Source organism: Patagioenas fasciata, chromosome Z, assembly GCF_037038585.1.
Source record: "Patagioenas fasciata isolate bPatFas1 chromosome Z, bPatFas1.hap1, whole genome shotgun sequence".
NCBI classification, from domain to species: Eukaryota; Metazoa; Chordata; class Aves; order Columbiformes; family Columbidae; genus Patagioenas; species Patagioenas fasciata.
Window position 1 is genome coordinate 23,786,585 of NC_092560.1, and position 538,874 is coordinate 24,325,458.

The 538,874-nt window shown below is 37.8% G+C and overlaps 4 protein-coding genes and 1 long non-coding RNA gene across 17 annotated transcripts; 1 reads left to right on the forward strand and 4 right to left on the reverse strand.

The window, feature by feature from the left end:
• Positions 1-45,071: 45,071 nt before the first annotated feature.
• On the reverse strand, positions 45,072-308,634 carry KDM4C (lysine demethylase 4C). Of its 8 annotated transcripts, none has more exons than XM_071802539.1 (23): positions 308,400-308,634; positions 292,995-293,160; positions 288,310-288,485; positions 285,120-285,234; positions 275,323-275,516; positions 263,867-263,916; positions 253,961-254,064; positions 248,314-248,451; positions 173,142-173,335; positions 170,253-170,494; positions 167,888-168,249; positions 165,593-165,704; positions 148,154-148,335; positions 146,708-146,924; positions 145,696-145,772; positions 126,916-126,971; positions 123,628-123,736; positions 81,805-81,990; positions 76,410-76,517; positions 74,897-75,067; positions 60,379-60,498; positions 56,412-56,504; positions 45,072-45,403 (listed from the first exon to the last, which is right to left on the reverse strand). In XM_071802539.1, exons 2-23 carry the CDS (start codon positions 293,136-293,138, stop codon positions 45,269-45,271), a joined length of 3,285 nt encoding a protein of 1,094 aa, XP_071658640.1. In that variant the 5' UTR covers positions 293,139-293,160; positions 308,400-308,634; the 3' UTR covers positions 45,072-45,268. The 8 variants fall into 8 exon arrangements, with proteins under 8 accessions (XP_071658640.1, XP_071658639.1, XP_065716634.1 ...); XM_071802538.1 differs by lacking the exon at positions 45,072-45,403 and adding an exon at positions 51,660-53,767 and having other exon boundaries at positions 170,253-170,491; positions 308,400-308,632; XM_065860562.2 differs by lacking the exon at positions 45,072-45,403 and adding an exon at positions 51,660-53,767 and having other exon boundaries at positions 308,400-308,631.
• LOC139826420 (uncharacterized) lies at positions 190,302-193,951 on the reverse strand. The gene is made up of 3 exons (XR_011736463.1): positions 193,885-193,951; positions 191,300-191,466; positions 190,302-190,361 (listed from the first exon to the last, which is right to left on the reverse strand). It is a non-coding gene; the product is annotated as an uncharacterized lncRNA (long non-coding RNA).
• Positions 308,635-308,825: 191 nt separating the features above from the next.
• On the forward strand, positions 308,826-377,839 carry GLDC (glycine decarboxylase). Of its 3 annotated transcripts, XM_065860672.2 has the most exons (25): positions 331,993-332,248; positions 332,353-332,431; positions 340,450-340,585; positions 347,683-347,847; positions 350,585-350,662; positions 351,379-351,526; positions 351,783-351,979; positions 353,221-353,317; positions 354,248-354,353; positions 355,418-355,557; positions 356,293-356,373; positions 356,931-357,028; positions 357,516-357,600; positions 357,693-357,734; positions 358,724-358,866; positions 359,766-359,841; positions 368,092-368,217; positions 369,102-369,251; positions 369,696-369,808; positions 370,429-370,570; positions 372,214-372,325; positions 374,178-374,273; positions 375,305-375,477; positions 376,153-376,233; positions 377,045-377,839. In XM_065860672.2, the coding sequence occupies exons 1-25, from the start codon at positions 331,997-331,999 to the stop codon at positions 377,186-377,188; spliced, it is 3,060 nt and encodes a 1,019-aa protein (XP_065716744.2). In that variant the 5' UTR covers positions 331,993-331,996; the 3' UTR covers positions 377,189-377,839. The 3 variants fall into 3 exon arrangements, with proteins under 3 accessions (XP_065716745.1, XP_065716744.2, XP_071658643.1); XM_065860673.2 differs by lacking the exons at positions 331,993-332,248; positions 332,353-332,431 and adding an exon at positions 308,826-309,233; XM_071802542.1 differs by lacking the exon at positions 332,353-332,431 and having other exon boundaries at positions 332,163-332,248.
• Positions 377,840-382,091: 4,252 nt separating this feature from the next.
• On the reverse strand, positions 382,092-473,565 carry UHRF2 (ubiquitin like with PHD and ring finger domains 2). Of its 3 annotated transcripts, none has more exons than XM_065861008.2 (16): positions 472,924-473,565; positions 458,155-458,397; positions 454,006-454,268; positions 436,789-437,007; positions 414,495-414,604; positions 409,551-409,737; positions 405,531-405,654; positions 405,032-405,139; positions 400,896-401,000; positions 391,107-391,213; positions 388,918-389,080; positions 388,243-388,380; positions 387,315-387,438; positions 386,752-386,912; positions 384,752-384,850; positions 382,092-383,223 (listed from the first exon to the last, which is right to left on the reverse strand). In XM_065861008.2, exons 1-16 carry the CDS (start codon positions 473,074-473,076, stop codon positions 383,077-383,079), a joined length of 2,451 nt encoding a protein of 816 aa, XP_065717080.1. In that variant the 5' UTR covers positions 473,077-473,565; the 3' UTR covers positions 382,092-383,076. The 3 variants fall into 3 exon arrangements, with proteins under 3 accessions (XP_065717080.1, XP_065717079.1, XP_071658644.1); XM_065861007.2 differs by having other exon boundaries at positions 386,752-386,915; XM_071802543.1 differs by lacking the exons at positions 409,551-409,737; positions 414,495-414,604 and having other exon boundaries at positions 386,752-386,915.
• Positions 473,566-499,113: 25,548 nt separating this feature from the next.
• LOC136115453 (uncharacterized) lies at positions 499,114-522,703 on the reverse strand. 2 transcript variants are annotated; one of them, XM_065861575.2, is made up of 8 exons: positions 522,609-522,703; positions 519,027-519,191; positions 517,193-517,315; positions 513,540-513,587; positions 511,612-511,700; positions 510,076-510,168; positions 507,539-507,723; positions 499,114-504,264 (listed from the first exon to the last, which is right to left on the reverse strand). In XM_065861575.2, the coding sequence occupies exons 2-8, from the start codon at positions 519,136-519,138 to the stop codon at positions 504,255-504,257; spliced, it is 660 nt and encodes a 219-aa protein (XP_065717647.1). In that variant the 5' UTR covers positions 519,139-519,191; positions 522,609-522,703; the 3' UTR covers positions 499,114-504,254. The 2 variants fall into 2 exon arrangements, with proteins under 2 accessions (XP_065717647.1, XP_065717646.1); XM_065861574.2 differs by having other exon boundaries at positions 513,516-513,587.
• Positions 522,704-538,874: the final 16,171 nt, after the last annotated feature.

Sequence of the window (538,874 nt, forward strand, 5' to 3'; positions counted from 1 at the left end):
GGACTTTTGCTGTTAACGGTAAGGTCTGTGATATCATAAAATACATTTGCCAAGTCACTAATCGCTGTAACTGGTATTTCTACCACATGCTTTTAGTAAACTCATAATTGAATTGGACCCCTGGAGTGATTGTCTGTCATTCACTTCACATAACCACGCAGAATTAACCCAGAGTTAACTCACACCTGATGTCATCTGTTGAGTCAGGGCATGTGTCACAATCAGAGTTAACTCGTCCCTCATCCCATCTGTTGGGACAGGACAATTCTCCAGTAGCTGCTCCCCTGTGCAGGTGCACACAAACTCCACATAGATGCAGAAGTCCTTCACCAGCATCTCCGACAAGGTGCCCAGCTCCAGGTAGATGTGCCTGGGGGGTGCCGCATGGGAATGAGCATCATCCTCATGGGGACTGCAGCCCTCGAAGGTACTGCCCACTGGCTGCAGCACTGTGAAGAAACTACTAGACAAGAGCATTTGGAAGAAATGGCGGAGGTTGCCTAGTGAGTCCTCTTAGCTCCTGTCCAAGGATCCTTTTCCCCCTTTGAGACGTGTGCCCCATTTGTCACCAGGAGGCCTGGTGTCATGTTAAAAAACCCATGATCAAAAAAACCCAAAAATTCGAATGATCACAGCAGTCCTGCAGCCACGTATCAAGCTGCTGTCTTCCTGTCCTTACGATGGAAGACATTCTATCTGCCCCATCACAGTCAAAGCTCTTCTGTATGTCCTCCATATTTCACATGTTGGCTTCTGTGCATCATCTTAAAAAATCCTGTGTTAAGACTCTCGTGGAAAGTTAAACACATACTTTTTTATGTGTTATAACTTTGTACTTGCCCACTATCATACTTTTTTTCCTTTTTCTCAACCATCAGTCAACAACTCCTGCCTTCAAATACCCTTAACTCTCCTCGCCCTAGGAGGTTCATAAGACACACAGTCAAGCTGTTGGCTCTGATCTCTAATCCAAGACTGTCAACATTCTGACCAGCTATCTAACCGATTTTCCACTACCTCCTTCTCATACTTACGTTGCTCTCTGAGCAAAGGAAACATTACTGTATCCGTCCATCTTTAAAACACACTACTTTCATTATACCCGTATCTCTTCAAAGCAATTAAGCAGGGTCTTGCTTTAACAGATGCTTCTTATTCTCCCTGTATGTGTTTCATTACTCTTTATTTTACCCACCTGATGTCATTCACCCTACCTGAGGGGTGACCTCTTCACATTATGTGCTTCAAATATTTCCACCTATTCATGAGCCCTCTTGGCCCTCTTTGACCACAAATGTAAAATAAGTGTTGTTCACTCTGGGATTTATGCTGAGAACTCATTATGCAGTACTCTACCTGGAGTACAACAATAAATACAGTTCAGTAATTGCACAGAGTTGTTATAGCCTGGAAGGAATGAAGTAGTAGCCTGTTCCACCCGCACGCTTGTGGTTGGATTGCTTTTAACATCAAGAAATTACAAAATATTGCATGTGCCTGTGGAAATAAGCACATCCATAGACATTTTTAAGCCCAATTGTATAAAGTCACAGTACCCTGAGAATACGCTTGTCTGTAGCAATGACCTGTCAGAGACACAGCAGGTCCCCTGAGAGCACAGGCTAGCAGAGATCTGGAAAGCCCAGGAACAGGGTGGTACTAGGCCAGTCACACAAATGTCCAGTTGTTGACACGCAGCTGTGCAACAACTTAATGAAGCTGCACGTAAATGACAGCTCAATTGGAGCTGCCTTTCAAGTGTATAGATTACAATAAAAACAATCAGTTGTGCTGGTGCCACTCCTCAGAAGCAAATACATGGAGATAATCACCCTAGTACCCTGTATTACATGGCCACTTTTGTAAGCATTGTTTTTTCGTTGTTCAGGTAAAATTATATTTTAGTGTATATTTTAGTACAGCATTGCAAATACTTGCTATTATCAACATTTACAGTGAATGAAGTTATAACTTGTGCTCATAGTCATGTTTGTCTGATGGGAGGGTGCTTGCAGTTTTCATACTAGGCACCATGAGATCTGGTAGAAAAGCCACTGTTCCTAAGAAAGATGGGGAGCAGAGCTCTCTGAAAAGTACTTGAAAGTCAGGCTTGAAATAATGAAGAGGATGACTGCCACAGATCAAGCAAAGCACAGGAAGTACTGCCAAGCAGAGAAAGCATCAGTACATAAACATCAGTGTAAAACAAATACTTAAATCACAACAAGTATTGCTGAGGTAGAATAAGGACAGCTAGAGGTGTCCATGTGACTGGTTACTGGGTGGCATTTTTCCATGGTTGTGGATTGTAAAGGTCCTCACTGCATAAATTTTAGACATTAATGACTTCATCCTAAAAGCTTCCATATTGGTGAATCTGTGGGATGGCGGTTAATTAAACAGTGCAAACCAGGGCACTGAATGACCTGAATAGTGAAAAGGCTGCCAGCCTTTTGAAGAGCATGAAAAGCAGCAAACTGATCCCAAATTGAATTAGATTACTTCAGGAATTTATAAGTAGTTTTGTTTAAAATAAGAATACAGCTAGTGTAAAAGAGCGGAAGCAGAGCAACACATGTCTCTTAGACTTCAGTAAGAACCTTCCGAGAAATATAATCAGATATTTCAGTTCAAAAGAGCCTTCATTGTCATTATTTAGATATGGCCAGAGAAAAGAATCAACACAGAATAAAACACGGCAAATCAGATCACTTAAAGTTCTATATAAGGTAAGCCTTGTGCTTTGTCCAGTGCTTGAGCAAAGCTGTTAACTGTTAATGCATAAAATCCATCTAGCCAGCTAACTAGTTTAATCCATCACACAGTGTGTGAAAACATAAAAGCAACCCAGCTGTGACAAGTTAATAGTAGGTAAAGGCAGTAAAACGGTAACAAAAACACACTTTGATTAATGATCCCGAGTTGTCCAGCTCTAGTATAGACGGCTTTTGTCTAGGTTTATTTAGTGACCAATCAACGCAAAATAGATCTGGTAATTCAAAGCATTGTACCAGATCTGTTACCCCATACTGGAAAAAAAGCTGGAGAAAATACAACATTTTCATAGGGAGTAAAGTAACAATTTATTTAACTAAACCTGCTTCAAAGGAAGAGGGAGAATTAAAATACATCCAACTCAAGGGTCATTTCAGTAATACCTGCAGTGGAAGACATCCTATAGTTTGAATAAAATAAGAATCATGCCCAACTGTTACTCAAAGAGTGAAGCAAAACAGTCTTCAGCCCCTAAAACATGAGGCACTTCCTTTTCCTTGTATCTTAGCTTTGTTTCCGTAACCCTCCATGAGCAGTTTCCAACAGGGTCAGGAGGGAGGAAAAAAAAAAAAAAAAAAAAACCACAACGAAATGTAAGAAGAAAACTTTCTTTCTTGGTACCTCTTAAATCTGTGGTGTTTCGGATACTACACTTCAATATCAAATAAGCACACACACTTTGGGATACATCAGTGCACTGAACAGTCAGCATTCCTTCGCCTTTAGTGCATAGAGCCTTTTCTGTTTAAAATACTATTGAATTAATACACACGACACAGTCCTTGTGATCTCTGGGAAGCCTGGGACAGAGATTCCCAATCTGAGGAATTTGGGCATCTCTTTCATCCAAAGGAAGTGCTGCAAGTATCAAGCTGTAGAGCTTAATAGCTTCTTTTTGACACTTTTCCTCTCTAATAGCTGTCCTACCACTCTGCAAAATACATGTAATAGTGTATAGATTACTCGTAAGTGTGCTTCCTGTTGGAACTGTTTGGAGACTGAACTTGTAACAATGAAAAGGGTAGTGAAAGAAGATCATAAACTACCTGAAAGACCATTTACATTTGCTAAGAATATGGATGACCCAAGAAAAAGTCTTCCACACATGAAGTAAGTTGAAATGAAAACTACAACCATCTTTGAAAAAGTAAAAAGAATTTTCTTTTGCTGCACAGCAAATAACTACATGGATTCTACTCCTGTTTGATGACATAGTGCATGACCTCAGCAAAACATTTTTCTAGCCTGGAAGATCAGATTAACGATGAATTCTGCCTTTCTTGCTTGTGCACAGTGCCCAATATAGCAAGCTTTCAATTTGAGGTGTTTGATATTGCTAACCCTTCTGACCTGTATAACTGGTCAGAATGTAGGATTCCATGAGTAGGTTGCAGTGGAAAGTGGAAATGATGAATGAGTCTTGCCACTGAGGAGCAATCACAGTTATCTGCAAAGAGCACAGTATCTCGTTTCCCTGAACACAGAAGGAATTGAGGAACTGGAGATGGTTACTTCAATCACAACTTCAACCATCCTGCATCGGGTGTGTTTTATTTGATTGTTTACAGATTACTGTTCATTCTCTCACCCTGTATTGCTGCTTTCTTCATTTTCTGTCATATAGGTCTCTATCCAAACATAATTAAATAAGTCACATTTCACTCTCCACTTTTGAATAGCATTCATTCTTACCTTTGGTGTGAATTGCAGTGAATTGTACAATGACTTCATAAAACAAACTTAACACTTCATAAGTAATGTGATAGTTAACACTGACTGATGCATGATACAGTTCAAGTCTATTCTGTGACAAAAGAGAGGCCTGCTGGAGAGGCCTGTAACAGGAGTTGCAGGTACATAGACTTGAAACCAGCTTTTTTTTTTTTTTTGCCAGTTGTAGATGTATGGATTTTTGTTGCTGTTGTTCTGATGATAGCCTTAAGGCAAACTAATAGCAAAAGTCTGTGTGTAAAAAAGTGAAAAATCACGTTTGGAATATCTGGCAAATTTTCAGCAGAATAGTACCACAGCTTAATTGTCAATATAGCAACTAGAAACATGCACAGGCTGTCATGTAAAGTGACAACGTGACATGCCTGTAAGTAGCACAGAACTCCTAAAGAGAACTAAATTGGTCTGCCTGTTTATAGCTACCCATGAGAAACTGCTTGCTGTAGTACTCTGTCAGTAGCAGCTGATAGTATGATATTTTCATCTATCACTTTTGAATAGGAAACATACCTGTCATCTCATCTAACACATGTAGACATCTGTCTTTGTCTAGAAATGAACAAGGGGCTTGCTGTGTTAGGAACTGGTGGTAAGCTGGCCTCAAATGTTTTCAAAAAGGCTCTGCTAGAGAAGGATATAAGCGATAAGGTGTTGGATCTACAGAGAAGGGAAGAAACACTTCCTCAATGACTATTTCTGGTACTTGACAATTGAAGACTCCTGCTACCTGACAGTGTATTCTATGCAGCCACATTCGAAGTTACATACTTACACACCCATGTTTTATGACGTCTAAAGGATAACATTAGCCTACAGCTGCTGCTAATCCCTTGAGTACCTTTTAGAGGTAAAAAAGTGTAGTGGGTCAAGCTAACCTAATCAGCTGTCTCCAAACAAACACTTAGGAAATCCTTTGAGATGTGTCATATTACAAATAGTAATTTGGAGCATCATCTGTGCCAAGTAACCATAGGTGCTACTGGCAATGTCCAATTACACGCTGACACAAACTCACAAAACACAGCAATCCTGATGTCATAAACCAGCTTGCAAACCCGTGTCTCTCAGAAGACCATTGCTGAATATTACCACAAATGAGAACTATCTCAGACTTCACAACTAAATGCATGTGACCCAGACTGGCCGTTTCTTAACCTCTTTTTCTGAAGGCTGGCTTTCTCTTCTGGCTGCTATGTGCATTGGCTGGTCCTTGTGTCAAAGGCATGCTTTCAGTGACATTCAATGTAGAATGCAAAGTTGCCATGAGGACTGTGGAAAGGAGGTGCTAGAAGGACTTCTCAATTTTTTTGTCAGGATATTTTGGTCTGGGCATTATATAATTCATAGCCTTTCACAGTAACACAATATTTATGGTAAGGAGAGTACTGTATATGCCTAGCTGCCCCAGTTCTTCTCAGGCTTTACCTACTATATAAGAGTACCCTCCCCAGGCTGAGGCCAACATTTAAGATGCTAATAATGTTTCCAAGGAGAAATTGCCACACAGAGTGCCATAAAATACAATTATAATTCCCGAAGAAATTAGTTCATAAGGACACCCGTCTGAGGGAATTTCAATCATGTTCAAAGCAATGAATGGATTTTGAAAATCATAGGTGTATCTCTAGAACAGGAGTGCATTGTAGAAACTATCTGCTCTCATTACTGTTTTAATTATAAAATTACTCTTTTAATGTGGTAATTAAAAGGATAGAACTTTCTTTCCAGACCAAGCACTAGGTGAAGAAACATGTTGCTTCTAATTTTCCCTTGACTGAAATTATAGGAAATATCCTAGGAAGTGTGTTGCAGTTGCGAACATCAGATCCAAAATTTTAAGGAGAAGCCTTGCCCAACTACAAGAAAGGAAAATGTCCTCAAAAGAGACAAAGAGGGCATAAATGAGAGGAAATAAAAGGCTTCAAGAAAAACTAGTGCTTTTTTTTAAGAAAAACTTCAGGTTGAGATTTTCTGAGGTAACATTTTCTTGAAAAGCTTTTGTCCTTTCCTTGCACTAAACAGGGATCTAACATCTGGTTGAAGATGTCCCTGCTCATTGCAGGGAGGGTTGGACAACATGGCCTTTGAAGATCCCTTCCAACCCAAACTATTCTATGATTCTATAGTGGTTTGCTAGAGTAAAAACCTGCCAGAGTTTGTGCAGGCAGGGCAAGCAGGGACAACAAGCAGAGAGGGTCCTGCCACTTCAAGTGAAGGTTACAACCCACTAGCAAGGAGCTGAGAATAGCAAGAGGTGTGGTATCCACCCAGCAAAGAGCTGTGCCTTCATCATCCCTCCAGCTGCAAGAACTGATGCAGCCACCCGAACTGAGATTGCAAGGGAACATGTAGCTGCAGAGTGTGCCCAAGTTTCTGCTCAGGGACTGATGGCAGCACTGAGCTCACCTGTGGGTGGTGTGCCCACATGACGGAGCTGCTCAGCCTGGTGACAGATGTATCCAGGCTGAGGAATATCAGGGAGTCAGAGAAAGAGATTGACTGGTGGATTCACACTGTATCACCCCTGAGGCAGGTACAAAAGCCAGCCATGGCACAAGAGACAAAGGACCCCATACCCTTTCGCCACCAGGCAGGAAGAGGAGACACAGGAGATGGGGGAGAACGGAAGCAGGTTACTGCTCAGGCTGGCAGGCAAATCCACATTCAGCCTGCCCCACCTTCCCAGGTGCCTATATACAACAGGTATAAGGCCCTGGAATTGGATGGGTGATAACATATGTGGTGGATGAAGGACTTTCTGTTACGGAGGGGTCATCTAGGCAACCTACGCCCCACATCAAAAACATCAAACCCACTCATGTTAAGACAAAAAGAAGGGTATTTGTCATAGGTAATTCTCTTCAGAAGGGAACAGAGGTTCCAATATGCCAACTCGAACAGCCTCCCTGCTAAGGTCCACTGACTATTACCTGCTATAGTTTCTTCAGAAGGAATTGGCAGGGCAGGAGTGTCAGGGGAGTGGCATTGCATGTAGCAGAGGGGTTGGAAAACACGGAGCTGGCAGTTGATGATGGCAAAGTCAAGAGGCTCTGGATAAGGATTAAGGGACAGACAAATAAAGCAGGTGTCATCCTGGCAGTCTACTATAGGTTACCCAGCCAGGATAACAACACTGATGAGTTATTCATTAAGGAACTAAGGGAACCTTCTTTTGGGGTGTGAATCTAAAATTGGTCCTAAAATTACATTTGGCCCTTTGAAGGCAACCAAGAGGCTGATGAGGCCCCAAGTGAAAATGAGTTTGACACCCCTGCCCTATGTCATCTGCCCTTGTCCTTATGGGAGACTTCAAGTTGCAAGATGTCAATGGGGAATATCATACAGCTGGCACCAACAGGTCCAGAGATTCCTAAAGCATTGGGACAGTAACAACTTGATACAGGTAGTATGGGAACCGACCAGGAAAGGTACCTGTTTGGATTTCAGTAAAGCTTTCGATACTGTCTCTCACTGTATCCTCCTGGATAAGTTGTCCAGCACACAGCTGGATAAACACCCAATGCAGTGGGTGAGCAATTGGCTGACAGGGTGGGTTCAAAGGATTGTAGTAAATGGGGTTATGTCGGGCTGGTGACCAGTGATTAGTGGGGTTCTGCAGGGTTCTATCGTAAGGCCAGCACTCCTCAGTGTCTTCATAAACAACTTAGACTCAGGACTTAAGAGAATACCAAGTAAGCTCACTAATGAAACAAAATTGGGAGGAGCTGTCAACACTCTCAAAGGCACAGAGGCCCTGCAGAGGGATCTGAACAAACTGGAGAACTGGGCAACCACATGGAGTTCAACAAGGGCAAGTGTCGGATTTTGCACCTAGGACACAGCAACCCTGGCTATACATACAGACTGGGGAATGAGATGCTGGAGAGCAGCTCTGTGGAGAGGGATCTGGGGCTTCTGGTTCACAGCAAGTTGAACATGAGCCAGCAGTGCCCTGGCAGCCAAGAGGGCAACCGTGTCCTTGGTGCATTAAGCACAGCATTGTCAGCCGGGTGAGGGATGTGATTGTCCCGCTCTGCTCTGCACTGGTGCAGCCTCACCTGGAGCACTGTGTGCAGTTCTAAGCAACACAGGATAAAAAGGATATAAAGCTGCTGAAGAGTGTCCAGAAGAGGGTTATGAAATTAGCAAAGGATTTGGAGGGGAAGCCATATGAGGAGTGGCTAAAGTCGCTTGGTTTGTTCAGTCTGGAGGAGACTGAGGGGAGACCTCATCACAGTCCATGGCTTCCTCACAAGGGGAGGAGGCCTGGCAGGCTGTGTTATGTGCCTGTGTCATTGACACTCTACCTCCACTGTTAAAATCTTTTGCTCATACTGTTCTCAATGATGCTTAGTTCTGAACCTTAGTTAGAATGATCCGTGGTCAGGGATACAGAGCTGAGCTAAGTTGGAGATATAAGATAAACCTGAGATCAAAACAATGGTCTAACATGTTCCCATTCCTCTTGCTGATTACAAGTCTAAAATGCAGATTTTGTCCACTTGCTAGAAAGGAAGTAGATGTACTGTTCTTCAGGCAAGGGTGAACATACTGATTCAAACTGGTGCCCTGTTTTGACTCATTTAGAAATACAAGAAATGTGTGCAGAGCCAAACAGTTCAGCCTAAATGCCAATTTATCCAGCAATAGCTTAAAAAACAGGCAGAAATTTCTAAATTCAAGATCAACAAATGTGGTTATTCTTAGGGCCGTTCAGTACCCCTAGATCACTATAGGCTGCTGTTACACACTATAATAGCTTGCTGAGCATTTGTTAACTCCAGCAGAGTATATGTGCAATTATTTCTAATGAACTCCCCAGCCCCTTAGGAAAAAGTAAAAGTCCTTTTGAATTGTTTCTACCTCTTGGCTGTGTTAAATTTGGAAACAAAACCATACATTTTCAAATCTCCCCATACAACAGGGCTCAGAGTGAGATTGGCATGTTTATTTTCAGAAAACCTCCCAAAGCATTTTAGGCATGGTCAGACTAATACATCTCTCCTTGACAGTTGCAGAACTTTTATTTCCTTAGCTAGAGTGTAACAGATTGCTTGCAGTCTAAGTCTCGATGTTTGGGTTGCACTGCAAAATCTGGCTGCCTGCTGGGGTTGTAAAGAGGTCCCATGCAGAGAGGGGAATTCTGGGAACATCTGCCTACATAAAGATTATGCAACCAAGGATTCAAGGGAAGGAACAGTAATTTGTGGGAAGATGGGAGAAAATATAGTACTTAATTTTCCCTCATATGTCAGCAGACTTTCTACCAATACACTTAGCTTTTGAAAGTTTGTCTTTTCTTGAAATTCTTGAAGATTTAGCTGGCAAAACAATTAGAAAAGTAGGACCCCATCCTAATGAAGATACTGGTTTTTTTCTGTTTCAGAACATGTCTTATTCATGTGCATTTCAGGTTTGCTTTTTTGACTTTCCTCTATATTGCAGTGTAATTGGAAAAACATAGCTTCACTTGAGAGGATTTTCATTTTCATTTTCATGGCAGATTTACATGAGACTGGCTTTATCTGTGAGATTCTTGATCACCAGTTGAAGTAACAGCTGGTGCACTCTGCTTCAGCTGTATTTGGACATTAGGGAATGTCATGTTATCAAAAGCTTTTAAGTGCACCCATCAAAGCTGACATAAACCGGAACCTGCGACATCAGCCAAGCACACTGCAAGTTTATTGCATGGTTTTGCATCACTTTGCAGAAAGTAAACTGTGCACAGAAAGTGAAACACAGATATTATTCTAATGTTAAACTTCACTTTCAGCTTTCTCAGACAATACAACTCAATTTAGGTCCCCACACTTCTTATTCTGTTTCTGGAGTTTTAAATGTTTACTGTTCACAGCCTAGGAACTTCTTTCCAAGATCAGCTTTTAAAAAATTATGAGGCCTTAAACCACCTACTCCACCAATATTTCTTTCTTACTCATGAACTTAGGTAAATAAAACAGACTTTAGGAGTGCAAGGATTCTGCAAGTGTTAAATGGCTCATTTTACTGAATTTGCCTAAAAATACTTTTGTCTGTGGATAGCACTGAAATCCGTATAAAATCATTTACATAGTGTTAGCTCAAGAACCATTATTGATGCAGAGATGCAGTCAGATCATAGCAGCAATCTCTGGTACTTAAGCTCTTTACACACACAGAGTATGCAGCATATCAGCAGCTTTAATAATTTCCAGTTGCTTTGGCCAATGTTGAGTTCAGTTGCTTTTTTCATAAAACCCAGATTGACAGTATTATTTTCATGACATATTATTATGTTCTAGAAGAATGAACAACACACATTGCCTGATAAGCTACAATGTATAGGATGTACACACACTGAGTATTCTTTTCATAGTGGATTTTCAAATGTTTTACAACTCCTATTTTGGCACAAAATGTCCCTGTAAATTGACTGAAGGCAGTTTTCTTAGACTAAGCTAGAGTTCTGCAGCCTGAATTTCTGGTTGCCAATCAGGAAGGTAGAAAGAATTCTAAGTGCAAACAGCTCAGTTGTGCAGGAATAGAATATAAGCACCATAAGCAAAGCATTTGGAGGAATTTGATGTTGCAATAATGACGATGTTGTTGTGCAGCTGAGAATTTATTGCCAAAGAGGAGAGGACATAGCTGAGCACTCAAGAACTCTGTGTTCTCAAGTATCTGTCTTTTCATGAAGGTCCATGGTTTGCTCCAAGTCTGTCCCTCTTGATTCTCTGTTCTTGGAGCTAAGAATGCATACTTGTAAAGGGGCTTGAAACCTACAATATTGAGGACTAAAAAGCAACCTTCAGCTTACTGTTTGCACTTGTGGCTCCCACATAACTCAGTCAAGGTTAAAGAATCAGTGTCGGGAGTAAACACAGAAGGCCGAATATACTGCTGAGTGTCTTGTGACATTTTCAAGTACCTTAGAATAGTAATAGTTTAAACTTGTAAACAGTGATCCCAGATGATGTTTGCTCTGAGTAAATCTACTGCATTCTCAGCTATAGCATTCACCAGGTGTCAAAACCAAATTTCACTGAAACTCATATATATAAGGCAGAGGTTTAGAATTTCAGCCTAGCTGACAGTATGTTCACCCTTGGTAAGCCAAATAAAATAACTTACTGTAAACCTTGGTCTGTATGGGGAAGCTCTGTTCCAAAATCTGTTTTGTGATATGCACCTGTATAATGTTACTGCTGCTTTCCAAGACAGACCCAAACTTTGTATTATTTTTTTAACAATTGTTAAAATTTGTGCTCTCTATTCAGTTATCTTTGATAAGCACACACTAGTAGTATTTAAAAGTAAATAATTTTCTTTTTTTTACACACAAAGTTCTGTAGCAATATGTTGCTTGTTTTTCAGCTTACTCCAGGTTTACATGCACTGCTTCAGAGCAACAACTCAGAGTTCCCAAGTCACTGCCTGGCTGGGCATCAGTCTACCCATGGGAGGCTGTAAGTGATTGCCTTTGCAACACTTATTTTGTTTTCTTTGTTTCTTCTTCCACGTATCCTAGTTTATTAAGCAATTTTTATTTCAACATACAAGTTTTCTTGCTTTTATTCTTCCTTTCCTCTTCCCTCATCCTATGGAGGGTGGGAAGAGCGGGGGGAGTGAGGAAGTGGTTGTATTGTGCTTAGCTGCCTACTAGGATTAACCAACAACACTCAGACAATGTATCAAGAATCTTTAAGACAGAAAATCTATGTCAATAAATACAATTTTTCAGGGACGTTGGCAGTTTTTTTTTGTTTTACTGAATCCACTATATATGAATGTGAAATGTTCATTTCTAGAGTGAAATATCAACTGGCTGTTCTCTTGAAAATAAGAGAGAGAATGAGCACATTGTTCAATTTCTTCACTGAGAGGGTGGTCGCTCACTGGAACAGACTCCCCAGGGAAGTGGTCATGGCACCAAGACTGTCAGAGTTCAAGGAGTGTTATGTGATTTAGTTTTAGGTTGTCCTGTGAGAAGCAGGGAGTTAGACCTGATGACCCTTATGACTTCCTTCCCACTTGAGATAGTCTATGATTCTCTGAACTAGTAAATGGTTATACACGAGCATCAGAGAAGTATTCATTGAGGGGACTACTAACAGTACATCTCACAGCTCTTCACACTGTGAATCAGCCTATTTGTCTGTCCTCTCTGAGCACATGGAACCATGAGAAGAAGCAGAGAAGCAACAGCATTCAATGTTAGCCTACACTCACACTGAAGTATGGCAAGATTTCCTGTTTCAGCTTATACTTTCTCTTAATTTAGCCAGTTCAGCTTAACAAGCACTCTGTACCAGAGATCAGAGCAGATCTGCAACGTGTGTGCCTGGGCTCGCCATTCTCTTGCTGGTACAGAACAAAAGCCTGTGTTTCTCAGGTAGAACTCATGACAAAACAGTCCCCAGTTTCTCCCTTTGCCTCATCCAAGTACCAATAATACTGTTTGATGTACAGTGTTACTTGAAGCTGCTGAAATTAGCTAAATAAAAAGGCAGCTTCGCTTCAGGTTCACTTCACTGTTACTTGTTTTCTTACCCTGAGTGACTGATCTGTAGAGGAAAAACACAAAACATTTCCATGCCCTAGAGGATGTCTTTTAGCGCAACAGAAGGTCTTTCTGAAACCACTGAGCTTCCTCTCCCATTACTACCTCTGTTTTTGTCATGTACTCACCTTCTTCACCAAAGCTATCCTGGCAGATGGGTTGAAGCCCAGAGGTTGACCCAGGCAAGACCAAACATATAAGAGCTTTTGTCAGGTGGCTTCTGCTTCAGCACTTTGGGGTATATTTCTTCAAAATCTTTCAGCATCTGATTAAAAAAAAAAAAAAAAAAAAACAGAAATTTTAGAAAAGCCTGACTTCTTAAACTGAGCTTTGAAACAGAGGAGAATCTTCACCTCTAAAATAATCATGAAAGTACAAAAGGCAGAATTCATGAGAGGAAGGACTTCAAGGCACAGAAAATCACACACCACATGAAACGTCAAGGGTGAAACAAAGGCAGTTATTACTCTGGCTTCTCACAGTTAAAACTGCCAGTGCATACATTTTAAATGCAGAGCTCCATTACATTGCAGTCCCAGTCATATCCCCTGTCACCATGGAGCTGTGCTATTAATGATATTAATGATGTTGTTGCTTCTCAAGTGAGACTTAAACTTTTCACTTTTGGAAAAAGAAAGTAATAATTAGAATCTATGCTCTCTATTAAAGTGTTTGTGCTCAATGCAACTAGTTGTACCTAGAAGGGAAAAAAAATATGTCTTCTTCCACTCTTCAGCATCGCTGTCTTTTATATAATTTGCCTTGCTATTGCATATGTGCTTCCCTAACATTTTATGCCACAGTCTGAGAACTCAGTTTTTTCTTCGCACTCATCAAGTCTAAGTCTAACCAACAGGAAATTAGTCTCAAAGACATAAAATGGAACTAGAGACCAGAGTTGCAGCAAGAATCTTATCATATAGAAAGAATTAGCTGATACTATGCTGTCCATGTGAGGCACTCCAGTTGCACAAATGGAGAGAGGGACATACTCTGACTGCAAATTAATTATCCAAAGACACAAAAATAAAAGTTTTGAGATAGTGTTTGGAAACTTCCTCTTCAGTCCTGTACTTCATTTACTGTCCCATCCTACCTCTATTATATATATCTTAAATTTCGGAGTAACTTATTTCCATACCCTAAACCATAAAATGTCATGATAATAAGAACATTATGATTGTAAAAAATTAAAAAAAACAAAGTCAAGTGGATTATTTGACTGCATTCATTGCTATATCCACTTATCTCAGAAGCTTTTTTTGCAGTTGTGGAGAGCTGAAAGAACCTCAGTTTTGCAATCCAAGCAGCTGCAAAAGATGATTCAACTTCCATTTTATTCTGCTGCATACAGCCTATTTCTCTCCCTTCGTACTGTATTTACAGGGCAGATTTTGTTTTCACAATCCAGATTTTTCAGAATGAAATGAAGGCTGTAAGAGTGATCATGATATCAGACTTATAATCTCATATCCATGATGAGCATCTAGAGTGCCTAAATGACCATCGCAATTACTCCGTATGACTGTTCAAAGTTGCACTGGAGAAGCAGTTTGGGCTGTTAGAGAACTCAGATGAAATAGAATGAATCTGTAATCCACACTGGAACTGCAAAGTGACAGTGACTTTAAAGGAGAAAAATATGTAGGTGGTTCCAGCTTTTTTTCTCACTTCTTTCTTGAATAATTGTGCAGCAGGGTTTCTATACCCTAATCTGTTTACAGAAATATTGAGTATGCATTACATATCAAAATAAATAATTCCCCCATATCTTTGTACTCCAAAATTTTCAGTTAATTAAACTAATTTGTCAGTTTTTTGTAAGTTGGAACCTCTTTCTGTCATCCTCTCCAATCACTACTTATTTAAATTTCATCCTTGGCCAGTTTCATGATAATGTTTATCTGCTCCAGAGGATTGGAAATGAGAGTAATACACTGCCATACCATTTAATTTCTTTCTTAAAGCTGGAAAAAGCAAAGCATCAACTGGCCAGCTAGATAACACAATTTACCATGTAGGTTATTTGCTTACGATAGCTAGGGGCTAATTTAATTCCTGAGCTGTTTATTTAACGGTTCTGAGAGGGATTCCCTACAGTTAAGAATGAAATGTGCATAAAGTTTCTATGAAAATTGTATGAGAATTTTCTCACATTAGAGCAGGTTATATGTATTACCACAGCACATATTTAATGAATTTCATCATCTGAACAAAATAATAATTCCCTACTATTTGTTTACATTGTTTTTATAGCATTTATCTTGCAGAACGTGCACAGAAAAAACCAATATTAAATGTATATTTTAACAACATACAGGCTTTCTTACAGATGGCTCACTTTAGCCTTACTTCTGATTTCTTTTTTAACTGCTCTTGAAAAGGCTAGCAAGGAGTGAACACATGTTAACCTAAGTCATAAAAGAAATTTTCACATTTCCTTTCATGCTTTGTGTGATTTATAAACATTTAGTTCATTCAAATGCTACTTTTGTCAGATGGAGAGTGTGTGTTTCTGGTATTGACACCCTAGAAAAATTAAGGCTCATATATGAAAGAGCATTTTTTAAAGCTCCTTCTGCGCATAAGGAGGGTACAAACTCTCCAGATAGTGAAAATCCTAAGTGTATTTGTCCATATTCATAGTAAGGATGTTTGCACATACCTTATCTCTGCCTTGGAGAGCAGGCTACTCGGCCAGAACACTGTACCAGGTAAAAGTACAATGATGTACCAATGTTCTTTCATTCTGCTTCTTTTGCCACAGCGTTACCTATTGTGCACTTAATATGAATACAGAAGGAAAGATGTCTTTCCTGCCTCTTGTTTGAGTGTAAGCTTACCAATTTTGCTACCAATGGCAGAGACATGTGCCAAGCATTTCCATCATTTCCACTTCCTTAGCGTGATTTTTGGTTATAGTGGCTCTGTCCACCAAAACAAAGAAAGAAGACTAAGCTCAGATGAAAGGGATAGCAATAAGTGTCCCACAGCTTACGCCACTCTATTGCGTTTGCATAGCAAGGTTTTGGTAGCTGGAAACTGCAGGAGTGGCTTCTGTGGGAGACTGCTAGAAGCCTCCCCTGTGTCCAATCAAGCCAATACCAGCCAGCTCCAAGATGGACCCACTGCTGGCCAAGGCTGAGCCAATTAGTGATGGTGGTAGTGCCTCAGTGATAACATATCTAAGGAGAAAAAGTTAGTGCATAACAGCAACTGCAGCTAGAGGAAGGTGTGACAAAGGGTGAGAGAAACAACTACACAGACACTCAGGTCACTGAAGTAGGAGGGCAGGAGATGCTCCAGGAGCCAGAACAGAGATTTCCCTGCATCTTGTGGTACAGACCATGGTGAGGTCGGCTGTTCCTCTGCAGCCCGTGGAGGTCCATGGTGGAGCAGAGACCCACCTGCAGCCCATGTCAGAGAAGGTAGATGTGCCCAAAGGCAGCTGTGACCCCATGGGAAGTCCTTGCTGGAGCAGGATCCTGGCAGGACTTGTGACCCCGTGAAAAGAGGAGCCCACACTGGAGCAGGTTTTCTGGCAGGACTTGTGACCCTATGGCGACCCACACTGGAGCAGTCCATTCTTGAAGGACTGTACTCCTTGGAAGGGGTAACATGCTGAAGCAGTGAGTGAAGAACTGCAGCCTGTGGGAAGGACTCAGGCTGGAGAAGCTCATGGAGAACTGTCTCCCATGGGTGGGACCTCACACTGGAACAGTGGAAGAGTGTGAGGAGTCCTCCCACTGAGGCAGATGGAGCAGCAGAAACATGATGAACTGACCACAACTCCCATTCCCCACGCCCCTACACTGCCTGGGGGAGAGGAGGTAGAAAAATCATGAGTAAAGTTAAGCCCAGGAAGAAGGGAAGGGTGGGGGAAAGGTGTTTATAAATTTAGGTTTTATTTTCTCATTACCCTACTTGGATTTGATTGGTGGTAAATTAAATTAATTTTTCCCAAGTTGAGTTTATTTTCCCTGTGATGGTAATTGGTAACTGATCTCTTTTTTTATATTCTCTACCCCTGTACATTTGAGGCAGGGGGAGCGATAGAATACCTTTGGTGGGCACTTGGCATCCAGCCAGGGTGAACACACCGTAGGCACACATGCAACAAAAACTCCCCTGTTCATGATAGGAAAGACAGTAAAATATGAAGGATTCCGCATACCTAATAACAGCAGCTGCTCATCACAATAGTAATTCTGCAGTAGAACTGGAAAAGCTGGACTTGCTAGTCTCTGCTAGCAGAAGTATTTTTTTAATCCTATTTCATAGTGTCTTTAGGTCATTATTGTCCCTTCACCTGTTGAGAACTCCTACTTTGTGTTTTCCTCATTCTCTTCTTTTTCCCCTGAGAAGTTAGGTTGGGATATCAAAGATTCAATTCAAGAGGATTTGAGCTGCTTCCTCTCTGGGCATTCAACTGAGGATTTCAGTCCTGACCTTGTTTTCACTCAGCAGTTGTGTGGTAATAAACAACTGCTTGTACCACTTTAATAAGAGCCATTTTGCCTTATTGTCCCAGAAAGCACCTTTCTTTAGACCTAAACCAAATCTCTGTTGCAATTATGCTGTTCTTTGTAAGATTAATGTGGACACTCTCATAATCAGCCTTCTGGGAGTTGTACTGTCCCTGCATATACTGTTTCACATTTGTATTTTGTATGTGTCTTCCACACTTCGAAGTAACCTGACTAGATGTCTTCTCTCCATTTGAATGCTTGTGGGCAGCCAGGACTTGTCATTGATGACATCATGTAGTAGAAAACAAAAAACTGTCCTTACAGTATTGTGATCCAAACCAAGTAACCAGTTTACACTCTCCAAACATGTTAGCAGCTGACTGAATCTGGCTGGGAAGGTGATTTTCTTTGTAGGAATTTGTATACTGCTGTATTTTGGATTTGTGACTAAGGCAGTATTGATAACACACCAGTGTTTTCCTGTTGCTGAACAGTGCTTGCACAGCATTGAGCTTTTCTCTTTTTTCCACTCTGCCCCCTCCAGTGAGTAGGCTGAGGTGGGCAAGAAGTTGGAAGGGAAAAACAGCCAGGAGAGCTTACCCAAGGTGACCAAAGGCATATTCCATACCGTGTGACATTATGGTCATCAATAAAAGCTGTGAAAAAGGAGCAGGAACTGTGAACATTCATGGTTGTGGCATTTGTTTTCCCAAGTAACCACTACAGTATGCTGAGGCCCTGCTTTCCAGGAAGAGGCTAAACATCTCCTTGCCAATGGAAGAAAAAAGTCATATTTTGCTTTGCTTTCGTGCTTTGTCTCAAACCACAAGTCTTCTTTATTTTGTTCTTTCTATTCTCTTCCCTATGTCACCAGGATGGGGGAATGAGCCGTGTGATGGCTGGCTACTGGACAGCGTTAACCCGTCACAAGAGTGGAGAGCTTAGAGATTTCTGTACCAAAAGTCGTATTACCTGCTGAACTGAGTCTGATACCGCTGTTTTGTGAGTGAGATCCACAGTATTTTATAGCAGCATGTTCACTTTTATCAAACAGCTTTTCGTGGTATTTCTTTGTCACTGACCTATCTCATAGCCACTGTTGATAGAGTTCAGAGATGACAATCAACTGAAAGAAGATATGGCTTACTTTACTGCTAACATTACACAGCAGTTTTCAGTGTAAACATGTGATGTTAGCACTCAGAAACACTAGGTAACTATCATATGGTTAAGTTAGTTGTTTGTGAAAAACAAAAGCTACTTAGCTTTATCCTTTGAATTCCAAGGCTCCTGTTCTCATCATTAGAAAACCGGCAGGGTGTTGACCAAGTCAAATGCTAATATTTGGCCTATCTCAGGGTGAGAATTTTGTTGGCTATCATGAAGGATAACTGTAAAAATTGGGAGAATATCACCAATCGTGAAATCAATGTGCTAGTTGATGAAGTCAGCTTTATGATTATCAGATCATTTTAGATTGTCCTGATGACTCCGATACTATGAAAGAGGGACAGGTATGAGAGATTTTTATTTTATGTAGATATGCATACATTTTATCTCCATATTACACTAAGTTTCTCCAGTGAGTTCACTCTGATCCAAAGAATATGAATTGTGCACATCTTCGTACCTACGTGTTTCAAAGATCAAATCCCATTGTACCAAAGAATCATCTGAATAATAGCACAAGATTTGTTTCTTCTCAGAATAAATAGAATAGGGACTTAAAAAGAGTAAATTTGAATTAGCAATTAACAACAGTACAAAACATTTTATTTTTCTTCTTAGCATATCACAAGCTCAAAAGCTTTCTGTTTTCTTGACTGTTACAGAGAAAACTTATGCATCTGTAATTTGAGTAAACTATCATCTAATTAAACAATTTAGATTGAATATGCTAATGTAAAGGATCATAAAAAAAAGAATAATTACAATGGGACTTCAAGAGGAAAATTACAAATTACAAATACAGAACGTTGGATACAAATAAAATTCTTATGTTCTTTAATTACTGAAAATCCATCTAAACAAAGGATTGAGAATATCTTATTTAAGGATTGTGCACAATGGATGTCTCTTCAGACCCTTGAAAAATATTAATTTGATCATGTATTTGTTAGCTATCACCTAACAACTTTCAAAGCCAGTGAGCTTTAGGGGGAAAAAAAAAAAAAAAATCAAAATTTCTTTTCTATAGGTGTTGTTAGAGTGTCAACAGTGTTTCTCATCCCAGCAGTAGGGTAGCTCATGCCTTGGTCAGCATCACATTCCTGAACCTGTCAGAGGGGGAGTACCTTTTAAGCAAAGTACTACAAAAAAGATCCAAGCTGCTTAGGAAGAAGAAACAAAACCAAACCCATTTACTTCATCAAACAGATGTACACATATATAGAGTACTGCTCTGCTAACAGGCCTAATAGGAGGCTCTGTTTCTCTAATATCCCCTTTTCTACGAATAGTGGATTTGTTTAGCTCTCTCATATCTTTTGCACTACTTTCTCATGTAGTGAACTGTTTTTTAAGCCAACACATGTGGATTGTTGTTTGTTTTTCCTTTATACTTCAATATCTAGATTTTGGGGGGTCTCCATAGGGTAACTGCACATTTTGAAATACGTTCACAATCCCACCTACCACTCTAATGTCAATAGTAGGTTTTAAGCATATAGTCCTTCAGCCTTTGTTTAAAAGATTTAGTGATTTGCAAGGTCATATGGTTTAATCACACTTGTAAAGAGGGCCATTTAGCAGGAAAAAGTACAGTGTCAATATTATATGAGTTGCATCCCCACAGTAGCCTCAGATCCCACTTACACAAACAACCTCTGCTTTTTTTTTTTTTTTTAATGCCAAAACAAGTACCAGACACAGAGAGAAGCAGCAGCTCATAACCAGACTATCTCTTTGGTTTGTACTTCGTTTTGTTAACATGACTCAAGAATTTGACAAATATTCTAGAAGCACTCAGCTGCATATTAAAAGGCTGATAAACCAGTTGCTTCATTTCTCCAAAAAGATTTGCAAGAAACATGGGAAAAATAATATTTGATGCACTATTTTTCCGAAGGAAAAAATACAAAATATTATTTACTTTTAAATTTTGGTTGTATCTATTAATCAGAAAGTATTCATTAGATGGAAACTAAAAAAGACACAAAACTTTTTCCTTTTTTTTTAAGCCGATTTTGGATCATTCTTAAACACAACGGAGTTAGATGTATATTGATGGGTAATTTTAGCATGAAAAAAACACTGAGAAAGAAAACCTGAAAAATGTCTTTTCATCACACCATCAGAAAATTCATCCAAATACACAGAGGTTACAAAGCACCCTGGTTGGGCCAACAAGAACTGGAAGTGTCTAGTTGTGGATAGTCTTACACTGTAAAAGAAACTGCAAAGCAGCTTCAAAGTCAAAAATTTGTATACTGGAGCCTGTTTTGTACCCTGGTATGATTTCAGGATATTAAGAATTAAGTCTTTCCTGATAAGCAGAAAGTAAAATAAGAGAACTGTGTATGTAAATAGGGACTTTTACATAACTGTGCAGGATCTATTACATTCCAGGGCAAAATACATCGATTGGGGACAGTTTGGTTTGTATTTCCTTTTACTGTTACATTACATACACAGGTTACTTCCAACTAATATGTTTCAAGTTTAAGATGGAGAGTTGGTTGTAAAGTCTTGAGTTTCTGAAAGAACACTGTTGGAAGCAAATAAGATTTTTGTAGCCATTGGGGAAACTATCAAAGAAATTATGTCTCTGAGTTGACTACTAAGTAGGGTATTCAACCTGCTGAAATTGGTTTATATGAGATAAGCAGTTTGTCTTGCTGTTGAAATAATTCAGTAGAGAGACACTGACTAGATCACTGTTCTAGAAATATTTCAGCGAGACAATACAATGCACAGATGTAATAAATAACTGAATTACCTGGGTTTGGACTAGAAAGTGAAATCTATGTTGCACTACATATTGTACTTGTGAAAAATCAAGAGATGCAAACCTATGTAAACTTTAGTATGTATACACGGTCACACACACTCTGTAGGTGGGCTGCACTGCTGAACAAGAGGAACAAAATTAGCAAAAAGATTAGAAATCTGCAAACCTACCTGTAATTTAACTACAGAAAAATAAGGTAGAAAAAATGGGAATTGCTTTTACAGTTGTTTCTCAGCTATCATAACTTCTAGAACCTGAGATAAAAGAGGAAGAGAACCTACCACCTACTACTGAAGAGAAGGCATGTAACCTTTGTTTTTAGGAAATAAGCAATCTCACTCAGCCAGCTTAAAATTCTGCAGTTCTATTTTACCTTATTTACCTCAGTTTGGTACCTGTTAGACAAGGTATTTTCCCCACAGAAATTCTTTTCCCCTTATCAAATGCAGGATTATTGAAAATTGAGTCGATCTTTAAGGCAATTGTGTTGTGATACGATCCTATGTGAACTGGTGAGCAAAGGCTCAGAAAGACTCAGATGCACTCTCATTTGATGGCACCATACTGTTTTCACCTGCCCAATTATCCAGCACTCAAGGGGAAGGTACTTCAGCTCCCTAATTGGTAGAATTTATGACAACTTTTTTCCCTTTGAGGAAAGATGCCCTCTGAGACACTGACTGAAACAGACTCTTTAGAAGCAGCAGCAGCACAACCCAGTATAGCCATGTCTCATTCTAGTTTTACAAACCATAGGTACAATATGTGTTCTTAATAGACAGACAAATATTCTTTCTAGGAGTTTCAGTAACTTACAAAAAAAGATTTTCGCTGGACAGTTGGTAATTTCAGCTAATAAGTTACTCTCTATTCCTGGCACAGGGCTGCTTGATGAATCTAGATTGCCCTAGCTGGACCTACGAAGTTTTGTTAACTCTTTATGAACTAAGATTTTCTGCTGCTGTTTTCACAGGACACTTCACAGAATCTGTCTCTGAAATTGCAAGAGGAATGTCCTTTCCAGCAAATCCAGGGAATATTTAATGCTGCAATTAGTAAGATGAAAAGAACAAAGTCTAATTAATTTGCAAGCTCTTTGAACCTAATGTCTTCTGCAAAAGCTCATCCTGATCGATGCCACATTGACAAACTATAACATTTGGGTGATGAAGAATACATGAGACATGATCCAACGAACTATAGTTGGATAAAGAACCAAGGGTCACACATATAGAAGTTCAATTGACTGAAACAGACAAGTGTTTTGGAACTTCATACAAGCAGATTTTTAAACAGGCTTTTAAACAGGCCTGAAGTAACGAAATTAGAATCTGAGGAGACATGGCTCTTTGCAGCCTAGCTGAAGTCCAATACCAGTACAGGTTATTTACTTCGTGCTGCAAAGTAGGTTCTGACTTTTAATAGCACTGACATGATCTTTATAGTGTGCCATGGCTATGATTCTCTAGAAAATGCAGGTATCTAATTCCTTTAGAATTGAAGCAAGTAGATAGTTTTGAATGTCTGGGCTCCATCTACGCTACTTGAATGACAAAAGATTACTTAATTCATCTTGATGAGGTAAATATTATTTTTACCCAACCACCCCTCACCTGAAACTAGATAGGCCTTAACCTGAATTCCAAGGAAATAAAATTATTATCAGATGAGGATGCAATCGGAGACACAAAATCCTCCCCTTCTGGAAATCCAGCTGAGATAAAATTTAATTTATTCACTCCAGTATACACAGTGTACTTGCTGTCTACCAGCAACTCTCAGTTTCTGGACAGGGACTCCACTTCTACATTCCACCTGTGTATTCCCTTCCATATTGACAACCTTACCTAAAACACATAAAACATAAACTAAGTGACCTGGAATATACTTTGGTATCTTGAAAAATGATATTTTAATATAATGAAAAATCAGCTGTCGGTCTAAAATTAGAATGGATTGAAGAAAACTGATGTGGGATATTCAGATATTTTGCTTTTAAAGAAGTGTGGCAAATTTAAATTATTAACTCATTTGCTGAATAACAAATTCTAAAATATTTTCAAAACGGTATGGAATACTACAATTCTTAATTTACCCTGACAATGCTTGCTGTGCAACATTTGTTGCTATTTCTTTATTGTAGTCTCTATACACTTATAGTGGACAACTTGTTATTTTGTGATCTCTGGATTTGCTGAAATTTCAATGCAAGACCAACAAAGATATCTAAGATAGCATAATAAAACCATGAATTTATGCCATGCCAAAATCACAGGCATTTTGTACCTGAAGGCATAATATTACTAGTGTCTGAATTCAAATTGCCATGTGTTCCACTAAGTATAAACACATTGTACCTAACTACAAGTTGTTGTACCACAATAAAGAATTTTGCATTTCTGTTATGATCTTGGTCTGCAGACATATCCAGAAACTAGGGTTTACTTGATTTCCATCTTAGCCTGGCTGCTTAGACTCATTGCCATTCAGCTTTTCACCTCAGCTATGTAGGCAAAATACATATAGATTGTCAAACTGGAGCTGAAGTGTCAGGTAATACAGATTTTTACATACAATACAAATGGGGTATGATTGTTATTCAGTATGTAAGCGCAGAATACTCCTCTACTCAGGACCATTTTTGTGGACTGTGTTTGTCAAAAGCAAATTTGAATCTAAAGTTCCTTGTCTCTTTTCCAAGGTCCAGCTCCACCTAAACCACATCCAGATTTTCTTTCTTGATGTTATCCCTTAGTCAAGTCCTGTCTTGTATTGTATCTCCCTGGATGTCAAGCTAACCTCCACTTCTGACAAAACTAAGTTGTTTCACTTCTTCAGGATAATTTCCATTTTGCTGAGCCTGCTATGAAGATGATGAAACAAATTGCCAATTCTGGCCAAACTGGCCAGCTTCTTTGAAGACAGTCCTATCAGTATTTAGTATCCCACATATCTCTCAACCCTCTACAGTCTACCCCCAAAAACTGTATTTTCAGGCAAAAAAGACCACTAACACTAGTAGTAAGGTATAAATTATGTAATCTATGAAACCAGCCCTCAAAACCTTGTTGTTCTTTAAGCAAAGAGTGCAGAGAAAGAGTTAAACACAGTAATGTGTGATGAGTTAAATCTGAGGAGCCTCATGCTATGGAGGGGTGGATCTGAGTGTTGATGGGGGAGGCACTGACTGAGCAGGTGGTATAATAGAGCCTGTATCTCCTCTTCCATTGAGGGGATCCACAGTTTGCTCTGACTCAGATCAGCTGTTGTTTTGCAATTTCTTTAGGCCACCTGCTGTCTGTATTAATTTGTAGCTACCAAAGCCCTCAGAGGAGAGGTGGGGCACAGATACTGTACTTCAGTTAGAGTGGGAAAGGACCAGAGTCTAATACAGTTATTAAAGTTTGACTATGTGTGCACTTCTCTTTTCTAGGCATTAAGTACAATAAATGCAGAGTTCACAAACCATCAAGTTTAATGCACTACAAACAATTAGTAAATATGATCCTCCAGGGAAGATTCCCTCAGTGCCTTTTCCTTCATCTCTCACCTCATGCTATTCTTCCACTTTCTTAGTAATGCGTGGATGGTTGGTAATGACTCTGGAGGAAATCTTGCTCCCAGATTAGCACTGCAGGAGTGCCTATCTGCAATGCAGATCCCTGCTGCTTTCAGTACATGATATCCACAAATGTCAGTAATCTTAGAACACAGGGAGGGGCGGGAGAGGGGGAAACTAACTTTGTCAATTAGATGCCCTTTTTTTATCCAGGATTTCAACTGTTTTAAAAATGTTAACCATATAATCTGATTATGTGAATATAAACTCATAATACGAAAACAATTTTTGCATCACATATCACAGTGACGAGAAGAATACACTGCACAGAAATACTGTAGCTCAGCTGATGGGTGGTAATTCATTAAAGTATGGAACTCCTACACTTCTAGACATTTGCCCACGCCAGAGAATCCAGAGGCTTAATTCTGATCCTAGTTCTTCTACAAACTCTGCTATTTAACTTCAGGCAGGTTACTTCATCTTCTTAGCTCTCTTTGTCATCATCTCAGTCCCCAGGGCTTTACCTGTCATCTCTCTTTAGATTGCAAATATATTTGGGCAGAGGTAGGGTTAAGACTGTAGGCTATTTTTTAAAGACAGCACAATGAGCCTAGATCTATTTAGAGCCTTTATTACATAAAGTATAATTTAATTTTTTTCTCTTTCCCTAAGACAAGGGACAGAAAGATGAGAAAATGAATCTAAGGTAATCCTAGCAGTAAAATCAAGTCTTGACTTTCAGTTTTATGTGCTGTCCTTTCATTAATATGTCCTGCAGCTTTAGCTTCAACTTGTTGTTTTCGATCTCTAGAGGGACTTTTATATGCTTGAGGGTAGACTTGTTCACAACTAAAGAAAAATTGTCCAGAGGGTTATTTATTTATTATTTGTTTGTTTGTTTGTTTATAATCATTGCTCTCTGGAGTATAATACTAAGTTCCATGCTAAAGTAAGGAAATAAAAGTAATAAATCCATACTGATTTAGACTCTTCTTGTTTGCCCAACATGGTTTTCTCCATTCAGGAAGCCAAGCAGGAAGAGCACTGATATATTTATGCTTACTACCAGCCAGGCAGATCACCCACAGTATCAACAATATAATGACAATACAGAGGAAAGCACTCTCTCTTGTTTTCTTCTTCCAGAAAACAAAACAAAAATTGTATGTGCATTCACAGGTTTCACCAAGATATTCCTGCAGTTTCATAGAATACAGCCAGAAGGGAACAGTGTGACATCTTTTTTTTTTTTTTTCTTTTGTAATAGTGTAAGGCACAGAATTCATTACAGTATGAGCTGGAGCATGTCTGTTACGAACACAACCAGTTCTGATGAAAAAATTTCCACAGTTAGGAAATTCAGCGCCATTGTTAGTAAGCTGTCTCAATAGCTAATTATGTTTGCTTAATGCTTATGCACCTAAAAGATGAAATGGTAAATTTAAAAAGAAATAAATACTGCTACTTACATGATTAGCATGTTAAAGTAAGTCAGTTCTGAGACCTAAGATGCCAAAAGATGTTTCTTTTGATGTGCTGAAGCTCTGGCTTAAGAAAACTATTAAAATACTGGAAATAACCTATTCATTGTGTGAAACCACAATGCAATAGCATAAGAAACCTTCTTGGTAATTATCACAGTTATAACTTTGGTACAAACTAATGAACAAAGTAAATTTATGTTATTTTTCTACAGGCCATATTCAAAGACCCCTTTCCAGTATGTGAAGACCACAGGGGTCATGACAGGATTTTCTGGGATGGGGGAGGGTGAGGTAATGTTTTTCAGACGTCTTTTTAGGTGTGGCTCCTTCATGTCTGTACAGGGTGCAGGTACCCAGGCACTCGCAGCGGACGCTGCACTGGTGACTTCTGTGAGGAGAGGCCAGGGGTTGCCTCATGTTGAACACAACTCATTCCAGTCAATTCCAAAAGACCCACCACAAGGCACAGCTGAGCCCCTCAGCTGAGATGGTGGCTCCCCTGGGAAAGCAGCTTAAGAAACAGCAAAACTGGCAGACAGTCAGAGGAGGAATAAGCAAAAAAGAGTAAGAAACAGCAGAAGAAACACCAAAGGCAGAGAAGGTTGAGAGGGAGGAGGTGTTGTACGATGGAGCAGATATTTGCCCATGGCCCATAGATAACCCACACTGAACTGGGTTTATCCTGAAGGACCGTAGCCTGAGGGGGAAGCTCAAACTGGAGCAAAGGAAAAGTGTGAGGAAGAAGGAGCAGCAGAGAGGAGATGCTATGGACTGATCACAACCTCCATCCCCCTGTGACATTCAGTGTTGGGAGTACAGGAGGAAAGTTGAGCCTGAGAAGATGAGGGGAAGATTTTCTTTTAATTTTGTGTTTGTTTCTCAGTACTCGAATCTCTGTTAATTAGTAATGAATTAAATTTGTCTTCCGCAAGTCAAGCCTGTTTTGCCCATGACAGTACTTGTTAAGCTATTTCCCTGTCTTCTTCTCAACTCACGACATTATTCATCTTCTTTCTCCCCTTGTCCTGTTAAGGCAGGTAAGTGAGTAAGAAGCTGGGTGGGCATTTGGCCAGGGTTACCCACCACAATATGTCATAGCAGTGGAGGACAGCAGAGCTTTAGGGATAACTTTTGACATGGAAATAGGGTAACATTACAAATGTAGGAAATAGTAAGGCAATAATTGCATGTGAATCTAATTACACGTGGCAGATTGACTCTGGACATCAGCTAAGCACTACACAGCCCCTTCACACACTCCCCTTCAACCTCCAGTGAGACAGGAGAGAGACTAGGGAGACCAAAAAACAGGAAATTCATGGGGCGAGACAAAGACAGTTGAATAAGCAAAGAGGAAGAAAAAAAAAAAGTGATATAAAGGCAATCATTCACCATCTCCCACAAGTAAGCCAATGCTTACCCAGTCTTTAAGTAATGTCTTCCTCTGCAAAGAAACTCTCCTTTCTGTTTTCATTGCTAAGCATGACACACATGAGAGTATCCCTTTGGTCAGTTTGAGTCAGGTACCCTGGCTGTGTCCTGACTCAACTTCCTGATCAATGTCATCCTACTTAGTGAGGGGCAGAGCAGGAAAAAGAGAAAGCTTTGATGCTTTGCAAGCACTGCTGAGCAATAAAAACACTAGGGTGTTACAAACACTCTTTGAGTCATAGTTTCAAAACACAACACCATTTTGGCTACCATGAAAAGAATTAATGCCGTTCCAGCCAGACCCAGTACATTGCAGCAATCTTAACATGGAATAATTAATTAGAGCTGAAGAGCCAGCATTTCAGGAAGTAAAAATGAATCTTTGCATATATGTATTCATGAGGTAGTCACCTGTGAGGTGATAGAACTGGAAAGAGAATAGTTATCCATGCTGGGACAGGACAAGAGACAAAGCAGAAGGACTTTGATACTGTCAAGCTAAGTTTCTATCTCCTTTATAGAACTAGATTCCTCTATTTGAAATTTTCATGGAGCTGATATCAAAAAAATATTGTGAAACTGCTATGAAACCTTTTCCACAGAGGGGTCGGGCAGACTTCGATGAGCTGCAGCAGGGCTTTTGTCTCTCCCTTCATTAATATAGTTTCACTGCAGAGCCCATACTGCATGATTTCTGTACCTCAGCCTTTCCCAGGATTCCACTTCCACATTAATTCTTTCAAATGCACCCAAAGACCTCCACTAGCTAGCCCTATGGAAGTGGTCAGCTGCGAAAGTATAGCATGTAATGCAAGATTGTGTTGACTCCTTGACAGTAACACCACCTCATTATTTTTGTATGATTTGGTTTTATATTTATTCTGATTTTCAGCATTGTAGAAGTGGTAGGATAATTATAATGACTGTAGATACAAGAATAATCAATTATAAAGAAATTATTTTACACAGATTTCAGAACTTTAATGTTACTGACCTACATTAATATCCATGCTAACAAGGCAGCAAAACACTTCTCAAGACAATGTAGATGTTGTTCTGTTTGTTCCTTGATTAAATTCCATGAAATCAGGTCTTTAGATTGTGATGATGTATGGATAGGATATATAATACTAAAACATCTGTAACCCAAGCAGGCCATACAGCGGTGCAACAGCAACTGGTTGTGCTGATGGCTAGGTTTCATGGTATGCCGCAAGCATATTCACACTACAATGTCTGTTATCGTCAAAGGGAGGGAATGAGAGGAAGACACAAGTTTGCCACCTGGAAGTTGCAGAAGAACAAAGGTGTGTTGACCAGGAAGAGGTGAGCATGAAAATCACAATCAGGAAAGTGACAAGAACATGGAAACAAAAGAGAGATGGAGATTCATGCTAGGTGGATGATCACAGAGTATATAATCCTTTGACAGACACGTCCTTTTTCCTTATTGCAATTGCTGTTTTAAATAGATAGGCTGGGGGAAGATAATCATTTCGAAAAACTCCTAGCTGGACTGCATACTTTGTTGCTAAATTCATATGAAGAAAGCATGCAGCGTGCTTTGTTTTCTATTTCTTCCTTGGAATAGAAGTGACTTGGGGAAGAAAGTTGGGTCAGCATGGATGCTTCCATCTCCTTCCTTTGGATGTCCACAGCCCAACCCAGATTTCTGTGCTGTGAGGCACAGATTGAGTCAGACTGTCAAACAACTGCTCCACTTCATGAGAGCTGTGCTGTGTCTTATCCATGGCAGCTGGAGAATGGCATGCCAGAACAAAATCCTGCCCAGTTACTGAAAGGACAAAGGTAGGTGACACAAGTTCTACCATAGGAGCCATAGCTCTCCTTGCTTATTTCTAAGCTTATTTCAGCTTCTTCCTTTTGACCGTGCTTTGCAGCTGGGGTTTGAACATCTTCAATAGCTTGTTTAGTGATAGTTTTACAGCCATTCCTTTTCTGAAATATCTTTAAGAGCTTTGCCTGAGCAAAGGGTATCAGCACTGGACCAGGTAAGTGCATGTAAAGTGGACACGAGTGGGCATATACTGTCCTATAACATGATGATTCCAGCTGCATGAGAATGACTCAAGTTTTGCTACAGCCAAACATCTGAGCGAGGAGACAACATACAGCAGCCTGGCACAAAAGCAATTGAGCCATTTTGACAAATTGATCAGTTAGTCCTAGCAGGATGCAAAGCACTGTGGGATACCAATTGGACATTGGTCAATTTAATGTGAGGTACAGATGTGTCCAACTGAATGTGAGGCCCCATTAACTTAATATGCTGTTAAGTTCACACCCTTTGTACCAAAATATAGGAAACACATTATCTGGCCAGTTAATTCACCTAAAGATCTGCAGCAAGTAGAAGCAGATATTTTTAACATGGATAAATTAAGTTTGGTGTGGATTAGCCCTGATCCCCACTGAGATATTTATTTACATGTGCTGGTTGTCCAGAACTGATGAGCTCATTTCAAAATAGATGGAATAATTTATTACTGGTCCCTTTTTTTCTGACTACTACTTTTTCAAATTGTGTTAAACATAATAATTAGATTGCAAATTGGCATCAGCAGAAAAATGTAGTGAAACTGTCTTTTTATGAGGTTTTTCCCAGATATTTTTTCCTTTCTTCTTCTTTACAATCAGTTTCCAAGATAATTGTGCCTTCCTTCACTGAAAATGATGACTGTACTTATGTATTGCCCTGTAGAAAGTGAAACTGCATGCCTCAGTGAATTCTATCATCATTTCACCCCCTAATGAGAGAGATTGTTTGCAGGCAGATGAAATTAAATTGTAAGCTCTATTGACTTCAACAACAGGTGCCATTTGCGCAAACCCCAAGGGAACCATTGAATTGTCAAAAAGATTTAACTCTTCCTGACACAGTGGCATCAGATAACATCTTTGTGGTACCTGCACCTCGCATAGTTCCAGCACCCACGATATATGATTTCATCTATAACATCACTGGCAAAATGGCTAAAAACAGCTGAATTAACTGCAAATGAAACAGCTACACTTTCTGATTCCTGGGTTGTATCATGGCTGCACACAATAAAATGACGAAGGAAGAAAGAAATTAAAGTACAAAAAAAAAATAGTCTGGAGAGTAGTACGGATTTCAGAAACATTCCATTAAAAAAAATCCTCCATGCTTAAAACAAACTTAAAACTGGACTTGGCATTTTTTAGTAGGAAGAATTCCATTTACAAATGTTCCACAATTTCTCCACAGCCTGAGGCTGTGAAAGGTTGGCAATTACTTGATCTTCTTTTGCAATTAAATTGAGATGATCACTGATAAGAAATCCATGCAAAAGCAGGGCTTCACAGTTTTTGAACAAGTACAGCACAGTTGTGATCATACAGATTAAATTTGTATTAGCTTAATGGCTGGTTTTTGTGCAAGTTTAAAACACTGGCACTCTTAATTCCAAACAGAAAGAATGCCCAAATCCCAGTGTTGAACAAAATAAGAGCTGGTGCTCTTTGAGTTACTTTCTTAATGCTGTTTCTTTCCCTGACATAAGAATTCTGTTCTTGTCAGATAGAGAGTCAATCACTGCTATCTAGCAAAAGAATCCTCTGTGTTTCTGGATATAATTTGATATTTCAATGATGTGAAGAACAATTAAATACTTAAGCATTACATAACTTCAGAAGTCTCTTTTGAGATGAAAAATATGCAAATTATAATGTCTAATATGGTTATGGTAAAATGCTTTAATTTTGACTTGAAAGCAAAGAGATTTCAAGACAGCATGATATATTTGATCCAGTGAAATAATCAAACCAACTTTGTATCACTTCGGTGGCAATTTATCTTCTCTGCCTGAAGCAGAAAGATATTCCTGCTGCAATAATGGATTTATGTAGTTTCTCCCATATCTGTTTCTTTCAGTTTAAGTATTCAAAAATGTGAAGTCCTTTAGTGGGTAATAGCTCCAGGCATGTAACAGATAGGAGACTTCCAGGAGATGAAGGTTAGAACATTCCCTTGTTGAATATGGTTACAGGGCTACAAGTCAGCACTCTTGCTCTGCTAACAGGCCCCCACATTGACTCCCTTATTATATCAGTGGAAGAAGGGAAAGAAAGGATCAGGAAACTAATGGCCCACAATTGCAGAAGCAGCATAGAACGCAGTTTTAAGCAGTCAGCCAGCAGTATGCCAGCATTAACAATCATCTTCCCAGGTTTGCAGCAGCAGTGGCGAAATCTGTGCTCACCACTGCAGCTACATCCCTGCAGGTTCCTAAAGGCGGGCTGAGAACCCAGGTCCTCACCACCACACGCATTACATGCATTGCCTGCTGCCTTCTGGGGAGGGTCACCAACACCTAAAGATAGGGGACAGCAAGCAAGTCGTGCCAGCATGTGGGGAGATAATGCCTGTTTTATTCTGGTAAGAAGTAAAACGTGCTGATAACATCTTTGACATTGAACGATGTTGCTGTCATTTTGAACACATCATTGAACAGATATTGAATCCATTCATTTTGGTAATAGAGCTGCAGAGCTTCCATTTTCATAAATAAATAAATAAATAGATAACCCAGACACTTTACTGTGTGGGGTCAAGGGTGGGAACAGTCATGACCCCCTGTATTAGATATGTTAGCATTTCATGAGCTTTGCTTTTCTGTGTCCATCTGCATACATCTCTCAAAAAAAATAATTTCACTTCCCCTATTCTTGTCCGCAGCTTTTCCAGTTTTGAGATGAAGCTCTATATTATTCTTTGTCAGACTTGCTATTCCAAAATAAATGCTAAAACTTAAACATATTACCCATGTTTTACAGTTTGGCTGGGAAAGGTTTGGTTTAGATAATATTTTCCAGATTTTTTTTTTTTTACACACAGATTATGTTTTGTAATTATATTTCCCTAGCTTGTAACAAAAAGAGGAGATTGAAATTAAATTAAATTATTTGCAAAAACTGCATGGAACTTTTCAGGTTTTGTTATTACTTTTTTATAACTGTCAAAACACTTCCATGACCATTGCCACATTTATTTCCTCAAATTCAATTATTTGTGTTTCTATGCAAAGTAGCTCAATTAACAGTATTTGGGCAAAAGTAGGTGTGGCACTATCAAATCTGAGGATCACCGTGAGGCTGAATAAGCCAAAATGTTAGATGGATATTTTTTGCCAGTCCATCTCCTTACCTTTGTAGAAGCAGAACCACATTTATACCACAACAATTGACATTAAAATCTGCATTCATACTAAGATTTAGATGGAGGGGGGGGGGGGGGTTGAATTGATCTGTTACTGAAAATAACTATTCAGACATGAAAATAATTACAGATACCAAACTCATAACATATTTAGTCAACTTTTAAAAATATATTCCTTATTTGAAAACCTGAATTCCTCTTCATACATAAATGGTACAAACAACTAAAATAAGATGAAACTTATATGCTTTTGAATCATGTGCAGAGAGTTACTGTCTCTGGGTCACATAGAATCACACATAATCTCTACACCCATGTTACCTAAAGAAAATATATTGTACCAGTTACAGACATCATCCTAAAATCTGCTTACAATTTTAGTTTATTCCAAATATCTATCAACATTTTCTCAGTCTAATCCATTTAATCTACTTCAGAGTCCAAAATGGAGCTGGAGTTTCATGATTTGTTTCATTGCCCCAGAGAGCTCAAACTTAGCAGAGAAATAGGAATGAGAGACATTAGAAGAGACAGTACATCATATCTGCTCAACAGTCTTTAGAGATGTGCAAACTGCAAAGGGGGCTGACATTTTAGATTTTTTTTTTAATTAGATATAACAGAAAATCCATGTGTTTTCCTATAGAAATATGGCTCTGTATGAAAGGAAAAGAGATTGTTCCTGCTCCTTCTATGTCTGTGACTACTTGCAATATGTTCTGATATTTATCTGTGTAGCTACTGGTTTCCTTCATTTTTCCTGTCAACATCCAGCTTCTTTCCTGTCTTATTGTATTTCCCTTTACTAAACTGTCTGCCCCTGTGGAGAAAACTACATGGTCTCTCATAAAAAAAATCTATAATGAAATCACAAAATGGTATTGCCTTACTGGGCTTTTGCCAAACTCTGCTTCTGTCTTTCCTTTTCTTTGAGTAAGCAATAAGATGCATCACAGTGGATTGTCCAACAGTTTTTTCCTTGGTCATAGGGTAAAACTGTTTCAGCAGGAATAAGCTATTAAGGAAGATGTTTGAAACAAACCATGTTCATAGATGAATAAAAGGAGCCTGCTGAGTGCTACAGATGAAAAGGTGGAATAGAGGCCAATCATGTAATGACACCAGGGTGGCTATTCTGTGTCCCATAAGCTGGCTAAGACTCCCTTTAGTTTCATATATTAAGAGAAAGGGCAGCACACTGTAATTCATTATTGCAAATCCACAAGAAGTAGACCTTTTGCAGGTAGAACTCTTCCTCCATTCTCAGGTTTGAACAATTTGAGCTGTGGGGCAGTACTCCCCTGCTGTTAATCCTACCAGTGGATCCCACAAGTAAGTATATGTATAGTCTTCCTTTTTTTCTCAAGAAACTTTAGCATACAACAATACACAAAATATCATAACTTCAAGTCATTAGCTACGCACTAATGTGGATGTTTATATATGCAAATCTCTGTCATTAAGTCCCACAAGAACTTTCCCAGTGATTTAAGAATTATCTACCCACATACTTTAAGAAGCTCTAGGGCTAAGCAGTAGCTACCGATTGTACTTTTGGATTTAGGCAACCAAAGCGCCAAGTAGCTGCATAAACTCGTTATGATCTTTCTTGCTTATAGTCTCTCCATTTTTCAGTTTCATAACCTAGACAATAGAAAAAATGAGTTCCTAAATCAGTTTTCTGAGAAAATAGATAGATCCGAGATTAAAAACTGTTCAGGTAAATACATTAACACATGAATACCATTCAGATGTCAGAAACAATGGTAAATTTGTATTGATCAGGCCATTTAAAACTCCAATCACACAGCACCAAATTTTCACAAGGCTAATAAACCACCTGGTAATGAACAATAAAAATGAAATTTGTATTTCATTTTGCTATAGTTGAAGGCAGTTTTCTGTCTCCTGTCACTTGGTATCAATGAGCAGGCTTCCAGCACAGCTGAAACAACACCAGATTTGAAAGATGTACAAGCATTGGTATAATCAAACAAACATATTAGCAGCTATGAAAGCAAACCAACCTTTTGCCAACAGCTGCAGCTAGTTTCCCCTGTTCAGTAGCAAGGCTGCAAGTAACGAGCAGCTCAGTTTAAATCTTAGATGTGGCAGGAAGCAAATTACAGTACAAGACCTCCTTCTAATGGTTCCCTTTTGTTTTGCCAGAGACAGAATTGGACTCTTCTAAATTTTTATATGCTTAGGCCTCGTATATCATATTTAAAAAAAGAAAAAAAAAAGAAAAAAAAATCTGTATTACATAAATAAAATAAGGGTTACATTACAGTAACATGATGAAAACTGCAAATCTAACATAAACTATTCAGAATCAAACTATGCAGAATCAAATTTTGCTAATTCACAAATTCATACCCTGAAATTGTGTCATTACACAATTTTCTACTAAAAGCAAATATAATGTAATTAAAACATCAGATCTTCTGAACACAGGTACACCAGTGTTTTGAACTAATACACATAGTCAAAAATATCTGTGATTTTCTACACTTCATATTGAACTAACTTCCTCCTCATAAGCCGTAAGTCAAAGACACTATGCTTTGGTTTAATATTAACAATAATAAACACTTAACAGAAAAATACACGCATAAAACTCAAACCCTTTTTTGTGGGCTCCTACTAAATGTGCTTCCGAAATAAAATATTTGCATATTTCTACAAAACATGCTTTAGGACCAAGGTGAAGCTAAGATTGAATGTTTTGTGCTTTCTGACTGGTATGATTGTAAAGAGCATATTACAGATGAAACATGTACAGGGTGAGGTTACGACCTGCTCCAAACGTTCCCTCACCTGTTTTGATATGTGATGGATAATTTAAAAATAATTGTCTAGATAGTTACAGCATAACAGTTATGAACTATAGTTTAATAAGTGCTTTTTAATGCACATGGGATACAAAAGGATGCCTTCAGTTGCACATTTGCTTTCCCTGGGGAATATGATTCTTTCCTGTGAAAAGTAACCTACAAGCTTGAAACACTGTGTTTCGGTCTCTGGTCCACAGATGCAAAGCAGCCATTCAGTATCTGACGACAACTATCTCTGTAGAAACAAGCACATACATAATTGACTGCTTGTTGGTTTAAGACACGTACTGGGGAACACATTCTTAACTGATTACCTCTCTTAGGTACAGCCACACAAATATGCAGATTGATCATGCTTTTCAAGTTGTTAACTCTCAATGCAAAGTCAACATTTAAATCTGTATCCTCCAGTTCTCAGAACTGTTTGTTAGCCAGCATATCAAAACAGGCAGAGAACCGATGCAGTTCCTATCATAGTATCATGTTACCACTGTTCCACTACCAAAACTGTGGTTTTTACACGCAGAAGAAATCCAAAAGAATGTGTTAAAAACATATAACAGGAAGGTCCTCAGTCCATCTAGAGAGTGGCTGCCATGCATGCCCCTTCTGATACATTTCTCTAAATGGTTTTCAGCTTTAAGCAACTTCCTGCATCCTGTCAACCAGACTTCACAAACATGAAAATGTTTCCAGCCCAAAAGTAATGCCCAAGTCCTCAAGCTCTAATATCAGTGTGGTTTTTAAAGGAAGGGTAAAAATGTTTCATGTAGAAAACTGAAAACATACCTCCTGACAAGCTTACCATGAAAAGAACTGATAAAGCATTGTAGGTATTTATAGACCGATTACGAAGAAAAATTTTCCTGATAAGATATGCTTGGGTATTCAGAAAGGTGTCCTAACATATGGACCTTTATTTAGCAAAAGTTACATCCAGAAACTGGGAAAGATCATAGCAGGCAACTGCTCTGCTGTAACATAATGTCGTTGATATTATTAATTTCCTTCTACATGCCTACCAGTATAATTCTTTTTTTTTTCTTCCCCTTGTGCATTTTTTCAAGCAGGTGCCAATACCAGACTGAAAAGTAGAGGCAAGATTCACCCACAAAGACAAATTTAGTACTAAGGACTCAATTAATTTAAAGGTATTTGTCCCCATACACACATCTGCCTAGCTAATCAGCCAACAGTGGCAGCCTTAGATAACCTGAAACTCTAGCTCTAAAAGAGATTACTATTGAATTCTCACTATTCATGGGATTTCTCTTTTCTTCCAAATCTCCTTTGGTAAACAAACCTGTCTAACAAATTCTAATCCAAGGCTAACAGGGACAGATTTCCCTTAGCAGCAGTTGCACAATATAGTTCAAAACCTGAAATTTAATATTTGCAGAAGTGAGATTAAGAGCTGGGTGACTTTAGCAGAGCTGCCTTTCAAAGCACACAAGCAGCCTTTCACAAGGGATTTACTTTGAACCCATGGGAGCAGCCTCACGCACCACAGGAAACTACAGTCTTGAATTTGGTAGGCCTAGACTTTGAGCAAACTTTTTGTTTTCTTCTGGTTCTGAACTGTAAATTCAGATTGTAGTTCTCTGAGCACATTTTTCTTTCAAAACAAATGTCCTGGTGTCCCTTTTTCAGGGAGGAATATCACTGTCTGTAGCTCAGTACTTATTAGGAGAGATGTTCCATGTCGTACCTTGCTGTGCAATTTGATATAGTTTACTGCACCTGTGCCTTTCTATGCAGAAATGTAAGTGTGGGAGTGGCTATGGTTTTTTGGGGAAGGCTATTTTTTGCAAAACTTTTGTGCTTCACTGAATGTAAGTTCTCTCCTTCTAGGTGCTCTTTCCATCTATTTTTATTCTTTTTCCTCAATATATGAAAGTCATTAAGGACACGATACAAATAATCTGGTTTTTAACCATATAAAACATTCAGAGTGCCTGATGCTAATATTCTCATTAATGCTCAGTATCTCTTAATCTATTTTTGCTAAAAATAAACGTCCTTTGTTTAAAGACTCCAGGAAATCATCTTAAATAATAAAAGTTTAAAATTTGAGAGACATTAATATTTCTTTTGGAGAACTTATAGAACTTTGCAACAGTTGGACTTTTGAGTCAGTCTTCTTTTTAAAATACATCACAAAGTAAAATTAGTTTTGACAACGACTTAGGGAAAACCTCAACTCATTTTGGAAGTTAGTAAGACTCAGAAACCCAAGAGCAGTGCCTTTTACCTACTTCCCGTTTATGTCTTAATCTGTATAAATTTTTTAAAATAAATTTTCTCTCTCTCTTACCTTTTCTATCTCTTCTATCTCTTTTAAAAAAAATCTAATTTAACAATATTATATATTTTTCCTGATAAAATACTCTTAAACAATTTTAAATTGTTTCAGAACCCTTTTCAAAAAACATGGTTAGCACTCTAATTTGTTTTGGTTGTCCAAAGTTTGTGCTAGTCTAACAGGATAAGTTTATTCAAAATGTTCCATTATTTGCTCACTAGCATACTCGAGAGTACTTTTTTAGCTTTAAAGCAGTATTGGGAATTGATCTATTTAGTAAATTGCATTTACTTTCACACAGCTTCAGCCACAGGGCCAAAATATCAGAGAAGATACAAATCACTGATTGCCTCTGGTTTTTGGTTTGGAGGTAGAGTTATGGAAAACAAAAAAATCTAATGTCCTGGGCCAAAGGTTTAAAAGCCATGAGATTTTATCCAATGAAGTATAGCTCAACATATACAGCAGAAAACTTCTGATAATTTACAGAGTTAAATACAAGATCAATGAGGAATAATCTTGTCCTACTTCATGCACATTGCTTTCTTTGACAGTAACAAATGTTATGGGTATGTACATTAACAAAAAAAAAAAAAAAAAAAGAAGAGAATAAGAAACAAACACATACAAATCGTTGTTTGATGGTAATTGCTCAAAATGAAAAAGAAAAAAAAGTATGTTAAGGTATGCTCAGCAGGCACTGATAAATAAAGTAAAATAGTGTCATAGATTGATACAAAATATCAAAAATACAAATGCAATTATGTATGATAACAAGAAACAGAAGACAATCCCTCAGAAGAGGACAAGCCACAAAGAGTCTGACAGAGATAACAAGACATCATGGTGCTAGCAATATGTCCAGTGGCAACTGGCAACCTCAGCCCTTGAGCCAATTACCATAAAAATTTCCTGTCCAACAAGATTTTTCATAAATCTAAACTACATGTCACTTTACAGCTTTTCCCATCATCTGAAGGCAGCAGCTTGGAAGAGTTTTTGAGCTCTAAGCATAGAATTTTGCTAAGTTTCATATGAATTTTGACTTAGGACTGGTGAATAACATCTCTAACTGAACTGTCCTTTCCATAATACCCTCATTTTCACTGACTGTCATGACTAGCAAGCAAGAATCTAGTAAAATGAATATGGGCAACATGTGAACAACATGTTGATTTGTCTTTCCACATTTCCACCCGTTCTAGTTGCAGAGTTCCTGTTCTGAAACAGAGATAAGGCTTGAAAGTGAAAGGATGACTCTTTAAAGAAAATACAGGTCATGTTATAATTCAGTGGTAATAGCACATTTCACTACACCTGGCTTACAGGAGGAACAAGAACTTTCTAACAGACTGCTAGAAATTAAATGTATTGTCTTAGTACACCATCTGTAGTTCAAGCAGTACAGTCCCTTTGGGTGCATAGAAAAGAGTGAAATATCTTGTAAATGTGATTAATTTCAGGCAATTCAGGTAGCTTTCTCAGTCAAATTCAGTCTGACCCAGAAAGATAAAACTTGCTTCTTTTTTTTTGCCTTTTTTTTTTTTTTACTCATTACATGAAAGGTCTAGTACAATAGCAATGAATATCATCTCTAAACTGAACCATGTGCTCAGCATGCTACCCTTTAGTATTCCTAGGGGCTTCTTTAAAGAACTGACATACTATTAATGGATTTTTATGAGATGGGCTGAATAAGCTAGATTTCGCTTAAATAAACTATAGGATCCTGTAGTTCCTTTCTTAGAGGATTTAACCTACCTAACTCATTAAAGACAGATGTGCTTCTTCATATTACATTTAACTGAATCATACACTGTGGTACTACATGAACTTTAATGATGTGGTTTTATCAAAGCAACAAAACATTCAGCATTCAGACTTTTTGGAATATCTCCTGACTTCATGGCGATGTACAAAAAAAGATAACACCAGACCTTTTTGTCCAGATCTGTGGTGACAAACAGTCAGCAAAATAAAAACAAATACTTCCTATTTCATGATACCTCCTTTATGATAAATCCTCTTCTGCAAACCAGTGAATCTTTTTCCTGACATGAAAGGCAGGCAGAGGTGGATAGGTTGACAAACTCATATATGTATTGTTAGATAGCAGAGTTAAATCTTTCGAGCAGGGATTTTACTTACCGCGGATGCTATAGCAAGTATGTTATTTCTCCAAACAAAGAGATGCATTTGATCTGTCTTGGGAAAAAAGAGTAAAATCCTGTTTAATTCCAGGACAAAATATACTTTGTAGTTCTGTTTAATTATAATGGGAGAGATCCAGAGCCCACGGAAATCAATGGAATAACTTCAGCACAGTTTTGATCAGGTCCATAAATAGAATTCCTTTGTGAATCACCGTATCATACCAGCTCAATACAAACTGTTTCAGAGGATTTACTGAACTTCCAGAACAGAAATGATGGAATAGCACTGTAAATAAAGAAAAACTCCCGCATGTGATTTAGATTCTTGAAGAGTGTCCCATTCAGAATGCAAGAAAAAGAAAAAAATGTTTGGTATTGTTGCAGGGATTAATTACCTTGGCATGCCTTGTGAAGAACACTGCTTCCCCACTACCAGGAGTCATTGGTAAGAAGGGTACATTTTTTTCCTATGAGCCATACTGGCTGTCAGACTAACTGCTCAAATGAAACCACAGCAGTCCTATGTGGGGATCCTAGTTAAAACCTTCTGAGCTTACAGACACTTTGCAATTTAAATGGACAGCAAACGGCTATTATTTACTCAGGGTTTCAGGAGTAACTGAACCAAATGGCAGTTTACCCTGGCAGCCATGGCAGATCCCAGGTGTAAAAGCCCTCTTCAGCCTTCATGTCTCCCTGTCTTTTCCTATTTGCATCAGAGAGCAAAGCCTTCTAGCAATAAATCATCCTGGATGAGAGAATGAACCTAGAAATGAGCAGACCTATAGCCAGAATGGTGCATCTTCTCTTTGACCATACTTCATAATCTCCCTGAAGAGTATGATGGACAGCAGAGAGAGGAGAGACATACAGGTGTCAGGACACTATGAGTTCTTTGCTCTATCAACTTTGACAAAGCATGGAACTTCTCTACCTATTTCAACACATGCTGAGGGTACCTCAGCTCTCTGCCTACAGAATCGATCTGCCTAAGGGAAATTCAAGTCTATAATATTTCTTTTTCATTTGCACGCGTATTCTATTTATGCATACCTATTCCAGGAAACAGATGCTCAAAAATCAGCACTACCAGTCGTTTTTTCAATTTTCTTACGTTTTTATCCCATCTGAATCTGGCTATTCTACCGCATAGTCTCTTCACGCCAGGTCCCTTGGTTCTGTGCAGCACCTCTGAGCACCAGAAGGCAGCAAGGATGGGAGTCTTTTCTCGTTTTTGACTGTATTTGCTGCTTAGGTTTGATGGCATATGGATGGCTCATATCATATCAGTTAGTTGTGCTACAGATACTTGTCTCTCTACTGCAGCACATCAGTGAGCAACGACACAGGCAAGGAAATATCTGTTCCCTTTTTTCACATTGATACCCAGATAGGTTCAGGAATCCCATCTGATTTGCTTCATCTTCTTCATTCCCATTTCAGGTATGTATTTTCAGGGAAAAAGTGAGTGGCCTCCCTGTCTGAAGCCAATGTGTGGCAGTCCTTCATCAGGGCTAGGGCAAAAAATGGCATGAAAAGCAAAGTGTAGTCATATAAAATCAGATACACAAAAAAGAAAAAAAACCCAAACAACTCAGTGCACTGGCCAGGTAGTAGAAAAGTGTCAGAATTATTCGTGACAACAGCTGAAAGAAGGACAAATTACAATTATTGCATGCTTACTTTTTGGTGCTTCATATAATAAGTGGTTCCACAGTATAAACAGCAATGCACCAACTGTAATTATGTAATAATGTTATAACTTCTGGCAGGATGAGGTGCTGCAGCCAAAGGAAGGCATGTGGAGATATATCAGGCTTAAAATTAAAACCATGCCACTATTTAGAAGGGAATATTCTTCTTTTTGTATGTGTTTATTGTATTAATATTGTCTGTGCATGCTATTCATACTCTTCTATTGATGAGTTTACAAAATATTAAAGGGCAAATGAACCTCTTTTATCTTTTTCGTTTCTCTGCCATACTGATAAGTAACCCTAATGAGGTAAAATTCAGATAATCTACAAATTGTATAAGTATCTTTTGAGACTAAACACAGACCTGTAGCATTGAGTCAAAAACATGGTCAGCAACACATGAAGCCTGTAGGTTTAGCTGTGGCTGGTTAGCCATACCTTCCAATCTAATGAAAAATCTTGTTACGTGAGGTGGCAGGGGACAACACATCCCCTTGTGATATTGCATACACAAACAGCAGTTAGATCTTTCCATTTCAGACAAACTTATTTTACAGGGAGAACAACAGTAGCTGTAGCAACAACAACAATAAAATGAAATAGCAATGAGAGTAAGGTTTCTCTGAGAGAACAATATTGTAATCCTCATAGCTAGGAAGTTGCATCATTGCAAAAAGACTTCCATCTAAAGTGTTCAGATCTTAACAGAAGACATCACCATTACTTAACTGCAAAATTTCTCCATTACTTCTTCCAAGCATGTTCGTTGATACTGTATATACAACAAAACAAAGGGCATTACCTCATTCTCCTTATCCTGTGTTGACAGTCTGTGTTTGGGAATTCCTGGTTGGGTCTCTGCACTGCTTGATATATCCAACTTTCAGATATCCTACTTTCACAAGATTTAAATTGGATAACTTTCTGGCTGCTAGCGTACAGCCCCAGGTCTAGTGTATCCCTCCAATGAATCAGTAAAGAGGGTTAATGAAGTGCTCTCACTGTGTGTTCAAGTATAAAGCAAAGCTCCCTGTTAGCCAGCAAATCAAAGATCAAACCAGTCTGAAGCAGCACACACAGCTGCATAGCACTGCTCTAGTTGGAGGCATTTCTTTTTAGAGTTGCCCCTCAATCGGCAGGAAAAACAAGGGACTAAAATTATGCATTTCTGCAGGGTCAGTAATTTCACCTAAAATCATCTCCGTCCCTGTTGCTATCCCTGTTTAAGTTCTTCTTGTACATTTGATGAATCTTCATGTTATTACTGTTAGCATGTTGACTGTCAGTAAAGCCTAGGCACAGCTCTTCATGTTCAGCCAGGCTGTCCTGGGCAGGATTCTCTCTTGCAAAGTTGTATTCCAGACACACTATTTGTGATTAACTGAAAGGGCTTTCTGTTCACCCACAGAGCGAGCATTTCTTCATGCTAACTATGTTTGAAGGGAAAAATTCAGTCTTCTATCCTTCAGTGAGAATGTAGCTCCCTCTTCTACAAATATCTTTATAGTATCTTGCATCCTATTAATAGAGCATTGCATTGTGTAACAAGTTTTCTTTGATGCCAAAATGCTAATAAACAAAAGAAACAGGCTGAGAGAGTTGGGGTTTTTCAGCCTGGAGAAGAGAAGACTCTGGGGAGAACTTACTGCAGTCTTTCAGTACTTGAAAGGATCCTGTAAGAAAGATGGGGACAGACTTTTTAGCACGGCTTGCTATGACAGGACAAAAGGTAATGGTTTTAAATGAAAGGAGGGGAGATTCAGGTTAAACATAAGAAAGAAATGTTTCACAATCAGGGTGGTGAAACACTGGCCCAGGTTGCCCAGAGAGGTGGTAGATGCCCCGTCCCTGGAGACATTCCAGGTCAGGCTGGATGGGGCTCTGAGCAACCTGACCTAGCTGAAAATGTCCCTGCTCATTGCAGAGGAGTGTTAAACGAGATGACCTTTGAAGGTCCCTTCCAACAAAAACTGTTCTATAATTCTGCGATTTTATAAAAACATTAAAAAAAAGAAAAAAAAAGAAAAGAAAAAAAAAAGCAAGGCGGGGGGTGGGGGGTGGAAATAACTGTTGAGCAGGGTTTGGTAGTTTCCTACCAGTTGCAGGAAAGAAATTGTCCCTGAAAGTCTGGGCAGGAGGAAACAATTACTGCCTCAATGACTAAGCTAAAAGTCTACCTAAAAATTAGGTTTCTAAAGACATTTTTTTTTTTTATGATGTGAAGTTTTCATATGAGGCTATGTTCCTTGTATTTAATTGAAGTACACATCCAATCTTATTAAATCCCGATTAGATTAAAGGGATATTTTGTTCATGTCAGCAACCAACCAGCAATCAGATCACAAGAACAGAGAGCAGTGTGAAGAGAGGGCACTGGAGAGAAGCCATCTTTCAATTCATCACCAGTAAGAGCCACCTCATCTTAAGCCTTAAACCCTTTGCCAAGGGAGCAGGTTTAACTTTCTCTTCCAAGACTTTTGAGCAGATATTTTCATTCTATTTTAATTAAAGGTATTGTCAACATTTCATCTGAAGCAACAAATTGTTTAAATCATGTATTTCTATGTTGTCTGGAAAAAAAGAAAAGAAAATAGGAAAGGGCTTTCACTCAAAATTAAGGATTTTAGATGTACATAGATCTGTCTGTCACAAGACAACTTTTTTAATTGTTTGTTTTCAAATAGGTGGTTAAAATACATTCTTTGGATCTGTAGGGCTTAAATGAGATTACTCTAATTTTCTTATGACTAGAGAGGTGATCACGTCTGCCAGCTAATCTAAAAGGACAGAACCATTACGAATTACTTTGTCCTAACCTTTCTTTTCTAGACTGTGCATTTTCAGTTATGTAAGAAAAAAATCTCTTTGTATTTATGCATTTGAAATGCCCTATTCTACCCCATAAAAACGTGATTAGAAGAGATAGGCCTAAGAAGTATATTTATTCCTTTCTTTTACTTTGCTTCAAAAGCAAATAATCATGATTAATTTTGCTGCAGAGCAGACAGGTTTTTATTAGTCCATAAATTCCAGGTAAAATCCAGTGAACATTCATTCCGAATACTTCAGTTCCCTTCTCTGACCTATGTGTTTTTTATTTCTCCGGGATTGTACGGCTGGTGCAGCCTGTGCTGTGCTGTCAGCTCACCTCCTGCTTTCCTGTCTCAACCGCTGTTAGAGCTTGTGAGCAAAAGGAAACACCCTGTTTTGCAGGAAGCCATGATACTTTATTTCCGAACAGTTTTCTTATTTCCTCCAGTAGCCAGCTCCTTTCCTATTAAAAACAAACGAAAAAACAACCAATCAAACAAAATACCCACAAACCACCAAAAAGCAGTACTCAGACCATTGCCTTCCATTGTAGAGCAGAAGAAGAAGTACGCAGGTTCCTGTTGGAGCATGTGTGTTACATTACAGAATACATCTGATTAAAAATTCGGCTACATCAGATGCTGAGTCACAGATTAAACATGTTAATTTCCTGCATTTCACATGTAAAGGCAAAGCAAAAATTATTAAGTGTGGTTAAACTATTGTCTTGTTTCTGCAAAAGTGACCATTTGTCACTAAGCATAATTCCTTATCTCTAAGGGCTCCTTATGACATAATCACTATCAAACAGTATACCTTGACAGCTTCTCATTAGCTCTCTGGGGAAGCTGCTAAAAGAATCCCAGTTCAAAAGACTGAACTACTGATGAGGTACTGAAGTCTAAGGTTGATTTTAAAATATATACTCTTAAATATATTTTACTTTTCAGGGCTGATGCTCCAAATGTCTAAATACAGAATTTGGGCTTTCTTCTGTCACTCTTTTCTTACCAAAATTGTTTTAGTATAAGGTCCTTATATTGATATGTGGCAATAAATTAATTAAGATTCAGTTCATGAAGAATGATGATACAGACTAAAAAACACTTGCTTTTTTCTGGATATATTTTCATATCAAGCTGTAAAAAATCCATGTTGAAAAATGACTTTTTAATTATACATGCTATTTATAAATTATTTCAGAAGCATGATTGTGATATAATAATCACTGAGCAATTAGTTCCAATGCAGTTACGGATTGACACTTTTGCAATATACTACTACAGAAAGGCTAGCAGTAAAACAAGGATATTCATGTGGTATACTGATTTAGTGAGGATTCCTGAGTTATTTCCACTCTGATCTGAACTTTAACCCCACAACTGCACCCTAACGAATTTTAAAAGATTCAGAGCAAAGAATACAGCATTAAATGCACACTTAAAACTTTAAGTCACTCCACAAGGAGACGGAAGAAAATCTATCTCATGATGGAAATTAAGCATTAGTCTGTCACTGACACTACAGGAGTATATACCAAAATTTATAGAATATAAGAATATTTTCAGTCATTCATACTACCTTGCCTTTCACATATTAAAAACTGCTGGGGAAGGGAGCACTGACAGAAAGGAAGAGATCCTAGCAAGGAAATTATATCAGCTAAGGGCTATATGCAAAGTACAAAACACAAAATGCAGATAAAAAGAAATGTAGCAAAATGCAAAGCAGTGTTTCTGCCATAGGGAATACCACATAATTCACTAGAGAAAATGGATTACATGGCCTGACAACAGTAAGGGGATGCCAGAGACTGTTCTCATAGCAGAACCAAGCTATAATTGCTGTATTGTTACAATTTTCATTGAGCCCAAAATTTCAGCTTTCAATCAGCCAGCTCTCACGTTAAGTGTTATGCAGTATTAAGCAAGGGACTTCGGGGTCCACCCTACATTGGAAGAATCCAGTGTTGCTCTATGCGGACAAAAAGGAAATTGTGTCCTTCATCATTTAAAGTCCTTTCAGACATGTCAGATTTCTGCAATAGCATCCGCTACAGAGGCAGACCTGCTCTTTCACTACATCAGCATAAGAGGAGTAGAGATGTGCATGTCACAGATGTGAAATGTCATTTCATCCTTGACTACTCTGGTACAAGATTGGCTTGGGCAAGGAAGCAAAGACAAGTCAGAGAACTGAAGCTGGTGAATACCCCTGCGATGTATCCCAGCATATCTGGCAAGTTGTACCAAAACTTTTTGTCACTCTTTCCCCAGCAATCATAGCCAAGTAGGACTCTCCGCTGCCTCAGAGGTAACGTCTTTTCAACAGGAAACTTTCAAACTTGCTGCTAAGATCAGTTCCTTTTAATCACTGAGAAATCAATTTTGCTGATGTAGTAGTATTGTTTTCCTCCAGGCCCTCCTTCAGTGGTTACTGTGTCCTTTCTTTTAAAACACATAATGAAACTAATAACTCTGATGGCACATGATTACCCTCCTGAGGTTTCTCAATTGGCTTCCTGTGTCTTTTTAAAACATTACTAATTGACATTTGCTCACTGCTACCCTAGCAGTTAATTTGATGGACACTTCACAATGAGAGTGTCTACAATAGCATTTTCTGCTTATTTTTGATAACGTACCTATTGTTACATAGCTTCGAGGGAGTGCCACAGAACAAGGTGCTGAAACTTCAGAGCAATGCACACAGATCACGTGTTTATGGGTAGGGGTCGTGGTGTGCGCCCCTACAGCACTTGTCTGTCAGTTATCTCCAGCTGTGGAAGCCCAGTTAAATAGGTAAATTTTGCAGATATGCAGGCTCTTCTTTGATTATTCCAAAATCTTAGGGTGCTATAGCACAACACTGTTACCCTATCTCAGGCATCCACTTTCTTTTGGCGATAAAGACATGAGAGAGGTCAACTGTTTCTTCAAATCACCCTTTTTACCCAGAGTTTCAAAAGGCTGGGGAATAATTTCTGCATACACGGTTGTGTCTTGGTCCTGCTTGTTCCTTCAATGTAGGGTGATGTTTGCATCATTATCTGAGGGGTGTCCTACAGCTTCAAGTTTTTTCTGCAAAGATTTACCTCCAGTTATGGCAACTCTCTCATGTAGCCTCTCCTTGACCTTCCCATAGCAGAAAGGAGCTATTGAAGAGTTTTATTCCTGTAGTTCTTTATGCACCAGCTACCAGACCTTCCATTTTCAAAATATACTTACTGAACCTGCTTTGCTAAGCAGAGGACAGACAAGATGTCTAGAGACCTGCCCAAACTTATACAGGAAAGTGGTGTCAAAGTTGTGAGCTCTTGCCACAATTTCCATGTTGGTGTGTTTTAGCTGTGGATGACAAGAGTGATTGGTGAGACTATTGAAAAACTCATGGTTTTTTGCTTTTAACTTATGGCAGTATTCACCACCATTTCCTGTAGCTATGTCTTTATTCAGTAGTCTCCAAATATGCAGTACAGCCAACATCCTTATCATTAGCTGGGATAACACTGCTCCCCACCTACAGACCATACAGGCATTGCACATGAACAAGGGAAGCGGAACATACCAAACCTGTCTCAAGCCAAACAAACAAACAAACACACAAAAACCCCCAATCAAGCAACCAAAACAAACTAATCAACCAAAAAAACCCCTTATCATACGTAACTGACTTCCAATTTGTACAGCAGGATCAGGTCCTTGGGAGAACAAAGAAGACTGCTCCTTGAATTCATGCAGTAACTGGCATCAGGAGTAGCTGTTCCTAAAGGCGACCAGCCAGTACTCTGCTGCTACATTTCACATCCATTTTATTACACCAGAAGAAATTCCAGCTTCAGTCATCCTGGGTTCTGCAGAGGACTGTGAACAAACCTCATTCTGGAATCTGGTCCCACTATTTATCGCCTTTCCAGCTCCATGAGTTCTCCCTATCTGCCTTCAACTCTTTACACTGTTGCAATGAAGTTGATTTTTTTTCCACCTGCTTTTCTATACTACAGCAGCAATGCTAGCAGGGCAATGAGGACAACGGAGAGCCTTTCTTTGTCCTCTATTGACCAAAAAAAGGCCCTCCAAATTGTCAAGCCTGGCGAGGTCAGCACTGATCCATCTGAGGTGGTAATACATGCACAGTCCCCTCCATCACCGCAGAAGGGCACTGAGTGGGATGAGCTAGGCAAGTGGTACAGGCTCCTCCAAGACAATATCTCAGAGACCCACCCACAGACCACTCAGTCAATGACAGCTCAGTCAAATGACAGCACCTCTATAGAAATGCGAACAAACCTACTTCTGATTCCTAACAGGAAACAGCCTTTCCCCAATCCACCAGGAAATCCCTGTCTCACTGTACAATGGAACCACAGAGGTTCTCAAATAAATGGCTGGGAAACTTTAGGACAGAAAGAATGATCTTTTTTTAATCCTTCTCTTTCAAATGATCGAACTGGTTAAAGTAGAGGTCCCTGACTTTTTAAGGCACATAAAAATTTTGACTGTAAGATATGTAAATTGCCAGAGTTTTTAGTAACTCAAAATAGGCTCCTAAAGAAGAAAGTTTTGGCAGTTACCAGCTCCACCTACAAATATAGAAGAAATACATTGAAGTACTGAGAACAACATCTCAGCAGTACGGCTACAGGACAATTCAGTCTCAAAGGAACAGCAACGCCATAACCAAGTAGACAGGCTCAGATGAACTCCAGTAAAACCTTTATGTCCTACCATATCATCACTCATTTTTGTTTTTCTAGATCCATCAGTGAAAAAATTATCTAAGGCATTTGGAATTCAAGACTAGAAGCCCCAGAGATGGCTTTTGAAGTTCAAAGGTGTGTGATAAATTTATAAGATGGTGCTGCAACTTTTTAAAAAGATGGATATGCCTTTTGTGCATATGTGCAGTAAAGATTCCTCTTGCCCACTATACATACGCTTTCTCTCCTGCTAACGTGCCATTGGAAACTGGCATGAAATACTTGATTTGGGTAACAAGAAATACTACAAAATGTAGAGACTGATGAAAACACAGCATTTCATAAGTGAAATTATCATTTTGCCTTCATCTGTTATCAAAGTTAACAGTTGTGATTGTGCCACTAAATAAAAATGGCTAAATCAAGCAGAACAGGTAGCAAATCCAACTATTTGTTATTTAGGCAGATGATCATTCAAGCAGTATTTAGCTTATTGCTGATTTTTTCTGTTATGTCGTCGCCAATGGAGAACATCTCACAAAATCAGAAAGGGTGGAACAGAATAAATAGGGGCAGCTTTTATCCTGCTATATTTTGTTAATAACAAGCAGGGTATCATATTAACTTCTCTGTTACAAAAAATTGCTGTTCACCTACATCACAGTTGGAAAGTATAAACAAGCTTCAAAGCAAATTATTTTGCAGGAATTTATCTAGTACTCCTTTTAATTGAAAATTTTTAACCACTGCAGCACAACACAATATATTGTAGAACTCCTATTAAGCATCAACAAAATTGCTTTGCTACAGTAATACAAGAGCAAATAGGATCCAAGAGAAGTAATCTAATTTTTATCTAATTCTAGTAATTTGATTTTATCAGACCTTAGCTATAGCTGTGGAAATAATAGTCATAGTGCTAAAGCATTCAACTTCACAAGCCAGCATAAATTCAAGTACTGCAGACTCTTCCTTGGTACTTTTTATCAGATATGCAATCCGGTTTGGGTGAACCTGCTTTAGCATGTGGGTTGGACTAGGTGATCTCCAGAGGTCCCTTCCAACCTCAACCATTCTATGATTCTGAGATGAGTATGAATACTGTGAAGAAAAAAGAAAAAAGTATCCTGGTCAAACCACTACTTTGTGTGTGTACCCTCACAAGCATACCCATAGCCTTCAGGATTTTTGAATATGCAAAACAACTACCTTGCTCTTGTTTAAGTAAGACAACAGAAAGTGCATGGTTTCTCCTCTCCTCAGGTATGCAGCACTCTCTTACTAAGGACATTCAATTATGATTTTTTTTATCCTAGGAAAACCACACATGATTCAATTAGCCCATCTTTAAAGATAACGCTTCACTCTTCTTGTCTGCTTCACTCTTCTTCACACAGACACTGAAGTGAAACGGTCATGAATGTCAACATGCTTTTCATCAGAAAAGACATACCTGTCCCTAGTATCAGCACAAAAACACATGTGAATGTTTTCCTGGACTGAGAACCTGGCTATTGAGAACTGCTTACACAGATAGCAAACCACCCTGTTTTGATGTCCACTTAAACAATTCAGAGCGTGGCAACCTCCTGGTTTCCCACAGCATGGCACATCAACAGTTGCCTATGAATCTGTTCTCTCACAGACTACATGAACACCTGATGTGGAACTGGAAAATGTGGCTTTTCAGGAGCTGCAAAGGAACAGGAGACCTCTTTCTATGCCAGTTGTTTAGCCAGTCCAGTTTGCAAGGACCATGAGGTCTTCAGACAGGAGGCATGAAACTGTGACCATGAAAATGACTACATTTTTTGTTTACATAGCGGGTATTTCATAGCATCTTACAAAGGTCAGAAATACTTTCAAAGCCTTCCAGAACTCCCGAAGATTTTTTTTTTTGCTGAAATGTGGAAGGCGAAACAAGCCAAATGATTTTTTTTTGCATGAATATTATTAAAAGAAAAAAAAATGCAGCACTTTGATAGTGAATTTCAAGGAACTTGAAGAGAAACATGCTGGATCCATTTTATAGAGATGAGGCAGTTTATTCATGGCATCATTAACAGGTCATATCAGATCCATAAAAAGAACATACATTTGTTTTTTAGGCTCTGTAGTACCCCCATAGCTTCATCTACTTAATTACAAAATGTACTTATATGCATTTAACCAATTAATAATGACATAGTTGTTTTGAACTTTTACTGTGGATCATAAAAGCAATCTTATTCTAGAACAGTATTTTGAAACTAACCATCAATAACCAGGTTATCTTCTGCATTTAACTCTAGAAGACAGCAACAATCTTGCATTTTGAAAATGTATCATTAGATTTTATTTTTCTTTTACAACACCATAAATAGTTCTGATATTCTGAAATATGCCAGGAAGTACGCACTACAACCCACCACCTCTAGAGAAAGTGTTGTCAATTAGAAATACATTTCAATCATCACAGCTAAAGAATTTCTTAGACTAAAGGGATTCTGAGTGATCTCTTGGTACAAGAAAAGATAGTTAACGTAGGGCAGAAAAATTACATTGTCAATTGAAGTGTCACATAGTAAATGCAAATATTTTACTGTCCACTTGAAAAAATAAGAATAATCATGCAATGGCTACACTGAAACAAAGATCTGTGTGCCTCAGCATATAAAGGACTGGGTTAGTAACGAAAAAATATTTGGGGCCACATATTGAGGGTTTTTTTTTTGCAATCAGAATCCTAGAAACGGCAGTGCTTAGATTTAAATTGGATTTTGAGAGGGCTTTTTCCTGTAGCAGACAGCCAGCAATCCTGCTGATGGTTCAATTTACAAAAAACAGATGATGTCATTTTGATAAAGCTCTCTTCTAATTTCACATACCCAAGTGTTTCAGACAAAATCAGTCTTTCTCCTTTCTGTGAAACATCCAGAAAGGTCAAGAGGCCAAAGACTGAAGGGAAATAGAAAGAAAATAAATGAAAATACAGTATTTATCAAGTTTGCATTTTAATACCCAGCCATGTGCATGTCTGTGTGTATTTTCTGTTGTGTTCAGGAAACTACACACAGAGCGCACATAGTGAAGTTTACTGACTCCTAAGGTTGGAAACCATACCAACAGACAAAATGCTACAAGGAAAAGGATTTGTTTGTTCATTTATTTTTAAACATATTACATTGATAGAATGTTATTTTAAAAGGAAGACAATAATATATTCATTCAAAACTAGGCTGTTAAGCATATATATTTAAACTCCAATTTTCGTACACATGAAGAAAGAAAATTATATTTTACAAATAGTTATTTTTAATAGACCTTATGAAAAATGTTTAAAAATATCTGTCAAAATCTGCCTCTTTAAATATACAAAACAACTTTGCTGCACTGAAGAAATCTTTCTTAAAGGCAAAAAATATCTAAGTCAACAGCTGAATCCCCATCAAATCCTACTGAAAGCAGTAGTGACATAAAAATGCAAAAGCACTGTATAAAGTAAATAAAGCTTTTGTTTGTCTTAATACTGTACATATTTGTATTTGTTTCAAAAATGTTTTATAAAAACTGCTATTATTGAACTTAACATCCTTTCCTGTCCGCAGAAAAAAATAAGCCACTGAAATTATCTTTGTTCCTAAAATGTCTTGTCTTCTGAATGCGAATATTCCTGTCATTTAAAGGGAATTTCACCACTTATCTAAATGCGAGCAGGACTGAAAGTTTTCTTCAGCATGTCAGTGTGTAATCCCCCTTACTCCCGCTTGGCTTCTTCCTTAGTTTCATAATGCAAAACATTACAAAGTCTTTAACACGTTAACTGAAGAAATCAGAACTCACGAACTTCAGCTTACAAGGCTGGTGTATAGATTAGTTAATTCTAAAACTGAGTGTTCAATTAAACCAGAACCAATTGCAAACAATGCTGCATGCTTTTCAATCAACATCCCTCTTTCTCTCTTGCTTCCCTTACAGCCCCTTCTGGCATTTCTTCTGGAATGAGCTTTTTAAGAAGGTGCGGTAACCTGGATCATCCACATATTCATTCCTAAAGCGGGAACTCAGTACTCTCTGCCTCTTCTTCTCTCCCAATATAACATCTGCTCCATTAAATGTGTCTTCAAATCTCATGTCAGAGGCTGTAGACTAAACCAAAATATTAATTACACAGACAGCTTCACACAGGCCATATTATTCAGACATATTTTAGACAAGTTACATGGAAACACAGATATACTCATCTAGATGATATGAACCTAGCTCCGTTACTGATTATGCAGTTACAACTGTCCTCAGGAAAACATCTTAATATTAAATACATATTTGAAATGCACGTTTAAAATATAATTCTTTCATGTCCATGTTATGCACACACTACTCGTCATTTAATCCTCTAGGTCTGCAGTGTTCCTTAGAAACATGTGACTAACACCAGTTGTTACTTTTTATTTCATCCAGAGGTCACACCACCACTGTAATTCAAGGTGAAAAACAACAACACAGAAGTGATCCAAGTGTTGGGCAGGTTTGATCCCAGCACTTTACCTTATTCAGAAAAGTTTTAAATGCAAGGTACTATGTCATGGACTTCTGAAAACAAACCTGCACACTAATTCGCAAAGAATCAGAGTTTGGTCATTTGTCAGCAAACTTGAAACAGTGGGGGCCAACTGAAACAAGGCAAAGGGACAGCAAACAGCAAGCCACTATGGGAAAAGCAGTGGTAGAAATTTTTGGACCACTTCCACTACTGGAGTCATGGTAAAAGTCCCAGGACTAAGAGAAGCATCATTTGGAAGGAATTGGTGTTATTTATTTCAGGAGGAGGAAACGATACCATAAGCTGTATTTAACTTGCACTGTCTCCAGCCTGAGAAGGGAAAGGAGGTGTTGGGCATACCTTGAGGATTAAGCTACGTATTTATAGAATTTGAGGCAATAGTATGAAAAACTGCAAAGGTCTGAGCACAGACTTGGTTTGTGGTATTTAGTTGACCAAATTCAATGTTTTTAACTTATACTTGACTCCCCTATGAAGTTAATGGCATCAAATAAAAAAAAAAATCTATAAAAACTCCACTTTTATTTGCATTGTCATCCTTAGTGAAATGCAGCAGGTTACACTGAACAGAACATGCAGTTCAATATGCTTTCTATACATAACCTCTTAAAATAAAAAATGGAAATAGAATGCTTTCCAAGTATAATGAAAAAATCACTGAGTATAACCAAATGGTTCATTTAACATTTTCCAAGACACACATCTGGACCCTAGATGGTCAGGACACTGAAAGATCTGTGCACTTATCCCAAATACATTGACAAAAAGGTGTCTCAAGCAAGAACATTTGACCACTGAACCTCACATTGAAAAGAACCACCCTAATCTTATTCTGTTTTTCAGCAAAAGAGGAGATCCTGCTGGTGAACACTCCCCCAACAGGCTGACAGCCTCACATTTCTCTGTCTCCCTTTTTCACCTTTACTGCCCCTCCCAGACATGATGCCAATCCTTTCCTTTGACACACCCCTAATTTCTGAAAGTAACAGCCCCCATGTTGGGGTTGGCTGCTGAGAATGAGATGAAGGGAAATGATAATGCTGATGGCAGCTGCATGTGTCAAAAAGCATAGAAAAGGAAAGTTGGACTGAAACCTTCTTCAGCTGCCTCACCGCGTAACACTATGTTAGTCCCCCAAACTCATGCAAGCTGACCTATGTCTGAAGATTCAACTCTACAAATCATTAGGCGACAATTCCTTGCACCCAGCTTTCAAGAATCAGGTAATTAATGTCACACAATGGCTGTGTGAACAGGTATCATGTATGAGCCCCCCTCCTTGCAGCACTGAAAAATACACTGCACACTGCTCTCCCTTTCAAAGCTTCATTGAAAGGATTCTCTAAGTAAGAGGGAATTTTTTATTCACAACAGTGAATTATAGTTTGTTCTCAACTATGACAAGATTTTTGCATCTTTATGCTTTGGTTTTACATGTTAAGAAAGCTACTATTAAACTTGTGATCCAGTTTTGAACAAAGAGCTCTGAAATAGAACACGGGCATTAGAAGAACATGGTGCTCTTCTGAGAAGACTTGGGAATGGAATGGATTGAATTGCACAATATTTAGCATTAATGACAAAGACAAGCAACAGCAGTCATCTTGTCTTCTCCAACAACTGCATGGCAGAACTTTCCCTTTTCAGCCTTTAAGTTTTATGCTTCTTAAGAATCTCAACATTTTTCCACATGATACACAATATTATGTTGTTTGAAACTGCAGAAAACTTAAAAAACATAGCAAACATTTGATTTCAATGCCAAGACTACTGAAATGCCCACGAGCCCTGCTAGTGACATGAATGAGTTCTGATCAGGCACTTTGCTCCTTAGAACAAGTTAATTGCATTTTTATTAAAATCAATTACTTTGGATTTTTTTTTTTTTAAGTATATACATGTTATAAGCATACTGGATGAACAGAATGGCTGCCAGTTTAAGTATTTACTAACTTGATAATTCATGATCTGACAAAGGATGGACCAAGATGTCCCTTTTAGGAAAAAAGAATTATGTTTGACAGCAGCATTTGCCTGTATTAGAAGAACAACCAACCATTCTCGCTAGCAAACAGACACTTGTGCTGATTTAGCCAGTCATATTAGTACAGGCTTCACAAAATGTTTGTCCAATTTAGACTGCAAATCCAGAATAAAACCAAGAGTACTGTTATTGGCATTTGGAGCATATATATATATACTATAAAGTAATCATCAGCAAATACTCACAAAACGTGCTTTTACTCTCTTAGGAAGTTCTTCGTCTAGTGTATAGATCTCTTCTCTCTTCATTACTATTTGAGAACCATCTTCAAACTCAACCTAATTGAAAAAAAATAGTATATAAAAACAAAATAATAATTTAACTCTTTCAGGAAGTTTCTGAGAATGTCTCCAGACAAAGATATATGTGCAAATACAGCAGATTTAGATACAAATCTTTTGCTATTTTAGGAAGGTAAAATTAAGATAAAACATTAAAAATGTTGTTTCTTGGGATCTGCAACACGTTTATAAATTGAAAATAATATCTAACCAAAGAGACTTCAAAATCAACACTGACACATATATAACACAGTAAAATTTATTAGATTAGGAATGCCAAGCAGTAACAACAGACACCATCATTTTGTAGGAATGACATATTAAAATTTCTTTATGTCATTCTTATTTGCCTCTAATTTTTTTACTTGCTTCTAATAAATAATTTTAACATCCTGTGCTTTAAGGTTGAGAGAGACTATGTCAAAAGCAAGAAAGTATGAGTGACAACTAAGGAAATACCAGTTAACAGAATTTTATTGAATCTGATGGAATTTCTTTAAAATGCTCTGTTCAGAAGATGAAAAGCTTTATCATGCTTAGGTTTAGATTTAATCCAACATGAACCCCGTTAGCAGAAAATGAGAAAGAAAATGTACCTAGGTGTGGGGAATGTTAAAATGCTGAGGCTTTGAACCATTTAAGCCTTTTCAGTAGCTGCTGATTTTTTTTTTTTTAATACTTCATCTAACAATTGTGAATTTCAGCTATTATCTATGACTGCAGTTTCGGTTTCCACAGAAACCATACTTTAAAGTTTGATATAAAATTAAAAGAAGTCCCATTCCACATCCTTAGGTGACTTAATGAGACCATGTGAATGACAACAACAGGCTCAGGCTGGAAAAATAAACCCGAATACAAACATAGGAAAACGTTAACTTACAGGAAGTATTATTATAGATAAAACTGAAAAAATCATGTATTTGAACCTGTAAATGGACTGTGTTCTGTAGGTTCAAATTAAACCCTTGCCAGGGCCAAGTATGTCAGGTTAATTGTGAGCAGCTGAAAAATCTGATCTAGTATAACCGTTCTCAAAAGCCATGGTACAGATCTATGAACTATTAACTTCTTTAAAAGCATTTTAACAGCTATGTGACAGGAATGCACAAATCAGGAATGCATTTAAAACCCACAGAGCATAGATGGATAACAAAGTCACAAAAGTCAACCTTGCTCCTCTCTGTCCCTGTTACTAACGCCGTAAGCATAGTCTGTTAGAAGTATGTGAGTGGAACTTAAAGGTCAATTTGGCTTAAGCTTCTTTAATGAAATGATGGTAATTTAGGTATTTTTCACCATGATGTAGGTGCAACCTTTCTGCTATTCCTGCTCCTTACTGCAAAATACTTTTAGTAACATGTTTTTGCATAATACAGTTGGTAATAATATTTTAGCATCACTGGTGAAAGAACTGGGCAGGAAATGAACTCTGCCTGCTCCATGCAATCAGAAAATCACCTCCTGAATGGGCAGTGGTTTTGTTTTTACTGGTAGTGTGCAGCACGAGGCCACTGCTTGGTATCACAGAACCTGGCATGCTTGTAGTATGAAATGTATTGAACATTTACAATGAAGAGCAATTGGAAATTCTTCAACTATAATTCAGCACACTGCACTGAAAATAAATTTGCCTACTGTTAAAGGCAAACACAACATGAGCTCCTCTAAGACTTTCACCAGTATCATGACTCATGCAAAATGTAAACCCACCATCTCTAATAGCTCAAATTTAAATCCAGATTGCAGATACTACATTTCAAATAATTAGTTTTATCCAGCAAGTTATTTTACTTGGACATCTGCTGTCATACTGTGTCTGTGTAGCATGTTATTCTCTCCATGAGATTTTCTTTTGTTGGGACAGCATAAATTAAAGGGTCAGCTGAAATTGTCAGCAATTAATAGGGTGAATGGATAATTTAATAATCTCAAATGAAACTGAAAACTGAACAGTGAGTCAACATGAAAAATGATCAAGACATCAAACGTAGATCTAACAATTTCTCCTGAATACCAGTTTCGTTTGGTATTGTCTGCTTAGGGACTGTGCAGGATACTGGGTGGCAAATGTTGAACTGGATAATACAAATTTTGATGCATTGTGTCACAGCTCCTGCATGCATAAGTACTGTCACATTTGGTCCAATTGCTTCACGTATATGAGGAACATTCACAGATCTATCTAAGTAGAACAGATTTGCCCTATTAGATCAAAGTACTTGTTTCAGAGCATCCTTTTCAGTCTCTCCTTTTTGTCATACGATCTCAGAGATCACATAGAAGACTTGGTAAAGTGCAACAGAGAACTCACAACTCAGAAGAAGAATGGAATATGTGTATGCATGGGTCCTGGGAGCTTTCAGACAGGCTGTGTAGAAAGACCAGAGGAAGAACTACTGGTGTGTCCTGAAGTTAACCTTGCTCCATGTCACAGGCCTTCTGTAACCTGTGGCCATGTTGTGGCAGCCTCCTCTCCTGTCCTACAGATTGAAATGCTTCTTTGTCTCCAAAGTCCTGCGTAGTGCAATCTGGACTAGCTCTAATCTTCAATCTTTGCTATTTCCTCCCTGACAGGCATTTTTACAAGGTAGTTTACAGTAATCTCCCATAATTGTTATGCTGAGAAGCTCCAAACCTTACTAAACCTCTACTTGTAAATCCATTTTTCTTAAACCAAAATGATTTCATCCTGTTGTCCAAGAGGTCTAAAATAAGACAAATAAGTTTCACTCTGTCAGATTCCTTCAAATACGAAAGAAAACAACATTCATCTAATCTATCTCAAAGTATTCCTCAGAAGACCAGCTGTTCAGAAGATTAAATGATTTTAAGATTAATGCTACTATTCAACAATAATCTTTATATTTTATAAAGAACTTTTCACCTTCACAACATAATACAGCTGCCAAATGTAAGCAAAGAGGTAAGATTTAGAGACTAGCTGAAGGGATCAGGCATTTGAGGACTTGAGTTCGATTGCAAGTCATTGGCAAAGCGAGAAGGTCAATGCAGCAAGTCATTTAGCCTCTCTGTACCTTAATTTATCTACAGATATAACAGTAAATTTGCCACTTTTGTAGAGTAATGTGAGGCCCTCAGATGAAACAAGTTACATAAGTGAAAATTATTTTATATATATATAAATGAAATGTACTGAGATTCTCATTCTTTCAGAAGTGCTATTATTATTGTGATTGTTTTATTGCAGTTTTTACCATTCACTTGGGTACTCAAAGCTGCTGACTGATTTTTCTCAAAGGCAAGCACATAAAAAAACAATTATTGTGTCTCTGAAATCAGAAGTCAGCTTTTTAGCCTTGCCTTCAGTGTTCAGTTCCCTTTTGCCTTTGCTGAGGATAAAATGGTCCTTAGATTATGTGTTAATTAATTCAAAAGTGCCTCAGAAAATGAAAGTGGGGCTATTTATGCTCTTCTTTTTACTGTCCTCCCTTCCATCCTGTTTTGAAATGCCTAAGGTCCACTGTAGTCGCACACCAATACTTAATTTTATATCATTAATTGTACAATTACCTGACATCAAATAAAAGTAAAAAACCTGGAGAAAATAACAAATGTTACCTTTCAATCTTAATGTTCCACCTGTTCCCCTAAGTTCTTATTAAATAAGCTATTTTCTTGATTTTATAAGAACAGGTGAAACCTCAACTCCCAAAGAGTACACAGCACTTTTTAATGGTTTAGACAGCTTTATTTATTAGTTTAAATGCACTGACAGCTACAATAAGAGTCCACATTGCAGCCTTCTGCTGCTTTGAACGTGCAGCTGACCATTCCAATGCTCAAGCTGAAGGAGCAACAATAAAGACATCTCAAAAAGAAGCACAGGATAATAAATATAGACACTCACCTGATACATGTGAGCTGTGTTTGTTCCCAGATACTTTGCACCATACAGTTTTCCATCAGGCCACTTCACCTGGACAACCTCTCCCTCTGCAGGTGGGCCCAGCCTTAGGCAATCTCTGCTCTGTTTACAAAGAAGGATGGATTCTCAAATCAGTGAGTGAGCCACTACACTAAAATTACCATTTAGCTGCTTTTAACAACTTGGTAATTGGAGGAGATTTATTACCACGTGTGACTCAGGTTTTGTAATCCTGCTGATGGGCTAACAGAATATACTGCTAGCCTTTATGAAAATGAAATACTCTATTTACAGCTTGATGCTGCATTGGCAAGTCAACATATACATAAATGAGATAAATATTAGCAACTGTGATACATTTCCCCCAAAATAAAATTCCATCACACATCAAAAATAAAAATCACTAAAGTGCAATTGCATATGTACCACCGTATGTACCACTGTTTCTTTTTCACATATTCAAGTAATTTATGTTTTGTTAACCACAGCACATTTTTGCTATATGCTTAACTTTGCTGACTAAAACATACCCTCACAGATGAAACTATCAATGGCGAGAATGCCAATGAGTTCTTTGCTTAGCTGATGGAGAAACCCTGAAAGAATTCAAAAGTTTATAACAAAACACTAGGTGGGATTTTATTTATTTTTTTTCCTGAGAAGATATGAGGCAATTTATTTGTTGTGTTTTGGCCAAATTTTGCACTTGATTTCTTGAGCATGTCAGACCAGTAAAGTTTACGCTAGTTGCAACATGTACTTGTTGTTATTTCTTTTGTCCCATATGGCTCTGTATGACCTAAATGACTCATTTTCAGAGCACACTGACCACATACTCATAACAACAGCTGTCCACACGAGGCAGTACATGAAGAACCAGTAAGCAATTTTGTCTGGTCTGTGCTCACCAATTCTTTGGAAGCTATGTCTGCCAAATATCCACTCCAACAAAAGGATCTATACTTTGTATCAGCTACATCACAAGATAATTAGTGCTAATTTAGTGGCATTCTCCTAGTTGTAAGAGGACCTGCTTGGTGACCATGTTACCTGAGCTTACTGCAAAGAGAAAGCCAAGGACTCAGGTACAAGGAGTCAGTGACAAGGTCCTGCAGGAACTGGTGGTGTCTCCGGTTGCAGCAGTGCTATTACCGTTTTCAAAGTTCCAGATGTACGTACAATAATCTACCAAAAATTTGCATTTTTTGAGTTTCATGGCTCACTTCCAACAGAGGCCAACAATCATCATGATAAGGAACTCAAAATGTGGAAGCAAAAAAGAACCACAGTGATCCTTAGTGGGATATTATCTTGCTATACTATCATGCTCGCCCAATACAGGTTTTATAAACTGTTTTTAATCACATGTATCTTAATCCATGAATTTGATTCAACACATAAGAAAAAAAGTGAAAAGCTGGATTTTCACAGAAACACACTTTACTGCATGACAATACTGTCTCTGTCATCCCTCAGGTGCTGTGTCAAGGGGACAGCTCTAAAATATGCCCTGTGTGTTGCCTGGCAAAGATTGCTGTGAAAGACACAGAAAGATATATCTTTTCAATTTCACCATCTATCTGGAATAGTAGGTGGCATTACTGTATTACCCTTCCTGGTATTTCCAGGAGAGGTTTGGGAAAGGGAAAAGGAAACGAATGGCTGCTGCCTACCTTCCAACAGTGGAATAATTATGACTTCCCAGGGCACAGTGATTGCTAAATACTATCACAGCTCTGACTATAAATTAAATGAGACTATATTTTTTATGCTTTATTCTCAACGATGACTATCAAGATGGCTATTGTCATTATCATACTTCTTCCTCTATCTATTTATTGCTAAAGAGCAAAAAGGAGTTTTGGCTCAGTGTCTTGAATCCAACTCTGAAAATGCACCATGAAAGATAGCAAATTTCCTGAAAACAAACAATCTATCAACAATGTCAAGCCAAACATTAATTTTCCAAGAACAAAAGCCCAGCATGAATTGCTCTCTTTGCACCTTGCACAAGAAAAAAGTCTCACAGTGTCTCTAGGATAGCTAATGGAATTGCTCATACGGAAAATTAGAGTTCTCATGCAAATAACTAGGCAAATAACAATCCCATTCTTCATGTATCACAACAGTGTCTTAGCCTATGGAACAATGTTTTGGAAACCTGTACTAAATAGTTCTTGCTGATTTCTGCCAGAGTTCCTACCTTTTGTTTTCACATTACATAAGCATTTTAGACATGCTCTTTTTACTGCAAAAATAATTCTCACCATTTTTTTCTGTTGAATAAGTAGATCTGTTTCTTATGCTGACAAAATTGCAAAAATGCAAACTCACTTTTGTCAGCCATTTAATGAAGTCAGACATCAAGATATGGCAATCTTTCAACATTGCCATACACCAGCTGTAAATAACATATAGTGCGCTCAGTCTACGTTCATCTCGTAAACCATGTACATTTCCCACACGACTACATTGTATATCTTCCTGTTCACAAAAACAGACAAAACTGTGCCCATCTGTACTGAAAAGCATATACACTTAAGTGTTCAGTTTCACATTCCACGTGTTTCACAGCTCAGAGCCCCAGCTCCAAGCACGGTCAGCTACAGAAGGTTGCTCAGAGAAATGTCCAGCTGGGTTTGAGTATTTCCAAGGACGAACATTTCAAAACTTCTGTGGGCAACCAGGCCAGCATTTGACAACATTCATAGTGAAAAAGTATTTTCCTAAGTGAAGAAAAATTCCTTCTGTAACTCAGTTGGTAGTTGTTGTCTTTCACCCTGTCACTATGCACCTTTTTTACTTCCCCCATCAGGTATTATACAGTTTGGCAAGATCCTCCTGAGCCTACTATTCTCTAGGTTGAACAGCTCCGGCTCTGTCAGCCTTCCCTTATATGACAGATGCTCCAGTCACTCATCACCTTCATATTCTTTCAATGTATTTGCTCCTATATGTCCACATCCTTCTTGCACAGGTGAGCCTGTAACTGGACATAGAACTCCAAATATGGTCTCACCAGTGCAAGGTTTACAGCCGAAATTCAGTTTGAATGATATTTTCCCCAGTGAGGAAGGCAGCAGTTGAACAAAATAAGACTAGAGACTGCAACACATTATTTAATAACACTTAAAAAATATTTTAAGTTTAGATACATAAAAAGTAAACAGCTATCAAAAACTTCACTAAATATTCTGAACACACAAACCCCCACCACTTAATTTCCCCTGAATCTAGCAGCAGGAAAAGTTTTTCATTAGCTTGTACAACTATCAGCCTTCCAACAGTCAGCTTATAGCACAATGTTTGATCTTTCAGGAGCTTAAATCATATCCTTCCAAACCTGATTCAAACTTTGGTCAATGTGCAGCATGATTGGTGAAGAATGGATCAATTCACTCCTTTAACTCAAAGTAATGGTCATAAAGGTTAATACTGTATTTAATATCATAGCAACAACATTGGGCATTTGTTTGAAGAGAGGAAAATGTGGTCTATATGGCATCTTCAAGAGGATGTATAAACCCAGCAGTAGTCAAATATTTAAAATTGTTGCTAGAAAAAGAACCATATTCAAATGGAAAAATGCCAATACTTGTCTATTCATATCAGAGGTCAACTTCATCAGATCAACTGGTTCTTGTTAATTGTTTTGACTCAAGAGAGCCAGAAGAGTTGTGATAATGAAGGTCCCCAATTCTATCCTGCAATTGATAATCCAGACTAGTTTGTCTCATTTTCAAGGCTGATTTTGCCTCCCACTCGTACTTTTGCATAAGCATTCTGTGGAACTTCTCCTAATAGGATGAAAAAAAAAAAAAAAAAATCAATCTCCGTCTTGACCAGATCACAGTATTTTCTGTGGGACTGTGCTGGTTTTGGCTGGGATAGAGTTACATTTCTTCATAGTAGCTAGTATGGGACTGTGTTTTGGATTTGTGCTGAAAACAGTATTTATAACATCGGGATGTTTTAGTTATTGCTGAGCAGGGTTGACACAGAGTCAAGGCCTCTTCTGCTTCCCACACCATCCTGACAGTGAGTGGGCTGGGGGTGCAAAAGAAGTTGGGGGAGGACACAGCTGGAGAGGGAACAGCTGACTCTGACTGACCAAAGGGATATTTCATACCATATGGTGTCATGCTCAGCATATAAAGCTGTGGGAAGAAGAAGGAAGGGAAGAACATTCGGAGTCACGATGTTTGTCTTCCCAAGTAACTGTTACATGTGATGGAGCCCTGCTCTCCTGGAGATAGATGAACACCTGGCCTCCCATGGGCAGTACAGAATGAACCCCTTGTTTTGCTCTGCTCGCATGTGCTGCTTTTGCTTTACCTATTAAACTGTGTTTATCTCAACGCATGAGTTTTCTCACTTTTCTCATTCTCTCCCACATCCCACTGGGGTGTGGGTGATGGGGGGGGGTGGAGGAGGGAAATGAGTGATCGCTGCATGGGGCTTAGTTGCTGATTGGGGTTAAATCATGACAGGGAGATTACTTAACTCGGTTCTCACAGATGTGCTCCTACACTGGACTTAAGAGCGAAGAGGAGAATGAAACATTGCAAGGTAAAAGACATTTGCTATCCATAACACTCTGAAGATCCTCCTCTACAGCTGATGAATATTACTGGAGACTCTTCTTCCCTTAACATAGCTCCAATATACTCATATATATACATATATGTATGTATATGTAAAAGCAATACCATGAAGACTGAGATGTCTTCTTCTGAGTATTTACAAAAAAAAAAAAAAAAAGGCCAAGAACTTGGAAAGATATTGAAGAAAAATCAATCTATGGTATACAGTATTAAGTAGGAATATTGTCTACAAGTGGTTCACTCTTTAAGTTTACTCTTACTCACCAGTAACCCATCTGAATAAGCATAATTGTTTCCCTTACAGGTGCACTGTTTTACAAAGCTGAGGTTTATGTTCATAAACTGGTGTCATTTAAAGTAATTTGTTAAACACACAGAGTAGCATCTTTTCTGAACCATTTCATCCTTCTGGAACTTGTTAAATAATTTTTGAATATACCATACCCATAACATTCTTCTACCCATTTCCAATGAGCATGTCCGTACAAAATCCACAACACAGAGCACCAAACCGTTCAGCAATATTTAACCAAGAGGGCTAACATAATCAGGTTGGCACTTCTCTCTTCAGGAGAGTGTCTGAGCAGCCCTTATCTCACAAAGAATCTCAGAAAGTCCCATTTTATTTTCCTCAACACTAACAGAATTGTTCATCTGTTTATCTGTTCATCTGTGGCAGACACATTGCTGAGCTTTGTGTGAGTTTTTTGTCAAATCACTATGGCTTAGACTGTATTAAAAATAAAATATTTTTCTTTGTTTAAATTGCATTCAAATTACAGCATTTTTCTCAATGTCACTTGGCAAAAAAATTCTGCATATCCTTGACACTCCTGGGTTTTAGTTGCTGATTTCCTTTGTTTCAAAAACAAAGCACAAAATGCCTCGTTGTTTCTTCAAATTCTTGTCAAATACCATTGATGGATAAATTGACATAAACAATACAGGTCTAAAGTGGTTAGGTGTGGCTCTTGCAACTCGTCTTACAAGCTAGCACATACTTCTAATCGGGGTTTTTTTTGCTGTATGGCTCTGTAATGCGACAACAGAATGATAAACACAGAAATCATATAAATTATTTTACTTAATGGTAAAGGAACACTATAAATACACACAGAACCTGAAAGGCATTATTTTTCCTGGGATGCTATCAGTTTAAAGACAGTTTAAATGTTAGCTCAAAACTAGTATTTGTAACAATTAGTGTAGCTGAATATCTTTTTTATGCTTTGAAGCTCCTAATTATTTCTGTACCATATGACATCAAAACCCTCTAGGAAGACATATTCCAATCAATCAACAGCGGTCTTGCGAGCAGGCTGTGTAAGAATCCATTTCATTGTGCTGCTGCTGCTTTCTGTATCAGTGGCATCTTGTGAATCCTGCTATGCTGCTGTCCTGCAATTTAGCAAGAAGGAATAGCAAAAGGCAGAGGTAAGAAGCGACCTGGCTTCAGTCCCACACGTGCCTGGTGATACAGATCTTTTCCATACTGTTCCACCCCTGACACACAGGGGCCATGGCACGATATTGTAATCCTCCTCCTGGCAGACTGAAAGCTGATAATCTAGCCCTGAGGTTTCAAAGATCAAAGAGAAATAAATACCAAAAAGATGAACTAGAGCTAAATCAGACTAGGTAACTGCAATAAACCTGGCCTTCCTACCCTGCATACCTACTTTTTTTTTTTTTTCCCTATCACTCACCTTGTGTTTGTTCACAAACTTAAACATTTGTTAAGATCAAACTGTGAAGTAGAAACTGCCTATTTTCTGTCATCCCCTGCATTGCTTAAATCCGTATGAATGGCTCAGGCCTTAGTACTAGTCTATCTAACCACAATTTGCAGGAAACAAGCCATAATATTGACTCATTTTGGATTTTAACCTTGAAATTCCATGGTTTCTGAAAAAGAAATTAAAATTCATGCATGGCCTCCAAAACTGAATAACCAAGACTTCTGTCATCTTATTTTGGATAAACTGAAACCCATTTCACAGCAAATTCAATTCATAGTACATTCATTTCAATTTACAGCAAAAAAGTACTCTGGTATTAATCACAAAATTAACAGATACTTCTCACAACACAGACAAAACACACTAACTACATCTGATTTTCACTGGTAAGATTTGAAGTGGGTTTCTGGTGCCTGGATTCACCACACGAAAAAGTAGCAAAACTCCATGCCTGATTATTGGCTTTTGTGCAGAAATGGTCCTCTTGCTGACCGTAGTTGAACTGCAGCAGCTGTTTCTAAATTTTCCCCTTAAATCAGAACCTGAGTTAAATTTACTATCCTACTGCATTGCTACTAGGGTATTCATGACGAGATAGTGCTCTCTGCACTGACAGAAACCAGCTGAAGATGGTTTGAAAGGGAAGGAGTGCAGAACTAAGCTAGAGGTGACCATGCTGTCAGAACGAGTTAGATCTTTGTGTAGAGACCCGCCAGAGAAATAGATTCCTGTGGCAGAGCAGGAAAGGTACCTCTGAGCAGCCCTGAGGATGGAGCTGCAATGTCCCCAGGGCCGTTCTGCAAAGGCACTTAATTCAAGTTGTCTTCTCTGCCCACGTTACTTCAGCAAACACTAACTTCTAACATGAGTGCTAGTGATTAAGCTTCCACAGTCATGCTCACCGGTGATTGTTTCATAAGGAGCACGACCAATGTGATTACAACTAAAAGCCTGTCATACCGACAAATAACATACCACTGCTGAAAACAGTGAATATATCTACCAACACCATTAAAGTGGAAGTGGAGAAGCAAACTGTGGAAACTCTCTGAAAACAACTGCTGATCTCAACAGACTGTCAAAATGTGTTTTTCTTTTGGCAACTGATAGTACACAGCAGTTCAAGCAGATTTTTAGAAACACAAAATTAGGTTTCATACATTTCAAGACAATTTGAATGAAAACGAGAGTGGTAGCTCATTTGCCACAGTCAGAATTTTATCTAAACAGGAACAGCAATTTACACAGAGTATGAGCATTTGAAAGAGCAGGCCTTATTCCCAGGAGTGCAATTCTGGTTCTGAATTGGTATAAATTCAGTGAAATCACCAGATTAAGAGAATAGTTACTGTAATTCAACAAATTTAGCCTTCTATCACAGAATGTATAGTATAAAAATACTTTGAATTTATGCACAGTATGTTTTCCTTAAAATGTTACTGAATCTTCTCTTATAAAGTGAACATATGTTCTCACCAAAGGGAAACTGCAAGTCAAATTGGATCATGCATTCCTGAATACATCGAAAAATTTCTTGCTTTCCATTCAGCTTAGAAAGTTACTATTTCAACCATTACAGTGCCTTTCAGCAAAGTATTAATAACACAAATACATGTGTAATGCTAATTGATAGACCCAGAATAGCCCAGAGGATCACAATTTAAACCCACATTGCAGAACCTGAGTTTGGATGTCCACACCACAACAAGGTGCAGCACAAAAGGCGCTGAAGAAGCCTTTATCTGGGGTACAATATGTTCTTATGGGACAAAACTGTCAGAAGTAGGAAGGTGAAGTTAGCAAGGACATCAAGGGCATAAGACTCAATGTGCCTGACAAGGGTCCCTGAAGTGCAGCGGACAACTCTTGCTTTTATGCTCACATTACAGTTAGATGAGACTCTGGACCCTACAGCACTACCTCATACCCTGCACACCTATACACTGCTGAAGGCCTAAAGGTTTAAATTCCCAGGAAAACAATTACAGTCAGACTCTGCTTCTGCCCTCACTTCGGGTCGTAACACCCATGAAGGAAAATACTCCTTCATTCCACTCTGCCCTGCCCTCCCTAAAACACATGGCAAGTCTGGAAATAATCTGCTTCTGAAACACATAATGAATCGGGTAAAGTAGCACATCTGAAAATCCTACAATTCCTGGGTTACCCCAGAAAGAAGGTGGGAGGGGAAATAACGCTTCTCCACCACTCCCAGCAGCCCCACCGCATCTGAGTGGCTCCTGTACGATTCCAGGGGTTTCACTGTGCCCCAGATGCTCATCACAGCTGTACTCATTGTGGTCCTAGACATGGGCACACACTCACTTTGCAAACACAAGAAGCACTGTAATATATTTCCGTCTCTCCCCTGCTTCACTGCAAAGTCAGCCATCTTAACACAAACTGCAGAGTAATGGATTATCCTCCATTTTGTTTCTCCTGCTCAGCTGTGGGGGCATTACATTCAACTCATCTAAAATCATTATTGCTAAGGATCCATAAAGCATTCCACTATAATGTGGAAAGGACATTATACAAAGGAAACCGTGTAAAGATAGTACTTATATTCAAAGCTTTAATTTGCCTTTAATTTCTCCTACATTCATTTTTTTATGCTTATCTATTAAGGTGCCTGTCTTTCTACTGTGACAGGAAACAAAGAAAAATAAGAAGCCACTGAAAAATCACTTCTTTTCTCCATAATGGAGTAAAGTAACCCAAATCAATACAGTTATAGTACTGTACAACAAGTTTCAGATTAAAATCAGACTATTGTATCTTGTGATGTTTTGCAGCTTCAAGAGTTAAAAGGATGGAATAAAATCTTACAGTCTGAAGCTTTAGAACATGGTCTTTGCTTTCTAAAAAGTTTGATTTTAACTTAACAAGACCACAGTTTTAAAAATGGGAATTCATTTGTGATGCAGAAGATGCAAACGATGATTTGGCACATGCAAAACACAGCACTCTGTGTATCAGTACTTGCAAATCTAGTGCAAAAGTCCGCAGTTAGAAAAATGTGTTAAAATTAATTTCTCAGCTCACATGAACTTGAAATAAATTCTTCAAAACATATACACATATTTAACTTTCTGGAGTATTTCACAGAACAAGAATACAAAGTCCTACACAGTTTTTACAAATCTATGTAGCCAGGAAAATAAATCCAAGTTTTATCCTCAGAAACATGTCACGCAGCTCTCAAACTTGCCTTCCAGAATTCTTCAGAATTGTCTGCCAGTGGTCACAGCACACATATTGCTGAGTAATAAATTCAACCACATGACAGGTAATTTTATAATGCTGCAAAAAAAAACTGTGCCAGCCCAACATTAAGCAGTGCATTATTCAGCACAGACACTCAATGTTGCCTCAGTTAAGAAATAAAAAAAAGGTTGCTAAACCTATTATAATTCATTAGGTCTCTTCCCACATCGCACAACTAGTTCTGAGGATTTTTTCACCAAGTTTATACCAAATACAATATATCCTCATTACCTTCAGAAATGCATTGCTTGCTTTTCTGCTTCCCATTCTCAGAAATCACTGGTGATGAGGATACTGGAGTGCATCCAAAATATCTATAAGATTGCCCAGAAAGATTGCAAATTCCACAGTTCTAATTTCCTTAGCCATTCTTTACAGATTTACATGCCATTATGGTAAAACTGAACAATAAGCTATTATTGTCTGTCAGAAGTCTAATGGATGTTTCACAGATACAAGAAGTCAGGTAAGGACTACTATTTAAAGTTTTGAATTGAACAGGTAGACAAGCAGAAAACAGTTGTCAGAATAGGTAAAGAGAGAAAGGCATACAGAAAAGAAATCACTGGCAAAAAATGCCGGAAACTAGTCAAGAGTTTAGGCATTTATAATACCAGAGAAGATTGATGGGGAAAAAGTTAGATACACCTGATTTGTAGGACAGATTTAAAAAAAACCACAGCATCCTTCAGATACTACTAGGGCTAGAATAAAATCTTACATCTTTTATATCCAGGTGGACACTAATGAACTGTCAAGATTTACATGCTGCCTGAGTATTTCCAAATGTCTATTGTTCCAGCAGTATGATCTTTCAAAAGCAGTAGCAAAAGTACTAACACATACAGGAATGGAGAAGCACATTGAGTGTCCACATAGACATGCAGACACACATTTATTGCACCAGTGAAAATCTGTGGTCCAGACACAATCATTAGGGAGAAGTTCCTGTAAAAAAGTAAGACTTTGTTCTTGAACCTGCAACCTGAGCTTTGACACTCATGGCCCCATACATGCTACCTTTTCTGTTATAATAATCTGCACATGCAAAAAGTCCTACCTAGATATGGGCAAATTATGGTTTTAAACTAATGTTCCCTTTTGCTAGCCTGTAGAAGAAACAATTTTTGAAGAAATGTCCAGCTGAATCCCATTTGTCCTACATCTCAAAGGAGGATGACGTTAATCCGCTCTGTCTCTCATTAGTCTAATAATACTACCCTTGGGACAATCTGTATTCAGCCTGACTCCTTTGCCTGTACTTCACCCCAATTAGTCCACTTCATCTTAAGCGACTTCTAAGATTATACATGCCTATGCAGCTTCAAACCCCAGCCAGATACCTGGGCCAGGAAGGACCATTCAGAACCTCAGTTAGTCCACAATCATCAAGAAAGATACGATGACTGGCAAGCCTATGCACACAGTATGTATATACGTCACAGTGTGGGTTACGAGATGTTGAAGCTTTCATTTCATAAATTTGTAGGGGTGTAAGGTGAGAATTTGCGGGCCAGGACAGAGGTACAGGATTGCAAAGAAGGTCACTGTCTCAGAAAAGTCTGCGATGTGTTTTGTTTTGTTTCATTTTTAACAGATTCTCAATTCACACTGCTATCATACCAGCAGGTTTTCCTTCCAATACTGGCAACTAAAATGTGCTCCATTTTATTACAGAGAAAGCAGAAGATAATAATTTTGGGCTTTAAAATTTAGGTGCACACAGTAAGAAGTTGTAGACTCCATGATAATTTCTGTGATGTACTTTGGCTGTCAGAATTCTCAATAGCCCTGTTCCTCCCTCCCCTGCCAGTGGTGAATTTAAAGTACCAATAGACACAGCAAGATAGAGCATAATCTCCTACACTCTCTTCACACTGAAGGCTCTCTTGGGTCCACTACTGAAGAAGGTACTTGCATAAGTATCAGCAAAATTATATGAAGGATTACAAGCATCATTGTTGGTATGTTAAAAAATCCACTGCTTGGTGGGTTTTTTTTTCCTGTTCGAATTTTTTTCAGGTAAGATGGCATCCACTTCAAAAAAACAATTGTAGACAAAAAAAAAGCAAGATGTTGGATGGACCAACTTGACACATGCAAAAATAATTTCTGGTTCCTGCTTTTTACAGCTGCAGTCTGAATGTCTTATCTTAAACTAATATACACCTTTTTGAGAGCATGCTTTTTTTATTTTACGAAGGCTTCAGAAAATTGCCATGATGTGGTTCTGCAAAACAAATGCATGAACTCCTGCATATATCCAAGTGTCCTTCCAAACACATCTCACTTCCTCAATTGTTAAGATGCTCTTGCTCATAAGGAACATTTACAGCAGCATTCCATAAGCTACAATGCAACTGAAGATGGTATTCAATTCATAGATTTTAGGAGGCAAAGTCCGTTTTGGGTTGTGGGCATGACAACAGGTCAGCTCTACCTTCTCAATGGACAATGCCTACATTTATACATTTAATAGTAAACTAAACCAGTGTGGGAATGACACAGCAGCAAGAGTAAGTACACTCCTTTTTGTCCACTTAAGTTTTGCTTGATAACCACAGGATGAAATGACAGCAAAGAATACTGTATATACTGGTCACTGGATGAAGTTGTCCTGCTGTTTCTTCCAGCAAACAATTGTACCCATATACTTTTTTGCACCCTCTTGCACTTCATGAGTTGAGGAAAAGCTGACTAGCTAGTGCGTCAACAAAAATCTATGTATCTATGCCCATATCGAACATCTACACTTGAAAAACAAAATGAAACAAAACCAAAACAAACCCTGATACATTTAGCAAATGCTAACACAAACCAAGAAAAATACGCAGGAGAAGAGAACAATGTATACCTTGCTTTGGTAGTTATTAAATGCTTACACGAAAACAGAATTTCACAAAGTTTCAAGACTGAAATTTCCCTGATCCATGTTTTTCTCCTTAAAAATAAATCACTGTGTCTGAACATTGGAATTGTGGTCTATTGTGAGCTGAGCTGAAATCATGTAGTGGATTCAGCACATACTGGAAAAGCAGAAAGCTCGTGCTATCTTTGTGAGCTGGTTGAAAAGTGAAAACAGATTAGAAAAATAAGTTCTTCAAAAGGCAGCAACATGCTTTCACACCAGATTTGATGAATAAGTCCTCCCAGCGGCACTAACACCTGATACGCACATTGCATGGATTAGCAAGTTTTAGTCCAGGCAGAAGAAAAAGCATTTTTTTCCCCTTCCTGTAACTGCTGCAGGTATATTATCTAATGAAAACACAACAAGATTTCTCTAAGGAATGAGAAAATCGTTTGGTGTTTCCATCAACAATTATATGTTGTTCACCCACTATCTGGGAAGCACTGAGGCATATCCAGACCTGATTACATTTATTCGTAGCTTGAGACCAGACTACCCCACTAGGGTGGCAAGCAGTTTCTCATCTCTGCCTTACCAGATCCTTGATGCAGGCATATACAAAAAGGGGTTTCTCATAACAATACAGCCACATTTGCTTAATATCTTGATCATCCTAAACCAGAATGTCTTTGATCATAAATGGAGCTTTTTGGAGTGTTTCGAATTAAAGGATAAATTTTCAAAGACATGTAACAGGGATTTGCTGACTGTCTTCTATTAAGACCAGTGGGAGGTAAACAGCTCAATGCCCACACACTGCTCTGAAATGTACCCTTTCAAATACTGTATTTTCAAAAGGCATCAAGCTTTTCAATAACTAAGAAGTTTCCAAGAAAAACAGTATCATTTCCACTGATGTATCTGTCAGCCAATACTACTTCCAGGAAAATATGAGGCCTGCAGAAAACGGAACAGTTCAAAGACTTTCACAGGAATAGAATACAACTCCTGGGGGTTGCACCCCTTGAACTGCAAAACATGTATTATGCACTGCTCCGTATACCCAACTCTTCCCATCCACACGCACAAAAGGACACAGGGCTAAGTGAAAAGTGGTCTTGCAACAAACAGCACTTTTGCAGTCCAATGTTCACTGAAGACTCTTAACATTTAGAGATTATTACCAGGAGGTACACCAAAAACATCAGTTCAGCATAAAAAAAAGACTCAGAGGAGCATGGGAAGTCATATTAGAGTCATGATTAGAGTCATATAATGAGAAAGACATCAAGCGGCATCTGATGAACAGGTTAACATCAAATGTATTCATTGCAAATGTGGAGGGAAAGAGAATCTTTCCCCAATTGTCTCCAAATAGTGTTCATATGCGCTAAGTGCACAATATGGTCCTTAACAGTTTCGAAAAACTTTGTAGTTTATACAGGTGCATGAGGGAAATCAAAATCTCAATTGCTTTTTGGAAATGCAATAAACTACACAATCTTCTCCCTGATGATTTTTATCATTAATAATGTAATCTCACAAACTAAATATCAGACAGTGTAAACAAGTTGTTAGAACAGATTCTTGAGAGCTATTCTTCCCATTGCAACAGGATTTTTCTATTCAGGAAGGAATTTTTACAAGTTATCTCTGAGAGACAGATAAGGATATATGGAATTCCCTCTCTGATATCCTTTATTAAATACATATTTATTTAATTAAAATACTTTGCAAGATTACTTTTGATTCATTTGGTCAAATGGCAAAGACTAATTAGAACAACCAAGGTTTGGAAGTGCATTAGGAAATAATCATTCTTAGCAGCAAAAGCAACAATCATGAACTGAATATTAAGACGCTACCTTCTCAAGGTCAAAATAAGTAGTTCAAGAGGTTCTAACTCTCTAGTTTAAGAACAAACAACCAAAACCCCAAACCAAACCAAACCACAACAATAAAAATGACAAAAAACCCCACAAACAAACAATGCCCTCAACACCAAATCAAAAATAACAGGTATCAGAGAAAGTACTTACTACAATGTCTTCAGGAAAAGTATCCAGACTGAAAGAGCCATCATCAAACATGACTTCATAGAAAAGTTGAGATGTCACTCCTATGACTCTGCAACTATAGTACCGTGTATTCCTGTGTTTCGTGATGACTGTCTGCCCAACTGTAATGGCCTTCTCACATGTTTTAGCTCTCTTGAAAAAAAGAATTTAAAAGAAAAAGTCATTTTAAATTACCACCTTACTCATCAGAAATTTATCAGTGTCAAAACAGAACTGATCAGTTCACCACACAATGTAAAAATTTCAAATGCAAAACTTCGTTCCAATCCTGATTACACAAATTTGTTTTACACACAAAATTTCATTTTATGAGAAAACAAAAGGCATCTGAAGAATAACAGCACTCAAAAATATTTTTGCAGCTGACACCTTCTAACTATTCTGCATTAGATCACTAACACACAATTAGCAATATTTATAAATTTTATTTGTAGAATAATTTGTAGAATTTGCGTGAAGAGGTCAGGTGTGATGAATCCAGGGCACGGTCTTGCATTGTTTTAAATTACGAGATTTTTTTTTTAAGTACTGGATTTCAGTATAACTCTACACAATTGCTTAGTATTTTGCTAAATCGGATGCAATAACTAAGTGCATTTCCAGTTCTGTTCAGAGCTGCTTACAGCAGTGTATGAGTAACTTCTTAATCCATAATATGAAGAATTTTTGCTTTGAAACTTCAGACAACATTCATCATTCTTCATCAGTTATTTACGTAGTAAACCTCAGTTATTTACGTAGTAAATCAGTAACAATAATTTTTTTCATTTCTCATTTTTAATTCCTCAGAGCTAGTTCTGTCAATTAGAAGAGTAACAGGGTTGTTAAACTATGTAAAAATTCTACACCAATAACTAGTTGGTGGATTCTAGAAATAAAAAAGAGATTGGAACCTTGTAAGTAAGCTAATCCTCAGAAGCTCACATGATGCAGACAGCTGTTACGTATCAGCCCCCAATTAATGAATCCCTGTGAAACTTCCATTTAAAAAGCAACCTTCTTCACCAGGAAAAATAAAATCAAGAGCACTTCTTTCTCCAAATCCTGACTGCCTGTTTATTACCTCACATAGGTCCGTATGTTTACACAACAGTAAGTTGTTGTGACTTTGGTTATATCTACACAGCTGAACTTATAAGGGAAGATGCTACTACAAGGGGCAACTACACTGGTATATACTAAGCATAATTTTTTTCTAAAGTAATGTTTATATAAACAGCTTTAAAATACTGTATTAGATATGCTAAAATAATTACTGAATTTTTGAGCACTGCTTCTCAAACCTTCAAAGGCAAGGAATTCTTCAATCAATATAATAATCTTAAATAGTGTCTGTGAAAATCTGAAAAATGCCACAGCTGTAGAATTTTTAACAATAATACCAAAGGGAGAACTAAGGATAGCATCTGTTCTTTTGTTAGACTCCAAGCATGAATAATAACGTCAATACTTCTGGGGAAGAGGAAAAACACACCTTAAACATGGACACTTCTGGCTTTACCAAGACTGTAGTTGCTATCATGCTTCTTTCCTGGACCATTTTCTGGGATTTGGAACTTTTAAACCTCTCTGCTCCTGCAAACTAAGGGCAAACCAAGTACAAATACTCTGTACCATTTCTGTAGATAGTGCACTAAATCAATCTCTGTGTGTCAGAGCACTGCCTGACATACGCATTTGGAGGATTTAGTTGAGGTCACGTCAGACAGTAAAACCCAATGATGTTTCTAAACCATTTTCAAGCTACCTAGAAATAATGTTCTGAGTGTACTCCCAAATTATTTAACCATTTACATGTATAACAAAATTCTTCATTTTACCTGTCTATAGTTAGACTAAGTAGGAAAATTAACTACATTTACAATAATTTACTGGTATTATCACAGGAGTGATAACGTTAGCACTTTATCTTATCTTGAAACATAGGCAAGCATAAATGTTAACTCACCTTTCAATTCTTGACTTTTGCCTATTCAGTTATTTGAGGGGAAGGGATCAGGAAGAAACTGGAGAATATCAATTGATTTACTTATATGAGACAATAGAAAAAGTTTGATATTATAGTACAGAAGCCCAAGGAGAAATAGCTCTATTACAACGTTTAAATGTTGTGTGTTAAAACCTTAACTTTCACAGAAGATGGAAGGCAAATATAGTATTTTAAGAGACAATACAGGCGCATTTAACAATTAAATTTTCAGAGAAGAAATGCCATTGCTCATTAGAACAAATAAAAACAGAAATGCATCCTAGCTGAAGGAGAAGATTATTTTTCTACTATGTTATATTGATAAGATCCTTGATTAACTTCACCGAAAAAATATTGACAAGCACACTCTGTAATTGATTGCATGTCCCAGAGAACATTTCCTGTCAGAAAATCTTAAGAATTTATTGATGTTAAGAATGTCATTTTTGATCAGAAAGGACAGTTGTTATGTAAGAGAGTCTATCAGATTAAAGAAACATCTGTGGTAGTTACCAGATTACTGAGAAAGCTATGGTTTAAAAGGCTCGATTTTCTTATACAGCACCTAAGCCAAGGATGAACTAAGAGGCAGAAACACAGAGAGCCATATACAAAGAAAAAAAAGTTAACCTCCTCTCCTGTGTGCAAACTTCAAAAAGATGAGAGGGAAAATTACTTTCTCGTTCACTTTCTGGATGGCAGGACACAAAAATTTTAAATAAAATATATAAACTATACGTAGACAAAACCATAATAACTATAATGAAATTGGCGTATGGTGTATACCTGAATATCTGACTATGATTTTTAATGGAGAATCCTCAAAATTCTAAGACTTATTTGATACATCATCATTTTAAGCTCACTCCTTGGAACTGCAATTTAGGCATAGAAATGATGCAAGAGATTTGAAAAATAAGCCAGTTCATGATTTTTGAATAATATGTCCTTCCTAAGGCATGTCTCTCTGAGATGTTAAAGGGCTGGAAGTAGTTAGCAAACAACGCCATTGCATTACTTGGATATTCAACAGAAAAATCTACAGCTTCCGTTTGACAGCACCCCTTTGTTCTCTGTGTGCTATAGAGGTAAGAACCGGTCCATAATAGCAGAAGATAATGTGTAATTGTGCAAAAAGCAACAGTAGGCTTTTTCAACTGCAACTCCTATCATTGCCCCTTCTGAAGACAGTCTTTCAAATTGCACGTGACTGGGGCTGCCCAGATGGCCTCTTCTGATCACACTTTCAAAATGAAGTGTCACCTGGGAGTGTATGCTTACCTCCAGCTGGCTTCCTCTCACTCTCAGTGCTGTCCTTGCTATTCTTGTACGGATCACTTGGAATTTTTTTTTTTTCCTGTTAGTATAGTTGCATACAACTTCTTTTTCTCATTTCCTTGTGTATGGAAGAGTTATTTTGACTAAAACAAATCCATCTGCAGCACCTGCTCTGAACTGTGCTTCCAAGTGTTCTTGGTGACAAAAAGGTGTGAGGGATATGTTTCATGCCCAGAGAGAAACACAGTCAAAGAGGATAAACAAAAAAAAACCATGACCACGTCTGTAGATATAACAGTAAATCACAGGGCGTTCCTTGCATATTGGCACTCCAGTTTACATAATAAACATACATAAAATAATATAGGCTACAACAGGAAGAAACGGAAACATTCTGTATAAGTCAACTTTCCTGCTAGAAAATTTTTGTGTTATTTCTGTATTTGTACTTTCAGCAAACACAAGATGCATGCTTACTTTTGAGTCCAGGGACCTCAAAAAACATGTTTTTGAAAAGTCATATCAACATTTAAAAACTCTAGTTCTTAGTATTTTTGTATTTACTTCATTTGGCAGCACCGTATGAATATAAGGATTGTGCTTCCCCTTTTGATTTTCCTTATGATGATTTTTCACCAGAATACCTGCCATTGTTTTCCATGGCTGACATAAAAATACTACTCTAGGAAAAAATCCTGAAGATAATACATAATTCATCCTGAGTGAGAAAGACTTGTGAAAATATATTGATAAATAATTTGGACACAATATGTGTACTCCACATCATCACTGCAATAAGTCCTTGCCTGAGGTGAAGAGATACACGAGTACCAGTAATAATGCATGTTTATCTGTAGTTAGGTAGATATTTGTTGAGCACCCTCATTGATTTACATACTATACCACCACTATAGATATATGTCACAGTTTTTCCTAGTGCCCACAAGTGATCGTTTGGTTGCTGACTTTTGGATTGTTTGGTGTTTTTTTTAAACTTGAAGAAAACAGTGGTCACAGGTGTTCTCTGAGCATTTAGGCACAATATCTAGAGGCAATATTAGTGAAAAATCAGACATTTTGTATTTTGTTTCCTTGAAATGAGAACGAATAATAGTATCCTTGCTTTATGTACAATATTTTGAACTGCTAAGTCCAAGAAATTTTTTTTTTTTTCTTGCTGAGAAGACTATCTATTTGGTTCCTGTAAAAAATTGCAAAGTGAGTGTAGTATTTCAGTCTGCATAATTCCCCTGTTCTGCTTTCAAGCAAGGAACCTAACACAACAGAAAAACAAAAAAACTTCCTTCCAAGTAAGATACATTGCTATGCCTAATGGTGAAGAGCAATGTAATTTCTGGATGAAGGAATAGTTAATAGCTAAGAAAAGCATAACAAGAAAACCAATGGCGAAAAAACTTCCAAAGGCTTAAAGATGTGATTAGTTTAATTATCCAAAAGACAGAGTATAAAACCAAGCATATACAAACATATGGCAATCTCCTTTGTCTCAGGAGAAAGTTAAGAAATTCACAGAAAAAGATTCCTTAATAAAATATCTATCTTTCTAAGTATTGGCCAAATGTAAAACCAAAAAAGCATAATTTTTCTTTCTCTTCTGCAAATCTGATTTAGATTTGAGTCACAGGAAATAATAACAGATAATTTTTTCAAAAGGTTGGTGCTGAGTTTCAGGAAAGGACATGATAGTCTTTTTCCAAGCTACTTTAAACACCCTTCACACAACTTCTTAAATAATAGCCACATAAAATTCTGTTTCTCCAAAGCTGGTGGGTGTCTCTTTCACACTACCTAAAACAGGTCAAGAAAATCACTAAGAAAAAATAGATTCTATAGGATTCCATGTCACTTTATTACTATTGTGGGTTTTTTTCCTCACCATTGAAAATATTAACTATTTAATAACTTATTTTCTATTCCAGAAAAAGTGTACACTAAGAAAGTTAAGTGCTAAAGTCTGCACTCTTTTTTATTACATTGAAACTATAAATTCTCCTTCATCGATCTATCCAGTTCTCATTTTTTGTAGGTATTTCTCTTAATAACTAACACGAAACAGTAATTAAAAAGCCTGTTTAGGACACATAATACCACTATATTAACTGCTATATAAACATAGAAGGAACAATCCCAAACTTCAGCACATTTACAATTTAGTATTATAAAAGAGGATAAGGTGAAGAAAATTACATGCATTGTTTAACAGCATCAAGAGACAGATATATTAGAGGAAGTCAGAAAAATTAAGGGGGTGAGGAAGTAAACACATTATACATAATGAAGTGGGAAAAGAAGAAAGTATTATACAGAAAGTCCTATTTGATCAGGGAATAATTTCTCAGCTACTGATGTAAATCCTGCTACCTAGAGTATAAAGATTTGTCACAAACAAATATGAGAAAATATTTGGAAAGAACAGCCTTACTTTTACTGGCCATGATTTTAACCCAGTGATTTTCAACTAATGACAATGTTTTCCAAGAAAGCCAAGAAAAGTACCCTAGGTTGCCTGTATAGATAGGGTCTTAAGTTCGTTTGTTTTTCAAATGAAACTAATTTTCTTGAAAAACATTTGAAGAAACTGAAACCACAATAAGTGTACTGGTTTCACATGTTTATTCATTTTGGAAAACAAAAAATCTTTAAAAGGCTTAACAGTTCTGTGTAAGTTTTAAACCTGAACACACAATTTGTTACCCTTTTTAAGAACCATCAGCAGATTGAACACTCAGAACTGACTGCTTACTATAGTTGGGAGGCTTTACATTTTACTACACTCGAAAGAACATCTTACTCTTCAGTAGTCTTGTCATTAAGACTAAAGATACACTGACAATGCCTTGAAAGGAAAACATATTATAGAGACATTAACCAGTTTCCTTTCTTTCACTGCCAATGTACAAAGGAGACAAAAAGTTTGCAACTTGCAAATTGTCACCTTGACTAACTTACTTGACTTACTAACTTGCTAGGAAACAAAATACAATTTTAAAAGCCCAAGAAATATGGCAAGAGGTCTCTCTTAACTAAGATAATAACAATCATTAGAATAAAAGACATTAAAGCTTACAAGACAATAATAACTTATTCTTCATGTGTCTCATCTAAAATTAAAGGTTCCTCCTTAGCACAAGCTAGAAATAAAAAGGCACAGTAATAACATGAATTTTCATGACATACCTGTGTTACTTTGCCAGATGACTGAATAATTATAATTGGATATTTGCAAAACACTATTTGGCTGCAGAACAAATAACTTACAGATACAGCATTTCTTTTTTCTCACACTATCTGTGAGTATTTGCAAGATACTGTGATGTGGATATTTATAATATGCTCAGGGTTAACAAAACAGAGAACTCAAATACTTGTTCTGGCTGTCAAAACAACACATTCAACAATGATGCTAATGCAAAAATGTGTTAGGCATATAATTTCTACAAGGTAATGGCATAAGAAAAATCTTTCAAGAAGTAATAGTCTGCTATGTATGGAAATACGATAGACGGAGCTATTATAATATATGGTGTGGATCCTTTCTTCCATTTTCTCCTGAAACATAGTTCAATTCTGCAATTAACAAAGAAGGAAACAAATTCCTTACCACATTTTGGTTGATCTTGTGCCTGGAACATGTGATGTAGACAACATATGGCCAGTCATCAGGTTCCATCAGCACTCCTGCAGCATGGGCACAGGTAACATGGAAGGAGGCTGGGCAGCGTCCGTATGAACACTGAATGCAGGCACCAGAGATCTTCTTAATTCTCTGTCTGCAGAAGATACATTTCTGTAGAAGCAAAATAGACAAAATATTTACCATACTACCCCAACTCCATTGAATTCTGCAAGTATCTCAAGGATTGAAAAGCTATTTGTGCCTTATCAGTTACATTCTGTACCTTGCAACAGGCATGGCAAAAGAACCAGCATTTGTGAATTACAAGGTAACTCAGTAATATGATAATTAATAGATAGCATTTTTGCCTTTTTTACATTACTCTGAAGATAGTCTGTTCTGGTGAAAACAGGCTGCTGGAATAGTGATTACTTCCATTTGTTTTAAATTTCCTAGTCACTGATTTTGTTAAAGATCCTCTTGTCTGCCTAAGCTGGGAAGATGAGTAAGAATAATTTTGATTTATATTTATTGTATGGTTAATAATTCAAAGTATTTAAAATTAACTAACATCAAATTCTTCCTCCCATGTTACCAGAGAATTTTTTTTGTAAAATAAAAGATACTCAATGCAATTCCTCACAAACTCCATCCACACGGAGCAGCCAGTCCCAGGAAGCAGCACCTGGTCCCAACAGCCAATCCCGGAGAGAGAAGAGAGGAAAAAGGGAGAAGGGCCCAGAGGCCTCTCTGCAAGGCTGAACTAAATTTCCCAAACAGAACTCCCACGAACAGGTCTCCAAGAGCAAAGAGAAGAGCCAGAGAGAGACAGACTGGAAGATCGCAACTCTCCTTAAATATGAAGCATGACGCTAATTGGATGGAAAACTCTGATTGATCAGTCTGGATGTCAGTCAGCTCTGCCCCATCCATGCCCCGCTTCCTCGATGCCTCACACCTGTGGGCAGAGCGCTCAGAGTGTCCTTGGCTCTCAGATCAGAGCAATTAGAAATATTAACTCTGTCCTGGGTTGTTATCTTTTGTTCTCACATGAAGTCCAAATAATGACCATGCTAGCTATGAAAAAGAAAGGCTTCTAACTGCATGAAGAAAATTAACTTATTTTCAGTCAAACCAGCACACTATCATTCACTAAAAGGACCAGAACTCAGCTCAGTCAGCTGCAGCAGCATCAAGTTTGAAAGACTAGTAAGAGATAAAGATGATTTCACCATCAAAAGAAATGTTCCAGAGGCTTCACTGATATGCTGATATCTCTGTGCACATTCATATTCATGCTCATGAAGCCATTTTCAGATAAGTCAAGTAACTTTTTCTCAAGGAAGCTTAAAGATTTTTTTTACATATACATATTCTGAACCCAGTAAACTGGGAATTCCAGAAAGAAAATACAATGGAAACCTATTATGCGTAATGTCTAGACACTGAGTTCATGCAAATACACACCTCCTTTTGAATGCTTTTTCATACAGATACACACACAAGTTCACAAGCTTAATGAAAGAAGACAGAAGTATAAAACACATATGAGAGTTGAAAAAATAAAACAACAAAAGAAACAGAAACAATAAAACAACAAAAGGCTGAGGCTGCATGTTCTGACTAAAACACTCAATAAAAAATGCTATTCAAACAAAATGTAGATAATAGAGAAAAGGGATAAATCCAGTAAAGTGCGGCTAAACTAGCAGTAAGGAAGTATGTTACCACACAAAATGCTGATTCTCTTGAATTTTTGCCTGTACTTGTGCACAGTGGCAAATATGCAAACACTACAATGTGGCTCTAAGTTTCTTCAGCATCTTACAAAGGTATGAAAACTTGGGAGATGCAGAAATCTAAAACACTACATTACATGATCGATGCTTCAGAAAAAGATGCACTTACAACTATATATATGTATAGTTGTTCTACTTGAATATTTTAAGGCTTATCACCTTTCAGAAGTGGAAGACCTGAGGAAAACAAAAGCAATATGAGGACAGTGAGAGATGCTGGAACAGAAGCTGGAACTGCAGTCGGGAAAACTGAAAATTTAACACATGAAGTGGGTTGGCCAAATCCAGAGAAATTAGAGCAAAACTTCATCATTCCTTGCAAAAGGAAGGATAAAGTTAATCTGTGCTGTTCCAGCATAGATTAACTTAATAAGAGCGTATTAGACAAACTGACATACTGTAAGAAAAGTTATTTTTCAAAGTACTTTTCAGAGTTGCAACTCAAAAGTACTGAAAAAAAAAATAATAAAAAAAAAGTCAAATTACTATTGACTATATTCTGATTCCCACCATGCTGGACTAAAATTATAGTAATACTGATGAAAACTGAAATTACTTCAGATTTACTCTTATATAAAAGGAATACTGCTTCCCCATATAGCATTATGTAAATGCAGGCTTCAAGTTGCGTGAAGAAAGTGAAAATACTTCCTGTGTTTTAATTATGAGATGAATCCACATTGCTGCCAAATACAAGGAAGATAGTTGTTACATCAGTCAACTTCAAACACACATTAATCCTTTTCGCTTATGCTTTTCAGGTATCAAAAAGATTAAGGTCATGGATATGAACAGGGAAAAAATGTTATGGTATAAGGAGGGGGAAAAAAAAATCCTATTTCCCCTGCACTTACGGAATACCAGAAAAATTCTGAAAATTGGTCTTTCACAAAGCATGAAAGTAATCAAGGCTGGCAAACAATGAAATATGTTTCCTGGTATTTGTAAAATGCTGTATCTTTTGTACAGGTAAAACACTGAATGGGATGATGCGGATGTACATCAGCTTTACAATGAAAAACTTAGGCATGAATTTTGAAAAGTACACATATGTATTAGGTTGGTACAAAAGTAATTGTTGTTTTGGACCATGAATTCTAAATCATTATAGCTAGGCTCAAACACATAGCTATTAATCAAAATAGGAACCATTACAATCAACATATTTTTGCCAAAGCTAAATAAGTTTCTTTAGTCCTATAGTGTAAAATTCTGTGCTTCAGGATTCAGTGAACTCTTGGAAAGCATTTTGTGCATCCTGCTGGTTGTGGAAGCGTTTTCCCTGCAAAAAGTTGTTGAGATGCTTGAAGAGGTAGTAGTCAGTTGCCAAGAAGTCAGGTGAATATGGCAGATGAGGCAAAACTCCGTAGCCCAATTTGTTCAACTTTTGAAGGGTTGGTTGTGCAACGTGTGGTCAGGTGTTGTGGAGAAGAATAGGGACTCTTCTGTTGCTCAATGCCAGTTGCAGGTGTTGCAGATTTCAGTGCATCCCATCGATTTGCTGAGCATGCTTCTCAGATGGAATGGTTGCGCTGGGATTCAGAAAGCTGTAGTGGATCAGACCAGCAGCAGACCATCAAACAGTGACCATGACCTTTTTTGAGTGCAAGTTTGGTTTCAGGAAGTGCTTTGGAGGTTCTTCTCAGTCTACCTACTGAACTACTCATTGCTGGTTGTCCTATAAAATCCACTTCTCATCACATGTTACAATCTGATCAAGAAATAGTTCATTGTTGTTGCGTAGAAGAAAAGAAAATGTTTTTTATTGTTGTTGTTTATTTTATTTTATTTTATTTTATTTTATTTTATTTTATTTTATTTTATTTTATTTATTTTATTTTATTTTATTTTCAGTCAGCTTGTGAGGCACTCACTTATTGAGCTTTTTCACCTTTCCAATTTGCTTCAAATGCCGAATGACCATAGTAGTTGACGTTGAATTCTTTGGCATCTTCTTGTGTAGTTGTCAGAGGATCAGCTTCGATGATCGCTCTCAGTTAGTCAACTTCTGGTGGCTGGCCACTGTGCTCCTCATCTTCAAGGCTCTCATCTCCTTTGCGAAACTTCTTGACCCACCACTGCTCTGTACACTCATTAGCAGTTCCCGGGCCAAATGCACTGTAGAGGTTGCAAGCTGTCTCCACTGCTTTACAACCCATTTTGAACTCCAAGAAAATTGCTCAAATTTACTTTTTGCCTAACATCATTTCCACTGTGTAAAATACATATAAAATAAACAGAAAGTAATAAGTCAGTAGAAAAACAAAACCAAAAAACCAAAATCGCCACATTAAGTGAGAAAAGTGCATTAAAATGAGGTATAATCACATTTATTTAAGAAAGTATTCCAATATCAAATGGCAAATTTCAGCAACTGGAAAACCACAATTCCTTTTGTACCAACATAATACAAATTAAACCTCTGTCTGCAAGAAATGCTAATTAGCATTGTTTAACTGTGCCAAGCAGCATGGCACGGAGATATAAGTAAAAGATCCTCCATCTTTTAAAATATACATCAAACAGTTAATCTACTGTATTTGATTAATAAAATCATAACACACAGAATAAAAGCAGAATAAACTGTAAAAATTTATTTTGCATTGACTTTTGGAACCTTGGCTGATCTATATACTGTATAGTAGCTGTAAGCAGTAAATTGAACTGTGCTCTGTCTGACGTATACTGGCAATTCTTTCCCTCCCTAGCTTCTAACTGATAATGTATTTCTCATACTCTCACTTATGATTTTACAGCACATGAATTTAAATGATGTTTCACCTTTTTTTTTTCTTCCTTTTTTTTTTTTTTTAATTTTTTATAGTATGGTGATACTGGACAACAACAAAAACCAAAACCAACCAACAAAAGGATTACATAAATATTTTGTTCTGTTTTGTTAAAAAAACAAAACCAAAAACAACCAACAAAACAAAACAAAAAACACACAAAAACCCTACAAACAAACAAACAAACAAAACAAACAAACAAAACTAAAAAAAACCCCACTGCAAGTGACGGAAGGAAACAGCATCAAAATAGTGAGAGAAAAGAAGGAATCACTGCCTGTGAAGATGGAGGCTTCACTCTCCATCCCACCCTTGACTGAAGTCTGACTTTTCTAAGTTTGTAAAATGAAGGAATTGTATAAAATGGCATCAGTCTGGAACCAGACCTGCAGAGGATAGAATATAAACAGCTGTCTAGGCAAACCTCATATTTAGGTATGTAAGCTTGCTACTTGTGAAATTAACAAGCTTGACATACTATGAACGTGTTTAATGAAATACAATCATGCTAATTCAATGCCCAGCTGACAGTTTTTCAGTAGCTTGAAACTGCAGCTATTCCTATCAGTTGAAGCAAATTCAACATCTTAGATAGCTGGGGAAAATGTCATTTTGACTTAATGTTTTCTAGATATTAGTGCAAAATAGAGACAATGGGGAAGGAGCTGAGGATCAATCTTAATCAGAGATTCAGATGCAAAATGAATTGGAGAATAAATGAACTTGTTTATATAACTGGAGATTAAGAATATAGGACAGAACAATGTACTGCAATTTTCTAGATGGTGAAATGACCTCTTTTTGCCCCCGAAATGAAAAATATTCTGCTGCAAATGGATTTCATAATCATGGAATAGCTCTTAAATATTAATAGGTTACAAATATATAAATAGGATGGATTTTAGAGAACAAGTCTGATGAAACTGAAGGCCAGCATTTTGCAGAAGAAAGCCCACTGAGAGCTTTCATAATTTTTATGTATATTTATATAAAGAATTAGATATTGCTTCCCTCAAAAACAATATTTACAAAACAGAATTCCAGTCCCTAACAGAATCATGAATTAAACACAGTAACAGTGCATTCTCATACAAGGATTTATGAAAATAAGCACAATCTGAAGTTGTGGCAGAAAAATGGGTCTGAATTTTAGGAAACAATTTGGAGTATTGACTTCTCCCAGAAGTGTTTCCATGCCATAGCAAGAAAAATGATTTATGTGAAGAAGCTCATTACAGTAAGGCATTAGATTCTAAAAATTAAGCTTTTTAGAGTCTCTAAAAATTATTAACTTTCCAAATGTTACTAAAAATCAACACAAAAGAGCTCTTCTTCTACTGCTGCAAATGGTTATTCACTGATAGTCAGTAACTGAGTTGTATATTCCTATCCTCTTTCATATATTTGGTATTGTTTGCCTTCGAGGTATCATTGAAAGTAAACACTAAGACAGAGACACCATTGTAACATTTAGGAAATTAATGAAAAATCATGGGTATTTTTTTTTCCTGTAAAATCTGCCTTAGCACCTCTGCATTTCACAATGAATATGCTTTGCTTTACAATTTATATTATCAGACGAGCAATATAGCTGTTGTGTGTGATCACACTCTAGATATGAAATGCCAGTTATACTATAACCAATAGTAAAACACCCATAGATTTTAACAGAGCAAACATTTCACTGAGAATGTTGGCAGAAATAGCTTCACCAGCTTATCAACTGTTATAACTTGAGACACACAGTATAAAATGCACAGTAAAACTAATCTTTTCTTTCTCCAGTCCAAAGTCATAACATGGATCAGAAGTGAGAAAAGATTACAGTCTAGTCATACTGCAGGAGTTGGTAGCAAAGTATGGGCACAGAAATTTGTTAACGGTGCACAACGCAATCAGAAGATACATACATACTATGGAGACATTTGACACATTATCTGCAGATCAGTGAGCACAAGTTGTCTGCACAACCATCTTTCAGAATACAAAGTCAGCACTTAATTTTGGCAGAGAGCATAGTATGTTTCTATGGAAACAAGCTCATTACTTTTTTTGCATTTTATGTTTTCTCTTATTCCTGATTAATCTAAAGCAAGCTGAGTATTTCAGCTATGAAACTGACAGAACATGTGAAGAAAAAGAGCTTCTCAGATCATCTATTCCACTTCTTTGCTAAGCATGTTTAGACAATTACATAAAATTAAACAAGAATGTTGTTAGATAAAAGTATCAAGGGACTATTTTGCACCCCTCTGGTATTTCAAACATAACAACCAGTAAGTACCTCAGGTTGAAAAAAACAATGTTAGTAGAAAATTGTTTGTAATTTCTTACTACTCAGTAAGTCTGCCTATAGCATGGGGTGATGGAAGATTAAAGACAGCAGATAATATCTAGATGCAGGTGAAATTCTGTTAGTCATATATTCTAGCAGAGAAGGAAACATGACACGCATCAGTAACGACTAGAAAGTGTAAACTTACTTTCTAATAACTCTGAAATAATGTAGGTTAGGGCCTGCTGTCAGTGAGTGAACTTACAAGTCAGGTTTAATTTTGAATTAGACATGGAAAGATCTTGAAATTGAACCAAATACACATGTTGGCCTAACCCACAATTTTAAGAGATGACAAAATATTATCAAGACTTACCTAAATTATGTATAAATGCAGTATACCTCTACTTTTTCACTGAAACTGCTAAGGTACCATTATCTTTTTACTTCATAGAAAAGACAAACATACATACAAAAAATGTAGCTCTTCTGAAGCATAGATGGTGTGATTGTAATGAAAGAGTCCTTACACTGTAGGTTAAATGAGAAAGAAAAACAATTGAAGAAAACCAAACAGTTGGTGAAGAAGTTCTTATTTTAGAAAGTGCTTGAAAAGGTTTCTGCTCCTGTGATACACTATGGAATCTCCTTAACTGGTAAAATGTGAGTGTTGTGAGGCAAAACGGAAGAGAGAAAAGACCGTGTTAGAGCTCCAACTGTTGCCTGCATGCACTACTCAGCACCACCACAATGCCTATGACTGTGCCATACCTAGGGAAGTAAAATGCTGTGTATTTGTTTTTGGTATTTCTGAAGTTCCCAGTATTTGTAATCAGATTTCAACACAAAGCAATGCAGTTAAGTCCCTACTCTTTTTTTTTTCAGGCTACAGCAGTACCATTAGTGCTCTGTTTTGTTGGATATACCCAGAAAGTACTTGAGAGGTCTGTTATCCTACCCTACAGATCTACTAATAAAAATGACATATACCCATATCTCTATTATCTCCCTGAAGTCTTATTATCAAAAAAGTACTAAAAGGAAAATAATATTTTACCAACGATTCGTTTAAAAAGAAGAATCACTACAAATACAATGAATACACTGCTAACACACAGTCATTGAACAAATGAATAATTGCCCATTTCCTTCTAGATTCATGTCCATTGAGTGACAATGAGTATTTAGTAATACTAACTTTTTTGCCCACTTCATTTCTACCTCCTTTCTGAAATACTAATATGTGACTATGAGCCTTCATTTTATAAGGTGACTCTCATGATTTCAGCTTTACTTTAGTTTTTATGTATTCACATATACTTTTTCAAATGCATTCTTGTTATAGGACAAAACAAATATTTTTGCCAGACAATCCTTCTTCCTTTGTAGCCTTGAAATGTTACATGTCTTTTCACCTTTCACATACTTTTTACCTTTTACTGTCTACATTGCACCATATAAACAGGTGAACACACTGCCTTAAAAAGTGTAATTTTATAGAAGCACTGTGCGTGTATTCAGTGCACCTTTTAGGCATGCTGAAATTAACAAGACATAGTTGATACTAATGTTGGAAGAGCAGAATTCCAGGAAAGTGGGAAAGAATCTCCATTTCTTTGCTCTCCAGGAAGAAAGCTTATTTATTAAAACTTTGCTGTGGATTTGCATAGACCAGTTGGAATAGATTTACTGTTCACAAAAATGCTAAAATACCTGACAAGCTGTGAAAGGCCATTTAGGTTGAAAAGGTGTTGAGGCATCAACTCACTGCATCGCTATTTCAGCCTCCACCAGACCTGGTGGTTAGGACTCCCAGTACTCTGTTGTAGATGGGACAAAAGTTAACAAGTTGAAATGCCGTATTGTGCACCTGGGACAGAGTAACACTGGCACAAGCATAATTGGGATAGGAGTGCCTGGAGCAGCCCTGCAGAAAGGTACCTGGGGGCACTGGGTGACATTAAGCTCAGTGTGAGCCAGCAGTGTGTGCCTGGGCAGCCAGGATGGCAAACCCCATCCTGGGCTGCATCAAACACAGCACAACCAGCGGTCAAAACAGGGGCTCCTCCTGCTGTGTTCGGTGTTGGTGCAGCCACAGCTTGAGTACTGTGTGCAGTTCTGGGCCCCAAAATTAAGAAGGATGTGAAGGTTCTTGAGTGCATCCACAGGAGGGTAACAAAGCTGGTGAAAGGGATGTCCTGTGAGGTTTGTCTAAGGACTTCGGGTTTGTTTGGTTTGAAGAAAAGGAGGCTGAGGGGTGACCCCACTGCTCTCCACAGCTTCCTGAGGAGGGGAAGTGGAGCTGGAGGTGATGAGCTCTTCTCCCCACGATCCACTGATAGGACACGTTGGAATGGATCAAAGCTGCACCAGGGGAACTTCAGACTGCGCATGAGGAAGAATTCATTCAAACACTGGAACAGGCCTCCTAGAGAGGTGGTCGCGCTTGATGCCCCAAGCCAGTCAGTGTTTAAGAGACATTTGGACAATGCCCTTAACAACATGTTTTAACTTTAGGTCAGCCTGCATGGTCATTTCAGGCTCTACTCCTTCATGAGCTGTCATTTAATGCAAAGCACTGCTCTGAAAAGTAGTATAATTATCATAAATAGTATAGAGAAGAACACTGTTTCTGTATAATTTATTTTATAATAATTACTTTATAATACTTTATATGAATACATACAAACACAGAGTAAATGTAATATTTTAATAAGAGAGAAGTTGAAATTAGAACACTGAGATGCAGCACTGAAAGTATAACATTGTTAGCAATATCCTGCAAGCAATTTACTGAAAAAAAACCACAAAGACAGTCTTTAACAAAATAAAGCTACCACCATCTCTGATCTAGTAAACTCTTTGTCCTTCTGAGAACAGCTAGTCAGTAAGGTGATACCAAAAAACTCCGAAAGTATTTCCACACGCACCTCCAAGGAAAACAGAATCACTAAAAAGACAATCATATAGCACTTAAGACGTGTATGTTCAAACATTAGAAACAAGAATCTTGTCAGGCTGAAATACAAACCTCTGATGACAATACAAGCACAGATATCAAAATTTCATCTAAGTACTAGCATGACAGTAACATACTGCTTTGTGTCTTAAAAGATTAGAAAATGGGAATGGACTTCAGTATATGTCCTCTGGGCAAAAAGGGGCCACGGCCAATTACGTAGGTGAATGCACTTTGCCTCTGGGAAGGAAAATATTGTGCTTGTGAAGTACACTGAATGAGGACACATCTGCTTGTCAAGTTGTTCTCTGTTGCAGGGAAGCTATTGTGGACAGAATACATTATTAGAAAAGGATAAGTAAAACCATTTAGTGTGGTTATGCCACTAGCCAGGAACCACCTGGTCACCCTACAATAATTGAGCACATGTGAATCATGCTATTTCCAGGTGCAAGCAACAGCATATAAAAAAGTGAATATGTCAAAACTAGAAATAAAAGCTTATTCCATGATGGAGGGGTATGGGCTATTTTTCAATGTGGGGACTGGCCTTTTTTTTAACTTTGGGAAAGGTTCAAGGCATAGAGAATTAAAACATCCTCTGCATCACGGGTAGTTTTTTTTTTCACTTCTGAAAAGCTTGGGGGAGTGCATAGCTTATAAGGAAAAGATTATTTCTGAAGCTTTCAGCCAAAAGCCAAAATCTATATTTCAGCAGAGCTGATGTTATACCTAACTAGAAAATAGTGCCATTTGAACAGGCAAAAGTGATAAGGCAGTACAGAAAAGTTATGACATTCTTTAACACATATTAAAATGTATCAGGTATATGAAATTTCAAAAATTGCACAACCTAAAATGAATCAGTTTGTAGTCTCTCAGAAACAGTAAGTTATTTCTAAATGTTTACCTCATTTCTAAGTCCTGTACTAGCTCCAGTAAGTAAATATTTAGAATAGTCTGATTCTGCTGCAGTAGAGGGTGAGCAGTGTCTTGGAGTCATTAGCCATCATAAAAAATTGCCAAACCATTGCTCCCTCTAAATTGAAATGTATTTGCTGTTAGCACACTTGCTGGTTAAAATGGGTGTCAGCAAAAATGCAGAGGCAAAACCTGAAATTATACCATGTTTTGAATTAGTTGTTTTTTTATCCCCCCTTTTTTTTTTCTTTTTTTTTTTCCACCACCCCCCCTCCCCCCCCCGTTGCTTTCCCTGAAAAGATTAAAAAATAAAAAATAAAAAAAGGGCAAGCTTATCTTGGGCAGGTAGGCAAATGACCTTTTGTTTAAAAAAAATCTCACTAAGTATCAACTTCCTTGGACAAACTCAAAATATATGGATTTCAGCACACTCGCAAAGCATTCCAAGTTTGCCATGGAAACAACATTCTTATTTCAAAATAACACAACTGCTCACTGTGGACTATTGGCATGAAAGCTCCCAATCCAAGCTCATTGACAGCTTGTGGAGTGGACAGATGAGGCATGGAAAATATTTTAAATTAGTTCATTTATCTTGCTGAGACATGGGAAGAGACTGAGAATTTCTCATGTTTATAGAAAAAAGCATAGGAAGAGAAAGAGGACGGGAAGAAGAGAAAGGAGAAAAGGTGAGGGTAAAGGTGCGTGAAAAAAGGGAAGGAAGAAAAAGTGGAAAAGGAGGAAAAGTACCAAAAGGAGGAAAGGGGGAATAGGGGAAAGAAGGAAAGGAAGGGAAAGAGGGGGTGGGGCAGTTTGGGTATGGGGAAAGACAGCAGCTTTTTATATAAATTATTACCAGTTAAACTAAATTTCACACACAATACATTTTTCCTTAAATAGAAAACATAAACCTCAACAATGGCTTAACTAGCAGATGTTTTTAACTGGTTTTGATTTTATCTTCATAGTTTTTGGAAAATAAACTCTGTTTTTTATTACTGTATTAAACACACAAAGATTTAAACTGTTTTGTCCTAAGGACCCAGATTACAGATATTTTTCAAACATGACGTACAATTCCCCTCACATATCTCAGAAATTATGCCACAACATCCAAGATGAAGAATACAATTAATTACATATTTAGTTATTACAGAGTGCATTATTGCCACAGATGTGACTGGAGCCCAAGAAACAGGAAGGTAGATGGCTCAAAGGACAAAGTAATCTACTGTAAGTCAGACAACTGACTGTGCTTCTGAGATTCCAGTGGCTCCTAAAAATATAATTCTGACAAATTCAAACAAAGATAGGTTTCCTCCTCCTGTTTTGAACTTACATCACTCTACGGTTATGTCTTAGAAAAGCAGATTAGTACTGTATGAAACTCATACAAAGATCAAATGTACCTGATGTGTACAAGTCAGACTTCTGTGAGAAACTCAAATGGGAATCTTGCCACAAATCATGGAATGTGTGGAAATTTACACAGGAACACAAAAGTTTTTATACTGGAATAGTGAGCAAACATTAAAAAGGCCTGTAATTACTGATTATTTCTGCAGTATCAGTTCTAATTCCACATATAGAGAGGCTTTGAATCCTATTTTTCTATTAGAATGTAAGATGATATTCTAAAAGCAAATGGAAAACTGAAACAATGCAGTTCAAAGAGAATCTGAATAAAAATAAATGTTGAAATATGTGTCTTAATTATTTTCAACAGAATTACTACCTATGGATAACATATGATTATGTTTTGTACAGCTGTTTCCTGTATGCAACCCAAATTTTGCTTTATATGGAAACATATAAGTTTAATTTTTACACTTTTATCCTCTTTACCCAGCTTTTCAGACACAGTGATTAGGCTTGAAGAAGGTCAGACTTTTCCTCACATCTTTATCTTTGACATTTTTCATTTTCCAATTTCCCGCTCTGGGAAACGCTTCCCAACCTTGATGGACATGTAATTGATTTGTTTAATGTTAGTATTTAACAAGGAGCACTATTGAAGGACAAGCTGTAGTCTCTTCCACGGTGATGCCCAGTCCAATAAAAATATGTTATAAAAAGAAAATTTTTAGAACTCTACCTGTCGAGTGTGTGGACTGATTCATCTCTTTGGTCTAAGTGGACTTGTTTAGCATACAACTATTTAGTTATATTTTAAAATAACATTTTCAGCATCTCTGTCTCAATACTTTTCTTTCTCACTGTAAACAGCCTTGGCCTATGGGCCCATGAGCTCAGTTGTCCATGGTGTAATTTTGAGACCTAATTTTCTCCTGTTTCCGTATCACAAATCTTTTGTTTAATATAGAGTTCATTAACAGGCAAATAAACTGCTAACTATGAATTTAATTTTAAAGGCGATTCTTTAAAGTTCCCTACCAAATGCTGTATCAGCAACAATATGTAGAAAAGTACAAAAGCCCAATATTTTGAAAGTTACAGAAGAAGAAGAATTACTAGCATATCATTTAACTTTCGATACCCATTTTCAAACTTCTTTTTGACTAGTTAGACTTCTGGAAGAAATTTGTTCTCTCCACACACTGCATCCAACTCTTGTGTTAATGAACTGTTAAAAGATGCTTCATTGTGTCTTAATGGCATAATACATTATAGAAGTCAGGTGAAGGAAGGAATTACACTTCTCAATCTAAAGACATGTCATATAAAAGGCCACAGCTGATATCTCCAGAAAGAAATATAATAACAATTTGCTAATATAGCACTGCCAAGTAATCAGTGATATTTTGAAGAAGTGTCTATCATAGAAAAGATTTTTTAAAACTTGTCCAGAATGCAATTAAACCATTTAGTAAATGATAATCTGACTTGAACTTCTGACATTTATTTGAACACGTCATTTGTATGTCTGAGCATCTTGGTAAATTATTGGAGCAGACAAGTATAATATTTCAAAGCATAATTCAGTTGCTTTAGCTCCTAAAGACCATTCTAATGACCCAGTAGATCTGTGTATGATCTCTAAAAACTTCTGAATGTATACACAGGAATTGACATAGTAAACACAAGGATCCCCCAATTCCACATCTTGTCTATTTGCCATACACAACAGTGTCTCAGCACCAGTGAAAGAATGACATGAGTATTTTTGATCTCTGAAGTCTCATAATACAGTACAGCTATACAGTGATACAGAGGTATTCATGATATCCAAGCTTTCTGTGAAACTGTAAGTCATTAATATACTTATTTGCACAGGTGTTTGCTATTTTAAGACTAATAAATCCTTATGATTTCTGCCTAGTGGGGGCACATGCAAGACAGATCTTCCAGTGTACCTGGCCCAGCACCCTTAGGACAGGATCCCAGCTCTGAGTGAGTTTGCCATAGTCTGAGATTGCACAGGAGGCAACACTGAGCATCTGTGTCTCACAGAAACAAAACCAAAACCAGAATCACACACACACAAAAAAACAAACCAACCAAACCAAACCAACAAACTAACTAACCAACAACACAAAAAGCACCAACAAACCAAAACACTGAAAGCAAAAGTGAAGAGACCCTCTCTGATTCTTGGGAATTCCTGTAGATCAGTTTAGTCCACAGATGATGAAACTGTTAGTTCCCCACAACGCATTGATGAAGTAGATAAAAATCTCCATAAAGATGGTTCAGCATTCATTTATAAACTCATTACAGACACCAGCTTTAATGGTGAGGAGGCCACCTCCATGAACCACACTTTAAATCAGCTGGGTTTTAACTTTTTACTGAAGTATTTCTAGCACAACAAAGGAAAGAAATTGAAAAAGTGAAAGGACACAAAAACTTTGTTATATTTACGATTCAAAGTATATGTTTTATTGCTTTCACTGTTTAACTCAGAAATTCTCATTTTATTTACTTGACTCATTTTTTATTTATGGTTAACAACTGGTTTTTAAGCTTTCGGGAAGTTTGCCTGGAGAAACAGATAGTGGAACACCACACTAAGTTCTCAGTGATATTTATCAGTAGTTCAGAAAAAGCCTAAGACCATAAATGACTTAAAAGGAAAACTATTTTCTCCTAAAGTGAATTTTTTACAAATTTTATTCTATTCCTCTTCATTCATTCTTTAAAATAGTAATCCTGTGTTCCTTGATGCAAATCCTTAGTAAAAGTAGAAATTCTTGTCAATTCCCTCTAGGTCCTTTTGCCATGGAGATGCTAGATACAAAGCACTGTGTGATATAGAGCTCAAAATGAATTACAACTAAGCAGTGATGAGTTTAGCTATCAGCAGTCAGGCAAACATCTGGTCTGAACAAAATTACCTCACTGAAAATTTTTGTGGAGTCCTAGAAACTGCATTCTGAGATTGTGGTGATGCACTGCAAAAAACGGCTGAGGATTCTTGGAAGCCTCTACTACCACGTCTATCACTGCGTTTCCACTGCTAGAAATCAGGACTCTATATAATAAACTACCATGAACTACTCAATAAGACTCTGTGACACTAGTTTGCATCACTCTGATTAGCTTTGTTTTACTGCACTGAAAATGGACAAAAGAAATGGGGGCATTCTTACAAGTTACTTTTATAAATTTACTACAGTACACTTTGCACAATTAAAGTTTACAAAGTGGTTTCCAAATGAGTTTCAGAGACTCGTCAGCTTCTATTTTATTTAACATACTTTTGGAAAAACATATTTAAGGTCAGAGTGCTCACTGTGATAATTTCTACAGATGTTACTTGGATAATTTTTATCAGTAATCTAGTGTTTTCATTAACTGAGGTCATCTCAACCTCAATATGTTTCACCCCATCTACAAGCACAGACATAATAACTTTTAACGTCGAGAAAATCTTTGCTTTAATTGAAGATTCCTCTCTTGACCATTGCTTTTCCATCAATTACCAAGAGAAATATGAGAAAAACTAGTCATCATCTTCTTTTGACTCAATCACACAAAAATCTCACAAGTATGGGTTGAAGAAAAAGTGAAAACCTAAGTAAAGCATCTGTAGGAACTTTTTAATTCAAAATATGTGATATTTTTCAATGTTACATTATCATACTTTTTAAATAAGCAACATGGTCCTCTCACTTGTCAATACAAAGTATTATAAATATCTGTGCATATGTACAGAGATCTTTTATCTATCCTTAATGTAAAAGCTAACAGTTTGATCAAGTTCTTTGTCCTTAGCTGCATTTTTCATAACTAACTTTCTATTCTTTCCTTCAAATGTACTCCCTAAACCCCACCAAAAGACGGTAGGATGCCTAACAGAATGCATTAAACTGTAATTTATTGAAGCCGTGTACTCAGTGACTACCAGGAAGTCTAGTGAAGTAGTTGTAAATATCCAAACAAATATTCTCATTTAAACTGGTATACCATATGGTAACCAAAAGCAAGCAATAAAAGTCTGTTTGGTGCACGAAACAGTCAGTAGCTAGAAAATATTGAGAAGACATGGATATGTATGCTCTGTGTTTGTTTATGCAATATTCACTATAATTTAATAAAGTCTGTTCTCAGTGTTTAAGTAATTTCTATGCATGGTCAAGTTACTTCATAAATCTAATAGTCTTCCCACACTGCATGGATTTTTTAGTATTAACTACCAGCAGACCAAGGACAGAGACTCAAAGGGTGTAATGAAGAGATTACTGTGGTTCCTGTTAGGAAAAAGAAGCCACTATGTATTTCAGTGCTCTCACTAAATCCATATAAATTTAAATACTGTAAAAATGTCAAGTTTAGAATAAATATGGTTCATCATGCATTGGCTAGACAATATTTCTGTTCCTTACTGTATGCTAGAGACAAATGATACTGCTTTTCCGTGATTAGGTATAATTTTCTCACATTATTTTTTGCTGATTTTCAGCAAACATGGGAAAAACTAATGTAGTAAATGCATCCAATACAACTGTATATAATTTTTATAGCAGAAATTAAGACAGGAGGCTTTCTCACTGAAAAACAAATCAAGAAAACAAACAAAACCCCCAACGAACAACCCACAAAACCAAGAAAACAAGAAGAAATCAACACTATTGATTTAAAATGCTCTTTCGGATGCTTATCCTCTTATTTTTCCAAGCTGCGGGAAGAATGAAGTGCAGTGAATTAAACACCACTAGGTTCTCATGCAGTATGAGGAAACTCCTCATACTTAGCTTAGCATTCGGGCACATTTACTGCAGTGGAATCAGAGTGGTCACGTGGTAGGAAAAGAGGATTTGTTCAAGAAAAGGCATATGTTTTGCCATAAACTTTTGGAAGATGTGGCAGGCAGAAGAGAGGTCCCTAAATGAAACTTGGAGTGTTCTTAGTTGCTTACTGGCTCCACACAGCACAGATATCCTGCCTGGATCTTATAACAGGCAACAAAGCAGCAGCTACCTTTTAGCAGTCTGGCAGGTGTTGGAGCAAGCACGTGAACTGTGGGTCTTGGAACACAACTTTGTGCATCTGCAGTCCCTCCTGACTTTTCCAATTATGAGGTTTTTAAGGAATGAACCCAACACACCTGAAACCTGACCCAGGACACTTGAATTTGGTACAACCCAAGGATCTTCATCAGGGTAGAGCATCAGCTACAATATATATTGTTTCACTGCTAAGATCTCACTAGGTTTCTGTTGTTCACACTGATGCTGCCTCAGCACTAATAACTTCTTATTAGTTTGTAAGGCAAATGATTCAGACCATCATGTAATCTGCATATACAATCTGAAACACTTGATTTTGCCACAGGATAAAAGATTAAAACAATAACAAAAAAACCCCAAAACAAACCAAACAAAAAAACCCAACACCACCACCAACACCAAAAAAAACAAAACCACAAAACCAAACCTACCACACAGAGAACTACCAAAATCTTGTTTGAAGTGTGGACCTTCAAGTAAAAGCAACCATAATTTTTACCATCAAGTGACTGTCAATATGCAGAAACAACAATATAACAACTGATGACTAATATGACAATGAGTGTGGTTATGAACAACCTTACCTGTGCTTTAAAGTAGGACAAATTAAAGATATGAAAGCTAAGATCAAAATGATCAAATGGATAACGTCAGATTCCTTCCTTACAGATGCTTCTTCTTAGTGGTACAGACTACAGAGGTCTTCAGGAAGACCCCTGAAGTAAAAATTCAGGTTGCAGGTCCCTACAGGACTGTGCATAGAAACAAAAAGAATCTCTACATTTTAATCAGTAACTCAAGAGAACATAAAGAGCCGCCTAATCATATCACCGAAAGTTTATTAATTAGGGAATCTGAAAATGCACACTCATCTACTTTCTACCTATCTGTTTTCATCTGCAGTATTTCCATATTCTCAGCAAGTCTAATGCAGGACCCCAGGTGTCCGTCTTTAATGCAGTGAGCCGGTGCATTTGCTCAAAAGCATAATGCTGTTTTCTGCCACAGTGAATTTCTAGCAAAACAGCTTTTTATGAGAACAGAATGCTTCAAACAGAATACTGAAATAAAACAAAGATGCTGCTTTTGCTTTATCAAGGCTGAGAACATTTAAAGTAACTATTATGTGTTTTCATGGTTCTCTTAATTTCTTGTCTATATTAATGAATGCAAATTTCAGAGCTTTTGAGGTTTTTTTCCCCATACATTTCCTCCACTGGGAGGAAAAAAAAGTTTGTTCCTACATTTGGTAAATTATTCAGGTTTTCTAGATACAAATTCTGTAAATTTTCTGTTCCACAGAGAGCAACTGACTGATTTCACTGATTGATAGGCATAGCTTACCAAAAGAGAATACAATATCATTGAAATGGATTAATATAACTGTAATTTTAAAAGATAGTATAGCTAGTTCTGGGGAAAAAAAGCACATGGTAACTTGCCCTGGACCCTGTTTTCCCAATGATTTAGTACATGGAGCCTGAATAGATGATGCCACAATTCCTCTTATAGTCCATGTTCATGTAGGTCCTTCCAAAACAAAGGAAGAAGGTAGTCATTGTACATCAGTTCTGTTCCAGATGATAAGCAGCTGCAGAGCACACCTGGGCACTGAGTTTGGAAGGATGTCTCTGTTCTCAGGTTTAGATACAATCTGTGACAATTCAAGGCTTGTTTCACTTACAGAAGCTTAAACATAAATCTTTTCAATAACCAGAATTATTTTATAATATAAAATGAAATTTAAAATTAGCTTTTGATCTTGTCAACAATTTAAAAAGGCAAGTGTGCAGATATCCACATAAAAATTAATGCTCATTAATAGCTGAGCAAATAGGTATGGCCTGCAGTGCTTTATTTTGGGACAACATACTCCCTGATAAGATTTTCTGTGGCAAGCACTTATGGTATAATGCTTTAGAAAATAAAAATGTCCGTTTCAGATTCAGCCATGCTCTTTTTTGCATATCCAAGAACAGGAAAAAATTCACAACACTCAAGCTGGTGAATATAATTGTCCGAGAAGATGTTCAGTACTTAGCAAAATCTTTCCATTCATTAGAAGGAAATAAAGCTTGTGTTGGGTTTTATTATACCTACACAGTCATGTGGTAGGCACTGTCACTGTTAAGTGGGCTGTAGCTGAGGCATAACTAACACGTACACTTCACAAATTTCCACTTGTGTTCTAGGAAAGTTGCTGTCTCTATAGTGTGTTTAAGAGCACAAGAAGACTGTTAGTTACAGAATTACAATTTTTACTGTTCCTCAGCCCAGAAATCAAGATAATTCCTCCATACTCCTCTCAGGAGGATATACAACAATGAAAGGATACATCATTTATTTACAGAGAACACTACATGCTATTTCCAGCTAAAGCAAGTAACACCTAAAGTGATTATGAGTAGTAATCTAGAAAACCTTCAGTTGTGCTTTGCAAATATAAAGAACTATCTTAGTATTCAGTTGCAACCAACGAGTCCACACACATACATAATAGCTACATACTAATACAGGCACAAACAATACGATGTGTCAGTTCAAGGGTCAATGCTTCAAAGAGAATGTGGCTTTCTTCTTTTCATGACTGTTCAGACAGATTACCAGTAAGTGGAAAATATTAAATTACTCATTCCTGTTGATCCCATGTAGCATTTAGTTTGGCCAGGTGAAAACAGGGAAGGTGGTCTGGGTTAGGCACAGAATCACTGTCCCACCCCCTTGAGAAACAGAGTTTCTAAGCTGCATTCAAGGGTTGTATATGATTCAACTCTGCTAAGGTCAGAGCATTTCCTCCCACCAGCAAGTGTATCAGCCAGTAGGGTTCACTACCTGAGGAGGAAAGAAAAAGGACCAAGAAACTGCACCTAAACGAAAGAACTGAGAGACAACTCTGCACAGCCTGGTGAAAGAAACTACACAGAAAAGGACAGGATGGGTTCCACAGAGGAACAACAGCGCTCTAGCCAGCATGCCACCGAAGAAGAGATGCTGGGGACACTCTAGAGAACACTCTAGCTGCTAGAACGGAGGGAGCTTCACGTGTTCATGTTACAGGGAGGGTAGTTCTTGGTTTTACGATGCTTTCTGCAGACTAGGCCTGTGAATCTTGGATGCATCCCTGCAGTAACATCTGCCAAAACTTACTTCTCTGACTTTCTTATGAATGTGGGACGCTGCTTTCTGCTACTATTAGATAATAGCAGTATAACCACCTGGCACAGGGGAGGGAGATTTGCTTTCAAGGATGTGGGTCTCTTGCAGAAAAGTTCACAAAAAAACTGGGGCAGAAAGGTCTGAGAACGAGGCAACAGGGCGCTACACACAATCACAAATAGATGCCACCACTCAAGTCCTAATACAGATTGTTTTGGTTGGGTTGTTTTCTTGAACACAAGCAAATATAATACGCATTCTTTTGTTCTAGAGGCAGCTACTTCAGCTTCAATTTCAAGATCAGGGCTGGTATACTCTTGTTCTAGTCATCCTTGGGAGACTAAAATATGAAAGAGAAGATTTAACGACTGTAAGTTATAATTGCAAGAGGCATTACGTATCGGATACAATATAAGGCAGTTGTGATACTGACATAAAAGATCTCTGATATAGTGCAAATTACCTCCTTATTGAATGTACTCCAGTTTGAGAAGCAGTTTTATTCAAAGTTGGCTCTTAATTGATTTGAAGTCTATGCTACTGTCTTGAAATGTGAATTTGAGGAAAGTGGACTTTTCTGCCATTGTGCCCCCATAACTTAATTTTTTTGTGTTTGGATGGCCAGATATTAGCAAAGCTGTTCCTAAGAATTTGTGCAACAGGCTAAAATCAGAGGATTTTGCTTCTTTACATTATATTTATAAAATGTATGAAATATATTTAATTTACATTGATATACCATTCTTAGAGAAATCCAGTGGTATTTCTCACAGTCCTACCTTTAATAATAATGTCTTAATTCCACTCTGAAATCATGCTGACCCATGTGGCTTAAGAGATCTCAGATTTATTAAATGAGGTAGTTTTTATGACTAGTGATTTTGAATTAATGCTCAAGTCCCTAATTAACACACCGTAAAAGAGCTAAAAGAGAGCTATATTTTCAATAACATTATGACAATGAACAAAAGCAAAAATCCATCAATATTTATAATCTCTATTTAAAGGATGACTGTATTTGAGGGCTTGAAAAACCAATTTAGCTTTTTATTTTCAAACTACATGTATGAAATCCAAAAGCTCCTTAAAAGAAAGGAAGCATTTCACCATGGACAGTTTTGATAAAAAGTTCAGTGGCAACTCTTAGGAACAACAGCACAATAAAAATTCAGTAAGTGTGTGAATAGAATATAAATCATACTTAAAGGGGTTCCTGATCTCTGAAGTGATAAATGCTACTGTTTCAAAGACCAGGGCTCCTACAAATTTTAGATAGTGTATTTGTACTATTTGCATAAAGAAATAGGGACTATGCAATCGGAAAGAGAAGAGAATATAAGACATGAGATTGTGCAAGTAGAATAAATGCAATGTAGGGTTAATGGAAGACATTAAAAAATAAGGAAACAGAAAAGAAAGGAAAAAATAAAGAAAATAAAGAGGTGCCATGGATAAAACAAAGAACATATCAATACTGGTGCTAGAGAAAATCATGAAAAAGAAACATATAAATTGAGTAACTGAAATTCAATATTAGAAGCATTCGCCTTTAAAAAGCTATAAAAAACATAGACAAGCAACATTTTAGAAGTGATGATTATGCTAAATATTCAGGAATTGACCAGCAACTTTTACACTCCACAGTCCAGCTGTTAATGTCTCCACTGTGGGACACAGGTCATTGTAACTTGGTTCTACAAGACTTTTCTAGCTCTATGGCATGAAGTTTCTGGCTGCCCTTGTGTCATTTTGGATGGAGTCCTTGTTTGTGCTGTAATGCCAAAAGTATAAGAAATTCATACAAGTTTAAACAAGTAATTGCTCTTTATGCCTTCCCACCCAGGACATGGCAGATAAGCCTTTCATAGAGAACATCTAGACTCTGTTCTTCGGTATGTGTTACTCCTAAAAATGGGCTAATGCCAGTGCTCATCCAGGTTTTTAAATTCTATAGAGTAACTGTGATACAGACAAAGGTCTTTTAGCAGTGTGCTTACTTCACATCCGCCTATTTTTTTCGTACTTTGAGTTTCCGGAGTGTGCATGTCTGGTATGCTCATCATGAAGAGGTGTGCAAGGTAAGAATCTGGTCTCTCTTGAGGTCAAATTTGTAAATTCCTAACTGAAGCAAGACCAAATTCTTGGTAAAAAAAAAAAAAAAAAAAGTCCTTCAAAATAACTTTTTCAGAATAATTTTGGTAATGCTCACAAGATGGAGTGAAACAAGGTATATTTGCAGTAGCATTTTCAAGATGAATGTTCTGTGAGTAGTGTCAGTATTTTCAGTAACACCAACACTGACATCTGTTCTGTGTTTTATCCACGGTTTGTTCTTTTTTCAATTTGATACTATTATTTTTGTACTTGTCTTCCTTCTATTCTGTTGGGTTAGTTTACAAATATAAACAATTCACAATTATGTAAAATAATAACGCTGTACAAATAAGAAAATTCCATGGCCTGCACTGTAATAATGAAGTGTGAAACACAGTTCTGTGACTGTTATTAAAAAGCTGCTCCATTGCTGGAAATACAGTCCACAACAAACTGTATTTTTTATTTGCAAAAAAGGAATGATCAGCAAATCTTATTTTTAATAATAAGTCAAAAATATATTTTAAAAATGGAATAAAGAACATTTTGCAAATCTACCACCTGGGTTTCAAGAAAGTCATAAGTCAGCAGCCCCAGCTGTACAAAAGTCAATTAAGCCTTTTGTCCTCATCTGCTAATTGAAACTGCATGACATGATAATTCTCTTGGGGAATTATGAACTCTAAGGTACAAAATTTATCTACAGTGATAATAATTTTCCCTCATGATTCGATAAGACAGGTTGCACAGATTGCTGAAGCTGAAAAATTCTTCCGCATTATCTCTGCAGACGGCATTTTCAATTCCACAGCAAAAGCAAGAAAGCTGAGGGATGTTCAAATTCAGGATTTCACACAATGAAGGGAAGTTGCACAAAAGTGCCAGAACATCAAACATTTTAGAATTATCATGCATATGATCAAAAAATAGAGAAGTGTTTTAGAATCATTCTGCGACAATTCTTTGAAGCCAAGACAGCTGTATAACACATCACATCCTATTTCCTGGTCAGCTGTGAGGGCCTGTCAGGTTTGCAATTGTGAGAATTCCAGATCTATTCAGTATTGACTTATATCATTAAGGATAGCATATTTTTTCCAGACAAAAGGCATTAAATTCCTAAGAACCATAGTCTTAATTCCCACCAAAAGCAATACAGCTATTATTCTACCAAATTATTAAGTATCATCAATGTTTTGAAGATTTCTCTGAGTTGCACAGACAGCTCAAACACAGAACTGCATACTTCTCAGGTGACAAGAAGTGTCTGTCCTTTACATATCAGAAAAGATGTTTTGTCAGAGTAATAGGTTGAATGTGACTGCTGCTTAGTATCACAGTTTACTTCACGGCATACTTCACTTTCAAATTATGACTTGAAATTAATTTTTATTTAGCACTATGACACAAGTTTTGAATAAGTTCTGTCTTCAGGGCGTGAGATGACTACAGAGAAGCAGTAAGAGGCAATAGGAACTGAAGATCAATACAGTTAGTGCTGAGGAACTGATGTCCATACATCTTTTGTGGGGTTCTCCTTCAGACTAGCTTGTCCAATCTCTGTAGTTTTTTATTGTTTTGTTACTAAATGCTTTATGTTACACATAGAAGGTTCTCCCCCCCCCCCTTTTTTTTTTAATATAGGTGGAATTTTACGGATTGCGGGAACCTCAAGAATCTGGGAAAACCTTAACTGTGCGAAACTGAAAATTTTGCAAATAGCAATCTCCATTTATTACAATGATAATCATAATTTATGAATAGTGGACATATAAAAAGTAATTAATTTCAACAGTGCTTTATCTTTAGCTTTGCATTTTGTGTCTGAAGATACAAAATAGCATAATGATACCAACTTTCAAGACCGTGAAAGAAATGTAAGCAACAAGGACATCATAGGAACCATGTAGGCAAGCGAGGAATCTGAAATTCCAATTTTAAAACATAGACCTAAACAATCAAATTATTACTGAAGTTATGTTTGGAAATTCCCTTCTCACAAAACACACATTGTAGTTTACTGATGCCTTAAATAATTCATGTCGACTACAGGAGGTAGGTTGTTGCAGTGTGGTGGGCTGAGTTTGGCTGGCTGACAGACACCAACCCAGCTGCTCTCTTGTCCCACCACCTTAGAAGGACAGGGTAGAAAATAAGATGGAAAAGCTTATTGGTCAAGGTAAATACATGAGAAACATTCAGCAATTGCTGTCATGGGCAAAACTGGCTTCACTTGGGGAAAATTAATTTAATTTACTGCCAATTAAAAACAGAGTAGAATGGTGAGAAACAAAGACAAAACTGAAACCAGCTGACTCCCACATCCCTCTTCTTCCGAGGCTCAACGTCAGTCCTTCACTCCTGACTCTGCTACCTCCTCTTTTCCACCAGATTTGGGTCACAACAACCTCAGGCAGCGCTACAGGCTCAGGGAAGAGTGTCTGGAAAGCTGCCTGGTGGAAAAGGACCTGGGCATGTTGATTGACAGCCATCTGAATATAAGTCAGCAGTGTGCCCAGGTGGCCAAAAAGGCCAACAGCATCCTGGCTTGTATCAGGAATAGTGTGGCCAGCAGGACTAGAAAAGTGATTGTGCCACCATACTCGGCACTGGTGAGGCCCTACTTCAAATCCTGTGTTCAGTTTTGGGCCTCTCATCATAACACATTGAGGTACTAGAGAGAGTACAGAAGAGGTGACAAAACTGGTGAGTGGCCTGGAGCACAAGTCTTGTGAGGAGCAGCTGAGGAAACTGGGACTGTTTAACCTGGAGAAAATGAGACTGAGGGGAGACCTTATTGCTGTCTACAACTACCTGAAAGGAGGTTGTACCATGGAGGGTGTTGGTCTCTTCTCCCAAGTAGCAAGTGATAGAACGAGAGGAAATGGCCTCAATTTGCGCCAGGGGAGGTTTAGACTGGGTAGTAGGAAAAATTCTTCACAGAAAGGGTTGTCAGTCATTGGAACAGGCTGCCCAGGGAAGTGGTGGAGTCACCATTCCTGGAGGTGTTTAAAAGGCGTTTAGATGAGGTTCTTAGGAACATGGTTTAGTGCAAGAATTAGGTTATGGTTGGACTTGATGATCTTGATTCTTTTCCAACTAAAATTATTCTATGATTCTAAGCAGTGTAGGGGGATGGAGAATTGGGTGCTCAGGTCAGTCTGTAACAGCTCCTCTCTGCAACTACTTTCTTGTCTTCCTCTTCCCCAATCTAGGTCTCTCCCACAGGATACAATCCTCATTAACTGCTACAGTGAGGGCAGTCCTCTCTATGGGTTTCAGGAAAAGCCCTCCTTTGTCTTCAGAATGGACTGCTCCAGTGTGAGTCCCCCAGGGGCTGCATTTGCTGCCAGAAAACCTGCTCCACTCTGGGCTCCTCTCCACCTGCAGGACTCTGCTCCTGCTTGGGCGCTCCATGAGCTGCAGCTTCCTTCGGGCACATCCATCTGCTCTAGCATGGGGTCCTCCACAGGCCGCAGCATGGACATCTGCTCTGCAATGGTTCACCATGGGCTGCAGGGGGACAACCTGCATCACCATGGTCTTCTCCACAGGCTGCAGGGCAATCTCTACTCTGGTACCTGGAGCAACTCCTTCCCTTCCTTCTTCACTGACCTTGGTGTCTGCAGCTTTTTTTTCATTCATTTTCTTTTCTCTCCCCTCACAGCTGCTGTGCAGTGTTTTTTCCCCTGGAGCTGGCTGGACCTGGCTGTGTCCCACACAGAGCTGCCCCTGACCTCTTCTCACCAAGTTCCCCTCCAGCACTCCCCACTATCCAAGGCTTGATACCCACACCCAATATATAGAGCCATGACGGTCTAAGGATATGAGCACTAGACATTTTAGAATCTTTAAAAAATCTCTTTTTCTCCAACAGAGCAAAATGTCTACTAAATTTTTAATAGTGCACACTAAATATAATGCCGTATTAACACTGTATCACAGTGCTAGCTGAACTATAAAAGTGGATTACAGCCTTTCAGGCTTTTTACTGATAATTTTTAGTAATTTTATTATCCCTGTTAAAACAAAACACTCATATTGAAATAAACAAAATCTAGTGCATATATGTCACTTGTGGTACAATTTCCAGTCCTTCCAGTCTTTTTTTTTTTTAATAGTTGACTTGAAATATTTCATTTATAATACAATATGAACCTAACTAAACTTCTCTCTTAGAAGACTACTAAATACTCAACTTTAATCTTACTCAGCCATATATATTACACCTTTAATTTGCTGAATTGCAAGGAGAGATGATACCTCCTATAAGGCTACTCTTGCTGTAACTAATCAACGTGCTGTATATCGTTCAGTCCCAAATGAGCATAAATTAATAGAGTTCCTTAGAGAGCAAGCCTTTTCACAAATTCTTCACGAAAGCTACACAAAAAATGAGTATTTGTAAAAATTTTATACTTGCTTTTACTAAGTATGAGGTCTCTCCAGAACAGATTTCACTAAAAGCAGGGTAAAACTCTGTTGCCCCAACATATCAAACAAACCACCAGTGCAACTTTTGAGATGAGATACAACTGCTAATGTGTTATGTGTTGATTTAAGAAAAAATAATAATGAGAGACCTTGTATTTCAGAACATTTAGGGGTTTTGGCATTAAATATGGGTCAAAAATCACTAAACATATCAACGAGTGACACTCATTAAAATAAATCACACAAAATGACACTTGTATGATAACACATTGTGACAGAACTACTGCTTTCATAAATAAAGAATGAAAATTAAACTTTCATAGTAAAATATTCCACATGGCTAGATTGCAAAGTTTGACATGGTCAATTCATCATTGCAAAAATCAGACAAAGCTCAGTCTGCTGTAGTCAAGAAGCTCATTATTTTGTTGAAATTGCACTATATCTAGGACTCCAACATTCCTTTTATTAAAAATAATCACCAAGAAGTTGATTGGTAATTGTCAACCTCCTACACTACAATTTGGTCTCCCATTTAAATGAAGGATGAAAAGCAAAAAGTAGTCATTGTCAATAAAACTACATTGGACTCAGTGTGTACAGAAAGCAGATGGATAGATTCAAGGAGTAGTTTACAATTTGTTCCATAATTCAGAGTGGTACAAATGCTCTAAAAACATTAAAAAACCCTGTTTTTCAACAAACTTTCTACCATCAAAACTAAAACTACATGAAGGGTCAGTTTTAATTAATGGTCTGAATTAAAAACAGGATGGAAAGCAGCTTCCCAGGTTTCTGAGCCCCGTCCTTTGTTTTGAGAAGCAACCAGCATAACAAGATCACTTTCACAAACTGTTAGAGCTATAGCATAACATACTTTATTCCCATTGGAAGACTGTTAAAGAGCTACATTAAATAAACGGGTAGAAATCTCCTTGTCCTTTAAAGCCTAAATTTGCTTGTAGTCTATTTCTACTGTCATAGTTTTATAGCAGAATTGCTAAGTTTAAAAAGAAGGCTGAAAATTTAAATAAATAATTTCAGAATTACTAGGATACAGATTTTGATCTTGCTGAGAGGAAATTAGTTCACATTATCAGTTTATTCTTCAGGGTTTCAACTTGTGTCAATTTCAGACAAGAATGTTTGAACTTATTTGGAGGTTAAAAAAAAAAAGCGAACACTTTCCATATTCTTTTAGTGACAACCCCTCTGAATACTATATCCAATCCCACTAAAATAAACATAGGGTCATGGAAGAACAGAAGCATGGGGGAAAAAAAAAAGCATGAGAAAAAAAAAGAAGCACAGAAAGATTTATTTTTCCTAATCTAGATAGTGTGTCCTGCATTGAATTCAGTCTATATTCCACTGCTTACAAAGTGCTCTACAGTTCAAGATTCTGTATTGAGAGATGGCTCAATCTCTGATTTCTGATCTTCAACTAAAAAAAAAAAAAAAAACCAGTTTGAAATGTAAACCGTCCTTTCATAAGGATGAGATATACTCAAAGTTTACCAAGTCTCATACATAATCCCATTGACGGCTCACTAACCATTTCGGCATGCTCAACTTGACAAGAATCTTGATCTCAATTTTCCTTTTTCAAAGTAATCTGTTAACAAGGGATAAATATCTAATATATCTCCCTTATCTCTGTGCTGCTTACCTGTTCTTGTAATCTCTATGCTTTCATTTTGTTCTACTTATTTTGAAAATCATTATGAAACAGGAGTAAGTCACATATATTCGGCAATACTTGAACAAATTCTGTAATTTACTAGGAACTGTATAGGACAGCACAAAGCTCTGACGTATACAAAAGTTGGTCAGCAAGTACTCCTTTGACAACTGCTTGCATACTAGTCACAACTACTCTGTATAAACTAAGAAGGAAAGTCTTGAGAAGTAATAGCTGCAAATATCACCCAGTGAAGAATCATTTGCAGTGCTTATTGCTCCTTTAAAGTAGCACCATCAGGGATTCTTTCAAACTTCCTATATTATTTGGTGCTGTCACCCAAACTGGCTGAACAGTAGCCTCCAAAACCTAAACACAATAAATGAAAAAGAAAATAGCCTACTGCTATTATTAATTTGGAAACAATTATTTAAGTAAAACAAGCAACCATTTATGGGTAGTCATACATGTTCAAAAATAAGACAAACCAAAACGAACTACTATATTCAAGAGACTTTTATTACTGCTGAAGACCAGGAATCCAAAAATATGTAACATCTATTGAAAAAATTCTATATTCATGTTAAAATGTATAAAAACAACTGAGCTCTTATATAGTTTTTTGTGCATTTTCCAGGAAAGAGCAAATCTGTGAAAGTGGTAACTAGTGACCAAAGCCCTTCTACCTTTTACAAATGGAAAATCTCATTTCTCTTGAGATGAAGAAAACGAGCCACAAATCTCAAAGTCAGAAGATTGAAGTAAATTGGTGTAAATGAGTTTACAATAATGGGCTATGTCATAATGAAAGGATTTAAAACAGAATGGAAGGTTAGGGCACCTCAAATCACTAACTAGATCAGAGGAGAAAAAAAAAAAAAATCTTGAAATTAAATGGCAGAAGCATGGATATTAGACAACAGCTAATGTGAACACTCTGGAGAAAAAATTCTATACTCACACTGCTAAAAAACAATGTTATTGACATTAAAAAATGATCCTAGATAATTTAGACATTGAATCTCTGTACATGTATAGGTGTGTGTGCATGTACAGGTAAGCAATTCAACTATGCATGTGTGAGTTTACATCTGGGAAACTGAACAGAGTAAAACTAGAGGACAGCAGATATTTTCTGTGACACACTGAGTAAACTTCCAACTGCTACAAGCCTAAGTTTCCCATTAGCTTAACAAGGCACATCTAGCAGAGCTGCAAATTTTCAATTCCTATTTAAAAGCTATCCAATTTCTACTTGCTATAATGAGATAATTTCTACCATGACTAGTTAAAAAAGTGGATGGGATTACTGCAAACAGAAAATTCCTAAGGGCAAAAGAGACTTGCATGATAGTTATATAAAAGGCAGCTTTCACAGCAACCACCATATTTTTCATATAGATGGGGTGTCTTAAAGCTATGATGCTGAGATGGAAAATGTACATTATGGGCAGCTCTGACTAGAATAAATCTACAGTGCAAGTTGTGTTATAGCGAGTTGTGCTATAGCAGCAAAATTAATCAGCCAGCAAACAGATTCCAGTTATAAGAAAAAAAAGCCCCCCCCAAAGATAGACATACTTTTCCATGGTGGTCTAAAAGCAAAAGGCTCAAACCAGAAGACATCTGCAATATAAGTCAAACCTTATTACTCAAAAGAGATCTGGAGTTCCTCCAAAATCACATAAGTGCTGCCAAGCTGCAAGATTCCAGTTCCCCTGTCATTAAAGAACTGGTATTTACTATTGCAGAAGAAAACCAACAAGCTACAGACCAGATGGTTAGCTGAGTATCATAAAGAATCAGAAAATATGAATAATTCTTCTATTTGTCCCACTCCCTTCAGACATCATTTCTGCAGCTAACATGTTGCCTTAATCTTAAAAGATAAGGTAGACAGCTACAATTCTATTAAAGGGATCACAAACGTGAGACACCATGCAAAAGACTAAAAGTTCATGTGTATTAACTCTCCCCCAGGATAAGAAGATGTTTAAAACAAATATTCTAATTGCAATGGCTTCTTTACAGCCCTGTTGAGTCACATTTGCACAAGAACACATCTCCTACTATTGCTCTGATGTCCAAAAGCAGAGGTTTATCTTTCAAATCCAGTTTAGGATATTTTCCACAGCCTCTACTGCCCAGTTTCACAAAGTTGAATTTTATTAGGCAATATGAAGTTGACATATTCATTACTCATTTTATGAACTTTAGAGTACTTTATGTGTGATTTTTGTTATGGCACCTTCAGACACCCCACCCTCTCTGCTAAAAAAACAAACAGTAACACTGTCTGTCCACCAAGAGAACTTTCTGTCATACAGTGTCATTCCATAACACACAGGCTACTGAAGAAATTGAAAGATGATGGAGGCTGCACTGCCATCATTACGATGTTGACATGGTTTTATGACTTATACTTGTCAGAACTGAACAGCATAGTCTCTCAGCTTGCCAAGTGCCCTGCTGTGATAAGGTGCAAGGAATAAGTAAGCTTCTTAAGTTCAGAGCTGACAAGACAGATGTAATTCTTGCTGGTAATGGAAACAAAGCACAGCCGTTCCTGAAGACCACACAGTTAACCATACTGAATCTGCCTAGCAAATGGTCTTGCATCACTATGTACTTAGAAAATGTGCCACTCCTCCAGAGACAAAATGTTGTTCCCTGTTGTATGGAGTAAGTTAAGACATTCACTTACAGTTCAAGCTGTGGATATCTAAGAGGCCCTTCCCTCTTCTGATATTAACAGGATGCAAACCAAAACAGCATGATGAAATAAATGGCTGTTGAAAGAGCACACTGTAAAGAAAGGGAGGACAAATCGCTAGTCTCTAAAAGAACATGCCATTTTTCCAGCCATAAAACTTATCTAAAAACCAGATACCTCATCCTTTCTCTTGGAAACTGTATATACAAAAAGCTCACAGCCAGCCACTTCGGCTCATGGAAAAAGGTAATCCCTGGCAGCAGCTCAGCAATCATTTTTTGCTCTTTAAAATGAACATTAACTTGAGTTACTTCAAGTCCCCAGAATTTGCTGCTCAACTCAACTTACTACTTTCTTCAGCAGCTCCTTACGGATATTATTTCACATAGCAGTCAGCTTCCTAAAGGAAAACTAATATCTGCTCATGTAGACAGGTTCTCAAGCTTCTAGCCTGAACCGGACCTTTTTCACTTGAGGGAACAGCTCTGACAATAAAGTTCCAAGAATCACCACAGCAATGCCTTGTGGCACAAAACTTTAAATGAGAAAACGACAGAAAAAAAGTGGCCTGAAGCACTAAAAATCCAAACTTAACTTCTGAAAGCTAAACATGCTCACCGAACTGAGTTTCCAACTACTTCCAATTATATCCAAATAATTAATTTAGCAATTTTTCATCATTCTATTATTACAACACACTAAGTCCGTAAATCAGCACGCAGCTAAAGTAACAAGCAGGAGGAGCTGGAAGTGACTGTGCAGCTGGAAAGCTATGATCTAATCACTGCACTGAAAGCTGGTGGGACATATTTCATGACTGAAGCCCTGCAATCGATGGTTATAAACTGCTCAGTAGGGACAGGCAAGGAAGGAGGGGTGGGACGGTTGCCCTCTATATAAAAAAAATAGATTAACTGTACAGAGCTGGTTTTGAAGTACAGCAGTGAACCTCATGGCTGGTGCTCACTAGCAGCCACCTGACCAAGGGCACCTGTTGAACTGTTCTTACTTCAAGAGCAGGCAGCGTCCCGCTCACAGCCTCTGGTCCAGCTGGGGGGCTCCAGTCACCCTGACATCTGCTGGAAAAGCAAGCAGTCTAGGAGACTCCTGGAGAGCATCAAAGGTAATTTCTTAATCCAGGTCATAGCCCAACCAGAGGAGAAGCATTACTGGACCTGTTGCTTACCAGCACAGATCTACTAATTGCAGTGGTCAAGACTGGTGGCAGCGTAGGCTGCAGGGATCATGCCCTGGTGGAATCCACAGCCTTGAGGGATAGGAGCCAGATGAAGAGTAATGTCAAGACCTTGAATTTTAGGAGCGTGAACTTCCAGTTGTTTAGAGAATAAGTGAATGGGACCCCTAGGAAACTGTAGTAATTATAGTGATGCTCCAATTTAAAATAGCTAACCTGGACACAGAAATGATACAAGATTATGGAAGAAACCATTTTTCTTTAAAATTTAGTTTTAAAATACCTTGGTTTGGTGTATATTCAGTCGCTATAGAAACAACAAAAGAAACAATAGAAGCAAAGCCAATAAAACTGACTCTAGCTTGTGCATGTGGTGATCAGAGACACGCTTTCCTGAATTACGCTGCCTGCAAATTGTTTTCAGTCTTGATGTCAGGCTTTTTTCTCCCAGTTTTCTAAATCATTACTTAAATTATGCATACATGGGATATATTTAATCCTTGCAAATTACTACATTTACATCAGCAGACATGTTTCTGAACCTTCCATGGTTGTTTTAATTCCCATACTTTTTTTTTATTCTCATAAATACATATATATGTAATTTTCTAAATCAAATGCCTTTCTGCAGGAAATTTCAATATGCAATGGAAACAAAAAATAAGGTTTTAAAACACAATCTAAATATTAATTCCTAAATAAATCCAGTGTCCACCAGCACCTATTACTAATATTCCTGGGGACATATTAATATTCCTGGGGACTCTTAAGAACTTAACGGAATACTGTATCTTCAATATCTTACAGAGATATTCGGCAACATTTTTTCTCAGCAACATAGTAACACCAGTATTCACAAAGAAAGGTAAATTAAGACATAAATTGACTATCAGATATTACAGTGTGTGCAAAGTTCAGATGAATAACCATAGAATAAGATCCCAATAGGGATTATTGGTCCAGTTAGAAGATCTTTCAAATGAATACCAGTAAAAAATTAAGCTTCAATATGAAATACAATCATGAGACCTTTTGTTCTTCTGGATAAAAAGTATTATTGTCCCTATATACTGAAATAATATTTGAAAGTGGACTTTAAAGCATGTAAGCACTTCTGAAAGCTTTATCAGGAGATTTAAATAAATACAAGCCAAAATAAAAGTAAATAAATTCAGCAGTTTTATAATTTTTAAAACAATTAGATTATTATATTTCTTTTTTTTTTTTTTAACTGATGTAAAGTAAATCCATTTAGGTAACTCATGATCCTCATGTTATTCAGTTGCTAATTTATTGCTTTCAAATTTAGAGCTCAGAGAGTTATTCCATGCTTGACAATGTAGAATATTATCTATGAAATGAAATTACTCTTCACTCTCAATCTTATTATTAAATTCAAAACTCAGTATTTAATTTAGCTCTTCAATGACATTCACCTCTGGACAGCTACATGTTTAAATTTAGAGTTAGCTTTCTCATGCACTTGTTGCATTACTGTCCATTTGTTTGTGGACACAAAAATCCCAAACACATGATCTCACCTATACACAAATATATATTGTATAAACACAGACGAACTTCAAAAAATAGACCCGACTCTATTAGACCTACGCATCTTATTATGGACTATTAATCATTCACAACTTTTAAAATGTCAAAAGATTTTTACAGGAAAAATCCATTTTCTTACACATAAAGTCCTCTCTCTGAAAGTAAAAAGAAATTTGGAGAACTGCTCAACATTTGAAACACTCAGCTTTCAGTCTTAATAATAATATGTCCATCTCTTCAGACATTATTTATAGTCATACATATCTACTATTTTCCATATTTTCCAGAAGACTGTATAATATGGTACCACTGCAAGATACAAATTTGACAGTTTGCTGCTCTTTGTAGCACATTATTCTGACATTAAGCACTGTACAGCCAGCAGTGTACATTCTAACATACTTATTAAAAATCTTAAGAACGCTGTGACTAAAGCATGTACACTAAATTGCATATTGCATGATTACAATGAGTGACTGCATTTTGAACAATTATATATTGCAGTAATCAACTACTGCATCATTTTTAGTTTAACTTTTTTTTAAATGAAAAATTGTAATATTTAAGCCATTTCATGAACAGTTCTAAAAAAATTTTGTAACACTTTAAAATCCATCTCAGGATTTCTTGCTCCCATTGCCTGTGAATGTGAACAATGAGTCAGTTAATGCATGACTTTATGTACAGTACAATGATTCTACTCAATTGTCATTCCAGTAATATTTTTGAAAACATTGAAAAATAATCAATACCTCTTTGTATTTGTATAACGACCTGGTATAGATCACTGCAAGTGATTCTTTTTTCTTTCACAAACACAGCTGCAATAAATAGTTCTACTACCTCACTGCAGTTTAACAAATGAATTTAATTACAAACTAGAAAACAGATGGTAAGCAGTGTCCTCAAATGTCTTTAATCTTTTTTTAAGTTTCATATATCATTAAAATAGAATGACAGGCAAGAGCATATTTGCTCATTCTTTTAAAAGCTTATACACATTTTTGCTTTGATCCCATTCTTCAGTGGCATACCACAGAGAAACCTCTGTATTTTCAGAATTGATGTACCTTTCAAAACTATAATCTTTGGCTTTCAAGCTCACTATTATTTGCCTTCAGGTGCAAATTTTTGAAGTGTATATGATCTAAAAAGAACTTTATGGTTTCAGCCATATACTGAAAGGCTTGTAGATCAGTCATCAGTCAGTGTAAATTTCTTTTCAAAATAATGTTCCCTCACTCACAGTACACTTGTGCTTATACTCAGTTCACTTGTCAAATACAAATTTGAGGTCATCAAAAGCTTTAGGGCAACTTCAGCTATTCCAAAACTCATTTTCTACCTCTATTTTGTTGAAGAAATAGGATTTCAAATGTAAAAATAATAGAAAACTCTACAGATAAAGAAACAAAGGCAAATTATGTTTTAGTACAGCCTCGCAGTGGCTGCCTGTAAGGACAACGTCAATACAACATCCAAGCATTTTAAAACACTGAAAATATCAAAAGCAGATAGTGTATTTTGTTATTGATATATATTCCATTCAAAATGAGATTTTACAGTTGACATCTTAAATATATAGGTTTAGCATCAGATGCTAATGATTCTATTTAAATGTTTCTTTTTTAAGAAGTAAAAAATTCACTCACAATATCTGCTGTTCATTATAAGTCACATGTCTGACAAGGGTAAATGATCCTGTTGGTTTGGACTCCTTGGCCATATAATATTAAGTGGTTTTATTTCATTCTAAGTCCTGTATTTTATTAAAATAGAATGACAAACAAGTAAGTACTTATTCTTTCTTTTAAAGGCTGAGCTTATGTCTGAGAGGCCAGTCTGATTTTTTCTTGTCCACACGATTTTAAACACAGCTATAGTTCATATTTATAATTAGAGCTGAGTAATTAGCACTCTTTTGAAAGCAGAGACTATCTAGTTGCTTGGGGAAAAGCTTTTCCCTTCCCAAAGCAAAACCGAGCTTTATGGTTGACTTTGACACATAAAGGAATCCATAGTCAGTTTATTATGACCAAAGCCTCATATATAAAAATAGTCAAGGAAAACAGGTTTTCAAAAAGCGGAACTTTACACCCAAGCTTCTCTTGGAGACTTAAGAACAAACAGAACAAGGCAAAAATAAAATCAATAAAGAAAGCTAGAAACTGAAGCTTTGTCTGCTTTGAGTAAACCATTAAATGCTGTTAAACTGTGTTGGGATGGAAGCTGACAACACACTCATTCATGTCATAAACTTTCCTCCAAATCACACACTTGTTCCAAACCGTCACCAGCTGAAATCCTGCATATAAGTTTAGATAAGATTTTTCATGATTCTCCTCCATACCATCACTTCTCATCAAGTCCAGGCTGGTTTTGAATGTCTCCAGAGAAGGAGACTCCACACCTCCCCTGGGCAGCCTGTTTCAGCATCTGTTACCCTCACTGTGAAGAAGTTTCTTCTCATATTTAAGTGGAACCTCCTGTGTTCCAGTTTGTACCCATTGCCCCTTGTCTTATCATTGGTTGTCACCAAGAAGAGCCTGGCTCCATCTTCCTGACACTCACCCTTTATATATTTGTAAACATTAATAAGGTCACCCCTCAGTCTCCTCTTCTCCAAGCCAAAGAGACCCAGCTCTCTCAGCCTTTCCTCATAAGGGAGATGCTCCAGTCCCTTAATCATCTTCGTTGCTCTGTGCTGGACTCTCTCCAGCAGTTCCCTGTCCTTCTGGAACTGAGGGGCCCAAAACTGGACACAATATTCCAGGTGTGGTCTCACCATGGCAGAGTAGAGGGGCAGGAGAACCTCTCTCGATCTACTAACCACTCCCCTTCTAATACACCCCAGGATGCCATTGGCCTTCCTGGCCACAAGGGCACAGTGCTGGCCAGGGCAGTGTCTAGCTGGTCATCCTGCTGTCCACCAGGACCCCCAGGTCCCTTTCCCCTACACTGCTCTCTAATAGGTCATTCCCCAACTTATACTGGAACCTGGGTTTGTTTCTGCCCAAATGTAAGACTCTACACTTTCCCTTGTTATATTCCATTAAATTTTTCCCCGCTCAACTCTCCAGCCCGTCCAGGTCTCAATGGATGGCAGCACAGCCTTCTGGCGTGTCAGCCACTCCTCCCAGCTTAGTGTCATCAGCAAACCTGCCGACAGTGCACTCTATTCCTTCATCCAAGTCGTTGATGAATATATTGAATAGTACTGGTCCCAGTACTGACCCTTGAGGCACTCCACTAGATACAGGTCTCCAACTAGACACTGCCCCATTGACCATGACTCTCTGGCTTCTTTCCTTCAGCCAGATCACAGTCCACCTCACTACCCGATCATTCAGACCACACTTCCTCAGTTTAGCAGAGAGGATGCTGTGGGAGACTGTGTCAAGTGCTTTACTAAAGTCAAGGTAGACCACATCTACTGCTTTGTCATCATCTGTGCAACTCATTATGTTCTCATAAAAGGCTATGAGGTTGGTTAAGTTTTTCTCACTTGCTCATATGTCTGCTGTTAAACTTGGAGACAACTAGAGACCACCTGAACTGACTGCCAAGCAGCTAGCACACTATATTTTATCTAAAACATTGTTCTAATATGTGTAATATGGTAAGGTATATCCCTCCAGCTATTTTATTTTAGAACCTGTGCATAAACATCCAAATTCAATGTATTTGTTTCCTAGCTTGATAATCACAAATTGTCATTCCACGTGGCTACTGGAACTCAAAGTGTCTGATGGAGGAATCCAGGCTGAATCTAAAACAGAGGAAGGAAGGCTAACTCTCTGACAAAAGAGACCCCGACAATCTTATTTTCCCATTCATGTAAGTTTCAAAAAAGATAAAAAGTTTAGTTGCAGAGAGGTAAAGTGGAGAAACCTACAGGTTATAGCATCTTCGTGGAATGCTCTCTGTGCTGATGTACCCTGGAAGGTCTTTTGCTTTCACATGAAAAATCAACTAGAGCCCATCCCCATCGATATCACGGGTGTACAACTGTAAAATGTAAGTGATCATACACCCTGTTTTATTTCAACAGAGAATGTGTCACATCCTTTTCTTTCACATTCATCTGTGAAAGACAAAGCATCAAAATCTTCTGTAAGTATTGATTTAGATGGTTTTCATCCACTAGCATTAAGGAATAATTTTCAAGAGAATTAATTTTTAATTAACATTTCACTGTGTCATGTAAATTTTCAGCAGCGATGGAACATGACACATAAGCCATTGATAAAATCTAGGGAAATATGAAAACATTTTGGCATTCTATGAAATCCCACTAGCCTGCAAACATGAAACAGTTGCATAAAACAATTTTAAAGCTATGAGCTACTGTCAGCATAATACAAATATTGATTTTCACTCTGGAAGAAATGAGTATATACTGAATATTTAATAATGGAAACATTGATAAGAAACACAGTGATTTCGACCCATAATGTTTAGTGAATTAAAGCTATTCAACAGCAATCCGTATAAGTACTAGCTAAGCAATATAAAACAGCCTACCAATATGTTCATGTTTGCACAGATGTTATTTAATTTGTCAAAAATAAAACATGGGCTTTTTTATTTCTTTTAATATTCCTTTGTAGATACATTAAATAAAATGTCAGCTCAGCCTCTACAGACCTCTGAAAACATGAAGAGTGGGAAGGAAGAAAGAAGGACGGGAGGGAGGAAGGTGAAGGATGGGGATATAATGAGAAATGTATAAAACAACTAGAACTATTTGCTCCTACATTGTAAGATCTAGTTCTGGTTTGACTGCATGTTAGAATGTAATCTAACTGTTTATATCTGGTTTACATTGTTTTCTGCTCATTTAAAAAAATGAATAAAACACACCCCAAATTTTACGAAGGAAAGATTGCATAGTAGGATAGCCCACATTTATTAGTTATCCCATTCTTTAACATGAACAGCACTATAATGTAGGCCCAAAAATGTATCTTTTGAAAAAATTATTGCTTACAAAGGCTTAATATGAACAATGTACAAAACCTGCTTTTGCTTATACATGGTACACTCTCTGGCTTTGAATGATGGAGGCTGATGAACAAAGACACCCCAAACTGCTGAGAAGTAGGAACTGGCTGCTGAACAGTGCTGGCAATCCCTATAATTTCTAAGAGGAAAACTGGCCCAAATGAACTGCTCACAGATTCTCAGAGTTAACATCAGCATGAATCACTCAGTATGCTTTTACAGAAGTTAACAGCAAGACAGATGGTATCAACTGTCTACTATACAGTATATCATAAAGGAGAGGAATGAAAGAATGGAAGTGGAGCCAAGAGGATGGAAGAAGGGACAGGAATTCCTAGAGAAAAAAACAGAATTAATTTGGATGTAATTTCTGGAGTTCCCCCAAGGCAAAGAACGGATATGAGAGCATAACTGTTATTCTGTAGCACCAACAGTCAGGAAGTTAAGACTAACATAAGGATCATATTTGATTTGAGCATGATGTGGTGTATATACACAAGGTTATTGACAGCGACCTCTTCAGAGAAGTAGGAACACCATGTTTCAATAAACAAGAGAAACTATTTACAGGAAGTATGTAATACACAGGGCTTTAGAGAAAATACAAAGTATCAATGCAATTCCATTTAATATATATATTTTTTAAGTTTGTGGGGGGTTTTTGGTTGGTTGGTTTGTTCCGTTTTTTAAACACAGAATACCAAAATGTTATTCAGGAGACTTAGTTTAGCTAGGTTATTCAGGATGAGCAGAGTAGTGTAAAATCATCAGATACAGCAACTTATTTGAAACAAGAGCCAACACTCAAAAGCATATAGACTGCTGGTGGTTTTAGAGCAGGTTTTTCTCTGCTCTTTTAACCCAAGGAGCAGCATATTATTGGTCTATTGATATTAAATCATTGTAAAGCCTTTTGAAATGGTCAAAATGTCTACTTCTCTTAAATTAGTGTCGGTCTAGCTATTTAATTATAAATTCAATGTCAGAAACTAGGTCATGGAAAAGTAAGGTTTAATGATCCAAACTAGGATTACAGCATTTCCTTACCTCACAGCAAGGCTGTCTGCCACCCACAGCAATGCTACATTTATGGCTGTTATAAAGTACCCTGCCTCTCATTTTTATTGTATTCAGCTGAGTTCCTTCATCATAACATTCATTGCACTCAAATATACAAACTCTTTTACCTTAAAAATAGCGTTAAGGAAAGCAAGTACTATACTTCTGAACTTTCAGGGATTCACAGGAGATCAAAAGAGTATATACAGCTTAATACAATCTGCAGTGCTTCAACGCCATTTTACATTGAAGAAGGCTTCAAGAACTGAAAAAGCACTAAGGACTATAAGCAATCTTCTATCAACTGAAGGAAAGAATATAAGAAAAAGCTCTCAGTTGGAAATAACTGATTAACATAATTGCTTCAAATTCCACAGAAATGACCTAGGAATTGTAAATCATGTCATTTGACAAATTTTGGCTTTATACCAATAATTCAAAATTAATTCAAGACTTTTCCAAAAGGTTCCTTTTACTCTTACACAGTTCAAGTCATGGACAGCTCAAAGAATTAATTTCAACATCTGGTAAATCAGATAGTTCTGTTCCGTTTTCAACCGCCGAATTAAAAATTTCCAACCAGAAACATGTCTGTGCCTGTTTTAGATCCTCAAAAAATAAGATTAAGCATATTAATTTCAGTGCTTCTACCGGTCTTAATTTCAGATTAGGCAGAACATTTTTCATTTTTTATAATTAGTCAGATATACTCTTTAGAAATGCATTTTACATTATTTTTAAAAAGGATGTGAAAAATAAAATTTTAAAATTTTTGAACAAAAATTTAGAAAGGATTACTACTTGAAGGACACACTGTCAATTTAAACCACTCAAAGATACAATTCAACATTTAGAACTATAGCTAAAAATACAAATAATAATGAATGAAATGAAAATGTAATGAGAAGTTTAATAGTTCAAATGAGCAAGTATAAGGTCAGGTAGACCAAGAACCACTTTGGACATAGTATGACGCAGATCCAGAAAATTGATGATACCTTTTCCCTAAGATTTTGAATGGACCACTGAGCAATTTCTATCAGATGACATCACAGTGATCCACATGCTGACAAATTAAGTAATTCTCACCTAATGCAGCAAGGAAAATACTCTTATATTGCACTTATGCATATTGTCTGCATCTATATGTCAACCTTCTTGAATGTCACTGTTATTCTATTTGTAACACAGGGTGCAACTGTTAGTAATTATGTACTTCTATTTATGTTTTCCATCAGCTTTAGAAATTCCTCACGAAACAGCATTTTTTCATCCAAGATAACATGTGATCCGTTTTGTGTACATTTTTCAATGCCCAGATGGTAGAGTTACCACCTAACAAACAGATCATACATCCTTTTACTGTCATAAATGACTCCTTGCGGCAAAAATACATAATGAAAAGACCACACAGACAGACTGTGTGATATGCCCAGTTTGTTTGGGTTTCAACATTTTCATCACCAATACAGTTCCAAAATGGAAGTTTTCACACTGGTCAAGTTTGTTATCTTCTTTTGGAGAAGGGTAGATTAAGACTCCTTTTAATAAACTACCAAACGCTGTTACCAGTGTTAATGAATTGCTATTACATTTCAAAAATCCCATCTTGATAAAACCCTGGTTATTTATTCCTTAACTTAAACATAGCCTACTGCTTTGTACCTGGCAATAATCATCACAATTAAGATTTTTAATACATTTCAAATATTAAAACACCTTAATAATAGCAAAGAATATATGAAGCATATATGAATATACTACTCACCAATTTTAATCTTTGCAAAGGTATTCTGCTAGTGTCTATCGGTGTACGTTCTGTCACATTACCAAATCTGACTTCTGGGATGGCAATTGCACATATTACATGTGCCCACCTGTGAAAAGCGGCAAGTCAAGAATATCACCAAAAAACCCACAGAAATACAAGTGTTTAAGATGTTTTGTTATTTTTTGTGTGGTTAGTTTTTCAAAGTCAACCATCTCTAGATACTTCCTTCTTAGCATTTTATAAGCTTCTCTGAAACATATTTTAAAAACCTTAAAACATTACTACTTTGTGTAAATATTATTTTAAACTGAGGTTTTCTTACAATATTTTTTAAGCATCTTTCGTGTTCAATTTTTTAAGTGCAAAGGTTTTGTTGTCATGCTAGCCAAGTGCATATGTAAAGACCACACTATTTGATTAGTGTGCAATTTATAACCTACGACATTTTAACATTACTCAGATTAAAATTACTCAGACCTGAGTAACTTTTTTTAGGCAACACACATGATCACAATCAGTCATACATCTACCAAAGCATAAAACAAAGTACAATATCAAGACCATCTGTTCACAGACACAAAGGAATAGAAGCGGCAAACTGATCAGGCTATCACTGCAATGCCAACATGAACTCGATCCCCTTTGGCAGTGAAAGCACCTGTCGAGTGTCTAGAATCAGTTCTACATAAAAGACTTCAGTGCAACTTCAGGAAACTTGTCAGGTATGTCGAGATGATGCTATATGGTTCTTGTACTCATCAGAAAGTGCTCCTCTATCCTCCAAATGCTGGTTCAAGACATAAATCTCAAAATAAGCTAAATAAAACTCAATAAAGTCTGAAATTAGTATTAGAAGTGTATATTATATGATGTAAAAGAGAAGCTAATGACATTTTTTTAACAAATATTAGCCTTCTGAGATTACTTCTACAATGTTTTCTGGGGTAGACAACTTGGAAATCTGAAGAAAGGGAAACATTTCCACACCTTGACTCATATTTGCTGTATTCTCAGCCTTTCATTGTACGTCATTACCACATTTACTCTTTTTTGTAAGCCCTGAATGCTTGCCTCATTCCACTTCCTGTAGATGTCCAGAAACACACATCACATGAGCATCTCAGCAGACTAACATGAATAGTGGCTGGAGCTAAGAGACAGAGTGTGATGCAGCAGAACAGAAATAATTTCTCTGCAATAGAGTGGTGCTATTCCAATAACTCATCTTTGACAAAAGTATCTGGAAAAGTATAACATCACATATAGGGACTAAACAAACCGCTGTCATGGGACATTGTGGTTGTATCGGCCAAAGTGTGAAATAAAAGCTGTATGTAAAGATGACATATCAGTTAGCAAGTTACACAGTTTAACCCAAATGAAAGCACATAAAGCTTGCAGATCTCTTATTATAGTCACAGCGAGACTTTTTTCTGTAAGTTAGAATATAAACTATTACATTCCAACTTACAGAAAAAAGTCTCACTTTGAGACCTTTTTCTTTTTAACTATAAATGACAACCTTCTTTTAATTGCTGCCTGCCTGCAAAACTACAGTGTCTTACCATCTAAGCTTTATGGGACAGTAATGCTATAAATAAAATCCCTCTCCAATAAATCTTCACTCAAGTCTTTATACTCTGACAACTCTCAGCCTAACAGGACTCAAAACAATTGCTTTGTTCTGCTGAAAAATAAGGAATCTCAGCTCTCCTTTATGGCAAATTGTTACCCCCACCTCCTGCCCTGTTTGATTCATTAGCTTTTAAATCTAAGTAATGTTATGTTCATCCTGAATCTCTAATCATTATGTGAAAGGGAAAGTAGAAGGGAAGGAAATGCACATCTTAGATTTTATACTTTTTGGAGAAAAAATACGTAATTGAAACATACACTTCCAAAAACTCTCAGAATTTTGGAATTATAGCTAATGCTGATAGAGAGATGGAAGAATAAACGATGTGTAGCAACTGTAAGGTGTTACAGAATCAGAAAAGCAAGAGTAGAACTACTGTTACACAACTCTCGTTTCATAAATCCATAACAGAAACCCACAGAGGGATATAAAGCAAAACCAAAGATTATAGGTATGCAGAGAGTCACTTTCTACAAACCACTGTGGATTATTTTTTATTAATAAATCTTATTAAACATTTCTAGAGCATTTTAATTGCTCTATAGAAAAGGTGTACGTATTTTCAAAGATGCAACTTACAATCTTTCAGCAGCAAATATCAAAAGGGCATGATAAATTCTGAGATAATGCATTTTTCATATTCTTTTTTTTTTTTTTCTTTTTTTGGTAAGGAAAGCAAGTGGCAAATTCAGGGGACTTCAAAACAGAGCCAAAAAGCAACTGAGTACCTTCATGTATTGGTCAAAACCTCCAGTAAAAGAGTTACAATATTAATGCTTTCTGAAGGTAAGATCTAGCCTGTGAGTTTCATGTAAAACCTCTTCCTAACTGCACAGTTTAAAAGGGCCATGGAACCAATTGAAAATCACTGATAAATAAACTGTTGCCTGGTAAGTGGAAGAGAATGTTACAGCTAGATCATCTCTTGGCACTACATTCCGAAGCGTTAAAGAAAGAGAGCTACATGATACTGCTAAGTTACTAAAATAATTGAATTAATCATGAGAACATTCAAAATGCATAAAGACTGTTACACTACTGGGCTTGAAAAAATATTAAACTGCAACATTATCCATTTTATCTTTTAGGGTTACTCGCTATAGTGCTCTGTCACCCAAATACAGAGAAAAATACTGAGGCTGTTAATAGCATGATATTAGCAACAGTATCATTTTCAAAAGTTTATATGTGCATTTAAAAAAACAAAGCAAAAAACTTTAAAATGTAGAATTATCATAATATGACTCAAATTAATTAAAAATATTGTTTCTAGAAGTTCAAAGGTAATATATTAATGTATTCAGTTCTGTAATCACAAATTTCCAGAACCTAAGAAGAAAATACACTTCGCTGTTTGATAAGACTTGCCTATGCAAACAATGACAAATGAGCTCTCATTTACTTTCTTTACACCAAGGCCAGCAGCATAGAATTTGGAACAAGTAGGCGTGTGCGAATAGTAAAACAAACGTACATTTTAGCATCTAATTATTGCACAAAATTCCAGTGGCACATTTCAACAGGAATAATTTTACTTCTACAATGATTCAGCTTAAAGGGACATTGCCATGTAATGAGGTTTAAAAATGGTCTGTACATGGGAATGGATTTGGAATGAAGTTGAAAACAAGCACATATGTATTACTTACTTCTTGTCAGTAGTTTGCTTTAATGCACCACCTCTCAAATTGCAGAGACAACATTCCTAAAAACAAAGACAGTGTAGGAAAAAAGTGAACTTTATTGACTGGTTACCACTCAGTTTTTATTCAACTCATCTTAAGGATACATAAATTGCTAATATAATTAATTGTGGGGTTAGCACTTGATACTTACAAGCACTGCATTTCCGTATAGGAAAAATACAGGAATACAATAACGAAAAGAGAAACAACTCAAAAGAGCTAAAGAAAAATAAATTTTCAGTACTGCTCTTAAAGTGACAAAATAATTTTGAAAGCGATACCAAATACAAAAGCATTTAATCAGTACTGGCATAGAAAGGCTTGAATTGCCACACAGCTTACTAAGGTAAAACAAAGTAAAACGACACGCGATTATTTTATCAGAAGGTAGTGCGAAACTGACCTACAGGCCATTGATCCAGCTCAAATACTTTGAAAACCTGCTTGTTCCTGACAGTTCACAAATTTATAAACCTACAGAATACAAGGCAGGTCATGCTTTTTGCGAAAGTTCTCTTTGCTGCTGTATACCTTCACTACCTTGATCTTCAACACAACTCCATCTGCTTTCAGGGCACTCAGCAAGGCACATTTCAGTGGATCCCAGGTAATACACCAAACACAAGGGGATTTTCCTACCACTACTTAAAACTGTGCCTTTGAACAGACACACAGGCTTTTCTACTTTCCAATCCTCTCTCTCTTCAGTGTTCTCCTTCTCTGAAACTATCGTGTGCCTTTTTTCTTTTTTTTTTTTTTTTCCAGATGAGAAAGTGTTTCCAACGTTAGTTATTCTCCCTGTCACAATTTTTCTGGCCTCTACAAAGAATCAAATGCACAAAATGAAGTCAAGAAACCCTATGACTGTGTATCTACACTCAGAAAGAAAGGTTGTTTCCTGAAGCTCTAAATTTAAGTTGCCCTTGCAGGGCGGGGGAGGGTGGGGGAAATAATAATAAAAAAAAAACTACACCAAAAATCCCACCCAAAAAAACCCAAAACAAAACAAAAACACACAACACCACTGTTACATAATACTCCAGTCTGATCTCATCTTAAAACATCAAATAACGAAGATTATTAATGCCTGTCATAAATATAACAGAATGCTTTATTACATTCCTATGAGAAAGACCTTTCATAACTAAAAGGATACTTCCTTGTCACAGATGAATCTTCTTTGCAATTTAAGCACATAACTTTTTGCCTTATCTACTAGAACCATGGAGGGAAGGTTATTGCCTCTCCTTCTCTCTTAAGTGACCACACTCTTGAAGGTAGAGAAAAATTGCAGTAATCAGAATTACTCTAATACTAGTTAGTCTGCCACTTCTCTGTCAAAGAGAGATCAAGTCAATAACCTTCATGATATTCTAGATTCACACATGCAAAATTCAGTTTAACGTAGAATCCTAGAATCATTTTGGTTGGAAGAGCCCCTGAAGATCATCAAGTTCAACCATTAATCTGGGGCTAAAGAACGTCCCTAAGAACCTCATCTACATCTTTTAAACACCTCCAGGGATGGTGACTCCACCACTTCCCTGGGCTTCCAGTGCTTTACAACCCTTTCTGTGAATAAATTTTTCCTAATATCCAATCTGAACCTCCCCTGGTGCTACTTAAGGCCATTTCCTCTCATCCTATCGCTTTCTACTTGGAAGAAGAGACTAGAACCCTCCATACTACAGCCTCCTTTCAGGTAGTTGTAGACAGTGATAAGGTCTCCCCTCAGCCTCCTTTTCTCCAGGCTAAATAACCCCAGCTCCCTCAACCACTCCTCAGACTTGTTCTCTTTGTATCTGTTGCTCTTCTTTGGATGTTATTAGGATAGTGAGCTGCTGCCATCTTCACAGGTATACTCTCAAGCCATGTGAAGAATCTTAACCATCTTTCTTTTTTGATTGAAAAAAAAAAATCACATAGTTGGAAAATTTACTGAATTTCATAGGCATGAGGTAAAGACTGTCCTAAACCAGATGCTAAGGAATCACATTATAAAGGCTTTATATACATTACTTCACCATGCTGAAATTATTCTGACATAATCAAACAATTCTGTTTAACAGTTAATGGGCACAGTGGACTTCTTCCAGTAAAGCACCATTACAGCTGTGGGAAATTTGCTTCTAATTGTCATTCAGTTCTCAAAGGCAAGCACTTATACGTGAAAACTACAGCATGAAACAGCCCACAGATCTTTAAACTTACCTGGGAATCCTGAGGTCTAACTTATCACAATCTCAGAGTAATTCTACAGAACTGCACTCTCTTCAATCTCATTTACATTACAATCTTGCTTGCAAATCAGAAGAAGAAAGATCTGTTTCTTCAGCTCCTCCTCTGACTGATTTTGACACCCTGGATGACTGGGTCATCTTTTCAGCTATCAGTGTTGTTTATCCTTACAAACAGAACTTGGCCACCTTCATAGTGAGATACTGACCAACAGAATGGGAGTAACAAAATAAATGAGCCAAGCAGCATAAAAAATAATAATGAAAATGGAACAGCCATTTATGAAGAGTCAAATACCATTATCTCCTGAAAAAGAAGCCATGCAAGACTTCTTGATGATGTGATCCTCAAATCATTTACAATTCTGCAGGAGCATGAAGCTTACGATGTAGAGGTAGAATTATATCTGTAGACTGGGGAGCAGAGCATAACTCTGACTCCACAGAAAAATGGGGGGGAAACACTCACTTTCAAATTTGAAAGTCCAGTGGATCCCCCACCTGTGGATCCTTCATGTTTGTTGTTTTTTGGGTTTTGTTTTGTTTTTCTGAAGTACATTCTTAATATTTTCCATAAAAATATTTTAACAGATTGCTTCTTTGTTTCACAAAATAACAGTGGTTTTCCCACTATTTTATAAACTTTGATGTTCTTATCCCAGCTTACTTTGAAATTCATTACTTAAATAAGGATGAACTTTTCCTGCTTCTAATAGGTATTTTTTTACTTTTAAGCAAAACCTTAATCTGATAATCTGCAGTGTAACTTATTAACACATTTACAGAGAGAGTTCAAGGCCCTAAAGAAGCTCCACAAATATTAATAAATTAAGCTAAAATAGCACAGGAAGCGACATCATATAAGAAGATATTGCTAACAAATTTCTCCTGAAGGTTTACTGTCTCTTTATCACTGTAAAAGTAAATAATTGTGAATTAGACATTGCAAAAGACAAAAAGCATAATTCTTACCTACTCACTGAAAAAAAAAAAAAAAAGAAAAAAACAAAAAAGAGACAGAAAAAGAAGAAGGGGTGGTGGGAGTGGGAACGAGGCAGCCCCGAGGAAAGACAAAGCATCTGTAAATAGTCTTGTTACCAGCTAGAAAGAAAAAAAAAAATTGCCATTTGCAGAACCTATAGGAACCGTATTTAATCCCTTCTCAAAACACACCTATACAAAACTTTGGTGAGTAGACAGTGGTGGTGGGTAGTAATTGTTCACTGTCTGCTGAATACAGGCTATAAATCTTCGGCCTAGAAGAATGAGAAAATTTCATCAGCGTTCACATGGCAAAGCTGGGTAGGAAGGACCACAAGCTTAAAGCTCATTAAATCCATTTTGTAAATCATGTCTGCATTGCAATATATTGTCCCATATCCATGTGACGTGGCTGTTACTTTACCTCCAGTTTCAACATACTGCAAGCAACGAAAACACAGGGGACCTGACATGTAGAAAGACTAATATTCTGAATACAGTTATACCTGCCATGGATGGCAGTGAAATCACATGTAAACTAGCATCTTTTATCCATGTTCTCACAAAGAAAGAGAGTGTTTGTCCATCCATGTGTGTCTGCTGTAAGCCTATGTGTAAAAATCAGAATAGGAACAGGCTTCATTGTAGAGAATCACTTTAGAACATATCCAACCTGAGTCACGATTGCTTTGCAAATCCTTTAAACAAGCAATTCTGTCATTTGTATTTGCATTATGTAACAATTTGTTAAGCATATTATTTTACAGTTATCTAAATTAAATCTTAGACCATTTTAAATTGCTCATCTGCTTAAAAAATCTCCATAACATTCTAGAACTACAAAGAAAACTCTCTCAGCATCTGTATAAAGTAAGACATCTCCATATAATTCACAAGTTTTAGCATACCAATGTTCATCTTTTAGCTTTTTAGTGGAGAGGATCCATTTTTTTCATAACAACACAGATAATTTCCACATTTTCTGGACTAAACACTTCCCCTTGCTTACAATGAAACTCCATTTTGCAGCCAGCATTCCTAATCAGGTTTATTTTTAGTTTCTCTGTTTCAGTCACTGCTAGAAACTGCAGTGAAAGCCTAAAGACAAGGTGAATTAACCATGTTTCCTTTTGTACATATATCCAAAAGATGGATCATCTTTTTTGGAATGATATTCCACTATTCAGGCATAGCCACATATTAATTATTGTTGCATGGACAAATACCACACAAACCCCAAGTTTGTTCACGCTCATTTATATTTTAAAACGAATGCATTTGGTTGGTTTTGAGTATTTTTACACTGCCAAAATTCAAAGTCATATCGACAGAAATGCTTAAAAAAAGCAGTTTTCACACTTCCATATTTGCATACTTATTCATCAGCAATAGCATTCTCTATGAGACCAGCAGCTGTTTGACACAGCAAGGCAAAAGAGCTTAGTGAAGCCAGAGCAGAAGCATATATACTAAGTCATATCATGGCTATTCTTATGGACAATTATGAACATGCCCCACATGATCATCTTTCTTGATAAACTGCTGTTTCTCCTTTTCTCTAAGACCCTGTAAACTACTATTGTACCTCCAAAGAATGATGTTTATCCATTTAAATGACATACGTAACTTATGCTGGTGGATGAAGATACGGTAAAACACAACATGTTCTTTCTAATGAATATTTTCTGATACAACAACTTCCTCATAAAATGTAGTCTCCATAATCAACCTAACAATCTCTTCCAACTCTTTGACATCCTTGCCATTATGAAATTTTTCATGGCAGCTAACCTGAAGATTCCCTGCTGTACCTCAAGCCTTTTTACTTTATGTATTGTAAACATGAAAAACAGATTGTTCCTTTCCTTTTTGCCCTTTTCCACCTTCAGCCCCTTACTACATTAAACAATCACAACTGTTTCACCTACTGTCTTCACCTGCAGCAATGTTTTCTTGTCTGAAATGCAAAGACAACAAATCCTCAGTGATGTCAGGCAAACCATGTTTAGCTGATACATCTTGCCTCCCACATCTAGGGAGATGTTTTCACACAGTGTTCAACTCTGGGCCACAGTGACTTGTTAAGCTCATCCACCACAACCTTCAGGACTCCTTCTGCAGCAGCAGCCGATATCACTGTTCCCTATTCCTTTGTCTCGATTCCAGCTTTAGTATCTTGCACTTTTCTCTATTTAACTACATCCTGTTTGCCAGAATATCTCAGATCTTGTGCATTTCCAATTAACTTTATTTCACAGTCCTCATTTGAAAAAAAAAAAAAACAAAAACAAAACAAAAACAAAACAAAGCAAAACAAAAAAACCACAACAAAACAAAACAAAACAAACCCACCACACACACCAAAAAACCACACAAACAAACAAAGATCAGGCAGATCAGAAAGAGAAGACAGGGTGGTGTTTGAGACATGCCAGTAAAATCACTAAGGTCTTGGAAAAGGACTTGACTAAATACTCCAATACAATGACTAGGTGGTTGCTACCAAAGGAAAACAGAAAATAGCAGATTCAAAACAAACAAACAAACAAACAAACAAACAAATATTCTTCAAAGAGTACGACTGTTTGCCAGATGTGGATGCTACAATTTTACATTGCTTGAAAAAGTAGCTGCCTAAGTCCATGAAAGAGAAATCCACAAATGTTACCTTTTACTTAATAAATAAAAAGATACTACCTTTGGCTAAGGCAGTTTCTTATTTGTTTATTCTAGGAGACTGAGGGAGCATTAGTGAATGCTTGTCCAAAACTTATATTCCTCCCTAGGTATTCTTTTCTGGTTGTGGTAAAGAAAGGATAACAGGCTACAATACATTTTGGTTTAATTCATTATTGCATATTTTACAATTCTATGTAACCGGTCATTTCTAAATTTTCACAAAACACATAAAATTTTTTAGAAAAGATACCTAAGTATTAGGAAAACTGTGTTACTTGGAAGTGCTAAGTACACACTGCAATACACATCATATATAATCTACATGTAATTTAATTTTCACTTGTTCCTAAGGTTTGTGATTGTGAAAAACAAACAGAATGTATTCACCAAACTTTATGATTATTATAAAGTTATTGTGATAACTTTATTATCACAGTTTTATTTAGCAGTGATACCAGAACAAATCATTTCAAATATACATTTTGGCTAGTGCTTTGATGCATTGCAATTTTGATAAGGTCTCCAGCACTAAGCAGAACACCATTTATTCAGTTAACAATAGGTTTCCTCTTTTTCAATCACCTCTTTTCCCTGTGTATCTATTGACTCTGATTAGTGTCTAAAAGCAATCAAAAATCTAAGAAAAGTGGTTACGACTTTTTTTTTTTTTTTTCCAAATATTTCTAATAAGTGGTCAGAACAGTTTTCAGTTTTAAGAGTGAACTGGTACAAAGCCATGTCACAATAACGCTGGCTCACTAGTCTCATTTAAAAGTAGCTGGCTTGTAGAAAATCCTAACGAATTAAAACAGACATCTAAACTTGAACTCTGCCACAGCTAAGTCAAACAGATGTAAGTTGTATGGCTAAGATGATAAACATGTTTTGTTTTCTTCAAGCCACTCTGGTAGTTCTTTTTTAAACCGGAACCTTTGCACTGAAAATACGGACCCTTAGTCTTTCACCTTCACTCTCAATCGCCTTGTAATGCCCAAGGTCACACTTCCTAATAGTATTAATACAGATGTGCACTTTGATATGATATTGCTGTCTTTTTGGCTATGTCATTTCCCCAACTTATTTATATTTGTGTCTGTATTTATTCTTATGTAAATAGAAAAGTGTTCACGTTTCTCTTAACACATTTGAAAATGTCATTTTCAGAAATGGTCCACTAAGGAATATTTTAATCTTTCCATACCAGGGAATAATTTTCACTCAGAAAATAGCTTTTGAAATTATTTAATTTCAATTCAAAGACCACTACTCTATGCACTTAAAGATATCACCTTAAAAATACCTTTTCAGCAACAAACTTCATTTTTTTAATGGTTTTTAATATTGTTAAAAATAACAAATTATAGACAAATTGAGGGTCATCTAGTAAAACAACTCACTTTCCTGTCTGAGAACACCATTTCTTCACGGAGTTGCTAGATGCTACCATTAAAACTCTCAATCTTCAGTTGTATATAAATGCTGTCAAAATTCCACCATTATCTGCCTCAAAATTTTTATTAATAATAGGAAGTTTGAGAAAAGCATTTCAACTTTTTTTTTTTTTTCTTTTTGTTTTCTTTTAATAAGAAAAATGTTACAGGAAGATCTTACACTGTCCAAAAGGGTAAACCATTATCCATTCTTTTAGCATTTTGTAGATGCTTGAAGTTCACACTGATTGGGGAGGCTGAGTAGTTCCATGAAAGAGAAATCCAACACAGGTTAATATTTTTATAATCTTTGGTGCTAAGCTTCTTGAAATTTGAAGGTGGTTGCACTTCTGCTATGGATGAATATTTTATTCTTTTAGATGAATTCAAATCTGTTCAAGACATCTACCTTTGGCAGTTTAAAGTTTACACATCATCAGCTACTCAGTTTCCACAGTTTAGTAGCCTAATCCAGCAAACACTGAGTCTGTCCTGTCCTTGATTCACAGATGGTCAAAAATTTCCTTGCAATTGCAGCTCCTAGGTCATGTCAGGCTGATGCAACAGTACACAGGGTAAGTAATCTTTTGTTCTGCTGACCATGACATAGCATTATTGAGAACAGTGAACTGCAAGAATGTGAAAAGCAGGAGAGAGTTGGCTGGGATAAGAAGACTTGGAGAAGGACAGGAAAGAGAGGTAAGACAGGGAATGAGAGTAGGGAAACGGGAGCAGGGAGAGAACTCTGCTGTCAGAGAACAAATGGGAACCGGAGGGAGGCAACTGAAATCAGAATCAAAACACTCATTACAGATAACTGGCTTAAAAATAACTCCCACATTTTGCAGGGGGGCCTAGGCGTCCCTTCTCACTAAAATGTGCTTATCCAAATTAAAAAACACATTGAAGTGTGAAATGGAGACTATTACAGCATTGAATATGAAATACTTTCTGCAAAAGTAGTTATTGGTCACTCAGGTTTAGAAAATGTTTACAGTAGAAAAGGTGACTGTTCCCAAGCATTCTGAACAAGAAAGATTACAGACAACTTCCTCTATAAAGAGATGTCAAAAGAACTGAAATTGGCTGTTCTAAAAAATAACTAACTATTGAAATTAGGTACAAAATACAAAACTGATAATTCCTCTTGCAAAATATGAGACTGTGAAAATCACTGCCAGAGGATAAAACTGAAGCTAAACGATTAGCAAACACACAAACAAGAATGCAGTGCTGGTATTTCCACTGATAAACAATATTTAGGATTATTCCTATTATTATAAAACAATAGTTGAAAGTGACAGTAAATATTAGACCTAAACGTCAACATCTTTAGATGAAAATTTGTACTTTCAAGAAAGCAACCTAGCACCCACTGTGGAAGGCAGGATATGGTGTTCCTAGTCGTTTACACCTTCCCCCCGCCTCCCCGCTCAGTGATTTGCAGCAGTACTCCTGGAGATCAAACATTGGTCTTTGAGGACAAATTTACATAGGATGAGGTTGGTGGAGGTCCTCTGGTCCTGTTCCAGTTCCAAGCAGAGCCAGATTCAAAGCTGCATCTGACTGAAATCCTGCTTCACTCCCCAGGAAATGGACAAACCTCTCCTTGGTAAAATGAGAATACCCACACGCCTGGAGGTAGCCACAGCTGTCAAGAGTTTTCACATGAATATCAGTGGCAAAAGTTGACTTGGTAAACTGCAATGAAGAGAATCCAAAGCCAAAATGGCCTTTGGGTAAGAGCATTATGGCACTTAGGTTAAAAAGATATTTTCTGAGTTTAACAGTCTTTAATTCAGTTTCTGTGACACCATCATGGAAACTCAGTATTTAGAAACCCATTAAAACATGTTTTGTCAGAGGCTGTTTCTTGCAAGCAATGCATATCCTGTTAATAGACTAACACCAAAACCAGAAAGAAATATCATCCTCCCCACCTCTAAGTCCACACATGGTTACCAGCAGCATTTATAAGTAATTCTGTCAGTAAATCACCTTTCTGCAGAGATGGTTTAGGAATACCCAGATTAAAAAAAAAAAAAAAAAATTATGCCTTACTGTTCTGAAAAGAGAAAAGCACAGAAAACCTAAAGTTTTAGCCTTTCCTGCTATACCCAGATTTTTATGTCCAATAATTTCTTTTTATGAACAATATCCAAATGTTTTTAAAGATTGGTAGCAAAGACAGTCTGAAAATTAATACTGTATACCAACTCAGATGTAGTGAGTTGATTTTGGCAGTTATCAGGCTGTGAAAACAGGAGTTAGTAACAGAAATGCTGGCACTGTATCAGTGAGAAAGGCATCACTATAAAAACATTGTTCAAAACCATTATTTTCATTAGGGTGAAAAGGGCAGTTTCTGAGCTAGAATGCAGAAAGCTCTCATGTGCCACTTTTCTGATGCCCTGTGAAAAAAAATAAAATAAAAATTCCTTCAGCTGAAGTAATGGGCTACTCTGAGCACAAAATACAAACCAAAAGTCTGAATATCAACAGTAAAATATAAAGCATGAAAAAGTTCATCTACTGAAAAAATATTCCGCTAAGCTGTTTAATACTTGTTATTCAACACAGGATCTGCTCTCAAAATCAGTGCAAACTGACCAGATTACACGATAAACTATTCCTATAGTGCTATGGAGGGTTAGAATAATTTGTGAAAAGTCATGTAGCTTCTTTAGCGACCTCATTACTATGAAGTAAAGCACTGAAGTGCATTTACCTGTCTCGTTACTTGCTCTTCTTTCTCTTTCCTGTCCCAAATCTTTATTGTCCCAAATCCTTTTGTCCTCTAAATAACAAAGGCACTTACTTTTATGCACTACAACTACTAGGTGACCACATTCTTGCACAATGTACAGTACGCTGCATTCTCTATAATGCCAGTCATTATTCTTCCTGACTTCACTAGCTTTCTTTGGCTGAAACATTTAAGATTAATGAGGTGCTTAGTTCCAATCAAGGCACTTTGTATGAATACAGTTACACCTTCAGAAGCCATGCAGATGACTTATTTAATATTATTTGATTTTTTTAACTGTCTTGGGGGGTTGATTTATAGCTATTTTTTATCCATTAGTACAGACAAACTCAGTAGCACTCCTCTTTTTCATCAGTAAGCATTACCAAACAGGACCTAACACCTAGTATAATATAAAGTATCATTTAACAGAATTAAAACTAATATTTAATTGTGTAAGCAGAGGAATGAGAAGGAACTCTCCCTCGTAAGAAGTGAATTGTGAACTTTGAAGCAATGTTTGTACCAGTGTTTCATAACTTCCATTTTATTTTCCACTCCACAAAACGTTTATTTCCCCTTGTTTTCCAATCAGCCTTCCCTTCAGGATTTAAGGCCCTACTCAGAAGGGAATTCCTGAGACAGGTCTTCCTCAGTTACATCTCCTTCTCCTAGGAATCAATGTGAAGTGGAAGGAAAACAATTCAGAGATGCAGGGAACTGGAGTTACAAATAATAGGTATTTTCTGACAATTAAATCTTCTCCTTTTGTGCACTTTTCTGATGCAAGAACTGAGTTTTTCAAGGCATGTGGATATATAGTTCCCACAATGACTCAAATCACAGTTTCACATCTTCTGCAACAGCTGCAGCTTTTAAGAATGCTTATCCTGAATGAGAATTCAGATTAATACAATTTTTTCATTTCATGCAGAAACTTGAAGTCCGAACCGTGTTAGCTGGAATGTAAAATGCACTCACTATTTCCTACAGTTAAAAAAAAAAAAAAAAAGTTGTGCAAATAAGTAATTATCTTTAATTATGTCTCCCTCTCCAGAGAGACTTATGGTACCACGTAGCAATTTAAAATACAATTAAAATACCATACGTATAATAACAGATACAGAAAAAAATTAAACAAATAAAAAACCTGATTCATAAAAGAAGCATATGCATATAATTCAAAGCTAGCATAAAACTTTCAGCTGCAGGTTGGTGCAACTAACATAAATTGCAGATTTTTAAAAGGGAAAGTAGTATTCTGGGCAGCAGTGTATTCAATTAAGCTGTCTTTTTTATAGATGTACAGAAGATTGGTCAAAAGAGAACCACATTTATCTTAACTATAATGCTACGATTACATAAAAGTATTTTACTATTTTGAAATGAAAGCTGTTAGGATAAGCTAAGGTTATTGCCCGAACTCCAAAGAGAAAGTAACATTATCCTAAAATGACAAATAGGACCCAAATAAGTATCAGCAATTCTTAATCATGCTGCTGTCAGCAATGAGGTTCCATACAAGCACAAATACAGTAATAAATTTAAGTTGTATATTAAACTGATAATTTTTTATCCAAAGAGAACTACACTCATATTACTTTGCAACCAATAACCCTATTCAAATGCAAAATAGAACCACAGAAAAAAGAATCCCCAGTGTCTACTTTGTCCTTCTGGCTCAAGGCACAATCAAGTCTTCTTCACCTATTCCTGGAAAATGTTCATCTAACATGTTTTTAAAAATCATAAATTATAAGATTCTACAACATCTTTACAGATCCTACCCCAGTAGTTCACTATTTCTACAAATAAAAAATCGCAGAATTTCCTGGTTTTAACGTAAACTTCCACTGATGCAGTTTAAAGTTGCTACGAGTCATCTTGTCCCTAAAATGAGAGAATGACAATTGATTGTGTTCCTCTTTGATATACACACATAATTTTACATGAGAGAACGCTACTATTTCCTTTCTGACTTCCCCTGCCTGTACTAAGACAGTTAATTCTTTTCAGTCCTCCCTTATGGAATGATTGAGATCTATCAGGAATGATTAAAAGAATTTTGGGGTTTGTTTTTTGCATCTTCAATTGCACCTCTTTTCTTCTCCATCCCATTTGGACTCATGTTTTTTTGCACCACCTGTTAGAAACAGTTCTTCAGCTGGGCTCTCAGAACAGAAAGACTGTTCCATGTGGTTTTCAGGCTTTACTTCCAGTGCAAGGATTAAACATCCTGGTATAATGTTTCACGTTCTATAGAACTGATGACATAGGCTCAGTCTGCAACCAGAATGGTCACAACTGCAGTTGGCAGCAGGAGCTACTGCTAAGGTAGGTACTTCCATCTTATATGGAAGCCAAATTACTATAGTAAACTTCAGCCCACAAAATGCCTAACACCCTTGGTACTTACAGAAAATGCATCAGCAAAGATTCTTATTAATCCTTTCCCTTCATTGAAATATTGAAATAACTGAAGAAAACAATATTTTGAATAATGCCTGAAACACACTTCACAGTATTCTGGAAGTTTATACCTTGATAACTTCACATGAAATATACTCCCCTATCTCCCACAGGCTCATCTTAAATGACCTAAAGCAGACCAGTCTAGACTTCCACATTTGTTCCATAAGGACATTAAAAGTTTTCAGCAAATGATGCACAGAACTTTATCATTCTTAGTGATGTCAAGAGTCTGATGAGAATGATGACTGTGGCCTGAGGTACTGTGGGTTGATAGCAAATCCATATTTCCATTTGTATGACAACTATGGATTTATACAATATCTCTTCTGTCCCTTGAATTTCAGGATTTAAAGCACTAGCAAAACCCTGTGGAAGTTAGGATGCACGAAATCCTTTGCTTATTCTGTATTCCCATGAGCTGTTACAGAAAAAAGCTGGGTTGTTCTTAAATACATATATCTTTGTTACTGTCTAGGAGTTCAGAAATCGATATATTCATTATTTGTTTAGTTCTCTTGGGATCCAAGATAGGTTGACTGCTGCATAATTCCTTGGGTCACCCATTTCCTGCCTTTTTAAAAAGCAATGTGAAATTTTCCACGCTGGTTGCACCTCACCTAAGCTCCAAAAACTCTCAGAGATAATCACCAATAGTTCTGAGATTGCTTCAGCATCTCAAGAGTTTTGAAAGACCCTACTATTAATAAAAGTGAACAGGGTACCATTAACGTATGATTAAACAACAGAGCATTATTCAGATCCTTCAAACTGTTGGGTTTTGCTATTTAACTCAGGTAGCAGATGCCTACTATCTATCACTCCCACATCCTTCTGCTGACAATGAACAGTTCACACTGACATGTGAACAACTTGTAATAACAACAAACACAAGACAGCAGACTATGAAGGAGAAGTTTTAAGTATACTTAATATTGGTGAGGTCTATTCCATCTTCAACATTTCATTAAAACTTGCCAACTGAATGACAACTTATGATATTACAAAGGTGAATTTTACTCCACAACCATATCTCAATGAAGAGGTCTCTTGGGGCATAAATTCATTTCAGTTAGGTCACCAAATCAGCTACAGAAAGATGAAGTTGTCAGTATTGACAATTTAGCTGTACAGTAATTAATACATTAAAAAAAACATAGCAATTCAGTTAGATATATAATAGCCAAAGTTTACATTAAATAAATTGTCCAAGTGCGCAACACATTGTTCAGCCTCTGCACAGTGAAAATGTTGCTCCATTTCCCTCCTACCATCTTTTTATCATCTAACACATAAAATTCCATAAATCCACTGAGTCTTCAACCAGAACTACAGGAGAGAGTCCAGCAGCGGACTACAAAGAAAATCAGGGGACTGGAGCATCTGAGATACTTGCATCTGTTTAGCCCAGTGAAGGGAAGGCTGAGAGGGGACCTTATTTATACTTATATAAATATATCTGATATATATATATATATCTATCTACTATATATAAATATATATAGTTATATATAGTTATATATCTTAAGGGCATGTGTTGAGAGGATGAGGTCAGACTCTTTCCAGTGATGCTCAATGACAGGATAAAGGGCAAGGGCCACAAACTGAAACACGTAAGTTCATAGAATCATAGAACAATTGGGTTGGAAGGAACCTTCAAAGGTCATCTAGTCCAACCCCCTGCAATAAGCAGGGACATCTTCAACTAGATCAGGTTGCTCACAGCCCCGTCCAGCCTGGCCTGGAATGTCTCCAGGGATGGGGCATCTACCACCCCTCTGGGCAACCTGTGCCAGTGTTTCAACATCCTCATTGTAAAAAATTTTCTCCTGATGTCTAACCTGAATCTCCCCTCTTTTAGTTTAAAACTATTACCCTTTGTCCTGTTGTAACACACCCTTCTAAAAAATCTTTCCCCTTCTTATAGGCCACATTTAAGTACTGAAAGGTTGCAATAAGCTCTCCCTGGAGCCTTTTCCAGGCTGAACAACCCCAACACTGTCAGCCTATCCTCACACCAGAGCGGTTCCAGCCCTCTGATCATTTTTGTGGCCTCCTCTGGACCATCTCCAACAGGTTCATGTGTTTCCTGTACTGAGGGTTCCAGAGCTGGATGCAGGACTCCAGGTGGGGTCTCACCAGAGTGAAGTAGGGGGGTGCAATCATGTTCATTGACCTCCTGGCCACACTTCTTTTGATGCAGCCCAGGACATGAGTTGCCTTCTGGGCTGCAGGTGCACATCACTGTCAAATCTTTCCTCCATCAGTACCCCCAAGTTCTTCTCAGCAGGAGAATCCCTTCATTCCTCAGCCTGTATTGACACTGGGGGTTGTCCTGACCCAGGTGCAGGACCTCGCACTTGCCCTTGTTGAACCTCATGAGGTTCACATAGGCCTGCATCTTGAACTCCTCCAGGCCCCTCTGGATGCCATCCTGTCCCTCAGGTGTGTCAACTGCACCACTCAGCTTGGTGTCATCCACAGCTTGCTGAGGGTACATTTGATCCGAATGTCTACATCATTGATGAAGATGTTAAGCAGTAGTGGTCCCAACATGGACCCCTGAGGGACACCACTTGTCCATGACCTTTTGAAGATGATGGCAGTTGGCTTAGCAATAACATCTGCCAGCTTCCTTGGCAGTCATGGGTACATCCCATCGAGGACCATGGATTTGTGTGTGTCTAGTTTGCCTGAATGATCTCTAATGCGATCTCCCCTGACTAAGGGAAAGTCTTCCCTTCTCCAGACTTTCTCTCTTACCTTCAAGGCCTGGGACTCTTGAGGGCCAGCCTTAGCAGTAAAGACTGATGTAGACTGAATGCACCCATGGATTAACTTACTCTATACCATTTTGCTTAGCCAATATAAACTATACTACTTCTCATCTTAAAACCTGAACTCAATGCCACCCTTGCCAAGGGGATGTGTAACCAACAAGAACTGTTAATTTCTGTATCTGAGTACATATGATGGTTGGTGAGTTTTGGGAATTTTTTTATGCTAGTGAGAGTAGTATTGGTGTTAGAATGATTGTTAGTGTGAGGAGAATGGAGGTGTTAGGGAGTAGGGTGGGTTCCATTACTTTCACTTGGATTTGCACCAAAATGAATGGCTCCTAAGACCAGTGGATTGCTAGTATCCTTTAAAAGCAAGGGCACTGAGGTTTTAGATTCAGGTATTATGAATGCACATACAGCCAAATCCTATAACTCCTACGACTGACAGCCACCTGATGACTCCTAGCTAATCTCAAAAACATAGTGCTCCCCCCAACAACAAACCTAATAGCAGAATTAACCATTACAACTTCACGGTTCAACTGATTATCCCTGCAATCATTTTAACTGGAGTTGCAACCCTATTAACCACTTCATACACTCTATACGACTAATAACCCAGTGAGGGACATTACCAACCCACGTCACACCTACTCAAACACAAGAGCATTTTCTGATAGCCCTCCACATCATCCTGCATGCCCTGCCTGAGCAAAGTGCTGCACTGCCACCTCCATGTTTGCTCACTGCGCTACTCGTCGCCTATGCTCCCCAGAACCATTTGAATCTCCCACCCAACCCTCATCAGCCTCTCTTGCAGTAGCTGTCGCTTCCTAGCACAAATGCCACAGCAGAATCTTCCTCAGGTGTCCCCAGCTCCAGGAGCACTGATGTCTGCCGTGATCCTGTGCTCAGCCACGGGAACCAGCTGCTACCACCACTGTGTGCCTCGCTGACTCGGAACAGCAGGAGAAGCTTTGAGGCTGACTGTACTGGAACGGTGAGGTTCCACAAGACAGGCTGTGGATTCTGTTTCACTGGAGATACTAAAAAAACACCTGGATGCAATCCTGTGCCACCTGCTCTGGATGAACCTGCAGGAGGGTTGGACTAGATGATCTCCAGATATCCCTTACAACCCCAACCATCCTGTGACTTTCTCCAGTTCCTAGAGCGTGTTTTTGAAAATAAACAGTACTATAAGCACTTGACATAAAATTTCCATTTAGCTATTTTCTGTATGTTTTTTATATCTCTTCCACTGCTTCATCTCATCTCCTCAAATAATTTGGCCAAAAATAACTTCCCCTAAACATAAGATCTTCCTTATTTTCAGAAACTCATATGCATCATAGCAGAAGAAAACTAAATCTATTCAGTAAAATGTGCATAATTCTTCTCAGATTAATGTCCTTGGGTGCAAATTTTTGGTCCAGAAGTTTGTAAAAGAAAAATCCCAGTCAGATCAAGCTTTAATCTTTTCCCCAACATTTTCATCTTTCTACCATTTTACCCAGTTTCCCCTTTATTGTCCCATACTGAACATAAATGAGTCACACTAGTCATTATCTCAATGGTTTTGTTCTTTTCTTTCACCTACCACTGCACGATCTGAATGCCCTCTTCACTTCAAGAACATTTGCAAAATCACCTTAAAAGCCCAGGACAATTTTAGAATCCTTTCTACAACACAGTATTAACAAATTACAAAAAAATTCTGTTTTACTATTTTTCAGAACCTTTGATTTTAAAATATGCACTGTAGTCAAAAGGGAAATACTCTCCCCAAATTTTCCCTTAAATGAGTTACTGTCGCAATGCAGTTAACATCAGACTCCAAGACAAAGTTCTAAATGTTTTGAGTTCAGTCTGATTCAGTCCTAATGCTGTCACACACAATATTTAATGAATAAGAATTCAGAATTCCCATACTTGCACATTGTAGCTGTATCTCCCCTGAAAATAAATTAACAAAGCTTCTTCATACAGCAGCAGGGCTTTCTAACAGTGTTTGTTTAACTGATAATTAGATTCTGAGTTAACAGCTACCTGTCATTTGCTAGAGCAGGCTTATGCTTTTCCCCTGACTTCAGAACACTGGTCACAAAAGTTGTTCAGGACATCCTGAAACTCATTCAGTCTGCTAACGAAACTGTAATAAAGTTTTCTGGTTATCAACGACATATGAAAATTGAATTCTACCTAGTAAGAATGCCTTTCCTACTAAAATGAGAACACATTACAGAGATAGAAATTGATTCAATAAATAATTTAATAGCTATAAACTGAGAGAACACAGGACTAAACATTAGAGATGGACCATATTTTTGTAACGAGCAGTCACTTCTTTCCTTTTCTTTTCCCCAGTTTAGGTAATATGCAGATTAAAAATACGAATTCCCCCTTTGTTTCCTTAACCCTCAGCACTCACAAAAGATCCTTAAATTGTTGACAGTGTAAAAAAAAAAACAAAACCAAAAAAACCACATATATATATATACTGTTACTTTCAGTTTGCTGATGCTATGACCGTGAACTTCTTACAGGTGGCTCTCATAAAAGATGTTTGATTTGCCAGTAGCTTGAATTCTCATTGCTTTTTCAACATATCTAAAAATTTTATTATATCATTTAGGGATTCACATTTTTAACGCACCCAAAATATGTGGCGGTAATTCAACAACAAAATGAAAAGAAGCCATGTTGCCATCAAAACTGTTTACTGTTTATCACATTTCCTCAAGCTTTTTTAACGAAAACAAATATTAGATCACTGAGCAGGGCAACTGATGAATTGGTAAAATGTAAAATTTTAAACTGTTTGCTTTGTTTTGATTTGGTGTTTTTTAATGACTATACGTTTAGGGTTTGTATGAACTATTAATGGCTTGTCTATTTATTCCTTGCTGTACAGAACTATTTTATACCTTATTTTAAACAAAATAGGCATTTAGGATCTTCACAAGTGAAACCTTCTGCTTACACAGCACAGTAAACCTGCTGCACAAGAACAATTTACTTCTTGACTATAATTTATTATTCTCTTCCCTTTTTTTATTCTCCAGCTGCCCACACATACACTCCAAAGTCTAAAATATTTAGAGGAAATCTTGTTTTTTCTCCTCATCTGCATTTAAATTTTCAGTTGTTTCTTTGAACAATGTTCTATACACAACTATATTCTGTTAGTTGATCCTTTTCTTGAGTGTATAAACCTAATCCAAATTTGACTATTAAAATATTATACTACTACATTTTACATCGAAATCTAATTGTATTTTACAAATAGTTTTTCCCCAACAAGTGTGTTCAGAAAAAATACACAGGCCATATTTCACATGCAATCATGCCTGTGCTGTTTTTTTTTTTTTCTTTCCTTAATCTCTAACGGGTTAGATAACTAAGCAACATGTGAAACTTACGGCTGTCCAGGCTTCCTTTCTGCACCGAGAGCACAACCATTCATTATGGATTTCATGAGAAGGAACACCATAGCAACCTAGAATAAAAGAGTTGAATTGATTAATATATTCTGCCTTTCTGTCTATGATGTCATACAATTCAGCTGTGTATTAACACGAGTAATACACATCTCCTGTGACCAAGGAGACTTTTTCAGTCTAGGCCTATTGCTAATTCCATAGTCCATGAAATATATAAATTAGACACATAGACACTCTTCCTAAAGCTAAAAACAAAACAAAACAAAAACTAACTCACAAATAAAAAACCACTAGCAAGCAAACAGAAAACAAATGCAAAAAAACGCAACAACCACCCCAAAACCCAAACCCCAGGGAATTTCTTATTTCCTGTTTTCAATAGCAAATGACCAATTCTCTCTGCAGTATAAATGTCTAATTTGAATTAATAAGCTGACATGTACTCTTTGCAATTATATCGCACTTCCATGTAAGAATTTCACATGGAGTTCTTAGAGTTCACTATTCAAGTCCTACTTGTCTGTAGAAGACACAGGAGAAAAAAACTTGCATTCATCAGTCACTCTTGACATAAAAAAGAATGCAAGGTAAAGGAAATTACTGCATACCTAAAGTTAACAGTAATATTAACAAATCCAGCAAGATTTCATCCTGACTATTTAATAAGAACATAGTAACATCACACAGTGGTTTAAAATACCGGAAATAAAAGAGGAATTTAACAGCTTGAAACTGAAACAAGAATCACAATTTCGTGATTATTGAAAGCTTACAGAAAAGTTAATTCTTCACGATTTTCAAAGCAATCATTAATAAGAAACAAAAAAAGTAACATAGTTATAAATAAATTTAGCCAGAGATGGAAGTATTACATAAAGAAATGTTCTTCAAGTACTTCTTAAGACATAACAGAAGCCTAGTCAACTATTATTTATCAATACAACAAAGTTTGAAATTACATTTCTACCAACTGAACAATTAGTTTATTTACTTGCATGAACCCGTACACAGCACTTTGCACAGGAAATTAGGAGACTTGTTCCATCTTCTTCGATAAAGGCATTTGATGGATAGTTTTCAGTGTTTTCTTCACTATAAATAAAACACATCTCTGGAATAAGAGGTTTAGTCTTTTCATTTTCAGTCATCAATGTTTCTGCTGAGTTTGCTTCCGCAAAAGGAGGACTTTCTTCATCATGATTGCCTGGCTGGAAAATAAACAAAATTTATATTTAAGTAACACAAAGGAGAGTCTGTCTTACTCTTCCTTTTGACACTGAGCAAATGACTTCTCCCCTCCCAGCTCTTGTACTAACAATGTAACAGTTTTATGAGAAAATTAACTGTTTCTAGCTATCTATCACAGTCATTCTACAGCTCCCGTTCTGTTCAAATAACTGTGAAATCTAGAACAGCACTCAGCCTGCAAACCAGTGTTGTTGCAGCCGTGTTCACCAACGCTGTGCCTCTGTCTCCCTTTGAGCCCTTCAACTGGGTCCAGTGAAGTAAAAGTTTTCTTCCTAGTTTCCCTGCTGTAGGGATTCCAGTTCAGCAGCTTCAGAATTAGTACCACTGTTCTAAAGCAGTATTTTTAGCTCACTTTTCACACAGGAATTCCACAAGCCCGTATCAAACAGTGCTCCACTGTTTGCATGGGAATATTAGTCCCGAGAACGCATAAGTACTGTGAAAACACTTAGTTCTTCAACATTGCAAGAAAGAGACATCGAAGAGGCTCTGATAAAAACCATTTGAAAATGCACATATAAAGATAGAGCTAAAAGATACAAACATATGTGAATTTGCCACCTCCAAAAGTGTAACTTAAAGTGCAAGCACACAGACAGTCAACACCAATCCTGCACAAAGCCTAATAGAAGGTCTACACTGTCTGGAACCAAGAATAAATGCAGGTGAACAGAGTATCAGTTTGAATTTGTGAGGGGTGACCTCATTAATGTTTACAGATATATGAAGGGTGAGTGTCAAGAGGATAGAGCCAGGCTCTTCTCGGTGACAATCAATGATAGGTCAAGGGGTAATGGGTACAAACTGGAACACAAAAGGTTCCGCTTAAATTTGAGAAGAAACTTCTTCTCAGTGAGGGTGACAGAGCACTGGAACAGGCTGCCCAGGGAGGTTGTGGAGTCTCCTTCCCTGGAGACATTCAAAACCCACCTGGACGCCTTCCTGTGTAACCTCATCTAGGTGTTCCTGCTCCGGCAGGGGGATTAACTAGATGATCTTTCGAGGTCCCTTCCAATCCATAACATTCTGTAATTCTGTGATTGTGTGATTCTGTGTAATAGTGAATTTATTTACTTGTCACACAAATCAATTTCATAAGCTTATCCTATTTCTAGTTTACTGGAAATGAAGTAGCTGTGCAACTATTTCACACTTCAGCTGGAGATGGAGCTGTTCCGGTCTTGCTTACCTTGTAGTATGGCATGAGGAGAGTGCAAACAGCACAGTGCGGCTCCTTTTCTGCACAAGCTGCATTGTACTCTTTTTCAGCATTGAAATTGTGTACTCGTGTCTGCCAAAGGTAGACCAGAGGCCTGGCCCATGTCTCTGTCTCTTGAACTTCCTCTTCAATTAAGGTAGTCTCAGGCAGTTCTTAAAGAATTAAAAAAAAAAAAAAAGTATTTACACTGCAGTCCTGCAACAAAGACAACCAACGATTTTATCATGTGTGCTAACAATAATGATAAAACAATGCTACAAGAATTCTGTGTGAATACAAAGGCAGAAGGCTCAAAGAATTATGCAACAGAGCAAGCACACAAAAAGTGGTTTGACACCCGTGTCACAAGCTGACTGCTCCACATAGAGCAGGTCACTAGGTCTAGTGCTTACAGTTCGTATTCACATCCACAACAGTATATCTGAGTCTCTCCAGCTCCTTAATTCCTGCAACATCTACCACCTATCCCCCCATGTGCTCTGCCCTATACTCCTTACAGATGAAACAAGTTGCAACCTGCCAAGCAGCACAAGACTAATCACTCTGTTTGCCCACAATGTCACCTCTGAACTCTTTATGGAAACTAGCATTCATTTTCCAAAAGGAAAAAGAGACAAATGTTTTAGCCAAGAAGTAATGGTGAATAAACAGATCTAAGATGTAGGTGGACGTGTATGCTGGACCCTGCTACAGGAAAAAATATTTTCTAATATCAGTGATCTGTTGTGGATGTTGGAAAATTTTGTTTTACTTATTTGCAGTGTTTCTGTGTAGAATTCCGCAAAGGTGACCTTAGGAAATTAAAAGCCTCTAGAGAAGGTGGCAAATAAAGTGAGACTGAAACTCAAGAGAAATACCTTATTCAATAGAAGTAATAAAAAAATGTAGTCATTTGCTACTGAGAAAGATGTGGGAAAAGGAAAGCTGTGAAAAGGAGACTGGATATAAAACCCTTTCCCCAGTGAAATCAATTGTATAATTATTAATGATCCAGTTGCTAACACCAGAACTTCAGCCTAGTCACATGTTTGAGCTAGTTAAAAACCTCAAGGTATCTTCACAGGCAACCTTGCAACTTTGCTGTCTGCAAAATGTACAGATGATGAGGAGAGAAGTGTCTTTTCATTCTAGGGGAGAAAGTATTGCTGACAGGAGATGTTAGCTATTTTTTTCTGAATTGTGTCCTTATATGCTGCTCTGATTAATGATGAGGTCTGTGGTTCTGTTCACTCAAGTGGACAGTGCCTATTAAATTTTTCATGATCAATGAGAGGGCAGGTAAGTATCAATTAGAATAATTAAAATAATGCGATTGTGGGAAGGAAAATGTGGAAAGTTATTGAACAGAAATTTCAGGTAACAAAAAAGGTCTATAGTTTACAGTGCTTTCCTAACAATGTATTTTAGAAAAATTGTTTATTTCAGAATAAGAAAATTCCAACAACAGAGAAATGTTTAATGAAGTATATTAAGCTGACTCATCACATTCCTTCAGGGCATGACTGGCTTCATAGACTTTACTAAAAAGCAGAGGCTTTATGGGTCTCCTCCTATGATAAATTGCCACACATTGCTACAAAAGCACTATCAACTTGATACCATTTTTATCAATTTTGAATAAAATAGGGATTAAAATATTTATCTACAAGCAAGATGAGTGTAGCAAACACAATTTAATTGATATATCCTGCATTGGCATTTTATTCCAGTTTTTATAGTTTCTCAAGAGAACTTATGTCAATTCAATAAACATTTGCCAATAATCCAGGTGGAAGGACAAACACAAAAGATCTGCTAAAAAAGAGGTGTTACCAACTCAATATTCAGCAGCAGAGCTTTATGGTGAATAAGGTAGCTGTAAAAGAATAGCAGTGAAGAAATAGCTGAACACAAGGATGAGATGGAAACATAAAATGCTGGCATCACTTTTATAGCCTTCTGAATTCCTTTTTTTTGAGTTAAAAGCTTAACTAAGGTTTTAGTTAAAAACATTCTGTCCCATCATATTTTTTTCTATTGCATGCAATTTTCCAGAACTGTAAAATAAAGAGCTCTGAAATCTATGTCTCCAGTTCCATTTCTATCTATTTAAATTTCCTCTTATGGAATGGTCTCATAAATGGCTTCATCTCTGCCAACTTAATTTCCAAATCCTTTCATTGACGTTATTTTCTTTCAGGAGCTCATATTGCCATCACTTTAAATATTTTCATTGTAGTTGTGACCTCAGAAAATTCATGGCTTCACTGTGCCTGATTAAGACTAAGACGAACACAAAATTCGTTGTTAAGGTTCTAACTCTCATCTTCCATATCTATTATTCATTTGGAAATTGACGTCACTTGATTGCACCACTCCTTATCACTGCTGAATAATTCTCCCATGAGGGTTGAGGTCTTTGCTCTGAACATCAGCCTATCATGCTCTTCTTTAGTCAAAAATCTATCTTCAGATTTCCATTCCTGGAATCAACTCTAGGACAATAGCTGTAATTTTCTCACATAGTGCTCTGGTTTCCCATTGCCTGCAGCACATTACTGAGTTCATGATTATATTCGTTTTACTTTTCATGAGAACAGTATTTATATAATATTTATATATATTAAAATATATATAATATTTAGATAATATTTAGATAATATTTCACTACAAATAAACTCCACAATTTCAGTAACCTCTTGTATGATGTTTACAAGTCCCCTCCAGATCAGGAAAGTGAAAGAATACAAGAGCCAGGAATAAAGCTGGCAGCAATCTTAAAACATTTTGTTGTTTTCAAGAGCTTTGTAGTTATTTTCAAACCACATTCCAGTGAAGCGAGGGACAAAGTGTCATATGCAGACGTACTGGACTGCATCTTACAAAACCTCAAAAAATTTAACACTATTTCAATAAATGTTTTTCCCCTTTATATTGTGTTTAGAGCAACTACTTCCAGTTATTTATTGGCTAGAAGCAAACCTCCTCATTTGCCTCCCATTTCTATCATATCTAATTATGTATTCCATCTCCTTTAAGGTATTACTATCTTCCCAACACTCCTTATTGCATGAATTTCGGACCTCTCTGATGTGATCCTCCTGTACATTACACCCTGCAATCTCTCACTCTTTTCCACCATAACAAGCCAAGAAGCACAGCCAAGAAAATAAAAATGCCTCCTCCTTCTACAGGGAGCCCAGTACTTCTTAAAGGACTGTTACCTGATCAGCACACGAAATTAAAAATAGACAGAACGGACATTCTTAAGGGATATAAGCTTTGTCTGACCCTCTGTTATCACTACTGTATGGTTTGTGTATTTCATTTCTCAGGAATTTCCTAGGCAACCTCAAGCTTAATTTATCATCCCTCAAGGGTTTCAGAAATATTAGTTCATTTCTTTACAGTCAACATTCACCCACCCACACAATGAAAGCACAAAATGTCAAAAGAAACTGATAGTAGGAAAAAAGTTACAGAGAACACGACTCCCATTGCAGCATATGACAACAAGGCTGCCTTCAACAACTTTGTCACCAGATAAAACATGCAATCATATGAGTAAATATTCTACATCAGTAGAACTCGTGCAGTTTCACTTTGTGTGGTTTTTCCAAGATGCGCCAATAGCACTGACAGGAAGAATTTCCAGGTCAGCCTCTCAGGTAGTACAACTGGAGTTACCTTCCTGGTTTCCATGAAGTCAGAGAAGTCATGTACCATGAATAAAAACTGAGAACCTGGTTACCCAAAAAAAACAAGGAAAAACTAGCTTTCAACCTGCTTGAGAGAAAGCATAGAGTATAAAACCACTTGATGTAACAAACACTGCCATCTTGATGCAGTGTATAGCTTTTCTTCACTTGTTCATTTGATAATTCCAATGTAATATTTATGTCCTGAAAACAAATGAAAAACTTAAGGGGTTTTTAGATTTTTTTTTTTTTTTTTTTGCTATTTATTCAGTGCTTCTTCCTTCCTCTTATTCTTTAATGAGTCCTTTCATTACTTAGTATGTAACCAAAAAGCAATCAGTGACTTGGCCTAAAACAAATTTACTTTCCTGATTCATATTGGTATGTGTGGTTTCAGAGTAGACATTCAGGTGCTTCAGGTGAGCTCAGTGGTTTTTGACCAGCTATGTCTTGCTGGAAGTATGGAAGTGCCATGTACCTTCATATGCTTTCTATATGGAACGGTATAAAGCACATAAGGCAACCACAAACTCCAGATACCTCCACTCAGAATCCACCTTAACTGAGGATTCTCAGGGTAAGAATGGAGATCCATCTGTGGTGTTGGCACTGACTGAAAAATCTCAGAAGCCCCACTGTCATAAGCAGGCATACTTTCTACTTCAACTACGTATCAGTGCCATTTCTCAGAACTCAAAGCCTGCAAAAGCCATGGTGGAAGCATCAGTTCCCACAGTGAAACAGGTTAAAATAGTGCCCTCTAAAAATCATACATCTACTTTACAAGACCAGGACATAATGTTTCATGAAGCTAAATGAACACAATATGTCACTAAAAAATCTTATATATTGGCATTTTTCTGAAAGAGCCTGAGAATGCTGTTTCAGTTCCAGCAGACGTTTTGAGGAACAGTCACTTTTGCAATGCTGCCAACCAACAACGCTCTACAATCCACATCATTATTTAGTCAAATCTTCTTTGCAATAAACTGGCCTGGCTCTAAGAGCAGCTACCAATGGCCCAAGGCAGACAATCCCAAAGATTCAGGCCAACCAATGCAGTGACACAAAACACAATGTATGTCTACAGAGAGCACTGTATTTATACAACACTTGAAATGGAGCTAAGCAATTTATTTTGAGTTCTCTGTCTGCTGTAACCTGAGTAATATCACTGACACTTCCTCACAGTTCACTGCCAGTAAATGCATGAACAGGACTGTACAGGTGTATATCAGATTTCCCTGGTGAGAACTCTGATGTGCCATTTGCTTTTTTCAGCTTTTCAGCATGTAACTTACATTCCAAATTAAGAATTAATCAAAATAAAAGTGAATAATGCATTCTCATTATTCTTTGGTAGAGAAACATCAGATCAACTTAACTGTACTACTGGATATGTCTTGCTGTCAGAGACGATGAAAGAAAATATGGGAGTTGAACCTGCTAGCCATGACAAGGGAATTCAATATACATTTGCAGCTCAATTGACAGTGCTGTTGAAGAGATTGCAAACTCTCATGTGTAACACATACACACACTGACAAATACTCAAAGAACCATCTTTAAAGTCTTCAATTGATCTATTTGTGTTGTTTAATCTCCATCTGAATCATAACACTACCTTAGATATAGTAATTATTCCTGTAGCATCAAATGTCGTATAAAAAATTAAGGCCATCACTTCAGCTACAAAATTAAACACCTCTTTTAGCAGAACATGTTCCCACACACCACTATGTTAAAGTGTAGATGTTATGCTTAATCTAAAATATAAGCGCTACTCGTAGGAATTCAGAATTGCTTAACAATGCAACAGAACAATAACTATCTGATTCACCTTCTTATAGTTAAGCTCACTCTTTTCCTGAGACCATTTTTGTCTGGAGAACTTCAGCAGATAAGACATCGAGCTCAGAGGCTGACTATAGTAAGATCTACGTGCTCACTCCCTACTTCAAAGTGCAACTATGAGAAGAATCATACAGCACACTTTCTCAGTTCCGTAACTATAAAAATACAGTAGAGGGTTTCTTCAAGTGGGAAGATGAAAATTCTCTGCTTTTCACATGAAGCCTTTATTATCTGGAATGTGACAGACCTGAGAAATTATATAAAATAAAAATTAAACAGCTTACGTGAAAATGAACAACTTTTACCTTAAAAAAGTCTTGCACCATGCAAAAATTAAATTTAACTAAATTTTAGAAAAAAAAATTATAAATAAGACATAAGAAAAATAAAGACTTGTATTTGCACCATTGGAAACATCTACGCAGACAAGAACCCAAAAACTAATTGCTAAGGTAGAACAATCAGAGTCAGGAAACAAAGTTAAATATTTATCATACAACGTCTATAACTTAACATCCTTGTAAAGTTCCAAGCATGTCTCTCAGTGCACGATATAAAATAAACTCTAATTTCAAACTAGCCACTAACTCTGCAGTTGCAAATTAAGCTTACCACCTTTGTGCCATGAATAAGGGCCAAAGGGATCTTCTGTGATTTGGTTCATTAACAAGTATGTGTTACTCAAAGGAAACAAATGTGAAATCATCATTCAGAATTTCAATAATTTTCTGATGCCAGAGAAAGGAGCTCCATGCTCAATAAATATTTTCTAGGACAGCAAAGAGATCTTGGGCATCCCACATGTGGAAGAGGACGTACTATTAAAGAGACACTCCTTTATTCTGCCTAACAAACACTGGCAGTCTTCTTGACGATGGAGGTATATTTTATATTTTTTTATAATTTATTGTAAATCAGGGCACTGTTTCTCTAATTTACACTTTAATGTTCTATGTATAATGTGATCAATTAATAAACAACTGAAACTGAAGAAGGCTCAGAGGACATGCTAAAGGGCTCTGTGCTTTTTAATCTCCAAGAAATCTAGAGAGTAGCTGCTCATAGATGTTGCAAAGTAAGAAGAATTTATCTCAACATAAAGGGGGGCCTTTGTTTTATATAAATGGTCATATCAGCTGGGTGAATCAGCTAGTTGTGTAAATGTGTTTTCTTGAGTTAATCAGAAGATTGCAAATGTCTTCCTGAGCCAGATCAACCAGAATATGGGAAGTGTGTACGTGGTTCCGTTCAACATAGAGTATAAGAAGTTCAACACTGAACAAAATGACAACAGGTCTGAGCTGTTTCAATGCACGTATTCGCCCCCAGCAAATGGTGACACCAGCATCATGACAGTGAGCATACAGACCAGTAATGACAATCACATTTTTATTGTGATCCAACTGTGTATTGAAATATACGTGCTATATTGTGTTCATATTTTTATTTCAGTACATTGCCGTATCACTCTGCTAACGCAAAATCCTGTGTAATATCAAATATCTACCAGTAAATGTGGTATTAAATACTTCTTGTGTGGAACATCTAAAAGAACCCTGTCAGAGACTATGGAACTCTAGCACAAGGAACACAGAATCCAATTCTTCAGTACTGGTACTTAAATTGTATTTACATGTAAAAAGACTGACTTGACTTCTGCTAGAGCGTCAGGTATTACAGTTTAAAGCAGCCAGAAAATTCCTGAATAACACGGAAACCTTCAGAATTGAAGTATATGTTTAAATCAAGTTCAAAGACCCTTTACTGGATACACTTTGAGAATATATCACACTTGGACTCAAACATCTTATCAACACATCATTAAATACATCACTGATTTTGGTATGTTTTGAAAATAACTATGTGAAGTGGTCTTTACATAGTGAGAGTGACATGTCTGCCTCTTATAGCCTCGCAAGGAGATGTTATCATGCAAGTCTGTTAGTATGCATCTTTTTTTTTTCAAATGGTCTTACCTACCATAAATTATCACAGCTCAGATTGAACTAGAGTACACATGGAGTCCAACAGAGAAACCCTTTGAGTTGGCCTTTCTCAGACCAGCAGGTCTGTAGAGACTTTCCTCCTTAGACTGGCCATCTAAGGAAAGTTCCTCATGGACTGAGATACCTTGCCTGATTGGTAAGTGATTATCTGGGTACTCTTGGGTGTCCTCACTTTGTATGAGTGGGAAGATGTGCATTATGAATCATCATTCTAGAATTTTGGGATCCCTTCCATCTGAATCAGCTGTGTAGTAATTGAACTCCTAAATGGAATCAGAACCTATTTTATAATGTTGGAGTGATGAGTAATTTGGATAAACCTTGTTTCTGGTTGGCTCTCTGCTAAACAGTTCTGGTTAGAACAGAATCTGCTGGGAGCTTATTGCCTTCCTAAATTGATTTCTGGGTGCCTCGATCACAAGTGATCACAGATCTCAATTCTCCATGAGCCACCACGGCATTTACTTCACTGCAAGTATAATGCTTTGTTGTAGTATTTCCTTACCTGATACAATCCATAGTGAGGTTAAATATTTTGTTTCCTAAGGGGACAGAGCAGGTGCTCTTTTTTTTTTTTGAAAAGAAAAGCAGAAATACTTGATGAACCAATTAATGAATTTAAATAAAGTGTAACAGTTGCTATAAACCTCACTGTATCATACATAAGCCACAGTAGCACTGATACTATAAGGTAGTTAACAATGCCAAACTCCAGCTATCATGTTCGTACCTGAAAAGGATACTTATATAGGATTAACGAATGTCTTTAATGTAATTTTTGATATATTGGTTCTCATTTATGCAATTATTTATATGCATCTGTATCCCTTTACATATTTAAGAAAACTGAAACAATTCATTAAAACAAACTGTGTACACAAAAACAAAACGATAGCCTGGAATCTGTGTTAGTACAAAGGATATTCTTATAACAAAGTACTTGTAAACAAGTACTGCGCTGCTTTGCAAATGGGCAAGTGAATGAAATAAATGCTTTCACAAATGTTATTGGTTTAATAGTTTGTGGTAAACTTGCTCCAGTACTCGATACTATTGCTTTGAATGGTTTTTGCTTAGTAAGTTAAACTCAAATTCTCAGAAAACATTTGGGCCATTTGCAGAATGGGCTGTTGCCAGTATTTGCTGATTTAACCCAGCAGATGTGAAAAGCCATAGACGCTAATACAGTACAATTTGCTTTTGCCAATCTCAACAATGATTTTGCTGCCTGGGGTTATGTTCCACTGATGTTTCCTGGCATTGTACAGCAGTATTCTCTACCATGAAGAGCATAGCAGCATCTGTTATTTTTCAGGTAGTTGAGCATAATCTCAGCCCTGGGAGGCATTATCTATAGTTTCAAATGTCCTGGAGGAAATAATAATAATAATTTAAAAAAAAGAAAAAAAAAAAGAAAAAAAAGAAAAGTCAATCAGGGAAAAAGACTTGCAACTTCAAACTGTTCCTGCAGTGTATCGGCAAACTCAGTTTCAGAAATTGTGGGGCTTTTTTTCTGTAATGAAAGCCATAGATTTTATAGCAAAATATGAAGTTATAAACTTCTAAATTTCTTCTACTGTACAAGAAATTTAATTTCTTGTATAGTACTGTACAGTAACAGTACCGTAAATTATGTATACATTTTTTGTTAGAGAGTCTAATTGCTGAATTATCAATTAATACTTCATTTGTCATAAAAATTGTAGGTAAACACAGCCATACTGAATCAGAGCTCTAGAAGCTAAACCTAAGAGCTCCTGGATTAAATAAGGTTTAGCTCAAGAAAGAAACTAATGGGGTGCTTTCTGGGGGCAAGAAAAAAAAAAGAGAGACAGAAAAGTAAAATATCAAAAAAGTTATGTCAAAATGTTTTGAAAGGTCATAAAAATTCAGATTTAAAAAAAAAAAATTAAAAAGACAGTTTGACAGAATTGAAAGATGCATTTAGACCATGGGGTATTCCAATTTTTCTCGTTAAAATCTTATAATGAAATTCATGGGTTTTTTGTGATTGAGCTCTGTATTGCATTGGCTACACTGCTAAACATAATTTGTACTTGCATTTGCTGGTACTTGCTGTATCAGTCTGCTAAACAAAAATCCGGTGTAACTTCAACTAATTTCAAGTACGAAAATTTTGTGTTATTCATTAAATTCTCCACACATGGAATATTTAAAAGAATCTAGTCAGGGTGTATTATGCTCTGATATTAACTGGCATAGCCAGTAGGATATTCCCAAGGGTGATCAGTACCCATTACAGCAGTAAAGATTACTTTGGCTAAAACATGAATTCTAATTTGGTGTCAGAACCTTGTAGAGAAAACCTAAATTGTGATTAAGAGCAGGTAGTGATAAGACTGGCTGCAGACAGGACCACTACAATTTAAAAGAGGAGACAGAATTATTACAAATACTAGCAAAGGCTGAAAAAATCTCACCAGTTACTTTGAAAAGGAGATGGGAAAACCATAATCAAGATTTCCTCTAATGAACAGCAAAGTAACTAAAATCTGTTTGATCTACATTGCTATGCTGATTTACTAATGAAAAAACAGTTTGCCATATTGTTTCAAAAGCTCAGTAAAGCTCATTTAAGCTAACCAATTCCAAATGTAGAATATGTATTTTGATGTACATTTATTTCGTATAATTAAGGATTATCTGAACCTGAAGGCCTCATCACCTGCATCTTTATCCCAATATCTAGTACACATGACGTCAACAACATAAAATTAGTGTATCATAAAGGACTCAGCGAAATACATACACTTCTCTACATAGAAGACTAATTAAAGTTACTATCTCATAAATTTCTGGAAACTTAAGGGATGACCCCTGAAAACCAACACTGGAGTGCAATTACCCACTGGAGTTAACAAACATGCCATGCATTATACTATCAGTGTAAAAGCAGTAGCTTAGTAGGCTTTTTCTCCCCAGTTTTCTGCCTTCTAAGAATCTTCCAAGCTAGCATACAATCTAATTCTTACTATTTTCTAAAACACTCTACAGAATTTGTCCAACCTACTTGTTGGAATGTGCATCTTGTACAAAAGTTGAAAAATACAGAATACTTTTTCTCAATCTTAAGACAGTTCTTGCCTATTTAAAAGGGTCACTGAGTATGTGGTACTTCTTCCTTATTCCAGAAATTAAAATATATCTTCACTGACCATACTGCAGAGTACTATACAGTCAAATAACTATCGAAGTATTTAAAGCTGTCTAGAGTGTTAGAAATACTACAGAGCAGATTCACCAATATACTCTTGTTTTATGCCACTCTAGAGGAAAAAACTAGTACCAACTGGGGAAAATATGTTTTATGGTTACTTTATATCCCAGGCAGTACAAATCTAACCTATGTCAATATAACATTCCAGCACAAGTACCCCTGGGTAAAACACAGTCAAAATTTTGAGGAACCAGGTTACTTGAATGTTTACAGTTAAGATTATGCTGAAGTTCTTCACTGAAACAAGGCCTCAGGTAGTTACTTATCTGCGTAAGTTAAGTATGGAAGATGTGAAACAGTAAGATTTGAACGTTGGTCCAAATTCACATGACAAATCAATGCCTGAATTGGAATTAGAAAATAAATTATAAAATAATAGCTTCAGGCTAAAGTCCCTGCACAGATCACTAAAACAATTATCCCATAAACACTCCATACACTAAACAACAACTGCATTCAGGTTACCTCAAGGATCAATTTCTTAAGTACAATTATGTAGTACTTTAAAAAAAAAAATTACACATACTTCCCAGCCAAGAAAAAGCACTGAGTTAAACCCCATTGGCATTAAAAACAAGTCACTTCCAATACTGATGATTTACAAAGCAGCTTCAGATTCTGACAAAGGCAATGATGACACTATGGGCTAGATTGTTTTTGTATTTGGAAAAAAAAATACCACTACGTTATCTTGGAACTAGGATAATGTATTAGACAATCCTCTGTACCAAGACCTTGGGGAATTAATCCTCATTAAATACAAGTTACACATTTTCTGTGTTTCATTTTGGTCCATAATTATAGTTAACAGACGTTCAACTCCACAAGATAATCTTACAGAAGAGACACCTATCTACTTAGCAGAGTTCACATCCAGTTGCCTACCAACTCCACAGCTACCCTTGAGAAGGCAACTGAGAGGTTTCACTAATGCACCAGGAACACCATTTTCGTTTTGGCACACCTGATAATGAGAAATTATACATGCCTCCCTCTCTAAGCCTGCAGTTCTACTCACTCCTTTAAGAAGTAAAATATTATATTTTAAAGCTAAGACAGCTGCACAGTTAGAGTTGTAAGGTTCATCTAAAGGACGGTGAGTCTTAATGATCACTACACATACCACTGTCCAGCAAATGAGGAACAAATGTTAGAGGAACTGGTTTGTATTCCTATTTTGAACCAAAATAATGGCTACTTTTAGGCCTTGGCATTTGCAGATGTCCACTCTAAAGCAGATAAGAGCTCCTTGTGAAAGATGTCAACGGACAAGAGCCACCAGTGGCAATAATCAGAGCTGTCAGTTCTAAAAATTTCTAGTGATCAGTCACTAGCCCACAAGGTTGACTAGAGTACTGAACATTCAGAAAAAGTTTATATTTTAGTTTTCAACAGCTCTCTTTCTTAAATACCTATGACAGATTCTACCACAATTTTGTAAAGTTTTTGTGTCTTCAGGATACCACATGCTATGTAAGTGCTAGAACTTATGGTAATCAAATCTCGAAAATTGAATTTGAATAAATCAGAAGCAATGTAAGTACCAGAGGAGAGAAAACACATTTTTCTATAATAATACCATATGAAAAATGCAGATTCTATACTTGATTAATTTATACTCACACAACTTTAAAGAAGTAGGACTCCATTCAAAACTAGATCAGTACAATACGGGAGTGAACAGAATACTTCAATTTATAATACTGTGGCAAAATGTGGCAAAAATAAACATGCTTCTATCAGCTGCTTACCAAATTTTTCTCTAACTCCCAAGTAACACCACTAAAAAAAAAAAAAAAAGTTAACATTTCTTTCTGAAATAAGTAAGAATCTTCAAGCAGAATCTGGCATTTTAAGCTCTGAAGCAAAAGAATCATAATTGCATCTACAAGTGTAATTTTCTCCTATTTCAGCATGTTTAACCTATTTATGACATTACTGAACATGCCTTATATGGCTTAACTGCTACTGTCAGCTCAAGTACATCTCACAGGATGCTGAGTGAATGTAAAAAACAAAGACGCTTTATTTTATGTTACAGCAGAAGGAAAACTACAGCTGTAACATCAGCAATTTTCACAAATCAAACTTGTCCAAGCCACTCTTTCAATTGACAGTGCTTTCCTCTCTTTCTGTTTCCTTATCGTACAAAGTAACAAAAGCAAAATGACATTGAACTTCAGAGTTGCATTTAAAACACTAAAAACATATACAAAGAAACCCATACTGAATTCAATCTATATACTATTATTCTATCATTTAGGGCAATAGGAAATCTTAGTCAACTTGAATCTAAAAACAGTTTCTAATGTTGCATGCCCAAATATTGCTGGAAAGAAATCTCTGGAACCAATCAATGTGCATCCAAAGTCAGTATGCTTTCCCCTTCTGCTGAATTTGCCTTTTTATTGCTTAAGTGAGCAGAAATACAACTGCATTAAATACAGAAGAATAATATTACCACAAGCTAATATACCGCATTGAGCATAAGACCAAGGTTCATTACATAAAAATTATAAGTATTTTGAGTGTGACATGGAGCTCACATTGTACTGCTGCACTTATTTCTCTAAACTGGCAGTCTGAGCTATAATTTCTGGGATTGATTCCTCAGTTCCCAGTATTTCTCACTGCTCAGTCCTTTAGACATTAAGGTCGCAAATACAATCATAATAAAGGAGACTCAGAAGTCAGATATACTATGAAAGAAAAGGCTTCAGGGAGGGTAAAATAAAATCAACATCAATAGACCACAAAGAAACAATTAACCATTTTTCTGTAGAAGAAACAATCAGATCTTGAAGAAACAAATAAAAAGCCTACGCAGTGATAAAAAGACAAAACTCAATGTCCAAGTGATGCTGTGCAAAAAATCACAATTTCTGACAAAGAACTCTGTTTTAATAGTGAATCCAGAAAGTCTCTGATAAGATTTAAGCATGCTCTTAAATATTATAGCATTCTGTTTGCAAAATTATGATTTCTAAATGGTTGACAGTGTTGAAGAATGCTGCCTTCATATTATTAATGGCCTCTGACCACCTCTGTTCATAGAAAATTCCTAACAGAACTCCAGTATCTGAAGGACTTCAAATACATTAATTTGAATATAAACTATCTGTATTAGAAACGGCTACAGACGATCCAACTCAGGGAAAGTGACATAATCTGCCCATGAACTATAAAGCCCCGATTTCTTAATTTTTCGTAACAGCACTAGCCCATGTCGTCTTCTTCCATTTTGCTTACATTAATGATTTTATTGGACTCAGATTAATCTAATCTAATGTATCAGTTCACAAATCCTCCTTGTAAAGGAATAGATGAACTCAAAAGTTATGGTACTAAGAAACTATAGTATCATAGCCATTTTGGGGCACCATTTTTGTTCAAGAAACACAGAGAACAAGAACTGAGTTTGTGAGCATGCTGAATCACATTCCTGGTGACTCCAGAATATGGAGGAAGCACCTTCATAAAGAGGAGCACAGTCATTAGTATATTGGTACCGATTACTCCCCTGATACCTGACAGCAAACATTCTTGAACATGATCAGAAAAATCTCCTTTGACTGGCATTCATCTAGCCACAGATCCTTAACTCGCGTGACAGCATGTGACAGGAAAGCCAAAGAGGCTTCAGTTTGCCAGTCTCCCTCAGCAGTTCTTCAGTCTCTGCCTTGGATGTAAACATTCTGCCCACTCAAAATTTATTGCCTCTATTCTGACGTTCTTACAAAAGCATGCTGATAAATTAGATCACAATGAGAAATGGATGCATGAAAATAATATCAAATTCCAGTTCCACCTAGGAAATAGCAATTGTACTGCCATGTTACATAAAACTCTTAACCACTTCCTTCAATCAACAAGCAGACAGTTGCTTAATAGACACTTGAAATGATTCCAAGACAAAGTTTTCTTTCCTAACAAAAATACGCCCTCAGCTACCAGAAGGACAATCGTCATGTAACCAGGAAACACTGGAAGGTATATGGCTTATTGTTGGGACGCTGCTACGGTCACATAAAAGTAAGACATCAGGAAGCTGACAAACTACTGGATAAGGTGGCAAATGAAAAGCAGAGTCCTCGAGATTAACAAACCAGTATCATCACATCATCATCTAGCCAGATTATATCACATAAAATCCTTGCTTAAATAAGAATTTTACACTATGTTTTAATTATAATGTTGAAAAAGCATCAGCAGGCAAAAAGAATATAATCTTTAATTAAAAAAGAGCAATTTCACTGCAAACTACCATATATTTAAATCTTTAATTACTTTACTCGATGAATCTTAATACTATCCTTTTTGTGCAAATTACCATAACACTTTCTGAAATATGCTCTGTCTAGCCCTCAAGGTATCCAAACATATCCATATATGATATAGATCATGGGCTAAGCTGTCTCTAATTTTCAGAAAGATGCTTAACAGCTAATTGCCTGGCAAAACTGAGACTTAGTTAAAAAAAGAAAGAGAGAGTGCATGGCTTCCTCAAACTGGTGAGATGGAAGAAACAAATCAATGACTTCAGGTTTGGAACAAGGAGGAAGATGTACTGATGAGGGACCAGCCAAAATCACAGCATGCAGCTCAACAATGCCTAAAATGGTGCTAAATGAAAGCATGTTACTCCTTAGTTACAAGAAGAAGAATGAACTAACAGACATGCTGTCTCTGAAGGGAAGACTGTTGATGTGTAGATGTAAGAAACAGCTATTTTTTGACTATAGGTAATGATTTGGGGAGAGGAAAAAGATCAGGAAGTCCCACAAGACCCTCGTATCACTTAGAATACAAAATAAGAGCTCCAAGCAAAATGCAGGTACAAATAACAGGTAAACATGAAGCGTACAGCAATGCTGGAGTCGGACCTGTAGCCACAGACACAATATCAACTTCGTTGAAGTGAGAGGACCAATCTCCAGTTCTGCTAACTGAAGACATTCTAGAGAACAGTTCTGGAAAAATCAGTGCGTTACAGAACCAAAATGCTAAGACAATATGAAAAAGGAATGTATCTGGTTTCCATATTGAAAGACAGTTTTGATGCACAGTTTGATAAGCTTCACAAGCCACATTTGACAGAATAATGGAGCTTTATCCATCAGCTTCGGCTGGCTGTGTATGTGATTGCTCAGTAAAGCAGATTCACTTTTTATGTTTAATTCAGAGAAGGAAAGCCCTGTTTTGGGTAAACTCCCTGGCTTCTGCAGCCTGTCTGCACAAGATTGTGGGTCTCCGAAGTTAAAGCACTCAAGTAAGCTCCCAAAAAGAGCATCTGAGAAATCCTGAGTAATGTTTTAGCTTCTTCAGCCACGGTGGTATCTAGCTACAGCGCACTAAATTTCACGGCTGCAGAATTACTTACCTACTTTGTACAGAACTCTGTTCTATATATCACTGTCGTTTATCAACACTATTTCTGGACACACTGGTTCTTCTTAATTTCAGCTTCACTCTATCACTTGATGTGCCTGAAGGCATATACAGTATGCAGTAACAGGCATATCTCCAATCGATAGTGGAGATCTGCACCACCATACTCAAAATGACTGCCTAATATTATGCTTCTTATTTATGCAATTAAGTTAAACAACAGAATTTCGTGGTCACTATTCAGCATTGAAATAAGAAAAAAACCTAACTTACAGCACCTAAATGCCAAATGAGAAGCCCAGTCTTACACATTCCCTTAGACGACCATTTATCCTGCTTCCAGTTGGTTTGTGCCAACTACAAGTGAGCAGAAAACTGCTCTAAGAAAATTTCTCAAGAATTGTTCTGCTGAGGAACAGAGAGGAGACCTTCTGCTGCTTTCTAATACAGAAAGTTTATTTTCATTATGTCTAAAAACAGAACTATGTTTTTCTACATCTTATTATGTTTGTGCAATTATGGTACTTCTAACCTCTTGCACAGTATTCACTACTTGCAAACCTGCACACCACTTACATACAGTTAAAAGCATATATAGAGATGGCTATTAAATGACTATTTCAAATCAAGAGAGTAAAGTGGATTTACCAAAACTACGGGTAAAGAGACGTTCATTCTTTCCATATGAAACTAGGAAAAGCCTGGAAATCAAAACATATGTAAAGACTCTTGATAAGCTTTTGGTGATATCCAGAAGTCTGTAGCCTTTTCCTTGAATGAGAACCACAGTATTTTAAGACACTGACTCCCAAATGTCCAATGTCTATCAAAAAACAGACAAGGAAAACGTAGCTTTAAAGCAGTATACGTGACTATATACCTAAGATCCATACCCAAAGGATTCTTATGTCACTTTTATTTATGTCTACACAATTAAGAACTCATTCTTAAACAGAACTGCTGTGAGTTCTAATAAGGAACATTTCATCAGTGAATATATTTGTTTTAAATGGCGTCTTATTTTTCAGAGCTTTTTGCAAAGAGAGATCCAATGGTTTTAGAAGAATTTGAGTGAAAACAGGCAAAGAGAACATGACCTGTCTGTGGATTCAGAAGCCTCACTCTTTACATTCCTGATTGCAGAAAGAAATTATTTAATCAAGATTGTTTTTGCTAATGCCTACACACATGGTGTCATGAAGACAGAAAAATATCATCAGAAAAATGTATTACTTAGTACACTCACCTTCATCACTAGTTGCTTGCTGCTTAACCAAAGTCATTGGAGATCTAGCTGGGGGTTTATTTAGTGGATGACGCCAACTCTTAGATATTTTCTTTCTTTCAAGTTCTGCTGACTGAAAACGAAAAAATACAACTAATTTAGCGTGTAATTCTGCAAAGTTAATTTCATGAGCAAAAACATTCTTCTGTAAACAAGCACAGATGTCAATTCTGTAAATACAATCGCAGTACTTGAAGCACCTTTAGTGTACCAATAAAACATTTGTCTCTAATTCAGAATATATACTTCAATTAAAAAACAGCAATCCTTGTCAAACACAAGTGGTTTGAGGCATAAGTTACTGCAGCCCTTCCCAACTTACAGAGCATAAATCCTGCTTCGCTCAGGTGATGTCTGAGAAGAAGAACAGCCCAAATAATTCTGCAGAACCAGAAGTATAATACAGTGGCTAACTGTGGCTAGAGAAATGAAGCAGAAATCCACTGGCTTCATTTGTGAAAGAGCGCAAAATTCCTGAGGAAATAAAGTACAGCTTTTGCAACTCCAGAACTGAGTGCTGGTGAGAGAATCATGAAGTAAACCAGCTGCTGATGGTATCCGGGGGTTCAGGAGCAGAGGAAGGGCAAACACACTGGCAGAAGAGTGTGAAGGACAGTCTCATAAGATTCCTATGGACCACAGCATTCTGCTCCTCAACATCCTGAATCTAACCAGCAGGTTACACACATGCCCCTTGATTGATTTGTGGGTTGAAAATTACTACTATAAAATGGGAAGTAAATTACAAAACAACATGGTATTTGCTGTGATATGCAGAGGGAGGAAGACGTGGTTAAAGCACAGCACAGGTATATGATCTAAAAAAAGTTACCAAGTAAGTAAAAAGGGAAAGAAGATCAGCATTTCTAATTGCATCTGTACAACATGCTGCTTCACTTAAAATTAAAGAGCATGCAATTAAACTGGAGAATACCTGAAACCTCATACATAAAAGCCTGAAAGGCTCATAAGGACACAAATACAATCTCTAATACATGATGATTAGAACACTCAGATATTTATAGTCATCCTTATTATTACAGTGGAAGAGTTGGAGCCAAGATTATTAAAATGCATAACAGTGTAAAAATATCATCAGTGCACTGTCCATGTCTGTGAAAGGGTCAGCATGATTTTACTTTGGCTTCTAAAATGTATTTCCCACTAAGTCTGACAATCTGGCAGCGGATTTCCTGCTCTCTCTCTCTGCCAAAGTGGGACTGAAGTCACAACTTCAAAAGCTACTGGGGCTATCACCACAACTTAATTTTTCATTATGCTTTTCCAAAGTCAAAGCTGCCCACCATTCATAGCAGAACAGCAAGAGTGAAAAAAAGACTGTAAGTTTGTAGGTGCCCCAATAAGAAGACATTATTAAAAACACTATTTAAAAATTTGTTTTATTGGAGGCATATTTTCCTTCAAGTGCTTTCCTTTACGTGTTTTAGGCCTGTTTCAAAATCCAAGAACAGAAGGTTTAAGACCCTAAAATCACACTGCCCTTATTATCCTGCTATAGCCATGTCTTGAAGAGTCACCTTCTCCAACTTCAATACTGTGGACACAATTTCAACGAAAGTAAGTCTATAAGATTTCATAAACTGTGTGAGATAATATAATAGAATGAAAAGCAAACTTTATTTCCACCTATCTTGATGCAGAGATGCTCCTTTGCTTTGCTTCATCTACTTCTTTGAGAAGGGCATCAGTACAAAAATAAATTACCATGTGCTTCCACACCGTTATGTTCTATCCTTGGACAGTAAGTCTCTCAGAATCAACCCATCCTGCTGACATTTTACCAGCATATTGTTAACTCTCCTTAAGACTTAGTCATAACAGTCATTTCTTGAAACATAAATACATGATACCAAATACAGCAACAATGTCTAAGAATTTCACTTTAATGTCAACAGCAATAATTAAAGCTGATAGCCTTGTTCATACTGGCAGGCAGCAAACATGGGAATAGCTTGAGAGGAGCTGCCGACAGTTCAGATTCAAAGGTATACAGTGAAATTACTAGATATCTAAAATAAGAGGGAAAATATGTCAACATCAAGCTCCAGAAACATTCTGCTTTTAGATTCAAATTCCCCCTCTTACTTCAAAATATGTTAAAATTAGCATCTGATTAAAATCATGTATATTCTTAAGCAGTTTATAATAGCTATTGGGTTTCATTACAAACATGTCAGTTCACATTTCATTAAATCAGGAATATATTACTATAAAGATGTAATTTGCTCCACATACACTGGATGTTTCCATGCCATCATCTTCATCTTTTTTTACAACAGGCACTTCTCCATGTTCCAAGCTACTTCCACAGCTTTCTAGGTCACTGACATCATCCTCGATCGAGACATTTTCCTCCTTATCTGTGTTTTCTGCTTCAGAAGCATGTTCCTCTGACTTAGGGTATACTATGGATGAAACAGATTGATTCTGAGATTTCAAGCTCTCTTCTTTTCTACAGCTATCAGAAGCAGGCATGCAGGCCACAGAATCTTCACATGTAAAGTGAGGATGACTGGAATCTGTCTTGTCCTCTTCTTTCAGTTTTGTTTTCTCTAGTACATGAATAGGGCTCGGAAGTAAGTCTGAAAGGACGCTTCCTGTAGATCAAGAATATGATTTGTTAATAAATCTCACTTTGTATCACTGTATTTCACTTCACAACAATCTGAGTTATCCGAAGTCAAAGCACAGTTCCTCATTTAGAAATCATACCAAAAACCGTTTGGTACAAGGACATACACGTTTTCAGTCTGGAGTGTGAAACAGTTTTCATCACATAATTGGTATTTTGTATTTGAATTACATGTTGTCATGTCATTCAAAATAAACAATAATTCTTATTGTTTGTTTACTCTGATAGCCCAAAAGAACTTTGACTAGTTGAAAAAAAATAATATAAAAGCTTGGTATATTGAACTTTATACCCTGCACTTACACCTATTACGCTTGTTTTAAAAATGGAAATAAACAAAGACTAATGGTTTATAGTCAGGAAAAAATATTTCAAATACCAATAATATTTTGACAACAATATCAGTCTAAAAATGAAAAGCAATTAGCATAATTTTACATTTCAACAATTATCATAATTTTATATCTCAGTGATGTTGAAGGGTGAAACTGTGTGGATTTTCCTTTATTAAAATTCTTCATCTGCTAACACTTGCATGGGATGGACAGAACAATGGGTTAGAGAGGTCATAGAAAAAAAAACATATTCCTGAAAAACTCTATGGTACACACCGCAGCAAATCCAAGGCATTAAATAGTTTCTCTGAAGTCCCTTTCCATTGTTTCTTTACAACGGTTATTAGAACTTGTTTTTCTGAAAAATTGCCTTTTCAGGTCAAACAAATATAAAATGTAGTGATATTAAGCATATCCGATGCCAAAATGTATCTCTGGGTACAAAGAGTCCTGCCTTAGTTGGGCATAATGGGTGTACTAGCCAGAGACAACACAGGACAAATTACCATCTCCAACTTGCATACTGGAGCTTCCATCATCACAGCTGAAAAGGCCATTTTCCTTGCAATGGTCCAAGCACTATCCTTTAATAGCACGGAGGAAAGTGGACAGCACTTCACCCTTCCCTGCTTTTCCTTCCCTTGTCAGTGAACACAGAAAGGCAGCTAACTAAATACTAACTTCTCGGTGGTCATGAACACTTGAAACTGCTATTAAAAGTTGGGGGAAGTTGTAGAGGAATAGCACCTTTAAAAAACAAAAAATATCATTAGAACAGACCTGGAAAGGCTTTGATAGAACACCAACTGATCTGTGTGCAGGAATTTCTAAGCTTCCATATTGGAATATTTAATTATCTTTATGAGGATCAGTCCTGGTGGTTACCACCTCCAAATAACCATTAACATATCTACTAATATTTGCAATCAGGGAAATACTCCTCATAAGCAATCTGCAAGTAAATTTTCAGTATTGATATAAAACCAATGGGACTTCTCACAAACTTCATGTTAAAACTGTTTTCCTTTCTGAACAGGAATGTAAAGCTATACCTGAACTACAATGAAATGTGGAACAGAAGAAATAAAGTCCAGAATAGACCAAGTACATGTAGTTTTGGGGAAAAAAATAACTAATTTTGGCTTGGCAAAGCCTTTATGTCTTGAGTTATCAGACAGCTCAACAGGAAATGGCAAGAAATATGCAGTCTCTCTGTTTTGGTACACTAGTATAAACCACTTCTAACATGCAGCATTCTTCATGTAAATCCATGTAGCATGCCAGTGTTGTACTGTTTACATAACCATTAAGACATATTCTTTAATTTCTGTATCAAAAAAAAGGCTGTAAAACCTATCGGTGTATTGAAGAAGTATAATCTACAGAACCTCCTCCTTTTTGCCCCTTTAAAACCCACTTCATTAAAACAGTTTCAGCGATATTACTCTCAGCTCAGAATATTAATTTTGTCATTTTCTCATTCTTACTGGGTATCAATCTTCTCTGCATGACTTTGTAAGCATTTCAGTATTCTACTTAGGATAATACTATGCTTTAACATGCAGTGATTAGGGGCATTAGAGTATCAACAGCCTACAACTCACATGTTAAATATAATCAGTCTTCATCTCACCTGCAACCTTTGCATTGTCAAATAAATGTTGATCCAGCTGCATTCTACTACTGTTTTCTTCTTGCCCAGAAGGTGCTCCTGTGTTTACCAGTCTCACTTTTTTCCCAGGTTCTTCATTGACCTTGAAACCATCAGTAGCTGCTTCCGTCACTATGATTTCTGTACCAGCTACCACAGCAGATACTTTCTTGTCCTCTGGAGTTTTAAGCTTTTTAGATCGAGATCTGGTGTGCTGGAAGCTGCTATAAGAGATATTGCTGTCAGAGTAGAATGTCTTGGATAAGATAAAATGTCTACCAATATTTAAGACCCTTTGAACTGCTTAAAGTGGTAAAAACCTGACAATTTTTCATCATTTTTGTGCTGTGATAGTGTTTACAATTTATTAAGTGATAGATTAACAATTGATTGGATTTAACCTCCTAATCTTTTATCACCATTGTAGAGCAAAGTTATTAAACTGTAAAAGTAAAATAACCTTAAGTAACTATTACTTAAACATCATCCAGACTGGCTTTTTAATGAATCATTCTTTCAAGCCTGAAAAAGAATAACCCTTACAAAAGTAACGAAGACAAAACATCCTCAGCTGCACTAAAAATCAGGTGGTATTTCCAAATTTCCATGCTAATAAAACACAGTCTGAATACCTGCGTAAAATCAGATATGTTTAGATATCCTAGAAGTTTTTATACATGTTTTAACACAAACAGCAAGCATCTGAATGAATGAAAAATTCTGATCACAAATATTTTGAGTGGCTACAATATCAAGCAATATATTTTGTAATGCTGTGTAAAAAGCGAAAATCTTCACCATAAGTTTTTGTATTCTCAGCAGCAGAAGGGAAAGGTAAAGCAGGATAAATGGCACCCTCTGTCAGAAACTGGTTTGTAATTTATGTTCTTGGGATAAAAGCAACAGGAGATTAGTCCAGTTTCAAATTCAACTGTGTTAAATAGGAAGAGATTTTTATGTACTTCATCACACACCAGGCTTCAAAACTCCTAACACATTAAATGATAAAAGCCCAACTATGGCACCTGAAACAGAACTTTTACAAGGGTCCTGCATCTTAGACTATACGCAACTCCAGAAAAAACATTTTGCTACCGCTTACATTTTAGCCTATGTTCACCAATGTATATCTTTCGACACACTCTGTATAAAATACCAATTTCCAGAAAACCTGCCAAAGTATGAGACACCCGTCAGTTCACACTGTAATATAACAGCGTTATTACAGTTTACATGCAGTCATTAGATGTTCTATTGTAGCAAAGTACTTCAGCCATAAATGTCAGAGTTAAGTTCTCTCTGTCACTATATTTATGAATATTTCCACAGATGGTATTTCTATTTTCATTCTTCTGGAGCTTGTATTATTCCCATAATCAAAATGACAACAACTTCAATTGACACATTACACTAGAAATGAACCTGAATAAACATTTTCTCGTCCCTTTGTAATACTCATTGCTACTATGTCTGAACAAAAGCCAACTCAAGAATTAAGCAGCATTTGAACTGTATTTATTAGCTTAGCTAAGTGCATAAAATCAGCCCATGTGTTCCTACAATAAAACTTTAAACATGATTATTATAAAGTCTTTGCTTATAGTTAAAACTGGCAACCCATAAGGGTGGTCCCAAATGAATCACCACCGGTCCAAATGTGTACTTGCAGTTACACTGTACAATATATCCAGTCAAACTTACTACACAGCAAAATGTCATTTAACTAGCTAAACAACAGAATTAGTCTCTCTGTGTGCCCAGGTTAATATTATGCATATACTAACAAATTGGCTGTGCAGCAACTTCACTAGTTGTCCTCAAGAACTGACTCTATCTCACAAATTACTCTTGCCCAGAACAAACCCAATCTTCTATTTCTCAACCAGAATGTTCCACTACAGTGGCAGTTGATGCTCTTTACAGGTTGACTTTCCTATGATTTTACTCAAGAAATACATTAACTTACATAGAAAATGAAGAAATTCAGTTTAAGAGTAAGTTTAAAAAGTGACCGTATTGTAAAATTATTTCAATGAGGAAAAAATGTCTTAAAAATTCAGTATTACCTTTAGCCCCGCAAACTGCATTCAACAGTAAGTATATAGCAATAAAACTGCCCACCCTACGCTATAAATTAGATATAACTTTATTAGATAACGAAGGAGAAAATTCATAAAGATCCTGTTAAGTAAGACAGGAAAGAACTACTGTACAAAAAATGTTTGTACAATTGTCCGGGTTTTGTTTAAAACAAGACCAGTTCTCTATTAGTGAATTTTCATTTCAGCTGAGTTCTTCTAAGTAACTGCACTTTTCGGAAATTGGCTTCTTGTTTTTCAGGCACTGTTCGTTACAGAGCTCATAACGGTAATAATGGAATGCAGAAGAGGCCCAGATTTAGACTTATTGCTATAGTAGCCAAGATTACTGCTAAATTTTGCACATCCCGTAAGTGAGAGGGGTGTATTTGCAAGCAGTTTTGCCTCAGCTCTTAGGAGATTTCTCTCTTGTCTTTTGACTGCAAATGTCACTAGAAGAAACGGCAACCATCCATACCTTAACAATTTTAATGGAATAATCTCTACTAAAGAAAGGTTCCGAATACTACAATGGAATGTATTTTGGTGCTCTCCATACTCATTACCTTCAGCTACACACACAACTTTTAAGTTGGATCAATTTTTCATAGTCCTTCTGAGGAAAAGACTTTCTTGTCTCCAAGTTGATCTTTATACAGAAAACAGAAAACCAAACTTCATCTAAAGTAAATGAATTCAAATAAAACATCTGAGAAAGGGGAAAAGGGAAAAGGGAAAAGAAGTTGACGTAATATTGAAGACAACTAAACGGAGGATAAAGAAACATAAATACCACTTAGGAAAGTTCTTTATTTTCCTTCTTCTCTGTAGCCAGGCCTTTACTTCAGGTGTTGATTCAGGAGTTGGTTTTGTATGATCAATGGTGTATAAATCCTTGCCTTGTTTCCACAGCTGGTATCTGTCTGGTTGAAACTTCCTCACAAAGACATCCATGGATATTGTCACCATGTCTCTCCTACAAGTGCACTGCATGAAAAGAGGGGAATTTTTAAGTGACAAGTAATGGAGTACATTGCGGTCTGCAGTAAAGAAAGTCTCAAATATGTTGTAGCAGGCATACTTCCCTACCCCAGCCTTCAAAGCACCAGAAACTTCTAGACCAATGGACCACTACAGTCATCTATACACCTCCTGGTCAAGAGACAGGGCCTTGCCCAATGAAACAGCTCTGCTCAGAGAAGCTGCTAGACCACTAACCGTATATAACCACAAGCTCAGATTCAATGAGGGTATAAATGGAGCCCACCAGAGAACCCCATTGTGTTTATCTCCTCAAAGCAGTGTTCTTCAGTTGAAGATCCTTCTCCTTTGACTCAGGATGCCATCTAAGGAAACCTCCTCAAGGATTGAGCGCCTTTGCCTTATTAGTGAGCAATTATATCTTCTGGGTGTTCTTGAGAGTCTTCATTTTTGTGAGTAAGCGGATGCACATTCTGAATCATCATTCTTAAGTTCTGGGAATCCCCTGAGCCTGAGATAGCTGTGCAGTAACTGGATTCCCCTTGGTATCCCACGTCTGTGGTTTACTGAATGCTTGCTGAAGCTTGAAGTAATTTTTATTAAAAGCATGTTTCATTTTTGATTTATCACTGATTATTTTGGTTGCAAAAGGAAAAATAAATTCCTCCTTTGAGTTTGCCATCTGCCTGGTTTGATTTTTGTGTGCTTCTGCAATGCACGTGAAAACTTACTCAAATCAAAATTTTCCTTTTTACCCCCTTCTCACTTTTTGGTGAGTAAACATCATTCAAGAGAAGATGCTATCTGAACAAATGTAACACACTAGGATTCCTTAATGGCACTTATGGACACTCCATTGTTTGATTAACTCCTACGGGTTAAGTCCAAAAAAAGAAACTATGGCACTTCTCTTTGCTCTATTACCTGTTCTTGACAGTTTTATGCATAATACTATGTTAAATCCAGAGACTGCATATGCCTTTAATGGCATAATGATTTTAGTTTTAAAAGTAACTTGTGTAGTATCCACCTGACCCAAAGTTCTCCACAGGCATATACAGTCCTAGCTTTTAAGCCTTCAAAACAAAATGTATATGAGTACCTTATCAAGCTGCAGTTTTGCCCAGGTTTTTCTACAAGGAAGAAGCAGCAGGCAAGAGTGGGGAATATTATGTTAAAGGTCTAAAAGAGTGTGTTATAAACATGCACTCCAACTACCTGTGCAATGCAGATCCTAAAATCTCATGCAGTACTTTCCTCACCAACTTCGCTCTAGACCTCGATTTTAGTCCCCCAAAGAATTTTTGTATTATTTTTCTTTCCAAATTATGCACATAAGTGGGAAGTTTTACACTTATTTGAATAAACTCTCCATGATGATCATGAAAATGCAGAGGAGTCTTCACTTGGCATACTGTAGATGCTAAGAGAATTTTCAGACTGAAGTTACTGTATCTGATACTCAAAAATACTTAATATTAGGAGACTGAAATCAGTAAATCAATATCCCTGCAGCATATAAACTATTGTGGTGGGTTAACCTTGGCTGGCTGCAATCTGCCCAACAACCTGCTTTCTCATTCCCCCTCCTCAGCACGACAGCAGCAGAAAATAAGACAAAAAAGCTCATGGGCTGAGAGATCAATGACCAGTTACCATCACAGATTCGACTTCAGGAAATTAAATTAATTTATTGCCAATTAATAACAGATTAGGATAGCGATGAATACAACACTACAAGCACCTTCCCTCACCCCCCCATCTTCCTGGGCTCAATTTCATCCCTGACCCTGGTGTCTGCAGGGCTGTTTCTCTCACATTTTCCTCAGTCCTCTCTCTCACAGCTGTTGCACAGTGTTTTTTACCCTTTGTTAAATATGCTATCACAGAGGAGCCACCAGAGTTGCTGACCGGCTCAGCTTTGGGCAGGGATGAGTTCATGTTGGAGCAGGTGGACCTGTCCCTATCTGACATGGTGGCAGCTCCTGGTCCCTTCTCGCAGAAACAACCGCTGCAGCCCCCTCACTGCAAAAACCTTGCCACGTACACCCAGTACAACTATTCCGATTAAAAGTAAATTGACTGGCTAAAGCATACAATCTCTCAAATGGAAAAACTTTTCAAGAACTTAGTGCTGTAGACAAATGAGTCTCTTAAAGGTAAAAATTGAGACAGTATTTTCTTTCAGGTAAACAGATATATACATATATATATATATATTTCAAAAAGCTGGCAAATGCATGGCCTAGCTTTCTGGTTTGCTACAGCTAAATTTATCTCTTCCTTTAAACAAGGAGGGTGTTTAATTACAGATAAGTTGAAACACACAAGGCACAGAATTTAACTATTCTATTATACTAACTAGCTTTCTGTGTGCTGGATGCAGATTTCTTTGTCTGCTATTTCCATCTATCATTTCTAGTCCAACCTTCTTCCTCCTGAAAAGGACAAGATATATAACAAAAAGAAGGAATCACAGATCTATTAAAAATGCTTGCTTTCCTTTCAATATGTCAACATCAATATGCAATATGCCCACAACTCTGCGTTCTAATGGGAGATGGAATGGAAAGAAGAAAAAAAACCCTTCATAATAGAAACTGTAATTTTATGCAGCTGTCTTAATAATAGCTTTTACCCAAAATAGGATTAGAATTTTCATTTTTCAAAAAACGTGTATATGTGCATGTACATATATTCTGTAAAAGGCTTAATCTTATTTGAAGTGTCTCATTCAGAAAGTCCTTCATCAGTCACAATGAAAAGTAACAGAAGAGCCATTGAGATACTTCTGTATACCGGAAAGGTGCGTGGATGGGTCGCTGTAATATTTTTAACTTTTAAAAATGAAATTTGTAACATAAAGACAACCAACACTGCATTTTCTCTCCATTTACACACAAAATCCTTTAATATCTAAGTCATGATGCTACACATCCATTAGAAATGTTTGTTAAAGTAAAAAAAAACTAGAAGAATACTGTTTTTGTCGTTAGGCACCAAGACTTTCCGCGGTTTGAAAAAAAATAATTATTTAATTCAGCATTGAAATATCATAGAAGAAAATACATCATGAAATAAAATGTATTCTATGATGGGATGATAATAATATATGAAAAGACTGAAAATAAATTACATCTAAATGAGGCACACAATTTCTGTTTTTCAGTAATCTTTGATCAGTTTCCACCACATTTTAATAGCACTACTGCAAATTATTCAGGCAGGTATTAGAAATAGAATTTCTTAGATGTTTTAAAGCTTTTAAAAGCACACACTTCTGTGTAAAAAGTGATGGAGAAACATCATGCTCAACAGTATTACTCCTTGCTTCGTAATATAGAAGACGAGCTTTTAGGCACTAGCAGACAGAAATTTTTGGAAGTATCATATCAGACATTGACAGCAGATATGTTCTGAAATTTCTACTCATATTCCCTAAAATAAGCAAAGAAAAAAAAAATCTGTTGCTTTGATAAATAATCTGAAGGACTTTTGTGTTCTTCTTTGTCATGGTGGTGATGGTTTTCAATGTTTTTTTCATTTCCCATTTGACTGACTTGTAGCTGACAGTTACAAGGCTTCCTGCTCCCAAGACAGAAACATGACTGAAAGATTTTCTCCAAAGTAGAACAAAACGTCATTTTGTTGAAGAAGTCTCTAGGGACAGACACAAAAGGGACATGCCACTGTCTACTAAAAATACAGTGATACCTTCATGGATCACAGTAATTTCGGAAGCATCTTTTCATAGTTTTTTAAAGCGATGTAAAATCCAAGTTGTTGGATGACCATGTAAAATACAGTTCATGATGCTATAGACATGGCAACCTCTGCATTGGAAAGAAGTATTTTCTATATGCAGTTGAATTAGTTTGATACATATTTTTCAAATATCAGTATGAGAATTAGAATCCTTGAGGGAAAAGAACTCTCTCACAAGCCTGTATTAGTATTAACATCATCAATATCACCATTACTATTATTTATCCTATCATAAAGATATAGCTTGGGGGTAAGCAATTCAAATACCATTTATTAGTAGCGGCAAACCTTTATAGTAATGAACTGGAATAAAAATGTTTCAGCAAGTTTAACTGATTAGTAAAACGAAATGTGAGATATATCTGTAATATGAGAAAATTAGCTAGGAGAGACATACTCAGCCAAAGGAATTTTTCAATACTTGCTATTTGTGAATAGAAAAAAAGAAGAATTATTTTGTGGAAAGAAAAAAAAAATATTCTCATTTTGAACTCTGATTCATGAAAATGTAAAGCACTATAACCAGCTTCTACACTTACATATATTTGAGTTAGACACATACTTCAGCACTTTTTAAAACGGGGCTTTTTTTTCTACTAATTGCTCTCACTGAGGTAATTGTAGAATTCATGTTTTGATGAGCAGCACATCGACCTATTAACATCTACGCTAGTACCTAAGAACAGCTCTTGATAAACATTTTATATGATTAAGAATCAAGTACATGTCTTAAGGGTCTTTCTAATACTCCATCATTAATATTAAACTCTTTCATCAAACAGAGTAACTGGATTTTTTAAAACTAACCTTAAAATATTCATTCTGTAGAGAGTATCATATTTTGCAGCAACAGAAAGCAAACGTATTATTTATCTCATTATTTGATTAGTTAAAGGAGAGGAAGATATCTTAGTATCACAGTTCTAAGCATAGAAATGTATATACAGTGTCAAGCCTTTGTGATCTGCATTTTTCTCTTTCAGTTCAATGAAATATACCTGATGGTGTACCTTCTAATACATGAAACTATGTCTTTATCCACAAAAATATCTCCTCAGTCTAAACATCAGTTGTTACATCACAGTGTTACAATATGTAATATATTAAGCTTGAAATAACCAGAGGATTTTGTATATTTTACACTCAGTAATGGATTTTTTAAATTAAAATGTGGTTTTTGCTATATCTGAAATGTACTTCAGTTAAAATTCTTCCAAAGTATTAGTTTGAAGAAGAACATTGGTACTTTGTTAAGCTAATTTTGTCCTTCCTTTACATAATCATTTCAGAAAAAGTCACTCAACTCACGGTGCAACTGCAAGGTCTAGGTAAACTACTACACACCTGTAGAACAGCACATGTGAGAATAACAGTCAGGAGAAACCAGGAAAAGTTCTCTTCTTTGTAAAGACAGACCAAATTTTTACAAAATATATAATAAATCAACAAATTAGCAGACCAAGGCAAGTATTCGGCTGGTAACCTTTTTTTATACCCTACATAAGTCCCAACCCACAAAACATACTCTAAAAATGATCTAATCAAGCCACTTTTCACTGAGACACTGCTTATAATGGTTAAAGGTTTCTTCATGGTACAGTGGCAATGATGCATTTATTGTAGGGAGACATTTTAAATAATTTAGATTCTTCTTACCATCTCTACTTCAACTGCACTTAACAGACTATCTCACCCACTGTATTCCACCCTTCGTGCAATACTTCAACTGAATCATGTTCAAACAACGTAAAAAAATGTGTTTTGATAAACAACATTTTAAAGGTGCTGCAAGTGGAACTGCTTTCTTTGGACTACCTGTAAAAGAAGTGCTTGACAGGCACTGTTTGTTAGGAGGACAGGATTTAATAAATCCTGGTAACAATAACTGTTCTTGCTATGGAATCAGGCAGTGATATATTTTCACACTGACCTTCTGGCAACTTGTAGGCAGTGTTGCAGAAACCTTTGATATCAGTTAGCCATCTGTGCAAGCTTCAATAAAGCCAGTCTTCCTTTGGTAAGTCATAGAAAGTACACTCACTTTTTCCCTGACACCATCAGTCACACAAGAAAAATACAAATTCAAAACACGACTCTTTCTAAGGTTCTTTTTATACACATTCCACAATGTTTTGGGTAAATAATAAAATATTTCTAATGAATTCATTATTTGTATTCATATATACATAGGCCAATATTCTGCAATATTTTTGAACAGCTCAATATTTAAGTAGTGCATTGCAAAATATGTGGGTTTTTTTCTTTATTCCTACTTCAAATTTATTTTACACTTACACATAATGCCACCTACACATGCCCACACACACAAAAAAAAGATGCAATTTATATTATGTAGAAATTATTCCAACAGCATCAGATGCCATTGCAAAAATGTGGCTGTTTTCCTCAAATTCCTTTGAAACCTGGCAACAGAACAGTGTGACAGGATGCAGCTGAAATAAGCCCACCTTTTCTTAAATCTTCCACCTCTCAGCCCTTTTTCCTCTTTAACTGTCTGTTACACCTTCTTGATTATACCCGCTTATTGGCTAAAATAAACTGTTACCTTGACCAGATTATTTAAGACCCTATCTGTTTATCACTAGTAATGTTGCTAGTTACTCTAGCAAGTCACATTATTGTCAACGCTTTCAGAAGTATTTTTTCAAATTCAGGTTCAGAGTTAACCATAATTGATGATTCATGGTAATATAACCAGATGAGTATAGACACATTTTTTTTCCACAACAATTTGAATTTCACAGATCTGCAAACCTAGCTGCCGCTATTAAAAATTATGGTTGCATTCACATATAATAATGCTCACAGACAGTTCATGTTGAAAACAAAATACTATTGAGACTCATCTAAAGCCTTAGGATTACTGAGCATTCCTCAGTGTTACTTCTGAAGCACTGCACAGCAAATGGAGTACTGACTTGCCCTTATATTAATAATATGATAAATAACATCTTAAAGTTTAGAAAATATTTTTTTCTAAACATTTTGAAGATGTTCTGAAATATCATGACACATTTCTCTAAGATTTCCTCTTTTAGCATCTAAAACATAGCATTAAGGGATGTTAAAAACAGCGAATTAATGTTATCAATGGTGAATCACAGTATATAATGACTTCTGCCTGGGGGAAGGAGAAGAACGCAGTGAAATTCTAATCAGAGGGAAAACCTGTGGCCAGGTCTCATCTGAAGCATATAAAGCACAATTATATTCATTAAGTTTCTCTAAAGCATATAATAAATTCTTGAAAAAGCTTAGTTCAGTTTTTCAAGATCTAGATACTCCAAAATTCATCATTCGTATACATCTTGTAGGCTTCTGTAAAAGCGGAGTCAAACAGCAGCCTGAGTCAACCACTGCTTTGTTTATATATCAATAACTTCCTTGTTCCAATTGTTAAGTGTTATTCTTAACTGAAAATCCAAAGTAAGCAACCAATGGAGCACTGTGGCATTAAATTAAAAAACAAAACAAAACAAAATCCTATCATACACATTGCAAAGAAAAAGCATCCTGTTCAAACAAACTTCAAACGGAAGACTTTCTGTCATTGTTTAGTGAATCACTTGGTTGTGCTGATAGGTTGAGAACAGAGGCTTTCTCACACAGGTTGGCTAGGTTTGGGAAAGTAGGAGAGGATGAGAAAGTAGGAGAAAATGTCAGTAAAATTGATACTACAGAATCATCTATGACTTTTTCCTCTAATAAATAAAAGCTGCATGGGAAACCCACCAAAAGTTTTCCTGTTAAGACACTGACACTTCTGGTATAAACCATCTTGCAAGCTGACAAACCAGACCCCTCAAATGTTCCGACCAGGGTAGTGAAGTTGCAAGCTGAGCAATGAAAACTGTAACAACACTAAAATAATGAAACCAACTCACAACCAAACTCTTACAGTTAGTATCTTGGAACACTGGGCTCAACTATTAAAATTACTCAAACATATAACTTGCAAAAATATGAATCAAAAGAGTGGAACCAGAGCATTATGCACTTTATCTGCCACAAAGAGGAAAGAGCACCTGAATCAGAAGAAAATTCATTGCATGAAGTATGCCTTCAAAATAGGGCAAAACTACTCCTAGGCGTTTTTGGAAGAAACGGAATATGTTTCTGTTGACTAAAGCTCTCATACAAAAAAAAGACCCATTGATGCGAAGCAAAGCCCCTTCTAGCAAGCACTGGGTTATCAACAAATACATCATTGTCACTGAAGAACCTAGAGAAACATCTGCCAATAGTCATGGAAAACTGAACCCATTCCTAGAAAATATGAGTTTCCAGCTAACAAATACGATAGGCAAACAGAAATGCTCAGTGTAAACAGAGACTGCATTCAATTTAAACTCGTAATGAAAAAAAATGACAGACCATTCAAAGGAACAGAATTTCCTTCCACTCAAGTGAAGGAAAAAAAAAAAGGCAGGAACAATGATGTTGACAACACAGGCCTTTCTGGCTTATGGTTTCTAAAAGAATGATAATCAAATGAAGGACTTGACAGAAGATGATGACCAACATTCCTCTTGCCTCAGATAACTTACCATGCCCTAGAGTTCAGAAAATAAACATTACTTCACTATTCACTGAAGTGGTTATATTGCCATAGTGATCACAGTTTATAGGCTGATAACTATGGATATAAGGCAGGAACTTTACCTAAAAAAATCTAACAATTCTGTTCTAGTGGTAGTCAAGCTTTTGAGAGAACAGTAAAAGCAAAACACATTAACTCTGCAGCTGTATCAGATACATCCATTTAATTTGTTTATATGTTCATCAGCCCATAAAAGAGAATGAGAGTTAGAACAAACTAAAATATCACGGAGTATTACAACAGGTAAGAACAAATACGAAGCTGGCATACAGAGCTCAGTGTGGAGCATGCAGGCTCATTATTAGATAAGAAATTGAAACCCATTTACTAAGGTACCAGAATTACTTGCCATGTCTTTGGTTCAATACATTTTATTAAACCAGTCTATAGCAGGACTGTTCTCAATCCATTAGCTCTTTGTCTTACAAAAGCCTAGTGTAGCTTATTATTTTCAAGTATCAGTATTACTTGGAATAAAAGCATTGACTTGCCATTAGCCTATTCAGAAGTACGCTAGATGGTCAAACTGCTGATGGAAGAAATACCTGATAGCACCAAAGACAGAACAGACAATAAAAAATATACAAATCGGAGAAGACAATTTTTCTCTTTTACTTCTGAGGTTCACGTTGTGATGCATTAGGTAGGACTTTGTTTTGCTGCCCACGAAACACAGAATGAAAGAAGTTTGGTATTTCAGAGAGTTATTACCATATAGTACTGGACACTAAAAACTTCAGAACCACAAGCTGTACAGCTATGTAAAAGGACAGCCAGCCACCTACATCCATGGTCTTTCTCCCACACCCATACATTCACACAAGATCCTCCAGCCTTGCTCTGAAGCTGGGAAGGTAGTACGACCAGAGATCGGTGTGGCTGCAAAACATAAAAGCATCACTACTTTTTTGGCTAGGTGACTGCACTACAGACTCGTTTATACGAACTTATATTGTACACCATCACGACTCCTTAGCATAAGGAGGTTGTGAGGAATCATGTTCAAAACAGTTTTGTCTTCGTCAGTAAGTAGCCATGCACAATTCGTGACATGTCAAGTGTGGTTAAACTAAAACCTCTTTACTATGCTTTAGTATTTTTAAATCTGCATACAATTAAATGTGTGCTAACTGTCAAATGTTTTAAATAATCTCACAATATGGGTGGGACAAAAGGCTGTGCAAGATGGAAGGCTTACAAACTTCTCTAGTGAGAGTTATGATGCAGTAAGACGAACTTACCAAAAATACAACCAAATGCTGATCATCTGTATGAAACAGATTCAAAAGGTATCACACTATTATGACAAATTTGCTTTTATCAAACAGTATGTTTAGTTTAGTTTCTTTTCCTTTTTTTATTCAACAGAATGCAATAAAGAATATGTGTCATCATTATTCAATTTCGGTGGCTATATAAGATAAAAGGATCATTTAAGATCTGTGTGCCTTCTTTCAATAATTATTTTCTAACAATCAGAATTGCCATCATCCAGTTGTTCCTTATGTTCTGACAAAAGATCAGGATTCTGCGTGTGAGAGAGTGACAATATGATATGCTGCTTGTTGAGTTTTTCTGCCAAATGAATAGGAGAAATTTTCCCATAATACTGCAGGGAGATAAAGAATTTCTGTAGTCATAAAGTCTAATCTAAGCTAATGAAACATCTACAAGTGAAACAAAAACATGACTAGCTTCCTGTGGATTGGATCCAAAATTTAGGATAGGTGTTCGATGATTTCAAGACAATCAGGTAATCATATTTACCTCTTAATAATCAACTCCCCTGGATATTAAATGCAGATATTTTTAACTAAGGATTTGGGTAAGCATAAAAATCTAAATAGTGCATTTCTGATGCTGTCATATCCTCAAGAATATTTAATTTAATCAGACACTGGACTTTGTGCTTGGAATTCATATTACTGTGGTTCTTACTTACGAACAATAAAATGTATTCTTTTACCAATTTTAGTCAATTTAAAAATACATTTATTTCACCTGAAATAAATAAAACTGCCAATGAAATTTAGAGGCTTTAACTTCATAAAAATATCTTGTTTGCATTTCATGCAAAAGAAAATTGTGTTACATGCTTTTCCCTCTGAGGAGCCTTTACAGGAGGTTTGTACTGGCAGAGAGAGAATTGATAAGACCAAACAAATTGTCCTGTATGATATCCCAGTTGCTTTTTAATCTTTGAAAAGTCTGTTAATCAGACAGAACATGTCTGAAGAGTGAAAAAGATTTCCACATGAACTCTGTATTAACTTCCAACATTCCCATACATTTCTATGAGATGTTTTATTCCCACTTGCAGCTAGCCTGAAATCTATCATTAAAAAGTAGGTATCAGTTCAATGAGCTGGCAGGCACTGAAGACCAATCTAAGATAATTTAACCTCATTTTGGCCAACCGTATTTCTGGTTTTAAAAAACAAACAAACAAACACACACAACACCAACATTTTTATGTTTTGTACACCAAAAAAAGACTGTAAATATAGATGTGTAAGAGGAAATCACTACACGTAGTTCTTTTATTTACACTTTGAAAGAAGGCTTTCCTGTTGTGATCTATTAACTAAGAAGAAGATAGCCTACATAAATACGTTCTACAGTCACAAACACATTCCACAAGGGAAAAAAAAAAGTGAGCAGCAGTAGCTTAAGCCATTTTTTCTGGCTACTTGACACAGTAAATTGAAGTGGGAAAGTTACGTTAAAAAAAAAAAAAAGAAAGAGAGAGGGAGATAGAGAAAGATCAAAATGGTTATTCTAATTTTCTAATTCTACATTAGATACCTTTTACATAGATTCAGTATCATAAAATGGGAATATTGTGATCAACTCAAGCCCTACTGTCCCCTTAAAGACTTGCACTAAAACAGTAAGTTTCATCTCTGTGTAATCAAATAGTTACACCATTTTTAACAAAGAGAACTACCTTAATGTAGTACTACTCAACTTACAGCAGAAGAATCAGAATTTGTTACCCATTTCCATAATTTTCAAAAGATCTTTTCCTTGGTTGCTTCATATCTGCAAAGCTATCAATATTTCAAATAAAGAAAATAATAGCGTACATTCTATAATGAATCCAACTAAGAAACTCACTCTACAAAAATAATTTTAGTTCAGCTTCAATGTAGTGTACAAATTTCTGAGTATTTCCATTCCACTTGGAAGAATTGATGCTGGAGGTGAAATCCTCAGTTGTAAAGCCTAAAACAGAAGACCTAACATCTTCATCTTCAGTTTTATGCATTCAAAAATAAAGTGATGCTTCCCTGCAGACCTTCGTAAGTTTAGGTAAAATAACTCTATGTTCCAGTTCGCAGGAGTTTTTTTAAGGTCAGGCCTGGCATTTTAAAATGAATACACCTCAGGACTGCCCTCAAAGAATCATCACTCTCATTTGATTCAAGTTGTAATTATGTCCTTGTGTTCACTTTTTTTTTTCCCAAAAGTCAAGACTGATGTCAACTTACATATCTTGATGGCAGGATCAAAAGGACAAAATATTAAACTATGCAGAGAATAGAACAGAATAGGTAGATATCTTCAGTAAAGTATGGAAATGACCAGAGAATTTTTATTTTTCTCCTAAGCTTTTTTTTCCTCAATCCCTGTTAAACATATGTAAGTGCTTTAAGTCCAAATACTAGAAAACAGCACTTAAAAGTTTTGTGTTCAGCATGGGTCTCTGAATACTTAATAGGGTTATTTTTTATTTATATTGCATGTGATAAGACCAAATTAGATCATTAAATTTTAACATTCCATGGAGGAATGAGAATGGCTTTCTGATTATGTCAGAATAATTAGTGTAAAACTTTTGTGTTTACTTTTCCAGTGTGATCAGCATCTTATTTTATTGTGCAGATGTCACTCTACCAAATTATTATCAGATTGTTCCATCTTTAAGTAGATAATTCTATGCCATATGTTCGTGTAGGAATTAAGATTCTTGCACTGGAACATACCATATTGCTCTCACTAAAATACAGTTAAAGAATTAATGCTTAATAGACACATGCAGTGAACAGTAAACCTGCTGCTGGGAAAGACATGACACAAAAAGAGGAACATTACTTGATGTTCAACTGTAACCAACCCTATTGGAAAAGCACTAATAATTTAAACTGAAGATTTGTACAATCATGATATCAAAGAAGATACAAGGATTGAGATTTATATTATTTTAGAAATTGTCTCTAAGCTTATCTATCTTCCGAGAAAATGCAAAGCTTCTTCAGCTTCTGATGTCTTCAATTGATGCACCATGTCTTGCAGAATCAGAAGCTCTGTGAATACAGGCAGCTTAAGGGAAAAGTAAAACTGGCCTCAAGAAATTTAAGTTAAAAGTAATTAAAAATAAGTATTTCAACTTGGGTCAAAAGCATTGTTTTATTACCCAAATTGATCACAAGCTTATGCGGGATGACCTCATTAATGTTTATAACTATGTAAAGGGTGAGTGTCATGAGGATGGAGCCAGGCTCTTCTCGGTGACAACCAATGATAGGACAAGGGGCAATGGGTACAAACTGGAACACAGGAGGTTCCACTCAAATGTGAGAAGAAACTTCTTCTCAGTGAGAGTGACAAAGCACTGGAACAGGCTGCCCAGGGAGGTTGTGGACTCTCTTTCTCTGGAGACATCCAGAACCCATCTGGACACCTTCCTGTGTAACCTCATCTAGGGGTTTGGACTACATGATCTGTTGAGGTCCCTTCCAATCCCCAACATCCTATGATTCTGTGAAATGTTTGCGCTACAGGAAAAAACAGCAGCAAGACAACCTTTCTAAAACAAGGTGTACATCTTCACAAAATCATTTTTCTGTGAAACATTTCCTCATCAAATACCACATCTTCTATCCAGTATACTCTGAAAAGGCAAAATGACTACTTCCAACGTCTTCACTGTTGCTTACAAACAAACACAGAAGGAACTGTGATGGATTTATATATGCTATGTCTTCCTTTTCAAGGATAACCGTTCTTAAGGAACATGTCAGCCCACTAAACAGAACTGCTAAAAAGCTCTACCAAAAGCTCACAATCTTCATGTAGTATCAAGTGGAATGAAACAAACCACCTAACAAAAGGCCTGTGATTACCACAAAAATTTCCACAACTAGCCTCTTTTGCTAGGTTCCTACAAAATGAGGTCTGGACCATGAAAATTATTTCCTTTTAATGTTTATTTCAGGCTGATTACAGGGGATATTGGAAAAAAAAAAAAAAACAAACAAGCAGTATACTGTAAATACTAAAAGCCATCTATTTAAAGACACACTAGTAACTTTTCTTATTTTTTAAGGACAGCTTTTAAGAAGGATGAGATTTCATTATTGCTCCATTTCAGGGGATCATAACAAGCAATATTCCAGTTTAAAGGAAATCCTATTACTCAAAAAAATAAAAGTTATTTGCTCAAGTAGCATTTCTAGATTCCTGGTAAACAGAAGCTTCTCTAAACTTGGAAAAATGGCAACTACTTCACATTTGAATAAAATGAGAAACAGAGAGTAATCACAGGCAAAGGAATCTGTCTCAGATTTCTGTGCTTTATCTACCAGGACTCTGTTAGGTGATGTTCTCTGATGCATCCTGAAAGTTCATGATTCTCAGAGCCCGCTAGCCAACACAGGAAACAATGCTTAAATCTGTAACAGGGCTCGAACTATGCACTACACCTGGTCAGCCTGCTTGCAAATCTTTGTTTCAGAATCTGTGACCAGTAATTCATACAGCCTTCCACAGCTCTTCTAAACCAAAGAAGGTTTTAATCTTAAAAAAACAGGTAAGTCTGAATGAAAAACCATGTTTAAACAATGAAACATTGCCCATGGATTTTTTTTTCCACGAGTTTAGCCCAATCACCTCAGATCATGTGTGCAGTCTCAATCTCTACATCTGCCTGTATTTTTGCGAATAATTCCCAAACATTTTCCAGAGAATACTTTTTCAACTATTCCAATTGTCTAAGTTAACCTCTCCAAGCCATTGCAAGCAAATACATCATTATGAACTAGACTTGGAAGAAATGCTTTCTAAATTAAAAATGTATGCATTGTTTCTTATCCTGACAGCTAAGAGATTCAGTTATTTAACCATCACAATAGCCTCCTGGTAGCTTCTTTAACAGACTTGCTATTGAATTATAATATTGTGTATGCAGCACATTTCCAACACAGTCATGGGACAATCTTTTACTTGCTGTAAGGTCAGTTCTCACACACTGGTATCAAGCTGCTCTGTATGTTTTACAGGCCTCAGTTCAAACACAAACTCAAACCACTCTGACTCCCAAAACACACACTGTATTCAGAACATTTTCTTCTCCTCAGGTAAAAAGCACATCGAGGTGCAAGTGAACAACATACAGAGCACTGCCATTAACCCAGTGATACATGTTATGAAAGTTACCAGCTACAGATGACAGGGAAACTTTAACATTTACCTCATTTCCAGATCTGGATTTTTTTTATATTTTACTACATGCCCTCCAGCATGCTCTCCACCCCCACCACTTCATTACTGTGATTTTAATATAAAATAGTAACCCCTCCACAGATCAATTAATTGTCTCTACAGAACTTTGATGGAAATTTTGAAATCAAATTAAGATATTAAAAAAGACAGGGAAAAAAGGTGTGGTGTATTTAAATAAATTACATTCTCAGCAATGTCAAGAATACTTTCTATCTATCGAGAACGGTCTTTTCTAGTCTATCGTGATTAACTGTTAATTGATTAAAAAAATGACAATGCATTCTAATATACTAGAACCAATATAGTTTCTCAAAAACTCAACTACAATATCACATTACTTTAATCCAGGGTCCTGTTTATAGAAGAAAATGACAAAATTGTGGTAAGCTGCACTAAGGTACAACACTACTGAGAATCACTGTGAATCCGTGGTACAGAACAAATTGACACTATGTAATTTGTATTGAAATAGAACATGAAATAAAAGGGAAATTACAATTCAGTATTTTTAAAAGTCATATTAAATTTGGTGGTTTTTTACCAGTCAAAAACAACTACAAAAGAAAATGCTACCACTGCACAAGTCAAATTCTTATTACAGAGATTTTGATTTTCTTTGACTTTTATGTTGCAGTTTTGCAACTATTAAAAGATTCAGAGAACAACTGAGTATAATTGTGAGTTGGTCATGATAGGCAGCAGTCTTCTGCTAATCACTGCCATTTCCAATGGTACCCAGGTTGATAGAAAGGACGGCTAAGAACTCATTTAAACTACAAGCATGAAAATATTTATAGAAAAGGGAAGACAGACAGATGGAAGACCGATTAAAAAGCGCAGACCAAAGACATTCCTACTTCCTTCCACTCTTGAATCCTCAGACTTGTTTAAAGTCACTTAGAAATTTCCAGGTAGTATTTTCTGTTTCAGGAAATCATCAGGGCTTATTGGGCCACCACCCAAAGGAACCCAAATGCACACAAATGACAAACTAGTTTCCTCTTCATTTTGCTACTCAGAGAATACAATTATTTTTTTCAAGCACTCCTAACAGTACTTGTAACTCTGTCATCTGTCATGAGGTAAAATAAACAGATACTATTGCATATGTACTAAAAGTTCATTACCTACTCAAACATGGAAGAATGCCATTTTTCCTACTATCAGGTAGTTGTACAATGACATAGTTTGTACCCATCTTATGAAATACTGGCAATAAATAGAGGTAGGCTTATTAACATGTAGTATTTGTCTAAACTGCTACATGTTGCAAACCTTACATTCCACTAATCTAGATTGACAGGGCCATGGTAACACTTATAACGGACACTGTGAGAGTTTTATAGTTAACACACAGATTGGAAAAATGCAACAGGGTACGTGGCACCTTTTACTGCTGCAGCTTTAAGGCACCTGCCAAAAAAAAAAAAAGAACACAAACCAAAAAAACAACAAAAAACAAAAACAAAAACAAAAAAAACCCACCACAAAACAAAACAAAAAATAAAAACCACCACAAAAAAGAACGCACCACGCTGCCCCCTAAAAAATACCAAAAAATACCAGCACCATTGACTTCATTTTGGAAGGCTGATTTTTTCCAGTAGGGCATCTTGAACCCTTACACAAGTAACACTTATGGTACAGAAAACAGAGGTCTTATGAAACCAAGCTCGGTGCTTAAGATCTTAAGATGATCAGTGAACAGCTACTTTCTTTGTCATTACTGAAAAGTAACAATTGACAGATTGCACTAGTCAGCAAAAAAAAATTTTTCTAAGAAAACAATGCAAAAATAGATGTCCTACAGCCATAATTTACTAGCCAAATAAATATCCTGGTCCACTGAGTAACCAGAATTCTACTGTCAGTGACAAAAGTATGAGATATGCTTGCTTTGGACTTAAGTCTTTATTAAAATATATTATCTTTATTTTTTCCATAACTGCCCTGTTAACATATTTTCTTTCATAAGAAGAAAGTATCACAGTATAGGCCCCAGACTTCAGGACAGCAGATTTCAGCTTACTGAAGGAATGGGTGGATGGGATACCAAAGGAGGAAGCGCCAAAGAGTAAAGGAGTTCAGGAAAGCTGGCATACATTTAAGGGAAACATCCTCCAAGTCCATGGATAGTTTGTCCTGAAATTCAGGAAAACCAGAATGTTTAAATGTAGCAAGAGCTGGCTTGGCCAAACAGTAAATCAAGACTAAAGTCAATGCAACAAGGCAGCATGCAGAAGTTGAAAGCAGGGCAAGCCTACAAAAGCAGAACTTTAGGCATGCAAGGATGGCATTAAAAGAGCCAAAGCTCACCTAGAGCTGACATTGGTGAGGGCTATCAAGTGGCAACAAGAAGAGCTCCTACCACTGGTCTGGTAATAAAAGGCTGAGCAAGTGAAGTGTGCACTCACTGCTGAATGGTCAGAGTTACATAGTAATGTGAGGCACAAACAAGGCTGAGGTGCTTTCTCTGCTGCAGTCTTCACAAGGTCCCTCTGCCTTCCACGCTTAGTGACAGAGTACAAGAAGGAATAGAACTACCAGCAGTGGATGAGAGCTGAGTCAGGAATTGCTGCCAAAACTCAACCCATCCAGCTCCACATAGCTGACCAGACGCATCCAAAGACCTGGCCAATATCTAGTGAGACTGCTTTCTGTCATCTTTGAAATGTTGTACAGATGACACGGGAAAGGGTTGGTGACTGGACAACAACAAACACTGCACAGATCTTCAAATGTAGGCCAAAAAGGTAGTCCAGAAACAGCAGACCAGATGGCCTTCTTAGGTCTCAGGGAAAAATGATTAAATGAGTCGTCTCAGAATGCACTTCTGGCCACCAAGGGTGCATCATACCTGAACAACTTGATTGTCTTCCCTGATAAAATGACCAGATTTGTGTGTGGCTGTCAGTGGGTGTCATTCACTTCAACTTTAGCAAGGCTTTTAACACTGTCTCCCACAACACTCCTGCATCCAACTTTAGACCTTACAGTCTGGGTGGATGGAAAACTAGATAGGTAAAACACTCAACAGATGGATAGCTAGAAGAGTTGTGCTTAGTGTGTTGTAGGTTTACCTGGAGACCAGGAACAAGCAGAGTACTGCAGGGGTCTGTCCTGGGACCTGAGGAATATTTCTGTCAGTGATCTGCAGGAGGTGATGGAGTACACTGTCAGGTTTGCAGATGATACCAAGCTAGGGGACCACTTGATATGCAATGGCACAGCTGATGTTCAGAAAGACCTGAAAAGGTAGAAGCAATGGGCTGACTGAAGTCTAATGAAATTACATTTGCCCTCACAAATGTGGAATCCTGTCCCCAGGAAGGCAGAGCCCCTGTCAATGACACTGTGGACCCAGGGCCCTGAATTATTCTATAACACAAAAAATAGTTGACAACTCCATCTACAAATGTTTGCATGCCAGACACCTATCAGTGTCCAAAACCAATAAACATACACTGAAAAGGCTAACGTCCATGAGGTTTAAAAACCAGCAGATTTCCCCCATCAGTAGTTATGGATGGTGAGTTTTGAAACTCCTTAGTTATGATATGCATTTAATTTTTAAAATGCCACTAGTTAGCAAGGGAAGACAAATGAAAGAGATTGGTTGTATTCAGAAGTAAAATTCAAGAAAAATTACTTAACATATCCATAAATTTAAGGAGTTGCATGTCCTTCTGGGAGGGAGAGGCAGGAAATACTTTTCCCATAATACTGATTAAGTGTCAGATCACCAAGAAAAAGTAAAAAATCATTAAACAAGATAGCTCAGCAGGCCTAGTTAAAACATACTTGATCTCAGAGCAACAGGACTGAGGATTTATCCTGAACTAATTTAAAACCTTTCAGTGCTGAACATGAGGAAATTTCAACTGCTTGAATATACTGTTTAGCATACATTTGACTGAAGTAACAGTAAACTAGAACACATAGACATACTATCTTTTCTTCTATACAGAATACTTATTTTCATGTCTTCACTTTTTATATGCAATATTAATGCAATTATAATCTGCTCACATTTTTAATGGCTGTCTGGTCTGATACTCTGTATTCATAGTCAATCTTTAGTCATACATCATAAGCAGGCTGCCTATTGATAAAGTAGTTTTCCCTGATATGTTTAAGCTTTCTTATTCCTTGTTAGACTTTGCGACTATTCAGAGAAATGCAGCCCCTTGGTACTTAAAAACTGATATCTTTTGTTAAGAGAAGAAAAAAAAACACTTTTGAAGAAAAGAGCTATCATTAATGGCAACCACATTCAGATAAAAATCTCCATGAACGGATGAATAATTCAATGATTCATTATGTGTGGCTTCTGATAGGGTTATATCCCCGCTCTCACGGACACCTGACCCAAGCGCGGCAGCTGGTGCCTGGCTGTGCGGCATGCTGTATCCTGACCTACTGCGAGACCTCAGCCATGAGGCAGCAGCGTGTTGGCAGGGGCAGCACAGCAGATGCCCTTTTCACATTCCCTGCCCAGACAGAAGCTAGGCAGACAGACTAGTTTGTAAATGGAAAGAAACAATTTCAGGTAAACAGCTGAGGGAAAGAGAGTGGTAATACAAGGATGGAATTTAGCAGACAAACACAGTACAAAACTACTGCATATCTCTCTGTACAGTGGTGGGGTCAAGATGCTGCAAGATAGCCTGGGTACCACAGAGACCTTGCACGGACCTCCAAGCAACTTGCAATCCTCTCTAGTAGCCAAGCTAGCCTAAGTAAATTTATTTGTGCGTAGGACTTGTATCTGCATGACTGAACTGAAACAGTACCCTTTTAACCATGGCTAGATGCATAATGAGAACAACAGGGATGTTTAAATGTATTCTGCAGGCCTGTGATGACAACACGAGGCCCAAAGGACCCTTTGTTGCAATTGGCTGAATGAGAAGTTTGTTTTAAGTGAAAATGAGAATAACAGCCAGGAACTCTAATCTGTCTAAATATGAAAAAAAAAGGAAAAAAGCACAGAACTTTCCTCCAACTATAATTTTCGTACACAGCACTTGATTTTGGCTCCAGCTTCACAGTTTGTTGAATAGGTTTCTGAAGAATAAACAACTATGATAAACCAGACTCCTCACGCCTAACAATTCACTGTATCTTTCTAAAAAGCATAGGGTCTGAATCTGGCCATCTCTTTAGTACAGTCAGACATGTTTTATATGGAAATCCCAGACTCCCTTAAATAATGTTTAGCAGCAAAATATAGAGAAAAAATAGATTTAACATTTTTCCTATGGCACAGTTATCTATGTACAGCATTCATGAGTCTTTCTCAGTGCACAGTGATTTTGAAACCCAAACCAAACAGACTGAAGAACAGAGTAATAGTTAGAAAGCATATGGCAGAGGGGGGAAATACATATTTTTTTTTCATTGTTCGTTCCCTCACCACTGACTCTGAAAACAGCTTACTTAGAAATTATTTACAAAAGGTGTTGCTTAACATTGCAATTAATATCAACAAACTATTTTCATATAAAATATTTTTTATAACACAAACCAGAAACCTTTGTGAGATTATACAGGAAAAAGAGGGTACAATGGCAGCTTATGTTAACATGCCTGTACTAGCCTTCATGCACAAGCACAGGTTAAAAAGAAAATTAAAAAATGGAAGAAAAAAAAAAAAATAACATACCTTAAGATTTAATGCTAGTTAGACACCAGCACAGCTATCCACAGTTACCAGAAAACATGTACTCTCATTTCTCAGACATTTTACAATTATAGAAACACACTATCACTTAAATAAGTACACATCCTAGCACAGGATATGATTAACATTCAATTTGCAGTTTGACATTCACTACAAGTCAATGTTGGTCAAATTTAATGCACTCCACACCTCAAATCTCACTACAGAACAAGTCAGTTCATAAAGCAACACTGTTTTTCCCACAGAATACGCTGTACCTTAATAATCAGCTATGGTATCCAGAGAATTGCAGTTATACTATTGCATTAGTCCCTATGGACAGGAAAGCATATCTTGAATCCTCAGTATAATAAAACCCAAAGCCAAAAGCAACATAGCTGTAATGTAATACTTTTCAATGTAAATGTGACTGAGGCATTTAAGAAAAGACAGATTCTGAAATGAAATATAGCAGAGAGATTAGCAAAGCCACTACGATTCAAATAACAGTGAATTCTCCAAGGGTTCAAGCTTATCTGAGTCTCAGCAGCAGCATAATACAGCAAAAGTCCAAATCACAGATGCAGGGATTTTGCAGCACTACAGCAACTGGGTATATACCACTAAATAAATCATCTTCATGAAAATGTAATTTCTTAACAATTCCTAAATGACAAACTGTTGTTTTGAAAGTAAAGTAAAAGCAGAAACTGAACACTGTCATGGTGCTGGGTGCTGACGGCAAGGTGCTGCAGGGGTGGCCTGTACTGGGGTAGGCCAGGGGCTGCCCTGTGCCAGACACAGCCTGTCCCAGCCGGCCCCCAGCGACCCACAGACAGAGCAGGAGGGAACAAAAGTCAGAGAAACAGGAGAGGGAACATCAAGGTCAGAGGAGGGGAGGCCGGAGTAGCTGGGTGTCTCCTGAAGGACCTGTCTGGGGGGACAGCCCACACCAGAGCAGGGAAAACCAGAGAAGGAAGGAGCAGCAGAGAGGAGATCCTGTGTACTGACCATACATCCCTATCCCCCCGTGAGACTCGGGGAAGAAAAGTCGGGATTGAAAACAGAAGGCAATCTTTGGAAAGAGGGGAAGAAAGGTGGTCTGATTTTTGTCTGTTCCTCACTACCCAAATCTACAGGGTGTTTCAGAAAGACAGACCCAGTTGCAAAGCAGTAGTGATTTTAAATCGGGTCCATCTCTTTGAAACACCCTGTGTTTTAAGTGGCAATTAATTCAGCTGCTTTTCCACAAGTTGAGTCTGTTTTGCCCACAACAGTAGCTGTGATGTCTCTCGGGAAGGGGAGCAAGCCAGTGGCTGGGTGGGCGTCCATCCTAGCTAAGGCTACAATGGGCTAGGTTGAGAATAGGACATAGATTATACAAGAACAAAGGCACTGTATTGTTTCCCCTCATACCTAATAATATTGTGAGGAAGTGATTTTGCTTGTGAAAAAAATATTGGCAAATGTGGCAGACATAGTGTTAAAATTCGTCGTAAGACACACAATCTTCGAACACCCAAGAAACTGAAAAACTTTCCAAGATTGCAGTTGACAGTCTACTATTTTATCCTGCAAAAGGCAAAGTAGGGGGTTTTGGGATTGCTTTTCAAAAACACATTTAACTATTGTTCACATGATGTATACTGTTAAATGATGCTACACTTAATGAAGACAATACATGCCATGCAGAAATTTATGTTTCATTGGTAGACGAAGTAGTAAAGTCTGTACACAGCTGACTCAAGGCAAAAGGATTTATGCTGGAAAAATCTCTTAATTATTAACATAAATGTTGTGTGATATCGTCAAATTAATATTGCTAGGAAATAAGGGCATTTGCACTATCTGTGCTTTTAACACTGTTATTGTTCCATTATGAAATGCCTGCGCCCTTTATTGTTATCTCTTGTTTGGTTATTTGGATTCTTTCCTTTAAATTTGTAAAATTTCTACATCTTAAACAGACTTGTCTTTTTTATGCTTTAGAGTCAGTCTGAGTGGGTTCCAGCTGTAGTTTTCCACAACTACAATCACACATCCTAAAAAGCTACAATATCAAGGTTTGTTAGCTTTCTGTTTCCATAAAATCAGTAGTTTTCTGATGACCATTCAATGTGTGATAATTCTACAAGCTCTCCTCTCCCAAGGGGTTGCTTTTTATTAGGCAAAGCACAGGGTTTTTACAACTTTCTTTCTTTAAATAATTATTTTAAAAGAAATCTTTTTTTTTTCTTAAACATAATAGAAAACTTGTTCCACAGAACTCAGCTCATACCTTTTTCGAGGTGCACTACGTCACCTGACTCTTCAACTACCTCCTTATCCAATTAAGCACTGTTGACAAGAGTATTGTTGAAAGCTATGAAAGGAGCCATATCCAATCTTCCTTGGCAACCGTGACACAGACCACAGAAGGATTATCACTGGGCTCCAGCAGCTATGAAGAAAACCCATGCTATTTTTACACCATAATTTTATTAAAGAATTTTCCTATTCTTATTACTACCTGCCTGTATCCACCAGAAGATGCAGTGATGTAAGCAATGACAGATGCAAATTTCCGCTGTACAAGCTTAGCTCATAGCAGATTTGGAAAGCAAAAAGGCGAAGCTGCCAAGAGCTTTCAGCACCTTGTGTATGCTGCAGCTCTCACTGCTGCTGCCAGCTGTACAGCTGAACCAGTGATAACACTGGCTGGAAATTTTCGAGTAAACACACTAACACAGACAAGACTCCAAAGGGAAAATATGAAATGAGCTTTTGGCAAAATAATAAGATCAATTAAAAAAAGAAAACTGGGAAGGCTGGATGTGCTGTAAAGAGCACTAATACTTTTGTAGTCATATCCGTGAGGAAACTCCAGAATGCATTAGGTAGGGCACCATGCTCCTAAGCACCTATGTGCCAGGCGGCTTTCACACATGTGTTTTCAAAGCATTATAAATAAAGAATAAGTGCCAAAGTCATTATCCTCCCTCTCCTAAAAAGCCTGAGCTAAAGAGTATCAGGCACAGGCAGTTACTGTTCATGCTAATCATCACTGCTGTGAGATGAAACAGCGAAGAAACAGACCTGTTTGGTATTGAGAAACATAATTTGACTAATAATTTTTCTCTAGCAGTAATTTGCCTAATCAAATGTATGCAACAAGTGGGTAGCCTTTAGCACCTACCAACCGTACCTTGCAATAAGCCTCCGGAACCATAGTGGAAAATGATATCATTTTATACATTGTAATTCATAAATGGAATGTTTCACTCATTTTAGTCTGGATGAGCAAGTACCATCAGTCCAAACAGATTTTTGTGCATTTGGCCATGACAAACAGAAACAGATGGGAATCCACTTTCTATCTACTATGTAAAGAAAAAAAAAAAAAGAAAAAAGGAACATATGTAGGTTTCTTAAAACATGGTAAAAAAAGTTTTTAATCAATGTTGACATTTCCTGTGAACCAGTCTCTCTTTCAAGAATCAAAGTTAGAAAATGGTGCTATAACACATTATTTTCACATACCAATTTTTTTGGTCTTTCTGCAACAATAAGTCAAGCTGGACTCTCAGTAAGTGTTCAACAGTCTTAAAGACCATAAAAGTCTAAGTATGGAAGAAATAACTTGAATACACAGCCAATCACATTTGTAAAGGACACACAGAAGTACTCTTAGAACGTAACACTGAGCAATACCTGAAAAAAGGTGTTAACAAGTATATCAGAGGTAAGACACATAATAGAGAAAACCAGGAATGTTTATATTAGTGCACGAGATACGAAAAAAAAGCCTTTAATAGACAGAGACTGGACTAAAATCTGTTCATTTCTGAAAAGTATCCTAAAAGTTACTCAGATATGTATCTGTGACAATCCTGCCAAAAATGTTTGTTGATGACAAACAAGTTAATATTTCTGGAATCTTTCTTAGTGCCAAAACAAGCAGCTTGAGGCATATGTATTCCACGGCATTTCTGAGAAGAATCACAAAAGTTATGGAATAGCAATCTTTAGACTGAACGTAAACTCCTATGCTGAGTGTAGTCACCCTAAACTGTGTTTGCAGCCAGTGGCAAACTTGTCAATGAAATTTAGCATACAATTCATGTCTTGCTTCAAATCGTGCCTAAGGTCTCTTGCTAAAGAAACTGCAGTCTGCAAACGCCTGGTTTCCTCTGGTGACACTACAAGAATCTATGGTGACTAACTCAGCTGTACACACCAAGGATGGCTCAAGTAAGTCCAGCTACATTACAGCCTCGACCAGTCAAAACTGTTAAGTCCTAAAACAACAACGACCAAAACCAGACAAACAAAAAGACACAGAGGGAGACATAACATGACATTTGAATCAGAAAGCTAACTTGAAACACAGATTTAAGGGAAAAAGAAAGAAAAATCAGAGGATTTTTCACAACCGCAATCGTAGATGTGCTTTTGCCATATGAGGGCAGAGAATTAACAAAACTACAAAATAAAGCACAGAAGAAGGAAAGATGGTAGGCGTGCCTTGTAACAACATTAGAAGATACCAGTGTAAGTAATAAGGTTTTACTGGACCCAAGTATTCTGGATTTTCTCACTGTTCAGAGTTAATTTTTAAATATTGCATGTGTTGATGAATACCATCAGAGCTGACACTGTACGCTTAAAATATTATTTTCATTGTCTTACTGGGGAAGGAAACAATAATTTGTAGGAACAAATGCAGTTCTCAATTATCTCTTCAACTCCATGCAGCAATACACTTTAATTTTTTTGAACAAAAAAGATACCAACGTCATTGTTTTAAATGGTTTAATAAATACACAAATCTATCTACAGCCAAATGAAAGAACTAAAATTTTAGAACAATGGATGGATTGAATAAGTATTGCAAATACTCCTCCTGGTATTGAAAGGAAATCATTGCATTAATCCATAGATAAGGTAAGAGCAGGAACTAATCCAGTCTGCAATATTTTAATTACAACATTTTCAGCGTAAGTACAGAAATCATTTATATTGCCCATATTCAGTATTACTTAATAAGCAAAAACTAAGAAATAAACAGAGAAGTGAAGGTCATCAAATTAAGCTGACAAACTCCAATTTTCTAATTTCAGTGGAAAAGAGGTTTTTAATATACTTCATGAAAGATATGCATTCTCTTTTCAAAAATTGCTGAGTTGAAGAGAAAGGACTAAAAACCATAGCTTGAGCTACTTAACAAAGGAGAGTTGTTAGGGCTTTTTAAAAATTACATATAGAATTTCAAGATGCAAATCCTATTTCACTAAAAGAATATAAGGCTGTCCTGTGGCACTAAAAAAAATGGGGCATATTCAGCCTTTTCGCCACTGTATTCCTCAGCTTCCCTAGTACTGCAGTTTAAATTTGGGCTGAGTTTCATGCAGTCGGTGTAGCTGCTCATCACTAATTCACAAAAGGCTATCTTCTGCAGTTTGTCCTCCTTAACATGGGAACAGACAAAGTCAGGTTTGAAATTTTCTTTCTGTGCTTTCATGACTGAGCTTCAGCTCTTTCTTGTATCCTTCACTTTATATCTTTCCCTCTTTGTAATTGACATACAATGATAGCATGCAATGTTTTGTATTATCACACCTGAGATAATCTACCTAAGTTTGTTGAGACGAGGTAACAGAAGAACAGCAATCACAATTTGAAATTTTATGAAGTTTTTCTGACAGACATGAAAATCTTGCCATATGATCATTGGGAGATATTGTTGAACTTTAGTACCTAGAAGAAAACATTACATGAATTGACTAAGCAAAAATAAACTTGAAATCCTTAAAATAAAGCGTAGAAAAACCAGAATGTGGTAAATGTCCTATGAGTTAAGAGGATTCAAACTGTCTTAGAGACACTTAAATAAAATTGAAAAGTTTTACAAAGTTTGCCATCAACTTAGTCTATAATATCATTTTCCAAAGCCATAACTTCCTGCAAACACTATACAGAAATTTTGCAACTTACACAGATCTTAGAAAACTAAAGCAAAATTCTGGTCACAAGAGGACAAAAAAAAAAAAAAAAAAAAAAAGTGAACTGAAGGCAAAGCTGACTGGTAGTCCAAGACACTAAATATATTGCAACATTTGTAAGGGGGTCTTACAGATACCTAAACTACTACAGCAGTCCTTCACTGAAAGATCACTAGTGGCACCTATACTAAAAACCTTCACCTGCTATAAACATCACAAGCCTCTCATGTAGATCTTTCAAGGATTGTATACACACACACACACATAAATACATACACATACATGCACATATACATATGTGCACAGGTTTTCCAGATTTCACGCTTTCCTGGTTCCATAGCTCTTCATCACTTGAGAACAAATTTTTGAAGGACAAGTAAATCCAGCACTATTTACCAGATCATACATAGACTGAATATGTCTGGTTTTAACTTGCGTGTGCTTGGTAAAGGTGTTGCACAGAAGTGGCTTGCACACAGGAGTAGTAAACATATTGCAATTGGAGAAGCTTCAGATTCTGTTTATTCTGCACTGAGAAATACTTGTCAGTGCTGTGCTAGATACTACACAAGCTCTCCTAAATACTTAATAAAGGATATTTCATGATCAGATAGCCTTCCAGTAAGAAAATGTTTCTCTAGAATGTAATGTAAATAATCAGGCAATTCAAGTATATCCTCTATCATTTTGCCAGCACACAGAGAACAAAAAGAATTACATACTCCATAAAAGAACCTTTTGAAACGCTTGTGATCTCATGCCTTAATCTTCTCTTTTTCAGATTAATCAAACCAAATTATTTCATTAATCGTGTAATTCTTACTGCCTATTGCTACCTTCTATTACTCTCTTTTTCATATTAATACTTACTACTGTGTTCTAGCCAAATTGGAAAGTGTTCTCTGAAGTGAGGCTTCATCAGCTTCAGGTGAAATGGCCAATTCCCTTGTTTTCCGTAAAACATTTTTGCTAATGCAAGATGTCAGTAATTCAGCAGAAAGGTGAAAATTGTCATTATTTAAACAGTGGCAACAGTATGTGCAACTAGAGAAGAACTTGTGCTAAGACCTAAATTCTCCTTAACAATTGCAATATGTTTAATACCAGCTGTGTACAGTAAACAGATAAAAATTAGTGTATTTTAGAAAATGTCAGAAAATGTCAAACTTTCAATTATGTATTGTCATGATAAAGCAGCTACTGTAGCAGAAACATTACTTTGAGCCTAAGCTTGCAGAGAAAATAAAATGTTTTCTTTATACACAAAAGTATTTCCCTTATTTTTTTCAATTTTCTTACTAGCTCAAAAGTACGACTAGTATTACCCAGTTTAGAATATTTTTTCACTAAAAAGTGTGCTGATGACAACATGATTATGTGGACACAACAGAAAAAAACAGTAGCAAGTATTGCACTGAAATAGCTAATCCTCCCCTCACAAAGGATCCCGAAGAACTCAATTTGTGAATGCTCAAAAACTGGGGAATTCCTGTTCCTTTGTCCCAGAAAATTCTGTTGAATCTTCCATGCTTTTCCTCAGGAAAATCATAGCAGCTCAAGATAAGAACTTAACACACTTGGCAGCCAGTGCCAAAGTCTCACCACTATCTTCACGACTACACTCTTAACAGTTGAAGCTACTGCAGTAATTACAGTGCTACACACTCTCCTTCAGCTAATCTCCAAAACCAGCAGCTCATGCCCATAGCCCTCTAGCTCCTGCAGTACCAGAATATGGCAAAGTACGTTCAGCTCCCATGCTGTCAGAAAAAGAGAAAAAATTGTCCTTAAAGTAATGCTTAAAACCCAGCCTCTTCCCTTATGACTCTAATGTGGGAAGGAGATCACCTAATTCCAGAGCAGAAATCAAAGTGGAGAGCTGAAAAGCTGAGCAAATAATGTTATTTTGGGGAACAATGGTCCAGCTACCACTACAAAAACCACAATGTCTTCAGAGACTACACAATGACATTAAACGTGCAGCTCAGTTTCACCTGTAATGCAACAAGGCAAAGAGCCACATAACTGATAAATGTATAGCTGGTATATCCTAATTGAAATGTTTCCTTTGCAATCAAGAGAGTATTCTTTCAGTAGAGTTACTTTATGTTTAGGCATCTTTTGCTTACAAAGAAGCCTACTTTATCTTCTAACCATAGAAATTGGTCTCCACCATATATTGCATACAACTCCCACAAATTCCTGTGTCCTCAGAATAAAACTGGTACAAGATCATTTGTCCAGTAAGATGCAGAAGGTATATCCTTTGCATATTATAACATTAAACATTTAACTTGGAATAATAATCAAATAATCATGAAATTCTATGCAGGTAAATATAAGCTAGTGCTAATGGCAAAGTATGTTCAGCTCCCATGCTGTCAGAAAAAGAGAAAAAATTGTCCTTAAAGTTGCCCAGATTCTATTCTGTGCTTGAAACATTTGTAGGAATTCAGGAGACTAAGCAGCTTCCCACTATCACTGTGTCCTGTGCATTTCCCTTTCGTCTCTAGCTGGAGACCAGCTGCAGAATAATAAAAAATACTGTATGCTACAGACTGTCTTTCTTTCGGTTATGACACAGCTTCAGAGAGCTGGTCACCAATAGAAATCTCCAAAACAGAGTGTCTCTGGTCCCTTGCCACACCTGTCTTGCTGAGGGCAAAACACAGGATCACCAGTCTATTGCAGTGGCTCCACATCATCTGAGGATTCTCTTATGTAAAAAATCTCCAACTGGTAAAGTCTTCCTTCTAGCATGGGAACATTGGATGAAACACAGGAGTTTCAGGATATGATCCATTATTTTAATTTTAATAATGGATAGATCTTAACAATATGGATATAATATTACATAATCAGAATTTTTCATTTTTTCTATCTAAAAGTTGAGATAATTTGGAGGTAGGGGGGAGTGGGGAAGGAGGTTTTAAAGACAGCTTTCAAAACCAAGGTAAACAAAGCAAGCTTGGGAATAGTTACTATGATGGTGTTGTTTTCTTCACAGAAATGTTCAGAGAAAGGAAATTCAAAACTGGTCAGAGAGCACTTAAGAATATATTTTCTGCAGCTTTCCTGGTTGCATCATTCCAAACTCTTTAAAAGCTCCATTGTCTGTCACCAATATGTATCAGATCATCTAAGGTTGAATCAATCTTCAGGACTGACTCCAATAGTCTAGCAGCTTAAAGATACCACTAACAATGAAATGTCAGCTACTCCTACCACCACTCAAGCCTATGGGATCTAGTAGAAAATTAGATGCTGTAATTTTCACTCAATAGAGGTGGGGGGAAATAGAAGCTCTAGTTATGAATGACAACACTACCTTAAACTATTCGCATTTAATAATTTTATTTTTCAATGCATTTTTTACTACTGTTTTCAAATAAGTGTGTGAAAAAGTCCAAGTTATTATCAGAAATACCTTCCAAGATGGAGTTCAGCTTCAATAACTAGTTTAAATTACTTTCAAAGTAGTTTAGTTTTAGTAGCTTATAAAGCAGCTTGTGTAAGCTTTAAGATGACCATTTGATTTTCAGATCACACTGCTGGAACATCCAACAGTGATATATAAAACTGTTAGAGAAAGAACATTAAAATGCAATTAGAGTTTGATCCAGCTGAATTCTCAGCAACTCCAGAAGGTGCTGAATGCCTTCATGTTCTTTTTGTGTTTCTTGGTGCACTGGAACGTCTGAGCTTGGACTGCGTTTATATGGGGTGGGGAGGGGGAGGGATGTTGCTCACTAGTTTACTTGAAACAAGCCTCTCATTAGAAATTACAATGCCGTAAGAACTAACACATAACCACTGGCAAGATCCAGTGTAAGAGATTTTATTTTATTGTCTTCTTTCAAATACATAAATGCATCCCTTATATAATGCTACATAAATAAATGCAGTAGGAAAAAGAAATCTACCGTTCCCGTTTACACAGTAGAAAGCAACAAAAGAAAAAAAATCTCTACTTAATGTTGCCATGTGGCACTGAACTTCTCTTTGGATAATAAATGCGAAATTACATTTGCTTTAATCTTCTTCAACAAATCTTACTTTTAGTGATTAAAATCACATTGTTTAAGAGTATTTGAAGCCATTTAAAATAAGGTTACAGCTATATTTTAGAACAGTAATATTAAAAATAAGGCAAAAGATTGCCTGGAAGCCACTTTAAAGATTGTCTGACAATAACAAATAAACCATATTCACAGTCAATAGAAAACATTTCACTTTATTATCCACAAACACCACCAGGATTATAACTAGCCCTACTACTAGCATTTTAAAATGCATTACAACATTCAAAAATGGTTAAATAGGTTAAAAATTGCTTGGCAGGATATAGCAACAGATCTGAGTTTAAAAAAATATCCTACACTGTTAATCAGAAAAGCTCAAAAAAACCTAAGACCTAGATAAGGCTTTGCTTTGTAGTGGTGACCTTATTACTGCTATGATGCTCTACAGTGCTGAACTACAAAATATACAAACACACTCCTCAAAGACAGATGAGGTAGTTTTAAATCTTAAATATAACTGCTAGGAGTCTAATTCTACACAAGGAAAATGTTTTATTGATTTGGATGGATGTCCCAAACACAATCACACCACTGTATCTCAGGTTAATCCATAGAGAAAAGACAAAAATCTGGAGTTAATGAAAAGCTTTAAAATCTGGTGTTCAGAATACAAAAAAAATTCAGAGAAGAACATACCTTATGTCAATATCTTGAGGAAAAAAATCCATTATAATGCTTACTTTAAAGAAATTGCCATAAAAGAACAAATTTCAAAAGTTTTAACATGGTAAATACTCTGGACTCTAAGTCACTCCTTCCCCTTTTAAGCGAAAAAAATCAAATATGAACCTTGGAAATGAGAAGTATTTTCCATGGCCTGTGACATCCAGGAAAGACACTGAAGTAACCAGGAATGCTAGAAAGGGCTTCTACAACCTCCAAATTTAAGACAGCAGTAAGGGGTGTATGGTCACACCATCTTCCCAGTGCCACGGTAGGACATGCCTTCCCAGTGCATTTCTCTACTACATAGTCAGACTCTTGTGTGTGTTTTTAAACAGGTTAGGCTCCTGAAGTATGTATTGTCCTCCTTTTGACATGACACATGCTCTTGAAGACAAAGTTCATCTTCTAGACTTCACATGCTGTCTTAAAATTAAAAATTTCTAACAGCCAAAAGGAGAACAAGGGGACAGCTTTGCACACTCTCGCCTTGGGGGGAAAGGAGATACTTGTGTCACACACCAATTGAGGTCAACTCTCAATAAAGCGCAACAGGTAACATTTTCAATAAAGTAGAGGCAGTCCTGCTGAAATCTCAATCCCTTTCCTTCCAGGCCTGTTCTATTTGAAATAATATCTGTATTTAAACAGCCTAAATCCTTGAGAGGAAAGAGAATTGAAAACAAAAACATATAACACAGAGTTCATGGTCTACTATGCAAACAAGAAAGCAAGTTTCTATTTCTCTCCTTTTTGTGATTCTGCTCTTGAGAAGAGAAACATGTAGTCCACATTCCTTCAGGAACTGCAGAACTGTAGAATGTGCAAACTGTAAGAAGGTCACCTTGTTGTGAGCAGGGATTAAAACGGCAAAATAATGAAGCCATAATTCAAACAGATTAAAAAATACAGAGTCCCTGAACTGTTTTTTTAAAAAGTAAATAGAATGTTTAAAAAAAAAAGAGAAGCATTATGTTCTTTTCTTAACTGTAGGAAATATATTTGTAAACTTTTTAAAACTTATTGTTGTTTAGAAACAGATATTTAAAGGCTGCCTGAACTAAGCATCTGACCTAGAAATGATTTTCAGAAGTAAACCCCAGCTGAGCTACTGTGTTTACAATCACGATTACAATTGTCTCATTTTCTAAAAGCAAACATAGCCATAGAGTATAAATTTGTCTCCAGTGGGTCTAAGTCCCAACACAGACTGAAGAAATCCTCTCTTATCCAGCCAGTTCTCATATCTTATAATGAGCCCTATCACACAGTGGAGTAATTAAGAGTTGATCTTATATAGGAGAACACTGGGATTTACTCATGGCACAGGTATAAGGCATCCATAATGAAACATTGCAAGAGAAAAGCTAGGGGAAAAAAAAGATTACTTCTGGCCTTTATCTCAGAATACAGCAGGCTTTGTTTGCTAATGCCACTAACTTACTGGGTCAGTTTTAAATCTTGGAATCTATTTATCCTGTATTTAAAAAAAAAGAAAGTATATTTATGCATGGAAATCTTATTTACTGTGAATATGATATACTATTTTATTGACCATTTTCATGTTATACTATGCATCTTTTTATTCAGATTGGTACATATATAAATTAAAAAAACTCTAGTGATGAAACACAAGGCAGGAAAAAAGTATCAGAAAATAGAAGAATTTTTATAAGCATACCTGCAGAATTGCCCAGTGTATAAAAACTGTTAGAGGTTTGCTCACATGTCAAAAGAATTTTTATATACTGCTGATTCCCAGAAGAGAGACATCACTAACAAAACAATATCCAACAAGAAATACAGTGTCTATAAGAATATAAAAAGCTGCAGTTTAATCGTAAGCAGGAAAATCACACAGTTGGAGCATTTTGAACGTGAAAAGCTGATGCCACTTTTTAATATTAGCATGCAAGTCATACCATATTTCCCTGAAACCCATCACTGAAAAACAACAATGCAACTTCTACTTTCACACAGCTTATCCATTGTTACTTCTGCATACTTCAAAATCTGCTTTGCTGAATGGCCAAAAAGCACCTCCTCCCTACCTGCTCCTAGACATGAAAAGGTTTCAACTTTTGTTTTAATTAGTGTTCCTTTTAAAAGTGTTAGATAAGAATCTTGTCTTGTTAGACAGGACCTAAAAATCACCATTGTCACTTACATTGAGTATCTAGTTTACTAACCAAAGATGCTGCAAGAACAGTTTTCATACTCATCTTTCTTGTGATTCTCAAAATAAAATTTGGCATGTTACTGATAGCAGGAGGAAGACAATGCTCAGGAATGCTGCTTTCGAAGATGTATACTCATAAGCAAAAGTAAAATTCCAGAAGTTCTTTTAATGTTCCATTCCAAAATATGATAAACTCATTTTTAAAGCCTAGTAGTTTTGTAATACCATACAACATATACAGTGAAAGTTTTATGATATTAGGAACTTCCACTTACTGTAACTTACTGAAAAACTTATTACATTATACATTTGTATGTGCTCTTACGTGCCTTGGTTTAAAAATCCCACAAAACTCCAAAATTAAAATACTAAACTAATAATTTACTACTAATTTACCTATCTGGCTACTTAATACATTTACTTACTGATTATTTTTACTGACATTTACATATGTGATACTTTATCACAGGACAAAGGACTTACATATTCATAGTTTAAATGACACAATTCTAATTCATGAATCTTTGGCTACCTGATCACCATCTTTTCAGTCTTAGCCACAAATCTCTGTCTTAATATGGCACAGTTGTGTGACTTCTGCTGAAAATGTCAGATACATTCACAAGACATTTTTAATAAAAATTCACAAAATTCTATAAATACTTCATATCTGCATCTTAATTTTAAAAGTGAATATCAATTCATATCCTTATTTTTGAGAACTTGTTAGGTTAAGCCATTATTTTTTAATGACTACTGAAGTTATAGAATCACAGAATCAACTGGGTTGGAAAAGACCTCAGAGATCATCAGGTCCAACCCTTGGTCCAACTCCAGTCCGTTTACTAGATCATGGCACTAAGAGCCATGTCCAATCTCAGTTTAAAAAACTCCAGGGACGGTGAGTCCACCACCTCCCTGGGCAGGCCATTCCAATGCCTGACCACTCTCTCTGTAAAGAATTTCTTCCTAATATCCAGCCTAAATATACCCTGGCAGAGTTTAAGCCCATGCCCCCTTGTCCTATTGCTGACTGCCTGGGAGAAGAGACCAATCCACACCCAGCTATAACTTCCCTTCAGGTAGTTATAGAGAGCGATGAGGTCACCTCTAAGCCTCCTCTTCTCCAGACTAAACAACTCCAGCTCCCTCAGTCTCTCCCCATAGGTCTTGTGTTCAAGTCCCTTTACCAGTTTTCTTGCTCTTACAAAGCAGTTATTACTGTGATTCATTCTCAATTGATCAGTGGAGCCGTTTAGAGAAAAGGGGACTTCCTATACATAAAGGTATTATATTGCCTATTGCCCAAATATGTTAGCTCTCCATATAACTTGAAGGCAACTTTTAATCTATACAGAAAAAACACATTCTTCTGGTATCTCCAAAACTGAGATCTATCCTTTGATATTAAATTTAAGTAAATATTTTTAAATCACAGCTGTAAATAGGCTTCTTATAGGCCAAATACGGTAGTCACCATTCAAAATTAAACCCTGTCTCTGATACTATCTTAAAAGCAGGGGATGGGCAGAGTGCTGGCTGCATCCAGGCCACACCGTATCTAAGTTAACAGCACAGAAGCAGCAATGGCATCACAGAATTTAACCTGGCCTGAGCACAGAATCTGCAGGAATCACAGAGAACCATCAAGGAGAAACCAAAATCTGCAATGAGAACTCAAAAGGCAGTCTTCCCTTGTCTGCCATACCTCAAAACTAATCCTAAACAGACTGATGGGACATCTCAGGGAAGAGAAGTAAGTCAACATGAGAGAATGAGTGTAATCAAATGCACATGAATAAAAACAATAATAAATAATAAAAATAATTCTGTTCAGTTTTTTTTTCAAAAAAAATCACCTTCCTCTCCTACAGACTATCGCACTGAGGTTTTCTATCATGAGAAATAGTATGAAATACAATTATAACATCTGCTTTTGCTGTCAGCACTGGAAATGATCATCTGAGCAATACATGCATGCAGAATAGGCCACCTGACATTTGGCATATCCAGTTCATTTCCAGGTTTCCAGTTTTGCTGGATTCTGTTTTGAATAATATATCACCAAAGTCTACTTTGATTCATTTCTCAGCTCAAATGTCATTTTGATCCAGGCTTAGCAAAGAGTACCACAGCACAGGTAAAGAAAAGTAGCAATTCTTGTTGTGAGCTTGAAGCTCCACTAAACTTTTTTTGTAGACAGAGCAAAAATCAGCTAAAGGACTTGAGTTCCAAATTTACTGTTTCACTCCTTGAACTACAAGAGGGGAGAAAGTGCCCCAGAAAGTATAAATAGTCACAGCAAGTTGCACACTGGGAATGCACACAGACTGTTCAAAACCAACTCCTACAGGGTACACAGCTCTCAACACTACTGTAACTGGGTCCAAAGGGAGCAGTATCCTAACTCCGTTTGAAAAGGTCTTGGCACAGTCCTAATAGAAAGGATTTTTAAACAGGTTAAAAAAAAAAAAAGTCTTGAAATTCAGGCCCTAACAGGAGTGTAGGAAGTTCCACAAAGGAAAACAAAATAGCTGATCACAGTCTAATAAAAGAACTCTTTGAAACTACTGCAAAATTTCAGGTTATGTGATAAAGGTACATCATTCTGCTGTAATCCAATATAAGCATCCAGTATAATATAATTTTCGAAAGACTCAAGAGGGAGTGTAATCTGCAAAATGTTTGCATTTTCACTGCTTCTATGGATTATATTTTTTATATTCCCTGCCTTTTTAATGTATTTTCTACTGCTTCAAGGTTTCTGTTACTAACAATGCATATATGGTCTACCTGTTCACAACGCTGCATGTGTTGCACAGAACCACTCCTCAAGATTCAGGCTAGATGAAATAGCTGCACACTCTCAGACACTGCCAGAAACAACAGCACATCTGAGGTGGGCACACCTACCTGGGCAGAACGGACCTGGAGGGGACAGGAAAGTGCAGCAGGTAGAGGAGCATCCAGCTGCATGAGAGAGTTACACAAGTCAGGAGGGGAACCAGCTGGGAAACAGATTTGGATAAGGCAGAGAGAAGATGGAAATGTCTGCATCAGAAGAATAAACAGGGAGAAAAATGAGAAGACCTCTGAAAAGCAGGAATCAGGAGTCAGAATGGAGAGAGACACAGGTGAGGAAAGAAGAGGTGAATGGTGAGGCAGGGTGGATGGCAGCTCGCTCAGAGAGGAGGCCAGTCACAGGCTGGTCTGTAACCACTGGCATATTGACTCATCCAGGCCTCAGAAAAGAACATCCAGGATCTACAGCCCTCTTTTATCTGAAAAAAAACCTTAATCCAAAGGCAGCATTTATGCATCATCTCTTCTGCTACTGATTAATATTCAGAGTGAAACCTGCCACGGCTACCAGTTGCTGTTGGCTCTAACATAAAAGAGCTGTACTGATGATGTGAAAGTCCAAGTCCCATTGTAAATCATGGGCAAGAAAATTTCCAGTTCTTTTTTTTAAATATTTTTGAATCTTAAATTAAAGGAAATGAGAATAAGCATTTTAAGTCAAGCATTCTCAAATATGAAACATTAGGATCAAAACTGCATGAATGCCTTTAACCCATTCCAGTATTTCTATACATTATTGTATGCTTTTTAATCAAATGACCACACTTATTTCGAAATGAATATTTTTCATGAAATGCTTAGGACAGATATGACCTGGGACAGAATAAATATGTTGTAATTGCTTATGTTGTACAGCTTTGTAGACACTTGAAGATGTTCAGAGATTACAACAAAGAGCACTTCAGGGAATGGTAAATTTTACTTAAAGGAAAGAACACACCTACCAGAAGAAATTGGTTCTTTCCTTGACTCAGTCATGGAGTTCCTGTTGATGGCAATCTAACCACAAAATCCAATCTTCATGAGGAGTAGCCAATAAAGTACTACAAAAGGAAGCTGCAAAAGTGATGATCTACTATGTCTGCAGTTTAAGTCAGCTAAACTGTGGTTCAAAGCACTACAAGAAAATGCTGAAATTTAAAATGCAAGTCATTAGCATCTCATGTTGGACACTGTAAATCAACAAAATATTTCAGCCTTTATACATTTTAAGCTTAAAGTTCCCCAGCTGTTAAACACAGATAATAATATGAACTAATTCACAGGAGTGCTGTGATGTTAAATTATTTTTTATGAAGTTTACACATCCAAAGATGGAAGTATTACAAAAACATCTAGAAAGCATTTTCTTTCTTGTTGGTGCCTGCTTTGAATAATTAACATTAGGACTACACATTATTTGCACTGATAAAGGAATACTGAATAAGTGAATCTTGTTAATGGAGTACAGTCCTGTGGAAAAATATGCATCTGTTCATAAAATTAAACATTACATATTAACATAACAGGGATGAATTAAAGTTGAACTGACCTCCTAGTTCTGACTGACTATTTTTTCAATACTTGATTTTGTAACACTGCTGTTCTTTCACACACAGTTTCTTCATTATTGTAAGAATGACCTAATGACCTCCTAAGATGTTAACTGTTTAATATTAGTATTCTCTAGACAATAAAAAGTACAGAACATCTTGCTGCTATGCAGACAAGTCAAAATACATGAACTGTCTGAAAATTAGGAAAGTTTAGGCTCCAGGAGGCTACTCAAACTCAACTGTAACTCTCTCTCTTAAATTTTTAATGGCTGAACTATCAAAGTAGCTAATAACTCAGACATTGAGGGAAAAAATATGCCAAGCATTCTTCTTGCTGGAAGTTTACATAAGACTAGTGTTAGAAACATTACTGTACAGAAATACTTTCAAATACTGTCATATGTGTAGTCTAGACACAATAAAAAGCTCTTCCCCTATGCCAGTTTTTTTCACATCCAACCGTAAAAGCTGAACTTACAGTCTTTACATATCTCGATTTAGGTGATGAATTAAAATTTTTGTACCTAAACACTCTAAGCTGCTCCCCAGAGATTCTACTGCCTCAGCAGAAAACTCAGCATACAAATTCAGGTACTTCTGTTAAAAGTACAGAACTAGGAAAGCTTAACTAGTTAATGCATTCTCAGTTTCAATTTAAATTTAAAGGAGAGATTTAGTATCTTTGTTTCCAAATAATTGTTTTCCTCATGTTTAAATATTTTTAGCTACTGGAATGTGTTAAAATACAGGAACGCAGTGATTTAAATCTGAATGTGCAATCTGAAGTATAAATTTTCCTGAAGACTGCTTTTTAAAAGTACTTATACAGCTATAACTATGCAGACAGGTATGTACTGGAGTTTCTAGAAGGATACAGAAGCCTAACTCACGGAGGCCCTCCACTATCAGTGCCAAGAGAAGACCTCAGCACCCCAGCCGTGAGAGACTGCATTTTCTTTGTATACCAAAAGCCAGTAGCTATTTGGAAGATGACTGTGGATTACCATATCAGAACTTTATAAGAAGTAAACACTGGCTTCCCTAAGGCACCTAAGAAAGACACACTGATAATGTTAAAAATACCACCAAGAAATTTCTAACAATCACAGGCAAGATGACTTTTCCCATCCTACATGCCTTCCAGCACCTTTTTATTTAGCACTCTGATGATAACAATAAAACTTCTTTAAAATTATAGAGTGAATTTACTCATTTTATGTCTTATACAAATAATTTCCAGAAAAATAATGTGAGTTCGATGTTCAATACTATTAGCAAGTGACTGCAACGGAAAGCAAAATATTGTAAACAATTATAAACATCAAAAGATGCTTGATTTTAAGTTTCCTTCTCTTTTATGCACTATAATATATTTAACACTGTTAAAAAGAACATTTTCTAGACAGCGGCCTGCTTTTTCTGATTGCATATATCTCTAAAACAAAATTACAAAAAAGGACTGAAAATGTACATAGTCAGATACTGCTACATTTTCCCTGCAAATTGTTACATATGAACCTGAAAGTACAACAGCACTTTTGCGTACAAATAAAGAACTGCCTGTATCTTTCCTAGAACCTGGGAAGCCAAACACAGGATACGGATTTCAAAATAACAGTATTAAAAGTTAAGCATGAAGCTCTCTCACAAATAAATGTCTTCTGAAGCATTAATGAATAATTTCGCACACATTTTTCACAATTATAACACCAATTAAATGAAAAAAGATGAACCCAATAAATAAAATATTCCAAATGAACCCACATTAGACTGTATCTAATCTTTTTGGTCAAATATGGTTGAAACCGTAATTTCCCATCAGGATTGGAATTTGAACTCGTATCAACTTTCTGTCAGACCACAAACAATGTTATCCCTTTTTAAAAGAAAAAAAAGAAATTTTTAGAAAAAAAAAGCACATTGACTAAAGATGTGCTTTACATTCTTTCTATTATTGCTATTTAGATCTTTCCCACTGGTTGCATCTCTTTCCTTTCTTTTAAATGTAAAATTGAGGCATATTACATCCAAGTGATGGCTAAGAAATGTAACATAGGAAAGATATATTTACTTTCCACTTCTCTCTTCTTCTCAGCATCACTTCTAATTTTGTTTGCCTTATGGTACTTTTTCACATCTCCTTTCCTGGTTCCTGTAACATAATTCCTCAAAACAGCATTTTAATTACTAGCAGTACCGCCAGACCTTGTAAACTGCCTCATCTTTGTGCGTCTTCTTCAAAAACCACCTCATTTCAATAATGTCTATCGAGAAATCAGCCAACTTCTCTCCTTTTTCCTACCAGCACAGCATTCTCTGTGTGGAAATGACAGCGCTTTAAATTGGACAAATTCAAAGAAAAGTGTGCTGGCCCTACGTTTTGGCAGTTGTTTCATGATTTGCGAAGATTGTTTTCAACAAAAACTTGTTATACCAATAACTCTGCACTAAACAAAGCCAACATATATCCTCAGTACACATGTGATAGACAAGAATAAAATATTGAGCCATCAGAAAGTAAGCATGGTTCATTTGGTCTTTTTGGTTGTTACACATGGCTTTATTAAATCTGATTTATTAAAGACTGTTTTATTAAATGTTAATAACATAAAGACAGTAACTATTTTCTCATTGTTTTTTGAATTACATTAAAAAAATCTTTCCAGTCTTCAGTGGATATTTATCGAAGTTTTAAGAATCTGAGTTTTTTCTTTAAGAAACAGAAAAAAAACATTTCAAAATAATTCTTTGGATGTAATATAAATATCAAGGTTTAGCAACTATGATAATAACTGATTTAGCAAATTTCAAATAGAATTCATTTCCTCGTGCTTGATGACAAATAATGATTTTTGAAAGTGTCTTGCAATCTCTGAGTGGACTCTTGACTGACAAAAAAAACCAAGAAAGTGATTAGGGCAAGTGAAGAAGAGAACACAGTGCCAGAATAAAATAAAAAAATGCTTTCTCATGTTCACTGAGACATAATGTATTTCCTTAAAATCAAAGAGCAGTCATGGAGAAAACAAAAGAGCAAGACTGTCAAACAAGAGTACACAATAAAGTTCAACAAGCTCACAGTCAGTGCCATGCAGAAAGCAAAATGGACAGAGAGAAGGATGCAGCACTCCAGTCAAAGCCAGTATCACCACTCCTATTTAAACAGACTATGCAAATTTTATTAAGAATTTGTTACAATTCAAGTTAACCATGCATTTAAACATTTATACCACAAAATGACAAAATAAAAATCCCAACCTCTTCTCACACAAGTACAGCCTTTGATAGAACAGATTCTCTCCCCAGACAACTTTCCCTCTTTTTATTTTTCCTGTATTCATTGTTATTTCCCACATTTTCCTCTTTATCTCCTTTTCCCCTACCCTTTACTTCTATGTTTTTCTAATTCTTATTCTCCTTTTTTGTTCTCTTATATCCTCCTGCTGCAGCTGAAGGTACATTGCAAAGAAGAGGAGACACATAATGCCCCAGCAACTTCAAGCAACCAACAGGGCTCCAGGTACAGCAGCACACACTGGCTGGAGCATCATCAAAGTAAGCTCTCAAAGTTCGCGTGTAGGCTGTCAAACTGAGCGGGCACTTCAGAGGACAAACTATGCATTCATAAAACTCTCAGCTTAGCTGAAAACAACGTATCCTACAGCCACATGGATACAGACACGCAAATTCTGTACTGTCTGTCATCTGTTGTTGAGTATGGTCACTCACCACTACCTACAAGCGATCAGCTTCTTTATCCATGCTGATCTTCACCAGGCTACTCCCAGAGAGGACACTTTGTTTAAACCCCATCAGCTCATACTTACAGGCTTAGACATCTCTAGCAAAACTCACAACAAAACTGTCAAAAGCTCACATTCCAAAATAAATCAATGGAAAGAATCTTTATTTCCAACATCACACAACCAGTGTAAGATCTACCAGAACTTAAAGCAAAGATGACAATGATGTGTGGAAATTAGACAAGCCATGTAAACCAAGCTGTCACTGGCAATAAAGACTGGTAGAGCTGCCCAATGGATACAAATAAAAGAAGAAAGCTTAAATTAATTAGTTAAATGGCTATGCCAAAGAAATGCAGGATACAGCTTTTATTCAATATTTCTGCTCCTCTTATACAGGTGTCAGAAGTTTATGAATACACTTGGTATGAGCTGCACCATGGCCATCATTTGCCTTTCTCAGGAAAAAGTGCCTTCTGTTGCTTCAGGGGCAAAGTTCTCTGAAGCACCCAGCTATCTTTTTTCCACCATTTTGAGAGCTTGTACTGAAAAAACTACCTAATCTCTAAGCATGTCAAATGTCTTTGCTAAATAAAAAAAGTTTCAATAACTTAAACACTAAAAAAAAAAAACAATCAAGTGCTTTCTTCATTTATAATAAGCAAGCACTAAAAATTACATGTATACAAGGTAATGCTAATATATACTGCAAAGCATTATATTGTGGTTTAGAGTCTTTCAGAGATGAGTAACATTTGGAAGGGAATTTTAGTTTCTTTTGCGACATAAAATTATAAAAAAAAAAATGCGCTCTCTCTCAGAATTGTTTGCTAGTAGAATAACTATTCATGGTTAGTCTATTTCAGAGAAATACACATAACAGCTCAAAGACACAAATCATACAGAACTGACTGAACTCTAGCACTATTTCCTGGTATTGGACAGACCTCCTACAGAAGCTTTACCTAAATATAAAGAATTAAAAATAAAGCCAGTATTCTACCACACAGTACCAAGACAAGTCTATCCACTTTGTATGCATATGCGTACATTGTTTTACACTGAAATTCATAGAATATGTACCCAAAATATCTGGATGTTTCATGGCCAGACCATCACACCCTACCCGGTCTCCCCAGCGTTAAGACAAGAAAGAGTAAGCATGAGAATCCAGAAGTGACACAATCTATGGCAATAAACAGTAGCAAATTTTATTGTTTCACTTTGAGAAGATCAATAACCCGATTCATCTAGATATCATCTATTTTCATTTTCAAATTAAGCACTTCACCTGGCCATCAGTTGACATCTCCATTTTACATTAGTTTGAACAAGATTTTGTTCCAAAATAATAAAAAATAAACACATTTATAAAATTCATTTATAATCCAATTAGAATCAAGTATGGCTCATTTTTATTTAGAAATTACGTATTTTGTAACAGTTACTTATTACCTATTCATAATTTAGAGATGTCCTGATTTTGTTAAAAAACAAGTTTCTCTTTTAGTGAATTTTGCCTGTCAGCTAAAGCCTTCATAATAGCTGCATTTTCCTGGAGAACCCAACACATGTTTTGGTTAAACCTAGCAATGGAATGCAAACTTATCGATAAGCACGGATGGACATCTCGTGAGAGGGGCAACGAGAAACCGGTGACCAAGAGACTGACCAACGGTGTATAACATTCCATTCACGTGAATACTTCATATAAAAGTGAGAGATCACGAGGATCTCGTCGCTTTTTCCCTTTGCCCTTTTTCCTCATGGCTGACATTAGGAGAGGACCTTGCTGGTCGTCCCTGTGAACTGAGGCCTAGTGACAGACTGAATCCAGCTCCGGTTGGCTACAGAGTCTAATCCAGGACTTTGGGTGCTGGCTCTGCAGTTGCTGAGACTTTCAAGATTGGTTTTGTATATTTCGTATTATTTTCTCTATTCTTATTAGTAGCATTAGTAAAACATCTTTGATTTTTCCAACTCTATTCTCTCCGTCCTTCTTTCCCTCCCGATCGCCTGTCCTGAGTGAGAAGCGGGGAGAGGAGGTTAACAATACATCTGCCAGGGTTTGATTGTCACCCCGCAATCTAACCCTCGACAAGAGATTTTTTTCCACACCTGTTACTATTGCAATTATCAGCTGCCATAGCTCAGCAAGTAACAATTTCCAAAGCAACTATATATGCTGACTAGAATGCCAATTTCCAAACCTATTCGCATTTAGAATTTTATTATATTAATTACAATTATCAAAGTAAAATTATCAGTCATCTATTATTTTGTTTGATAAAACAGTTTTGAAATTAAGTGACTATTTTACAAAACGTGGCACACATTATACAAGGTTTAAAAATTTTTAAAAGGTCAAACATTTTCATTTACTACCTTTAGTTTTCAGAAAAGCTGCAATATTATAAATCTCAAACTATTCTTATATCATACTCCTAGGTTGAGTATTTCAGAAATGTTCCTCTTTGTATCTTTATCCTCATTATTTCATTTCACTTCACATGGTTGAAAACTGCAGTGCATTTTATGCATAGAATTATTATATTTTTGTTGCACACATACATTTCCAATTCTAATCCTGATAGTTATTTTAAGTTCAGGAATATGTGGTTTAGACTGCTAAAAGTAAAATAATCGAGAGCATAATTTTCCTCTTAGAAGACACATGGTCTTACTTGTTTTATAGTTACATTCAGTGCATAAATGAAGGACAACATGATTTCTTTCATAAGAAGAAAAGTTATTGACGCAAATTGATTTCACATGAAATTCAAAGATGAAAAGCAAATAATCAACACCATTCTTCTGCAGCCTGGGACACGAACTGTAGGAATAAATACATTTCCAGAAAGGTTTCTGGAAAGTGATCAACATTTTGGTTTGGATTGTGGGGAAAAAGTTTAAAACTGCTTGGCATAAATTTTTCTTTGAAATATGGCATGGTGTACATTCTCATGAGTATCTGTTTATTTTTAAAATATGTGACCTCCGGTAAGACTGTCATCAAATGACACGGTTTCCACCTAGTGAACTATTTCAACCATCACTCACTGTTCCATTTTTAATTAAAGAAACACTCAAAGGTATATAATAGAAATCTGAAGCTGAGCTTGACTGATACATACTAAGGTTTCTAATTTAAAGAAAAAATACAGGATACTGGGATATCTCCTTTTAATTGATCATAAACATAGCAATGGGTTAAAGGTCATTGTAGTGGCTTTTTTAGCAGCCATATTTGTATTACATTGCCATTGAGAATGATGTTTTAAAATAATATTGAATAAATTATCAACACTTATAAGAAAGTAGCTGGGTTTCAAGCAACATGAAACTTTGTTCATAGTTCTTTTCCAAAACTTTTTTTGTTTGCTTCCAAAAAATTCACTAGTAGGCCTCACCTCTCCTATGTATTACCACAACAAAGTAAAAGACCATCCATTTTCTATCAAGAACCTGCTTGCTCTGTAAAGGCAGTTATTTGATTAAAAAATGCCAAGGAACCCAGCAGTGCTGAGATTATTTCCATTAAGACAGAAAAATTGAAGGAAAAAAAGAAAAGCCATCTGACTATAGCCTCAGAGAACATGCACCAAATAGCATTTCCTTAACATGTTTTAATAGATTCAGGCAGAGAACTTATTTTGGAAATTAATTATCAGCTGTCACAACACATGGACATCATTAAAATGAGAAAATACAACAAACATGATACCACATAATCTTTTCTTAAGCTTAAGTCTGAAGTATTACCAAAATAATAGTCAAACACTTAAATTATGTCAATGTAAAAGTTCAAACAACCTATTTTAAATTATATAATGCAATTAGAAACATAAAAAGAACATAAGTTCAAACTCAGTTTTATCTGGCAATTTCCATCATCCGTACTTTCAGTAACAGAATAAAGAATTGTGTTTTAGGAGAATCTGAGAAGAAAAGTCCATATATAAAACTCATTAAAAAAATCAAATAAAAGAAATTATTGTGAAGAAAGTTCCAACTCTGAAAACTGGTAGGCCACTGATATTGCATAGCTGGCAGAAACGTTGGTAGAAACACAAAATGAAATTTCACTACAAAAACAGTATCGCCTCTTCACTGCTTTGGGAATAACACATGCCAAACCCATCTAAACTGACTTTGCACAGGACTTCATCTTAGTCCTCACGTTGACTCATAAGATTTCATTTCATTTTTAGGTTGCATTCTGGAGTAATATATCCTTATTCATATCACAGCATCTTGGTACTGCAGACTGACATGAAACGAGTAATGGGCTCCTGTATTCCTCTCATTAATCATCATAATGCCCCTTTCTGGGAATCTGTGAAATACAGATATGTAGCTCTGGATCAACCTTACATTCTTATCAAGTTCATGTCAAAAATCCATATATCAAATCAGTATCTACATACCAGACCTGAAATCAGCAATAAGGAAGTAGAATATAGTAGGTATCCAACAGTGCACCATGCAGAAAATACAGCCTTTTGGCAGAGGATCCCCTAGACCAAGGTGCTGTATGAGAAATGACACTGAAGGCCCAAGCAACGCTTCTCTCTGCAGTAAGAATGGAATGACGCTTCCCTTACTCTGGTTGGTACAGCCAGCTTTTCCCAAACTTTCCCTTCCTCCTCCTCATTTTACAGAGAATTCCAGTCTGTTTCAGCTTCCTCTAAAAACAGATTTGATGCAGAACCATTAGGACAGTGAAATCTTCTACAAATACGTCAGACATGTAGTATGTCTCAGCTTGCACATACTTCCAGTAAAGTATTAAAGGAGTACAAATGTGCAAATGAAAACACTATTTGAAGTGTAGGGAAACACAAAGCAAGCATAAGGGGAAGAAAGATTGTCAATCACATTAAAAAGAAATCTTAATTTTCTTTAAGATTTCTTTAAGAATTCCTCCCCTGGATTCTTTTGGAGGAAGAACAGGAGTATCATGTGGGATGACAACCAAACAGAGGTATTCAAGCGCCTCATTGCATCCAGAAAACCATGTCTCTCAAAATGTATGCTCTATACCTGAGCAGGTGAAGGCAAAGTGTACTGGAATTTTTACCTTCTCATTTTGGTGTCCAAGAGCACAGCTGATCAAGTGTTAGGTTCAGATTGCAACCAGCTGGTAAGAGACAGGTGTCCAAGTGTTGTCATCTAAATAAGCCATTTTCCATTTCCATTTTCACCTAAATAAGCCATACAGCCTTTTGTCTTGCATAATCAAGACAAAATTGGATTCAACAGTTCTGAGATCAGACAATTAATGCACTGTAAGCTAATTTTTAATGCCCTCAATACTCCTTCCAAAAAAGCCCTGTTCTGAAGAAGTCCACAAAAAATAGGATATTGGGAGAGGATTAATAAGAAAAAAAAAAAAAAAAAAAAGAAAAAATTAAAAACACCTAAAACCAAACCAAACACCACCACCACAGAGAAAGAATCCCTGCTATTTTCTTTGCTACCTGACAGTTCTATATACAAATACACTGAAAGCTGGGAATGAGTGGTTTTATCATAACAATCCATGCAATCTCATCATCACACAGAAATTACTACATTGCATTTATCTCTAATTGCAGTTGCCAGGAAAAAAAAAAAAAAAAAGCCAACCTCTCTTGTAGCTCTGCATTTCCTTTCTGTTATATAAATGGAGTTTGAGACATGAAGTTAAAACAAAAAACAAACAACAATAAAAAGAAAACACCACACACAAAAAAACCAACCCACCACCTTTTCATAATTAAAATGTTACTATTTTATATAAACTACCTAAAGTAAAACATTATGGAAGCAACAGATCAAAAATATGTTCCTGACAACAAGGTTGTCACATCATCACTTTGGTTCAAAAGCAGGTTCTAACAGACAATCAGAGGAAGATGTTACAGACACATCCGTTCACGACTAGTTTAGCAACTTCTTTCACAAATCATATCCTCCAACTCTAAAATGTCTGTTGCAGAGAGAGAGGGAGCTTGGGCAATGTCTATTGAAAGCTTACTTAGTACATCACTATCCAAGAACATCTCCACTAAATTAATTTGTCACCAATCTCTGTCTTAAATAAGCACTCTGAGTATTTTATATTTTAATGCAAATGTGCCTGATAAAATTATTTATATTTCAGCTTTTCCTGCAGTCTTCAAAGTAAAGTTCTGTCATCATTTGTTCAATATCACATATATTATAATTATGAAACAGTGGTGACATACATACTCAGTTATTAAGAGCATTTTAATAACAAGGATATTTTAAACAAAAAGTATTGGAAAAAACCACATTCCTACTTGTCTTACCACACGGCATAATGCCAAGTATCTTGGGATATGCTAGGGTGATGAAAAATTATCCAGTTAGTACATTTGGAGAAGCTATTATCTCTCTACCAAAACACAGTAAAAGTTCACATGCATGTGCCTGGATATAGCAATGAGAATGAGAATGGTTTAGCTCTGCAAGTCATTCAGTTTCTTCATGCTAAATTTTTCCAATTTAACCCTGTTATAATAGATAATAAAATCACCAACTGGAGTGAGATTTCTGTAAACCTGTCTTTGTATTTACTCCAGTTAAAGGTTTAATAAAAGAAACAACCTTTTTAGTATAAATGAAAAGTCTAAGAAACTTAGGTGATTTTAAAATTATATACCTAACATACACAATGCTAGTTACATTTGCACAGTCATACTATGTTCATTTTAACCATCTAACAATGCTATATTTAATCAACCATTTCTGTACATTGTGAGATATAACCATATAAACAGCACTATATTTTTACATGAAAATTCATGCTTTAACCCCAGTCACCAACTAAGCACCACACAGCCGCTCACTCCCCCCATGGCACAGGAGAGAGAATGAGAAACGTAAGAATGACAAAACTCCTGGGTTGAGATACAGACAGTTTAATAGGGAAAGCAAAAGCTGCACACACAAGCAAAGCAAAACAACGAATTTATTCACAGCTTCCCATGGGCAGGCAGGTGATCACCCATCCCCAGGACAGCAGTGCTCCAGCACGGGTAACGATGACTTGAGAAGACAAACACCATCATCCCAAACATCCCACCCTTCCTTATTCTTCCCCCAGCTTTATATGCTGAGCATGACATTATATGGCATCAAATATCCCTTTGGTCAGCTGGGGTCAGCTGTCCCAGCTCTGTCTTCTCCCAACCTTTTGTGCACTCCCCACCTTCTTGCTGACAGGCCAATATGAGAAGCTGGAAAGTCCTTGACTGCTTAGCAACAACTAAAAACATCAGTGTGCTATCAACATTTTTCTTATATGAAATCCACAACACAGCACTATACGAGCTACTAGGAAGAAAATTAACTCTATCCCAGCCAAAATCAGGACAAAGCCATAGCAATTATTACTTGCATTTGTGTTTCTCAGCCTAAGATTCAATACCTGCTGAACCAGATTTGAAATTTTTCCAATTTTGCAACAGAGTGATAGCAGGAATGACTGAATTATTTAATGAAATCCTATAATTAAGTGCAGATCTGGAATTAGAACACAATACACGACCACAAATACTTTGGCAAAAATTTAAAAGCAAAAGCTACTTTATATCAGATACACACACGCTTCATTATCTGTTCTGCCATTCTTATCTGCATGTAGTATTTAAAGGAGTTCTATTGTTATTTTCATATTAAATATTGCAGCTTAAACAGTGGTAAATTAATCTTCAAAACAATTTTGACTAATAGAGGAAGACCAGCATTATCCAATCCATTTGAAACAAAAGTAAAGAGATGGATGCAACTGCCTAAGGTCATTCAGCACGCTAAGCACAGAGCTGGAACTCAAAATCTTTTAATCCTAGTCTCATGTTTTAACACTGGTAAATGCTGCCTGTCCCAGGCTGTTAGCGGGAATTGTATTTATGCTCTGACAGTAAAACAGACTCTTTGAATGTGTGATGCCCAAAGGAGGAGATGAAAAACAAGAAACCATATGTCTGAAGTCCTTCTGAATATGCCTCAAGAGCATCAGAAATAGGAAAGCATATTAAAAAAAAATGCCACACATGAATATCCATTTTAGGATTCCTGATATGTTCTGAAATAACTAAATGAAAATTTAAACAGCAACATTAAAAAAAAAAAAATCAAAGAATTATCGTAACAGATTAGTATTAATATGATGTACACTAAAAGGTTATGGCACACACACGCCTCGTAAGGACTGTAAGGGCCCCATCCATAAAAGAACAATCCTCTTCTTGTAACAAAATACAGAATAAGTTACTTCTAATTGAGACCTGAATCTACTTTCTCTTAATATCACAGCACAGCTTCTCACTACACTAAACTTACAACACATGGGATGTAAGGTAATACACACATATACACATATAAGAAATTACAGAAAACCTCCCAACCTTTGCACGATTCTGTCAACAAGGGACAAAAAAAAAAAAAGGCAACAACGACCACACACACACACACACACTGAAAGGCTGCATCAGCTAATCCAGTAAAAAGAAGTAATATTATGCTTTGCCATCTCCATAAAGTCTGGACATTACCTGTCTGTTTATGAACTTTGAGAACAACTCCCATAGGGTCCAAGTACTAGAAAGTTTATACAGCCTTTAGAAAGTGCGTAAGGAATACTAATACCACAGCTCATTGGTTTTTCATCATGAGTTCATATATTTTCTCAGTATTTACAAGTAGGTGTTCTTTTAGTTGAAACTAGAAATAAAAGGATAAACAAATTAAATCCTTTCACAAAAATGTATGAAGTTACATTGCCCTCTGCTGATGAACAGCTAAAATTGGACATAAAACCAGAGCTCATGTTCCAGTAAACACTTTGAATAACATATGCTACAGAAATTCAGATATTTGGTTTGCCATGATACAAATCCAACAGACCCCAAATGTCATTTCTGTTTTTCAAAGAATTATCACCAAAAAGAGCAATATAAAAAAGATCTGAAGAACAAACATGCAATTTTATTTTTTTTTCTTCTCCAAGAGTTGGAAAATAAACTCTGCTAATTTAATTTTACTCTAAGATAAATTTGCCTGCATGATCCAACTTTAAATTACTTATCATATGAAAATATTTCTCCAATCAAGCTGCATATTATTGACACCATTTTCTTCTTTGAAATGAATATGAAATGACAACTTATTTAGCAATAAGCAAAACAGTCTACTTCACACTGATGTTCAAAGGCGATTTTTAAAAGAAATTATATAGGAGAGGTTAGGAAAGAAACTTATATCTTGTGTATACAGGCTGTTTGATGATGAAAATATACTTATATTACAAATCAAACATACACAGCCTCCAGATCTGATCTTGGTTAAACATTGGCTTTACATTTATAAATATTTTAGTCATTAATTAGAAGAAATTCTTGCTGCCTTTTAATTTATTTTCCAAACCCTACAGCTTACTGCTGGTAATGCTAATGTGTTATCAACACCTGCTTGGAGCCAGAGAGAACCGCGAGAGTCAACTAATTCAGTAACTTGAATTGGAACAGTTTAGAAAAGGTGTTGCTCATTTTCGCTTTGCCCTTGTCTAGACTAAAATCTTCAATACACTGGTTCAAATAAACAGCAGCAGTACAGATACAGTTGAACATACTTTGAAAGGCCCAAGTAGATAAAATGATAGCCTAAATTATTTTCCAGCCTCTAATTTCTTAGTCCTGCACAAATGTGTTACCTTAACTGCAGTTTAATGATGTGTTAATTAAATCATGCTATGTCATTTCACCTCATAGCACATACTTAAGCTCTAATCTATACAGGCCTCTGATATCCTTACACTCTTCTTAAAATATAATTAGTAACACACACAAAATAATATCCCCTTGGAAACAGGGAAGTATGTTTTCCCTGCACAATAATAATGATCTTGCATTTTTTTCAAGAGGATGCTTTCATAATGCCTTTTTGTGTTTTTTTTTCTAAACCATAAAAGAGTCCAGGCCTGAGATAAAACAGGCAAATAAAAGGAAACAGTACCTGTGATGTATTCTAAATAAAAGGGAGTTGTGCTCATCTTAATATCCAGGGGTTTTTATTCTTTCTATTTTAAAAGCCATTTTCACTAAAACTCAACAAGTTTAAGATGACAGAAAAGAGAACACTCTTTAACTTGTGATTTTCTGTCATTTTCATCTTGCCCACAAACGGACGGTATACAGTTTCTTAACATAACAACATATATTTTCTTTACAATACTCATACATACCACAAGGTGACAAGGAGAACTATTTGTAAAGTAACAAAGAATAGGAATCATGAGAAAATAATAGTATTTCTTAGACTTTTAAAAGTAGCAGATAGCTATTTAACATATATTGGTGATGCGATTAAACAAAAATATTCAGCTGTCAAAAGTGAGATATATAAAAGCTGTAAGAACAGGAGTAAATCTGCAATTAGTAAAAAAGAAGAAAGGTATTGCCACACAAAGTGGAAGACTTTCTTTTTATTTTATTTCTATACTTCTGACCACTGTTTAGTTTTTCAAAACAAACAAACAAACACCAGACCACCTTAACATCTCTCCTGAGCTACAATAATTTCAAGTTTTGTCCTAAAATCAGGACTTTTTCCAGACACTTTCTTACTCGCACTTAGAATAGGATCACATGGGTTGGAAGGGACTTGAATAGATCATCTAGTTCAACCATTCATGGGAAAGACAGTCCACATTTCTCTCATTCCAGTGCTTATTTCCTACCTACAAGCATCCCAAATTCCAAACACTGGTTAATGTGAATAACTTTCCTGTTGTACTAAAACATTGTGGATTAGGACACCATATCACAGTGTTTTAAAAAGAGGTTTCTCAACACATTCCAAATATGAATAAAAGCGTATTAAGATCCTGAACTTCACAGCTGAAGGTTCACAGCGCATCTTAGTCTTTTCAGGGTATGATTTCAGTTTCTACAATATGTATGATTTATTATAATTGATATATTATAAATCCAACCTAGTTTCCTTTCACATCCACTGAGAACCTTGTCCACTATGGATAACACAACAAACTATTTTTAGAACCAGCAAGAGTCATATTTGCTTCACCAGAATAATGGCATAATTATTTTCAATAACCTACAGTCCGCCTTGCCCACCTCTTTGTGTAATCTCCATTTACCTCCCAAACTCATTGTTTAGATTCTAAATTTTTCAGGACATGTCTCAATGGATTTCTGATATGCTTCTGGAAAATAAAAATAAAGTATTTTCTGTTGTGCATCCTGATTATTAGAACAAGCACAAAGCACTTAGTTATCAGAGCAATAAGCAGCTATTCTGATACATATGTACAGCAGCAATCTCCAGCTCACCCATACTCTGAGACATTCACTGTTCAACAGTGTTGACACTCAACTACACTTACAAGACAAAAATCAACTCAGACACATAAAAGTGCTTATCTTCTTGTAAGTCTCTGTGAAAAAAAAAAAAAATTCACCTTATCCCAAGAATTCAAATGTACAAGTCTTCAGACAGATGCTTTAAGCCCCCAGATATCTGTACTTTTCCAAAGGATTTTCAGGTTGCCTGTAGTTTTACTGCTTATGCAATACCTCACGTTTCTGTTTTGGGAAAGGTAAATAGCTCAACATCCAAGCCAAACTAGGGCTTCCAACATAGGTACTATCATCATCCAGACAGGTGTACTAAGAATATTCCAAACATACCTAGCAAGATTGAGGTCCAAGTGAAAAGACTGCAGATTCACATATTTCACCAGAAAAAAACTTCTTATCATATAGAACCTGCTAGTGACCATCTGAAAACAGAGGGGCTGCCATCCGCTTTTGTGAAGGGTTTCAGGATTTGGAAAGGATGTGAAGATGGAACTTCCTAGAAGATGGAAGTTCTCCATCTTCTTCATCATATGCATCTTCAAGCGCCACCAAATCGATGTTCCTGTAAGTAGCATTCTGAATCTTCCATGGGCGGTCACATGTAAAACATGTCAAGCTGCACTAAAGTAGCACTACATAAATTCATATTGCCTAAATCCAAGGAACTGACAAGATTTGCTAGAATTATATTGCATTTTTTAGTTTCCAAAGCAAAAATAGTTTCATCAATCACAAATAAATCCCAGTCTAGGTACATCCTTAGACACGACTTCAGGACGTTTTGAGATATTCCTATAACAACAAAACAATTGCCCCCAGGAAGAAAAATTAATGTTTATAAAGGTGGATTTTAGTCATTCTGAAGTGACTGCTGTAAATAATGTGAGCCTTTATGGATGTCATGAAAAGCAGGTCTAAAATTCTGAGTCAGAAGTACACAGTTTAAGGACCTAAAACGTCAGGATGGGCTTGGAAAAGAAAACAACTGAAGAGAAAGACTACCATGGTGGTTTTAGAAACAGAGTCTTAAAAATACAGGTTATTCGCTTAAATTGAATCACAGTCAGAGAACTGACATAATTACAGAAGAAGTCCTAGCCCAAAGGTGGTGTGCAAAGGAAACAGTAATGGAAATAACCTTTATTTTAAAGCCCTTATAAGAAAAAATAGAACAAGCCCCAAAATGGCATGATAATCAAATAATCCTCTAAAATCAAATAAAGTAATTGGTCACTGAGCTTCTCCTATCTTTGAACTTGCATTAGGGCTGTTGGCCAGGTTGTGCTAATCTCACCCATGGCTTATTAGAACTGCCATCTCACTTGTCTTAATTATTGCAAACTACTCACTCTGAAAATTGCTTTTTTGGATGGTAACCTTAATGAAATACAGGATATTATGAAATTTTAACTAGGCATTTCATGTACCTGGAACTATAATTTTTCTGTACTTGATTTCCTATAAACGAAGTAAGAATTAAAACGGCCAAGAAATCATGAATCTTTTCTGGTATCTAGACCCATTCATAGTGCTGAAAATCTAAGCCTGTCAGAAAAATATTTGAAGAGGCTGAATGAATAAACTGCGAACAAAAGCTTAAGAGCTCAAGGATGGAAGACAGGAGGTCTACAAATGCTCATCTACACAGAAGACTAAAATGTATTTTCAAAAGTGAAAAAAACAATGCAGATTATGTTTCAAATTTGCCTAATAGAGAGTCTCTGATTGCTCTTCAGTATTGTCATTCATTAAGAAGTTGTGTGCACATCATTGCAATGAAGTAGTGCTACTGAGTAGTTATTCCAATGATTAAACAACACTGAAAGTCAATCTCACAATTACAGTAAAGGACACATATAACATAAAACAGTTTGTTAAATAGGAATATTGAAGAGAAAACAACAAAATGAAAAATATTTTTTCACCAAAAACCATGGAACAACAGTTCGGAGCATGACAAAGTTATCCCCCAAAATCAGTCTAAATGAAAGTAAGCCATTTATAAGAGTGACAGTGGTGACAGAGTAACCATGACCACAAATGCAACCAGGATGCCAAGTATTGCTAAAAGTACCTGTTAGACTATATGCCTTTATTGTATGAGTGACCCCTAAGTGATCATTACTTTAAAAAAACAAAATAGTTTATACTGAAAGGCAAACATCATTTTAAATAAGAGGTCTACTACTTAAAGTAACAGTTCTTCGGAGGCAGAGGAACCACTCAACAGCCGATCCACATACCTCAATAGGCACAACACAGTTGCAATAAACTGGAGCTGCTTCATCGTCATATGACTGACATTCCTGAAACACCCTCTGGTATTCACCAAACCACATGGGGTCCCCCAGAAATTCTGAAAAGTCTAAGTGGCTTCTTGGTCCAGGAAATTCTGGAACTGCTAAACTATCCATAAAAGTGCACTTTGTGAAGGTGTATTCCTTCTAAGAGTAAATGCAAGAATACCATTAAAACAATTTTTATTCATAAGTGTTGTAATTATAAATGATACATGCATGTCCAGCAAACAACCTATATTCAGTTTTTGCCTATAGTAAACCATAACATACCAGTAGTTTCTAAAAGCCAGCAACAAAATCCTGTACAGTTCTACTGTAACAAATGGAAGTCTTACTGGAAAAAAAAAAAAAAAAGAAAAGAAAAGAAAAAAAGAAAAAATCTGCTCTAAAACCCCAATTTTTTCTTGTTTCACTGTATTTAAATTTCAAGAAATCCTGTAAGCTTTACACGCTCAGGAAGCCCTCAAGAAACAACACTTCTGTGTGCCTCCTGACTTCATATTCATTCTTCTGATAAGCTATTATCTAAGCCTTTCAGATTCTGCACAGAACAGGGTTTATCACTAATAATTAATTTAGACATGGCCAAATAATGATGGAAATGACATGAAGATATTTGCATTTATCTCTCTGATCGCTACAGTTATCAAAGGACTAAGATAACAAATGTGACATGAATCACCTTTGACTAACTCACAGCCTTCCCTCTTTGGATTTACTGAAGCAAACACAGTCCATTTGCCAGACCTCCACACACCTGCTTTATTTAACTGTGATATCTGTGACCTAGTATAAATGCAAAAAGTCAACAAGTCTTCTTACAGATGAAATTAAAACAGTGCAAAAATTAAAAGGCTTTTTTAAAAAGCTTAATTGGTGGATTGTCAGCATTCTCATTTACAACTAGTTTTGAGAAAACAACTGTATCAATTCTAACTTGCTTTCAAAAGTTCAATAGTATCAATAAAATTCTTGGATCTTATTTGTGAATATTCATAATATCCACAACAGTAAAATCTGATACTCTGATTGCTCCTTCAGTTTTTCTACCATATATTCATGTTATTTTCAAGTATTTGCAACTGGAGACAAAACTGAACACAGACAGCACAGACAACATTATTTTAAGTAACTGACTAATTAATTCATAAATGACATAAAGGGAGAAAAAAAAAAAAAAGGGCGATTGTATTTTTAACATGAAGGTCAATCATCCAAAAGATCCAAGCTCATTACTGTTCAATAAAAAGTAGCCTTAATACTTGCAAAATGTCTACGGTGCATCTAGATAATACGTTAAAGACATGTTTTTGTACTTCATTTGTTGTGGTATTATTTTGGTTAGTAGGACACTCCAGGAAAACAAATAAGTACAATTATTAGTTTACACTAATAATAGGGAGACCCACTGTGCATTATCTTAGAGAAGATGAATAAACCTGGTAAATAAGCAAGTATGCTGCTTCACAATGCTTTTACGCAACATTACTGTTAATTAATTTGAAAACGTTTAATCATACATGAGCTTGAAATGCAAGCAGACCCACAGGCTAGGCAAACACATTGATGTGTGCCCACATAAAAAGGCACTGAAGAAACAGTTTGGAAAGGAAGATTCTTCTACTGTCAACTATCTTTCCAACCTATGCATTCAGGCAGGAATTGTCATAATCGCAGAAAGAACTGATGGGGCAATTTACAGAGTTGCTTGCTGCTATAATTTTACCATGAAGAAAAATAAAAACTATCAATCATCCAATCCCAAACAAACTGAGAGGAGATGCAATGACCAGAAATGAGAGATCCCAGAAAACACATTCACCTCAGGACACAAACTGCTACAGATTTTTCTCTAGTTTGTCAACATCCAATATAATCTTGATTCCAGCTGTAACCATGAGGTGTGGTTAGCTCAGCATTTTAATCTCCTGCTCCATTACAAGAGAATTAACATAGTATCACAACATTACCAGTATCAGAAGTAATTACTTTGAAGAAAACAAGACTTTCACTTAGTGAGTCAACAATACTTTAGTCTTTCTGACTGAATTTAGGTAAACTAAGCGTTAACCAAAGTTCGAACCCAGTGTTTGAGGCTACCACTTAGAAAGGTTTCCATCTTGCAGAAATTTTTTTCTGAGACCTCAGTGAACTCAACAAGTTCAGTATCTTCCACTTCCCAGTCTCGTGTTAAGGAACAGGCATTTGCCAAGCAACTGCCACTCCAGCCTGGCTTTCTGGCATAAATGCATGGAAATCACCTATCTTAGCTCAAAATAGCCCTAAACTCTCCTTTCTAACTGCTAATAATAGTGACAAAGAAAAAAAATAAATAATGGCAATAAGCCTTAACACAGAATTCATGGTCTCAGTTAATACTGCAAGTCTTTTCTTCTGGATTGTTTTCAACATACACAGTACTATCAGTGGGCAACTTCCCTGCCAGAAAATTACTAAGAGGTCATCATCCCGGTTTGAGACTGTGTTTCAATGCTGTACAGACACCAGCTAATAGGGAGAAGCCACAGAGCAAATTGCAGGATGCAGAAGGACATAAAAGGATTATGCTGCACTTTAGTAATCATCCCAACAGCTTCAGAAGGTAGAGCTGGCAACCTCTGAAGTAGTTAGGGCAAAAGAAGCAGCTATATCATTTGGGGACTATTTGAGCATTAATTTGGTCAGGGGGAAAAAAAAAAAAAAAAAAAATTCAAATTAAATCGGATTGTTATCCTTGTGAGAAATATTATTATGTATAACATACCTTCACAAAGGAAAAAATATTGCCTGATTTGGGTTTAATAAATGTATATAAGTGTTAATTTAATTAAAATGCATTTCCTTCATAGTCATTTTATTAATAGCTCTGGAAGGTAAAACAAGATCACTGAATCTTAATTAAAAATCCAAATGAACTGCAGCAGCATAATCAATACAAATTACATTATTTAAATTAACTAAAATTTAATTAAAGGCATTCACATTAAATTTATTCACTTTGGAGTCAAAGCTTTTCCAATTTAAACTGTTTTGTAACAATTTTATAAGCAGCACGGCAGTCAATAAAATTTCACATTATTCTAAATTAACTATTATGTGCTAGACACATCATTTTTACGAAACAAAATACTGATTCTGTCACATGTTGGAGTTTAGCAACAAAGCCAGAGGAAGAAAAATGCACCTAATTCTCCAGGCTGATTCTGCACAAACGCAGTACACGATCACTGCCCATTTGATTATGACAACTCATGTTACACAAAGCAACTGAATACTTCCATTCAAGTTATCACCTCTGTCTTCTTGCAATACAAGTATCTGGTGAGTATACAGGAGAAGAGCTGTCTCACAGAAAATGGGAATCTGCCTACAAAAATACATGTAGCATTTCCCATAAAAATTGCAGAGACAAAAAGATGCAGGAGACACACTTATAGTCATTATTAACACTAAAATCCTGTCAAATATCAGATTCAAGAACTACAACACTTGTAACATCAAGAAGCCTGACAGACTAGGTGTACAAGATCAAGTAACTGATAAGTAAGTTTGTCAACACCACGAAAGGGAAGAAAGGAAAGCCCTTCTGAAGTACTGCAGGACCATTTCAGCCACAGACACAACAGTACAATAGAAGATTTCACTCTTTTCCAGGCAGAAGACACTACAATAAGGAAAGAAGAGTGAAGATTTCAGAAGAGAGTGACACAATCTAAAGAATGTACAGAAAGTCATTCTAAGATGCTAAGCAAAGATAAAGTAATATACATCTTATAACTCTCCATTATAATAAATAGGAAAGGCTCCTAAGGTACTAATAGGTACCAATATTTTTTTAAAAAATTAGAGTGTTTGAAATGTGTTCCTCAGGGTGTTTCTTACTGAAAATAAAAAATACAGGTATGTGCCACACGGCTAACTGGTTCCAAGTTTGCAGATCTCTTCCCCTCCTGCAGCACACGGTGTAGTGCAAGATTTCAGAGGCCAAAGAGCTACACTACATAGTGGTAGAGGTTAGAAAACTTTTCTTAGATTCTTCCTTTAAGTGATCTGGCCATCAGAAACTGATAAATATTATTAATAAGCTTCCATCTTTTTATTCCTACAGGTCCTGTTTTTGCTGGAATCAAAACAAAGTATATAAGCGAAAGGGCAGAAGTATGACAAAGGCAGATGTCTACCTGTCCTCCTGCTAATATCACAATTACTGTAAGTAAAGATGCTTTACTGAAATGCTCTAATTTACAGATTGTACATTTCCCCTTTATTCAGGTTTACTGATTAATGCTGACTCTTTCTGATCACTTTGTGAGAAGAGTGAAAAAAAAAAAAAAAAAGTAATAATTTCCTAAGAAGACACCAGTGCTCTATACTGTCTTTTACAAGATGTCTCAAATTGTTTCTTTTACAAGATGTTAGAGATCAAGAACACAAAAACTATTAAACTGTCCTGTTTTCAAAATACTGTCAGCACTCAGTGGAGTCATATATGAGGAGCTGCTGATGACTGACTATTCTACCTACATATGCATGATAAATTTTTACACTAACATATGGCATATCATTTTTTTAAGATATGATAGTGAACTGCTTGACAACAATTATGAATAAACCAATGATTTTGAAAAGAAAAAAGAATTCAAGTAAATGACAAGTAAACTTAACAGCTATTGCATTATGGGAAGAAAAGCCCTGTAAGCGTCTCAGTGCTCTAAGTCCCTAACCCCTAGCTGCAAATATCAATTCTGTAGGATTGTACACCATTCAACTGGAAAACTAACTGGCTTGTCCAGAATTCACTGTTACCTGCTTTGCCCAAAGCAAGAGAACAACTACTACAACGTCAAGAACATTTTGTACAAGTAATGGTAACAGAACTCTCCCCCAGTTTCATACAACTGGAGATTACTGTAGAAATTGGATTTTCAAGTTGAAAAGGCAGCATGTGAAGGAGAAAGGGGAACAGCTCTAGAGCAACAACAACAACAAAAAAATCTTACATACACATATTAGAAAGAAAAAAAGATTAAATGGACTGGATTTGACAATTAGAATTTCTGTGTGATTGCATCAGCTCTCACCAAAACAAGCAGGGTAAGGGTATACTAAACCTAAAATAACTTGTGGAAAGTCAACAAATCAAACATTAGCAAACAAAGATAATTTGATCTATTTTGATCAGAGATGCATATAAATTGCATGCATTCTCTGAGCCCTTACATGTTTTAAAGTCACATTGCTAGCAGTACTTTTTTTTCTAAAAAACAGTCAGAAATTTTCAAGCTATTTGCTGAGTAGAGCATCAACCTCAGCTTAAGCAGGGAGCACAAGTGCAGAATCACCCAGGTTCACACAACAACTGACCTACCCGAGATACGCAACTCATTTATCTTTTCAGTCTAGGCTACAAAAGAGTCAGATCCTGACTTTACATCTCCAAACACTCTGTTCATTTATGCTAGCTGCATTCAGATTAATAACGGTTAGAGAATGCAGACCTGCAGGGACTAAGGAGTTACGAATAGCAACAGAAGTATACAAGGACCTATATCCAACTACTGCTTTATTAAGGCATCAGCAATTACATTTTATTTAACTATGCGGAATACAAACCTTTACTAACAACACAGGAGTTCTTCCTTTCTTATCAAACTCAGTGAAAACTTGATTTTAAATGTGCTTGATACAGCTTTAGAGAAGATCTCAAGAATTTTGCTCTCCAGCTCTGGATCAAAACCAACACAGGCAGATTTCAAAGGCATAACCACCCCAAATTCTCATCATACTTCTACAGTAAAACAAGCCTCATATCTGGTTACTGTACTGACATCCAGTCTAAAACTTTAAAATCTTGTTCTTTTACCATGTACTTTCCAACAAAATACTTCTAATTTTGCACAAATGTAACTGTTTAACTTCTAATACTCTAGTTCTTTTTGCTCAGGCTATCAAACACTTGAGAATACTTCTTGTAGGACACAAAACTGACCATGCGGGCAGATACTTCATTGATGTTTCATTGCAGATGAGAAGTATTTATCCCCTATAGTCAACAGTAACCAAATGGCAAAAGAGGACTGGAATGGCAAGCACAGAAATTCTATTTGTATCTCACTCAGTCCTTTAAAGCTCCCACTTTTCTCAGGACTACACTTTCAGTGCCTCAGCTATCTATGTCCATTTCTTCACTGTTTCTTCTCTCTCCATCTCACAGGTCCTCATGCATCTTTTCCACAAACACTCTGCCTCTGTTTTGGATAGAGGAATGTCTGAAATTGCATTGAAGACAGTTACTATTTTATAGATTTAGTCATACGAAGTAGCTTAGTACTGTCTTATCATTATTAGGAGTTTCTCTATGTTTAAAAAAAAAAAAAAAAAAACCACACACTGAAATTTAGCCAAAACCCCAATTTAAACGACTTAGAATAAAAATCTAAAAACAAAATCTGTGTCACCTTTTTCAGGCAATTACTTGAAGATGCCAGCTTTCAGTTAAACCACTGTTGCATCAAAGGTAACTCAGACTGTAAATGCCTGTAAACCATCAAGCAAAAAGAAAATGCTCCCCCCCCTTAATCCCCGCAAATTCTAGCACATGAAGTTTTTAATCTTTTTCTTACTATCTCTTCAGAGCTATAGTCCATGCAGAGTGTCCCATTTCAACACTTACATCTTTTACTGTTCATTATGGTGTACTGTCATCCTGATGGCACAACTGCTAAACACCTAACCAATCACTTATTTTTGGAATCACTCAAGATTTTTTCCAAAATCTGACATCTGTCATGATGCTATTACTGTTTCTTTAACAGTGTTTTTTCATGAAATAATTCCATCACCTCCAGGTAACTTGCTTTGTAATCACAGATACGATAGGTAGCTCTATGATGTGCAGACTTGCAGACAGGTATTTGTTTCACTGACTTCCTTGAGCATTTTTCTACTAATGATTGGATTTTGCCCCACTGAAGTCTACAACAGTCTCTTTACCTAGCATGAAACCTCTATCTAGTAACCCTGAGAGTCCCTGCTTATCCTTTTGTGCAATCTAACTGAAAACACTCCTCCTCTTAAACCCAGCAAGCTCTAACACATTATTTCTTTATCCTTTTCTTATCACCCCTTTCCAACTATACTCACACATTAGAGGGAACAGGACATTAAGTGAAAAGAGATATGACTCACTTAATCAAACGGGCAGCACTTGCTACAGCCTCTAAATACACGGAATTTCTCCAGCAAAACTTTGACACAACACACAGTCACATCTAATTAGATACCTCACCTACACAAAAAAATAAATGTAACTACAAAAACTTTTCCTCTTTTCTAAGGTTTCCACTTTTAGGGACCATATATAAATTTTAAGGTTTGTGGGTTTTTTTGTTTTGTTTTGTTTTTTTTTTTAATCAGAATTATCTGTGAAGACTTTTGCCAAAAAGTCTTCTGTCTAGAGTCCTTCAAGTCCCACTACTCCCTCTGATAGCTGTGCAATAATACTCACGGAATATCAACAGGATCACCTAGGACATTACACTGTAATTTTAACTGCAGCATTAAAACTCATTTAAAACTGCTTAGTTCGAGTATTTCATTCACACATGCATCATAGATTTCTCCCCACAGGATTCATAAAAACACATAAAGATACTCAGACCTCTCTGTCTTTCTTACATACAGTGATTGTTCCGAACATAGTTTGAAAGGGCCACCAAAACACAGCATTTACCGTTTTGTATTAAGGAAGTCAGAAGATGTAACTGACAATTTAATTGGAATAGGTTGGGAAATCTAGACACAAGCACAATGACACCAAGATAAAATAAGTTTTTATTTGTCATTCAGATGTTTGTTGGATATTCTAAACTAGATTTTTCCCTTGAAGCAGTGGTTAATGCTTCAGGCAGAAAGACAAAACTTCAAAACTGAATACAACCACACTACGACTGAGGTCTTACTTCAACTTTTTTTGATCTGGAACATTTCAGAAAATTATTTCAAGATATACTTCAACCACCTCCTTTTTGTAAAGAATAGCAATATGTTTTTTTGTGGATTTTATCTAAAATCAAACCAGTACAAGTTATACAGTTCATTTAAGCTTCTTTTCAAGAATTTTAAACCTTAAGCCTTTTTAGCTTGTAGCACACAAGCAAGTCCTACTCACTCAAACAGCAAGCACAGTGGAGACACTAAACCTACAGCTGAGGCATCCTCCCATGTTCAGCTCCTGTTTCACTTTATCCATTAAACCACATCAGCTCATTTGTACTGAAAGTAACACCTACATTTTATTTGCCCTTCTATAGTCACCTTGGGATGTGATTATATCATTTATTCTTCTTCACACATACAAGGTTCCTCTAATGCTCAGTATAAGTCAAAGATTTTGAATTGTGTATTTATGTTTACAGTGTGTTTTTTTTAGATGAAGTAAGTAAAGAAATCATGTGTGTTCCACATCTATGATACTGCTATTTAATATTTCTTCTTCATTTTCACATAATATTCCACAGACTTTCAGAAAAATGCAGAGAAAATTGAAAGTACACCTTATCTCCACAGTATGTTTGGCCTGAGGTGAACTAGTGAACTGCAGGACTGATTCACCTCCAGTAGAGCTGAATCCTGTACAAGGTCCCAGTAGAAGATACGCAGGTTAACAGAGTGAAAATCAACTTCATATAAAACTTTATCTCTATGAACTGAAACAAAAAAAAAAAAAAAAAACCCACAAAAAAACCCCCACACAAACAAAAAAAAAAATTGAGTTTCAAACAATGTCAGTGAGCAAGAGAAACTACTTGGAACATCAGCAGAATGGCTGCTAGTACCCTGAGTATCCTAAAACAATACTTCCCTCTAGTAGAAGGAATTTGCTATGAAATCGACAAAACAGCAGCGTACCTTACTCTTACAGCACTAGTCCACGTGAAAGACACTGCTTATCAGCACTACCTAACATCAGAATTACCTGCTACTACTGTGAAGAGATGAACTCTCTTGTGGTTCAAACTGAGACCAAATAGCTGCAAAATCATAATAATAACAGTAATAATAGTAGTAGTATTTAGTTGGGGGAGGGCTTGGCTTAAGAGGATAAAGTTTGAGGAGTGGCGGTTTTAAGAGACCTGAACCCTAACACTTAAGTCATCTATTATATCTATCTAGGTAGGTCACCAGTCTCAAAATACAGAATTATTCTAGCAAAGCTAGAGAATTGACTTCCTCTTAGAGTGGGAGAATGCAGTAAATTTTTAGGTTGAGTTTCACTTGTACAAATTGTGTAAATAAGAGAATACAATGACAGAGAGCCCCCTTCAATTACGTGGGCATGCAGTGACACATGAACCACTTTCTGGTATCTAGGACATCTGCCTGATCTCTAAATATTACACTGGATTAATGGAGACTGGTACTCTTCTGGCTACACAGAGCAAGGCAAAACATCTTAAGCTATCTCAAACGCTGTTGGACACCTGTGTTTCAACAGCTGATTCAAGCCCAGAGTCTATTTTGTGAACCTCAAACTTATGAAAATGATTTCTTAGTTCAGATTCTTCTTTCTTGAAAAACCTGCAATGAAAGTAATCTCTCGTTACAGGCTGTGACATTAATATATGGACAGAAATGTACCTAGTGACAACAGTTTTTTCCTTAGTAAATCAAGGATAATTATAATCCTCATTCTGATGAAAAGTAAGGAAGACAAACTGTATTGATTTACTCAAAATTGCATATAAATGATATTCTGAAAATGCAACTTTATTGTAAATTATTGGCTTTTTCTATGAAAAAAATTACCTCACAGTTTGGTGAAAGCTGCTGTAAAAAAAAAATTCTAAACATCCACTAAGTATGCCAACTTGGTACATTTATTACTGTGATAAACGGAACTTCTACAATATCACGTAGGGGAAAAAAAAAAAAATCAAAGGAAAATTAGATTCCATCATTTCTACTCATTCACAGTTGCCAGAAATACTCCAACATTTAATATCTTATTTTAAGGAATTCAATTCTCCTTACTTCCTATTCAAAACTGCATGTAAAAAAACAAAAGTTACAGTTATGTTAGTTTGATTTTTATCTAGTAAAGCAGAGCAGCTTGCATGAGAGCCCTCTGCCAGAAACATGTACACATAACCTTAGTCACATATACTGTAGCATTACACAAAAAAAAGTTAGGGTAAGCACAGACAGAAAATATTAATGAAAATGCACACTGAGCTTCAGAACCACAGAATACATGATTCCAAGATAACAACAATGCTTACACATACTGTAGCACAGACCGTGAAAAAGAACACAATCAGATGAAGGTTCGGATTCTGAATTTACTACCAGTTGCTCTACGAAACTGGGATGGTATAAAACAAAAAAAACCAACAGAATATAACTTTCTGTTGCATTTACAGTCAAAAATATTGCTATTATTACTATTCCCTTAAAACCATTACAGTTCTAAATTCAGGATGTCACAATACTAGAATTATGAAAGTGCACAAGTTACTGCCCACTGAGAGACTGACAATCCCCCCATTACAGCAACAGATTTTAGAGTGGGAAATTTTAATACCTGCTCTTCCCAGGAAATGCTGAGTTTGTGAGGTAAGAATCGAACGAGCAGCAGAGGATGGCTGCAAAATGGGCAAAACTAGAAGATGAGTAACAGATAAAGACAAAAGAAATAAACATAAACTAAAAATAAAAGAGAACATTCTGTGACAACTACAAATCTGAGAGTACCCCATGGCACTATGATAATGAAGTGAAATGTCAAACTGCACAGTGCACAAGATTTGCTCTGAAGTGGTGTACTAACATCAGGACCAGAAATGATCATCATTGTCTCCTTCCTGAATCTTTGTAAGATTTCATTAGCAACCAAGTCAACGATATAAGGTAGCTAATTATGATTTCCAACAAATAAAAGCATTAATTTGTACATTTTGAATGATGCTGATATAGTAGACAGCTATCCAACATATTAACAGGCATTGTTTTAAAAAAAAAGTTTTCTTGACAGCAGTGCCTAACTCAAACTAATAAAATAAGCTATTAATAATGTAAGAATCACTCCTGAGCTCATGCACATAGCCATTTCTGAAATTCAGTACTAAACACCGCTGTAGGAGTAGTAATATACCTTTTATGCCTAAGCCTTTAAATCACAGTATCACAGTATGTTTGGGATTGGAAGGGACCTCAAAAGATCATCTAGTCCAATCCCCCTGCTGGAGCAGGAACGCCTAGGTGAGGTCGCACAGGAACACGTCCAGGCGGGTTTTGAATGTCTCCAGAGTAGGAGACTCCACAACCTCCCTGGGCAGCCTGTTCCAGTGCTCTGTCACCCTCACTGAGAAGAAGTTTTGTCTCATATTTAAGTGGAACCTCTTGTGTTCCAGCTTGATCCCATTACCCCTTGTCCTATCATTGTTTGCCACCGAGAAGAGCCTGGCTCCACCCTCGTGGCACTCATCCTTTATGTATTTATAAACAGTCTCCTCTTCTCCAAACTAAAGAGACCCAGCTCCCTCAGCCTTTCTTCATAAGGGAGGTGCTCCACTCCCTTAATCATCTTTGTTGCCCTACGCTGGACCCTCTCCAGCAGTTCCCTGTCCTTCTTGAATTGAGGGGCCCAGAACTGGACACAATATTCCAGATGCGGTCTCACCAGTACAGAGTAGAGGGGAAGGAGGACCTCTCTCGATCTACTGACCACCCCCCTTGTAATACACCCCAGGATGCCATTGGCCTTCCTGGCCACAAGGGCACAGTGCTGGCTCATGGTCATCCTGCTGTCCACCAGGACCCCCAGGTCCCTTTCCCTTACACTGCTCTCTAATAGGTCATTCCCCAGCTGATACTGGAACCTGGGGTTGTTCCTGCCCAGATGCAGGACTCTACACTTTCCCTTGTTAAATTTCATCAGGTTATTCCCCACCCAACTCTCCAGCCTGTCCAGGTCCCGCTGGATGGCAGCACAGCCTTCTGGCGTGTCAGCCACTCCTCCCAGTTTAGTGTCATCAGTAAGCTTGCTAATAGTACACTCAATTCCCTCGTCCAAATCGTTAATGAATATATCGAATAATATTGGCCCCAGTACTGACTCCTGAGGCACTCCACTAGATACTGGCCTCCAACTGGACTCCACACCATTGACCACCACGCTCTGGCTTCTCTCCTTAAGCCAGTTTGCAACCCACCTCACTACTCTGTTGTCTAGACCACACCTCCTCAACTTAGCTGTGAGGATGCTGTGAGGGACTGTGTCAAAGGCTTTACTGAAGTCAAGGTAGACCACATCCACCGCTCTGCCACCATCCATCCACCTTGTTACATTCTCATAAAAGGCTATGAGGTTGGTCAAGCATGACTTACCCTTGGTAAAGCCATGCTGACTGCCACTAATAACCCTCTTACCCTTGATATGCCTTGAGATGGCACCAAGGATAAGCTGTTCCATAAGTTTCCCAGGGATGGAGGTGAGGCTGACCGGTCTATAATTACCCGGGTCCTCCCTCTTGCCCTTTTTGAAGACTGGAGTGACATTTGCTTTCCTCCAATCCTCGGGCACCTCTCCCGTTTCCCAAGACTTGGCAAAAATGGAGAGTGGTCCAGCAATGACTTCAGCCAGCTCCCTCAGCACCCGCAGATGCATCCCATCTGGACCCATGGATTTATGGATGTCCAGACTATTTAACTGCTCCCTAACCCAGTCCTCACCGACTAAGCAAACTCCTCCATTGACCTGGCTTCATCTGGGGTCTCAGGGGTACAGGGTTCCCCAGGACAGCCTCCAGCAGAGTAGAGAGAGACAAAGAAGGCATTCAGCAATTCTGCCTTCTCTGTATCTTCTGCCTCCAGGGCACCCACCCCATTCATCAGTGGGCCTACATTGCCTCTGGTATTAGTTTTATCTGCTATGTATTTGAAAAAGTTCTTTTTGCTGTCCTTGACCCCTCTCGCCAGCTGTAATTCTAAGGAGGCCTTGGCTACCCTAGCTGCCTTCCTACATCCTCTAACAGCAGCCTTATATTCCTCCCAAGTGGCCAGCCCCTGCTTCCATGACCTGTAAACTCTCCTCTTCTGCTTGAGCATCCCCAACAGATCCCTATTCAACCACACAGGCCTCCTGGCTCCCTTCCTCGACTTCCTATGCGTGGGGATGCTCTGATCCTGAGCATGGAAGAAGCAATCTCTGAATGCAATCGAGCTCTCTTGGGCCCCTTTTCCTTCAAGCAGCCTTGCCCATGGGATTTCCCCCAGCAATTGCTTGAAAAGGCCGAAGTTAGCCCTGCCAAAGTCCAGGGTTGCAATTCTACTTGCTATTCAGTTCCTGCCACACGAGATGCTGAACTCCACCATCTCGTGGTCACTGCAACCCAGACAGCCCTCAACCTTTACTGCTTCGACCAGACCCTCTTTGTTAGTGAGGATGAGATCCAGCAGTGCACCTCTCCTGGTCGGCTCCTCCACCATCTGCATGAGGAAGTTGTCATCAATGCACTGGAGGAACCTCCTGGACTGTGGCTGGCTGGCTGAATGGTCCTTCCAGCAAACATCAGGGAAGTTAAAATCACCCACAACAACCAGGGCCTGTGACTGTGAGGCCACTCTCAGCTGCGCATAGGAGGCCTCATCAACTTCCTCAGTCTGATCTGGTGGCCTGTAACAGACACCTACAACCGTATCACCCCTGCCAGCCTGTCCCTTGATCCTGACCCATACACTCTCAACTCGCTCCTCATCCACTCCTGGGCAGAATTTAGTACATTGTAGCTGCTCTCTCACATAGAGAGCAACTCCACCACCACGCCTGGCTGGCCTGTCTTTCCTGAAAAGGGCGTAGCCATCCACGACCACATTCCAGTCATGTGAACTGTCCCACCACGTTTCTGTAATTGCCACCGGATCATAATCATTCACCCACATTTAAAGATGGGGAAAAAAAAAAAGAATTGAGAAGAATTTTTATTTTTGTTTTTAAAGAGAAAAATTAATATTTTATCATAGAAAAGCAACCTAGCATAATTCTCATTGAAAAAATTATTACACCAATAAATTATGAGAGGTAGAAAAGTGTTTTGGTGTGGTAACTATAATTCCTTCTCTGATAAAATTATTTAAGTCATATATGTTGTCTCGCAATATATATTTCATAATAAATATATTGTTTGTATAGCATAAGATGGACATGGCTATCCTCAAGACTGATTCTCTTTTACCCAAACAAATCAGTATACTAAATAACTTTTCTTCTATTTGAAACAGTCATAACTGCTTGAGGCTGCTGCAGCACAAAACCAAAATATCTTCACAAAGGTCTCCAAACAGTCAAGCTGAAAATCTAAGCTAAAGTTTCATTTAACAGCCTGTCAGTTTTTTGATATGAAGCTAATGAATGCAGTGGCAAACAAATCCATCAAACCTAACATCAAAACAACTGCACTTCATCCCACCAAAGGGAAAAATACAACCTGCAGGCCAGCACTTTGATCTAACCTATCCACAGAAAACACGTTGCTAAGCAGCTAGCACTGAAGAATATGCATGAGTAATTACTGAATTATTTTTTATGAAAGACAACAATAATACTTAAGTAGCCTGAGTTTCAAGTCGAAAAGGTTGGTAGACTTCTCTACTCAGGTTCTGCATTTCAGCTAAACAACAAAAAGCTTTCCAGCACCAGCATCTGAAAACAGATCACGTCTTAAAAAGAGCTGCAATAAAAAGGAATCATTATAATGACTAGTAAAATCACCTAGTGTGACTCTGTCCCTGATAGAAGGCAGTAAAACTTGCATACATTTATACAGAGTGAAAGTCACCAAGTGATGCTGCAAAACAGACACAGCGAGCAACAAGACCAGTATTCGGAAATGTCAGTGCTTCCTCTGAAAGCTTTTGTGAGGATGGGTATCGATTTGGGCAAGGGGTGACATTGTGTTGTGTGACACTTCGACATGAGGACTTGGAAAAGAAACAGATGGAATTGTTGGGATTTAACCAGTAACAAGAAGAAAACAGAATAATCTAAAATAATCACCACCGAAAAAAGAATTAAGAGACCTCCAGCTGAACCTGCCCACATCACCAATGTCCTGGACATTTCCTGCTCAGGACCTCCATCTCAACCCAATTCTCTGTTCTGTGAACTACATTCTCCTACGAAACTCAGGTGGGACCATGCAGTCTAGAAGCTCTACAGGCCCGAGAACTCCAGTCCTGGTAGATGCGAGATGTCTTGTACTGTAAGCCTTGTATGAGGGTAACATCAACTTTCATTAGAAATACCCATTACAACAGACAAAAGTATAAAATTAATAAACATAGAAGATCCACAGATTTGGGGGTAAGGGCAGAGGGTCTCCCACCCTGCAGCTAACAGAAATCAGAAATACAAAATTTTTCTTAGACTAGAGAAGTGTATTTTATCTAGTTGATTCAGAAAGATTTTAATTTTATTATACATAAAAGAATTATGTGTAAATATTTCTATTTAGAATTCTAATACTTAAACATCACCCCTTGTGCAACACACAATTCATCTAATCAGCACAAATCAAGTAGATACCTATAAAACATACAAGCTAATTGCCACTGGCTCATCTGCTTTACCAACAGTACCAAAATGTACTTCATGAAGCTACACATTTCCAGCCTCCTCAAATAAATACAACTCCACAAGGAAAACAACAAAATGCACAGAAACCTGAATAAATATTCTACTTGCCCCTATTTTGTACCATTTATTTTTTTTTTCACCAGTATCTCCTATTTCTCTTCCTGTGTGTTCTTGCCTGTAGAAAAGGACAGCAAAAATGATACTGTTTCTGCCCCGAAGTTGGGGGACCTTTAGTATAGCCATTATTGCTCCATTTCTGCATTTTTTTAATATAGTTTTTACTTCTGTTTAATTCTGTCCAACTTAATTCTATCCAAAAGTGAGAACACAGCTCAAAGCAGCAGCCAAGTTATAGCAAAGAGCACTCTGGAGGTGCCACCTGATACTGCTTTTCACGTGTTGCCCCCAGTGGAGACTCATACAAGCTGTAGAAAAGCTGGAGAGTACATCCCTATTCCCATGCTTCAACCACTATAGGTAGGCACGGTACACAGAGTGAAACCAAGATCGCAAGTTTAGCATTTTAAAGACAGAATATGCATCCATAGTCTCTGCTTTACCAAAGTCTCCAATACTAATGGTCTAAATGATCTCTGATTTAACATTTGCAATCGATTTCACAATCTTTAATATCATTTCATTTCATGCACAAATGCAGTATCACCACACAGCCTAAACATTTACTACAACTTTAACCAAAATCTTTGCCTGATTTTTTTTTTTTTTTTAAATTGATGAAGAATGAATATTGACTGCACTTCAGGATATTTTCTTTTCCTAAGATAGAAACCCAGCTGTAAGCAATTAGGAACTATTCTCTTAAAAAAAAGTGTTCCTGTAGGAAGACAAATAGTCAGTGTATACTCTACTCTAAGGAAAATACAGCAATGAACTGACCTAGATACTGTGACATTTTGCTGACGCAGGCAATTTCTGCAGTACAATACAGGGAAACTAGGGAATCCAGAATACTTTTTTCAATTAAAATTCCTGTACATACCACATACAGAAAGAAAAGATAAGTTAAACACAACACCAGTACTCTGAAGAATGACAAATGGGAATGCAAGGTTCTGGGGTGGTATTTTTTCTTTTAAATGAAATTACCAGAGCTGCAAATAAAACTCACTAAAATAATATTCTTTGGCCACATAGACTTCTTGCCTTTTTAATTAATATTTTCAGGAAGTTTTCTGAGGTTGTGATAAAACTCATCATAGCTGTCTTCATGTTTTTCTAAAGAAAAACCATAATCAAGAAACAGAGTATCCAATCTGCAGTAATTCCAAAACTTGTGTTTTCAAAGTGTCATATAATTAAACTTAAGAACAGATAATCAGTTAGAATACTTTCTCTGTTAGACTTGTTTAGCCTATTTGTATGGTATGAACAAATATAAGTATTATGAAGAATTATTTCACCACCTTTCTATTACTTCTCTTCTTACACATTCCCATTTAAAAATATTTTAAAATCCTACTAATCCTACTATTAGCAATTCCTAGCACTAGTTCTTTTTCATTTTAAAAGAAAAACAAATTTTAGTTTTTGTTCCTGTAACCAAGTAATAATAAGCACTCTGACCATTTGCAAATGAAACTGGAGTTCACTTTTAACAATGGTATCTAAGATTCCTCTACAGATGGAGACTAGGCATTATTGCTTCAGCTGCCACTTTGAAACTTTTCAGACATTTAAATTCAACTGCAGACAGCACAGAACTTCTTAAACTATACATACACAATACTGCTCCTTTGCGCAATAACAACATGGCACAGAATTCAGTGTCCTAAGATCAAAGTTTTATCCATACACTAGAGAATTATGACTAAATAAACTTGTGTTTAGAGTGTATATGCCATGACTTCCTAGCTAAAAATTTGTAATTTCAGAATCACCTTTGGAATGATGTAAAGGAATACAATTTCATTAGCTTTAAAAAATCACTTTGTAACTCTGCTGAATTTAAACTTGACATTAAGTTTACAGTATAATACAATAACTGAGAGGCACGCTGGAGGCCTAAACCATTAAATAGTTTGTACTAGGGCAGCTGCACACCCAACGGTACGCCATTTTTTAAAAACATAAGAAATATGAAGCCTGTACACTGAAAGGGATGTAGCTGCAGGTATCACTACCTCAGCTTTGCTGCATGCAAAGACAAAAGTTTGCCATTCTTGAAGTTCAGCTGAATGAATTTTAGAGCTGTAGCATATTCATACCTTTTAAAATCCAGGATAATTGTAATTGCCACAATCAACTCCTATGTGTCCATGTTCATTTTACTCTCAACTTCACTTCATTGTACTACCAACAGACATTCCAAACTATCAAATGCATATATATATTTTTTAACTAACTTTACAGTCAACACCTTACCTGTTTGCTATTAAAAACACAACTTTCAGCTTTCCCATTACACGTAAAGACCAGCCTGAATGCATTAGATGGACCCTGATGTTTTCAGTACTTCACTACTGTTAGTGGAAGCACATGCAAAAAAAATATTTACAAACTTTTTCCCTTTGAAGCATACTCAATCTCACTAACAATAATAAGCAATAGTGCCTAGAATAATAAATTTCCACTATTTGAGAACTTTCTCAAGATGGTATTCCAATCTCAAGTGTTTAATCAGAGTTCACAACCATTATGCTATTGTTAAACCTGCATATCTGATTTTGCTCTTTATTTCATGTCATCTTATCAGATAACATACTTAGCAAATTACTACTGAAAAGGGTTTTTTCAAAAACAGACAAGTCAATGCAGAAAATGCCTCTAACTTAAACATTTTCAGAAGCATACTAAGCAAATCTTACGTAAGCCATAATTCTGAGAAAAATCACAGAATATTGAAAAATGGTAACAAATTGCACTTTCTTGATTTTGTGTATTTACTCACACGTTGTACATGCAAATAAGCAAAAAATGCATGCCACATCTTAAAACGTGAAATATCTCAGTAAAACACACTTCATGAGAAAGTTGAACTTGTTTCTTTTAACTTTGTTTAAATTATGTATGTTTCTTATTTCCACGTATCAAAATTCCTGGTTTAAATAAAGTGCTTTCACAAACAGTAGAACTTAGAAGAGGTTTAAACATAGAAATCAGTTGTCTTCACATATATGTGCATATGTATCAGTACATGTAACCTCCACTTAAAAATAACCATAAACAGAACTGGTTCTGAACAATATATACATTAAGCTGTAAAAAACCTCACCACTGAGAGGAATCCACAGTGCTGGAATACCCACTAGGAAAAGAATAACTACAAATAAAACTTCAGTGGCAGTATAAGTGTCCTGGTTTTGTTAAAAACAAGTTTCTCTTTTAGTGAATTTGCCTGTCAGCTAAAGCCTTCATGTTAGCTGCATTTTCCTGGAGAACCCAACACGTTTTGGTTAAACCTAGCAATGGAATGCAAACTTATTGATAAGCACGGATGGACATCTCACGAGAGGGGCAACGAGAAACTGATGACCAAGAGACTGACCAACGGTGTATAACATTCCATTCACATGAATACTTCATATAAAAGTGGGAGATCACGAGGATCTCGGCCCTTTTTCCCTTTTTTCCATATGGCCGACATTAGGAGAGGACCTTGCTGGTCGTCCCTGCAAACTGAGGCCTAATGACAGACTGAATCCAGCTCCGGTTGGCTACAGAGTCTAATCCAGGACTTTGGGTGCTGGCTCTGCAGTTGCTGAAACTTACAAGATTGGTTTTGTATATTTTGTATTATTTTCTCTATTCTTATTAGTAGCATTAGTAAAACATCTTTAACTTTTCCAACTCTCTTCTCTCTGTCCTTCTTTCCCTCCCGATCGCCTGTCCTGAGTGGGAAGGGGGGAGAGGGAGGGGCAAAAAGGGGGGAAGTGGAGGGGAGAGGAGGTTAACAATACATCTGCCAGGATTTGATTGTCACCCCACAATCTTTACCCTCGACAATAAGGTACTACCTGATCTAATAGTTCTTCCTTTCTCTTAGATTCTCACAAAGAAATAGCAACAGGAAAGAATTCCTTATGCATCAATTTTCTTCAATAAGGCTTACCAGCTTTGCTGCTTTTCCATAATCAATCCATCGGATGGTGGCAAAGTTTGTTGACTCGGCACAGTTAAAACCATGGTTAAATCCTGCGTGGTATCCATATGGGAAAGTGATCATAAATTCTCCTGCCTCTTGTGTAACCTATAGCATAAAAACAAAACAAAAAGCTCAAAGTGAATAATTTTTTATATTGACAAAAGCACTTCTGCTCCTGAAGCAACGCAAATTATATTTGCCTTTGCAACTATCTAGAAAGAAAGACTTTTTCTCTCATTGCATACAGTTGCTATTTAATCCAAGCAGCGATAGTATACTTGAGACAGTATTGCTTACTATAAAATACATAGCTACATGTACTACTTTACAAATTCAGAAAGTACTTTCAAAAAAGCTAATCTTGGAGCAGGAGTTCCCTGGTAATGAAACCTGGAAGTACAGGGAGCTAGAAAAGACAGTGCAAAAAAAGTATCAGTCTTCCTGAGATGAAGGAGAGACAGGCTGGAGCAAAATACCCACAGTTATAATCCCTAAATGCTAGTACAAATTAATTGCTGAAGAATTCTGTCTGTCACGCTGAAGATGTTCCTCTAGAACAGCACCAGAACTTTTCTTGGAAAGACTGGAGAGAGAGCTTACTCTCACTCCTCTCTCCCATATTCACCCATTTCAAAAAACATGGTCTGAAGACCTGTGACTGAGGCCTGATTTGCCTTTTAAGTTACTTACTATTGATGATCAAGCATTAAGTAGAAGAAACTCTAAGATAATGAGCCTTAGCGGCCAAAGAAAACAATGTTCATCCCAAAGGAACACAGTGGGTACATTTGGATCTCCCCAGGCAATATCTTTAAATCATTTTGGATAGGAAAGGAGGAAGCAGAATTAGCAACAATTGGCCTGCACCAATTCTTCAGCCTTAGAGCTACTAACACCAAGGGGATTCTTGGTTTGGAAATGACGTGCAGAATGTCTCGATGTACAGCCATTAAAACATCACATTGAAAGAAATTTTAATCTGCCCCTGTCCTTCTCCTCTTTCTCTTTAAGCACAATTTAAGAGAGCAGAAGGAGTCTGGTACCATTGATAAGCAGAATTCAAAACACCTAGAGGACAAGGGGCCTTGAAGAAGATTCTCAAAGAGGAGAAGCTTGACCACAGTTAAGCCCTTACATTGCTTTTGAGAATGAGTGAGGGTAGTTCCAAAGGGCTGCTCTGCTCTTTGTAAGTACAGTGAAAAGCAACCAAAAGTGTACTGAGGTCAGTGACTCAGCAAGGAATTATAGAAGGCAGGGGAACAAAAAAAAATGAAACAAAACAACACAAAATTTTAGAAGTCACTTCCATAGTAATTGTATTTTGTATAGCAGAAGCCAAATTCCTAGTAGTTATCAAAAAGATATATCAGATACAAAAGGCTTATGGAGTAAACTACAAAAAAGTGAGGTAAGGTAAACAAATCATTAGTCAAGATATTCTCTTTCAAGAGAGAAATCTCATCTGCCTGTACTGGAATGGACTGCTCATCTCCTCTGGACATGAAGAAAGGAGAGACACCAGCTCTTTTTATTTACTAATATTCTTTGCACTCAGAGACAGCTTTAATCTCTTAAAATCAGACCAACAAAAACTGTATGTAGGACAATCTCGTCAGAGACTAGAAATGGCACACTGTCTTCTGAACTATCTGATAAGACTTAAAAAAATAAACTAGAAGATTCAGAAGTAAAGAATTAAAAAAAGATTCCCCATACCCTGTCTGATATAACTTTTGACATGAAACAGACATGAGATGGCAGACCCACTAAAAAGCAAGCGGATCCATTTAAATGAAGCAAATAATACGAGCAACGACTGATAAGATGCATTCAATAAGATGCATTTGCTGATTACAGGAAAACAAGAGACTTCTTAGAGATTAAATAGGCTGTTTTCATTGTGCGACAATGCTTTGCACAAGCAATACACAAAAACTGGAAGGACAAATATGACTCCTTTTAGGGAAATACACTTACGATTTCAAATTGCAAAAAGGGAGATTTATATTAAAAAAAAAAAAATCACCAAAATTAAAACTCACAACTCCAAACAGTTTTCTTATTAACATCATGTCTTAAATCTTAGCTTTTTGCTGGCAAAGTTTTCTTACATTCAGTTTCCACTTTTAGAATCCCTCCCTTCTTCTCCCTCAAGATTCTCATCTTCCAATTTTATGAATTCTTTGTATGTCTGGGTTTTTTTTGCTTGATGCCAGAACAAACACTCAGGAAGAACACTTCAAGATATATATTTCTGACTTTATTATGGAATGAAGGAAAGAGAGGAAAAAAGTAAAATATATTTAACTAACAGAGCTAAAGAATAAAATTGGATCTTACATTTTGCATCTGCATTTTGCAAGGTTAATTTTTGTGGGTTCATATTCAGTGAATATGATGAGCAAATGCTCATGCAGGTGCATATAGTATAACTGCTACAGTAGCACTCCAACAATCGCTATGGGAATGTTTAAGAAAGATTATTCTCAATGCTAACAATTCCAAAATTTATCTCAGTACACCCTCCCACTGCTGACAGTTTAGCAGGTGTTCTATTGCAATGAGCAGCAGTTCAGCTGCCACCTGGTAGGCGTAGGCTGACTTATCAGCATTCAGCGTATTTCCACTTCTATCACTTTGAGCCATGAATGATCACAGCCTGGTTCTCTCTATTCACTATCTCACTGAATCCCATTAATTACAATTACTCTTGGGTACAGTCTGCTTCCTCCCAAGACTAGGTGACAAAACTAAACTTAAATATTTAACTATTTCTAGCACCTTTTTTTTTTTAAATTAGAATACAGGAATAATGAAGACACTGAAATAAGAACATCAACTCCCTTACCAATTCAAATGTGTGGTACTGAAAACAAATACGCTGGCATTCTGTAATATGCTACTTTAAACATCAACCACTGAAAATTATACTATTCAGAGTAATGTTCTGTAAATCCAAAACTATAAATCTAGTTATAAAACCTTCCAGTTTGGAAGGTTTCATCTGACACTTCATGATAAAGCACAAGGCTATGAAGGGAATCAGTATTTACCTATATATTACAAGAACTGAACTCAGCAACTACATTTCCATATGATAATATATCATTCAGAAAACAAACTACTTCTTAAATTAGTAATTTATTGAAAAAAGTTTGCTATCTGAGACAGACAGCATCATTCTAAACGCCTACACTTCTTCAATTTTATACAGAGGTTGATTTAAGCATGAAAAGTGAAGCAATATTCCAAAGGCATACAACAAATCAGTGGCTTCATCCCACCTGAATGTCTGCCTCACTTTGGTTTCTTTGCCTTAACAGTAATGCTGTATTTCTCACAAGGTTCTTCTTTGTCAAGTAACCTTCTTTGCACCCACGCAATTTTACTGGAAGCATTTCATATAATTTACAGGACCAGTTTGTGCTGCTTATTAGTAGTAGTGCTATTGATCACTACTGTTGTTGTAGACCCTAATTATTGAAGTTTAGACATGCATTATTGGTGTGTAAATGCTTGTGTGATTTTTCATTTTGCTGTAAAATACTATTTTCAGGAGAGATCAAGAACCTCTTGAACTGTTGATAAATTTCTGTTGTAAAATATCTTTAAAGACATATTCTCTCTCCAATTATATTTACATCTTCAATAATGGATTAATTTCAGGTGGCAGTACTTCACCAACAAAGTATAATATATCATAATATCATCCCATAAATTCTAAGATTCTAAGATTTTGTATTAATTCACTTAAATTATTTTGTATGTTTTAATATTAATTTTCCAATACACTCGATACTGGTTTTAGCTGGGACAGAATTACATTTCTTCATAGCAGCTTTATGGGGCTATATTTTGGATTCGTGCTGCAAACATCGTTGATAACACCGGGATGTTTTAGCTATTGCTGAGCAGGGCTGACACAGAGTCAAGGCTTTTTCTGCTTCCCACCCCACTCCACCAGTGAGTGGGATGGGGGTGCACAAGAAGTTGGGAGGGGACACGGCTGGGACAGCTGACTCGGACTGACCAAAGGGATATTCCATACTATATGGTGACATGCTCAACATAAAAAACTGGGGGAAGAAGGGGAAAGGGAGAACATTCTGAGTGATGGTGCTCGTCTTCCCAAGTCAATGTTACGCATGACGCAGCCCTGCCCTCCTAGAGATGGCTGAACATCTGCCTGCCCATGGGAAGGAGTGAATCAATTGCATCTTTTGCTTCACTTGCATGTGCAGCTTTTGCTTTACCTATTAAACTGTCTTTATTAAAACCCACGAGTTTTCTCACTTTCACCCTTCTGATTCTCCCCACCTTTGCACAGGGATGAGTGAGCAAACAGGTGTGTGGTGCTGAGCTGCCTGCCAGAGTTAAAACATGGCAATACTATACATGAAAACATCAACTAGGTTTCATCCTGCTACAACAATATCAACTGGAACAGACAAAGCACCACATTATCCTACGTTCTAGTCCAGGGAACATGATAAGCTACATTTGTATACACGGGCCCACATGATATCAGTAAACAAACACATATACTAAAACAGAAACCACAATAGTAAACAAGGAGCATGGCAAGGGCAGTCTACAGGACTATACTCTAGCAGGAATACAGTGAAAAGTATATATTGGCTCGTTCTTCTGAGCACCTTAGAACAGTCTGTGTGGTGGGAAACCAAGAACCACAACCCCTTAACAATCAAAAGGCTTTTAAAACCTGACTGTAATAAAAACAGATGTACAGGCATGGGACATTCTGAATCAAGCTCTACTCTTCTGAGTAGGCTTACAAAGCTCTTGAATTTAGAAATGGCAAAGTGTTCAGGATAGAGTACAAATATACTTAAAGAAAAAGCAATGCAGTAGCAATGTTTTTATTAGCTGGCACCTATAGGAAGCTCAAATGGAAAAGAAATAGGTAAAAAATCTTGTAGGAGAGAAGAAGAAACTGAATACGTCAGATGTTTTTGAAAGCAGCTATGCATTAAATTCACGCATAAAAAAGAAAGCCAATTTTCCTTCCCACTTTCTATTTATGTGATGTTCTTTTCAAGTGTCAAGTCTCCCTCTACCTAGCAGCACAGCACAAAATTATTATTTACTCTTTGCTAATATGTTACAGTTTTAAAAATAAACATATTTTAAATCAAATAACAGTTTTTTAATTTTATTCAACCTGAAACTTTGTAGATCATAGTACTGATAAAGTTACATTTAATTCAATCAGGAAAAAAATATACAGACATATAGAAATGAAACATTTATTTTAAAATATTTGGTTTACAACTTGAACTAATGTAGATAGTTAAGAAGTGTTTCAGTCAAAAGAGAAATCCCATACAAGAAATAAAAAATATTGCTGATGTCTTAAAAATTGCAGAAGCTTTTAGGTTAAAGATTATGATGGTTACAATTGTTTTCTGCTTGAAAATTCCAAGCTAAACCATGTAAAAGTCCTAATTCTAAAAGCATTTCTTTTCATTTTTTCATGGAGTCAGTCCCTTAAAAAGAATACAAGCAGTAATTCTGTCTCAACTTTACCATCCCTACAGTAATCACACGAATTCAATCTATGAATGCACAGTTTAAAAAACAAAAACTACTGTACCTTGTCAAAAGGAATTCCATACTTCTTCAATATTGATGGAGAAATCAGAGTCATCTTGTGGCGAAGAAAAGCATCACATCCTTGAGAACTGCTTGGGAAGAACCCTAATAAGGCAAGATAAGCAAAACTGATATATTTTAGTTTAAAAAAGTAGGAATTTTTGTTATATTTTACAACATATAATACTTTTTAAATTTGTTTTAGGATTTTTACAGCATCCTTGCAAGGTTCTGAGAGATTTGTATAACAATCAAATGCTGGGGTTTTGTATGTTAACATGAATTCTGCAACCCTTGTCCACATGAAAATCAACTGTAGTATATACATTCAAAATTATTCCACAAGGACTAAGTTTACCTAGCACTTCCAAACCGTCTATACAGAAAACACACACAGCTTTCTCTCGAAAAGCTTAGAAAATGTGGCTACTTTCACAGAGATGTCTGGTAAAACTCAAAACAGGTGGGGTTTTTTTGCTTCTTTAAACATTCTCTTGATTTCTATGAACAAAGCCTGCTGTCCATGATTACTTATGTACCACTCCATAAACACTTCAGAGTTCACTAAATAATTATATAAACCAGTTGATGAGAACACAGAGATAAATTAATGAGGGGGAAAGTGAAAAAATAAGGACTAGGTTTCAGTGTTATTAAGTTCTCGTGTTTGACCCTCTAATCAGAAGGTGAACAGCAGCTAGGCTACAGTTCAAATAAGCTAGCCAACCTTTCCTTGTCTGAAGTGTAAATATCAGGTTATTTTCCCTTCAGCCTAACTATATTACAGTAAGAAACCACTATATTTCAAGGAAAATGAAAGAAGATGAGAAGGAGGGGCAAAGTTTTCAGAACATCACTAGTTTAGTCCTTCCTGACCTCCTTCCAGATTCCACTCTAGAGAACACGTAACACTCTCAGAAACTGAAAACACAATTCCTACAATTCCAAACAGTAAAACAAATGAAAAGGCCTAGTAGTTAATTAAAGCAAGAAGCTCCTGAAAACATCAGATTGAAAAATGGGAGGAAAATTGAGTGAAAGCCATGTAATCCTCTAGTACTTTCTCTGAATACTTGCTTTCAATCTCTCTTCCACTTAAGGGGAGGTGTATTACTTGCTCTGAGATGAACACGTCTTTCTTGGAGCCAAGAGGAACATCAGAGGTATGCAATGTCACAGTAGCTCCACAAAGTTACAGCACTAGCATCAGTAGAACTAGGCTGACAAAGGGGAACAATTAACTCACTGATCAGCAAAGATTAGAAAGTCTTTATTATTATAAAAACAATTATTATTATTTATCTTTACAGTCTTTTCAGTGTTTGCATCAGGCCATTAGCAAGAATCACCATGGGATGTACTACGAGTAACTGCAATCAATACATCTAGCAGTACTGGATAATATGTGAACAGTATAATAACTAGATAATAACTTTACTGTATCAAGGGCATAACATTTGAAAGTAATCCATTTCTTTGAAGTTCAAGTTTATTCATTTGCTTTCTGCCATTGAGTATATTTTCAATGTTACCAAAACTTCTTAACCTCAACAGTTGACTGTACTGTATGTCATTTATTCTCAAGTGACTTCAGAGATTTCACAAAGATCAGCAGGCTACTGCTAAAAAGAAAAAAAAAATAAAAAGGCTATTAAAAAGAGTAATTGTTTGAAAAAATTTATCTTAATTTTCAAAAAACAGAACCGAGGCACAAAAGAGTTCACTACCTCTAACAGTTCCAGAGGATAAAAATCAAGCAAACAAGAAGTTGAAACAAGAAGTGCTGGTTCCTTGTCTTAGACTCTTAAGAGCAAGTTCTCACTGCTAGGTATACGGCTTCATCACAGCCCTCTTGTAAAACATGCAGAAGGAAATGATGCATCCTAAGTCTTTACTGCAGTATGAATTGGCCTGACTCTACTGTTAAAAAAAGAAGTATACGATAATTACATTGAGTAAAAATAATTCCCCAAAATTATTTGTATAATAAACCTAGGTAAAATTCATATGGTAAGAAAAATCCAAATACATAGCCATTTTAAAATGACAACTTTTTTTCTGGTAACAAGGAAAATATACATAATCCTATTCTGTTATGCAGGAGAACTACCTGAGAAATATGGACAGAACTCAAAATGAAGAAAACAGTATTAAAAAAAGTATATTTTACTAATTATTTTGCATAGGAACTTGATACTGGAGACAATACACTGCCAGCTCTTCATGATGTCTCCTTCATGATTGCAGTAATACTGATTCAAAAAGAATACTTTTGATTCATTTTGATTAATTTCTGTATAAAAGACATTTTATGTCTGAAGAACACAAAAGATCTTTGAGAGAGATCCAGATTGATAAATTCTAGTGGACACATAATTAGCACAGGACATTTAACTTGCAAAAGGGCTTTCTATGACCTTTTTCCTGCATTTGCACAAGTTGTTCTTCTCATGTAAATGTTAGTTTGTCAGTCACAGAAGCAGTTTCACTCTTCGAACAACACGCTCACTGCTCAAACATTAAAAAACAAGCACACTGACTTTCAATCAATTAGCCATCTAAATATGTGTAATGACTTGAGGGAAAAAAAGAAGAAATCTCAACAATTTTCCAGAATACATAGCATTCTCTGTAATGTCAGATTTAATTTCTTCTTGCTTATGTGTCTTGTATTTTTGTCCATTAACCACCCTACAATTCCAGAACAATTTTAAGCTGATCACATTACAACTGTTATATTCTTAGTACTTTTTTTTCTAGCATGTCCGAAGTCCTGGGAGAACATTTTTCTCCTAATGTCTTGGATATAAGGCTAAGCAGCATTTAAGCAGCAAAAGTGTAGAGTACAGTCATGCTGATCAGTGTTCTAGGAACTTTGTTCAGATGCCCTGAGATTAAATTTTATTCAAATTTACCATTCTTTCTTTTTTCTCCCTGCCAATAGGCACATGATAACTTACTGTCTTTTGGAATTGTAAATAATGTTATAAGTTCCAAAAAGTAGTACTTGGAAGGTACAGTTTTATCCCACACGTTTGGCCCAAAATTTCAACTGTTTTGGCACAATTAATGCCTATAATATGACAATAACAATCATCATCTGGAATCTTCAGCTTATAAATTTCAAGAAATCTTAGTCCTAAACCGCATAACAATAGAAATATACTGGACCATACTGTGAAAAAAAGTGATTGAAAGTGACACTTAAGACTGAAGAAATAAATGCTATGAAAAGTAGAAAAAAAACCTCATTTCTAAAAGCAGGGAGAGTTTGATTGAAGTGTTTTCCCTGAGGAAAAAAAAAAAAATTGTACCAAATTCTGCTACTGCAATATGCTTAATTGTCTCAATACCTGATGATAAAAAGCAAATTATAGGCAGATATCCAAAACGTAAGTTGCACCACTACAGCTCCAAGAGATCAGAAACACTTGCAACAACCCCAACCAGAAGGCAAGGTCATTGATGAGTTCTGAGAAAGCTGCAAACAACACAGAAGAACACAATCTGCTCAATTAACAAAAATTTACAGAACATTTGCTGTGGTTACAGAGCCCGCACAGTGAAATCGAAGCACAGCCCACACATTCAGTACTAGTATAAAACATCTTTTTTATTCTGTCAAAGTCTACACTTACAAACTCAAACTTTCCAGTCTCAGTCACCTCATTTTCTCAAAAGAACTCCCCTTCAATAAACAAGGGAAGAAAGGAAGGTGGTATTTCCTCATTACAAGACTGTTTATCAGAAGGTCTTTTGCTCTGCCCAGGTTAAAGGTAAGGTCACACAAGCTTTTCTTTCAGGAAAGAAAAATCACTGTGGGAGAATTGCTTAGCAGGTGTAAAAAAAATACCTAAAAGCACACTGTCGTGGGAGAGTAATTTAGAGTTCTGCTCTCACACTGAGATGTGGCAGACTTGTTCTACACTTCTTCTCAATACTTATATTTAGCCATCTGTACCCTGCTTATCTTCTTGGAAATTATTATAGGACACAAAACAACAATTCAAAACAATTACTTCACAGGAGCCAATGAGCAACAATCAAAGATCAGGGTGAATCAGAATGAGGTTGCTCATTGGTTTACATCCATGAGAAAAAGACTGTTCAGCTGAAAATAATCCAATCCATTATTTAAAAGAAACACATTCTCAACACCTAGAGCAGAATTAGAACAGCCTACAAAGTAAATATGTCATTCAGCACTTGGTGGCCAAATGTTCGGGTGTGAGCATGTCAACTACAGGTGGAGTACATCTATCCACCAAACAAAGTCTCACATAGGCTTTTTAAAAACTTTATATAGTTAACACAAGCAATAATAGCAAAAAATATGCAAAAACATAGGCTTCAGAATGTGTTAACAATCAAAAATATGCTCTCAGAAGACTGTACATACCTATTCTGACAGATAACATATCCCCAAATAAGGTAATCTTACACAAGGTAACCAATGTTATTTGTACTAACAAAATAAAACTACTTCTTGAGTTACCATTTTACCACCAGGCTGGTGAAGATACAGCCCTTGGCAATGTTATTTCACCTCCAGAGAAAATGACACTTCCATAGAATTTCTGATTTTATGTTTCATAATCTAGATACAAGTCAAGCCTCTTCATCTTTGGGGAAGCTGGGAGCAGTGGGCACCAAGCAGATTCCTGCTGTGTCTGAGGAAGACAGGATTCCACGCAGAGGACATCACTGCACTGAAAGTTTTCAAAGCATACATGCAATGGTTCAGGGATAAAGATAATTTTAAAATCAGTTCAACTCTATAAATTCTTGAGGGACACTAAGCACTACTATCTGGAAGGCTCATTTTTTTTCATCCTGAGAATATCATTCCTATATAACACACATGGCTCACATCAGACGACCGCATCACATTAATAGCTATCCCTCAAGCAAACTGTTGATTAGTTGATTAGCATTTTCAATATATTTGAAATGCTCATCTATGGTACTGTGTCCATACTGTTTTCAATTAAACTGTTCAGCTACAATTGTACATGAACAAATCACAACAGGATTCCTGACAGCGTACCTCTGCAAGTAATTCCATTGACTTGAGCAGCGCAATTGCCTATATATTACCTTGTATGGTCAAGAATATCACAATTTGGCCAATAATAAAGTCCTTATTTAAGCACAAACACATAAAAACAATCTTCTCAGGAAAATTTCAAATCAAATTCTGGATTACAGTCAATGAATAAGGCTAGAATTCCCATCTCTTTTTCTACACTTCCATAGTCTTCAACTGAATTTTTTTAGTAGAGGTGCTGTATTTCTAGTTAGAAAATAGTTGAAAACAGAAAATATGAAAATACAAAAATTCAAAACTTACATTGGAAAGAAAACACCCTAAACTGCAAATATCTTTCATGTAATTTAACTTTAAAATAATCCAAGTTAATGTAATTAAGCTCAAAGGTATGGTATTTCTTATACATATCTAGATCTTCACTTAAAAGACTTGAAACAGACAACATAATAATCATAATTCACTTATCAGTACTCTTGGAATACAGGCAAAGGTGAAAGGAGGACTGAGTTTTCTAGTCATTTTATTTTTAGATTTTACTTTAGTAAGTATAAATACAAATTTAATATAATTTATTTAAACTGATTTGCAGTGATCTGAACTGATCTGATTCAACTTTCTGTATTGCAAATACAAAAAATTAGGAGGATAAGATTGTATGCCAACAGTCCCCCCAAAGGGGCATAGCAATTTGTATGTTATACAAAGCACAGAGTACCAAAGCCACAGAAGAAGCAAGTGCTGTGAAATATGAGTGTTGTTATGTCCAAATGAATACATTACAGCCCTAAGTTTATTATCTCTTAGATGAGGCTTTCCTAACTTCATGCATATAAGTATCAATTGAGACAAAGTTCAGTTCTTCAGCTGCTCAAGTTTCCAGATTCAAGACCCTTAGAAGTTATACAAGATCTACATCAAATTTCTTTTTAACAACTATTTATACTTTTTTTCATACATAACAGTTAATGACTTCTGCATGAAGTGAATTAATTAATACTATATACCATATAAAAATCTTTGTAACAACCCTATGCATTAAACTTTACTTTAGTTTCTTCTTCAAAATACTTGAACATCACATATAGATGTCATCTCCCCTCTAAAACAGTTTCTGCAACTAAATGATCTATTAAAAGATCCTGAAAATCCTTCAAACTGTCATTTCTGATTTGCCACTGTGCTTCTATTCCCTTCATTTTCTAACTCATTTTATGAAACAAAAAATGCTTAAGAATACCATGGTATTACAGATTAACGTAAGAGGTATAAAAAATGCAGTTAACAGCTCACTTGAGATTTTTATTACATTTATGTCTACATAAAATTGAAAAAACCCTACATAAATGAGAAAGCAGCTGAAGGGCAAAATCAAACTGTTGTCTTTATCAGATGCAAGTCTAATGTCATGCAGACAAAATATTTGTAGGTGCCACAGTCAATCAAGATTTCAATGGAAAGCAAAAATGAAAGCATTCATGCACAAAAGCCTGTGTGGTAATTGTGATGTGCAGATAAGATAATGGAAAATATTCTAGCCTTCCTTTAATTGTATATATCAACTATTGCCTTGACTTAGACAACCTGTCACATTTAATGCATTATTTTATTACTCTAATTATTCAGGAGCATTTGATTAATTTGGTGGGCATCTGGTCAACAGAGCTAACCTTCTTGAATAAAATACCTTTTTTTTTCTTCAGATGTTGCACTCATACAAAAACATAATTAAAAATATTTTAATACACATTTAATTAAGTATGAAGATCTCATTTACACTATGTTTCACTAATGTTTATAAAAGTGAACTGCAGCCATGAGGCTTACTTTACATTTTCATCTTAAGATATCTTACTGTATAACTCAGACTGTATTTCAGCAGGCAGCAGTTGCAAAGTATAAGATGACAGACATTTTAACCTACACAGCACATAAATAATCAGAAAAGGTAGTTTCCCAAAAATTATTAAAAAAAAAAAAAAGGGAATGTGTAAGTAAAGTAAGTAAATTGAGCATGAAGTCCACCATCTTTACTGCTAAGAACTACAGCATCATCTTCTGACTTCCAACCTAAGCTATTAGCTGGACCAAAGATATGAAAACAATGTACTCACAGAAAAACATTGCAGGAGACACTGAAGTCAAACAGTGAAAACTGATGAAATGTCAGAGATGGTTGTCTGTGAAACTAACTCGTTTATCTTACATGACTGTTCCAATAAAAAACTCTGTATGAATATGCAGTTTCCCTACAGAAATCCAGTTTCATTCACAGAATACAATGGAATAAACAACTACATGAAATTTTATGTTCACTGTTCAGTATCTGATTCTAGGTTTTATTTGGTATTTGCTGTTCAAAACACAGTTCTGAAATACAAATAATTAAGTTTTGATCATACATGATTCATCAAAGAAAGTAGTTTTCCATTCATGACACAGATCTTTATAACTTTTATGAGCATAAAACTAATAGCAGTAGTAGACAACTTCCATGTAGATGTTCACATATCAGGACTCAATAACATGCCTGGGCAACTTTTTTAAATATAGTGATCTATAAGGATCAAGGAACTGAGTTCAGCTGTAGAAAAGTACATACACATGTGCCAATGCAGCTCAAGCCGGAGCCCTTTCTATTCTGTCCTCTTCCAGCAGTTCTGGATCTAAGAACTGAAGTCATAAGACCCATGTAGCCTACCGTCGAATTACAACTCTGGCATTCAGGCATTAAGACAGTGTTTCACCAGGATAACCTATTGGCTTCTGACGAACAGTGATTTTGGAGATTTCCACTTCTCCCCGTGCTTTATGTCTCATTCCTCTTACTGTATTAGGCCACCACTATCAGCAATAAGAGGCCTGAGCACCTCCAGGCTACAGTTTTCTAACATAATACTTTCTTCAACTATTTAAGTTGACATGAAGTGACTTCAAAAGCTCCCATGTAGCAAACCGTGTATCTCCAAGGGTTCCCTACTTCCTGAGTTGGTATAGTTTACTCCAATTTCTGGGGAAATTAGGGTATGTCAAAGAAAAATGTGAAGGCTTTTTTTAGCCTGCAGCAAACAATGACATGACAAAATCCCACTTAATTTTTAGAAATGAGTGAAATGACCATTGCTGAAGCTGCCGTTCTCTTGCCGCATTCTCAAAAAAAAAAAAGTTTGGCTAAACACTTATTACAGTACCTTTAAACCTGAATAGTTTTAAAATGCAGTACAGTTATAATCAATCTGAAATCTAGCATAAAAGCCAGAACAGCCATATCACATCAAATGAAAAGTCTGTCTACCCAAAGACTTTGTTCCCAGCAAATGTCAAAAGTGGATGTGCAGAGAAGTGTTTAAATACAGCATGAAATCTTTGCTTCCCTTGAGTAACGTATTACTGACAAGCTGCTGTTCCAAGACTTCTAAAGCCAGATGAAGTTTCTATGCTCCTCTAACAGATTTCTTTGCCAGTGTCATCCAGTCTCCCCATGAATCCACAAAAAATTTCTGAATCCACCACAGATGGTGAGGAGTTCATGCTGTGAAAGGAATCATCTCCATCCATTTGTTCTGAACCTGCTAAGACTCTTCATTCAGAGTCTCTAGCTGTAGTGGAAGACTCAGTGAACAATCCCTCTTTAGTCATCTTTTCCATGCAAGTTATCACAGGTCTTTATCATACCTTCTTTCCTTCATTTGACACTTACTCAGATTGAAAAGTTAGAGATTACTTTCACGGTTCAGTGATACACGCCATCTGACTGTTCTCAGCAATAGTTTAAAAATAGCTCAGAAAAACAGTCATGCACATAAAATTGATATGAAAAGTACAAAAATTTCCAGAATTTGATCCTGATACACAATATCTAATTATCAGCTTTCAATGGCATTCCTTATATAATATGGTTAACAGCAAGCTATAAAACATGGGCTGCCAGGCCAAGAAACATGCCTAGTTATTCCCCTGTTCAGAATCTGCACTCTTAATCTTAAACTATTGAATATAAAACAAACTCGTGTGTGAGAATTTTCCTATAGACTAGTGATTTTTATCCCTTAGATGTCAACCTTACAACAATATCATTTGCTGAAAAAATTCTTCCCAGAAGGGGTTGTCAGTCATTGGAACAGGCTGACCAAGGAAGCGGAGTCACCACCCCTGGAGGTGTTTAAAAGGCATTTAGACAAGGTTCTTAGGGTTTAGTGCTAGAGTCAGGTTATGGTTGGACTCAGTGATCCTGAGGGTCTCTTCCAACCAAGATGATTCTATGATTCTCAACAGGTGTTCCCCGCACCTCTGGAGGAGGGCAAATGTCAGGACATGCTCTGGCTAGTCAGTAGGCTGCTATGAAGATTTAGTGTTGGAACACCTTGTGTGCTTACCCTGTCCCAGAGGTAGCAACCAGGTCTCTACCCATCCTTTAACTTTAATGAAATTTCTGGAGACTCAGTTCTCTTCAATATGTCTTTGTATCTTTGTATCGAATTTGGTTAAGTAGTTAAGATTCAGAAGTTACTGATAAAAAGAAAACTATGACAAGAAAAAGCAAAGGCACAGAGGAAACAAAGACACTAGCAATGAAAATCTAATGAACAAAAACAATAAAATACTAAGCCTCATTTTCATAAGCTTCACCAAGCTAAAAACATCATTACAAAAGAAAGTCCTAAAAAGAAATAAAAAAGTTTTTTAAGAATTCCTCAGAGTACTAAAAAGTGTTCCTTGTTTGCAATCATACCACAGACCGATAAAAGTCACACAGCATTAAGTAATAAAATACAGTAGGTAAGTCAAGGACAATGTTTTCTGGTTTGCTGGAGGTTTGTCCTTCAAACATCTTACATATGGAAATACTGAAAACATTACCTTGAGCTAGTCTTTCAAGCCGCTTCCCATGCTCCGGAGGAATGGCATACCTAAAATTCACATAAAGAAAAGGATTAAATGCTTAAAGACATAGTAATAGCACAAGCCATGATTCATGTGTGATGAATATCTAAAAATACAGAAGCCAAAAAGATGAAAGACCGAACAATTATACAGGCAAAATATACCCATTTCTGAGGAAATAATACAGACAGGTTTTTTTTGAGAAAACATTTTAGCTTATTTCTGGTGTAGATATTATAACATGTAATTCAAAAATGTTATATTCACTATTAAAAAGCATGCATACTTACAATAGTTGATCACGATTACACCACTCCAGTTAAAGATACAGACACTTTCATTTTCCAAATGAAATAAAAAACACATAAAATAAGTAGTCTAACTTACACAGGTTTCATTTTCTTTATTTTCACTGTGCTTCGCAAGAGTTCAACAGAAAAACATAAGCATTAAAAACTCTGTTTTTCTTCTAGCCAAGGCAATAAATAATTTAAGATTTCCTGTGTTATCTGCAACAAGCCAGTTAACAATACAGAAGAGCTGGAATTAACCTCATGTTATTTTTAATGTTTATTACAGCTAGTACATCAAAGATTATTGAAAAGCTGTAATTTCATTCTGCTTTTTTGAACAGTTATTTACATATTTACAGTACTTCAAAGATATACTGTATGTATTAATTAGGCTTTGTTATTGACTTTAACTGTTTCAATGTGTGATATAATAGGCTTTCATTTCAGTTCAACATTGCAATAACTTCGGATTGATTATTCTCTATTAAAAAAATACAGTTCAGAAAAGGAGAAAATGCATATTCAGTTGTACAACAGTCCAAATCCACATTTCAAACTAAGTCAACATACAGCTTTTTTCTTTTACTACACTGTGAAAACATATTTCATTCATGTCCTCTGAATATTCACTCAGAAAAAAACAAGTGAAGAACCCTAGGGCCTCCATTTTGCACAAGAAATAAACACCCCATTACCTCAAGCTCTCATTTGCATCCACACAATTTTACTACAACTGAAACTGCTGCACAGAAGCAAGGCCCACCACTGCAGATGTCAGTGCTCTAAGCTGAACTGTAGTAAAACCCATGCCTACTGACAACCCACTCCAAACAGTATCAAACAAGAAGAGACAGATCTCCCAAGAAGTCTCTCAGAAAGACTAGACATGACATGATATAACTGAGCTATAGCTATTTATTTAGCTAATCAAAAGTGACCAAGCAATAATTCATTCAATATAATTCAGTGCTTTTCCATTGCTCTTTTTTCACAGCTGAGAAAGGGACCAAGGAAAGGAGACCATCTTTGTAGTATCAGACATGAGTAGCCCCAGAGTCACTGCCCAGGCCCTTTATGGTTGGTTCCTAACACAATTTATCAGAAGACTGAGCTTTTTTAACAGAGGTGCACCTGCCCTGGACACCAATCAAACTACAGTGACATGAATGGGATCTTTGGTCTACTGTACAAAACATTAAACAAAAAAAACCTCCCAAACTCAGACCAGTAAGTCAGAGAGAAAAAAGTATTCATTCTTTGTCTCAATAGATAGCTCATGTGAGAACATCAGCAGTGTTAAAAGCTTTTAAACATGTATTTTTCATCATCTTGTGTCCAGCCTCCTTTTAGCTGCATTACCAAACAGCCACTAATGTTTGGACTTTTCATATTTTAAGGCTAAGTCAAGCTCTCTTTAAAAGTAAATGTAGTAAATGATACTAATATATAAATTAATAGAAAGATCTCAAAATTGTTTTTCTTTTTCCAAGCATGCCTTAACATTACTCCCAAGATGGAAAACACGGGTTGTAAGAGCATCCCAGAATTACGACTATGTGATGACAAGTCCCTAGCTTCCAAGAACGGAAAACAAAACCTGTATTTGTTATTAAAAATACATACTAGCTAGCTCGATGCTAGCTAGTAAAAAAGACTTCCCATGTGCCAGTACAATATTCTATGGGTCAGCACAAAATTCTGTGAACTGTCAGTCACATCCTGACTTTCACGGCTGAGTTGCCTTGCACTCCTCTAATGTTCAGGATGAAAATAAAAGAAAGACACTGAGTACAATTTGATTTGCCCACAAGACAGATAAGGTAAAGCAGCTCATTAAGTTAAACTTCAACAGATGCTTTTTTTGACCTGCAAAGCATTTAAAGTTATCGATAAATTTAATAACATTAGAATTTTCATAAAATGAAAACAAAATTAAAGCTATGAATGAATGTAAAATCACAAAGTGATATAAGCTTGCACAGTAAGGTTATCAAAGAACACAAAAAACTACACAGTTACAACAACTTTACTGTAACAATCAATAGAGGTATAAAAACTTAGTCAGATTTCTTAAATTTTATAGCGATCTTTCTGTCTATGCCTCAGGAAGCTATTATAGGAATCTGTGTCACATTAATAACATGGCTCTAGACATAAGAGCCAAAGAAGTTACATTTTGTACTATAGAATCATTACTAGGGTGGCTCTACTGAAGTTACAAAGGTGAAATACAACGTAATCCGTTCCTTCCATCACTAAAACGATCAAAATCCACGAATCAGCAGACAAGGTAGTTCAGGAGACTGGTCATTAGCTTCTGAAAACTTCCTTCTCTAGCTTACAAACTGCAGAGTTAGAAAGTAAATGGTGACCTGTATCATACTCCTATAGCTTATACAAAACAAACTGATAACTTATTCCAATACCTAACAATCACTACCAACTGTCGCAGTGCAAAACCTTGTTGTCAAAGAGAAGAACATAGCTGCTTCTTGACCTTCAAAGTGAGAGTGGAAAGATGTTTACCAGCTACCTTGCAAGACTTCTACTGTTGCTTTGTCAATGGACCTGTTGTGTGAATCCCATAGAGACAGTCCTCGTTTCCTCTAATCCTGTATTTGCAACAGCTTTTTTTCTCAGAATGCAGAATAAGAAAAATGTTGGTTAAAAATATGTAAGTAGAGAAAGAACAAGCAGCAGAAATGGTTGCAAATTAATTGCAAGCAACTTTACCTACAGGTTTGAAATTCTACAGAAGAGTAAAGACTTGATTCAGAATTGGTTCTCAAGTAATGCTATTAATTATCAAAGTAACTTTGAGCACCATCTTCTTTAAATTCAGTATCACAGAAAGATAGAGAACTTTAGGCTGGAAGAAACCTGAATGTCATCTAGCCCAATTTCGTGATCAACATATGGCTAACTTCAAAGTTAGATCAATTTGCACATGGCAACATATACTCAGGCATTGAAAATTTCCAAAGATGAAGACTCATCACCCTCCCTAATCCACCAATGTAATTTTGAATTATTCTCTCCTTCTACCAAACTGAAGTGTCCATTGTTGGAAGTTGTGATTACTGCTGTCTTTCCTTTGTTGTGTCAACGCATCACTGATAAGAGTTTAGCTCTGTCTTTTCCATATTCTCCCTATACCACAGACTACAACCCCATACCATACATGAGAATGCATAACTTTTACAGAAAACTTCATAAGTCACCAACTATATACAAGTACCAAACAGCTCCTTTTTTTCCCCCACATAATTAATGCTTTGCCCCTACGGACTGCAAAAAAACCTTTCCCCTTGCTTTGTCTATAGACTTCTTATATTTTGCAAAAGAATCCTTTTACAATAATCCATGCTGTTAATTCTGGTAAGAATAAAAAATTGAAGTTCCACATTAAAAGAATTCTCACAATCCTTCAAAGTTCAGCAGTTGTCAGGAAAGTATCCCATATGGTTGGAAAAATCCCACAGATAACAGTTTCAGAAATGCTAGACATTTGGGCTCTGAAGAAAAGTAAGATTTAAATGAGCAGGAAACTTCTTCAAAGGAGAACCTCCACAGACACTTCACCACCCAAACCCAATGTAGGCATCAATATGGGGGAAAAGTCTATCTAGAAATACATCAGAAGCAGTGAAATATACAATATTACTACAATACATACATTCATATTATCCAAAGTTAGTAATGAGGGAGCCAAAAGAAAACTATACCAGTCCTAACATCTATTAATATTCTAAACAAAGAACATAACTACATAGATTTGGTTTCTTGGGTGGGGTCTTTTTGAGAATACAAAGAATTAAATTCGTTCTGTCTCACAGCCAAAGATCTTGAAGAACAGAATCTCTCCTTTTGTTCTGCTTCTCATGTCTTTCTCAGTAAAGTTCTCCCACCTTATGGGGAACGTTCTCACATGAAAATTTTGGACTTCACCGTCAATTTTTATATCTGTTATTTTTCCTAGACATAGAACATAACTAGGAAACATGTCAGTTCTGCAACTGGAGTGCATAACCTGTGCAAAGGTAGCAAGACTCTTACACTCATGTTGAACTTTGAAAAATTTTGACCAGTCTTTGTGTGAGCTGCTTTTCACACTGGAAGTCCTATTAATGCTATCACAGAAGACGCTGTGAGGACCTAGCCGAGTTGTTTTTAACCCATTCACTTTACATGTTTGTTCTTAAATTATAGGATGTTAGCATAATTCTAAGTATGCTCTACCTTCTTCACCTTTTTTGTCTGCAATTTTGCCTAATACTAATATCAGAACATCACCCATTTTTATCCCACCATGCTCGTAACTGATCAGTATTTCCTCTGCTACTGGGATTCAAAATGTGTAAATATTCACATGAAATCATATTTTAAAGACTTCCACAACCCCTGCCAAGCAACTAGCTATATCTCCTCATTTTTCCACTTCATAAAGGAAGACAAAAAGGTACACATTCTACACTGGCAAATCCATAAAAACAACTTCTAGCCATGGCAAACAACAGTAACAGTAAACTTTCCATAGCAAAAAATTTAGGCAATTTGGAGATCAGATTTCTCACCATCCTGTAACCACGGAATTCCTAAATCACCAGCTTTATGTTGAATTTCACCCTAGTTATCTTACAACCTAAATAAACTGCCGGGTCTAGTCTCACTCTCCCAATCTATCTAATTTTGGCTGTCAGAGCATTCTCTCACCAAAAATCTGATCTCTTTTTCTTGACATTATCACAAAGAATGAACCATCTTCTTTCCCGGTAGAATATATTTCTCTTGATTTTATGAGTGATTGACCCTGCAAGGCATGTTGTGACTTATGAAATATTAGTAACAGGAGGGTTTTTTAACATAATTATTGTTCCCTGTCATTTCCAGACTGTTCAGAAGAGCTACGAAATGAAGATGGGAAGGAATGACACAGAAGGCATCAAAAACTGGTAAGTAAGTTATGTTTGTATTATACTGCCTGTTTATACTGTGCCCCTTTGAAGAGAAAGTAAAAACACTGGTTCTTTATGCAGAAAAGAATTCAGACCTCCTCCATCAGATATAAAATGCGAACAAAATGCGCACAATTTTTAAAATTTACTTTCTAAAGTAAAGTATAACATATAGTCCCTACATATTGTTAGTTATTTTCTCTGAAATTTAATAAAAGGTTCAGTTAATATTATACTTAAAATATCCACAGTGCAATGAAAATAATTCCTTTGGGCCTCCTTAATATATACTCTTACGTATGAAATATTAATATTCTTCAAGAAGATTTACATCATCTTAACACTTAAAATTCTATCAACACCACTGTTTTTCGTGCATCAGGTAAACAGCAATATGAGTAACCCTGCCTTCAGATACTCATTTAACCCTGAATTATTTTCCAAAATGTAAACATCTTAGATTTTTTCTTTATAAATGTATAATGTAAATTAAAGCATTATCCATATTTTACCCCTGGATCTAAAACACATCTAATAGTATAGCATTTGTACTATTAAATAAAATCTATCTTATGCCAGGCATTAATTTCCAAGAGAAGATAAATATCTTCACAACAAAATTTTTCCAATTATTACACAAAACAAAAACAAATTCCTTTAGTCAGGGCCTAAACCCCTGAAATAATAATTGCAATACAAGAAGATATTTAACACCAAATGGCAAAGAGAATAAATTTTTATACTAATAAGTAGTTCACAGAGACTGTTATGAAATGCATCAAGAACAAGCTAAATTAGTAAATTATACCATCAATCACACCAGTGGTTCTTCCTAGTAATAAGACTTTTTTCTGAGAAATGTGAAGTAAGGTAAGGTATCATCTTCAAGACTTCTTTCACCTCAGAAAAAAATGCAAAGGTGAAGTAAAAAAAACTCTGCCTGATAGCAAATAATTGTTATAGACTCCACCTCCTTTCCTGCAACTCTTTCTTCACCATATCCCTCTCTTCTCTCACATTGTTCTGTTTCAGAGCTTCTGAGATTTTAATTCCTTTTCCTCTTATTAACACTTTTTTGCAAGCAAAAAATACTCCATAAAGCAAACATGTATTACACATTTTGCAAATGGCTATCAGACACACTCTGCCTTGTGTTTCACATGAGGCAGTCACTGGAGAAATCAATATACATACTGATATCCCCCCTGAATGACGACCACCTCAATGAGGAAGAAATGACAGGTTACAGTTGTAGATGACTTCCTTCTGAGGGGAACAAAGGGTCCAATATGCTGGACAGACCCTCCTCTTATGGACGTCTGCTGCCTTCCTGGGGCCCAGGTTACACACATCACTGGGAAACCTCCCAGCCTGGTGCAGCCCTTGGACTACACCCATTACTGCTCTTCTGTGTGGGTGGCGATGAAGCTGTGACTCATAGGCATTGGCAACATACAGGATGAGCTGGAAGCCACTGTGCTGCTAGAAGGTTATGACCTAGTGGCCGTTACAGAAACTTGGTGGAACAGATCCCATGACTGGAGTGAGGCAATTGATGGCCACGGGCTGTTCAGAAGGGACAGGCAGGGAGGGAAGGGTGGAAGGGTTGCCCTCTACATCAACAGAGTGTGATGAGCTGTCTCTGAAGAATAGCCATGTGTAGGTAAAAAGCTCATGGGTAAGAATCAGAGACTGAGACAACAAATGAAACCTTGTGGTTGGTGTCTACTACAGGCCACTCAGTCCAGGGAAGACTATTGATAAACCCTTCTTACTCCAGCTACAGGAGGCATCATGGTCACAGGCTCTTGTTCTGCTGGGGGACTTCAACCACCCCAACAGCGAACTGTAGGCAACCCAGCAGACTCTTGGAATGCACTGAGGACAACTATCTCAGCCTGGTAATAGACAGCCCTACCGGGGGAGATGCAGTTCTGGACCCCATGGTCACCAGTGCAAGAGAGCTAACTGGTGACCTCAGGATTGGAGGCCTGGGCTGCAGTGATCATGCACGTGTGGAGTTCACAGTCCTGAGGGATGTGGGTCAGGCAAAGAGTAAAGTCAGGACCCTGCATTTTAGGAAAGCCAACTTCCAGCTCCTCAAGGAGTCAATCAACAGGATCCACTGGGAAACTGCCCTCAGGGACAAAGGAGCAGAACAGAGCTGGCAGATCTTTAAGAATGCTTTCCACAGAGCACAAGAGCTCTCGATCCTCAGGTGTAAGAAATCAGGTAAGAACAGCAAGAGACCAGCATGGCTGAGTGGAGACCTGCTGGTCAAACTGAAGGGCAAGAAGGAAATGCACAGGCAGTGGAAGCAGGGACAGGGATCCTGGAAAGAGTTCAGGGACACTGCGGAGATGGGGTTGTGCAGAGATGCGGTGAGGAAGGCCAAGGTGCAGCTGGAGCTGAACTTGGCAAGGGATACAAAGAAAAACAAGAAGGGCTTCTACAGGTGTGTCAACCAGAAAAGGCAGGTCAAAGAAAGGGTACATCCTCAATGAGCAAGACTGGTAAAACAGTAACAATGGACAAAGAGAAAGCTGAGGTACTCAACAAATTTTTTGCCTCACTATTCACTGGCAAACTTTCTTCCTACACCTCTTGAGTGGATGAACTGCAAGACAGGGCCTGGGGAAGCAAAGTCACTCTCACTGTAAGAGAAGATCAGGTAACTACATCAGTGTACAAAGAAAGGGCTGCAGATGTCATCTATCTGGACTTCTGTAAAGACTTCGACTTGGTCCCCTACAACATCCTTCAGTCTGAAGAAGAGAAAGCTCTGGGGAGACCTTATTGCGGCCTTTTAATACTTACCTGTATTATTATATTCTTATATGTATAATATATATTCTTAAAGGAACTTGTAAGAAAGATGGGGACAGACTTTTTAGCAGGCCTGTTACAACAGGACAAGGGGTAATGGTTTTAAACTAAAAGAGGGGAGATTAAAGCTAGACATGAAGAAGACATTTTTTACAATGAGGTTGGTGAAACACTGGCACAGGTTGCTCAGAGAGCTGGTAGATGCCCCATCCCTGGACAGATTCAAGGCCAGGCTGCACAGGGCTCTGAGCAACCTGATCTAGTTGAAGATGTCCCTGCTCATAGCAGGAGGGTTGGCCTAGATGAGCTTTGAAGGTCCCTACCAACCCAAACTATTCCATGATTCTATGATAATACAAAACTATAAACTTATTTGTGTACATCTTGGAAGTGAGATTGCACAGAGTATAAGAAGAAATTAATCTATGCCTGCATAATGGAGAAAGCTTCAAATTCCACAGACTGCCATAGTAGTCAGATTTAGCTGCTGCCTAGAAGTTCTCATCAGTGCTCCCAGGTGGAAATGGCAGTTTTCTTACAATTAAGAAAAAAAATCCACACTGCCCATCATGCTTCTTAACATATTTTTCAATTCTTCCTAAAACCTATGTGGCTGTCTTGAAGAACTACATGCATACCCAGTAAAACTAAAAAAACATGTGTCCTGGTTTTCGTTAAAATAGGACCAATTCTCTCTTAGTGAATTTTCTGTTCAGCTAAGTTCTTTTAAGTAACTGCATTTTTCTGAAGTTGGCTGCATGTTTTTCAGAGTCCACTCCAGAGCTGGTTACACCTGATGTTTAGAGTTTTATTGAGTTAACTCTAGGAATCCTATGCAGAAAGGCTCATGTTTATATTTTATTCCTATAGCAGGCATGGTTGCTGCTAGATCTCTTATATTCTACACATGAAGGGTCATAAGAGGATCATACTTGCAGGGAGGGGCAGACAGGTGACCCAAATTGACCAATGAGGTATTCTGTGCCCCACACATCATATTCCCTTTACAGCTGAGGGATCACCAGGATCACAGAATCACAGAATGTTTGGGATTGGAAGGGACCTCAAAAGATCATCTAGTCCAATCCCCCTGTTGGAGCAGGAACACCCAGATGAGGTTACACAGGAAGGTGTCCAGATGGGTTTTAAATGTATCCAGAGTAGGAGACTCCACAAGCCCCCTGGGCAGCCTGTTCCAGTGCTCTGTCACCCTCACTGAGAAGAAGTTTCTTCTCAAATTTCAGTGGAACCTCTTGTGTTTCAGTTTGAACCCATTACCCCTTGTCGTATCATTAGCTGTCACCGAGAAGAGCCTGGCTCCATCCGCTTGACACTCACCCTTTATATATTTGTAAACGTGAATGAGGTCACCCCTCAGTCTCCTCCAAACTAAAGTGACCCAGCTCCCTCAGCCTTTGCATGAAGATCTCACCCATGAGCCTTCACACGATCTCACTTTCTTTGTTCATGGCTGGCTTCTGAAGAGGACCCTGCCTGTGATTCTGAGCCTTATTCCAGTTCTTGCATTTCTGAATACAATTTCTGTCTACTGCGGGACTCCAGAACTTACTAGTGTCTGCCCTGCAGCTGCTGGCACAACATCAGCGCCCCAGGGGCCCTTGACTGGCTACAGGTACTGCAGCTATTCCAGAGACTGAACATTGGTTTTTGTCTATTGTGCATTATTTCTCTTATTGTTAGGATTATTCATTAGTAAAGCTGTTTTAATTTTCCAACCCATAAGTCTCTTCATTTTCCCCTTTCCTTTGTGGGGAGGGCGAGGGTTATTAGAGAGCATCTGCCAGACTTCGTTGTTGCCCTGCAACAAAGCTAATGCCCCTGCACATGACAGGGTATTTGGTTTCACTAAGAAAACACTTGTCAACTCAGTTTAAATTTTTTAAGAGCAGACAAGATCTTTACTACCTGTACCTAAGGTTCAACTCATCTTCCATTTTTTTGAAGAAAATACTACACTAACATCATATTAGCATAAGACACATCTTACTGATAAAGGAACAGCATCAGCATAAATTATTGCAGCATCCTCCAGTAAAAGCACACGTGTAACAACAAATAAATCCTTAACTGTCTTTCTTTCAATTTTTTTTTTTTTTTTTTAGTGTTGCATTTCTTAACAACATGTGGTCCAGAAAAGGAAGTCGTATCCACCCCTACTTCTTCTAAAGACAAAGAGGTCAATGTGTTCATTCAGAAGTGTAAACAAGTATCTGTAAACTAGAAAAGCATTTCTCATATTATCAACTCATATCATCTTCAAAATACTTAAATAAAAAATTTTTCTTAGCTTCTATCCATTATGTCTAAGACTTTATAGTTTAAGAAAATGTCTCTTCTACTTGAAATTTTTAAATATGCAGCAAATTTTTCTTTAAAAAGCACTTTTAATATTCCTAAGAATCTAAAATAATTTTAATGCAATCATTGTTTTAGTTAAATTTGTCCTGTCATCTTAGAATGTTTTGGAATTACCTGTCTTTACATTCATTTTTAACAAAGATACTGTTCTTATGACTGAGAAGACTTGTTTGGTAAGTTTAATTCTATCAAACAGCGCTTTTTAAAATATACATATAGTTAATCCATTCAAAACACAGACTTGCATTACTACAATAGGTGGTGTTTACCATCTCTGTCTAAACACAAGAGATCCACTATCCAAGAAAAGGAGGTAAACGTAAAGCAATGACCTAAAAACCAACAGCTGGCCAATCTACCACCTTCTTAGTTTAAACTCATGATGTTGCATAGGTCTTTTGTATGGGTACAAAAATGATCAATAATGTTTTATAGAATTACCAGCTACAAAGTTTTCCATGTAAGTTTGGATGACTAGAAATTGCCAGAACCTAACTAAGCATAATACATTCTTTATATATATTTCTAATTATTTTATGTTCTCTTCATAGTTATTTTAAAAAAAAAAAAAAAAAAGAAAGATTTTATGATAAAGGACAATTGAACCAAAGAAACTGACTTCAAATTGGCCTTACAGAAGTTCCCTCCAATAGTCTTGGGGATACCAACTCATTAGACTTCTCATATTCAATCATTACAATCTTTTTCTGTTGAACTCAGATAAGCATGATGTATTTATTAGCCTTTTCCTTAAAATAAAACAGTGCATTACTGTGATCTTCCTTACATTAAAAATTTCACATATTTTATAGCATTCTCAGTTTAAAAAAAAAACAAACAAACAAAAATAAACCACCACTGCTATCTTAGCTTTTCACCGAAGTTTATCACTGTGAAGCAATTGCACCTCTTCTGTTTGGTTAACCCAGCTGAAACAAACAGATAAATGAAATAATCTTTAATAAAAATTTAAACTTGCCATGACTTTGGCTCCCCAAAATGGAGATAATTAATACTGTAGAGATCCATGTCTTCAGTGTGCCATGCAAATGTTGTTTTCCACATGCCAAAATATAGATATGGTGTATTTACACCCTCAATAGAAATTCCACAGTCTTCTCCTACAACATCCAATATTGTGTTAAGATGGGCAATATTCCATTCCTCAATACCCTAAAAAAGATACACAACAAATGTGTTAATAAATTTATAAAGTAATGCAATTTTACATAATAGTCTCAGTCAAAAGATATGCACAGGATCTCGCAGATTGATACAAATTTGTAAGCAATTTAGAAGATGGTTGAAGTTACCTGAGGAAAAATTATCTTGACCTTAGAAGATTTACATTAGGTTTTACGCCTGAGATGTTCCAAGCAGAGAACATACAGAAGTTTATATCTGCTTAACACTTAATACATCAAATCTAACATGGATTGAAATACAATATACAATAGAAATAATAGCTGCAGGAAAAAATCTTTGATGAGTTGATAGCTGGAAGCCACTAAGTTTCACTGACTCCATCTACTCTTTTTAATTACTTACAAAGTAATACTAAATAGTATGCAAAAGGATTTTAAAATTGAGTTTACATGCATAAATGTACCATTTCTCTGACAAGCATAAAAACTAAAACCACTACATCACTTCAGAAGTATTTCTAACCGCAATGATATACTGAATAAGAAATATACCATGGAAGAAATCTACTGATTTCATGGGATTTCAGCTGTTTCCTTACATTATTGCCTATAACATGCATATATTAAAAGCCATTCAGAAAGCCATGTATTTAGGTTTTGCTGCATTTCAGCTTCAACCACAAAGTACAATTCTAATTTCAGGTAATACAGCATGTAAGAGCCAGTATAACCAAGATCAAAGCTACAAAACTGAAAAGAAAGAAATTAGACTTCATTGTAACAGCAGTTATTAGCACCTCTGGGCAAGACATTAGCTGGTGCTCAAGCAGTCAGAAAAACAAGGAATATAATCTAAACTATTACAAATTCAGTTCAGGCAAATTTCTTTATTGGGAAGACAGCCCCTACACATCCTTTTAACCGTGACCTGCTCTGCACCCCCATCACTGAACTCTGCACAGTTCTGGTAATCTTACTCAAATTTGGAAAATGAATTGATGGCACACTGCAGATCTGATGCAGCTCATTAAGACTAAGAAACACGGTGACATTCAATAGTTGGGCAGGTGGTGAATTAAGAATACAGTTTAAAGCAAGAAAACATGAACATTGAATACTCTCAGTTTTCAGTTCATTGTTTTTTGAGATTTTATATCAAGCATGTTACATATGCAGCAGCTAGTACTGATACACAAGACGGTAACTTCTGTATGAAGTTCAGCCTTCTCATTGAACAATCACTTCAGACTGCCTGCTACAACTATTTCATTCAGTAAGGAAAACTACCTGTAAGTTATCTGGGACTTTTAAAAAGGAGTAAAGGACTTTACAGAATGAGTTTATCCCAAACAGCAATTTTTGTTCTTTTTGGGTTTTTTGGGTGTTTCAGGTTTTTTCTTTTGTTGTTGTTTTTCTTTTTTTAATGGAAGCTTTGGCTTTGATGCATTTGTGTGATACAAAGGCACTCAAAATTTAAAAAAAAAATTTAAAAAATTATCAAAAAAAACCTGAACACCAATATGAACACAAATAGTAGACGCTCATAAAATTTGGACCTTTCAAATCTCAAAATCATAATGACCAGCAAGGTAGTAGTAGGTATAAAGTCTGTTTGAAGAAAACTAATTATTCCTCAAATTAATTTACAGATTTTATTTTTTTAATCACATAAAATTTATCTTTGTTCTCAAATTGTGCAAAGACACAAATTAATACAACAAAACAAGAGCAATGACTCAACCACGTAGGCACACAGACACATACAGGGTTAGAAGACGACAATAAATACACCAGATAAAAATAAACTGTTACTCTAAGCAGCATACTCTTCCCAACAGTGGCGAAAAGACAAGAAACAGTGTGAGCAAAGCAGTACTTCCCCAGAAAACCCTTCCAGCCTGCAGCAATTTGCAGATTGAAGGTTTCTCCAGACAGAGGTGTTGCCCTTCTACTTAACAGTACTCTGTGGGCTTTTTACCAATTAATTCATCCAGTCACCCTATTTAATTCAGGTAAGATTTTAGCAACCATAACATCCTGAAATTCTGCTCTTCTCTTAGTAAGAATGAAGGGATAGTTAAGAGAATAATTTAAGTCTTTTTTCAACACCACATCTCATATTTTCACCCTCTGTTAAGTCAAATCACAACTAGTCACCAAGCAAACCTAGTGGTTTGTCCCTAAAAAGAAAGTAAATCTTCCCATGGAGAACAATTCTTGCTTCAAAATACCAAACATACAAAATACTTAATCCACAACTTCTACGCTCAAAATGCATGAGCTATTTCCATTTCCTAAAGACTATTTTGGACAAGCAGTCTTAGCTCAAAAGGAAATGTCCACTGAAACTGGCTGAAATACTAAAATCACACTGATTCATTTTAATTCTTCCCACAGTCCCTGAACTTAAAAATAAATAATAAATCAGTTTTATATCTATGCCTAGATTGTTACAAGTAATTATTACAAATTATTATAAAGCTGTTACTTTCCCTCAGAGATATATCTTTAACATTCCAAAAAATTAAGTAAAATGCTTACACGAAGTTTAAGTAAAATACCGATTTTAGCTTTTCAAACAGTTATATAACTCTTTTTAAGCTTTGCAATTGCAACGCACACTAAAAAGATTACAGGAGCTGTAAAAGAGCAATTTAACAGGTCAACACACGCTTCTCAAAATCAAAGTACATCTTAGCAGGTTATGCTATATTTCATAACAATTATCAAAACACCAGTAGACCATAAGGTGTAGCTGGTAGTTTCTTACAAATGTAAAAACCCATTTAGACATTGTTATCTATTCAATGTTAGGAAAATATCAAACATTTATTCTATTCAGAAAATCATAATAATATCAGAATATTGTAATAATTTCAAGGGAATGTGTAAAAAAAAATAAAAGTATCTCTAATTTATCCACATTTTTCATGGCAAATTCTTTAAAGAATATCTGCCATCTTTGGCAACCATAGCACACAATGCCAAATCAGGAAAAAAGCTGAAATATTACGTATTTTTCTTTCTTTACAAAGAAATACAGGCTTGAAACATCCTACTATCTGTGATCATTGCTACACACGTTAGATTTACTTCGTATTCCTTCAGAGAAATATTGTAAGATGCATAGCAGCTTATCTAGAAGACCACCGTTCCAATCTTCACTACTTTTGTAGGTGATTCAAACTTATTTTAAATTATTATCGAAGAGTTTTTACAACTCTTTTAACATCCTCTGGACCAGCTTTTAATGCAATGTGGGAATAAAATGGGACACTTCCCTTCTCAAATATCGGAACCCTTGCAAAGTTCAGAAGGAGCTGACCCATCCTTCTCTCAGAGGCACGAAGAAAAATGTAGCTTTCAGTGTACTGGTCAAAAGTGAAGCTCATGGTTCTAAGCAGAGACCTCTTTTCAGATAATAATAAAATAGGCTCCAAATGATTTTTATTTATTCCTTTTTTTTTTTTCAAGTACTTAAAAAAGTGACGATACTATTTTGTGCCCTCTACTTAAACAAATCAGTCAGTGTGATGTATTATACATTTATGAATGTGATTTTGTGTATGCATGCATTAATACACACAATCCTTTTTCAGTGTTTAATTTTTCCTGTGACTATCTCATGGATTAATTTCAGTATTAACCTGGCAAACAAGATACCTGCTCTGCAACTAGGAATAAAAATGCCCTATGACTGACTGTAACAGCCCACGTAATAAAGAAGAATAAAAAAACTAATTAAGAGGGTGGAAAAGAGTAGGAGAAACATACTGAAAAATTTGTGCTTGGTCACCCACTTCTCTCTCCACACCCACTCACTCACACCAATGAAGACAATAAAAAACCTGCCAGGATTTTATTGCTTCTGCAAAGTGCATAAAACACAGACAGAATCTCTGCATCGTAAACACACAGATTAGGAAATACCAACTATCTCCTTTATTTGTCTGTTTTTTCTCTTCTCAGTATCTTTTCAGATACAACCTTTGCTTTGTAGCACCCTTTCAAAGGGTGGTAAAAAACACAGAAGAAAGTAGATTCTCTTTGGTACTGAACATTAGAACCAAACACACAAGTGAAGGAATGACCACATTGATCTCAACTATCAGTAGATCATCAATAAAGGACATTTCACATAATCGTGGGCTAAAAAATGCAGACCTTTCTACATTTAAAAAAGAAAAAAAAAAGGGATGAGTCTATGTCACCTCATTAAGCTACCCAGTAACATCCTGTATATACTGTAAAGGATGATATGTGAGAGATATACTTCTGGTTGTCAGTTTGCAAAATACAATCCGTAGGACTGTCTCATCAAGGAAGGAAAAATCCACAGTCTCTCTGGGCAACCTGTGCCAGTGCTCAGTCACCCTCACAGTGAAAAAGTGTTTCCTGATGATCAGCAGGAATTCTGTGTTTCAGTCTGTGCTCATTGCCCCTGCTCCTGTCACTGGGCACTGCTGATAAAAGCCTGGCTCTGTCCTCTTTATACTCTCCCTACAAGTATTTTTGTACATTGATAAGGTGCCCCCTGATCCCTAAGCTGAACTGTCCCAGCTCTCTCTGCTTTCCCTCACATGGCAGATGTTCCAGGCCCTTCATCATCTTAGTGGCCTTCCGCTGAACTCTCTCCAGTAGCTCTGTATCTTCAGGAAGAGATGGGAAGCCCAGAAGCATAGCACTTCAGGTGGGGCCTCACCAGTGCTGAATAAAAGGGAAGGAACATTTCCTTCAACCTGCTGGCAGCTAATCCTCCTAAAGCAGCCTAGCACAGATAGACAGGTTTGCTGCACTGGCACATTGCTGGCTCATGTTCAACATGGTGTCCCAACAGGGTGCCCAAAGTACTTTTCTGGAAAGCTGCTTTCCAGCCTTCAGCCACCATCATGTACCTCATATACCTGGGGTTGTTCCTCACCATGTACTTCCCCTTGTTGAACTTGCACAGTTTAGTCCCTGTGGAGTTCCCATTTGCCTGTTTCTCCAGCCTCTAAAGGTCCCTCTGAATAGCAGCATGACCTGCTGATCCTCCTAGTTTTGTATCGTCTACAACTTCTGCCCCATCATCCAAATCATTAATGAAGATGTTAAACACAACTAGACCCAGTATTGATCCCTGGATTACACTTATAGAAGTCCTTGTTGCTCTCAACATCTGTGATTCAATTCCAGGTAGGCTCTGACGTTCCCAATTGCATATCTGCGTGCTTGGACAGTGTGTCTATATTCCTCCCAGGTTACACATCCCTGTTTCTATCTCCTGTATATTTCCTGTTCATCCCTGTGTTTTGTCAGAAACTCCTTGCTCAACCATGCAGGTCCACGCCATTTTTACCAGACTTCCTGCTCACTAGAATAGACTACTCTTGAGCTTAGAGGAGGTGAATACCAACCAGCTTTCTTGGGCCCTTCTTCCGTCCAGGGCCTTATCCCACACAACTGTTCCAAGTAGATCACTGAAGAAGCCAAATTCTGCTCTCCTAAAAGCCAGGGGTGTGATCCTGCTTTCTGCCTTTGACACCTTCTTTCAAGATCCTAAACCCCAGCATGTCATGATCACTACCAAGGCTGCCTTCAACCTTCACATCTGCAATAAGTCCTCCCTGGTTTGTGAGTACAAGGTCCAGTAGACCACTTTGGACAGGAAATTGTTACTGATGCACTTGGATTGCTTGTGCCCTACTGCTCTCCTGCAGTGTTAGGTTATATTACAACTCCGATGCCATCCCTAACTCATTTCATGGTCAAATCCAAACTCATATACGGTCAAGGTGCTGCTTTACAATCTAGTCAGTTGCTCAGTCAAGGGATACAGCAGAAAACTTGAGTACAGTTGTTGCCAGAGTTAATATTACACTAGAGAAGTACCTACAATTTGGCAAAAAAAACGCAACTCTTAGCCTACAAAATCCACTGAATCAATCCCTCCTGTATTACTAATCAAACATACTCCCCACGGCTTACACATAGGAGAAGTCAGGCAGCAGGAATTGTCTTATCAGGAGGAATAAAACTAAGACAAGAGAAAGGGAAGTAAAGTGATATCTTCGCGACAGGAGCTGAAGAAGAGTGGTAAGAGAGAGGCTAGACAACATTTAAATATGCTCCTTCCAAACCTTGGCTTTTCTCTACTGAACAGCAGATTCCACTGACAGCACTGAAGTCAGGTGTATTTTATGATCGTCTATAAATGTCAAGTCAGTTACTTTTCTTTGGAACTTCTTTTGAAACAAGGAAGATTTTTTTTTCCCCCTGGTTGCTACATCAGTTCATGCAGGGGTTTCATATGTCTTCCCCACTTGTCCACACAATTACAGTTTCAAATGAATTAAGAAAAAAAAAAGGCAGGAAACAGAGAAAGTTAATTGGAGCACCTTGTACCTCATACAATAAGGAAACAATCTGTCGCCTGAGTGATGGCTGGTTTGGTTTAAACAATGGTTGCATGTGGCACCGAAGTGGAAGTCCTAAGGGTAGTTCAGCAGAACAGAGACTGCACAGAAAAAGTAGGTCAGTCCCACTCCTCAATTTACTCACAGGTACCTTGGTGCTTTATTATTGACATTATGCACTCAGGAATATTAATTTTCACTCAAATTCCCATGACCTTACAGCAACAAAAAGACAGAACTTTGAACATAAGATTATAATCTGTTCCTTAGTGCTATGCTTTTTCTTGGGTCACCTATACCATCATTCTCCTACAAAAGCACTGTAATTAAATGTAACAGCAATTAAAATGCATATAGCACATAATAATGATATTTGAAGCAAACATTCATCTATCTTGAATTTATTTTCTAAAAAGCTCTATACAGTGTACAGAATACCTGTTCTCATAGGTTATTCATAAGCAATAAGTCTGTGTTCAAAATTGTCAAATAACCATAAATACATTATGAATACACAACATAGATTCTGGAATAATCCAAATATCACAAAGATAAACTTTGAATCATCAATGTCAGTTGTCAAATTTCAAAGCATGCATTTATATCTTTGTTCCTAATGTTTTAGTTTTGGGGTTTTTTTTGCTGTTCCATATAATACAGGCTTTATGACTTTGCACCATCTTCCAAACCCCTCAGAATCTGTCATCCTCTGATCTAAGAAAAGCAAAAAAAACCTGCAAGATCTATGATCTCTCTGGCACAATGCCAGCAAGATGCTAGACTCCACGAATAACTATATTGTTGCTTAAATAATCGAAATAGAAAAACAAAACAAAACAAAAAAAATCAAAGGTTCATCATGCTTCAGATACAGATGTCTCAATGTAAAATTGAACATTACCACATAGAAAAGAAAATGTAATGGAAACTTTTAAACTAAAGAAAAAAGGACTTCCAGTGCAGCAGCATTTCTCACTAATTTTGATGGCCAAATTACATGTATACAACACATTTTCCCTAAGGTCCTGGTGTTTTCCTACCTGGAATTCTGCCATGTTCTGCCCTTCTGTATTAAATGCAACATATATAACACCCTGTTTTCTATAAAATGCATTTTGTAAAATGCAAGCATTTGGTTTTGTTTATCGCAAATAGTCTGTTACGACAAATTAATTCCACCATGCTCTTTCTGCGGTGTGTTGTCCAAAACGTCAGCTAATTGTATTCATCTCTTTTCCCTGAATAATGACAATCCTGAAGCAAACTTAATGAAGACATAAGAATAGCTTCTAATTACAAACACAATCAAAAAGATCCTTTCTTAGCACCATCTTCAAATGCAAAGACATGAAAAATATTACTTGTGCAAGTCCACCATCTGCTGGCCAAAAATTAACTTCGGCAAAAAAATTCTCAGTGAAAACATTTTAATCAGTGGCATCCATAACCTTCCTCATGAACAGTTTGGCACCGGCGTTTTTTTCCTTCTTTTCCTCTAAACCCCACAGGGCTCTACACCATGACACTGACACTGCTGTCACATTAACTGCTCAGCTCTGTTCTTCAGTGTCTATTCCTTTCACTGACATTTCTCCTTTGATATTTACTTTTAAATAATATCCATTTAATCACAGCCATTAAGGTTCTTTCATTCTAACTATTACTGTTTTCTTCCCCACTCCTTTATTTCCCACTCCCTACCACTTTCAGTACTTTCTTTGTCTCTTCTTCCCATGCACCCAACAGCTGAGTTAGGATTGCTGAAAGCTGCTCTTCTCACTTCATTCACCATTTGCATTTTCAACCTCCCTTTATCAGCCTCCCAATCTAATGAGTGCAATTCGACAGAAGGAAATCTCTGACCTTCCCTGTGACCAGTCAGCACTTCAAAATCAGATATTACTGCATTGCTTATGTAACAGTAAACTTAAGATACTAAACACCAAAGAAAACACATTTGTACATTTGTGAAAAGCTACACCAGGAGGTATTATCTGCCAATGTTAAAGGAGGAAAAAAGGGGGGAAAAAGAAAAAAAAGGAGAAGAAAAAGGGCAAGCTTCTATTTCTTGAAAGAAAAACTGCTTTCCTGTGCCCCATTTTGGTCTCTGCAAAGTAAAACCACCTAGAATGTCTCTTCACCAAAACACCCCAAGTCAGAATCTTCAGTTATTTTCTCCATCATTTTTATACAGCGATTTGGACTTGTTGTTTTCTCTAAACAATAGACCATTCAACATTTATAGCTATCTTTCAAATATCATACAACTTAGTGCAAAAATTGAATTGCCTTGAGCCATCTTGGCTGACCATATTTATCTTTGGACAGAGTCTTCAAGTAATTTTTCTTCTGTGAAGACATATGAAGTATTAGCAGAGCCTCAGACCATCAGCCACAGGGAAATTCTACCTTTTTTCTGTTTTATTCTTTTAAATGATTGGAGAAGGCAGTTACACAGAACATGAAATAACTCAGAATCTCAACACATGACAGATACTTCTGGATAGAAGTGTGCCATGCATTTTTTAAATCCTACAATCTTTTTGGAAATGCTAACAGTTCTTCTGTTAGTTTCATTACTTCGATAACCCTTTCAAAATCTGGTTCCCATAGCTACTTACACAGCCTAACTGATATCAATGGATATTGTTATTCTTTGCATAATGACATCCGTATTAGAGTCACATTTATTCAAGGAGATCTTGGCAAGTAACCAGCAAAATTCATTTCCCTAGGAAGTTTCTATTTTATCTGTTTTAATTCAGAGGTACATAGTAATTGTAAGCACATTTCCAGGAAAATGCAGGCATTCCAGGCATGTATAAAGTACAGCTATCCATTTTCCTCAGTGAAAGAGAGAGAAATAAAGTATTTCATCTTTTAATTTTAAAGTTATTTAAAATATCACTAGATTTCCACAGAGGTACAAAGATAACACACATACCGAAAAGTTAATAAACAAATAAATAGGAAGGAATCTCAAAGTTCTGGAGAGTTCAAAGTGAAGAAAGGGAAGAGTCTTATGATCAGGAAGAGTAGCAACATCCTACTAAGGACAGAAGTTTTCTGACTCTTCAGATGTAGAGTTAATTTCAACTTTCTTTGGAGTCTTTAAAGTGGGTAACACAAAGATTTCAAAAGACAGATTGTCAGTCACAAAGTAAGAATGTATCCTCTAAGTACAGTACCCTTTAAGAGGGCTGGAAGAGATAAACTGGATAAAAAGCTATGCATACTTCATCATAAATGCTTCCATTGATATCTGCTCCATAAATTGGTGCCACAAAAGTCAAGTTCTTCCAGTATTTGCGCTCCAGATCTTCATAATCTACGTATCTTGGGGTGCAGTATCTGCAGAGGAAGAGGTAGGCAAAGGTTCAGCAGAGTCTTTCAACAACCACCTTTCACAATGTACTATGTTTCTGATATTGTAAACTGAATTCTGATGTCACATTATTCCAAATTCACTGAGGAATTATTAGTTGTCCTGAATTATTAGTTTAATGAGCCACCATAGCATACAATCTCCTACCAGACAGCTACACTAACTGAAGTCATACACCTATCGGTACATTTTCTTGAATCTCCAGCAGCAAAACAGCACATCTACTGACTGTCCTCAGGTTGAGGCTCCCCCTTTTGTTTCTCTTCCGTAAAAGAGACGCACATGGAAAAAACACTCAACTGAAAAGTATTTGGTATTTTCCTGAGTCACTACCAGCACTGCAAAGACACAGAGGTAGGTCCTGAGCAAGCTTGTCTTGGAACAAGTTAAATGTACTGATTCTGTCAGGTAGCAGCCTGTACTTTCCTCTCTTCTTCCTCTCCCAGAAAAACCTTTTGAGAAAAGGCATAATGTTTCAAAGAGTAGGCATAAAAATTCCATCATGCAGTGAAGAAAAAAAAAACCCACACACATTTAAGGGAATTTTTCTTTTTATTCTTTTAGTGCAGCACAGGGCACCATACTTTTATGTACATAAATATATACCTTTGGAAGGTTACTGAAACCTCATGTATAATCTTGTGGGAACTCAACACAAGCATACTAGCATAGAAAATATCCACTACTAGCTTTTGCCTCGGGATCCTCTGTCAGGTCTCCATTCTCCCATATTTAGGTCTTCAGGAAATAAAATTTGCTCCCCCATTACTGCAAATCTGAGAAGTTTCACATTAGTACTACCAACCTACTACACTGGAACTACTGGAAAGAAAATTCAACCATACAAGAATTAAGTAGACCAGGAACATTTACATCATGTGATAACACAGAACAAAGACAAGCAAGTTAGCAAAACACATCTTAACCAAAGCATTCTCCACAATGAATTGCTTCAATTATTTCACATGATAAGGCTCCAGAAATTAGTCTGTATTTCTGCTTGTCACTGAGTAATATCAATACATGAACTCAGTTACCCTAACACAAGTATCTTGATTATGGGATGCAGTTATGCCCAGAGGTGAAGGTGGAAAAGCGCTTTGGTTCAATGGTGAATTATGAATGCCTAAACAAATAAAAGATGCAATGCATTAGGCTGAGCACACATGGCCATTTTAAAGGTAAATATGATCAAATTTAGATGTTCATGGGCCTTCTCTCTTCCTCAAAGGAAATGGATAACTTCACAATACTCAAGAGCACTTAACAGAGAAGTCTTCTTCATTAAGGAACAAAATTATTTTACTGGGAGAATAGGGACAGCCAGCTACTTCTTAGTTTAAGAAATATAGACTGCATTAAGAGTGCCATAGGAGGCTGTATGACACGTTTTCTCAGGAGCAGTGAGGAATATTTACAAAGATCCACAGCTAGCAATACAGGGTGTTTCAAAAAGATGGACCCATATATCTCTACAACCATAACTGCCCGTGAATGAAACTCTCACAGTCCATACAACAGGTGGAGGGAACACAGAGCACTTATTAAAAGGTTACTAAAACTTCACTAACTCATTAAACTGCTTGCAAATTTTTGTGTAATTGTAACATGTTGGGTCCATTTTTCTGAAACACCCTGTAGATAAGAAGCCCTCCCAGCTGTTCTTAACTTCACCTATGAAGTTGTGAACTGATTTAAGTAAAAAACATGAGAACTGAAATCAGAAACACTTCCAAAACATCTTCCATGATAAAGAACATAATAATCTTAACTAACACTGTGATACATATTAAAACCTTCACAGCGTTTTGCATTATCAAGCTATTTTAAGAAATTATTGTTTATCATTTTATCTTGCGTTAATCTAATGTAAACTTTAAACATATATGAACAGGTATAATATAATATTACTAAGGATACCATGCAGGTTTTATATTTTATTCTCCGCTCTAATAGTTACTGAACAAATAATTTTAAGAAGTACAAAATAGGTTCCCATTCCCACTTACCAGAAGAAGAAAACTGTAAGTGTGATAACATCAGTTTTTCACAAGTAATAAATGGGTAGAAACAGATCAATCATTTTTAATTGAAATAAGGAGATCAGTTTTGCACTTTTACAAAGGCATGAATATTATGGAACATTTGCTGAAGAGTCTCTTTAAAAGCTTTTCATGTCCTAGTTTTTCCTGATCTTGATAACAGCTTCTCTTCTTACCTCTTAATTTCTTAAATGAACTTATGAGAGAAACTTTCCTTCCAACTAGGGCAGTGTTACCTTCCTTCATTATATTCAAATATCTTTTATCTCTAGGATCTTCGATTCACCTTTCAGAAACTATTTTCAGTCAGTTTTAAGGAAATACTGAAGCAGAATTTATTCTTTTTATGCAGACAAAAGGAATGTGGAAAAAGTCATTCTATCGCTCCCCTTTTCTTGGAATGCCCACCAATTTGAAACTTTTCAGTACAGCGCCTAGCCCTTCATAGACTTTTTTCTCCTCCCTTAATGCCCATCTGGCCATAATTGGAACATAGGCATTTGCTAGGAGCAGTTGAGTTCTTTTACATTAATGCAAAAACTTCTAGGCAAGTTAAAAAATATGTTCGTTATTTTGAGAAATATATGATAATTCTGAAAAATAACTACATTACAGTATCTAGGCAAAAAAAAAAGGTAAACATTAGTAAGTGTACTCAAAATAAAACTCAGATATAAGTCTCTATCATCTTCATTGTTTTCAATATAAAAATTTGTTAGGACAGAAAGAAAAAAGGTAGACAGAAAGCATTATGTCTCAGGTTTTTTAGATGCTTCCTTGTTGCCACAGTACCAGATGCTTTCAATGACAGAAACACAAACAAGATTCGTATTGTGGTATCCTCCTACAACTTAGAAGACAGGAAAATATCTTCTGAATAAGTGTAAAAAAAAAAAAAACAAAACCCAAACCACCAGCTGCACAGAACAATTCAAAGAAACCACAGTATGCGAACAGATATTTGTCTTTTTAATCAAGACCCGCCCCTCATATACATACTTGTCACTGTTGGCCAGCTGCTTGAACTCCTTCACTGTCATCGGCTTTTTCTGAATGTTGTACTGTGTGAAGAGTCCTGACTGGCCAGTGACCATCTGCTGAATTGGAGCAGGAATCACCAAATCTTCAATATCATCATAATGTTTTCTTGGCTTCCACTCCTTTGGTGGGATAACCTTTAATATTCAGAAATTAAAAAAAACAGGACATCAATAGTTGCAATACCAAGTCAAAATATTCTGGGGAAAAAACAAAAAAAAACAAAAAAAAACCCAAAAAAAACCAGTCAAATATGCCCGCATGATCGAATGCGTGCTTGTTTAACCAGGTGTTTCACAATAACTAACTGATCATGTAAGTACTACTAGACAATGCAGAAACCAATTAAAAATGGGCATAGTGTCACCTCAATTCACAAGCACTAACTCACTGATCTACAGCATTTCAATCATGTGCAACTGTGCAAACACTCACGTGTAAAATAACAGAACAGACAAATATTTTATAATAAGAAAGCCTTATAATTCACAAATGTTTTGTACTCCATGATATAAAATCGTTATCCTCTGTTATCGCCTGTCCAAATGTTATTTGGTGTAAACAGTATGAATAACTATTTCTTACTGAAAAAATACAGCTATTTTAGAGAGCTTTAGATTTTAGAGCCTTTTTAACTTACTCCCCATAAAATTGCAGTGTGGCCAGTAAAGCCCTTCCTGAGTCACAGTACAACTGAAAGACGACTAATGTAATTAATCATTTTTAAAGGTTTTGTTATGCTTTCTTGTATCATAGACATTATTCCGGGTGCTTTGTAAACCCAGGTCAGCAGATATCTCAGATTCATATAAACACATATAGAAAAATATTTTTTGTGCTCCTGGTACTATCACATTTATACAACATGTACATAAAGAAAAGCTTCCCAAATGGTTCTGAAACGTGACAGCTAGAATGGGAATTAAACCCTGGGTGTATGGCCAAAATGAAGACACACATTTTCAGTCATACAAACATGGGGATATTAACTTCAAACAAGCCAAATTACACTATGCAAAATATCATAAATCCATGAGTACATGGTCAAATTCGGCCCTTATCAGATATGTTCAATTTTAGTGACTTCAGACAAAAACAGGATGAAAATCTAAGTGCTGCAAGAGTAGTGACAAAGTCTGTAAATCAAATATTTGAATTATTTCTAAAACTCCACTAATTTCCAGTTTCTCTTAATTGCATGTATGTGTACAATTTGAGAGACCAGTAATCTGTAGCCAAAGTTTTCCACCCCTACTATCTGATAATGAGATTTAATAATCATCTCACCAAGAGATGATGTTAATCAGAGAGCCAGAAAAAAAAATTCATTTCCTTTATTGAAAAAAAATTATATTAATTATTAGATCAGATAAAATTACAAAATAAAGAGGTATGGTTTGGCAATGGCAACAACACTGCAAGGTTCATCCTTAAGTAACTAATGATTTCACCAGGAAAGAAACTGGTTTCAGTTTGTATTTAATTACATTAAAAAATAGAAGTTGCTTGAAGATTTAAAAATTAATACATGTTAAACAGTGTTAACTAAGGATATGGATCTAAAATTTACTACCCACTTCTCATACTATGCCTGAATGCTGTCCTATCTCTGAAGTACTTGGATTGTCACTTAAATTACTAGAATGGACTCCCTGCTCATTTTCAACTGTTATGGGATTCTAATCCACATCTTGCAGCATTACTGCATGGTGACCAAGATCACAGCCTGACCTCTGTTCTTCTGTTGCCATGATACCATTTTACAGATTGATTTTTGACTAGGTTAGTACTAAAGTAAATTAAATACAGTATATGCCTGCATCCATTCCACACCTGACATCTGCATTATACTCTTTAAAACACTGAAACATTTGGCTAGATATCACTGTATTTTTAAAAAGCCAGTTTAACACATCCATGTGCCTAACCTAAAAAGGTAACTACTACTTTGGCCCATTAGAATGTTCTTTTAAGGTGTTTCAACTTCAAAACAAAGTTTACAGGAAATAAAGTTTGCATATTAACATTAAGTGCAACTCTTTTTTAAAATAACAGCACTAGTATATATTCTAGATATTATGTCATATTTGCCTTTTAGTAACAAGTGAATATTCAGATCATACGCGTTTCATGTATGCAGGAACTAATCTCATGCTTGGTTACTGCAGAAAATTATGCCTACCCAGAACCTCCAAAGATACTGCCTTGCAGATTTCACCAGCGAAAGAAAGTAGAACAACACTAAGAATAAGGTTATGAAGATGACAGCAATATTACAGACATTTTAAAGTATACAATAAAGGCAAAACTGCTCTGTATTATTTCCTTTCGCATTCTTTCCTAATGTTACTGTGCCTATTGCTTTCCTCAGGACATCCTCAATGCCTCTGCCCTTTTTTCCTACACTGGTTGCACATGTAGGTTTAATTGCTAGATGGCAGAAAAGGAACCAGGACCAGAAATCAGGATAAGGAATCAAAACAGAATAAGACTGGAGCCATACTCATGTCTAAAAAAAAAAAAAATCTGAATATTTCCAATAAGACAAATTCATTATCTTTTTATACTTCCTACTGTCTGAAATTTTGCAACCAAGAATGCCAAGACATGGAAGAGTCTCCTTTTCCAGATATCCTGAAGTTCATGCATAAAAATGGCTACTACACTAGGCTCAAACTATTACATATTTTAGTCCCACAATTCATCTTAAGTATAGCAGCTGCCTCAGAGGAGCACTTAGCACCACGTGAAGCCACTGACCAGCATTCCCAGCTGCTTCAATCCTTGACAGAAGAGAAGAAACACAGAAAAAGCCTGGCTGAGAAGAACTGAAGCTTTTATTTATTCTGAATGTCTCAGAAATAAGAAGTTTGCATACGATTTTTAAATATTACAGTATCATTTTGATGATATACCTCCTGAGAATTGTCTAAACAGGTAAGTATATACAATTTTTAAAGGAAAATGAAAGGTTTGGGCTTTTTTTCATATCAAAAAGCTTCTGGTTTTGAACACTAACAAATTAAAAGAGCAGTTGTAGACTAGTACAGACATAGCCATGATAAATAGCGTGTCACAAATGTTCTTCTTTTTAAACAAAATTATTTCAGTTTTTGTGTTGGTTTGGGTTTGTGTTTGGTTTTCTTTTTCTCCCCCCAAACATATTACACACTAATCTTGGCTCATATAATAGCTTCCTCATATAGCCAGAGAAAGCAAGGAGTACAATCTGTGCACACCTGCTTTACATACAACATGCCAAAGAAAGCAAGCACATTACATACGAATAAACAAACTGAAACAGAAGAAAATCAGTATCATCTCAGTGGCCGGTCATAAGGTACCTTCTATTTCTTTGGCCAGATATCCATGAAACAGGATTAAAAACTAGCAACAGTTGAAATAAAGCTATTTATACAAAAAATAAGATTTTTTTTTTTTATGTTAAGTCCACATACGTAATCCACAGAATAATACATAGCTAGCATCTTCTGCTCACATAAGTATTAATGGAGTAAATCTGTTGCACAGCAGATGTCATTATGATGAATTTCCTACTAAGTTTGCTGTTCAAGACAAGAGGACTAGAACAGTTCATCCTCACACAAACAGGTTCCACAATACAGCTGAATATGTGAAAAATTCAGCTCTGGCTTTCCTCTGTCATCTTTTTATCACGTTTCTACTCCTGTTGCAGTAAAGAGTTTGAAAATAAGACTTATATGTAGCCCACCCTCAGACATCAGAAAGCAAATGAACTACAGCATTCTCAAGGTGAGAGGGGTTCAGTTTTGCTTCGCTTTACAGGAAGCAGGGAAGAGGGAGTGGGCACAGGGAAACCAAGAACTGCAGGGTTTTTTTTTTCCTCTTCTCTCCATTTTTAAATGTCTTGACTTTGCAATATTAGCTTAAGAACTCAGTGACAGAGAAGGCTTTTCCCAGTGACTACTTCAAATAACTAAGCTAGGATTTCTAGACCTACACTGTGTCATGCTTGTTTGAAAAGTGGCAAAACAGCTAAGACAGAAATACTCACGTGATGTAACACAAAATTACATCAGACTTCATTTCTGACAATCACTCTCTGCTAGGGAAGGAACACCTGCTGTAAGATCCTAGATATATCATTGTTCAATGTAGTTAGTGGACCTCAAATTCTGATTAACAAAAAGATAATATCATCATCATTAAAAAGAAAACTTTCCATTCAAACAGTGCCTCACTATCTTCATGCATACACCCACTCACTATAGCGTGATTATGTGCTTCAGTAAAGTAATACACAACCCTAAAAAACTGAGTTCAACATCTGGTAGATCAGGACTTTAACTTGTACTATGAACTCCCTATTTTGTTCTGATTTGCCAAAAACTAGTTTAAATCTGCCTTAAGAAGAGATCCTCTTTTGCTATTGTAAACATGGAAACAATTGACAGAAGAGATCATTCATCATCTTCATTAGCTTGCATGAAACAGAGATAACAAAAAGCTGTTTATTAAAACAGTAACAGATCAGTATCTATTCATCGAAAATCATTTGGAAAAGATGTTAAATAATGAAAAGGTCAATTTTGCAATCAGCAAAATACAAATATTGGGAAAACAGTTATTAGGAACAATTTTCCACCCACACTATAGATGTTTACCTTCGCAACTCCAGCCCTATGAGCACCTTGTGATTCCATGTACGCTAAGTATTTGTTAAACTCCCTGAATTCCTCCATCGAAGGCCTAAATGTCATGATTTTGCAGCTTGGGTTCGGAGGACTATCTGAGGTGACAGCAGCCATTGTGGTTCACTTCCAATCCAGCCTTAAAAAAAAAGAAAAAAAATAACATACACTGAAGAAAATAATCTATTAAAAAAAAACCTCATTTAGACATATATGTTTCAAACAGGAAAAAAGCTTCCAAAATCTTCTGTCCATCCTAGTATAAAACGCACAAAATGAATGTTTACTTATTCTCCTTACCGCTTTAGGAATACTTAGCCCGTACCCAGCACAAACACTAGGATGAGTGACACTTATACAGTCTAGTCCATACCTCTGCTTTTATAGCACATTTTCTCAAGTTAACCTTTAACACTGTACTAGCAACTCCTTGTATTGATCCATCTACAGGTTGCTGCAATTCTCTGTCCAGAGATTTACATTACACATGCTCAATCAGGAGTAACAAAGCTACACATTTGATAAAATATCACTATTCTCATTTAGTATATGGAAAAAAATGATTAGTCACTACCCACTCACACTGCAAACACAGAGAAAGAGCACCTGGATTCCCTAACTCTTGTATTAGCAGTTTAACAACAGAACTGTTTTAGTCCTCATTCTCTTCAACAGAAACAAAGCACGCAAGTGACACATGTAAAAATAATGGGCGTTTCCTCTTATTTCCATTTCAGCATCAAGGATGGCTGAAAACAAGGTCATATTTCTGTTTCATACCAAGACGCAGTAATCATGAAAGGGCTGATATTCAGGCAACTGACAGATACATTTCAGCTTCAGCATGTGTTGGTGTTTCCAGCTACACATCACCATGTGCCATCCTCTTCTCGTACAGCCCTCACATTATTATCCACTATTGATTTTTCAGGCAGGCAGCAATGAAGTTGCAACAAGAACTCCAAGGGCAATCAAGAGAGATTTCAGGGCCTCGGCACGACTGGTTAAGGGATCGGGAGCACAAACAGTGTTCTCCTCTGTCCTTCCAGTTTCAGGGAATTATGAGGGAAGAAACAGGAAGAGCCACCAGATCAATACCTGGCTCCAAGCCAGATGTTACGATCAGAATTCAGGACTTTCTGATCATGGGTCAGTCTACACAACACCAGACCCTATGGCAACAAATTGAATGTAACTGTCTCAAAGGTGGAAAAGGAGGACAGGACCAGAGTCAGCAGGGCTCACTGAAAGAGCTTAAAACTGGATTTGAAGGGGAAAAAGGATAAAACCAGGCTCACTAGAGATAAGCCTGATGGCAGCATGCTAGTTTTTAAGAGACAGTGTGCTAGTGAGGTCCTTCGGTCTGCTGTCTCAGTGGAGACAGGGGGTAGAAATCCATGCAGCAGCAAAGATGCAAGGGTTCTTGATGTATTAGAAACCACAGAAGCACCTGAAAATGCTCATGTAGAAAATAGAGTATCTCCCCTCAGAAAGGTGGCAGGTTCTATATTTCAACTGAAGTGCATCTACATCAATGCACACAGCATGGGCAACAAACAGGAAGAGCTGGAAGCCACTGTGCAGCAGCGTGGCAGATGCACTCGATGTGCCCCCTCCCCACCCAAGCAGCAGTTTGGTACAGACTCCAAAGGAGACAAAGGCCTGAGCTGCAGCCGGGCCAGGGGCTCTTTTTAGGAAAGCCACAGGGAAGCAGAACAGCACTGAACAGCAATGAGTTGTGGGCACAGGGAGTCTCATGCAGACCTTTCCCACTGTGTGCAGTTTGACTATGAGCCAAACACTTTATTTCATAATTACAACAGCCTGGGTGAGCCCACTGTGAGCTCTCTCTGCTGAACAAGCTGGCTGTATGTGGATGATCTTCTATTACTCATGGATCACTGGATGACCCCAATTTAAGTTTCGTATCAATCATTAAGCTTAAGTAACTGCATAATGAATTACAGAATTATAGAATTACAAGGTTGTGTGATTTTTATATACTGCTTGCTTCACGCTACTTAGTAAGCTGAATTTGCTGTAATCTTAAACTGCATGCTGCAAAGTTCTGCTCAAAATTACCAAACTTGCGTCTGCTTAATGGAAACAAAAGCAGCTACAGGTCACCGTGGACATCTGAGACACAAGGCCTGGCTTGCACTTTGCTGGGAAGAATGGAATTGAGTGAAGAGAAAATAATCTCTCCAAGACCAACACAAAGCAATTGTGGACCTCTGCAAGGTAAGTTCTGTTATGCACATTGTTGGGAAGAAATAGGATTCATTCAGACAACACCTTCAAGGCTATGAACTGTAAACAATATCTACAGCTAGACAAAACAAAGGCCCATCTGAGATCAGCCAAAAGGATTCAATGAGAACCAAGAAGACTGCAGACTCAAATATTGCTGTTGGGCTGAATCGTGGCATGAGGCGCAGGTGCAAAGCTGTAAAAACCCAGGGATTTCTGAGCCTGGCTGTGACCTCTGGAAGGCACCCAGCTCGAGCCAACCCCACTGCTGTACTACTCCACTGAATTATTTACTTCCATGGGCTTCAGTGCCTGAGAGCTTGCTTTGAGAGACCTGGGATCCAGAGTTCAGAGTGACCTGACACCAGGTCCCTGGAGAGGAGGTTAGCAGGTTGACATGCAGGATAATGAAACTTTGAAATCCTCAACAAGTAATATATAGAATCGCGTGTGCATATATAATCCTTTGGCCATAAATGCATATAATCTCTTACCTGCTGTGTTTCTTAGACTTGAACTGTTGATCAAGTCTGGGGTTAACTTTGGATCCAGCTGAGCATAGGCTCCTCCTCTCTGACAAGGAGTTTAGAAAGCAAGGGGGTCCATTCTGAACCTTGTGACTCAATGGGCAGGCCTCCTTCTATGCTTTCACATCTCCTGTCCCCATAAAAATCACTCTAAAACAACTCTTGCCTGATCTGCTTGGTATATTTCCTCCATGCCATAAGCAATAGAGTAGACCTTGCCATTGAAATCTGTTAAGTCACATCTTTCTTTAAGTGATCCAAACATTGTTCTGCAGCACGTAGAACCTTAAATTGCTCATCTACAACAAGCATAAAAGTTATTATATAGTTGCCACCATGGAAACATGGGATGGGTGGGATGACTCACACAACTGGAGTGCTGCATTGGATGGTTATAAACTTCTCAGAAGCGACAGGCAAGGAAGGAGTGGAGACTGGGTAACTCTGTATGTTAGAAAGTGGTTTGACTGTATGGTGGTGATGCTAGGGTGGAACATTTACCCATAAAGAATCAGGAGGAAGGTCAACAATGCAGACATCCTGGGAGACTTAGAGACCACCCATCCTGGATAAAGAGGCAGACAAAATATTTTGCAGGCAGTTAGGAGAAATCTCATGATCAATGGCCCTTGTCCTCATGGGGGACTTCAGCTTCACAGATTGCTGTGTTATATTTCCAACAGATGAGACATAACATCTCCTGGAGTGTATGGAAGACAATTTCCTGACACAGTTGGTCAGTGGAGCCAAGTAGGGAAGGTGCCACACTGGACCTGTTTTTTGTGAACAGAGAAGGACTCATGGGTAATGTGTTGTTTGGAGGCTGCCCTGGGCATAGTGATCATGAAATGATTGAGTTTTCTATTCTTGGAGAAGTAAGGAGGGCAGTCAGCAGAACTGCTGCTTTGGACTTCCAAAGGGCAGACTTGGATCTGTTTAGGAGGCTGGCTGGCAGAGTCCCTTGGGAGACAGTCCTGAAGACAAATGAGTCCAGGAAAGCAGGTCGCTCTTCAATATGGAAATCTTAGAGGCTCAGGAGCAGGCTGTCCCTGTGTGCCGGAAGGCAAGCTGGCGGGGAAGAGGATCTGCCTGGCTGAACAGAGAGCTGTGACTGGAACTTGGGAATGAAAGGAGAATTTATGACCTTTGGAAGAAGGAGCAGGCTACTCAGGAGGACTACAAGGATGTTGCAAAGTTATTCAGGGAGAAAATTAGAAGGCCCAAAGCTCAACTAGAGCTGAATCCGGCTCCTGCTATAAATGGCAACAAAAAATGATTCTATAAATATATGAGCAATCAAAACGTAGCACAAGGGCGATCAAATACTGGAAAAGGTTGCCCAGAGAGGTTGTGGAGTGCCCATCCTTGGCGATAATTCAGAAACCAGTTCAACACTGCCTGAGCAATCCATTGCAGCTGAGCTCGCTTTGTGCAAGGAGATTGGACCCGATGATGTTCAGAGGTCGCCTCCAACCTCCACAGTTCTCTGATTCTGAGCTATTCCTACCTACTGCTGTAAGTTAAACACTTGCAGCTGCACAGCTAAACACACAAAGCCAAAGTCACAGTTACAAATCAATTCTGCCAGCTCATACATGTGCACAGCACCAGACATCACCTACACCACCTTCCACTACACCACAGGTGAAGCCCATTTCCCTAAGCTTTCATTCACCAATTAGCTTGATCAGTTCCTACATAAACTTATTAAATGAAACCACACATAGAGAAAGCCAGTTTCAAAAAAAAAAAACACAACCAGAAAAAAATAAACAACCTAATATCAACCTTTTTATTCTAGTTTTGTCTGTGGGCACAAAACATATGCAAGCACAGTGCCTGTATGTATTCCTACAAATTTGAGGCCCTGTCTCCCATAAATTTTGGAACTAAATTTGCCTAAGTCTGAAAGGTAACTGAGTTTTTACATTCCTTAAGAGAGGGGGTAAGAAGACAAGTAAAAGCCATATCCAGGTGGTACAGCTAAGAGAAAAAATTGCAGAGTGATTTTGGCCACTGCCTAATTACAAGCAACAGGCACAAACTAATTATCACGTAAACTGCTATTATAAAAATTCCTCTCAACCAAGACACCTCATCAAAACATATCAGTTTTAATATCTGAGCTTCTTTAAAAACAGCAATGTATGAAACAAACATGCAATTACCAAATGAACTGACTATATCCTAGCACTTAGCCACAACAAATAAATTAGCTAATTTAAGGATTGTTAATCAAACTAATAAACGGTGAATAACTCATGCTAACTGCCACAACCAGACATGCCAACATGCTTGTCTGGCTACTAGATACCTAAAATCCTGTTTGCAAAACATACCAAAGTAAAGATACTAACTAGATTATTTTTTTTTAAATCTCTGGAACTAAGTCAAGACTCAAGAACATAACTGAATTGTACTGTGATGAATATGAATCTATATCACAAGCAGAATTAATAACTTTAACCATGAAGATATCTGTATAGCACTGGAAAAGCGCAATTTTCACCCAGCTTCATTTGAGCGTGAAAAATACAAATCCTTTCTTTCACAGATCTTTTCTCTACTTGCTCCTGTCCATCTTAGGGTCCAATTGCCTGCCCAATGATCACACAGACCAGCATGCCCTGTTACTTGTAGTGGAAATAAAGTATCCAATCCACGCTCCTGTGTTACCCTTCTTCCTCAGTAAAGGACATCTCATGAACTTACTGATTAAAAAAGCTCTTTGACAAGCACAATGTTTGTCAGAACACTCCTTGAGCAGATTCTACTATACAACCTCTGTAGTTTAGGAGGCAGAAAGGTCATAAAGACTATGCAGTACTTGCTACACTAGAAGTCCATATGCTTCTTATAAGGCTATGCTACTTATTTTATGATTTCTTAGTAATTTAACACCTTTACAGCTATTGTCTATCAGTTGAGACTACTTAAATTCACTTCAGAACTTTATTATTACAGTAATGTTCATTACAAATGTCAGTCTACAACAGTAAGCACCAGTACTGAGTTACATGGTTTAAATTTACAAAGGAAAAAGAAAAAAGCTATGCTGCCAACCAACCAGAAAATGTTGCCTTCCAATTCAATTCTATTAACATTTAACACACTATGTAATTCTCTCAAGGATTTTGTTGAATTCAATAATCCTACATACTTTCTCCCACCAATTTCTACTCTTCCTCTTTCTCTCGCATACAAAAAAAAAAGAAAAAAAAATCTATTATACCTTAACAAATCATTAAAACAAGAGAGCATAAAACACAGGGCAGTGTAAGAGTCAAGATGCCTTCAGAGGTTCTTTGACAGACAAGAACATAACTACTAAGATGCCATTCTATAGTAAACCCACACTGCCACCATATTTATCATCATCTTCACTATCCCACTTATATGTATACATAACTACCTGTTTTGTGATATTACAGAGCTGTACAAGCTTAGAAATAGAACTTTCAGAGGTTTTATTTACTACTCCACAAAGAAAACGTGCAAGACACTAGTAAATACAACTTTATAGAAACAAGGGCAGTACGTCCATTTAAGCTGCACATTACAAAATAGAAAGACAAACAATAGGTATACAGGGATTTTTTACAGTTCTTTTAAATCCCTAATACCAACATTCTAACCAGCCATTTTCTGTCTCTCTGGCAAGACAGTACTGCACATTGACAAAGTTGCCCATGACTATCCAGAAAAGCAGATGGTAATGTGAATAAATGAGAAGACATAGTTCACTTGAATTAGCATGCATTAGTACTTTATATAACACTACTGTGAGAGAGGCTTTTTAGCTAATCATGGGAAAGCTTTAGTCAAACAAGCTCAGGCTATGAGCCTGATCCAATAAACTGCAAAGCCTGTTCATAAATCTTTAATTTCTTGGTGACCAAGTAGTTTGCCTATGTCTCGAAACAGGTCTGATTAAACAGCACAAAATTTGGATAAAATCCAAGCATGTAACTTGTTCAAACTTACCAGCTAAAGAGCCAATAACTGGGTTAAAGAATCTGATATATATAGCCAGGACTTGTCTAAAGACCTTCAAATCATCCACCAGGAGTACACTAATGCTACAGTTGTCTTAGCACTACAGAATTGGGAATGAGGTCAGCAAAGTTTACTCACCTGCATCTATGTCAGCATGTGGCCTGAGAATTCTAATTAACCTAATTGAAAATATCAAAGTATAACAGTAGAAAAGCTCATACACTCACAGCAAGACAAAATCTCATTAATGCTACCAGGATGTATATAGTGCAAGATACAAATACATTTCACCATTTATTATGATGGGGGAGTTAGGGGGGAGATAGGGGGTGCTTCTTAAACAAATCCTTTAATATTTAAACTGCGTAGCTTGTACAAACATAAGAAACCTGATACTTTGATACATATGTTAACTACCAGAACAAAAAGGTGATTAAAGACTACAACAAACTTCTCAGGGGCTGCCAAAACAAGAGAAAAAAAAAAAAAAAAAAAACAGAAAAGAGATGAAGAAAGAAAATAACAACTTCCTGCATGCTTTGACATTAGTAAATAAGGTCAGATATGGGAAGAGTTAACTACCTACATCTACAAAACAGAAATGTACCATATTTCACACCTGAACACACAGTTTATTCTGAATGATTGTTTGGTAAGTGCAGAATCTATAGGATTATTTCTTCTTTATCCTAACAAAAGGAGAGAACCTCTATATCCCAACACAGCCAACTCAATCTCAACTATCCAGATTAATTCCAGGCTGCTACAATTTCCAGCCTCCTCTGTCAAAACAGTGGACTGCTTTTTGTAATGACTACACCTTATCATATTTTTTAAGGCTGTCAGGATACTAAATATAATTTATTGGTGGAAGAGTTATCTGTTAAAACACCATTCTTCCATGTAGAATCATCCATATCCTCACAAGAACTTGGAATGTATTATCCTTAGAAGTGGAAAATATCCTCCAAGTTTCATTTACTTGATACCTAATGTAGAAATTCAAACTAGCAATTGTGTTTAATCAAATTACAATCGAAGCACTGATTAACACAATTGGAAGAAGCTCTATTAAAACAGAACAAAACACACCAGAAAAACAGCATGTGTTAATTCTTGGTTGGTTAAAGTACACAAAAACCTGCAGTCTTCACTACATGAAACCAGCTTCCAGTATTCTCTCTTTGCCTTCATGCTAACCTGTCAGATCTCTGAACGCTATCCACTTCCTTCTGGTTCTAGTGTAAAATGAACTAATTATTGCTTTGAGTTCCACCCCTCACCACCATGGAACCAAAACATTCTAGCATTAAACTACATAACACTTGACACAATTGTTCTTCCAAAGATGCTTTGAGGAAGGCATCTCTTGATTGCCAAACAGTGTCCACATTGGCCCCTGTACTGAAAGTACTGCTGAACAAGAAAGGAGAAAAATCACCGCCTGTTACATCTGCTCCGCTATACACAAAAATTTTTAGCTAACACAGAAAAGCACTAAACTACTATAGGCCATTTGTGTCATACCTGCATCATAAAATCAGTGCATTCATATTTTGGAGGATCAGATTATTATTTCTGTGTGTTCAACATGTAAAATATCAATGTCCACAACCCTTACTCAATAACACAAATTACACAAATAACATAAAGCAAGCTTCGGTAAATGAGAAAAAGAAGTAACACAGAAAGGAAAAAGCACAAGTCTTTGAAAGTCATCAGTTCTCACAGATATGCGAGTTAAAAATATCTGTTTTCCCTTTTTCTCTTCTTGCCATTTTCCACCCACACTAACTATGGGACAACACAAATTTGAGGAAAAATTAATTCATTCTGAGATTTCTTTTTTCAAATAGCTCACAACAAGAAAATAAATGTGCCCAGAGAAAGGCATGCATAAAAAGCCAGAGTATTTTGTTGAGGCTTATCTAAAAGAAAACACAAAATAATTACTTGAAAACAGTTGTCAGATAGAAAAGTTTTCAATTAAAAAAAAAAAAGAGCATTCACATTATAAGGTACTACCCAACATTTTTCAGTAATCGTTCAACAAAAACACTTTATTGACAAAACTTGAGGAAAACTACGATTTTTTTCCACTAACCTCCTAATTGCAGAATCTGTTTTGGGAAGAAAAAAAAAAAAAAAAAGAAAAAATCCCTTTCAGCTCTCTGCAAGACCTGGAGAGGAAACAAACAGTAGAAAACTAGGTCTTTAGCATAGTCTAAGCAGCAATTTTATTCACAACATAAGTAAAAACTCCATAAGCTCATCTAGTAATTTATTTTGATCACAGATATGGGTAGATTCACTACTGCATTTTCCCATACCATCTTTTTCAATTTTTTTGCATAATCTGTAAGTTGGTACCATCCAACTCCCAATACTGTTTTGTAAAGCAAATTCAAAGATGTAAGACACTGCAGTAGTACACAGACCAATACTAGATACAGTAATGACTTTCAGGTAATTGGAAATGTAAAAGCATAGCTTGCATGTCGAACTATTACTTAGAATGCAAATAGTTAATTCTGAATGTAATTTGATTTTGCACACTTATGTTTTAATAGTTCCTTTAATAACAGTAAGCATGCATGCAAATTATGTCTGCCTAGTTTATGGACCAAGCTTACAAAAAGGAAAAAGATCCTATTTATCAAGAATTCCAAAGCTGCTGTTTATGTTATTTGATTGTATTAACTGTTAAAATAAATGTATGGGCCACAATGTTTTGCATTTGTGGTATGAGGCCATTAATAAACTAAATCTCATGGTTAGGCATGTACTCAACAGACACCCAGCAGTGATCAGGAAGAATCAACTAAGTTTAAAAATGTTAGGTGTATCAATCTATTTAATCAGTTATGAAAACTTAAGAAACTAGGAATATGGATAGGTAACCATATTCTGAAGCTCCTAAAACCATCTCAATTTGACCATAAAGCTGTAAGTAGTTTGATAAACTTCAAGTTTGCATTTCTGCATCCTGGTACTACACTTACAGCAAATATTTCAAAAAATACAAGAATCATATATTTTGAACCCATAAATACTGAACTGAAAAATGACCTGAATTCATTTCATAGACATTTTTCTCTCACACCAGACTCGCAGCATGCAAAAAATGTCTTGAAACAATTGATCTGGAACAAAGGGCATATTTTTTTGCAAGCCACATGGCAATGGTTTTTACTTTCCTTTTAATGAAAACACAGGTATGAAATCCACAGCCCTAGCTGGAAGCAGCATGTAAGAGCCTCCAGCAACAGCAAGTCAGACCTATCAAGTTTCCCCTGTTGCTAACAGCAAACACCCAGCAGAAAAAAAAAAAAAGTGTAGGGATAGCTTACACTCACACTTTTCAAGAATACCACCTCAGTCTTCATCAATGCACAGATCAAGAAATCTTTATACAAAGAGGATATCACTGCATTTTGTGGACTTTGATGGATTTTTGTTTCCCCACGATTTTGAACCTCTGCAGACTTTTCATATCCAAAACACCTTGTGACAAAGCATTCCACCATCAACAATATGCTAAGTGATATATTTCCTTCTGTATGTTTTGAATATTTCATTTTTGTTTCATCGGACACCTTATGTGCACACTGAGAACTTTCAAGCCACACATGGTCTATCATGGTCTCCCAGAATCATCTCTTTTCTAAGCTGAAGGCCCCTAGGCTCCTTGCAGAAAATCCATTCCATACTTCTGATCATTATTGCATCCTATTCCTAGATATTTACCAGTTCCAGTAAACTAGTTTTAGACAGGCAAAAGAGGTACCAAAGCTGTAAGCACTATTCAAGATGCAAGTAAACTATGAGTTCACACAATGGTGTAACAACATTCTCAAATTTGGGTGTAGTCCTCATGGAGACCGGAAAGCAGTTTGGCCTAGATCTCAGTTTTCAAAAAGCTTACAATCACCTAAAAGTTCACAAAAATACTCATTGCTAATGCAGCCTATAATGTTCCTGAGGATACAAATAGCAGGTGGTGGATGTGAACTGCTTGATAATCAAGCACTTTATAACAATTCTGCCAGGTCTGTCATTTCTGCCACTATGCATTTCCCAAAATAACTCCCTAACTATATGGCCTGTTATTAACTGCCTTTACAGATCTCTTCCCACAAGACACCCTTATTGTCTTGGATTTCACAACTCCTTAACATCACACGACACATATTCTTTTCAGGGATATGCTATAGTAACTCTGATAATATTTTTCACAAGTCACTACTACATGGCAAATCCTTTATCAGATGCAGAACAAGGTAAGGACCAAAAACCTGTAAATTAGTCTATAACCTGAGAAACAGAAAGATGTACTTTTCCCCTTTAAAGCTGCTTATGACACACCTAAAACTATATTTCTGCACCTGTGATAAGGTCTAGCAACTATTAACCTTCACAGCGAGCACCTCCTCTCACACAGATTTTGTAATTTGAAGACATTATGTGATTCCCCTGCCCCTACACCTTGTTCTAAATTATCACAGATCCAATACCTAGAGGTCAGCGAAAAGTCATGCATGTTTTGTCTTTCTGCTGTTAAGACTGAAAGTACACACGCTAAAGTGAGACACCTGCCATACTGCACGTCTGTGGTCTGCTATAATGTTCACAGCAACACTTGTTCAGTTTGCATGACCGAAAAACTCCTCACTCCAAACTGATCACATGACACTGAATTGTCATACAATTTAACACCAGGGATGGGACACTTAAAATGAACTCACAGACTGGTATCTGGGAATCACATGGCTTTAATCTACAATATTAGACAAAAGGAGCAAGAAGAGTCAACATTGTGCCTCTGTTGAACTTGCAGCTCTAGCATGTCATATCACTCTGCACTGCAAAAAGTTCAGTCAAAAGTAAACTATACAGTTAACATTGTACAGCAGGAAACTGCAAAGATTTCTAGCTCTATAAATCAAGAAGACAGCTCCACAGGGACAACAAAAGAATGCTGCTAACTTAGAAGTTTCCCCAACTCAAATATCAGTCATGTCTACAACCCCGATGATGACAAACCAGTCAAGAGAAAGTTTTCCTCCTATTATTATCTAATATTTTTCCAAATTTTAGATATTTGTACTGATCTCAGGTTTGAAATATTTGTCGTCATTTATTCAAATAGTCTGAATACCCCCATCTGAAATCAAACCCAAGCATGAAGAGTTTGATTCCTAAAACTTACAGTTTCATAAACTTTTTTTATTTCTACACCTTTATTCATAGCTCAGTTTACAGACTTCTACCCTTTTCCCAGCTTTAATTTTAGTTTTAAATTTAAATAGTCCTTTTTTCAAAACAGTCTTATTATAAACAATTTATCCAAAGCCATAGGTTCATTTACAATTATAACAATTTATAAATCATGTTTTAAGAAATGAAAGAAACTAAGAAAATAAACAAAAGCTGACATAGCACAGTAATATTTGTAATACAGCATCTATTATGAATAGAAATAGTTACCTAGGTCTTCTTGGAGAAATGCTACCCACTGACAACTAGCATCTAAATTTTATTAGATAAAACCCAGCAGCAAATCATAGATGTACTGAGCTAAATCACAACAGCCTCAATGGACCAGTTCTAGATTTTACAGGCAGAAATGTCACAAAGGAACTGGAACATATCTTGTTTGAGAAATTCCGCTGTAATATCTGCAACAGTCACTAAAGTATCCTCTCATGTCTGAGAATCAGAAAGTGCAACCGATTAGACACTGAAATTTTTTCAACAGTCTTCAAAAGATAAATTTTGAATTTTAATCCCTTAAATTAAAAATGCTGATGGTTTTCCTCTCATCTGTTTTTTACATAGTCCTCAGTTTTTACAGTTCGAGGTAAACAGAGTTAAGGATAAAAATGAGTGCTTGTGTAAGTCAGAAGTAGCACTACTCACACAGACGAAGTTAACAACTTATATGCATAACTCTACAATTTTAAAGAGGTGGAATAAAGTTGCAGCAAAATTCAAGCCTACAACACCATACACAATGCCACTTAAAAAAACCTCAAGTACACTCTAACTCTTTATTTACCAAAAACTACAGTGTTTATAATGCACTCTGGACTTCAAATCAGCAAATTGTTATAAACATCTTCATTATGTGATTTTATTACACAATTATTCTCTTCCAAGTATAAAATACTGCATTTCTTAAAAACACCTTAATTATGAGTCAATCTATGAATCTAAATGAAAATCAAGGAAAGAACTCAACACATCACCTGATCATTTTGAGATATGAACTGTTAAGCCATCAAGTGACTACAGACATATTTTCCTAGATAAGTGTTAAAATCTTAATGTTTCAGAATATCACGTTTTGAGCGACTCATGATCATTCAGAGAACGTGAAAATATCTCGTATTAACAAAATTACAGTAAAACACACTCTTTGAAGCTCTGTGTATACTAAAAATGTGTTTCAAAATGTATTAGTTTTTTTTTTACTTTATGTCAGGGGGTAGTAGGATAAAATTACAACCTTCAGGAAAGAAATTTGACCAAAACTGATGCCACCATACACCCCATTCACATGCTGCTCAGGATCCTGCTTATCAAACATATCCCAGCAAAAGACAATTATAGAAAAAAAAAAATGAAAATTTCAAAGCTAATTAATTGCAGAACTAAGAAGTAGACCAATAAAGAGCTGTTTAAACTGAACTCCTAAATCTACTCAATCCAATATTTTTTCATGAAGTTAGGTATGAAGTCACCATTTTTTTTTAATAATTACTGACCTTGTTCATAATAGCTTAGGAAGATTCTAATAAGTAGCACTTGACAACACGATTTTCTGATTTTAATGCACTTCTGTGGTAATTGTGCATTTAGATTTGGTGCAGGATTGTTTACCTGATTTCTTTTGAAATCAGGCCAATACATACAAAATTCTCTACTCAATACTGATCAGTAATTATGGATTAAAAATTACAGGACTTGATTTTTTTTTATTTTGTCATAGTTACTGTTAAAAAAAAAAACAGAGACCAAATCAGATTTTTTTGTTTTAAAAAAACACTGACTAAAGGTTTTTCTCTTATATACATTGCCTCTAACACTGATCCAACACCTGTTTCATCATGTCCATGTATTTTGTTGAGACATAATGTTTCCTGGATCATTTCCTAGACAGGCAATTGCTCTTACCCGCTTCCATATCTGCGCTTAGCTGAAAGAAAACCATCAGCAGCCAGTAACCTATAACAACAGTACCACTCCATACTATAGTTGAGAGTAAGATGAGCAGCATGAGTAGCAGTGGTTCAGTTTACCTTCATTTTAAGTACTTAAAAGCAAATCATGCTTGTGTTTTCCATCATCTTATGTTTGGAAGGTACTTCTGTGAAGCAATACCATCAGCTAGTTATCACAGTTCACAGAAAAATAAGGGTAAAGCCCAAGACCAATCCTACACCACAGCCATTTTTGTATTCTTGGTTCACTGAGAACATGAACCAAAAAAACTGTAGGTGACAAAAATATCCTGCATTAGGCTGCCAGTAAATTTCTTTCTTCTGGAAAGTGTTTCAGCTTAAAAAACTGCTGGCTTAGTAGCCACCAGGTAACTTCCTTTGCTGCTGTTGCTAGTGTCTCAGAAAACAGTGCAAAGAATCATGAATCTGCAGTTTAATAATATAAAAAATAAAAGCTGTTTACACTCTGGGCAAGTATAAATCTTAAAAAAACCACACAAAACCCAACATTTTTTTCTAAAACAGTTAATTTTTTGTATACCCTTGTTATTTCAGATAGCCAGCTAAAATCAACTGCAGAACAGACAACGCTCATTAATAGAAGGCTATTAACATAGCATAAAGCCCTGATCCCAAAACTGGCTATGAAAGCACAGAGCACTATAGCCACAGACATGTGGAATCGGCACCTCACTGAGTATTTTACACAGAAGACAGCTTGTTAAATCTTTCTCTAACACGTTAGAACTGTTAACTTCCAGGAGCGCCTCAGAGACATGCAGACACGAACGAGCGGTACCACCGCAGCCGTACTTCGTAAGAAAGAGCAGTTGTTTGGAAAGTCCATAGAATTTTATCACAGCCCAGAAAGACACGGTGAGAGGTAACGCTGAACTTTACTCTGCCCATTCCCTTTGAACACCCGGGGAAACCGCCTGGTCTCTCGGAGAGAGACTGCCTGACCCAGAACCGCTGGCTACCAACGGGAACACGAGATGTATTTTTCCGACACCTGCCGGTTTCGTTTCCTCCGTCCGCTTGTCCGCAGCGCGGAGCCCCCGGCGGGACCCCTTGCCGGCCGCGGGCCGCCCCGAGCCCCCACGCACCCCAGCGGGGCTGCCGGGCGGCGTGGCGGCCGTTCCGCCCCTCGCCACCGACCCCTGCGGCCTGTCCCGGTGCGGTCTGTCCCGGTGCGGTCCGTCCCGACGGCCGCTCCGCCCCGAGTCGCTTTCCCCGGCCCTGGCCCGCCTCATCGCCGCTAGTCCCTCGTCCGTCCGGCCTGTCCCTGTCCGCTCGCTCGTTACACTCGCCCTCCAGCCGACAGGCCGCCCCGCGCCTCCGCCCCGCGAATCCGTCACCGCCCGGCCCGGAGCTCGCCCCACCTGTCCGGGAAAGGGTTAAGCGAATAGCCGCAACCGGAGGAAGGCGAGGAGAAGGGAGAACGGCAGCAGTGCCGGTGTGCAGGCCCGTCCGCCCGCTCCCTCGCCACCCCCTCCGCCACCGTCTCCCGGGGTCCCTCGGGGCTTCTCGTCCCGGCGCCTGCGGGACGCGCCGCTCCCTGCGCGGATGACAGCTGCTGACCGCGCCTGCGCGCAGCCCGCGCACGCACGGGGGCAGACGGCGGCCGGGAGGGCGGGGGCGGGAGACGCGTGACGGGGGAGCGGCACCCGCGTCACGTGCGCAGAGTGGGCGGTGCCGCTGGTGCTTCCGGGCGCTGCGAGGGATTGGGAGTCACGCGGTGGTCACGTGGGAACGCTCGCGCCCGAGGGTGGTCACCTGGCGCGGGGCGGGGCCCGCCGGTGGTGGCGGCGGTTAGCGGAGGTTACGGTCGCCAGGGGTGAGGCGGGGCCATGGTGCGCAGGTAGCGGTCGGCGCACTGTGCTCCTGAGCGCCTGCTGGGTAGGCCAGGCTCCGCCCGGGTACGGGCGTGCGGGAGGGTGAGGAATATCTGGGGGAAGTGGCAGCTTTCGGGGAGCTGGCCTCGGAAAGGAGAGGTGTGGCTGCCCCCTCCCCTGCCCTCCAGCCGCGCACGCCCTGCTTGCCCCCGTTGTCCCGGCCGACCCTCAACGATCCGTGCTACTGAACGGGGAGCCGGCTTTTCCTCCGACCTACCGCGGCATCTCCGGGAAAGCACGTGAGGAAAGCGCAAGTTTACAAGTCCGTCAGTTAACCACAGCGATACTGCGCCAGCAAGACCTTTCTGACCCGTAGGGATGGTAGGTCTCTCAGAGCAAGCTGTTACGTCGACTTGGTTAGCCTGACCTCTTCTAAACCGTCATGTCCCTCACTAGTCAGCATTACTACGTTGAAGTGATTTTGTTTCCAAAACTTTAATGTTGCTTTTAGTGACTCAGCCATGCAATGTTGTGTGTCATTCATTTGCTTTTTAAAGTGCCACGGTACAGTGTAATTTTGATTATTCAGGTTGTTGCTAAAGTGAGTTAGACATCTCTTTAACTGTGTGGTACACTTCAGTTTTTCTTAGTAATTTCCATCTTTCATCTTAGCTTCTGGTTGCTATGTTGAAGAAGGCAGTGAAAAATGACAAAAATATCTAGAGGATGTCCTTCTTCAAACATACCTATTACATTAAAAGAAGTCTTGGGCTTTGATTTATCTTTAAGTGCCAAAAACTTTTTTCAGTACTAATGGAACCTGAAAGTATTGGCTTTTTTCTTTTTTTTTTTTTTTAATATGTAATGCGCTCAGAGACTTCTATGTTGTTTTGTTACTTGGACACAGTGCTATACATTAAATAATAGTAGTAATCGGTATGCTATATCTTCAGTCCCAACAAAAATCATTTAACTGTATCTGTAAATATCTCTGTATGGCACCACTATTTCCAACAATGTCTAAAACGAGTCATCCTCATCTACCTAAGGAAAGGAATTTCATTTCACTGAATACAAGTATGAGGAACGGAAAAAGTAGTTTGCCTTTTTCCTCAAGTCTTCGAAGAGGATGAAAAAAATATTTAATGCTTATGGGAAAACAGTGCAGTTGAATGCACTTTCACATTCCATTTATTCTCTGCTCGTTGATGCAATTCTAAAGCGCTGAAGACAGATAAATGAGCGTTGTTTTTGCATATGATCTCTAATATTCATGCTAACTGCTTGTTGAAGAGAAAGTACAGCAGTGACTCTTGAAGTATTGAGTCAGCACCTCTCGTCGTCTGCTCTTATTTCAGTTTACAAGTGTCTGTGAGGTCATGTAGTGCCTGGAGTGTGTTACAGTATTGCCAAAGCATACACCTCAGTGTCCTGGCTCAGCACTCCCAAGGGATGGACTGAGGGTGCAGGTGGGTGGTTTGAGAACATTAATCCGTATCATGCTGTGGCTATGGAAAACTATGCTTTGGCCTCATTATTAAAAGCCAGTAGCTTTGCACTTCTATCTTGCTAGATGGAAATAAGGACACTAACCTTTCAGAATAGTTATGTAGCTATGCATGGTCAATAAATCAATATTTTAACATTATTGAACTGTTCTGGAATTGTGCTTTCAGTGCTTAGTGATAACCTTCTCTACTGTCGTGGGTTCATCTCAAAGCACCTGTGAATCTAGCCGGTATGAAGAATTTTTTCCTTACTGAGGTTCAAGTACTCTTCTGTGCACTTTTTTCCTGCCTTCTGTGTTTTGGACTATACATTTATGCTAGTGTTGGCTAGCAACAGAAACCCTGGTCGTGAACACAGACATAAAGTGAACAATATGTAACTCGTAAGTTCCCACACCTTTGTTTTAAGTTGATGATGCAAGGTCTAGGCAGCACAAGATTCTGACCAAAAAATGGCCTGTCTGCTGTTAGACAGTGGAAGTACATTGTCTCTTTCACCTCCTTTGGCAGAGCTCAGAACCCACTCCTGTTTAAGTAGTTGATATCTGTTTAAGTAAGTTAGGAGTTCGTCTTCCATGACACTCTGGGTCCCTGTTTCAGTGTTGTACAACTCATGGTGAAAACTTTTTTACTTCATATAATCTTAATTTTCTGTATTCAGTTTGTATGTTTGTCTTGTTCTATCACTGTGTGTTTCCAAGGAAGCTCCATCTTATCTGTGCCCTCCCACTAGGTAGGGGAGAACAGCAAGACCACCCTGAAGCCTTGTCCTCTCAAGGCTGAACAAACCCAGCTCCCCCAGTCACTGCTCGCGTGTCATATCCTCCAATCCCTGACAATCTTGTGGCTTTCCACTGGACTTGTTTAAGTAAGTCAATGTCTTTCATATACTGGGAAGCCAAAACCTGGGCACAATGTGGTATTTCACCCAAATTGGTGCAGAATATATACTTTTTGGTTTTAAATGTAGGTTACTTCCATACTGTCTATCAATAATACTAAAAAATCTTTTCAAAGTTGAAAGCAACATATTTTCTTAACGTGACAGTAGCATAACTAAATAAACTAAAGTCACTTTTGAGGCAGAAAAAGTTCTCCTGTAGAATTCCTGTGCAATACTGCTTGAAATACATGAGATGGCAGCAAACACCAGTAAGTAAAGAACTGCAAGCCCACAGCAGAAAAGCTTTTGGCAACAATTTGGATTTTGCCGTGTTCTTGATATTATTGTCTAGACTGTGCAGGTTGCTGCAATTCCTTTTACACTGCGTTGAATTATAAATCAGGATGAGTGCTGGCTGTTTGAATATAATCGTGACTGAAACTTTCTTTAGAATGTGTGTTTAATTGTGTGGAATTTAGCTGTGTTACATGACATGTTTTGTAGACCGCAGAAGAAACGTAACTTTTTTTTAAATTGTGTATCTTTTGTCAATTTTATGTCTTTGTTGTCGTGTCTTCATCTTAAAAATGTTGGTAGAAAAGTATAAGCTTGTATCTCCTAAGTTCTCCATATTCATTCACTTCGTAGATGTTAAACATTTCAGTGACATGGAGGGGAAGTTAGACATATTTAAACTGGGAATGATGTATAGTAAAAACAGTAACAGCACAAATAGGGAGTTAGTCTACCCTGGGATACAGTCAGGAGGTAGCCTTCTTCTCTTAATGTCAGTATGTCCAGATCAAAAGTCTTCTGAGTGCTCTGATTCATACAGAAGTCATTGTCTTGTTGTAGGAATTCCCAGATTATCTCTTGACCTGTTACAAAGGCCCAACTAGATAACCATAAATATAACTTCTGAGTGGAGAATTCACGTTAAGTATTTAATACATTTCTTGACATTTTGTATTAAACATAGAGGAGACCTTATTGCTTTAATATTGATCACTTTAATTAAAAAGCTTACCTATCCAGTCAGTGTTCCTTTCAGCCAATAGATTTTTCTTTCTTCAGAAATTGTCAGGATAAAATGGAGAGGCTATGCCATATTAGTTAAAGGATGCCTGTGGGCTCTGCAGAGAAATAGTGGTGGAACAGGGCCTTGCAAGTCTACTCAAGCATCAAGTCTCAGATGCCCAAGTTCTTGCCTCTCAGGCAGTTCAGCTCAGTTGCAGAGCAGCCAAAGATTCGTTTGTATCCAAGAGCAAATGCTAAATAACACTGCATTATTTTTATGAAAAATGTAATGCTAATTTCCACTATTACTGGACAGATGGTCAGGAATCTTGACTGTACTGTAGTGTGAAAAGGATGACAAATTAACAATACATAATTAGGTCAGCTTGTCTTCTCTCTATGTCAGTAAAGTTGTGTTCCTTTCAGTACCATTAGTTGTGTGACCTGTTTTTAGTAGTGTTCTAGGTCAAAATTTTCACAATATCTGCCCATTTTCTCTGCAGCACACACAGAATCACAGAATGTTAGGGATTATAAGGGACCTTGAAAGATCATCTAGTCCAATCCGCCTGCCAGATGAGGTTACACAGGAATGTGTCCAGGCAGGTTTTGAATGTCTCCAGAGTAGGAGACTCCACAACCTCCCTGGGCAGCCTGTTCCAGTGCTCTGTCACCCTTACTGAGAAGAAGTTTCTCCTCAAATTTAAGTGGAACCTTTTGTGTTCCAGTTTGAACCCATTACCCCTTGTCCTATCATTGGTTGTCACCCATGTGACATTTCTGAGCTTTGAGAGTTTTATATGCAAAAAGAGACAATCCCAGAGTAATGGCAAGGTAAAGATGAATATTCAAACAAGTACAAAGAATGGAGGATTTTTTCTTTCTTTCCATTGCAGATACATAAAAGAATTGATGTATGTAAGCTTACCCTAAAAAAGATGTAAATACATCTTGTGATGAAATACCTTACCCAGGTACTTTATACCTGCAATGAGTTTGATTTTTTGATGGCAATATCCATTGAAATACAGGAGAGTTTTTCAATTTGTAAATTGGACATAGAGTCAAGGCACATCCCGCTTAGTTAAGAAGTTACATGTTAGTGGAACCAAAATCTCTTTATTGCGCAAGTGACAGAGGTGGCTCAACGCTGACCTCAGGACAGCCAGGAGGAAAGAACTCTGATTTAGTGCATTAAACAGCCCCTCAAAGAGAAAGTTTTGGCCTGTTTGCCTATTTTATTTCATCATTGGATTGACAGCATGTTCTTTTGCTGTGTGGACAGACTGTGTTTTATTTCTGGATGCAATAGATGGCAGTCTTTATCTTCTCTTTGTCTGGTCTACTAACAGTTCTTCCACACACAGAATGACTAATCTGCTTACACTGCAACAACAGAAAGACAGCAAGGCTTGGCTCGGTCAATAATCTAACTGCTTGCACTTAAACCATAGATTTAACCTCTGTAACCTGTCCACTGAATCTACTTCAACTCTGACAAACATGAAACTGCAAACAAGTGGCATTTAACCATCATTATCCTTTTTTAACAATTGTCTGATTTGAGGGATGGACTGAGAAAAATTAATTAGGTTCCTTTATAAAGCCCTCATCCACAAGTGTATGATCTTCTTTGGCTGAGCAAGTGACTGAGAACCATTTTTTCACTGTTGTCCTGAGAAGTGTTTCACTGCACAAGAAAGGTAACAGAGGAAACTAGACACTAAGTGGGTAAGTACTGACTGAAGGATACCATGAGAGAACTAAAACTCTTGTTTAGCCTGTGTGATTGCCGTAAGTGATTTGAAACCATGAAGATAAATTGGTGTGGATGAACTGCCATATTTTTTTCCAAAAGCAGTGCAGAAACTAGCAGTTTGGCAACTTTCTCCAATAAAAAGAAGACATCTATTGGCCTGATGCAGGGAACAGTCATCAAACTTAGCTTTTTCAAGTAGAGGAAGCCTCAAAATATGATAAAAGCAGGCTCTGCCACAAGTTGGCTAAGAACTAAAGTCAGTCTGAAAGAAAGTCTAGTGCTCCCGTGATCATAAGTGGAAATCAAGGAAGCTGCCTTTTTTGTTTTTTAATTCTTCCATCACCTCCATTGTTTATTCTTTTGTCTTTAAACCCCTTATGTGATAACACAGGAAGCAGCTGAAATAACTTTACCTTCAGTTCACTGCACAGAACATGTATAAAGTAAAAAAAATTAAACAAGTGTATACAGCCCAAATTATTGCCTTAGAATACTATTTTCTAGAATTTCCTCTGGGTTTAGAATTCTGGAGAAACTGGAAATTAAATGCAATTTTTACTAACCAGGAGTTGCCACAGTTTTAATTGTTCACTTAAATTCAGAATTATAGTGTATGATAGGGAGACATAAAAGGTTAGAATTTGTAGAATAAGTGAATACAAAGACAGAAATCTCTTTTTTGCCTTTGAGATCTTGTTTCAAACATCAAATAGTTTGGTTTTAATACTAAAGCTTCTAGCTAACTTAAGCTTACATATGCAGAATCCTTTAGTAAATAAGTTGTGACTTGTAAGTAGTCAAAATTAACATGAAATGGATAGGTCTTATATTTGAAGTTTTAAAGGCTGATAATTTTGAGAGTAAATGTAATTAAATACTGAAATAAATTTTGACTCGAGTTTGATACTCCGAAGTTTTATTGCTTTATTTTCAGTTTAGTAGTCTACACAATTCTTTACAACATTTTTCTTTTATTGTAAAGAAATTCAAAGCACTGATGCTGTTACAAGTCTGAGAATCAACATGAATTCAGAACCCTTGAAAATCTTGGAATGTATCAACCAAGCAGCTCTTGAAAATTAATGTTTTTGACCTCACATGATTTCATGTAGCCTTTGTTGTCCTTAGACTCAGCCATCCATCCCATTAAAAGTGCTATAATCAGAGTACCCAAGGAAGTCCAAAAATATTCTTACTGACTTCACCTGATACTTAACTGATCTTTTAAATGTTGTTTTTCCTCTCCATAAAACAATGAAGAATAGCGTTTGCGATACTGGAATCAAACAAGCATTAAATGAGTAAAGTTTCTGGCATGTGCAGAGTATTATTTCGTCTTGGTATATTTTGACTTTGTTAAAAACACACAAAGTGACTGTTAAATCAAAAATACTAGAATCAGTCATGGAATAAATATTAGTTGCAGGCTAATACATGTAGTTTACAAGTTATGAGGGGAAATATAGCCAATGGGAGGGTACATTGTGAATACTGTTTTTAAAGAAGTGTATGAACACCCCTGAAAACCTTTTTTTTCTGGTCTTTGTATTCTCTTAGCAGCTTAAAAATTCAGTTTCTAACACTGTTTGCTTTTCTTTTTTCTATTTCTGTATACCAATTCCATACCTTATTTTCAATCACATTACCCTTCCTGTGTAAACTCCCAATCCTGACAAGAGATTGTGAACCCTTTTGTGCCAGTTTAGTACTTCAGTAGGATGAGTTTCTGTAATTTCAGTGTGTTGGGACAGAGGGCAAAGCTGGGGGGTGTTCTGTTGTTTTTTTTCCTCCCACACTGTGCAATGGTGGAAAACATGACATACATCAACATATAGCATTTCCAAAAAGCACTTTCTTTTTTTCTGCCTTGTTTTTTAAGGCATAAAGGCACTTTCAAACATCTGTCCAGGGTAATGATGATACTTTAAGAGACAATAGTCCAAGGTTTTTAACTTGAATGACAACACCGATAGCTCAAATCCTGAGGTCACCCAAGGCAAAATAAGAAAGGGTCAGAAGTTCTACAAAAATGAAAGTCTTTCATCAGCATAATTCTTTTGCATTTCTACCTTTTTACTCAAATGTGCAAAATATGATCAGTACTAGCTTAGCTCTAAACTCCCATTTGCTGCTCTTTAAGGTGTATTCAAAGCAGAAGATGGTCCATCTGTCATGGATATTAATAAAAATTCTGGCAAAATGTTGGATTACTTCTGGGATTACACTTAGAGACAAGATTTGGAGAAGAGGAATTTTTAAGCACAATATCTGCCCATTTTCTCTGCAGCACTTACATGACTTCACTGAGCTTTGAGAGTTTTATACGTGTAAAAGACTACCCCAGGATAATGACAAGGTAAAGATAACTATCCAAACAAGGATGAAGAATGCAGAGTTGTTGTTTTTTTTAGGTTTGTGGCAAACCTGTTTTATTAAGGCTTACACAGCTGGCATAGCTTCTAATTTTTCTTAACCAGATTAAAATCTTAGGACATCATATAATTAATTAGAGGACCAGAACCTCAAAATAGAACTTCATTTATAGTGAGTAAGGCAGCTGGCTATGCACATTTTCGAAAGCATGCACTGTTAAATTAGTGCTACTGTACTCATACCTTTTATTTGATTTTTAAAAGCATATTCATCATTTGATCCCTGAGCCTATTGCTGCAAGCAATATTCCTTTCCAGCTGAGCCACAGCTAACATGTCTTTTATTCTTTCTTCACGACCCTTTTGTCACTTCAGGGTGCTCTTCTATGTGTTGTAAAGTACAGATGGTAAAATGCTTTGGGTCATGCAATGTCGTCTGTTAATTCTTTTGGCCAGCTAATCCCCATTTTTCAATTTCTGATGTGTTCTGTGTAATCGTTTTTCTTTGGTTTAACCATTATGCCTGAACTAAAGAATGTCTCTTAATAGCCCGAAGTCAAAAGCATTGAGCTAAATTGTTCTTCCACAGACACCCATGCAATTAATTCGGTTAATTAATTCACTGATACTGAAAAGAATAACAAAAAGGAAAAAAATTACTGACTTTTACACAGTGATAAAGTCTTTATAAATATTAGAAATAAAGCCACATCAGACAGCTACAGCATGTGCAGAAGAGTGCATCCAAAATACTCTTTCAGCCCAAGACTAACAGTGTGAAGTGTGGGAAGAAGATGAGGAGGGAATTGTGCACGTAACTTAATTGCAGCACTGGTGAAGTAACCTGATTAGAATAAAACAGTAAAATTACTAAAACACATGTGCAAGTCCTGGTGTTGGGCTTCACCTAAATGCTGTGCTTTCCATCATGTAGTTTGATAATAGAATGTGACATTCTGTGCCTTTCAAAGGTATATCCAAACAGAAGCTGAGGCTTTTCACAGCGTGCATTGTTGTCTTTTGCTGTCTGCTCCTGAATATGATGGTCAGTGGGTGACGTTTGTGTTGGACACAGCTTAGGTCAACCCAACAGCTTGCTCCTGCTGAAATGAGATTGCCTTTCTTTAATATGTACCCCCCGACACACAACGCCACACCATTGCTTTTGTCGCTTACCTTGTGTCAGCGCTGGAGCTTAGATCCCCCATCTGAGCAGACTCAGATTATCAATCAAATTATTTATATATATATATATATACACACAGTTATATATTTTTATATATATGTATATAATTCTCTGATATATTATGAGATTGAATCTGTATAAAGACAGAAATGTGACAAAAGCACCAGACACCTGGTGTAAACAGAGAAGAATGTGAGGTTTCTCATTTTCACCAGTGATCAGTTCAAGCCATCACTGGTTATATGGTTCTTATTGTCCATTGTATCTCATCTGCAACCTTTTATTAGCACAACTTTTCATTTGTTTGTTTCTCAAACTCTTTTTATGAAGTTTAAGAATGAATTTTAAAATGGTACTTTTGTCAATAATTTCTCTTCAAATTAAAGGAGTTAAACTGTCTGAACAATATGGGAGACACTGTTAAGAAATCTGTTTAATAAGTCTCACACCCTACAACTATGGCTGGATAAAAGAAGGCTAAGTCCTGTCATAGTTGTAGGCTGTGCTTCTCCGCTTTCCAGCTTAAAAAGCATTTTGGGAACTCCTACATTCTTTAGAAAAAGTACTGCTAACTGTATCCAGCTGTAGATTGGAATACCTTTTTTCTCTTCCTTTTTTGGTGTTCTTGCTGAGAAAGATGTCACATGAATGCACATTGAATTTATACAGAAATTAAATGAGCTGCCATGAGCTTTTCATTTTCCCTAACATTCTACAACCTCAGCACTCTTAGTGTTTCTGTCAAGTTGCTGTAAATACGCCTATGTAATAAGTTACTGTAGCCTGCAGAGTTGTTCCTTATTCACAGTTGCATCCAAAGAACTTGGTAAACCATGGGGGGCGGGGGGGGGGGGGGGGTGGAAATATAGGCAAGCTTACAAATAGATGGGGCGGTGACGAGGCACTTTTAACATTGAGTATACTTTGTAAGACCTCGTAAGACTTGATCAAATTATTCCAGGACCTTGCCCCAGCAGTTCCAGAAGGGACTGCATTCCCCTACTCCAAGGTGAAATTAAATACAGGTTAGATCTGACATCTATGGCAATCGGCTCTCACGAGTGTCACTACTGGACACTCATCATATTTATAGGAGTCATCAGACTCCACTAATTGGCGGAGTAAGAGCAAATGACAAGACAGGTGGTTTACAGCTTGTGGAGCTGTGAAAAGTATGTTGGCAACAACCTAACTTATATATTTATCTTCCTTTTGGGGTAGTAGAAATGCTGCAAAATAAAATATTGAATGAACCATACTTATTTTTGTGCATCTTGTAAGTTAGATTTTTCAGGTTAATTTACAGATGGTTCTGCAAAGAATGAATTCAGGTGATGTAGGACCTAGTTCTGGCAAAATAAAGACTTCTGTACAATAAAGTCCATTGTCCTTGCTCCAGACAAAACTAGTGGAAGATATTTCAGGCATTTTAGGTTACTACTCTATATGTGCTTTTAGTAAATGGAAATCCTAGCACTAACACCATAATTTCAAGAGACAATGTGTGTGACTCAAACAGCTTGTTGCTGCAGCTTCTCCCTCTCTCTGAGACACTCCCACCACCTACTAGACTTTGTTGTTAGCTGATTAAATTCATTAACTAAGCGGAAAACTAATCCAGAAAAAGAAAGATGGCTTCCTGCATGATTAGTGAGATGAAATGGTTCATCACCCAAGGAAGGAGAAGGAAACTCGCAACTAAGAACAGGAGGAGATGAGATGGAAAAAAGAGAAGGAAAGGTTTTCTCTTTCTCAACAACAGTGAGATTGCAGTGCTAGATATAAGATTATACATGTCCACAGAATTAGAATAGAAAAATGGGAACTAGTAAGTAGTTTATATCTGAAGATGTGGAAAACCAGAAGATGAAATGTAAATAAAGAGTGCACAGTTTTGCTGGTGTTTCTACCTACAAGAAGGAGGAAAGAAGACAAATGTGATTAAGCAAAGGAAATAACATAGCAAGGGAAAAGCTGCTTTTAAAGAAAATTTTGCAGAAAACAAAAGGGAAATGGGGGAAGCAGAACAGAACCAAGAATACAAAGTAAGTAGAAAAAGGAAGCATATAAAAGCAAAATAAATGAAAGAACTAGGACAAGGATAATTATAATCTGTAGAAGCTAGACTCCCTGAAGTGCACTGATACATTGATTTTCCCAGCTCAAGCGTGGAAGGCAAGTTTCTCGAATCATCTGATTTCTAGAGTCTTGCCTACTGCCATGTCGTGTAGCTGCCAATGGCAAGTCTTAAGAGGGTCTGGAGGATGCAGCACCAATCTGCAATTCCTGCACAAGAGCACTGATTGTAAGAAAAGGTTGCCATTCCAGCAACTAACTTTCTTCCCTGTTTGACAGAGGTTATGTGAGAAGGAAAAAGGATTTGAAAAGCTTTTTCAGTATTCTTTCTGTTATCCTGGGTAGAAATGGACAAATATTAAATCCCTTTCTTGCCCGGTGATTACGTTACCTCTTCCCATTATCTGTTTGTAACTCATTGCAATTTTTAATACTTATTCTGGCTGTTTATTTTTTGTCATCTGAAGCTCAACAGTCTTGAAAGTGTAATCGAGTCCATTTCATGGGTACATATGCTTTACTAAAAGGTGTGATCACTGGTAGAACGAAATGCCACCCTTAAGAAAAAATTGAAAAGGTATGACTTTGCATATTTAGACGACTGTTTTCGCTGGTAGCGACCTCTCCTGAGTTGTGAGAAGCTGTACGTACTTTTATTTCATTAGGCTCTAGCAACAACCCTTGGACAGCTTGACTGATCAAGGGGGCTAAAGAGAGGTAGGACAACATAACAATGTCCATTACAGAAGAATAAAAGGGTATAAAAGCATGGGAAACAAGTTGCACTTGGCACATGAGACCGGGGAGATACTCATCTTTTTTTATTTGTGGAAAAAAAAATATGTCGGTAACTATCTATAAATAGAAAAACATTCTATTCATGTAAAGTGAAAAGCGGTGGTAGTGTATACTGTATTTCAATTAATATGGGAGTGAAATTACTTTAAAAATGGAATATGAGTTATTGGAAAAAGCATCTGAGCTGTGGAAGATAGGACAGTAAAGATTTCAGAGAATTTTGGTGAGTAGAGGGATGAAAGAAAGACACTTTGCTAATAAATGTAAATATTTGTACCCCCTGCTAAATACCAATTCTGTATCTATTACATTTAACAAAAAATCTGAGTCATTCAGCAGTCCTGAATAAACAAAAGATACAAAATATTGGCCAGATTTCAGAACAAAATTGACCAAGTTTGAAAGACACCATTAAAATAATTGTTTTCATTGTTCTTATTTCCAAAAACAGCTAAGAAACAAACATTTCTCACAGTTTATTTTTATTTTTAAAACTGGTATGGTATCCATTGCAGCTCTGTGAACTATTTGTTTATATCTCTGAGTCAACACAAAGTGACACTCGAATTTAACCTTCTGTTCTATCACAAGACCAAGCACATGCTGATAATATTTACTTACCAGGAAGCTGGCAGATCCCTTCCCACTAAAAGCCCTCCCTCACTCCATCCCAATGGCGTTTCCATGGCCCTTTAGCTTCCTGAAGCCCTCTAAAACTGGCGAAGAGGAACACTGAGATTCATTGGAAGGGGGGGATCATGGAGGTTTATTCAACCCATAACAAGTGTACCGGAAGTAGTTTACAACCCGAGAGCGTTCTGCTTCTAAGTCTGCTATCAAAACAAGTTCAAGAAGTTCTGCAGGACAAAGGACCATATAGTGAAATATGACTGGATCATTGTGGGGCAGGGGGCAGATGGAGAGGAACGCAAGAGGACAGCGAGGGAGGGGCACAAGGGAGATTAGATTTTACAGTAACTTTTTACTTATGGTGAAGAGTTTTGTGTTAAGTTCTCTGTTAAGTACAATCATATGGCTGACAGTACTTTGGCTTCTGTTGGGTCTTTCTTAAGGAAAAAGTTTATGAAGAGACCTGTTCATGAGAACTGGGAAAATAAATACCAGTTTTACATTGTTTGCTAGGGAATAATCTAATTCATAATTTCTAGAGCAGCAAATAAATTTATGCGAATAGATATAGGTACCCATGGGGAGAGTCACAGACTGTTTTGTGTTCTTTTCAAGGGTATATCTGCATTGACATCCAAATGGGCCTAAAACCTCAGATAAGTAAAATTATTTTAGAAAGAAACAGAATCCTTGAAGTTCTGATTCTTAGATTTTTTTTTTTTTTTTTTTAGTTAAACAGACTCTTGTAAGTTTTTCACTGGGCAATCATCTCTTGAACATTTAATTGTTGTTTTCATAAATTATACTATTCATATATGTTTTTGCAGAGCACATGCTCCTGCTTTGCAGATCATTATACTACTTTAAAGTCTCTTAACTCCATGCAATTATTTCAAATCTCTTGATCCGTTTTCTGTTCCATTTCTTCTATTATTTTCTGCCTAGTAATGACTGAAATGTTCAGGCTAGTTTATAAATAAAAGTTCTTCGAGAAATATAATGTGTTACTTGTCACTGGTCGGAAATTTAAAATGGAAGGTAATGATTTTTCAGGTTCTGCTATCTGCTTCTTGATAATGGATGACCTGAGTTTAAGTCTTTGATTATTTCGTATGTGACTACAAGAGTTAATACAATGAGCTGTGGCTAGGGAAGCCAAAAGAATCTATTCTTTGTATTTCATTGCCACTATTGTATGTAATTACTTTAAGAGGTTCTGAATACCAAGTCCCATTTAACAGTGCATATTGCTTACCTCGATTAAAAATTGATTAGGCAAGAACACACAGACGGTATTAGTTCATACTCCTTGCCCAGTGTTTTTCCTACAAAAAAGCCTAGACTTTTCCTTTGGAAAGACATATTTCTGTCTTTTAATTATATCCTAGAGTTGATGTTGATCAACAGAGTGCAAGTGTTCTGCTGAAGCAGCAAGAAGTATCATGGGTTTTATTTCTGGAAGCTCCTTGTGCTCACATGGCAGAGGTTACTGTGAGGCCCATGTTGTTAAAAAAGCAATTGTCATTCAGATGAGGAAGTGCTATTTCCCTCTGCAAAATTTTCAGAGACTCTGTTTCTGGTTTATGTTAACCTTTATCAAGTAAAAAGTAAAGGTGAGTTGATCCTATTATTTATTTCATCTTTTTTAAAAGATTGCCAAAGACAGAGTTGCATAATGCCATTTTGCAATTGGTAAACGTAAGCACAGAGAGGATACATTTTAAATATTTGCGCTTAGGCAGGCTAATTTATTAGCCCTGGTAGAAGATGGTGATCACTAACATTCTCATCAGTACAATAATAAATTAACAGACTGCTCTTAATTAACTCAGCGTCCACTGGAAAATCGAGACACATTTCAGATTAATCCATGGGTAACAAGTATAGTCTTCTATAAGAGCAGATGTAATGTGAAACTACATAATTTTTACATGTTAGTACTATGGAAATTGCAACTCCCGCTTCTGTTCATCTGTTAGTAACATTATGCCACATTATTCTTTGAAAGAGTGGCTGTAATGACAAACTTTATATGAGATAGTGAGTCCTTTTTATGTCATCATTATGTTAAAATACAGCAAAAGAATTGTTAGTAACATCTGAGATTTCTCAGCTTCCCTCATCATTGTATACTGTCCTGCTATTTTAATTACAGATTATGCCCGATCTGCTATATTTTACATCCAAACAAAATGAAACACTGAAAATCATTAAGATCTAGGATTTCCTTTGCAGGTTTAGTCTAGTCTCTAGACATAAACATTAGAATATATTTTCAGAATATTTAAAATCACTGTTTTCTCCCTAGGACACATACCTGAATTAGCTTTTTCTTTTTTTTTTTTTCCTCAGCGCTACACTTACTATTATTCCTAACTCCTCCTCAGTTCTTTTGTCTTATTTTTCACCACTGGTCAGTCCTGTTTTGATCACTACTCTCACTGGTTGCTTATTCCATCACCTTCCTTCCACATAAACCATTCTGACAGTGACCAGCATTTCCTGTCAACTGTGGTCTGTAAAGTAGATTACCAAATGGTGTTTTTCAGCTTCTTGCTGTAGTCTACCTTTCCAGCTGCTCACCAAAGTCTGAGCATTGTTCCTTCTCCACCTGAGTTAGGATTTTGCCTCACCATACTGCACTAAATAACAAATTTCTGATTTAGTGGAGGCTCTCTATCATGTTAAAGAATCCTGTTAAGAGGCAAAGTATGTTAATGCAGATCTCTGCTGAACCAACATTATTGCATGGCTTTTTGTCCAGAGCTGCAGAATCGTGACTGTGCAAATCATGTGCAATCCCTGAGAGATTCAGGGAGCATAAATGAATGGCAAATCATGGTCAGAACATGCTGTCCCAAGGTAAAGCATGCTCACTGGAGATGGAAAGTTTAGAGAAGATGTGGCTGAGTCCTAAGAAACCTGTAGCAAGTGTGTGTGAACTGATCCTTTCGAAAGCTTGTATTTTAGTCATGTTTGGTAGATTTACTTTTGAATTTTTTTTAACAGGAGCAGTGAAAAGATATCTAATACCAGAACCAGGCCATTGCAACATTTCAAGCTTTTTCTAAGTTATGTATTAACTAAGACATTATGTAACATTAAAGTATTCGGGTTATTATTTCAGAGCCAGGTTATTCAATGCTGATTCAATCTTGGTTTGTGTTTAAGAGCTCACATAGATGTGTTCATGAGGAGTTCAGAAAATATCAGATACTCTGATCAATTGCAAATGCACTTCCAGAAGACAGCTGAACCAACCTTAGCAGCTGCAGGTTCATTATCAGAAGAACCAGTTCCATTGCTTTCACTCTCCGTATGCTGCTTGTGCAGTCCTGCTTCCTACCTTGTACTGACTGTGATACTTGTTTTCTGTGATACTTTAGTGGGACAGCTAAACTTACTCAGCCAAGAAAAGCATTCCTCTTTTTAGGCTGGACTTGATGTAATGAAATTTTAGATGGATTCAATCAGAAAATTAAACATCATCTGCAGTCATATGAGCAAACCTGTATACACGCAGGTACAATCAGGCTATGATCAAACACCGTAACTGGTTACAGGCCATCTAGAACCCGATAGAAAAAATGTTTTAATGGAATCACTTGTCTCATTTGCAGAACTGCTTTAACCAATCTCTTAGCATCATAAATCATTACAACTCTGGAAGCAGCAGCCATCTTTAAGCAGATGAGGACTCAGAAGCTCCCCTATAAGCTTTTCAGTGTAAGAAACTGCAGGATTCCTTCTTCCCAAATCTTCTGCTTTGAACTGCAAAGGGGAAAGAGATATGCCCTCATTGGAGTTTCTGTGATTTACAAAGAGGCCCTCATAAACCTTTACCTCAGAGCAGAGGAAAATGGCTTTGTAATTGATTTGCTATTGGTAAGGAATGTTGTTCAAGATCTGGAAAAGACAAAAATGCCAAAAGGTGAGGAGCTGTGACCTGATCTTGCAAAGGCAGGAGGATTTTTATTCTGTGTTTTTCAAGGTAATGTTTGATTTAATTAACACCCATAGAACTGGAAATCCAGACAGACAACTGGGATCTGAGACCTTTTATTTCTAAGAAAAGTTAAGATTTTGCTGAAGCTGTCATCTCAGCAGTTTGTATTGGTGTGCTTTCTGAAGCACAGAGGGTATAATTCTGTTTCTAATGTAAAAATATTAATAACAAAACCCCATGCATACATAAAAGCTAGTTGTTTGAAAAACAACCCATTAGACTTCCTGAATTTTCAATATCTGGATACTTTGTTGCATAATATCTTTAACTCCTAGATAAGAATAAGACAGGACAGATGATTATTTCCCAAATAATATCTCAGTACCTTGTCATCATGATACACCTGTTAAGGTCAGCTGTGTACAGATCTCTCTGTGCCAGAGAGAACATTTTTATTGCCTAATGAAACCAGATTAAGCAAGAGAAATTCTTGCAATGCAATGTCTATTACATAGATAGTAGTAATAGATAACATCTGCTGATATCAAGTATTTGCATAGGCAATGCTCTAACCATATAGCTGTATTCAGTACTGAAAAGCCAGTGGGCACAAATAGCATGATAAGAGGTTTAATGTATCCAGTATTAAGAAACTGAATTTGCAGTCAAGGTCTATCAAGATTACCTTTGAACCAAGTTAAAAAAGAACAAGAAACAAAAAAAGAAATACTAGAAAATCATCAGCAGCAAATAATTCTGACTTTGTGGGAAATACAGTGTAGATCCTCCTGGCTTCTCCTTTGGGAGGTTTACAGAGGACAGTGGTAGGCGCTCGTAAGGATTGACAGTAGATTTTGACAAATACATCTGTTAGAAATGGCAGTGCTAACAAGGAAAAAAATAAAACCAAATGCAAACAACAACAAACCAGACACACACGCACACACAAACAAAACAACAAAACACAAACCACACACAAAACAAAAACACACTATATATTGGATTGTAACCCTACAGTTTTCAGGAAGCAGAGCTGTTTGCCATGGAGACACAGCAAGAGCTGCCCTGCTTGGCCGTGTGTCCCATACGTGTCCGCAGTTCAGTTTGTTGCAGCATGAGGGCGCAAGGTGGCAGGTGGAGAACAAACCAGTGACGTTTAGAGTTAATTCACTTCATCTACTCTGTGGGTTTCCCCAGCTGCAAACATACAATGGGGTGGAGTAGAAAAAAGGTTTAACTTGTGTTGAAGGGTTAAGAGACCTTTTTGCTGTCAGAGGACTGAAATAATTCAGTTTTAAAAATAATCTAAAAGCCTGCAGGCAAAGCCAGCCTACAGATACTCCCTGACCACATGAGACAACCACCCTGGTTATTTCAGTTGTTACAGGAGAAAGTCAGAACCCTAAGGGCACCAGTGGGACCAAGTGGCCCTGACCAGCCTCACCCAGGGTTCCCACTGCCCGTGAACCAAGGGCCTCAGCCCCAAGCCCTCAGCTATCTCGCCCGCGTGCTGATCTCCGGACTAGTTTGGCCCTGCTCAAACCTTACACAGTAGATAGCTTGTCTCCTGGATGGATCCCTCAGATGTCCATTAGCCTCTAGCCCTGTCTGCTAATGGACTTCAGATTCAACCTGAAACCTTGTCTCTAGTCCCATCTCTGGTCTCATTTCCTTTCTGTCCTGCCTGAAGTTCCTCGGTGAACCCCAGACCTGGTTCATCACTTGCCTGGGACTTCCAATGGATCCTACTACCAGCGTCTGGCTCACTCCACTACAACTGGCCCCTGAAGGACCATGTCCTGCCAGGGACAACCCTACCTGCTCCAGAGTCACCCTTTACCCCTGGAGCCCCTGGTCTGAGGGAACAGCAAGCTTTTCCTGCTCCCTGACAGAGGAAATGGAGAAACCACACTAACACCTAGTACCTTAAAAACCTTCAGGCACTTGTCTTCTTCAGCCATTTGCCCACAGAAGAAATGCGATTGGAAGGAGTTTGCTCCAAGGTTAGTATTAAAAGATACTTGTGTGCTCCCATCTTCTACATGTCCTCTCTTCTGACATCATAAGGATTTTTTTAACTTCTTTTCCTTCTCCTTTCTTTCCCTTCTTCACAGCCCTGTACCTCCTTATCAGACTTCTCTGTGTCATCTTCCCTTGTCAAAAACACTGCATTAGTAACGTATTTGATAAGAAAAATAAAACTGTATTTAAATATTTAAATATCAATAGGAAGTTCATAGATTATCCACCTGTATCTGTCTGTGTATATCTAAAATTTATACAGAGCCTAAATAATTTTTATTGCTACATTCATTTTGAAGAGGAGAAATGCATATAATTCCATGCAATAGAATGTATAAATATTTAAATATTATTTCTTTGAGATGTGAAACATACTTTGAGATTTATGATGCAGAATTGCGGAGTATTCTAGATCTGCTCTATTGACTTAGCAAGTGTGGAACGTAGCAGATTTGGTAAGGATTATATTTCTAACACTGCAACTAGAATGAAAGCTGGACCCTGAAGATGCTGAAGCTGTGGATGTGGATGTGAGTAAAAATACTTCCTTGGGAGGAAGTACAATTCAGTTTCACTGTAGCTTCAGTTTATTGAATAACTGACAACAAACAAGATCTGAAATTAATATGAAGTGTCAGCTCTAATCAAGGTGCAGGGATACTTCTGAGTTCAGAACAAATGTAAGACTGTATCATGCAAGGACTGTCAGTTAAATAAGGGACTGTAAGTTAAAGAATACATGCTCAAAAGCTTGAATATATATTAATCTGAAATTAACATTTACGCAGCAAACATCTCACTGAGGAAGCTTGACTACAGCTCCTAAATAAGCAGCATGATACTTCGTTATCTGATGTGAAAACAGTTCCCAGTCTTTCGTGGGGAATAGCAACCCTAAACCCAAACCATTACAATCCATGAGAAATCCACTATGTCAACTGTATTATCTTATGTACTGATGTATATTTTATTTTATGATCCAGCTGTAGTCAATGAAAGAATAGCAGTGGGTAAAGACTGCAAAAATGTCCCCCGGCCCTTCGGCAGTAGTGGCTGCATTAAGCTCTTGAGGGCTATCATGGATTCAGGAATATGTAGTTGATTTGTTTTTCACCCTCAACACAACATTGCTTGTCCTGCTTACTCTGATGTTTGTGTATTGCAAGAACACATAAGGAAACTATTCTGTTGCGTTTAGGGACATGAAAACTGCTTCCTAGATATATATTGCATGTAATTCATGGAGCTCTTAAATTTCATTGGTGTAAAGAGATCAAAAAAAAACCAAGCCCTCGTGCAATAAATATGGGCATACACAGACGTGGGGGTGAGAAGTAATTTTCTTCCCACTAGTAGCAATTTGTCGCTTCTTGTGAAAGAAATATGACATATTACTACTTCACTTAAATAGTACATTTCTGAAGACATTTAAGTAATTCCTGGCTTGGTATATTAGGTAAAAATCTGTATTGTTCCTTATGCCATAGTGCTTTTCAAATCTTATTTTAAGCAAAGAATCCTGCTACAGCTTAAACATTTCATGAAGAGAAAAAAACTGTGATAAAGATGGCTCACATTAAAAGGTAGTAATGTTTACAGTACAAACCCCAAAGCAGGAACAACTGTGAATTTTATCTTTTATTCTCTAAGGACTAAAATATTTTTTTTATAAGAAGCATATGTATAAAATATGCACTTAAATATATTTGCCATCTGTTTTCATTTACATATTTAAGGATTGGCAGTGGAAAAATATGTATGTATATATAAAAAAACCTCCAAACCATTATCGGTAGAAATTCAAATGAGCTTCAGTATTGAATTAGATACAGCTAAAGTGAAAGAGACACCACACCTCTTGTGCCCCTGCATTTTAAGGTTATTTCAGGATAAGAAAGGTAAAGTGTTAATGAGGTTGTCCTCTATCTGAATTGACACTTAAGATAAACCTGGCCATTTGGTAGGCATTCCCCAACTGATTTGCTAGAGACTTTTGAAAACACTAATGATGGCTAGTAATTTTCTTAGAAAGGGCAGCAGAGGTGGTAATTTAAACTGCTAAAACCTTTCTTTCTGTTGAGGAATTTCTACAGAAAAAATCTTGCATCAGAAGTCAGCATATGTTGGAGTCAGTCTGTACTGATACCTGCATCATTTATTGTGTTTTACTTGTTGCAATGTCCTTAAGGAATAGTAGATTGATAAATAAAGGATTAGAAAGTGACTGCTCTTGAATAATAATCTGTTACATTTATTCCACTGACAGTTTGTAAACTGAACCAGTGGGTTCGGTTGGCAGCTGAACAGATTTGGGAAAAAAAGCACAGTGAGACATCCTAAACACAGAAGTCCCAGGATGCTAACTTATAGTCAAAATACTGCAGAGAGGCATCAGTATATCTTTTTGTCCTAGTCTTGTGTTCTTCCTTGGGTAGCTGTAATTGTCCCACATCAGACATAGGCTACTGTAAGACGTAACATTGTAGTCTGACCAGTCCTTACGTTCTGTGATATAGTGGCACAGAAGCTCATCCATTGAAACAGACCTTCAGCTTTGGGTGACAAGAGGGAACTGAAGTGGATCTTAAAAGAATACAATACAGTTTTCTTTTTGTGATAGTTTATGACTTAAAAGGAGCAAAAAATGGTAGTTCCAACAGCACTGATAAACCTTGTAATGTTAGAACCACAATAGAGTTTTTTAAATAAATCACAAGTGGAGTCAAGATGGATTGCAGGATTTTTGTCCTTATTGTGGCATTCAAATAAAACTAATAAATATCAGTGTTAGGAAGAGTACATGTACCATGTCACTTTAAGTGATATAGGCAAAACTCTTAGGAGTTTTCCTTTATCTAGCAAAATTGACATCCCTAGCAGCCACACAGCAACTCATGGCGATGTCAGCTCATTAGACCAAGACATACACATCTCTGGGCTCTGCACAAACAGCTTTGATAGGAAGACGTTGCTTTGCAATCCTGTCCTCTCTTCCAGGAGACCCCTTCTTTCTGCTAATGGACATGCTGGTTTTGTTGGCTACATACTTTGAAGCGACAGATTTATTTGAAGCTACAAGATTAGCTAGGTTTTATTGATTTGGCATCAAAGTGTTATTCACATTTGACATCAAAGCTTCATTTTCTGCTATGTCTCTTGTTCAGGATTCCTATTTCGCTTGTTAATGCCATAATTCAGTTTTCACGGGGCAGCTAGAGAGTTGGCTAACTGGTCAAGCACATAAGCGAGGCTTGTATCCCTGCCACAGTGATTGCACATGCTAAGATGATGTCTGTGCTGAGTTTCTGAAGGACAATTCTTTAGCCATAGAGTGGCTTAACAAACCACTGCAGATGTGGTGCTTTCCAAATGAAGTGGGCATGCCTTGACATTAGTGCCTTGTTCCCTGGCACATCCGTCCAGTCTTCCTCCTCCCAAGCATAGTTTTGAAATGGAACTAAAACTGGGTTTAGTTCTGGAAGACCCAGAAATGTGGATTAAAAATATATGTGATTTGGGACGCTGGGATGCTTCTGTCTTGCCTCGAAATCTCACTTCCTATGGCACTACACACAACAAAAAAAACTCTGGGGCTACACTGAAAAAAAAAAAAATCTATCAAAGATACCATGTCAGGTGAGCTGACTGTAATGGCCTATTTTGTCTGAAATATCATTCTGATATTATCTGTAGAGAAAAGGGATAATTTTTTGAGGAACACTTATTATTTGGACAAAATCTGCAAGAATATTCAGACAAACACTGCAGATTGTTTTGAAAAACTTTTGAAGTCCTTCACAAAGAAATTGGTTTAGGTACAAATTCATAAGAGGAATTAATTTGTTATTATTGTGGTTTTAATGCATCTTTCTAATATCTCTATCCACTCTTGTTACATTATCTCAAGTTAAAAGTCATAGCAAAGCTTTAACTTCCTTCATGCTACTATCATATTTATAAAGAAGCAAATTACAAAGGAGAAAAGTGAAATATCTTTATCTTTGAATAGCAATCTGTTAAAGTTAGTGTTGGATTTATATCACAAGTCTTTGCTGTTTGAAGTGAGCTTCATCTCAGCTCAGTGTGTCACTTGGGGCTCTTTCTCTGAAACGGGAACTGAAGTAATTACTACAAATACACACTGGTATGAGTTCTGGGAGACTATTTGAGCATAATGAAGTAATTTAGATAACTCGTATTATATCAGAGGAGTAATTCCATGTTTACCACAGAAACATCTTGCACATGTCAGTGACCTTTGGTGCAAAGTAAAATTATTTTTAGGTTCAGGAGTAGTGATTAGTTATGAAATTCAGAAGACAGGCAGCAATCATCAATAGATTTCATCAATTAAGACGAAATCAGTGTATGCCTTGGAAATTTATTTTTATCTTTCATTTTTGTGTTACTTAAATGTCGATGTGAACACAAACCCTCAATGTCGCTACATTTTGTTTTGTTAATATAATGAAAGATGCAAGTTTGTAACTATGCCAATATTATCCTGAGAGATGCAGAACTGAGAGGAAAAAGTAGGTTCCAGTTAACCTCTCTTCTCCCCAAGACCAACATCACCAGAAGCTCGCAATGATAGAGTCGACACCTGCCCCCCACCCCACGGTAACAGCTGCGGAAAGTGGCACGTATTATTCCTCCAAGAGTTGGTAACTTGAAAGTAAGTCCTCGCTCTGCTGCAGAAACACAGAGAACTTCATTTTCCCATCCCGCTGTCCGACCTCGCGGCGCGGTCCCTCCCGGCCGGGGCGCCCCGCCGCAGGGATGCTCGGAGGCCGGGCCCGGCATAGAGGGGTCAGGGCCGAGCAGGGTGGCCAGGGGGGCGGCCGGGCAGGTGGCGGCGAGGCGGGGCGAGGGCGGCACCGCCCCCGGGCCCCATTGGCGCCGGCCGTGGAGGGCCGCGCCGCACCGCCCCCCGCACACAGGCAGTGGATGCCCGGCGGCGGCGGCAGCGCTGGCGAGGCGATGCAGAGCTGCGGGCGCTGGTGGGGGCGGCTGGCGGCTCGCGGGGCGCCGCGGCACCTGCGGCCGGTGGCGGCGGCGGGGGGTCAGCGGCGCTGGGGCGGCGGCGAGGCGGCGCGGTGCATCGAGCGGCTCCTGCCGCGGCACGATGACTTCTCCCGGCGGCACATCGGGCCGCGGGAGCGGGAGAAGCGGGAGATGCTGCGAGCCATCGGGGTGCAGGTGGGTGCCCGTGCCCGTGCCCGTGCCGTGCGGGGGGACGCGGGCGGCGGGGCTGGTCCCCTGCCGGTGCGGGCTAACGACGGCGTGCGGTCGCCTCTTTGCAGAGCGTGGAGGAGCTGATGGACAAAACCATCCCGGCCAGCATCCGACTCCGGAGGCCGCTGAGGATGGATGACCACGTCTGTAAGTGACCGCATGGCCCGGAGTGCTCCCCGACTCCCCCGTTTCCCTCCCCGCCCTTCTCGCAGGTCTTTCGGGCCGCCATGGGGCAGGATTTGGGGTGCTGCCCCCCCACCGCCCCGAGTGTCCCTGCTGAAACGTGTAACGAACCGATCTCCCCGCTGAAGTGCAGAATTAGACTTAAACAAGCGTAGCAGAACCACTACCGACACTTCATTCTTTACAGACTAACTCTTTAGAGTAGTTCAGCTGCTGCATGTCTCACCCTCGTGTTGGAAATCGGCAGGAAAACGTATGTGGCAGACTGGGATTGCCTGAAAAAGCGTTTTTGAGCTCAAGTGCTGCGGTGCCTTCTCTGCACCCCAAAAGTCTCATGCAGAGGGAAAAGTGGCTCAAAATCGTCCCCTTGGTGTAGACTGTAGCTTGAAGTATACAGATGTCTTTTGTTGGCTCTTACGTTTCTTCAGGGTTTCTTTGTTGTCCCGTCCCCCCCTCCCTCCCCTATAATAACCTGCATATTCTAATAAAATGGAAAACCTGTGCCACCGTATGATGGATACACAGTGGATGTATGGCTAGCATTTTGAATTTGTCTGATTGAGTGAGCTGGGTGAACCTGCTGGAGTACAAAACATCTGAGCCAGCAATTGTGACACTATAATAATTCAGAAAATTGCTATAGAAAACTTGATGTGATTTGCTAAGTTTTTAGACATTAACATTTTTAAAAGTTAGCAATCACAGCACAAAATTTCTGTCTGCGTAACTGCACTCTCAAAAGGTATCTGCGAACATCATGCTAGAAATCCCATGAATAGAAGAAACACTTTAAAATGCACCTAATTTAACAATTCAGCTGAAACTAACAAAGCTCAATGACCGTTCAGATAGTGGAGTCGAGTACATCCTTAACTTCATGTTTGTCTCAAGATCCTTTGCCTGATTTGTAGAAAATCTGATCCCTTTCGCTGGGGTTTTTTCCTTGCTCATCCATGCGCTGTAATTTGAGTGTAAACTTCAGGCCTGCAGCTCCGGTGAGGTTCCTGGCCAGTTCAATCTGGTTGCTCCAAGATGACATCACGCCTGAGAGGCAGCGCCACAATGAGCAGCCAGGGAAACTAGAGCCTGAAAAGACAGATCCTAGCCAGGAAGGATACAGTGTTGACTGGAAGTTTCTACTTCTAAAGTGTTTCATTAGTACAGTGGTATTTTAGTTTTTCTAATTACCCATCCTATTAAAATGGGGACAGTGTGGTAGAGAAGTGGAATTTAATCATCTTCTCTCTGTATAACTGCTGAAAGTATTGCTTGGCATATTTTCCTGTGATTAATGTATTTTAATCATGGTACTCACTGTCTCGCGAGTGATTTTCACTTACATTCAGAGAAAATAACTTTTTAGTTTATTATATTTTAGGTCTCTAAGAGGGATTAAATGTAGACTCATTAATAGCTACTTCTTAAAAAGCTTTATTCTGTTTTTCCGGATTTAGTATATGATACTCTTACGAAGTTTTACATTACTAAAACATGCATAAAGGTGATACAGTATGGTTGGGCACTAAAATAACCGTACATTATTGAAAACTGAGCTGGCGATGTCAACCTAAGTTTAAAATCTTGATGCACTTGCATGTGTTCTCATACTGATTTGCATAGCAATTTTGAAATTGATGCCTCCTACATTGCTGTGGCTTAGTAATCTGTTGTATGCAAGTTCATATTGTGCAGCAGGACCTCATTAGCTAGCAGGGTATTTAGTTCACTGGCATTTTATTCCACTTGCTATGCTGTTCTTGTTCTCTTAGAGTAAACTTTCAAAGAATGTGACTGTAATGCAGAGCCTCACATTGCACAGCCTGCAACAGTGAGTTTTCAAAAGAGACGGTTGCATGAGGTACAGAAAATGTTTTTGTGCACGCTGCTTCTTCTACTGCAGTCAGTGTGATGAACTATCTTGTAATTACGGTGTAGATTTTTGCCACTAGTTTTCAACTGAATTAGCAGCATAAAACTCCAACGCTTGTAAAAGAGAAGTTAAAAGCTTCAACTTAAAGTTGTGCGATTTCACATTGAATATGTTGTACTTAGGACACTGCAGTCTGAGTAAAACTTACTTTCTCATTAATGCTCTGTTAGAGATAAAACTGCCTTTCCAATCACTAGTGTGGGATTTCTTATGTGAGTATGGTATATTATTTCTCTGTCATATCCCTTGTATTAAAGGGAAACAGCAAAATTAGAGAAGTGTCATGAGAACTGCATTCTGTTTTAAACATATTCTTTGTACGAAGACAATTTTGCTCCCACCGTGCCCAAACTCATACATGCAATGAAGGAACAGGGCAAGGCAATTCAAAATATGTGGTTCAACTTAAGCATTTATAAAATTTCTAATATGGCAACTCCTAGTGGTTTAAATAAACACTTCCACGTTTCTGTATAACTTAGACTAAAAAACATAATCATAGTCACCCCACAAATCAGCTGTGCTCAAGCTGCTCCTTTGTATTAGGAAATGCAGTTGAGCTTGCACTGAAGTCTCATTGAAGTCAGTGCTTATGGCTAGAAACAGATACGCAGTTCAAGAAAACCATGCATACACGATAGGTCCCTGCAGTTATTTTGTGGGGTATTCTTTAGTTTTATACCCTTAGGCCTTGTCTCAAGTGTATACATTTGGTGTATATTCATATCTTCAAATTTTGATAGGTGTGCCAGTAGGAAAGATAGTTTTGCATTACAGATCCTTCCCTTGGTAATGTAACAAGTTGTCTAAAAGACAGATAATCAATCATCTGTGTGCATGCAATAACAATATGAAAAAATCCTCCTGTGGATGCACCTTATATTAAAGAGCTGTTTTAAATGGTATCACGTATTCCTCTGCTCATAAATAAAACCTCTGATTGCTGTAGCACCACCATCGTTTTGTGCACATATTGTCTTTCCTAAATATTCTAGAACAGCCCTGCTCTTCAGTGGAAGAATCAAGTTTTCATATCTTCCCTAAAGGACATAATATATTGAGAGGGAAAGCCTCTAGCCTTAACTGGACATTTGTTTTTCTTATGTATGAATGCAAAAACTATTGTGGTAGATCTTAAGCTTTGCTGGTAAAATATTTCAATATTCAATATTTATTAGTGTTCCTGTATTGGTAGATTTCTTATCATACAGACCTGGTCAGTGATGGAGGAGAAGAGGGATGTAGTTTGTGCTAAGAGGTTTCTGAAATGAGTTACGTCCTTTAGTACATAATATGACACAAGTATCTGTGTCTCTGTTCTGACCATAAAAAAAAAAAAAAAGCTATCTAGAAAGTGCCTGCTGCCTTGAGCCCACTGGCAGTGTTGTAACACCACCCGAATATGCCACTGAAAGCCAGTAGGGGTGAAACAGCAAAATGTCTGATTTCCCATAACAACAACTTGCAGTCCTGTACCTCTACCGATTCTGGAATGGGGGCTTTTTTACAGTCAGTTTTTCTGCAGATTTTATTCAGCAAAAATGTTATTTTGGCATGTAACTTCTGTTCAGTCGATATTTAGAACAAGGCTAGCCATCTGTTTGATACTTAATTGTGATCAACTGGTATTAACAGAGCTTTTTTCCCCACTGTCACAGTAAGTAAACTTTAACAATCAGCTTTTCTTTTGCTATTGAAGGTGCTTTAGCATGTATGTGGTGATTGACCCATTTGAAGTAAAAGAACAGATTGTCTTCTGTAAGAATAATCCTCTTTTATGCCTGTGAACCTGCTGTCTGTATCAGCCATAGTTATCCCTGCAATGCTGCTATTGTAAGTTTGTCTTTATTTAATGGGTAGGCTTTGTACATATGTTACATATTTCTGCTTTTTTCTTTCCCAGGATTTGAATTAAAAAAATGAGTCTGCAAACAGTGCTGTATTTTTTTTCCAAAGTACTCCCCGTTACTTTATCAAATTTTAGAATTTATAAACATTAGTTTGTATAATCTGTGTAAGAAACTGATTTGGTCTGCAGTCTAAATGTTTTTAGAAGCAATATGGCTCAGAAGCAGTTGTATTGTCAGAAAGACTGTTTGTATCTCCAAATTCAACTGCTCTTCATCAGTATCCCAACACAGGATGTTGCAAGCTGTATTTTTTCAACCATATGTATTGAAATTTGCTGAAATCCTAGTCTTCTTATGTTTTAGCTTTAAATAAATACATATTTATCAGAATACAGTTTCCACTACATGTGCTCCGAGGTATATACCTTATGCAGCAGGAAAAGTCTGTGTCATTTTCTGAGATTGGTGACACTTGTTCACTGAACTGGAAACTTAGCAATTTCATTTTGAATTTGAAAATTAATTTTTAAGCACACATAAGATCACTCTTGTGCTTAGCATTCTTCTGTCTCTATGTTAGCTTTAGTTATTTACAGAGTGACCAATACAGTGGTAGACGCCTTTCACAAATAATACTGTGGAATACACTGTTAAAAGCTAGGCTTGATGGAGTGGGAAATACAGCTACTGTCAGAGACACAGAATCCTGTTTGGGCTGATGTGGAGATGGGGAGGTGTCCAGCTCCAGCCCAGAGCAGGCTTAGCTGTGGGCTCAGCCTGGGCTGCTGAGGGCTTCACCCAGTCAGGACATGAAACTCCCAAGGATGGAGAATCAGTCCCACCACCAGGATGTACTCGCAGCCACAACCTCCCTTCAGATAGCTGTAAACAGCAATAGGGTCTCCTCTCAGCCTCCTTTTCTCCAGGCTAAACGGCTCGAGTTCCGTCAGCAATTTCTTTTAAGTCTTGTGCTCTGGGCCCCTCACCAGCTTCTTTGCCCTACTCTGAACTCTCTCCAGCACCTCAATGTCTTTCCTGTAGCGAGTGGCCCAAAACCGAGCACAGGATTCAAGGTGAGGCCTCACCAGGGCTGAGTACAGGGAGATAATCACTTCCCTAGTCCTGCTGGCCACGGTATTCTTGATACAAGCTAGGATGCTCTTGGACTTTTTGGCCACCTGGGCACACTGCTGGCTCATGTTCAGCCAGCTGTTGATCAGCACCCCTTTCACAAATAGCTCATTAAAATATCTTCACAGATAGCTCATAAAAATGTAATGCGTTAAAATATACTAACTGTTGGGATTATAGGATAGTTTAGGTTGGAAGGAACCTTCGAAGGTCATCTAGTCCAACCCCCTGCAATGAGCAGGGACATCTTCAACTAGATCAGGTTGCTCAGAGCCCCGTCCAGCCTGGCCTGGAATGTCTCCAGGGATGGGGCATCTGCCAGCTCTCTGGGCAACCCGGGCCAGCGTTTCACCTCACTCAGCATAAAAAATTTCTTCCTCATGTCTGGACTGAATCTCCCCTATTTTAGTTTAAAACCATTATCCTTGTTCTAATGCAATAGGCCCTGCTAAAAAGTCTGTCCCCATCTTTCTTATAGACCCCTTCTAAGTACTGAAAGTCACAATAAGGTCTCCCTGGATCCTTTTCCAAGCTGAACAACCCCAAGTCTCTCAGCCTGTCCTCACAGCAGAGCTGTTCCAGCCCTCTGATCATTTTTGTGGCCTCCTCTGCACTCTCTCCAACAGGTCCATGTCTTTCCTGTACTGAGGGCTCCAGAGCTGGACACAGGACTCAAGGTGGGGTCTCACCAGAGTGGAGCAGAGGGGCAGAATCACCTCCCTTGGCCTCCTGGTCATGCTCCTTTTGGTGCAGCCCAAGATACAATTTGCCTTATGGACTACAAGCACACATTTCTGGGTCATGCCCACAGGATCTATCAGTGCAGGTCTTCTAGGTGGGATGTGATTCTACTCTTGAGTTTAATTGCTGCCTAAGCTGCTCACAGTCTTGCTAGGACTTTTGCATTGTGCCTTGAATCAGTTTGGAAACCATGGTGTTACTTTAGGGAGCTCTAGCACAAGTTCAGCATCTTCATGGGGTAGATACCTATATTTGCCAAGAGGTGACTCTAGAAGAAATGTCCTGTTGGACTAACAAAAGAAATGTTATCTGGCATATGGTACAGTACTTGTTGTATGTGTTTATCGCAGAAATTGTACTTCTAACGCATTTTTGTGCGTGACATTGGGCTAGCATGCAAGAGGAATGATAGACAGCTTCTACCTTCAAATGCATGTGGAGTTGAAGGAGCAGATTCATTACCATTTTAAAAAATTGTGCATGTTTGAATTCTGCAAGAATATAACCCTCCCTGTTGAATTACACTCAAACCATCTTCCATCAAACTTATGGTTTGCAAGTGGTAGAGGATGACCTCTGCAATGTTAAAACTCTCATTTAAAATAGACAAATGCGTCTGTCTGGAATAAATTGTGTGGGAGGAGTATGGGGAGTGGAGCTGCTGACGACACTTCAGAAACTTTGCCCTGGGTGTTGCTGAGTTCAGGTATAATAAACACATGGTTCTTGAGTGTCCAGAAAAAAATTGTAGTTTACGAAAACAAGAAATTAATCTTTATACATTAGATCTAATAGTAACACCGAGTAAGAGGCAGAAAAGAAATGAACTTTGAAGTGAGAACTGAAGATCAGTAAAAAAATAACTTTGTGGGAGGTATTATGAGGCTGTGGAAGAAATTAATTGAAAACCAGAAATATTTTTTTAAAATTAATCTTTATACCTGGAATGCAATAGTAGCAAATTGAGTAAAAGGAGGAGGAGAGATCAGTTTTGAAATTAGAGCTGAAGTTATAATATCCGTGTTTATGGCTGCAGAAGAAATTAATTCAAAACATAATTATTTGCCACCACATTCCAGAGCATAAGCTGTTTTGACTTGATCTCTCTTGCTGGAGTAACTTCCAGAGAGAAAATAGATTTTGAGACATCCAGGGCCTGAGCTATGCTGCTTTGGTGATTTGTAGCCTTATATTCCACAGCCTTGTTTTCAAGTTGCAATGCAGAGTGAACAGAACTTGGTGCAACTGCCCCACTGCAGCAGTTTCCAAGGTCATATTGTTGGGGAAATTAAAAAAGCATCTGCTCCCCTCACCTAGGAGGGTTAGTTCCACCCATGCCTGTTTGGTTTGGCAGGACTATCTCTCTGCGTCATCTTAGACAGCCTACTGACTGTCTTTCTGCATCCTCAGGTACTAAAATATTTTGTAAATCTTTCCCTTTGGCAGATGATGGGTAGCATTATTCATTGACTACCAGGAACAGTTTGACTGAATGTGATTTTTGCACAGCCCTCAGGACACTGAGAAGTATGTAGACGCACGACCAAAGATTAAACTATAGTCAGGGGAGAGAGGGAGTGCAAATGCTTTTTGTCTGGGCACTTCAAAGGCATTCTGTTGTAATCTCTCCAAACTAGACTGGCAGACTCATTTGTTAAAAGTTAATCTTAAACGGAATTTCTTAAGATAGAAATACCGTTTTCACAGGTTTTTTTTTGTTTTTTAATAAACTGGTGAAGCATACTAAAACTGAATTAAAAGAACTGTTCATTTTTATCAGCTCTTTAGGGAAAATGCAAAAAAATAAGGTTCTTTAGTACATATAAATCACCACTGGATGCTTGGTGTAAGCCACATCTGTACAAATGTGGCTCTGTCAGAAACACTAAATCATAGTTGTGGATAGGTATGGCTTAATCCAGTGCTATTTCTGCCAAGTTTAGCTAGTAAAAGCTGCCTTCTGAGATATATTTTAATACACGTGCAAGAGACCCAGAATGTACATTGTATTAGCATGAAAAGGGCTCCATAAGCCATTTGCCTACAGCCGTTTCTCTCACTATTGTTTCCATGTTAGTTGAAACCCTGTTATTATTCAGGGTTTTTTTTATTTTTTTCAGAATTTTGGCAGAATTTAAACTTTCCCAGAGTATTTTACCAGGTTATTATGTTATCTTTTCTTGGTTTGCACCTTAGTCTGCTGCTGTTTCTACTTGCATCACCAGTGTTGTATTTTTTTTACACAGTGGTACAGGTAAAAGACATTTCAGTTAAAAATTGTTGGCATTGAATGTAACTGTAGTTTTCTGATGCTGTTTCTTTTCAATTAGGTGAAAATGAAATCCTTGAAACTCTATACAATATCGCAAGCAAGAACAAGATATGGAGGTCCTATATAGGCATGGGTTATTACAACTGCTCAGTGCCTCAGCCCATTGCACGGAATTTGCTGGAGAATGCAGGATGGTAATGTACAACATTTTCTTTTTAAATGAGTATGTATATACTTCACACTGAAGTTAGAGGGCAAAGAGAATACCTTTCACTTTACAAGGTGCTTTTCCTGTAAAATATTTCATTGATTTTTGTGACTTCTGTTCACAGTTCCTATTATATTTTACTAAACACAAATAGTTGTTTGCTTTAAGGAAGTATACAAACTTAGCTCCTAACCTGAAGCAATTATTTCCTATCTTCTGCCTAAATTTAAACTGGCTCCCTCCTGCACTGGTATATACAGTTTTGGATGGAGACAGCTGAATACTGTGCAATACTCAAATTATGGTTTTCTTATTAGGAAGTAAGAAGCCTTGAACATTTTAAAGGTAAATACACTTGCTATGTCTTTCTTGATTTTATTTGAAACCAGAGACCTTCAAGAGTTTCGATGTGTATCCATAAAGTAAGTTCTTGTTTGAACAAATAATTTATTGGTGCCCGAAAATAGGTAGACAGCAATACTTGATAATTCATTTCTGAAGAGGCTTGAGGAAGAATATTGTACTTTGTTCTCATTAGCCAGCTGACATTTCAGTTTTTTGGGACAAGCAAAAGAATAGCCTGTCTGACAGATTTGAATTTGAGTGTTATTATTTTTGTTTGTTGGTTGGTTTTGATTTGTTTGTTTTACTTAAATGTAAAAAAATAAATACAATTAAAAAAAAATGAATACGTTGGTTTATATCTTATGAACAGCACTGATCCAAATAATAATGGCGTTTTGTCTCTTGGTGTATTTCTCCTGAAAAAAGGTAATAAGGCTTGATTATGAACACTCATTTAACACTGACATTTCTCTGAAGAACTGTAACTCAGAAATTATGCAAGAGGAAAACTGAATTTAATGTAATCTCACTTTCTAGCAGCCTAAATGCAATTGATACCCTGCTTGTCTCATTTTGTTTAGAAATTCCCTTTTATCTAGACAGTAACCTAATTCTTTTGTATTGTATTAAAATTACTGTTGTCTTTATTAATGCCTAATTTTTATTTTAATAAAAGCAGTTTTTGAAGGTTAAATAGTCATATGAAAAACTCCAACCAACTGAACAAAAAGAGTCAAATTAGTCGGTGTAGAAAAACATTGTTACGTAGGTGCTGTATTTTTAGTACTTTGGGTTGCCATATATGGGTCTATGTATCTGTAGACCTCTGAGTCTATGTATTATCAGATTGTCTGCTCTGTTTGCATTTGAAACTTTGAACTGACCAAATGTCGCACTACTTGGACTCAAGGAATCTATGCAATGCATCTATACAAAGATTTATTTGGCCTTATCCCCACCCACTTTTTGCAAAATCTAAACATTTCAGTACAGTGCTGCAAAACAAATAATCATTTGCTAGAGGCAAAAATAAGAACAGTTTAAAAGTAAATGGACCAAAATGAACTGGATATTTTAAAATCCTAAAAAAATATATAGTGTTAATGAAACTGGGAGAGTCTGTCCAGAAATCTGTTCTTGGAGTGTCCAGAAAAGTCAAACTAGATGGCTCAAAACTAAGCTTACAGATGACGAAAGTGAAGGTTAAAATGTTTGTTGGGGAGAAGGTGTATGTGTATGTGCATGTGTGCAAAAGTAAGCTTTTTAACTATACGGATCTTATGGAAGCTGTTTAAGAAACCAAGTTTCTCCTTATATCTACTGTGGGTGTAACGCTTTCCATGCCAACACATTTCACGTTGCAGCTTCAAGGGAATGCTGCAAGTGCAGTTTTATTGTTTATGCTTAATTGTGCATCATGACTCGTAGTTTCTCATTGCTGGGCATTCGTTAGAGCAAGGCTTGCATTGGAATGCAATGGGAGTTTATAAAAGATTGTTCATAGAAGTCTGTGAACACAGAAGTGAAGGACTATGGAATTTAGGACACTTAGGCTTGCTACCAGAAGGCAGGAAGCAAAGGGGTAGATTTCAGGAGGAAACTGTTAGGCACACAATGTAAGTTTGGCTGAAAATGAGACCACTGATCCACACTGCTTTATTTAGAAGATTACCACAAAAGTCTTCCCAAATACCAGATTCTGTTGAGAAAATACTCAACACTGTTGGAGTTTCAAAATTTTTGAAGCCTTTGGACAGTTACGTATAATATTTCTGTTCACAATAAAAGCTGAATAATTACTGTGAGATAAAACCATCTGGCTGAAACTATGCACTAAAGTGTCTGGAGTGTCAGCATTTAGGAATTTCTTGTACTGGTAGCTTTAGAGAAGCACAGGCATCCTTTAAAGTCTGAATCTTATTGTAACCACTTCTGTGTCAAAGAAGCTATTTCAAAACACTTGGGGTAGATTTTTTTCAGATAACTTTTTAACCAAAGAACACTTTGATTGAAAGTTAGAGAAAAAGAAGAGAAATTTCTGTCGTGGACCTGAAATGCTGCAGTTAAATTCCAGTCTCCTATGCTAGGGTTTTGACTTAGTTGCAGAAGTTAGAGCATAGGTATCTCTTATTTTTGATACTTGATTTCCTTTTGGTTTTGGTTACTGTCTGCTAACACTTCTTTGTTCCTAGCAAGCTGTGACTAACGATTCCATGATAACATGGGTGAAAGTCTTAGAAGTATTTTCCATACACTCCTTAGTTGATATTAGCAAAAATAGTAGCCTGTTTTGTGCAAACAAATAATAGCAGGCGAGCGTGTAATTTACTTTATCCTTAGAACATCTCAACTCTAAAATGCAGGCAGAAGGATTTATTTTGGGACTGGAAATACAAATCAGTTCTAGGTCTGCCATTGCATGAGATTAGTCTTGCAGATGTCTAAAACTACAAGAACATAATTTATAACATGATAAAAGTATTGTGTTGATTATGAACACATAAGCTTCTCAGAGATTCAATCAAAGTATAGAAAAAATCACTAAGGAAGATGTCTGGTGAACCGTTTTGCTAGAAGCTACTGTATATTAAGAAGTAAATTAGGCTTAGTCTTAGATCTTATTGACTGTACACTTATAAATAATAATCAAGAACTAGTTCATTGAATGTTGCTCAGTAATGGAGTTTTCTGAATCTTTGTGTGGAAGCAGGAGCTAACTTAGTATGAGGAATCCATAATTGTTTCTCTTGCAGTTTATGTATAGTCTGTTTTGTTGCTAAACCTAGAACAAACCCAACTCCTAAGTACAAAAGCTTTTGCTCTTTCATAAGCCAGGTGTTTTGATGAATGGCCTAGCTTTTGGCTGAAAGCATGCTTTCTTAGATGCCTCTTGCTTTGGTACCTGTCTGTTGTTGCTGGTTTGATTTGCTCTAGGGACACATTTTTACTTCAGCATCTTTTCAAACCCTCATCAGTATCTTAAATTGGTATTCATACAAATATTTTTGAGAGTAAGGTAAGGCAAAATGTGAAACACTGAACTAAAGCAGAGAGTTATAAAAGCTACAAAAACTGCAGCCACTTACTACTAAACTCCTGAATGTTAGGCACTGGCTCAACTTCTCATGGAAGGTTTCTTTTATGTCATGACCTGTCTGTCTTAATTAGCTTGAGAGTATTTGTCTGCAGAAGTACCTCTGGTCAGAACAGAAACTGAGTGGAGATGGTATTTTTCTCTGGATTGATTGAACAAGAGGGAGTTCATAGTTGTGTTCCTCCCCATGACGGTAATTCTTCCTTTTCATTTTAATGTCCTTGGTACTGGACTTGAATTATGTGCAGAAGAGCCACTTGAACAAACCTAAGCAGAAGAGAGGAGGTTTTTAAATGAGTGACAGCGTACTTTTTGGAGATTTGATTTTTGTAAAAGTTTACTTTAGAAATTACTTTTAAAGATTTTACTTTTAAATTACTTTTAAAAGTCACTTAACATGTAGTGTAGATTCAGGCAGAAGTGAGAGTGAAGACGAAAATCAGCTATTTCAGTTGAAGAAATTGTGAGGTAAAATTAGTATTTTAGAAGTTTTAGGTACTTAAACAGTACTGAACAACCTTCTAAATAATAATAATAATTGAAAGTGTTTAAATAAATGTTTTTATGTTATAAAAGGTATCTTTACCGGTACAGCTGTTCAAGTTCATGCACCGTAATTTGCGGTAATGCTGGAATTCAAGATTTTGTGGTTGAATTTTTTCCATCCTCTCCTAAATTGGTTTGGTTTTACCATTCAAAAGCATAGCATCAAAATCACAAAGCTTCGTTAATTCTCTTCTGTAGTATAGTGTACTGTCCCAACTGTGTGGGGTAGGATCAAGGTTATTCAAGGGAACCATCAAATTAGCAGCTACTTGGTAGCAGTTTAAGAATAGTTTTCTTTATTTATATTATACAATATAAAAACTTCATTTAAAAATCATTTGAGCATAAACTGAGTGGAAATTCTTGAGGCTTTTTTAATGGATTTCTGGGTAGCTGATTAGAGTGGTCTGCTTTGAAGCATTCAAGCATTCATTGCAAAGTCTATCTCTAATTATGTAAGATCAAATCTTAAGAAAGGGGGTTCTCATGAAGTAAGAAGTTGTGAACATTACTCACATCTTAAGAAAGATGCTTTGTCTTTATAAACAAAATAGAGAATTTTGCACCACATGAGCAGCGACAGCTTTAGTGTCCTTTAGCAAAATTTGCATCCAAGTTTAATGTGCAGTTTTGTTTCTCTACTACTGATTTTTTCCCTACCGATTTTGCATCAGTCCCTAATTAGTAACGGTTTAATGAGACAATGTTTTTGTTGAGATGGACAATAAAGCTACAATGCAAAATAAGGCCTTTAGCTGAAATAAAATGAGAAATTAAGACTGTTAACTTCAAGTACAAAGGAGTTTCTCTTATTAAGCGAGGAAACTCTTTGTTCATGCAAAGGAGTTGGGAATAACTTTTTATTGGTGAGAACTAAGTGGGCAGGGGGACCATAAAGAAAACAAATCTGCATAGTCCCAGATTGAAAGTTTAGCTGACAAATTGAAAACTGAGTTTAACAGCCATGGAGGAAAAAAAAAAAATGTTGAGATAAGCAATGTTGCATGCAGCCTAGGACATGGACTTTCTTGTGAACTATGCGGTCAGCTACATGATGATAAGTAGTTTATTGTGAGACTTGGCTTAGAGGAAGGAAAAACCTTCAATATTCAGGAAAATCATATATATTTATATAATTTGATACATAGCTATTGATTTCTGTCACTGTAATGAATAGTATATGTGAGAAATTTGAGCAGATGTATAATTTAAATAGACAGCTGTTGTGGTTTAACCCAAGCTAGTAATACAACCATGATAGCTGCTCACTCACCCCCTCCTCCCCACCTGTACCCAAATAGGGGAGCAAATCAAAGGGAAGGGAGAAACTTGAATTGAGATAAACACAGTTTAATAAAATAACAAAATACTAATACACAACTAGTAAATACACACACACATATATGTGTATATATATATATATATATATATAACTTAAAATAAAAGATACTCAATGCACTTCCTCGTGATCTCCATCCACATGGAGTAGCCAGTCCCAGGAAGCAGCACCTGGTCCCAACAGCTGATTCTGGAGAGAGGAAAAAGGCAGAAAGGCCCAGAGGTCTCTGCAAAATGGCAGAATGGCAAAAGGACATATTAAATGTCCCAAAAAGAACGCCCCTGGCTCTAACAAAATGAGTGAAGAAAGCCAAGAAGCAAAAGAGCAACCGGAAGATCCCAACTATCCTACAGTATGAAGCATGATGCTAATGGGATGGAAAACTCTGATTGATCAGTCTGGATGTCAGTCAGCTCTGCCCCATCCATGCCTCCCTTCCTTGATGCCTCACGCCTGTGGGCAGAGCGCTCAGAGTGTCCTTGGCTCTCAGATCAGAGCAATTAGAAACATTAACTCTGTCCTGGGGTGTTATCTTTTGTTCTGAAACTAAGTCCAAATAATGACTGTGCTAGCTATGAAAAAGGAAGGTTTCTAACTCCATGAAGAAAATTAACTCATTTTCAGTCAAACCAGCACAACAGTAAATACATTGACATTATATATTATACTTTGAGTTCACTTATTGTGTTCTTTCTAGCTCTTCCATTCTTCAGGACCTTTTTCCTACTTTCTCTCTTCCATTACTATTTGATTTATTCTCTTATCTTGCTCTGTACCACAGGTTTTGCAGCTTGTTCTTTAAAAGTCTTTTTTTGCTGACCTTTTGTTGACTTTACATGAATTGAGCTTCCAAATACTTCAGTCTGTCTTTAAAGATTATAGCATTTTTCAAAAGTCTAGGGCTTACTACCCCGTTTCAGGAGACGAACTTCTTTTCTTCCATTGACAGAAAACAGAGGCTGTTAGTGTTCCCACTTATCACTTTTTTCTGGCCAGTGCTCTGAACTCAAACTGGCGCAAGGTCTGTCCTGAACCACCGTGGAACCCAGTACCCAAATTTCCAGCAGTGAGAGGAGAGTCTGATCTCTGGACCCATGCTGCTTTTTCTGGACTGTTAGAATGAAGTGAATCTCTTAGATTGTTGCCTTTTCTAAGGAATTGCTTATATTGCCTGTACTCTTTTGTTCTCCAAGTGACAACAGATAAACTCACATCAATCTCACTTCCCTTCATTAACATAGACGGAAACTGTCATTTCACAAGAAGCTGCATATTTCTGAGCTTGATGCTATGAAATGCTGAGTGCCTTTCTTTGCATAAGAGTGGAGAAGATTTTGCAAGCAAAGGGCTTCAGAAACATTATTGAAAGATAATGGCAATACCTAAATGTGATTGAACTAAGCATTCTCACTTGGATATTGTCAATTGACTCAGTTCTCCCACACTCAGTGCCTACTTCCCTTCCCCTTCTCCAAGGTGCACTCACACCTCTGCTTTAAAAGTAATTTCTCTTTTCAAAATGGAGAAATAGAATTCTTCTGTAAAAAGCCAAGTCAATACCAGAAGAGAAAATATTTTCAGGCTTCCAGGACAGTAAGAAATTACAGCCATCCAAAAATAACTGTTTTCTAATGAATTTCCATGTTAGTGAATTATGCTTTACAATTTATTTTCCTATGACGCAGTTCAGTTACATATTGGCATAACTCTCTTACACATTTGGTTTCCTAGATCCAAACTCGGACTTCTTTTCTTACAGGGTTACACAGTATACTCCTTACCAACCTGAGGTTTCCCAGGGCAGGTTGGAGAGCCTGCTAAATTACCAAACTATGGTGTGCGATATCACAGGAATGGATGTGGCTAATGCATCTTTGCTGGATGAGGGGACAGCTGCTGCAGAAGCCATGCAGTTATGCCACAGGTACTATGTTTAAATGTGTGGTTAAATCACAGCAGGAAGGAATTTTGGAGTTTGAAAAGCATTTCACTTTCTGTAAGCATGGATAGGTGAGTGGGTTGAAGTTGAGTGTGGCCTTTTCACTGTGAACAGAACACTACACAACTATAGCCCATGTTATTGAGCCCCCAGAGAAGTTGCCAGTGTTGATGTAAATGTTTAATTCAGACATCTAAGGCCTTAAGAAACCTAAGGACCTAGAGACCAGGGGGGAATTCTAGAGCAAGGAAGACTTAGCCCTGCTGGAGGAGGGTCAGGTTAGAGAACACTTAAACAAATTTGACGTACGTGAGTCCATGGGCTCTGATGTGATGCACCCATGCATGAGTGCTGAGGCAGCTGTCTGATGTCATTGTGGGGTTACTCTTGATTGTCTCTGAACAATCATGGTGACTGGGAGAGGTGCCTCAGCACTGGAGGAAAGCAGTTGTCACTCCTGTCTTCATGAAGGGCAGGAATGAGGGTGCAGGGAACTACAAGCCAGTCAGACTCACTTCAATCCCCCAGAAGATGGTGGAAGAACTGCTAGTCCTGGAAACCATTTCCAGGCATGTGAAGGGCAAGAAAGTCATCAGGAGTCGCCAGCATGGATTCACACAAGGGAAGTCATGCTTGACCAAACTGATAACTTCCTACAATGAAGTGGCTGGCTTGGTAGGTGAGGCGAGAACAGTAGGTGTTGTCTACATTGATGGTCTCCCTTAAGTCCTCACAGAGAAGCTGAAGAAGTATGGGCTGGATGAGGTGAGTCAGGTGGATTGAAAACTGGCCGAATGGCTGGGCCCAAAGGGCGATGATCAGTGACATGAAGTCTAGTTGGGGGCCAGTTATTAATGGCATATCCCATGCTCCACACAGGGTCCAATTAATGATCTGGATGATGGGGCAGAGTGTATCATCAGCAAGCTTGCTGATGACACAAAACTGGGAGAAGCAGCTGGAACAGTAGAGGGTCATGCTCCCATTCAAAGGATCCTTTTCAGGCTGGAAAAATGGGCTGACAGGAACCTCACGAAGGTCGTTAAGGGGAAGTGCAAAGTTCTGCACCTGGGCGGGAACAAACCCAGGCATACAAGGTATATGATGGGGGCTGACACGCTGGAAAGCAGCTTGGCAGGAAAGGCCTTTGGGTCCTGGAGGATACCAAGTTGAACACAAGCCAGCAATGTGCTCTGGTGGCAAAGAAGGTGAACGATATCCTAGCCTGCATTAGGAGGAGTGCTGCTAGCAGGTTAATGGAGGTGACCCTTGCCCTCTCCTCAGCACTGTTGAGGCCACTCCTGGAGTTCTGTGTGTAGTTCAGGGCTCCCACTAACCAACTGGAGAGAGTCTTACCTGTTCCAGCTGCTACCAACACAGACACAGGGGCCTCTGTGGCTGAGGTGCTGCTCCAGTTGGTGGCACTGAAGTCCACTCACTCCAGTCACTCCAGTTGCTGCACCATGGACTCGGACATGTGGATGCTCTGTGGCATGACTCCAGTTTCTGGCACCCAGACAGCCATGCACACCACACCCCGAATACAGAGCCCCTCAGCCATGAAAATAATCAGAAAGGAATTTAAGAACAAGAGAGGACAGGCTGCACTAATTGGATTCAAATGTATCAACCAGCAACTATTCATATATGACTTGCCCTGTTTATCCCCTTACGACTGTATTTTCTTACACTTGGTCCTCCCAGAACCACTTAACTGTATCCCTTTTCCTCTAAACATCTCATAATAAGCCCTTGCAATCCCAAAATGCCTTTTTCCTGCATCCCATAATGTCTTCTTTCCAGGGGGACCCAGACAGTGTGTCTGTCAGGGTTGGTTAATTAATCTGAGTTCCAACATGGCTTGCGGCCCTTGTGCTCCTCTGTGCTGTGGAGACGGGTCACTGGTGGGCTGGTATCTCCTGTGGTGGCCCTGGGAGCAGCATGGACAGGGTGTTATTTTGGTTCCCTCACTTGCCATTGCCTCTCTGGGGGGGTGCCGGGGAGCTTTTGTTGCAAAGCCTAACAGTCTGTGTCATGAACCTTTTGTGTCCGTGAACACGGAAGACGTGAATTGTTTTTTTCCATTAGCAGTTAAAAGGAGCTTTGAAAGACAGTGAAGTATGTCGGTCTTAGGTTGCTAAATGTGAAACTGTGACTGAAATATACAAATTTACTTTCAGGGATCTCTATTATGAGAGCATTTGAACAGGATCTGCAAATAAAGTGAAATCTGAGAGATTAATGAAGGTGACAGAGACTGTGTTGTAACTATACAGTTGTTCAAAGCATCAGTCTGACATAAAATAATGTTTAACAGAGAGAGCTAGGCAGTTGTCTTAGTCTCTATTTTACTACTGTGATGGCTCATATTTGGTTATCCAGGGCAACACTGAAAATCTGCAGTAAAGAACACAGCTGCATTCCTTTCAAAGAGTATGTGTTTGTGGAGGCATTCCTGCAGCTTCTTAACTTGGCTTCTTGTTCTGTTTCATAGTCTCTTTTAATTTTTGTCACGTATGGATCTCATTTGTGTGTCTGAAATGCATTTTCTTATTTTAAAAGGTCCAGAACCTTCATTCAGTCTTTAGTTATGATAACCAAAATTTACAACTGCCTTTTAACTTAGGTAAACTCACATGTAGAAAGCAAATTCATTTTGTTTTCATGGAAAACAATATATTCTTAATATGTAACCTTTCTTTTTTCCTTTTCTTTTTAACAGACACAACAAAAGAAGGAAGTTCTATGTAGATTCCCGATGCCACCCTCAAACTATAGCAGTGGTCCAAACTAGAGCAAAGTAATGTTTCTCTCCATTTTCCACCATATCTTTTCACTTACATTGGATCATTTTTCATCTGTGCCTCTTCACCCTATACCTAATGTTTTTGGAATATAGGATGATGCATTCTTTGCAAAATAAAAGCAGAAATCTATTAACATTTGGCATTGCTTCCGCTTTTTGATTCAAATACAATTGCAAAGTAATTAAAGATTTTTTTAAAAAGACACTAAATGTCTGATAAAAAGAAAATATTTAATCTCCTTAAGTTGTTTGCACAAGTATATACATTTGGTTATTGAATTCAGTCTGGTAATTTTTTTAACTAGAAAATGTATTATACTAAAGAGCAAAACTTCTCTTTTAATGAAAGCTAAATCCATTTTAAGTATACAGTTTAAATGAGCCATTTTCTAAAAATGTGACTTGGTTGTCAAACATGCTAAAGCAGCAAATGTTGCCATCAAGTAGCTTATGCATCTTCTGCTCTGCTTTGTTCCATATCTCTCATGACAGTATCAAATATAATTATTCTTCTGTACTATATACCATGACATTAAACTTTCTCAATGTTTAGTGTGCAAAGCAGATTGAAGCCTCTGTGTGTTAAAGAAAGATGTCATGTATAAGTCTATGAACACAACATATCAAGTGTCACTGCAAGACAGGCAGTGGTTTGAATATGTTGTCTTCTGCATGTTTTATTAATATGTGGTCTTCTGCATGTTTTACAGTTATACAGGTGTTATTACTGAACTCAAATTACCCAATGAGATGGATTTCAGTGGAAAGGATGTCAGTGGAGTATTATTTCAGTATCCAGACACTGAAGGGAAGGTGGAAGACTTCTCTGAACTTGTTGAAAGAGCTCATCAGAATGGGGTAAATTCCATTGGTCTCACAGGTTTCAGTCTGATGCATCAAACAGCCATAGTCATAGAAACTAAGTATTACATGAGACACTGTCTAAAGTATTACTCTTCAGCTCCTTGCAGTTGGTAACCATTACAGCCATTGCGCCTCAGCTCTGTGCTAGTGACATGGAACTGCTTGAAGCCATATCTTGCTCCAGCTTAGCTCCCATGCAAACACCATTCCTTCAGAAGAGGCTGACTGCTCTGTGCACTTCTGTTCTCAGAGTCTTGCCTGCTGTGCTACTGATCTTCTGGCTCTCTGTATCCTGAAGCCTCCTGGAGAGTTTGGGGTAGATGTTGTCCTGGGTAACTCCCAGAGGTTCGGTGTGCCGCTCTACTATGGGGGACCCCATGCAGCATTCTTTGCTGTTAAGGAGAATCTAGTGAGAATGATGCCGGGCAGAATGGTGGGCGTTACAAGGTAAGGGCTCCCTTCGCTGTTAATGTCTGCAGGGAAAATCTAAATAAAATGCATTTTGACCACCTTGGGCATCCTTTATGAAAAACAACTGACGATGGTGTTGTACCAAACATCTTTTTTTCTGTAAAACTCAAAGAATAAATGTTGCCTTCCAGTTTTAGGAAGCAAGCTTAAAGAACTGCATTTGTGTGGAATGAAGCTGTGAACTGTCTATAGTGCTTGCTGCAATATGGGATGAGAATATAGCTTAAATGGCAGAGAGAACTGTGATGAATGAGAGGATGAACTGAAAGAACTTTGCAAGCTAAATTATTCTGCTTATTCTGTACTGCTATACCTTTTTTTCTGACTTTGAGTCATTAAAAACATAAATAGAAGTAGAAAATACAGTGAACTTCCCAAATAATCAACAAGAACTTAATCGAGTTCACGTTTTAGTCAAGCTTAAACAAAACAGAGAAACAGTGTGCAAAAATTTACATCTCACAGTTATTGGTGACATTTTGAACTTTGACAAGATGTTTGAAAATAGTAGAAACGCAAAGTAATTGTTATTGGAAAGACTGCATATCTTTGACACAGAAGGTATTTAGAGGTACTTCAGTAACAACGTAGCTAATGACATTAACAGTCATCAATAAGCTTAGAAATTTTCATTTGTATAGTAATACTCTTTCAAATGTATTTTTAATCATCTTGCTTATTTTAAAGGTATCCTCAGGCATTACTCATAGTTCTGAAGTCTCATCCCCAATTCGGATTTTTGATCAGAAGTCTTGTACAATCTTTTACAAAAGAACAGTAATTCTATTTACCAAGGTCATGGTTTTTGGCCACAGAATGGTTGAGATTGGAAGGGATCACTGGAAATCATCTGGTCTAACCCCCTTGCTTAAGCAAGGTGACCTAAAGCCAGTTGCCCTGGGCCATGTCCAGATGGCTTTTGAAGATATCCGAGGCTGGAGACTCCACAATTTCTCTGGATAACCTATGGTAGTCCTTGGTCATCCTCACAGAAAAAAAGGTCTTTCCTGGTGTTCAGGAAGAACCTCCTGTGTTTCAGTCTGTGCCCATTGCCCCTTGAGTCTCATTCTTCTGTCCTGATTTACGCTTTATTCTCTCCAACACCTGTCTGTCTCTGAGGATAGATAGCTAGTTTCAGGTTAGCATGCATAGAGCCTAATCTGCTAAATTTCTGTAATTTTAAAGTAATGGTAGCAACGTTTTCATTTGTGACACAGAGATGCAAATGGAAAGGAAGTTTATAGACTTGCTTTGCAAACACGAGAGCAGCATATCAGGAGGGATAAAGCTACAAGCAACATCTGCACAGCACAGGTAACTTGTCATGCTTTATTTTCAGCTGTAGAAAGGAACAAGTTAAACCATAAGATTATAGTCCTTGCATTGTAGTAATTTGAGTTAGCTTTACTTTTGAGAGTTAATATTTCAGCCCTGAATTCGCGCAATATCATGAGTCCATCTTTCTCATAATATGAATACCAGTGAGTAGTGCTATGTGTGTTATGAATGAGATAGATTTCCTAATAAAATGGAAGGGAATTCTAATGATGTGAAATCACCTACTCAAGGCAAATAAATCCATTTAAAAATTCTTAAACTACTTCTACACATTTTCACAACTTGTATTTTCATCTGTATTATTTGATGCAAAAATAGTACCTCGCCAAAGAACTGTCTTTACAGGAAAACACCATGATTAAGTAAATAATAATCCAAAATAGTTATCTTCAGCATGCCTCCACAGACCTTCAGCCAGAGAAGTTTGTAATTTTTTTCTGCTCTTATCAGTGCTTTAATCCTGCTCTTAATTTTGTGCCAGATTCTTAGGAGGGATTATTAATGTTAAAAAGAGCTTAATTACTTAGTATTCATAGATATTCCGTAAGTGGTTTGTATCAATCCTAAGCAATGACTGGCTTTACTTGAGAGTCTTCAGATATCTTTGTTGCAATAGTTGAATTTAAGTTTGTGTTCATTACTGACACAGTTACATTTCAAAGGGCATTGAATTCATAATCAGTGCTTATGGTTTCATTGAAGTGTTTTGCCTTTCTCACCTTTTATTTTGTACGCAACACATAATAAAGTATAACATCAGCTGAATATATGTGGTTGTCCGTGGGTGCTAAAGAAGCATTCCACTAAACTAACATGCTGTTGTGGTTATCATCACATTAATACTATTAATAATTAATAGTACTACTACTTTTAATAATAATGTGCTAAATTGTATTTGGATCCTAGGCACTTCTTGCTAACATGGCAGCCATGTTTGGTGTCTACCACGGGTCTGATGGATTAAGGCATATTGCAAGAAGAGTACACAATGCTACTCTAATCTTGGCTGAAGGTGAGTATTTAACATTTGCAGAAACTGTTCTTAAATCCTTACACCTACTTAAATAATACATCTTCTTAAATAAACTCACAGGGTTTTTTTTGCCAGCTGATGTGTTTTATCTCTCTCAGCTCTCAAGAGAACATTTAAGTACAAAGTTCATAGATAAAGTTTTTGTGTACTTCTGACAATTACATCGAAAAATTAGACATCTGTGTGATACGAGCTTGCAAGTGTTACTTCGGTTTCCTTGGGAAAATAACAGAAGTCTACACAGTGAGTCTCTAGTTGATGAGAGTCAAATGCTATTTTCCAGCTGCAAGCTCTCTGTTTCACTTACTGGACCATCCTAGTTTACGGACAGAAATCTGCAGAGTGTTAATAACATAGCAAAAATAAGTAATAAATGAGATTAAAGAATTATCGATGTTTCAGTTAAGTTGGGTGGAATATCACACCTGCTATGAACACTTGGAATCCCAAAGCTTAACAGCTAACCAAAAGCACAGAATCTGTAGCAGTAAATAATAATTGCATCTGGGCTATGTGGTCTGGTAGGTTTTTTCCACTGGCATGACTTTCATTGCTGTCAGAAGGCGCTATGCAGAACTGGAATGCTGGGAACCAATTGCCACAGTTATCCATGCTTTATTTGCCAGCTTAGCTGGAAGACCTTTTGCTGCAGTGAAAAGCACTAGAGCTCTGAAGTTTGTTATGGCAAACTCCATGACATTTAGTATCCATTGATATAATAAAACTTTTCTTTCCACATTTTGTCCTTATTGCATTTATCTGCCAGTTCTGCTATAGTGTATATTACATATGTCATGTATCAGATTAGTCTTCCCTAGACTTAATGTGCATTATTCATTAGGTCTATATCTAAATTTAGTTGCTTTTCGTGCACAGTGACATTTCACAAAAAAGCTAGTGATTTTGCTGGTGTGTACACAAGGAGAACGTTTTGCATTACGTAAAAGCATTTACTTACGAGATCAATAATCTTGTTATGCAAGTACTGTGTAAACAAACAATACAGTATGCAGCTAATAGAATTAACTTACTGTTTTTTATAGGTCTCAGGCGAGCTGGTCATAAACTACATCATGATCTGTTCTTTGATACCTTGATGATCACGTGTGGATGCTCAGTCAAAGAGGTTTTGGATAGGGCAGCACTGAGAAAGATAAATTTTCGCATTTATAGTGATGGCAGAGTAAGCAACTCCCTAAACCTTTCAGAAATTCTGTAGCATGGCTTTTTCTGCATTCAGTTTCTAGCTATTAGATGTGCTAAACAGAATAAAATTATTTTAGACTTCTTGTAATTTGCTGAAATCTATCAGTCAATTTATAAAGATAATATAGAGTGTGAGGTTGTTAAGTAAGGTACTGAACTTCCAGAACTAACATTCTATATTCATTTTATGCCTGTTTAAAAAGATTTTCTAATTGTTTCATGTTCACTATACCAATAAGGACTAGAGTGTGGAGAGACTTTAGAACCTAATGATCAAATACATGATTTCCAGAATCCAAATCCTGTGGCAGTTTTTAAAGACAGATTGAAATATAAGCCACATTTTGGTAGGCAATAAGGACTTTCTGCAAAATCTCATATGTTCTGTAAAATCAGATGGGGGGAGGGAGTGGTCTAGCAAAATTGGCCAATTTCTTTTTAAATGGAAAACACTTAGAAATATTACAAGTGAGTTCACTAAGCTTTTGTGAGCCACGTGGCTTGGGTAGTTTAGCAGCGGAAAGGTAGGAATTGGACGATTTTATGTAAATTTTATGTATCTATTACATAAAATGAAATTACATTTACATATTGTTGGGGAGGCTGATTTTCTTTGTCCTCCACTGTGTCTAGAATATTTTTTCTTGACCAGAACAAATAAATATCCCTGTAATTAAGAGCTCGGAGTAATTACTGTTGCTTTTATCTATAGCTTGGAGTATCACTTGATGAAACTGTAAATGAGAAAGACCTAGATGACATATTATGGATTTTTGGTTGCGAATCATCAGCTGTAAGTAGACAATACATGAAAGGGATTAAATTATCTGAATGTTTCAGAAGTTCAGTGAAAAGCAAAACTGTTCATGGGACAGTAAGTGTATGAAGACCATCTGTGAAATACTGAGAATTTCAGATCCTTCCTTAAAGAAAGAGGCAGTATAAGATAACAATGATTTTTGTAACTTAAGTAATGCCATTTTCTGATTGTGACACTAATCCTTTCGGTCAGCTTGAAAACCTTACACTTTGGTTGTTATTTATTTTGTAAGGTTTAAACAGGGTAGTCCATTATTTCTCTCCCACTGGAATTTTTCTTGCATGTCCTTAGTAATTAGCAGCAATACTTGGAAGATGTGAACTACTGGGACATCTGTACCCAGTTTTAATATAATGCTGTTGTCGTGCTAGATATATACAGGTATGTATGCTGATAAACAGGGTTTTTTACACAAAGAGCTGATTAAATCTTGTTGTAAGCTGGTACTATAAGCTAGTTCTGATGGAAATTGACTGTGAAAAGAGAAATTTCTCATAAAGTATTTGATTTTGTGTTTCTTTGTGTCAAAGGAGTTAATTGCTGAGGGTATGGGCGAGGAAACCAAAGGGATCCTTGGCACCCCATTTAAGAGAACTTCTAAATTCTTGACACATCAGGTTTTCAACAGGTTTGTGAAACTGCTATATATTTGATATTTTAATGGAATGTGAAAGTATCTCATTTGAAAAGTGGAACTAGAGTCAGCTGCTACAGTTTTATAGCTGTCACAGAGTCACTCATTATTCTGAAATAATCTATTTGGTAGCATTTTTAGATATCTTTCACGATTTAAATGAGCAAAGCAACACTCATGGTTACATGGGCGTTATGTTTTTCCATTAATCTGCAACATTGTACAGGCTATTATTTGAGGACATAGTAGAAGCAGACTTACTAGAGCCCTTATATTACATATTTACTGATAGCATTTCTGAGCAAATTATAATGGGCATTTTTCATCTACATTACTGTTACCAAGCATAAAGTACTGATTTGGAAAGAAGTACCTAGTATATACTGAAAAGTATCCTCAGCCTTAATTATTTTTTATAGTATTTCCTGTTAGAGGACAGATCAACCAGCTGGTATAGCTAATCTGCTTTTGTGTTCTCCAGCTATCACTCTGAGACAAATATCGTGCGGTACATGAAAAGATTAGAAAACAAAGATATTTCCCTTGTTCACAGCATGATTCCTTTGGTAGGTATTTACCAAAAAGAGAAAAAATTAGGTGCTTAGATACACATTTATATATTGTAATAAATACTGACAAAATGTGTTTGTATTCTTAGGGGTCCTGCACAATGAAGCTCAATAGTTCAGCTGAACTTACAGTAAGTTGAACTAATGCTGTCTTATTTACCCACATGAGTAAACTACCTAGCCAGTGTCATGGCAGAGAAGTAAAGACTGCATTTGGTCTAGTACTTCTGCTGAGCAGGCAGTTTCAGAAGTAGCTAAAGTCATTCAGCTCCCTTTTCTGCTAGGAAGAAAACTGAAAAGCACAGTAGGAGCGTAACAGCAGCAGGAGAGAGGGTGGCTTTGAAGACTCCGTTCTGAAAAACTGAAAACAGTTTTTGGAATTAGGTATCACAGTCCTGTTCCCTCATGTGGTGTTGCGGCACTTAATATCTGTCCGTTTTACAAATCTAAGAGTCAAATCTTCAGGTATACGAAATCAGGTGGGACTGGCAATTCGTGCTTTTTTTGTCAATTTGCTGGTTTTTAGGATAGCACTCTTTTTTTGCCCGGTGAGGAGCTGGACACTCCAGATATCTTCATTTTTCTAGCTGGTGGCAAATAAAACAGAGTCTTCGCCAGGCTGTTTGGGTACTCAACGACTTTTTGACTCGGAATGATCTTCCTCTGCTCTCTTCCTATCAGTTTCTCACTTTGATCTTTCCCTAGGTTTCCTTTGTTCCCTTTCTCTCATTTCCTTTTCTCTGTCTTCTCCCTTCACTGATTTCTGTCCTTTATATTCCCTTCTAATTAAAATCAATAGAAACAAAACTGTGTGAAGCAAACAGAGTTACGTACTATTCCACATGACCCCTCTCTGTTTGCCCTGTGATCCCACAGCTCTACACAAGGGTAGGTGACCTAGGAGGAGAAAGTAGGGATTTTAAGCATCTTCTGAATGTTATTAATAAAATAAAATGTTAGTGGAAACCACAATTAGTTGGGAACTTGCCTTTGCTGCACAAGAAATATTTGATTTTTTATTTGAGCACAGAGCAGTGTCTTTACTTCATAGAGTTCAACAACAAAATAGAGTTGTCTGCAGAATTTTTTGTTACAGCACATGCGTTTTTTTAATGAATAGCCCATTTCATGGAAAGAATTTGCCAACATCCACCCTTTTGTGCCTCTGGATCAAGCTGAAGGGTATCAGCAACTTTTCAAGGATTTAGAAAAGGACCTGTGTGAAATTACTGGCTATGACAAAATCTCCTTCCAACCAAACAGGTAAGAAATTTTTTCTGAACATTTGCTCCTTAACAGGATTCCAAAAACTTATCTCTAAAGCAAATGTGCAAGCCAAAAAATGGAAGAAGTTTATAAAATCAAATTTGATAAAGAGAAGGCTTGAATGGAAGCTTATGAAAACAAGATTTGTGTTTTCAAAACTGCAGAACCCTATTTTATTTGTATTTTCTAAAATTTTAGTGATTTGGTCTTTTCCATTATTTTAATCTTTTTTCCTATGTTTTCCTTTCTATGAAAGCTGTTTTCTCCACCATTGTTTGCTTAAAATGGTGATGTTATTCATTCTTCCTGCTAGCTACAATTAAAGATGAAATAGGAATAAGCTGTATAATCTGGAAACTATATGATTGTTAAAACTGATATTTGGTGACTAGGTAATCCTAGGTTTGACTGAAGAATGCCTAGGATCTGCATGCTCACTGAAATAAATAAAGCAGAGCTGAGTGAGTAGTACTGCAGCCCGTTTATGTCTGTTAGTAGTTTTGATACAAAATGAGCACCAAGGACTTACTCTGATACTTATGATGTCATGGAAAGTTTCACTGTGTACACTTTGCTATGCATTTCAGTATAAGTTTGCCTGTCTGTAGTCAAGCATGTAGTCAAAATGGGGCTCAATTCAGCCACCGAAAGGATTTAACATAGTAGCATCAGCACATAAAATGGCGCAACTTTTTCATCTTGCAAAAGAGGTAAGAGCTATTAATTAATGCTTATGCATTTGTAATTTAGTCCATGGGATGTGCTTCTTTTAATTTGCTGACACTTGCCTGAAGCAATAGAGAAGTATTAGGGCTGGAAAATTTTAAAGTTTTAGTAGAGAGCTGGCACTTTCTGGTTTATGGGTTTATGTAAGAGGGTTTGTGTTCCTTTTACAGTGGAGCCCAAGGAGAGTATGCTGGTTTGGCTGCAATCAAAGCTTATTTAAATGCAAAAGGAGAACGTCATAGAACTGTAAGTGTCAACCATCGTGTGAGGAAGAACTTTGGTTGGGAAGTGGAAAGAGCTGATTCAGCAACTAGGACTCACCTAGAGAGAAACTAGGTTGTGTATCCTCATCTGTGACAAGCTTTCAGTATTCCCTACTTCCCTTATGGGTCACAGGAACCATACTAAGAGTGTTTCTTTACTTTGCAGAGGGTGGGAATGAGGAAGGAGGATTTCCTTCAAAGGGTGATTGTACTGAGGCTGTCTGGGATGGAGTTAAATAAAGTTCTCCATGGCAGCCCACATGGTGCTGTGTTCTGGATTTGTGATCAAAATGGGGCTGATAACACAGGGATATTTTGACTATTGTTTGCATAATGCCAAGGCTTTCTCTCTTTCCCCTTCTGCCCTGCCTCCCCCCATGCCTCCTCCCACGGACTAGACTGGGGGTGGGCAAGAGGCTGGGAGAGACACAGCTGGGACAACTGACCCAAACTGACCAAAGGGATGTTTTGTGCTGTATAATGACATGCTCACCAATAAATGCTCAGCTAAAGGAGAACAAAACAGGAAAAGTCATGGTTATGACATTTTTCTTCCTAAGCAGCCATTACATGTGGTGAGGCCCTGCTTTCCAGGAAGTGGCTGGACATCCGCCTGGCCATGGGAAGTAATTAATGAATTCCTCTTCTTGCTTTGCTTGTGCATGCAGCTTTTGTTTTCCCTGGTAAACTGTCATTCTTTTTAGTCAGGAGTCTTTAATAGCTGCTTTTGGCTCTTGCTGTTTGCTGTGCTGCTTATCAATTTGTTTTAGTGTGGCTGGAAACATTTTGGTATGGCTATGATGCCATTCCTGTGCTGCATGAGCTACCTTGTGCAGAACAAGGGATTACACCTCCCTCTTCTCCCCTGGGGTTGATGTGTCCAGGTTTGTTGAATGGGCTCCTGAGGTTGTGGTACATCCTTACATCAGATGTTTGATCCTATTATCTAACATTGTTGGCTTGTTGTTGGGTGTGTGGAACCTTGTTTGATCCTGGCATAAGAGTAAACAACTTGTTGTTGAGCTGACAGAGAAATGTGCCCTGAGGCAACTGATCCCTGGGTGACAGGCTCTGTATGAGGGTTTAAGCAGGTGCATAGGGCTCTTATGACCTCCTGTAACCTGGGATTTTACACCTGAACAGACATGAAATCCAATTCAGTTGGCACACTGGTGATGGAAGTGTGCCTTGCCTGGCCCAGTAAGACCCAGCAGTGCCTAGCACTGTTTTGGGGCTTAGCCTGTGCCTGTTGGGCCACTGTCTAGCACCAGCACAGCAGCAGGGCAAAGTAAGGAGGAAGTGATACAAGTCATCCAAGAGGCAGAAACCATCCCGTCGCTCACTGTAAGCAAGCTTCGAGATATGCAGAAAAATTACAGCTACCAGTCATGCAGGCATATTGCTGCCTGTTGCTCAAATGCTGCAATGCTGTAGGGGATAGTCAGGAACTGAGGATAGAGAGGCCCAGCAGCTTCGATTCCTCACTAAGAACCAGGAAGTCAGCAAAGGAATCAGAAGAGAGCTGACAATTTGCAGCCTCTGGAGGTGATGGCTATTGAGTGTGAGGTGTCCTTTCAAGGGTGATCTTGTCAATTACTGAGACAAATGAACCCCTGCTGAGGAAGGTGTTCAGTATCTAAGAGAACTAGTAGTGGTGGAGGTGCTCTACAGTGACCTGGACAACAAGCAAATCTCCACAGATCTGTATGACATCCAGTACACATGGTCTGTGCAAAATGCTTCAATGTTGTACACCAACTCCTTGGTGATGATGGACTGGCCACACCTTGAGATACAAAGATGGGGAGATTGTCTTGCTGGTTCTGGCGTGTTTCAAGGAGTATCCCTCCACTTTGCATCCCCCCCAGACAGTGTCTTGGCTGTCAGAGGTGCCCTATGGAGTCAGCCTCTCCCCTCTTGAAGGGAAAGGGAGCCTTAGGTTCACATCACATGGCACTCTCTGGGGGGATAGACACAAGGAAGAGGGACAGTGCACTCACCTTGAAACTAGAAGCCCGTGTACCTGAACTGCAGGGGAAGACAGACCAACCAAGGAGGCCACCATGCCAGTTGAAAGCAACCAACAATTCCCCAGACATAGAATAAGGGCTGAAAATGCCTCTCCTCCTAAGTTTGATGAAGGGACTTCTGGTTTGACACCACAGGAGTCACAGACTGAATACTACAACCAGGAGTAAAGGGTCCTTGCCTCTGGCTGGGAGGAGGAAGGGGATAATGAAGTTTAATGAACTGTGTGGATTCGGTGGCCTTGCACGTTGGATCCACAGGGGTATAAAGCTTTTGTGCACACTGATGCACAATGTACCATAAATGCCATTAGGGCAGGAGCGGGAGGGACCCATCTGAATTTGTGGAGTGAGAGGAAGATGCTACCAGTTGTCTGTATTGGAGGCTGAGGTGAACCTAACAGGGGACAAATGGCAGAAGCATCTTATCATGATGGCCCAGAGTCTCCATGTATCCTTGGTATTGACTACCTCAAAAGAGGGTATTTCAAGGACCCAGGAAGGTACTGGTGGGCCTTTGGTGCAACCACAGTGGTCACCGAGAAGATTAAACAACTGTACACCTTACCTGGCCTCTCTGTGTTAGGGTTGCTGCATGATGAAGAACAGCAGGTGTTGGTTGCTACCATGATGATGTACCAGTGGCAGTATTGCACCAGCTGAGAATCCCTGGTTAGTGTCCATAAGTTGGTTCATCTATTGGAGAGCCAAGGCATGATAAGCACGACTTAATAACCCTTAAATGGTGCCATAAGACTAGTGCAAAAGTCTGACAGGGGTGGAGGTTAACAGTGGACTATCATGGCCTGAACAAAGTGATGCTGCCATTGAGTTCTGCCATGTGGGACAAGATAGAACTCCAGTACAAACAGGAGTCAAAAGCAGGCAAGCAGTATGCCACAACTGATATTGCCAGAGCATTTTTCTTAATCCCTTTGGCAGCAGAGTGCAGGCCACAGTTTTACTTTCATGTGAAAGTGTGTTCAATACATCTGGAACCAACTGCCCAAGGGCTGGGAGTACAGCCCTGCCTACCTCTCGGTCTTGGACTGATGCAGACTGCACTGGAACAGGGTGAAGCCTTTGAACACCTGAAATACATGGATAACATCACTGTGTGGGCCAACAGCAGAGGAAGCATTTGAGGAGGAGGAAAGAATAATCCAGATCATTTGGAAAACTGGTTTTGCCATAAAACCAAAGCAATGTCAAAGGACCTGTACAAGAGATACAGTTCTTGGGACTAAAACAGCAAGTCGTCACACCCCAGGGGCTGCAATCAATAAGATAATAACTGTGTCTCCACCAGCTAACAAGAAAAAGACACAGCCTTGTCTAGTCATTGTGGGTTGCTGGAGAATGCATGCCAGGCTACAATCAGCTTGTGAGCCCTCTCTATTGAGTGAGCCTAAAGAAAAACTATTTTGAGTGGAACCCTGAGCAGCAACAGGCCTTTGAACGCATCAAAGAGGAGACAGTAGCTCCTGAGCTCACCTGGATGAGACCAGCTGTGAGAAACACATTCTGCACTGCAGCCAGGGAGCATGACCTCAACTGGAGCCTCTGACAGGAAACACCTGGAGAAACACAAGGTCAGCCTTTAGGGTTTTGGAGCTGGGGATATTGAGGATCCAAGGCCCACTGCACCGTGACTGAGAAAGAGGTACTAGCAGTGTATAAGGAGGGCTGAGCGACTTCAGAAGTTGTTGGTGTGGAAACACAGCTCCTCTTGATACCATGACTGCCTTTGCTGTACTGGATGTTCAAAGGATGCTGCATAGAGTGGGTGGGTAGTGCTGGTCATGCAACAAGCTTGGACAGGGAACCCTAGTCACCCAGGAATCCTGAAAGAGATCATGGACTGATCAGAAGACATACATTTCAAAGCATCACTCAAAGAGGTGACTCATGCACAAGAAGTGCCACCATGTGGCACTTATCAGAAGGTGAAAAGCAGTATGGTCTGTTTACTGGTGGATCCTATTGTGTTGTAGGAAGCCATCAGAAGTGGAATGTTCCTGTGTAGAGTCCTACATGACAATTTGTCAAAGCCATCAAAGGAGAAGGCAAGTTGAACCAGTTTGCAGAAGCTGGCCCTAGAGAAAGATGAACAAGAAAAGCAGCCAGTAGTCTCATGTCAATACTGACACATGGATGGTGGCAAATACCCTGTGAGGATGGCTGCATCCTTAGAAACAGACCAGCTGGCAGCACTGGTGTAAATCCATCTGGATTGCTGCCTTCTGGCAAGACACTGCTGCCTGGGTAGGCAGCATTACTGTAAAGGTACACATCATACAGATGCTCACAAGCCCAAGGGCAGCACCACTGAAGAACACCAAAACAACGAGCAGGTAGACCAGGCTGGCAGAATTGAAGTGGCTCAGGTGGACTTGGACTGGCAACTTAAGGGTGTGTTACTCATAGCTCTGTGGGCCCGTGAAACATCAGGACATTTAGGGAGAGACCTAAAACCTGTAGATGGGCTTGTGACCAAGGGGTGAAAATAACCATTGAAGCAATCACACAGGCTACTCATGTAGATGAAACAGTGATTCAGATTTTCAGTGAGATGGATCTAGGCCCAGATATCTGTGTCTCAAAAGAAAGTGGACAACAACAGTTTTTTATGTTTTCCAGCTGGTATGACACTCCCTCTCCAGTTTTTTTCAGTTACAAAGGGAACACAAACTGATTATTTAAAACTTATACTGCTTGTAATATCAGTTGATTCCCAGTATAGCCACTCCTGACAGAAGAAGCAAACCAACCTCTGGTATGTCTTGGTGGCTACTCACAGAAGTCCTTTAGGTTCATCCACTTCTTGCCTGCTCAAACTGTTTCAAATAAACTTCTGTAGGATATATGGAGGTAATCTTGCTTCACAATCGCCACAAAAACTGTAGATGAAGAATGTAAATCAGTTTTAATAACTGAGGATCATCTTCAGTTGGTAACGTGAGAGTCTAAAGGCTTGATTTGTGTTCTTTTCTATACTATCTACCTGCAACTTTGACCTCAAGGAGTTGCTTCTCAGTTCTATCATTGTGAACTGATAAAAGACAGTGCTTGTAAACCTGAGAGGTGATACAACTGTAGGTAACCACAAAAAGCAATCAGTTCTTACTGATTCTTACTAGTACACTATGTTTAATAGGATTTTAAATTCTCATTTTAAGAGACTTCTTTATTTGCATTAAATGGCAGACAATTATAGCTTAAAAATCTGAAAGCAATATTATTCCTTTAGGTGTTTCCTGAACAATCTGTGATGCCTGGAAGAAAGGCTGTGTTAATCATACTTTTTTTGGTATGAGTTGAGTTGGAAGTTAAATAGGTTGAAATATGAGAAGTTGGTGGTAGCAAGTTTCATTTTGGAGACATGATTGCATGTTTGTGACAAGAACAGCCAGATTAGCCCAGACCAAAAGTCTGCCAGTCTCAGTGCTGTTGACAGTGGTCAACAGCAAACTGATAGACTCCTCATTGCAAGAGGAGGACAAAGCAAGTGTACAATGATGCTTATCCAGCACACAGGCACAGCTTCTACATATCTGTGGTTCAGGAACTTTCTGATTCAAAGGATTCTAAAGGCACTGCTTATGCATTTTTCTACAAATAACCTGATCTCTTCGCCTCTTGTGAAGAAGCTTATGATATTCACAGTATCTTGGAGAAAAACATTCTGTGACTTCATCACCTATTATATGAAGAAATGTCTCCTTTTATTTTTTTTGAACTTGACATCTTACAATTTCATATAATAATCTCTCACTCTTGAAAGATGATGAAAATTCTTCCCTGTTCACAGTTTGCATATCATGTGTTAATTCTGATTTTTTTTAATTTTACTTTTATACATTTTTTATTTTTCTCAATTTCCTTTTGCATTTTAATGCAGTTTCTTCCCCCTCAGTCGCCAACACTGCAATATCTTTTGAGTGGCAATAATTTCAAAACAACAATCCCAGTTGTGTATTGTTAAGATTTGTTTTCTTGTGTAATATTTTAGGTCTTTCTGGCTCCAGTGTATTTTCTTTCAAATGTTGTTACTCAGTACTGTGGGTTCCTTTCTGAACTACGCAATCAATTATTTTAGTGACCTGAGCGATTTTGTATTAACAGGTTATTTGGCATGTCACTGTATGTCTCCATTATAGACCAATGATGAGTAAATTGAAATGCTAGGAAACTGGCACAGGCATTTATAATGTTCTGTTAGGATAACCTTTCACCACAGTGAAAACTATTTACCTTTTCTTTCCTGTATTTTTATGATATATTTATCCATGTGAAGCTTCCCACTTACTCCTCTGGAAATTAGTTTAGGAACATTTTTTAGAAGCACATCAAAACTTCTTGGAAATCTGAGATTAGTTAGATCTTCCTCTTTGACACTCTCAAAGTCGGGTTTAAACGTTACAAAAAGAAGTCCTTAGTGCAATAATACCTGTATTTTTTGAACCTGATTTTACACGTGGCTTTGGAACTCATTTGCCTTCTCAAAAGGAAAGGGTCATCATCCTGACTTTTAGGAACTATAACATCTGTGTGAGGAAACTACCTAAAACTGAATAGTGAGAGTTGTCTTGTTCTGCCTTTGTTTCTTTGTTGCATTCACATCACCTCTAGCTTCTGGAAATCAGCTTCTCTTTACAATTACAAGCTTTGTTTTATGAGTAGTTTTACTCAGCAGGAAGTTAAATTACGTTGAAGTTTTATTCCTTGGACAGCTATCTTCTGATTATCCACATCTGCTTTGCCATTTCTCTTATTCTGTGTGAGATCCTTGGGCTTCTATGAGTGTTTATGGTTTCTCTCACAGACGGGAGAGCCTGTGAGCTGCTTGCAGTCACTCAACAGATTTCAAATGTTATAGTAAAATCAAGGTATTCTTGGAAAAAAAAAAAATAAAGGGAAGAAAGAAAATAAATAAGCCCACAAAATTTTGAGCATTAAGATGAAGCCGCCTCTTCTCCTGGGATGCAGAAAGTAAAAGAGCTGCTCAAGCTGCCTGCTGTCAGCCTCATTTGGATTCGGTGCCCTCTCGTGGAATAGAAGTATGGACATTAACTGAGCTCACATCTGTCTGCTATGTTGCCTGATCAATAACTTCTGTACCCAGCAGCTGCAGAGGCAACCTGGCAAGACTGGGTAGCAATCCAGACTCACTTTATATTTCTGATATTCAGCTAAAATTACTGCAGATGGGCCACAGGTCTTCCCAGCACTAGGGCTTGGATCTTTTTGTTTCCCCACAGCTGCACATAAAACACTGACAGTTCTCTGCAAGAAAAGCAAATATCCAGGTGCCGAGACAGATGAGAGGGTTCCTTGGAATAGCTTTTAAAGCAATTAAGATTTGTCTCACCATCTCTGTGGAAAATGAGGTAGAGACCATTGTGCAGTTTCTCGTGAAAACAAGTGCCTTACTGTCAGTTATTTAATCCAGCTAAGTTTGAGTAACTTACTTAACAAATTTAGTTAAATTAATCATTCCAAGAGAATCATAATAAACATAACTAAACAGAAGTGAAGGATTTTTTAAAATTATTTTTAAAAATTTTTATTTTTAGAGAAGGTATATTTTTTGTCTTTAGAAAGGGGGTAGTTCCTAGAAAATACCTGGAAATATCCTGAACTCCATTTTCCTAACTATCGCTAACAAGAAGCTATATTTATTTAAGTAAAAGTATTCATCTTTTTTCTTTTTAAATTAACTGTATAAAGCATATAAGTAGCTAGCTGAAGCTTCTTAGCTATAGCAAAAATATTTCAGCCTGTATTTTTGTTTTGAATAGAATACAGAAGAAAATGCTGTGGAAGTCAGCTGAAAATATAGTGGAATGCTGGAATTAGATAGTTTTTCCTTTTGAGTCATTTACAAGTGGAGGCTGATTACTGTAATAAAATCAGTCTTTTTTTTTTAAAAGGGCAGTGAGAGGAAAAGATTTTAAATGTGACTACCTGAGATAGTATTCTGGAAGCACATGCCTAAATATGATTTATGCAGGAAATGAAACTTTGTTTTCACAATGAGTATTTAGTTACTGATACTTGAATGGATTTTCTTCATTGCCAGTAAACATTCCCTGAGGATCCCTTTAGAAAACTTTGATAATGAGTTCTAGCTGAGTGTAGACCATAATTCTTTAAGATTTTTTTGGTAGTTATGCTTTATGCCCTGCTTATTTTTCTCTTCTAAGGTTTGTCTTATTCCTAAATCTGCTCATGGTACAAATCCAGCAAGTGCACAAATGGCAGGGATGAAGATTCAGCCAATTGAAGTGGATAAAAATGGAAGCATTGATATCTCTCATTTAAAAGCAATGGTGAGTATTTAATTTTCTTTCATTTTCAAGGCAGAAACATTTCTTTTTCTCTACAGGTTAAAGTGTGGGCATCTGAATCAGATTTTTCTTTGAGAGAAAATAGGGCAATAATAGTGAATACATGCTTGAAAAGGATAAGTAATTGTTTCTTTTTTTTTTTTATTTGCTCAGTCAGACACTACCCATGTGACATGAAATTTTTCTCTAATTTGAGGATCTTTGGTGCAGGAGTGGCTCAGTGATTCTTTCTACACAGCAGGCTCTTTTACAGAAGAACTTTTTGGTCTACATCTAGTATTTGAAATGAAAGAAGCATTTTCATGAGCATAAGGCCTATGAAACTGCACTTTAGCCTTTGCTTAGTGAAGTTCAGGCCTGCCTCTACTGGGGAAGGTGTTGCTAGGCAACTTTTTTCACTTTTTTGAGTAGAATGGCTGCAGGTGAATCTTGGGAATCCAAGGGATTAGCAGGATACATTTCCAAAAATGCATATTTGAGCAAGCTTTTTCAGTAGTCATAGAACTTTGTTGCTGAAAGCAGGAAGATGGTCATTATATCACATGACATTGAAGCTCAGATGTTTCACTTTGCTGGTCTTAAGGTCCCAGAAGTGACTATTAGACATGCACCTTGTCATACCATGCCTTCATCTGTGATTTTAAATTGTGACTTATTGAGAAAATTCTTCTTTTCCATAGTTGTTGCTGAAGGAAAGAGCTGTGTATCTTTTTCTGACTATAAATGACTAGACTACCTGCTGATAGACTTGCTTCTCACCTGTAAAACACTCAATGGCCTTAATTACGTGATTTTGAAGAAATCTTCTCTAGAGAATCTTTAGGAACCTTAATGACTTTATTTTCTCTCTCTTTCCCTGCCCTCAGGTGGACAAGTACAAAGACAACTTGGCAGCCATCATGATTACATACCCTTCCACCAACGGTGTATTTGAAGAGGAGATTGGAGATGTGTGTGACCTGATTCACAAACATGGAGGCCAAGTTTACTTAGATGGAGCAAATATGAATGCCCAGGTACAAAATCTCTTAGATAGATTTATTTTAACTGGGAGTGTATGTTTCCTTGGAATAAGAATAGCACAGCAGTACTCAGTTCAGACCATAACACAGCTTTCTCACAAGATGGCACAGTGTTTGAGGGAGGAGGTGAAGTTTCCAAGAGCAGTAATAAAAAATAGGTGGTGAAAATAATTATATTTTATCTGATTTTGCCCTGAAATACGTTGTAAGATGCAGGAGTTGTTCACTGTAATTGGCTTCGTCTGTCAAAGACACTCTTCACAGATATGAATGTCTAAAAGAAAAAATTGTTTGCATCGTTTCTTGTTTGTGATGTATTGTGTTGAAGAAAAACGGAAAAACATATAACATAATTTTGAACCTATTTTTCTTGAATGCAGTAGTAGGTCTTAAAATGGCATGCAAAGAATATTTTGAGAGAGAGTATTCTTTTCACAGGTGGGTCTATGTCGTCCTGGAGATTATGGCTCTGATGTCTCTCACTTAAACCTTCACAAAACCTTTTGCATTCCCCATGGAGGAGGAGGACCTGGAATGGGACCAATTGGAGTGTGGGTATCTCTTTATTAGCCTTTTCATTAAAAAACCAAATCTCTTTGTGAATCTTGGTTGGCAGCTCACTTAAGTACAGAGCCATGAATGTGAGAGGTGTACAGTTGTTTGTAAACTTATGTCCTTCTCCAGGACTGTCATGTGCTGATCTCAGGAATGGTGAGATTCACATGTATTCCAAAACCCTGACTTATATGTTGCCTCTTTAGTGTGTATGGCAGACCCTGCTCAACAGTCTTTTTTTTCCTGAGTAAATGCAGAGATCATCTGTGAACTTTGAGGGCTGATACGGTATGTAGTTCAGAACACAGGAGTGATATATGAACTACATTAATCTATTGTACAGGGCAATGATATTACTTTAAAAGAAAATAATCTCACTCTTTTTAAAAAATCATTTTGATTTGGATAGCTGCATTAATATCTTGTGATTGGTTAAAAACTGAGTGCCATCCTCCATTGTCACCAGTTATGTTAATAAACTTTCTGTTGAAGAAGACATAGACCAGGCTTCCTGGAGGACTGTGTTTGGAAGCAAGGTGAAGAGAAGCTTCTGCTGAAACTGTCCAGGAATGATAACAGGAATATACAAGTTCTAAAATCAATGTTTCTGTTTTAGGAAGAAACATTTGGCTCCCTACTTGCCTACACACCCTGTCATCAAAATACAGCTGGATAAGGATACATGTCCTTTGGGTACTGTCAGTGCTGCGCCTTGGGGTTCCAGTGCTATATTGCCCATTTCCTGGGTGTATATCAAGGTGTGTAGACTTTTATAAGGAGTATCAGCTGAGGGTCTGTTTCTGTTTCAGCAAGTCTGAAAACCACTGGAAACACATGAACAGGTTTAAGAGCAACTTGTTATGTTCGCACAGACTGAAATGAATATGACTACAGCATGGTCATAGGTTATTTACATTCTTTGAACCTTCTTGTTTTCTGGTAGGACAATGGAACAGCCTGTTGCCATCTGTTGCAAAAGGATCAGATGGCAGGACAATTGCTGTACCTGTGTAGCCTGTTTGATTCCTCTGTCTCATCTGTAATAATTCTTGAGGCAAGTGGATATGAGGCAAAAAGCTGTAGGCAGGCTTGTCCTTCCACTGTCTCTGACATCAAAGTTTTCATGTTTAAAAGCTGCTTGGTAGTTACTGTTCTTCCAATGATATTTTTGGTTGAACACTGCAGTATTGTTATATTGTTATATTCAACGTACATGTAATATTTAACTTTCAAAAATCTGTTTTAATAAGACCTTGAATTCCAGGGGATGTTACTGAATTTGAAAACTGTGCTTAGTTTTGACTTTGGATATGCAACAACTTGATCATGATCTATGTAATTTTTAATGCCTTGTGATTTAATCATGAGCCCACAAATATTTCATTACATATAGGAAAGTATTCAGCCAACAGAGATAAGTGTTGATTCAAATTCTCTTTTATAAGAGTGTGTGCTGGGACTCTGAGCAATGTTTAAAACTTTGAGTAAGAGTTGTAATGGTGAACATAAGGGCAGTGTCATTCAGAGTACACCATAGCCAGTTTAATACTCTAACCATGGAAACATCCACTCCTGGGGAAACCAGCTCTCGAGGAACTTGAAATCAGCAAATATGATCTGGTACAACTTCCATGGTGGATTTTCAGCTGTGGGTAAAAATTGTGACTGTAACCTGATTCCTATTACAGAATATTTAAAATGTAGTAAATTTTTAAGGGAATCTGTTTCTTCACAATGCAAAGTGCTGTGTGTTTACACTGTCCCATCTAAACTGGCTACCTTGAAGGCTGGTTTTGGTTTCTTCTTTGCCACCTTAGCTTCTAAGTGCAGTGCTAAGAAATTTAGCCGCAGGTCAGTTCCAGCACTGTCCTTTTGCAGTGCCTTAACAGATTGAAAAGTGCATCAGCGTTCGTTTGGCTCTGTTAATGCACAGTATCAGCTGCGACGTGACACCAGCAAGCAAAGTTTGAGTGGCTGGGATAATCTGTACAGACAGCACACAAAGTTTTTTGGGCAGCTCTCTGGACGCTCCTTCCCTAAGGCTAGGGATGGTGACAGGCAGTGTGTTACAAGTGTGCTGATGACGTTCTTTAGTTCTGCTCACTTTATTCACTTCAAAGCCTCTCAGATTGAGGAGGAGATTGGGTTGTTCATTTGTTGACTTGAAGCAAAAACTCTTGTACAGTAACCAGTCTTATAAGGTATGGGTACCAAAGTTGCTGTCAAGTAACACTCGGTGCTTCTCTGTGGCTGTAGCACGGAGAAGTGTTCTAGTAGTGTGATTGCCTTAAAACAAGCCAGATACAGTAAGGTGCTGCTGTCTATCATGCTTGCCAGTACAAAAACAGAGCTTGCTTGGCAGTGTATTTAGATCTGTTTCTTCATGTTACTCCTCTTTCAGACAATGGGAGCAAAGGGTCTGAAACATGCTTCTGAGATTGCAATACTAAATGCAAACTACATGGCAAAGAGGCTAGAGAAGCACTACAAAATCCTTTTCAGAGGAGCAAGAGGCAAGTATTGGACAATTTGGTTTCTTCCACAGCTGACTTTTTTCTCCTAGTGTAGAAGTTGTCTTCCAGTATGGCTCTTTTTTAATGCCATATGTGACAGCTGCATCTCATACTTCTCTTGATGTTGTTTCTAAAGAGAGAAATAACCTGTGACAGTGCTGCTGTGGAGGTATCGCAATGAAACTAAGGTACTTGGAAGTAGAAGAAAAAATGCTTGTTTGTAAATAGAAGAAATGGTGACAAAAGACAGCGTTAACCTTCAAATCATATTGTTCTTTTTGAAGTTTGGTAGCAGATCAGTGTAGAAAAGGGAGAAACCAAAAAAAACCCAGATCTCCCATAACCAGTGGCACAACAATTTAAGAACTTTAGCAATTTTTGGACCTGTACATTTCTGCTTCACAAAAATCACAGAATCACAGGATTATAAGGGACCTTGAAAGATCATCTAGAACCAGAGAAGGAGACTCTACAACCTCCCTGGGCAGCCTGTTCCAGTGCTCTGTCACCCTCACTGAGAAGAAGTTTCTTCTCAAATTTAAGTGGAACCTCCTGTGTTCCAGTTTGTACCCATTGCCCCTTGTCTTATCATTGGTTGTCACCGTGAAGAGCCTGGCTCCATCCTTGTGACACTCACCCCTTATATATTTATAAACATGAATGAGGTCACCCCTCAGTCTCCTCCAAACTAAAGAGCCCCAGCTCCATCAGTCTTTCCTCATAAGGGAGGTGCTCCACTCCATCGTCTTCGTTGCCCTGTGCTGGACCCTCTCCAGCAGTTCCTTGTCCTTCTTGAACTGAGGAGCCCAGAACTGGACACAATATTCCAGATGTGGTCTCACCAGGGCAGAGTAGAGGGGAAGGAGGACCTCTCTCGATCTACTAACCACTCCCCTTCTAATACACCCCAGGATGCCATTGGCCTTCTTGGCCACAAGGGCACAGTGCTGGCTCATGGTCATCCTGCTGTCCACAAGGGACCCCAGGTTGTACACTTTCTCTGAAAAAAAAGAAAACTCATTTTTGCTCCTTATTATCCTTTGTGAGAAGTGGAAGCATCCCCTTGGCAGTGCAAAATACTTTAGACACATTCTAGTTCCCTATTATGTCTCTGCAGTCTTGCAGCAGAACACGAATAATGTATAAGAGGTGAAAAAAAATATCTGTTATAGTAGAGTATCTATCAGAGAATGCGATTTTGCTTGTTTAAGCTGAATAGCACCAAAGAACACATGAGTGCAACATCTATGCTCTTCAAAATATATGTCTTAAATTTATTGGAGTGCATGTTGGCTAAACCTGCAGGTTCCATTTTTAGAGAATATATTATTTCCTCATAGAAGAGAATGGAAGCTGCAAATTTTGAAGGATTCAACGATGAAATAAAACTAGGTTCTCCAGTATCGTGGATCTAAAGTTAGATAACTTATGTCTTTAGCTTGTCTGTAATACCACATTTGAGCTTTCCTCTGGCATGACATGAAACTGCTTATCTTGTACATAGCTAATTCAAGATAGCCTAAGACCCAAATGGTGTTGGGCCACTGATAAATCCAATTATTTTTCAGAGTACTTGTAAATTATAGGAGCTACTCTGACCACTGTTTCCTTGTTCTGATCTATGAAAAGAAGCCTGTTCTTAATGTGACGTGGGACTCAGAGGGCCAGTCTTCAAATACTGAGTTGGATATCTCTTACCTGATAATTTATCAGGTTTGAGTTTTTGTCAAAGTGAATATTTTTTAATTTGTCTTTTTGCCATGTTCTCCACAAAAGCAATGAGAGTAGACTGCTTGGTAGATTGTGTTTTTCTCCTATCAAGTAAACATAATGTACACATTTTCATTTACAGGTTATGTAGCCCACGAATTTATTTTGGATACAAGACCTTTCAAAAAAACAGCAAACATTGAAGCTGTAGATCTTGCTAAGAGACTTCAGGATTATGGTAAGCAGGTGTTTTGTTTTGTTTGGTTTTTTTTATTAAATTAGCAGTGTGAGGATTTCCTACATCTCTTCTAAAGGGAGCCGGAAACATTCTAGTCTTGTGCTTATGGATGGTGAATCTGTCATGATCATTTCACAGGTCACCTAATGTTCATTAAGGGCTGAGAGAGATATTTGCATCACTTCCCTAGTCCTGCTGGCACAGTTTCTGATACAAGTAGGATAACAGGATTTAAACACCTTCCTCCTGATTCAGTTTAGGCAGTTCTGTACACGTGGTCTGAAGTATCTGATCATGGCTACTCTTTGGCTACCAGTCAAGATGACCTATTGAACTGCTTGATCCTGTGCAACTGTGGTTCTCACATGTATGCATAAATGCTGTTAAAACCCTAACCAGTAATACATCAGTGAAATAATCCAAAGCCCAGTCACGATACCAAAGCCCTCCAAACCTTCTGCTCTTTGTAGTGGGATGCTATGGCCTTAAATAGTGTGTGCCACTTTAAATAGACTTTTCAGTAGGTATGGAGGTGAGTTCCATCCTCTGCAGCTGAAAGAGAAGTGTCATGAAGTTGTGACTAGCAGTAGTGCAGGAAAACAATCATGAAAGACCGCCTTTTCTTTTTACCTTGTTTGCACATGCAGAAATCTATACCTATCTCCCTTTGCCATTCAACCAGTCATAAGAAGATGAAGTGACAAAACGCTTCAACTGAAGTGGGCAGCAGGAACAGAAGTAACCCAGGGAAGAAGCAATATACTTTGGGCTGAAAACTAACAAAGCAAAAAGAGCACGTTTTGAGGGTGTTTCATCAAATCAGTGTGTAAATAACACAGTGGCTTTACCCTTCCATGTTAAAAACTTGGATATTTGAAAAGTTCATCCTACCTCTGCCGTACACTGCCAACACTACCAATGAGTTAAGTCCTCTAAAGATTATAGAAGAGGCTAAACCCATGAATCCATTGCTATCTAATGCATGTATTAACTCATAACCTATTGTCAGTGACTCATTTCTTCTTTGTCAGGCTTTCATGCTCCGACCATGTCCTGGCCAGTGGCAGGCACACTTATGATTGAACCAACAGAGTCTGAAGACAAGGCAGAACTGGACAGATTTTGTGATGCAATGATCAGTATTCGTCAGGAAATTGCTGAAATAGAAGAGGGCAAGATGGACCCCCAAATTAACCCACTAAAGGTAAGATGGCACCTAGGGTAAGTTACCTGCATTTAACTCTTGAGACTTACTTGAAACTACATGAGCCCACTTCCTGATCTTTCAGTACTCTCAAAAATAACTGTGTGCAACAGTGAACACAGGAACTTCTTGAAAAATGACATTTTTAGAATCCTTACAATTTTTCAAAATTTGAATTTTGACTTTTTCAAGTCGGAAGTCTGGCCTCTGCTAACAGAGCAGAGTTTTTTACAGAAGCACGTGATCCGCAGTTTTGAGACCATCTCAGAGTAATGAAGATGAGATGCTTTTTTATCTGGTTTAAGAAGGGAAGTGGGATGACCTTAAAGCTAACAGTAAAATAAAGCTTGAATGAATTATTTAGCGACTGCAGCACAGAATTGCTATGGGCTCAAGTTCTGTTCAACTCTTGTAATGCTGTAACTGACTTTTTATATATTGAGCAGATTTTGTGAAAAGCTGGAATCATGGTCAAACCTTGTGTAGTATCATCTTCAGGCAAACTGAAAAAAACCAAACACTGAATTGCTTCCTGTTTTAAATCTTTTTTTTTTTTTTTTTTTTTTTTCCCAGACAGTAATTCTTTATATGTAGTAATGTGAAGGAGGGTTCACACTGATACATTCAACTGAATTCAGTAATGTCATGTCCTAAACATGTCCTTTTGCTTTGTAGATGTCACCACATACTCTGAACTGTGTTACTTCTTCCAAATGGGATCGTCCTTATTCCAGAAAAGTGGCAGCATTCCCACTGGTGAGTAAATAATGGGATCCTAGTGGTGTGCTAACATACAAATGTTCTTTCTGCTCTATGATTTTCTGGTCCATTGGAGATGAAGTAAAACGGAAAGAAAAAAACTTAGTGCCGTTTATATTGTTGCTCAGATTTTACGTGTGAGAGGTCTACAATAGTGCCATTAGTTTTTCAATACAAGGAAAAAAATATCTTAAAAAAAAAAAAAGTCTCTGCACATGAAGTGCAAACTTGGATTTCTAAATCTCAGCACTTCAATATTGGGTATTCTCATTAGAAACTGAGTTAGAATTACAGCACATTCAGTTCCGACATACTGCACCAGTGGCTCCCAGAGTCGCACGTCCTGACGTTCAAAGCTCTGCTCCAAGTAACTTGGATGAGATTTTGACAAGATGCACAGTCAGCTGTTTCAAAGAGGAAGAATTTAACTGCACCTGTGAAGTTTGCCACCTTGTTTTTGATGTTTTAATGATATTGAATAGCACAGGTCTTGCTAGTCTCCTCCACTTTTCCTTGGTTCCTCTCTGTAAGCCAGTTATTCAAAGGGCTATAAATTTCCTTTTATCCCATGACAACTGTTCCTTTGCAAACATTTGTTGGAGGATGTGGCTACATCTTTTTAAAATCTAAATATTCTTTTGCCTGCCAGCTTTCTTATACATGCTCCTTAACTTTCAGGGACTGCAGACAGATGTGAAGTACGACTTTAGTTAAAAAAAAAAATTATTAAAATTTCTAATGTCTGTTACAAGTATGTAGACGCACTTAGTAGAAAAAATGAAATAATTGTTTTTTCTTCTGTACTTAGCCATTTGTGAAGCCTGAAAGCAAGTTTTGGCCCACAATTGCTCGCATTGATGACATATACGGAGATCAACATCTGGTTTGTACCTGCCCGCCAATGGAAGCCTATGAATCTCCCTTTTCTGAACAGAAGAGAGCATCTTCATAAGGCTGCTTCCAGCTGCTGCAATTTCTGAGTCCATGGGGATGGCCTTTTCCTCCCAGACCTGATAGGGGATATATATACTGTGTATATTTTGGATAATCACCATGTTTGTTAATTGAAGCACTACTCAGTTAAAATGTAAATACAATGAAAATATTAGCTGTAAACAAAATGTGATTGTATTGCAGCTGAAGTTGCCTTGATTCATTATTTTGTCTGTTTTGTGCTGCAGTTTTAACAACACCCAATTTGCAAAGTGGCTTAGAAGATATGTTTAAAAAAAGTAGAAAACATGCAGATGCATAAGGCAATAGTAATGAATATTAACTGCAGGAGTAATAGTTTATATTTTGTGATAAAAAGATGAAGTAGATTGTTTAATTTACTTCACATATTACCACTAGCATTGCTAGTGTTAATATTTCATTATTTTTTTTCTTTTTTTACCAATGTTAGTTCTAATAAAATTGGTCAGAATTTTATGTGTTGTCATGTTCCGAATTTTAACTTTTCAGCTGGATTTCTTGAACTGAGGAATATGGAATTATGAAGCTTAAGTGCTGATTTGTCAGAATTGCCACAGCAGTAACAGCGTCTACAAAAGCAAAATACTGGGAGTGATTATTATTGAAATAAATCTCTGATTTTTTGAAATGAGCTGCAACAATCAGTTTTGCTGAGCAGTAACAAACAGCTTTTTCTGTATGACTTTTCCTTGTAGTTTCATTTAATCCTCACCTCTTATTCCAGAGAAAAGCATGAAACACCTTTTCTAACAGATTGTGAACTGCTTACTATGAGGTAGACCTTTTCTAATGAAGTATTGTCCTTCCACAGTTTCTGAGATTTTGGATACTGGCTTTGAATCACAGAATATAATCATAGAATCATGGAATAGTTTAGGTTGGAAGGGACCTTCAAAGGTCATCTAGTTCAACCCCCTTGCAATAAGCAGGAACATCTGCAACTAGATCAGGTTGCTCAGAGCCCCATCCAGCCTGGCCTGGAATGTCTCCATGGATGGGGCATCTACCAGCTCTCTGGGCAACCTGGGCCAGTGTTTTACCACCCTCATTGGTAAAAATTTCTTACTCATGTTTAATTTGAATCTCCCCTCCTTTAGTTTAAAACCAGTACCCCTTGTTGTACCTCAACAGGCCGTGCCAAGAGGTCTGGCCCATCTTTCTCACGGGGCTGTTTTAAGTACTGAAAGGCGGAAATAAGGTCTCCCTGCATCTTTCTCCAGACTGAACAGCCCCAAGTCTCTCAGCCTGTCCTCACAGCAGAGCTGTTCCAGTCCTCTGGTCATTTTTGTGGCCTCCTCTGGACCCACTCCAACAGGTCCATGTCTGTCCTGTACTGAGGGCTCAAGGTGCAGGGGCAGAATCACCTCCCTCAGCCTGCTGGCCATGCTCCTTTTGATGCAGCCCAAGATGCAATCGGCCTTCTGGGCTGCACGCACACATCACCAGTTCATGTCCAATATTTCAACCACTAGCACCCACAAGTGCTTCTCTGCAAGGCTGCTCTCAATCCCTTCATCTGCCAGCCTGTATTGACACCAGGGGTTGCATCTTGAACTCGTCCAGGTCCCTCTGGATGGCATCCTGTCCCTCAGGTGTGTCGACTGCACCACTCAGCTTGGTGTCATCCATGAACTTGTGGTTCATTTTCCACTCATGAGATGTGGGAAGAGAGTTTGCCCATGAAGACTGAGGCAAAGAAGTTGCTGAGTACCTCAGCCTTCTTCTTGTCCATTGTCACCAGTTTACCAGTCTTGCTCATCGAGGATGTACCCTTTCTTTGACCTGCCTTTTCTGGTTGACACACCTGTAGAAGCCCTTCTTGTTTTTCTTTGTATCCCTTGCCAAGTTCAGCTCCAGCTGTATCTTGGCCTTTCTCACCCCATCTCTGCACAACCCCATCTCCGCAGTGTCCCTGAACTCTTTCCAGGATCCCTGTCCCTGCTTCCACTGCCTGTGCATTTCCTTCTTGCCCTTCAGTTTGACCAGCAGGTCTCCACTCAGCCATGCTGGTCTCTTGCTGTTCTTACCTGATTTCTTACACCTGAGGATCGAGAGCTCTTGTGCTCTGTGGAAAGTGTCCTTAAAGATCTGCCAGCTCTGTTCTGCTCCCTTGTCCCTGAGGGCAGTTTCCCAGTGGATCCTGTTGATTGACTCCTTGAGGAGCTGGAAGTTGGCTTTCCTAAAATGCAGGGTCCTGACTTTGCTCTTTGCCTGACCCACATCCCTCAGGACTGTGAACTCCACACGTGCATGATCACTGCAGCCCAGGCCTCCAGTCCTGAGGTCACCAGTTAGCTCTCTTGCACTGGTGACCATGGGGTCCAGAACTGCATCTCCCCCGGTAGGGCTGTCTGTTACCTGGCTGAGATAGTTGTCCTCAGTGCACTCCAGGAGTCTGCTGGGTTGCCTACAGTTCGCTGTGCTGCTTTCCCAGCAGATGTTGGGGTAGCTGAAGCTCTCCAGCAGGACAAGACCCTGTGACCACAATGCCTCCTGTAGCTGGAGTAAGAAGGGTTTATCAATAGTCTTCCCTGGACTGAGTGGCCTGTAGTAGACACCAACCACAAGGTTTCCTTTGTTGCCTCAGTCTCTGATTCTTACCCATGAGCTTTCTACGTACTCGTGGCTATTCTTCAGAGACAGCTCTTCACACTCCACACCTCTATTGATGTAGAGGGCAACCCGTCCACCCTTCCTTCCCTGCCTGTCCCTTCTGAACAGCCCGTGGCCATCAATTGCCTCACTCCAGTCATGGGATCTGTTCCACCAAGTTTCTGTAACGGCCACTAGGTCATAACCTTCTAGCAGCACAGTGGCTTCCAGCTCATCCTCTATGTTGCTCCTGCTGCATGCACTGGTGTAGAGGCACTTCAGCTGGGCTGTTGGCTGAGTCACCTTCTCAGAGGTGACGTAATTATTTTTAAGTATTTCACTTGTGCTTTCCTGTTGGCTTCTATTACCTCAGGAGCCCTTGGCTCATCTTCATAAGACTTCAGGTATGCTCCAGTGAGGCAGACACACCTCAGGATGTCTCTTGAACACTCATGCCTGGGAGCTTCCGCTGCAGTGACACAAACAAGCCTAGTGTCCACAGCACTATTTTTGGTATTGTACTTTTGTGTCCTTCATAGAAGTTTTGGGACTTCAACCTTTTCATTACCTACCTTATGACTTCAATGGGGGCTTTAATTACTCCAAGAGTCCATAGATGGCAAGAGGCAGGAATGGATTCCATTAAAGGAACACTAGGCCATATATAAGTTTTGATGTGAAAAGCTGCACTTGGATCCTAAAATGTATAAATACATAGTGAAGAAAATTAGAATTTTATACTCTAGAATTTACTATTAAAAAAGGCATCTTTCAATAGCTACTGATACAGCACTAAGGGTGTAAACTGACAACTTCTAATGTGAGGGAAGGACACTCTTTCTGCATCACCAATCTAACTCCACAGAGTCTTGCCAATCGACTTTAATGTTTGGTAAAGGCAGTTTTATGTTGCTTTGTGTCTGTCACTGAAAAGATATATTAAAGAATTCATTTACATTTTTTGTATTAAGCAGAGAACTTCTCATTATTGACCTCAAACTGACAAATTTATCTCATAAATCAATTGGTAAAAGCTATCCAATGGAAAAAGCATTAAAAGGTATAAAATATTTCACAGTACTCAGCTATCAAGTAAAAAGCCACAAATCTTATGTGCTTACTGCACAGATGCAATGATTGTTACAAAGGTAAAATTACATGTTTTCCCCATACTGAGCTCCCATTTTGTAAAACATAGACATTCAACAGGACACAAGAATCGGTCTACAGATCTTTTTAACTGTATGCTTAGCACTAATACCAGTTCACCTACTAAACAAAGGCTGAACCCTCATTCTAGTAAGCACAGAACAAGCGGAGGAGTTAAAACACAGAATCATTTGAATGGTTTGGGTTAGAAGGGACCTTAAAGATCATGTAATTCCAACTCTCCTGCCATGCCTGGGGTCACCTTCCACCAGACCAGGTTGCTCAAAGCCCCCCTTCCAACCTGGCCTTGAACACTTCCAGGGATGGGGCATCCACAGCTTCTCTTGGTAGCCTATTCCAGTGCCTCACCACCCTCAAGGTGAAGAATTTCTCCTTATCTAATCCAAATCTACTCCCAGTTTAAAGCCTTGTCCTATCACCACATGGCCTTGTAAGAAGTCCTTCTCCAGCTTTCTTGTGGGTCCCCTTTAGCTACTGAATCTTTCAAAACTGTTCACCAACACCTGTTTTTCTGATATATGACTATACAGATAGTACCAGCAGTATGTATTTTGGATGCAACTGAATTCCTAAGTAGAATGAGGGTAAGAATGGGGAGAGAGAAGTTACTTCTTTCAGATGAAGTGAATAAGCCATTAAGCTAACTTCCAGCCACAAACAAGGGCACTGCCATTTGCATCTCAGTGTCTGCTTCATTACCCCACCAGGGTAAGGGCAAGATCTTCAGTTACTAAAAATGGCATACATGCTTCCATATGTACTTCTGTATATGCTTGCTTTGCAGGCTACAGGCTGTCAGTGTGTCCTCATGCCTATGGTGGGAATCCCTGACGGATCGCTGCACAGGGCACCCACAGCAAGCTCAGAAGAGACCACAGCAGCTACATGACAGCTGCTGCTACAGGGTATGCATGCGCCCATGTATAGCGATGTAAGGCTGGGTTTTATTTCTTCATTAACAATGTTTTTTTCATTAAGAAACAGATTAAGGAATATAAAGTCTCATGTCTGAAAAATTAGAAGCCTACCTAGAGAAAGTATTTAGTAAGCTGAAAAAAAATTCTATAAGAATGTTATTATTTAAATAAGTGGATAATAGTAAAAACAAAATTAGCAACTTTTCTGAATCATAAAATATTTAATAAGGTTTATTTTTGGGGGGGAATATATTGTATATAAAATTTCAGATCACAATATGAAGCGATTTGAACCCTCTCCAAGCTAGCACTGCCTTCAATGTCATGTAGATGTATTGCCACTGATACAAGACCTACTAAAAGCATACAGTTTAACTAATACAGAAGTGGCGCTTTTTTATATGAAATATTTTTTACACAACTAGAGTGTCTTGAATACCCTCTTTAAGTGCAAAAAACACAGATCACTTTACACTAATGCAGCAACAATGCATTCATATTGTTCTCATTAGTCATTAGTAGTCAACTTGCATAAGATACAAGAAAAGCACAATGAAGCTCACAAAAATAGACTAAAAATCAGCCTCTTCTTGCAAAAAAAAAAAAACAGCATAATGGAGGAAAAAGACAAAAAGGGATTATGCACACCACAGAATTTGCTGTTCTTTCATCCAGCTGGCTTAAGTGCTGTCTCTGTTTTTTGCGGGTTTTTGTTTTGGTTTGTATTTTTCTTTTTTTTTTTCATAAATGAAACCACATGGACCAGGCACAACTAATATTCAAGAGGCAGTGTGTAGCTAAAACTTCACAAACTTTTTGTCATCCCCACAATTTATACTCCTCTGTCCTGAGGTAGTTACAAAAAACCAAAATCATAAATTAAGCATCAGCTGGGCCAGTAAGAGCTGAGGCTTCTTCTTTCTTTTTTTTTTTTTTTTTTTTTTTTAATTTTCTCTAAAAACTATTTGTTAACTGGCCAAAACTACCCTTGATGTTAAAAGACAGCTGAAAATTAGAGTTCTCGCTACACCAGAAAGACGGCTATGAGGGGAAGAGGGTTAGGTGCTTCAAAATGTGACAATACATTGAGTCCCATCAAGCTGTCTGGTCCACTGTTGTATTCCCATGTTTATCCCCTTTACTGTCTATAAAGTCACTGTGAGAAGTACGGAAGGATCTGAGCGCATCATCGTCCTTTACTGTAACCAGGGAAGAACTGGTCCAGTAGCGTCTGCAGTATCTTGTTGGGAGCCATGGTGTAGCCCTTCCCCAGGTCATAGCGGCAGGCAGGGCAGGTGAAGACTTCAGCTCTGAAGGAGCGCTGTAAACAACTCTAGGACATTACAGAGACAGAAAAACAAAGTGTGAGAACTTTGTTTCAGACTGACAGCTTAACCAGAAAAAACTAAGGAACCACTATAAACCAAAGATGCAATCTGCTGCACTACCAGAAAAAAGGAAGTCATCCTCAAGCCCTCTGGTACCTACCTCTGTAAAACTAAAATGTCCTAAACAAAGGATTTCTGCTCTGGGCTGGGAATTGAGACGCTGAGCTTGGGAGGAACTAAAACAAATCACTACTGAGATTTTCCCCTTCTTTTCCACTGGTGCCTTCCTGTTAATCACAGCCACATCTACAGCTTCTTTCTAGCTTCCTGGTTAGATTGCTATGGTTTTCCAGACCTTCACTGCAAGAGGAGGCAAATATACCAGGTATGTTGTTTACGTAACAATCTCCATCTACTTCGTCAGATGACATTCAGTTAAGCCTTAAAGATGTATATAGGATAACACAATTTCTAACACATTATCACCAGTGCTGCCCTCGTTACTGCATTACCACAGGCCGCAGAAAGCACAAGCACGTGAACTGAATATCAGAAATGTATCAGGGCACATCTGCGCATAAACAGCCATAGCAGCTTACTATCAAAATATTCCTTACAACTTTCACTAGATGTTATTTCATATATTCAAATATTTACTGACATATTTATATTTTGTCCTCTCCAAGTTTGTTGCCACTCAGCTTTCTCTTTTCCTTGTTTTTCCAGTTTCCATAATTCTAAATATTAACCCCTTCATAACATTTTTTAGGTTTTTTAAGGATTATCATAATTCCATGTGTGCAGGCCACTCATAACATGGTGATTTTTATTGGAGTGATACATATCATCTTCAACAGCAAACTTGTATTATCAGATACTGTACTAGGATGACAAAAGTCTGTGTCCTTTTAGGCTCTTAGGCAGAAAGACTAGAAATGGCAGGTACAGTTCAAATATGCACACCTGTACTACAAAAATTAACTTCAATACAAACTGGAGTTCATCTCCTTACATTATATCCAGCTGATCAAGACTTTAAATACGAAAGTTATAAATTGACTTATATGGCCCTCCTATCAAACATAAACAATGCCAAGAATAACAAGATAAGGTAACTTCTTCTGAATAAACACGAATATTTTTATTGTATTTACACTGTATCCTTTTAACTAAGAGTGTTACTCAACTATATAATCTGGTTTTATTCCTTAACTGTGTAAAATTAAATTATGGTTGCTGTACCAACATCTGGCTCCTGGACTAAACCTATTCCTAGTGTAATACCACTATCAGAACAGAATGACAGCAATGGTAAAGTCCATTCATTATGTCTACCAGGTATTATACTAAACGTACTTTCACTCTTCATTAGCTAAAATTAAGGTTATACAGCAATCACTGAATGAAAACTTGTTGCATGTTTTTGCAGAATGTTAGGCAATAATCATGTCTTTCTAAAATACACATGGCTTTTGGTGACCGGTGACTCAGAACCAAGAAAACAGCCCAGAGCAAGACCAAGCTTGTTCTTACTTTGCAGACGTTGTGTAGGCACTCTGTTGTCACTGGCTGGAAAACCAGCTCCTGGCAGCAGACACACATAAAGGACTGTTCCAGTTTCTTCAGAAAATTCTAGAGTACAGCAAAGGAATAAAGACGACAAACTCTATTACAGTTCTCATAGATGCCACTTATTACATAGAGAGGATAAACTTTCAGAAGTTCTTATCCATGACTGCAGCTTTCTAAAAGTAATCAGGAAGCAGGTTTGTAATCACTTAATTTCCCTACTCTTCCACAAATCAGAGAACTAATGGTTTAAAGATTATTTACTCGTTTGTATGACTATTGCTAAAACAAAATGAAGCAGACTGCAGGGCTAGTAAAGGTCAGAAAATTTAGTAACTGCGTTTAGTAACTTCTGCTAGAAATGTCTATGCCCCTGAAATGTCTCTGCCAAGGGAACTTCTGCACCTCCTCCTGTGCTTACTGGTCACAGCTAACCTAATGGCTTCTTCTCTTCACAGGCCAAATTCTCTGCAGTGTGTAAATCCACCTTTTTTAAACCTTCTCAGGGCATCTCCAAGGCATCTCAAGACACATTTGTATCAGGTGTTTTACACACACAAGCATGCTTAGCTCTGGCATGTCGGTCATCTCTAAACATCTTAAGAATGCAAGAAAAACAGATCTATGAGTAATCAAAATATGGCTCTTTGTAATACTTTTTAAGATATCAGATTTATCTTAAACCATTTTATTCAGTTAAAAGGGAAGGTGGTTGTTTCAAGCACAAAGATTTACATTTTCACAGTAGTGGCCCACATCTACCAGGGATTCCCATTAGCTTCAGTGGCAACCAAATGGAAACCTTACCAAAATCATGGATAGGAAACTAGAGAAAAATTAATTCTCAGTAACTCAACTGCTTTTAAATTACTGTCTTCTGCTTTTTACAAAGACATATCTCTGCTGCCTGTCATCATGCACAATTTTAAAATCTGAAATTCCTTCTAGTCATTACAGACACTGGATAGAAGACAGACAACAGCTAATAACTTTTCATGGTCATTTCTTACATAAAGACAACTGCAGCAGCATTATAGCAAAAACTGGTGGTGTAACTGGAAGAACAGGAAGCCGTAGATGTTTTTTCTGCTACAGAAGCACCATAAATAGCCAATGGTAATTATTAAATAAACTAATTATGTATGCCCATTTTTAGATATCCATCTTCCAACCAACCGTTTGTTTTTCAGTGAGATGAGTTTTATCAAGCTATTTTAACTTCTTAGCGACTTGATTTTTTCTGCAAAACAGCTAAAGTAACTATGAACTTGACATTGGTAAGATTAATTATCACCTAAAGACATACTATTTCAGGAGATATTCCTTTAGTGGACTTTTTTATGCTAGTGTTTACACGCTTTTAAATCTTGAGCTATTCTTGCTATTTTCATTACACTTAGGGGGAGAAACGTATCTTTTTCTCCTGTGTAAGGTTCCCTCTCTACAGAGTGGGATAATCTGTTAATAGGTTTGGATTAAAATATTTTCATTTAATATTTAAATTTGAAAATGACAATGCTTCTATCTTCTTAAATGAAGCAAGCAAACTGTATTTACTGTTATACAAATCCTTTCTGTCTAAAAAGTAGTGACTAGAACCATCTTTCTTTATGTCTGATTTCTCACATCAGCACAGCATAAAATACATTTATAGTTTCAGAGAAAACATTCTCCCTTTGGAAATTAAAAAAAAAAAAAAAACAAAACTATTTCTAACTTCAAAACATTTTTTGTGCAAAAAAAGCTCTGTGTTGTTACACAGGTATAAACCCAGCCATCAACAACAAATCATATAAGCAAGGATTATTTTCTTGAAATCAAAATCTTAGAAATGAAAATAATGCTAGACACAATCTGTATTCAGAAAAAGTTCAATAAGAAAATTAGGTTTTAAGAGAGAATCAAGACTTAGAACAGTCTAAAGAAAAAATAAATATTAAAAATTACACATGCAGCAAACATACTGGTCCTTCCTTAAGAGAAGCAAGTACTTCATCCCACAGTTTCTGGTTCATACAGTCTTCTCTAATCAGCCATTGCTGCTCTTGGGTCAGCTGGAAAGCCTCTCCTTTCCCTCCATCTCCCGTCCTCATGGCTTTGGGTGTATTCATAGGTTCCTCTATACCTGCTTAAGATTATGACCATCATATGCAGTAACAACAGAGCATTAGTTCGAACTAATAAAAGGGGAAGATGAAACTGTTTCTAGAAGGCTAAAATGTGATCTATGCTCATAAAATGTGGCAATCAAATCCCTACTCCAACCCATACCGTTCATCATTGGTTTGGACTGCAGCACACACTTGCACAGAAGACTGTCCATTTTTCTACAGAGTTTAAGAGAAAAAAGCCCATAATAGTAGTAAATAGGATAAGATGCCTACACTACTACTTAATTACAGAGCACACGCTTATCAGTTTACATTAGTATTCCAAACAACTTCACACTTTCGCCAAGTTCTCACGCTACTGGCTTAATAACATGACAGACTCTGCTGACGAATGCTAAAATAGTAGCAAGAAATACCATCATCAATTGTCCTTTTCTGGTTTCCATTACTCTGGCTGGTTGGCTCCTGTTTCACTGTCTGCTTTTTAACTTTATCCTTCTTCTCCTTACTAGCCATGGCTTCCAAATAACCTTCTGGATACTAAAGTAAAATATAAAAGGGCAAGAAGAAAAAAAGAAAAGAAAAAGCATAGATTTAAAACAACACCCACTGAAATACAGGCAACAACACTAATTTCTAAAGGACTTTAAAACCCTGTGACTAACTACTGAAGTAACCACAAAATAATTTTAAAGCCCTGCATGATGTGGAACACATTTAAATTAGTATCTATTATTAAGAAAGTGTATTCAAGTCAAAGAGTCGAATCTAGACTTCATCACATTAAAAGCAACCCAATAGCCATATCTATTTCCTTACAACTATATAAATCAGTTAGGCAAAGTTGATATACTGTAAGATATACCATGCCTTGCTGAGAAAGAAACAGTATATTAATTCTTTTCATCCACCGGTCCTCATGGGTCAGTTTATTTCTGTGCCTGGAATACACTATCTACACAAACTCCTCTCATGGAGAGAAAAATACATAAAAAAGGAAAGGTTTTTTGATTTTTCAGACAAACTCAACTGTAACAATAGCTGTTTGTAGAAATCCTTTCCAGCCTAAGGATCACAAAACTGGTTTCAAACTCTTAATTTTCCAATCCGTACATGCAAACCAATTTACTGCTAAGGCAGAGATCAATCACCGTTCTTTCTGCCATGTCACTATTACAGGATTCTCTCAGTTTGCAGATAACGTGTAGCGCTTTTTGGCATTAAATCCTGCCGCACTGAAGTACAGGAAAAAAACATGGGGGTTTGATTTAGCTGATTTTTATTTCTGGAATGCGTCTGTTGGAACTGAGGATAAACACAACTCTGTGAGTCCTGATTCCAAACCTGTACACTCAGACCCAGTTTCTTTGACCGCTCAATTCCTTCTGAAGTCCAAGGTGCAGGCTCAACATCATCTCTCCTCAGAAGATAGCGCCAAACTAAAAATCCACATTTTCCAATTTCTGGCCAATATTTCACCACCTAAAGCATAATATAAAATTACTGCCATGTTTTTATCACAAGCCAAACACATTCATATAGTCATGCTTTAATTGTTGAAGGAGAAATGAGAAGAGTAAGCTATAAATTACTATTATACAGCAACTCTTCCCTCAGGTGCAAAATTTTTGTATTTCTGATAAATACAGTGCTCTTAAAAGGCACATACCTTTATTTCAGATGCTGAGAAGTCATTGCATGCAGAAAAAGCTGGGAAACAGTTGGAAGGAGTGAGAAAATAATTTGATTTCTAGGGATGAATGTGACTCAGTAAGCACATACAAAGTAGCTTACATATTTAACTTTTTATCTCCTATTATGGATTGCATTCTATTATCACTGCTCTGAATAATTTCGTTTGTGTTCTCTGCAGAACAAGTTAGGGCTAAAAAGCTATCATGGAGAAAAAATAATTCTTTATTTTAAGTAATAATGAAGAATTTGCAATGTAACACAAACGAGACTTTTAAAAATATCTGAAGAAAAAAGTTACATTGCACTTGGTAGAAATCAGAATACCTTGTAAATGCCATCATATCTGTTGCCTTCCTCAGGGGCATATTTGCTGATCCGCCGTCCTTTTGAGCTGCGCACTACTCTGACTGGCTTACCAGCTCTCCAGTTCTTAGACTCTGCTCCATTTTTATCATCCAGTGGGGCATCGCAGTTAAGGGCCAATGCCCTAGAAAGAGATTTCAAATCTTCATAAACTAGATTGCTTACGTTAGTTCTGCAGGTGTTATAGGATATACAGAAGAGTTCTATGATGCTTGATAAAGCATAATTAGACAAGGGAAATAGGTATGACACGATTACATTAGTTCTCAAAAATCTGTTGATTGAAGCAATGAGATCCTTGCTACCACGTATGGTAAGAAAAAAAAACGGGAACACGAAATACTTTGGTGTCAAGGTTCCAGATGAAAACTCTGATATTGTTAAATAACACAAAGCAATCCTTTTAGATTCAGTATTCATCATTTTCAAAAATAACCCCTTCCCAGATAGCATCGAGGGAATTAAAAAAAAAAAATTACAACACAAGGCAAATTTTACCTATAGCTTTTTTTCCATTAACTGCAGATTTTAAGTTTTTTTTAAGCGTTTGCACAAAAGTAATGAATATGATGAACATTACAGAGAAAAAATACATAATATCCATCCAAAAAAATCCAAGTAACTGAAATCTCTCGCACAATACAGAAATTGCCTCAGAATAGAAGTTAAATGATAGCAGTTGACGCAAGGACTCAACCCCTGTATTCACTAACTACATGAAGACACTATTTTAGAAACCTGGAGCAAGACAGTATGAATACCTGCTAGGTCAAGGTGCCATAATAAACAGTATTTCCACTACCAGAGCCTCATTTGGCCAGGGATTGAAAACCCTTCAGAATCAGACTCAAACTACGTATCTCAGAGGAAATATTATGGTGTATAAACAGCTGTGGCATGAGCATAAAATACACATTGTACAGAACAGAAAGAGCCACACATACAGTGCTGACTTTTGAAAATATTTCTTCCATGAAAACAAAACCTAAGAAAGGAAAAATATATGGACGAGCAAAAACCAATTCTGATTCAACTACATGGAATCATCATAACCTTCAGCAAAGTGCTTGAAAACTTGTATCCAAATCAGTAACTGAGAGCAGCACCTTCTTATACTCCACGTGCACCAATGCCTGCAAAGATAGAAGGCAAGCTTTGCTGGTGGATTTCTTGTTTGCTAAGAGACAAGAAATGCTAAGACTCAGGATTCCAGCTTTTCATTCTGTTTCCCAGAGCAAGTTTGCTCTATTCACTCAATATACTTGTAAACCTATTGCTCAAACCTGCTTCCACCTTCTTGTTCACATCACATCCTCTCTCTCCCCCGTCCCTTCCTTTCTCAGCATCCAAGTGAGGCTCTTCCTCTCTTTCCTCTAAATACCACCAAAAAGCTTGAAAGAGTCCCTCAAAACTCTGCTCGACAGCAGCACATCATATCTAAACACAGATCTGGCAGTTGAAAGGTCTCAGTCAATCTCAGCACCCCACAAGTGTTAAGTGGTCAGTTGCATAACAGAGATAATGCTCGTTAAAATAGAAGTGGATGAACACTTCATCCAGGCAGGCTTTTAGAGGACGCAAAAATATTGTAAGTAAACATCTAATCCCTATTTTGGACATATATTTTCTTTTCCAAGCAGCTGTTTTTGGTAAAGCAACACCCTAATTCCTTGCTTTTCATAGAAAGCTATGATGGAAGAAAGGGCTAGCAAAGTAGGAAAGATCACTTTTAACATAGGAAAAAGAACATGCTTTCTTCCCACCTAAATTTGATAATTGATTTAACTATTGAAGAAGAAACTTAAAAAGAAGCACCCAAAAGAGAAAAATCTTCCACCCAAGAGTTTCGACAAACTTCCAATTAAATTAACAAAGTCCTCTGAAGCAAATTGTAGGACAATTTCAACCATAGACATGATCACAACCTGCACCTGCAACACAACAAGGTATTTCATTGAGGTGCAAGTGTTTCTTTAAATCAACAAAAGATAACACTCAATAAAATGCCTCTTAGCAGCAAGGGGCACCACCGATTACCAAAGCAGCACGTACAGGAGTGAATGAATACAGAAAAATACTAGTTTTAAATTAAAACACTACAACCCAGCTTGTTTCCTGGAATACTTTTTAATTTTGTCTTCAAAACTTACCTATTCATGTGTGTTAATGTCTGATCAAATGAATGCTCCCCAATCCTTTTATTGCCAGAAAGATCTCTCCCTCCACTCCCAGTGTAAGTGAATTCATCCCCTCGATCCTGTGCAAGAAGATTATCCTTTGTTTTAACACTTCAAAGTAAAGTAACATAATTTAAAAAGAAACAACAAACCAACAAACAAACAATGCAATTTTATTTGTTCTGTTTACTCAGTCAGAGAAAAACTATATTCCAAGGCATGGAAGGCTGTGTATTTCACTTCAGTGTCACTGTCGTTTTACAGTAGCTGTGCCAGCACAAAGCTACTGGTCTGGAAGTCACATATTCATCAGAAAATCCTTATTAAAAAACTGCCTGCCTTAAAAAGTAGACTTTCCCATCTTTTAAAAAGACATTTTAAAAAAAAATCTTACAAAAGGAACACATTCTAGCAAGTGGTTACTTGCTCTAGAGCTTTCATTCAGTTTACAAGAATATCATGTTCGTAAAATACATAATAAACACCTTTGAGGGATCACTTCAGCTTGTGCAAGGACTAAGTGCCAATAAGTACAAACAGCTCTGTCTTACATACAAGGCACATGTTTTAAATGCAATAATAATCACAGCTCTTCTGAACTAGTACAAGCTTAAACTCATTTAGATTTGCATTTTGTAAGCCGATACAATTCCGTAGTATATTTCCTACATAAAATTCTCTTTAAATTGATGAAGGTGGATAAAATCTTTTACTATGAACTGTAAAACCAGTCAAAATCTACATACACAGAAGTAAAGCCAGTATTACTATTTTATTTGGGAAATATCTCATAGAAATTCATATTACTCCTGGAAAGTTGAAGTATTTCTAGAAATACATATATTTTACAAATATATTCAATAAGATCTCTCTTTGGTGATGCAAATTTTGTAGAAAGCGTGATGCAATACTAGAAGATAAATACTAAATATTAAAATAATGCTTATATGAATTTTTATAGCAAAAATCTTTACACACTTGTACCCAATAGTAAAATTTAGTCAATTTCTTACCACTATTAAAAGTCTGATATTATTAAGGATCCATTGCAAGACTGTTACAGATATTTCATAACTGACAACAGCAGAAAAAGAGAAAGTTAGGAAGAGAAATGGTGGTTGAACAAGGCCACAGACTAGTTATAGGTATTACGTTTGTTTTATTCTGTGTAGGGAAAACCTAACAAATTCAGCTGCAATTTTTCTCGTTCAACATTTATCTAGATACAAGCAACTGCTATGAAGTTAAAAAAAATACTCAAATTCTAACAAAGACATGTATAAACTCTGCTATACCCTTCTTAAAACAGTCGACTTACTCTGCTTAATTAATCTCAAAAAAAATAACAAATTAAATGGTGTTGTATGAGGACAATATATGAAACAACTCCAAAAGAATGGAAGACCAACAAGACAAGAACTATTTACTAAGAAAGGTCATCAAATTAATTGTCTAAAATAAGATATCATAGAATTGAGCTATGTTTAATTTTTCAGTGATCATCAAAGCAAACTAAATGCCCAGATCATACAAAGATGATTGTGAGAATATGAATAGGGTTGGATTTGCTTGATGAATCTGGCCCATTCAAACCAGTTCCATTTTAACATTGAATAAGAAGCTTTTACCAAGTTCAGAAAACCAGAAAGATGTATCTTGGAAAGGGATGAATACAGAATGATTTAGGGTTCATAACAAGGAAGAAACTGAACACATGTTCATGGTGTGGCAAAGTGGGAAAAACTGCTAAGACTTTTTTCATGTACAAGCAGAAATAAACTGAAACTGGAAGGTGATTCCCCCCTCTTTTTAGAACATAATGTAGAGACAAATATTGAAATAACATATATATAACAATGTAAAAAATAGAGGGAAGACGCAAACACTACAAACACAAGCAAAATGGAGACAATTATTACAAGACAAGAGAGGTTCTTGACAACCTTTTTTTTTATCAGCAACTAAACTAGGCAGAACAATCCTCACGAGAAGAAAATACTGAACAGACTTTTTTTTGGCATAACTGACAAACATAAATCAAGGACAAATCACTATAGACTCAACCCAAAAAATCCTCAAGTGAGAAGGCAAAAATGCTACAGTGTTCATAATTACTTGCTGGAACACACTTCAACAGAAAATGAGTTAAGTGTAAAAGGTCTAAGAACATCAAACTCTCAATGTGCTCAGAGAAGGACTGAGTGGTTCTCTGTGTGCTACTCTTTAACCAGAGGCCATCAGAAGACATTGTGCTTACAGGGACAGCATGGGTATAAGGCCTATGCATACATGCTCACCTCTGGAACAGATTCTGCGCTTGTTAAATTACATTTCCTTCTCTTTAATTATCCAGGTGTTCTGTGAATCAATAGCCAAAACTATATGGATTTTGGGGAAACTGGAAATCCAGGGAAAGAAAAATGGAGGAGAAATGGAACAATTATGAAGTATAACCGTTACAGATCAAATAACAAGATGGAGGCATCTTTTAACACCCCCCAGCATAAGGAAGGCTCGTTTCCACTCTACTTCTCAGAAGAACTACACTCACTTATTTCACATAGATACATTAAAAAAAAAAAAAAAAAGAAGGGAACAAAGACACACATTTCCTAGAATCAGAAGAAAATGCCAGAGATCTTGCCATACAGGGCACTCATCTGGACAGGATGAAGACATTTGAAGCCCTGATATGAGAGCAATTCCTAAACAAGGAGAGGAAGGAAGCTCAGGAGAATACATAAGTGCTCGTACAGAAAATCTAGAATGGCAAGAATAAGTGATGCAGAAAGTCCTTAGAGAAAAGAAAATGTGGATATGAATACAGCCCATGACACATAGAAGTGAAATGGGGATACTGGTAGTCTGGAGACCTAATGGGAGACCTACAGACGCTACTTCCATCATGGTGATGGTATTTTTAGTTTGGAAGTGGAGTATGCCAGGAATATCCACACAGCTTATTATTTGGGATCTTTTGATGAGTAATGACTCACTAAGACAATTTCTCAACAGCTTTGAGTTCTATCTAGAGACAATGCAGGATCTTCCTACTACACATAACAATGTTTAACTGATAGCTTTTATGTGGCAGGTAAAGATGGAAAGATACTTTTTCTCTCAAGAGGACCAGAAAATAGAGCTTACGATACTGATACTGCTGTAAATTCTGTATTCGACCATCAAAGAAAACATTTGGCAAAAGGAATGATTGATGTATATTCTTAAGAAACAAAACAACTGTCAAAAAGGCTATTGAACAGCCACAGCTTTTCCCTTCTCTTCCTTCTTCCTACCTTCTCCTCATTTTCTTACCTTAAAATATGTAACTGTCATTTCTCTTCTGCTTTCCACAGCTTAATTCAACTTCCTTGCACCAAAACTTTATTTCAACAGCTGAGTAAAACCTTTGTTATTCTCTTAATGTCTTCTGTATGTCTCCTTTCCTTACATTGTCTCCATGAAGTTATTTCTTAACTGTCCTGTTTGTAAATTTTGATCATGTTATAGAGCAAACTAACTTCAGCCACAGTAACATTGACCCAGTATCTTATATTGAGTAGAAGATAAACCTGAAGGTCTAGTACTATAACCCAGTCAGCCTCAGACATAACGAAATGTCAGTTGTATTAAAGCATTCTCCACTATTTCACTGTTGTTACATGATCAGTTTTAAGTCCAACAAACAGATAACACAGAATGGACAAAGTAAGATTTTGAATTCTACCTAAGCATTTAACCACATTTCTGCAGGTTTCTTTTGTGCAGCAGCTGACAGGAACATTAACTACTTCAAGTTACTGGAGCATCAGTTATCTCAAGCTGTCTCTCAATTATTTTTTCTTTCCATTAACGCCTCTAGTATTTTTCTCAGATTCCAAAGTTTGGTCCCAACATATACATAAAAATAGCTTTTATCAGCTAGTAAAATACACTATTATGAACACAATCTTCAGTCTGAACAACAACAAAAAGTCTTACTAGCTTTTTTGATAAAAGAAACCACAAAATTTCATCAGTTCATAAACCCCTTAATTCATCAGCTTCACCTCAGTGAAACGTGATTAATAAAAGCTAAGATTTTGATTAATATGACAAAGCAAAATAAAAATAACATTAAAACTTTTAAAATGAAGTCATTAAATCAAAGACAAATATTAACTATCAGACAATTACATTTGAAAGGATTTTCTTTCTCTAATAGTAGGGATACCTGAAACTGAATCATGTCATCATTCATCTCCATTAAAGTCTCACAAGTCTGTATTCACGTAAGTGCTGACAGAATTGGTCTATCTGCCCAATTGTCTGATTTATTTTTTGATAATTTCTTGTTTTAGTGCTGCATAAAAGGTGCCGATTAAAAAGGAAGGGCTCAGTTACATACTTCATTTATAAATCAATAAAAAAACGCTTGTATTAAGTGCAGAGCTTGCATATATCATAATCGCTGTTTCTGAGTCTTCCCTGCAACCATGCTTGACAGCAAGAAAGTGCGAGTATTGTGGCATATTCCACCACGATTTAAACATTTAACCCTTTAGTGTGAGCCAACCTGGATCTCTGAAAAAGAAGACAGAGCTTCAAAGCAGGCAACAGTCCAAGGTGGCTAAAAGGTGATGGAAGTAGGCCAACATTTTGAAAAATAGCTCCCAAATGAAAGTGGTAGACAACTACTGTATGTGCACTACTTTGAGTTTTCTCTTATTCCTTTCAGGGTTTGGGGCCAAAATTATGCATTTCTAGACCTCTGAATTAAACATTATCATGTAAACAATTCAGGCTACCCAATCTTCTGGTCTGTTAAAAATCAGTTCTGACTTGAAACCAGGTTCACTAAAGATACAATACACAGAAAGTCTTTTCAGGTCAAAGACCCTCTTCTGTAGTGGGAGATTACTTAGGAGATACAACAGCTTTCTGAGACAACACGTTTTAATTATAATTATCTTTGACGATCTGTTGGACATTGCTGATTGACTGTTCTTCTGAGGGAACAAATTCCTGCAACCTGTATGAGTAATTTCATTAGCCTAATATAATCATAGTTAAAGCAAGGAAAATCTTGCCCATCTAAAAGACACGCGCTTACTTTGACATTCATTTGCCTCCGCACATATAATCAGAATTTGTTGCTTCCATCCCTCTTTTATTTCCTGTATTTAAATAAATGGTCATATGATAAGAACTAATTTGTAGAAGTATGCATCTGAAATATCTATGAAGTCCAGCAAGAAATTAATGGTTTGACACAGCAAAGATTAGTATAATTACGCTAATCCTTCAGAATTTCACTAAGGGAATAGACTGATGATACTCCATGTATTGCACTAATGTGATTAACATCTCTTGAAAAATGTATGAACTTCAGAAAAAAATTATCTCAGTGTGTTAGGCAATCACAAACGGAAACCAAGGCCTATGTCCTTGACCTAAGGCACTACTCCAAACAGCATGTTTCCTGGAAAGCATGGGGAAAAAAAAGTTAAATGGCACATTGATAAGCACTGTCAACATTAATTTCTACTTTTTAATCTGCTTTATCATTGTGTCAATGAGTTCCTCAGTGCTTTAGGAACAACCAGATGTGCAAAGTCCTGCAAATTAACTTTGGAAAAGCCGAGATAGGAGTGGTATGGACACACATACCACACCCCATTATGAAAGACGCTGGCAAATAGGCAGGCAAGACTGCATCGACAGATATAGTACTAGCAGTAAAGAAACAGAAAGCATCTTTGTAACAACATAAGGCTTTTCAGAACATATAGTTAATTCTGAATATAATGCAGGTACAGGGGAGACAATGAAATTCATAAAATAATGCAAGAAAGGTATTTTTTAGTATTAATTAGCACTTTGTATGGACTGAAAGCTAACAATATGGAATAACAGAAAAAATGGAGAGGAGACTGTTGCAGAATAGGAGCTGTCCTGCAAATCTGAAACACTGGGAAGAAATCAGTATTAAAGCTACTGCCCTACGAATGTCAATTATGTCCTTTGTATTGGAGACTACTAGAGTGGACAAATAACACATCTGAGTGGAAAGGAAGATATTTGGTAGCTGTTGTACCGTGAGATACTATATATATGTGTATGTATATATATATATTTTTTTTTTTTTTTCCACATTACATTGGAGCTCCAAGCAGGTCCCAAAGCAGTGGGGCTTTTGAAAACAACAAGTTTCAGGTTTTCAGCTACATACTCAAAACAGGTGACTCTCAGTAGAAAGACCCTCAGCTTAATGGCTGTAACGGACTTGCTATGTTGGATTCTCAGTTCTATAAAACAGGTGGGACAATCTAAAAGAAACTGCTCCCTTGATAACATAGCATGGAATTACAATTCAGAAAATCTACACAGGATACTAAATCTTTTCTGTAGCAGGGATCACACTGCATTCAGGGTTCAGGTATACCCAGCAAGCTGGGTGATGAAGCAGGAGGTCAATACGTACACATCTAGATAAAGGGTTAGTCATCGTGGTCTTTGGATATAAGACACTGACTCAGACATGAGGCTCCTATTGCCACTTGATCTGCATTTAAAGCCATTTAAGGATGCAATTCACTACAGTACTGGCACTGGACCTTTGGCACTGGTGGAAGTGATCAAGTTATTTCACTGTGCAATGCACACTAGACAGAGATTCTGAAATGCTATATCCTCATCACAGGGCTCAGGCAAATCTAGTGAGCTATTATAATTACTACTTCGTTGCAATTTGACTGTTTCAAACAACATTTGTACTGACACCTTGGAACTCATTACCCAAACACAAGATTAAAGCGGACACAGAACATTTAAAATGGACAGCAAGTCATTTCATGATGTGGTTTGTGAATGCTATGTTCCAGGCACTGAATGGGTTTGATATAAAATAATCAACAAACCTAAGCAACAAGTATATTTGCCTGGGGTCCCTTTTGAGTCTTTACAGATGCTATTCTCTTCTGCTTTCAGAGTCTTTTATAAGAGAATGTGAGCAGTCACAGCAGATACTATTCTCCAAGAGATTCTGAATCTCAGTTCAGAAATTTCCAGTATGATCATCCATGCAAAAGCACTTGAAGAAGAAACAATATGTCTTCAGATTAAACTAAGTACACCATACAATTAATTTACAGTCTTTTCTGCGCTACCTCAACCTAGCAGAAACATGGATCTTGACATTTTGAAAATAAAGAGCAGTTCTAACCCTGATACATAAAAACAACAACACAAAAGAGAGGGCAATTTTTCAAAAACAAGAGTGAAATTTCTTCAGCTACTTGATTTGATTAATAGACAAGTCAAAATACTTTTATCATGAACACTGTGATTGCCTAATCCTTGTTAAAGTCCAATATCTAGTTTTTAAATATTAAGTGTATTCTGAAATAATTATTAGATTTTAAATTCCTAAAAGTTTTTTGAGCTAATGTTCCTGTTATGGTGACTGTCAAGAACAAGACCAAGAGATCAGCAATATTAATTCATTCAAGACTATAAAGCTAACTATAAAGCTAACTATTGTAATACTGTGTCTTAAATGCATAAGCTATGTAACTTGCCACTAAAATTCGAGAGAGAGAATTATGTGCCAACATTTTATATGCATGTAATTAAGGATGAGGTCAGGCTTCATGTGCAAAACAATTTCACTCAATGCTCATTTTGTAAACTATGACTGTATCCCTTCTCAATCTTGAGAGCAGATCCTTTACTAACGGAACTTGTAATTACAGAGCACTCCAATGCATCCCAAGCATCTCAACTTGAGCACAGTTCCAGACAAGCTGGGGTCTGCAGGACTCTTAAGTTTCCAAAGGCACAGCAGAAAAATGGCATGATCTGAAAGCTAAACAGTGAATTCTACTTCCTACAATATATTTTTGCAATTATTTTACCCCAATAGTGAACTGGTAATTTAAAGCCACAAGAAGAGCATTAAGGTGACACATGTCAGTAGTGTGCATAAATAGTGAATAAAGCTTATAAATGTACAGTAAGAGAGTCTTCCAAATATATTTATTTCTCAATTTTGTAAAAATTGGCACACAAGTACCCAAGTCATACCACTGAAATTCAATTAAGAGTCACCTTTCTTGTTGTGTTCTCATATTAAAAAGTGACTAGATGTGAGCAGAGTTTTATTTAAAAGTTTCATTTGTGTAATAAGATACTGCACTTAGGACACTTTTAAGGACAGAATTTGATTTCTCTGTGGATATTCTTATAGGAGTTTAATTTCAACCTTTTCCAAAAACAGAGAAAATTGAAATAAAATGGGAAATAAAATTTGGTATAAGAAAAAAAAAATCTAATTCCAAAAATGCACCTAAAAAAAAATCTCCCTGTGTTCTTAGTTTAGAGAATCACAAGAAAGCTGACATTCATACAGTCTTTTACGGTATCTTCTGCAATATTTCTCCCCAGCTGTGCCTCCTCAAAATTATATATGCCATCTAGACTATGACAGTATTCCGGTGTCCACAAAAAACACAGGATCACAACATCACTTAGGTGAACTGAAAAAGACATGCAAGGGATCTAATTAAGTTTATTAAATATTTTGAATTTAATACTTCCAGCAGCAGAAATAAGGGGACATCAGTATCACCACCAAAATCTAAAAAAGGAGTCTGCAGCACCCCAACATAGCAGGTGCAACTACTGAGCAACAGTGTTCTTAAGATCACTGGCTAAGGGTCCCAGAGCTTGGGTTGGAGTTGACCCTAAGGATGCAGCAATGTATCCCAACACCAAGTACCTCCTCGTGTGACTTGTTCAAAAAGAGACACAGACTCCTTCAGCAGCAAGACTCTGCAGCAGCAGCAGTTGGTAGGTGCTGTTGGCAAAGAGTACATTACATTCTGAAGCTATTTCAGATGCTTATTTCCTTCTCTACTGCCTTTTTCCTTGTGATTAACACCTATCTATATTTTAAAAAAACCCAGATAGCTTACTGCTTTATTCTTCACCTGATGCACGATTCAAAATCCCACCTGATGGAACAGAACTGCAGGAAGGGATGTACGCTGTGTAAACATCATTTAATTGCAGAGAACAGTAATCTATTCACAAATAAGTGTTGTTCAACATCATGAGATGAAAGTCAGACACCATTACTGTTTTGTTTAGCAGCATAACTGCTTTCATTGCTCTACTCAGACATAAACATCAAAGCAGATTTTTTTTCCAGCACCTTTGGGGATCATAATACAAGATGCATAGACTTTCCTAAAAAATCCTGAAAGTGCTCATAAGTAGGAGTCAAGAACCTTCAAAACTTCAGTGAATCAAGTAACATGTACCTTTTATTCTTTCTTCATTAAAATAAATGTATCACATAGTTAGAAACACAAGAAATCCAAAGAGGCATCTATCTGTCTTGAAAGCAATAAAAATCATCACCAAAGCAGAGCATAAAGCATACTATTTGCATATAATTACATCAGATTTTAAATAATAATAAATTCAGACTCCAAAAGCATGCTGAAATTTAACTACCCTAAGCAATGTAAAAGTCAGCTGTAATTGACATATTTTTCTTGAGCATAAGTACAAGCATAAGCATTCTTTAAGAAAGATTTGCTTACCTATTTCTCCCCAAAACACTAAAAATTATTCAGTTTGTTACCAGCAGTGGTATTTTTTTTTCACAATCACATTTGTGTATGCATGAATTTTAGGATCAACAACAAACACAACTCTTATCTTTACAAACATTGATAGATCAGAACAGCAAAACCATTTCTTGCATAAATGACGTACCACTTCATCTTCAAATCCTCCAGCTAATACAAGTGAATAAGCTCCATCATTACTGCGTCCATGGATTCCACCCACATGTGGTCTGTGAACACCTGCTTCGCTCACCTGGCAACAGAAAAAAGCCACTTTCTAGCATTTTTTTTTTTTAAACCAGCCATTACAATAACTTTTAACAATCAACTTCCTGCTTAAAATATTGTATAAGCGTGTGTGTGTAAATAGTTAATGTACAACTGTCATTAAAGGTGAGAATGCAACTTGTTTTTAAGGAAGAAAAGCCAAAAGTAAGGACACCCTGAAAATGAAAGGTTGATGTAGGACAGTAGTAACACTGGAAGATGTAAAGGTGTACTTTCTTCTTTGGGAAAAATCTCGACAATAAGTATTGAAGACTGTACTCACTGCTATACTCCACTCTCACAGTCATTTAGAACAATCCAAAGCAGATGGAGATCTGCCAGTTTGGTAATATTTCACAGTTCTTAACAAAGGAAGATCACAGTTACCCTTGTAAAAAGATCATGATGACAGGTACTATTAAGGTAACATACTGTAAATGTGACCAACTCAGAGGAATATTAAAAGACCACCTAAGGAAACAGAAGAAGCCATTGCAACAGCATATGGATCATAAGCTGGTTCTGCAACCAGGGTAACTCCTTTGCAATGAATGTGCAACCAAGCTGCATCCAGACCACCTGAGAGCTGCAGCTGCACCATAAGCTGGTAACACCACTGAAGTCTGCTGGAACATCACTCACACAAAATTTATTTAACAACCATTTCTATGTTCCTTGTTTCAAACTATGAGAAAAAATGAAACAAACACATACACCCCCAAACCACCAAAAGAACCCAAAAACCACAAAAAAAACCCCAACCAAAAACCAAACTACACCACACTACACCGCAACTTTATGAGTAAAAAATATGTTAAATTACATATTTTCTCAATATGAGATGCTAAAAATACAGTTGATAGAATGAAGGTTCCCAAGCAGCAAAGCACTTAGGATCCTTCTTCCTCCCTTCATATCTTCCTTCAGACCTTTGACAGTTTTTCCCGTTCTGCCTCTCCCACTCCTTTTCCCAACCTACACTTTCAAGCAACTTCCACCAAAGTATATGTACTTGTGCTATAGTCTTTTACTTTCAAAATACATCAGATCAAAGGTCCAGCTGCCCCAAAACGCTGTCTCTAATGATAAACAGCTGTGCACAGTATGCAAACCATGCAAGGACATGGTATTCCCTGGCACTATTTTTCAGCATCCAGCTGTTTGAGGCTCAGAGTTCCTAAACTACTCGAAGCTTTTGGATCCGTGGTATCCAAAGGAGAAAAAAGTTCACAGTAGTACCACTTGTCGTATGTACTAGCACTACTTTCGTTCATTTTTAAGTGGGCAGCTGACCTTTTTATTTCTGATGATCCCTTTTGGCATTACGGAAGTAAGTATATCACTTCCTGATAACTTTTTTCATACTGTACATCATATTACAGCCATCTACACTGCAATGTTTTCAACTTTCTTCCAGAATGAAAAGTCTCACAGTTGAATGGAAACCATTCCATTCCTTTAGTCATTCTGGTTGTTGTTCATAGTAACATATTTAATTTTCCTGACCCTTCCATTCACAATAATTTAACTCTTTATTTTTTGATCACTATTGGTTACTAAAATGACATAATTTCAAAATCAGCTATTAGAAGATCTCTTTCCTAAATAATAACAAGACGCATAAGTAGATGAAAGCCCAATACAAATTAGAGAGTTAGAACTGTTGCCCACCCCATGTTTACTATCCACAATAACTTAGCACTCTCACCTAACTTTATCAGCTATTTGTCTGTTTTCCCAGATCATTTATGAGTATGCTGAATAAAAAGGCCCCACTATTGAACTCCTCTTTCCTGCTGTATCAAACAACCTTTCATTCATTCTTCCCTCCTTTCTTTCATTTCCAGATTTTATCAATTATATTTAGGTTTCTGTTGGTGATTCACCCCAAAGATGAACCCTGGTAAGTAATTCATGCTAAAGATGTTCTTCAGATGCTCTCTCCAGAAGCAATACTTAGCTAATTTCCTTCTAGAGAAAAGAGAGTTTGTGTTATAAAAAACTACACAAATCAGAAATAAACTAGTCTCTAAATTGTCATAGATTTGCTGAGACAAACTGATTTCTCTGACAAAAGACCAGTCATATGGCAAACAAAAATGAAATTTAAATTTCTATGTAGATAACATTTCAATCCTAACAATAAAAAAGGACAAAGTATTTCATTTGTACACAAAATTAAATAATGATGCAGAAACGGTAACTTCCTTTTGATGTCTAGTCTACACATAAATATATAAAAATTAGCATTCTCTGCTTAATTTTCTGACAAAAGCAACACTCTAATTCTATTCCCTTTTCCTACCAGCAATACAAAGATCTGAAAACTATTAGCTTTTGTGCTACCAATGGAATTCCTAACAAAAAGGTGAACTAATAATTACAGTTACTGTTGAAGCAGTGAAAATAAAAGATGAGACTGAGATTTTGAGTTTGCATAAGTGATTTTAGAAACATCTCTTACTGTGAGACCTAATCTGGAAAGCAAGAAAAACATAACTATTTATTTTAATTCCTTCCACCAAAAAAAAATCTTCAAAGACAGGAGAAGTCAACAAAATATCCTTTTAGGCAAGTAATTTTCTACAAAATCACTGGTATGATGATCAGCATAATTTTTACATTACAAATTGAATTTGTTTAATCTAAGGCTTGTATTGATGATAGTGTTGACAATGGACACCAAGGTAAGAAAGGATTGAAAGAACTAGTTAAGGTTTCAACTGCTTCATTGTGATTTCTACCAGGGAAAGAAACTGAAAACTGTTGTTAAGGAGAAAATATCTACTGCTAACCATATCAGCCTTAAAATTTGCATGGCCTTCCAAATTCAGAATTCTTCACACAGTACTGGAAGACACTACCATTAGATGAAAATTGACTGCTAAGTGTTCTCTTCCACCAATTGAATAATAAAACACCTGTTTTCTTCTCATGAGAAATGAGGTAATGAGAAGTACAGAAAACAAATCAGAAGAGGCTTTTGATTTGTGACTTGCCCCTCTTCAAGGAGTTTTAAAAGCCCTGTTTCCATTCTTCTGCCTTATCACAGTATCATAGAATAGTTAGGGTTGGAAGGGACCTCTGGAGATCATCTAGCCCAGCCCAGATGGAGAACATTCAATTAAAATCCTTTACACATGCAAGGGACAAAGTATTAACTGGTTTTGAAAACAAAGAAGTATGCATTTCCTCAGCTAAAAACAACAATTAAAAAAAAAAAAAACAAAAAAAACCACCAAAACAAGAAAAAAACACAAACTAACAAAACCAAAAAACCAACACAAACACAAACAAACCAGTGCCATCAGATAAGTCTGAGGGGAAAGGAAGTAAGTTTGCTGGACACTTTGAAATCACAAAAAATCAGTACTGGCACAAAATGAAGCTGGCCCATTCTCCCTGCTTTGTTTTTTCTTGCCCATCTGTGCTTATATAATCAAAATGAGAAATGGACTGGGAAAATTAACTCCCCTCCTACCCCAGATGGGATTATTTTTCTGCCAGTTTTTTAAGCAATCTAATTTACCATAGAGCCAAAGAAATATTTGCAACAGAAAATGAGACGGCGCAAGAATCAGCAAAGGCTGGATCAATGGCTGATTTCAGTAGTACTACAGGCTTACAGTGGTTTGAGCTGCTCATCAGCCTAACCAATTTACATCATCTGACGTTTTCAGAATCTGCAGTCTACATTTCCAAAGTCGGATAATCAGTTCATGTGAAGTACACTTCAGAAATACTTGAGTCTATTCACTAAGTAACTCACTTACAATTTTAACATGTGAAACTTGTTTATCCTAAAGACAACAGACTTCTTACTAAGTTGTATTGTAAAATCAGTATACTTCAACTTTCACTACTATTGACATCACTTCCAATATTAGAATCATAATGTATTTGCTCTATTTAGTCCTAGCAAAAATGGCCATTGTCAATGTAAATTCATTTTAGTGCCCAACTCATTCATTATTATTCTTAGTTATTTCAACTACAACTGATACTGAAACAACATACCTGAACTCTGAATTTCCAGGTTGTCCCAACAGGAACACCAGGTATAGGTCCATAATGATTTGAAGGAACAATAGTGCATTCCTTAGTGCGACCAACACAGGCCATACCCTAAAAATGCATCAGATAAAACGAATTAATATCATAATATTGAAGACTATTTTCAAATTTAATGCAGATATCAAGAAATCCGATCATTATAACAAATACATGTTTTAAAATATGTTAAAAATTGTTAAGAGGAATGTTAACTAAGTAATATGTGTATATTGTTTTAGAGGAGGGATTGGGGTTTGGGTTTTTTTGTTTGTTTTTACCTCTAGTCACTTTAATAATTCTTCCACTGCTTTAACTGCCAGTAGATAGTGGGCAGGATTAAACATTGTCTTATGGTCTGTGCAGCCCAGTACTGAATTCTGTGCAGTGCATAGATAACTGGAATTATAGATGTAGCACATACATGAACAATCAGAGTAACAGCTATTTCTAAAATACACTCTACCTTGCCCCAGTCTCTCTGGCTTTCAGTACTGGCAGATGGCATCTTTGCTTTCTTTTTACTCTGTTTGAGCTTTTCTCCAGCCTTTACAACTTCATTAGAATCATTTTTGCAGGAAGGACAATACCTAAAAAAAGGTTTTAGTAAATTCTCAATTACTTCATAATAATGGCAATACATTTCTTGTAGCCAAAATAGTGTCAATTTGTTTAACTTGACTGAGTACTTCAAGCTAGCAAACATATACCAGTCTTAAGCAGCTGAAGGCTATGGCTTGAAAAAATGAATCCAACATAACAAATACTGACAAATACTTTAAAAAAGGGCATTTCAATATTTTTGAAGGTAGAGTGCTGGAGGCAAAACATTTAACTATTCTTTCTCACATGGTAAGTGAGAGGTCCCCATGTCTCCTGTATTCTCTCTTTCATTTAGATCATGTAAAGGAGAAGATCGCTGAGATTACCTACCAGTACTCATGGTTTGTTTCTATGTCCTGCCCACTCTACCCTTACTTTTTGCTTCTAGTGCAATGAATTTAACTGTAGACAGCTGAGTGTCAAACAGAGCCAAGGTATCACGTAATCTGTGCAGACACACACATACACACACTCACTCTTCCGAAGCCACTTGGAATATCGTGCTGAGACTCACTCCAGCTAACACAAAGCCATTCTGGTAAGAAAGTGGGAGATACTAGTACACAGTGACTACAGCAGAAAGAGAAATGGAGTATGCTGGTCCTTCTTCTAATAAAATTTTTATTCCAGGAATTCCAATGCAAAAGCAACTGTTCATGTTTTTGGCACCTGTGGGTTAGGTTTGGCCCATATGCCACTGGTGGAGGAAGCCTAAGCTACACTAACTACCACTATATTACTACTACTGGTTTAGATTAATTAATTAACTTTGTATGTGGATACAAATAGAAGAATTAATGATTAATGTCCACAGGAACAAATTTCACTATGTCAATAAAGGTGTTGAACCATTAAGACAATGAAGCAATGCAGATACAAAGAAGTTAAAAATTATGTAAGATGCTGAAATTGCCTAATACTAAGATGTGGAATGATATTACAGTTGTTTGAAAATGAGAGTATATCATGACCAATTAAAAGAAGGAGTAGGACATAATGCAAAATGACAAGGTGAAGTAACTACAGCATTCCCTGCTTTTTCATAAGATAACCATATTGCCTTATTTTTTCAACTGAGTTTTGTATGGAATATTAACTACTGTTTGGCATATAGAGTGACTTCATCTTCACAAGAGAAACTTATCATCCTTTTCCAAACTGCTGGCTTAACGGCTGCAGAGAGCTTGCCAAATTTTAGATGATAAAAATACTACATGGAAATTCTTCCACTTCTAAGCCAAACAAGTATGTCAAGAACTTAAGGATCAGACAGCCATGACTCTTGGCTTATATGCAAAAAAAAAATTGAGAACATAGACCTCCATTTTGGTAGAAGACACTGCGTTGCCTCGTGCAACTGCACTCCTTCCACGTACAACCAAGCATTAAGACTGCACAGGACTGGCATCACTAACTATCCCAAAATTAACTGTCACAAGCCAGCTCCATAACAGTACCTCTCCCACCCCGTGACTCCATAGATAGATGCAGCTATCTACTTATATGAATAAATCTTACGGCTCATATTGTTACACAGTAAACAAAATAAGTTAAAAAGTTAGACATCTATTTTTCAAGATTCTATATGAATTAAACTTCTAATGCTTGTAGAAATTCCTAAGTTTTTTGGCCAGAAATATAAGCAGAAGGGTCTAAAAGTGCACTTAACATATGACCTGAGGGACTCTAAAGACCATATTGTCAGTCAGTTTAATTCTTGTGCGGTTGTCTAGAGAGGACTTAATCTTCTATAGGGAGGAAAACAGTCCTGGGCACCTGTGCAGTGCAGTTACAGTGATATTATTGGAAGAAGGTAGGGTGATCTAAGTTGGAAGACTTTCAAAAAGTTTCTATTCTTCAAACTTCGTCTGTAGTGCTCTGAAACAGAAGTAGGGTAACTCAAAATAATGTTTCACAGGAAGCTTTTGAAAAGAATGGATGCCAGTGAAGACCAGAACACTAATAGCTTATCTGAAAAACTATCTGAAGCACCCAGCAGGCCCAAATCATCTTAGCACACTAGCTAAATCAAGGAGATACTGAGGATGATGAATTTCAATATCAGTATCCTGACATGGCTATCAAACCTGTGTATTTGAGGGTGTAGAAAAACAAGGGAGAATAAATTGTTTTCAGCGTAGAACACAGGATTTGGGGGTTTTGTGGGAGGGAGTCACTGACTTAAGGCATATATATGTTATTTATCAGAAACTTTGCTGTACCTAGTACTGGAAAACAGAGGGGACTTTACTGTTGCTAGTTCTGAGAGTAAGAGCCAACTGAAGGATGGAGGGACTGAACAGATGTCTAATTCCAGACAGATGGTCTCATTGAATATTCTGAATGAAGTGAAAAAATAACTTCTCAGCTGCTATATAAAAAAGGCCAAGTGCAAACAGGTAAGAATGCTGCTTATGGACTGCAGTCAGTAATAAACCACTTGTATGCTGAGAATGGTTTCCAACACATGACATCAACTAACTTATGTTGACAATTAGTGGGAGATGAGATAATGTCACACACAGAAGACCAGTCTACCTCCACAGTACAAAATTTGGGGATAGTTCAGACTAACATGCTGTGTAATAAACACTGCTGAATAAACCCTGTAATCATTCTCCGTATACAAGAAATGGAAGGAACATAGACAATATTCAAATAAATCTCATATTTAGTTCCAATGACTAATACATACTTCTAGTAGGCAGTGAAAATAGGTTTTAGATAGCATTTCAAGCCAGCAGCTCCTCCAAAAACAGTGAATACACCTCTTCGCCATGCAAAAATGTCATGGGAAAAAAATCAGCTTCCAACAACATTATACCCCTGTGGCCCAAAGTACGGACTGAGAAACACCTATCAATGTTAATGGCCTCAATCGCTAAATCCACACTGGCATAAATAGAGAATTCAGAAAAAAACAAAATGCCCTAGAAAACATGCAGATCATTAAGCACTGACAAATAAACCTACTATGGGATCCACTATAGAACAGGAGACTGAGTTATTTATTTCCAGAGAAAGTTAGAATTTCTAAAGCACTTTTCATTTGAAGTATACAGTTCCACAGATTTGAATCACAAAGTCCATAAAATTTATCCATAAGACATCTCAGACATGTATCAATGTCAATGTAATGGAAAACTTCATTAGAATAAAGTTCTATTTATTACTAATTTATAAAGGATTAGCATCACATGTAAAGCACAGGCAGGTGATAAATACAAACGGTGTAAATTTTAGATAGATAATAAAGATGAAAAATGGTACAGAGCCCAAGACAACTTAATGGGCTGCTAATGGGTCCGTGCAAATTTACTTCAAAATACAATTATCTTGATTTAACAATGCCAGCTAGCTTGTTTTTCCCACTGGCAGAACCAGGGACAGTAGAAATGAAGAGTAGCAAGGTGGTGGCCCTTCCACAGCAGGAGAAATGAATGGAGTAGGGACAACATGAAGATACAAGAAGGGTACAAAAGCAGCAACAAGGACAGAGGCTGAAGGGAAAGACAAGGGTAAAGGTAAGAGAATTGTTCAAGCAGTGAAGCTTGAACAACATGAAAAGGGGAGCAACCACTGTGCATAAACACAATCAAATCAGATAATGTCACAGAAGATCATAACGATCACAATGAATAAAATGAACATCCTGGCTTTTTAACTCCATAATGGTCATTAAAGCTTACTACTAATCCTGCATGAATGATTTAAAAGAATTACCTTGACAGAAAACATAAGGTTTATATTAAGTAGATGGATGAAAAACACAGCAGAAGTTTTAAAAAAATCCTCAGTATTGTCTCTCACAAGGTGCAGATAACAAAGAGATACCTTGTATAGAATGGCAATATAGATAAGTAAATCATCCCTGTATATTTACCAGTCCTCATCTTCTGGTATCTTGCTTAAGGGGGGGTTCAGGCAGTATATATGATAAGCCATATTACATTCATCACACAGGAGTTGCATGTGAGCATCCTGTTTTCCACCACACAAATAACAGGAACAAAACCGGCACTCTTTATCTGGATCAGCCCTACAGTGCTTGCATTCAGGGCCACTTTTTCCTGTCAAAAATAAAGAAAAAGTCAAATGCAACGTATTTCAGAAAAGTGCACTATGGTATCTACAGGAAAAAGTTATTTCTGCACATGAACACCGCCCTCTTGAAAATGTCTTAGTTTTGGGTTTTGTTGTTGCTGTTTGCTTGAGTTTGTTTGTTTCTTGGTTTTTTTTTTTTGTTGTTTTTTTGGGTTTTTTTTACAATGAGGAACTTGGCTATCTAGGCTAACAGGATTCTTTCTGCTATATAAATAAACAGTAAAGAAAATTACTAATCAGCAGCTTCTCTTCATTTATCCCCTCCTGTCCCAAACATGCCACCTGCAGAATCTCCATGCCTTGCACAATCTCTAGTTGAAGTCTTCTTAAACACAGCCATGAAGAAATTCCTGCTAGATAACTAGTAACAGTCAAATGAAGATGAACTATGATTTGGAACAGCTCTTTTCCCCTTAAATTAAATTTACAGTTGGATAGAAGAATTAGTAGTCTGAGACCACAGACCACCCCAAATCACCAGCTGTTTCACATCAGCAGTTTAATTTTCACACAATGAAACACTGACTTTATGTTTCAACTCATTTGAAATTTGGGATCAGGAAAGCTAAGGCACAGTTGGGGCTGGATTTATCAAGGGATGCACAGAAAAATAGGAATGGCTTCTACATGCATGTTGGTCAGAAAAGGAAGATTAAAGAAAATGGACTCTCCCCCTGATAAATGAGAGAAAACTAATGACAAGCAACATGGAAATGACTGAGGAACTCAACAACTTTTTTTGCCTCAGTTTTCATTGCTATTCACACACTGGTTATCTTCCCACATCTCTTGAAGTTCTTGAACTTCAAGGCAGACACTGGCAGAATGAAGTCCCTGTCATTGTTGAAGGTCAAATTCAAAAACACTTGAGGAAACTTAACTTACAAAAGTCCATGGGACACAATGAGATATATGCCAGGGTTCTGAGGGAATTGGCTGACGTAGTTACTAAGCTACTCTCCTATGTCTGAAAAGTCATGGCAGTCATGGAAAGACCCCAGTGACCGGAGAAAAAGGAATATTGCACCCTTTTTAAAAATGGTAAAAGTAGGACCCTGGGAATTACTGACGAGTCAGGATCAGTTCAGTGCCCAGTGAGATCACAGAACAGAGACTCCTGGAGGACATGTCAAAGCATATGGAAGACAGGGAGGTGATTAAAGACAGTTAACATGGCTTCACCACAGGCAAATCATGCCTGACTAATCTAATGGCCCTCTACAATGGAGTAACTGCATCAGTGGACAAGGGAAGAACTACAGACATCATTTTCCTGGACTTGAGTAAAACCGTTGATTTGGTCCTTCATGACATTCTTACTGCTAAGCTGGAGAGATACAGGTTTGATGGATGAACTATTAGATGGATAAGGAATTTGTTGGAAGGCAGCATCCAAAGGGCAGATGGTCCGCATCCAATGGTTCAATGACCAAGTCAAACCATTAAGGAGTGGTGTCTCTCAAGGGTCCATACTGGGACAAATACTATTTAATACTTTCATCAGCAACATAGATAGTGGGATTGAGTGCACACTCAGCAAGTTTCTGGATGACAAAGCTGAGTGGTACAGTTGATAACACCAGTGGAAAGGGATGCCATCCAGAGGGACTGGGGCAGGATTGAGAAGTGGGCCCATGTGATCCTCATGACGTTCAACAAGGCTAAGTGCAAGGTCCTGCACAGGACCCCCAATATCATACAGGCTGGGGGATGAAGGAATTGAGAGTAGCCCTGCAAAGAAAGACGTAGGGACATTGGTGGTTAAAAAATCGGATAAAACTCAGCAATGTCACTGGCAGCCCAGAAAGCCAACTGTATCCTGGACTGCATAAAAATAAGTGTGGCCAGCAGGTCAAAGGAGGTGATTCGGTCCCTCCACTCTGCTATGATGAGTCCCCACCTGGAATCCTGTGTCCAGGTCTGGAGTCCTCACTACAAGAAAGACATGGAGCTGTTGGAGAGCGCCCAGAGGAGGGCAATGAAAATGATCAGAGGGCTGGAACACCTCTGCTATGAGGAAAGCCTAAGAGTTGGGGTTGGTCAGCCTGAAGAAGGCTCCATGGACACCTTACTGTGGCCTTTCAGTACTTAAAGGGGGACTATAAGAAAGATGGGGACAGACTTTTTAACAGGGCATACAAAGTCAGGTTGGATGTGGTTTTGACCACCTGATCTACCAAGAGATGCTCCTGCCCACGGCAGGGGGTAGGATGACATGATCTGTAAAGGTCCCTTCAAATTCAAACCATTCTATCATAAGAAATGCTAGAACACAGCAGTTTAATAATTTTTTAAGAGAAAACATAAAAGCTGAAGAACATAAAAGCAGAACCACAGATGATGGAAAATCACCATCTACGGACAGAAGTTCTAGCAAGATATTCTGACTGCAGAACATGAGAAGCAAATGTGTAAGGCCACCAGCAGTGGTTATTTAACAAAGCCTCAAAGACAAAGGTCAGACACACTTAAAAAGAAAGCCAAAATCTCTCAGTATAGGGCTTCTACCAAAGTCTAGACTTATCTGCATACTATCCAAATGCAAGTAATCTTCTAGTTTAAGACTTCTCTCCCAGGGTTCATTTCAAGAGAAGAAAAACATTATGAATGCTGATGAAAAAATCTGTGGAATTTCCAGCACAGCAAGGCAAAACTATAGTCTGTCCACGGTGCCATCATCAATTCAAGTCAAGACTGACTGAAGAAATCCCAGATAACTCGTATCCACTTCAAATAATTTTAGAAGTGATGACTGAGCACTTCCTAAAGAAACTCAGTAGTCTACGTCATCCAATAAATAACACGCAAAAAGAAACTGCATATTTTTCTGTAGCTCTTACCACCACAGGTTGTTTAGGCCTATGAAATTTGCCAGTTTTGGTTACAAACCATTTTCCTAGGTCAAAAGTTAGTAATTTTTTAAGAGGAAAAAAAAGCAAAAAAACTCTACATGTTTTAGTTCAGTTAAACAATACCTGTAGTTTTCAACTTTCTTCAATATACAAACAAAATATAAGCCATCATTGTTCATATTTCTGCTTTAACCATGTTGAAAATAAAACACACTGATTGTATCTGCATTATTGTTCACACAAAGACAGGTCTGTTCACCCCTACTGACAATGTAGATATTAGTCACATACATTATTTCATATTATCTTCTTTTGCAAGAAGATGTCTCTCATGTTCATAGCACAAATCTGGATTCTGATGAAGTAACATATGTTGAGGCTGGGTCTTACTTTCATTTTGCATATAAATATTAGAAATGTATTTACAAGTATGTTGCTTATTACTTTACTGATTTTCTAATATAATTTTGTAATTGCTCCTGCTCTTTTCCTGGGCTGCAGAATTTAGATATCAACTAACTAATTTGGAAATAACTACCTTATTTTAAACTGTAACTGCTAAACATACACTGACAGGTCATACAGTTTATCTCATTTACAGATACAAAACCTAATAAACATATAGCCATGATCAAGGAATACCAATTTTTCTGCAGAGGTCACCTACATTGGAAGCAATTGTCTGGCAGAGAAACAAAGCAGGTATTCTATGTTTTGGAAAGGACATGGACAATAATGTAACATAGACAGAAATACAGCCAATGCGTTCTCTGATTGTGCTTACAACAATCTCACAGTGTATTTAAGGCCAATTAATTATTTAAATTTCATCTGCTGTTATTATAACAAAAGTCTGCAGCTTTTCATAGCACACAAACAAGCCAAACTGTCTGTGTTTATAAATATATGTATATACATTTTAAACTTTTAGAAACAAAATACAAATAGGGATGTAAGTACAGTAGAGCAGTAAAGGGCACACTGCTTACAGCACACAGCTCAACGGATGTGCACCATGAATAAGTGAACAACAAGCCAGCTTACAGAAAAAACAGAACTATATGAACAGAAATTAAAAGGGCAGTGTAGTGAAAAAGTTTGCCTCCGGAAAAAGAAATAAGGCTAAGGTGACAGATCAATTAAGTTTCTGGTTTACATTTTTAAAGATTACATTTCTGTGTTACATTTATTTATGACGGTTTCCTAGCAGAAACACTTATCACTCCTAACTTTAATATATTTTTAAACTTTGGCTAAAATGTCACACTGCTTCTTAGATGAGCCACTACTAACTCCTTCCTGGGGTTGCTGGAAGGATGACGAGGTATGGCAGAGCTGATTTTTAGAAAGTCATGCAGGGCCAAATAATAATCCAAACATTACTTATCCCTTTTTTTTTTCCATGTTACGAGCAGCTTTGGCACAAATTTCCTTATCTGTTTAAAATTCTGACTTAATGACAGGGCTAAAGTGCATCATTCCAGACTGATTCTGTCTTTGGCATTTATTACATTATTTGAAGTTTAAATGACATATCAATTGCAATTGCAGTATTGGTGACTTGGACACCTGCCTAGGAACTTAATTGAGACTAAGAATTCATTCTGCACAGTTTACTTAGAATATTATTAGCTGTTCCCCTTTTTTCCCTACTTATGATTGACAGCATTAAGATGTTATTCGTTTATGAATATGTCAATAGAGCCACCTTAGAGTAAACATACTTTTAGAAACCTAAAACTGATTCTATGTTATTACTTTCCTGAACACACAACACAATTATTATTACCTCTGCATGTTGATCCTTTTATTTTTTTACAGAAACATCATTCAATTTGTACTTCTATTCAAATAATTTAAAAAAAGCATACTTTTGAAATCTCCATCCCCAAATGTCAATGGATAAGCTCCTGGCTTTTCAATCTTGTACATTTCCTCTATAAAAAGGATTTTACAATCATTTATTGTGTCTTCTGGGCCTCTGAAAAACAAAAAGAATAAAAAGTACATTCAACTTAATTCCTGACACCTAGATTCTGTACTTAATGAATTCTAAACAATGAGATAAAGGTAACTAGCACGTTTTTTCTTCACTAATAGGATACTTTATTTCCATTCACACACAAAATTCAGTCTAGTATTGTAACTAATCAGAAAACCAAAATACATATTTACAACTTGCATAAAAAAGACTACTCCATTACTCCCAGATAACCTGCCAGCTGAGTATGTCCTTACTGACAGCCATCCATAACTTTGTAATTCTGCTTCTAAAACCTCACAATCTTTTGTTGGTCAAACATGGCAGACCAAACAAAAACATATCTTCTCAAACACAGCATATCAAACATTATTTTAAAAGTATAGTGTCAGAAATGAACCAGAAACATGACATGCAAGAGACAATAATAGATGCTATTGCAACCCCTAGATTTAAAAAAAAAAAAAAAAAAAAACCACATAGAAAGCTTGAAAAGCCCTGCTATGACCTCTGAAATGTTTTGGAAACTGAAAACTTGATCCTGCAAAGACATGTGCAATATTTAATTATATACTGTGAGTGGCCCTGTTAATGACAGGTTTCAGTGCAAAATCTATTCCCCATATCTCAGTCATGAGGAACAAATATGCCATGAGTCCACAACATTAATGCTGAAAGCCTTCTAGAGAAGGATTAGGAAGTACTAAATGTAGAGTAAAGGTTTTCACCTCTTCCTATTATAGTCTCTTTCTATTTGCTAAAATTCTAATTCAAACATAAATGTATCTAAGAAGAAAAGGTCATAAAAATACCAACAGCTTCAAACACTCCCTTTTCCTCCCTCCTCGGGATGATACCGTGCCTTCATCAACTGCCGGTTCTCCCATTTTCAATTTACTACCTAACCTAGAACTCAGTAGGGATTTTCAGTATAACACATATTGGAGGTTTTAATTACTGAATATAGTTCACTGAATCACATTTGTAATTACCAATTTCAGAACGGAGCAGTTTCACACAAGAAAGAAATTTACTAGCTGGAGAGATTTATTTTTTGCAGGGTGAGACCGAGTCATTAAAAAAGAAAATCTGAAGGAGATCTGGATTTGTTGAACTTCTCTTCGAAATTTCCTCTGTTGTACTGCTGCAGTCCCTGATTTGATTCTAGAAAAGTATTTTGAAATCCAAAACTACGCATGCAACTAAATTAACACAGACCACAAATACCACAGCTTGAATTATTAAGATTATAAAGTTTAACGTTTTACCAAGACTGTGATGCTTGTAGTTAAAATATCCAGTGAGCATTCTGAAACACACAAAATTAAAGATTTTTTCTTCTTTCCTAGATAGACATCATATGTGGTGGACATAATAGATAAGTAGCAGCACACGGCCAGCCTAAGTCCAAGTTAGGATACAGTGAAGATTATACAGTTTTTGAATGCTTTATTACAAATGAAAAAACGAACGATTGTACTGGTTACTGCTCAGTATTTGAAGGTGTGCAGGATTCTGCTAAGCAAAGCAGAAGTACACTGCACCATTACAAGTGTTTCTTCAGAAGCAAGGAAATAACGAAAATTAATACCTGTGAAGATAATAATTAAATATTTCTGCACTGGAGAATATTTTCCAGGTGAAGACCACCAGTATGTTAAAATGCTATGTTTCTTTCAAATATTTACAGTGTGGAAAGGCCTGAGAATATGTCTGAATCAGGTAGGGAAAGAAGATATTAGGTCCATATTAAATAAGGATAACGGCAATAACAGAACACCTCCAGAAACATGAGCCTTCAGTCTGAGATCCACTGCTCCCCCTCTGCCTTCTACTCTGCTCCCACCACTTCTCCTGTGCTGACCCCAGCTCTTGGACTCTGCCACATGCTGACTTGACTGAGGCATAAAAAGACTAAGTCAGGGAAAAACCCACAGGCAACCAAATACTTTTTGGTGGCCATGAGCACTGCAGTGTTTGTCTCCACAGAAATGGAGCTGAGAAGACTCCAAGAGTCTTGATTCACTGTAATTGTCTTCTAAGTGCACCAACACCTGCTCACTTTGGCACCTCTATATATTTTGACCCTTTTTCTTTCTTGCAGTTTTTGGAGGGAAAACATTCCCCATTGTTGGTCATATGCATAAACACTAAGTGTTAGCAAATTTCAAAGATCTGGGATGTTTCAACAGAACATACAAATGATACATCAATCCAAATACACTCATCAAATAGAGAACTGTTTGTTTTGCTAGAATATCATGTATTTAAGATCATCTTCAACTACACACTAGGGGGCATTACTTAAAAGCAGTTCTGCCCATTGTGGGTTAACACCCCTCAGATTTACTTTAATTTCTATAGAATGCAGTGAACACAGGATGTCTGATCTACTGCACCTCAGTCTGGATGCGACCATGTGGTCCAGCCACCCACACTGGGACAGCTTCTGTTATGGCCAAGTATTCCTCTGACAACCTAGGGTTATGAAGATACTTCCAGATTGTGAATGGCTACAGCACCTGAATTCCTACAGCTGTTACCGTATCTACAGCTCTACTTGAGGCAAAATTTCCAGGTTTGGTTTAAAGTTAACTATTTAACTAGAAAATTTTCACTGGAACAGATAGAACAGCACTCCCAGGAATAACTACCTGTCTCTAGGACTGTGAGGACCAGAACAACTCCGCAGGGAAGGCGAGTGGAAGCTTCTCTCTTCTGCAGTAGCATGCAAAGACACTTTGAATTATCTACAATACCTAGCCATTAATTCAGTTATAAAGATACTATACATGCAAATACAGAGAGGACAAACTGTAAATGTAACCTCTGGCAGGAAAACCAAATGAACAAATACAGACTTAGCTTCTCAAATCATGAAGATTTCCCCAATTATTTTCTGAACCTTGGAGAGTCTTTTCTTAACTCCCCTACACTTTTTGTTAGTTCTAAACTACTTAAAGTTAAAATCAAATCAAATGTCCTGACACTCTCTAATGCTATAAACCTAGTTATGTTAGGACCTTCTGTAGCTATATCACTACTTGCCTGCCTATCCAGCTTGATTCTTCTAGGACTTTTATCTAACATAATTCGAAATTAATGAGTCTATTTTAAAACCAAAGTATAGAATGATGCCTTATTTCACCTACGTAACATGAAATTTTGTGTTAATATAAAAATACATGTATTGGTTTACATATCTGTATGCTTACAAAGCAAAAGATAAAAACCAAACAAGTACATCTTAAACATTAGGCAGATATATATGGAAAAGTCAAAATAGTGATAGAAGTTGAATATGTTGGATACTAGTAGGCATACAACTACATGTGCATCTACAGAAAATCTGAAGCATAATTTATTAAATAAGTTGAAATCTTCTCAAGAAACTGATAGTCACAGTGAGTGTAGCAGCTACAAATATGGCTTTACAAATGTCATGGGATACAGAGATATTCTCAAATTCCAGTACATTTCAGACAAATTTCAAAATATTTACAGAGTGCATTTTTCTCCCATTTTTGCATATTGCAAATCTTCAATGAGTGCATGGTTTCACCTCTAAATTCACTATCCCTAGTAAGAGTAAAAGTGCATCTAGGCAAAACTTGCAATGTTCCCTCCTTTCTCTACATTGGTTTATTGTTTAGAGCTGTTTTACTTTAACTTCACCTTTTTTTTTACTCAATTTTCTCCAGAAATTTAGAAAGCAGTTGTTTAAAAAGAAAAAAGCTTTTCATCACATGTAATACTCTGCATACAGTCTATAGACAAGAAAGAAGGTGATAAAATACCATAAAGCTGTACTCACAAATGTACAGATGCTTGTGTTACTGCTACCTGTATTTCGGGAAACAAGCCAAACCTGAGCTCAGTAGAATATCTATTAAGAGTAAATTCTACTGGTGCCAATTTAAAATATTAAAATTACTTGTAACTACACTGATGATCATATCATTGAAAGATATCATGAAAAGATTTATAAAAGCTGGTTCAATGGTATTAGTGTACCAAAAGGCACCACAGCAAACAGTTTTTGTGAAGCACGCAGAAGCTTTCATCAACTTTATCACGAAAACATCATGTGTATATTACTGCAACCTCAAAGTGTCGAAACACAACATACTTTTAAAAAATATAGTTAAATAAAACAACTCCCCTAATTAATACTAGCAAACACAGAACTCTAAAAATGAAAAAAAAAAAAAAATCATTTGTGCAGAGGTAACAATTTGTAAGAGTATGTTTTTCTCTCATAGCACTGCAATGCTACTGCCATAAGTAATATTATTCCCATATTTAGATAGAACTGATAAAATAGACAGAATTAATCACTTCTGTATCACATATTAGGCCATGGTAGAAATTCCTTCTCTTTGGGTCTCTTCTGTATTTTTGCGTTTGGATAAGAGCACTCAGAAAGTAACTTTCAAACTGTTTTTCCTAAAAAGTATTTAGTATTTGAACCAGAGAAAACATTTTATTTTCTGCTATGTTTAACATAAGGAGCAAGCAAATACTATCAAGTAACTTTACAAAGCTGATATGTTCCAACAAATGGCTGTGTATCCCTTACTAAAGCTAAAAATCCCTGCTCAGCTAGTTGCTCTTAAAAGACTAATTCTTCTACCAAATTACACGTATAATAGCTGTAATAATGATCAAGCTACACAAGATCTGTCTTTAAAATTATAGTTATCTAATAAAATTTTGGCTGTATTGCTCAAATATACACAAGAAATATGACCTTTCTTCATTTCTTCACCCTAGCATACCAGAAGTGAGAAAAAAAGAAATATCTTGGTTTATATGCTATGCATAGTAAATGAGACTGCATTTATGCTCATGTAGGTACACTAAATCCTTTAAAGAAATTAAATGCCAAAACAGAGCCAGACCCTTCACTACAACAGAATTCCTAATACAAGCTTTCCTTTTAGATAGGTTAGACATACCCAGATAGAAACCTTCACCTGAATCTTCTTATATCTGTACTTCCCTCACACACACCCCATTTCTGGTTTTTTAAGCCTTCAGGCTGCAAAACACTCCAGACATATATAATCATGTCTCATTAGAGGTATGACAACTGGGCATTATCTTGAATATTTCAAAGGCCAGCTTCCAGGAAAATAAAAGCCACTAGATGACAATTATCACAATTCCAAAACTCTATCCATTCTTATAGCCTGAGAGATTGAGTTACAATTGCCAGATCTGCCTCTGGAACTTTCTGGTTTTATCACTTTACCATATTCAAAGTAGAAGAAAAATATTTCAACACACACTGAGTCAAAATACAATGTTGAATAAAAGCAGGACAAAATTTGCTATACAAAAAATACACACAGAAGTCACATTCTCACAAAAATTCTTAAGAAGTGTCTAATGACACTTTATCTTCAGGCCTCCTAAGGGTAAAACTTTACTCACACTTAGTCATGTTTACCACTCATTTGTCAGCTTCTATGGTTACTGTCAAAGGGTATTGTCCAGGTCAGCAGAGAAACAGCAACAATCAGAGTAAAGCCTAACAGAATATAATGTTGGCTACACTCTCCAAACAATTTAAAAATCCAACCAGGGCCAAATACACTACCACTTTCAGTTTCTGTATTTTAACATGCACTACTTTTTTTATACCTCGTTTACAATCAATCAGCCTCTATTCTGCTTTTGCAAAGCTTTCTGACAGCAACTCTATTTTCTCCTGCATCATCAAAAAACAGTTGGATAACTTCTTCAGAAATACGCAAACAATCTTTTCAATATTACCATTCTTAATGCTTGTTAGAGCTTTTAATATTATCTTCTTAGAAGTGGTTGAACCCCTGGAGCTTATGCCTACTGCATGAATCAACAACATTTAATTGTTTCTTTACACTTCATGTTTCACAGTTAACATCTGCAAGAACTTGTATCCTGACTTTCTATATATCTATATACATATATATGTTTTTAAGTGAGGACTGTTTTTCTTAAACTCTTTGCTTTTGAAACAAGAGAAGCTGTGTTCCTGAACTAAGCTCATGAACAACGGTTTAGTAACTTCTATTATAAAAATATTAAATTACAAATAGGTTAAAATCAACCAGCTAGAAGATTAATTGTGTTACTGTAACAAATAATCTCTACAGAAATCTACTCCCAAAAACCAGAGCTATGTTGTGACGTTCACTTCAATATATTCAATCTAAGTCACTATCAGCCAAAATAATGTTTTGAATTAAAGCAAATACATTTAACAGCATGCATATTTAAAAATATGTTAAATAGAGAATATCTCAATCTGATAAAAAATATTGCAATGTGAAAATTACTAATAGTTGCTTAAAACAGTAACTAAAACTTAGGCTAAATTGTAGTTTCAAGAAACTGCAAACACACATTGTCTACATAGAATGAGACAAAGTCTAAAAGATATCCGTAATACAACACTCATCAAATATGACTGAAGGTTTGATTTTAAAACAAGATTGTTTTAAAGGTAAAATACAAAATCTTCCCCACATGAAGAAAACATATTACATTGATAACTTGACAAATTCTGCTAAGTTGCACTGAATTACATAGAGGTTCTTTTACCTTGTGTTGTATGCAAGCAGAAAAACAGCCAATATTTTGAAGATTTTTTTCATAATATTCCACACCCACATACAAATGCACAGTTACAAAATGGGACAGCGTTAGCTGTGCTTTTCATTCAGCTTTATTTTTATTACACAAGCCACTATAAGGACAAAGATACAGGATATATTTTGTCTAATATGCAATGAATTTATTACCGTATATATATATATATAGTGCTAAGATATAATAAATATACAGATAAGTAAATAAATAAATATATGTTCCCAGAATATGTTGAAGACCTTACTATCAGAAATGTCATAATCTAATACAGATTGCTAAGGCCTTTAAACACAAAACAAACAGAACAAAACACACACACCCCCAACGCCCAAGCCTACAAATTCGCATTGTGGATACACACACACGCCAGTCAGGATATTACGTTTTTTTAAGCAGGTATAATGCTTGATGCATTTATAAAACAACGTATTATAGTTCATTATAGTTCATACTCTGGAAGTAAAGCTTCGGACGCAGAGACTATCTTTTTTTTCCTTAGACTGGCATCTGTAAAGCAGATGAACGTTAGAGAAGCAAGCATAAATATAGCACCTGAGAAAAGGAGAACGCACTGGCAGAATGCAGTCAGATCCCAGTATTTTATTTACCGTGGTTGCTAAGGAACAAGACTCTGCCCTGTGCCACGGCATCCACTGCAGGGCAGAGCAACCAGCAGCACATGAAGACCAGGCACGCCGTGGCACCAGCACTCACAACCCACTGTGCCCTCCAGCATGGTCACCAACACGGACACCACCTCTGGTCACCACAGCTACTCCATTCTTCAACTCGAGGAACTTTGTGGCCTGCACTATCACAATGTGAAATGGGCACCTAGAGTTTCCAAATCCAGGTTCAAACATGCAGATATTAAGATCTATTTGACCAAATGTCCATAAAGAACCATGTAAAAAGAGCTGGATGAAGACCCACAAAGATGGAACCCTAAAGGCTGCATGGATGAAAAACAAAGCTACAGAACTGTTGCTTGGCATCACAGGGCATGGTCTGTGCTCAGTCCACTTCTCCATGTTTGTGGACTCAGTTGTGAGACTCAGAACAATGCAAAGAGTTTGCTCAAGACATCATTCCAGGCGTCTGGACCAGTCAACAAGCTCTTTCATGCTAGGAGGAGGTGGAGTTACAAACAAGTGATTCCTACTAAAAGTTAAAAGCTTCTATCCATATTTTACATTATATTACAATTCTGAGAGTAGATGCAGCACACATACTGATCATGAGCTTATGCACAGTTACAGGAGACCAATTTATGTACCCAGCTGGATTAAGTGCAAATCTCAATTCAAAAAAAAAAAAAAGACACGCAAAGAAGTATCTTCCTTTGTAACAAAAACTTCGAAGGATGCTGTCAGGATGGAAAAGCTTTCCAGAAAACAAAGAATAGCAAAAGAAGAGTCTTGAAAACACAGAAATATAGTACGTACTCTGGGCAATAATAAAAGTAATACTAAGTGAATAAACAAATAAGTTTAAGGTGCTGCAAAACCAACCAACAAAACATAAAAAAAAAAAAAAATCTGAAGGTATCTACCAAAAAATACAAGGAAACACAAACATTTCCTATAGGATGCTTCATATAGAAGCAAAGGCAAATCAGATTACTCACAAACAATGCCAAAACCACATTTTTTGCCTAACATGTTTATAATGAATGGATTATCACAGCTTAAATTACATGAGAGCATCACTTTGATGAAAAAGCTTGGCATGCAGGGATGCTCCCACTTCAAACAGGATGAATGTCAGATCACCAACAATTCCGTAAAGTCAAGTACATGGTGACCTACAGAGAGAAAAAGTCCTAATTAATTTGACATTTAGAGGGTAGCTGCTCGTTTTGGGATGTCTTAATTCCTTATATTGCCCAATTCTCTTCAGACAAATTACATCAAATACCTGTTCCATGATGTCCAGTTCTATTAGTGCACAATATTAAATGCTCCATCTAAGCGTCCCATGGCTCTTGCATAATGGTAGCACAGCATTCCTAAGTCTTACATGTATGTTTGGGATCTGTGATGATTCCACTATTATTCATTTTTATGTATGTATGTACAAATGTTCGTAGACTTTTGGGTAAAGCTGTTGGACAGATTCCTCAAAAAAACAAGTGAGGAAACTCGGGATGGGGTAGGCAAGCAAAGGGCATGGGGTGATCAGAAGAGAAGGAACAAAACAATCAACAATAACAAAAAGCAGAAGTGAAATCACTTGAACTGTAGACATGTAAAGAAAGAAGTGCCAGTGGCAGAGCCATATGGGGAAAGCTCTCACCCCCTTTCTGCAGAATCAGCACACCTTATTGCCTCCCTGAAACACCTATACACCAATGCATACAACACGGAGATCAAACAAGAGGAATTATCAAAGTCTGTATAATTACTGCAGGTCCATGACCTCACTAGGATCATGAAGACATGGTGGGATAGCTCACATGACTGGAGTGCTGTGACAAATGGATATGGGCTCTTCAGGAAGGATAGGCTAGAAAGCCAAGAGGGGGAGTTGCACCTTATGTGAGGACAGATCAGGTGTCAGTTGAGAGCTCATAGGTCAAGATCAGCAGATAGAACAACACAGGTGATGCTGTAGTGGATGCCTGCTACAGATCTCCCAAGCAAGGATAAGTATACTAGGCTTTCTTCAGGCTATTGGAGTAAGTTCCATGTTTACAGACCCTGCCATCTGCTGGAAGGACAACAGAATAGAGCACAGCCAACCTAGGAAATTTCTGGAGTGCAGTGACAACTTCCTGACTTACAAAATAGGAACATTAAAGGATCCTTAGAGGAGGAAGCAATGTAAAAAAACAGATGATCTCCTTGGAAGATATCTCCAGGATACAGCCCTGGCAAAAAGAAGGGTCCAGTAGAGCTGGTTGATACTCAAGGATCACCTCCTCCAAGCTCAAAAAAGGTTTATCACCACACGCAGGAAATGAAAGGCAGCATGACGCCTGCATGGATGAGCAAGGAGCTCCCAGACTAAACCCAGACACAAAAGGAAAGTGTGTAAGAGGTGGAAGCAGAAGCAGCTGACCCAGGGAGGGGTATGGAGTTCCTGTCCAATTGTGTAGGCGTAGTGTTGGGAAAGGCAAGGCCTACCTTGATTTGAATCTGACAAAAGATGTCAAGGGCAACAAGGAAGGAATCTACAACCATAAAAACAGGAGAGGAACACTACAGATCATATGACCACTCTGCTAAATATGGTGGGCTCCTTGATTAAAACAAAACAACACAACAAAACACACACACAGAAAAGACCAAGGGACTCAGTACCTTCTTTGCCTCAGTGTTTTCTGGTAATACCAGCATTCAGGAATACCAAGTGTCTGAGACCAGAGGCAATGTCTGGAGTAAGGAAGACTTAGCCTCAGTGGAGGATTAGTTTATGGAGCACTTACACTGGACATAAAACTCTAGCGGGCCTAACAAGTTGTACCCATGAATGCTAAGGGAGCTGCCTGATGTCTGGACAAGGCTACTCTTAGTAATCTCCAAAAGGTCATGACAACTGGGACACCTACCTGAGAAATGCAGAAAAGCAAATGTCACTGTCTTCAAGAAGGAAGATCTGCTGACCGACAGCCTCATCTCAATCCATGGGAAGGTGATGGAGCAAATAACCTGGAAATTATTTACAGATACAAGGACAAGAAAGTGATAGGGAATTGTGAGCATGGACTTCCAAGGGGAAACCATGTTTAACCACCCTGACAGTCTTTACAACGAAGTGACTTGCTTAGAAGGTGACAGAAGAACAGATGTTGCTCACATCCACTTTAGTAAGGCTTTTGGTAACTGTCCCACATCCTCACATACAAGCTGACAAGTATGGGTTAGGTAAGTGTACAGCAAGGGGGGCTGAACATTGGCTGAATCCACAGGATTGTGATCAATGGCACTAAGTCCAGCTGGAGGCAGATCAGTAGCACCCCAGGCATTGATCCTGAAGCCAGTACTGCTTAACATCCTCCTTAATGACCTGAATGATGGGAACAGAGTGGACTCTCAGCAAGTTCACAGATGATATAAAAACAGGAGTTGGCACCAATATATCAGATGTGTTTGCCACCCTTCAGAATGACTTGGGGAGTTGGACAGACAGGGATTTCATTATGTTCAGCAATGAGAAATGTGAAGTCCTGCGCATGGGGAGTACCCCATCCACCAGTACATGCCAAGTGGCTGGAGAATAGCTTGGTAGAGAAAGAACTCTGAGGAGCTCATAAACAAGATGCTGACCATATACCAGCAATGTGCCCTTGTTAAGCAAAAAACGTCAACAGCCTCCTGGACTGCATTGAAAAGAACATTGCCAGAAGCTAGAAGGAAGGTAAACGTTCCTTACTTGGTATTGGTGAGGCCAGATCTGGGCTCCCCAGGGTGGAAAAGACATGTGCTTATGGGAGTGATTCTAGAAAAGGTCCACAAAAATGATTAAGGGGCTGGAACATCTTTAATACAGGAGTGTTTATCCTGGAGAAGGTAGGGCTTCTGTGTGGAAGGCTATTATACATGTGCATAAGCAGAGAGCCAGGTTCCTCTCATTAGTGCATCCTGCTAGGAAATGGTAACAGCCACGAAAGAGAAATACATGAAATTCCCTCTGACCACACAAAATACCTTTTTACTGTGGTTGTCCAGAGAGGTTGTGGAGTCTCCACCCATAACGATATTCAAAATTCAACACAACAGTCTCCAGCAATCTGGTCTTGCTGACTCTGCTTGAGCAATCTCAAAAGTCCTGTCCCATCCTCACTGATTCTCTTAAATTCACACACATTTAAACACTACTCCTTTTTAATGTATTTTCATCATGCTTCTCTCAATATTGTGTTCACCATTATTTTTTCCACACTCTCTGCACTTTAGTCTGTTTTCTTCTGTTTGGAATTACTTTCCCCAGTAGGAATAAACTAAGCTTCAAAACACTTCTAAAAATCACCCCCTAGAAAGCAAGTCAAAAGACTGTGTGGTTCCAAGTCTGCGTGTTTATTAGAGAAAAGATAGTGTTACAAATAGTGAGGATAATAGCTTATGTTCTGGGAAAACAAACAAAAAGCTCAAAATCCAAGTCAACCCATCCTTGACATTCAAAAGATAATTCTATCTTATGGTGATTATGAAATAGCTATGAAACCAAAAAACATTCCAACTTTTAAGACTTGGTACTTATGCACTTATTTTTTTCCTTAATTGTTATGCATTAAGGCATTAATTGCTTTAAGTAACTGAAAAGTTTAGCTATTGAATTAAATCCAAAGGGCCAACCTTCCCCTGCCCTCTTGTCGCAATGCATGAGCATCATCCCTGGTCAGCCTGACGTGTATCACTGTGCTCCCAAACCATCTCAGCAGTCCTTTGTTGAATTTACTCTGTCTCTTTCTTTTGTGCATTGAGGTAGGGGGTATGCATGTTTGGGGGCGGGTGGAATCTAGTATTCTTGATAGAGTCTAATGAGTGTTCAGTAAAGGGGAATAAATCACTCTTCCCAGTCTTCTGATTACACTCCTTTTCATACAGTCTGAGTACTGTTAGCCTTCATTACATACTGCTGGCTCATGTTCAGCTTGCTGTCTACCAACACCCACAGGTCCTCCTCATCAGAGCTACTTCCCAGCCAGTATTGCTGCAAGTGGCTCTGCCTTCCCAGGTACAAGAAAACTCATTAACCAGTATCCTCAGAGCCTGATCACTCAGTCTTACACATTTTAAAACTCATCTGGTTGCCAGCTACCCAGATCACAACATCCTAATTGGGACAGGGTATTAGGAGACACAGACTAAAGACCTGATACAAGTCAAAGCAAATCACATCTGTTGCTCTTCTTTGGAGATGCTTTTCTTTGATTTTCATAATCTTTGGAGATGTCATGGTTGGCAGTAGCCTTGGCTGCAGCCATCATGAGATGGTGGAATTCAGGATTCTGGGTGGAGGAAACAGGACAATAAGTAAGACTAAAACCATGGACTTCAGCAGGGCAAACTTTGGTCTCTTCAAGGTTCTGCTTGGAAGAAGCCCATGGGTTAGGGCTCTAGAAGGTAGCGAGTTCCAGGAGAGATGGCTAATATTCAAACATCCCTTCCTCCAAGCTCAAAACCAATATATCCCTAGGAAGAAGAAATCAATTAAAGACAGTAAGAGGCCACCATGAATGTGTAAGGAACTCCTGTCAAAACTCAGCTGGTAGAAAGCTGTTTATATAATGTGGAAAAAGGGACAGACCACCTGAGAGGAATTACAAGGAAGCTGTTAGAGTATGCAAGGATGGAGTGAAGAAGGTCAAGCTACACTTGGAAGCAAATCTGCCCAGGGATGTCAAGGACAACAGCAACAAAAGGAAGGTTAGGGAAAATGTAGGTCCATGGCTGAATGAGGTGGGTGCCCTAGTGACAGATGACACCAAGAAGGCAGAGTTACTGAATGCCATCTTTGCTTCTGTCTTTAATGCTGACTGGCCCTCAGGTATCCCAGACCCTAGAGATTGGGGAGAAAGTCTGGCAAAAGGAGGACTTTTCCTTGGTTGAGGATGAACAGGTTAGAGATTGTTTACACAAACTGGACATCCACAATCCATGGGCCCCAATGGGATGCACCCACAAGTGCTGAGACAATTGGCTGATATTATTGCAAAGCCACTCTCCATCAACTCTGAAAGTTCTGGAGAACAAGAGAGGTGTCTGAGGACTGGAGGAAAGCCAATGTCACTCCAGTCTTCAAGCAAGAAGGAAGACACAGGAAACTACAGGCCGGTCAGCCTCACCTCCATCCGTGGAAAGGTGATGGAACAACTTATACTGGATGACATCTCCAAGCATGTGAAGGAAAAAGTTATCAGCAGTCAACATGGATTCACCAAGGGGAAATCATGTTTGACCTACCTGATAGCCTTCTATGATGGTGTGACTGGCCGGGTAGATGAGGGAAGGAAGAGCAGTGGACATTGTCTGCCTTGACTTCAGCAAGGCTTTTGACGTCTCTCACAACCTCCTCATAGGCAAGCTCAGGAAGTGCAGGCTGGATGAATGCATGGTGAGATGGATCATGAACTGGCTGGATGGTAGAGCTCAGAGGGTTGTGATCAACAGTGCAAAATCTGGTTGGAGGCATGTAGTTAGTGGGGTTTCCCAGGGGTCATTACTGGGTCCAGTCCTGTTCAATATGTTCATCAATGACCTGGATGAAAAGACTGAGTACACCCTCAGCAAGTTTGCTGATGATACCAAACTGAGAGGAGTGGTTGATACACCCCAAAGGCTGTACTGCCATTCAGTGTGACCTGGACAGGCTGGAGGACTAGGCAGAGAAGAACCTCATGAAGTTCAACAAGGGCAAGTGTAAGGTCCTGCACCTGGGGAGCAGGTATAACCCCAGGCACCAGTACAGGTTGGTGGTCATCCTGCTGGGAAGCAGCACTGCAGAGAAGGACTTGGGAGTTCTGGTCAACAACAGGTTGACCAACAATGTGCCTTTGTGTCCAAGAAGGCCAACAGTATCATGGTGTGCATTAGGAAAAGTGTGACCAGCAGGTCAAAGGGAGGTTATCCACCCCCTCTACTCTGCCCTGGTGAGGCCATATCTGGAGAACTGTGTCCAGTTTCGGGCTCCCCAGTTTAAGAAGAACACGGAATTACTGGAGGGAGGCCAGCAGCAGGCTACAAAGATTATGAGGGGTCTAGAGCAGATTTCTTATGAGAGTGAGAGAGCTGGGTCTGTTCAGCCTGGAGAAGAGAAGGCTGAGAGGGGATCTTAGCAATGCTTATAAATATCTCAAGAGTGGGAGTCAAGAGGATGGGACCAGACCCCTTTCAGTGGTGTTCAATGACAGGATGAGGGGCAACAGACACAGATTGAAGCACAGGAGGTTCCATCTGAATATGAGGAGAAACTTCTATACTTTGAGGGTGCCAGAGCACTGGAAGAGGCTGCCTAGAGAGGTTGTGGGGGTCTCCTTCTCTGGAGACATTCAAAACCCACCTGGACATGTTCCTGTGTGATCTGCTCTGGGTGAACCTGCTTTAGCAGGTGGGTTGGACTAGATGATCTCCAGAGGACCCTTCCAAGCCCAACCGTTCTGTGATTCCTTTGGCCACAGAGCTAATCATTTTATCACAGAAGGCAGCCAGCCCTCTAACGCATGATTTGCTCTTAGAAAAAAATACATCCTGGCTACTCTGAATTATCTTAATACAGCTAGCACTTCATGAGGACTGTCCCATGGTTCTCCTCAGACTGAAATAAGGCTGACTGGCCTTCTTTGAAGAAGGATACAACATTTCCCTTTCTCCAGTCATCGGGGACCTCCACGATCTTTTCAAATATAGTACAGAGGAGCATCACTGCATCAGCCAGTTCCCCTGGCATACTTGGATGCAACCCATCTGGTTCCATAGACTTGCATTGGTCAAGTTCTTGCAAGCACCCCTTGACTCCGAGAACTGTCCTTGAATGCTTTCACTAGGCAGAGCTTCCAGACAGAGCCTGTCAGTGAAGACTAAGGCAATGAGGACAGTGTCTGCTGATGCTGAATTATCTGTCTCTTACATTGGCAGATCCGTATTTTCCTTGTTCAGCCTTCTACTGCCAAAGTAGTGGTAAAAGCTCTCTGCATGGCCCCTGATGTCTCTTACAAGTGTCACAAACTTTGGTTCTCATAACGCCATCCTTAAATATTCAAAATTCCTTCTTTTTACTCTGCTCCTGTTTCCAGCTCCTATACACTGAGTTTTTGCACTGGAGCTAACTCATGAATTTCCTGTTCAGCCTTACCAGTCTCCCAGATACATCTATTACTTTCTTGAGTATCAGGATGAACCTTCCTTGTATTTGGAGGAACGTGTCATTAAGCACCTGTCAACTCCTATAGGATCCCATCGACTAGTTCCTTGAATTAAACTGAAGTCTGTCCTACTAAATTCCAGAGTCTGTACTCTGCTACTTTCCTTCCTCAGTTCCATCAGGATCTTGGTATCTACTATTTCATGGTCAGTATAGCCAAGTTTACCAGTAATCATCTGATTCCCAAGCAGTTCTTGATTACATACAGCAGATCCAACTGTGTATCACCCTGTTGACCTACCCAGTACTTGTATTAAGAAGTTATTCCAAACATCCTCCAGAGAGCTTCCTGACTGCTTGCTTTTCAGCATTACCCTCCCAGCAGATGTCACGGAATTTGAGTCCTCCAAGAAAATAGTTCCCATGATCCAGACTTTTAAAGAAGGCTTTGTCCTCTTCCTCACCATGATCAGGTGAACTACCACCATGATGACATCCTTTCTGGCCTCTCCCATCCTGACCCACAAGCTCTCGAACAGACCACTGTCATCCCACTGAAGAGCTCCCTACATCCAAACTTCTTCACATCATGGCAGTCCTGCCCTGTTTATCTTCACCTTTCCTCAAGAGTTTGTATCCATCCATCTTCTCACTCCAGTCATGTGATCTGTCCTATCATGTCTCCACTATACCAAAAATGTCACTGTTCTGTGACTATATGCAGCACTAATTCCTGCTTGTTTCTCAGGCTGTATGTATTTGCATAAATGCACTTGAAATCAATATCACTCTTCTACCAACCCCAAGATCCCTCTTGAACCCACCACCCTTTACTTGCCATGCACGTGTGCCAATACGTCCCTTAACCATAGGTCATAATGTCGCTTCACCACCCAAAGTTCTACTCACCCAGTTGGCCAGCCTGTTGGCATAGATGCTCTTGTCCCACTTGAGGATCAAGGACTTTCAGAGACAGATGGGAACCCAATTATGGGTCCCATGGCACTAAAAGTCAAAGACCTGTTGGCATGAGCTGTGCAATTAACCAGGTTTCAATCTACAGGACTGGCCTGCTCCTTTCCATTGGGAAGACTTGTCCTCCAAGGTCTTACCCTTTTGACAACAGGACTGAGAAGCTCTTATATAACCGGGCTCCTTACCTTGAGAGATAATACTATCTCTAGTAAGGCAGGTTTGGTTTGCAGCTCAAATTTTAAAATTTCAACACAAAAGAACAGTACATTCACAGTCCAAAAAACTCAACATGAATTAGAAACACCTAGTCTACTTCCCCTCCATTTTGGGAAAGCAAATGGAAACACTTGAATAAATATCAGTTTCTCCATATTGCCAGTTAGGAATAGGCAATGTGCAGGGAAATGGCATAAAGGACAAATAAATTACTTTTAATACTCTCTCTTTAAGAACTAGGAAGAGGGAAGTATCAAGAGATAAAATATTTTTTCCATGTAAGAGCAATTACAAGTAAGAAAGCTTAAAACTATAACCTACTTTTCTCTGTACAACAGAACCTCATGAAACTTTGCCCTCTTTAGGGTAGGAAAACAAAGCATGAAGGAAAACAAAGCATGTGTAGGAATAGCTATCATCAGTCTAGAACCTGGCCACCAAAACTATTCAGGGAGTGTTTAGAATATGGAAACTTCTGTCCAAAGAGAAAAGGAGGAAAGGAGAAAGAACATGGAAAGCATGTCTATATTAACAAGTCAGCCAAACACCCTTCAAAATGTACTCATTCAGTACTTTCTAAACTTTATGGAATTTATTTCATAGGTGCTGAACCAAGCTACTGTATCTCATTTACGACCCTGGTAGAGAGGACAATTACCACAGTGAGTGGTTCAAGGATTTGCTCTGTTCATGTTCTCTTCATGAACTATTCTTAGTCAGATATTGTTCTTCTGTCTCTTGCATTTGACCAAAACAACACATCCCGGACACAACCTTTCTCCAGTCCCAGTGGACCAGCCTTTTCCCAGTCCCAATAGCTGACAGCATGGTCTAATGCCTTCTGAGCAATTTGTCTTGTACCTCAGACTCCTTTGTTTTGTGTAAGAGAAGACACTGTATGCTACTCAAAAGTATCTTTAATAATATTCTGTCCCTATGTCCACTATATTTTAATTCTGGACTTTTTCCTCAAGAATGAAATTGCAACTGAAGCAAGATTAGAAACCTAAACTGGAATTTAAAAATAAACAGCTTCGTTTCCAGTAAACTTCATTTCTTATGTTCAAACAGGTCATTCTTTTCACACACACACTGATCCCCAAACTCAAGTTCTTTTGTCCAAAAGGATAATGAAGTCGGATCCAAAATACTCTTCCTGTTGTTAGTCACTCCTGTTAAGAATTGCAAGACTGTTACCGAAGGCTGTGAATCTCAGAAAGCACCACCCCTGCCCACAGGGACTAGGGAAAAGCAGTTCACAGAAGCACTTAAGGAGTTCTAGGCATCACCTCCGCAGAATCATCATGAAAAATCCCAGCAGGCTTCTTGGACAATCAGAATCTATCTTGGTTTTAACCAGCTGTGTTGATTCAAAAGGAGATCTCTTCTTCAAATCTTCTTCAAAGGAGGTGAGCAGTTCCACTGACGTCATAAGGAGAATAGGAAAAAGGGAGACAAATTCACCCTCTCAGAAGTTTTTTTGCCTAGAAGAAATATGTTATTTTTCACGTTTGTGCAAGAAAGCTGCAAGCAAGTTCTTCAGCAATCAGGATTCTTATTATGAAGGTACCTGCTGATAGAGCATGAAAGCTATTTTTTAAAGAATGGCTCCAAGTAAACCTTGTTAATTTTCACATACTAGCAAAAACAATGTCTTCCCACTTCAAACAGCAACAGTCAAAGATGCTACATTAAAATAAATAGGAAGTTATTTTGGGTAGGAAATTATACCATGAAAGTATACCAGCACCAGTAAAGGATAAATCACACAGACGTCAATTCTCAGCCTAAAGAAGAGACATCATATGAGAACTACCCTATAGGGCACTTGCGAAGTATGACAACAACTGCAGCACATTGATTATCACAACACATAGGAAGTACAGTACTATTGTCTCACTAAGTGTCAAAACAAGGTGCAACTGCCAATAACTTTTTTTTTGGACCGGTTAGATAGAAATCCACAGAAGTCCAAGAACTCTTGAAATCACCCAGAACAACGTGCAAGACTTGTTTGACTGTTAGTTCAGTATTCTGCAATGTGATTAAACTCTCTATCTTTGCAAAGCTATAAAAAATTATATATGACTTCAAAAATCAAAAGTTTAATATAAATGGAAAAATTTGTTCTAAAGAATACAGGAAGCGGGTAAAAGTAAAACACGTACAGATAGCATAAGGACTGTGCAAAAATATCATACTGCCTTCTGAGAACAAAAATATGTCAGACATGAATGAGTCTAAAAGAAGATAAATAGGAATGCATCCTAAAAAAAAAAAAGGGGGCAAAAATTGTGTTCTAATGAGGAAGGTAAGCCTCAGATCTAGCAGGTTACATAGAAAAACATAATAAGTATATTTAAAAAACAGAGAGAGAAATCTGAAAACAAAACAATCCTTCCTTTTTGGGAGCAGGAAGCCTCACAAAAATGTGCAGAAGCAAAACTAATATAAAAATGAAAATTTAGGGCCTTTCTATTAGTTTACATTACTACTGCTCAGGTAAAGATTAATTAAATATTTACTTAATCAAAGAGATATAAAATCTGAAGAGTGAACAGATCTTTCTGATCTTCTTGTATAACTCCAAAGGCTTAAATAAAACACAAGTCTTGGTATTGACAGAGCCCTTGCTAAACTCAAACTTTCACAGGCTGACTGAAGAAAAGTTAAAGCTGATTGTGCCTGTATTTATCTTGAAGTCTAGCAAGGAGAAAACACAAAGCACCATTTGAACCACTTCAATTTGATTTGGTGCGGTGACTTTAATCACATCAGACAGTTCCAATATGAAAATAAATTCGGAACAGTTTGCCTTACAACTACCCACCGCTAACAGGCATTTGATACACACACTTCAAAGTGCGAAGAAGACAAGTCATATTACTCTGGATTACAAAGAACTGCTTTCATCATGAAACAGAAGATAATCCTGGTAAAGAGAAACAGACAGTGTTCCAAAATAGAGGTATACTCTGCAATTTTAGTTAAATCAGTCCAGAGGTATCACACATGCAGAGACCATTCTGAACTGTAAGTATGCATGCACACAATAATGAGACACCTGTGGTCCTAGACCCACATGTACTCCATGGTCAAAGCACTGCTGTTTCCCTAGCAATCAAGATCAATATATCAAACATTCAACTACTGCACAGAAATCTGTTTTATACAAAGACACTTTGATGTAATACCTGAAAGGGAACAAAGTCCAAGCCATTAATATACCCATTGCAAGCCTAAGAACTCTGCCTCCCTTTGCTGGCTGTTAAGGTTGTTCTTAAGTAATATATAAATGATTAGTCACTAACATACAATCAATTAAGCACTAACATCTACTCCTAATGCATCCAAAACAGATTCCACATTTATTTAAACAATTAACTAATGGTACGGTAAGAAGTCATGATAACATACCAACAATATATTAAAAACTACAGAATACTTATACTTTAATTTTATTATTATAGACTGAAATGTTATTCTAATTATCATTCTAAACTATTTTATATTATGTCTTACATATTTATATTACCTTAGTATATTATGTATTAATAAACACCAAATCACGAAGAGATTGTTTTTTATTTTGCACACCAACATAACTGAATTGTAGTGTTGCAGCATGCTCCTTATACAAGTTTATGAATACTATCAGATTTATCTCATACTTTACTGCTAATTGAGAGGAATGACCTGGGTAGTTCAGGTGATACAGAATTAAACCTTGATAAATTTCAGAAATGGCAAGGCTAGATAACCTTACCTTCTGTAAACTAGCTGATTGCTGAGTATACAATCTATCAACATATAAATGAAGCCTGAATTATTAGTCAAGAAGAAAATCCACTGAAATAATATTTCATTTGAAAAATTGACTTAAATTTACCAGCTTAGAATATGATATTTGTCAACTCTGCCTTTTTTTCCTCAACTCCTTTCAGAGTCTATGAAGTGTCAATACTATAGGGAAACCCATAGTACTTCCCACAATAAAGTTAACAGTAAAGTTAATAATTTAAACAATCTACTCAATTTCTTCTTGCTTTACATTTGAAGCTTTTTTTTTCCTTTGTCTACAAAAGAAGTCCGTGTGCCTGCTCTACTTAACACAAGACCATAATGCACTAAGACGGTCTATAAAACTCCTGTTATTCTAAAAGTAAAAACCACACACAAAACATATTTTCATTTATTCACATGATTTATCAAGTCGATGTCTTTCGTATTTCCCAGTACTAAGTATGACCGCTGCTTCCTTGTTTGTTTTGGGTGGGGTTTTTTTGGTGTGGTTTTTTTTTGTTTGTTTGGTTGGTTGTTTTGTTTGTGTCATTTATTTACTTCCCTGTGGTTTTTGGTTGGTTGGTTGGTTGTTGTCGTTGTTTTGTTTGTTTTTTGTTTTTTTTTTTTTTTTTACACAAAATATTGAATTGTACATGATGATAAGTCTTCCGTGTGTCTCTTCCAATTAACCATGTCATACACTGTTTGTCTTCCTACAGATAAATTGTCCTTCCTCATAAAGAAAACTACACTAATATGCAAATAGTCCAATTCATTTTAAGGAATATACACCCAGAACAATGATACTACTCACCAAGTAAATGCGGGACATGCCAACGTTAAATTAATCATTTCTTAAGTAAAAGTAAATTTCACCTTAGTTCCAGTTTCATTTTAAAATCAGTTTCACTCCTTACATATTAAGTACACCTAGATCCCCCTCTCCTTGAAGAATGGAAGCAGTGAACTAGATCCATTTGGTTTTAGTTCTTTTGTGTCAGAAAAGGATGTTAAAGGAATGAGGAAAGCTAACGAGGAGGAAGGTTACTGTGAATTCCTCAAGGAGGCTGCCCATAGAGACTCGTCATCTGCTCATCCCTAAGGCAGCAATCACACATCTTACTGACAGCCGTATCATACGAATTTCTGCAGAAAACACTGTTGCTAAAGAACTGTACACAGGTTTTCAAATTAAATAGGAAAACAAAGCAAAGGTACTCAGGTGAATTTGGCCACATGAAAACTCACAGTTCCTGCATCCCACAGTTCCACATTTTACTTATCAGAAGGTATCATACCTGCATAAATATTTTATTCTTTAAAAATTCAGTTAGCCAGTTCAGAGACTTACTCAAAATGTCAAAGATGACTAATACTCAGCAAGACCCTAGGGGGTTCTAATTACCTCAAAAATTACTGAAAGCAGACTTTTCAGCTTTCAATAGAATTAAACATGTAATATATATATATATATAACATATAAATATAAAGGGATATAAATAAAACCACACTCTGATCAATTTCATCTTCAGCAGATAACACATGAAGTCTTATAGTTGCCTCCAGCAATCTCAGGAAATGCACAAATTCTGACTCATAGCTAAGTCTGCACACCATAAAAAACATGCACTGTAATTCCATGATTCAGACAGCTGTGGAATCAAAGTATAACATTAATTTTAATCTAGTGATGACTAGTAGACAAAAACCTCCTAAACATACTTTATATGATATGTAGAGATTTTATGAGTTGGTCAAACAAATCTTACCCCAGCAGAATTTTAGCATGAACCTCTTTGTTAGTCCTTGAGATTTCTCTCAAAGAGGTAATTTCTGCATCAAACCAAAATCCTCTTTCTTCTGGAGTCTCAACATTGTAGTTAACCATCACCACATCACCCACTTTTAGTTCACTCCACTTCAGAATGGTTCTTGCTCGGGGTCGGAGATTAATGGTGTCCATTTCTACTATGCCATTCTCTGGGTACCTTGAAAAGTAAAACCAACAACAGTAAAGATTATGACTCCTGCAATAGTAAGAACTAAGTCACAGACATTTTTCAGAAGTATAATTTTTTTAAATGCACTTCAGGCACATAAAAATATGACCTAATATCCATCTGGAAGGTTAGTTTTCATCTAAAAACAGATCCAGAATTTGACTAATCTCAGATGGAAAAAACAGCTTTCATGAATTAAAAAAAAAAAAAAACACGTAAATCTATAAGCACTGGATGGCTTCCTGAGTGGAATTCAATTGAGTTCAAGGTTTCAGCACAGGCATGGCCCCAATTTCGTCGCAGTAAAGTCAATATCACAATTAAAATGTCAACAAAAAATAATGAAGATTCAAACTAGGTATTTCAACTAAGTACATTTCTAATTTAGCTTTGCTTTCATACATTTATTACATTTCCACTAACTTCAATAACAACACATTTAGGACAGTTCTTCTAAAAAATGTGATCCTAAAATAACTGCATTTCAAATTCATGAGGTGAATATAGTCCAAGTCCACATTCCATGCACCATGTTTAAAAAAGAAAAAAAAGTCTAACTGCAAAATGTAGTAAGTAAGAAACAGAACGGAGACTCTCAGAGAGATACATGAACTAATAAATGGAAAACATTTCTTACTTTAAACTACAAATCCCAAAATTCTAGAAAGTTAAATATGGGGATCATTCCTTCCCTTGAGAATACACTTTCCTTGGCAAGATGTAGTGAGGAACGCAATATTAAAAGAAATTAATGGTTCACTAAATTATAATTAAGAAATTTTGGTTAATATATTTTTTACTAAAAACTTGGTGGCTTTTTACTCAGTATTTTACATAATACTATCTGCAAGTTGCTAGGGTTTATAAGAAATTCCTTTCTTCCTCCTGTGCTGGTGTATGCCATCACAGCACATATTAAAAAAGAAAAAAGAGTAACGAATACTTTCTGAAGAGTTCCATTTCCTTTTCAAGCTGAGAAAGTCTTATTCAGCAAAATTAAGAAAATATTTGACAGCACTACAGCTAAAATCCCAATGCAAGAAGAAAAGCTTTTGAGATGTTAACTTTTCAGTTTAACACCACAGCTTTATTAAATCCTCAGTACAAGGCAATTATTCAATGACAGTAGAGTCTGTACAGTTGGCATGTGCTGGGAAAAACAGCACAATATGGATATGATTAAAATATTGCTCGCAGAAAAAGCTGGCTTGTTACAAAAAGGAAAAGATGCTAGACAGAAACTGTGACGTTCCTTTCTGATCATATGTGTAAGCAAGTAAAGAATCTGGCATTATTTAACTAGTACCAGGTGAGGTCACAGTACAAATTTAACAAAGAAAATGAAAATAAGTGTACTGCATATAAACAAGTGCTAGTAAAAGTACTCCTTTTTCCTTCTTAACAAATATTGCTGAGTCATACAAGTATTGGGACTTCAGCAAGAGCACTCATGCTTGTAGTTAATATACTTTTATCAAACAGCACTGTTGTAACAGCAAAATCCTACTCTTACAAATAAAAGTATGGCTCTGTCACTTTCCAGCATGCCTCCCTGTAGTGAACAATATAACTTTAAGGTCTTGGGGAAATCGCACATTGTAACTTATTACATTACTATGCAAAGAAATATTAAAACTACTGACATTAGCAGCACAAGGCTCTGAAAGACCTGAAATCAGGATGTCTACTCCTGAACAGTTGATTAAAAGACCACTGATGTAATTTGAACTTTAAACAAGTTCATTTTATTTTGTTTTATGCCTCCTATCAAATCTAATACAGCAGTTTGCCACTACATAGGAGCTGAGGCAGGGTGGGGGCAGGCTAGACCTGGAATTGTGTTTCCAGGCATTACTTTGTCCTCTACAATGCAGATATCTAGACTGTGGCTTAAATTTGCAGGAAGATTTATCGATTTTTTTTGTTTAAACAAACATGATCCACAACACTTTAGGAGTGGCCATACGTTTACATAAAGCAACAGGCAAGTAAAAAGAGAATGCATCACACATCCTTAACTACTTAAAAAAGTTAAACCCAAAGAGTGGGGTTTTTTTCCCCCAACATTTTCCGATTCTAATTACAAAAATCTGCGTGACAGGAATTATATCATACAAAGACAAGTGCCTTGGGATTGAGCCATTATCCAAATGACAGTCTCATATGATGTAACTCTCCACAATTTTTTACTTGGTTTTGTTCCCAATTTTAGTGTGTACTACAAAGCTAACTTTGTGGTTTTAGGTTGTGCAGCATTCCCTTAAGAGAACTATTATACAATTCTACTGCAATAATTATGAACATTATAACATAATATTGATTAAAAATGTAAGACAGATTAATCTACAGGTAACAAGACAAAATAAAAAACAACTATAGGGATGTCTATTTTATTGAGCGCCTAAATAATGACATCATGTTATAGTGCAACAGGCTACTGAAGTCTTAGGACAGCTATGTTGAGCTAATAGTCAGTTCCAATCATCTTACACATAAACCCTTCCTGAAGTCTGGAGAAGACAGCAAGTACCACGTGATAAATGAAGACTCAGTTTACTTGAACTCCAAAACAAAAGTAGGGCTTAAGCATCAGGAAACTAAATGAGATAGATAAAAAATAGACATCATTTATGTATACAAAGAAACAATCAAGTGAGAAGTACATATGAGATCAGTGGGATTGTAAAAATAACCAATACACACTTAAAAAGTTCCAGTGTCACTATTAAAAAAAAAAAAAAAAAAAATCAAAACATGACTTAGAACAGTTTACATTCATAGAAACTTAACTCTGATCTGAAGAATCTATTCTCTTCTAAAAATAAAATCCCTCCAGGTTCTGTTTTTCCTAGGATACTTTAGGACAAATATATATATATATTTTTACTTAATGATTAAGAACTATTTTTTTCACAAATTTGGATTTGTGTCATCTTTCCCACCCCTACATAACTCAGAACAGAATCTTTCCTACTGTACTGATGAGGAACTTCAAAGATACTCATTGTTAAGAATGACTCTACCTGTTCTGGGAAGTATCTGATGAAAGAACCCAAATAAAGAAGACTGCTTATCAGCACAACTAGAACAAGATCACTTACCAAAAGACAACCCTCGAGACCCCTTTTACAGACAGAAAAAAACTGCTTTCCAAAGAAAGAAAAGGAAGGCAGTCTCTTCACTGAGTGAATTTTTCCTCTTATTCGCTGGTCAGAAACTAAGCTCAGAAACTTTGGAAGAAGAAAAGAAAGCTTACAAACAGATGAGATTTCCCATGTCAGAATGAATATTTCTTTCATATCAGGTTCCAGACACTGAATGTTTTGCTGCTATGCTTTCACACACAGAAATATGGTTTTATGAACATTGGTGAATGCTAGCAGATATTTAGCCATTCACGTTTGTCCATAACTGATGCCCCAAGCAGAACAGCAGAAACAGTATTTGTCACAAGCTTTTGAGTCAGGCTCAAAATCACAGTCACAGTATGTTAAACGCAGTACCACTATTCCTCATTATACTAAGTAATAAGCAAACAGTACTTCCACAGTAAACTTGCACCCTATCTAATGCCACGATTTACTCAAGTATGGAAAAAACACACTCACATTAGAAAAAGCTACCTTCATCTTCCTTTTCTCAAAGTTTAACGCATTATTTGTAAAAGTCCCACATTAACTTAAAATCTAATCTCTTAAATATGCAAGAATGATATTTAAATATAGTAACACACAATGGGAAGGCGTGGATCTATGCAGATAAACTAAAATATAAAGAGTACAAATGAATTTTTAACAAGCCTCAAAAATGAAGTGGAAAAACCCACTCTGACAAACTATAATGAAGGACTACTGTTACATATGAATATTTACTGAAAGTTTGCTTACTTATTGAGTTACTTTAAAAATCCTAGGATGACGCTCAAGAGAAAACAGGTACATCTTCACAGTAGTGTTCTAATTCAACTAGACTAAGTTTGGTACAGCTTAAGTGAAGATTATATGACACAATTGACCTTTAAACAATTGTAGATATTTTCTTGGTTTTCCATGTTTTTCCTTACACTTGGCATCTAATAGCAAAAAAGCAGACATCACAACAGTAAGCGTAATCATAAAAGTTTAATGAATACCACCCATAAGAAGTCTCATGTTCATGATTAACTGTATTTCCCTGTAATGTAATTTTTCCCTGTAATGTTTCTAACTGTAAATACTAACACCAGCATATCAAAGATTCTTTAACAGTTCCTGTCTGTGTACACAACTTCCACAGCAAAGAATTATCCATGAAGTAAAAATCTGGTGTTTCTTGGCAAATACTAAATATCATATTAGCTCTATGTGAGAATATACACAAGTCTGCTCTAATTTACTGAGAACTTGCCACATATTATTTAACACTTCTCCCAGTTGTTACAAGAACAACTGGAACTGGAAAGATAAAATTCTTGTAGCAAAAGCTGAGACTTCCGCACTTCCCCATCTCCTGTCCATACAAATATTGTAAGGAATATTAGTGCAGATGTGCAATTTCTAAAATGTTACTTTCCAATATAAATAGAATTAGAGCATAATTATTTTCCCAAGCTCAGAAAAGAGCCATTCAATATACACCCAGAAAAGAAGGAACAGAAGTGCACAAATAGCAGAAAGAAAAAGGAATGAACTCATAAAGCAGGTAAATCTGATTAAGAAGGTAAACCTGAACAAAACCTACATTCACACCCCCCACCCCTGACAATTTGTTACCTGAGGAAATAATGAGCATAATTTTGCTGTAGTGTTCTGATAAAGTGAATTATAGCATATTGGAAGAGTGTCTAAGCCTCAATTACAAATTAAAAAAAAAAAAAAAACCAAAATACACTGGAGACTAAAGTTGTGTGTTTGCACTTCCAAAAGTCGACCAGTAGGTCTGATAATTTGTTATTGCAAGAAAAAAGTAATGTATTTAAAAAGACAGACTGGAAGGAATAACGCATATCAATAAAGACAAAAACCAGTCACACAGAACATGAACAACATCTTGAAAACTTTACCTAACAACTAGTAATTTCAGTACTAAACAGCTTAAACACTGAGAAATTGTATTAATAGCCCAAAGAGAAATAGCTTACTTCCATAATCATTTTAGTATTAAGAAAAATTTACTTCTAGACTTAGACGATTACATTGTGTGGACAACATGGATACTCCAAAAGAAGATAAACTGGAAACAATATCAAGATAGAAGTTCAGATGCTGCTAAGAAATACATGCAAGTTTGAATTTTTAATACAAAACTGTTATATAATGAGTCTAAATACCCTGAATGTAATGAAAACCAGGTTTATGTCACTAGCTAGCACACAGGATGACAAGTCACACAATCACAGAATGAGTTAACGTTTTGAAAACCCTTTCCTCAGGTGTTCAATCCTGTGACTGTCTAAGGAGAATGCTTACAGCTAATCAAATATAAATAAGAAGCAGATAGAGTTCAGACACATTCTCACTAACCATACCTATTGTTTTAGGCACGTATCAGTTTTAAAGGAAAAAAAAGTTTAACTTTTAACATTTCAGTTCTATCAAACAACTGTGAGAGGGCAAAGCTTCCCTCCCTGTTTTCATATGCTTTCTAAAGAGACAGAAAAAACACCTGGATTTTCTCCTCAAACTACTTCCTCTTCAGTTTGTAGGAAGTGTCTACATCTTTTGAAATCAAAGCCTTACAGCCAATGTCAGCTGTCAAAACCCTGAAAACTAATACATGCAAACATTTTGAGATTACAAAACACAGCTCTTCCAGTCAGGAAATCCACTGCAAATGGGACAAGGAATCTTATAAGAACTGACTTCTTCAATTAAAAGCAGCAGTGTGCAGCCTTTTCCACCAAAATACTTTTAAGCTTGAGCTAATAGGCCTAGACAGCCACATCATAGTGGCACTCTTTTTCTAATGATGACTTAAAGAATGCAAACTTAAAAGAGACCTAGCAGGCCTCCTATTGTTTTAGTATTGTCTAATAACCTGTAAGAAACTTTTGAATGAGCAAACTAGCCACTAATATTAGAAACTAGAAAATAAAATTATGCAGCTAGAAGAGGTGTTCATCATTCAGACCAATTATAAAAAAGGTTTGCTACTAAGAGAAGGTCAAAGAAAACATGTATTTCCTTTAGGAAGATACTGTCTTAGAAGATGATTTGATTGGGCAGAAAATAGCAGCTCTTGCTCCCCTCTCTCTTCTGAAATTCTTAAGTGGCTAATATGAACCAAAGTTAATAGGTGTCATAATGAGGCAGTGGTCTGTAGTTCCTGACATTTCTTCATATTCCTAGCCATTAACTTAATTTCCTTCAAAAGAATTACTATCCAGTCTCCTCACTTCAACTGTTTAGACTAGTGCCAGAAATTGGATAGCATATACCTTCCTGACAGGCACTATTTCCTGTGCTTAATGTATATGAAGAAAAAAAAGTCAGACATTTCAGTTAAACATGTTTACATGGGGTATTTGAGAAATACATTGTGTGCAAGGGATGTACTCAGCATTTCTTCACAGAAGATAAAATATAATTGTCAGCAGCAGACATTTTCACTAACGCTGCTCAAAGCAGCTACCTCTCAAAGAAGCAGTGCTTCTTTCCCTTGTTCTGCTCCGTGCAGCCACTGGGCAAATTCATCTGATTGGATCAACGACATAAAAACCACTAATATTCACTTAGCAAACATTAGTTTTTAGATATATCAGGAAGCAAGAACACTTTGCTTTACGGCCGCACAACCACCAAATTCAACACAACTTAACTATCAGATGTACGTAGTTGGGAAGAAGGTGAGCAAGAAACAACAAGCCACCTCATCTGACAATGGCCCATAATGTCTTTCGGTCTCCAAAATCAATTAATCAACAGTGTCACCTGTGTGAATTCTCAGATACATTCTATTAAATTGCAGCCCAATACCTTTATTTGAAATTTTACATTAAAAAAATATATATTAAAAAAACCCCACAAAACTGTTAAGCAAGCCTAATGTTCAAACCATTCCTTGGGAGAGAAATGGCAAATTTAAGAGTACTATGCTCCTGGCAATCTCTTCAGCTAAGGAGACACTTTCATGGAAAAAGTGATTATTTCTCTTGACCAGGTAGTACTTCGAACTTTTCTTCTCATTTCTAGAAAATATTCTGTGCTCTCCAACTATCAGCCTGTGTCTTGCATGTAACTTACACATGGATGACTAAAAGTTTTGGCCTCTATAACAATTCAGTGAAATCCTATGTTTGTTAATATACGTGAGTGCATACACGTTTTATTAAAAAAAGCAAAATTGTGCATAAATACATTATTTTTCAAAGGTCAATGACAGTCTGAACTGCAAATGACAAATGAAACTCACCTGAAATAAGTACAACTTTTGGTAAGGATAATGGCTACAGCAGAACAGAGCATTTTAAAGTTCTAGCCTATTACACTCTTTCCAAAAAAATGCTTTTTTTTTTTTTTAATTTTGTCTCCTCCATTTATAGAAAGGATGATCAGTAATACCTTTAGCCTTCATTGGGAACTGTTTCTCCTCACACCATTTTCAAGGTGAACTTCTCTTACTGTCTGCAACCCTGATTAGTCCTGAACAAATAGAATAGATAAGTAAGAAATAGGTTTAAATAAAAAACAAAAATGTAATCTTCTTGACAATGAGAACTCCCCTTGTACTCAAAGACCTTCTCCTCCTACACTTAAGACTTTTCAAAGATCCTAAAACATGAAAGATCCTACAACACGAAATAATACAGGAATGAATGTTTTCCATTTAAGCAGGGTGAGATCTGGGAAATTAACAAACTTTTTTTTAAGTATTTCAAGTAGGATCCCTCACAACTTTTTTCTTCCTAAACTGTTTTTCCATCTTGCACTGTTCCCCATCTGTCCAAATAAAGTTTGTTGCCCAAGTTCCCATTTGTACATTTCTTTCAGCTAGCATGAGGCACCTATGTGCGGCCTAACGTGACTCAAAACACTTCAGAAGCAGAAGGAAATAAGCTTAAAATAGTAAAAAATACGGCAAATCTTACAAACGTTTCTCGGGCAGAAGGAGAAACAGAAATGAAAATACAGGAGTACTGAGTTGTCAGGTCAACGCATTTTAGTAAATTGTATCCCAAAAGAAAAGCTACCACTGACAGACAGACTGATACAACTGAAACAGTTCAGTTTACACTGAAGAAGACAGGAGTCCAAGAGGTGTCCTGGATCACTGAGATCAGTTCCCTTTTATTTCAAGCTACCACATATATTAATCTTTTCTCAGACTTCAGTTATGATCTGAGAGTTTAAAATCACTGTGGTATTTTACACAATTATTTTTTATGACATTTTATAGAGCTTGTTGAAAACTTATTGGCTAATGAGACAGATGTACTGATGGAGGCGTACAGGTATGGTAATGGCATATTCTTTTGTATTTTTACCTTCAGAGCAGGCTGTAATCTCTTTGGGCTAGGGAATATATTTTTGTTAAATGGTTCTACAAAGCATAGCACAATAGTGAATTATTCTTGAGGACAACAGATCCTAATTATTAATACTATTTGCTAACAACGTATACAATCCATCAACACAAGCTCTTTATTTAGATTCAATAGAGTTGTCAACTTAAGGACAGAACCAGTAAGAGGAGACACCCTACTAACTACTGAGAATTATTGCTGTTGTTAATTCTTCATACTGAAGAATGAAAAACACTACCCATCAGTAATTTTATTTCTTAGAAACGCATTTCTCAGGCTTATTCCATAAACAAAATTGTCTCTGTAACAGACACAGATCTGCACACATTCTCCTCTTCCCATTCCTCCCACCCTATATTTTTGGTAGAGGGAGTGTGCACAACTGCATCACTAGCAGCAACCACATAACCAAGTTCTCTGCGAGAAACAGAGGTCAATATAATCAGAATATAAATGAGAGTGTCACCCTAGGACATCCACATTCATGACAATGCATGATTTGCCAGGCTGTGATCAACAAAGTTAACTATTTTGTCTGCACAAAACAGGTGTTGGTTCTACTCAGCTTCAAAACGCCAACAGCGTACAGGCTCCATGACAGATAAATTATGAGCATGTACATGGAAATCATACCTCAGAGAAACCAGTTGCTCTTAAGTACCCCTCCTAACTACCTACACATCACTCTACAGGCACAGTCAGTAGCTCCCCACGCCCACAATTTAGACAGGGGGCTTCCCATTTCTTTATTACAGTCATTACTGCATAGTTTCTCAACACATGTAATAGTCAGCATTAATATTCTACAAACATCCAGAATGGTGGCATTCTTTAATCATGTCATACGTAAAAGTATACTGCAACTCTGCCTTAGCAGTCTTGCAACAGATTTTCAAATTACCAGCATCCACTAAGACCATCTCTAAGATCACTGTATCCTTTGGTCTTCCAGCCAGCAGCACACAGCAACAAAGGGACTATCTGAAGTAACTGGTCCAAACCAAGTTTGACAGTGACTGTTCTATACAACTTACGTAACTGAAGAAGGATACAGAAAAACTGGTTTTCTAACCAAAATCAGAACCAGATTGAACCTTAGTTCAAGTCAAAACTTAGACTAGGTTTCAAAAGAAATTAGTATTAGAAAAAAAACCCCAAACAAAACAACAAACATATACACCAAACCTGAAACTCACATGCAGGCTGTCACTCTCCCTGTGGAAGTGAGAGAAATCATGAAAGCCATCTTGCTGAAGAACAGAAGTAGCAAGTTGGATGACACAGGCTCTGAAGGTTAACATCAACTATCAATTTTCTACTCCATTAATGATGATTCCTCAGAGACCGCAGCATTCTCACCAAACCCAGAAAAACCATGAACTTCGGTAAAGTGCAAGGAGAGAAGCCTGGGAAATCCACTGAAAGATGGTGTACTGATATGGAAGCAATGGCTAACATAATAATCCTCAAGATCCATCAGACAAACAAAACTATCAACCAAAGAGCTTCTCTTTGAAGAGGGACACTAATGGACAACAAGTACCTAATGTACATGGAAACTTAATTCCATCAGGTTATAATCATCCCATTTACCAACAATGACAAAGTCTATTTTAGTAAAATGAAATATTAAGAAATGTGGAAAAGGCCCAATTTACTCTTAGTAGACTACTAGAAATATATTAATTTATGTCTGCACAGATTCAGGAACTTGGTAAAGCTTTTAGGAATCCTCACTAAAAGTAAAGGCTATCTGCCAGAATCAGGCTGGGCATGTAACTCACCCACAGAGCATCCTACCTCACCTTGCTTGTCAGACAGGATCTTTACAGCAAAGACATCCATGCAAATTCTTATGGACCACAAAAACACCATACACACATCCTTCACAGAACAGACACCAACTTAACTATAATCTCTTGGGCTGAGACACAAAGAGACCTCAGACTACTTCCAGATCTGAAGGAGTTCAGAGGGTACTACTCCACAGCTCATATTAAGCTTTACTAGATTATCCCTCTTGCTAAAGTACATGGTGTCCCAGAATAAATAACCACAAACTGTGGTTTATGACACATCATGTGGATATTACCTCAAGTTTTAATTTAAACTTCTCTGTTGATTGATATATAACCTGGCATCATCATCCAAACTTCATGGTCCTGAAAAAGGTACCTACACTTGAGCCATACTAAATCTGTATTTCCATGTAAGTAGGCATACTGACATTTCTCAGGCTGCAGACACATCCAAGCCTTCCTTCGACTACCGTTATGAATCTTCTTAAATGGAAGGCCTTAATTACAAAAAATGAAACAGGAAAAAGAAGGAGAAGACAGCATTTGTTTGTAAATCAACAAGTCTTTCCACTACTTCAGGGAAGAGCTAACTATCATGAAGCTAACACCCACAAAGTGACTCTCCCCTTAAAATTAAGGAGATGATACCCAGCACCACACAACCAACAAATGTAAAACAGAGGAAAGGGCAAACTTTTTTATGGCACAGCACTGTGCAACATGTCCTTATGGTGCCACATTAAGCTACTGAAGCGTCCTGCTTCCAATTTAGAAGTGATTCTAAAGCAAGCTGTGGTGGAAACTCTACCTACAGTTATCTCAGTTAACTTTAGGATCTAAGTACGTGTTGGATTCCTCAAGAGTCTTTGCAAATAAGGATTTGTCTTCTGTTCAAGATAGGTTCATATAATCTTCTGTATTAAAAGACAGCCACTCAGAGCAGAAAAAAAGAAACGTGTGATAAAAATGTATGAAACTTGACAGCACACCCTTAACTTCAGAGTCTTTAATGGCTCTTTGTGATACCAACAAATGCCAAAGTGAAATGGAAATATAGTGAATAAAGTGGCAGAAGAGGAGGAAGACAACACCAGTAGAAACAGGAACACATCTGTAAACAATGCCGCCTCCAGGGAAAAGGCTGCATTCAGAAACTGAATGCAGAACATGGACTGACAGGCAAAAGTTATATATCCATGACCAGATGTCAAGAGAGTTGGTACTGACTGAAGGTGAGCATTGATGAAACTGATACTTCAGTCTCTTGCTCACTGATGAAGACAGGACTCTTAAACAAGTAACACAGCCTTTTACATCTTTGAGCTTATAAAGAACTACAACTCCAGTTTAATCTGGAACTGAGAAATCCTGTTCCTCCAAATGGCACTGCACATTCTATATGCAGAACAATCTCCCTGAAGAAACATGTGGGTCTTACTACTGCAGCAATTTAGGTAAATACTGGGCATACAGCCTCAGGAGGGTGGAGGAAGGGAGAGGGAAACCATAACACCACAAACAGCTCAGCTATAATGTTCCCTACAAAATTAAGAATGGAAATATATTAGGTTGGTGCAAAAGGAATCGCCTTTTTTTGCATTGTTGAAATTTGCTGTTTGATATTGGAATACTGGAGTACATTCTTAGATAAATGTGGCCATATTATACACAATTTCAATGAGCTTTTCTCACTTTTTTTTTTTGCTACTGACTTGCTGTTTATTTCATGTTTATTTTTGACTATGGAAATTATGTTAGATAAAAACAAATTTGAGTGACTTTCTTATGAGTTCAAAATGGGTTGTAAAGCAGTGGAGACAACTTGCAACATCAATGGATTTGGCCCAGGAACTTCTAATTAGTGTACAGAACAGTGGTGGGTCAAAAAGTTTCACAAAAGAGACAAAAGCCTTGAAGATGAGGAGTGTAGTGGCCAGCCACCAGAAGTTGACAATGACCAACTAAGAGCAATCATCAACGCTGATCCTCTGACAACTACACAAGAAGTTGCCAAAGAATTCAACGTCAACCATTCTATGCACATAGCATTTGAAGCGAATTGGAAAGGTGAAAAACCTCAATAAGTGGGTGCCTCATGAGCTGATTAAAAAAAAAAAAAAAAATATTGTTTTGAAGTGTCACCTTCTCTTATTCTGTGCAATAACGACAAAACATTTCTCAATCGGATTGTGACGTGTGACAAAAAGTGGATTTTATTTGACAACGGGTGACGATCAGCTCAGTGGGTGGACAAAGAAGAACCTCCAAAGCACTTCCCAAAGCCAAACTTGCACCCAAAAAAGGTCATGGTCACTGTTTGATGGTCTGCTGCTGGTCTGATCCACTACAGCTTTCTGAATCCCAGCGCAACCATTCCATCTGAGAAGCATGCTCAGCAAATCGATGAGATGCACTGAAATCTGCAACACCTGCAGACGGCACTGGGCAACAGAAGGGGCCGGATTCTTCTCCACAACACCTGACCACACGTCACACAACCAGCCCTTCAAAAGTTGAACAAATTGGGCTACAGAGTTTTGCCTCATCCACCATATTCACCTGACTTCTTGCCAACTACCACTTCTTCAAGCATCTCAACTTTTTGCAGAGAAAACACCTCCACAACCAGCAGGATGCAAGAAATGCTTTCCAAGAGTTCACTGAATCCCGAAGCACAGATTTTTAGGCTACCAGAAGAAAAAAACTTATTTCTCTTTGGCAAAAATGTGTTGACTGTAAAGGTTCCTATTTTGATTAATAAAGATGTGTTTGAGCCTAGTTATAATGATATAAAATCAATGGTCCGAAACCACAATTACTTTTTCACCAGCCTAATAGTATCTCCTATCTGTAGCAGTCACAGCTGGCAGGAGAGCTTTGTTTAGCCATAAGGCAGTTGGTTACCCCTTTGAAATTACAATAACTAAGCTCTTGCCCAGGAAGTTAAATTTCTCTTAATTGTACTCTTTTCTAGAAGAGCTTTGCTGTATTTTCACCTTCACATTCACTGTAACTACACTATTTAAACAAGAAGTGTAAAGAAGAGAGAAACAAATGAAAACTCAGCCTCCCAGAGGGATTAGAAGTGAGTGAGTTTTACCAAACCGAAAACTGCAAAACAATGTGTTCGTGCAGGACTTGTGATATGCAAATCTAGCAGCACCCAGCTTTCTCACTTTAAGAGAAGGGCAAGTACTGCTTCATCCTTCAAGAACTGCTGTTCTTAGGAGAATATACTGACCTAAAAGTTACCTTGTTGAGAAAGAATTAATGATTGATTGGATTCTTCAATTGATGGGACTGTCAAATATTTCCAGCTAGAAAACCAAGACAAGGTGAACATCAGATCTGTTGATGCTGTTCTGACTACTTTCAGAGTCAGTACAGAGCCAGCCTCTTTGATGAATAGCCTCAGGACTACATACAGCCACTAGCTAGGGCAGCATTATCCCTCACTGAAACTGTTGGAGGGGGGCTAAACATACCAAAATTTCTGGACACATTTTGGCTGAAAATTTTAACTAGTTCTTATGTGCTTTGACAGATTTTCTTACTAACTCCGAAAAATGTTGAAGTAAAGTGTGTTTCAGTATAAATCAGTAAGGTGACTAAGGCTAAAGGTGAACTTTTCCTGCCAAGTACAGCTTAAAAGAAAAATTCCTGAAGTGAAGCTTCACTTCTGGATGAAGTCCCCAGCAACAAGGTTCTGAGACAGAATCACAGAATCATTTTGGTTGGAAGAGACCCTTAAGATCATCAAGTCCAACCATAAAGATGGTGTAAAACAACACATAAGTCAGTCCTGAATCTATGAATACAGTCTGAATACACATGGGAGAGCTAAGAAAAGAGAGAACAGTTTCATGCTTTCATCTGAGTCAAGACGTGGATCTGTGCATTTTGGAGACAGCGAGGCGAGACATGCATGCCCTAGAGGACTTTGTTGCAGTAACTGGACCTATGATGATGGAAAATCTGGACCTGAGATGGTGTTACACAGACTTCAAGTATCTCCTACATAAACACTGCTATTAGCATAATTTGTTCCAGTAATCAAGAGGGGAAAAAAAAAAAAAAGGATGTTGCTTGAATTTTTTTTTTTCAGGGGGTCAAACTAAGTCTGCCACAACATGTGGTCCAGTGAAGTATATTTACTGTTCATCACAATGAAGCCTTGGATCAGAGTCGAGGGGCTGGAACAGACCAATTCAACGCACTACAAGTGACCTATCATGCAACTGTGACCTTTTTGGTGATTTTTTTTTTTTTTCCAGCCTGGATAGATACAACAGGCAGAGGAGGAGAATCAGTCTGGAAACCAAGCATCAGTAACAATCTGAGAAGCTGGGGACCTGTGTCCACCTCTGACACATAGTGCTTCCAATGTATTCAAGTAAATTTGACAGCTTCACAGGCATCAGGCTTCGGTCATCCTTTTGTAAGCAATTTTTATCCTGTTTCAGGTAACACCAAGTGTTTTCATGTCTTGTAAGAATGTATCTGTTACAGACAAGGCAGAGCTGAAATTATGCCACTCAAGAGAATCATTTTCTTTAGGAGATAAAGCAAAAAGAGCTCCAAAACAACACAGCAAGGACAGACTGGAGAATGCCAAGTACATCTAGCAGCAAAATGCACAGTCCAAACCTAAAGAGCACAACACCCAGGAAAATTTAACTGTGCAGAAGAAGACAGTACTAGCAGTAAAATATGGAATTTGAAGAACCCTAGTGAAGAGATTCATTACCTGAAACCATTTCTGATGTAGAGTACAACTGTGCAGCAAAACACACCATAACCTCCTTATTTATCCACATCAAGCATACAGGTGGCAGGATACATGTGTGGTCTACAGACACCAAAGAGGTAAGCATCATTGTATGAAAACACGAGTGCTGTTGGTGCACACAGAGCTGCCATATGAATATGCACATTAAGTAACACTAAGAGAAAAAATCCAAGACCTTGAAAGACTTGTAACAAAGGTCAGTACCATCCATCAAAAACCCAATCACTGATAAATGTACTAGTCTCACTTTCCAGAAAGCCTCCCAACAGTTCTTCTTTCCAAAAGCTTAAACTTCCAATATCTTAGACTGATCAGTTAAATAACTGTGACTTCAATGACTACCTTGCAACATCGTGTTTCTGTGTATCACCTAATTTTGCTAGCTACCAATTTCAACTGCTATACCTATACAGTAACAGTAAAAAGACTCCCTCCACCTGCTGAAATGAACAGCTAGATCCTGAAGTACACATAAAGAGAGGTCAAACTTCCTTCTTTAGCACGAATATGTCAAAGAAAAATCAGAACTGTTGTGAAAAATTTTCTACCTCTGTACTTTCGACTCATGAAAAATAAAAAAGGAACATAATTTCACTGCAACAGTTACAAACATTGTTTCTCAAATGTTTGCCACGGTTAACTTAAATACATCCACAGTATTGGAAAATGAAGTCATCTTAAAGCCAAGTCTTTGAAATCACACCACAATAGATATGTAATTTCAAAACAAAATGTTCTCATGTTGGTGATATTGGATGACTAAATTACTTTCACATATTTCTTGCAATATTCAATGAAATATTTTTCTAATTCCACCTTTATAATTCTCTAATATTAAGCATAAAACTTACAGTTGCAGATATATGATCTGAACTCAGAGTTTTAAAAGTCCATTAAGTAGCATATCTGCTCCTAGTAACAGCAAAAAAAAGCGCTCTATGTAAGTCAGATTCACAATTACTTATTAAAATAACTGAAGCTGAAATAGCTGCTCTAAATCTACATTTATACTGAATATATTTTGCATCTTCCTACCCTAATCTTACATTGTACAAAATAAGTATTTTTACTCGTCTCAGTATCAAAATTTAAAAATTCTCAACTCATTTCATGTTTTATTTGTTTAGAAGCTTAACTTAATGCTTTAACAGATGTTATCGAAAAAAAACCACCCAAAATCCAGACCAATTTCTCAAGCAAATGAAGTGGTGCCAAAGAAGTGGTTCATAAGTAATAAAAGCCTACAAACTTGGGGTTTCCCACTCATTTGTAGCAGGCTCTGGAATCTGTTTTTACTACAGAAACAAACAAACAAGAAAAAACAAACAAACAAACCAACCCCGCACAATCCCACCCTTCACGTCCTCTCTCCACATCTGAATCACCTTCCTGCCCTCAGTCACAAAGTTCTCTGTGACAAACCTTTACTACAAGTATAGACCTGCAATTCTGTGCATCATTGCTCTATTTGGAATAAAATTCATACAAAAGAAGTAAGAAAATGTGGTCTCATGAGAGTTCTCCTTCAGCTCCAATGAAAGGAATTGAATATACACAGGGAATAGTTAAAAAAATTAAAACAATACTTTACTTGGAAAAAGCCACAGTAAAAATTCAGTTCTATAGTTTCTTTTTCTTATATAAGAAGGATGGGTTTTAACTTTCAAAAGACAAATAAATTAATACTTGACAAGTATTTAGGCATGAAAAATATTGTTCTTTTCAAAAGATTCACTATATCCAACTGAAAAGTGTTATATGTTTTTTAATATTTTTTTTTTCTTGATTGCAATATTGAACTTGCTTTCTTTGATTCCAAGCTTCTTCAAGAAATTCTTGGTTTATACAAACCAAATAACAATATGTGATGTCCTCAAAATAGTATCAGGAGCACTTACTCATCGTACTTGATATGATAAATAGCTTCTTCATCAGTGTCCATACAGTCCGAATAAGAAGTTGATGGTGTACTGTCCAAATTATTTGCATTTTCTCTAGAATGATCTTGACTTATGTTTCCATTAGTCCTTTTGTGAGTGTTACCACTTTTTCCTTGAGCTTTACCATTCTTATGTCCCTTCGTTGCTCGTGTAACATTTTCTATATGAGCTTCAAACCAGGCTCCAATGCTGATATCACGGGCATCCACCAATTCGTTTATCTAAGAGGAAAATCAACAATGAATTTATCCTTATTTTATACAATATCAATTAAGAAAATAAAATAAATAAGACAACTTACTATGCTAGTGCTTAACTTTGTTATCAGAAAAACAATCAACTCTAGTAACTACTTGAGCTTCAGCAAGTTCAAGTCACATGCAGTCATTAATATGTTGCACTTCCAGTATTATACTACTCCTCCCTCATTAAAATTTGGTATTAATATAATCTGTAAGTAATTTTAAAAAGCAATGCTAGATTACTTCCCCCTCCCCCAAATCTGAAAGTTAGCTTCATCTCTTTCATTATCCTTTTCTCTTGCTTCAGCAATTGTTTTTTATGGCTAAAATAAGCACACATATCATTAAAATACTGGCTCACAACCAAAGGGTTTAAAGACCTTCCTGCACCTCCAACTTGGAGTTATCATTTAACCTCCTAACTTTCTGGCCTGCAAGATTTTTTTTAATCCTTCAAGATTCAAGAAGACAGAGGGAGGAAACCAATCTAACAAGGCTGGCACCACAGTTAGCCAAAATCTTATGAGTGTAAGAAATGGAACTATCTTCCAGAATTTCTCCCTTCTGTACTCACAATAATACTGGTATTAAGCAAACAAACCACTTCACTATTCTAAATCATGTTTCATATTCTCAAGTCTTCAGCTAATTAAGCAGATGTTCCTTCAATAATTCTGAGAACACTGAAAAAAATATTTCAAGAACAAGTATAAAAAAATGGCTACAACAGAACTAACTACTTCACAGCTATACCATAGAAAATATCTATAATAAACAATATAAACATATATATATATGTACCTATATGGTTTAAGCTACACCATTTGCCATGTACCAACATAGTGGCAGACAGATACTTACTCAGTCCCAAAGGCTAGCATCTATAAACTGAACAATCTTATTGCATTTTCACAGAACCATGCCAAAAAACATGCTCAATACTTTCCGTATTTAGAGTGAACCAGTCCTAAGGTATCTGAAAGTGCAACTGACAACCGTGTGAGCTAAAAAAGTTTATCCCAAGAACGCAGTACTTTGTATTTTACTGTTTTCATTCACCTTCTTAAAATGCCCTTCAAAACCCAACCCTTTATTTTTCCTCCCATGTAAAAGATCAACATGTATTTCTTGATTTTTATTCTTACAACTTACAGTAAACTACAGCTTTTTACCAGGATTAAAACTTCAAACACATAACAAACAAATCAGAGGACGGCCTTATTTTAAACCTGTCAATCTATTTTAAATATAAACAGTGCTTTCTGGCACTCCTAGAAGGAACTCTCACAAAGGCAACCCTACACAACCATATGTGTTTGAATTAGTTGTAGCTCAAAGCGCTTGTTTAGTTCCTCCTCTCAAAGACACAGCTGAGCAAGACACACACGACTAAGGATTCCCCCATGTGCTGCTGCTTCTTATGACCACTTATGGAAGTGCCAGAGAAGCCATGTTAGCCAAGTCAAAAAGCATCATCAGATCCAGAACAAAAAGAAATTTAAAAAATAAATCAGTGCAAACTCCCTAATCATTATTTTCTAATGCATCTTTCCATAATTTGATGCACATACTTACATAACAGTCTTGCCACCCTTGCAGAGAATTAAGGAAAATAATTATTACCACAGACCATTGAGGAACATCAGACAACATTTTCATATTACTGATGTCTGGTTTAAGAGCTGGGTTATTACTACATCTTTGTAAAGTATTAAACCAATTCTGATTTTAATTACCAACTTGGTTTGTGTGTTTTCTATTCTAAGGTAGTTAAGAGTTCTCACCTAAAATGTTTTTACTACTGCCAGAGATTTTTGGATGAAGTTAGGAACAATGTGTGAGAATCAGAAAGGGAAATGCGCATGCTTCTGAATAAGCTTTGTTTTTCCTAACATCATTCCTATATGCCTAATGAGTGTTACCGTAACTCCGCTCTTGTAATCTTTTATTCCTCCTTTTAGAATTGGAGATCAAGCACGGGTACCCTGCTTAGCCAAGGTGGAGTCCTTCACATATGGACTCCCAGGTCTTAAACCAGACACCAGTAACAATTCCCAGTCTTGGTAACAAGGAACAGGAGTTGAACATAATTTGACCCACCATTAGTTCTTCAGAGACCACATAAATACCAGATGTCAGATACAACTGGAATATAAAACAAACTAAAGCATTCTGATTTGCATATTATAAAATGACCACATGTAGGAAATCTGTTTAAATCACTATTTTCACCATCTAACAATAATTTAATTAATATTATTTCCAATATCAACTGCACCACTTTTTTTTTTTTTTTTAATTACAGGTTACATACTGGCTACCTTTCCTTTCAGTAGCTGAAATGAGAGAAAGGAGCACCCAGCCGCTGAGACTGTTCATAACATGGCGTAAGTAACAGGTATCTTTTTAAGTCTAATCTAGATGTGGATCCAGTAAGACAGAAGACTTTCCTCAGACAGAAAAAATTGTACTGGGGATCGCAAAAATTCCAGCTGACTCAAGAGAATAGGTTTCCTTGAGTATGTTTGCCAATATCACCATTCCCTGTTCTATTTTCTGCTCCAATCTTGAATAAAACAGCCAAGAGACTACCTGATATAGGCTTTTAATATTCTTGAAAATATGCATTTTAATACTCCTTTCCTTGATCAACTGATCTTCTGCAGCTTCCCCTCTCCACAGTGTTGTTCTCATCCTTTCTTGCATTATCTTTTACACCCACTGATTAGTTATTGTACAGCATCAGAACTGAAGAACTGGAGGTTTTCCCCCACTCTAATAAATGAAGACAAAAGGGGAAAAAAAAAAAAGGTAGCACATAGCACACAAGCTTGTGTTTCCATGTTCAAGCTACTAATTTTTTGATTGCCCAGCTCCTCAGGGAACGAATAAAACTCACGACACAGAGTGCTACAGGAATGTACGGTAACTTAACACTTGTCCTTAATACCAGAAACATTAAGTAACATTCCACATGAAACTAAGATAGCTTCCCATCAGGACAACAGGTCTAAATAACAGTGTTTGTGCAAGTGAAATTAACTGCATATGTATGGCAGCCCCAGCCTTCTTTTCTTTTCCTTCTTTGTAATTTTAGACAGCTTCTAGCAAAAGAATTACTGTTAAGGATATTTCCTACCTAAGAGAAACACCCAAACAGAAGGTAAAATGCTACCACTTCCCACATATACACATCCTAGTAAATATCCAATGAGCTAGCAATATGGAAACTGCCCCTTTTCTGTTTAATGCAAACTTCCAGTACTCTGGTGTAATCCTACAGAACACCCTTGAATAAAAAGCAATGAGGTACAAACCTAACAATAAATATGTTACATGCGACTCCCCCCCAAAAACCCCAAAACTACCTATAATAAAATAACAATCATTATATCACATACAATTTAAAGAAATTGTATTTTTCCATGGTTTATCTAATGCAGCACTGAAACATTAGCATTAAAACAATTACTTGGCAAGCCTGAAAAAAATTAAGTAGGGGAAAAGCTACACTTTTCCACAGATCTTTTTATTAGCTTCTTCTGTTCACAGAAAGTACTTTCTGTGAACAGATACTCTACATTTTATGGACAACATGTTCTGGAGAACACAACATGCCAGAGTTTATGAACTCTCCCGAAACCTGCAGCACCAGTGAGCCTGGTACAGAGACACTCTAACGACCCTGCAAGAGTCAGCTTAAGTGAAGTCAATTTGACTTGTGCCAAATCAGGGAATTATGTCAAAACACGAAAGAAAGCAATTAGGATACACACATTTTACAATAAAACAACGAACTTTTTTAACAATAAAATTAAACCCACAAGTGTGAGGCAAGTTTCCAGCTTTTACAGTTAGGACATACCTTGTACAATCCAATGCCAGGATCAATGAGAAATGAGCGAGATGATGTAGATGGTTGACTGGGTGAACCACTATTTGTTTTTTTGACTTTGTTCTTGCAATTGGAAACAGCACAGGGACTGACTTCTCCATCCTGATCTGTCACAGAAGCAGTGGTAGGAGCTTCAGATTCAGAACGTATCAAAAGCTGAACTATATCATTTAGTCCAACATTGTAGTCAAATAAAGTGTGTCCATCTTCTAGCTGCCAAAAGAAAAGTATACTTGTAAAATTCTACCTTGAGGTATGTAAGTAGTTTCCAAATCTTCCTTTTACAGACAATTACAGACCACAAGAGGCAAGCCAAGTATTTCAGGTAAATAAAAGCCAATGTCTTGAGTACATGCAAAACCAAACTCTCATCAAGTTACCTGCAGTCGTGATTTCATCCAATGAAAAGCACTTAAAGGCTTAGAGACAGACATCTATACAGACTTCAGACCTTTTAACTGTGCATCAACATACAAGATAATGCAGTGATTTTCTCACGTTTCTTATCAAAACACAGGCAGACTCTTCTGTTGTCACTTACATGACATAGACAAAAACTATAAATATATGTGAGAATTTTTAAATTTATGTATCTGAAATGTACACAATTATTGTCATTTCAAAATTCACTTTTTCTCAATCTTTTCTAGAAAGTAAGGCAGTACCTGTTAACTTCCCTAATATTTGGAGACTTATTTTCTAAATAAAACAACTATACATAAAAAAAAAAAAAAATCACACATACATAAAACTCAATTTACCAAACTGTAAGACCTGAAAGTACTGTGCAAGAGCAACTCCACTGAGAGGCAAGAAACACCAAAAACACATACTGGACCTTCAATTTTATGAAAGAACATCTCCTAAATTGAAAGCATTCAAAAATATTTTTATTCCAGATTTAGCCAGGTTCCCTGTTCCCCACTCCCCCGTGCCAAGATCAAAACAAGATTACTCACAGAAAACAAGTCTTTTAATCAGCTAGTTTTAAAGCCACTGCGTAACATTGTAGCACTCCCTCAAATAGCTTCCTGCATCAGGCTCCACTGTATTCCAGACGCAATCGGATCCAGCAGAACACCAGAATATAAATAGACTTTTAAATCATATACAGCACAGAGTTACAAAATGTTATTCTGGGCCCTACTCTGCACAACTTTAAGATACCTGTTATCATTTTTATTTTACCTGATGATCTCACCTACCTGCAATTAAGCTAAGAAACTCACACTGAAAAACATCAATTTGTATTACAGGAGAGAAGAAAAACAGGGAGTAGTGACTACTGCAGCTTTGCTCAGTTAAACACTCTTATCTACAGCATCTTTGATTTAATTTACCTGATAGTGTAAGGCATTGCTTTGGGACATCAAAACTATGATTTGATTAGTTACATTTTACTTCATGTTGCAGTGGGAGAGAAACATGAATGACTAAAAAACTCCCACTGGTTTCCAAACTAATTCTACAACAAAAGTTACCTGACCTCTTTCCAGAACGGGCACTATTTTCAAAATCACTATTTCAGGAGTCTTTTCAAACAGATCTGTTTTCATAAGCTTATGGGCAGTATCATTCCAACAGAAAAAAGTAGAGAGCAGGAAAGAACAAAAAAAAAAAAAAAAAAGAAGTGGGAAAGACTTCTACAGCTTCTCACTAATACAGTTTTCTGTAACATTCAAATGAATACAAGTTTCCTCCTTCATCCCCTCTGCTTTTTCAAAAAAACACTAAAGGACAAAAGACAGCTATGGACATGAGCTGACACTCGGGAAATGAATCAGTTGTTATTCCGTTAATTTCAGATATGTGTAAAAAAGAATTACTCTCCTTACTGCTGATAACTACAATTTTCACAGCTGGGATGTGTAAACAGGAGTAATCACAGTTTGTTTCAACAGAAGTGAAGCTGACCCAGCTGTCTAGTCAACAGCTGGGGGAATGAACCTTGTTCAGCTGACCATTTTCAAACCAGTTCAATGTGCCGCAGATAAAACAGTAATGAAGTCCCCAGCAACTGTTATTCTAGAGGTGACTACCAACACTGCCTCATATGCCTGAAGCTTTACGTTACGGCTTCATACTGAGCAGCAAGATACTTAAATGAGTTTAAGCAACCTTTCCTGTCCCACCACATCATGCATTCCTACACTTTTGACAGCTCTCTAACGAAGGGAACAGAAGTGCTCTTGCAACCCTATGACAATCCAGATCTGGGGGCTTTTCACATCACAAGATGCTCATATTTTCACTGCTAAGATCACCAAAATTTTAAAAACAGCCATTCTTGAATTTCAGGTACAAATAAACCCAAACCAAAGGCAAATAATCACCCTGCAATAATCCGTTAGGAAGGGGAGAAGGAAGAAAGATCTATATTTCTGAAGCTGCTATTGCTTCTGAGCACTATTCTGGGCTCACTTTGACAATGTAATCCCCCAACAAGTGATTTTTTTTTTTTGCAGTGTTTTAAAAAATTCAGTATTAAATCTGCAAAATAGATCATTTCCGAAACAGTAAATAAATGGAATGTTATAGGAGTCAACATAGCTTTGCTCTGTTTTTTATTTGAACTGGACTGGACAAGATGTGGCAGAGGTTCCAGTGTACAATTTCCAGGATCCTATGGCATGAGGAAATCTTCTGAAAGCTAACACAGTGGAGAAGAAAGGATAATTTTGCTCCTGGTAGGCTGAAGGTATCTACAAAACAAACAGTGAAAGCAAAGAACTACTGTTACAGTTTCTTTTCTCTCAGGACTTAGCATTTGCAGGCTGACAGAAAAGCATTTTGTGGTACTGCAGTTTAAAGTTTAAAGCCTGAATTACCTACCATAGCTAGGTAACCAGTGTTAACACTCAATGAAAAAATACCCTGTCTCTAGTCTTTGCCACCTCTTCATCAGTTATGACCACAGAATAAGTTATATCTCTAGTCCACAACTGAATTATCTCTATTAGCAAGTGGAAAAAGAAAAAAAAAAAAGTAAAAAGAAGAAGAAAAAAGAATAATATTTTAAAAAGTAATATGTCCAGGAATAGTCATATTTAATATTTGAAAGCAAGACATACCTAGGCTAGGCCTTTAGTAGGAAGAAGCCTTCTCTAATGCTACATACAGCCATCATGATGCACAGAATACCTATTACTACCTAATCCTTCATAAGAATCAAAGAAGTCAAGGAAACTTGGGCAGTAAGGCTATAACCTCACAGACTGCTAGATTAAAAAGAAGTAATGCAGCACATCACTTTACAGTGTACATGTCCCTCCAGAAAGACTAATATCTCTTATTCTGTTCCAAGTTGGCCAAGGACTCTACGATGACTTTTCAAATTATATTATTTAAACAGTATCAGACACAGAAAATTCAGGATCTACCACTATGTCTGGATAACAATAAGCAGTAGAAGAAAAAGTGTGATACCTTCCTTTCTACAGACAGCTAGCTTTTAAAATTCACCCTGGAATACAGAATTTCTTAGCCAAAAGAACCACACAAAAAGACCTCACAAAAAAAAATAAAACAATCCACAACCAAACACCACCACCCTCCCCACCCCCCACCCCACAGACCCACACCTCTTGTTTTCCAGCAAACACTGCCTTACTATGTCATCAAAATTCATGAAGGCATTAATGAATTGGGTCCCAAATAACCTCACAGACAAGTTAAATATTCAACTCGGAAAGGAAGAAAATTTCATCTAAAGCAATCTGGCAATTTGTGGGAGTAAGTGCTGACCAGTTTCCCTCTCAGCTTTAATGTATGTTCACTTCTAACAATAATTACCTATATAAATATATAAAAAATTTCATCTCATTCTCCTCCATAAAGATACCAAGGAGATTCCCTGAGGATATATTTGCCTGGACAGCATATTAAAGAAAGAAACATTACATGTTTACTTAATGATTCACTAAGCATTTAGGGATGCTTATCATTCATAAGTTTATGTATGCAAACCAGAAACAAAAGCAATCAGGAAAGTACCAGATAATCAAGCTGTATCTCATTCAAGTCAGTTATGATTTCTTAATAGGTGATTAGAACATGTACTAAAGCAAAAATAACTGAACAGGAAATTTCATTTACAAAATCTTGCTGCCTCTTCTGATCCTACTGTCATTTTCAAAATATGCTTTTATTTCCTTAGCAGCAGATTTCACTTTCAGTTTTTCTTCCTCTTAATGACTGGCATACTTCAAAAGCTTTAAGGCTTCATTAACATATTCTGAATGAAGTTAAACTAAAGAGCAGCTAGATTTACTGTATCTAACACTCATTATACTAAATATCCATTAAGTAGAGAAATAGATTACAACCTTCAAATGTATTTTCACAGATCACACGTTACAGACACTATCAGTTTCAGAATACTTCTAGAGAAGGTTGCTATAAATACATAAAGGTAAGACAACACTGTGCTTACATTACTACACAAGAGTGGCTGCAGCAATGCAATACTGGAATTGATACCTATCTAGTATCACTTGGTAGGAGAACTGTCTTGTAACATCAAGCTGTAAATGACTTTAAAAGCACGTAGAAGCTGCACTTACAAGAACATAAACGCATCATGCAGACTCCAGTATGATACTACATTACCGGGGCGGGGGGGAGGGAGGTGGAAAAAAATACACCTGACAAGTAATTCACTAATTACTGTTATATTAAGTAGTCTACAAGTCTCAGCAGAAGCTCAGCTCGTTATGGGTTATACAGCATGGACAGAAAGCTCCCAAGAAAGCACATAATGATTCTTGTAAGAACACATTACCTACTGTTTTAATCTTAAAGGGCAATCCAATAGGGTAAATTCCTGGATCACCTTAATCCAGCCACTCCACTTGGCAATTAAGACTTCTTATCATTTACAGAAGTGTGCCTTTGAGCACTTTCTGAGGTTTTCTTTTCCAAGAATTTGAGTGGTGCCTACACAGAATCACAGAATCATTTTGGTTGGAAGAGACCCTCAGGATCATTGAGTCCAGCTATGACCTAACTCTAGCACTAAACCACGTCCCTAAGAACCTTGTCTAAATGCCTTTTAAACACCTCCAGGGATGGTGACTACACCACTTCCCTGGAGAGCCCGCTCCAGTGCTTGACAATCCTTTCTGTAAATATTTTTTTTTTGCCTAAATCTAGCAATGAAGATGAAAGAAACTATAATGAATGCAGAAGAGCTCTTTATTTAATGTAGGATGATGCAAAGTTAAGTGATATCAATCTTTTATTCTGTACACGTTAATACATGCACTCTACAAATCTACTGAACAGGAAATGAATAAGGGTGAAGAGTTTCAAGTTCAGTAGAAAAACTTCTGAGTTTACAGGAGCTACCAAGTGGGTAAGGTAGTCTGAAGAAATCAAGAACCTGTTGCTTCCAGTTGGGTACTCATGAAAACAAAGTTGGCTTGTAGAATTTCTAGTATTCTCCATCTCAAGACTGATGTACAAACCTAGCTTTTTCTGTCTGCAAGAAGGCTGCTGAAATTGTGAACTCTGCTTAATATTTTTAGAGAAGCATTCAACCTCATCTTCAACCATCATTTAGTAATTAAAAAGCCTAACTGAAAATTCAAAATCAGCTTTGAAGTATGTAACAGTGAGTTTTGGGTCAATGGGACCACCTCAGGTCAAGAAAATTTCAATAATCCTTACCATACAACGTTAAACAATTAGCTCATGGACTTCTGCCACTCAAAGTGTGCTCAGTTTACTCACGCTTTTAAATCTGAAAGAAAACCCAAACAATATTTTGTTTTATTTCCACAGAAAACTGTAGTCTACACCTGGATTATCTGGTATTTGAAGAGAACACTTCAGGATTCTGTGATCTTCAAATTAATGTATTAAACACGTTCATAGATGCAGGCACATGGTCAGGTTTTTAAAATAATCGTGTGCTGGACAATTGTCTCAATTGCAACAGAGACAAAACCTAAATAAAAGAGAATTTAGTAGCCAACCACATAAAGAATGTTACTGGAATGTTACTGTCTTTACATTAATTGAAATGTTTAATGCATGCTGCCTTAACGTGTTTCCAACTCCAGGAGATCTACTCCTTCCTCAAACAACTCTAGTTTCAACAGTACATGTTGCAGTTCCCCTATATGCTGCTCAGTCAAAAAAATATTTTGTCTGGCATCATTCTACTAAACCATTCCATCTTCTTCTTGCATATGGGACAGTTCTGCTGCTATCAGTGGCATTTTTGAGCGATTTGTCAGTAACTATTAAGGGTCTAAAAAGATATTCCTAGCCCTGCACAATGAATCTCCACTCAGATAATCCATTACAGCAACTTTTTTAAGCAAAGACAGCACGTCCATAAGGTTTAGTGGCTTCTTCTCAAATGTCTACAGAAAACTGTCTCTGAAGCACACGCTTGACTATATTATCTCCAAATTTTAAACAAGGCTTTTGCACATACACTGTGCGATCATAAAAACACCCTGTTCATACTGTTGTTACCTTTGTACTCCTGAATGTTTTCTCCTAAGTCTCCCTTCCTTGGTGCTGCTGGCATTTTTAGCAAAGATTCTAATAAAAACCAAACAGCAACACCTATCAGTCTCATAAAAAACCTAACTATATTAAAGGTGTACTTTCCTAAAAATGAAATAACTTTAATCTTTCTTGGAGAGAAATACCAAATAAGCTCCAGGTCACCCTTATCAGTGCTTTTCATCCTCCACTCTGTAACAAGTTCCTCAATAAATGCAAAGCCCAAATTGAAAAAACATGTTTCTTCCTTGCCACTAGAAGCACTTTAATTTACATGGTTTAATTAAAGTCCAAACATTGACAATCTGTTCTCCAAGGTTCATGTTAACTTTTTATTTCTTAGTAGTTAGGACTCCATAGCTTGCTGATAAACATAAACAGATGCAAATGGCAGATCATTCCCTCATTTCAAGAGGGAGAACTTACTTGTCAATACAAAAAATATAACAGTCATTGCTCTTTATTATTCACTCTCTCTTAGTACTCTTTAGAGCGATGAATCATAATGGAACACACAAGTAGGTGAAACATCTGGACAAGAAGTTCTTTGACAGATTCTAAATCCATACCTCTCCAGAACAGAATAGAGGGAGATCACAACATTTTAAAAACCAGTAACCAAACCAGGTGTTAGTGTCTGAAGAACATGGTCCAACTTAGACTCAGTTCTGTCAACTTTTTGCCCCAAGATTGACATTTCAAAGCAGCCTAGAAGAATGCTTCAAGACATGACCACTGTGCTACCAAAAAATCCCACCAACAAGGGAACGCAAATTAGACATTATATCAGAGCGTGTGCTCCCTCCCTTTTAACTGCTTAAATGTGTTACACAACAGCTCATGATCTGTCACAGTACTGGATGGTATCAAATGTCTTACTCTCCATAAATCATGATTTCTAGATAGGAATCACAGTCTTACAGAGACTCCCACAGACTCAGCAGAAAGTGTACAGCAAGAGGAACTCCGAGAGAAGAATACAGAAGCTAACAGTATCTGAGAAAGGCTTTTTTCCTGCTATTATAGAGACAACCAATGAGTTTGATCATGGCACAGTGCAAGTATGCTGTGCTTCAACTCCACACACAGAGGAAGTCTGGCATAATACACAAAGTCATGCAACCTAGGAAGAAATTACAGAATACTGTTGCTGACTCTGTCTACAATTACACATCAATTTCAGTACAAACACCACATTAAATGTACATAAGTCATCCTTATAATCAATGAACAAGACTAGCTTTCTCTAAGAAGAAATTCGTATTTTCCCTGAAGTTCTGTAACTAAAATTAAGTACAGAAGCCTACATTTTAAGGTCACATGCTCCCAATAAAACTGGGTTTTTTTTGCACCATAACTACAAAATTATTTGCAGAGTGCACAGGTGGTACCAACACATTTTTACCTTTTGATCTGGACTAACTATAATTCAAAAATGGTCCCAGTGTACATGACTACTACCAATATGAAAACAACTGAAAATCAAGAGCTGTAAGTAAAGACTTCTCGACTTAATCAGAAGATCACGGTGAAGGTAGCCTTTCTCAGTCTCAACAAACAGCTTCTACAGAGTTCAAGTCTGCATCTCTTCCAAGTTAAACTTTTAAATAAGAAGTTCAGGTTTTGAAGCTTATTTCTTCTGTTATCACTGGGTGAAATACAGAGAAAAAAAAATTAATTTAGATATGACATTTCCTTCTTGGATGCAACTCACAATCCCATTAAAGGAACTCACTGAACTTCCAGCTCATTAACTTTAAGCTGGAAGATGCAACGTTTCTCTTTTGCAGTTCTCAGGAGTCTCCTGATTACATAAATAAAAGTTCATGGCATCTTCTGGCTGATATTTAGGATTATCTGATGTTTTTGTAAAAGAAAAAAATAATTTAAAAAAAAGTAAAAATATGAAGGTGCACTGAAATCCTCAGAAGCATGGAAAGACTCATCCATCTCCATGCTGATTCGATGAGAGTGGTCAGGTACCTCCTATATGATGATATGGACTTCTATAGCACAGGCAACTGAGGTTCAGCGGCAGTGGTGCCAGGGAGAGCACATGACTATCTGCAGCTTGTAAGGGTACCTGTAAAGAAGAACTGGTTATTACCCGAACCTTCCATAATCAACAACAGAAAGTCTAAAAAAATTCTAAAAAACCACACCCACCACACCAATACCCAAGTATATCAGGGCAGTTATCTTAAAATAATTTAACAGTGAAATAATTAGGAATAGAGATCCAGTTAACAGCTTTTAAAGAAGAGCATAATCTCATAACTTCCATCTATATAAATTGTATCAACATTTGATCACATTTTACCACTAGAAATCCTCATCATGTAGCTGTCAGTCTAGGCCATACACTAGTTGTTTTCTGCCTCTAAAGTTTTGTGTGGGCTTTTTATATAAAAAGAAACATACAGTTTCTAAGAGCTTCCAGATTAATTAAAAAACTACAACTATTAAGCTATCCTAATTAGGTTAAATGAATAAACATACATGCCACAAAATACAGTCTTAAAGCTGGCTATAATTTCTTACAGGTTGTATTATGTTTTTCCAGCTTCCTAATACTGAAGTCGTACATACAACATAGTATGAAGTATTCTGTTTTCACACATGCTTCTGCATTTCTTTCAGTTTGTTTAGGTGCCTTGAATAAAAAAGATAACAGTACCAAGGAATGGTAAGTTGCATTAGTAGTTCTACAGTAAAAATTTAGTATTTGACTCCAGTAAACAACTTCTACAGTCATATAAAAAACTTGTTAACAGCGCTACCGAACCTACTCCTGGCTAAGCTCGAAGACTACTCCATGAATGTTTCAGGAATTTTGGAATGCAGTCTGATTAGAACTGCTCTCAAGACTCCACATTACTCTCTCATCAAACTACAGAGCTACTTAAAGGTACTTGCTACCATCTTCAAAGAATACCAATCACTTTCTTTCTAAGTCTTCTTCAAATTATTTCTCAAAAATATGAAACTAACTGCTCCAGTTGAAGATTCCTCACACCCAGATTCTGCCTGAAGCAGATGGGGTTTGGACAGCTGCAGCTGAAAATATTTACAATTTTCCAAACAAACTAAAGCTGGGAAGAGACTGTGTTAAGAAACTCGATTCTTTTATGAATAATAGGTTTAGCACTTCCATTCTTTGGGGAAAGACTCCACAAATAATGCTTTTCTGTCCTTCTGGAAATTCACTAAAACTGTAAGTATTTAAGAAGCCCTTAAACATTCAGTTGACCAACTTGAAGCTTAGAAACTTAAACTCACATGAATTTCCATCCACTGCTCACGTGCCAGTCCAGGTTAGCAGATCTTAAAAGGTGTTGTTTAAGAAAGGCTGTAGGTAAACCAAGGCATGTCCCATTCCCATATTTAAAACTGAGTGTTTTACTGACGCTGTTTTATCACAAGGGTGCTCTCATGCAAAACTAAGCTGCTCCAGTCCTCCTACCCCTCTATTATTCAGTTAAATTTACAAAATCAAAACCCTAAACAGCGTGGCACTACAGCAGGAGCCTGACAAACTATACTTAAGAGTCAATTCGCACAGCTAAGTAGCACGATGCACACTACCGTACTTTTTTGTGCATGAAAGCAGAGCTGATTTTTTTCTAATGTCGTAAACCCAATTTGCAACAACTTTCACAACAAGTAAATAAATGGCTTCAATACTCTCAATTCTACCTGCTGACTTCAGTCTCCCGTGAAACAGGTCTGGAGTGTCTTCCTCACCAACAGGATTAACAACTTTGAAAGCAATTTCAGCCACTGCCACTTATATATACTGGAAATAAACGTTTGGGCTCCCATGTCTTTCTTCCCTGACTCTGTTAAGCACTATGGAAAAGCCACCTGAGATTATGGTTTCACAAGTTTTCACAAGTCTTCTCCGAATTTCAATTCCAACAGGGTAGAAGATAATGATGGAAGAAGTCAACACAAGATTTTATGTGTGCATGTGTGTATTACTTAAACAATATCTACTGTTGAAATACAACAGTGTGCACATTTAGTTGTATGTAAAACATAAGTTGGTATTAATACCCCTACAGTCTTCTAGATAACTAAGTTCTTTGGCAAGCTGTCAAACTTAAACTTCAGCATGCTTTTACTGCTCAACTGTAACAGTATTTGTACAGCACTGTAACCGAAAGCTAGAAATCCCATGACAACTATAGCTTGGTCCTACAGAAAACCTGCTCTGGTAGGTCAAGGTGCCTAGAACTTGTCTATTATCTACTTCACTTTTGTGAAAGAAACTGAGAACATGTATTCTTTCAAGAAGTGCTATGTAGGTAGGTTTTCCAATGAGGACAGAGAGCATGCTGCCAAAAGACAGACTGTAATGTCTTGCATTTCCAAATTTTAGAGGAACTCCTGACAGTGCATTGTAATTTATAAGTTTAGTCAGAGTTAACATGTAACACTGATAAAGCATTAGATTGGAATAGTCTACTGTGGAGCAAGGTTAAGGTATTATTTATTCCAGCATAAGGAAATATTTGTGTCCCTCCAAGAAAGTTCTTCCAGCCAGTCATCCAACTTCTTCAACAAAAAAAGGAAGACATATCACTGCAGGTTCCTATATTCAGCAGACTTCCCTGACTAATTGTAGACTAGGTTACTGCATCATAGTAAAGAACTAGACATACACTACTATTCCCTCTCCTCAGAAAACTCTACCTCAGTTTACAGAATGACTTGACTTCTCTAGCTGATAGACAATTATTCAGTTTTGCAGCAAAGTGGATCCTCACAGCTCCCACGATGCCCTCACAAACCAAAACAAATTACAGCACAATACCATCTTGCTCACTCTTCAGTGATAGATGCGAATGGTAGGTCTTCCTGGCAGTGAGAGTTTAAAAAAAACCAGTCTGTTCAACCAAACAGTGTTCTTCCTAGTTTAACAAGAAAAAAAAAAAAGAAAAAGTAACATAAAGTACTACATTAATCATAACACAAAGTTTTCATCAGTAGTTCTAACTGCATGAAGTTTAAGAAGAACAAATGCTGGATTTTGCACCTGAGACACTGCAACCCTGGCTGTACATACAGACTGGGGAACAAGATGCTGGAAAGCAGCTCCATGGAGAGGGATCTGGGGGTTCTGGTGGACGGCAAGTTGAACGTGAGCCAGCAGTGCCCTGGCAGCCAAGAGGGCCAACCGTGTCCTGAGTGCATCACGCCCAGCATTGCCAGCCAGGCGAGGGAGGTGATTGTCCCACTCTGCTCTGCACTGGTGCAGCCTCACCTGGAACACTGTGTGCAGGTCTGGTCCAAAGGATATAAAGCTAATCGAGAGCGTCCAGAAGAGGGTTACAAAGTTGGTGAAGAGTTTGGAGGAGAAGCCATATCACAAGCAGCTAAAGTCACTTGGTTTGTTCAGCCAGGAGGAGACTGAGAGGACACTTCATGGTGGCTACAGCTTCCTCACAAGGGAGGAGGAGGGACAGGCACTGAACTCTCCTCTTTGATGACCAATGACAGAACCCGAGAGAACGGCAGGAAGATGTGCCAGGGGAGGATTAGGTTGGACATTAGGGAAAGGTTCTTCCCCCAGAGGGTGGTGGAGCACTGGAACAGGCTCCCCAGGGAGGTGCCACAACCTCAAGCCTGACAGTGTTCAAGAAGAGACTGGGCAATGCCATCAGACACATGGTGTGAACTGTGGGGTTGTCATATGCAGGGACAGGAGCTGTACTAGATGATCCTTGTGGGTACCTTAAGAACAGGAGCATGAAGTACCGCCCTCTTAAGGTCCTACATTTGTGTTTGAAGATCAGACACTACAGCAAATGCCAGTATACCACATGAACTACACTGGAAACAGACATTCCTAAGGAACTGCAAAATAACAGCTCTAGCTCAAACTGTTAGTTGAAGCTGTTCCCTACTCCAAGCTAAGAATTTGAAGTTGTTGAAATTCAGCCCACAAACAGTGACTCACTTAGGTTTCTTTATCCTTCCAACATCATACGCTTCCCATTTGTAGAAGAGGTTATTTAGCCAGTCTTCTGGTATCCACCACTTGCAAGGTCCAAGTACTTCCAGAAGTTCCAGAGAAACTACAGTAAGCAGTACTCAGTAGCAAGATAACAGTTCTACTAGCAGACTGTGCAGATTTAACCATACTGAGCGCTAAACAGATAAAACAGGAAGAGTTTGGACTAGAAAATGTTTTTTCCACAGGTGCAGGAATCTTCAGTTTTTCCATGTTGTTCACCTCAGTATACTACTTTCTATTTGTTGCACATGTAACTGAAATGCCCTTTTTTATTCTTCTATGTTATCACAACCCTGAGAGAGTTAAAGTTGCTTACAATTTCCTTTGCTCATGTCTCTCAACATCCACTCTTATTTGTGCAATAACAATCATTCTGACCTTTCCTTCTACTTACTAGCACCATGGGATCAGAAAATCAATCCATAACCATCAATGAAACATCAGAATTAATTACAGTAATTGCAAGAAAATTGACACAAATAGTGAAGCTATAAAAATTAACTCACTAACTCTTCACTGAACATGATCCCAACTGTGTCCTAAAAGTACTAAACTCACAACTGTTCACGCAGGCAACCCCAGCTATAGTTCATTATTCTGCTTTCTTAAGCAAAACATCTGTTAAATACAATGATCAAGCTGGCCACTGACACCACAAAAAAAACACAGCTCTTCACAGGCTCATCTTTCCCACTTCTCAGGTAAAGCCTGCATCCCACATCAAGCTCTGCACTGAAAGGCGTGCTTGCACAGCACAAACCTAAACAAGTTACACAACTTCAAGACCTATGATGCTCGATTTGGTCCCTTCAAACATCAGATTGCCCATCTAGGTCTTTACAGACAGGTCCTCACAAGTGCTCACTCTCACCAATCCGCAGAACGCAAAAATCTATGAATTTGCTATTGTGTTCGCAACCTAGGCTTAGCATCTAGCCACTAATGCATACCTCCTAGTCATAGCTAAATTTCTATTTCTTACTTATTCTGCCTTATTTGTAAAGAAACACACCTGATCTGTTTTGAGTCAGATATCTCACTGCCTTACATTACGCAGTCTAGGTGAACAGTGCAACACTGACCTGTTTTAAGAAGCTGCATCTTAAGAGCCACACCACCAGAAATCCACCACACATCCAGTTCCTTTCTCCTCAGGTAACAACTGTGCCTCGCAGAATGAATCAAGGATTGAGTAAACCTCATGGTTTACAAAATGCAGGGTGCAACCCATCAGCAACTAAGATACAGCCTGAGGCAATGTATTCGGCTCAAAACATATCTAGCACCCGGAGGAAGGGAAACATCACCTCACGGCCAGGTTTCAGCCTGTCACCCCAGCAAGTACTGGACGCCTCCCTGGACGAGCAGCCTCTTCAAGCTGCCAGCAGTCGCCCAGACCCCACCCGTGACACATGCGAGGAACTGGGAGCACAAGCTGCGCTCGCGCAAACGACCCCTGCTGCTGCCGCCCCCCGTCCCGGCCCCGGGACCCCGTCCCCCGCGGACGGGCAGGCGGGGCCCGAAAGCCGTTCCCGCATCGAGCGGCCGGGGGAGGGGCGCGCCGGACCGACCCCGCAGCGGGTACTGACGGGACGCAGCACTTCGCACCGCCTCCGCCCCCCGCCTCGCCACGTGCGGGCCCCGGGGGCGGTGTTCGCTGTGGAAACCGCCCGCGGTCCGGCCGCACCACACGCTTCCCCCCGCGGGCCCCGCCGAGGCAGCGGTAGCGCCGGCGGAGGGTAAAGGGAGAAGCGTGATCTGGTGCAGGCGAAGGAGAACGGAGGGGCTTCCTTCTCCTCGCAGCCCGCTGGCCTCCTTGTCACTTGGGTACGATAACGGCTGGGGCTGGGGGAGGAGCCTCTCACGTTCAGGTGGGAAAACAAACAAAGGGGCCTCTCCGGCAGCCGCTCGCCCTCCGAGGAAAAGGCGGGCAGGAGAGCGCGGAGAAAACCCGCGCTGGGTCCCGGAGCCTCTTGTCAGGCCAGCCGCCTGGGCTCCCTCCTGCCCCGCGCCTCCCTCTAGGCCCGACGGGACGGGAGTAAACAAAAGCCGGAGCCAGAGGACGACACACGGGTGGGGATGGGGACCTCCGCGCCGGGCCACACAAAGAGCCCGGCCCGGGAGGGGACGCGCGGGGCGGGGGAAGAGGAAAGCCCCCATCCGTCTCCACCCCTGCCATCCAGGTAGGGGCGGCTCCGCCTCACCTGCTTGCCCCGGTAGAAGAGGCGCTGGCGGTCGGGGCTCACGCGGAAGGTCTCCTGGATCTTCTCCCGCAAGCACTCGATCTTGGTAAGGCGGCTCAGGTCGTCGATGGTCTGGGTCTCGGTGCCGTCTATGGTGCGGACTTGGATCCACATGGTGCGCGCCCTCCCACTCGCTCAACCAGCCGCGGGGAGGGCAGGGAGGGCTAGGGCAGGAGTACAAAAGGGGTCCGCGCCCCGGGTGCACGTCTCCGGCGTGCGAGGGAGACGGGAAGGGGGCCGGACGCTTCCCCCGCTCTTTGTTCGGCTCAGTGGGGCAGGATTTTCAAATCCCGCGAAACAGACGCCAGCCTCCCCGCCCGCCGGGCCGCCGTCCTCGCTCAGAGGGGCGCGGAGCTGGAATGAGACGCGAGCCGATGTTTTGCCGCTTCGCGATCGCCCGCGCCCCGAGCTCCCCGGGGCAGCACAAGGCGAGGCGGAGTCCGGCGGGAACCGCCGCGGCGGGGTCTAGCGGGTGCCCCCGGGAGCCATCTCCCAGCGCCAGGAGTGTTTACCAGGCGCCGCCGCTCTCACATGGAGGTCACGGCGCCAACGCGGATCTCGCGAGAACCCCCGGCCTCGGCCGTAAAGAGACAACAACACCGGGGCCGGGGCGGGGGCGCGCGAGGCGCGCGGGCGGCACCACGCCCCCTCCCGCGCGCTCCGGCTGCGGCCCTCGCGCCGCATTGGGCACAGCGCGCGGCCCCGCCCCGCGCCCCGCCCCTCGCGCCGTGCCAGCGGCCGCCGGGTAGCGCGAGGCCTGGAGGGGGGAGGGGTTGGCGCGCGCGGAGGAGGGAACCGTTAACGTCTCCATGGCGGCCGAGCGGGACGGGCTGTCCGGCGCCCCCTCGGGCCGCGCCTGCCTGGCTCTGCGGCCTAACCCGGTCTGGAGCGCGGGAGGCGGTACAATGCCTCGGTGTCCGTAGACCGCGAGGAGAACGGGGTCGGTTCGTCAAGCCCAGGCCGCAGCGCTTCAGAAGACATAAGATCTCGAACCAGCCAGATTCAGCTGTACCTAAGAAGTCCGGATTAAGTCTGGCTGTGCATGTTAAGTTAACTAGATGAAAACATGGGCGAAGACAAGGAAAGGGAGGTGTTGTTCCTACTTAAGATCTGATGTTGGCTTCACTTTCTGTGTTTTTCTAAATGGGGTAGTTCTGCAGGTACTGTGAGATACATCTGGATTTACCATGGTGTGGGCTAGCCCTGGTAGGCAGCTGAGCCCCACAGAGCCACTTGGTCACTTCCTCATGGTGGGATTGGAAAGAAAATCGGAAGAGTAAAAATATGTGGGCCAAGAAAAGGACAGTTTAATAGGTAGAGAAAAAGCTGTGCTTGCAAGCAGAGCAAAATAAGGAACTAATCCAGTACTTTACATTGGCAGGCCAATGTTCAGCCATTTCCAGCAAACCAAAGCTTCATCCTCTGTAGAGATTGCTTAGGAAGACAAACAGCATAACTCTGAACATCCCACTCTTCCTCCTTCTTCCCCCGCCTTCTACTGCTGAGCACGACATGACATGAAGTGGGATATCCCTGTGGTCAGCCGGGGTCACCTGTCCCAGCTGGATCCCTTTCCAGCTTCTTGCACACCCCCAGCCCACTCACTGGGTGGTGTGAGGAATGTAAACATCCCCTTGACATGTATGTAACCACTGTTCGGTAACAGCTAAAGCGTCTGTGTATTGACAACACTATTACAGTTACAAATCCAAAACACAGCACCACACTACCTACTCTGAAGAACATTCACTGCATCCCAGCCAAAACCAGGACACGTGAATACTGCTAAAATACTATAAAAATGTGCCTATAAAACAGGAGATCTAATATGCCTTTGTAAGGAGTTCTGAGCAGCTTTATTGTCTAAGACTTTTGCATCTGGATTAAAATACAGATTCACAATATCCAGATGACACCTGTGTACTTTTGTGGCTTGTTAACAGGCATTGTAAATATCACTACTAGGGTATTGAGTCAGGGGAAGAAACAACACAACCAACCATTATTACAACACTTTACTAATTGGACTGTTATTGTTAATAGCAGCTAACTTCATTGTAAATGTGGCTACAGCTTCAAGCAGTGCGCGCCCTGGTGATTGCTCAGCTGGAGCAGTAGCCAAGAGGCCAGCCCCAGAGCTTCATTCAGGAGCAGGGGCTCGTACCCTCGCTCCAGGGGTTTCCAGGCAGCTGTGCACAAAGTCACACAGCAGGTCCCTCATTTCAGCAACTGTGCTGACAAGAACTGCCCTGTAGTCATTGTCCACCTCTAGCAGCCTCTACCTCCTGGGATGTGATGTGGGTGACATGTCCCATCATGGGTGCCAGTGTGTGCTGGAGGCCCTGAGCATGTTTGGCAGCTCCTGGGTGCCCTGAGCTGGTACCAATTTGGAGGGGTTTGAGAGGGCTACTGGTTTCCAAGGCTAATGGTTTCAGAGGCTACCGCTCACCACATACTCTCCCTCTCCCTGGTGTGGTAATTTCCTGGTGACTATTTCTCCATCCACACACAGGGTCACCTACAGAGACCATTTGCACAAGCATAGCTTTTATGACACAGTATGGTAGCAAAGATTCCTGTATTTTACTTTCAGGTCTGAGAATACCCACTGCAGTTTTGTGTGAGTTACTTCAGGCTTGATTTTGGTGTATTGAGCATGTTCAAAGGCAGCTGAACAATTAAGTTTCTTAATTATCGTGCAAATATGTTCCTTTCCTCTTCGTTCTTGCTGACGAATCTCTGCTCTCATGATAGCACACAACTTTCTTTACTGTCACTGTTGCAGCATGTCACCAAATTGCCTTCTCAGTTTGTTCGTGGTAACACAGGCTTAGACTCAAAGGCTCTAGTGCACATGACCTTTCATGATCTTTCCTCCCCAGGCTTCTTGGTTTCACTGAAATGTTCAATGATTATTTAACACAGAGGAGTACAGTAAGAATATAGTTTAATAGCGATATGTTATTAAAAAGGGAGAAATCAAGCTATCTTTAGTTTTATCTTAATTACACTCTACCTATACAGTAAAAGGAATAGTCTCATTGTACTGCCATTTGCAGAATACAGCCTTTCTGTTGAAGCAAGCAGTAAAATATCTTTTACAATGGAGAAAAAAGACCTGAAAGAATTCTCAAATGTGATATGTTTTACCACATCATGGAGAATAGCATCAGTTTGTGCTAGGGAGATTTTATGGAAATGCAGGATGGACTTCTGTGAGCAGAAGACATTTTCTAAAGTGGAGAAAGAAAATGAAAGAGGATCAGTTTGTTACTACACTGCATCTGGAAATATATTGCCTATCTGGGACTGAACAAAGAAGGTCAGGTTGCTGGCACAGGAGTTACTGAGCAGAAAGGGCATTTTGCTATGGAGTGATTATAGGTGGCCTGTTTCATGATGTGCATTAGGGACTGGAGACTGGAATATAGATCAAAAAAAAAGCATGTGAAAAGTTTTGACTGCAATTCTGAAAGAGTATGTGGAAAGGGGCAGTTATTGAAGAGGTTAGAGGAAAAGGAAGCTAGTTATTTAGCAGGCAATAACATCCTCTTCGAGATACCATTATGCTGATGAAGAAATTAGGTAAAGCTAAAGGAGAAACTGAGCAGAATAGTATACATGATGGACTGGGGTGACAGTAGCAGAAGAGTTATGAGATGAGTGGAACAGAGAGGAAAGAAGCCAAGAACATGAAAGTGAAACATGGGAGTAGTGAGGAAGATGCAAAGATCTAATTGGAGGTAAAACCAGAAATTAGTGCCAAAAAACATAAAGATGTGTAGAAAAAGAAAATTTGAAATGAGATTTTAGAAGATAAGACAATGTTATTTTTCTTAGAGAAAATTTATAGAGCAAGAATGAGAAATTAAAAGAAAAATTAATAAATTGAGAATTACACAATGGTAAACATGAGTTTGTTTTGAAGTTTGTTTTTTTTTTTAATGGTGTTCAAAATGTTCAAAATGTTCAAAAGCAAACTATGACGCAAATTGAGATAAAATAATAAAAGGTTTAAAATTATGGGGTGAAGCATGTGAGCTATTAGAATGAGGTCTTTGCATGTGTAGGGATTTTCATAAGTTTCCAAGGATAGGTTGATTCAGAATGTAAATAATGATAACTAGTTGCTTGAGATTGTTTATTCTGGTATTCTAAATTCCTTGGTATAGACAACCTCAGAAGAGGGTATATTAAGGACCCAGAAGGGTACTGGTGGGCATTTGGCATAGCAGCTGTGGACACTGAGAATATTGAACAGCTGTCTGCTTTGCCTGGTCTCTCATAGGACCCTTCTGTTGTAGGGTTGCTGTGGATGAGTTTCTATTAAATGGAGATTTGTTATTGAACTAGCCAGGCCCAAAGGAATTTCAAGGCCACCTTGGAAAGCTGAAAACAGGATCTACTGTGGAAGTAAAACAGTTCAGCAGCTACAAGGCAGCAACACGACGTAAATCAACAGACCTATCAGCAGTGAGACTCCAGCTGTGGACAGCTCATGAACATAGATGATATCCAATCAGTTAATGCATGCTTGGAGTGTGGACGTGTGATCAGGAAATAACTGCATATATAAAGAGGCTTGTTTCTGTAATAAATTGGCTTTGTGTGATTCACATTGAATCGGAATGCTGAGTCTTTTATCATTCCAACAGGTTGCTGAGGGTTGATGGCCCGCAGGTACCAGTTGCTACCAGGATGGTGCATCGCTGGCACTATCACACCATTCAAGACTCTTTGATTCCTATCCAGAACATGATTCATCGACTGGAGAGCCAGGGTGTGATCAGTAAGGCTCACTCACCTTTTGATAGCCCAGTTTGGCCAGTGCGTAAGTCTAGTGACGAGTGGAAACTAACAGTAGACTATCATGACCTGAATGAAGTTATGCCACCACTGAATGCTGCTGTGCGTGACATGTTAGAACTGCCATTTGAACTGGAGTCAAAGGCAGCTCAGTGGTATGCTGCAACTGACATTGTTAATGCATTTTTCTCTATTCATTCAGCAGCAGAATGCAGGCCACAGGTTGCTTTCACCTGGAGGGGCATCCAGTACGTGTGGAATCGCTTGCCCCAGGGGTGGAAACACAGCCCTACCATCTGCCATAGGCTGATCCAAACCAAGCTGGAACAAGGTAAAGCTTTAGAACGATTGCAGTATATTGATGACTTCATTGTGTGGGGCAACGCAGCAAAAGAAGTTTATGAGAAAGGTGCGAGAATAATTCAGATTCTTTTGAATGCCAGTTTTGCCATAAAACGAAGGAAGGTCAAGTGACCTGCACAAGAGATCCACTTTTTAGGAATAAAATGGCAAGATGGGCATCGTCAGTTCCTAATGGAAGTGATCAACAAAATTGCGGCTATGTCTCCACCTGTTATAAAAAAGGAGACACAAACTTTCTTGAGCATTGTAGGTTTTTGGAGAATGCGTATTCCTAACTACACGTTGTGAGCCCTCTCTATCGGGTGACTCAGAAAAAGAACAATTTTGAGTGGGGCCCTGAACAATACCAACCCTTCAAACAAATTAGACATGAGATAACTCATGCAGTAGCCCTTGGGTCAGTGTGGACAGGACTAGATGTTAAGAATGTGCTCTACACTGCAGCCAGAGATATTTGCCCTACCTGGAGCCTCTGGCTGAAAGCATCACAAGGAACTCAAGGTAGACCCTTAGGCTTTTGGAGTCAAAGGATCCAAGGCCAACTCTGCTTAACTTGGAAGAGAGATACTGGCAGCATATGAAGGGGTCTGAGCTGCTTCAGAAGTGGTTGGTACTGAAGCACAGCTCCTCCTGGCACCTCAATTGCCAGTGCTGGGCTGGATGTTCAAAGGGAGGGATCTCTCTACATGTCATGCAACCGATACTATGTGGAGTAAGTGGATTGCACTGATTACACAACGAGCTCAAATAGGAAGTCCCAGTCACCCAGGGATCTCATAAGTGATTACAGATTGGCCAGAAAATAAAGACTTTGGAATGTCGCCAGATGAAGAGGAAGTAACACGTGCTGAAGAAGCATGACCATATAATAAACTATCAGAGACTGATAAGCAGTATGCACTGTTCACAGATGGATCCTGCTGTCTTGTAGGAAAACATTGGAGGTGGAAAGCTGCTGCGTGGAGTCCCACACGATGAGTCGCAGAAGCCACTGAAGGACAAGGTGAGTCTAGTCAATTTGCAGAAGTCAAAGCCATCCAGTTGGCTTTGGACATTGCTGAACGAGAAAAGTAGCCAGTACTATATCTCTACACTGACTCGTGGATGGTGGCAAATGCCTTGTGGAGGTGGCTACAGCATTGGAAGAAAAGCAGCTGGCAATGCAGAGGTAAACCCATTTGGGCTGCCACACTGTGGCAAGACATTGCTGCTCGGCTGGAGAGCCTGCCTGTAAAAGTTCATCATGTAGGCACTCATGTGCCTGAAAGTAAAGCCACTGAAGAACATCAGAACAACCAGCAAGCAGATCAGGCTGCTAAGATTAAATAGCTGAGATAGATTTGGACTGGCAACATAAAGGTGAACTTTTCCTAGGTTGGTGGGCCCATGATGTTTCAGGGCATCAAGGAAGAGAGGCAACATATAAATGGGCTTGTGATCGAGCGGTGGACTTGACTATGGACACTATCTCACAGGTTACACATGAATGTGAAACACGCACCGAAATCAAACAAGCCAAACAGTTAAAGCATGTGTGATATGAGGGGCAATGGTATAAGCATGGCGAGGCTTGGCAGATTGATTGCATTACACTTCCACAAACCTGTCAAAGTAAGCACTATATACTTAAAATGGGGGAAGCAACCACCAGATGTTTGGAAACATATGCCGTACCTCATGCTACAGCCCAGAATACTATCTTGGGTCTTGAAAAGCAAGTACTTTGGAGACATGGCACACCAGAATGAATTGAGTCATACAATGGGACTAATTTCAAAAGCAGTCATATAGGCAATTGGGCCAATGAACATGGTATCAAGTGGATATATCACATCCCATATCATGCACCAGCCTCTGGGAAAATGGAGAGGTACAATGGTCTCTTAAAAACTACACTAAGGGCAATGGGTGGCGGAACCTTCGAAAACTGGGATTTCCATTCAGCAAAAGCCGCTTGCTTGGTCAACACTAAAGGGTTGATCAATCAAGCTGGGCCTGCCCAATCAGAAATTCTATGTACTGTAGAAGTAGATAAAGTCCTTGTAGTACACATGAAAATTATGTTAGGGAAGGCAGTCTGGTTTACTCCTATCTCAGGCAAAAGCAAACCAATTTGTGGAGTTGTTTTTTGCCGAAGGACCTGGTGGGTAATGCTGAAGGATGGAGAAGTTTCATGTGTACCTCAAGGGGATTTGGTTTTAGGTAAGGATATTCAATATTTCTTTAAAATTCTGGAGATTGTCTTACATACGCTATGTTGGTAGGAGACCTCTTGATTGAATCACCTTAATGTGGATGAAGTCATGGGTATAGACAGAAGAAACCAGAGATGAGCTTGACAATGAGACAAATGCATAAGACATGTAAGGAGGGACTGGAAGAATAGAAGTGTAGTATAAAGCAGAGAAAGCAGAAAGAAGCCAGCAGAAGAGGGAAATATGCCTCTGAGTTTCAAGGAGGAGTTGTGCAAGAGGAGCAGCAAGTCAGAAAGGATAAGACAGGAACTCTTTTTACGGGTTTATTTTTCTAGTTAACTTTACATTTGAGAGCCTTTTAATGACTTGTAGGCAATGTAATAACCTGTGTGGATGTTTTGTTACTGTTTTACTCAGTTGTGCTACTATGCCTTCCAGGGAAGAGGAAAATAAAAAGGAAATTGAAATTTGTCATCAACTGAACTTACTGGAAATGTGTCACTTAACTTCCACGAAGTCAATGTGACTATTACAGCAGAAACATGTTGGGAGAGAAAACCAGGCTGGCTGATTCAATTAACTTTATTTAAACTTGATGAAGAGAGCAAAAGCAAATGCCATATAATTTGTTGCAGGTAATACAGCAAGCATGCTTACGAATGGTATTCTATATGTAGAAATGAGTGTTCTTTCTATTGTGTAAGGGGGTTATGAAAGACAGCAATGTTGTGACGGTAAGAATTTATAACATAGATATTTTTATTATATTAGGATAAGAACAGAACTGCTAACAGTTCTCCCTTACTAAAGATTAAATAGGTAGCAATGTTCCTTCTGCCAGGAGGGTTGAGGCATTAGAAAATATGGGTTCTATGGCAGCTGGAATGAGAAGAGACTTACCCTAAGCAGGGAAAGAGTTCTGAGCTACAAGGCAGTGAGAGTTTTGCCCTGACTAAGAAATAACAAAAGTCTATTTTTATTTACAGTGGGAAAAGTGCCTGTCCTGCGGACAATACAGCCCCAAGCAGATGTTGCCTATTTCTTTAGTACACTGTATCTGTTCATGGATTGATGTGCTTAAAGCTCAATGCAGTAAAGTAAGCCTTAAATTATACTTCATATAATCTGCATGTATATGATTTTATACAAATTCTACTGTGAAAAAGATTTTTTTAAAAGTAAATATAAGGATATGGCATCATTCTGATAATCCTCAACCAGAGCTAAGTCAAAAGTCCACATTGTTTCCTTGTGTAATTCTGCTGATTCTAGTGAAGTTGCTTTACGAATTCATATATCTCAGTATCACAGAATCACAGAATGTTAGGGATTGGAAGGGATCTCAAAACATCATCGAGTCAAATCCCCCTGCTGGAGCAGGAACACCTAGATGAGGCTACACAGGAATGTGTCCAGGCAGGTTTTGAATGTCTCCAGAGTAGGAAACTCCACAACCCCCCTGGGCAGCCTGTTCCAGTGTTCTGCCACCCTCACTGAGAAGAAGTTTCTTCTCAAATTGAAGTGGAAGCTCTCATGTTCCAGTTTGAACCCATTACCCCTTGTCCTACCGCTAGTCCTTGTGACACTCACCCTTTATATATTCGTAAACATTAATAAGGTCACCCCACAGTCTCTTCTTTTCCAAGCTAAGTAGTCCCAGCTTCCTCAGCCTTTCCTCATAAGGGAGATGCTCCACTCAATCATCTTCATTGCCCTGCCCTGTCCTTGAACTGAGGGGCCCACAGCTGGACACAATATTCCAGATGTGGTCTCACCAGGGCGGAGTAGAGGGGCAGGAGAACATCTCTCAACCTACTAACGGCCGCCCTTCTAATATTCTCCAGGATGCAATTGGCCTTCTTGGCCACAAGGGCACAGTGCTGGCTCATGGTCATCCTGTTGTCCACTAGGACCCCCAGGTCCCTTTCCCTTACACTGCTCTCTAATAGGTTGTTCCCCAACCCCTACTGGAACCTGGGTTTGTTCCTGCCCAAATGTAACACTCTACACTTGCCCTTGTTATATTTCATTACATTTTCCCCGCCCAACTCTCCAGCCTGTCCAGGTCTCGCTGGATGGCAGCACAGCCTTCTGGCGTGTCAGCCACTCCTCCCAGCTTGGTGTCATCAGCAAACTTGCTGACAGTACACTCTCTTCCTTCTTCCAAGTCATTGATGAATATATTTGAATAGTACTGGTCCCAGTACTGACCCTTGAAGCACTCCACTAGATACTGGCCTCCAACTGGACTCCGCACCATTGACCACCACGCTCTGGCTTCTCTCCTTAAGCCAGTTTGCAACCCATCTCACTACTCTATTGTCTAGACCACACCTCCTCAACTTAGCGATGAGGATGCGGTAGGAGGCTGTGTCAAAGGCTTTACTGAAGTCAAGGTAGATGACATCCACCGCTCTGCCATCATCCATCCACCTTGTTACATTCTCATAAAAGGCTATGAGGTTGGTCAAGCTGTGGAGCTTCCTGTTCTCCAGGCTGAAAAACCCCAACACTCCCAGCCTGTCCTCACAACAGAGGTCTTCTAGCCCTCTGATCATTTTTGTGGTCTTCCTCTGGACCCTCTCCAACAGGTCCATGTCTTTCCTGTACTGAGGGCTCCAGAGCTGGACACAGGGCTCCAGGTGGTGTCTCACCAAAGTGGAAGTAGAGGGGCAGAATCACCTCCCTCAGCCTGCTGGCCACACTTCTTTTGATGCAGCCCAAGATACAGTTGGCCTCCTGGGCTGCAAGCACACATTGACAGCTCATGTCCAGCCTTTCATCCACCAGTACCTCCAAATCCTTCTCTGCAGGGCTGCTCTCAATCCCTTCATCCTCTAGCCTGTGTTGATAGCAGGGGTTGCCCTGACCCAGGTGCAGGACCTTGCAGTTGACCTTGTTGAACCTCATGAGGTTCACATTGGCCCACTTCTCAAGCTTATTCAGGGCCGTCTAGATGGCATCCAGGTCCCCCTGGATGGCATCCTGCCCCTCAGGCATGTCAACTGTACCACTCAGCTTGGTGTCATCCACAGAGTTGCTGAGGGTGCACTCAGTCCCAACATCTATGTCATTGATGAAGACATTAAATAGCACTGGTCCCAATGTGGACCCCTGAGGGACACCATTTGTCACGAGTGTCCATCCAGACATTGAGCCACCAGCTACTACCCTCTGGATGCAAACATCCAGCTAGTTCCTCATCCACTAAACAGTCCACCCATCAACTCTGTACCTCTCTAATTTAGAGAGAAGGATGTTGTAGGGGACCATGTCAAAGGCTGTACAAAAATCCAGATAAATGACATCTGTAGCCCTTCCTTTGTCCACTGATGTAGTTACTCCATCATGGAAGGCCACTGGGTTGTTGAGTCAGGACTTGCCCTTGGTGAAGCCATGCTGGCTGTCTTGCATCACCTCCCTGTCCTCTATGTGCCTTAGCACAGCTTCTAGGAGGATCTGTTCCATGATATTCCCAGGCACAGATGTGAGGCTGACAGGTTGGTAGTTCCTGGGATCCTCCTTTCTACCCTTTTTAAAAATGGGTGTGATGTTTCCCTGTTTCCACTCACCAGGGACTTCACCTGACTGCCATGACCTCTCAAATATCATGGAGAATGGCTTGACAACTACATCAGCCAGTTCCCTCAGGACTCTGGGTTGCATCTCATAAGGTCCCATAGACTTACGTATGTTCAGGTTCCTCAAGTGATCATGAACCTGATCTCTTACAGTGGGAGGTACTTTACTCCCCTGGTCCCCATCTTGCAGTTCGTCCTCTTGAGAGGTGTCAGAAGAGAGCTTGTCCATGAAGGCTGAGGCAAAGAAGTTGTTGAGTACCTCAGCCTTCTCCTCATCCATTGTTACCAGTTTAACAGTCTTGTTCATCAAGGAGGATACACTTTCTTTGATCTTCCTTTTCTGGTTGACATACCTGTAGAAGTCCTTCTTGCGTCCTTTGCCACTTCAGCTCCAGCTGCGCCTTGGCACACATTTTCATTTGAGAGGCAGGAGGAAGGAGATTCCTCTACCAGGGACAGGGTATATTAACGATCCAGTGGCTGTGCAAAATACATTGGGGATTGTCTATATGTCTTAAATATTGAGCTGCCTCAGTACTTCCAGTGACAGGACATGTGGGAATGGCTCTAAACTGCATCAGGGCAGGTCAGACTGGATATTAGGAAGCAATTCTTTACCAAGAGAGTGGCCAGACACTGGAACAGGCTTCCTAAAGAGGTAGTCAATGCCCCAAGCCTGTCAGTGCTTAAGAGGCAGTTGGGCAATGTCCTTAATAACATGCTTTAATTTTTGGTCAGCCCTGAACTGGTCAGGCAGTTGAACTAGGTGGCCTTTGCAGGTCCCTTCCAGCTGAAATATTCCCTTCCCTTCCCTTCCCTTCCCTTCCCTTCCCTTCCCTTCCCTTCCCTTCCCTTCCCTTCCCTTCCCTTCCCTTCCCGTCCCCTCCCCTCCCGTCCCCTCCCCTCCACTCCCCTCCACTCCCCTCCCTTCCCTTTCCCTTCCCTATGCTATGCTAATGTTACGCTATGCTATGCTATGCTATGCTATGCATGCCATGCCATGATAGGTTAGGCTATGCTATGCTATGCTCCATTCCATTCTGTTCCATTCCATTCTGTTCTGTTCACAGCATACTGCTTCCCCAACTGTGACAGCCCAACTTACAGGAAAAACAAGAGTGAGAGAAAATTAAGCATCCTGTTTTGTTAACTAAAGGCTATTCTGATGACTGCTTCCATACAAGGTCTCTGTATTTTGTTGGTGTTAGGATGAGTGCATCTGTCACTCGCTGTAATAAGTTATAAGAGGGTGCAAGTGCCAGAATCTAACTTGGTTCATTTGAATTGTTTGCCAGGAGACTCACTGGGTTTGGTTTTTATTGTTGTAGTTGTAATTTATAGCTGTCGCACAATCTTTTACAGTTGCATATTATCAGCTACTATTTTTCATGGAAGCTGAAGTTCATTGTTTTGGGAAGACACTTGCACATGCAGACCTGCAGACCACAAGTAGAAATGCTTTTTCATTTGTTCTGAGCAAAGTTTCCTGAGGCAGTGGAACGTGGCTCGAGTAGTTTCTACATATTATTGAACGAAATACAAACCCAGAGAGTGGTAAGGGAGCCATCCAGTGGACTGTTGTGGAACACATAGCCAAGACAAATAAAAATTAAATAATCTGGGAGTTTTTTCTGCCTTTTTGGTTGCAAGATGTTGAGTGTTGTCTTTTTGTCCAAAACCTGCTTGTACAATGAATTACTGAATTCCTTTACTTTTTGTGTTCACTGTAAAGAATTAATTTTCCCAAAAACTTGAAAGTTTTTGAAGATCAGGGTGTGGAACTGCATTTTCAAGAATGGTCATTCTTATTTTTTCTTTTCAGTTTATGTAATGGAAAGGGAAATGTACCATATAAAAATGAATGAGGTTGGAAGATGTTAATTCGTCTGTTGGATTTCTATTCTGAAATACAGTTTAGTCATAATGTTTGTAGTTTTAATTGTGTGATATTTTAACTGAATTTAAAGGCTTTCCAGATTCTCATTAGAGATTTATTTAGATTATTTTCAAAGATTCTTACAAATAATTTATGGATGATTTATATACTATTTGTTCACTTACCAGAGTAAACTGAAAAGCAGTGGAAAATATGACTTTCAATGCTCGTAGCAGCACAAGATCTGCAATCCAGAATATTTTTTGTTATCACTCAAGGAATAAGGAGACATTGCCAGTCTTTCCTAATCTTGGAGAAAAATGTTCATTGAAAAGAAAATTAGCGTCTAACTTTATTTCCAATAACCTAGCATGTAGTAGATTCTTCCTATCATTCTTACTGATCAAAACTTGATCAGGGATCAGTCTTCAGTAGAAACACTTCACTTTGTTTCTTGGCAAAGAATGGCTTAAATAGTTATGTTAGATAGTCACGAAGTCAGCAAAACATACAGCTGAGCAACTCTTAATTGAAAAGGTAAGAAGAATTAAGTACAATGGCAGAGATGGCTTTCAAACTTTTATTCCTTCTATATGGTGTGCTTCTCTGAGGCGCTTTTCTTCTGTTCACCATTAAAAACTGTCGGTGTAAAACAGAATCTTTTGCTGAAGCTCATCTGACATAACTGTAAGTGTAGTTTATGAAGTAAGACTCTCCTTAAGTTTTTTTATCTAAGGCAACTTCAGGAATTTTGTCCTTTTTATTCACCTTTTACTAAAAGGCAAGCAAAGCAAACTTTGGATATTTTTCCTAAGTAGCTTAAGAAAGTATGTGGGAAAACCTCTGAATCTCGCCAGGTTACAATATCAAATAATTGATGTAGTTCCACCATGAGTAAAAATATATCAAGATCATGTTAATAAAATTTCATTTTCCTGTGTTATGAATAAAATTAGAAATGTAGGTAACATTATTTGTTACTTCACTGTTTTTTTACTGTAAGAATTTGAGAGCTTTAAGAATGTTTTAATCATGCCTTTAAACTTGTTTATTTATTTTACTACAGAACCTGAAGCCATACATCTCTTACGTGTCTAAAACCATGCACATACAAAGTTGACTAGTACATATGCAGTAGTTCAGAGTGTCATTCCTTAATGCTGTAGTATATGAACTATATTTCTGGCTGCCATAGCATTACAAAGCCTTACATCGGTTTGTTCAGTATCTTCTTCCTGTGAATCTTGTCATACCTATGCAAATTTGCCTGTTAGACAAAAAAGCCTGGCTACAATTTATCTTCTGTGTTCACTGAAAGCTGTGGTCAGAATTGTGTTACATTCTTACAATCATATTTTTCTACTGCTCCAGTTGATCTTGGACTATTTTGGGAGCATCCCTTTGGTTAATGAAAATATGTTTGCTGCTGTTGCATTCAAAATACAGTTATTTTATATTTCAGAGAGGAAGAAAGGCTGGATTGGATAATTCCTTTCATGTTTATGGTAATACTAATAATTTATTTTCACTGAGAAGTTAAAGCCCTTGAAAATCTTATATTCCGTGAGAAACACTCCTGTGTTTTCATCTTTTTACTGCTCTGTAGTTTGTGGATGGTTGGCTGAAACTGAGCAGATGCTGTTGTTAGATGCAGTTTGGTCCCTATTCTTTACATGACCACCAAATCAATGACATGTCCAGCTCAGGTGGTTTGCTGGTATTCCACAAGTACAAACTGGAAACTGCCTTTCTGTAAGAAAACCACAGTATGTAGGCTGATCCCATTAGAATCATAGAATCATTTTAGTTGGAAGAGACTCTCAAGATCATCAAGTCCAACCATTAACCTAGCTCTGGCACTAAACCATGTCCCTAAGAACCTTGTCTAAACTACTTTTAAACACCACCAGTGCTGGTGACTCAACCACTTCCCTGGGCAGTCTGTTTCAACACTTGACAATGTTTCTGTGAAGAAACTTTTCATCATATCACCAGTGCCAAGTATAGTGGCACAGTCGCTTCTCTAGTCCTGCTGGCCACACTATTCCTGATACAAGCCAGGATGCTGTTGGCCTTTTTGGCCACCTGGGCACACTGCTGGCTCATATTCAGCTGGCTGTCAATCAACACCCCCAGGGTCCTTTTTCCTCCAGGCAGCTTTCCAGCCTCTCTTCCCAGAGCCTGTAGTGCTGCCTGGGGTTGTTGTGACCCAAGTGCAGGACCCAGCACTTGGCCTTGCTGAAAGTCAGACAATTGGCCTCAGCCCGATGATCCAGCTGGTTCCAATCAACCTGTAGAGTCTTCCTACCCTCCAGCAGATCAACTCTCTCACCCATCTTGGTGTTGTCTGCAAACTTACTGAGTGTGCACTCAATCCCCTCATCCAGATAATTGATAAAGAGATTTAACAGAACTGGCCCCAACACTGAGTCCTGGGGAACACCACTTGTGACCAGCCTCCAGCTGGATTTGGCTCCATTCACCACAACTCTTTGGGCCCGGCCATCCAGCCAGTTCTTTGCCCATCACAGACGCAAGGGCGAAAAATCATGGACTCCATGCAATTCAATATGAATTCAAACAAAGCCATTTATTACAGAAACAAGTTTCCTTATGTATGCAGTTATTTCCTGATCACGCATCCACGCTCCAAGCATGCATTAGCTGATTGGATATTGTCCATGTTCACAAGCTGTACACATGCCCGAGTCTCGCTGCTAATAGGTCTGTTGATTTACATCTTGTTGAGGCCCTGTTATTGTAGAACTGCCTCACTCCCACAGCAGGTCCTGTTTTCAGCTTTCAAGCTGGCCTTGAAATTCTGTTGAGCCTGGATAGTTCAGAAGTAAATCTCCATCTAGTAGAAACCTATCCACTCAACAACCTCAAGAAAATCCCTCAAATCTCCCACAGTTCCCCCTTTTTGTTTTTGAACCAGCCAGGCCTTGTTTACAACACACGGAATCATCTTTGAAATACACTGCAGCATACAACATATGATTAACAACAATGATTACAGTTACATATAATGTAGCTAAGCCTTACATAATAAGATCAAACAACTACCCACCTATTTCCAAGCTTTTAAACCATTTGTCAAACCCTAATTCTACTATGACAATCTTATTAACGTGCTGTTTTAGTTTGTCTAAAGTACTATGAATAGATTCAGAAGGATCAGACAAGTTAATACAACACATTCTCTCAAATTCTTCAGAACCATGACCTAGTGTTAAAAGTAAAAGATCTATAACTGTGCGATTTTGTAGAGTAGTATGCCTAATACCATCAACATCTGCTATTAATTGAGTTAGTATCTCAGAAGTTAGATTAGCCTGTTTAAAATACCAATAGCTTAACTTTGATATGTCTCCTAAAGCTTTACCAGCTGCTAGACTAGGGAGAAAGAGTGCAGTAGATGCTATGGTAGGAATGTCTCATAATTTTACCTCATTTTTGCATTGACTATCTAAGTGTAATATTGCCCTTTTGACTCTCCTGCTGTTTGCTGAAATTGCCATTCTCCACAGAAGGTACACCACCTGCTTGCTAATGGGCTTCTAGACCACCAGGTTTGTATGCATCTATGACACTGAATTAGGATCCATGATGTACATCTGAAACAGTCCTCACAACTTATCTCCCTCCTGTCCATCTGCATCCGTTAAATCTTTGTTGTCTTTATTCAGCCATGGCTTGATCCATTTTGCAGGAATCCCGTTTGATCCTTGGCCTGTAATGACACGAGCATAACCTTTTCCCCAGGTTATCAATTGATGTGTTCTTTTCCATTGACCATTAACTAGTGATTTGACCATAACTAACATAGGTTCTTTCTGATTTAACATGTTTTTGGGTCATACTTGCAAAGTGTTTCATCACAAGGCCAATTTGGGCTCCACCACTTAGATACAAGTGATTCATCACATACAGTGCTTTTGACAGTTGGATTTGTGGTGTTTTTCCCTACTTCTCCCCCCTTTTTGTTTAAAAACAAAACCAACAGTTCAGAATCAGATACATGTGTTGGACCTTGACTACGTACTCAGAATCACAAATCAAATTTAGAGGTTCCTCCTTAAAAAGCTCTAAGTAATGTAAAGCTGCGCCAAGTTCTGCTAATTGGGTTGAACCTTCAATAATTTTTACAGAATGATGCCAATTGTTATCTTCATGCCAGCCCATTACAGCTTTATGAGACTTGCCAGAACCATCAACAAAAACTGTGCAAGTATGTAGGATCAGACCAGATACATGTACGGTCTGTGACCTGATGTTAAAGACTTGCAGGTTCTGCATCAATTTACATTTATGCATGCCAAAAGCTGTGCTGTTAAGAAAATCAGCTAGTGCAATTTACAAGGACATAGATTGCAAAAATAAAAAAAATCAAAATTAAATTTCACAAATGGTACATATATGACAAAAGGATCATGGCCTATTAAGACTTAAATTAATTCCCTGTATTTTTTGATCAGAGTAACAATTGGCATATCAGTCTGTTAACATTCTCATTATACAGTCCAACAATAGCCACAGGTTGTTTCTATGTTGTAGCTATGAATAGACAAATCTGCAAGTCCAATCGAATGCAGTCAGCCTGTAAGGTTGTCATAAATTTATTCCTCAAAGTTTCCAACTCCATTTTAGCTGTCATATTTATTGGATATTGTTTTGCCTTACCGGATCGAACTCCTGTTTCAGATCTATCAGTGTAGTATTTGCTTTATCAAAACATTGGCTGTTAATATTAGTGGAAATACAGCATTCGAAATTTCCTTGGAGATTTCTCATTTGCAGCAAGATCTGCACCATCCAAGAAACTGCTTATAGGACATGCAACTAAACAGAATTCTCAGAAAACATTATTTGAGCTTACAATTTACTTAATGAATCTTGACCCAAGAGAGGTATAGGACTTTCTGGCAACTACAAGAATTCATGTATTAAAGCTTTGTTCCAAATTTGGCATTCTATTGGTCTCAAAAAACAGCCTTTCTTTCATTCTCTCCCATGACCTCAAAAACTAGCACGGTGAATTTACTAAGAAGTCTCTTACACCCAGTTACCACAGAATAAGTCTATTAAAAAAAAAAAAAATTGATATAATTTCCCAGCTTCATTAGAACTATGGATCCACTGGCAATGCCTTTAAATTTCAACCCTCAGACTCCTTGATGCAGTATTACAGTTCTCTAGCAGTAACATTGCTGGGGGCAGGGGAATAAAACCTCCCTCTTGCCCCCATCTGAGATGGTAGAATCTCCAGCCCAGCACGAAAACAAATCATTTCGAACTCCACATGAAACCAACCTGGCTCCACTCCACACCCAAATTAGTACCAGTCTGACCCAGAGAACCACTGAGCACTCTGACCTCCCCAAAGCTGACCAGTGTGAAATGACTGACTTCAGCAAGGAGGTAAAATGATGAGCTCTCTCCCCAGATGTGTCAAAATCTAGGAAACAAGACAGAAGCAAAAAGAAACACCACCAACAACCCCTGATTCAAAGCCGAGAAGCAACACAGTGCCACAACAAGGATGGATGACAACAATTCAGGAAAAAAAAAACAAAAGCAGACAGAGCGGGGGGAGTAAAGCCCCCCCTTTCTGCGCTTAGCAGTGGGCAAACAGGTTTTCCTTTTTTTTTTTCCTTCTTTCTCTTCTTGCTGCAGTTCAGATGTAGCCAAGACCACACAGGTGGCGTAATCGCTGGTACGAAGTGGGAGGCTCTGGCAAACTCCTCGGTTACAATGAGTTGAGTTTATCTTGCAGCTTGACACAGGCCTGAAATTTATGTTCAGGCACAGGACTGGGATATTTTGCTTTTTTGTTTTCACATTTCATTCCAACCATAATACACTTTATATACAATTCCAATTAGCTCAACAGTCGTTACATTCCTCAGCCCCATTTACCTTTTACAATTTACAGATGTCAAAAACCAGTATATTAAGCATCAATCCATTATTCCATTTTCCTAGATCCAAATCAGTTCATATTCTAGCAACTTTTAAATACAACCTCATACAATACCAAGTTCACATCCATCATAGCATTTAGGAGCTGGTTTTTTGGTTCTTTTTTTTTTTTTTTTTCCAATGCAAAGCAGAGTTTAACAATGTAAGTTCTTTTCTGGTCTCAAAATTACTAGATAACAATATAAGCAATTACTCTAATGTGTAAGGATGCATCCTAACGGGGAGCAAGGTGGAATTTTAGCAGTGGAACTGGTTCCCATTTTGTAATTATCTCCCCAAACAAAATTCTTTTGGTACCAAATAGAAATATGCAAATTAAAATACTGAGCTCAGATATGAAAACCAAATACCAAGTTCAAATATGCAGATAGATCAGAGTTACACTTATTCAAGACAATATCTCAAGTTCTGCATTGCACCTTTGGGCCGCTCGCTGCTCAGTCAGGCAGAGGTGCTGCTGGGTCTCCCTGACAAAACAGGTCAGTGCGCGCTGGAGCCCAATCAGCACTCACCTCCCTGACGCCGCAGCAAGCTGGACTGGGCAAGGCTTCTATTAGTGTCTCATCTGGTGCGCTACAACTGTTATTCCAAAACCAGGGTTCTTTACTTGGTGTGCATACAAAAAAGCCAAATCCAGCACATCGAGATGAGACACAGCCTATCAGAGTTGCACAAGTCTGGATATTGGAATAAAGCTAGCATGCTAGAAAGAAAAGTAACAGCTATTACACACAAAATCTTATCATCACATTCACGCAGTAAGGAACTAAATTACTCATGATCTTCTGTATAATCACAAAACGCATATTTTGAGTCAACAGATTCTCATGATTTAACAGTCTGTGAACTTATTGTACCATATAACAGGCAAAGACTTACCAAACTATAATATGCTTAAACAGATACCTACAGAGAAAACAGGTTAATAAGGAAAACATCGTGCAGACTTCAGCAAGTTTTCTGACCTGTGTGTTATCAGTTAATTCTCAGCTTGTTGAAGTTCTAACTGTTCCGCCTGTAAAACTGTCTGAAATGATTTAATGATCTCTTGTAGGGATTTATTTTGTCCTGCTCTTCTCGCCTTAAAAACAACATTAATTGCAACAAAATGTTATACTTCAAGATTCTATTCTCCAGACACTTTTTCCAATCATTTAATTTATACAGCAGCCACCATTAATTAAATATTTCACAAGATCTTCCTTCCTCATATTTTCAAGTGCTTTCCTATGTTTTAAAACATCTCCCAATACCGCTTGCTTAGGAACACGGCTGAAAATAGTAATTCCTGACCCTATCTCATAAGTAAAGACCATGAGAAGAGGGAGGGAGGGGTGGAAAGCACAGGGCTGCTTGCAGTGCGAGTGGGAAAAGTAGGGATAAGGTTTTACAGCGTACTTATACCACAAAGAAACAATTCTAACAACAACCAGTAAAACAATTAACTCACATTCCTGACAAGCTGCTTCATTTTCATAGGGGCAATACACAGAAGCACGTAATATGTACTGTAAAACTCACAGGTAACACGTTGATAGCAAACATTAGCATTCTCTACTGCTAATTTCAATACCAGTGCTTCCTTAACTTCTAAGTTTTCAACCTCGATGGCCTCTTGAAGGTGGTCAATAAACTGCATGTAATTCTCATTGGGACCCTGATTAATAGTTGTAGATGATTTGGCTGCTTTGTTGGTTTCAGACACCTCTACTATAGCTTGATATGCAAGGTCTGTTGACTGCCTCAGGATTTCAGAAACTAATAGTGCCTGTAATTGTGGTGTGCCAATTAGTGTCTGTTCCAAGAATTGTGGGATACCTGCCCCTTTCAACGAGTCCCCATTATTCCGTCCTAAATGATCTACAGCTGCTACATTGCATAGGTCTAATTTTGCTTGACTCTTTCAAGCTGGCCTTCAAATTCCGTTGAGCCTGGATAGTTCAGAAGTAAATCTCCATCTAATAGAAACCCATCCACTCAACAGCCCCAAGAAAATCCCCCAAATCTCCCACACACAGAGTACACCCATCCAGGCCATGAGCTGCCAGCTTCTCCAGGAGAATGCTGTGGGATATGGTGTCAAAGGCTTTGCTGAAGTGTAACTACACAACATCCACAGCCTTTCTCTCGTCTATTAGGTGGATCAGTTTGTCATAGAAGGAGATCAGGTTGGTCAAACAGGACCTGCCTTTCAAAAACCTGTGCTGCCTGGATCTGATTACTTGTGTGTCTTGTATGTGCCATGTGATGTCATTCAGAATAATCTGTTTCGACCTTCACTGGCACTGAGGTCAGACTGCCAGGTCTGTAGTTACCCAGATCCTCATTCAGCCCTTCTTGTAGATGGGTGTGAAATTTGCCAACTTCCAGTTGACTGGTACCCCCCAGTTAGCCAGAACTGATGATAAATTAGTGAAAGTGGCTTGGTGATCACCTCCACCAGCTCCGTCAGTATCCTTGGGTGTATCCCATCTGACCCCACAGACATGTGTGTGTATCAGTGGTGCAGCAGATCACTAGCCATTTCCCCTTGGATTATTGAAGCTTAATTTTGCTGCCTGTGCCTGTCTTACAGTTCAAGGGGCCTGTATAAATAGAACACAAGTGGTCTTACTATTAAAGACTGAGACGAAGAAGGCATGTAGTACCTCAGCATTTCCCATGTCCCCTGTCACTTCTGTTAATCAGGAAGAGCAATACCTGCATAATGGTGATTTGTTGCCATAGGCAGAGTCATACATGTGTTTATTTAAAGGTGCACAATGCAATCCTGTGCTGAACTCTCTATTTAAATGAAGTGAGGTAGAAAATAATATATCAGGATCCTCTGCAGCAGGGATGGTCTCCTGTAGTTGTCTGACTATACTGTAAGCCCAGAAGCTCTTGAAATATGAACCACATCTCACATACTTATCTCACAGGAAGCACAGCTCTGTATTTTGAATAAAACAGTGTCATTTTATTTTCTCCATTCTATCAGTCCAACGAAGTCCAGTTTAGGCTGTTTTAAAATATATTTTCTTCAAAGTAACTGCTCTCGCAAGCAAACATTAAGGAATTGTAAATAACATACCCTTAGTTAAAAGGAAAAATTTGATAATTCAGTTAATGCCAGCAAAATAATTCATGCTGCTATAAGACACAAGGCTTTCAGTCCTGCTATAGTATACACTGCATGCCACATTTCCTGCTAACTCAAACCAGAGAGAAAATGGTGCTTTCTCTTTTCTCATGGTAATTTTATTCCTTGGCCTCCTTGCATCTCATTTTCCTATTGCTGATTATTTTTTTGGTAGTATTGTCTAGAAGAAAATGGTTTCTTTCCAGCAGTGGGCTTTTTTGTATGTTGGTGGACAGAATATCAACAAATAGACCTTCTGTACTGATTTCCAGCAAAACTGAGAGGAAGTAATGCAAAACATATCCTTCTTGCATCTGTTTGTAAAGGTCTGGGGAGGGTGAAGAAGGATGACTTCTGAATGTAAGAAGAAATTTGTTTTAAATGGTGATTTAAGAACATGTAATCATTTCCCATGCTGGAACTGATACATAAAACACTCAAACTAGAATGACTGTTCTGGTATAGAATCTATTGGCTTTTTTTTAATATTAGAAATATATCAGTATGTTATAGGATTCATAGCTACTATATGAGTAACTCCTTGATAGAAATTAGACTGCTAGATGAGAATGTAAAACAGTGCTTCTTATAATCTCTTTCAGCATCTAAAGCAAAAGGGACACATCTTTCAATCTAGAGATTCAGTTTTTGTATCATCTTCCCACGCAGTTGTTAGCAATGAGGCAGAATAGCTGATCTTTTCCTAGACTCTGATTATGGGGCAGCACTAAGCTATATTTGATTCATCTGTTTGTTGAACTTACCAGCTATGAGAGACTAGAAAGCATTTTAATAGTGGGCCCTGAGAAAGAGGCACTTTATTTCTGAAATTAAATATTGAGCCCATGAAATCATATTCCAGTTAAAGACCTATTTTCAAAGTAAATTGTTTTCAAAACATGCATTAAAATTCCTTTCACGTTTTGCATCTGCCTCCAACCTTCTTTTGCCAAATGTGAGGCTTTAGCACTGTATTTTCATGTTTTAAGCAAAGTTATTCTCTTGTTGCTATGTTGAAGACTCATTTAAACAGAAGAGCATTGAAATACAGTCTTCATTGTCCTGCTGAACCAGCAAGTGTTCAAGAAACAGAACTGTTACTAGGAGATCTGAGAAACCACAATTCACAGTAGCCCTAGGGCCTTTATAGACTCTGCCTCTGCCAATGCCAGCAGGTTCCAAATGAAAAAACTCAGAGCCACTGTTTTCTTAATGCCAGTTCCTCAGCGCTGCCACCCTACCCTGGTTAATCTGGCCCAAAAAGTGGTATGCTGCTTTTTTAATTACCTCAGGCACTTGTGCATTACCAGCATGCACCACTTTTTTAAAAGTGTGATTGGCGATTTGGCCTATTTTAGGCCAAAGTAAGAGCAGTGTGAAAAACATTTGTCTTCTAATGCATGCCGAAGCATTATATTCAAAACCAAGGAAACTGATGATGGCAGTAGCACGGCATTTAGCAGTACAGTTTTACTCAGTATCTTTAAATGTAACTGAACTTTACCATTCAGCAGTGGAGCATAGAGGACTCAGGGGCAGCTCTTCCATTATGGACATTGGAGTTCATTACTAACACATCTTTACCACACATCACCTTGGTGCTGTAGCCCCCTGGGAGGTGGACACTGGCTAAAAAGCATCACAAATGCCACTGTTACATCTCAGACAATAGCTCACATTGCTATCTCTTTGTCTTTGCCCCCAAAATGCCTTCATCTGAGTACCTTCTGCCTTCTTTGACAGTGAAGTAATGCACAGAATAGATTGATGTAATAAAATAATTTTAATATTAACCATTTATAAAGTAGCATTTCAGTGTACAGAAAATAATCTCTTGGTTTGCAAAATGCATATCCCAATGTGATAAGGTGTATAATTTGGTTTAACAACAGAATTACACTAATATGTCTGTGGATTCTCTTTATCAGCAACTCATTAGATGAACAGTAGCTGTTCTGCTCATTAGCTCTAATACTACAGAATTGTCCACAAAGCAGCTCCGTGCTGGGAGTGGGAGAATTGCTCATCAAGAGTATACTTCATCCTTACTGTTAAAAATAATGTTATTAGAATTGTTACAAGAGTAAATATGTTCATTGTATTTATATAGTGGTTAATGGTCCGTAGTCAAAACTGGGACCTCACTGAAATGTTATTCAAACAGAGTTTATTTAGATTTCTATTTAAAGTAAGGCATTATAAGAATGTATAATAAATGACAGGATAGCAAGAAAAGGTTTATAGTGTATTTTTGTGTCTGTCATGCTCTCTTTTCTAGAGCATTATACTTTTTATGGATTTTAATGCATTTTATTATTTAAGGGCAAGCATAGGGAGTAAAAGTCCTTCGGGGCTAAGTGACTAGAAACTAAATTATGCCTCTAATTTCACAATCAAACTTTATGACTCAGCTGATCCCTTCCATTTCCGTGGTTGTTATCTATTTACACAGGTAGTGAACAAGTCTCAGCAATCTGTGGTAACTTCCTGGCCCTATGAAATTCAATTTCAACATCAATTTCAAGTCATATTACTAGGTTTAAGGTACTACCATATGGAACCTTAAAAAATATGGCAAGTATATTGAGATTAATCCAAAATTATAAATAAAAAGATTAATTCATCATCGTGAATCAAAGTAGTCCTTTCAGAAATGGAACAGGTGACTAAAAGACAAAAAAGAACACTGTCATATTGTCTGTTTGCCCTTAAAAATACTGGGTCCTGTCCTGCCATAAAAACTACAGGACTGAAGCCCAAGATACATTTAATTCAGTGTGAAGGTAAATATACTGGCACTTGGGTTTGGAGAAGGTTAATAATGAAGATGTGGTTTGTCTGTATTTCTAAATTGACAGTTCAAAATTATCAAAGCCTTACATGTGTTTTGAGTAATCAAGAGGAAAACTGTATAAGGTTAGCTCATTTTTCCTAATACTTGTAATATTTTAAAAGGTACACTGTAGCAGACTTAATACAAGTAAATGTAGATCAAATTTGATGGCTAAAAATAAAACAAAGAAGAAAAGAGAAGAAATCTGTGTACATTAAATATACTTTGACTAAATCAACGAACTGTTTTATAATAAAACAAATATTTTTTAATTTCTCTGTGAAGAAGATTGTGGCAGGATCTCTAAGACATCAGGAAGCTCTGTGACCTTCTTTCTTTGTAAGCCCCCTCTGTAATCTCTTGCTCTCACTAAGTGTTTGACTGCTTTTGTTGAGGGTCAGCTCACTTTCCCTTGAAGAGGCTGACCCTTGCTGCTCCCTAGCAGGTTATCTGCCCTTTCTTCTTCCAAACGTCTGTTATTGGGGCTTCAAAATTGTTTCTCCACTTTTCAGTAAAAATAAATGCAAATCCAAAAAAATTATTTTGTAGGTCTCACAATCAAATTAATGTAAACAAATTGATCAAAATAATTTTGAGTGCAAGAGCTTAATAATGCAATAAATTATTCTTTCTCCTCCATCTCTCTTAAAAAAAAAAAAAAAGCTGCACTTGGAAGGAGAGATCAGGTTTACTTCAATAGGATTTGCCAAAAGACATTATAATTAGAACACTGACAACTACTAATTTGATAGCAAATTTCAGTTGTCTTCTAAAAAGCCTTTATGAATCTTCTGGTAAACTTGCCAGTTCTCTGACGTCTGAACTTCTATTTATATTAATTTCTGCTTTACAGTAAAGGCAGACAATTTTTCTATTTTTAAGCAATTTCTGACTGTTAAATTCATATATGAAAGCTTTTAACACAATGCGGGCAAGTCTGTGTCCACGGTTAAAATTTTTAATAAGTTCAAAAAAATATTCAGGTTGAAGTCCATTCTAGCTTCCTGTCAATAACTTCTTAAGTTTCATTAGAATAAAAACCATAAGAAATTACTTTCATTTCAGCTTTAAAAAATTGCAATTCATTACTAAAAGGTCAAAATCAATCCTGACTGACACAGTTGCAAGACACTTTGCTTTGCTTTGAAGTTCATACTTGAAACTATTCGTACTCAGATAGTTATGGAAAATCTGTTAGCAGTTTATTTAGCTGTGAGAATGTGGATGTCAGACATACCGCAAAGCTGCAGTTCTGCACTAGGACAATTGCAGAGGAATGTGTAGGACTGGGAACTGTGCGTTAGCATTCTGGCTTTGTCATTTACTATTGTGTGGTCTTGGCTAAGTCATTTTTCTGTCTCTAGTTTCCTTTATTTAAAATATACACAACAAAATTTGTATTCACCTTTATTAAATGTGAATTTTTTATCAAATTTTTACTCATAAAGTACTATGGGATTATGAAGTTTTATTGCAGGATGTACCAATGCAGATTATGTCACCGTTTAAAATAGCACAACTTCAACTATTTTGGATATTTACAGTTCTCAGATGTGTAATAAGTGGAAAAAACACAGTGGGTTTCCACCCAAGCAGTACATTCAAAGCATTATACATAGAAGTAATACCTTGGGAAGATACATAAGTACAGTGAGAGTTAGGGAGCTAAATCTATAGTTTTAGTACAGGTGGTACAGATACCATTGTCAGAATGAATTTTTCAGTTACCTCTCAAAAAAGTAGATAATGCAACATTGAAAACACTGGACACTGTATTAAGAAGACATTGGAAAACTCTTACAGTAATATAATCTACTAACAACAAAGATATTACTTAGTGTCTGTATTTGAAGCTTTAGCTCAATGTCCTTCTGAACAGAAAATTTCACACGTTTTATTCTCACTCAAGGTATTTTTATCCCATTTCCATGTTCTTGATGCTCGTCCCAGAAGCACTTTTTTCTGGTATAAATTTCTTTTACAGAACAGACCCACCAGCAGTTATCACGGAGTAACTGAGGTTGGAAGGGACCTCTAGGAACCAGGTAGTCAGCTCTGCTCCTCAAAGCAAAGTGACCTCAGACATCTTACACATCACTTGGGATACACATAATCACTTTTTGTTTCACTCATGGCTGATCTTGAGATCGACCTGATCATCAGGAACAAATCTTGAAAGTTCTTGTTTTCATCTCCTGCAAGAACTGGGTTTTGTGCTGCATACAGATTACACTTTGTAGACTCCAGTTTCAAAAAAAAACATTGAGCAATTATCCCTGTTAATTATTGGACTCATTTAAACGATACATAATTGAGAAGAATGAGTACTGTTCAGATATTGGAAGTGCCTCTAGATGCTTTTGTCAGATGGCCTTCAAAAGCATAGCTAGTTGTTACCATCTCAATACCACACGTTTGGAAAAATAGAAGTTGTAAAACAGTTTTAAGGCTTATCTTAAGAGTGAAGCTTAATTGTCAGCAAAGATGCCTAACTTGTAAATACATAACGTATTTGTTTATAATGTTAGCAGTCAATATATGGTAGTGGCTAATACTAGCTTTAGTACTAATGTATTAGTATGAGTAATAATCTAGCATTTAGTATGATCTTATTCAAAATATTTACATAATTATGAATAAAATATTAAAATAATTTCAGGCAGAAAATGTGGAATTGCCAGTAATGGAAGCAGCAAAGGTCAGAACGTACCGGTCTTCTAAAACTGTACTTTGAATTATATATCCCCTATTTCTAAATAACAACTTCATATATACAAATTCAGACTGAAAACATAGCACACTCATAATTAACTACTAACTAACTACTTCCTGTGTTTCTCAACTACCAACAAAACAGAGTTGAAACTGGATTGAGAGATCATGCAATTTCTGTGGTAATGCTGCAGCAAATACTGAAGAATATATGACTTTCTAAATAGGCAAAATGTAAGTACCCTACATGTATGTATGGATAGCTATATTTAGGTTGTTTGGTTGTTTGTTTGTTTTTTTTTTCTGCATTTCTTCTCATACAGGAAAAAAAAAAAATCATTCAATATGCCACTTAGTTACATGATGTCTACTGAGGAGCTAAAGTTTCAAACAACAGGCAACAGATTTAAGTTCTGTTGTATATGAGCACATGCTTCTTAACTTACAAATATACTCCAGGGCACCATTTCAGTTACTCTACCATATCTGCAGCTCCCTGTACAACTGTTGAGTAACCTGGGACCAGAAGTGAGCATAGGTGTAAAAGAATTTGTTTAAACATACTTTTATGAATTCTTTGAACTGTGGTTTGCACTCATTTGGGAAATTATTTGTACTATGCTAAAAGGGCTTTGGAACCAATACAGAGATTTCAAAACATTGTCGTCTGCTCAGCTATGTGAGAACTACAGATTTTTACCCAGGGTTAGTGTAGTCAACTCTTCCATTTGTTAGTTTTCTAGAGGGAAGAAGGAATGCACATAGAATCACACTATTCTTTCTGTGCTTAATTTTCAAACATTTTCTTTATCCCACTCCATTTTATATCTTTTAGATATTATTTTTCTTGTATATCTTTCTAGTATCCATACTGTCTTTCTGTTCTCATCTGGTTTTTTTATTTTTTTCCCCTCCAATTCCAGTCCCCTTTCTACGCTTTCTCACCCTTATTTTAAGGTACTTCTCATATCCAGTCCCCGTAAAACACCTTAGAATGCCGTTACTGTAAAAACTGTCAGCAAAGATACATTAAAGAACATTTTAATTTTTCTTATTGGTGTCTGCTAATCACTTCAGTTACTTGACAACTGTTAGGCTTGAAGCCCATTATGCCAACAACCTGACTAGAATACTAGAAATCTAGTTGCTTTTTCTTTGTAACTATTTTAATGAGAAAGCAGTGCAAATGTCAGTTTTGCTGGTGTAGTGCTTAACAGGACAGTCTTAATATTACAGAAACTATCACGCCTGTCAGCCACCACTTCAATGTCTAGGAGAGAAAAATCTGTTTATTACAGGAATTAATGATTCTGGTAGTAATTGGCATAACCCATGGAATTTAGGTAACACTTTTAGCTAGGTGTATTGGATCTTGTAGATTTAACATTATTGGAATACCTAATGTACATTCTGATTTCTTCAACAAAATTGTGGCTTATTCATTATTTTCAATAGCTGCAGGGGCTCGGGGAGGGGGATCCTCACAGAAGTGAGCAGACTTCAATACAATGTGATGTTCTTACTGTATTCCCTGAGATCATTCACATGTTGAGGAGACTGTTATTGCAAGAAACGCTACACCAGAAACAGTCAGGTAAAATGGTAGTAGCTTTTAAATTCATGTGATAATCACATTGCAATTACATTTTATTTTCCAAATGAACCCTTGTTCTACTTATACACTTTTTTACTTTGAAATAGCCCCTTTGTTTTGAATCGAGTTTTCTGTAGATCAGGATGGAATCTCTCTCTTGTTATGACATTTTTTCTGACACTGAATGTATTTTCCCTTAGGCTTATGCCTGCATGTAGTTGTGAAAACATTGAGCTTTGGGATGAAATCAGTATGATTTATTTTGTTCGCTTTTATGTGGTCCTTCTGTATGTTTCTGTAAGTTGAATTGAATACTTTTGCTCTTTGGATTCAATATTCTGTAAGTTCTAAGACATGAAGCTGCGTTTGAATCATGGAATCACAATATAATTTGCATTGGAAGGAAGCTCTGGAGGTAATTTTGTCAAACCACCTGCTCAAAGCAGGCTTTCCTTCAGCATCAGACAAGGTTGCACAGGGCCTTATCAAGTTGAATTTTGAAAAAACTCCAAAGATGGATACTTCATAATCATAAAACCTGTTCCAATTTCTACATTTATTGTTTTCTTTAGAGGCAGTCAAAACTTCCCTTGCTACAACTTGTGACTACTGCCTGTTCTCCTTCTGCTGTGCACCTCTAAGGAAGGTTTCATTCCCTTTTCTCTACAATTCCTCTTCAGCTAGGTGTATGGTCACCTTTCTTATCTCCAGGCTAAAAATCTCAGCTGTCCTAACCTTTCCTCCTCAAATACTCCATCCTCCCAACCACCTTCATGCCTCTGCTCAGCCTCATGCCGGTGTGTGCTGGGAAGCCCCAAACTGAACACAGTACTGCAGGTACAGTCTCGCAAATGCCAAATAGAGGAGTAAGCTTTCTTTCCTTGACCTGCTTGGCTTCCCTGTTCAGTCATTCTAGACACCAGAGATCTAGGCCCTATATCAGTTGGAAATAAATGTCAGGGTTTGGGTAAAACAAAATAAGTAATTGTTTTCACCTGCTGAATACGTTTTCATAGCTTGTTGATGTGATAAAATTTGGATACATGTTTACTACTGTTCACCTGAAGTCACAAGACTGTGCTAGAGAAGGATGGCTTCAATGAACTGCAATTTATGTTGACATAGGAGCTGTACGTTACCAGCTGCTGTTGTTCGCCCTCGGTATGACTTAGCCATGTAATTTGCTAGAAGTAATGAAGAAAGTAGCTGGTAGAGAATCTGCCCCTCTGCAGTTATTCACATATACAGAGAATATGAGGGATTGCATTTAAAACATACAAATGTTGGAGGAATTTAACCTGCTATCATTTCTTCAGTTAGACACATTACAAATAGAAACAAAAACAACATGATATTTTAAAAATCTCTGTTTATACACACTTTCTACTTCAAAATTCATGCCACATGTATCTACAAGCAGTAACACTCAAGACAGAATACTTGCCTGTCTAAATCAGTGGGGAATTACAAGATACATATATATTTTTACATCTATTGTAATGGCAACATCATCATATCATCCTATGTAAGAAAAAAGGGCCCTTGACTTCATTGGCTGGTGAGAATTTCACACCAGGGAAGAGGCAGAAATGAGTCTTTATCTGCTGATGTGTGGTGTTGCTGAAGATCCTTAATAGAAACTGCATGATTTGGATTACTTGCAAGTTTTAGTACTGCTGCAGTTGCACTAATGCAAGATTGTTGTATTTTCCTAAGACTGTAAGAGCGTTCATTAGACTAACAATTTCTAATTCTAATTTCTAGCTATTTTGGCCACCCATATTGAAGGTGGCATATAATATAGTGTATACTAAACACATATTTCAGGGCTAGCAAGGCTGGCTGCAAGTCTCTTGCTTTAACATATGACAATTGTTCCTAAACTCACACTTTACTGCAGTCATTCTTTCACCAGTCTTCAGTGGTTTTTACTGTAAATTATTTTTTTTCTGTTACTGTAAGAGACCATTCCTTTCCCCATGATTGAAAAAACTCTGTTTTTTTTCTGAAAAATTAGCACATAGATCCTAAGAAGACATGGTCCTCTCTTTTACATTATTTTCATTAGCTTTTGTCAGATTAACCAGCGTAAGGATGACATTCTTTATTGATGTTTTTCTCACAGATCTTATTCTAACAAGTTACATATATGGTCGAAGTACTATAAGTCGTATGTGAAGAATACTCTCATTAAATTGTTCTGCAGGAAACAGAATTCAGAATATTCTTTCAGGCACAGCTTTTGAAGAGGAGAAAAATAAGAGCAAAATATATATATTAGTGTTTCAATAATTATCACATCTGCTAAGTAAAAGCTAAAGAATATCAGTACTGTTTTGAAAGTAAACTGCAAAATAGTGATTATATTTCATATTCAACTGTTAGACACATTAGATAAATTGTTTTTATATTATAAAGCATTAGAGGCTATATTTTTTCTAAAAGACTCACTGGCTTCCATATCCTGATTTTTAATAAAACTTCTAGATGCTTTCCATCTTGCCATTCACGAGACACTCAGATTAGTGGGAATTTGAAAATGTCAGTTTGAAGTGTTTGTACACACAAAATAAGAATCTAAGAAAGATTAGGATTCAGAAGTTATTAAGTTGTTTTCCTATGTACTTTTACGGTTACAAAGCTGGCTGAATTTATTGTATTTTCTGAGAAAAATTATGAAACAACATTTTTATCTTATATCTCAAATCTGAAACTTTACAGAATTACCACTGGTTCTTTCCATAGGGGCCTTTGTCCCTCAAATTGTTAAAAATATCTTATTTTTAAGGTAGCTGGTAAAAGTACAATATTCTGTGTATAACCATAATTTAAGTTTTAACTACAAAATAAATTCAAAATTCACCGAGGTCAGTGTTACTTTTTTTTTTTTTTTCTGACATCAGCAACGCTGATTTCATTATTATACTTTGTATGAGCTTCATGATGAGTGATCATCATTTTGTCAAGTTACCATCTATAGACCATGTTCTGTAACTTAGGAAGGCGATCATATTACCAATAGTAAATGTATAACTATGAAGTGTTAGCATATCAGTTCATGAAATTATTTTACCTGATACATAATTGAATATATTTATTATGCAACATGATAGATAGTACTAAAATTATTTAATTCTAGTGTAATGTATGCTGAAGTCAATACCTAGGGTTTGGTTTTTTTTTCTTCACACTGACTTCACTGAACACTTAACAGATCCAAAAGTGTTAAGTATTATTCAGGGAATACTCAAAAGCTCATTTCTGTTCAGTTAGCATTGGAAGTACAAGAAGTTATATTCAGTATTTGAAGACTACAACAAGCCCAGCAGTGAAACGCCACACTGCTATTCGGGGTAAAAAAAATGTTTTAAGGTCTCACAGATCTTTGGAGTTTGGTCTACTATAGACAATTAGTGCCTTATCCTAATGCACATTGGTGTGATTTACTGACAGGATTCCTATTTCAGGTATGCGTTGTTTATTATATTTACACAGAACAATTCCTGCAAGTGGTGTGCAACTTACAGGTTGTTCCACTGCAACTAACTGACAATTTTGTGGCATAGGTACATGAAGTCTATCATTTATACACATTGATTCCCAAATGACTTGCATCAAAGCAAATTGCCACTAAATCACAGTGGTGCTCCGTGTACACCAGTAGAGCAAATGTCACTCCAGTCTTCCAAAAGGGCAAGAAGGAGGACCCGGGTAGCTATAGACTGGTCAGCCTCACCTCTGTCCCTGGGAAAGTAATGGAACAGCTTATCCTTAATGCCGTCTAAAGGCATATCGAGGATAAGAGGGTCATTAGGGGCAGTCAGCATGGCTTTACCAAGGGTAAGTCATGCTTGACCAACCTCATAGCCTTTTATGAGAATGTAACAAGGTGGATGGATGATGGCAGAGCGGTGGATGTGGTCTACCTTGACTTCAGTAAAGCCTTTGACACAGTCCCTCACAGCATACTCACAGCTAAGTTGAGGAGGTGTGGTCTAGACAATAGAGTAGTGAGGTGGGTTGCAAACTGGCTTAAGGAGGGAAGCCAGAGAGTGGTGGTCAATGGTGCAGAGTCCAGTTGGAGGCCAGTATCTAGTGGAGTGCCTCAGGGGTCAGTACTGGGGAAGAGGAGACTGAGGGGTGACCTTATTAATGTTTATAAATGTATAAAGGGTGAGTGCCACGAGGATGGAGCCAGGCTCTTCTCGGTGGCAAACAATGATAGGACAAGGGGTAATGGGATCAAGCTGGAACACAAGAGGTTCCACTTAAATTTGAGAAAGAACTTCTTCTCAGTGAGGGTGACAGAGCACTGGAACAGGCTGCCCAGGGAGGTTGTGGAGTCTCCTTCCCTGGAGACATTCAAAACCCGCCTGGACACATTCCTGTGCGACCTCACCTAGGCGTTCCTGCTCCAGCAGGGGGATTGGACTAGATGATCTTTTGAGGTCCCTTCCAATCCCAAACATACTGTGACACTGTGATACTGTGTACACTTTCGCTCTCCTCTTGTGTTTCAAATGTTTTATGCCCTGCAGACTATGATCTGTGGCCTTTTAAGTGTCAGCATCTTCCCTTTCATGCTGACAGACCCTGTTGCTATAAGGCAGGTACTCTTACTGCTCCTCTAGTATACCTGATATAAGCACCTAGTGTTTATTCAGTTATTTTTAACATTTAATTATTTTTCAGGTGTGGCTCTGCACTCTGCTTTGCAGCTAAACACATGATTGCATTTCCCTCTGTGACTCGGAGGTGGAGGCCAGTATGTCTGAATAATTTTCTGCTGGTATTCACAGGCATTTGTTATGCCACATCAGCTCCATGTGCCTCTCTCGCCTTGCCTGCACATTGTTAGTCTGATGCTCTGTGTGGGTTTTCTTAGAGATCTGCCATGTCGGATAGATGCTGAAATCGTATAACGGAATATATGGGCTGACTTGGAGCTACCTGGACTAGGCACTTTCTGTCTAACCTTCAGCCTCTTCTTTTGTTCTCAGTTAGACCTGAGACACCGTTTCCACTCCTTTCCCAAAGTCAGTTGGTCAGGACATGCACATATGCATTTAATAACTTCTAAATGTTTTCTTTTCAAGTTCAGGTGAACTCGTAAGAGACAATTTTTAAAAAGTAAGATGTTCATCACATAGAGAACTTTTTGTGCTTTGTATTTCATATCCATGTATGCTTCCTTCTTTTTCCCCTGTCTTTGAAACATCCCCTGTGTATATATCCCCTTACAGAAGTATTCAGTTCCTTAAAACCATAATTGTGCATGTAAGACTTAAAGAGACTGATCAGGCACTATGCTTTTCAAACTTAGTCTCTCTCTTTTTCTATTGAAAGTAGAGAGATAAAGGATGCTACTCATGCAAAATGGTGAGTTGAGACATTACAAAGCAAGTAAAAATTAAGCCAAAACGGAAATTAGTTGATGTTAACTTCCTTCCCTCCCCTTAGTTTATTATAGGAGTAGTATGGACACCTATGCCACTGAAAGGTATACAACTTACTTTTCCTGTAAATATGATACCCTGAAGTAAAAATTTTTGTCCTCAGTGGGTTCTTTTTTTTCCGGCTTGCGAATATCAAGTGAGTCGTCATTCACATGCAGGTAGTAACGGGTATCTTCATAGCATTGGAACTGTACTGAATCTCCTTGGTAATGCATAATGAAAAAGTGATTATATTCACTCAGCTATGAAAACACAAGAAGTAAAAAACATGTTATATTTTTTAAGGCTTTCTGTAGGGCTTCATGTCACAGAAATTCATGTATGTTGCTGGCTTGCTATATTTTCAGTTATTTTCTGAAGTGACACATATTGACCAATTTTTTCGATAAATCACTGGTAAAATCTAATCACTTTGGGACAGAATCTGTGATAATTATGAATAAAATAATACCTGCCTCCCTCAAAGGACTGAGTATTTCCAGACCCATAGCCGCATTCCTGTGCTTCACAGAAACATGAGCAAGGTTTTCCTCTGCAGTACACCTGATACTGGGATAATTTAGGATTTTCATCTGGTTATTTTCTTACCACAGATCTACTCCATCAACTGACACTAGCAATAAAATGTCAATCCACAGTTTTTCTTGCTTCCTTTGGATTAAAATCAGAATGTTACAGTACTAATTGCTCTTAAACAACTGTTCCATTACCTATCATTTTTCTGTACATCTTCAGTTTCTAATATGCTTTCTTTTAGATCCATCTTTAGCTATTGTCAAAACAGCCCATCTGTGTGTGTGGATGTGTTTGGGCTTTCCAGGCACTTCTGTGTGTGGATGGAGAAAAAGCTAACAGAAAACACCACACCAGAGAGAAGGAGAGTATGTGGTGAGAGGTAGCCCCTGAAACCATAAGCCTTGGAGACCAGTAGCCCTCTCAAACCCCTCCAAATTGGTACCAGCTCAGGGCACCCAGGGGCTGCCAAACATGCCCAAGGCCTCCAGCACACACTGGCACCCATGATGGGACATGTCACCCACATCACATCCCAGGAGGTAGAGGCTGCTAGAGGTGGACAATGACTACAGGGCAGTTCTTGTCAGCACAGTTGCTGAAATGAGGGACCTGCTGTGTGACTTTGTGCACAGCTGCTGGAAACCCCTGGAGCGAGGGTACGAGCCCCTGCTCCTGTGTGTGCACTGTGTGAGGGAGTAACTGAGCAGACTGTCTGAAGACTTATCTGCTGCTAATAGTAAGAACTTAGTAGAAGGCTGAGATTTGTATTTCCCCCAAATTGACGTTCTGTCAGGGAGCAGGCAATTTATAATATCTTTGAGGGAAGACTGAGATGGTAAATGAATGCATCATAATCAAATTACTTCATCTTCCCTTTTGAGTGATCTGTTTGAACACTCTCACCCTACCCACAAAACAGAAATCTGAACAGTCTGGTGTATTATCACTGCACACAATGCTTAAAGAGACCTCTAAAATGAAACTGAATGCTTGGGGAAAAACAGGAGGACATTAAAGAGTCCCAGATATGCTGGAGATTATAGCATTGGCAATCACCACCTTTCCCTGGAACATGTCCTTTGAGCCCATATGACAACAGGGGTGTTCTGCAGTTATTGCAGAGTACGTGAAAGAAACTTGAGGATACACCTCTTGTATTAGCAAAGCCATAATGGGAAGCAGCTAAAACATTCTGTCCTGATCAAGCCAGTGTAAATGCTGAGTATCTACAGCTTCAATCCAAATGTCCTGTTTTAAAAACTACTGTTAAAAAAGTTGAAGGCAGTTTGGTTGTAGGAAAGAAAGACCTCCTAGGGACTCAGAAAGGTTATAAGGAAATAAAAATGGAATAAGAGAATCTGGTGACTTTAGAAGAGAAAGAAGAAAGAAAACCTGCAGAAGCAAGGAGAGGAATTAATATGTACAATGCCAACATTCCCCCTAGAGCAAGGGATACTCCATTGGGGTCTCATAAATGTGAAGCCAAAATTAGGTGCTTGCAAAAGCAGATCAAGATAAAAAAATTAAAATAGCTGCTGTAGCTGCATGAAGTGATGGAAAATGATATGGAAAGCCATCACAGGAAGATGATCTGAGGAGTGATATTGTGTGAATGGGAGACGAAAGATAAGACTTTGACTGATGGATTCAACATTTCTTAAAAATATCATTACTCTTGTAATCTGACACTTCTAGACCAGCTCATCCACTCATCCAGATTTTCCAGATCCTGTCTAAGGATTTGTACCAGGTGAAAACTACTTTGTATCCCCCTGCATTTTACATAAGCATAATAATACGGGAAGCATTTCCACCTTTCATGTTTTAATTGAAAGTCAGATATTTTGCCTGTAGCTTGAAAGATGTACTCGTCCATACAAGTCAAGTCAAAAGTATGGGAAAGTTCTTATTTTCCTTTTTCTGAGGAAAATACTAAAAAATAACTGACGTAAGAAAGTAAAAAATCACTCACTTGATGAGTAACAGCAGGATGCATTTAGCTGCACTTTTTTATATCTATGTTTGCATACACACTCTCTCACACACATGCTTTCATTTGTTTCGTCATGATTATATACCTGCTTGAAGTCGGGATCTTCATGGTTGCAGGTTTTCATGTCGTTTCTTTCCACTGAATGATAATCTGGCTCTGAACAGGATGCTTTTAAGACCTGTGTTTATAACCACCCAGATTGATAATTTTGTCTTCATATTTTGCTCTTTTAATCCACCCAATTAAAACCAAAACTCTCCTTTTTATGAAGTCTGTTAATAATAACATTTAAATTATCCAGGATGAACAAGTTGATGACTTCTCAAAACACTTCCATTAATACATTATTTTTGTACCATTTGCAATGCAAAATGAATTGGGTTGAAGACAGACCTTTAAACTGTTTAACTCCCAGATTTTATTTTGCAATGCAGCCAAGACTGAGCCATGTTGTAACAGAATACCAAAACTTTATCACAGATAAGGAGCCTTGTCATCTTCCATATGATAATTCCTGCTGAGATTAAGATTATTTGGGAGACACTAAAGATGCCTTATGTCATTTTTAGATTAGAACTGCTTTTAATCATGTCAAGAAACATAATCTGGTATAACCTAGTACTTTAAAATAGGTGATTGGAGAGTAAAGTCCATTAGGGCTCAACACCAAGTTCTTTCCCTGATTTGGTGGAACTTCTTTCAGCAAATTAATTTATGAAAAGGTAATCTCTGAACCAGAAAAATCCTTTTAAAATAGTTGCTCTTTCAAGAACAAAAGGAAAATCCCAGTGGTATAATAGGCTATAAATAGAACTAATGTATCATGCAACAGAATTTCCCCAGATAATTTCAGGAAATAGATTTTATGGAAAGTCATCTGTGAATTAAAAACAAATTAAAAACATCAGAGACTTAATTTGAAGAAGCATTTGGCAATTTACACCACCATGCATGGCCAGTGTTAGATGAAGGATCATTCTTTATCGCAACATAAACTGTGTAAACAAGCTTCTTAGACATTTGCCCTGTTTTAGAGGGTAAATTCCAGTATAAGATTTTTCCTCAGACAGATTTTAGTAAAGGTTATAACCCTCCAATAGGGAAAGCCATCCTTGCCTGTGCTTCCTACTATAAACAAACATTCACAAGACTGGAGAAAATGAGAATGCCCTGACAACAGATGGTAAATGTTTAAAACCGGCTAATACAGTTCAGCTGTATTTCTTTTCATCACATTCCTTATGTTGTAATTTGGTTTGATTAGGAGAAAATAATTCCCCTCTTAAACTCATATTTTTTCCAAGGCAATACTCCTGCTTCTTCTTCCACTTTTATTGTGTGCATGTTTTCTGATTAAGAAGACCCTTCACCCCCCACAGAGGCTGGAACCCAACACCACCAACTGTCTTCTAGTGATAGTAGTCAGCTACCTAACCCAATGACTTTTGCAATAACCTACTTGAAATATTTCCCCAGAAAGAACAGACAAAGGTAGTCAGAAGCTGTGAAATACGGGAGGTGGCAAGCAAAGGAAAACAAATTTGAAAAGCTCTGTGGGAGAAATTGTTCTCTAGTCAGAAAGAGCACTCACAAGTTACAGAGGAAGTGAAATACTTCTTACCTTCAGAGAGAGATGCTTCTTACCCTTGCACAACAGGACAAATTCATTAAGCTTTGATCTCTGTGTGAGGATCACCAAATTTTTCGACTCTGTTTTACAAAGAGAAGAATGTTTTAATAAAATGTGTATCACCATGTAAAATGAAGCATAGGTAAAAATATTTCATAAAGAGACAACATTCAGGTTCACATTACATTGATAGGCATAGGAATAGAAATAAATATAATCTACTCTTGATATTATTCTCTTCTGTAAAGTATGTAAAGTCTATGGCTTTATGATGCTTTAAATTTGCTATATATATATATACTTTATTTGTCTATATTTATGGTTAATGTTGGAATATCCATTATACATGAATATATATAATATGAGCTATAAAGGCATATATATTAGTACTTAACACATACATGTAATATACATGTTTATGTAATACACCTGACTAGTATGTGTCACTACAGAAAATGTAATTTTTTTTTCCTTTTTATTCTCTGCATGTTTCCTAGGTCAAAATATTTCCACTGTCACAATCGTGGGTGCATTGGATTTACTCCCTTTTGAGATAATACTGGTTTTTTTTCCACTGCAGGAATTAACAGTATATCAATAATAAAGGATACTTCTCAGCCTGATACCTTTTGGTGCTTCAAGGCTTCAGATCCAAGTAAGCAACAATTAAATAAATTAAGGTACCTTTTGTCAACTGATACGGCATACAAGAGCATTACCTAGCAAAGCCCTGACAGCTATCCAGTGACATCGCTTTAGATTGCCTCAGCTGCAACTGTCCAGCTTCAGTCGTAGCATGTAAGAGGTACAACAGCAGGCAAGTGAGATGTCGTATCCAAGTCAAGAGTGTTCTGACTTAGAGGTTAGAGTGGCAACCAAAGAGGGATGCAGAAGTCCAGCCAGCTGACCAGGGACATATGTCAATATAAGTTACATCCTAACAATCATTGGTTTTCTCCATCTATAGAGTTTATTGTGACTTGCTTATATATTTTTTAGTCTGAGGAAATCCAAAGGAGTCTAACTTTTCCTGTCACCTTTGGAAAACATGAGAAGTGGTCTGTCAGGTGGACAGTGAATGTCAAGGAAAGTAAAGAACCTTTCCATGATTTCATATGTGATACTTCCATGCTCTGATGGCCTTTGGATGAATTACCTAGCCTCTCTGGTTACTAAAACCTTACCAGAATCTTAGGGGCAATGTTACACAGTCACACAAAGAAAATGCTCTGAAATGAACTAAATACAAGAAGCCACTTCTTGCTTGGCGTGTCCCTGAAATGCAAAGTGTTGGAGTTTGGGAGGGTATCAATATATTATACTCTTCTCTAGAAATCCTCATTTGGCCACTGTTCAAGGTGCAGTCCTGCACCAGAGGGATATTTGCTCTCATGTATTACAGCAGCCCTTTAGAGCTGAGATTGGAATACATCTCTTCTACTGGGTACTTGAAACTAATATATCTTTTATTTTTCCAAATATTTCTTATCCTTACAATCTGAAAGTTCAAATAATGTGTCTCCTCTTTCTTCATAGCAATTTATTTTGGCTTTCCCCTCCTATTACAACAGGTCTTTGCTAGCAATAAAGCACAGACACTTTTTTTAAAATTGGTTTTTCTAGCTCATATACATTCTATTTCCTCATTTACATTTGTCTTCAGTCCAAGACATTACTCATAACTTGCAAAGGCAAATTTTATTACTTCAAAGATTTCTTCTTATGTAACACAGAAAGGCTCCTTCATTTTTAGTATTGTCCAGCAACCTGACATATATGAAAATCTGGTATAATAAGTTAATTATAATGTCAATTCTAGGTATAAAACATTACTAACTTATTTTCCTACTCTAAAACATCTCTTCAAAACAAGACCCTAACAGAGAGAATTATACCTTTTGTTGCCAGAGGAGTCTTACCAGGTACTGCTGATTCATCCCTTGTGAACACACTTAACCACGCAATATCTAAAATCGAAGGTATTTAACAAATACTTGGAATGAGATAGTCACATTCTTCAAATTCAAAAACATCACAAACAATTGAAAGAATTGTTTTTAAACATAATCTGAGAAATAATGAGTAATCGCAATAGGCAGCAGACTTCATTTCATATAGTTCTCTGAATTCATATAACCCCATATGATTGTACATTAGACTTATGAACAGGTACCCCAGAGTCTGAACCCTCAGTCTAATAAATGTATTGACTGGCTAATTATCTTTTGCAAAAGAGAATGCACTTGAGAAAATAGAGGTCAGTAATGAGATGTAAGGCCTAAAATTTTAACAAAGAAAAGCCTGAAAGTCTTTGGCAACAGAGGTGAGGACACTAATATGAAATGTACAAGATTGGAAAGTAACAGGTAGCAACAGCATGGGGGGTTTCTCAGTTTTCTAACATCAGCCTGAATCGTGTAGCCAGGGATCTGGGGATGACAACACCCGCTTCAGGTCAAAGTCACAAACAGCTGGCTCCTAATATGATGTTTGTGGTTCTTGTGTTTACATCGTTTACATAGACAAAAATACCACGTAGCTTTTTTTTTTTTATTCCTTTTTTTTTTTTTCTTTTTCTCCTAGGAACAGCAGCATCTTCTACATCAGGATTGTCATACTATCAATCTATTCACAAACTGCTTCTATTGTATACCCATACAGGTTTGGGTTCTCTTCATAAATTAGCAATAATAATTGTATGAGTAATTTCAATATTTTGTGAAGTTATCAAGTAAAAGATACTTCAAAAGATATAAAGCACACTTAAATACCTTACCAGTTCAGCTGTCATCATTCACAATTTAATAGAATAAAAATAACATTAATTTAGTTTATAAATATTTCAAACAAGCCTTTCTATGTCTTTATCTGAAGCATATGTAATGGACTTCTCATTCCTCTAAAAACCGGGATTTTGTAAGAAATAAAGTTTCTGTAAGTTGGTAGTTACCTCACAGATTTCAACTTTTTTCTGTATTTTGTTTAGAAATATGGTTTATTTTTATTTCTCCCTACTTTTACATCTCTGGAAAATGCATAATTCTAGAATAATTGCATTTGTTATTATTTGCCTCTTATCAAAAGAATACCCCCTAACAACTACTTCTGTGATGTTATTTGTGATATTATTTTTGGTGTCAGTTAGAGAAGCACCATTTGAAATGAAAGAAGATATGGCAGATGCACACCCTCCCTCTCTCCCCGCCCCCTTCCTTCAATATTGAAGGTGCAAGCACATCCCCCTCTCGCTCAACACATCCTCCCCCACCTCTCCTGCAAGGGGGGTAACAGCTTCTTTTGTTTGACTCCAGAGCCCGTTGGCCAGGTTCCTTAAGAGAGAGAGGAGAAGGGAGTGCAGAGGCACCAAGCTGCCGAGAAGTTTCTGGGCACCTACAGCCAGAGTGGGGGAGGGTGCTGAGAAGTTTCAGGGCACCGCACAGCCAGAGTGGGGGTGCAGAGAAGCTTCTGGAATGCCCACAGTCAGATCTGACTCAAGTATTTAAACAGGACCCTGCCGAGGCTGGCTTGGCCTGTCCTCTCAGAGCATGGGCCAAATGCTGCCACCGAGAGCCCTCCCGGGACTGGGGCGCTCTTTGCCCTATCTCCACGTATGGATGAGTGATATCCTTATTTCCTCGCCAGATAAGCGTGTATATTAAATAATTCCTTGCCACTTGGGAATTCTGTGCTTAAATATACGCACGCGTATTTTCTTTAATAATTCCTTGCCAGATTCAGGCAAGCTTATATTTTTCCTGGAGTCAGGGACGGATCTGGCATTGTTTTTGGTGAGCCACGTGTATGCACACTGTGGATCTCCATTGTTATTATTAGCTGTGTGAAAAATGCAGTTGTGATTCGTGCTAAGATGTTTAATGTTTACAGATATAACCAATTGAGGCACGGACTCTGAACCTGGAAAAAGGAAAAAGGTGGTTCAGTTCTATGTAAAAAGTTATGCAACTTGTTTATGAAGTTATATTGATAGAGGGAACTAACATTTTAAGGGTTAAACAACTACATAATAAGGGCCTACTAACAAGCTAACACTTTAAGCCACATAATTAATATCTAGTTTAGAGCTGTATGTAACCAATTGTGCTAAGAAAAAAGCAGGACTTCATCGAAAGCTGAGATAAGAAGATTTACAGCACCAGCTGCAACCTTGAGGACACAAGATAGCCAAGATTGACAGCAAAAAGGGAGTGCCAGTCTGGTTTCAGTTGACTTGGCAGCTTGGGTTCCAGCCAATTCCTCATAATGAGCCAAAGGTAAAAAGTTCACTGTGACGAAGCTGAAGGAGCCTTCATCCAAAGACCCCTCCTCAAATTCACCAGGCGCAACAGGGGAGGGTCAAGGAGGGGAATATGTAAATGGTTATCTGAGACTCATTTTAATAAGAAGTGGGAAAGGTTATGAATATGTATAGGCGTTTCTGGGGTCATTATGAATATGTAATACCTTACTGTATTTAAGCACACTTCTTATTGTTAAAAGATGTGTGTGTTGGGCGGAGCGAATCCCCCATGCACCCAGCACTGTTTTGCTTATGCTCTTATGAACACGTGTTTAAGGAATACAATTAAGGAATTGGATTAAACGTTGCTTATCCATAGAAAAAGCCTAAGTTATTTATTTCAGCTGCACCCAAAAAATTTCCTCGAAGTTGCTATCCAAACCTGTATTTTATGTTACTAGAGTAACTGATTGTAGAAACCCCGTTTCTAATCAGCTGTTTTCCCAGACTTTCCCGGACAGAGTAAAAATTTGTTTTGGACCCTGTTGTCTGCCTAAAACTAACTTTGGGGTGGCACTGTGACAGAAGAATTCCATGAAAAATAAAATAACCCCAAGAATTACAAAATCTTCTCTATTTTTCTCCGTTTTGCCCTTGTCTCTGAGGATTATCTGTGCTTTTATTCTCTTAACAGCCAAGCGTCTGGACTTGCCATTAACTCAAATGGGCATCAGCAAAATTATCTTCTTTTCATTTAAGTATATTAAGTATCTACTGTAAACTGGAATAAAAGTTTTCACATATTATTATCAGTATTCACAAAGATGCAATATAAAGTTATGTCTACAGAAAACACAGAATCATAGAATCATTAGTTTGGAATTATCAAGTTCAACCATTATCCTATCACTGCCAAGTCCACCACTAGACTGTGTCCCTAAGCACCACATCTACATGTCTTTTTAAACACCTCCAGGGTGGTGACTCCACCACTTCCCTGGGCAGCCTGTTCCAATGACTGTCAACCCTTTCTGGGAAGAATTTTTTCCCAATATCCAATCTGAACCTCCCCTGGCGCAACTCGAGGCCATTTCCTCTTGTCCTGTCACTTGCTACTTGGGAGAAGAGACCAACACCCTCCATGCTACAACCTCCTTTCAGGTAGTTGTAGACAGCGATAAGGTCTCCTCTCAGCCTCCTTTTCTCCAGGCTGAACACCCCCAGTTCCCTCAGCCGCCCTCGTCACACTGAACATTGTACATAAAACAGTATTTTCAAAAATGTCCTATAGTACTATGCATATGGCTGGTGAATTTTGGTATAAAAGCATGCTACCTTCATGGGATTGTGAATCCTTGGTTGATATTTCATGATGGCCATCTTCGTCTATGTCAAAATGCACTGTTTTTGAATCTTCAGTCAGTATATAGCATTTCACTGTTTCTCGCAGACTAAACCCTAATAAAAATGAGTTGTAATTAATTTTACTAGCAACAGAAAAATGGTAAAATTCTATAATAAAAATAACAAGTGTATATTTATAGCAATCTTTTCTTGATAACCTATGTATATTTGAGCTATGAATGATATAGTCAACGTACAATAGAAAATACACAGTGGGCTTAAGCAGTTGTATTTGGGGCTTGATAGTGGTGTGAAGAAGGAAAGCAAAGATTTCTTCGCTTGGAAGGCTATCTCAGTGAGAATAAGAGATGTATGCTGTACCTTTTGGAGAGTTAAGGTGCAAAAATTGGAGCTTGAAAAAATGTCTTCCAACCCAAGAGCCTGAGGGACAGTGTAAGAAGGGGGATTGTGGACAACCTGCAGATAGCTGTGTTGAGAGAGACTAGTATAAACCAGAGGAATCTGAACACGAGAGAGGGGGCCTGAATTAGTAGTTGGTTGGTGAATGAATGGGGCAGAGACCTCTGTGGAGAGCCAGAGCCAGAGCAAGGTCGTGCACAGAAACTGAAGAAGAGGTGAAATAGAGAAAGTGTCTTTGCAGCATACTGCTTCTATACAAGTTTCCTTTATTTCATAGATAAGTGCTTGCCTGTTTCCCATTTTAACACTTTGAAAATTAGATCTGTGTACAAACGAGAGTTTTAGACTAGGGAGCATATGGCTATCTAAAATAGCAGCATTTAAAAGTTTTCCCTATCTCTACTGAACACAATTGTGTGTCTCTGGATGTCAGAAGGAAGTAGGTCCAGCCAGTTGGGTGTCAAACACTTACAGAATACCACTATAAGGTACAATTTCGATTATGTTAGGCTGACCATGGTTTTACTGGAATAGGTTTGCTACTTTCAAATTCAGTTAAGACACTTCTGAGACCACACAGACCTCTAGGGTATGCTGTAAGATGAACAGTCTTTTCTTTGCCAGAACAATTACGCAAGTAGCACAACAGGATACTCAAAATGCACAAGCAGTGACATAATGTTTTGGGAATGCTTTGCTACTCATTTTATATTGATGTACCTCCTCTGAAACATCTGTATTTAAACAGAGTTGTTTCTGAGAAGCTCTCTTTCCACCCTGTCCAGGCCGAGCAGAAACTCTGCATGTACTGTCAACAAAAGAGACAGACGATGCACACCCTGGCAGTCTGAGAAGTGGCAGCTGTGACACATCGTATGTTGGACCTTCAGCACATGCACAGCTGATCTATGTGTAGGCAAAGGTTTTCGCTTCAAAAGCCTGGCAAGTAAGGCTATCAGGCTTCCAGAATACAAAACCAAAAAACAACAGGTTGTTCTAAAGAGCAACAGAACAACAACTACAATAATCAATACAGCAAACTGAAAAAAAAAATGTTGCATTATAACAGTTACAATGTAAGAATTCTACTTTTAATTAGAATTACAATGAGTATAGTGCCCCCCCCCCAAAAAAAAAATCATTGGCAAGCCTGCTGTGGTGGTACTTTAGGAATTAATGGTCTGAATTTGGTGGTATGAAAAATCTAATATGTCTACTTTGAGGAGTATTTGTCTGCTGTTCTTTTTTGAAAGCAGCTTTCATTTTTTCTATTCCTCCAGGTATTTTTGGTTTTGAACTTACTAGAGACAAGCTGTTCCAGATACTTAATTTGGTTGGATTCTGCCTTGGATTGGAATCATCTTTCCAAGATTACAAACATACCTGTTACTCAGGAAAGAGTTACCTGGCTTTCCAGAATATCTTTTCACAGTTCTTAGCAGAGATTGGTGCTTAACAGGCTGCCTTCTACGGAGAGACATTGCACGTGGTTTTTTGCGGCCTGAGCGGAGCAGCATTGCGGAAACACTTGAGAAATCCTGATAACGCGACTTGCCTCTGTTATCCAGTCCTAATGAAGGAGTTAGAATTCGTCACAACACTTCATGTTTTGGTTGAGATCAGTTTGCAAAGAGTTTCATTTTGATAAATGACAGTTAAAGGAAGCAGGATAAACTCAACTAATGTTTGACTGCTTGCATAACCCAAGCTTGTGTCTTGCAAGGCAAAAATAATGTGCTTCCAGTGACAATAAATAAGTTACGTATCTACACTTTCACTTAGATGCATGTTATCATGGATACAGTTGTGTTGACCGAAGGTATTTTAAAATACTTCCTCCTAGATAAAATATAAGCAGTTTATGTGACTTTCATGTAATTAATTTATGCTTCTCAATCATAGGAAGCTAGCTACACTTTACTAGGTGGATTTAAAAATTGTATTCTTTTGGTCCTTCGGAATACACTTTAATATCATTTTCAAAGTATTCATAAGTGACTGAAAGTGATGCTAATTTCAACACATCATAATCTGATGTTTAGTAAAGAAACTCAGCCTTATGGCAATGTTAAAACAAGGTTCAGGAAACATTACCTCAGGAATGAGGACTGGAGCTTTTAAATTTAAGGAGTATATTAGAATTACTTATTAATATCACAGTCACCAGAAAAAAAATCCATCTCCTACCATTAGCAATCATTTACATTTTCAAATTATTAACATGTTCTTTGCAATTCAATAATTTGACTTCAATGTGCTCTGCATTTTTCAAATGATGTTGTATTTGTGACTATGTTTACCAAAAATAATGCGGTTCAGATTTGACAGCTAGATAATTGAAAGGATTTAAGCATAACCTAGGCTAGATATTCTAAGGAGAAGTTGGTGTGTAAGAATGAGAACTACATGGACTGAGGAAACACCCAGGCTGAAGACACAGCTTAAATCATTGCATTTCAGAAAAGCTAAGAACCTTACTTTGGTTTGAAGAAAGGGAAATTTGAATCCTCAAGTCCAAACAGTCTCCTGAAGTCAACAGTTTATGACAACTGTTCATGGCAAGTGTACACCAAAGAAAACAATGAGCTTCAATTTTGTCTGGTGCTGTGGTGAATGAACCAAGAAAAGATGGGTATAATTTTAGCCCCAGCTTTTTTTGTGCAGCTTTGCACAAAATAACTAAGTATCAATAAAACCAGAGAGATCATGGCTTTGACACTAGTGTAATGATTTGTGAATTCACTCCGGGGACAGGAGTTCCAACTTCTGGTTTGGTTCAGTCCACTAATGCAGAATTTCACATTAAATATTTATGTGAAATGGTAGAAAATAAAGTCCTCTGTCCCTGGAAATTCACTTGTTACTAGGCTATGAAGGCTAACTAAGGCTCTTTTTAACTCTCTTCGGCTCTTTAGTTATAACTAAACATTCAGTTAGGCCACTGAAAAGTGAAACATTTTTAGAAATAATTAACTTTTTCTTCCTAGTAAAGATGTCTCGTTTTTCAAATGTCTGATAACTTGTAGTCAGAGGTAGAAAGTAAAGGCTGAGTCTTCTTCACTTTGCTGAAATTGTTTTATCACTGAGCATGCTCAATACAATTGAAGAGTCTATGGTTTTTTACTAAGTTCTAACTGGGACCTGACCTCTGCAAACATGTAACTGAATTGGGTTCTACAGAGTATGCAGGCAGTGCTGGCAGCTTGTGTATCTTGAGAGACGTTAATGTGATAGATTTTCATCGTTAACAAAGCATCAAGACTTCAACAGATTTAGGGTGCTCAAAACCAGACATTTAATGCCTTACAGAACATTACCTTGGAAAACAGTGCAATTCTAGTTTGATCAGAAGCTGTAAAGATCCCAATTCCTTATTTTTACACACAGTGAAGCAGTCAGGGAATTGTCTTCTGCTGGACTTGCCCCTCATGTACGGTATTTAATAATGCCAATTTATGTTGAGTCAGTCCTAAATGTTTAATGAAATGACTTGTTTTTTAAATTGAGAACCAATGTGATGCCATGCAAACCATCTAGATTCAGAGTCTTGCACCTGCATTATTTGTACCCATCACTGTAAGAAAAGAAGGAGGATGTTTACAAGCCAGGACCTGAAAGAATTCCTGAAGAGGGCAGGACAGTTCCAAAAATTTTCAGAAGCCTATTAAGGAAGTGGATAAGTTCTTAGAAAAACTTCTATTGAGAAAGAGAGACAGGTGATCTTGAAGTTCTGAAGGACTGTACTTAAGTTTGATTGTTTTGGCTTGGTTGAACAAGTAGGAAATGGAAAAGTTTATGGTAGAACTTCACTTCTGTTATCTCTCCTGAAAAAACAAAGCTATCTACAATAAATAACAAAAGTTTCCATAGCTTGAATTTCTTCATGTGTCCCTTAAGACTGAGTGACATATAAATACTTCCATTTCAATAAGCCTTTTCTCTCATGCCATCTTCTTACACAGATGTCACCTATTCTCATTATTTTCGTTCTTACTCATAGTTCTAAATGTTGTCTGTCTCTCCCTATGTCTTGTTTTAATGTCTTTCAGGCCTATTTTTTCATTTCTTTTTCTCTCTTCTGCAAGGTATACACTGCTTGAAGATAGCTAGGAAGAACTGTATATTGTTCTTGGCTGCAGGCTTATTTAAACACAGTTTGCTTTTGAAACTTGAGTCTGTTTTATTTTGTTTCACATCTAAGCTAAGTACAAGTGAAACAGAAAACTCAAGCTATAGCTCTTTAAACTGCTGAAATCAGATATACTGGGGCACACTTGCGGACAATGGCAACAAAATCATCCTAACATCACAGGGAATTTTAAAGTTTTTCCTGCTACATAGATGGTGTCAATTCATTTATATGAAGGCAGCAAAGAAAATCTGTTATGTAACTTCTCCTGCTCTCAGTGATCTCCTTTCTTCTTAACTATCGTTCTCTCTCCCACTTACTCCCAGACACGTCTGATCATAAAATTAAATCAAATACAGTACTTTAAAACAGAATTTTAAAATGTTGGAGTTTATTCAGACAGTTGCATGATCCAACTATTATTTCATAATATATTGGTACATTCATAACAAGGTATCTCTAAAATCATTAAGGGATCAGAACAATTTTTGTGTAAATGTTTAAGCTGTGTATTCAGCTACAGCTGACTGCTCTGCTTCCAAACAACATAAGCAGCTCCTCCAAGTTCGTTACAATTTAACAGTGGTTTAGAAATAACTTTTGACATCCTATAGCTAATAAATAATAAGGTTATAATCTCTTTCAAATCAGACAGACTTTATTAAATCTGTACTCTAAGCTAGATATAGAAATATATAAAAATAGACAAAAACTAGACTAAGGAAGAGATTTCAGAAGAAAACTTTAAAGTCAACAGATAGTATCACTATTTGTTAAAATTTAAACAAGCAATCTGATAAAGTAATGTTATATTGAAGCCCATTTAAAACCCTGCTGTAATCTTCCACTCTTGCTTACCTTATTCTGAATGCTATTCTCTCTGCTGGGATAGTTCTACTCACCAGACTGCTGGAAGCAGCTCTGTTACAGCCCATTTATTGACTGAACACATGGCAGGAAGCCCAACAGCCAATTAAAGGAAAAGTCTCACATGAACTTAATCTGTTAGATCTCTACATTCACTCATTTACATAAATATTCTCATGGCTGTAACTGCTATAGGAATTCCAGGAGTGTTGGAAATGCTAAGAACAAACTTTTAAATGTCTGTTTCCCTGAGATGCCACAGAAGCTGTCTTTCCTGGATCTGCACACAAATTTTTAGCCAGTAGTTCTGTGTAGTGCCTGAATATAGTAAGAAATACTATTCTGATATTTTATGACACTGATCTAGTTCTTGCTATCTGTCATTCCTTCCAAGGCCAATTCATGGGCAGATGCTGGGTTTATGGTAATACAGACATCTTAAAAGTAGGAGTGTAGCCTCCGTCACAGGAAGCTTGAAACAAGCTCACGGCTTAAATATTTACCCAGCTTTTAAATGGGCTCTGCAGCCATTGCACTAATGGCAGCAATTGGACTACTAGTGACACGAGTGAACTTTTTAAAAGTGGTATTTCTTCACTCATAAAGCTCAGATGAAGGTTTTTATCGCTCAGGAGTTAGCTCTTTCATCGTTGCATTTGACACATTCAATTGGTTTATCTATCTACTTACGTACCTTCTTAATCCTTCACTCACTTATTTGTCCTCTCCATTCATACACACTACATTTGTATTAACAAGCGAGCCTTGCATTTTTAAAGGAGTGAATCACACTTCTATATACCTCACTGAAATAATAAAAATAATCTGAAAACAATGACAATGTTGGTTTTACCAGAATTTTCTTAAGATCAAGGAGCTACTCCTTTAATCTGGAATTTGTATACTCTATTAAAAAAGTTCTATATTTTACCTGTGTTTGGTTTAGGAAAAGTCTTTTTTAGTTCATTAAGCCCTCACTGGACACTGGTCCAGAACAGCAGGAACATTTTTTCAAAATGTCTATTTAATGACAAAGCAATGTGAAACTTTTGAGTCTCAAGTCTAACTTTGGTGCCTGGGAAGGTCATGGAGCAGATCATCCTGAATGATATCACATGGCACATACAAGAGAACCAAGTGATCAGGCTCAGTCAGCATGAGTTTATGAAAGACAGGTTCTTTTTGACCAACTTGATCTCCTTCTACAACCAGATGACTCACTCAGCAGATAAGGGAAGGGCTGTGGATGTTCTGTAGTTAGACTTCAGTAAATCTTTTGACACTGTATCTCACAGAAACTGGCAGCTCATGGCCTGGATGGGTGTACTCTGCAGTGGGTAAAGAATTGGCTGGATGGCTGGGCCCAAATAGTTGTGGTGAATGGATCCAAATCCAGCTGGTGGCTGGTCACAAGTGGTGTTCCCCAGGACTCAGTATTGGGGCCAGTTCTGTTATATCTCTTTATCAATGATCTGGATGAAGGGATTGAGTACACCCTTAGTAAGTTTGCAGACGACACAAAATTAGGCGGGAGTGTTGCTCTGCTGGAGGGTAGGAAGCCCATACAGAGGGATCTGGACCAGCTGGATCATTGGGCTGAGGCCAATTGTATGAGGTTCAACAAGGCCAAGTGCCATGTCCTGCACGTGGGTCACAACAACCCCAGGCAGCCCTACAGGCTCGGGGAAGAGTGGCTGGAAAGCTGCCTGGTGGGAAAGGACCTAGGGGTGTTGATTGACAGCTGGCTGATTGTGAGCCAGCAGTGTGCCCAGGTGGCCAAAAAGGCCAACACCATCCCGGCTTGTATCAGGAATAGTGTAGCCAGCACTACTAGAAAAGTGATTGCGCCACTGTACTCGGCACTGGTTAGGCCCAATCTTGAATCCTGTGTTAAGTTTTGGGCCTCTCACTACAAGAAAGACAGTGAGGTTCACTTGATGATCCTGAGGGTGTCTTCCAACTGAAATGATTCTATGATTCTTTGATTCTATAATTTTAATTCTTTGGTTATTACTCAAGCAGACTGAAAAATGTGGGAAAGATTCTAAACACCATAACAGAAGACTGCCACTTTAGTACAAGAAAAATGCAATGAAAAATGGATGATGCAGCAAAAGCTTTTTATTTTTTTTAAATACACTTGTTCAAAGGGTTCACTGTCCAAGATCTGATGATGCTGCAGCAGCTGTATTTTTTGTTTACGAGTAGGTGGATCCAGGTTGCAAGATGTAGGCTGCATGTCCTTACAGGCTGTATCTGTTCCTGGGCCATGAGGTAACATACCAGGTTTAAGCCAAGTGTTTGCTGTCCCTACAGACACAGCACAGAACACTTTTTTATTTTAAATTACCAACTGTATAAACATTATAATGCGCTACACCAATACTACTGTAGAATAGTCAAATAATAACGTATGCCATCAGTAGCCACAAAAATAAACAATCTTAAACTAATTGTAATTGATACAATCATGCTGGATTAAGCCATGTAAATACTGAGGATGTATCAACATTGCAGCCAACCTACCATCTTAGACTTTACAGTTTATTTTAAACTTTATTGTTGTTTAGATTGTAATTGATTATGTCATCGATCATCACAGGATCTAAGAGTCTTTCTAAATCCAGATCAGTAGTGGCCTTCCACAGAAATAGAGTCTATTGTATCCCAAAGTTTAGTGTCAGCACAAAGCTTAGCAACGAACCAGCTGTGCAGCACCTTCACTGACCAGCGTGTGCTTCCATCAGGAAATAACATAATCAAAAGCAGGAACAACCAACAGCAAATTTCTGCAGGTCTTGATGAAAAATATCAAGTTATTGTGGGAAAAATACTATTAGGGGGCACCACCTGTTCCAATGGAGAGGGAACCAGGGGAAGACACTCATCGAGGGAGCCCCGCACACTTGTCTTTCTGGCTGGCCAGTGGGAAAAGTTTTCCATTCTCTCTCTGTCTCTCTCTCCACCCCCCTCCTTCCAGCTCTCTTTCTCTCTCCTTCTTGGCACCTACATCTCCCCTTTCCTTCCTGTCACTCTGTCTCTCTCTTACTTTTTTTTTTTGTTTTGGCCTGGGTTGTTTGTTTGTTTAATTTTCCTAGCATCACCATTAGAGTTTATGCATTTCATCAGCTATGGATCGTGCTAATAACGGTATCACTACAGTTACAATACCAGGTCCACTCCATCATTGGACATATCTTCAAAATTTCCTTCTAATTCGAATTAGTATTTCATGTTAAATTATCTTTGAAGGCAACAGCCTTTAGTAAACAGTCATTTTGAGAAAAATGTCAACCAAACTTCTAGAAAACTATTTTTAGTATAATTATTAGTTTCTAATTTACTTGTATTGTAAAGATTTTTAGCCAAAGTTCTTGTAAAAGCCTATTAAAACTTCTTGTTATAATTTATGTTATTATACCAAGTAGTGCTTAATTTTCATTGTTGCCCAAGAGAGTGATAAAAACAGCCTCGTACCTAAGCATTATCTGCATCAATAAAATATAGGGAGATGTAGGATGACTGCCAACATTTTTTTTAGGTAAAAGGATATTGACCTACAAAATGTCAGCATTTCCAGCAACAAGAAAAGGGAAGAAATTTCCTGAAACTACATGCTATGGCATGAATAATACTGAGCAAATACCAGCAACTACATTTAATCAGCCAGATAACTTGCAAACAATTTGCAGGAAACCTAATCTAAAGTCTCTCAAGCTTGAACAAAACTGAAACATAGCAAATGGACAGTACGAGAAAAAAGATCAGACAAACTTATTCCTAATTCTGACTCCAGTACATTGCCAGACTTACACTGAGGAAAAGCTTGATCACAAACAGTACTATTCTGAAGAAAGCTATCCAAAACATTTTCTTTGAAAGTGATTGAAAAAAATAAAACAGATGTGAAAGGTAGGATTATCAGATTTTGAAGATGTCAGGTCAAAAATACTCTAGTTTTGAATCGAGAGTTTACAGTCTAAAATCCAGTGACTTCTAATTTGACAATATAGATTACATTTTCATTATACCAGAACATGCATTATTATTTGTATGACAAGTTCCTTTTTCTGCACATTGAGGTCTTTCTCTCTTGAATATATTTAGCAGCTTACTGAAACAAACTGACATGGCAATTTATCAATACATTTTCTTCTTGGAAACTGTAGAGGTTTTTAATATTCTAAGAACATTTTAACAAGAGTATGTAACAGTCAACTTTATCTTACTCCACATCCTGTTTACATGGTATGCCAAAGACATACGTAGGACTAAACTGGATCTACTGTAGCCTATCTGTTGCTCGCAGTACTTCCAAACTGTCATTAAATAATTCAGTTCAACTGCACAGTGAAGCTTTCTGCTACTCAAAACTGTGGGCACTTATTTAATCCTTCATGTGTTTCTGTGCACAAGACTAATGACTTACTAATGCCTATGCTAAGTCTACTATTTTTTGAGAAACCTCTGTTCTCAAAAACACACACACAAAAGTGAAAAATGGCACTGTATAATGGAAGCTATTTCTGCTCCAACAGCATTTTACTTTTCTTTATATTTCTCGAAGTCTAGAGTTCTTACACTGAATGCTACTGCAGTTGTTTTTTACTCATTATGGTTTGCATCATCCTTGGTGCTTCCAAGAGTAACAGCAAGATGATGTCTCTTGACCTTGAGATCACAAAAGTTGTGCTCTCTTCACTCACCAGCATGGACACAGGTTCACAGAAGAGATTCAGCAAAAGCACAGTAACATGCTGCAACATCCAGTGTTGTTTTAAGTCATGTGCTTTCGTTGCATACAGAGGAAAACCTGAAGGCTGTCAGGATATCTCCTTGGACTACAGTAGCTTCTCTTTCTTACATGCAAAGCTGAGTCATATTAACTTTGCCTTTAGCACTTCTATTCCAAATGAGAGTAAGGTTAACTTCAAAAAAGAGTGGGAGTGACACAATATAAAGGGACATTCCAGAAATGTACATTTTCATACTAAAAGTTACCAAACAGAGGCCATTCTGTGTCTCAGGAAGAGATCAGTTCTTCTCCTTTTCTTTAGTGAACATATGTGAACCTATTTTGAGGAGTTCTCCTTTCCCCTGTCAGAAGCAGACATGAATATCTGTATGACTGCAGTTTCAGCCCTGGATCATGATATGTCTTCTCAGATACTGTAGAACATGATCCTTACAGTTCATTATTATAAAGGAACTGAATGGACAGTGAATGGAGCAAATGTTTTAGTTGCCTAAACATGGGCTTTCTGTGCACTTTTAATGTCCTTACCTAGCCTCTCTCAAAATCTCTTATTGCTATTAAAATTGTATCCTTGCATTTTTTCTTCACTCGTCAGCAATGAGAAATGGAAATAACTGCCATTTCTATAATACCAGAACAATAGAAAACAAGTCTGAGCTCTGCAATCAGACATCGCAAAATATAATTGCAAAACCTTCCACACAACTAAATGTCAAGTCTGTATGAAGCAATTTTATGTTGCACAATTACAGAGAGAAGAATAAAAATGTCCAGTGTTGGGTTACTGTGATTTTTCCAAGGAACTGATGCTTATGCAGTTCTGCTGTTTGTCTGTCCTCTCCAATTGCTTTTGAACCTGCTGGATAATTTTGACAAACTTTGGTGAGGGCATGGAAGGAGGAAGCTGAAACAAAATACACATTCTTTCAAGTTTTGTGAACATCAGCAGTGGAATAGCAGACAGACTGGCACACATTGCTGAATGAAAAACTGCAATCTGATCTGAACAGTTTATCCTTTCTCTTTTGCTAAAGACCTGTACATACCGGCTGTGCAGCTGCCTGGGTGCAAGAGTAAACGACAACCCAAAGCAGATCTGAACACTGGATTTTATTTCAGTACAAAAGAGACGAAAGCTTTCACCCTGCTTTATAATCTGGCACAATCACTCATATGCATCACAAATGTTTCAGGTCTCAACTTGCCTCCTTTGCAGGAAGGTCCATGCTGGTCTGGGATGGTCTGGCAGAAAATCATGTTTGTTCCTGTTGTGCTGCTTCCTGCAGCCCCTGGTCTTGGGCATTACTGGCCAAGGTCTCTGGGCATCCCATAGCATCACTGAATCACAGAATGTCAGGGATTGGAAGGGACCTCAAAAGATCATCTAGTCCAATCCCCCTGCTGGAGCAGGAACGCCTAGGTGAAGTTACACAGGAAGGTGTCCAGACGGGTTTTGAATGTCTCCAGAGAAGGAGACTCCACAACTCCCCTGGGCAGCCTGTTCCAGTGCTCTGTCACCCTCACTGAAAAGAAGTTTCTTCTCATATTTAAGTGAAACTTCTTGTGTCCCAGTTTGCACCCATTACCCCTTATCATTAGTTGTCACCAAGAAGAGCCTGGCTCCATCCTTGTGACACTCACCCTTTACATATTTATAAACATTAATAAGGTCACCCCTCAGTCTCCTCTTCTCCAAGCTAAAAAGCCCCAGCTCCCTCAGCCTTTCCTCATAAGGGAGATGCTCCACTCCCTTAATCATCTTTGTTGCCTTGTGCTGGACTCTCTCCAGCAGTTCCCTGTCCTTCTTGAATTGAGTGGCCCAGAACTGGACACAATATTCCAGATGTGGTCTCACCAGGGCAGAGTAGAGGGGGAGGAGAACCTCACTCGACCTACTAACCACCCCCCTTCTAATACACCCCAGGATGTCATTGGCCTTCCTGGCCACAAGGGCACAGTCCTGGCTCATGGTCATTCTGCTGTCTGCCAGACCCCCAAGTCCCTTTCCCCTACACTGCTCACTAATAGGTCATTCCCCAACCTGGAACCTGGGGTTGTTCCTGCCCAAATGTAAGACTCTACACTTGCCCTTGTTATATTTGATTAAATTTTTCCCCGCCCAACTCTCCAGCCTGTCCAGGTCCCGCTGGATGGCAGCACAGCCTTCTGGCGTGTCAGCCACTCCTCCCAGCTTAGTGTCATCAGCAAACTTGCTGATAGTACACTCTATTCCCTCATCCAAGTCATTAATGAATATTTGAATAATACTGGTCCCAGTACTGACCCTTAAGGCACTCCACTAGATACAGGTTTCCAACTGGACTCTGCCTCTTTGACCACCACTCTCTGGCTTCTTTCCTTCAGCCAGTTCACAGTCCACCTCACTACCCAATCATCCAGTCCACATTTCCTCAGTTTAGCAGGGAGGATGCTGTTGGAGACTGTGTCAAATGCTTTAGTGAAGTCAAGGTAGACCACATCCACCACTCTGCCATCATCTATCCACCTTGTTATGTCTTCATGAAAGGCTCTGAGGTTGGTCATGCACGACTTCCCCTTGGAGAAGCCATGTTGACTACCTCTAATGACCCTGTTATCCTTGATATGCCTTGAGATGGCACCAAGGATAAGTTGCTCCATCACTTTCCCAGGAATGGAGGTGAGGCTGTTGGGTCTATAGTTACCCGTGTCCTTCTTCTTGCCCTTTTTTGAAGACTGGAGTGACATTTACTTTCCTCCAGTCCTCAGGCACCTCTCTCATTTCCCACGACTTAGCAGAGATGATGGAGAGTGGTCCATTAATGACCTCAGCCAGCTCCCTTGGCACCTGCGGGTGCATCCCATCAGGACCCATGGATTTATGGATGTCCAGATTGCCTAACTGCTCCCTAACCCAGTCCTCATCAACTAAGGCAAACTCCTCCATTGTCCTGACTTCCTCTGGGGTCTCAGGGGTACAGGGCTCCTCAGGACAGCTTCTGGCAGAGTAGACAAAGAAGGCATTCAGTAACTCTGCCTTCTCTGTATATTCTGTCACCAGGGCACCCACCTCATTCATTCATCAGTGGGCCTACATTGCCTCTGGTGTTAGTTTTATCTGCCATGCATTTGAAAAAGCTCTTTCTGTTGTCCTTGACTCCTCTTGCCGTGTTTAATTCTAATGAGACCTTAGCTTTCCTGCTTGCCTCCCTGCATCCTGTGACAACAGCCTTATAATCTTCCCAAGTGGTCAGCCCCTCCTTCCATGATCTGTAAACTCTCCTCTTCCACTTGAGCTTGCCCAGCAGTTCCCTGTTTAACCAAGCAGGTCTCCTGGCTCCCTTTCTTGACTTCCTATGTGTCAGGATGCTCTTCATCACCACACAGCTCTCTGTTTTCCAGGATCTTCCCCCCTTCCAGGACCCTTCCTCCAACCAGGATTTCACCATCCCCTTTCTGAGTCCTTACCTGTTTTCTGAGACCACTTGTATTCAGGTACACTTCTTTTTGGAGCCAGCTCTTCTTTCTAGGGCCCCAAGTCCTTGATTTTCTAAATCCAGATTGTCTATGTGCAGAAGAGCAACGCACAATCTACCTCCTAACTGGTGGGTGTTGTCTCTATTTATTGGAGGGTTTGGGACATGTCACTTTTATTTTGTCCAGATACTACCAAAATTTAAGCATTGAGCTCTTATCAGTTGCAGCAAGCAGGTAGCAGGCCTGTGCTTCAGAGTTTCAAAAATCAATTTCGTACATTCATCAATACCTCAACTTGCAGCCATTATCTGCCACCTGTTAGCATTCACATTCTAAGCTATTTTTTAATCTGTGAGACCAGTGAGTACATATATAGCTAAACCAGTAACAGCACTGGGCTGTGACACTCTTGCCTCGCTGTTAATGGAATGTATGGGAGGGAATGAAGGAAGGAAGACCTAAGTAACAGTGGTGGGCATGTGAGAGGATGACATAGATCAGTAGAATAACCCACCTGGACCATTTCAAATATTGATTATTCTCATGCTAGAGACCCTGTTCCCTAAGAATTTTTGTGCAGCTGATAAAAAGGAAACTTCGGGTGGCAGAAGTGTTAAATTTGTCAGCTCTATTTATTCTGAACAATACGTTTTTGATACGTGGTTCATAGCTGCTACTATTAATACTGAACGTGGTAAAACACTACTCCATTTTATCACTGTTACATATTTTATAAAGTTTCTTTGGTTTTGCTCCAGCAGTTATATCCTGGTTACATGGAAATGGAGCACTACCTCTAACTTAATGCAGGAACGGGGTATGGTTTTTATTTAACAGTGCACTCGTGTGGCAAGACTTCGGAAATACACTGATAGTTTATTATGAGACTGGTTAAATGTAATGTGTTTTTTCATTACAGAATACAAAATAACACATAAAAGGTGTTTTAGACAGACACAATGATCTGTTCCCCAACATAACTGATTTCAGGCATTTTTTATAATTAATATTTTATCCGACTTCGATTGCATACTTAGCAAAGTATTCTCTTTCAAATATTTTGGTAATAGAAGTCACAGCTCCAATAAAGGATATGATCTTGTTTTGTCACTGTCTTGGTTCTGTTAAAAAACAGGTTTCTCTTTTAGTGAATTCTGCCTGTCAGCTAAAGCCTTCATATTAGCTGCATTTTCCTGGAGAACCAGACACATGTTTTGGTAAACCTAGCAATGGAATGCAAACTTATTGATAAGCACGGATGGACATCTCGCAAGAGGGGCAACGAGAAACCGGTGACCAAGAGACTGACCAACGGTGTATAACATTCCATTCAGGTGAATACTTCATATAAAAGTGAGAGATCACGAGGATCTCGTCGCTTTTTCCCTTTGCCCTTTTTCCTCATGGCCGACATTAGGAGAGGACCTTGCTGGTCGTCCCTGCGAACTGAGGCCTAGTGAGAGACTGAATCCAGCTCCGGTTGGCTACAGAGTCCAATCCAGGACTTTGGGTGCTGGTTCTGCAGTTGCTGAGACTTTCAAGATTGGTTTTGTATATTTTGTATTATTTTCTCTATTCTTATTAGTAGCATTAGTAAAACATCTTTAAATTTTCCAACTCTCTTCTCTCTGTCCTTCTTTCCCTCCCGATCGCCTGTCCTGAGTGGGAAGCGGGGAGAGGGAGGGGCAAAAGGGGGAAGTGGCGGGGGAGAGGAGGTTAACAATACATCTGCCAGGGTTTGATTGTCACCCCGCAATCTAACCCTCGACAGATAATTGGCGCCCAACGTGGGGCCCGAGAAAGGGGTAAATTTGAAGATTTTTTGGCTTTTCTACTGCTCTGACGTACCTTTCAATTTTCTTGGCACAGTGCCAGCTCATAGAGTTGTGATAGTCACGCGTCTGTTTGCTTCGGATATTCATTAGTGGTATTAAGGCAAAATGAATTACACTGATTTAAAGATGTTATTGCATAAGTTGTATCAGTTATTTTCTACATTGTGGTCACTGATTCCTTCTCTGTGTTGGTGTTTCTTTCTGAATCGAAGTATTCATTATATAACAACAAGAAACTGGACAACAGTCATGATACTGTGTGGTTTGGCACTGGTTTATTTCATTGTACTGCAGCCCCTAATGAATTTCTACTCGCTTCTGCTTTACCTTGAAAAACCTCCCAGAGAGATTAAAGAGCAGTACGGCTATGTGTTTGCTAATTGGTCAAGTGAATCTTTAAAAAGGCTGACTAACCATACTTTCGTGTTTTCGCTAGGACAGTTTGCAAATGTTTTAGAGAGCTTTGAATATCCTTGGAGCTTTGATAGAACTGTGATGGTGCTATCTGTTTTGCTGAATGTGTGTCAGTTTGTGTTACTGTTAAGAGAAATGAGGTTCAATAGGAGGTTTGCATCTCTTTTTAGTCCTGAGATTTGCAGTGCGTCTTCGGAAGCTTTAGCAAAAAGCACTCCTAGCCGCTCGAGAAAAGGCAAAACAGCCAAAGCTGCCGCTGCAGCCACTGCCCCCAAACCGCGGCTTCACAGGCTGAAGCTACAGCTCCTCCGCAGAGCTCCTCTGCCAAGGTCGCTGCAGATAACGTTACTTCTCCAGCCTCAAAGGCTAACAAGGCAGCCCCCTCTTCTTCACACACTGCTCACTGTTGCTGCTGTAACCACAGCAATCACTGTGACAGTCATTCAGACTCTGGAAATGAATCAAATGATGGTGAACCCATATCAGCATCAGTTGCCGGTTATAAGAAAGTCACTAGAAAGACCACCCGTGCAGCAGGTGATGGTACACGGCCAACATCAACCCAAGGGACATCATCAGGACAGGGAGGAGATGAAGTGACCACCACTCGGTCCTTTTCTCCAGGTGACCTGAGAGATCTGTGAAGAGACTTTAGTCGTCGTGAAGGCAAGAATATTTTAACCTGGCTGCTCCGATGCTGAGATAATGGGGCAGACACAATTGAATTGGAAGGTGGTGAAGCCAGGTAGCTGGGATCTCTGTCAAAAGCTTTCACCATTGATAGGGCAATTTCAAGAGAGTCTAATGCCACTACTCTCTGGACCCGACTCCTGGCAGCTATGAAAGTCAGATTTCCCTACAAGGAAGATTGTATATCCAAGTGAGGGAAATGGAATGCTACGGAGAGAGGTATCCAGTTCCTGAGAGAACTAGCTGTGCGAGAGATCATCTATTTTGGACCAGACAACCAAGAGGGGACAGACCCAGATAGAATCAATTGTACAAGATCTGTGTGGCGCAGATTTGTACAAAGTGCACCACCTGCATATGCTAAGTCATTGGCAGGAATGGTCTGGTCAGCTAGAGGTGTACAAGAAATTAATGAAGTGATTGAGCAGCTCCGGAACTTTGAGGACAGCCTTGCTGGTTCTCTACGGGCTTGTGTCTCTGCTGTGGAGAATCTGTGTGAAAAATCCGATAAACAGTTTGAAAAGCTGTTGCAAGAAATCAAAGAACTCAGAGAAGACACATACCATTCATGACCTGCACAAAGCTATGTTTCAGCTATTAGGAGAAGGTGTTTCCAATCTCAAGAGAGAGGGCAGAGACAGCCCACAAAAAGAGGTTCACTGTGGTTCTTCCTACATGAGCAGGGAGAAAACATGAATAAGTGGCATGGAAGGCCTACCTCAGAACTTCAAGAACGAGTACGTGAGATAAAAGGAAAAACTCCTAGGAAGGTGGCTGCTCCAGTTTACAAAAGGAGCAGAAGAGATTCTGATGCTCTTGAAGGAACCTCTAATTCACACCCAGAGACTGTGCAAAACAGAAATTAGAGGTGCCCTGCCTCCAACCAGGTGGAGGAAAGGGATAACAGAGTTTATTGGACTGTACAAATACGATGGCCTGGTACAACACAACCCCAGGAGTACAAAGCTTTAGTGGACACTGGTGCTCAGTGCACAATAATTCCTTCTAATTATAAAGGAACGCAATCCATCAATATTGTTGGGAGTGACTGGGGGATCCCAGGAACTGACTGTTGTGGAGGCTGAAATGAGCCTAACTGGAAAAAACTGGCAAAAGCATCCCATTGTGACTGGTCCAGATGCTCCGTGCATCCTTGGTATAGACTACCTCAGGAGAGGGTATTTTAAGGATCCAAAAGGGTATAGGTGGGCATTTGGTATAGCAGCTGTGGACACTGAGAAAATTGAACAGCTGTCTGATTTGCCTGGTCTTTCAGATGACCCTTCTGTTGTAGGACTGCTGATGGTTGACGATCAGCAGGTGCCAATTGCTACCACGACGGTGCATCACAGGCAATATCGCACCAGTCGAGACTCTTTGATTCCTATCCAGAAGCTGATCCGTCAATTGGAAAGCCAGGGTGTGATCAGTAAGACTCGCTCACCTTTTAACAGCCCAATCTGGCCAGTGCGAAAGTCTAGTGACGAGTGGAGACTAACTATAGACTATCGTGGCCTGAATGAAGTTACACCACCACTGAGTGCTGCTGTGCCTGACATGCTAGAACTGCAATTTGAACTGGAGTCAAAGGCAGCTAAGTGGTATGCTACAATTGACATTGCTAATGCATTTTTCTCTATTCCTGTAGCAGCAGAGCGCAGGCCGCAGTTTGCTTTCACCTGGAGAGGCATCCAGTACACGTGGAATCGCTTGCCCCAGGGGTGGAAACACGGTCCTACCATCTGCCATGGACTGATCCAGACCACGCTGGAGCAAGGAAAAGCTCCAGAACACTTGCAATATATTGATGACATCATCGTATGGGGCAACACAGCGAAAGAAGTCTTTGAGAAAGGTGAGAGAATAATTCAGATTCTTTTGGATGCTGGTTTTGCCATAAAACGAAGCAAGGTCAAGGGACCTGCACGAGAGATCCAGTTTTTAGGAATAAAATGGCAAGATGGCCTTTGTCAGATCCCAATGGATGTGATGAACAAAATTGCAGCAATGTCTCCACCTACTAATAAAAAGGCAACACAGACTTTCTTGGGCGTTATAGGTTTTTGGAGAATGCATATTCCTGACTACAGCCAGATTGTGAGCCCTCTCTATCGAGAGTGGGGGCCGGAACAACGACAAGCCTTTGAACAAATTAAGCGTGAGATAACTCATGCGGTGGCCCTTGGACCAGTTCGGACTGGACTAGATGTTAAAAATGTGCTCTACACTGCAGCCGGAGATAATGGACTCACCTGGAGCCTCTGGCAGAAAGCACCAGGAGAAACCCGAGTTCGACCCTTAGGTTTTTGGAGTCGAGGATACAAAGGATCTGAGGCCAACTATACTCCAACTGAAAAGGAGATACTAGCAGCATATGAAGGAGTTCGAGCTGCTTCAGAAGTGATAAGCACTGAAGCACAGCTCCTCCTGGCACCTCAACTGCCAGTGCTGAGCTGGATGTTCAAAGGGACGGTTCCCTCTCCACATCATGCAACCAAAGTTACATGGAGTAAATGGATTGCATTGATCACGCAACGAGCTCGAATTGGGCGTCCCAATCGTCCAGGGATCTTAGAAGTGATCACAGACTGGCCAGAAAGCAAAGACTTTGGGATGTCTCCAGACGAGAAGGAAGTAAAACGTGCTGAAGAAGCACCACCATATAATACTCTTTCAGAGACTGATAAGCAGTATGCACTGTTCACAGATGGATCCTGTCGTCTTGTAGAACATCAAAGGTGGAAAGCTGCTGTGTGGAGTCCCACACGACAAGTTACAGAAGCCACTGAAGGACAAGGTGAATCTAGTCAGTTTGCAGAAGTGAAAGCCATCCAGCTGGCTTTGGACATTGCTGAACAAGAGAAGTGGCCAATACTTTATCTCTATACTGACTCACAGATGGTAGCAAATGCCTTGTGGGGGTGGCTACAGCAATGGAAGAAAAGCAACTGGCAGCGCAGAGGTAAACCCATTTGGGCTGCCACACTGTGGCAAGACATTGCTGCTCGGCTAGAGAGCCTGCCTGTGAAAGTTCATCATGTAGATGCTCATGTACCTCAAAGTTGAGCCACCGAGGAACATCTAAACAATCAACAAGCAGATCAAGCTGCTAAGATTAAAGTAGCTGAAGTGGACTTGGACTGGCAACATAAAGGTGAACTTTTCCTAGCTCGGTGGGCCCATGTTGCTTCAGGGGATCAAGGCAGAGATGCAACATACAAATGGGCTCGCAATCGAGGGGTGGATTTAACTATGGATACTATTTCACAGGTTATTCATGAATGTGAAACTTGCGCCGAAATCAAACAAGCTAAACAGTTAAAACCTGTATGACTTTTATTAAGCTATCTGGTATTGTTGAAGAAAGTATAAATAACCTCCCAGGCAAACAAGTCCTTCTTCAGGGCAAAAAAAAAAAAAGAAAAAAAAAAAAAAGAAAGTGGAGCTGAAAGCTAAACATAACGTTGAAAACAACTGCTCGTTTTAACTTACATATGCGGCATATAACCATCCATGTTATTTCAGTCCTGTCTCACTGGGGAGACCTACAAAACACTTCCAAAGGATGAGCATAAATAAAATAAATAACATTCTAACTTTTTTGAATACAAAATAAGTGGAAAACAGATACCAGCTTTGTAGCTTATTACAGTCTCTCTCCCCATCACAAAGCTGCATCCTCCAGAGGCTACAACTTCTTTTTCTTCCGTTAAGAAGACAGCCACCTCAAAGAAATAATGATAGACTGAGAGCTATATAGTGAGAGCTTTTAGGCAGCTGGAGAAATGGTAACTGATTAGCTGACACAAGGCAAATTGATTTTACTCTTGCCATTTTTAGTCTTTGTGAAGTTGTATCTCAAGGCAAAAGAAGCCCTTTGGAGCACATCTCCAACATTTTGGGCAACCACAAGCAGGTGTAGATCAGTGTAGTCTAAGTGTCAGGGAGCAGAAGGTTATCCAGGAGCAGACAGACACAGCAGGGCAGAGCCCTCACTAACAAGAGGTGCAGTTCCACATTACCCAAGCAAGAAGAGTGGCACTTACAGTTCCCTCTCTCCTCCAAGGGTGTGTGTTTGGCCCAACTGAAATATAATAGTCAAACTGTCTTCAGTCTTGCTAAGCTTTCTTTTGCTCTGCTCTTTTCCATGGCTAACAGATTTCTTGCAAAGTGTCTGGCTGCCGGTAGGTCCCACAGCATGGTGGCTGCAAGCAACACACATCTCAGTGGAGAGGCAATACACGAGAGGGATGTTCATGGTCCTGAAGAAAGAAAAGCCTGAATTTGAAGATTACTGGTGAGCTTGTTAATCTAGAGCATGCCTGACTTGTCAAGACTTGTGGCTTTACATAATGTTAGGCCAGTGACTGAAGGGAGGAGGGAAGCCAATGCTTGATCATACTGTGGGAGGAGACCCAGGAGTCCTGCTTGGACACATTTTTCCATTTGATTGTCCCAATGATACTAGGAAGCCAGTGCTGCTAGCCAAACATCCAAAAGCCACAAAGCTGCTAAAAGAGCTGTAAGTCTTACCTATTTATATTTAATTTATACTAGAAATTGCCACTGTGACTTGGCTGGCTGCTTTCCATCGTCTTCAATCACACTTTTTCTACAGTTGATTTAATCTCCACATATGTTGCAGGAAGCCCTCCACTGCTCTGTGTTTCCCTGATGATGACCCTTGGAATGGGAATTAAATGACCTGAACACTTCCTGAGGTAAGTTATCAGAGAAAACACCAGACAGTGTTCCCTCTGTTTTGCACCAGGACATGCTGGTCCATCATGGTCCCAGTAAGAAGTGCATTCAGACACTGTAAAGTATCATTTCAAAGAAGAGTTATGAGTTAAAACCATAAACAAAGAGAGGACAACTATTTTACAGCACTTCAGATGCCACAAACCATGAGTAATGCAGCATGAAACAGGCCTCTGATCAGGGCACCCCATGGAGACCCTGTCTGTGGAAGGGCTAGCTCACCGTAGTCATTCAAGATATTAGAGGATTTTCTTACAAGAAAACAACTCCATTCATCATTTCTACTATCACACAGAAAGGATATTCACATGAGAACTTCTAGCTGCACTTTTACATAGAGGCAAG

Coding starts and splice junctions, on each gene's coding strand:
- LOC136115453 (XM_065861574.2), bottom strand. CDS start 519,138: ATGCTGCTCCGCTCAGGCCGCAAAAAACCACGTGCAATGTCTCTCCGT. Junction 513,588..517,192: donor GGATTCACAATCCCATGAAG/GTAGCATGCTTT, acceptor CTTCGATTTTAG/ATATTGCGTGGTTAAGTGTG. Junction 511,701..513,515: donor GACTCCTCTGGCAACAAAAG/GTATAATTCTCT, acceptor TTTGTAAAACAG/AGTCGAAAAATTTGGTGATC.
- UHRF2 (XM_065861007.2), bottom strand. CDS start 473,076: ATGTGGATCCAAGTCCGCACCATAGACGGCACCGAGACCCAGACCATC. Junction 458,398..472,923: donor TCTTCTACCGGGGCAAGCAG/GTGAGGCGGAGC, acceptor TTCTTTTGGCAG/CTAGAAGATGGACACACTTT. Junction 405,140..405,530: donor GCCAGAGAGACTGGGGCAAG/GTAGAGTGTATT, acceptor ATGCATTTTTAG/GGTATGGCCTGTGTTGGTCG.
- KDM4C (XM_065860562.2), bottom strand. CDS start 293,138: ATGGCTGCTGTCACCTCAGATAGTCCTCCGAACCCAAGCTGCAAAATC. Junction 288,486..292,994: donor ATAGGGCTGGAGTTGCGAAG/GTAAACATCTAT, acceptor TGAATATTAAAG/GTTATCCCACCAAAGGAGTG. Junction 168,250..170,252: donor TGACAATGCAAAGGTTGCAG/GTGAGATGAAGA, acceptor CTTGATCTACAG/GAAGCGTCCTTTCAGACTTA.
- GLDC (XM_065860672.2), top strand. CDS start 331,997: ATGCCCGGCGGCGGCGGCAGCGCTGGCGAGGCGATGCAGAGCTGCGGG. Junction 332,432..340,449: donor GAGGATGGATGACCACGTCT/GTAAGTGACCGC, acceptor CTTTTCAATTAG/GTGAAAATGAAATCCTTGAA. Junction 375,478..376,152: donor CCCAAATTAACCCACTAAAG/GTAAGATGGCAC, acceptor TTTGCTTTGTAG/ATGTCACCACATACTCTGAA.